Source organism: Phyllostomus hastatus, unplaced genomic scaffold, assembly GCF_019186645.2.
Source record: "Phyllostomus hastatus isolate PE091 unplaced genomic scaffold, TTU_PhHast_1.1 phas_scaffold_397, whole genome shotgun sequence".
Classification (NCBI taxonomy): domain Eukaryota; kingdom Metazoa; phylum Chordata; class Mammalia; order Chiroptera; family Phyllostomidae; genus Phyllostomus; species Phyllostomus hastatus.
In genome coordinates this window covers 4,924,244-5,500,959 of record NW_025334029.1, presented here as the reverse complement: position 1 = coordinate 5,500,959, position 576,716 = coordinate 4,924,244, and the positions used below count along the sequence as shown (strand labels likewise).

At 40.8% G+C, this 576,716-nt stretch overlaps 5 protein-coding genes and 1 pseudogene across 18 annotated transcripts; 1 reads left to right on the top strand and 5 right to left on the bottom strand.

Annotated features, from left to right (window-relative positions):
* Positions 1 to 32,747: 32,747 nt before the first annotated feature.
* On the bottom strand, positions 32,748 to 35,746 carry LOC123807043 (annotated as a pseudogene).
* A 20,549-nt stretch (positions 35,747 to 56,295) lies between these two features.
* HMGB3 (high mobility group box 3) lies at positions 56,296 to 63,213 on the bottom strand. 2 transcript variants are annotated; one of them, XM_045820547.1, is made up of 5 exons: positions 63,130 to 63,213; positions 60,817 to 60,971; positions 60,389 to 60,528; positions 59,763 to 59,937; positions 56,296 to 59,287 (listed from the first exon to the last, which is right to left on the bottom strand). In XM_045820547.1, the coding sequence occupies exons 2-5, from the start codon at positions 60,964 to 60,966 to the stop codon at positions 59,126 to 59,128; spliced, it is 627 nt and encodes a 208-aa protein (XP_045676503.1). In that variant the 5' UTR covers positions 60,967 to 60,971; positions 63,130 to 63,213; the 3' UTR covers positions 56,296 to 59,125. The 2 variants fall into 2 exon arrangements, with proteins under 2 accessions (XP_045676503.1, XP_045676501.1); XM_045820545.1 differs by lacking the exon at positions 63,130 to 63,213 and adding an exon at positions 62,940 to 63,123.
* A 61,965-nt stretch (positions 63,214 to 125,178) lies between these two features.
* CD99L2 (CD99 molecule like 2) lies at positions 125,179 to 257,936 on the top strand. 2 transcript variants are annotated; one of them, XM_045820482.1, is made up of 9 exons: positions 125,179 to 125,452; positions 208,668 to 208,715; positions 222,867 to 222,935; positions 223,050 to 223,133; positions 224,761 to 224,826; positions 245,081 to 245,119; positions 245,625 to 245,744; positions 252,656 to 252,721; positions 254,044 to 257,936. In XM_045820482.1, exons 1-9 carry the CDS (start codon positions 125,386 to 125,388, stop codon positions 254,106 to 254,108), a joined length of 624 nt encoding a protein of 207 aa, XP_045676438.1. In that variant the 5' UTR covers positions 125,179 to 125,385; the 3' UTR covers positions 254,109 to 257,936. The 2 variants fall into 2 exon arrangements, with proteins under 2 accessions (XP_045676438.1, XP_045676439.1); XM_045820483.1 differs by having other exon boundaries at positions 125,186 to 125,452; positions 252,656 to 252,735.
* A 130-nt stretch (positions 257,937 to 258,066) lies between these two features.
* MTMR1 (myotubularin related protein 1) lies at positions 258,067 to 351,143 on the bottom strand. 7 transcript variants are annotated; one of them, XM_045820468.1, is made up of 18 exons: positions 350,838 to 351,143; positions 342,211 to 342,316; positions 331,653 to 331,676; positions 331,048 to 331,074; positions 329,535 to 329,585; positions 325,712 to 325,787; positions 323,055 to 323,149; positions 322,586 to 322,693; positions 310,102 to 310,203; positions 309,715 to 309,798; positions 308,751 to 308,900; positions 307,514 to 307,702; positions 289,470 to 289,655; positions 288,845 to 289,051; positions 284,331 to 284,423; positions 274,152 to 274,265; positions 269,472 to 269,648; positions 258,067 to 260,507 (listed from the first exon to the last, which is right to left on the bottom strand). In XM_045820468.1, exons 1-18 carry the CDS (start codon positions 350,990 to 350,992, stop codon positions 260,346 to 260,348), a joined length of 2,106 nt encoding a protein of 701 aa, XP_045676424.1. In that variant the 5' UTR covers positions 350,993 to 351,143; the 3' UTR covers positions 258,067 to 260,345. The 7 variants fall into 7 exon arrangements, with proteins under 7 accessions (XP_045676424.1, XP_045676430.1, XP_045676426.1 ...); XM_045820474.1 differs by lacking the exon at positions 269,472 to 269,648; XM_045820470.1 differs by lacking the exon at positions 329,535 to 329,585.
* Positions 351,144 to 373,064: 21,921 nt separating this feature from the next.
* Positions 373,065 to 527,650, bottom strand: MTM1 (myotubularin 1). 6 transcript variants are annotated; one of them, XM_045820477.1, is made up of 17 exons: positions 527,552 to 527,590; positions 525,386 to 525,433; positions 480,827 to 480,899; positions 468,588 to 468,660; positions 466,774 to 466,868; positions 459,916 to 459,981; positions 447,320 to 447,430; positions 444,087 to 444,188; positions 417,288 to 417,371; positions 414,985 to 415,134; positions 411,050 to 411,238; positions 397,275 to 397,460; positions 395,503 to 395,709; positions 394,430 to 394,522; positions 393,689 to 393,802; positions 381,122 to 381,298; positions 373,065 to 374,776 (listed from the first exon to the last, which is right to left on the bottom strand). In XM_045820477.1, exons 3-17 carry the CDS (start codon positions 480,887 to 480,889, stop codon positions 374,609 to 374,611), a joined length of 1,878 nt encoding a protein of 625 aa, XP_045676433.1. In that variant the 5' UTR covers positions 480,890 to 480,899; positions 525,386 to 525,433; positions 527,552 to 527,590; the 3' UTR covers positions 373,065 to 374,608. The 6 variants fall into 6 exon arrangements, with proteins under 6 accessions (XP_045676433.1, XP_045676431.1, XP_045676435.1 ...); XM_045820475.1 differs by lacking the exon at positions 525,386 to 525,433 and having other exon boundaries at positions 527,552 to 527,650; XM_045820479.1 differs by lacking the exon at positions 525,386 to 525,433 and having other exon boundaries at positions 373,065 to 374,773; positions 527,552 to 527,650.
* Positions 460,144 to 460,419, bottom strand: LOC123807028 (small nuclear ribonucleoprotein E-like). Its single transcript, XM_045820484.1, has one exon. It carries the CDS (start codon positions 460,417 to 460,419, stop codon positions 460,144 to 460,146), a length of 276 nt encoding a protein of 91 aa, XP_045676440.1.
* Positions 527,651 to 576,716: the final 49,066 nt, after the last annotated feature.

Sequence of the window (576,716 nt, the reverse complement as noted above, 5' to 3'; positions counted from 1 at the left end):
TGTTTTTTTCATAAAGTACACTGACTCTGCTATAGTACAGGAGGACTTGATGAACACCTACCATATGCTGGGGGTCTTATATGTAACAAGACATTATGTGGAGAATGTAGGAAAGAAGGGACTAGACTTTAATAGAGTAGAGTGGTCTAGGCTGTGCAACATGAAGCCCTCTTCCATCTTCCCTGTGAACTCTTTGGGAAAACAAATATTGTTCACTAATGCCTTTGACATGTGGCTTCTTTCTAGAGAATGTGAGGAGCTGGGTTTTGTGTGGGGTGAATGGTTGGGTTGCAAGGGCTTAGGCCTGGGGCTCTGAGGGAGAGTGCAAATGCTGGGCAGGTACACACATACTGCATACCAAGTCAAGTTGTATGATGTCATCCATAGGATCATGGTGTCCTAGCCATCCTTTTACCTTCAGGACTACAAATGTCTCCTGGTGGGTGAGTGGTGAGTTTCTCTGCAACATGGGTAGAAGTATTGCAGAAGGTAGCTGAATCATGGGCTTTCCATTAGAAATGGAAAGGGCCCTAAGAAAATGAAGCAACACTGGCAGCACCAGTTTTATGACATACAGAACCCCCATACACAATGGGCAATTGGAGAAGCATACTCCTGTGGGACCCTGGCACCCACAACAATAGGTATCTGTATTCATTTTCTATTACTACTTTAACAAATTACTGTAAATACACTGGCTTAAAACAACACAAATTTATTCTCTTACAGTTCTAGAGGTCAGAAGTCTAAACTGAGTCAAAAGGGCCATTCCTTTTGATAGATCTAGGGGAGAATCTGTTTCCTTGCCTTTTCTAGCCTTTAGAAGCCACTTGCATTCTTTGGATCAAGACTCCTTCCACTATCTTCAAAGCCAGAATCATAGCATCTTTATCTCTTTTGATCTTGATTCTCATTCCTCTCTCTCTCTCCCTCTCTCCCTCCCTCCCTCTCCCTCTCTCTCTCTCTCTCTCTCTCTCTCTCTCTCTCTCTCTCTCTCTCTCTCTCTCTCTCTCTCTCTCTCCATATTCCAGTCTTCTCTGTGCAGATGACAGTACTTGAGAAGTCCTTGTGGGAATCAACCTGGGACTCATGGGACCTTCTCCTGGGCTTCTTATCTCAGGAGCCTGCAATTTCAACCAAATGAAATTTAGAAACAAATAAGTATATTAATTGCAAAGCACTATTCTAAGGTAGGATTGTTCTTAGCCCTTCACACGTATTAACTAATTTAATTCTCTTAACAGCCTTATGAGATAAGTACTATCATAATCTGAATGAACACATATGGGAGCTGAGGCACAGAAAAGGCAAACAATTTTCCCATGGTCATACAGCATATTAGTGACTAAGTGTTTCACCACTGCACTATTCGACTGTTCCTACTCTATAGATTTAAACTCTGCAGCCTGGGTCTCTAAACTACCGGTTCTTTCTACCTCATCCTGAGCCCTGGCTCTCCCCCAAGTCATTGCTCTATAGGCTGTTGATTAGTGCCCTTCACCTCAAGCTACTTCTGAGGGCTAAGGATGGGGAAAATCAAGGAAATCATGGAGAAAGTTGGCTGGGCTTTAAAGGTAGATTAGGACTTGAACTTATAAAGATGAAATGGGGTCAGTTTCAAAGATATAGAGTATAAACATAGAGGAATGCAAAGTATGGGTTCTCAATCTAGGAGTGGTCTTGGTGATAACAGAGTTTTCACATCAACTATTGTTATTACCAGTATTATTTTTGCTTAGTGCTTTCATTAGAACAACTACATTTAGTGTTATCAATCCTAGAGTTATTTGAAGATTCTCATCTTTGTACTGTTCATCCACTGTGGTCAAATTTCTTCCACAGTATTATTACAAGCTTCAATTACTCATGGAAATAATTAAGTGTATTTGTCTTGCAGAGTATGGAAATAGAGTTTGCTACAGCCTCTCTGAACCCGATGTAATTGGGTCTGAGCTCACAAATTCCCATAAATTAGCAACATAACAACAAAATACCTGTGGGCATAACAATGTGTTCTCAGGAAAAGTTTCTTTGCTTGGGACCAAAGACCTTCAATAAAATGATTGGGGATAGAACTAACATGGCCATCGGGTAGGAAAGATAAAGAACCACTGCTTTTAAAATCAGTCAGATGATACCAAACTCACAAGCAACAAAATAAAAAATAAATAAGTTGGACTTCATCAAAATTAAAAATTTTTGTGAATGAAAGGACACTACCAAGGAAGTGAAAAGACAATCCACAGAGTGACAGAAAATATTTGAGTCACATATCTGTTAAAGGTCTAGTATCCAGAATATAAAAAGAATTCTTATAATTCAACCATAAGAAGACAAATAACCCAATTAAAAACTGGGCAAAGGATATGAATAAACATTTCTCCAAAGAAGATATACAATGGCCAACAAGCAAATGAAAACATGCTCAAAGTTATTAGTCATTAGGAAAATGCAAATCAAAGCTAAAATGAGACTTCACTTCATACACATTATGATGGCTGTAATTTTTTAAAATGGAAAATAACACACAGCACTGAAGAAAGAAATTAAAGATGACACAAATAAATGGATGCATATACTGTGCTCATGGATTGGAAGAATTAACATCATCAAAATGTCCATACTACCCAAAGCAATTTATAGGTGCAGTGCAATCCCTATTAAAATACCAATGACATATTTCACAAATGTAGAACAAACATTTCAAAAATTTATATGAAACCATAAATGACTCCAATTAGCTGCAGCACTTTTTAGAAAGAATAACAAATTAGGAGGGATCACCATACCTGACATCAAACTGTATTACAAGGCCACTGTAATCAAAACAGCCTGGTACTGGCATAAGTACAGACACACAGACCAATGGAACAGAATAGAGAGCTCAGATATAAACCCAAGTCTCTATGGTCAATTAATATTTGACAAAGGGGACAGCAGCATAAAATGGAGTAAAAATAGCCTCTTCAACAAATGGTGTTGGGACATCTGGACAGCTACATACAAAAAAATGAAACTTGATCACCAACTTACACTATACACAAAAATAAATTCAAGGTGGATAAAAGATTTAAATATAAGCGGTGGCACCATAAAAGTCCTGTAGGAAAACATAGGCAGGAAAATCTCAAATATTCCATGTGGCATTTTCACTGATATGTCTCCTAGAGTAAGGGACATAAAGGAAAGAATAAACAAATGCGATCTCATCAAAATAAAAAGCTTCTGCATGGCTAAAGAAAACAGTATTAAAATAAAAAGAGAACCAACTGTATAGGAAAACATATTTGGAAATGATACCTCGGACAACGGTTTGCTCTCCAAACTATAGAAAGAACTTACATGACTCCACTCAAGGAAGACAAAAAACCCAATTTAAAAAATGGGCAAAAAACCTGAACAGACACTTCTCCAAGGAGGGCCCAGAGACATCTGAAAACATGCTCAGCATTGTTAGCCATCAGAGAGATGCAAATTAAAACCACAAAGAGGTATCACTTCACACTGGTCAGAATGGCCATCATAAACAAATCAACAAACAGCAAGTGTTGGAGAGGATGTGGAGAAAAGGGAACCCTAGTGCACTGTCAGTGGGAATGCAGACTGGTGCAGCCACAATGGAAAACAGTATGGAATTTCCTCAGGAAACTAAAAATGGAACTGCCTTTGACCCAGCAATTCTGCTGTTGTGATTATATCCTAAGAACCTGAAACACCAATCCAAAAGAACCTATGCACCCCAATGTTCATAGCAGCACAATTTATAATAGCCAAGTGCTGGAAGCAACCTACTATATTGTTCAGACCATAAGATACACCTAGATTTTAGAGGAGGAAAATAGGGAAAACATTTCAAACAAAAAATGTGGTAAAATATTTAATAACATAAATAACATAATATTTCACCAATGTAGATGTAAACAGAATGCAACAGCAGCCTTAACAACCACTATTCCTCCCAAATTTGGGGGATGAGTCTTATAGTCCAAAAAATACGGGTAAGTACCCATCACAAAATGAATGGATTAAAAAACCATGGTACATTTATTTACAAGATGGAATTCTATGCAGCAGAAAGAAAGAAGGAGCTCCTACCCTTCATGACAGCATGGACATATCTGGAGAGCATTTGCTAAGTGAAATAAGCCAGGCAGTGAGGGACAAATACCATATGATCATACCTATAAGTGAAACATAATCACCAAAACAAACAAGCAAGCAAAATATTACCAGAGACATTGACATTAAGAACAGACTGACAGTAACCAGAGGGTACTTGGGAAGGGATAATGGGGGGAAGGCGTGAAGGGTTTTCAGGAAGGTCACAGGGACAAAACCAAGGGTGGGGGTGGAATCAGGAGAGGGAGGTGGGGATGGCTGGGGTGGGGGGAGTGGTTGGGGGAAAATGCAGATAAACTGTACTTGAACGATAAAATAAAATAATTAATAAAATAAGAAAGAAAATAATAAGTGCTGGTAATGATGTAGAGAAGTTGGAACTCTTGTTCACTGGTAGTAGGGTTGTAAAATGGTATAGCCATTGTGGAAAAGACTTTGGAAGGTCTTTAAAAAGTTAAATATTGAGTATTATCATATGACCTAGCAATTCCAATCCTAGGCATAATCACACAAGAAATGAAAATATACATCTATATAAAAACTTGTGCACACATATTCATAAGGTTTTTACTTAAAATATCCCCCAAATAGGTGCAATTCAGATGTTCATCAATGGACTAGATAAGTAAAATGTGGTCTTTCCATACAATGGAATGCTATTCAGCCTTAAAAAGGAAGGACACTGATACAGGCTACAACATGCATGAACTATGAAAACATACTAAGTGAAAGAAGCCAGACAGAAAAGGCCACATATTGTATGTATACATACAATGGTATACATACCATTTCTGTGAAATGTCTGGAATAAACAAATCCATAGATACAGAAAGCAGAGTAATGATTGTCAATGCCTGGGAGTGGGGGTGCAAGGAATGGCTATTGACTGCTAAAGGATACAGAATTTATTTTGGAGGTGAAGAAATATTCTTGTTTTTTAAAGATTTTATTTATTTATTTTTAAATGAGAGAGGGGAAGAGAGGGAGAAAGAGAGGGGAGAGAAACATCAGTGTGTGATTGCCTCTTGTGTGCCCCCTACTGGGGACCTGGCCTGCAATCCAGGCATGTGCCCTGACTGGGAATTGAACCAGTGACCCTTTGGTACACAGGTCAGCACTCAATCCACTCAGCCACACCAGCCAGGGGGGAGGCCAAAGCACTTATATGTAAGACCCATGGACATGAACTAAGGGCGTGGAAATGTTGGTGTCAGGGGGGTGCAGGGCAGAGGGAAATAAAGGGGAGAAAAAATGGGACAACTGTAATAGCATAATCAATAAAATATACTTAAATGAAACAAGAGTCAAATAATCTGAAGCACATCTTGCAGTGTGCAGGATGACCACAGGGTGGCAGTGGTGGCCTGGGTGGTCCTGCCCAGCCTTCACATAAGGCCCACAGCGTTGGTGTTCAGAGCCAGTGGTTAGGAGAATTATTCAAGTCCTGACTCAGGACGCACTCTCCTGCATAGGCACATTTCATCCTCTGCAGAAGTTGGTCTCTGGCTAAGCTGCAGTCCCTCGTGTTTGTCATGGAATTGGAAGGTCTTGGAGGTCACCTAGGCCCATCCTCTACTTCAGGGATGGCAGCCAGAAGGGACAGGGCCTTGCTCCAGCTCCATAGTACTGCAACCAAGACCAGAAACCTGGCCTCCTGAATACAGACTGGTCCAATATCCTTTGCAAAACTCTGGATATCCCCAGGACTGTAAAATTTATTCAAGGTCCCCACTGCAAAGGTCCCCATCTAGCCCTTTTCCTGGTGGCCTGCTGCCACTCCGATCCCAAGCTCCCAAGATACACTGCTTCTTTCCCCCTTCAATAAGGCTCCTTCCCAGGTGTACCTACAGATCCCTTCCCTAAACTCCTCATGGCACAGCCTGCAGACTGGGAGGGGAGAAGGGGAAGGTTGTAGCCTTCACAGATTTCTCCTCAAGGCACACCAAGACATGCTAGTGGAATTATTTGATGAAGGAGACAAGAGTGACTTCGCCATTCTTTCTTTGTATCCTGAAGTCTTTCAGAGTGCCATCAGTAGCAAGTAGGTGCTAAAGGGAAAACTGAGGCAGCTAATCAGTTAGAGTAGACAGCCTTCCTACTTGCCTGCCAGGACTGGAATCTGATTCCTGCTCCCCCACCAGGTACCCAGGTCCTTGGACCCAGATCCCTTCAAACCCCTGGAGGATTCTTCATGTTGATCCTCTCGATCTCCAAGCTGTAGCCTCCCTTTAGTCTGTCTGTCTTAGAAAAACCCAAAGGACCAGATCCATACTTACTGTCTCTTCTCTCCCTCTATCTTGTTCTCCCTTCAAAATTTGCCCACTTCATGCTTTTAAACCCTAACCTGCTCAATTCTTGCCATTATCCTAGAGGCAGGTTCATCAACCCAGCAGTTCAACCCATTGAACAAGACAAGCCATCACTTTTCACCTGAATGTCTAGCCTGTTTCTATCCTTGCTGCCTTACAGTCTACTTCCAACACAGCAGCCAGAGTGATTCTATTAAAACACAAGCCAGGTCCCATCCCTCCTCTGCTCAAAGCCCCACACCAGCCTCCATCTCACACAGAGTAAAAGCCCAAGTCCTCCTCATGGCCTACAAGACCCTATCCATGTTCTGTCTCTGACCATCACTCTCACCTCCTCCCCTCATACACTTTCCTTTGCTCTCTGAATAAACCACACAGGTCTTTTTGTTGTTCTACAAACATGTCAGGCACATTCCTGCCTTGGAGCCTTTGCTCTAGCTCTTCCCTCTGCTGGAATGCTCTTTTGCTGCCATCAACTTCATCCTTCAAGTGTGCTCAAATGTCACTTTCTCATTAAGACTTTCCCTAACCACTCTATTTAATACTCATGACCCATCCCCATCCTGCTCTTCTATTTCTCACAGCACCTGCTAACATAGTACATTTTTTCCTTATTTATGATGCCTACTGTACATCTGTCTCTACTTGCTATCCTGTAAATCGGGGGGTGGGGGGGTGGATTTTGGTTCATTTGTTTCACCGGTGTAACCCAAGTGTCTAAATTGGTGTTGAATGAATGAATGAATATGTACCTATGTGAATAGTCCTTAGAAGCTCTAAGGGCTTACATATTTATAACACCCTTATTTTGTGACTCTGGATGTGGTATGAGACTATTAAAACTGGTTGAAAGGAGCACACTCACAGGGGTTCATAGCCAGGCCCATGAATACTTTTAATCACAAGCTGCCTCGCATCCTTGTCACAAATAAATGTGGATCCACAGTGGATTTTAATGTTTATGGGAGACTCAAAAATCAATTCAGGGATCAAAAACATGTTAAGCCAGATGCTCATAGAAATTCACCATGTTGCTAAAATTGTTTTTGTTTTTGTTTTTTTGTGTGTGTGTGTGAAAATGGGATCTGAGATTTTAAAAAAAAATAAAAAGCAGTTTGGAAATACAACCCCAAATTTGTTAGGATTACCTGAACTGAAAACATAGTGATGGTCCCACCAGAGGGACTTGCAACCAATCTGGCACATCATCCAATTACATATGGGAAACTGCATTCTGGCCAGACAACTTCATCCTGAGTAAGATACAAAGGATAATTTCCAAAGCTATTGATCAGCCCATGTGCAATGCTTCATCAGGAGCAGATGTGCACTGTGTTTTTCTCATTACCATGATTTACTGTCTTCTGAGCTTTTTAAAGATGGAAGATTGAGTGCACTTGGGTGTGTGCATTCTGGGGGAGTTGTGGATGGAGGAAAGAGAGAGGGCAGCCAAGGGCCATGGGAGATGTCCACCGCACTGGTGCTGTGTGAGTTCCCACTGCTGTCATACACAGCTGTCCTCCTCCCCGAGTGTGCCCATTTGGCTGATGGTCCCCTCCTGGGGACCTGGCTCACAACCCAGGCATCTTCCCTGACTAGGAATCTAACCAGCAACCCTTTGGTTCACAGGCTAGCACTCAATCCACTGAGCTATGCCAGCCAAGGCTGTTTTTTGAAGTAATAGAAACTTCTTGGTGTTTTTTAATAAAAATGTTGGTGAGACGAATATAATTTACCTATGTGGTAAAAATCATCCTGACGTAAATTTGCAAAATATTATCATTTTTATCCTTCTCATTAACTTGTCTTTGAATATCAGGTATTCCTTATGCTTATGCCTTTAAGCAATGACACTTTACAAAATAAAATAAAAATATGTTATTTACATCAGAAAAATTCAATTTACAACTGTATAATAGGTCAAAATGACCATAGGTGATAGTGGTATTTAGCAGAATTATAAACTGATATTTCTAAACTGATACTCAAACTGATTACTGAAATATAAACTGATATATAAACTGATTACTGATATATAAACTGATATACAAATGGTAGGTATGTATATACCTACCAAACCCCACATGTATTCATTAATGCTCATTGAGATACTTTCAGACTATCTGGCTTTCAATGGGAAAATGTTTATATATTTTTAATTAATTAACATTTAGCTGAATTAAAAAGGTGTTATTATCATCTTCAAGTCTATAAAACCCATAGCACACCACCACAAACCCTGCTAGGAGGTGTTGATTGAGACCATGATGCTCATTTCAGATGAGAACAGGTAGGCCCAAGGTTATAGGACAAAGCATGGCAGGGCTATGGCTAAAAGCAGGGTACCCAAAGTAAGAAGATAAAAAAAAACCGGCTTTGAGTCCTGGTTCCCTTACTAATCACCTATGTGAGGCCTAAAAGATGACTGCTTCTCTTAGTCTCTGTTTCCTCAGAAGTAAAATGGGAATAATACTGTAACAAAGACTCTTCCACTTACCTTACATTATTTGTAAAATTGTTACCCAAATGTATCTAATTTGGAGCATCCAGAAACCCTGCAAACTTCGTTTTGTGTTGAGTGGTATTCATAGTTATCAAGGGTGACACCATAATAGACAAAGTAATAGGGTGTAGGTATTGCTGGCAGGGATAATTAACCATCTTGTCCAATACCCAGAGTTTGTACTACAGCTAGAATAATTCACACCCAAGGAATTCTGCATATAGTCTTACAATCTATACTGGAATCATCTAAAAGAATTCACCTGAATTGCTTGTGTGTTTTGACAGAGCAACAGCCCTTGACTTCCAAGAAACCACTCTGGACACACAAACTGAACAGATGGGCAGTTTCATTCATCTTCATTCCTAAACCACCCATCAGTTACACAGTAAAGAAAGAAAATAGACTGTTGGGACTTCTGCCTGACCAGGCCCAACTGGCACTCGAGACTTCCGGTAAGCAGCCCAGGGAGTCATGAGTGTGTGTCATTTCCTCCCTTGTCACTAGAAAAGCAATACAGCAATACTAAGACAATTTAAAATGAAAGAATAATATCCACAATTCCTTACTCCTTATAAGCAATCATTTGCTTTCATTGTTATAATCATCAGGTACAAAAGATTTTACATTTTTGTTCTCCCTAAAATTGCATCTTCGATATTTCCATGTTACTACAGTTTTTGCCATTGTTATTTTTAAAATACAAGGTTTTTTTCATAATGAAGGATACATATTTACCTTTCAGGAAAGTGAAGAAGCACATATAAACAGAAAAAACTTTTATATCTCTGCAACCTGCTCTTGTCATCATAGGATGTATGCCTATGCTGGAAGCTTCAGTTCTATAAGACAGCACTAAGGTTCTGTCTACTATCCCACAAAAGGACTAGGGAGAGAGAGCTTTGAGAAAGAGTAGTGCCCAGGCTGGGCATGTGGGTTACTCCCACTCAGGACCAGCAGGAGCTACTCCCTTCCTGTGGAGGCTGCCAGAAGCCACATCAAGCCTTCAGCCAACAAAGCTTTACCTTACCTAGTGTCTATAACTTCTCTAAACTCACCTCCTCCCACTCACCCCATTCATTCTACTCTAGTGACACTGGCCTCCATGCTGTGTCTCCAATATTTTAAGCATATTCTTGCTTAAAATATTTGCTTCTCCCTCTGTCTGTAACTTTCCTTTCCCTAAGATATCCAAAGAGCTAACTCTCCCAGCTGATCCAAAGATTGCAACTCCTCAGATAGGCTTTCTTTGACCATTGAATCTAAAACAGCACTCTTGAGGTCCCAGTCAAGATGACAGTATATGTAAACATGGTACTCAGAACCTCCCACAACTACATCAAAATTACAACTAAAGTACAAACCCATCACCATTCAGAATTCCTTAAATCTAGCTAAACATAAGTCCTACAACTAAGGATATAAAGAAGAGGCCACATGGACACTGGTAGAAAAGGTGGAGATGTGGAACAGACTGGTCCCACAACCACATAGGACAGTTAAAATTGGGAGGAATATCTGGGCTGAGAAGTTCCCCACGAAGGAGGAAGGGTCCTGGCCCCACATCAGAACCCCAGCCCAGAGTTCAGTGCTAAGAACAGAATATCCCATACTTTATGGCTATGAAAAGAAGTGGGGATTTTGGGTGAGTGAAATAGAGGGCTTCTAGGGTCCTAGGCATTTCTTTTAAAGGGCTTATGCACAAACTTACTCAGACTCACTCACTCTGAGCGCCCGTGCTTGTGCAGCAGCTCTGAAGGCACCAGGGACATACATAGAGGAACTGAATTGTCTGACTCTGAGGTAAAAGCTGGACAGGCAGCTTTCTCACAGATATAAGTGCTGGCAGAGGCCATTGTTCCCTTTCTGAGCCCTCCCCTCACAGAGCTGGTATGTGGGTGCCATATCTGTCTACATCAACCTGGCTAACATTTTTTACCCTGCCATGGTTGTTCCTTGAGACCCCCATCCCACCCAATTTGCAGCCCACCCAAGCCATTTCCAGTGATTTTTGCACAAAGCCTCTCTTGGATCATGCCTCAGACTTTCTAAACATCTCTCAAACAAGCAGTACCTGACCCCTGCATACATTGTAACTCTTGTTAAGTGGCCCCAGGCCTGACATTAGTGGCAGCCAGCCTCGGTTCGCAGCTTTGCCTCTCCCAGGAACCACCAAGCCCAATACAACTAGCAGCTATCTGAAGACTGTTCTGTAGCTCATGCCAGGTGGCCCTGGACAGGGCACAGGCAGTGGCTAACCTTGTACCTCCCAAGATGCCCCAAAACTAGTGCAACTGGTGGACAGTTTCAGACCATGATTACATCCAACCACCTTCAGGAGCAACACACTTAAGGGGAAGACTTGGGCACCAAAGCCCCACTGAAGCAAATCCTGCTCCATGGGGTCAGCCCCTGCAAAGCTGCTCCTCTACTGTAGTCACAGCCAGTCCTTGCAACCAATCAGCCTGAAGGTCAATCCCTCCAGTGATGCCACAGCAATCAAGGCTTAACTACAACATGGTAGTGCACACTGCCCTCACAAGCGGCGTACCTAAAGCACCCACCTCAGGTGACCAGGGAGGCTATGCCACTACCCTCTATAGGACACCTACTACATAAGGTCACTCTACCAAGTCTGGGAGATGTACTAGCTCTACCTAATATGTAGAAAAACATGGGGAGGCAGCCAAAATGAGGACACAAAGAAACAAGCCCCAAATGAAAGAACAGGAAAAATGAACAGAAAAAGATCTAAATGAAATAGAGGCAAGCAAACTACCAAATAAAGAGTTCAAAACAAGGGTTATAAGGATGCACAAGTAACTTAGTGAGAAATTCAACAGCATAAAGAACACATGAAAACCATAAAAAAGAACCAGTCAGAAATGAAGGATACACTAACTAAAATGAAGACTAAATTACAAGGAATCCACAGTAAAGTAGATAAAGCAGATAATAAAATCAGTGATGTTGAATATAAGAAAGTAGAAAATATCCAATCAGAACACCAAAATATAAAAATAAAATAAAATTAAAATAGTGTTAGTAGCCTTTGGGACAACTCCAAGCATACCAACATTCACATTATGAGTATGCCAGGAGGAGGACAGAGAGGGAGCAAAAAATTGAAACCCTATTTGAAAAAACAATGATGGAAAACTTCCCTAACCTGAATTATGATCAAGATGGAGGCATAGATTGAAACACTTTGCCTTCTCGCACAACCAAAAGAAGGACAACAACAAATTTAAAAACAAAAAATCAACCAGAAATGCCAGAAAGTCAAATTGTATAGAATTCCAACAACCAAGGAGTTAAAGAAGAAATATTAATGCAGACTGGTAGAAGGAGTGAAGAAGGGCAGCCAAGATGGAAAGGACGCATAGCAAGGTGACAGCTGGAGGACCGGGTGGGTGAGGTGGCAACTGGCAGTCCCACATTTGCTTGCAGGTAAACTGGGAGGAACAACTAGGGAGTGAGACAGACTGTGCAACCCAGGGTTCCAGTGCAAGAAACTAAAGAATCGAAAAACCTATCAGCATTGTGTGGGGGTTGCAGGAGCAAGAGATACTCCCAGCCTCACAGGAGGGTACACTGGAGAGGCCCACAGTGTCCTAGAATGTACACAAACTCACCCACCTGGGAATCACCACCAGAAGGGCCCACTTTTCTTGTGGGTAGTGGGGGAAGTGACTGAAAGCCAACCAACAGATCAAGTGGAATTGTTCCCTCTCTGACCCCTCCCCCACATACAGTGCCACAACTCAGAGATGTGGAATGCACTGCTCTGGTGAATACCTAAAGGCCCGCCCCCTACAACATAACAGCTTCACTGAGACATAGAAATACGACCCAAATGAAAGAACAGATCAAAACTTCAAGAATAGAACTAACCAATGAAGAGACAGGTCACTTATTAGTTGCAGAGTTCAAAACGCTGGTAATCAGGATGCTCAGAGAAATAGTTGAGTATGGTCACAACATAGAGGAAAAAGTAAAGACTATGCAAAATGAAATAAAGCAAAATATACAGGAAACCAACAGTGAAGAGAAGGAAAAAAGGACTCAAATCAATGATTTAGAGCAGAAGGAAGAAATAAATACTCAACCAGAACAGAATGAAGAAGGAAGAATCAAAAAAAAAAATGAGGAGAGGCTCTGGGACAACTTTAACCATTGAAACATCTGAACCATGGGGGTGCCAAAAGGAGAAGGGGAAGAGCAAGATATTAAAAAGCTTATTTAAAAATCTAATGAAGGAGAACCTCCCTAATCTGGCAAAGGAAATAGACTTCCAGGAAGTCCAGGAAGCTCAGAGTCCCAAAGAAGTGGGACCCAAAGAAGCACACACTGAGATACATCATAATTACATTAACCAAGATTAAAGATAAGAAGAGAGTCTTAAAAGCAACAAGAGAAAAGGAGACAGTTACCTACTAAGGAGTTCCCATAAGACTATCAGCTGATTCCTCAAAAGAAACCATACAGACAAGAAGGAGCTAGAAAGAAATATTCGAAGTCATGAAAAGCAAGGACTTAAAATGAAGATGACTGTATCCAGCAAAGCTCTCATTTAGAATGGAAGGGTGCATAAAGTGCTTCCCAGATAAGGTCAAGCTAAAGGAGTTCATCATCACCAAGTCCTTATTATATGAAATGTTAAAGGGACTTATCTAAGAAAAAGAAGATGATCAAAAATATATACAGAAAAATGACAACAAACTCACAACTATCAACAACTGAACCTAAAAAAAAACCCAAAAAACTAGCCCTGGTTGGTGTAGCTCAGTGGACTGAGCGTGGGCCTGCAAACCAAGGCATCACTGGTTCAATTCCCAGTCAGGGTACATGCCTGGGTTGCAGGCCAGATCCCCAATAGGGGGTGCATGAGAGGCAACCACACATTGATGTTTCACTCTCCCTTTTTCTCCCTCCCTTCCCCTCTCTCTAAAAATAAATAAATAAAATATTTAAAGAAAAATAAACTAAGCTAACAACTAGAAGAGGAATACAATCACAGAAATGGAGATCATATGGAGAGTTTTCAGTGGGGAGGGAGAGGGGAAGAATAGGGGGAAAAAGGTACAGGGATGAAGAAGCATAAATGGTAGGTACAAAATAGACAGGGGGATGTTAAGAACAGTATAGGAAATGGAGAAGCCAAAGAAATTACATGTATGAGCCATGGACGTGAACTAAGCAGGTTGGGGATTGCTGGTAGGAGGAGGTGTGCAAAGCAGAGCGGAATAAAGGGAAGAAAAAATGGGGCAACTATAATAACATAATCAATAAAATATCCCTTAAAGAAAGCACGCTTCCCTAACCTGGTGAAAGAAATAGACATACAAGCCAAGGAAGGTCAGAGAATTATAAACATGATGAATCCAAACAGGTACACACCAAGACACACTGTAATTAAAATGTCAAAAGTCAAAGACATGGTTGTCTGGAAGATGGCAGCAAAGTAGGTGGAAGTAGACCCCACTTGCTCTTGCACCAACTGGGACACCTAGATGATTCACTGAAGAACAGAGTGAACAGCCTACAGATTCCCAGCTGGTATGAAGTTTGGAAACCAAAGGTTGCAGAGGATGTTTAAAAATGGATGGTAAGATCTTGCAGGCTGACTGGAAGGTCCCCAGCCCTGTGCTAGAGACCACAGCTGCCACAGGAGCTTTGGAAAAGAGCTTGGTCAGCAATTGTGACGTAGTGGGTTGCTCCTTTACCAGACCAGGGAAGTCACAGACCTATGCCATGAGAGACCTGGACCCTTAAAGTCACTGGGGGACAAAGATGCAATAAGAGACACACAGCTGGCAGTGTACCCAGGCTGGTGATGGAATGGTGGTTGCCAGCTGGGACAGTACCAGAAAAATTGGTGAGCCAGGTGACACCTGGAGATGAGAGAAAAAGATGGGCCATGACTGGCCATGGCCCAGATAGTCTCGACTGGTCCGAGTTGGTCTGAGTGGAAAGCTGGGTGCTTGTTAGGAACTGCTGGTCAAAACCAAGGAAAAATCACTCAAAAAAAGGCCCTCAGCCACTGTGCAAGGACATCTCATGTGCAGAGGCCAGGCCAGCAAAGAATGAGGAAGATGGGCATATTTGCTTCCACTCAGGGCACCTCACGGATTGATCAAAGTGGGGCAGCAGGGGCTCAGAGAGGTAGCAGCTCCCAAAGAGACTTAATTCATTAGGTGAACTAAACTGCCCTGAAGGGACTTTGTGCCGATGCAGTGAGACCAACAAAGAGGGAGGAAGAAGGGTACAACTTGCTTTTACTCAGTGCACCTCACAAACTAATCAAAGGGTTGAACAATGACGTGGATTAGAGGTGCTGGCCTGGCACATATACGCAGTAGACAGTATGGGCTGGACAAAGCTCTGAGGGCGTGGGCCTGAAACTAAGCACCCATGGATATTGGAACCCAGACACAGGAAATGAAAAAAATGGAGCCCACCTCTCCTCTGCCTAAAGCATCAGGGAAGACCAGCCTAACCCACTTCGCAGATTTAAAGTTAACAGGAAGCTTTTTTTTTTCCCCAAGTGTAAGACAATAAGACCTGGAGCTGTGAGAAAATCAAAGACAAATCCAGAAAGAAGTAAGAAGGCTAACACCAACAGCTGAGAAAAATTTCACTTTACTATCCTTCAGAACTTGCATTTTATTTTTTCTTATTTTTATCTATTTTTATTTTTTATTTCACTTCTTTCCATTTAGTATTTTTGTTTTGTTTGTTTCATCATTGATTGGTTTTCTTTATTCTCCCTTTCATATTGCATTTTAATTTTTCTTCTTTCACTTCACTTTATTCCAATAACACACTACACTTGCTCTTTTATTTTTTAGTTTTTATTCAGATTATATATTTCTTGTCATATTATTATTATTCCAAATCCCACAGAGCACCCTTCCCCAGTCTTAATCCATTTCACCATCTTCCTGAGCTTTATTACAGTTGTGTTTAACTTTACTCTCTCACACACTACACCTAGTTTCTACCCCTTACTTTCACTATATTTCACCATCTTGTTACAGGGTGCAGCCAAGAGGGGGGACCCCAAATGGGCATTTGAAATGGGGTCCAGAACTTAAGGTGTCCAGGAGATTTTAAGATGTCTCCATCCCCCCCACCCAGGGTGTGGGTTGGGGGAAGGGACAAATGGAGCAGGGCCATTGAGATCTGTTTTGAATAGCAACAGCCTTGCAGCTACCCTCTGGCGTGGTCATTTAACATATCTATAGCCTTTGGCTGGTCGCTTAGATATGTTAAATAGCTGTGATCATCTCTGAGCCAGGGGAATGGAAGTAACTTCCCCACCAAGACGTGACTGGGGGGCAGATCCCCCCAAGGTACAGCGCCTGCGTGGGAGCTCGGAGAAGACTGGCTCCAGGACATGGGGCCACACCTGCCCAGACTCATGATGGCAGCCCAGTAAAGCTGGAAGGATATGAATTCTGGCAAGTGAAGCCGAGTGTAGGAGGAGTCAGAAATGAGGCTGCAGAGGAAGATTGGCCACAGGGATTTAAAACCCAGACTTGGCGGCCATTAGGAAAGAGAACCACGTGGCTTTGACGGAGTGGAGACTCCTGCATCCCAGAGAGAACCGTGCTGCTTTAGGAGAGAGAACCACGCAGCTTTGACGGAGTGGAGACTCCTGCATAGGAAAGAGAACCATACTGCTTTATGAAGGAGAGCCATGTGCAGCCCTGAGGGAGAGAACCATGTGGCTGTGGAGGTGCAGAGAGGATCACGGCCATTGGAGAGAGAGCCACACAGCTTTAGCAGAGTGAAGACTCCCGTAACCCTGAGAGGGGAGAGAACCGTGCTGCTTGAGGAGAGAGAACTATGCGTCTTTAGCAGAGTGGAGACTCCTGCATCCCAGAGAGAACCGTGCTGCTTTAGAAGAGAGAACCACGCGGCTTTGGCAGAGTGAGGACTCTCCCTTCCCCCAGCCATAGGAGAGAGAACCACGCGGCTTTGACGGAGTGGAGACTCCTGCATCCCAGAGAGAACCATGCTGCTTTAGGAGAGAGAACCACGCGGCTTTGGCAGAGTGGGGACTCTCCCCTTCCCTCCCTGAGAGGGAGAACCACGAGGCCTGGACAGAGCGGGGACCCCCACAGCTTTAGAAGGGGGAACCACCACCTGGTTTTAGCAGAGATCCCGGTGACTCAGCTGAGGGTGCCGGGAACCCAGGGAGGTCTCCCAGTCGAGATGGAGGACTAACTAAGAACCAGAGGACTGTCTGAGCCATGGACTTCGTTTTCCTTTCCTGAGATACGGTACTCTGGACTGGGAAAAGGGGGAAGGAAGGAAGGACTGTGTGTGTTTGTGGGTGTTTTAAGGGACTTTAGGATTTTTGATGAAGACACTAGGTCACTACTTGAAGTCTGTATAGCATTAAATAAACATTTCCTTTCCTTTTCATGAATCTCTGGCATTGAGAGATGTCTTTCCTCAGGCGGCGGACATAACGGACCCGGGGCCTTCTTTCAATAATAGTATATTGTCTCAGGCCCCCCTTGTTCTGTTCTGTAACAATCTAACCTCACATAAGCACTCTGTGTTCTAAAGTCAGCTCGTATTCTTTTTCCCCTCTAATAAGAGTTTTATCTCTTTTTACCTTTTACAAAAAGTGGCTACTTGGGTGAAATTTCACAATTATTTCTGTACTTCCCCAAAGGATCAACTGTCTGCTCGCTACTTGTTAGTACTTTAAATCCCATAGAATACTCTCCCACTGTTTTACTCCATATCACCTTCACTCTGCCCCTGAACACATACAAGGTGGGAGTTGTGAATACCAGTAAACCTACTGGAGGGGACAACCCACCAACAAAGGAGCCACCAACAGGTAAAGCCCAAATACAACAAAGAGAGCCCACACAAATGGAAGAAATGGCAACCCTAAAGCATCCAGACAAAGACATCTAAGAGACCACACCACTGAGTCCCACAGAACTCCTACCATAAAAGTTCACCCTATGAAGACAGACAGGCAAAGCAGAGCATCTGGAATTACAGAAACAAACAAAAAGAGTCACCTAAAATGGGGACACAAAGAAAAAACCCACAATAGAAAGGAATAGAAGACTCCCCAGTAAAAGAGCTAAATGAAATGACAGCAAGCAAACTATCACATATAGAGTTCAAAAGAATGGTTATAAGGATGCTCAAGGAACTCACAGACAACTACAAGGAACTGAGTGGGAACTACAACAAAATGAAAAAGGAAATAGAAACTATAACCAAAAAAAAAAAAGAAGAAATGTAAAATACAATTTCTGAAATTAAAAAAAAAATACACTAGGAGGGTTCAAAGATGGCAGCTTTGCTTGAAGTAGTGTGATTCTCTGCTTCTGTGCAGGGGAGAGAAACTCGCAGATCAGCGGAGAAACAGAGCAAGTGGCCAAGGTTACCGAAACATTTTTTGAAAAGAGGACATCAAAAATTATAGTGGACATTGAAAACCCAGGCGGTAAGGAGACCGCTTCAGGACAACAGGGACCTAGGGATCAGCTTGGGGACCAGGGGGGTTGCAGCCCCCAGGCCCAGTGCTCCCTGGTTTTCCTCAGGGCACCCAGGAGAGCGGAGTGGCTGCTCCCTCCCCGGACAATGGGGTTGAGCAACACCAGGGGAGACCTTGTTGCTTGAAGGCACAGAGAGGGGAGTTGGACTGGGAGACAATCGAGCAGGAGCTGTGAGCACCCACCCATAGCCCTGGGAGAGTGAGTGCCTCCAGCCTGCACAACCAGGGGCGGCCTGGACGTGTGCCCGCACCCCCAGCCCGGTGGGAGGGTGGATCGGTGGAAAACCCAGACCTCGCAGCCCTGAACAACGAAAGGGCACAGGCGTTCTCGGGTTTCTGGAGCCTGTGGTGGTGAACTGTGCAAGGGAGTGCCCCCTCGGGAATACTGACTCTCCAGCTGTGAACCCGGAAGGGACTCGGCGCTTCAGAGGTTCCTGGAGCCCAAAACTGAAAAATTGGTGAATGTGCATGCCCCTTTATGATCCCCAGAGCTTGCACCGTGAATCCAGAAAAGATGCGGGTGCTTCCCAAGAACAAAGCGCCCGCTGCGGTGAAATTTGGGGGAAGGGCTCATCTCCTTGTGATTCCCAGAGCTTGCATAGTAAAACCTGGAAAGGACACAGGAGCTCTGTGGGGCCCCGGAGCCCAGGAGACCATGGCAGTGAGCTCCAGAGAGCATGCCTGGGAGTGTCCAGGGTCCTGTAGGGGAAAGTCAGATTGGCTCTGGGGAGAGCGCCCTGCTGGACTTGGGGACAGTACCCAACAGACTTATGGAGATTTGACTGGGAAGAGTGATAGTATTTCAAATGCCCCTCAGCCTGCTGAAGCCAGCAAGACCAGAAAAACTGGTCCGGCCAGTTAGAAATCAACAAGAGGTTTTCATTGTTCTTGTTGTTTGTTTGGGGTTTTTTTTGGCTGTTGTTGGTTGTTGATTTTATCTTGTGTTTTCAGTCACTTTTTATTTTTCAATTCTTATTATTTTATATCTCTCAATCCTTTATGTTTCTCTTCCACTCATCCTAGTATTATTCCTTCCACTCCAAATTTATCTCTCCTGCACTCCATCTTCTGCTTTTCTCCCCTTTTCTTTTCTTTTTTTTTCTGAGCTTGCAAGTTACTGCAAATTTGTATTATCTTTTTCTCACTTTTATGACAGTTTTTATTTGAATAGTATTTTGGTATTATTTTTCTTTCTGTATATTCTTCTTTGCTTGGCTGGTTATACTGTCATTTGATAGGTTCCCCCTGTTATCTCAGTCACAGTGTGTTGATAATTTACTATCCTTCATTTGTGTTCCATTAGTGCACCTCTCAAGGTTCTATACTCCTTATTCTTGTTATCTAGATCTCATAGATTCTGCTACATAATAGTTGCTTTAATATTACTGTAAATAAGACCTAGTTCACACAATTGTAAATACTACTCAACACCCCTCCCTGATCTCAACCCACTATGAAATTTCCTGAACTATATTATTGTGGGGGTTGTCTCTATTCTTTTACACACTACTCCTATTTAATAATCTTTATTCCCACCCTACCTCAGAATCTGACCTCCCACAGCCTCACAGCTTTCTAGATCCAACTAACAATCCTTTCATCCCCAATAAGAGTCTTATCTTCTTTCCATCCTTTCTAAAACGTGGCTAGTGGGGTGGAGGATCACGGTTAACACTATAAGTAGCCAAAGGATATCCCATCTCTTCTCTACTGGCTGCTAATGTAAATATCATAGAATACCGTCTTGCTGTCTTAAACGATTTTGCCTTACCCTTCCAACTGATCACAAAAAAGAGTAGGGAGAAGTTGTGAACACCAGAATACACGAAGGAAACTGCACCACTGAATCTTACAGGTATTCTACCACAGAAGTTCACACCATAATCACAGAAAATCAGAACAGATCAGTTTAAGAAACAGAGGCTAACAAGAAAAATCCCACAAACAACGAGAAAAAAAGAAACAATCCCCAAATGAAGGGAAAGGAGGAAGCCTCAGAAAAAATGCTAAATGAAATAGAGGCAACTCAACTATCAGATATTGAGTTCAAAACAATGATTATCAGGAAGCTCAATGAACCCACAATGAGCTACCACAAACTAGAGGGAAGCTACAGCGATCTCACTGAAAACTATATAAACAGAAAAAGGAAATAGAAACTCTCAACAAGGGCTAAGATGAAATGAAGAATGCCATTTGTGAACTGAAGAACACAGTACAAGGAATAAAAACCAAGATTGATGAAGCAGAAGATCGAATCAGCAAATTGGAGGACAAAGTAGAAAAATACACACCCAGAAAGAACAAGAAAAGGAAAAGAGGCTCAGAAAGAATGAAGAGGGATTAAGAGAAATGCAAGACAATATGAAACGTAATAATATCCGTATAATAGGGATACCAGAAGGAGAAGAAGAAGAGCAAGGGATAGAAAACCTATTTGAAAAACTAATGAAGGAAAACTTCCCTAATTTGATGAGAGAAAAAGTCACAGAAATCCAGGAAACACAGAGAGTCCCAATCAAGAGGAACCCAAAGAGACCACCTCAAGACACATCATAATTAAAATGGCAAAATTTCAAGACAAAGAGAGAATATTAAAGGCAGCAAGGGAAAAAAGGATGTAACATATAAGGGAGCCCCAATAAGGCTAACAGCTGACTTCTCAATGGAAACACTGCAAGCAAGAGGAGAATGGCAAGAAATACTCCAAGTAATGAGAACCAGAGGTCTGCAACCAAGGCTACTTTACCCAACAAGGCTCTCAATCAAGATAGAAAGCCAGATAATTAGCTTCCCAGGCAAAAGAAGTCTAAAAGAATTCACCTCCACCAAACCAGCTCTGCAAGAGATGCTAAAGGGACTTCTTTAAGGAAAGGAAGGAAAAGAGAGAGAGAGAAAGGAACACACATACATAAACGGCAATGAATAAGTACCTATCAATAATAACCTTAAATGTAAATGGGTTAAATGCTCCAATCATAAGACATAGAATAGCTGAATGGATAAGAAAAAATGACCCACACATACGCTGCCTACAAGAGACCCAACTCAGGATAAAAGACCTTCACAGGCTGAAAGTGAAGATCTGGAAACAAATCTTCCAAGCAAATGGACAGGAAAAGAAAGCAGAGGTAGCAATACTCATATCAGACAAAATAGACTTCCAAAAAAGGTCCATAAAGAGAGACCCAGAAGGTCACTTCATAATACTCAAGGGAAGAATCCACCAAGAAGACATAAATACTGTAAACATATATGCACCCAACAGAGGAGCACCCAAATACATAAAGAAAATCTTAGAGGATTTCAAGAAAGATATTGACAGCAAAACAATTATAGTAGGAGATTTTAACACCCCATTGTCAAAAATGGACAGATCTTCCAAACAAAATATCAACAAAGATATTGTGGCATTGAATAATACCCTAGATGAAATGGACTTTACTGATATATACAGAGTCCTCCATCCCAAAGAGGCTAAATACACATTCTTTTCAAATGTACACGGAATATTTTCAAAGATAGACCACATGATAGGACACAAAACAAGCCTCAACAATTTTTCCAATTTTAAGAAAATTGAAATCATACCAAGCATTTTCTCAGATCACAAGGGACTGAAGCAAGAAACCAACCCCAAGGAAAAAAACCCAAAACACTCAAAATCATGGAGATTAAATAGCATGCTATTAAACAATGAATGGGTCAAGAATGAAATTAGGGAAGAAATCAAAAGGTTTCTGGAAACAAATGAAAATGAACTCACAACAACCCAAAACTTATGGGACACACCTAAGGCAAGTTCATAGCGATACAGGGCAACCTAAAAAAGTTAGAAACATTTCAAACAAACAACCTAACCCTACGTCTACAAGAACTAGAGGAACAACAACAAAGACAGCCCAGAGGAAGCAGAAGGAAGGAAATAACCAAGATCAGAGCAGAATTAAATGACATAGAGACTAAAAGCACAATTCTAAGGATCAATGAATCCAAGTGCTGGTTCTTTGAAAAGATAAACAAAATTGACAAGCCTTTAAGCAGACTCATCAAGAAAAAAAGAGAGAAGACCCAAATAAACACAATCAGAAATGAAAGAGGAGAGATTACAACAGATACCACAGAAATACAAAGGATTGTAAGAAATTACTACCAAGAGCTCTATGCCAAGAAATTTGAAAACCTAGATGAAATGGACAAATTTCTAGAAAAATATAATCTTCCAAACTCAATGGAAAAGAAGCAGAAAGCCTGAACAGACCAATAACAGCAAAAGAAACTGAAGCAGTAATCAAAAAACTCCCAACACACAAAAGCTCTGGGCCAGATTGTTTCATAGGAGAATTCTACAAAGCGCTTAAGGAAGAGCTAACCCCTATCCTTCACAGACTATTCCAAAAAGTCCAAGAAGATGGGAGACTCCCAAACTCTTTTTATGAGGCCAACATCATCCTAATTCCAAAACCAGATAAAAACACAACAAAGAAAGAAAACTCCAGGCTAATATTGCTGATGAACATAGACGCTAAAATCCTCAACAAAATACTGGCAAACTGCATCCAACAATACATTAGAAAGATCATACACCATGACCAAGCGGGATTCATTCCAGGGATGCAAGGATGGTACAATATTCGCAAATCAGTAAATGTAATACCTCACATAAAGAAAAGCAAAGACAAAAAACACATGATCATATCAATAGATGCAGAAAAAGCATTTGATAAGGTACAGCACCAATTTATGATAAAAACGCTCAGCAAAGTGGGACTAGAGGGAGCATGCCTCAACATAATAAAGGCCATATATGAGAGACCTACAGCCAACATCATACTCAATGGGCAAAAATTAAAATCTTTTCCACTAAGATTGGGAACAAGACAAGGCTGTCCACTTTCACCATTTCTATTTAAAATATACTGGATGTTTTAGCCACAGTGAGAAGACAAGAAAAAGAAATAAAAGGCATTCAAATCGGAAAGGAGGAAACAAGACTGTCACTGTTTGCAGAGGACATGATAGTGTACATAGAAAATCCTATAGACTCCACAAAAAAACTGCTTGACCTAATAAATGAATTTGGCAAAACAGTGGGATACAAAGTCAATATCCAGAAATCAAAGGCATTTCTGTACACCAACAATGAAACAGCAGAAGCAGAAATCAAGAAAAAAATCCCATTTGAAATAGCAAGACAAAAAATAAAATACCTAGGAATAAACCTAACCAAAGAGGTAAAAGACCTGGATTCAGAAAACTACATGACACTGAGGAAAGAAATCAAGGAAGACACAAACAAATGGAAACATATACCATGTTCATGGATTGGAAGAATTAATATCATCAAAATGTCCATACTACCCAAAGCAATTTACACATTCAATGCAATACCTATTAAAATACCAATGGCTTATTTCACAGACATAGAAAAAACACTTCAAAAATTTATATGGAAGCATACATGACCCCAGATAGCTGCTGCAATTTTGAGAAAGAAGAGTAAAGTAGGAGGGATCACAATACCTGACACAAAACTATACTACAAGTCCACTGGAATCAAAACAGCCTGGCACTGGCATAAAAACAGACACATGGACCAATGGAACAGAACAGAGAGCCGAGAAACAAACCCAAGTCTCTACAGTCAATTAATATTTGAAAAAAGAAGGAGCAACATAAAATGGAATAAAAATAGCCTCTTCAACAAATGGTGTTGGGAGAACTGGACAGCTATGTGCAAAAAAAAAAAAAAAAAATGAAACTCGAGCACCAACTTACACCTTATACAAAAATAAATTCAAGGTGGATAAAAGACTTAAATATAAACCATGACACCATTGAAGTCCTAGAAGAGAACATAGGTAGGAAAATCTCAGATATTTCACGCAGAAACTTTTTTACTGTCATGTCTCCTAGAGCAAGGGGCATAAAGGAAAGAGTAAACAAATGGGACCTCATTAAAATAAAAAGCTTCTTCACAGCTAAAGAAAACAGTATCAAAATAAAAAGAGAACCAACTGTATGGGAAAACATATTTGCCAATGATACCACAGACAAGGGTTTAATCTCCAAAATATATAAAGAACTTACACGACTACACTCTAAGAAGACAAGCAACCCAATTAAAAATGTGCAAAGGGCTTGAACAGACACTTCTCCAAGGAGGACATACAGAAGATCCAAAGACACATGAAACGATGTTCAATATTGCCAGCTATCAGACAGATGCAAATTAAAACCGTAATGAGATACCACTTCACACCAGTCAGAATGGCCATCATAAACAAAGCAACAAACAAGTGTTGGAGAGGTTGTGGAGAAAAAGGGACCCTAGTGCATTATTGGTGAGACTGCAGACTGGTACAACCACTATGCAAAGCAGTATGGAACTTCCTCAGAAAACTAAAAATGGATCTACCTTTTGACCCAGCAGTTCCACTGCTGGGACTATATCCTAAGAACACTAAAACACCAATTCAAAAGAACCTTTGCACCCCGATGTTCATAGCAGCACAATTTACAATAGCTAGGTGCTGGAAGCAACCTAGATGCCTATCAGGAAATGAATGGATCAAAAAACTATGGTACATTTACACAATGGAATTCTATGCAGCAGAAAGAAAGAAGGAGCTCCTACCCTTTGCAACAGCTTGGATGGAGCTGGAAAGCATTATGCTAAGCGAAATAAGCCAGGCAGTGAAAGACAAATACCATATGATCTCACCTTTAACAGTAACCTAAACAACAAAATGAAACAAGCAAAATATAACCAAAGACACTGAAATAGAGGACAGGCTGACAGTGACCAGAGGGGAGAGAAGAAGGAATTTCAGGGGAGAATGGGTAAGGTTTACAGGAACAAATTTAAAGGACACATGGACAAAAACTAGGGGGAGGGTGGTAATGGGAGGGAAGTGGGGATGGTTGGGTGGGTGGGCTGGAATGGAAGTAAAAGGGAGAAAACTGTACTTGAACAATGATTAAAATAAAAAAAATACCAATAGACTCCACCAAAAACTACCTGACCTAATAAGCAAACTTCGCAAAAACAGCAGGGTTCAAAGTCAATATTCAGAAATCAAGTACAATATTCAGAAATCAAGGTATTTTTATGCACCAACAATAAAGGATCAGAATCAGAAATCAGGAAAAAAATTCATTTGCTATAGCAACAAAACACTTAAAATCCCTGGAATAAACGTTACCAAGGAATTGAAAGACCTGTACTGAGACAACTACACAACACTGAAGAAAGAAATTAAGGAAGACACAATCAAATGGAGGCATATATAATGTTCATGGATTGGAAGAATCAACGTCATCAAAATGTCCCCATTACCCAAAGCAATTTATAAATTCAACACAATCCCTATTAAAGTACCAATGACATATTTCACAGATATAGAAGAAACATTTCAAAAATTTATATGAAACTGTAAACAACCCTGAATAGCTGTGTCAACTTTGAGAAAGAAGAACAAAGTAGGAGGGATCATAATACCTGATATAAAACTATTTCACAAGGCCACAGTAATCAAAACAGTCTGGTCCTGGCATAAGAACAGACACATAGCCCAATGGAACAGAACAGAGAGCCCAGAAATAAACCCAAGCCTCTATGCTCAATTAAAATTAGACAAAGGGGACAGAAGTATAAAATGGAGTAAAAATAACCTCTTCAACAAATGGTGTTGGGTGATCTGCACAGCTACATGCAAAAAAAATGAAACTCAACTACCAACTTACACCATATACAAAAATAAATTCAAGATGGATAAAAGACTCAAATATAATTCATGACACCATAAAATTCCTAGAGGAAAACATAGGCAGGACAATCTCAGATATTCCACACAGCACTATTTTCACTAATATGTCCCCTTGAGCAAGGGACATAAAGGAAAGAATAAACAAATGGGACTTCATCAAAATAAAAAGCTTCTGGGATGCTAAAAAAAAACAGCATTAAAATGAAAAAAGAACCAACTGTAAGAGAAAACATTAAAATGAAAAAAGAACCAACTGTAAGAGAAAACATATTTGCAAATGATACCTGGACAAGGTTTGATCTCCAAAATATGGAAAGAACTCACATGACTCCACTTCAGGAACACACACACACACACACACACACACACACACACACACACACCAATTAAAATATGGGCAAAAAACCTGAACAGACAGTTCTCCAAGGAGGACATACAGAGTGCCCAGAGACATATGAAAGGATGCTCAGCATCACTAGCCATCAGAGAGATGGAAATTAAATCCACAATAAGATACCACCTCACACTGGTCAGAATGGCCAACATAAACAAATCAACAAACAAGTATTGGAGAGGATGAGGAGAAAAGGGAACCCTAGTGCACTGTTGGTGGGAATGCAGACTGGTGCAGCCACTGTGGAAAACAGTATGGAATTTCCTCTGAAAACTAAAAATGGATCTGCCTTTTGACCCAGCAATACTACTGCTGGGATTATACCCTAAGAACTCTGAAACATCAATCCAAAAGAACCTATGCACCCCAGTGTTCATGCAGCACAATTTACAATAGCCAAGTGATAGACGCAACCTAAGTGCCCATTAGTAAATGAGTGGATCAAAAAACTGTGGTACATCTACACAATGGAATACTATGCAGCAAAAAGAAACAAAGAGCTCTACCCTTTGCAACAGCATGAATGGAACTGGAAAGCATTATGCTAAGTGAAATAAGCCAGCCAGTGAAAGACAAATACTATATGATCTCATCTATAAGTGGAACCTAATCAACAAAACAAACAAGCAAGGAAAATGTAACCAGAGACATTGAAATTAAGAACAAACTGACAGTGACCAGAGAGGATGGAGAGGGATAATAGGGGAAGGGTCATCAAGGAACATGTATAAAGGATACATGGACAAAGCCAAAGTGGGTAAGTTCAAGGGTGGGATGCAGGAATGGGTGGGAAGGGGGACATGGGGGGTGAAAATGGAGACAACTGTCCTTCAACAACAATTAAAAAAATTAAGTAAGCATGATAAATTCAAATAACAAAAGAGGAAAGGTCTAAAATCAGTCATCTAAGCTCTCACGTTAGGAAACTAGAGAATGACAAACAATTTAAGCCTAAAGGAAATAGAAGAAAAGAATATGTATTGGAACAGAAATCAATGAAAGGAAAACAATAGCGAAAATCAATGAAACCAAAAGCCAATTCTTTGAAAAGATTCATAAAATTGATAAAAACTCTACTAGGCTAACCAAGATAAAACAGAGAAGGCACAAAATATGCATATTACAAGTTAAAGAAAAGCCATCACTACTGATCCCATGGAGTATAGGATAATGAAGGAATACTATAAACAACTTTATGCCCACAAATGTAATAACTTAGATGAATGGATCAATTCTTTGAAAGATACAAACTATCAAATTCACACATGAAGAAATAGATAATATGAAGAGGCTGATATCTATTAAAGTAATTAATTTAATAATTATAAAACTTCCAAAGCAGTAAGTATGAGGCCCAAATGCTTTAACTTGTGAACTGTAACACATATTTAAGGAGGACATGATACCATTACTCTACAATCTCTTCCAGAAACTGGAAGCAGAGGGAACATTTCATAACTAATTCTATGAAGTGAGTATAAAGATAATATCAAAACCAGACAAAGACATTACAAGAAAGGAAAACTACAGATCAATATATCTCATGAACATAGATGCAAAGATCCTTAACAAAATATTAGTAAAGAAAACCCAACAATGTATAAAAAGAATTGCATACCACAACCAAGCAGGATTTATTCCAATCATGCAAAGCTGGTTCAACATTAAAAATCAATTAATGTAATAACCAAATTAACAAAGAAAAAGCCATATGATCATATAAATTGATGCAGAAAAAAACATTTGAAAAAATTCAATATTCATTCACAATTTTTGAAAAAGTTCAGAGAGAACTCTAAAAATATTGTGTCTGTTTTTCTCTGGACTCCATGCATCTTTTTCCATTGTTGATTTTGGTTTGTATACTTTCACTGTAATAAATCATAGCCATGATACAACTTAAAAAAAAAGCTATAAGAAAACTTGGAATAGAGAGTTGGTTTCTGTGCTGGCTGGTGTGGCTCAGTGGATTGAGCCCTGGCCTGTGAATGGAAAGGTCACTGGTTCAGTTCCCAGTCAGGGCACATGACTGGGTTGTGGGCCAGGTCCCCCGTCGGGGGTGAGGCAACCAATCAATTGATGTATCTCTCACACATTAATGTTTCTCTCTCTGTCTTCCTCCCTTTCACTCTCTCTAAGAATAAATAAATAAAATCTTTTTTAAAAAGAGTTGGTTTCTATTGTCCATTTTTTCATTTAGGTTCTTGGATTAAATCTTATCTTCTTATATCACTAGTTAATTTTTTTACTAAGTTCTGAATGTTGTTTATAAAATTTTTAAAGATATAATATTTTGTGAAGCTTAGGTTAGTGACATATTTCACCTCAGTTTAGTTTCTAGCAGACAACTATGCTAGGAGAAGATTAGCTTAATCCAAATAGGGATTAAGATGATTTTAAACTGATTTGCAGTCGTTTTTAGGGTTAATCTAGTTCTGGTTAATGCTTTCGCTTAGGATGTAGCCCTTTGGGATCCCAATCTAAAACCTTGGGGATGGTAAAGATTTACCAGAGCCCCTGTTTAGTGGATCCTGAACTCTTAATTTTGTCCCCCTAGTGCCCCAAATTTACAAAATTTGTCATCATCTCACCCATAGCTTTCAAAAATTGGCACTTTCCCCTCTAGGGAAAAAGATCCAAGTGCCAGTCTCTGCTCTCTGAGCTTCCCTTTTCTTTCGTATCTTGGTCTTATAAGTTCTCCCTGCCTTGGTATCCCCATAATTCTCTCAGATTATCTTAATACTTTTTTCTAGCTTTTCTAGTTGTTCTCAGCTGAAGAATTGAACTGAAACAACCTAGCCTGCTATTGTTGAAAGCAAAATTCTATTTTTACATTTTAGAATATATTGACATTTCTTTCTGTCCCAATATACATTCAATTTTTATTTATGTGTTGGGGTACTTACAAGATGAATTTTATGATTATACAGTATAAAATATGATATATATTTATAGCAATAAGATATTGTGATAGATTGTATTATTGTTTCCAATCATTTTGCAGCCATCTTTGTAAAAAGGGTACACAATCTCTTGCCCAGTTGTTGATGCTGAGTACACACTACACTTCACCTTTGACTCTGTTCCTCAGGGAATCCAACTATAACGCTAATAATAATGTTAAGGTATGCAGGAACTACAATAGGAGCATTTCATAGTACAATGGAGGAAATTGCTCTGTGAGCTCATACCCTCCAGCTCTACCTTCACTCATGCCATTCCAGGACCATGGGCCTCCTTGCTGATCCTCAGACACACCAAGCACCCTTCTGCTCCAGGCCTTTGCACATGCTGTTCTCCCTCCCTGGAACATAATTCCCTCAGCCACATGGCATACTCAGTCCAAAATTACAGTACCACCTCCATCATCTGGTCTTTTTCATTCTTTTTTAAAAAGATTTAATTAATTTGTTTGTTTGTTTGTTTGTTTTTAGACAGAGGGGAAGGGAAGGAGAAAGAGAGGGAGAGAAACATCAATGTATGGTTGCCTGTCACACACCCCTTATTGGGGTCCTGGCGCACAATTCAGGTGTGTGACCTGACTGGGAATCAAAGTGGCAGTTCTTTGGTTTGCAGTCCGGTGCTCAATCCACTGAGCCACACCAGCAGGGTCATTCTTTATTTTTATTTATAGCACTTACTGACTTCTAAGGAACTATGTAATACACTTCTTTATCTTATATATTGTCAATATCCCCCAACTAGAACATCAGCTCCATGAGGGCGGGGAATTGTGTCTGTCTGTGCTTGTCTTTTCTATTTACCAGAACCTTGATCAGTGTCTGTCATGTAGTACTTCTTGAGAATGTGGATTTTTAAGAAGTAATCCACATTCTCGAGAAGTACTTAGCAAATGGATGGATGAATGGATGGATGACTAACTAATCCATATGAGGATGAGGGAGCAAATAGAGGTGGGAATGCCCAAAGACTTCCTGGAAGAAGTGCCACCTAATCTGATTGTGAAAGCAAATCATGACTACTGGGGTTATTATTCTGAAGAGCACCTGAGAATCAATGCACTGGAGTTAGACTCACAAGTTTTCCATCTTGGACTTTAAGTTCAGTTTAAGGTTATATGGGTTTTTTTTTTTCATTTACAGTAATTTGTTTTATATCTCCACAAAAATCAAAGAGAAACACTTGTTTTTTTCTTTTATTTTATAAGTGTGAGCACTTTGGAAATGTGAATGAATGCAAAGGACCTTGGATCCTGGTTCCTTGATCCACACACATATGTAAAAACCATTCACTAAATAGGTTTTACAGTAAACAGAAATCTTTGCTTTTAACTTTTTTAAGTTTTCATTTTTTTACTTATTTTTAATCTTTATTGTATGTTTACATTACTTTTTAGTCCCTTTATACTCCCTCCATCCAGCAATCACCACACTGTTGTCGATGTCCATGAGTCCTTTTACCTTTTTGCTCAATCACTCCAACCTCTAACCCTCCTTGCACTAGCTGTCATCTGCTCTCCATCTATACGTCTGTCTCTATTTTTCTTGTTAATTCAGTTTTCTCATTAGATTCCACAGATGAGTGAAATCGTATGGTATTTGCTTTTCTCTGACTGGCTTATTTCACTTAGCATAATGTTCTCCAGGTCCATCCATACTGCCACAAAGGGCAAAATTTTCTTCTTTTTATGGCCAAGTAGTATTCCATTATGTAAATGTCCCATAGCTTTATCCACTCATTTACTGAGGGACACTTGGTCTTCTTCCATATCTTGGTAATTGTAAATAACACTGCAATGAGCATAGGGGTGTTTATGTTCTTTTGAATTAGTGTATTGCATTCCTTTGGATATATTCCCAAAAGTGGGAATGCTGGGTCAAAAGGCAGGTCCTTTTTCAATTTTTGTGGTATCTCCATTCTGCTTTCCACAGTGACTGTGCCAATGCATTCCCACAAACAGTGCAAAAAGATTCCCTTTTCTCTACATCCTCGCCACACTTCTTGTTTGTTGATTTATCGATGATATCCATTCTGACAAGTGTGAAATGATATCTCATTGTGGTTTTAATTTGCATCTTTCTGATGATTAGTGATGTTGAGCATCATTTCATATGTCAATTGGCCATCTGTATGTCCTCTTTAGAGAAGTGTCTATTCAGTTCCTTTGCCCATTTTTTAATTAGGTAGCATGTTTTTTTGGTATTGAGGTTTGTAAGTACTTCATAAATTTTGGATATTAACCCTTATCAGGTGTATTGGCAAATATGTTCTCCCACTCTGTATGTTGTCTTTTTATTGCACCGATGATTTCCTTTGCTATGCAAAAACTTTTTAGTTTGAGGCAGCCTTTTTTTAAAGCAGACAAGCCCTCTGTGTGGTGGGTAGAATTCAAGCATCGAGTCTTATCTGAGTTGTCCACATGTGAGAAAGGTTTGGGAAAAACAATGTATTCTCTTCTTTTTTTTTTCTTTTTAGTAAAGGAAACTTTTTATTGGTAACTGCCCAGCAGCATCTGTAAACATCAGGTACAAAAATATTCTGTTACATTATTTTTTCCAAGGTGACTAGGCTTGCTTCATGGAAGCCCTGGGAAAAGCCCTCAGGGCCCTCAGGATCCACACCTCTAGTTAGATAAACATGGCCCTTATCACACTTGGGGTTGAGTGGATGGTGTTGAGTTTCCTACAATTGTTTCAGAAGCCTCCTCAAGGTACTGATTGAAGAAAGTACTTTCACTGGAGGAAGGATCAGGGAGACAAGAATTAGTAAGTGCAGGAGTTGGGTGGGGTGAACTCAGACATGGTAGTGCTTGTCTTCCTTAAGGAGGCCCTGACTGGGGTGCTGAGACAGGGAACCTCAGGCTTGTGTCTTTGGGAACCTGTAAGTGTTGTTCATAGCAGCCCTCATGCCTAGCTCTGGAAGAGCTTTCTTGTGCCCAGATCAAAGACTCCAGCTGGCCATTCATTCCCTGACCTGGCAGAGGGTCTACAGAAGAGATACTTTCAGTGAGGAAGGAGTGGAAATGACAGACCCCCAGGAATTCCACACTCCTAGGAGTGAGCCTTGTCCCCCAGGGTGACCTGGATGGCAGAATAGGGTGGCAAAACTGATGATCTGGAGGCAGGGTTACCTGATGCCACCTCAGACACCTGGAGAACTATGTGACCCTTTGGAGCACCTGAGAAAAGGGGTACTTGCCCAGCATCTCCTTGTCATCTGTCTGGCTGTGGCCATTGATGGCAGTAGAGTCAAGCTGGAGGTGGGACAGGTCCTCAAATCCAGGGCTGAGGTAAGGCAAGAGGGTGTCTGGACTGGTGTTACAAGAGCCTGCACTCCATTTCGAGGTGGCAATGGTGGCTATGGAGCTGAATGGGATGGGGTCTTCATTGTCATCTTCCAGGAAGGGTGCCTCTGGGACATGGCTGAAGGCCTCTGGGTGCTCGCCTGGCCAGCTTCCCTTGCAGTATCCTGATCCTGTAGAAGATACTGGCCAGATCCTGCTTCGTCTCCATCAGGGTGTTTGTGTGGTACAGGAAGACCTTTTCACCTCCTGCATTGTTGTTCAGGGCCAGAAATTGAGAAAATTATCAGAAATCAAATTCAAATGCATATAATCATTCATCTATTTAATCATTCATTCATTCATTTATTCATTCACTCAGCAAATATGTGTTCAAAGCCTACTAAGTGTCCAGCTCTGTGTTAGGCTGTGTAATACAGTGATGAATAAAACAGGCATAGTTCTTATCCTTATAGGGCTTACAGTCTTGAGGGGAAATAAAAAAGTAACAAAGAAATAATTACTCAAAAACCATAACAATAAGTCATGAAAGAAATTAGTGCAGTGCCATAATAGAGAATGGAGAGATAGAGTAATCTACTGAGAGAAGATAATAACAGTAAATGTTTATGAGGAAGGCTCATAGCCAAGTTCAAAAGGATGAGAAGCCAGGCATGAGGAGAGTAGAGGAAGGACATTACAGGCAAAAGGAAGAATGAGTGCAAAGACCCTAAGGCATGGACGTGTCAGGAGAAAAAGGACAACCTCCTAGTGACCATGGTGAACAGTTTTCTCATTCTCTATCTTGGCACAATATGGTGAGGCTATTCCTACCAGCTCTGTCCCCTCTGTACTGGGATGCCAGCTCTGGGATGGAAGTGGCTTCCTACAAAGCTGGGAAAATCAAATGGAAGATGAATGGGTGTTACCTGCAGATGTATCTTTGATAATGTACCATCTTCCTTAAAAATAAAACTCCAGAGCCACCATGGTCATCACTAGAAGACTTCTGGGTGTAGGAGAAGGCAACACAGGCCCCTAACACTCACATGGATAGTTTTTCTCTCCCATGGAGGCCACTTGCTTATCACCATTGCCACCACCATGCTAGCCTTTGAACAACAGTGCTTCCTTTCTGTTCCATGAACACATGTCCTTTTCTTCACCCAGAATACAATCAAGACCACATTAGATATCTAAAGAAGGCTCACTTGAAGGCTGAATGGTAATGAAAAGTGAAGACACATAGAGAATAACATATAATCAGAAATGGTGCCCCGGCTGGGGTAGTTCAGTGGACTGAGCACAGGCTGCGAACCAAAGTATCGCAGATTCGATTCCCAGTCAGGTCACATGCCTGGGTTGCAGGCCACAGCCCCCAGCAACCTCACACTGATGTCTCTCTCTCTCTCTATCTCCCTCCCTTCCCTGTCTAAAAATAAATTAATTAATTAAATCTTAAAAAAAAGATATTACATTACAAATAGAGATTCAGATAAAATAGAGACAAATATATGTACAGATAGGGATACAGACACTGTTGCATACAGAGACACAACTACAGGTGCAGAAGGAATCTATACTGGGACAATGGAAAATCAGATAAAAGTACACTTAGAGACACAAATACAAGTATTTCTATAGACCCAGATAGGTACATATTGAAATAGGGATATAGGTACCTCTACTTTTACAGATAGAAACACAGATACAGCTACAATTAGACACAGAGATATAAGTATATATATATATATTAGTCCAAATAGAAGTAAACATAAACCCAGATACAGATACTAATGGAAACAAAGATGCAAGTACACATAGAGACCCAGATACAGGGACAGATAGAGACACAATACAATTAAAGATAGAGATACAGATAGAGGTACAGATGGACAGATACAAGTATAGATAGAGACACAATACAGGTACACATCGAGACACAGAGGCACAGTGAGAAATATTGATATATATACAGATAAAGGTAGATACAGGTAAAGATAAAGATACAGACACTTAGAAAGATAGAGAAATAGATACAGGCAAAGATGGAGACCAGAAATATGTACAGACACAGACACAAATAAAGGTAAAGATAGAGACAGAAACAGAGATACTTATAAAAACCCAGACATGGGTATAGAGAAAGATATATACACACACACACACACACACACACACACACAAAAGACATATATATGAAATATATATACATATATATGACTTTCATTTCTACAAAAAGACACATATATGATATATATATATATATATATATATATATATATATATACATGTATGACTTGTTGCTACATCTAAGAATATATATATATATATTTCTAGACATAGAAAAAAATACAGGTGCAGATACATTCAGGTACAGATAAACACAGATTCAGGTACAGATAGAGATGTGTATACAGGTACAAATAGAGATTTAGATACAGGTGCAAGTGAAGACACAGATAAAGGTACAGATAAAGACACAAGATGCAGGTACAGTTAGAGACATGGATGTAGGTACTCATTACATGTAGATACAGGTATCTTAGACACACAGATAAAGGTACAGTGAAGCTTCCCCATCATTGACATCAGAACCCAAAATTGGGTTTAATGGAAGGTGCCAAATGGTAACGGTTGACAGTATTATCAACAGTCTTCATAAATTGCTTTTAGAATCTTTGCCAACTTTGTTTTTCTCCTAACAACTTCTTACCAGCAATAAGAATTAGAATACTTGCCTTTCCCTTGTCATGTTGGTAGCCTGGTGGTTCAGACAACCCTTACTGTCAATTATAGCCCTGATGTTATGCATATTTATACATTTCTTTACCTTGTTTTGATTTGCTACTGTTATTTGCATTTTCTCTAGACATGCTTTCTATTTCTATTTTATCCAATTGTTGACATTATAATCTGTCTCAAATTCTTTGTCAAATGAAGCCAGGTATCAATCAATGAAATGGAAGCAACTATATAATATAGTGGTTTGAACAGACAGATCAGGATCAAACCCTAGCTCTGCCACTTCCTAGTATGTTACTTTGGTCATTCTTGTTCCTTGGTCCTTAGTTTCTCCACCTGTAAAATATAGACATTAATACCTCATTCACTGGGTTGTTTAGAAAATTAAAAGAAATAACATATATACATCATAACATCAAGTCTCATGCCTGGAATATACCATGAGGTCAATAAAGATTTGTAAATTTTTTGAGGATGGTATTCCACTTAGAAAAAACAATTGCTGCTGAGGACTGTGCATCCAAAGGAGAGGCTGATGTGCCCAACGTGAAGAGGGGATTCTGACAGAGGGAGGGTTGAGGTGATTTGGGATTCCCAGTAAGAATGGATTTTTTATTGATCACTGCCAGATGCAGTGGGTGCCTCTGAGAATAGCGAGCCCCCTCCCCATCATCATAGGCCTGTGGTCAGACAGGAAGAAGTTGGGGAATGGGGGGGGGTGGGATGTGAAGAAGGTTTCTGCTGGGCAGAGTCGTGCATCCTGCAGGGATGGTACCGTATGATCTCCAAGGCTCCCTACAGAGCTAAGACACGGCCCCCCCACCCCAGAAATGTTTCAGTTCAAAGAGAGGCTGCTCCTCCTACAGTTGCCCAAGCCACCTAAGGGGCAGGCTGGCTCTCTCCCCTTGATCTTTGTCTGAGGATTAAAGCTGACAGTGCTACTGGGAATAAAAGGCAATGATTAACAAGGCTCTGGGAAGCCATCCAAAAGTGTGGGCCCAGCACCACAGCCAGCCACCCAGTTTTGAAGAAGCAAGCCTCTGCACTTGGCCTCCTTTTCCCATGCCCTGAACTTGTGTTAACTTGACCTGAGTCACAGACAGCAAACCTGAATCCCAGGCTAATGGGAGACCTATCCCCAAGCCTCAGCTCAGCCCTTCTTCCACCCTAGCTCAGTTTCCTCACCTAATCATATGGCTCACATGTTTCTTTGGCTTTTTATGTAAAGAAGAGTTTCATTTTGTTTTTCCCAAATATTACAATAAGAAATACATGTTTGATGTACAAGATTTAGAAAATAAAGGTGAACCAAAATACAATAATAAAACAGGGTCTATACTCACCACACAAATACAGCCATAGTTAACAATTTACTCTGGAGCATTCTTGCCTTGATTCTATCAATATGCATTAGTTAAATCACAGGAAATTGTTATTTTGATAGGTCAAAAATGGTTGAATATCAACAACTGCATACTGCTCATCTTAATTATATATTTAGATATAAATGCATATATTGTTTTCAAAATGGGATTACATTATACATATTTACTTATAATTTACATTACTTGAAATACATAGTGAACACAGTCCCATGTTAATACAGGAGTGAGCAAAGTAGTTTTACAGTTGTGAGTATGCAAACATGAAGTTTATTCTTGTATTATTTATTATTAAGCATAATCTTCATGTCTTTTTCACACAACTATAAACTTACTTTTGCCCACCACTGTATGTACAAAATCTAGATCAGCATTTCAAAGGATATCTTAATATTTCAATGTATAGATATAACATAATATCTTTATTATGTGTGCCTATAATATCTTTATATCTTTATATCTTTATATCTTTATATCTATATCTATAATATCATAATATCTTTATGTGTGCCTATTTTTGATCATTTACTATTTCAGCTACCTATGGGTATTAATGAATCACCCAAATCTGAGTCTTGAGTTTGCAGGTAAGGTGGCAGTCTTTCTGCTGGGTTATCCTAGGCTCACTCCTGTAGCTGCAGACATCCAACAGCTTGACTGGGGCTCAAAGGCCCCAGATGTTCTTCCTCAAGCACCTATTAGTGCTGCCTGTTACCTGAGGCTCCTCACTTCTCCATGCAGCCTCTGTGTCAGGGACCACCCTCGGGCTTGCTAACTTGTTAGAAAGACATGCAGGACTCAGAAAAGCTGTTATATTCCTGATTATGGTTTGTTGTGGTAAAGATGTTGACCAAAATCAGCAAAAGGAAAAAGGCACATGGGAAAAAGTCCAACAGAAACCAGTTACAAGTGGCTAGGTATCTCCTAGTGGAATCTCATGGGAATACACTTCATTCTTCCTGCAATTATGTATGAAAACACATGCAAAGTATTGCATACTAGGGAAGCTCACAAAGCCTTAGTGTTTCAGGTCTTTATTGGGGGTCAGGTCAGGAGACATGTAGCACCACATGACAGACCTCAGCTACTCAGACATTAGTTCCCCGGAGGTCAAACTGACATGTGGCCCAAAGCCTCAGACACACAGAAGCACTCATACTCTCAGGCAGGACATTCCAAAGACTCAGAGGTTGTCTACAAGGAGCCAGCAGGAGGCTAGACCTTTCTTTGGAGCTTGCAGCTTTTGAGCACCCTAAGTCTTCTGGGTTAACCCTTTACTGCACACATTTCTTACCCTCCAGAATTGGAAAACAACACAATGGTCTGAGGATTCCAAGAGGGTAGAGATGTAAACTTCAAGGCTTCTTAAGGACTAGCCTTGGAAGTCACACAGTATTACTGATGATGCATTGCATTGGCTTAAGCAAGTCACAAGCCTAGTCCAGAGTCAAAGTAATGAGAAAATCCACTCTACCTCATGATACAAGCAGCAGCAATGTTACATTGTAAAGGGGATGGAAAAAGAAAGGAACAATTCATTGAGGACATTATTATAGCAATGTACCACACGAAAATTCTTCTAAACATTTTTTCCATTATAAGCAAGGCCACGATAATCATCCTTATTCTATTGTTTTTCATTTATAATGCATTTTCTTTTAAAATGTATTGTATTCACAATAACCATGTGCTGGAAGCAACCTAAATGCCCATAATTAAACAAATAGATCAAAAAACTGTGGTACATTTACACAATGGAATTCTATGCAGCAGTAAGAAAGAAGGAGCTCCTACCCTGTGTGACAGCATGGATAGAACTGGAGAGTATTGTGCTAAGTGAAATAAGCCAGGCAGTAAAAGACAAATACCATATAATCTCACCTATAAGTGGAATATAGTAAACAAAACAAACAAGCAAGCAAAATACAATGAGAGACATTGAAATAAAGAACAATCTGACAGTAGCCAGAGAGGAAGGTGGAGAGGGATAATAGGGGATAATGCGGGGGGGCATCAAGGAACATGTATAAAAGACACATGGACAAAGCCAAAGGGGGTGGATTCAAGGGTGGGAGGTGGGGATGGGTGGGGCAAGGGGGCATGGTGGGGTGAAAGTGAAGACAACTGTATTTGAACAACAATTAAAAAAGAAAAAACGTATTGTAAAATATTCCATATATAAAAAAGCATAAATATAATATGAAAAGCAAGTACATGTACTAGGTTTAAAGATGTGTAGTGTTAAACCTGTGTAGACTTTTCCTTTACAAATGTAGGTTTTACATCTTTAGTACATAGTACAAATGTATTCTCTTCCTAATATGGTATCAGTTTCTGCCACTTAAATATATTTAATATGTAATTTGAGTATTTCTGGATACAGAAATTTCTGAATACAAATGAGAAATATGTCAATTTTATGAAATTTTTGAGTTAGATAACTAGTCAGAAGAGAAGTTAGAATTTTTTTTACATTAATACAGACATGTATTTTTGAATTGGTTATATTTTTAAAGCACCATGGACATTTGCTCTTAATAAAAAATCACAATCTGAATTATTAAAATGTTTAAAAGAATAATATGATTGTGTGCACTCACATTTTTGTATGTATCTGAGTTGCTTACTTATGGTATGCCCAAAGAGTAACATACATGTACTTTTCAAAAAATTGTATTCATTTTGCTTAATTGCCTTCCAGATATGCTATATTACTTTACTCTCTCACATCTTTAGTAACACCAAATATTATCATTCTTCTTAACTTTTGTCACCAAATAAGCTAAAATATATTGCATTTTTATTAGGTTTAAGATTTTCATATATTTATTTTTCAAGATTTTATTTATTTATTTTTAGAGAGAAGGGAAGGAAGGGGGAAAGAGAGGGAGGAAAACATAGATGTATGAGAGATACAATGATCTGTTTCCTCTTGCACGCCCCCCACCAGGGACCCGGAATGCAACCCAGGCATGTGTCCTGACTGGGAATGGAACCAGTGACTTTCCTGTTCACAGGCCGGCACTCAATCCACTGAGCCACACCAGCCAAAGCAAGATTTTCATATATTTAATATTTAACGATTGTTTGTATTCTTTTTGTGGACTTTATTTTCCTAACTTCTCCCAGTTTTAATTGTAGAGTTTATCTTTTGTCCATCACCATAAGGAGCTCTTTTTATATTGGGATATGAACTGGTTATCTGTCCATTCAGGATTTTCAAAGAATATCAAGATACATGATCTGACTTTATCTTCATAACGCTCTGGTGAGGAAGGTATGATAGTGCTCTTCTTAACTCCATTTTATACATGAGGAAACTGAGGGTCAGAAAAGTGTGTGCCCATAATGACATAGTTAGTGGAGAACCTGAGGGTGGAATCCAGGCTTCTGTCTCCTAGATCAAGGTACTTCCTCAGCACCACAGGCCTTCTTGTAGCACTGATATTCTAGAAAGAGAAATGACCGTCATGGGACTGGGAACTGAAGCTTGGAGCTTAGCCCCAATGGCCTAATCCTCTAAGGCACAGGTGGCTTAAAGGAACACAAGGTCTGTGGGCCAAATCCAGCCCTACACCTTCTTTTATCTGGCCCGGCATCTTGTTTCTATCTGGCAGCAGTGCTAAGCTCTTGCTTAGCTATTAAGGAGTAGTTACATTTATACAGTCCTAAAATTACATTGGGCCTTTTGAAGGCAACCACAAGACTGATGTAGCCCCCGGTAAAAAATGAGTTTGATACCCCTGCTCTAAGGAGAACATGAACATTACCAGTTGTGGGTGGGGAGTCCCAGCAGATACTGGGCTTTCAACTCCCACTGGCCTCAGTTGAATGTGGATTTGAGGAAACAAGTGGACTGGCTGAAGATCAAAGATTGTAAAACTGAAAAAGAAAAGACTTATTATTCCCTCCCTCCTTCAGCAACTCCACTAGGGCTAAGTGTACTCTTCACCTGGTTTGCAGAGGTCAAAGGGTCTGGAGGAGAAATCCATATATCTTTACCTTTCTCAAGTGACTGTGGTTAACCTGTCATCAGGGAAGAAGACGTTGTTCTACCAGATTAGGGCACCTGCTAATGCAGTCAAATACGGCTTTCAGTGGCTGCACCCTGTTTGACCACCAACACAGAGCTCTGGCTTCATTCTATGCTGAGCAGCAGCCAGCAGGCATTTTGCCCTTTCCCCTCAATACAGCACTGTTTTATGCTCCCTTGTTTGAGAAGAGTGTAAAGGAAAGAATGTTCTATTTTTTCCATCATGTACACAGCAGGAAGAGTTTTGCCCTGTCCACAACTCCACCATTAATGTTCTGTGAGACTTCAGACAGCAACCTGCTTCTAGGAAACCGTTTCCCCCTCAGAATAATAAGGGCTTGGACTTTATGCTCTCATGGGGCCCTGCCAGTTCTGACATTCTGAGATTCTCTGTTTGCTAAGCCAGGATGTTCACAGATCCAGTTTGGGTAAAGTTAAGAGCCCTTCCATAGGAAAGTGTTGGGCATCAAGAAGAACACTTTATATGGAACAGAGGGCAGATGCTGTAAGGTGATGCCAGCAGACACAATAAGATTTTGGGGGTTTTGTGGCAGCGACAGAAACTGATCCAGGAAAACCAGAAGTCTCAAGGTGGGGCTAGGGTGTGCTCCTAAGAGAAACCAGTGCTGAACTTCATGCCAACCTGTGAGGAGGATCCTGCCTTCCATGGAGATGTCAGGGATGCATTGGAAGGGAAAAAGGAGCCTTGGGCTGCATGGCATGGAATGAGTCACTTAACCTCTGTGAGGTTTGATGTCTTCATTGGGAAAATGAAGTTAGCAATCTTTGCCAATAAGCACATGAAAAGTTGTCTAACATCATTACAGAAATGCAGATCAAACCTACAAAGAGATACCAGTTCCCACCAATTAGGAGGACTATCATTAAGAAGGCAGAGAATAGCAAATGTTGACAAGGATGTGGAGAAATAGGAACCCTTGTTCACTGATGATGAGAATGTAAAATGGAGCAGCCATGGTGAAAAACATTTTGGAGGTTTCCCAACAAAATAAAAACATAGAGTTACCATAAAACTCAGTAATTCCACTTCTAGGTATATCCAAGAGAAATGAAAACATGTATCTGCACAAAAACTTGTTCACAAATATTCATACTAGCATTGCTGATAATAGCCAAAACGTGGAAACAGCCCAAATGTCCATCAACTGATTAGTAGGATAAACATGATGTGGTCTACCTATACAGTCATAAAAGGGAATAAAGTGCTGATAAACACTGCAACATGGATGAACCCTAAAAACACAGTAAGTGAAAGAGGTCAGACATAAAAGACCACATGATATATGATTCAATTTATATGAAATGTCCAGAATATATAGGGCTATAGACACAGAAATTTGATTACTGATTTCCAGGGCTGGTGTGGATGATAGGGAATAAGGGAACAAGATTTTTTCAGGTGATGAAAATATTCAAAATTGACCATGGTGATGGCTGCACAACTCTGTACATACACTAAAAATCATTTAATTGTACAGTTTAAATGGCTGAATTGTATGATATGTTAATTATATCTCAATAAAGCTGTTTACAAAAGGAAAAAGTCCTTTCCAGGTCTTTACCACAGGACTGGTGTGAGGATCCAATAAGAACAAGTTTTTTTCCCTGCCCAGTCCAGGCCTTTTTCATTTTGGTTTTATTGTGAAATATGATATATGTACAGAAAGGTAAATAAAACAAATATACAATCTAAAAATTTAGGGTAAAGCAAATGTCTGTGCATTTATCATCTTAGTCAAGAAATAGAAAATTGGAAGCATCCAGAAGTCCTCCCAAATACCCCTTGAATGAGTCTGCTTGAGCTGCCATAACAAAGTACCACAGCATGAGTGGCTAAAACAACAGAAATATATTATCTCACAATTCTAGAGGCCAGAAGTCTGAGATCAAGGTGTTGGCAGATCTCTCCCCTTGGCCTGTAGATGGACATCTTCTCCCTGTGTCTTCACATGGTCTTCCTTCTGTGTGTGTCTGTGCCCTAATCTCTTCTTGTAAGGACACGAGTCAGATTGCATGAGGGTCCATATTAATGACCTAATTTTAACTTAATTACCTTTTATAGACCTAGCTCTAAATATGGTACCATTCTTTCCTGACTGGTGTGGCTTAGTGCACTGGGCAACATCCCACAAAGCACAAGGTCGCCGGTTCAATTTTTGCTCAAGGCACATGCCTGAATTCCAGGCCAGGTCCTAAATGGGGGTGTGAGAGAGAAAACTGATTGATGTTTCTCTTGCACATCAATGTTTCTTTCCCTCTCTTTTTCCTTCCCTTCCCTTCCCCATAAGTAAATAAATAAGGTACAATTCTGAGGTTCTGAGGATAAGGACATATGAATTTGGGTGTGGGATACAACTCAGCCCATACACTCCTCATAGTAATAATCTTTTTCATACCCCACCAAAGGTAAAACACTATTTTGACTTTTAAAATATTTACTACTTGCTTTTGTTAATAGTTGAGGCATCTCTGTGTATATTCAGAAAAAATAAATTACCTTTGCCTGGCTACAAAATTTTCTTTAAATGAAATCATCAGTTTCCGTCACTTGACACAACGTCTGTGAGATTCATCCGTGTTGGTGTGGATATCTGAAGTTAATTCGTTTGAATGAATATACCATGAATTCTTTATTTTGGACATTTGGGTTGTTTCCCCCTGAATACGGCACTGTTACAATGGGTTTGTGTCCATTACAAGCAGTGCTACTGTGAATGTGTCTCTTTGGCCTCCCATGACTGCCCTTCTGTAGAGTGCACACCTAATTTCCTAAATGGTGCTAAACCATGTTTTGAAGTGGTCGTACCGACATAAACTCCCATGAGCCACTCATGGAGCCCTTGCTCCACATCTTCCTTAGTGCTTATTATTGTCAGACTTGCACATTTTAGCAACTCTGATGAGTATCTGATGGTGTCTCATTGTGACTAAAAGTTGCATTTTCATTACCACTGATGAAATTGAGCCCCTTTTCACATGTTTATTGGTAATTAGACATTTGTGAATTATTTAAATCTTTTGACCATTTTTATGCAGGGTTATCTGTCTTTTTCTTACTTTTTAGGTGTTCTTTATGTATTCTAGATGTGAGGCTTTTGCAGTTATATGTGTTGCAAATATCTTCTCTCATTCTGTGGCTTGCCTATTCATATCCTTTGATGATAATGTCTCTTGATAAACAGATTTTTTAAGATTTAATTTATTTATTTTTAGAGAGAGGGGAATGGAGGGAGAAAGAAAGAGAAACATCAATGCATGAGGAAAACATAGGTCGGTTGTCTCTCGCATGCCCCTAATGGGGGACCTGGCTGGCAACCCAAGCATGTGCCCTGACTGGGAATCAAATCTGTGACCTTTTGGTTTGCAGGACCACACCCAATCCACTGAGCCACACCAGTTAGGAAGATAAACAGAAGATCTTGGTTTTATTGTAGTGAAATTTATGTCTCCTGTAGTTAGTGCTTGTTCTGTGTGTCTTGATTTAAGTCTTACCTACCCTATTTTATAAAGATGTTTTCTGATATTACCTTCAAATATTGTTATTGTTTTACCTTTTAGCCTTAGGTCCACAATCCACCCAGAATCAGTTTTTGTGCATGGTGACAGGAAGGGCTTTAATTTTATCTTTTCACTTGGTTCTCTCATTGCCTTAGCATAGTGGACATATTTGTCATAGATCAAGTGTCAATATGTGGGGAGGGAAGGAATGCAGCAGGCAGAAAACTTGGGAAGAAAAGAGCTGTGATCCATCCCTTCCATCGAGAATGTACTTTCTTCTAAGGAACCACAATTGTGTGGATGCAGGTGTGACAAGACAAAAAAAATGGCCCAAATGGAAGAACATATCAAAGCTCCAGAACAAATACAACTAAGCGACGAAGAGATAGCCAACCTATCAGATGCACAGTTCAAAGCACTGGTGATCAGGATGCTCACAGAATTGGTTGAATTTGGTTGCAAATTAGATGAAAAAATGAAGGCTACGATAAGAGAAATGAAGGAAAATGCACAGGGAACCAATAGTGATGGGAAGGAAACTGGAACTCAGATCAACGATGTGGACCAGAAGGAAGAAAGGAACATCCAACCAGAAAAGAATGAAGAAACAAGAATTCAAAAAATTGAGGAGAGGCTTAGGAACCTCCAGGACATCTTTAAACGTTCCAAAATCCGAATCATAAGGGTACCAGAAGGAGAAGAGGAAGAGCAAGAAATCGAAAACTTATTTGAACAAATAATAAAGGAGAACCTCCCCAATTTGGCAAAGGAAATAGACTTCTAGGAAGTCCAGGAAACTCAGAGAGTCCCAAAGAAGTTGGATCCAAGGAGGAACACACCAAGGCACATCATAATTACATTAGCCAAGATTAAAGATAAGGAGAGAATCCTAGAAGCAGCAAGAGAAAAGGAGACAGTTAAGTACAAAGGAGTTTCCATCAGACTGTCAGCTGATTTCTCAAAAGAGACCTTACAGGCAAGAAGGGACTGGAAAGAAGTATTCCAAGTCATGAAAGGCAAGAGCCTACCTCCAAGATTACTCTATCCAGCAAAGCTTTCATTTAGAATGGAAGGGGAGAGAAAGTACTTCTCAGATAAGGTCAAGTGAAAGGAGTTCATGATCACCAAGCCCTTATTATATGAAATGTTAAAGGGATCTATCTAAGAAAAAAAAGATAAAAAATATGAACAGTAAAATGACAACAAACTCAGTTATTAACAACCACACCTAAAACAAAAAACAAACTGCCCTGGCTGGCATAGCTCAGTGGATTGAGCGCGGGTTGGGAACCAAAGTGTCACACGTTCAATTCCCAGTCAGGGTACATGCCTGGGTTGCAGGCCATTGTTACAGAACAAACAAGGGGGGCCTGAGACGATATACTATTACTGAAAGAAGCCCCCAGGTCCGTTATGTCCGCCGCCAGAGGAAAGACGTCTCTCAATGCCAGAGATTTGCGAAAAGGAAAGGAAACATTTATTTAATGCTATACAAACTTAAAGTAGGGACCTAATGTCTTCACCAAAAATCCTAAAGTCCCTTAAAGCACCCACAAACAGACACAGTCCTTCCTTCCTTCCCCCTTTGCCCAGTCCAGAGTACCGTATCTCCTAACGCTGCGGGGGTCCCTACTCTGGCAAAGGCACGTGGTACTCTCTCCCCGGACCATGGGAGTCCCCACTCTGCCAGAGCCGTGTGGTTCTCTCCCTCAGGGCCGCGAGAGTCTTCACTCTGCTAAAGCTATGTGGTTCTCTCTTGCAGGGCTGCGCATAGTTCTCCCCCCTCAAATGGCTGCTGCATCTCAGTTTAAATCCCAGCGCAAATCTTCCTCTGAAGCCCCATTTCCGGCTCCTCTCACAATTGGCTACAGCTGCCAGATTCTGGGCAGGTGTGGCCCTGTGGTGTGGAGCCAATTATCTCCAGGCTCTTCTGGATCTTATTACAGATCCCTATTTGAGGCTCCCCTCTTGGCTGCACCCTGTTACACCATGACCCCCAGCAACCGCACATTGATGTTTCTCTCTCTCTCTCTCTCTCCCTCTCTCTCCCTCTCTCTCTCTCTCTCTCTCTCTCTCTCTCTCTCTCTCTCTCTCTCTCTCTCTCTCTCTCTCTCTCCCTCTCTCCCTCTCTCCCTCCTCTCTGTCTCTCTCCCTCTCTCTCTCTCTCTCTCCCTCTCTCTCCCTCTCTCTCTCTCTCTCTCTCTCTCTCCCCCTCTCTCTCCCTCTCTCTCTCTCTTCCTCCCTTCCCTCTCTAAAAAAAAAAATTAATTAATTAAATCTTAAAAAAAAACAAAAACAAACTAAGCAAACAACTAGAACAGAAACAGAACCACAGAAATGGAGATCACATGAAGAGTTATCAGCAGGGGAGTGGGAGGGGGAGAGAGGGGGCAAAGGTACAGAGAATAAGTAGCATAAATGGTAGGCAGAAAATAGACAGTGGGAGGTTAAGAATAGTATAGAAAATGTAGAAGCCAAAGAACTTATATGTATGACCCATGGACATGAACTAAAGCGAGGACAGGGGGTGGATGTGGGGGGGGAGCTGTGCAGGGCAGAGGGGAATAAAGGGGGGAAAATGGGACAACTGTAATAGCATAATCAATAAAATATATCATTAAAAAAAGTGTCAATATGTGCTCTCAGTAGTCTGAACTGTGACTGTGGTAACCACTCAGCTGCTGCTTCTAGATCAGCAAGCCCTAAACATCCCAAGGCAAAAACCAGATCCAAGTGCCAGGCTCACCTTTCTGGATTCCCTTATCTCCCAGATCTTTGTTCAGTTCTTTTTCTCACTGTATATTTAGCTCATTGATGCTTTTTAAGTGATTTTTAATAATTCTTTTTTTAAAGATCTCACTTAGTTTTAGACAGAGGGGAAGGAAGAAAGAGAAAGAGAGAAACATCAATGTGGGGTTGCCTCTCATCGCCCTCTACTGGGAACCTGGCCTGCAACCCAGGCATGTGCCCTGACTGGAAATCAAATGGGTGACTCTTTGGCTCACAGGCCAGCACTCATTCCACTGAGCTACACCATCCAGGGCTTTAAGTGATTTTGCAAAATATTTTGTCCAGTTTTTTTCAATAGGAGGGTTGGTTCAAATTACCTAGTCTTCCATTATCAGAAATAAAAGTACAGAAATGCAACTCTTTCTACTTTAAAACAATATTTCATTTTTTAAAAAATTACAGATGACATACAATATTATGTTAGTTTCAAGTGTACAACATAGTGATTAGACATTTATATAACTAATGAAATAATCACCCCCATAAGTTTAGTACCCATAAACACCACACATAGTATTACAATATTATTGGGTATATTCCATATGCTGTACTTTATAACCCTGTGACCATTAAAATACAACTTTTTAATTAAGGGATAGTGATCATACAATTAAGTGGATAAAGTCTGCTAATCTTAACTGTACATGTAAATGCATTTTTATAGTATACACCCACATATCCACCATTCAGATCAAGACACAGAACGTTTCCAGCACCCCAAAAGACTCCTCCATTCCTCTTTCCAGTCAGTACCCTGGCCCAGGAATATCCATTATCTTTGTCTGTTTTTGAGTTTCATGCAAGTGGAATCATTCAGTATGTACTCTTTTTGTGTCTGGGCCAGACACAATCTTTTTCATCAAATGAAAAAATTCAACATTATGTCTGCAAGATTTACCCATGTTGTTGCATATGCCTATATTTCATTATTTTTCATTATTGCACAGTATTCCACTGTATGAATATACCACAACTGATTTCTCTTTCTACTGTGATGAGTATTTGTGTTGTTTCTAGTGTATAGCTGTTACAAATAGTGCCATTATTAACATCTTGTTCATGGGTCATAGTATGGGACTTTTTCTACTGGAACACACTCCTAGAAGTGGAATTACTACATTGTGCGGTATGCAAATGTTTAGTGTGGTTTTTGTGCAATTAATATTTATTTGTTTTCCCAGTTTTATTGAGATACAATTGACATAAACACTGTGTAAGTTTAAGGTGTACAACACAATGACTTGACTTACTTATATCGTGAAGTGACTACCACACTTTGTGGTGTTCATGCCCTTGTATAATCCCCTCCTTTTGAGTGAGGGCTGGCCCTAGTAACTTGTTTTTAATGAGTAGAATATGGCAAAGTGATGAGACTTCAGTTCTGACATTAGGTTCCAGAGAAACTATGACTTCCATCTTGCTCACACACACTCTACCTCTTCTCACTTCTCCGTGGATGAATTAAGCTGCCTCATTGTGAGCTGCCCTATGGAGAGACCCATGTGACCAGAAACTGAGGGAAGCTTCCAACCAGCAGATAGCAAGAAACTAAACGCTACCTACAACCATGTGAGTATGCTTGGAAGTGATCTTCCTCCACACAAGATGTGAGATGACTTGCAACCCTGAAAGACAAGCCAGCCGATCCAGCTAAGTGGTCTGGATTCTTGACCCAAAGAGCTATGAGATAATAAATGTTGTTATATTTTAAGCCACTGGAATTTGGGATAATTTGTTATACAGCAACAAATAACTAATACATCCCCCTTTAAAGAAACTGCTTACAATTTCCCCATATACACCATGCTGCTTCTCCTTTCTATGTTTTGTGTATGCTATTTCCTCTTCCCATCCCTCTTCATTCGGCTTATTCCTCTGCCTTTTAAAAAAATATTTTATTTATTTATTTTTAGATAGAGGGAAGGGCAGGAGAAAGAGAGGGAGAAAAACATCAATGTGTGAGAAATACATCGACAGGTTGCCTCTCGCACGTGCCCCAACTAAAGACCTGGCCTGCAACCCAGGCAAGTGACCTGACCAGGAATCAAGCTGGTGACCTTTCTCTTTGCAGACCGATTCTCAACCAACTGATCCACACCAGTCAGGGCTTACTCCTCTGCCTTTGAAAAACAGCCCAAGCATCTTCTGCTTCAGGAAGATTTCTCTAATTGGGCACTGCATAAATTGTTCCCCCTCCTTTCTTCCTAGGAGCCCCCTTCTGACTTCTATTAGCACAGTTACTATATTTTAATTACTTGTTCACTTAACTTAGCAGCAGACTATGAACAACTCAAGGGCCAGGATCATGTTGTATAGTGCCATGATTTCCATATCCTCAGCTTCTAATGGGATACTTGTCACATGGTATGTACTCTCTGTAGGCAGGGCGAGTGATAGCAAAAACTTTGGAGTCAACAGAAATCAATTTGAATCCTAGCTCAACTACTAACTATCTGTAGGTACTACCTAGTAACTACCTAACTTAGGTTAACTATCTGTATAACCTAAGACAAGTCACTTAGCCCCTCTAGAACCTAAACCTTCTCAGCACCAGGAAGGGGAATTTATATTGGTCTCTTCCCATATTCCATGCACTCAGCTAGTTGTTTGATGTTCCCTCTATCGTCCCGTGTGGCCTCTTAGTCTGAGGATGCTTTCCAAAAGCTAAATCAAGGTAGAAACTTTGAGAGTTATGCTCCTTGATCAGCTGCTTTTATTTGATAAATTAATATATGCATAAGAGAGCTTCTTGCTGAAGTTAAAAGCAGCTCCAGCACAGAAAGATTTTAAAAATCATGGCTAGCCCAATATTTTTAAGTGACGTATTTCAGCATTCTGCTAATGTTTCATCATTCAAATATAAGCCCTTTTTCATGTACACGACTGAGGGTTTGGACAGATGAGAAAAGTATCATATGTTCTACAAATCTTTCAATAGGAACTGTGAAATATTACAGTCAACATTATCACCAGTGACATGCTTCCGTAAGACTTTTAAAACAAAACCCCACCGCAGGCCTAGAACACAATATACAAACATGCATCTCCTATTTCTTATGTGGATTGTAAAAACCCAACTGTGGCCTAAGGCCAACAACAGGATGATTCTCTGAGCTTTTTCTCAAATGATCCCAGTTTAGAAACATATTTAGAAGTGTAAATGTGGAAATGGGAGATCCCCTTCCAGCCCAAGGGCTTTAGTTTACCTCCCAGGAAATTTCTGGCTCTGACACTTTGGTAAGATCATACCATAGCAGACAGATCCTACCAAGTTGTCAGAGCTGGCTATTTTCCTGGAGGGAAAACAATTTTTAAAAGCCTGGAAAAATGCAAATTCCAGACTATTCCTGAGAGGCAAAGACTTTGGATGACAGCGTGAGTGGTCTGTGACTCCAAGTTACAAACTTTCCCTTGTGGGAAAATGTGAATCTGAACCTGTTACCTTTCTAAATACTGCTAAGTCTTGAAATGATTCCCTCTGAAACCTGCTCCTCCTCAGGGGTCTATCTTTCTGAAAGACTCTGCCATCCCTCCAGTATCCCAAGCGAGAGAAATAGACTCATTCTTAACTCCTCCCTCTTCCTCATCCCCTGCCTCCAATCCCCCACCAAGTCCTAGCAATCCTAAGTATTTCTTGAATCCTACAACTTATTTCTACCCCCATCACCACCACTCTTACCCAAGACACTAGCATCTTTCATCCAGGTAGACTCCCATAATCACCACTATCCCATCTTCCCAGATGGCAGAGAAAATGCCATGTGTTCAAAAATCCATTTCATTTTCTGCTCAGGCACCCAAAATGAGCAGATGCCCCAAATGCCTTGTAGTTCATTTGGTAACCATGGAATGTGGGTAACAGTGATGTAATGCCACTTCCAGGCCTCATCCTAAAGTCTATTCTGCAGTGACATGGAAGTCATGGATTGAACATGGTAACACCACAGAATGGAAGGTACGGAGATCTCTGAGTCACAGTGTAGAAGACTGTCTGCCTTCCAATTAGACTGTAATGTCAGTGAGATATAAAGCTTTTATTAAGTCACTAAGATTTGAGCGTCACTCTTCGTGGCAGTATTCTTATCCCAACATCCTACTTCCATTCTTGCCCCTCCCTGTGTCGTCTAGTCTAGAATCTTCAGAGGCCAGTATAATTTAACTACAGTACATATCTGAACATATCACCATGTACCAGCCTGCACACCAACAGGTGAAAATTCTTACATGCTTGCCATTGACTCTAGAAAAGTTCAAAATTCTTAAGATGGCCTACAAGGTCTACCCCTGTTAACATTTACCCTGATCTTTCCCTATTCATTCATTCACTTATCCATTTATTTATTCAATAAATATATATTAAGCACCAACTATACTTCAGTAACTATACTAGGTCTAGGGGTAGAGTCAGAGTAAGAGGGAAAGCAGGGAAATTACTTGGGAAGCTGTTGCATTCGTCCAGACAAAAGACAATGTCCCCAGTTTTAACACTCCAGCTCTGATGGTACTACAACAGACAGATCCAACCAGGTCCTGAGAGTTGGAGATTTCCCTGGAGGGAAAATGATGATCAAAAGCCAAATAGCAAGTTCTAATCTAGATTTTATTTCTTTATTTTTAGACAAAGGAGGAGAGGGAGAGAAACATCAATGTGTGGTTGCCTCTCTCGTGCCCCCTACTGGGACCCGGCCCACAACCCAGGCGTGTGCCCTGACTGGGAATCGAACACAGCAACCCTTTAGCTTGCAGGCCAGTGCTCAATCCACTAAGCCATACCAGCCAGGGCTAATCTAGTTTTAAAAGTGAATGGGATAATTTGGAGACAAGAGATTCACTTACACTGACAGCAAGGGTGGATCCAAGATATTTTATGAAGTACAATTGGCAGCTGTGGGGTCAATACACGGCTTTCCTACCACCTGTGATGAGAGCTGGCCAGGGGTCCCCTAGCCAGAAGGAATGTGTATTGTTTTGGGGGTGGATTGTAACTTCTCCCTTATCTCCTTTTGAGAGCAGCTTCTTATCCTGTGACTGCTTCTTGACATTTTCCTTCTGCACGCACATACTGATGTAGCTCCAGGCCACATGTACGTTTGTGCAACCTGAACCCCTGCTGCCTTTGTCTAGGACCTCTTATAATGAGCCTCAGACTGGAGGAGTTGCACTGCCATTGGTACACTCTCCGGTAATGTGAGTAATAAATGGTATATCCACATGTGCTAGTCCACCGGGTGGGGTTTTTTCCCCCCAGGATATCACAAACACTTAAGCAGCTCCCCATTTTGGAGCTCCTGTGCTACAGCAGGATTTGGAAATTGATTGACAAGAGTGTGAGAAAAGGAGCTGGCTGGAGAAAAGAACACATCTGGGGAAAATAATGAATTTACGCTTGAACATGTGAAATTCAAGTTGCCTGTGGGTCATCCAAGTGGCTTGTCAAAGAGACAATTTAATCTACAGGTCTGAAGCTCAGGGGAGAGGCCTAGCCTGTCGATATATATATATATAGGTAGTGTCATCATAGATCATAACTCATCATGTCTCTCTTATCTTAAAATCAAGACCAACAACAAACAAAAAAAGAACCCACTCTAATTCTGCTTTTCACCTGATGTCCCCTCCCAAACTCCTCACACTTGAGTCAGATCTCCATTCCCCTGAACCAGCTGTCATAAGACCAACCAGTCTTCCTATACTATCAAGTGCAAAAACACCTTTGCGTCACTGCATCACCTGAACTCTCAGCCGCATGTGACTGTACTGAGTATTCCCACCTCAAAATCTACTTCTCCCCTGGCCTGGTAGCTCAGTTGGTTACAGTATCATTCTGATATGCCAAGATGGTGGGTATGATTCCAGTCAAGGCAAACACAAGAATCAACCAATGAATACATAAGTGGAACAGCAAATAAATGTTTCTCTCTCTAAAATCAATAAATAAAGTGTTTTTTAAAAATCCACTTCTCCTGGTCTTCATTGCATGACACTAGCTAAACAGGCTTTATACTCCACCCTTGCTCTCTGCTCTCCCCACCAACTGCATAAGAAAATAAAATTGCCAGATGGGCAATCCATCACTTCCCACTGACAACTCTAGTGTGTTCCCTTCTGTAAAAAGCCAATTCCTTTGATTTTGCTCTAGAGCCATTCTTTCTCTCTGCCCAGGGGACCTTGATCCATCACTTGAATATTCTCCTTCTGTGCTTCAACAATTCCCTCTACACCAAGCTTTTCCCACCTTTTATTTTCAAAAGCTTTATTGAGATATAATTCACATTCCATAAGATTCACCCATTTAAAGTATTCACTTTTTACTATATTCACAGAGTTATACAACCATCACCATTAATTTTAGAACACTTATTTTCCCACGAAGAAAACTCACACCTATTAGCAGTCACTCCCTATTTCCCTCCAGCAACCAACTGTCCTCAGCAGCCCTAATTGACTTTCTGTATCAATAGATTTGCCTACCCTGGACATTTCATATAAATGGAACTATACATATGCCCTTTTTTAGTGAATTCTTTCCCTTAGCATGATGTTTTCAAAGTTCATCTGCATAGCAGCATGTGTCAGCACTTCAATCCTTTTCATGGCTCAAGAATATTGCATTGTATGGATAAACCACATTTTATCCATCATCACTTGAAGGAGTTGGGTTGTTTCCACTTTTTAACTATTATGAATAATGCTGCTAGGAACATTTATATACAAATATTTGTTTGAATGCCTGTTTTCAATTCTTTGGGTGTATACTTAAGAGTAGAATTGCTGGGTCATAGTCTATGTTCATACTCTGTGTTTAACTTAAGGGACCATACTATTTTCCAGAGAGACTGCACAAGTTTACATTCCCACCACCAATGTATGAGGGTTCTAGCTGCTCCACATGCCTACCAACACTAGTTTTTTTTATGTTACTATTATAACCATGATACTAGGAGTGAAGTGGTATCATATTATGGTTTTGATTTGCATCTTCCTGATGGCTAATGATGCAGATAATCTCTTGATATGCTTATTTGTACAGTTTATTTGCAGAAATATCTATTTAGATCTTTTGCCCATTTTTAAACTGGGTTTTTTGTATTTTTATTATTGAGTTGTAATAGTTCCATATATATTTTGAATATTAAGTTCTTATATGATTTGCAAGTATTTTCTCACATTTCATAGGTTATCTTTTCACTTTCCTGATGGTATTGTTTGAAGCACAAAAGATTTTTGTAATTTGATAATGTTCAATTTACCTATTGTTTTCTTCAGTTGCTTTGTGCTTTTGGCATCCTAAGAAACCACTGCCAAATCCAAGGTCACAAAGGTTTTCACCTATGTTTCCTACTAAGAGGTTTATAGTTTTACCTCTTATATTTAGATCTTTAGCCCATTTTGAATTAATTTTTATGTGGTGTGAGGTAGGGGTTAAAATTAATTCCTTTCCATGTGAATATCATTTGTTTAAAAAATGATTTTTTTCTCCCACTGAATGATGATATTGGTACCTGTACTGAAAATCAATTGACCGTGGATGCTTGGCTTTATTTCTGAACTCTCAATTTTATTCCGTTGGTCTATCTGTTCTGTTCTTATGCCAGTGCCACACTGTCTTTGTCACTATAATTTTGTATTAAATTTTGAAATCAAGAAATCTAAACTCTCCAAATTTGTTCTTTTTCAAGATCATTCTGACTATCCTGAGTCCCTTGAATTTTGATATGAAATTTAGAATGACCTTGTCAGTTTCTACAAAGAAGCTAGCTGGGATTCTGATAGATCAATTTCAGAAGTATTTCCATCTTAACAATTTGTCTTCCAACCCATGAACATGACATGTCCTTCCATTTTCTTTCAATATTTTAGTTTTCCTCGTGTTTTGCACTTTTTTAAGTTTATTACCAAATATTCTTTTTGATGCTGTTATAAATTACTTTAATTTTCAAATTATTCATTGTTAATGTACAATACCCAACAGATTTTCTTTATTGATCTTGTATCCTGTAACTTTGCTGAATTTGTTCTGGCAGTTTTATTAAGAAATTTCTTAGGATTGTCTATATATAAGATCATGTCATGCACAAGTAAGCATAGCTTTATTCGTTCATTTCCAGTCTGAATGCTTTTTCTTGCTTAATTGCCCTGGCTAGAACTTCTAGTACAATGAAAATAGAAACGGCACAAACAGGCACCCTTGTGTTGTTCCCAAATTTAGGGGGGAAGCTTTGTCTTTTATATATGTATTAGTTGTGGGTTTTCCCAAGTGCTCTGCATCACATTGAAGAAGTTCTCTGCCAGACTGTTTTTTACTGTGTTTATCATGAAAAGGTACTGGATTTAATCAAATACTTTTTATGTATCCATTAAGATGATACAGGGGTTTTCCCCTTTATTTTATCAATAATGGTGTCCCAGCTTCTTTTTATTTTAGTTAAAATCTTAGGAGGATGCTCAAGGTAAAACACAGTGTAGGAGTTGCTCTGGTTGAAGCAGGAAGGGATGCCAAATTGGGGTGCCAAATTGGCCCACCAGTAATTTCCTCCCAAATAGTGCTGGGCCCCACAGGATACTAAGTATGGGCCCAAGAACAAACAGACCCCATTGTTTTCTCACCCAAAAGTCTTTGTTGAGCTGGCTGTCAGCCAACTAAGCCCCAACCTTTGGCTTTAGGAAGCCCTAGTTAGCAGGGCTGACTGATTACAAACAGCCACTTTAGCATTCTGGACATTGAATGTTTATCCTGGCATAGAACTCCACAGCCAATTCCTCCCTATACCTGCCTGAAGGGGTTGATCTAGGGGCTTTGAAGTACTTAACACTTGTCCTTTTTGATGTTATCTTTCCATTAAATGTTAGTTTGGACCTGTGGTTACAGCAAAGCTTGTACTTCTAAAACCTTGATTACAATCAACCCAAAATACAGAGGCTCAGTATCTCAAACAGATTGCAGACAGCCCACTGATTACTTTTGGGGATGACTAATTAAGAAACTTTATTACAGAAAATGAACGCATCCAACGTCCCCAAATACATTTGTGGTAATAGACACACAGGAGACACAGACAATAGTTGCTACATCACAGCCTTGCTCTTCCCAAAGGATAAAACACCATTCAAGAACAGAGTGAGGGGTTTGGAAAGGAGATGGTTAGAGAAAGCAGGTATTGTCCTTTAGATTTAAAAAAAAAAATAGCAGGTTGACATTGCAAGAGTACCTACTGTGGGCCCAGAAATCAAGTTAAGCCTAAGCCTTACCGTAGTGACACCATGCCCCTTACCACACTTCAGAGAAGCTAGAGAACATTATTCCATCAGGAGAAGCAATTTTGGGATGAGTAGTGGTCTTGTTGCAAGCAAATGAGCCAAATGGACTTGACTCTTTAGAGCTAAATGTCTGCTTAATCAAAGATCACTGACAGCTTCCCTACTTCTGTATAGCAGCAGTCACCCCCTTCCATAGTTGGCATGTTTAGTTACAACCATCTAGAGGGACACCCCTTAGTAGAAACCTTTGTGACAAGTTGAGCTTCTCTTCCATATGTGACAAGGTTGTCCACAGCTTCCCAATCTTAGCATTGCAGTGTTGGGCAGCAGCAGCTTCAGACTGCAATGCCAAGGGATAGCTGGAGGAAAGTAACAAGGGCATGGCTGAAGCAGGAGGGGCAATCCTGGAACAAGTGCAAGTGCCTTTGGGCAAACCTCAGGACCAAGGGATTTTTTTTTATTAATGGTCATGTTATAGAACCAGAAAAACACATTTCGGACACAGTTCTGATGTGAGAAGGAAAGGCTATGAATACAGATTAGAGATCAGAGATCAGGCCAGGGACCATGACTATGACTTGTACCCACCCAGGATCTGACAGGGTGGAGAGGACACCATCTGCAGACATGCCAAGTTTCCAAATAGTCAATTTTAACAGAAAACTGCCTTCTCATGAGTAAGATCATTAAAACACTCCCAAGTGCTTCCCAACCTCAAACATCCTTATCTGTGTGTCAATACTAGGCAATGTCAACATTCACCCATAACATAGTACTCTTCATTACTGCCAACAGTTGAGATGTACACATCAGCCCTCAAAATATTTAGTATCACCATTTGGCCACTGTGGCCATCACCCCTCACCCCAACTTGAACAAAATGTTATTACACCATCTACCAACATGAATTAATCACTGAAACACAAATCAAGCTTCAAGTTTAAGAACATTTAACAATCCATGTTTTCAATGAAGGAGCTAACATCTTGTGTAGGCCATTCTACTGTCCATATGATGTATTTAAGTGCTTAGAAACAATTGATTCCATCAGTCTGCCTCACAGGTGCCCCAACACCAAGCCTGCAATGGGAACCCAAGCAATCTTTCTTTGATTGTTTGGTTTCTTGAAGTGTGTGTGTAGGATGGGGGGGGGGGAAGAGAGATACTGCTCCCTACCCAACCTGTACCACTGGGGTCCAAGAGACAGAAGCAGCAACTCAAGACATCAATTGTTGAGTGGACCAAATGTTCTAGGTTGGAGGGAGAAAATTAATGAAGCCTGAATATTTGACACATCATACCCTCAGGAAGTTGTTTTTGCTGTTTAGCAATGAATTTGGCTCATGTCAGTGGTGAGGCAGGAGGCAAATAAATTTAATGTTGTAGTAGCCTCAATCCTAACCACCCACCTTCCTGAACCTCTAAAGGCTACTTAACCTTGCCTGTGTCAAGTTATCTTAGCTCCTACATTCAATAGTTTAGACCTCGTATTAACGCCATTCAGATACAAATAAAATCACACAGTAGCTTCAAGTACCCCTCTTCCATCTCATCTCAAGCTAGCCACATTGTTACTAGATTTACAGTGAGGCTAGTCACCAAATACAGTGGAGTGGGTTGTTCTATCACTAACACTGCTGAGTCAGAAATTTAGACTGTTATAATAGAGAACAGCTTTAAAAATGTAATACTGTTTATTTAACTTCAAAACATCTCAGCATTCTAAACATACAAAAAAATAACAAAATGTTTCAAATTGTGTTTAGTACAGAAGGTTCTTCAACTTTCATTGATGCAGTGACTCTTCACTTTGCTGACAATGAAGAGTTCTAGTTTGTTTAAAAACAGTTTAAAACTACTGCACTTAACTAAAAAAGATCCAAACACTTCTCATGCCAGCTGACCCCCCCCCTCTTCCACAGCTAAAAATGGCAGAATGCTATGTCACTATATACAAAAACAAAACAACCTGAAGCTAAATGGATGCCCACTGCAGTGTCCACAGGTCCAGCCTCACAGTGCATGCCCTGAGCTACAGCCCCTCCAAAAGGCATCTTCCCCACAGCCTCAACGCCAAGCAAAGAGCATCAAGAGCTTGTCTCGGTTGTTTTGTTCTTTTTACAAACTATAGATATGTACAGTTGATAACTCAGGATTTCTAGCCAATAACCATATAGTTAACACCACCTTACAGATTAAAAAAAGAAAATGCCAGGAACATCTTTAAATGCCTTGTCATACCAACAGCAAAGTGCACAGAGTGAGGAGAACATGAGAGCCTTTTCATTTTAAAAATGTTTGGAAATATGTACAACTTTGATACAGTTTCAGGGTGCTCCAGACACCCATTACCACTTCATGTAAACCACTGACAATTTCTAGAGCACTTTGAAAGACTACATATGATCATGATCCAATTGTGTAATTAATCCTAATGAGGGCAACAGACACCTCTCAAATAAGAGCTGTGTCAATTACGGCGCTCCCCTACTCTAAGGTATTCACAAGGAGACAGATAAACAGTTTTTTTATTCATCCTCCTCCTCCTCCTCCTCCTCCTCCTCCTCCTCCTCTTCTTCCTCCTCTTCCTCCTCATCTTCTTCGTCTTCCTCTTCCACCTTTTTCCGAGCAACTTTAGCGGGACCCTTTGCACCATCAAATTTTCCTTTAGACTTATAGTCAGCGACATCCTGGAAGGAACAGGACACATTCCAAATGAGGAGACAAGCTCTCCTGCCATTATTTTAGCACAGGGTAGAAACATACTGTCCCTGTCTCAGAATAAGAAAGCAGGAGTTCAAAACAGTACAGGGCTGCTATCTGAAGTATTTGTTTCCTGATACAAATTTGGTTATCAACCATTCAAATTTAAAAGGTAATAGTTGATCAAGTAGCCTTTAACTCATGTTAATAGCACTATCTAATCCCATGCCAATAACATCCCATATTATCCTATTTTTTAACACTGCCTGAAGTTGTCCCAAATACAAAGATCTGTCAGAAGCCTGAACACCAGCACAAGTGGCTGATCTTGAGTGGAGATGAGCCCTCACATGCTTTGCTAGTTACTCAGCCCAGCAAAGCAGCCTTCTGCCCCACAACCCCTCATACCCAGGGCACCTGACTGCTCGCCATCCAGACCACACACACTCTCGCCCACCTCACCTTCTCATACTTCTCCTTCAGCTTTGCAGCCTTATTGTTGTAAGGCTGCTTTTCACTGTCACTTAAGTTATTCCACATCTCTCCCAGCTTCTTTGCCACATCTCCAATAGAGATGCCAGGGTTTGTAGATTTGATCTTGGGGCGGAATTCTGAACAGAATAGGAAGAATCCAGACCTTGAGGGAGAAAATATATAAATTATATGAGAACACTCAAAAACGTGAGCTTAAGTCAAAATCCCATGGTCCTGGGTGCACACACTTCCTACCACTAAGACTCCCACCTACGGTGAAGAAATGCATGATATCATATACAGTTTCAAAGTTGTAGATTCTAGAATATTTAAGCTGCTTTAGAAATATATAGTGGTTTCTCAGTCTATCAGTTATTAGGCAAAGGGTAGAGAATGTACCTAAGGATGCTGACACCTCAAACTAAACTGCCTGCTTCCCAGTGGAAAGGCCAACAGGCAACCACCAGGCACACACAGCTCACAAGCACCTCGAGCTCAAAATACAGAATATTTTGCAGAGGTACCCTGACATTTTTTAGGTAAAGTATCTGCTTAAAATCTTTCAAGCAGAAGGAAAGCTCTTCGTGGTTGTCCTGAATCCTCCGGTCACTTACGGTGGCCTTTTGGGGGCATTGGGGTCCTTCTTCTTCTTGCCTCCTTTAGCTGGCCCATAATCCTTCATTTCCCGATCATAGCGTACTTTATCTGCTTTTGCCATCTCATCAAATTTAGATTTCTCTTTCCCCGACATTGTCTGCAAAGAACAGGATCTGTTAAATTCCTCAATGCAGTGAACACATACCTGTTTGGGTTGTCCTATAATTAAAGTGGCAGCTGCTTTAACCACTTGCAAAAGAGGATGAAAGCTTTAAACCCTTCTAGAGTCTTAAAAAATAAAAGCGTACATACAAAATTCTAAAAACATGCAAGATGTGTCTAAGTGAAGAGGAAGAAAACAGCCACCTGGGGCTACTCTAAGGGTAAATAACACCAAAGTATGAAATCCAACTAATAGTAGCTTGAAGGATACAAACAAAAATACCTTCCACCTCTCAGAGCACTTCTTGGAAAATTCTGCAAAATTGACAGGAACCTCTGGGTTTTTCTTCTTATGTTCCTCTCTGCATGTCTGCACAAAGAAGGCATAAGCAGACATCTTGCCCTTTGGCTTCTTGGGATCACCTTTAGCCATCCTGACTGATGGATGGCAGGAAAAGAAACAAAGGAAAACAATTCCAATGAATACAACAGAACTACAAGACATACTAAAGGCAGGGTAAAATTAAAATTTAGGTTGCTCTTAGGAAACAAACCCCCCCATGCCTGACATCACTGGCAAGCAAAGACAGACTGGGGAGGAAATGAGCTTCACTGCCACTTGTCATTTAACTTTTGACCAGCATGAAGCATGCAGGTTTGTGAGTTACTTCTCCAAGAGTGATCAAGTTCTCCAAATGGAACCGACCCAACTGGCTTAACTACATTCTGACTCGGAAATACATTTTTGGAAACTACAACCACCAAGCAGAGAGGACACATTTGTAGGCAGTGCAGGCTGGTAGAAGCTTGAAATCAATGACTTAAAACTAGCTGGTCATCTGTTTTACTCCCATGGTAGAAACAAAAATACTGTCACTGCTGCTAAACACAGATCAAAGCATAACTGTAAATAGAGAAAATTTGGCATTTCACTCTTGTTGATGCATTTGGACTTACAAAAAATGGCTTTTACAAGAATGGTGATATAGCAAGTGAGCAGATATCCCTGTATTAATTCACATCTGTCTCCTCGTCATTATCTACATGGGCAGGGGATACCAAAAGGGATAGTCCTGCTCATCTGGTAAAGCAGAATTCATGTCCAACCAGAAATACTTTCTCCAAAGTTTCCAAATAAAAAATGCAGCTGTGGCGTGTCATCGTCCCTGTCCCCCCCACCCCAGCTTCCCGCCATCTTTTCCTTTTCCCACACCCAAGGTCATCATGTAAAACTAAAGCACTGCCCTTTGCAGGAACCATCCGAGGGACTGCATTAGGGCCCCACAGTGTCTGCACGGGTGGGACAGGACAGAACGCAGGGGAGCCCCAGGCCGGCAGCGGGCACCTGGGCACGGTCAGGTGCTGGGTCACCCGGACACCCATAATTCACCTTCCATTTTGTCAAAAGCTTCGTGATGAAAGAAAGTGCCCCTGAAATACACTGTTGCCTTCCCAGGGAGACGGGTGGGGCCGGGGACAGAGGTAGCACCAGTGCTCTGGAGGCGCGGAGCCCAGCCAGCAGCGGCCAAAGTGATGGTGGCGCCCGCCGTGCCTCCAAGCCCCACTTGCTAAAATGGCTGATCCGCGAGCAGTGGGCACAGGCGGCGGTGGCGAACAAAGCCGTCCGGCCCCACCACTGCCGCCGCCGCCCGCTCCTCAGCCCCCATCCTACCCCGCCCCGCCCTGGCCCGGGTGCCCCGGGGGCGCCCAGATGGACACCCCCGCCCCACGCCCGCTGGCGCGGGTCGCATTCCTGGGGATAACAAAGGCGCTGTGCAGCCATGACGCTCCACAGCGCTGCGGCCCGCGGCAGCGCCCCTGGCCCTCCACGCCACCAGCCCCTGGCCACTGGCGCTTCGACCAAAGCCAGAGCCCGCTCGGGAACCCCGACCTGTCCACCCCTCCCCAGAGCCCATCACGCGCCAGCCATGTTAGTGAGGCGGTGGCGGCGGTGCCCCGCGGGCAGGCGCCGGGGGGGAGGGGGGGGCGGCCGGCCCGCCCACCCCACCCCCGACCTCCGTCCGCTCCTGAGACGGCCATGTTAATGCAAAAGAGACAGTGCAGCTTGCGGACCCGCACGGTGCTCGGCAGAGGCGGACAGCGAAGTTTGCTTACGCCGCAGCCCCCCGTGGACAACGGCAGCCCGCACCCCCGAGGCGGCCGTCCTGGGCCGGGGAGCACCCTGCCCCCTTCTCAAAGCCAACGCCAGGAGGCGGGACGCGTGCCTCGGGAGCCCGCAGCCGCCCCTCGGCTCGCGCTTCCACTGCCACTGCCCCAACATCTGACCTCAGGGGGTCTGAGCCCCGCTGCGCGGCCCAAGGGGGCCGTGGCCAAAAGTGGCTCCGCGAAAGGAGCCTACCCTAGACTGCGGGGAGGTCGGAATGAAGCACTGGAAAGTTGAAACACCTGAATTGCTTCTTCTTTCCCAGTCGCCTAGGTAGAAGGAAGGCGGAGGGGTTGGGAAGGGCGAGAAGAGGAGAGGCAGGAGGCGGCGGCAACGCGTCCCGCTGGCCGCGGCGCGGACTGGAAAGTTGTGCAGACGCTGCGGCGGCGGCAGTGGCGGTGGCGGGCGCGGGCGCCGGCGGCGGAAACGTACCTGTATTGTTCGCTAGTCTGGGCAGCGCAGGGCACGACGCGAGGCTCAGAGCTCGCCAGCCTCGCGCTAGCTGCCTCCACGAGAGCCGCCTGATTGGCCAGCGGGCTCTGCCGTTTAAAACAGCCTCCTTGCCCGGCCATTGGCTGCGGGCCTCATGCATATTAAACAGGCGCAGGCGCCCATTGGGCACAGCCGCTGGGATCATTCATTCAAACAGAACAACCCGCAGGCGCTAGCTGCGGAGGCAAAAGGGAGGAATAATCTTATTTTCCCAACCTCCACGCCCCCTCCAGGAACTGAGCTAGGATTTCAAAGGACTTTGGAGTTGTAGCCGCGCCATTCCCTGCGGCCTCGGCCTCCGGCGTGGGAAAGTGAGTTCGAGCCCTGCTGCGCTGCCCTCTGCTCCCTCCGCCTCGGGGCCTTCACGTCCCCGCCCCCGGCCCTAGGCCCCCAGGCTGTCTCCTAGCCTCGGAAAACCTCCAGGGGGCATCGGGCGAGGGTCAACTGTCCTCCACCTCCGCCCGGTTCTGTCGCGGCTGCGTGGCTGCGCAGCTGGGGTCTCGCCGCAGCTCCTTAGCCGGGCGCTCGGGGTTTCACCGTTGAACCGCCCGAGAGAAACCTGACTCCCCTCCTAAGGATCCTGCTTGACTGGGCTCTATGAACTAATTGCCAGAAAGTTGGTTGTGCCTGCAATTGCGGAAACATTGAGCTAGGTGGGCTAGAGGAAGAAAGCAGAGTTTGGCAAAAGCACAGAAATCGCGAGAAATTGTAGTTCTGTATTGCGGGAGTCACCTCTTCACTGCCAGAGTTCAGGCCTACAGTCCCTCCGCGGTCCTGACACACACCCAGGTGAAGAATAGAAGTTCTTGGAAAGAATGAATGGAATTTGACTTGACTTAGCCTCCTCAGCTTTGCCACTGCCTAGTGGAATGGGCTTGAGAAATCACTTCTTTTAGAGGACTCATGCGATGGTTTTCAAAGTGAGGGGGGTAGGCAGTGTTAACTTTAAGGAATGTTTGAAAATGCCCCATGAGTGAGAGTTGTTGCTGGAGTTTTTAGTAAGAGGAGAGGATAGCCAGGCATGTTAAATGTCCTGCATTGGGCAAGGCAAGCCACACGGAAGAAATGGCCCACTACAAATACTGGTATCAACCCTGTTGAAAAATATTGGAGGGCCTTTCCTTCTTTGAGCTTCCTAGAAAGAATGGAAGAAGGAAGGGTGAGGAAAAGTTGCACATTTTATGGGTTGAAATTTGGAGAAAATAATGAAAGAGGCACATCACGAGTTCTAAGTTCCCTTTCCAAAGCACTTTGAACCTACCAAGATAGCCAGCTATTTATAATCCCCATATTTAGAAATGAGACCAAAAGATGAGTTTTCCAAATGCTGTTTCCAGAAACTGGCTACGTTTGAGGTGCTTGAGGGAGCTGATATCACAAGGCAACTACCTCCCCATCCCCACCCAGTTCTTGCCAACTCCTCTGAGCCTCCTATGCAAGCCTGAGCCTCTGCAGCTGGCACTGCTAGGCTTCCATCATTAGGGATCCAACTGAGACCAAAAGGCAAAGGCACTGCTGCTTTAACCAGAGCCTGCAGGTATCAAGTCACCTTCCTTTAAGTCCCCAATTTCCAGACTTTTGGGAATGAGGTCATTTTAAGGCCACCTCTCTAATCCTCAAGCCATGTTGGAGCTAACTGAGTGGCTGCCTACCTCCTGCTCACGTACCCTCACTCACAGGGAGCTTACCACCTCCCTTCTGGGCTTTTTCTGTCTTGGGCAATCTCTGAGCCTTTGGGTCACCGTCCTACCCACAATCCAATACCTCACCCTTTAGAGATTTCCTGGCAGAGCAGGTCTTTTCTCTAGGCAGACAGCTCCAGTTTCTTCTATGACCAGGTTCCCAGGGTCTAACCTGCCCAGACCACTCCCTTTTCCCCTGTCTCCACCCTTCTCAAAGGGGAGCAGGGTCTCCAGATATGATCTGGCCAGTACTTCCCCTCTGCTAGAGTACCCTAGCCTCCATGTTGTTAGGCTTTCCTAGGCCAGAGATGCAAGTTGGGGTCTCAGGCAGGACAGGGATCTGTTTCTGATCCAGTCACTGCCCAGAATCCTGACCACACTGGGAAACTGCACTTACTAGTTGTCAGGCACCAAGGTGGAAGAACCAGGGTAGTCAGCTACAAAGCCCACCAGGCACTATTGGGGCCCTGAGTGGATAGTGAGGGTCACACAAGCAGCATATGTGTTCATATTCACACCCAGGCACACACAGAGCAATCCCAGAGATAGTGGCATGAAGGTGAATCCAGAGAATAAGAGTATCTCCCAACCAGAAGAGAATTTACAGTAAGTGGTGTCCAGATACACCACCCCAGACCCATTTTTTCCCACCTGCTGCCACAGCCCTGCCCATGGGTCTCCTATTTCTGTGTACCTACTTCGAAGGATGAAAGGTTTGCGCTTATTCAGAGAAACTATTTCCATCTCTGCTTCTGAAAAAGCTCCTCTTTCTATCAAGCTGAAGCACTAGGCATGAAGCTTAAACCCGTGGTTGCCGTCATCAGAACTTCACAGAACATGATTATGACATCACTGAGTGAGCATGTCAGAGATCTGAAGATGGCTACTCTGTTTCCCTGCTCCTGGCCCCACAAACACACATATCACCCCAAGTCTCCATGTCTTCTTTGGGCTAGGTAGCCCTGATTCCTCCATCCCTTCCCCTTGAGCTTCAGTCTGGAGGCTCCTCACAGCCTGATTTTCTCCTCAGTGCTGCCCATGTGTGGCAGCATGCCTAAGCACAAGCTGTGGCTTTGCGGGTTCCTACCTCAGCAGAAACTCATAATTCAATTCCATGTACATGTATTGAATGCCTACTAATAAATAACAGAGGGTCAATGAAGTGTCATGGGGGTGGGGCTAGAAGGCAGGAGCAAGGCAGTGGCTTTGGGCTCTGACTTCTTGGTGTTCCTTCTGCAACATCACCTCATGTCTCACAGCTTCAGTGTACTCTGTCAAAGGTGATTCAAGCCCTGGCCAGGTGTGTCAGTTGGTTGGAGCATCATCCTATACACCAAAAGGTTGTGGGTTTGATTTCCAGTCAGGGATTGTACGAGATACAACAGATCAGTCTCTCTCTCTCTCTCTCGCTCTCTCTCTCGCTCTCCCTCCCTCCCTCCCTCCCCTTCGTCTCTCTCTAAAATCAATAAACATCTTTTGAGGTGAAGATTTCTTAAAAATGGTAATTCAACCCACCTTACCCACCCCAGCTATTGTCCCATCTCCTTGTGAGGGAGGGAGGGTGTGAGTGAAGCTGGTCTGAGTGTCACCAGTAAAAGGCCACCTAGAGAATGGCTAAAGACACATCTGGAAGGTGAAAAAGGTGACAGAAAGTCAGGGTTGCCTGAGAAAGTTCTGAACTCAAGGACCCCCAGGCAGACTGCCTCTTCTGTAACAAAGCTTAGTGCCTAGTGGTGGCTTGGGTGTAGGTTCAACTGGTCGAGGCAATGAGGGTACTCTGGACCTCTGCCTTGGTCCTCCCTAGAAAGTACCTTAACCACGCCAGTTACCTGTGAGGCCAAACCCCAAGAAAACCCCATCACACAGCAGTACCTCAAAGTAGAACTCTGTAAGCTTCTTGGCTACCTAGAGACATTAGGAAAATGTTGCAAGTGAATAGGAAATAGGACAAAGAATGACAAATGTTATTTAAAGAGGTTTTGGTTCTTGCCAGTTCAAGCCCTTCAAAAGATTAAAGGGAATCTTCATCCAACAGAAACAAAGTCCTAGCCCCCTATACCCACCCCCCATACACACACATCTACACTCACACCTACACCTACCCCTGTCACAGGTCTTCTCCTGGGTGCCGAGGACTTAAAGGTGACATCCCTAAGGACCAACTCAGCCAGCCTCCTTAAAGATCAGTGAATATGCTGCCAGGTGAACATGGGGGGTAAGGGTGGGCCAGATTGTGGAATCGTTTAAAATATGTTAAGGGTACTTGCTGTGAAGGTCTTACAATGAGCATGACGTTTCAGAGGGGGATGTAGGAGCCTTTGTAAATTCATATCTTCACAGATAAAGAATCTAGCTTCTAGGCCTTCCTAGGGTCCTTGCCCCACCCTCTTCACCCCAGGTGACCTATTCAAGGTCTGAAGCCTTACCTCTCCCCTTGGCTTCTGCTCTTGGGTGGGAATTACATTCCAACTTTACTTTTTTGCCATGGGGAGGAAAGTGTTTTTGAATGTAGGTAAGGTCTTGGGTACAATTACAAAAGGTTTGTAGAGTCGAACAGCTGAGAATAAAGATCAGGTGGCATGGGAGCCTCTGGCTGAGCCAGGGCTAGAAGTGTGGTCTCTTGACACTTAGTGTCACATTTGTCCTACCCTTTATAGTTGAGCTCCACCTTTGGTGCAAAAACCATTGGCAAGCTGGCAGGTACAGCCAGTGCCATTGAGAAAATGGGGTTCCAGATTCAGAAGAGCCACATTCAAGAGAGGCCCACAGGAAACTAGCCTCTTCTCAGCCTCTCCTGCCTGCATGGCCACAGGTGTGGCCAAGGGGGCTTGCATAGCAGCCCAGAGCCCAAAGGGCTCCTTCAGCCATGAGACCCTCAGCCATATGCCTGTTACGGCTGGGACAGTCAGGGTTTTGCCTTCCCAGCAGAATGCTGTGGCCAGCCTATGTCTCCTCCACCCATGCGCATTGAGTGAAGAGTGGGCTACTCCTGGTCTCCCTCCCATCCTGGAGATTCTGGTCCTGTGGGGGAATGGCAAGACCCATCCACCTGAAAGGGAAGTGAACACCCAGGCCTCTGAGGCAGCACCAGTGCCACCAGGCCCAATGGGCTGGCTGAGGCTTTTCTAATGACTGAGAGCCAGATGTGGGTGAGCAACCAAAGGGCTTCCTAGGAGTTATTCCCCACTCTGCTGCCTTTGGGAACACAGTCTTGGCCAATACCAGCCCATCCAGGGTCTATGACACCAGGTGGGCCAGGACCTGTGAGGAAGAAGGAGATGAAATAAAGGTCCCTGCCCTCCCAGGCACCTGGTCTTGGGAGCTCACTTAGGGGAGAAAGGAGTAGAGGGGTGAGGACACACTGCACTGGGGTCTCCTTTACTGTCTCCCCACCCATTCCAGCAGCAGCCTTGCCCTGTCAGATCTTAAAGAAATAAGTCGGATAGAAAAGGACAAGAAGCATATGATTTCACTCATATGTGGATATAAGAGAAAACAAACAGATAAACTCATAAACAACAGTATGGTGGTTATCAGAGGGGAAAGGGGGTGGGAGAGGGTGGAAAGGATAAGGGGGGTCAAATATATGGTGACAGAGGGAGATTAGACTATGGGTGGTGAGCACATGATAGAATTTACAGATGTTGTATTATAGAAGTATACACCTGAAACTTATATGTTACTAACCAGTGTTACCACAATAATTTAATTAAAAAAAAAAAAGACTTCATTGTGCTGCTGGGTTACCCACTCTAGACTACCTCACCTGTGGCCCCCTCCCTTCAGAAGGCAGCAGCAGGTTCTCATCATCCCCTTCTCCATCACACTCCTAGAGTTTCCAACCATCTGATAACCAGGCCTTCTGTGCCTGCCCCTGGTGTCATGCCAAAGCCTTGCTCTGACTGAGCAACTAATGGGCCAATGCCCCATCTTAGGGAAAAGGTACAAGCCTTCTCTCTTCACCTGAACCAAAGGGATTCCTGCAGTGGGGAGAGGGGGAGCTGAACATGGCCATTTTCTAACGTGGGATTAGATTTGCTATTTTTAAAATGTTTCTCACTCCCTGTTTCTGGGCCTCAGTTTCCCATACTGAAAGGGGAGAGCAAGAGCAGGATGTCCCTGGGGTCCCTTAGGACATCAATATACTTAGGTTTGTCAGTGGGGCTTCACAAAGGGAATGATTCTCCTATCTTCACCCACTCACACCCCCGTAAAAAAACAAAGCTGACAGGTGTCCCTCTGCACACTTCAGCACTACAGTAAGAGGTTCCTGTGGTCCCATACCCAAATATTCTTTTCTCCACCTAGTCTCCTTTGGGACACTTTTCACAGCCATCATTTGGGTTATTACTTGTTGAATGTCTGTCTCAAGTGGGCTTTTACCAAACTAGCACAGGCTTGGGACCCAGGAGACACTCAGAAATACTAGATGAATGAATAAAGGCCTAAGAAAGTAAAGGCATGCCTGTGTTATTGAAGGGTAGATGTGGAGAGCACACCCTCTCAAAGACAGTCATCAGCCCTCTCTCAAATAGGGTGGGGATGATGAGAAAATTAGAAGACAAATGCCACCTCCACCAGGGACTTAATTCAGCCAAGCAGGGGAGCTACTATGGATCTATCTCACTCCTAGAGGAGGGCGAGGACACTCCCCTTTGGCTGCCTGGTTCCACAGGGCAGCGCTGGGAAACCAGAGGGACAGTTGGTCCCTGTTGTTGATTTCTGAGCACTAGAGTCCTGTGGTGCATTTGTGGCACTAACTAGGGCTTTGGCTTGCAAAGAGAACAGCAAAGTCTGAACAACTCTAAATAGTATTTTATGTTGGGTGTGTGAAGAAAAATGGGAGTCACTCTGCCTGGGATGGAGTCCAAGCTCTGCCACTTACCAGGTGTGTGACTTGAGCAAGAAACACTACCTCTCTGTACCTCAGCTTCTCCATTTACAAAATGAGACCAGTAATAGTACCCACATCATAAGTTCTTGTGTGGATCATATGAAGCCCTTAGAGCAATACCTGACACAAAATTAGCACTCATAAAGGGTTCACTGTTCTAATGGTCACCTTTGATTTCATTCTTGATTCTCCAGACAATGCAGAAGAACAACAGTTGGAGGACAATCTGAACGTCGGTGGCAAAGCCTGAACTGTATTTGTCCACAACTGAGAAACAATTGCTTCTGTTGTGAGTTGCATTTTCCCTGGTGAATCACTTTCTCTGGGCTGTCTGGAACCTGAGCTATAGAATCAAGACCAGCTGGACTGGTGCATCAGAAGGCATATACCCACTCCTACACTAGTCCTACCTCAACCCATGTTCATTCCATAAATACCTGGTGGGGTCTGAATCTTGTGTACTGTGTCCTATATGGGATTGAGGGGGAGAAGGGGACAACTGGGCCAGAATCCTCAAGAGAGGTACTAAGACCACGGTACTGTGATTGCCAGGTGAACTGACAGCTCATCTGGAACATAGACTGAGCACCATTTATCTTTCAATGACTTCACCTCCACAAGGTCCAGCCCAAGGTCTGACACAAAGTGTTTGCTTCATAAAGTATTGAGCAAGTAACTGTGTTTCCAAGTCCAAACCAGCACAAGTATCCTAGAAGTACTCACAGCCTAAGAGCACATGGAGCTTTACTCTCTGCTTTTCCTTAGCTGCAAGGGGCCTTAGCAAACCCCTGGACAAATCTATGAGCCTCACTGGTCCTCAGTTTTCCCTTCTGTACAGTCAAGAAGCTGCAGATACTAGATGACCTCCAGGGTCTTTCTCACACTAACATCCACTGGAGCACAAGCTCCTCAGTGTTTCCCAGATGCCTGGAAGAGGGCATACTCTATATGCCCAGTGGTTGCTTGTTGAAGGAATGAATGGATTAAGAGACTGGTTCTATTGTCTTGCCGTGAAATGGAAAATGTATGTTTGTATTTGTAAACACATCTCCTTTGTTAATCTTTTCAGATGATTCTGGACTTTTTAAATGTGACATGACTCTCCCATTCAGCCTGTCTTAAGATATTTCAAGGAAAAGCTTTGAAAAAATGATTTATCTAGATTATCATCTCAACTTACCACTTACTTTTGGATATATTTGTATCTGGCCTGCTTGATTCACTGGTTATGCTTGATTTACTGGTTATCAAAGAAAAGGGCAATCAGATAAAATGACAGAGGTGAAGAACTATAAATATAAATTACAAGTGGCCCAAGATAGATCAGAGAACAGGATGATAATGATAATGATGATAATAATAATGTTACTTTGCATTTTGTTCCTTAACAATTCACAAGGTGCTTTCATACCTACTATCTACCCTGCACCTCACAAAGGTCCTGTGAGATATTTGTGCATATATTGGAAAAATTGAAGCCCAGAGAAATCAAGTGTTTTGCCCAAGGACACCAAGCCATATGGACAGAATCAAAGACTCCTGCCTTCCAGTCTTTTAAATAGGCCTTGCTGCACTTTGTCTTCAGTGAGCAAACAAACAAGGAGAGGGTGGATCCACGGAGTGTATTTCCTGTGTCAATGACCATCCATGACTCTTCTGTCTGCTGCAAGCCACAGAGAGAAGTACAGCAAAGGTCAAAGGGCCTGAGGGCAATTGCTGAAGTCATCAGATGAGTGACCTTCCAGGATCTTACCCCAGTGTGTCCCAAAGCAAGCTCCCCAACCTCAGCCCCTCCCTTATATGGACCCCAGAGAGTGCTACCACAATCACTCTAGCATCCTGCCTGGCTCCCCTCTCTCCCCCATCTCCTACATCCACAATGTCCCCCAGTCCTATCTATTAGGTTTCCTGAATATCTCCCTAATACTATTGTTTCTTCCCACCTCCCTCTCTCTACTGAGCCATGATCATCTCTCCCCTGAACAACTGGTCTCCCTGCTTGGCCCTCTCAGATCATCTGCTCTCCACACCAACAACCCAAGGGGTCTTTTATAAGTGTACATTTCTTTACTTTTACTTCTCAGTTTAAAATCCTTTCATGACTCTCCATAAACTTGAAATGACACTACAGAAAGACCCTTTAAGATTCAGTTCCAGCCAGGTTCCTGTGGTGCCACAAATGCACTGCAGAACTATAATGCACACCCCCCACACCCAATTTCACACACAGAGATCCTGTGATCCACCTTAGCACTGCTTACACTATTCCTATGATCCAGAACAACTTGGGTGCTCCAGTTGTTTCTGTACCTGCCTGGCTCCTCCACCAGACCTGGACAGCTCCAGGGTAAGAACTGCTTCCCATAACCTCTAGGCAGCCCACTGCCCTGCTAAGGGTTTCCTCCCAACTAGGATCTCAGAGTAAAACTTGAACACAATCAAATTGGATTGACAGTGTTGAGAGATAAAGGCCAGCATCATTTAGTAATAAAAACAGCAACATAAAATCTATTTTTTGAGATTTTATTATTTATTTTTAAAGAGGAGAAGGGAGGGAGAAAGAGAGGGAGAGAAACATCAATGGGTTGTTTCCTCTTGCAAGACCCCCAACCGAGGGCCCAGCCTGCAACCCAGGCATGTTCCCAGACTGGGAATCAAACCAGTGACCCCTTAGTTCACAGGCCGGTGCTCAATCCACTGAGCCACACCAGCCAGGGCTAAAATCTATTTTTTAAAAAAGGGTGAGGAGCCCTGACTGGCATGGCTCAGTGGTTTGGGCATTGTCCCACAAACCAAAGGTCACTGGTTCAACTCAGGGCACATGCCTGGGTTGCACATTGGTGTTTCTCCTCACTCTAGAAATAAAGAAAGAAAATATTTTTAAATATTTTATTTTACACATTATGCTAAGTGAAACAAGCCAGGCAGTGAAAGACAAATACCATATGATCTCACCTTTAACAGGAACCTAAACAACAAAACAAAGAAACAAGCAAAATATAACGAAAGACACTGAAATAGAGGACAGGCTGACAGTGACCACAGGGGAGAGAAGAGGGAATTTCAGGGGACATTGGGAAGGGTTCACAGGAACAAACTTAAAGGACACATGGACAAAAACCAGGGGGAGGGTGGTAATGGGAGGGAAGTGGGTAGGGTTGGGAAGGGGGGCTAGATTGGGAGTAAAAGGGAGAAAACTGTATTTGAACAATGATTAAAATAAAATTTTTAAAAATCTGAAAAAATCTAAAAAATATTTTATTTTATTTTAATTTATTTTTAAAATATATTTTTTAAAAGGGTGAGGCAAGAGAAAGATCCTCAGTGGCCTTGCTGCTGCTGCTGCTGCTGCTGCTGCTGCTGCTGCTGCTGCTGCTGCTGCTGCTGCTGCTGCTGCTATTGTAGCAGCCTCTGGGAAACTCCCTGCTAGCTAGCTTCCTGCCTTTAATCTTAAGAGCTGGGTGATGATAGTGATGATGATAAGCTGGTGATCACACAGAAATCCAGCTTCTGGAACAACTGATTGATTGAGAAATCTAGAGAGAACAGAGTATCAAGTTATGGTATATGTCACGCTCTCTCTTCTAAATCTTGCCATGATTTTGCTTGTTATTATGTGATAATCTTAGCATATGTTGCTAGTAAAATATTTGTGATGGGTCTCCACATCCCCTCTTAGCGTGCCAAGTGTTAACACTCTATAAATCATAGAACTTTACAGGTAAAAGGACCACTGGCATTTAGTGTGAACTTTTCTAGATGGGGAATTGAGTCCCAGAGAGGGCCAGGAGCTGGCTCAAGGTTACATGGATATATTAGTAGCAAGCTGAGTATGGAAACAAAGGACTCTGCCTCACTACTCTGAGCTCTGCCCACTGCATCACACTGCCTCCTTCTCCCACCAAAGTGGGCACTGGAAAGCTTTCCACTGCTTTAGAAATGGAAGTGGATATGTTTCTACAGCACCAAGGGAAAAGGAGGCACATAACTCACTGAGAAAGGAAATGAATGTAAAAGGCAAGATAGTTAATTTAAGGGTAAGAAAAGTGTGTGGCCTCCCACCACCCTACCTCTATGATGGCACCATTCTTGTTATCCTGTGTATGTGAACTAGCCTTTTCAATATACCATGGCACACCCCCTCCAAATGGGTGGAATTGGGTAGAGAGAGACTCCTCAGGCTCTGCTGATGGTGTCTTGCTTTCCCCAAGTTTCTTGATCAACTGATGGCCAGATGAATACCCCACCAACCAAAGTGCCCCTCCAGAAACTCAGAATACTGCAAGAGCTTCACAGAATGAGACTTTGAGCAGGGCAGAATATAAGTCAATCCAGCAAAGATACATTTTTGAAAGAATGCATCCTAGTAGGGATATGTCCTCATGAGCACACAGTCATATTGTTTTGAGACCCCTGAATACAAAATTATACTGAATGTGTGTGGTGGGTGCAGAGGTCAAGAACACGAGCTGTAGAGTCAGGATTACCTGTCAAGCCTGAATTCCCGTATTTCCTATCTTAGTCCCTTGAGTTGGTTGCTAAATTTCTCCATGCTTCAGTTTCCTCATAGGTAAAATGGGTGTGATAATACCCACCTCAAAAGGGTAGTTCTGAAGATTGCAAGGGATAAAGTGTGGAGGGCACTTAGCCTGAGTCTGGGCATATAGAAAGCACTCAATAAATGTGATTGTCCTGCAAAGGAGGAATTGTGGGGTATCTTTTTTACTATTTCATTATACTTTTGGATACTAAGCAAGAATTACTTTCCTGACCAGTAAAATAGAATATAAGTGGGGGGTGGGGTGGGAAACGATCCTTGCAACGAAATATTTTTTCAAACACCACCTCTGTTAGTGCAGAAGTTACTGCCGTGAGGTCCTGCAAATGTTTTCCTCATTGTCAGAGAGCAGACAGGTGCTTCCAGATCACAGAGCAAAGGAAATCGTCCAAACTAGAAGATAGATGCCAGAACTGTAGCCATAACTTGTGCCCTGGAGTCAACATTAGTGCTTCTCTTTACATTGCCTGGGGGCTATACATGGCACACAGTATCTTCTGCACAGCAAGGTCAACCAATGCAAAAACAACTTATAATTCCCATTAGACTTTTATAAAAAGAAAAACATCACAGATCAGAGCAGGGGACTCACAAACTTACACTATTTCATGATGAAGGAATGAAGTTTGGGTTCTGTATTCCTGTTGAATAAAAAGCAATGCTGTACTTTTGGATTATTTAAGGCATGGGAATGTAGAGATAGATAACAAGATGAAAATTTGTGCAGCAGTGGGTGGATTGGGATGCAGAATCTTACTGTTGAAAAGACCTGTGGTAGGCTGCAAAATGATCCCAATAGATATACACATCCTGATCATCAGAATGTTTAAGTGTTAACTTGTATGGCAAAAAAAAAAGTCTATGGAGATGCAGATGTGATAAAGTTTAGGATTTTGAGATGGGAAGATTATTCTGGATCTTCTGAATGGGCCCCAGTGCAATCACATGTACCCATATAAGAGAGAGGTGGAGGGAGATTAGACACATGTTGGAGAAGGGTTGTGAAGACAGAGCTGATAGAGATTTGAAGATGTAAGTCTTGAAGATTGGAGTGATTTGGCCACAAGCCAAGGAATGACAGCAGCTGCCAGAGGCTGGAAGAGACAAGGGATGAATTTTCCCCTAGAGCACCTTGATTTTAGCCCAGTGATATTGATTTGGGACTTCTGGCCTTCAGTACCAGAACAGAATAAAAACAGAATAAATTTATGTTGCTTTAAGCTACTCAATTTATGGTAATTCGTCATGGCAGACCCAGGAAACTAGCATGGGACTCTTAGAGTTCATTTAATTGGATGGTTTCCACACATTTTTAGCAGCAAAATCAATGACTCTTCTTTTTTTATTTTTATTGATTTTTTTAGAGAGAGAGGAAGTGTGGAGAAAGAGACAGAGATAGAGCGTGATCAGTTTGTTGTTTCACTTATTCATGCATTTATTGGTTGATTCTTGTATGTGACCTGACCAGTAACTGAACATGCAACCTTGGCATATGGGGAAGATGCTCTAACCAATACCCAGTCAGGGCAAAATCAATTACTTTTCAAATGAAAATTCATATGCTGCAGCCTATCATGACAACAGATGAAAGGAGAGGGGCAATGGTTGAAAGAGGGGGTAGGATCCCCATCTGCTAGTTCTCTCCCTATCTCTATGGTGGCTCCTGACATACCTCCAAGAACATTCCACGAACAGAGTGTGAAAACACGGATCTAGTTCCAACCACATCATTGTACAGATGGATAAACTGAAGCTTTGTGGGGCTAAAGGATTGGCTAAAGGCCTCTCTTGGTTGGTGGGCAAGGAATACTTGTGAGGAAGAAACAAGGCAAGCTATCTTTGCCTGTTCTCTCATCTTCCCTTTTCTGGTTGGACTAAACCCTTGTTTCACAAGCAAACAACTAAGAATGCATTGGAATCTCTGATGAATTTTGTGTTTAGAACCAGTTTCTGTTTTGAATAAGGTCTGCCAATTGTGTTAAAGAGGCAAGGCTCAAATGAAACATTTGTTCACAAAGAGCACAGACATTGAGCAGGCTGTTAGAGCATTTTAGGAGATGAAAAACCACTGCTAGATTCCTCCTCACCTGTGTTTAGAAATGTAGTCTCCCAGGTATACCTATAACAGTAGGAGTGAGGAGGTGGACAGGAATAAATTGCAAAATTTAGCAGCTGTTAGTGTACCTGGAAATATGAATCCTTAAGTAGATCAAAGAGAGCCCAGATGAGAACATAACTGAATGCAGCAATCAGATTTTTGTTGTTGTTGTCGTTAGATTAAATAATATCAAAGGCAAGTCTACTAAAATGGGGAATATAGAAAAACTTACAATAAAATATTACTCCCCTTTCCCCCTCTGGCCTTGGTATTAACAGACAAAACATTAAAAATTAAGTTCTTTTTCCTACCCAAGCATAAGCAAGAAGAACGGTATTTTTGAAGGGAAATTTACTAGGGACAAAGAGGAACCCAATGGGAAAGAAGTAAACAAGATCCAACTCCCTTCCCCAGGGTTTAAAATAACTATTTACCGAAGTGATTTGGAATTCACACTGATTTATATAATTCTTTCCAGGGCAGGACCACTGGCCTTGTTGTATTTTGCCCTCCTGCTACTTGATTAGTGGCATTGGGAGAAGTATGTATCTGGAAAAAGGGAGGCAGGGTGTGTCCCAAGAATGAACAAAACCATGGGAGGTCTAAACCAAGACAAATGGGTGAGCCAACATCAGCTGCCTGCTGAAGGCTGCTAGGAGGGGTCACTCAGTACAGCAGATAGAAAACAACTCTCAGGTGACAGCAAATGACCTCCACGTGGCTTTCTCTGTTTCTTGGTGTTGCTAAAGGGAGTATCCTTCTTGCACTCTGGAGGCCACGTTTCTCTTTCCCACTTCCCAAAGGGAAGAGAAAGATTGAAAGAGAAAGATGAAGCTCACTGGCTGCCACCCTTTATCACTGCAGCTAACTGGACAGTGTGTCTTTGTGCAAAATATGCTGAGGCACTTCCAGAGTAACATAGCCTTCACTGGAAACAACCCATCTATGACTTTTTCTTTTTTCTTTTACTTTGTTTATTTTGGACCTCGGGTGATGACACACCTCAATTCATGGCATTACCATCATTGGTGTGTGAGATCCCTCTCTGGCTGGATCAATCCATCCATCCATCTTATCCTCATGATTACTGCTTTCCACTCCAATTCCCCTCCCCTCAGTAGCAAACATTTCAGTGTGTGCTCTAGCAAATATGTAGGGTATAGTGTGTGTATATGTGTTTCCAGTAAACACAAGTGGTATTGTCCTGGAGAACTTGTTTAGTTTCTCCTTGGGTGCTTTTCTACTCCACCCTATGTGTGTTATCTTTCCATGCTTCTGTCTATCCTGAATTGGTTGTTTGTAACCATTCAGTTACTTTCTCTTTTCCCCACTGGTGGACCTGGGTTGCCTCTGATTCTCTGTTAGCATTAGCAACGCATGATGAACTCCTTGTGTGGGTCCCTGTAACAGGTGAAATGTGGGCCCCAAAGATATCTTGTCCTAATGCCTGGGACCCATACATGTTACCTTGTATGGAAAAAGAGGCTTTGCAGATGTAATTAAAGATCTTGAGTTGGAGAGATTATCCTGGATATCAGGGTGGGCCTGAAGTGTAATCATGTGTTGTATGAGTTTCCTGGGGCTGCTGTAACAAAGTACCACAAATTGGGTGTCTTAAAACAAAAATTAACTCTTTCATGGTTCTGGAGGCCAGAAGTCTGAAATCAAGCTGTCAGCAGGGCACACTCCCTTCCAATTCTCTAGTAGAGAATACTTCCTTGCCTTTTCCAGCTCCTGGTGTCCCCAGCATTCTTTAGCTGTGGCAGCATCACTCCAAGCTGTGTCTCTGTCTTCACATCACCTTCTCCCCTGTGTGTCCATGTATCCATTCCCCCTTTTATAAGGTCATCAGTCATTGGATCAAGGGTCCCTCCTAATCCACTATGACTGTATTTCCTAATAAGGTCACTTCTGAGATTCTGGGGGAAAATAAATTTTGTGGAAACACTATTCAATCAGTACACATATATTCTTATAACAGGGAGGCAAGGGATATTTCCCACATACACATGAAAGGCAATGTGAAGATGGAACAGAAAAAGAAGTGGAGATGCTGGCCTTAAAGAATGGAGTGATATAGCCACAAGCCAAGGAACACTTGGAGCCCTCAACAACTGGAAGAGGTAAAGAAAGAGCCTCTCCTAGAGCCTTTGGAGAATGTGGGCCCTGCTAATAGCCTGATTCAGCTCAACGATACTGATTTTGGACTTTTGGCTTCCAGAAGTACGAGAGAATAAATTTTTGTTGTTTTAAACTACCAAGTTCGTAGTAATAAAACAGCCACAGGAAACTAGTAGCCCCTTTGTCGGCACACAGAGGTTGTTAGGTCAGCGTGGACACGTACACTTGATCTGCCTAGATTTTGCCAGGTGGCTTTCCAAAGCATCTGCATCAGTCTAGCTTGACTCCCACCAATACACACAATGGTTCCCCTTTCTCTTTATCCTAGCCAACACTTGGCATCATATAGCTGTTTTTGCCAATCTGACATGTGTGTATCCTATCTCATTGTTTTAATTTGCATTTCTCTGATTACTAATGAAGTTGAGCATCTCTTCACATACTTACTTGTTAGCCTTTTGGATTTCTCCTTCTGGGAATTGCCTATTCATATGCTTTATTCATTTTCCTGTTGGGTCTTTTTCTTGTTGGTTTTCAGAATTTTCTTGTATATTTTCTCCATTAATCTCTTGTCAGTTTAAACAGCAAATATCTCCTCCCAATCTGTCATCTGTCTGTTAACTATCTGTGGTGTCTTTCATGGAAATAAATCCTTAGTTTTGCTATAATCAAATCTATCTTTTAAAAGCAAGGCTGCCAACAAGGGGGTGGACTGGTCAGGGACTGTTGTCACACATCAACGCACAGTGGAATCACCCAGAGGGTTTGTTCAAAGCCAGATTCTTGGTCCCACCCCCAGAATTTCTGAGTAAGAGTGTGGAGGGGGAAGGTATTTGCATTTCTGTGAAGGTCCCAGGTGAGTTTGACACTGCTGGCCCAACAACTGTGCAGGGAAGGCCAGTTTGTGGGTTCAGAGGCCACACCACCTTGCAATTGGCCAACCGACAATAGAAAGCCTGAAGAGGATGATACAGCAGCTTAAAATTGGCTCACTGCCAGTGGCCAAAGGAACCCCAGGAGCCATCAGAGCAAAGGATTTCACAGAGGATTAAAATGAGACCCAAAGAGGATAAGTGACTTAACCATAATCACACTGGTGGCCAAGTCCAGACTGCCTGTTCATAGTTCTTTTCATTTCTTCACATATACACATTCAAAAGGACTCTTCTAGAACATATACATGTCCCTCCACAGCATGGGAGCATGCTTAAAAATGGCCAAGAGGATTGATTCATGGTAGCTACCCTGTAGTGTTTCCCACCAGTATCATCATCATCAAGGGTAGTTTAGCATGAAGAGGCCAGGAAGTTTCTAGAAAGCATTCATGTGACAGAGCAACCTTGTAGTCACCCATCCCTTACTTTTTTGGGCACTCCAGAGCAACACCAGGTGTATGTAGAGGGGGCTGGGGTGGTGGGCAGGGAGGTGTATACAGCACTCTATCTGGAAGTTCCATCCCCTACTCACCTCTCCCACATCACAGGTGACACCAGACTTCCAGAGCCTGAAACAGGCAGCTCCTCTCTGCCTCTATCTCCCCCTCCACCACATTCTTCCCTCCACTCTCCCTCTAAGAGAGGCTGAAGACTCAGGCCCAGCCTCCCTCTCCACCTGGGAATAAATGAGAGTACAGAGGGGAAGGGTAGGAAAGGAAAGGCAAATGGGGGAGTTGAGAGGAGAAGGAAGGTTGGGGAGGAGGATTGGAGAGAGGAGAAGGAAGTAGAGGTAGGGAGAGAGGGAAATAGGAGGTTAAGGAAGAAAATAGAAGGGAAGAGAGAGGAACAGAGGTAGGAGAAGAACCAAGAGAGAAGAAAAAAGGAGAGAAAAAATGAGGAGGGACGGATAAGGAAAGGAAGGGGAAGAGAATGGAGGAGTAGGCAAAAGGAAATAGCTTTGATGACAGAATGGTCAGGGGTCCCTTATCCCAGTGGGACTACCCCAGAGTGCCAGTTTGATGTGGGAGAAGGGCCTTGGTGTCCCACTCACAGCAAGCACAAGAGGCTGGCTCAGCCTTGTCTATGAATAAATGGGAAAGTCTTTGGAAATGGTGACATGCTTTCTAGAAAAGAAGCAGCACAGCAGGATGGTCCTAACACACTGTCTATTCCTAACTTCACCTCCCAGCCCACTTCCCCATCCTTGCTCCCCACCCTACTTTGCATTCTCTGTCTTACTCTCAGTTTTGGAAGTCCATCCTTCTCAGGGCCCAGCAAAAAATCAACCTGGTTGACAAGATTGGCAGGGCATTCAAAGATCCTTGTGCCTTGGGATTCTCCCACCATACCAATCCAGTCTTCCACCACTAACTATGCACTGGGCATCAGCCTGCAGCAGGCCCTGCTGAGTGAGCAGCAGGCATGGGTCCTGCCAGCTGGGCTTAGGACTTGGTGCTCAGCCTGGCCAAAGGGCCACTGTGGAACTTTACCCTCACTTCAGCCCTTAAATCAAATGGTGGGGAGCAGACTGGAGAAAAGAGGACAGGAGGACATGGCCCTGAATGCCCCTTGAAGTACTTGTCCTGCCAGCCTCTTGTTGCCCCACTGGCTGCTCATAGCCCTAGCAGCTGCTACCACCAGCTGCCCTTGAGCCCTGCTGGCCCCCTTGAATCTCACAAGTCTCATGCAAATAAACTCCTGTGAAGCTGCGAGGATTCTCTGTCTCTGTCTCTCTCTCTCTCCCTCCCCCAAACTCCCTCTCTCTCACCCTTTCTTTTCATTCATGCGAGCACATTTATTAAGTCCCCACTATTTGCCAGGTACTGAGCTGGGCACCGGGACTTACTCCCCCTTTGAAAGCGGGACTTGCCATTTCAATGGTGGGGATGGTTCCAGCACTGCCCAGGCTTTGCTGAATTTCCTAAATTGCACCTTCTCTGGCTCCCCTAGAGCTGCTTCAGACAGATTTCCTGATGGCTAACTCCAGACAGTTCCTCTTTCAACAAACTTTCAGGCCAGCAGGGCCCCTGGGCCCTCAACACATGCTCCAAATCCCCAGCAATAATGAAGGGCGCTGTCAGCATGGGAGCCAACTCAAATTACATCATGCAGGTCTTAAGGCCCTGACCAAAGTCCTCCTTCAAACCCCATTTTCACCTCCTCCTATCACCCCCAAGAACACCCCCTCCCAGGCCAGCAACCATGTCTCCACTTCCTCAATCTCCTACCACACTTCTAGCTCCTGCCCCTGCCCTGGCTTCTAAGAAACCCCTTAACCAGTTCTCCACAGCATTAGAGCATTATTATGACCCTGCTAGCATGGCTACTGGCTGTCTTGAAACCTAGCCTTTCAGGCTTTCAGAACAGTGTACTGCTATGGTTTCCCCCCATCTTCCCTGCTGCTCCTCCTAGTCCCATTCAGATTCCTTCTCCTTAACCTGAACCATTACAAGTTCACATACAAATAACACAGGCGGGGAAGGATGTAGAGAAATCAGACCCCTCATTCACTGCTGGTGGAAATGTAAAATGGTTCTGTCACTGTTGAAAAGTCTGGTGGTTGCCCAACAAATTAAACATGGAGTTACCATATGACCCAGCAATTCCACTCCCAGGTGTAGACCCAAAGACTACCAGTAACAGTGTAAGAAGTGCAAATGCTCAGTTCCCACCTCAGACCTACTGACTCAGAAACTCTAGGCTGGGTCCCAGGAATCTGTGTTGTAAGAAGCCCTCTGGGGACTGCTGATGTTCCCTCAAGTTTGTCAACCATGGAGCTTGCTTATTTGCATGTCTGCCTGTACCTCCAAGGAGCAAGCAGAGGCTATTGCTACATGGTCACCCTGGCCAGGGGATATACCTGTCCTCCATGCACCCACAGAGCACTTCTGTCTCATCAACCTTGGGATACACTGTCATCCTCTACTCATGTCTTCCCACCAGACTGTGAGTACTGCCAGGGTAGGGGCTATGGTTTCTTGTTTAAGGTTGTATATATTCTTGACATCTGGGTTCTTAGTATGTGCTCAGTCAATACTTAAGAATATCTGACAGACTGACTGAATGACTGAATGAAGGATGTGTTCTTGTACTGCTGGAGAAACACATGGTCCCTGTATTTCCTCTCACCTGACAGTGAGGTCTAGATGCTGAGTCAAAGGAATATGTATTTTTGAAAAGCATCCAGGTGTTCCAAAAAAAGTGAAAAGAACTCTCTTTTGTTCCCCTTTCAACTTAGGGACTAACCTTTCTATCTCATGCCTATGTGAAAACCACACTCTTCACACAAACATGTGGATCCACTGGCTTCCTCAGCTCACAAGGACACACAGGTGGTCTAGTAAAGACTGCCACAAGTGACTGGAATAAGTGAGTGTGAAGGTGTATGGAAGTGTGCATGTGAGGGCTTACATGGAATGTGTGTATGGTTGTGAGCATGTGTAAAGAAATGTGTGTGTGTGAGAGCATATGTATGAGAATGAGAGAGTCTGTGTAAGTGTGTGTTGTTGTGTGAAAGTGTGGAAAAGAAAATATGGCTGTGTGTGGGTATGTAGGTATGTGCAAATGTGGGATGTGTGTGTATGAGAGTATATGAATGCATATGGGTTTATATGGGCAGACATGTATGTGAGCATATATGTGTAAACACATGCGAGTGTGGGTGTGTATGTGAGGGCACATATGTAAGTGTGAGAGTATGTTAGTGTGCACGTGTGTGTATATGTGAATGAGGGTATGAGTGAGGTAGGTCACTACTGGGAGAGAAGGATGCATAATGACAGCAGGTGGCCAGCCTCTGCTACACAGTAGTGAGTATGACTTCCAATCACATGCAAAGTATGCCTGTGCCACACAGTGAGTGTGTGGGCTTTAAGCCTCAGGTTGTGTGCCCCACCTGGCCCTCAGAGACCTGAGCAAACTGAGGTCAGCAGCCAGAGTTGCTGCTTCACCTTGTATTCCCTCAATTATTGACCAGGGCCTCTCTCAGGAGGCCAGCCAAGACATGTGGGTTGAATTGAATTGACGATAATTATAGCTGTCTTAAGGACAGGCACAGTGACAGTTTGTCCTGTCTGTCTGCCCAGCCCCTTCCTGCTTCTCTCCCAAAGCCTGGAATCACTCTGAGCTCCGTGCCTGTGGATCAATGAATGGATTGCCTGGGGTCAGCTAAGTGGGTTATGATATGGCTTTCTAAGTAAAATAATAAATGACCACTGACCGTCCATAAAGCATACACTCGTATAGAAGCCATATTAATCCAACAGGACCTAAGGTGGCTTGTTGCTTACAGCAAGCCCACAATGCAAGTCTGGCCTGTGAGCTCTGTTGGGTTGGTCCCTTGCTGGGTAGTAAAGGATTGTCACCTGCTTGCTGTAAAATGTGCTTGGGTGCTTCTGATGAGCAGTAGGGAAACAGCTGCACACAGGTGGCAGCAAGAGAACTGAACTCTGTGATCCTCACCTTCCAGTCTGCTCTAGTACCCCAGGGAAGTGACCTCTAAGAGAATTTTGAACCTTCCTTAGAGGCTGGTAGAGGAAAAGTTAGTTAGGGGTGGGCTCCAGGCTTTAGACAGGGCAAGGAATGGGTCAGAAGAGTATTCCACATTTCCAAGGAGTACCAGGCTGGGTCAGGGCCTATCACAGGGTTTCACTTGTGCTGTTGGCTGATATGACCACCCGCATTGTTGTCCATCTACACTATTACATCACTTCTGAGGTTGGCCTCACCTCCTTGCTGCTGCCTAGGCAGGAATTAGGACAAAGCAGTGTCATCAATAATCAATTACAGGCTTCTCTAGGGCACCCCCTATAGGAAAATCATGGAATGCAAACTGTCAACACTGGGATTCTCCACCCAACAGAAGGATATCAGCCCATCTGGCTCTGCCAGCAGCTTTCATGGGGCAGTTCAGGGTACATGTAAAGAGACCATTTTCTCACCAACAAAGAGACAGGATATGAGAGAGGCTTAAAGCTAAGGTGTTGAGTGCCACTGAGGCCTGAGTAATGCCAAAGGAAGATAACCCCTCTGAGACCATCAATGAGGGACTGGATTTACATGCAAAACTTCAGAAATGTCTGAATCTTCAGATCTTCTTGCAAATCATGGTGGACTGCCTGGAGGAGAAGTTACTTAAAGAATTCAGAATGCACAGGCTTGAATGAAGCTATATAGAGGAGCCTTCCTTCAGGTAAGAGAGGGCAAAGATCTTTGTGCTGGATGGTCTCAAGGGTGATTGGAATGTTTGCTTGAGTTTAAGGACAAGGACCACTGCAGAAAGCTTCAGACAAGCTCCTTCCCTCCTAGGGGATCCCTGGCTGGGCTCCAACAGGGAATACAGCTCAGCCAGGGTGAGCCCCTGAATACGGCACTCTCTCCTATCTCTCCTCCTTCCCTACCCTTCTTTGTTTGCCCCATGTTCCCACCATTCCAACTATCTCAATACTAGGCCTTGGGCCTCACACTCCTTCTGAAGAGCTCACCACTTCTGTGGTTTTGATGAGTTATCCCTGTAGAGTGCCTCCTCTGCCATCTTTACCTTCATCTGCCTGGTGCAGAGGCTGCACTTTGAGATCTCACTATCACCTCCCAATCAAAAGAAACCCTCCCTTCCCCGTCCCTCCCTCTGCCTGCTCCTGCCCCCCACTCCATGAAGCTTTCCCTTCTAACATCCCAGTCTCTGCCTGAGGCCTTACCATTCAGGTCAGTCTCTAAGGGCTTCAGAAAAAAGAGGGTGTTCTTAAACTTGGTCATCCCTATTGTTTGTCTCCTGCCACTGCTACTGCCACTGCCTTAGCTCCTACTTCCATTACCCCTCCCTAGCCTCCTGTAAGAGCTTTCTAACTGGTCTCTGCCTCCAGTCTTATGTCTCTTTCCTATCTTCTCACGCCTTCTCTCACCTACTCCTGGGACATCAAGAGCCTCTAAAGAAAATGCAAATTTGACCTACTCAGTCCAGCTCACACTTTTTGTTGTTCTACATAGGCCACAGGACCCAGTCCCATCCAAGTTCTTTACTCCTCCACAGCTGTTCACTCTCCACTCTGCCCCCACCCCCACACTCAGCAGCTGCCACTGGGGCTCTTTGAACTGCCCCGTGACTCATGTCCTTAACCTTTCCTCAGGCTCTAGTCCCACACAATGCTCTGTACATTTCTTAAAGAGGCGTAGATTTCTACCTGTAACTCTCATTACTTGGGTGAGAGGAAGGGAGTAAAAGGAGGAGGCCAATGTCACACAGAAGGTTGATGTCAGGTTGAGCAGTGGTGTTGGGCAGTGCTAGGGCTAGGAACCTCAGCAGGAACAGCAGGCAGGGGCAATGGAGCCACTCCATTGCCTGAGATGAACTTTGTGACCAGGACATTAATACCGTATTGTGGAATTGAACAAATAAGTAAATATGTTGAGGATAATAAGGACCAGTTTTCTTGCTATTGGAAGAAAGAAGTGCAAATATGGCAGAGTGGAGTGCAAGAATAAACTCTGGGCAGGAATTGGTGTAGATCATGGTTTTAGCTATATAGACATATATGTGTGTATGTGTGTGCTTATGTGCACGGGATTATGCATGTATGTATTCCCTTGTTCTGTCCAGTGAGAGAGCCTAGAACCAATGACATCCATGGTGATGAGTACATGCAAGCCACAGACTGTGTTTTCTACATATTTTAAAGACTTTATTTATTTATTTTTAGAGACAGGGGAAGGGAAGGGGAATGAGAGGGATAGAAACATCAATGTGTGGTTGCATCTCATGTGCTCCTCTACTGGAAACCTGGCCTGCAACCCAGGCATGTTCCCTAGACTTGGAATTGAACCGGCGACTCTCTGGTTCACAGGCCCATGCTCAATCCACTGAGCTATGCCAGCCAGGTTTTCTACATAATTTTGTCCACTAAATGAACCAGAGTTTCTTGGAGAAATGGTTACTTTCCTGAGATAGCAAAGTTGACAGATGAGTCTTGAACATCTTCTACTTCTAAGAATGTAAGGATAGGCTCAGAGAATGATGGGAACATGCTGAAAGGACCCAGGAACTAGTATGAAGAAATTCCCACTGACCAAGTCTGGAACAATGTGAGCATCAAAATAAAAAATGATAATAATGAATGATATATAATCTGTTGAATAGAATAATAATCCAACTGAGGTCTTGTGAATTGAACAGAATAATGACTCCCAAAGATGTTTGTGTATTAAGTCCAGGAACATTTGGATATCTTATCTTACATGGAAACAGAAACTTAGCAGATGTGGTTAATTTAAGGATCTTGAGATGGGAAAATTATCCTGGACTATTTGGTTGAGCCCAATGTAATCACAAGGGTCCTTATAAGAGGGTGGCAGTAGGGTCAGAATCAGAGAAGGAGATGTGAAAACTGAAGCAAAGGTTGGAGAGATGCCACCATACTACAAGGAATGTGTGTGGGCATCTCTAGAAACTGAAAAAAGGCAACAATATGGATTCTTCCCTGGAGATCTCAGAAGGAATGTGGCCATGCTGATAACTTGACTTTAGTCCAGTGAAACCCATTTTGAATGTCTGACCTCCAGAACTGTAAGATACTAAACATGTGTTTTAAGCCATTAATCTGTGATTATTGGTTACAGCAATAATAGGAAACTTATATACCCCATTTCCTCCACTGTGGAGAATGCGGGGTTCTCTGAAGCCTGAACTGTCTTGCTCACATACCATCCCTTGAAAGGCCTCCTCACCTGAACCCTGATTCCTAGCAGGTACTCAGGAAACATTTGTTTGAATTCACTCAGCCAGGGGAGGCTGCAGGAGCACAGTTAAAGCGTGCGGCCTCCCGAGGGACACTCTGAAGGAATCAGGGTATCTATGGATGCTTACATCCTATTCTGTTTGCCCAAGACTGGTCACATTTCCAGCCACAGGGATGGTATGTATGCCTGAGGGTCATTTTAATGTCTAGTAAAGGAGTCCCAGACCCTAGGACAGGAATCCCAGATCAAAGCACTCTGCTCAAGAAGCATCTGGAGCCTTCTATATTCCTGTTCCTACCTGTGCGGGTACCAGTGAGGTCCCAGTGATAAGCTGTAGACCTGCAGGGTCTTAAGGCTTTTCATCTTATGGACCTATGCCATGCCCTCCTCCTAAGGGAGAGATACTCTAACAGTGCCAGAACTGGAAGGCTTGCACAGAACAGCTGGGTCCCCTCCACAGTCCCAACTCTGGCACTTTACAGGAAGGAGTACCAGACTAAGACAGGGAAAAGGCTTGCCCAAAGTCTCACAACCACTCAGTGGCAGAGCTTGGTTGAGAACCCAGGTGTCTGGCCCTCAGATCACTGAGCTTTCACTTCCCAGAATTAGAGAAGGGGGCAAGGAAAGGGGGACATCTTGCGCCTCTCATTCATCAGACTATGGGAGAGCAATGCAGGGTTTTAAATGCATATTTAGTGATCAAAAATGTTCTAAAAAGTGATTGTGGTGATGGTTGCACAACTTTACGAATTTCCTAAAAATCACTGAATTGTATATCTATAAGTTATAGTATCTACATTAAACCTCAATAAATCTATTATAAAAAGATATCATAACATCTCTTTGGAAAACTCATAAAGAAACCTATACTTTCACAGCACAAACTACTGGAATGAAAACTTGCATTAATATTTTTTTCCAGTGAGGTGTGGGTTTAAAAAGTCAGGGCCCCTGGCAACCTACCAGAACCTCCCTGGGGCAGACACTATGGTGGACCCCACAAGCCATTGTTTGCCTACAGCTTGTCCCTCTTAGTCCTCAAGACGCTTGTGGTAGGGAGGGAAATATGTTGCAAACAGAAGTATCAGGACTGCCTGTGAAATCTGGGGTGACAGGGATCAGTGCTGCCAGAATGAATGGACTAGGTACCAGGGACTCTAGAATCGGCAGAAGAACTGGCATGAGACAGAAGACCAGGACTTGAGACAAAGTCCCTACCCCAACCAAGCACAGAGTATGCCAGCTACCTCATTAGCTCCCTCCAGCTAGCTACCTTGGGGGCTGTGTGGCTGGGCCTCCCCCTGCTGCCTTCCCTGTATCCCTCCTTCAACTCTATCCATTACTTTATGTTTACTGTCTCTTCAGAAATTTCTCCTTGGCTTGATGCCAAGACAATTTGAATTAATTTTCCAAGCATGACCCTATGAGTCACTATATTAAATGCCTTCCAGATAGTTCTCATTGCTGAGTATTCACAATGCATTTGGCCAGCCATCTGCAATCACAATAAGGTGCCCAGCCCAACTGTGCGGCACCCAGTGCCAGAGACAACAGGTTCAATAATGATGCTGATGCACACTGGGCAGAGACAGACCCATGGCATACATTCTTCTGTGTTTTTTTTTTAATTTAAAGAGATAGATCAGCTAACGAAGGACTACCCAATAATTGGCTTTATTTTTTTAATAGCTTTATTGGCGTATAAGTCACATACAATACGACTCATCCATTTAAGGTGTACAATTTAATGACTTTTTTGTATATTCACAAGGTTGTTCAACCATTACCACAATCAATTTTAGAACATTTCTGTCATCCGAAACAGAAAACCTGTATCATTTAGCTACTGTCCTGCTTCTCTATCCCACCAGCCCCTGGCAACCACTAATCTACTTTCTGTCTCTATATATTTCACTAATCTGAATTTTCAGATGAATGAAATATGTGGGCTTTAATGGTCAATTTTTCAAAAGGATAAATGTCCAGGCATTGAAGAGCAGGATTTAGGAGTATGGAGAGGAGGGTGGCCAAAAAAGGATGAGACCATAACTCCATTGGAAGAGCACTCCAAGGTGGGGTGTGAAAGGGATAGTCTTCCTCCATTCAGTGTGGACCAGACCCGGTCTCTCCACCTGGGGGAAGGTTCTGTCTTCACAGAGACTTACCCTTCCTCGACATTTCTTTCACCCCTCTCTCCTCCTTCCAACCTTGCTGGCCTTACCTGGGGCTTCTGTCCCAAAAGGAGAGGAGAAGGAGGTTGGAGGGTGCCTTGTTTTGTTTGTGCCCAAGGAGAAGAGGTGCACATGCACACGTGCTCACACACAACCTCTACCTCCTTACAGAGTGCTTTTCCTGAAGGGACCTGTCACCATGTTAATTTATTGCTAACCTCCTTTCTCCTCCTTTCCAGAGCCAATTGGCCTTTCTCCAGCTCTCAAGAGCATCACCGAAGATGTTGGCAGCCTCTCCACAGTCATCGGCACCTGACTCACTGAGTAATCTATAAAACTCAAGCTTCTCAAGGTTGTAGGCTTAGACCCCTCTGTGTGGCATGAACCCCATCAAGGACTCATCCAAGCTCTGTCTGCATATCTCCAGTAGCCTGCTCCTCACTACCTACCAAGGCAGCACATTGTCTCTGGATAAAATATAGAAAAATCTGTAAAAATTCTATATTTCTATATTCCTATAGAAAATTCCCCCCAATATATTCCTACAACTCCCAATTTTACTGCTCAGGCCTCAGGGAGAAAGTCTAACTCTTTTCTCCTTTATAGCCCTGAAGAGATTTGGTGACAGGTACCAGCTGCTCTTGAGTCTTTTCTTATTCAGGATGAGAAAAACAACTACTACCACAACCATAATTAGAACAACACTGCCTGCATTTGTTATCCCTACAATCCTCACAATAGCCCTAGGAGGCTATGATTACACTCACTTTACCAATAAGTTAACTGAGACACAGAGAGGTTCAGCAAACAGCCAAAGAATGTTCAGTTAGAAAGGAAAAGATTTAAGGCTTGAACCCAAGTCCCCCTGACTCTAAAGCCCACGCTCTTGACCTCTGCACCCACCACATGCCCTCAGTGCTCTTCATGCAATTTATTTTTATTGAGCTAGAATTCACATACCAAGATGTTCACATGACCCTTTTTTAAAGTGGACAATGTTGTGGTTTTCACTGTATTCAAAGGGTTGTGCAACCATCACCACTAGGTAATTCCAGAACATTTTCATCACACCCAAATGAATTTTCATAACCATTAAGCAGTCATTCCCCATTCTCCCCCAGGTGTTGACAACCACTGCTATAATTTCTGTCTGTTATAAGTCTGCCTATTCAAATATAAATAGAATCATACAATATGTGGCCTTTTGTGACTGGCTTCTTTCATTTAGCATGATATTTTCATGGTTCATCTATGTTGTAGCATGAATCAGTACTTCATTCCTTTTGTAGGCTGAATAATATTTCATTGAATGGCTACAACACAACTTGTTTATCCAGTGATCTGTTCAATGGATCTTTAGGTTGTTTCCACCTTTTTGCTGTTATAAATGGTGCTACAATGAACATTTGGGTACAAAGTATTTGTTTGAACACCGGTTTTCAATTATCTTAGATATATACAAAGAAGGTCATGTGTTAATTCTATGTTTAATTTTTTGAGAAACTGCCAATCTGCTTTCCATCATGGCTGCACAATTTTACATTCCCAACAGCAATATAGAGAGTCCAATCTGTCAATTTTTGATAGTGTCTTTTGAAACACATAAGTTTTAAATTTTGATTGAATGCAATTGTCTACTTTTTCTTTGATCACTTGTGCTTTGGGTGTCATATGTAAGAAACCACTGCCTAATGCAAGGTCACATAGATTGACACCTATGTTTTCTTCTAAGAGTTTTATAATTTAAGTGCTTATATTTAGATCTCTCATCCATTTTGAGTTAATTTTCATATCTGGTGAGAAGTAGGAGCTCAAATTCACACTTCTGCATGTGAATATTGTTTCCTCGGCACCATTTTTAAAAAGATATTTACTTACTTACTTACTTACAGGGGAAGGGAGGGACAAAGGGTGGGAGAGAAACATTGATCACCTGACTTACACACACACCCCAACTGGGGACTGGCCAGCAACCCAGGCATATGCCCTGACTAGGAATCGAACCAGCATCCTTTTGCTTTGTTGGACAATGCTCAGACAACTGAGCCAAGCCAGTCAGGGCTCCAGCACCATTTGTTGAAAAGACTATTTCTTCCCTGACTGAATTGTTATGGAACAATTTTAGAAAATCAATTGCTCATAAATGTGAGAGTTTATTTCTGAACTTTCAATTCTATTTCATTGATATATTGTCTATTCTTATGCCAGTACCATGCCCATACAATTTTTTTATTCAGGGCTATTGAAACAATATAACAGCAAGGAAGTATCCTCACCAGGATGTATCCTTGCCAGAATATATTTTTTGAAACAGAAATGTTTTTAATTTTGATAAAGTACAATTTATCTATTTTTTTCTTTGCTAGTTTGTGCTTTTGGTGTCATGTCTAGAAAACCATTACCAAGGTCATAATAATTTACCTCTATGTTTTCTTCCAAGGATTTTACACTTTTATAATTGTAGCTCTCATATTTAAGGCTTTGATTCATTTTGAGTTAATGGCAAAATGACTAGTTTGATTTATATTCTTTCTGGCTCAAAGTCTCATTTGCTAAGGCTCCTGTTTCATTTTTAGTTTCTGAAGGTGAAGTGCAGTCAGTGTTTGTTCTGCTATAACTTGGATCAAGATTTGGTGCAGGGTGGGGTGGAGCAAGACTATCAGCATGGCCTGAGTAGTCTTTCACTCCAATCCCACCCTGTGGAGGGAGGAGCTGAGTACAGGGAATTTTTTAACTACCTTGGATTCCTAGCCCCAAAGGCTTTACAAATGAGGAGACTTGCTCTGAAAGAGAGTGGGCTGGCTAAAGGTCACACAGCCAACACATTCACAGCTGAACTCCAGTTCATGTGTTTTGACTCAAATCCCATGTTATTTCTATTGTCACGATGTCTGCCTTCAATGAAACAAATAAGAATCAGCAGGGGACAGAAGCCCAGTGGGGAGAGACGGAAGGAAGATGAGTTTTCAGCAGAGCACTCAATGGGTATCTTTAAGTAGTGACAGATTGGACACCAGAGAATTTCTGAGTCTTTTAGAAAAGAGTAAAGTTTGTTGCATGTTGCTAATTCCTAAGAAAGAAGGCCCTGCAGAGAAAGCATACAGAAGTTGAAATGATTTCACCTACACAAAAGGCATAAGTAAATCAATGGTGCTTTTCTAGTCTACATATGTTCTGTTTAGAAGCTATTGTACGCTTCCCCTAAGAACCAAATAAGAGCAAACAAAATGGGTTTCCATCATAGTACAAAGATTTCAAAAACCTCCAATGAAGAACTTCTAGGAATGGAGTTGTTAATTGAGAAGAAACTGCAGTGATGACCTTGAAACAGTCTATCAAGTAGTACTCTTTACAACGACTTTCATCCTCTCCTAGGACAAAGACCCAGTCAGCCTTGAGCACTTAGCATACCCAAAGCAGTATGCCTAGGAATGAAGGCACCAATCCCAGCAGGTACCATTGGTGGAGGGCCTGCACACAAGGAAGCAGATTCTTCCTAATGGCACTTCCAAATGGACGAGTCATCTACATAAGACAGAAGGACAAGGCTGAGAAATCTTTTTCTCTCTCATAATAGTCCTCCAAGAGACTCTGCATCAAATGTTCTATCTAAAAAGGAACTTCATGCAAACTGTAGTCTAATTTCATTCTTTTGCATGTGGCTTTCCAGTTTTCTGAGCACCATTTATTAAAGAAGCTTTCATTTCTCCATTGTATGTTTTGGGCTCTTTTGTCAAAAATTACTTGTCTAACTTGTTTTACTTCTGGGATCTCAGATCTCTTTTTATCTTTATTCTTGTTCAAGTACAGTTGTCTGCATTTTCCCACCACCACTCCACCCCCACCCCAGTCTTCCCAACTCCCTCCCCTGATTCCACCCCCTTGGTTTTGTCCATGTGTCCTTTATAGTTGTTCCTGAAAACCCTTCCCCCTTTCCCTATAGGGAACCGTTCTGCATGGCATGGGAATGTAGCCCATCCCTCACTCGGAAAGGCCAGTGGGGAACGAGGTTCCCCACTGAGCACACAGGAGCCACACCCACAGATAGGTTCTCCTGTGGGGAATCAGGCCTGCATTGTACCTAGGCTGCTATGAGATCTGCTTTTGCTAAAACTCCCTCACCCTAAATTGAGGTAGCAAGTGCTTACTGTAACTTCCTAAAATCTGAGCTAAGCCTGTCAAGTATGGAGTACAACCAGTTCAACTACTTTTCCCCTTGATCTGTAACATCTCTTTGAAGTAATTAGCAACATTCTTTCCTTTGTTATCTGCAAAAGGTAATCACCTGCAGCGAACTTGTACATAGTAATGAGGACCATCCTCATTTACTTCAATGGACCCAGAAAAGTAATAAAAGCCTGTCTAGGCAGGGATCAGGGCCCCCTCTCTCACTCAGAGAGTGGCCATGCTGTCCCATTTTCTCCACAGGACTTCTGCAGACTGAATTTGTTCACTGTGGCCACAACACACAGATCCTGCTCGCCAGGATCCGCATCACTTCCTGCCCATTATACTCTCACTCCTTCCTTCTGACTACTGTCAGTTTGCTCTTAATTTTAATGTCTCTGGTTATATTTTGCTTCCTTCTTTGCTTTGTTGATTAGGATCCACTTAAAGGTCAGATCATATGGTATATGTCTTTCAGCACCTGGATTATTTCACTTAGCATAATGCTCTCCAGTTCCATCCATGCTGTTGCAAAGGGTAGGTGCTCCTTTTTTCCTTATTTTTTGGGGGGGAATATCCCTGTTTTTATTTTATTGATTATGTTACAGTTGTCCCATTTCTCCCCCTTTATTCTCCTCTGCCCTGCACACCCCCTCCCACCCACATCCCCCCCTTTAGTTCATGTCCATGGGTCATACATATAAGTTCTTTAGCTTCTCCATTTCCTATACTATTCTTAACCACCCCCTGTCTATTTTCTACCTACCATTTATGCTACTTATTCTCGGTACCTTTTTCCCCTCTCTCCCCCTCCACCTCCCTGTTGATAACCCTCCATGTGATCTCCATTCTGTGGTTCTGTTCTTGTTCTAGTTGTTTGCTTAGTTTGCTTTTGTTTTGGTTTTAGGTGTGGTTGTTAATTGTGAGTTTGCTGTCATTTTACTGTTCATATTTTTATCTGTTTTTTCTTAGATAAGTCCCTTTAATATTTCATATAATAAGGGCTTGGTGATCATCAACTCCTTTCACTTGACCTTATCTGGGAAGCACTTTATCTGCCCTTCCCTTCTAAGTGAAAGCTTTGCTGGATAGAGTAATCTTGGATGTAGGTCCTTGCCTTTCATGACTTGGAATACTTCTTTCCAGCCCCTTCATGCCTGTAAGGTCTCTTTTGAGAAATCAGCTGATAGTCTTATGGAAACTTTTTTGTAGGTAACTGTCTCCTTATCTCTTGCTGCTTTTAGGATTTTCTCTTTGTCTTTAACCTTGGATAACTTGATGATGTGCCTTGGTGTGTTCCTCTTTGGGTCCAACTTCTTTGGGACTCTCTGAGCTTCCTGGACTTCCTGGAAGTCTATTTCCTTTGCCAGATTGGGGGAGTTCTCCTTCATTATATGTTCAAAAAACTTTTGAATTTGTTGCTCTTCCTCTTCTTCTTCTGGTACCCCTATAATTTGGATGTTTGAATGTTTAAAGATGTCCTGGAGGTTCCTAAGCCTCTCTTCATTTTCTTTTTTGAATTCTTGTTTTTTCATTCTGTTCTGAGTCCCAGTTTCCTTCCCATCACTATTGGTTCCCTGTACATTTTCCTTTGTTTGACTTAGCACAGCCTTCATTTTTTCATCTAATTTGAAAACAAATTCAACCAGTTCTGTGAGGATCCTGATTACTAGTGTTTTGAACTGTGCATCTGATAGGTTAGCTGTCTCTTCATTGCTTAGTTGTATTTTTTCTGGAGTTTTGATCTGTTCTTTCCTTTTGGCCATTTTTTTTTGGTCTTGGTGCAACTGTTCTGTAGTAAGGGCAGAGCCTTCAGTATTCACCAGGGTTGGGTAACCCATGTGGTTGCATTGTGACTGTATGTGTGGGAGGGGTCCGAGAGGGAACAATGGCACTTGCTCCACTCTCTGATGGTTTTCAATCACTCTCCCAGCTACCCATAATAAAAGTGGGCCCTTCTGGTGTTGATTACCGGGTGGGTGGATTTGTGTACATTCCAGGACCCTGTGGATCTCTCCAGTGAACTCTCCTGTGAGGCTGGGAGCTTCTACCACTGCCACCTCAACCCCCACAGGTGTTTTCAATCAGTGGTTTGAGGCTTTGTTTCCCCGCACTGGAGCTCTGGGTTGTTTAGGCTGTTTCACTCCCCAGTGGTTCCTCCTGGTTTATCCACACGCAAATGTGGAACTGCTGGCTCCACCAGCTGCTGCCTGACAGGGTCCACCAACCACTGCCTTGCCTCTCCCAGCCCTCCAGCCACTGCCTTGCTGCGAGTCTTCTCTGCCCAGCTGCCTTTCTCCACCCCTCCTACTGGTCCGGATGAATATTTCTTCTTTAACTCCTTGGTTGTCCGACTTCCATACAGTTCAATTCTCTATCAGTTCTGGTTGTTTTTTGTTTTTAAAGTGTTGTTGTCCTTCTTTTGATTGTGCAAGGAGGCACAGTGTGTCTACCTATGCCTCCATCTTGGCTGGAAGTCCATCCTTTTTTCCTTCTGCTGTGTAGTATTCTATATTTTAAATGTGCCATTGTTTTTTGATCCATTCATTTACTGATTGGGCACTTAGGTTACTTCCAGCACTTGGCTATTATACATTACACTGCTATGAACACGGGTGCACAGGTCCTTTAGGATTGGAGTTTCAGGGTAGGATATAAACCCAGCAGTGAAATTACCTGTTGAAAAGGCAGTTCCATTTTTAGTTTTCTGAGAAAATTCCATACTGTTTTCCACAGTGACTGCACCAGGCTGCATTCCCACCAACAGTGCACTAAGGTTCCCTTTTCTCCACATCATCTCCAACATTTGTTGTTTCTTGACGTGTTTATGATGGCCATTCTCACTGGTGTGAAGCGGCATCTCATGGAGGTTTTAATTTGCATCTCTCTGATGGCTAGTGATAGTAAGCACCTTTTTATATGTCTCTGGGCCATCTGTATGTCCTCCTTGGAGAAGTGTCTGTTCAGGTCTTTTGTCCATTTTATAATTGGATTTTTTGACTTCCTGGAGTGGAGTCATGTGAGTTCTTTATATATTTTGGAGATCAAACCCCTTTCTGAGGTATCATTTCCAAATATGCTTTCTCATACGGTTGGTTCTCTTTTCATTATAATGTGTTTTGTTTAGCCATGCAGAAGCTTATTAATTTGATGAGATCCCATTTGTTTATTTTTTCCTTTATGTCCCTTGCTCTAGGGGACATATCAGTGAAAATATTGCTGCATGGAATATCTGAGATATTCCTGCCTATGTTCTCCTCTAGGACTCTTATCATGTTATGACTTATATTTAACTCTTTCATCCATCTTGAATTTATTTTTGTGTAGAGTGTAAGTTGGTGATTGAGTTTCATTTTTTTTTGCATGTAGCTGTCCAGATCTCCCAACACCATTTGATGAAGAGGCTACATTTACTCCATTTTATGCTGCTGCCCCCTTTGTCAAATATTAATTGACCATAGAGACTTGGGTTTATTTCTTGGCTCTTTATTCTGTTCCACTGATCCATATGTCTGTTTTTATGCCAGTACCAGGCTGTTTTGATTACAGTGGCCTTGTAATACAGTTTGATGTCAGGTATTGTGATGCCTCGTACTTTGTTCTTCTTTCTCAAAATTGCTACAGCTATTTTGGGTCATTTATGGTTCCATATATATTTTTGAAATGTTTGTTCTATATTTGTGAAATATGTCATTGGTACTTGAATAGTGATCGCATTGAATCAGTAAATCACTTTGGGTAGTATGGACATTTTGATGATGTTAATTCTTTCATCCATAAACATGGCACATGCTTCCATTTATTTGTATGTTCCTTAATTTCTTCCTTCAGCATAGTGTAGTTATCTGAGTGCAGGTATTTTACCTCCTTCATTAGGTTTATTCCCAGTACTTTACTTTGCTTGTTGCTGTATCAAATGGAATTGTTTTTCTGACTTCTGTCTCTGATATTTCATTGTTGGTGTACAAAAATGCCTGTGATTTCTGAATATTGACTTGGTTTTGCTGTTTTGCCAAAATCACTTATTAGGTTGAGTAGTTTTTTGGTGGAATCTATAGGATTTTCCATGTATACTATCATGTCATCTGAAAACAATGACAGTTTTACTTCCTCTTTTCCAATTTGGATGACTTTTATTTCTTTTTCTTGTCTGATTTCTGTGGCTAGGACTTCCAATACTACATTGAATAGAAGTGGTGAATGTTCACAACCTTGTCTTGCTCTTGATTTTAGTGAGAAAGTTTTTATTTTTGCCCGTTGAGTATGATTTTGGCTGTAGGTCTCTTACATATGGCCTTCATTATGTTGAGGAATGCTCCCTCTATTCCCACGTTACTGTTTTTATCCTAAATGGGTACTGTACCTTATCAAATGCTTTTTCTGCATCTATTGATATGATCATGTGATTTTTGTCTTTCATTCTGTTTATGTGATGTATTACATTTATTGATTTGCAAATATTGTACCATACTTGCATCCCTGGGATGAATCCCACATGGTCATGGTGTATGATCTTTTTAATGTATTGCTGGGTGCAGTTTGCCAATATTTTGTTGAGGATTTTAGCATCTACATTCCTCAGCAACATTGGGCTGAAGTTTTCTTTCTTTGCTGTGTCTTTATCTGGTTTTGGGATTAGGATGATGCTGGCTTCATAAAAAAAGTTTGGGAGTCTTTCCTCTTCTTGCATTTTTTGGAATAGTCTGTGAAGGATAGGGGTTAGCTCATCCTCAAATGTTTTGTAGAGTTCTCCTGTGAAACCTTCCGGTCCAGGGACTTTGTGTATTGGGAGTTTTTTTTATTACCATTTCAATTTCATCAGCTGATATTTGCTTGTTCAGGCTTTCTGCTTCTTCAATGAGTTTTGGAAGATTATGTTTTTCTGTAATTTGTCCATTTCACTCAGGTTTTCAAATTTCTTGGCATATAGTTCGTAGCAATTTCTTACAGTTCTTTGTATTTCTGTAGTATCAGTTGTAATCTCTCCACTTTCATTACTGGTTGTATTTATTTGGGTCTTCTCTCTTTTTTTCTTGATGAGTCTGCTTAAAGGCTTGTTGATTTTGTTTACCTTTTGAAAGAACGAGCTCCTGGATTTATTGATCCTTAGAATTGTACTTTTTAAAAAGATTTTATTTATTTTTCTTTTTAGAGAGGGAAGGGAGGGAGATAGAGAGAGAAACATCAATGTGCGGTTGCTGGGGGTCATGGCCTGCAACCCAGGCATGTACCCTGACTGGGAATCGAACCTGCAACACTTTGGTTCGCAGCCCGTGCTCAATCCACTGAGCTACACCAGCCAGGGGTAGAATTGTACTTTTAATCTCTATGTCATTTAATTCTGCTCTGATCTTGGTTATTTCCTTCCTTCTATTTGCTCTGGGATGTCTTTGTTGTTGTTATTCAAGTTCTTGTAGGTGTGGGGTTAGGCTGTTTATTTGAAATGTTTCTATCTTTTCTAGGTAGGCCTGTATTGCTATGAACTTCCCTCTCAGGGTTGCCTTTGCTGTGTCCCATAAGGTTTTGGTTGTTGTGAGTTCATTTTCATTTGTTTCCAGGAACTTTTTGATCTCTTCCTTGATCTCATTATTAACCCATTCATTGTTTAATAACATGCTATTCAATCTCCTTGATTTTGAGTGTTTTTGAGTTTTTTCCTTGAGGTTGGTTTCTAGTTTCAGTCCCTTGTGGTCAGAGAAAATGCTTGTCATGATTTCAATTTTCTTGAATGTGTTGAGATTTGTTCTGTGTGTATCATGTGGTCTGTCTTTGAAAATGTTCCATGTGCATTTGAAAACAATGTGTATTTAGCTTCTCTGGGATGAAAGGCTGTATATATTTCACTTAAGTTCATTTGATCTAGGACATTGTTCAATGCTGCAATATCTTTGTTGATATTTCATTTGGAAGATCTATTCATTTTTGACAGTGGCATGTTGAAATCCCCTACTATAATTGTTCTGCTCTCAATATCTTTCTTGAAGTCCTCCAAGATTTTCTTTATGTATTTGGGTGCTCCTATGTTGGGTGCATATAGATTTACAATGTTTATGTCTTCTTGATGGATTCTTCCCATGAATATTACGAAGTGACCTTCTGGGTCTCTTTTTATGGTCTCTGTTTGGACGTCTATTTTGTCTGATATAAGTATTGCTACCTCGGCTTTTTTCCTCCTGTCCATTTGCTTGGAATATTTTCTTTCAGCCTTTCAGTTTCAGTTTGCGTAGGTCTAGTGTCTCTAGGTGAGTCTCTTGTAGGCAGCATATGTGTGAGTCCTATTTTCTTATCCATTCAGCTATTCTATGTCTTTTGATTGGAGCATTTAATCAATTTACATTTAAGGTTATTATTGATAGGTACTCATTCATTGCCATTTTACTTTCTTTGTGCTTGTGTTCCTCTCTCTCTCACTCACTCATTTTTTTTTCCTTTTCCTAAAGCAGACCCTTTAGCATCTCTTGCAGGGCTGGTTTGGAGGAGGTATATTCTTTGAGGCTTCTTTTGTCTGGGAAAATTCTTATTTGGCCTTCCATTTTAATTGAGAGCCCTGCTGGATAGAGTAGTCATGGTTGCAGGCCTTTGTTTTGCATTACTTGGGATATTCCTTGCCAATCTAATCTGGCTAGAAGCATTTCCATTGAAAAGTCAGCTGCTAGTCTTATCAAGGGTCCCTTATATGTTACTTCTTGTTTCTCCCTTGCTGCCTTTAAAATTTTCTGGTTTTTTTTTTGGAATTATGCCATTTCAATTATGATGTGTCTTGAAGTAGGCCTCTTTGTTTTCCTCTGGATTGGGACTCTGTATTTCCTGGATTTTGTGACTTTTTCTTTCATCAAATTAGGGAAGTTTGCCATCATTACTTTTTCAAATGGGTTTTCTATGCCTTGTTCTTCTTTACCTTCTGGTATCCCTATTATATGGATATTATTACATTTCATGTTGTCCTGCAGTTCCCTTAACACCTCTTCATTCTTTTTTCCTTTTCTTGCTCTTTCTGGGTGTTTTTTTCTACCTTGTCCTCCAGCTTGCCAATTAAATCCTCTGCTTCATCTAGCCCACTTTTGATTCCTTCTACTGTGTTCTTCAATTCAGAAATTGTATTCTTCATTTCTTCTTGGCTCTTGTTGATAGCTTCTATTTTCTTTTCATGTTGATATAGTTTGTAGTGAGTTCATCATAGTTTCCTTGTAGTTTGTGGTAATTCTCACTGAGCTCATTGAGCTTCCTTATAACCCCTGCTTGAACTCAATATCTGATAGTTGGCTTGCCTCTGTTTTATTTAGCATTCTTTCTGAGGCTTCCTCCTTTCCTTTGATTTGGGGTTTGTTTCTTTGTCTTCCCATTGTTCGTGAGATTCTTTTTGTTAGCCTCTGCTTCTAAATTGATCTGTTCTGACTCCCTGGGTTTGTGGTGTGATTTTCTATGGTATGAGACCTGTGAGATTCAGTGGTGCAGTCTCCTTGATCTCCTGAACTTGCTGCTCTTGGGATGTCATTTATGTTGGCTTTCTGGATGTAGTTCGGTTTTTATTGTTGTTGGGTCTTTCATCTGCAGTTCCTTCCCTCTAGCTGGTTAAGTGAGAGTCACTCTGCCCATCACGTCTTGTATGCTGATGTGCAGCTTCAGACAGGTTGTGTCAAAGGTGGTACTTATGGCTGTCCAAGGTTATGAGGCTTCTTTCTTGCTATTGTTCAGTTGTTTGTTCTGGATAATTTCTCCACCATTTTGTTGTAATTCCAGATTGGTCCTGGTTGGAGGTTAGTGTGGCTTTCACTCATTCCTCTCCCATCTTTCTTTATTATCTGTTGGTGGTTCCTTTGTTGGTGGGTTCTCTCTTCCAACAGGTATATTGGTGTTCACAGCTCCCACCTACTCTTTTATGTGATCAGTTGGAGGAGGAAGGCAAAATGGAGTAAGACAGCAGGTGTGTATTCTATGGGATTTAAAGTACCAGCATGTAGAGAAGAGATGGTAGATCCTTTGGATAACTATAGTGTTAACCACGATATTTCACCTAACTAGCTACTTTTTAGAAAGGGCAGAAGAGAGATAAGACTCTTGTTAGAGGGGGGAAGAACTGTAAGTTGAATCCAGAAAACAATGAGCTTGTGGGATGTTAGATTATGTGCTATGGGAGAGTAAATGATAGAAATTAGGTGTAGTGTGTGAGAGAATAGAGTTAACCACAACTAATAAAGTTCCAGAAGATAGTGAAATGGGCTAAGACCGGGGGGGGGGGGGTGCTGTGTAGTATTTACAATTGTATGGAACAACAATTATTTACAATAATTCTGGAACAGCAATCATATGCCAGAATGTATATGATCTGAATAACAAGAATAGGAAGTTAACAGCCTAGAGTAGTGTGCTATTGGAACACAAGTGAAAGAAGGAAAATTAAAGTATGCTATGAAAGAGTGAACAGGGGAAATCAGTCAAACAATGCAATTAAACAAACAAAATGAAGAAAAGTAAACAGAACAAAGAGGAATAAAAAATGCTAATAACATAAAATAAGTAAAAATAATAATAATAGAAATAAACTATAACATGCAAGTTCTCCAGACTAGCAAAGTGAAATTTGTCTCAGTTTCTCAATTATTGGGATTAGACTTGTGATCTCTCTTTGAGTCTGTCTCTGGATCTTTCACAGTTATAGGTCTTATTGTCTGACTTGGGGGTGGGGAGGAAGAAAAAGAATTTTTAAAAAGCCTCTTGCTGACTTTAAACCTGCCAAGCAAGTTCTGCTGGTCTTCCTGGATGCCACAGGCTGAGAGGTGGTGGGTTTTGCTTTTCTCTCTTTCTATGGTTTTAAGAGGATGGGGGCTAGATCTGGGCCACACTCTGCACAGTTGCCCACCCTCTAGCCCAGTTCCTCCATTTGCTGCAGGGCCCCCAGTGTCCATCTGCACCAGAGCAGCATCTTCAATCCACCAGTTGTGCTGTCCCTGAGGTACACTAATCAGGGGCAATTCACACACCATCTTCTTGCTCTTTGCTGTTGTAGGTGCTAGGCACTCTCAAAGTCTCTTCAGGTTAGTCCAGCTCATCCACTGAGTTAATTCTTTCTGGGGACTGCTAATTCCCTGAGCTCTGCTGCTCTCCTCTGTGGGGGGTGCCTCCATCTTCCTCTTAGTGAGCCAAGCTGGCTGCTGTGGCTGCTGGAGCAGCAGGGGCAGGGGCATGGCCAAGGTTGTGGCTGCAGCGGTGGAAACACAGCCAGGGTGACAGGGAGGGGCGGCCGCTGTAGGAGAGTCCCCTAAACAGTGACTGAGATGCACTCTCAGAGATCTGTTCCATTGTTTGTGTGTCTGTTTTTTTGCCAATGCCATCCTGTTTTGAGTATCATTGCTCTGCACTATAATTTGAAGTCTGGTAGTGAAACACCTCCAGCTTCATTATTTCTTCTATATATGCATCCCTCTGTTCATTTCAGCATTATTCATGGTGGCCAAGATGTGGAAACAACCAAAGTAATTGAATAAAGAAGATGTAGTATATATACAATGGCATAGTACTCAGATATATATATATATATATATAAAAGATGAAATACTACCATTTGTGACAACATGGATGGACCTTGAGAATATTATGCTAAGCAAAATAAGTTAGTCAGAAAAAGCTAAGAACCATGTGATTTCACTCACATGTAGAATATAAGACTGAAAATCAGACACAGACAACTGTATAATAGTTACCAGAGGAAAGGAGGGTGAAGGCTCATCAAGGAGGCAAATATATGGCAATGGAAGATGATTTGACTTTGGGTGGTGGGCACACAAGGCAATACACAGATCATGTATCATAGAAAGCTGCACTTGAAATCTATATAATCTTATTAACCAACATCACTGCAATAAATAATTTATTTATTTATTTATATTTTTTATTTAAATTATTTTATTTTTGCTCAATTACAGTTGTCTGTATTTTCTCCCCACCTCTCCCCCCACTCCCTCCAAACCCACCTCCCTCCCTTGCTTCTACCCTCCCCCTTGGTTTTGTCCTTACATCCTTTATAGTAGTTCCTGAAAACGCTTCTTCCCACTGTCTCCTACCCCCTCCCCTCTGGCTATTGTTAGATTGTTCTTAATTTCAATGACTCTGGTTATATTTTGTTTGCTTTTTTCTTTTGTTGATTATGTTCCAGTTAAAGGTGAGATCCTATGGTATTTGTCCGTTATCGCCTGGCTTATTTCACTTAGCATAATGCTCTCCAGTTCCATCTATGCTTTCGCAAAGGATATAAGATCCTTCTTTCTCTCTGCTGTGTAGAATTCCATTGTGTAAATGTACCACAGTTTTTTGATCCACTCATTTGCTGATGGGCACTTAGGTTACTTCCAACACTTGGCTATGGTAAATAATGCTGCTATGAACATTGGGGTGCATAGGTTCTTTTGGATTGATGTTTCAGGGCTCTTCAGGTATAATCCCAGTAGTGGAATTGCTGGGCCAAAAGGCAGATCCATTTTTAGTTTTCTGAGGAAATTCCATACTGTTTTCCACAGTGGTTGCACCAGTCTGCATTCCCACCAACAGTTCACTAGGGTTCCCTTTTCTCCTCATCCTCTCCAACACTTGTTTGTTGATTTGTTTATGTTGGCCATTCTGACCAGTGTGAGGTGGTATCTTATTGTGGATTTAATTTCCATCTCTCTGATGGCTAGTGATGTTGAGCATCTTTTCATATGTCTCTGGGCCCTCTGTATGTCCTCCTTGGAGAGGTTTCTGTTCAAGTCTTTTGCCTATTTTATAATTGGGTTTTTTTGTCTTCCTGGAGTGGAGTCATGTGAGTTCTTTATATATTTTGGAGATCAAGCCCTTGTCTGAGGTATCATTGGCAAATATGTTTTCCCATATGATTGTCTCTTTTCATTCTAATGCTGTTTTCTTTAGCCATGCAGAAGCTTTTTAATTTGATGAGGTCCCATTTGTTTAAGATTTTATTTATTTTTATTTTAGATAGAGGGTAAGGAAGGGAGAGACAGAGAGAAACACCAATGTGTGGTTGCTTCTCACGTACCTCCTACTGGGGACCTGGCACACAGACCAGGCATGTGCCCTGACTGGGAATTGAACTGGCCACCTTTCAGTTCACAAGATTCTGCTCAATCCACTGAGCTACACAAGCCAGTACAACAAATTTAATTTTTAAAAAACCTCCACAAACTTAATAAAGTAAACAGGAACTTCACTGCTGTCAGCTTAATAATAGCTCCCTCCCCCAACAAAATGTCCATTCCTAAGCCTAGATCAAGCAACTACCTTACTTTACATGGTAAACGGGACTTTGCAGTTAAGAATCTTGGGATGCACAGATTATTTTGGATTATTCTGGTGGACCTAATGTAATCATAAGAGTTCTTATAACAGGGATGCAGGAAGATCAGAGTCGGAAAAAGAGACAGATTGGACAATGCTATGTTTCTGGATTTGAAGATGGCAGAAAGGGATGAGCCAAGGGGTGCAGGTGGATCTAAAAGTGAAGGAACTGGTACTCCTCTAGAGCTTTCAGAAGAAATGCAGCTCTGTCCACACCTTGATTTTTAAAACTTCTGCTATCCATAATTATAGGAATAAATTTATGTCATTCAAAGGCACTAAGTTTATGGCAATATGTTACAGCAGCAATAGGGAACTAAAACATTCACTAAGCTGAAGTCCAGCCTTAATACTATAGAACAAAAAAGAGTAAGGATAAACATGATTATCTTAAAAAACTCAGTACAGTTTATTTAGTAAATACAGACTTCCTTGTTGCATGTCAACTGAATCCAAGTAATAATTTTAAAATATACATGAATGTGGCTGCATAGTATTCCATTGTGTAAATGTACCACAACATTTTTATCTACTTATCTACTGATGGAAACTTGGGCTGTTTCCAAATCTTGGCTATTGTAAATAACACTGCAATGAACAAAGGAGTGCATATATTCATTCAAATCACTGTTTTTGGCTTTTGGATATATTCCCAGTAGTGGAATCACTGGGTCATAAGACAGTTCTACTTTTAATTTTTTGAGGAAACTTCATACTGTTTTCCACAGTGGCTGCACCAGTCTGTATTCCCACCAAGAGTGCACAGGTTTCCCTTTTCTCCACATCCTCACCAACACTTTGTTTTTGTTGATGTATTGACAATAGCCATTTTGACAAGTGTGAGGCAATATCTCATTGCATTTCTCTGAAGATTAGTGATATTGAGCATCTTTTTATATGTCTATTGGCCGTCTGTGTGCCCTCTTTGGAGAAGTATCTATTCAGGTGCTTTGCCCATTTTTAAATTGGATGAGGTTTTTTTGGTGTTGAGTTTTATAAGTTCTTTATACATTTTGAATATGAACCCCTTATTAGATGTATCATTGGCAAATATGTCCTCCCATTCAGTGGGTTGTCTTTTCAATTTGTTGATGGTTTCTTATGCTATGCAAAAACTTTTTAGTTTGATGTAGTCTCATTTGTTTATGTTTTCTTTTGTTTCCCTTGCCTGAGGAGATATATCAGAAAAAATATTGCTATGAAAAATGTCCAAAAAAAAAACCCTCTCCTAGACCCAGACAACAGTGTGGTGATTACCAGAGGAAAGGGGGTATGAGGAGGTAAAAGAAAGTATAGCGGGGGTAAATAGTGATGGAAGAAGATTTGACTTGGGGTGATGAACACACAATACAACATACAGATGATGTGTTTTAGAAGTATACACCTGAAACCTATGTAACTGCATTAATCAATGTTACCCCAATAAATTAAATAAAAACAAAAAATAAAATATTAAATGTATATTAAAATATGGATGGGGTAAACACAAATTAATTAAGTAAAACAACCATGTAGTGACAAGATAATTGAGTGTGAGACCTTCATATAAACATAGCTAAATGAAAACAGTATCCTCTATATATGTACCATGTACAGATAGCAAGAATTTGTAGCATATGTTTTTAAATAGCTCTATGGAAATGTCATTCACATATCATATAACTGACCTATTTAAAGTATAAAATTCAAAAGTTTTTAATATATTCACCGATATGTGCAGTTACCACCACAGTTTTAGAGCATTTTCCTTTCTTTCTTTTTGATTTTATTCATTTATTTTTAGAGAGGGGAAGAGAAGGAGAAGGAGAGGGAGAGAAATAGCAATCTGTGGTTGCCTCTCACACACCCCTTACTGGACACCTGGCCTGCAGCCCAGGCATGTGCACTGATTGAGAATTGAACTGGTGACACTTTCATTAGCAGGATGGCACTTAACCCACTAAGCCACACCAGCCAGGGCTAGAGTGTTTTATTTTCATCACTTCTAAAAAGAAACCTTGTCTGTACCTTTTAGCTATGACTGCCCTTTACCTCTACCCCATCTCCTCATCCATAAGTAATGACTAATCTGCTATCTGTCTCTATGAATTTTCCTGTTATGGACTTTCATATGAATAGAATCATACTATATGTATGTGGCCTTTGTGTCTGCTTTCTTTCACATAGCATGAAGTTTTAAAGGTTTATTCATGTTATAGCATGTATCAGTACTTCATTCCTTTTTGCCCAAGTAATATCCTATTGTACAGTTAGAACACAATTTGCTTATTTTTTTCATCTGTCGATGGCCATTTTAGGTTACTTCTGCTTTTTGGCTATTTTAAATAACGCTGCTATAGCAACAGGAAAAGTAAAGTACCTAGGGATAAACCTAACCAAGGAGGCAAAAGACCTGTACTCAGAAAACTACTCAACACTGAAAGAAGAAATTAAGGAAGATACAAATAAATGAAAGCATATACCATGTTCATGGGTTGAAGAATTAACATCATCAAAATGCCTATATTACCCAGAGCAATGTATAGATTCCCTATTAAAATACCAATGACATATTTCACAGATATAGAACAAACATTTCAAAAATTTATACAGAACCATAAATGACCCCCAGTAGCCACAGCAATTTTGAGGGAGAAGAAAAAAGTAGGAGGGATCACAATACCTGACATCAAACTGTATTACAAGGCCACTGTAATCAAAACAGTCCAGTACTGACATAAGAACAGACACATACATGAATGGAACAGAATAGAGGGCCCAGAAATAATCCCAAGTCTCTATGGTCGATTAATATTTGACAAAGGGGGCAGCAGGATAAAATGGAGTAAAAGTAGCCTTTTCAACAAATGGTGCTGGGACATCTGATAGTTGCATGCAAAAAAATGAAACTTGACCACCAACTTACACCATATACAAAAATAAACTCAAGACAGATAAAAGAGTTACATATAAGTCATGTCATGATAAAAGTACTAGAGGAGGACATAGGCAGGAAAATTTCAGATACTTCATGTAACAATATTCTCGCCGATATATCCCCTAGAGCAAGGGACATAAAGGAAAGAGTAAACAAATGAGACTTCATCAAAATAAAAGCTTCTGTATGGCTTTGAAATGAAAAGGGTACCAACCATATAGAAAAGTATATTTGGAAATGATACCTTGGATCATTTCTGAGGGTTTGGTCTCCAAAATACATAAAGAACTCACATGATTCCACTCCAGGAAATAAAAAAAATAAAAAAATAAAAAATGGGCAAAGGACCTGAACAGACACTTCTCCAAGGAGGACATATAGAGGGCCCAGAGACATATGAAAGGATGCTCAACATCACTAGCCATCAGAGATGCAAATTAAAACCTCTGTGAGATACCACATCACACTGGTCAGAATGGCCATCATAAACAAAACAAACAACAAATGTGGGAGAGGTTGTGGAGAAAAGGGAACCCTAGTGCACTGTTGGTGGAAATGCAAACTAGGACAGCCACTGTGGAAAACAGTATGGAATTTCCTCAGAAAACTAAAAATGCAACTGCCTTTTGACTTGGCAATTTCATTGCTGAGATTATACCCTAAAAACCCTGAAATACCAATCTGAAAGAACCTATGCACCCCAATGTTCATAGCAGCACAATTTACAATAGCCAAGTGTTAGAAGCAACCTAAGTGCCTGTCAGTAAATGAGTGGATCAAAAAACAATGGCATATTTACACAATGAAGTACTACGCAGCAGGAAGAAAGAAGGAGCTCCTACCCTTCATGACAGCATGAATGGAACTAGAGAGTATTATGCTATGTGAAATGAGCCAGGCAGTGAAAGACAAATATCATATGACCTCACCTAGATGTGGAACCTAATAAAAAAAAACAAAATAAGCAAAATAAGTAATGAGTAAGCAAAATATAACCGGATACATTGAAATAAAGAACCAACTGACAGTAATCAGAGGGGTGGTCAGAATGGGATAATGGGAGGAAAAAGAGGAAGGGTCATCAAGGAACATGTAAAAAGGACCCATAGACAAAGCCAAAGGGAGGTAGGATCAAGGGTGAGAGGTGGGGATGGGCGGGGTGTGGGGAATGGTGGCAGGAAAATGGAGACAACTGTACTCGAACAACAATAAAATGAATGAATGAATGAATGAACACATAAATGAGTAAAGCGGCTATAAGCATTAATGTACAGGTTTCACTTGATCCAAATTTGGGGCAGAGGAATACCCATCATTGTTTACAGACCCTCTTGGCTTAGCATGATTGACTGAAGCCAGCCAGGAGAGTAATTATTCCTTGGTATCTGGAACTATATACATTTCCTCATCTATTGTCAGTCAGATAGGAAGGTCCATTGAGTCTGCTGGCCAATCTTGAATACCCAGGTGCTGGAGGTGGCTGCTTCTTATTCCAATGTTCTAGCTAGCAGAAGAAAGAGAATCATAATGGACACTGAATGGGAAAAACAGTCAGCTTTACCTCAAAGCATCAGGAATGGCCAAGACTGTTTGAAAGGTATTAGGGTTTGAATCATGTTCCTAAAATGATATGTTGGAGTCCTAATCCCTGGTACCTGTAAATGTGATATTAATTGGAAACAGGGTCTTTGCAGATGTAATCAAGTTAAGATGCTTCCATACTGAACTTATTAACTAGTATCCATGTAAGACATATGAAAACAGAGGCAGAGATTAGAGTGATGCATCTACAAGCCAAGGAACACCAAAGATTGCCAAAGGCTGCCAAAGATTGATGGCAGCCACCATAAAGTAGGAGAGAGGTCTGCAACAGATCCTTCCTTACAACCTTCAGAAGTATGGCCCTTGGTAAGTATTTGGTAAATGAATAAGCAAATATAGCTCACACTTTAAGCCAAACATAGTTGAGAGCACAAAGTAGAAAGTCATAAAAACATGATGGTTGCTAGACAAGCCAAGAATTCACTTCTTAGAGTAGACCCTAAAGAGAAGTTTTGTTAAGACAATGAAAGAATAATATTCCTTTGACTACATTCTGCCCAGACAGGTAAGGTAGACAGTACAGTCAGATGCCTGGGCAGAGTTAGGCAGAAATGGCTTTACCCACATCTCTAGGCTAAGGGAGCAAGATCCTGTGCACTAGGAAGCTGGTCTGCTAAGACTAAAGAATGTGGCCCTTCACCATGCCTCCTGTTATTACATGGCATATTCCAGCAAGTTCCAGAACAATCAGGGCATTACATACATAGGAATTCAGTCAGGCCAGTGTAGACTGTTCTTGACAAGGAGCAAATTCACACTGAATACCCTGTTCTTGAGCCCAAACGTCTGTGACCATAGTAACTTCTCAAAGCATATCACATCAGGGGAGTTGTATTCATTTCCTTTGGCTGCTGTAACAAATTACCACCATGTGGTAGCTTCAAACAACATGCATTTATTCTCTTATATTTCTGTAAGTCAGAGGTCCAAAATCTTTTTTAAGGCTATATCCAACATGTCAGCTAGTCTACCCTCCCTCAGGAGGATTTAAGGGAAAATATGTTTGCTTGCCTTTTCTGGCATCTAGAACTGCATTCCTTGTATTCCTTGGTTTATGGGACCTGCTTCCATCTTCAAAGCCAGCAGCAGAGAATCTTGTTTCAGTGGTCACATTGCCTCTGTGGGCAATGATCCTCTGTCTCCTTCTTGTGAGGACATTTGTGATTATATTTAGAGCCCAGCTGGATAATCCAAGATAATTTCCCCATCTCAGGATCCTTAACTTAACCACATCTGCAAAGTCTCTTGCCATGTAAGGTAACATTCACAGGTTCTCAGAATTAGGATGCAGATATCTTTGTAGGTCATTACTCAGCCTCCCACAGGAATGGAGGTGAGAAATATTTGCCTGTGAACTTGAAATTTACATTGACCAACCCAAACCTCCTCCCTTAAATGGTGATGAGAAAGACTCCAGGAATCCTCAAGAGGTTCTCTTTTTGCTGGTGTGTGTTATAATGACACAAATTCCCATGCTCCCAGGTGTAAAGGGAGCAGTCACCTGGTGGCTCTAGAGTTGACTATAGATCTACATTCCCTGATTCTCCTTTGTAGGACACCTGCTTTTCTTTGCTGATGTATCATGGCACTTTCAAGCCTTTATATAATGCAGTTGAGTCGATTAGAGACATAGCAGAGCAGGCCACATCCATTCCCCAAAGGAACATCCTACACTTAACACCTAAACTACTTACAAGGGCATAATGGCATGCCAGACTGCCCACTGGTCTACCTGATGAACTTCCTGCCCCCTTCCTGCTGTGAACTTTCTAATGCCCATGTCTCCCCATATCATACATTATAAATCCTTCAGTGACTTGCCATTAAGATACAGCAAGATCAAGTTAGATGGTCCCCACCTGGCTTCAAGGCATTCCATGATCAAAGCCCTGTAGATTGGTCAGCCCCATGTACACCAACACCTCCCTTTACTATCTGGAGCCTTTACACCTGCCTTCATGGACTACTTCTGTCTCCCATCAGGATGCAATATTTTTTTATTGAGGTAAAAATCACATAAGATAAAATTTACAATTAATAAAACTGACAGGCTATGCCATGATGAACTTTCAAAACATTAGGCTCAATGAAAGAAGCCAGACACAAAAAGATAAATATTATATGATTCCAATTATATGAGAAACTTAAAATAGTGAAATTCATAGATATAGAAAGTATCAAAGAGATTACCAGAGGTGGGGGGGGGGAGGTAATAGGCAGCTATTATTTTATGGCTATGCAGTTTCAGTTTGGGAAGATGAAAAAGTTCTAGAGATGGGTAGTGGTGGTTGTTGCATAGCAGTGTGAATGTACTCAATGTCATTGAATTATACACTTAGAATAGCTAAAAGGTAAATTTTCTTGTATATATTTTGTCACAATAAGAAATTTTTTAAAAAACACAAAATTTACCACTTTAACACTTTTAGAATGTACACAGAGTAGCTTTCAGCACATTTCCAGAGTTGTGAAATCATCATTGTCAATTTTAGAATATGTTCATCACTCCAAACAGAAACCCCTCTCTCATTAAAGTCACTCCTCATCCCCCTAACCTCTGGAAACCATGAGTATGCTTTCTGTCTTTATGTATTTGACTATTTCAGGCATTTGATATAAATAGAATAATATAGTATGTAACTTTTTGTGTCTGACTTCTTTCACTTAGCATACTGTGTTCAAGATTTATCCAGGTTTTGGTGTGTATCAATACTTCATTCCTTTTATGGATGAATAATATTCTATTATATGGAGAGACCACATTTTATTTTGCTGTTTTTCAATTGATAGACATTTGGATTACTTCCACTTTGACTATTATGAATAATGCTTCTATGAACATTTGTGTACAAGTCTTTGTGTGGATATATGTTTTCATTTCTCTTGAGTTGATACCTAGGAGTGGAATGGCTGGGTCACATTATAACTTATCAACATGCAACTCACAATAGAATTCAATGCATCAACTCTGGATCTATGCTGATGGAGGATATAAGCAGCCTAGAAAACAGAAAACCAAAGGCAGTTGGAAAAAAATCCTTTTTAGCTCATATTTCCATTTCTCTCCCCTTACCAAAGTGCTACTGGGTCTGTCACTGTGTCACAAAATTCACAGTTTGAGTTTAAGCTCCCCTCCTCAGACATGAAATGATTCTGAAACAGATTTCAGATGTATGTAGGGGTGGTTAACTTGTTGATCTAGAGTTGACTTTGATTTTTGTTTTTCTAATCATTACTTTAGACTAGATCTTTGCCTTCAGATCTGTTAGGCCAAGATCTAAAATCAGCCTGTGAAGGTGCTGTTCCACAGATGCCCTATATGGTGAAATGTGTCCACGTATAATGTGCAAATATCTATTTTGTTCTTGACTGTTCTTCAACCCAAATCCACTCAAGTGAATCTCTTTGAAGACATGCCACCTACAGGTCAGTATAGTTCAACATCAGTTGAATTCTTTTTAAGTACAGTCTGTGACAATTTCTTATTTTTACAATATTTGCCCTTTGAAACAGCCCTTGAGCTTACACATTTAAAGGGGGGCAGTGGAGTTCAGAGACTGTCAAACAAGCAAAATTATTTGGGTTGTTTCATTCTGTTCTGTGCCCATGAATAGCACTTGATTCATAGACTGCAAATGGAACATTGCACAGGATAGGCCCATCATGGGCACAGGAGAATTAGTCTCAGAACACTCTGCAACCTTCTTTCTCTCTGACCAAATGGGCAAATCAAACTGAAAATAAGCACAAGTCCTCTAATAAGGGTAATATTGTTTATACTTCCAAACAGCCCACAAGAAATGACACTAAAAGAAGTAGTATCACCTGTAAATTACAAACATTAACATTTAAATCAACAATTATCACCCCTTCCAGTACTGGGGTCTGTTGGAGAAAGTCAAGTTGTCTTTGTGTTGGGTCAGTAGCTGGTCTCTCCTGCGGGTTGCATATGAAAACCCTGATGGTGGTTAGAAACCATTCTGCTTGATTTGAACTTGGCAGAAGTATCTGGTACAAATGAAAGACCTCCTTAGAGGACAGAGTGGCAGAGGAGTGGTCCCCAGGGTGCCACTGAACAGCCACAGTTCAGGAAGCCACACCAACCACAACTCCACAGAAAGGCAGGAGGCCAGTTTTACTTTGCTAATGCCTTCCTATGTGACCTTGGACAAGTGGTTTCCTGTCTGTGGGCCTTAGTTTCTTCATCTGTATGTGAGGGGCTGCTGAACCAGATAAGACGGAAAGCCCTAAGGAGCTTTCTCTGGTTTTGGGCTGAGCTGGGAAAGCTTCCCATGTGCCTTTCATCACTGATCTGAATGAAGAACTATGTAAAGGCACGGATCACATTCAAATGTCAGAATTCCATTTTTAAGAGATGAAAGGGCACACTGAAAAATACACTAGAATTATGTTCTCTGGAAAGGATGGACTGGGCCCCAATTCAGCAGCTAGAGCCTGGCCTTGATCTAGATAGAATCTCAGGACTGTTTTCAATATGTTTGCTTTTCCTATTCATCCATTCATCCTATTTCTAAAGACAAAATTACAACTAAAAGCTCTTGGCAAAAGCTCTCTCACAGGCTCACTCTCTCAGCTCAGCATCACAGGGCAAGAATGGAAAGGTGGGCTGAAAAATCTGTGTCCATTGAGCTCAGCTACAGGCAAGAGCTGGCAGAGCCTTAAAGGTGTCTCTCAAATTTAGGCTTAGGGCAAACAGAGGACATGCCAAACCTTCTGTTTGCTTTGCTCTAACAGTTTTGGAAACCAGCCTTTCACCATTGTCCTGGCCTAAACCTGGTGGGAGGAGGAGAATATCTCATAAGGGCTCCAAGGTGGAAGGGATGTGGAAGAGGGACAAGAGAACCAGGGCCTAAGCATCCCAAAGAGGCCATCCAACTCTTCCATGTTGAAGTTGCTTTGCCTCTTAAAAAGTCCCATCACCCCATAGTTTGTCTACTTTATCTTTGTTTCCACAAGTTAAGGCCACACACAATAGATCAAATTACCTATGAACTCTCTCCAGGATTCTCCCTCATCACCCTTCTACCTTTTACCTTTTAAAGTCATCTTTTTTGTTGCTTAAACACTACCCAAGATTATTCCTTGTATGGAAATCCTGAGTTCCCTTTGACATTCTGAGCACTTGTTTCTGGAGCAAGCCCAGCTTGTTAATGTCTCTTGGAGAGGTTACTGGTATCCAGAACAGAGTATGCATGCAGGCACTATGGACTGACCAGGAGACAGTAGAGCTGTCACCTTCCTTCTTGCAGATCAGAACAAGCCCTCCTGAGAAGGTATAGGAAAAAAGATGTAAAAATATTTCTATTGTGATTCAGGAAGCATGTATAACTCAGATGTTTCTCTTATTGTGTCCCCTTCCATTCCCACCTGCTTAGCCAGAATAATAATAATTAAAAACAACAACAACCACCACAACAACAACAGCTACCACTCTTGAGAGGTTACTGCATTCCAGGTACTGTTCCATCCACTTTCCATGTGTGTTAATGTGTTTTTACAAGCCACCCAGTCTATGGCACTGTTGTTGTAACACTCAAACTAAGACGATGCTACCAGCTGCAACGTGTGAGGGCTCAAATTCATCCATATTCTCAGCAATACTTATCTTTATCTACCTTCTTAATTATAGCTTCTCTAGTGGGTGTGAATTGGGACCTCATAGTGGACTATTGCTTTCTTTTGAGAGTATTTACTGGCTTCACACTGGGGCAAAGCTCTTAGGTGGGAGGAGTGCTGATGAGAGACAATGCTTGGCGAGGAGGTTGATCTTTCAGGATTTGTTGTGAGTGGTCAGGCATTCCAGGAGAGGGGATAGCCTGGACTGAGTCTCAAGGAATCCATATGTCCATTTCATTTTGAAAAGAAACAAATGGTGCCACAGTGCAGTAATACAGTCATAAGAGTCATGACAGGGTCTGAGCCTCAAGGTCAGATGGTTGAGGTGCCTGGAACCCCACTCTCAAGACCATGGTTTTATCTTGGAGACAGGCTGCCATTTGTAAGCTGGGGAACCAAAGGAGAAAATCTGTTTTGGGCCAGCCACCCTGACTGCTGTGCAGAGCATGTGTTCATCGGGACAGCACTCAAGGCAATGGGACGAGGGAACAGTTGGTCCAATAATCTTGATGTGAGATGGTAATGGCTTGAACCATGGTAAAGACAGTGGTGACAGCAAGGAGAAAACACTTCCAGAAGATGCGGTGAGATCTCTGAGGAAGGTACTTTCAGTTAGTTCTCTCAAAACTTTTCTCCACAGAAAGATAGTCTCAGAAAAATTCAAAGGTCAGAGTTTCTAAAGGAAAATTCCTACAGATGACAAAGGGAAGGCTACTGGCCTTCCCATGCTCTGCAGCCAGGGCTGCGCCCGCCCCGCCCCCCTTCCTGGAATCTGATGGGAAGAGTGAAGGTGGCAGAGAAAGAAAGGACCCTAGTGCTAGGAGCACAAAACATTTAGATGTGCCCCACCTCTTCACCAAGCCAACTTGACCAGAGTTCATTTCATACCAATTACATGCACTGTGCACGAAGTAAGATGTCCCTGGATTCCATAACATTTCCCTCTATATAAAATCAGCATGAGGTCATATGTGAAAATAATAAAAGGTAGAAATTCCCCCTCCAAGGTAGTAACGGATCATTTCTTGTTAAATAGACAGATGACATTTGACATTCAAAGGTTTTAAGAAAGAGGTACATGTTGACCTTAGGTTTAGGGGAGATTAGCATTTGGATAACAGGATACCCATTGTGCTAGGGTAAGTACAATGGGTAACATAAATGAAAATATATGTTCACACAAAAACTTTTACATGTATGTTCATAGCATGTGAGAAGTATTATTTATAATAGCCCCAAATAGGAAACAACCCAAATGTCTATGCATGGATGAATGGATAAACACAATGTGGTTTATCCATACAATGGAATATTATTTAGCTGTAAAAAGCAACAAGGATCATGCTACAACATGGGTAAGCCTTGAAAACATTATGCTAAGTGGAAGAAACCAGACACAAAATGCCACATACTGTACAATTCATTTGTATGAAATGTCTAGAATAGGTAAATCCATAGACACATAAAGCAGATTAGTGGTTGCCAGGCACTGGGGAAAGGGAAATAGGGAGTGACTGCTAATGGGGATTTCCTTTTGGGGTGATGAAAATATTCTGGAAGTAAATAGAGGTGATGTTTATGCAATGCTGAGTGTAATGAATTATACATTTTAAATGGGTGGATTTCATGTTATGTGAATTTTACCTCAATTTATAAAGATAAAAAAGGTTCTGTCATGTCTCTAGGGCTAAGTACCAGGGGACCAGTGGAAGGAGACAGCAAATTCTAAAGCAGCAGGCCCAGTTCTAAGGGACAGTCCAGCACAGAGGCCATAGGATTAGAACGAATGGGCTCCTTACCCTTCTGGGGCTAGAAGAAGGCAGTATGTTCTCACAAGTCTTAAGGGGTAACCTGAAGCCAGCCATGTAGAGAAAAGAAGGAAGGTCATTGCAGACAATGAGAATATGTAGGAAAACCTGCCAGCACAAAGCAGTATGGTGGGCTCAGGCCAGGATATGTAGGGCTTTATAGGCCACAGGCAGGACTTTCAAAAAATAACATTTTTTTTTTATTTTTCAGTTATAGTTAACATTTAATATTATATTAGTTTCAGGTGTATAACATAGTCAGGAATTTAGACTTGCTCTGAGTGAGATGGAGGGCCTTTTACATGAGATTGATGGATTTTAAGTAAGGGAACATGATCTGATTTACTTTTTAAGAGGCTCCCTCTGGCTGCTTGGTGGAGATTGGGCTGGAGGCAGCCATACAGTTATTCAGGGCAGAGATGAGTGCGCACATCCAAGGTTGTTTACAAGGCAGAGTTTGTAGGGCTTGGTAATGGAGTGGATGAGATCAGGAGAGGAGTCAAGGCTGCCTCCTAGGTTTAAGGCCCCAGCAACTGGGAGATCAGTGGTGCCATTTACTGAGATAGGGATCATGTAGGGGAGTGGCAGGGTGATTTGGGGGACAAGAAAGGACAGTTCTGTTTTGGACATTGCAATGCCTCTGAAAAAGCCATTAGACAACACAGAACAAGCATTTGAATGTAGGTATCTGGTTTCACAGAAGAAACACACCTGGAGAAGTAAAGGTTGCTGTTATCTGCATGTGGGTATGAATGAGATGGCCCAGAGAGAGAGGTTAGTGTGTGAAGAGGATCTGGTGGAAGTTATAGTGTGAGCAAAAACACAGAGGCAGGAAGAAGCACAGAGGTTTGGGGAGTAGCAAGCTGGGGCCAGGATGGGTGGGAGGGAGATGGTCAGAGATGTCATCCTGGGCCTTGAATGCTGAGCTCAGGAACTTAGACTAGGTCCCAGGGACAATGGGAAGAAGCCACTGACGGGCTTGACTTAATACTTTCAGAACATCCTCTAGTGCAAAGAGTGGACAGAAGAGCAGGGAAAGAAGTAAGGATCCCAGTTAAGATGCTCCATTTTTTTCTCAGTAGTCCTCAGGTGATCAGTTGTGTTAGGGGTATCCTTAGTAGGAATGGAGAGAAGGGGACACTTTGAGAAAACTTGATGGAATTGAATTGTCAAGTATTCAATCAATACATGTTAATCAAGTTTCTTTCAAATTCATAAAACCAGTTACAGACAGATACATAGTGCTCTGATTTTTCTCTGTCTTGGTTTCTTACCCATGTCTGGTGATAAAAGTCTGTAGTCAAACAGAAGTTTGACATTTGCATAATGAAATCAAATGGTCTTGTTGAACAGGCTGGGATTTGGCTACTGTAATATCCAATTTCACATCCACTAGCACCCTATGGATGTGTGTGTCTCTGTCTGTGTGCAGGAGGGTGTTAGATGTATTTGGTGCCCCAAAGGGGTAGTAGTGAGTGCCTATTGAAAACCAAGAAGAGGTAATTTGAACACAAAGTTGTTAGTGTTAATTGGATGCTGTTTCACACATTTGTGTCCTGTAACTTTTTCTGGGAGGTTTCTTGAACTGCTTCCATCACAGGAAAAAGACAGAGAGGTCAAATGTTGGTTTCTATGGTTTAAGTCTCCCAAGTGCTTCAGGCAGACTTCACTATGTACATTAAATAGGGCCCTACATCTTTGCATTTGGGAGGCAAATGTTAAGTCCTATGCCTGCAGAGGTCAGGATACAGAGTGGGAAATGCTGCTTCAGAAATATCACACATGTAAGTTATTTCTTGCCAAATGCCTAAGCAGACTTCATATTAATTCTACTGAGCACTAGAAAATTTACAGAACAATCTCCTGCATTAGGAAAACATGGAAGTACAGGTTTTGCCCTGCTTGACTTGGCACCCAGGCTTCCAGAAGATGAGCAAGTGTTCTGCATTTAAATTTCCAGAGAAGAGAATTCCTCATGATAATGAGTCTTGAAACCAAGTAGTGACCCACTGGAATTTTGTGCCCATCTTCTTTTCCTCCTGTATTGTTGTTACCATGGCCACCATTGCCATTATCATCTTCATTGTATGGACCTTGGTGTGTTAAGGAAAAAAAACCTTCAAACCCCACATGGTAATTTTAACAGATTAAAAAGGATGAGATAATTAGTATCTCATGGGAATCCATGATACTGGACTACAAAATGCTCTGGTCAAAGGATTCCTTCCAGGAGGTTAGCAATATTATGGCACACAGTTGCAACAGGTGTGATAGGATGTTTCCCCAGAAACACAGGGATGAAAGTCACCTCTGTCTGTGAAGCTGTAGCTCCTGACCAGTCATGCTGGGTTGTCTCTGGGCAGCCAGCAGAGCCCGAGAGTCTACATCCCAGCTCCCTGTTCTTCCTGAGCCCAGTTAAGCACTGTTGGGACTCTTGCACAGGCCTCCTCCTCACTCTTCTCTCTGCCTCTTTGTCCCATCCCAATCCCCTCTCCACTTTCCCTACTTTTTTACTCTTCAATGGCTGTTGCCTAGGCAGCATTTTCTAAGGCAGATACTGGATTTTGCACAATAAACTTCTGAGTCTCCTTAAAGAAATGGATTCATGAACCTTACAGGAAAAAGGGGGCTGGAAAGAAGTATTCCAAGTCATGAAAGGCAAGGACCTACATCCAAGATGACTCTATCCAGCAAAGCTCTCATTTAGAATGGAAGGGCATATAAAGTGCTTCCCAGATAAGGTCAAGTTAAAGGGGTTCTTCATCACCAAGGCCTTATTATATGAAATGTTAAAGGGACTTATCTAAGAACATCAAAAGTACGCATAGTAAAATGACAACAAAGTCACAACTATCAACAACTGAACCTGAAAAACTAAAACAAAAACTAAGCAAACAACTAGAACAGGAACAGAATCACCAAAATGGAGATCACATGGAGGGTTATCAGTGGGGAGGAGGAGGGGAAGAATAGGGGGGAAAGGCACAGGGAATAAGAAGCATAATAGGTAGGTATAAAATAGATAGGGGGGGTTAAGAAAAGTATAGGAGATGGAGAAGCCAAAGAACTTATATGAACAAAGGGGGGAGGAAATGCTGAAGGATAGGGGGGCAGTGCAGGGAGGAGTGTGATAAAGAGGAGAAAAAATTGGGACAACTGTAATAGCATAATCAACAAAATATACTTTAAAAAAAGAAATGGATTCATGAAACGCCAGCCTGATCTCTTCACCCTGTAGCCTCACTCCAACCCTATTGAAAGCTCTTTAGGTTCCCTGTTGCCTTTGGATAGGTTGCAAACTTTGCCTGTTCAGTGAGCCCTATAAGACCTAGTTCCAGCCAACTTGTGTTCCATATGTTTTGAGGTTTCTCATTTCTGGGCCTTTGATTCCATATTCTCTCAACCTCCCTCCCCACCCCCATCTGCATGGTGAACAATATTACTTTCCCTTAAATCAGCTTAATCCGATCATCCACTTGGAAGTGGCCCCACAAAGCCTTGTCCTCTCCTCTATAACTACTTGTATCACTTGGAGTTGTAATTGTCATCTGTCTCCTCCCAACAGAGCACCTGGGACTTGCTTCCCTTCCTGGCCTGAGAACTGAGCCAGGCCCACACACCCACCCCCTTCTTTCATGGACACTGCTACCCCTACCATATGCATACTCTGAACCTAAATCCTTCTCGTCAGTCCCACAGATCCCAGCATCTCCCCTCTAGATGATGCCACTCCTGTGGACCACTTTCTCTGTCCCTCACTTTCTGACACTCTACTGCTTAGTGCTTAAAACCCTTTAGTGGCTTCCCTTTGTTCTCAGGATCAAATCTTTGCTCATTAGCATGGCATTCAAGGTTCTGCCTGACCTTGCCTTACTATGAAATCCAAGGAGAATGAGAACTCTGTGGAGAAGCAGAGACTGAGGGATAATTTGCTACAACTTAAAAAATGTAAAAGGGAATATTGTTTTAGAATCCATTTTCAGGGCTTCTGTTTACGTATGGGGTGTGTTCCAAAAAATTCCTATATTTCAGGGCCGTGGGTGGGCTGGTATAGGCAGTAAATCTCACACTTGTGAATTTCACTGGCAAGTAGATTTCTTTCTTTTTTCTTTTTTTCACATTTGGGTTAGGGTAAAGTTGCCAATTTTCTATTTTGCATAGTAAGCACATTAAACAAAACACTATCATGTTTTCATGAAATAAAGGACTTTTGTATACTAAAAAAGCCTGTGATTTCAGAATAAAGGTCAATATTGTAGGTTTATTGGGGACAACGTGCCACAACCACCTCATTTTTCTTATTTCTCTTGGGACTGGTAAAGACCCACTGAGGAACTTTTTTTTTATTTTACTTTAATCATTGTTCAAGTACAGTTTTCTGTCATTTACTCCCATCCCAGCCCACCCACCCATCCCTCTCCACCTCCCTCCCATTTCCACCCCCACTAGTTTTTGTCCATGTGTTCTTTATATTTGTTCCTGTAAACCCTTCCCATTCTCACTTTTGTAGCCCTTGGTGCTCCCCTCCCCTCCTCTAGCTGTTCAAATTCCCCTTGATGTGCACAGAGTCTTTGTCTCTTAATTGGCCTCCCACAGAGTGGGAAGGGAGGTGGGAGGTGGGAGTGTTGCTTCCTTTCCCACTCCTTTGGTGCAGGGGCCCACAAACTAGTTTGGTTAAGAGGGATTAGGGCCCAAGACTGTGGGAAGAGGAAGCAAATGGAAGGGCTGTTGAAGCCAGGAGCACAAGCTGAGCAGCTTTGGGTCCCAGGGCCATCTGCCACTGCCCCTGAAGTAACGTGGACTCCCTCTCCACTCTCACACCCCAAGGATCAAATGGGAGGGGAGGTTAGCAGGAAATGGAACTCTTGACAGGGACAGTACTGCTCTCAAGATGGGTTTCTTCTGCAGTGGTGGGGGTGGTGGCAAGGCCTTTCCAGTGCCCTGATGGGCAGATGCCACTATGTGGGGCTGATTTTGGCCATGGGTAAAGGATGTTCCCTTGGAGAACTTTGCAAGGAGTGGTCTGTGGCATTTGGAAGCAAAACAGGAACTCTGCACTAGTGATAGTGACATAGCAGCTGTTTTGGAATTTAGAACACATCTTCCCAAGGCTATGGTGTGTAATGAGGGTGGGGGGCATAAGTTTGGTCAGTGATGGAATGCCAGGCTAGCCCTCAGAAGTCTACATAACTCACATTAGTGGAAGTCCTCCCAGCTCCATCTGTGCCTCTCTTGTATTCCCAGACTCGCTTGTTGGCCATTTGTCCACAGCATACTTCTCTGCCCATGTCAGAGCTGAGGAAAGCAGGGCTTCTTAGGAGAGGAGCTTGTCAGGTCAAAAGGTTTTACAATTGGTGACAGGATATGAGAAGTTCAGGAAGGTGTAAGGAGTAGCAAGAGGGTGGAGACAAGGCAGGCTGAGTCAGGAGTCACCCCCACCTCCCATGTGTGGGGGCAATGGGGAATGTATGTCTGTGTCCAAGGGAGGCACAGAATCACAGTTTCTAAGTGTGGAATTTCCAGTTTGTAAGTCGATTTCATGTTCATTTCCAATTCAGCAGGATATCCAGTACCTGACTGAGAGGATAACCAAGTTTTAGGCAGGTCCTCAGCCTGGCAGGCTCAGAGCCTAGATGTCATATGCCCTTTCAGACTCACACTAACCTAACTTATGAGACTGAGAGACTAGTCAGGCCCCAGATGAGTCGTTTTGCATAAGGAGAGTTGTTTGGTAGGGTAACAGCTCAGACATTTGCAGTACTTTGATAAATTACATATTTTTGAGTGGATGTCTTTTGGCACATGGTATAAACATTACCCTTTTCTGTTGGTTCTTATTCCTGTGTCATCCTGTGTTCTGGAGGAGCACACTCTAGGTCTCCCATCATTACCTGTTAATATTCATCCTTGCCAGAGTTCAAGCTGCTGGAACAGGGGCCAGCAAACTTTCTATGTAAAGAGCTAGGTAGTAAATATTTTAGACATTGTGGGCTCCACAATCTCTGTCACAGCAACTCATCTCTGCCGTAGTAGCATAGAAATAGCCATCTATGATAGAGAAATGAATGGCTGTGTGCCCACAAACTTCATGGACTCTGACATTTGACTTTCCTATAATTTTTCCTAATCACGAAATAATCTCCTTTTGATTTTTAAACCATTTAAAAATGCAAAAACAACTCTTAGTTTGCAGGCCAAACAGACAGGTATCCTGTATTTGGCCATTGGGCCATAGTGCGCCAACTACTCCTGGACTAGAAGGTAGGGATTTTTTTAGATTTTATTTATTTATTTTTAGAGAGGGGGGTAGGAGGAGAGAAAGAGAGTGAGAGAAACATCAATGTGTGAGAGATACATCTATTGGTTGCCACTTGTATGCCCCAACTGGGGACCTGGCCTGCAACCCAGGCATGTGCTCTGACTGGGAATCGAACTGGTGACCTTCCAATTCACAGGCTGGCACTCAATCCACTCAGCCACACCAGCCAGGGTGTAGAAGATAGTTTTACTGTGTATTACACCATGGCCAGTATTCTGCTAGTGAGATTTAGGTGTTTGTACTACACATCTACCAGTTAGGGCTCCCAGTGGATGTAACAGTCCAGGGCATGTTGAGTGAGATGGCCTCAACTCAGGGATTGCATTTTTCTTACCTCCTCAGTGTAGACCACCCACTTTCCACCATGTCAATCGATCCTTAGCACAACCTTATTGAATCCAGCCAGGATTTCAACCATTTGGCTCTAAAGCACATGTTCTTAGTCATTTACCCACTGGACTTCCTGGTGATCCCCTTGTGCCCTTTGACACTATGGGACTGGAGTTGATTAACTCCCCAACCTCAAGAAACCTCCATTTTGCTCCTTTTCCCTCATTAATCATTGAGGCCATGCATGAAGTTGTAAGGAATAAAAAATAAGGGTAAAATGCCTAGAATATGTCATGTCTATATTTAGTGTATGTTCAGTAACTACTAGCTATTTCTGTTCATTATCCAGCTAGTTAGTGTCACAGAATAAGTAAGCACTGCCCTGAAAATCCAAATAGTCACTTACTCCTTATATGCTTTTTCCAGCCCCAGGATTCAGAGCAATGGATGGAAGTCACAGGCTCCATCTCAAGGAAACCCTTGTGCCTCACTATGGCCCAGAGTGGGGTGGGAGGTACTGGTGGGGGTGTCTCTGGAGGGGTAGGCCTGGTGGGGGATACAGGAAGCCTGTGAAGGGACACTACTGGGAGGTGGTAGTACCTACCCTTTAAGGAGGATGTGGCCAAGGGCAGCCCATGTTGAATAATGGTAGAGACAGGTTCGAGGACCCCACTGTACCACTCCAGAGAGCAGTGGTGCTTTCTCTTTGTCCTCTGTCCTCAAAAGCTGGCTACAGCTAGAGCTCTTCTTGAGAGTGTTTGCATGAAAGGCTACAAAGGGAATTTTGCTGTTCAGGGTAGGGTGTGATTCTGATTTTGCCTGGTGGTGGAAATGGACTTCATTTGAGGGGGTTCATGGAAGAGGACTGCAGTGCGTTTGTCTATCAGTGAGCATGTTTACAGATCGACTCCACAGATGCGAACATGTGCTCTCAGAGGATTCATCAAAGCCTTGGGACCACTGACCCTGTGCCTCACCCTTTGTCCCCCTGGGCCCACGGCACTCCAGCTTAGGACGGCACTCCAGCTTAGGACGTCCCCCTCTTCCTCTCCCCTCTGTCCTGCCTAGGCACCCGGGCTTCAGGCTCATTTCTTCGAGACGTGTCACTGTTTGCCAACCGTGGCCAACCACGAGAACGGCCCTTTTCTTTAATCTCTGGACAGGGTTCCACTACAGTTTCCTGCAGGGATCAACGAGAGGGTGGGCAGCCCGCCATTCTGAATAACCAAGCTCAGCCACTGCAACTGAGGCACGAAGACAGGTGCTGTGCTGAAGGGGTCTCCAGGGAAGACTCTTTTACCCTGATGACACCAAGGTCATGAGGGAAGGAGCTCTGTCCAAAAGTCACATGGCTGGCTGACCACACCTGGCCTGTGCGCAGTCCTGGGTCCTGCTACGGTCCGGTCCGGGAGTCTGACGCACTGGGTGGAAATCACCGCACACTTTCACCTTTTGCACCCTTGGCTTCTCCACCACTGTTGACTCACTGCTACCGGGCGGCAGGGTCCACCTCTGAGACTTTCATCTCCAGAGCTGGGTGGGAAGGGGCTTGCAGGCCGCAGGCAAGCACTGGGACTAGATTCAACCCAGACAGCCCCACCTGCTGGACGTCCTCAGACCCCGCCCCTCACGCACCAAGACTGCTGGCGTGTCCAGCCCCCTCACGCCACAGGCTCGCCCCGCCTTACCTTACCCACTTCGGCGCCAGGGCTCATGCGCGCCCCTTTCTACCCCTCCCGGACAAACAGCTCACACCGGCTCTGGGTGGGTCCTGCAGGGGTGGCAGGGCTCCTCCTCTTCCTGATACTCCTCCCCTTTCCCCTCTCTATCAGGACCTGCCTCTGAGATCCTCTCGCGCAAACTGTGCTCCTCTGGCTCCCCTCCATCAGCTCCTAGCAATGGTGGCCAGGCGCTCGGTATTCCTCTTATACCTAGCTTTTTCCTTGGTCACTCTGGTCCAAAGAGGTAAGGCGAGCGGGGCGCGGGGCAGGGGGCGGGGGGGGGGGGACCCTCCCACCCCTGGGGGCCTGCGAGGCGGGGGCTTGGTGCACTGGAGGCCCGGTCCTGCGCATTTGCGGCACTGTGCCTCCCACTCGGGCCTGCGCCAGAGACAGTTGGTGGGTGGTGGGGCTGGGGTGTGAGCCCCTGGCCTGGGGGAGTGCTGACCCTGCCAGGATCCAGGTAGCCGGAGAAGAGGGTCCGGGACCCCTCCAGGTGCTGGGCTGGAAACAGCGCGATAGTACCCTCTTAAAATCCCGAAGGAGTTGTCACCACCGGTGACAACTGCTGCCCGCAGGAGATAGCTTTTGGGAAACCTTTAAATGAGCACTCATTCCCCTTAGCAGGACTTCTCAAAATGTGTTTCTAGGCCATCTGAGACAGAAGCACCTGGAGAGCTTCCTGGGCGCATTCCAATCCCTTTTGTCAGGATCTCTGCAGGGATGGTGACTTGTAGGTCTAACCAGCTCCCAAGGTGCTTCTGGTGACCGCTCTAGTTTTTGAAGCATTGGTGATATTTTGCCAAGGTCAAGGAGAGAAATTCTGCTGAATCAAGGAAACAAGTTTCTTAGATCCTGGCTACTCAAGGTGCAGTCCAGGACCTGCGCAGCATCACCTGGAACTTGTTAGGAGTGCAGCATCTTGGCCTAGCCCCTGACCTACTGAGCCACAGTCTTCATTTTAACTAGATCCCCAGGTAATTAGCATTCCAGTTTGAGAAGCATCTTCTTAGAATAAATGCAGTCTGTGGTTAAAAATAGGGTCTCCCACGTGTACTGGCAGGATCTTCTTACAGTTATTTATATCTCATGTTCACATAAAAAAAGGGGGGTTAAGGAAAACACTGCAGTTGAGCACAGCCTTGTGCTCTGAACTTCCTGACAACAAAGGCAAATTCAGCTAATGAAAAACAAGTGAGCTCAGCAAAAATAAAAGTTTGTTCTAGTATTGACTTCTGATGAGATTTATGTTACATATAAGGAGCACTGGAAAACAGTAGACAGTGCTAGCCAAGGCAGTTTTGCAAAAGATGCAGAAATGTTCCTCGTGTGGACAACCCTCCTGGAATTGGTATAACATTCCACAAAGGTGCCAGGCTCTATTCTAGACACTGGTGGTGCGGCAGTGGACAGAACTGAGACTCTGTGTTTATGGAGCTGATGTCCTGGTGGTGGTGAGGGGGAATGAAAAGTACAAACATGGCAGTCTATTATAGTATATTGTTAGTGCTATGAATAAAAATAAAACAGGTTACAAGGTTGTGGAATTTTCTGTTTTATTTTTCCTTTTGAGGTTAAAATTTTAATTTAGTGTATTCCCATTTGTGGGGAAAGTATAATCATTTAATTGACTTGCATCTAATGATGTGGAAAATTTGAATGTGGAAGCACAGAAAAGTTAGAAAAATGATACTCCTCTCAAGGCTATCTTCTGAAAGTCTTCAACATGGTATATACATTGAGAAGGTGAGGAATATAAATGATTAAGTCTCAGTTTTTCACCATCATGCATTACACTAGGTGGTTTAGAAGGTGGTAGAAGAAACTGAACCAGTGAAACCATTTTACAGATGTGCAAATGGAGGAACAGAGAGGTGAAGTAACTTGCCTCAGGTAGTAAAGCTAGGATTTGATCCTGGGCTTCTCTGATTCCACAGTCCTTGCATTCAAACACTTCAAACACTTACTCCTACCCTTACTCCTGTAGGCTGCCCTCCTTCTATTGCTTATTGACTGAGTGGTTTTGGGAAAGTTCTCTGAACCTTGGTCAGTTTGCTAAATCTGTGTAAAGCCTAAAGCCTAACAACTCAGAGGTTTCTGGAGGGGACCAGGCAAGTGTCACTCTTCAGATATATCACCAGCTACCAACTCCTGAGTGCTTGTGGTGTGTCAGGCGCTTCACACTTACTGTTTTTAATTGCCCCAAACATTTTGCTGGTTTGGTATTATCCTCACCTTCCAGTTGAGGGGCCCCCTGGTCGAATAGCTCGAAAGTGAGAGCACCATGATCCCATTCAGATAAGGCTGCCACCCAGTGGCCTTTTTTTATTTTACTTAAGAAAGGAACCAGAAGAAGCTTTTGTTTCAAGGTAGGAACCCAGTTTTCTGGATCTTTCATGCAAAATATAGTGATCAATATGGGTTTTGCATTGATGGTCTTCCTCCGGGTATGTGGGCAGTTACAGTTTCAGAGTGGCTGTGCCAAAGTTAAAAACACAAAGGTGCTAAGTTAGGTACTTGCTGGCTCTCCCAGAGGCTTGAAGTGGTAGAGAGGGTGAGCCTGCCCAAGAACCACTTCATTCTCATCCAGGTCCTTAGCAGTGAGATGTGACCAGGAAAGTCCAGCAGTCCTCGAAAGCACACACATGCTCAAAGCATGATTTGTGAGATGCCTCCAGATCCTGGCAAGTTGAGACAGACTTTAGGCTCCCAGGAGCTTAAAAGGGTTGTTAATAAGTCATCCCTGTTCCAATTACAGATGGGTTTTTAATCTGCTGTGTATTTTACTAGTTCTGAAAACAGGACAGGTCTGTAAGCCTGTATGCACCTACAGAAATTGGAAGTTGTTCTTTTGAGCAGCAGGGAGGAGCAGCTCAGTGGTGCAGGTGGATAGTAATTATAACAAGGGCTCCATTTCCCCAATGTCTTCTATACTCTAGGCCCTCCAGTGCCTCACACACCTCTCCCCATCATAACTGCCCTGAAAGGGTGGCATGGTGACTCCTTGTCTCCTGAGGTCTATAATGGCCATTTGCCTACACCCTTGAAAATGAGTAGTGTACCACATCTTAGATGAAAGACCTGTGGTCCAGGGAGGTTTAGGACTTGAATGCAGGTTTATCTGAATAACCAAAGCAGGGGCATGAATGCCAGTACTTGCAGGGATGAGGTAGGTCTTAGAAATGTGAGAAGTGGTGGAGAATAAGTATGAGGAGAGTGCCTGCTCCCTTTAAAGAGGTATCCCAGCTGACAAAGGGAGGGTGCAGTTTTTGGAGCAAGCCTGCCTGGTCCTACCACAACCTGGGGCAAGTCACTTAACTGCTCAGTGCCTTGGTTTCCTCTTCTGTAAAATGGTGATAACCACACCATCCATCTCATGAGACTGTTATTAGTATTACATGGGTGCAATGGATGAAGTGTTTAGCAGAGCACCTGGATCCAAGTGAGCTTTATGTTAGTAATTATTCACATTACCTAAGACATGCCAAGCCACATTTAAAAAATACACAGTTCCAACCTTGAAAACATTATGCTAAGTGAAAGCAGCCAGACACAAAAGTCCACATATTGTATGGTCCCACTTACATAAAATACCTAGTTGGCAAATCCATACTAATCACTGATCAGTTTTTGGCAGGAACTGAGGGGATTGCGTAGTGACTGCTTAACAGGTACAGGATTTCCTTGTGGGGAATGGAAATGTTCTGAACTGGATAGAGGTGATGGTTGCACAACTTGGTGAATGTACTAAGAGCCACTGAATTATACACTTTAAAAAGGTGGGTTTTTATGGTATGTGAATTATATTTACATTAAAAAATTCACTGTAGTCCAAACAGAACAATTGAAGGAGATGATGGCATGTAACGCCCAAGTTTGGATTGGTTTTCAGGAGCCCTTGGTCTTGTTTAGGCAGGGGATAGAGCAAAACAGAGTGGACCCCAAGAGCTGATGGCCCTGAGATGCCAGGCTGGGATCCATGCAGAAGCCTTGTAGGCTGATTTGGGCTATTTACTGGGTATGAGCTGATGGGCTACAGAGCCACCTGCAGGTTTGGCCAGATCTGCTAAATCACACTTGCCTGAGTTCTGGAATTGCTCCTTGGAAATGAACATCCTGGGCAGAGGGAAGAATCTTCCCTTTTCTGGATGGCTCAGGGTTGCCATTATGTGTCCCAGACAGTCATTGCATTGGACTGAAATGGCCTAGGGACTGTTTGCCTTTAAGTCTCATCTGTTTTGGTTTTGGGTCCTTCCTCGCTGTCACAGATCAAATCCCTATCCCCTCCATCATTTTGGATACCAGGTAACTAATAAAACATGTGAGTTTTTGAAACAATATAGAGATCACCCAAGAGTCAGTGCCAATAGGCACTGAGGAAGGGCCTGTAGCTGCCATCAGTAGAGATGACAAGGAGATTGGCTGCTGAGAGGGGAGTATGGAGAAGAGGTCATTTTGATTTTTGTGAATTTAGGAGAGATACCTTCCAGGTGCACTGACTTTCCTGTTCTGGGTTCTTTCCCCACTTCTGTTGGCGCTTTCCCTGGTGCCTGTCCACTCCTTTTCTGCCCTTGGCATGCATTTCAGCATGTATTTTTTGCTGCTCTTGGTGTGCCTGTGAAGGCCTGACTGCAGGGGTTCCTGCCCCTGCAGGACCAAGCCTTGGACCTCCTTGAAGCTTGGTCACAGGTCCACTGACTAGCCAATCTTAGTTTGCATGTCAAAGCTTTAAGTCATCCTTAACACCTAACAAATGTACAGGAAAGTCTTTCATGCAGGTACCAAATGGAGGCAGGTGGGGATAATAATAATGATGATGATGGTGATGATGGACTCTAGAGATGTCCATGCCCTTATCTCTGGAAACTACAACCATGTTAGGTTACATGGTAAAGGGGAATTAAAGTAGCAGATAACATTAAAATAAGATTCTCCTGGGTTATCCTGGCCAATTAAAGAATAGGGCCCTTTAAGTATGGAAGAGGAAGGTAGTGGAGTCAGGATCAGTGATGCTATGCAAGAAAGGTTTGGCTGGTCCTTGCTGGCTCTGAAAGTGGAAGAGGCCTCCAGCCAAGGAAAACACATATAGCTCTAGTCTAGAATCTGGGAAAAGCAAGGGAAGAGACTCTCTAGAACTTCCAGAAAGAACACAGCCCTGCCCATCCTTGAATTTAGCCCAGCAAGACTGTGTTGAGCTTCTGAGCCCCAAAACCATAAGATAGAAATGTGTTGTTTTAAATCATTAAATTTGTTGTAATTTGTTATAGCAACAAAAGGAAGCTAATAGAGAAGCTGAGGAGTAGGTATTACTGTCCTCTTCGTTCTTTGAAAAAACTGGTTTGTGATGTTTCTTCACATTTGCCAATTTAGATCAACCACCAATATGCTCTGAGTTCAGGATTTTATTTTATGTTTATTTTTTAATTATTTTAATTATTTTTATTGTTGTTCAAGTACAGGTGTCTGCATTCCCCCCCCCCCCAAACCATTCAACCCACCCCAGGCATCCCCACCTTCCTCTCTGGATTCTATACCCCCCTTCATTTTGTCCATGTGTCCTTTATAGATGTTCCTGAAAACCCTTCCCCGTTTGCCTCCCATTTTCCCCTCCCACCTCCCCTCTGGTTATTGTCATATTGTTCTTAATTTCAATGTCTCTGGTTATATTTTGCTTGCTTGTTTGCTTTGTTGATTATATTCCACTTAAAGGTGAGGTCATATGGTATTTGTCTTTCACCGCCTAGCTTATTTAACATATAATGCTCTCCAGTTCCATCCATGCTGTTGCAAAGTGTAGGAGCTCCTTTTTCCTTTCTGCTGCGTAGAATTCCACTGTGTGTAAATGTACCACAGTTTTTTGACCCACTCATTTGCTGATGGGCACTTAGGTTGCTTCCAGCGCTTGGCTACTGTAAATTGTGCTGCTATGAACATTGGGTGCATAGGTTGTTTTGGATTGGTGTTTTAGGGCTCTTAGGGTATAATCCCAGCAGCGGAATTGCTGGACCAAAAGGCAGTTCCATTTTTAGTTTTCTGAGGAAATTCCATACTGTTTTCCACAGTGGCTGCACCAGTCTGCATTCCCACCAACAATGCACTAGGATTCCCTTTTCTCCACATCCTCTCCAACACGTGTTGTTTGTTAATTTGTTTATGGTGCCATTCTGACCAGTGTGAAATGGTATCTCATTGTGGTTTTAATTTGTGTCTCTCTGATGGCTAGTGATGCTGAGCATCTTTTCATGTCTCTGGGCCCTCTGTATATCCTCCTTGGAGAAGTGTCTGTTCAAGACTTTTGCCTATTTTATAATTGGGTTTTTTGTCTTCCTGGAGTGGAGTCATGTGAGTTCTTTATATATTTCGGAGATCAAAACCTTGTATGAGGTATCATTGGCAAATATGTTTTCCCATATAGTTGGTTCTCTTTTCATTTTAATGGTGTTTTCTTTAGCCATGCAGAAGCTTTTTAATTTGATGAGGTACCATTTGTTTATTCTTTCCTTTATGTCCCTTGCTTTAGGGGACTTATCAGTGAAAATGTTGCTGCATAGAATGTCTGAGATATTCCTGCCTATGTTCTCCTCTAGGACTTTTACTGTGTCACAACTCATATTTCAGTCTTTTATCCACCTTGAATTTATTTTTGTGTAGAGAGTAAGTTGGTGGTTGAGTTTCATTTTTTTGTATGTAGCTGTCCAGATCTCCCAACACCATTTGTTGAAGAGGCTATTTTTACTTCATTTTATACTGCTGCCCCCTTTGTCAAATATTAATTGACCATAGAGACTTGGGTTTATTTCTGGGCTCTCTGTTCTGTTCCATTAATCCATGTGTCTGTTCTTATGCCAGTACCAGGCTGTTTTGATTACAGTGGCCTTGTAATACAGTTTGATGTCAGGTATTGTGATGCCTCCTACTTTGTTCTTCTTTCTCAAAATTGTTGCAGCTATTCAGGGTCGTTTATGGTTCTGTAGAAATTTTTGAAATATTTGTTTAATATCCATGACATATATCATTGGTACTTGAATAGGGATTTCATTGAATCTATAAATTGCTTTGGGTAGTATGGACATTTTGATGATGTTAATTCTTCCATTCCATGAACACGGTACATGCTTCCATTTGTTTGTGTCTTCCTTAATTTCTTTCTTCAGAGCTGTGTAGTTTTCTGAGTACAGGTATTTTACCTCCTTCGTTAGGTTTATTCCTAGGTAGTTTATTTTTCTTGTTGCTATATCAAATGGGATTGTTTTCCTGACTTCTGTTTCTGATATTTCATTTATGGTAGACAAAAATGCCTTTGATTTCTGAGTATTGACTTTGTATTCTGCTGTTTGAGTTCAGGATTTTAAAATAAATGTTCATAAAATTGGGTGGCAGTGATGATTTTGGTGCAGTAATGAACATTTAGAAGTACTCAAAGGGCCCTGGAAGACAGCTGGATTTCCTTAGCTTGGCTGTGATTTTAAACTGCTTCACAAGGGGATGAGAGCATGCACCTGTTTCACAGTGCACCCCTTTCTGTAGGCCACCTGCATGGTGGCCACTCTATTTCTCCCAAGAAGCCTATTCCTTCACCCCGGTCTTGATGGCTGCTCAGGAGAAGTAGTATGCAGTCTGGAGCCCTCAGACAGAGGGTTTCTTATTTGTTGAGGCCACACCTGCCCCTTTGTTGAGGAGGAGGAATGTGCTGCAGTGAGTGCTCTCTAGAGGCAGAGGCAGGGAGAGGAACAGAGCAGGAATATTTGGCCTGGACCTGTACTCTCCAGCTTCAACCAGTTTTGAGCTCTGTTGTTAAGATGCCAGAGGGTTGTGCAGCTTAAAACAAACAAAAACACTTTGAAAACTAGAGTTGAAGACAGCTGTAGTTGACTCCCACAGAGAGGAGTGCCCCTGCACAGTGAACATCTGTTGAAAGGAGAGTCTCAACATATGACTGGCATCGTGAGGTGGTTCTATTTGAGATTATTCTATTTGGGGTTATTTTCTAAATTAGAAGCAGTACCCTCAGCAGAAAGCATTGTTGCAGTGCAGAAAGTGCCAAGGCACAGAGGGGCTCATGTTGACATCCTTCTTTTTTTTATTGCTGCCTCAGCTAGCCTGGGATGAGAATTAACAGGGCTGGCATTCCAGTGTGGCACCACCATTTGCTGTGAACAGTGGTCTTATCTCTGCTTTCTTGGCCTCACAGAATTGTTCCAGTAGCCAATTAATTGCTAATGCAAATAGGCTGTGTGTTGTCAAGATATTAACAATGTTAGGCTCCCTAGAGGGGACTAGAATGCAAAGGGGCAACCTGCTTCCTTGGTTCTAATGATAATCCAGGGGCCAGTGTTCCCAATAGCAGTTTGCTTGGCCAGAAAAAAGTGCCTGCTGAACTAGTGAGCTGAGCTCAGAATCTGAATGAGCTCAGAAGGAACTGCCCTAGGAGCAACTCTAATTGAGTTGCTTACATATCCTTTGGGCTTCCTGCAGAGTGACCCCTTTTTCACTGTTCATTCATTTGGTTCTGTCATCATGGGGGAAAAAACAAACAAACAGACAAAAAATGAAGCTAAAGTAATGCCTGAAAAGAAACCAACAAACACAATGGTTTCATCTTTTGTGTATCAAATGCAATATACCAAGTGGAGCTGTAGTTTGGGGCTCCCATTAATTCCTTCCCAACACTTTGCTTCCTACCTCTCCCCTGAAACTGCTGCTGGCCAAAGTCTTTGAGGTCTTTGGTGTTGTTAAATGAGGTCATATGACACCTCTGATCACACCCTCCCCCTGGAAGCACTTTCTCCCCTTGGCTTCCGGGAAGACACATTTTACTACTCCTTCCTTGCTTCTCTTAACTCCCTTCCCTGACCTCAGGACTGGTGGTAATGCCTTGGGCATAGTCCTTGATTGGCTTCTTTCCTTACACTTGCTTCCCGGGTGGTTTTAGTTGCCTCATCGCTTTAAATACTTGTGAGTCTTCAGTTTTTATCCTCAGCTCTGGTGTCTCTTGACCTCCAGGCATCTACATTCAACATCTCCATGTGGTTGTCTCATGTCCTGATGGTGGGTAGGTTATTGAAATCCTTCACATTCAGTTCCCCCCGCCCAACAAACTAAATGGTCCTGGCCCTTATCCCAGGGTCCCCGGACCTCCCCATACCCCAGCAACCAGAGGGTTCATGCCCTGTGCAACATGGTTAATTATTTTGACTATTATTCCTGCTAATAGGCATCTCAAAAGGACCCTGTGCAAATCTGAGCTTCTACTTGTTCCCTCCAAACCCTCTCTTCCCACCCAAGTAACTAGAAACCCCATCCTGTTGGTGGCTCTGGCCACTTTTCCAGGGCTGGCTTTTCTTCATGTCCTACATCTGATCTGTCACCAGACTGTGTATGAGTACCCTTAGAATCATCCAGATTCCAACCTCTTTTCACCTCCTCTCTGGTTGCCTCTCTTACCTGGACCACCATACCCTCTCATTGGAGCCCTGGCAGTGCCCTCCCTGTGGATGTCTCAGAGTCTACTCCTGCCCTTACAGTTGTTTCCACACAGCGGCCAGACAGTCTTTTAGAGACCTAAGTCACATTGTGTCCCTTTGCTTAGAACTCTCTTATGGCTTCCAATTGCAATGAAAGTAAAACTTAAACCCTTACTGTGGCCTTCAAGTCCCAACAGAATAGGGCCTGTGCTCCTCTTCTGACCTCAGCTCCTACTCCTGCTCAGGGCTGGATTGCCAGTCTTCAAGCATGCTAAGCACTGCTCTGCCTTGGGACCTTTGTATTTTCCCTCTCCTCTGGCTAGTTTTTTCCCCAGGTAGGTCTGTGTCCTCACTCATGTTTTCCCAAATGCCCCCACCTTGGAGAGGCCATCCCTGAGCACTGTATCTGAAATTGTACTGCAGGTACCCTGCTATCACCAGCCTGCCTGAATATGCTTATATTATCTCTCTACCTGCTTCTTTGCTTACTGTCTGTCTCCAGCTCTTGACTTTGGGATCCATGAGGGCATGGACTTTGTTTTTGTCTGTGTTGTTACCAGTATCTAGAACAACACCTGGCACAGTCAGGGACTCAGCAGGCAATGAATGGAATGCTCAAACATAGTAATTGAATATCTAATCAAACGGCCATGTACAAGATACTGGCAGGGTTAAGGGAGACCACCAGCAAGGAGTGGTGAAGCCCCTGGCCATTGAGGTAACCTGTGGAATGTTTAACACCGTGAGCTTCAAGGGACAAGAGGAGGGAGGGTTCCCTGGAACCAGAGTATCTAGAATTGTAGGAGAAGCTAGGAGAGGACTGGGCCTCTTGTGGAGGAAGCTGTAGCAGCCTGGAGGGCTGGAGCCAGGGGAATAAACGTTGCAAGTATTCTGATCATTCAATCTTTTGCTTCTGCCTTCCAATGGCTAAACCTATGGGTCCCAAAATATACACCCAGGAGCCCCCATGGCACTGCAGGAACTCACAGTGGCTGCAAACTCATGGTGGTGCCATAGATCTTTTTAATTTTTGAGGAAAATGCAGTGATGTCTGTCAGATACCACCATTAAATTGGTTGGAATTAATGAGCTAACTACTTAGTAAGTGGAGCTGTTAGGCATTTCTTTGGGCCTTAGGTGCTGTGAAAAAGCCCCCGAGACACTAAGAGAACCTATGGCCTGAACCCTTCTGGAAGTTAGAGAGCAAGGGAAGTCGTTGATGTGGCCCATATTCATCAATAGGCCTAGTGTGCAGTATGTATCTACTAGTGCATGAATGAGCAGTTATTGAGCCAGAAACAGTGTGGGCCAGTATGGTCAGAACAGAGCAGAGTAAAACTTTTACCAGCCCTCAAGGAACTTCCAGTCCAGACAGACCTGGAAGCAACTGTATAGAGTAACTGTCCCATGTGTCATAAAAAAGGGACCACGATTATACTGTTGCTATAATGCTGTCTGCCTAGAAGACACCCACTTCCTACCTTCTTTCCTATATTAAAAGTTGTTCCTGTCATTTATTGCTGGGTGATCAACCAAAGTAAACTAGCTTAAAACAACAACTGTTTAATTTATGTTCATTGATTCTGTAGGTTGAGAATTCAGAGGAGGACAGCAGGGATGTCTCATCTGCTCCACAATATCTAGAGCCTCAGCTAGGAATACTCAAATGGCCGGGGGCTAGAATCATCTGGAAGCTTTCTCACTCATGTGTCATAAATGATGGGCTCAGCTGGGACTACTGAGTCATAGCCTCTCCCCATGGTTTGGGCTTCCTTATAGCATAGTGTTCAAACTTTTTCATGCCCCCTTAGGGTTCTAAGCATGAGAATTCTAGTATATAATGTGGAAACCTCATTTTTTTAAATTAAAACTTTAAAAAATTGTGGTGAAAACATAAATTTTACCATTTTAACTATCATATGGCAACTTGGTATATTTTATGGCATTAAGTATATTCACAATATTGTATGACCATCACCACTATATAGTTCTAGAACATTTTCATCACCCCAAACAGAAACCCCATACCCATGAAGCAGCCACTCCCTGCTCCCTCTTTCTGCAGCCCCTGAAAACCACTAATCTGCTTTCTGTCTCTACATATTTGTCTGTTCTAGACATTTTACATAAACGGAATCATATGATATGTGACCTCTTTTGTCTGAGGTCTTTCACTTAGCTCGATGCTTTCAAGGTTCGTCCATGTTATAGCATGGATCAGTGTTTCACTCCTTCATAAGGTTGAATATTCTATGGTATATATATATATATATATAAAATCACATTGTCAGCAATAGACATTAGACTTTTAGGCCTACCCTTTGGCTATCATGCATAATGCTGCTATGAACATGTACAAGTCTTTGAATATGTTTTCAGTTTTGTGGGGTGTATATTACCTAGTGTATGGCCTTTTATGAACTAGCCTCAGCAATTACACAGCATTACTTTCACTGCATCCTATAGGCTGAGTCATTTAACGATAGTCCATATTCAGGTTGAGAACATATATCCCACGTCACAATTGGGAGAGTGTCAAGGAATATTTAGCCATGATTAAAACTGGCACATCAATCCACTGAATTTTCAAGCTGCAGATAAAATATGCCTCATCCATGGAAGTATTAACTTCTGTAGCTCTTTTATGATGCATACTTCTCTAACTTTCTGGTTCTTTTTGAAATAATCACTGTTATGCATGTTTGTTTGTATCAGTTAATAGCTTAGCTCCTTGCCCACTTCTCTTGATGCCAAGCTGCTGTTATCATCTGTTGGGTTTTCTGTTCAGTGAGGGGGATGGAGTAGCTGGCACTGGTAATTCTTGTAGCACTGATGTTCTATGAGCTTCACCTGGCCTTATTCACACATGCTTTCTCCGGGGACGGGGGGGCAGGCCTCCTGGAAAACATAGTGCCCAGTACACAGCTTCCTTGGAGGCACTTGCAGAGTGGGTCTCAAAGGCTTTGGGTACCTGTCAAGGTAGGGCAGCCTGGGGATTTACCTTTCTTCACCTCCAACTATTTCTGCTTGGAGGAGTCATGAGGGTTGAGCATTCTTTTTTCCTGGTTAGAGGCTGTTGAGCAGTTTCCCAACCATGGCACTATTGGCATTTGAGATGGGATAATTTGTCAGGTTGAGACCCACACTGTAAAGACAGTCATATTCCTTGTAATTCCATTCTCAATTTTCAGTATTCCTCAGGAGTCCGTAAAGTTTTCAGTCATCATCACATTGCCTCAAGATAGACATGTTGGAGTAAATTGGATCCCAGTCAGATTTTGCAGATTGGTAACAGCTCCAGTTGACTCTAGGAATATACCCTCAGCTCCTTGGTGAGCTTTAGAGAGTTATCTTCTGCATAGATTTCCACAGATGGCTATCTCATTTATTTTGATCCTTATTCGTTTCAATTTTACATGGCAACCTTGTCTTTTTAAATGTTTTATGATTTTCTGATAATTGATGATAAAGAATATACAGAAAACTGAGCCAAAAACTAGATCAGGCAGTTGATACAAGAAGAAATCAAATTAGACAGCAAACATATGAAAAGATACTCAATCTCAGTAATAACTGTAGATATGCAAATGAAACAAAATAATATAAAGTTTCAGACTTCCACTAGGCTAAAAATTATAATAAAATCTGACACTACCAGGCGTTTACATGGTTACAAGAGTAATATGCGCTTTTTACAATAAACTTGGAAGATGTAGAAAACTAGAGAAAATGCAAACTGTTAACATATTAGAATACAATATTTTAGTACTTTTTTCTCTGCAGCAATATATATTTCATATTATTGGTATCAATCTGTATATAGCTTTTTTCTTTTTTTAAAAATATAACGAATACAGAAAAGTGTGCAAGGCCTTTAATGAATAAGTGTAAAGTGAAAATCTGAGTCATCATCAGTCAAGATGAAAGATAGAATATTGACAAACACCCAAGTAGATTTCTGTATGCCCACCCCTGTCTCCCCTCAGAGGTGACCACTAGCTTTTTATGCAGATTATGGTAGATTTTTATGCAATCATTTTCTTGCTTTACTTTATATTTCTACCACCTATATATGTCCTGAATAATATAGTTTAGTTTGGCCTGTCTTTTTAGAAATTGAATTACAGGCTTCTGTGTTTTGTCTCCTCCCTGCACCCCCCCAAAAAAAACATTGCTTATTATCTGTTGTGTGTATTTGTGCTTCATTCATTTTCATTACTATGCATAATTCTGCTGTTTAAATATACTACAAGTTTTTTTCTTAATCCATTTTTTTGGATTCCTATTTTTGACTGTTTCAAGCAGTGATGCTGTGAATATTGTTATGCAAATATACATACGTTTCTCTAGTGCACTGGTTCTTTTTTTTAAGATTTTATTTATTTTTAGAGAGAGGAGAAGAGAGGAAGAAAGAGGGAGAGAAACATCAATGTGTGCTTGCCTCTTGCATGCCCCCTACTGGGGACCTGGCCCACAACCCAGGCATGTGACCTAACTGGGAATCAAACTGGTGACCCTTTGGTTCATAGGCCAGCACTCAATCCACTGAGCCACACCAGCCAGGGCAGGCACTGGTTCTTAAACTATGGTCTAGGGACCCTTGACCATAGTTGAACCTGAGACCACAAGGTTCAGCTATTTTTATAATAACATTAAGATGTTAATTGCCGAAGTGGGGAGGGGTGAGAGGGGGGCTGGATTCGGAGTAAAAAGGAGAAAACTGTATTTGAACAATGATTAAAATAAAATAAAAAAAATGTTAATTGCCTTTTGTACTCTTCTCAAGAGTGTACAGTGTTTTCCAGAGTTGATTTGACAAGTAATATCATTAATCTGATGGTTAATGGAATGTATGCTTTTGTCTTCTTATGTTTTAAAATTTTCTCAGTTTTAGTTTCTAATATGATAAACATAATGGTCATAACCTGCATAACAAAAGCTCTTTGAGATTCTCAATTTTTGAGTATATGTATAGACTCCTATTATTAAAAAGTCTGAAAATCGCTATTCTAGGGTTCTACCTAGGAATGGAGTTTCTGGGTTATGTAGTACTTGTATTTCAGTCTTACCAGATGATGGCACACTGTATTCCAAAATGATTGTACCAGTTTATATTCTGTCAGCAATGTATAAAAGTTTCTGTTGTTCCAAAGCCTCACCAGCAGCAGTTGGTATTGTCAGACTTTACTACAGTTTTAGCCATTGGTGGATGTGTAATTTTATATTACTGTAGTTTCATTTGCATCTCTTTTGTTACCAGTGAGGTTGAGCATCTTTCCATATGTTTATTGTCCAATTTGATTTCTTCATTTGTGAATTGCCTAGTCAAGTCTTGGCTTATTTTTCTGTTCTTTTTTTTAATGCTTCTCACTCATGATGCTTTATTTCCTCCTGTGTTTGGTTATTTTTGGCTGTGTACTGTTTATTCTTGAAATATGTATGTAGGACTTCTTTTAAGTCTAGGAGAAGTGTGCCTTCTTCCAGAGAATATTTGTGTTTGATTTTTGTCAGGTGCTTTGGAATGTTATTAGTCTGGGGTCATCTAAAATAAGTCTAAATCTTGCCCCATCTCCCCAGCACCAAGAAGTCTTCCTTGCCCTCCTCTGGAGGTTCAATTGGGAAGAGGCAAGCTTGTTTCTAAGTCACTATTTCACCATGGGTGTAGCCCTTTGGGGTCCAAGTTTAATGTGGGACGATATTCCATTAGAGTCTTCAATTTAGGTGGTCTGGGGCCTGAACTTCAGTCCCTTTGCCTATCTTGGAAGGTTACTGAAATAAAAGACTAAGTTTTTCCAGCTTGGGAAATAAATGCCTTCAGAGCTGTTGATTCCTACCTCTCTGGACTTCCTGCTGTGCCTTATGTTTTTTTCATGCTCTGTTTTGTACCATCTGGTCAGTTCTTCAGTGCTTTTAAGGAGATGTTTTTAAAATCAACCATTTAATTGTTTTTAATTGGGAGGTTGGTTCATATAATCTATTCTGGCATTACTAGAGACACAAATTGATATATATCTTTATCCTGTTCAAATATGTAATCTTATATGGAGTATTTTCTTATGTACTTAAAATTATTTTCAATATATGATTTTTGAAGGATATCGTGGTAGACTCCAGGTCTTTGCTGTTATAAAGTATACTTCAGCAAATATCTTTGTACATAATATTTGGCTGAGGATGATAGATGGTACCTAATTACAGGGTGGCTGGGAGAGGCGGGAGAGAGAAGTTCTGGACCTTAGTAGGTGTTAGATTCATGTCAACTGTTGTTACTGTTATTATCACACATGCACATTGAGTGACCAAAGCGGCATGTCTAGTGGTCCTGCCTGATGGTCTCAGTCTTTCCTGTGGTGGGGGAGGCAAGGTCTTGTGCTGGGAGCTGGCTGTAGAGTTAAGGTTGGAACAAGTAATGTCAGGGAATGAATGGAGCTGATTAAGGAAAAGTGGATTGCTAAGGTACTTGAAGGGCCTGGCTTGAGTCACACACTGTGAACTGGCAGTTGTGCCAACGTCCATCACCACAGGGATGTGAGACCTACTACTGCAACGTGGCACCACCCCAGAATGCAGCAGGGCAGGTTGTGGGATTGCTCCACATAGTCAGTTTCTTCCAGGAGGCATTAATTAAGTGCTGCTTGAGTGCCAAGCACCCTGCATGGTGTTACACGAAAGGATACAACTTGGACACTGTCTTGCTTCAAGATGCTCTCAGTCTAGTGTGGTGAGAGACTGTGTTCTCCTCTCAAAGTTGGGGGTTGGTAGGGGAAGAAGGCAGAACATTGTGACAGGGATTGCTAGAGCTGGCTTGAGTCTCTGCAATGACTGACTTGGGACTGTAGCAGATGGGAAAGGAGGAGGAGTCCACTGAAGTCCCCAAGAGGAATTGAAAGGGGTGACAAAGGGCTGCCTGACAGGTTCTGCAGGTCTGCTGGAGCAGGAGGTCTTCTGGCCAGTACTGGGAAGATAGAGTCAGGCCAGAGAATGAGATTTCCAAGGTGGCACAATTTCTTGTCAGAATGGGGATGGAGTTGCCTTTAGCTAAGTGAAGTGAGTGGAGGATGGTGGAGATGAAGAAGGAGGTGAAGGGGCCAAGTACAAGATTTGCAGAATATCCAGGCCACTGATGCCAATATAGGACAGGTTGACTTGGGATAGCAAGAAAGAACCCAGCCACTGCCAGGCAGCTTCACCTTATCCTATGACTAGAAGGGAATGTGTTGGAAGTCATGAGATGATGCCCTCAAGGAAAGGGGCTGTAGCCTCAGAAAACAAGGGAGGGCTCTTTGATAGTGAAGGTAGTTTGCTTTGAGGGCCCCAATCTTCCCTCTAGAGGACAAAATAGGCAGAAAGTCATAAAGGGACTTGCCCATGGTCACAGATAGGACCTTTATATCTGTTGCCTCCAAACTGCAGAAGCCTTTGTATAGCAGATTGATTTCCTTTCTCCTCCCTCATGTCAGAACAATTCCATTTTCATATATTGGATTGGCCAAAAAGTTCATTTGGCTTTTTTCCATAAGATGGCTCTAGTAGTGCTTAGTTGTCTTTTACTTTACTCAAAACAATTTTGTTAGATCATGTTGTGACAGCTGTCATATCAGCATGCATTTTTTTAAAAAACTTATCAAAATTAGTAAGTTTTTATGTAGCCATTTTAATGTTGAAGATGGAAGAAAACACAACTTTTTCAGCATATTATGCTTTGTTATTTCAAGAAAGGCAAAAATGCAATTGAAACAAAAAAGAATTTGTTCAGTGTATAGAGAAGGTGCTATGACTGGTCAAATGTGTCAAAAGTGGTTTGAGAAGTTCTGTGTTGGAGATTTCTCACTGGACGATGCTCCATGGTCAAGTAGACCAGTTGAAGTTGATAGCGATCAAATCAAGACATTGATTGAGAACAATCACTGTTATACCACATGAGAGACAGCCAACATACTCAAAATATCCAAATCAATAAATTTATTGCTGAAAATGAAAAATTTGTCTTCTACTGAAAAAGACAACAACATATGAACTTTTTGGCCAACTTAATACCATACAATTGACCAACTTAAAGTGTACAATTCATTGGTTTTTAGTATATTTGGAGTTGAACAACCATCACCACCATTGAATTTTGGAACATTTTTATCACCCCCAAAAGAAGCCCTTAAACCCTTTAGCAGTCACTTCCTACTCCCCCTGCCCCAGAACAACTAATCTGCTATTCATATAAATCTAGTCATAATATATGTGGCTTTTTGTCCCTGGCAATTTCCCTCACCATAAGGTTTTCAAGGTTCATCTATGTTGTAGCATGTATCAGTACCTCACTGCCCTTTTGTGACCAAATAGTTTTCCTTTGTAAGGGTATAACACATTTATTCATTCATCAGTTGATGGCCATTTGAGCTGTTTCTACTTTTTGGCTATGATGAGTAATTCTGCTATGAACATTTTTGTACAGGCTTTTATGTGGACTCAAGTTTTCCATTCTCTTGGGTGGAATTACTAGGTCATATGGTAGCATGGTGTTTAATTTCTTAAGGAACTATCAGACTGTTTTACAAAGATGAATCATTTTATAGTCACACCAGCTGTGTATGTGGGTTCCAGTTTCTCCACATTCTTTGACACTTCCCTTCTTGAAAAAAAGCATCCTAGTATTTCATTGTGGTTTTGATTTTCATTTCCCTGGTGACTAATGAAGTTGAACATCCTTTTATGTGCTTATTGGATCATGTGCTTGAGTGGAAGTCTGTCTAGGGCAAAGGGCTCTAAACTGGGGACCAGCACATCTCTAGAGCTAACACTAGCCCTGCCATGACTCACAATGGGCATTTCACTTTTCTTGTTAGATTTATGTCCAGGTATTTTATGGTATATTGTTCCTGTTATAAATGCATCTTCCTATCTCATCCCCCTGCTTGCACAGGGATCTTATTGATCAAATCTATCACTTGTCATCTGTGCTTTTCCTTTGTCACCTTCTCTTTTTCCTTGATTCTTTCATTCACCTAAAAATGTGCTAAAATTTTCTTCATCACCATCTCTCCTGCCTGCCTCTGTTTTAAGCTAATATTCCATATTCCTCCTTCAAATCTTCACTCCCTGTTCTTCTTCTTCTCTCTTTATTTTCCCAAACTAGAGTATAGCTTCTGCCATTTGCCTCACTGATCTACTGAAAGGTCTCACTTAAGGCCACCAGGACAAGTACATTTTTAAGTTGATTATTGAAGTGGCAGGTCTCAAATCATTGACACTGGTAATCTCTTTGGGTTGTGCAAATGGGAGGAAGGTGGTGATTCCTCTTACTATAGAGTTATTTTGGAAAATGCATACAGGGAGCCTCTTGAGTAGTATAGTAGAGAGCAGGTGATGGAAATAGTGGGATGTAGAACTAACAAAATAGAATCAATGCCGGTAAGTTTCTGGACTAGTGACATTCAAATAGTGGGTCCTGGATACCTTTGAATTGGCATTGGGGTTGTATGTGAACACCTTCACTGATGCACCTGGGTCATTCATGTACTACATTGCAAAATGTATTTAGATGTTGCTCTGATTTTAAAAATGCAGAAACTTTAGAATCTAATATGGAAAGTCTTTCTTAAATTAGTTGTCTTTTTCTGAAATTTCCTGTTTCCCCATGCATTTCATCCATGTCTACTTTAGGGTCAAATTTTCAAGTTAAAAATAAAAAGTTCATAGGAATTTTGTTTGGAACTGCATTTACAAGTAGGTTGATTTTAAGAGAGAGAGAGCAAGCTTTTTTTTCTACAGCACTAAATTTTCCCATCTAAACACATGGTTTCTCTATTTCTGTATTCTTTTGTATTTTATAACTTCTGTCATGTTCATACTTCACATTTCTTGTTAGTCTTATTCCCAAGTACTTAATGGTATATGTTCCTATTATAAATGGGATCATTTCCCATTACATTTTTTATAATGTTACTTTTCAATTACAGTTTGCATTCAATATTATTTTGTATTATTTTTCAGGTGTACAGCATGGTAATTAGAAAATCATATACTATATAAAGTGATCCCTCTAATATTTCCAGTGCCCACATGGCAACATAGGCATTACAATATTATTGACTATATTCCCTATGCTGTACTTTGCATCCCCATGACTATTTTGTAATGACCAATCTGTGCTTCTTAATCCCTTCACCTTTTTCACACAGTCCCCTACTCCTTTTCCTCTGGTAATAATCACTCTGTTCTCTATATCTATGAGTCTGTTTCAATTTTGCTTGTTCATTTATATTCTTTAGATTCCACATATAAGTGAAATAATATAGTAATAGTATTTGTCTTTCTCTGACACACTTATTTCACTTAGCATAATACATTCTAGGTTCATCAGCGCTGTTGCAAATGGTGAAAATTTGTTTATGGCCAAGTAATATACCATTGGATATACAAAGTCTGTCTAGAAGGTTATCCAGCCATGTAATATGGAAATAGACACATTTATTTATTTATTTATTTATTTATTTATTTATTTATTTATTTTTAAAGATTTTATTTATTTATTTTTAGAGAGGGAAGGGAAGGAGAAAGAGAGAGAGAGAGAAACATCAATGTGTGGTTGCTGGGGTCATGGCCTGCAACCCAGGCATGTACCCTGACTGGGAATTGAACCTGTGACACTTTGGTTCACAGCCCACACTCAATCCACTGAGCTATGCCAGCCAGGGCTAGACACATTTATTGAAGATACAAGAAATACTGTCCATAGGGCAGTGATGCCTCAGTCACCTTCGAAGTAAGCACCTTGAGACCTCACACAGTTTTCCCTCCCAATCACTATCAGCTGCTCCATCATATTTTCCTGAATCTCTTTGATGGTCTGAAACCTCTTCCTTTCCAAAGGTGATTTTAGTTTTGGGAAAAGCCAGAAGTCAGATGGCACCAAATCTGGGACATAGGGGGTCTGAGTCACCTGGGTGATTTGATGTTTTCCTAAACACTCTGCATATGATGTGATGCATGAGCAGGTGCATTGTTGTAATGAAGCTGCCAGCCATCAGTCGCCCATAGCTTTGGCCTTCTGAATCATTTGAATAGTTTCTACAGAAGAATATTCAAGTTTAATGCAAAAATTGATGCAGATTTGTTGTTCTACTCATTCAGTCATTTTGAATGTGATGGCAACATAATACACATGCTCACTCAACGGCGTCTCCCACCCACACTGACTAGTACAGTGAAGTTGTCACTGTTCACACATGCACATGCCAGTTTACTCTCCTTGGCTGCCAGGTTACAGCAATGTCCCACAAACTGTTCTCCTTATATTAACAATGGCTGGACTTTCTCCTGATAGGCCTTATATTCTGCTTTGGGGTGAAATTCTCTGAAGATATCAAAGACATTTGATTTAGTGGTTGTTTAAGACCACTGTCTTCTTGTTGATTTTGTGTTGGGAAGATCTATTATTGATATCAATGGTTTGTTAAAATCCCCTACTATAACTGTATTTCTGTCATTCTTTCCCTTTATGTCCATCAGGATTTGCTTTACATATTTAGGTGCTCGTGTGTTGGGGGCATCAATGTTTTCTAGGGTTATATCTTCTCATTGGGTTGTTCCTTTTATCATTGTGTAGTGTCCTTCTTTGTCTCCTACTGTATAGCCTTGGTTTTAAAGTCTGTTCTGTCAGATATAAGTATTGTTACCCCAGCTTTTTTCTTTCCATTTGCATGAATTATCTTTTTCCATCCATTTACTTTTACTCTGTGTGAATCTTTTGTCCTGAGATGGGTTTCTTGGAGACAGCATGTATACAGGTCTTGTTTTCTTATACTTCAGCTACTCTATGTCTTTTAGTTGGAGCATTTAAGGTGATTATTGATAGATAAGTATTTTTTGCCTTTTTATTTTTCAACTATTTTCCTCTGTTTTCTTTCTTTTTTTCTTTTTCTTAAAGCAAGGCTTTTCACATTTGTTGCAATGCTGGTTTGGTAATAACAAACTCCTTCAGCTTTTTGGTCTGGGAAGCTCTAGTTCTCCTTCAGTTTTATTTATTTTTTGATACTTAAAAATGTTTAAGTATATTTTATTGATTATGCTATTACAGTTGTCCCAGCTTTCCCCCTTTGCTCCTCTCCATCTGGTGCCCCCCTTCCCTCCAGCAATACCCTCCTTAGTTTATGTCCATGGGTGATGCATATAAGTTCTCTGGCTTTTCCATTTCCTATGCTATTCTTCACATCCCCCTGTCTATTTAGTACCTACTAATTATGCTTCTTAATCCCTGTACCTTTTCCCCTATTCTCCCTCTCCCAGCTAATAATCCTCCAGATGATCTCCATATCTATGATTCTGTTCCTGTTTCAGTTGTTTGCTTAGTTTGTTTTTGTTTTTGTTTTTTAGGTTCAGTTGTTGATAGTGTGCATTTGTTGCCATTTTACAGTTCAAATTTTTTATCTTCTTTTTCTAGATAAGTCCCTTTAACATTTCATATAATAAGGGTTTAGTGATGATGAACTCCTTTAACTTGACCTTATCTTGGAAGCAATTTATCTGCCCTTCCATTCTAAATGATAGCTGTGCTGAATAGACTAATCTTGGATGTAGGTCCTTGCCTTTCATGACTTCAAATACTTCTTTCTAGCCCCTTCTTGCCTGCAAGATTTCTTTTGAGACATCAGGTGATAGTCTTATGGGCACTCCTTTGTAGGTAACTCTGTGCTTTTCTCTTGCTGCTTTTTAAGATATTCTCTTTAACTTTGACCTTTGGCATTTTAATTATGATGTGTCTTGGTGTGGTCCTCTTTGTGTCCAACATGTTTGGAATTCTCTGTGTTTCCTGGACTAGTATGTGTATTTCCTTCACCAAATTAGGGAAGTTTTCTTTCATTATTTTTTCAAATAAAGTTTTCAATATCTTGCTCTTCATCTTCTCCTTCTGATATCCCTGTGATTCAGATATTGGCACATTTGGAGATGTCCCAGTTTCATCTTATACTCTTTTTTAATTCTTATTTTTTTTCATTCAGTTACAGTTTACTATTTATTTCTTCCTTATATTCCAAATTGTTGATTTGAGTCCCAGCTTCCCTCCCTTCAGTGTTGGTTCCCCTTGTATTTTCTTTATTTCACTTAGTGTAGCCCTCATTTCTTCCCTTATGTTTTTGCCATACTCAATGATTTATCTGAGCATCCTTATCACCAGTGTTTTGAACTCTACATCTGATAATTTGGCTATCCCTGTTCTGCTTAGTTCTTTTTCTGAGGTTTTGTTCTGTTCTTTCATTTGGGCCGGATTTCTTTGTGTCCTCAATTTGGCAGCCTCCCTGTGTTTGTTTCTGTGTATAAGGTAGAACTGCTTTGACTCCCTGTCTTAGTGCACCAGTTAAGTTGTAAGGGGTGGAGCTTTATGTATTTGCCAGGACCGAGCAACCTGCTTCATGGCTTTGTGGTGCTTTGTGGGGGAGAGGGGTCAGAGGGGGGACAGTGCTGCTGCCTGGTCTCTGGAGGCTTGTCTGGCATTCACCCTGTTTCTAGTCACTTCACCCACTTCCCATATGCCACTGGCAGCCTTCTAGCTGCTGCCCTGTGATGATTCCCAGAGTTGGTGGATTTATGTATGTTCTAGGACCTTGTGGGCCCTTTAAACAGACTCTCCTAAGAAACTGGCAGCTTCTTCTGTTGCCCCAACCCACACTGGTTTTTACAGCTAGAGGTTGTGAGGTTTTATCTTCCTGGTGCTATAAACCTTGTGCTTTTTTATGGTTTCAATGTCTTTTCTCATGCTACTGAGTATTCTTATAATCATTATCCTAAACTCTATATATGATAAATTGCTTCCCTCCATTGCTTCCCTGCTTTTAGTTCTTCTGGATAATTGTCTTGTTCTTTCATTTGGGGCTTGTTTTATTTGTTTGTTTGTTTGTTTGTTTTTTCTTCCCATTTGGCTGCTGCTTTGCATTTGTTTCTATATATTAGGTAGATCTACAGGGAATGTGGTGCAGATATTTGTCAAGATGCTGCCTGTGACTGGCCCTGGGCAGTGCTGCTGCCTGGTCTCTGGAGGTTTGTCTGGCAAGCTATTAGTTATCCACAGCTTGTAGCTCCTTCTGCTGGTCCTGGGTGTGTGCTGAAAGAACCAGGCTGCACACCACATGTGGGTTTTATCTCCATTGGGCCTGGGGGAGGGTCAGCTAGAGACTCAGAGCTTTCAGAGGTCCACTTTTGCTTTTAGGCTTAATCACTGTTTTAGCTTCTGGTTGTTTGCAGCTGCCCAGCTTAAGCTCCATAGGGTGGGGCTATTGCCTCCCCTCAGGCTGATCCCACTTGGAGAGGAGTGCTCTGCTTGATAAAGATGGCTTCTCCAGTTTGGGAAATGACTCAACACAGGGATCCTGGCAGTTGATCCTTCAGTTCTCTCCCCAGAGCCACCAACCCCAGACTCTCCTCACACATCTGTAGTCCACTCTGCCCTCCCTCTCCAGAGTCCAGGGTAAGTGGCTGCAAACAGAATTTTGTGTATTGGCCCTTTAAGAGGCTCTCTGTGTCTCCAGCCATCTCTTTCTGGCAGACGGAAACTCTTCTGCTTTTCACATCTGGATATTATCTGGGTTCCTTTCTGGTTCTGGTGCTGTAGGCTAGGGAGGCCTGCCTGGGGTTCAGAACCACACACTTCTGAAGGTTGTGGGACCCCCCCCCCCAGCCACTTAAATGTCCCTCCTGAACTTCAGCTGCTGCCCAATGGAGCCCAGTCAGCCCTCTCACGCCTCCGCCCTCCCTACCAGTCTCACTATAGTGAAGTGGTTTCTTCTATATGTCCTAGATTCATTTTTTGCATGTATTGTCCAATTTTCCCAACACCATTTATTGAAAAGACTGTTTATTTACCCCACTGTATGTTCTTGCCTCGTTTGTCAAATATTAATTGAACATATAGGCATGAGTTTATTTCTAGGCTTTCTGTTGTGTCCTGTTCACATATATTTTTGCTTTTATGCTACTATACTGTTTTGATTGGTATGGCATTGTATTGTTAGATAACAGGTAGTGTGATTCTTCCAACTTGATTCTTTTCTCTCAAGATTGCTGAGGCTGTTCAGGGTCTTTTGTGATTCCATATAAATATTTGGATTATTTGTTCTAGTTCTGTGAAATATGTCCTTGGTATTTTGATAGGAATTGTATTGAATCTCTAGATTGCTTTGGGTAGTATAAACATTTTAACAATGCTAATTCTTTGTATCCATGAGCATGGTGTATGCTTCTGTTTATTTGCATCTTTTCTGTTTATTTCTTCAGTGCCTTATAACTTTCTGAGCACTGGTCTTTTACTTCCTCAGTTTACCTCCTCAGTTACTTCCTCAGTTATTGCTAGGTATTTTATTTTTCTTGGTGCAATTGTAAATGGGATTGTTCTCTTACTTTCCATTATTATAAGAACAGAATTTATTTTTTCCTGTCTTTAGAGAGGGAAAGGGAGGAAGAAAGAGAGGAAGAGAAAATTCAATGTATTGATGTGAGAGAGAAACATTGATCTGTTGCCCCACACACACACCACCAACTGGGACCCAGCCCTCAACCCAGGCCTGTGCTCCAACCAGGAATCAAACCGGTGACCCCTTGGTGTGCAGGATGCTGCCCAACACATTAAGCCATACTAGTCATGGCTAGTTTCCCATTCTGATAGTTCATTATTGGTGTATAAAAATACAACAACTTTCTGGATATTTATTTTGTATTCTGCTACTTTATTAAGTTTATGAGTTCTGGTATTTTTTTTTGGCAGAATCTTTCAGGTTGTTTATATACAGTATCATGTCATCAGCAAATAATGACAGGATTACATCTTCCTTTCCAATTTGGATGTCTTTTATTTCTTCCTCTTGTCTGAACTGAATCATTGTGGCTAGAACTTCCAGTACTATGTTGAATAAGAGCGGTGAAAGTGGACATCCCTGATGTCCCCTGGTGTCTTGTTCCTGATTTTAGAGGAAACACTTGTATTTGCTTATTGAATATGATTGTTGGCTGTAGGTGTTTCACGTATGGCCTTTATTATGAGGTGGTATGATCCCTCTACTCACACTTTGCTGAGAGTTTTTATCATAAATGAGTGCTGGATTTGTCAAAAGCTTTTTCTGTATCTGTTGTTCATCTGTGTACAGTCATAATGTTTATCCTTCATTTTGTTTATGTGGTGTATCACATTAATTTGCAGATATTGTACCAACCTTGCATCCCAGGAATAAATCCCACTTAATCATGTCTATGATGTTTTTAATTGTATTGCTGGATTTGGTTTGCTAATAATTTTGTTGAAGATTTTTTGCATCTGTGTTCATCAGGAATATTGGCCTATAATTTTCTTTCTTCATGCAGTGTCTTTATCTTGTTTTAAAATTAGAATAATGTTAGTCTTGTTAGATGAACTGGGGAATCTTCCCTGATTTTGTATATTTTAGAATAATTTGAGAAGGATAGGGGTTAGTTCTCTGAACATTTGGTAAAATTCCCCTGTGAATCCATATAGTCCAACACTTGTTTGTTGGAAGTTTTTTGCTAACTGCTTCAATTTTATTGTAATTGGTCCGTTCATATTTTCTGGTTTTTATTTTTTTTATTCAGTTTTGGGAGTTTGTATGGTTTTAGGAATTTATCCATTTCTTCCACTTTGTCCAATTTTTTGACATATACTGTACACACACACACACACAATTTGTATTTCTGTGACATCAGTTGTTACTTCTCTTTCATTTCGGATTTGATTTATTTGGAACCTCTCATTTTTTTTTGATAAGTCTGATTAAAAGTTTATCAATCTTGTTCATCTTTTCAAAGAACCAACTTTGGTTTCATTGATGTGTTTTGTATTTTTGTAGATTTTATTTTATTTAATTCTGCTCTAATCTTTATTATTTTCTTTCTTCTACTCAATTTGGGCTTTGTTGTTCTTTTTAAATTTCTTTACATGTAAGATTAGATTGTTTATTTGAATTTTCTTCTTCTTACTCGAGGTAGGCTTGTAATGCTATGAATTTCTCTTATGACTGGTTTCATTGTGTTTCTTAGATTTTAGGTTGTTGTATTCTCATTCTCATTTTTTTCCAGGTATCTTGATTTCTTCCTTGATAACCTTGTTAACCCATTCATTGTAATAACATGTTATTTAGCCTCCATGTGTATGTGTTTACCACTTTTTTTCTTGTGATTAATTTCTAGTTTCATATCACTTGGTCAGAAGAAATGGTTGACATTTTCACTCTTCTTAAATATATTGAGACTTGTTTTGTGCCCTAACATGTGTTTCATCCTAGAAAATGTTCCATGTGCACTTGAAAGGAATGTATGTTCTGCTGCTAGGGTGAAATGCGGTGAAGATAGCAAATCCATTTGATCCTAGTGAGTCATTTAAGGCAGCTGTTTCCTTGTTGAGTTTTCTGTCTGGATGATCTATCCATTGATGTCAGTGGGGTATTAAAATCCCCTACAGTGATTGTATTATTATTAATCTCTTTGTGTCTATCAAGATTTGCTTTACATATTTAGGTGCGCCTATGTTGGGTACATAAATGTTTTCAAGGGTTATATTCTCTTGTTGGATTGATCCCTTTATCATTATGTAGTATCCTTTTTTGTCTCTTGTTATGGACTTGGTTTTAAAGTCCGTTTTGAGCTTCCAGTCAAGATGGTGGCATTGGCAGATATGGCTCACCTCTTCGCACAACCACATCAAAATTATAACTAAAATACAGAACACCCATCACTCGCAACCATCAAAAATGGAGTTGAATGGAGGACTGACAACTATGGAATTAAAGCAACCATATCCATCCAGACTGGTATGGGGGGCAAATATGCAGAACAGGCTGTTCCATATCCATGTATGGCAGATAAAAGTTCAGAAGTGATATCTTGGGAGTGAAGAGTCCCAGCCCCACACCAGGCCCCCAGGCCTGAGTTCCAGTGCCAGGAACAGTAGTTTCCATAACTTCTGGCTACAAAAACCAGTGGGGATTGAGTTGGTAAAGAAACTGCTGGAGCCCCGAGCAGTTCCTCTTAAAGAACCCACACATGGACTCACCTACTCAGACTTACTTCCTCTGAGCTCCAGCACCAGGGTGGTAGCTTGAAAGGCACCAGTGGCATACTGAGAGAAGCTGAAGTGTCAGGCAACAAGGCAAACAGAGGCCATTGTCCCTTTTCTGAGCCCTCCCACAACAGAGTCAGTAGGCTGGTGCCAGGTCTGGGATTCCATCAACCTGGCTAACACTGCTCCACCTGGAGATTCCCAGAGGCTCCGCCCCAACTTACAGGCCCACCCAAGCTGCTTTTCCATATGAATGGTTGGACTTGGCTCATACTCCATAACTTCCTAAATCCTCTCAAACAAGTAACAGCTGGCGTCAGTGAGCCCCAGGCCCTGCACTAGCAGCAGCCACCCTAGATTCACAGCTTGGCTTCATCTGGGGATTTGCAAACCCAGCACAAGTAGCAGCCATCTTCAATAGCAGTATAGCTCAGGCTGGGTGGCCCTGGGCAAAACACAGGTCGGCGCTAACCTTTGCCTGCACCATTCGGGAAACCCCAGGGCCGGCACATGCAGTGGGCAGCTACAGACCACATCGGAGCACCACCACCCTCCCTTTCACAGCTGAATCCTCCACAGAGGGTGGAGGATGGAGGTAAGTTGTCACAGCTAATCCTTGCAGCTCAGTGGCCTGAGTAAGTCCCTCCCATTGATCTACCATGGGCAACCAAGGCTCAACTACAAGAGGAGGGTATACTCTGCCCACAAGAAGGGTGCACCTCAAGTACCCAGCTTGGGTGATAGGGGAGGCTGTGCCACCGGATCCTACAGGACATCTATTGCATTAGACCACACTAGCAAGTAATGGAGCCAAAGCAGTTCTACTAAATACATAGAAACAAACACAGGGAGGCTGCCAAAATGAGGAGACAAAGAAACATGGTCCAAACAAAAGAACAGATCAAAACTCTAGAAAAAGAACTAAATGAAGTGAAGGTAAGCAATCTATCAGGTGCAGAGTTCAAAACGCTGGTTATAGTGATGCTCAAGGAACTTAGTGGGGACCTCAACAGCATAAAAAAGGTCCAGTCATAAATGAAGGGCTCACTAATTGAAACAGAGAACAATTTAAATAAAATCTTTAAAAAAGTTTTTTAAATCTCTTATCATTTTTTAAACTATTTTTCTTCTTTAAAGAAGATTTTATTTATTTATTTTTTAGAGCGGGGAAGGGAGGGAGAGAGAGAGGGAGAAAAACATCAGTATGTGGTTTCCTATCACACGTTTCCCACCAAGGACTTGGCCTGCAACCCAGGCATGTGCCCTAGACTGGGAAAGGAACCGGTGACCATTTGGTTCACAGGCTGGCCCTCAATCCACTGACCCATACCAGCTAGGGCTGATGATTATTTTTCTAAGTGTGTCATTCCTTAATGTCTTTATTCCTGCTTATACACCATCAACCCGGTACCCTGAAGTATCCAGCATGGAACTTTATCCCAATGTGAAGGGTGAGGAGCCAAATCCAAAGAGAGTTAGGGGCAGGGAGAAAAGTCTGGAGCTAGCTTGTCCTCCTCACTAGGTTCTTGGGAAGTCTTAGCTGCCATTGGAGACTCCTAATTCCTCACTGACATGCCAGGAGTCTCAGCACAGAAGCAAGACCAGGTACACTAGGAGATACCCAACTAAGATAGTAGGCTCTAGAAGGAAAGGAGAGGTCATGGGAAGAATAATCAGGAGAGGTTAGATATTCTGACTCTGATTCCACAGAGCAGTTGTGTGAGCCTGTGAAGTTGATTAACCTCTCCTGACCTCAGTTTCTTCATCTTTAAAATGGGGAATCACCACTGCCTCCTTGAACTGTAGTGATGATGAAATGACAAGTTTATGTAATGTGTTTGATACTGTGCCATAGCAATAATATCAAGTGAAGCTGCAACTGTGAGGTCCTTGAAGGTAGGGTGCCAGTTATTATTCATCTTTATAGCTCCAGCACTAAGCACGTTCCCTGGCACAAGGCACTGCTCAATAACTACAGTTAGAACAAAATCAAATAGGATAATGGAGAGCTGGGGGTATTGTTGTAAAGGGACCAGCAAGGAGATGAGGCTGGGCAGGTGGATTTACCCAAAATGTAAAGGGCCTTGAATGCCTTGCCATAGAGATTAGGTACCATGAATCATTTTTAATTACCTTATATGTTTTAAGGGAAATAACTTTGGAGGCTTGTCAAGGACGTGCCTGCAAAGGAGAAGAATGGAAGCAATAAGACCAAGGCAGGAGTCAATAAAACAGTGGGCCAGAAGATCAAAGGTCAGCTTCTAGAAACATTTCAGCTGAATCCAGTTGTTGGCCAATGGTTGTTGGAGGAGCAGATAATTTAGTATTCTAGGAACATTATCAAGTCATCCAAAATCTCCATTCTATTTCATGTAGCACCAAGAGTAGGGAGGGAAATGAATAGATAAACACTATTTCAGAAACATTCCCAGATCCTGGCATAGAGTGCCAGTGGTTACCAGATGGGTCAGAGTGTGTCTCCGAGAAGTAGGAGGGGTGAGTACATGTCCCAGAGTGAGTTTTCCAGGCAATTGGGGGAATTGTCTGTGGGAAAACTACAGACAGATTTTAAAAAATAAGGAACCTTTGCTGGATTTAGCATAAAACTCCCTTCTGTTCTAAAACATAGTAGCAAGTTTTGATCAACTGGCCACAGTCCTCGATGACTAAACCTTGCTAGAGCCTTCTTGTTATATTTCTCAGCTAATTAGCTGTTAAATGAAGAGCTTCTGATTATACCAAGTTCTGATAGTTGAATTCCATCCCCAAATTTTCTTGAAGAGACTAATTTGATGTCCATTTCACCTGGACTAAGATTTATTGGTAAGGCAAACAATATTGACTAATTTGACTGAACACTTACTATGTGCCAGGCACTTAGCTAAATGCTGGACTTGAATTTACATATTTAATACACATAGCATCCCTTCAAGGATGGTTAAATATCACTCTCAGGTCCATACACATTTAATCCTTTTTACACTATTATTATATACATTTTACCAATGAAGAAACTGGTGTGACGGGAATTTCAGTAACTTTTCCAAGGCCACCCAGCCAATAAGTGGCAGAACCAGAATTTGAATCCAGGTAGTCTGTTTTTGGAGCTGTTGCTACTAACCACCCCCTTGTCCTACCTCAAATCTGTATTTTGCTGCTTTGGAGTCTAAAGCAGAATAGACACAATCCTAGGAATTACTTAAACACACCTCTTGGTTTTTTATTAATACACTAATAGATGTCTGTTGGGTTTTTCTCACACCTGCCCTATTCACTTGGGATTTTAGACATTTTGCAGTAAAAGCCTTGTGGATTTCCCAGTAATGAATGATAGGAAAGCCAACTTGCTTAAGGGAGTGGTCTGGATTGAATATAGATTCCATGAATTTCATGTGGTGGCATGTTTCTTTCTGTTTTTAGATCTGTGATTCCCCTTTAATACTCAAGGGTGGTGGAGATGAAGCAGATATGATTATCTTCATTTCTCAGATGAGAAAATTGATGTTCGGAATTCAAGTGACTTGGTAAAGTCACACCTGTTATTACACTGGAGTTAAGGGATGATAGAATACTCCTAGGTGGGATGATACAGGGCCTCATTTATCTCTCCTGGTGATCATTTTTTTAAAGGAACCTAGGCAGAAGGGTCATATCACTTATTAGAGGCAAAAGAAGTCAGGTTCACTTCATCCTTTTTAATGACAGGATTTGATGTCGGAAGACGTCAGGGCAATACCTCTCCATAGCTTTGAGGGGGAAAGTATATGATACAATTGTCATTCTCACAAAGAGGTAACACAAAGGCACACTGAAAAATGTAAGGCTTCCTATACACAAATGTCGATAGCAGCTTTATTTCTAATTGCCAAACATTGGAATCAGCCCACATGTCTTTTGATGGGCGAAAGGATACAAATTGTGGTACACTACCCCGTGGAATACTACTCAGTAATAAAAAAGAGCAAACTGTTGGTACAACAAGCTGGATAAATCTCAGATATCTTATGTTGTGTGAAAGAAGCCAGACACAAAAGAATGCATACTGCATGGTTCTATTTCTATGACATTCTAGAAATAACATCATTATGGAGATGGAGAGCAGATTGGTGGTTGTCAGGGGTTAGGGGCACATAAGGTCAGGGAGCAGTAGGTATTCTTATAAAAAGGCAGCATCAGGGATCATTGTGCCAGTGAAACTATTCTGTATCTTGACTGTAGTACTGGTCACATAAATCTACACATGTCGTAAAATTGTATAGTACTTAATAAATGTACACAAATGAAAGTAAAACTGGAGAAATCTGATTAAGATGGGTGGATTGTATCAATATCAATATTGTGATTGTGATAGTATACTATAATTTGCATAATGTGACCTTTGGAGGAAACTGGGTAAGTATAAAATGAATCTCTCTGTATTATTTCTTATAACTGTATGTGGATCTATAATTATTTCAATAAAAATTTCAATTTAAAAATGTAACATTTTGGCCCTGGGTGGTGTGGCTTAGTGGATTGAGCACTGGCCTGTAAACCCTGCAAACCAAAAGGTTGCCGGTTTGATTTCTGGTCAGGGCATATGCCTGGGTTGCAGGCCAGGTCCATAGCTGGGGGCGTGAGAGAGCCAACTAATCGATGTATCTCACATTGATGTTTCTCTCCCTCCCTTCCCTTCTCCCTTACCGTCTCTCCAAAAAAACTAATGAATAAAATCTAAAAAACTGTAATGCTTTGGAAGCTGTGTGTCACTCAGGAACCTTCTGGAGACATCTAGTTAATAATACAAAACAGCCATGCAAGGGGTAATTCAAAATAATTATTTAGAAAAGGGGAAGCTGAGGAAGGGGAGAGTTGGCAGTAAACACTGAGACATTTCAACAGATCTTGGGCTGATTAATTAGGTAGAGGTGTCTGACAGGAACCCTTGGGTTCAGTCAGAGCTCAGAGTCACTTGGAGTTGGGATTTAACTTCGGGAGGGGACATTGGGAACTGAATTATGGAAACAGGTGGGATCACTCTGGGAAAGTGGGTGAACAAGAACAATAGCTATATGGGGAGCACCAAAATAGATTGTGGGTGGTGGTGAGTAGGACCAGTGAAGAATGAGAAGCCAGGGGACAAGAGCCTGAAGAGGAAATGTCATACAGATTTAGGACAGTGTCTTTCAAGGAAGGTGTCACATAGAGTGGAGGGGTCAGAAAGGTGAATCTTTTTATTTTATTTTATTTATTTATTTTTAGAGAGGGAAGGGAGGGAGATAGAGAGAGAAACATCAATGTGCAGTTGCTGGGGGTCATGGCTTGCAACCCAGGCATGTACCCTGACTGGGAATCGAACCTGCGACACTTTGGTTCGCAACCCGCGCTCAATCCACTGAGCTATGCCAGCCAGGGCTAGAAAGGTGAATCTTATTACAAATAATGCTGCAATGAACATGCAGTGCATATATCTTTTCAAATTAGTGTTTTCCTTTTTTTTTTTAAATAAATACCCAAAAGTGGGATTGCTGGTTCCTACGGTAGTTCTATTTTTAATTTTCTGAGGAACTTCCATACTGTTTTCCACAGTGGCTGCAACAGTTTACATTCCCACCAGCAGTGCACTACGGCTCTGCTTTCTCCACATCCTCTCCAGCCTTGTTTGTTGATTTGTTTATGATGGCCATTCTGACAGGTGTAAGGTGGTATCTCATTGTGGTTTTATTTCTCAGATTAGTGATGTTGAACATCTTTTCATATGTCTGTTGGCCATCTGGAGGTCTTTAAACAAATGTCTGTTCACATCCTCTGCCCATTTTTTTTAAATAAAAATTTTTCTGTTGTTGGATTGTGTGAGTTCCTTATATATTTTGGATATTAAGCCCTAATTGGATGTATTATTTGCAGATATCTTCTCTCATTCAGTAGGTCATTTTTTCATTTTCCTTTACTGTGCAAATTGTTTTAGTTTGGTGTAGTTCCATTAGTTTTGTTATACTTGTCAGAGGAGACATCCCAAAATATGTCACTATGACCTCTGTCAAAGAGTTTATTACCTGTGTTTTCTTCTAGGAGTTTTATGGCAAGGCAGCAGATGGTTACTAGCCTTGTGGTGATCATATCATAGGTATATAAATGTAAAATTACTATGTTGTATCCTTGAAACTAATATAGTACTGTATGTCAACTATACTTTTAAAAAGTTTATCCTTACCTGGGAACATTTTTTATTGCCTTTAGAGAGAGAGGAAGGAAGAGAGAGAGAGAGAGAGAGAGAGAGAGAGAGAGAGAGAGAGAGAGAGAGAGATTGGTTGCCCTCTTGTACATGCCCTGATCTGGGACTGAACCTGCAACCTGGGTATGTGCCCTGACCAGGAATTAAACCTGCCACCATTTGGTCTATGTACAATACTCCAACCAACTGAGCCACACTAGCCAGGGCAATAAAACCTTTCTTTTTAAACCCAGAAGGGTGAGACCTCAAATCTGCCTAGACATGACATTTCTGCCCAAAGGTGGCCCCTTCTCCTGTGTTCTCCAACTTAGTGGGTGGTGTCACTATTCTAGCCCATCTGCCAAGGTGTCAGTATTCTAGCCCATATGCCAAGAAACACATGTAGATCATCCTCATATTCCTCTCATGCCTGCAGCTCTTCTTAACTATTCTTACTACCCCTGCCCAATGTGGCCTCCCCCATCCACCTTCCTCTTCTTCTCTGGCCATTCCCTGCCACATACTCTGTTCTAGCCCTCCAGATTTCTCCCTCCTCATGGTGTCTCCGTGCTCTCTGAGAATGGTAGATGAGCTACTGTACCTCTAAGGCTTGACTCAGGAAGTTTCCTCTGCCCCAGAGTCCTCTCCCTTTGCTCTCAGAAAATGTCTGCTAACCCTCCTGAATATAACCCAGGTGCCACCCATTACTTAAAGCCTGCCAGGCAGAGCTAGTGGCTGTTGACAAGATTCATAGCAGCTGGCATATGGAGCTGTCATCACCCCAATTGTTTAAGTGTCTCCTCCACTGGACTGGGATCAAGAACTCTGTTTTTCTCACTTTCCTCTCTGCCCGTCTCTTGTACCTGGTAGGTGTTCAGTGTTTGGTGACTAAATAATCCTGTGCTAACTTTCTGGTTCCATAAACCTATGAAAAGCATTCACCAAAGCAGGGGTCTCAAACTGGGCCACAAACCAGTACCAGTACTGGTCTGGGCCTATTAGGAATCTGGTCACACACCAGGAAGTTAGCTTGAATGCCATGTGCTTGAATCATCCCAAAAACCATTTCCACACTCCCAGTCCATGAAAAAATTGTCTTCCATGAAACTGGTCCCTGGTGCCAAAAAGGTTGAGGACCACTGCACTAAAGGATTTCTTTCAAATGAAAACTCCTTGGATCATTGAAAGTAGGATTAGATTTGTAGAAATTTGAACCACATTTAGCAGGGTCAGAACACTTCTGTTGTATTTAAACAGATCATACCAGGTCCTGGAAGTACACCTTGTGTCTTGTTTGGGCAGTCACTCTCAGACCCTGATTAGGGACCAGGTGTCTTTATGGTGACCAAGACATCTGCCCCACCTGCCCTCCTCCTTATACACTGGGCACTGTTTACTTCCAGCCCTGTTATGGAGGCCATCCCTGGTTTTAGATGGGAGCAAGAGCTGGGGCAACCAGACTACAGCCTGCCTCCCTGTGGTCTCTGACTGAAATCACGTTTACACTGGTTTGCCTGTGAATATATCATCTTGAAAGGTAGTTTTCTTTTTTTATGGCTTAAAATTTTTTAGATGAACTTCACATACCATAAAATTCACCCTTTTAAAGAGTACAATTTAGCGACATATGGGATATTCACAAAGTTGTGTGACTTACCTCTGTCTAGTTCTGAGACATTTCCATCACCCCAAAAGGAAACCACATACCCATTAAGCAGTTAGTCTATATCCCCCCCACCCACCAGCCTTGGCAACCACTGATCAGCTTTCTGTCTCTATGTACCCACCTATTCTGGATATTTCATATATATGGAATCATGCAGCATGTGGTCTTTTGTGTCGGGCTTTATTCACTCAGCATAAGGCTTTCAAGCCTCCTCCAGATTGTATGAAGCATGTGTCAGAACTTCATTTTTATGGCCAAATAATATTTTGTTGTGTGGATGAACCACTCTCACTAGAATTCTGCTCTGTGATGGCATCACTTGGAGCTACATTATTCATGGATGTTTCTCAGGGCTGAAATCAGAGCTGGGCACCTCCTCATACTGACTAGTAGCTCTTTGTTGAATGACTAAATGGAGGTTGCTGGTTTCTCCTGGTGTCAGGTGATTCTCCATTTCTGCTCATATTCCTTAGTGGAAACACAGCTGGGATTTCCTCTCCTTAGTCTGGGAGAATGGAAATGCTGCATATGGGGGCAGTGGGTGGTGAGCAACCTAGTGAGCAGGCTGGGGGCTGGCCTGAATGGATCCTCTTCTAGGTCCCAGGCCTACTCCAGCTGCTAGCTCCTTACCAGCTTGCTCAGTTTTTTTTAGAGGGGAGATGCCTGTCCCTCTTCTTTGCAGTGTAGGGGCTGCACAGGAGGCCAAGGGGAGCAGCAGGTCTGCACACAGTTCTTAGGTTCCTCCTCCTTCCCTTTCCCACCATCCACCTATCCTCACACTGACTTGAGGAAGGGGTAGGGCTCTTCCATCCAGCCTCCACACCTCCTTCTGGACAGGTGATATGCTCCTTAGTTTGGCTTCTTCCCACATTTTTCTTGTTAGTGTTTTTTTTTATTGGAAACATGTCATATTTAGAAATTAGGGAGAATTGACATCTTTATGGTATTGCATCTCCCTATCCACAACCTAGTATGTCTTTTCATTTGTTCAGGTCTTTTGGATTCTGCAGTATTTTAAAAATTTTGTGCACTGAATTCTGGTATAGTTGTTAAGTATATACAAGTAAATGCTAAGTGTGATTAAGATCCTTAACTTTGAATGCATATCAAAACAGACTATTTTTATCACCCCAGAAATTTCCTTTAAATCACTGACCAGATTTCCCCTCCCCCCAAGCAACCACTGATCTGATTTTTACATCATAGGATAGTTTTATCTCTTCTACAATTTCATAAAAATAAACCATGCCATATTTACTCTTGTGTGTCTGGCTTTTTCATAGAGCATGATGTCTTCAAGGTTCATTCATGTTATAAGTGTATATCAGCAGTTCCTTTTTAACGCTGAGCAGTTTTCCATTATAAGAATATATCACAGTTTATCTACTCTCCTGTTCACTGACATTCAGATTGTTTCCAGTTTTGTGGTATTGCAAATAAAGCTGCTGTGAACATTTGTATACAAGCTATTTGTAGACATACGTCTTCATTTCTCTTGAATGGAGATCTAGGAGTGCAATTGCTGACTCATAGGATATGGATACATTAAATTTTTAAGAAACTGGTAGATTTCCAAAGTGGTTGTACTATTTTCTACTTTCACCAATAGTGTGTGAGAGGTCCAGTTCTCCCTCATCTTCTCCAGTATTTGCTGGTATCTAGCTTCTTGGACTTTGATTTATCTGTTATTCTGATTTCATCCACCTTTGTTCTTCTGGAAGTCCATCTTCTCCCCACACCTTCCTGCTACCGGTGCTTTTCTGAATGTACTCACTTGTGTGCTTCTTTTCTCATGTCTCACAGGGGTTTTCAGAGTGGTGTCTAGTGTGACATTTTATCTTTAAGGTCTCGGTAAGAAAAAAAAAGACCATCTGTTCTCTTGGCTTGTTTTCTTTCTCCTTTCTGCATTTGTTTTCAAAGCAGCAAAGAAGAAAACATTTCTTTCTGTTTCCTCCACACCTTCCAATAAAGGAATATTAACATTTAAGCCTAAACTTTACTGCATATCTAAGAATAACTTATTTAAGGGGAAATGAGACTGTTGACATTTTACATGATTTTAAATGTTAAAGATCTTTTCATGGGTGAAATTGAATGGAAAACCACTGTATGTGGGTGGAAGGTGAGTGGTGGGAATTGTTTCACTCGGTCTCAGGAATATTCAGCCCCCAGCCTGCGTGTCAGATGTGCAACTGGTACCATCATTCCTTGCATTTCTCCCTCTTCTCAGGAGTATGTGTGTGCATAGTCTCTCTTGCCACACCTTCAGGAAAATAACGGCTTAAAGCTTTTCTTCTCCTGGAGCCATGCAGGCTCTTCCCCATTGGTTACGGACTCTAGGGCTGGTAGGAAATGGGTAAAGTGGGGTGAGACACTGGCTCTGGCTGTTACAACCCCAGTTAGAGGAGTGTAGTAGGTGGGTCTTTCTGCTGGAGGGGAATGTGGTATGTGATAAGGTCATCCATTGTGACCAGGCATTAAAACATATTTGATACACAAAACCTGTAGTTTGGGGGTTTGATGTATTGCTTAGGTTATCTTTTGGAGAACAGAGTGTGATAGATCTGCAGAACAGTGTGGACAAATATGCATGGTGCTAAACTGCTAGGAAGAAAATTATAGAATGCATTGCTGCTGCTTTTTGCTGCTGCCTCTAAAAGTATGGCTCAAAACCTCTGTACTCAGCATTTTGTCCACCTGTCTGGCTGGCTGTTAGTCTATGAGGGATGTGTTGTAGAAATATGAACCTGCTTTCAGCAAGGTATTTCTGCTTGGGAGGGAAGCACAGGGTGCCAGTCAAGGTTGTAGGCCTGCTGACTTTAAACATCTCCTTTCAACAGAACTTCTCATAGCCAGAAGCTGGGGGTGGGGGTGGGTAGGGTAGGGAAGAAACCTAATTATGCAAATTTTGATCTTAAAGCATTATTCATATATTTCCTGGCAGGCTGTTCTTTAATCTCAAGAGCAAGATTGCTCAGAATTACCATGTTTTCCAGTTAATTGCAATAAAATCATAGCAAAAGTTGTTTTTGCTATAATCAAAAGTGATTTTGATTAATACTTCTGAAATCAAATGCCTTACTGGCACTGGGAATAAGAACAACTTTCTCAGTCAGCCGTCCCTTCTCTTCTTTCCCTCCCTTTTTCCCAAAGGCAGGATACAAATTTACTTGAAAAGTTTTTCTTTTTAAAATCTACTTGCTTATATAGATAGTCATTTTTAAAGAAAGTATTTCAAAGAAGGAGTCTGATTATTTTCCTCTGGCATTAGTGCAAAGGTTATAAAATATCTCTTTATTGAGGAAGCAAAGGGGATCCCAGCAAAAGTCTAGGCTGACAACAGTGACCAGAGCACATGCCATGTCCTGATTGGCTGGCTGTGTACTGATAGAAATTCAGGGCCCTCTAAAGTGTGTCTTCTATTGGATCAGTAGAGTACCTTGGGAAGTTCCCAAAGAAACATGCTAGACAAGACATAGCAACACAAATGGAGAAGACAATAGAATCAATACAGGTATGAGATAAAAGCAAAATGGAAATGAAGTATAGAGCAAGGTATGCACACTTAGTTAAAGGACCAGGGTGGTGGGAGCAGGCATGAAAGAAATTGTGGGACGTGAGGTTTTTCAGTTGAATTGGTTGCCCTCATTGATGGGTTGGATATGGGTGGTAAGGGGAAGAGATGAGTCAAGGCTAACAATGCCAAAATTTCCAGCCTGAGCAGCAGTAACTCATAGTTCCATTTACTCAAGTGATGATGATGATGATGATTTGGGGGAACCTAGTCTAGAGAAGGAAAGGAGAATGTCTACTTTTAGTTCTGACAGAGGCAGTGGGCAGTGGGTGAGACAGTGAGAGCCTGTGGAGTCATCCCATTTAGTGCCCTTTCATCTCAGGGCTGTGTCTCTACCTCTGTCAGCCTAGTCACTCTCCAGTAAGGACCAGAATAAGACCCACTTGGCAGAGGTATCCTGGCGCATAATGGATGATGTAGAACACCTAGCACAGTGCCCAGTGCCAGCTTCTTCCAGAACCTTCTGGTTGCAGTAACAAACTACAAAGTACAGACTACAAACTACTGCCTATCTTCCCTATCAGCAGAGAGGCTTGGAGTTGGACTTGGCAAGGATGCACAGAAACAGTGTTAGGCCACTGGAATCACCTGCCAGTATGATGGAGTGATACCATTTGAGCATACTTTGTGTGTCAGAAGCCCTTTACTTTTCAAGTACTTCTGCATATGTTGTCTGGTTTTTATGCCCAGATGTATACTCTGTGAGAACAGAGTAGGGCTATTGTCCTGACTGAAGAGATAGTGAAATAATGGGATAGAGAAGTGAAGAAACTGCATAAGGCCACACAATACATTATGTATGAGCTTTGGAGACAGAGACACCAACCAATACTAAGCACCTACTGTGTGCCAGGTACTTGGCCACTTCAGTAACTCCAAGATGTACAGGGATTGTCAGATCCAATAAATCAAAGAGGAAATGGAGTCTTAGGAGTAGCTATGCTCACAGGAGAGACCATGACGTGGCCTAGGTTAGGACTGGAGACATGACTTGGGAGGCCTCAACATGAGATGAAAACCAAGTCATGGTCTTGGACCACATTACTCAGGGAGTGGGGTCAGTCAGACTGCAGCAAGTGGTTGAGTGCATCCTGGAGTCCTTTTTGGTCTTGCCTCAGGTAGGGGAAGAAAAGGGCAGTAGATGAGGGACAGCAGGGCCTACAGAGACCTGATGACTTCCCAGGCTGTGAAGGAAAGTGGCCAGTGGAGGTGGGGGGTACCATTACTGTATCAAGGGTCTCTGCATATACCCACATCCAGGATCTCATTTTGGCCTCCCAGTACCAATGGTAAGTATAGTAATTAGTCTCATAATGGAAAAACCGAGGTTCTGGGAGAGGTATAAACCTGTCCAAGGTCATGAAGTTAATGAGTGTCAGAGTTGGGTTTGGATGCACTTGGCCCCGCAGTTTTACCTTTGAACAGGTTGCCAGCAGGCCCTTGACTGGAGCTCTCAGTCTTATGTATGATTTTCACACATAAGGAAGGGAAGTGTGATTTTTAGGTCAGCTCCCCATCCCTTTGGTTTGGCTGTCTTTCCCTTCTTGATCTAGTGGTGTGTCATCTGTCAGATTAGCCATGTGTCTGTGGTCAATATTAGTTATGAAGAAGCGAGAACCTCAGGGCTGGTCTTTGGGACTGGGTGATCACTGTAGGAGGTGGGAGTTGGTAGCTCCCTGGCTACTTCTGAGACCTCCATGTCAAAGACGGTTCACTTCCAAAGGTGTATTTGCAGACTAGCAGGTACCTGTGCCTCTTCTGCTGACCACCCCAACCAAAGCCCTGAAAGCTAGCCACTAGGCCTGGGTCAGGCTCACTGGCAATGACCTGATATGTACAGAGAAACCCTTCCCTAATGCTACTCAACTCCCCTGGGAGCTAGTACAATTCATTACAGGGGACTTCCAAACCCTCTCATGTCATTTTTCCCTTTCACTCTTTCTCTGTCCTCAAATCACATTTGTCACTGTGTCCTATTGATTATACCACAGAAATCTGCCTTTATATTCCCAGTTTCATTGTTTAAGTTCACCTGTGCCAACATATTTTCTTTGATATATAATTCACATACCACATAAAGTGTGCAATAAAGTGTTTTTTAAGTACATCCACAATATTGTGTAACCGTCACCACTTAATCCAAAATATTTTCATCGCCCCAAACAGAAACTTGTGCTTATTAAGCAGTCACTCCCATTTCTCCCTTCCCCCATCCCTTGGCAGCCACTAATCTGCTTTCTTTCCTAAAGACTTCTCTGTTCTGGACATTTCCATACAACTGGAATCATACAATATGTAGACTTTGGATTTTGGCTTCTTTCATTTAGTATGTTTTCAAGGTCCACCTAATATGTTGTAACATGCATTAAGTTATTCCTTTTCATGACTAAATAACATTTTCTTTATCCATTTATGTGTTGATGGATGGGTCTTTTAAATGCTTACATGAATGCTATTATATTCTTTGTATCACCTTTCCACTCAGTTCTGCATCTTGAGGGTCTTTCCATGTAGACCTCTGTCATTCATATAAACCACTGGATTATATCCACATTATCACTGTACCTGATTTGATAGAGGAATTTTTCCATTCTTAGTCATTTGGGCTGTTTCCAGGTCTTCTGTGTAGCAGTGCTGCAACTGCCATCCTTATATAATTCTCCCTGTGCACGTGTGCCAGGTGGATGCTGGATGCTCAGAAACAGACTTGTAAGGTGACAGGATTCAGGTTTTGGATTTTAATAGACACTGTCAAATGGTACCCCTTCCCTGTGGCAGTAGTGTGCTGAGGCACTATGAAGAGTGTTTCTCCTGGAGTTGATGTATGTATGTAGGTATGTCTGAATGAAAAAGGCAATTCATTGGCTCAGGTACCTGAAAAGCCCAGAGCCGGTGCTAGTTTCAGTCACACGTAGATCCAGGATCTTAAATGATGTCACCTTGACTATCTCTTTCAATCTCACAGTTTTGCTTTTCTTTGAATTGGCTTTATGATTTGGCAGGTTCATGATAAAGTAGCCACTGAAGATTACAGTGGCTGAAGATTACATTTTACCAGCTTAGCATGCCCATGGAAAGAGGTCATCTTTGTCAATAGTTCCAAAAAAGTACTGAATGTTTTTGATAACTGCTCTTAGAACTTTTTCTGTACATTTCTTTTTCAATGTAATTTCTTGTGAGCAAAATCAGAGCTGCTGATCACCTGAACAGAAGCTGGAAATAAGGCCAGGAGTCCAGGTGAATAATTTTTGTAGTGAAGGCAGAGGCTTAAATGTCTGCAAGAGCTTAGACCCTGCTTCACACAAATACTTCCATGGGCTCTATTCAAAGGACGAATTCTCCATAGGAAGCCACCTACCTCCTTGAATCTCTTAAAGCCTGGCTAAGAATAGGATGAAGTAGGTCCAGGGACCTGTATGAACTTTTAAAAACTACACTTTTAATTTTAGACCAGTTTCAGATCTACAGAAAAATTTCAGTTGACAGTTCAGAGTTCCCACATGTCCCACACCCAGTTCCCCCTATTATCAACATCTTACATTAGTATGGTACATTTGTCACAATTAATAAACCAGTGTCAATACACTATTAATAAAGTCCAAGCTTTATTCAGATTTCCTTAGTTTTCCCTAATGTGTCTTTTCTGTTCCAGGATCCTATCCCCTACCTGGCATTTTGCACCTGAGAATTACTGGACTGAATGGTCAAGAATTCTAAAACTGGAGTTTTCAGTGCCTTTGGGTTCTCCATAGTGTGAATTGTGGAAAGTTTCCTAAGTTGGGTTTTTAAAAACACTACCCAGACTTCAGTACAGATTTCATCTTTTTTTTTCCCTGTTATTACATCTGATGAAGTTCAAGGTTACCCAATGATTCTGTTTCCAAGTATGCCCATTGAAAAGTGTGTTACTGCTGGGGAAGGAAAAGTTGCCATTTCCTGAGGACTTCCTGTGCACCAGCTACCATGATGGGCTGAGCTCTTCTTTCCCTTGTTAGTCTTTCTCTCAGCTATTGAGTGTGGAGTTTATTTCACTTATGGGAACTGACCCACTGTCACTATGGCAGCCTTAGAAGGCCCCTCTTTTGTTTTGTTTTATATTAGTTTCTATACCCCTTTATTCCCCTCCCCAACTTTTTTTTACCTCCCCTCATCAAGCACTTGTTCTTGATACATGTTATTAAATCTGCACATCCCTGTAAAATATGTAGAGTATTATTGGCATAAACCCTACTCTGCCTGTCTGTTTCTTGTTTGCATTTAGTACCATGCTTTCAAGATCTCTCCATGTTGTCACATTGGATTTGTTGTTTCCAGCTGCCCTATGGTATGAACATTTATTTCCTTGTAAGCATCCCCATGTTGTACCTTGATTCTCTGCCCATCCTGGACACCCTCCCAAGTTGTCTTCAGTTCCCCACCTAGCAGTCAGTGCTGCAGCAAGCATCTTGCTCCATGTGCCTGCAGAATGTGTATGACACCCTCTCTGGGGTTCATGCCCAGGATTGGGGCTCTGGGGCTTTGGGTTATGGGGTGCACACATGCAAATTTACCCAAGTGCTTCCAGGTTGTTTCTACAATGGCCATGCCAGTTCATACTCCCACCAGTAGGCCCCATGGGTTTCCACGTTCCCACATCTTTTCCAAATCTCAGCTTTATCCATCTTCCTAATTTTCGCCCTCACTATAGATATGAAGTGGTATCATTGTGCTGAACAGCTCTGATAAATGTTTCACCTCTGTGGTTCCACACATAGTGCTTTCTGCATGCATGTGCATATGCCTTATTTTCACCTGGTTAGGGAGGGATTTCATATTCTAGCCAACTGTCCTTTGTTCCCTGTCCTTTTCCTTCCCAAGCCATGTTCATCCTATGTTTAGAACCTTCTCTTAAGCTCACAGCTTCAAAGCGGTTTTACCAGATTAATCCTACCTACTCTACATCTGACTCAATTATTCTAGAATGCTTGTATTGCTTTCCTAGGCCTGCCAAGGCAAAGTCGTATAAACTGGATGACTTAAAACAAAAGTTTATTTTCTAACAATTCTGAAGGTCAAAATTCAAGGTGTTGACAGGGCCTTGTTGCCTTGCTTCCTCTTATACTCTGGTAGAATTCTTGCCTCTTTCTAGCTTCTGGTGGTAGCTGCAATATTTTGCTTGCAACTGTACCACTTCAGTCTCTGCTTCTAACTCCATATGGAGTTCTACCCTGTATCTGTGTCCAAATTGCTTTTTCTATGGGCACACCAGTCATTGAATTGGTGGCTACTCTAATCCAGTATGACCTCATTTTCATTTGATTACATCTGCAAAGTCCCTGTTTCCAAACAAGGTCAAATTCACATGTTCTGGGTGGACATGAATTTTGAAGGAACCCTATTCAACTCAGCATAATACCATAGGCAGATTTCACTACAGCAAGTAGAGATATACCAACAAATACCAAAAAAGAATGTTCATGTGTCTGTGATAAGGTGGTCTGGAAGTCCATGTGGCTGCTCTTCTTGAGACAATGCTGCAAGATCCACATGGAAAAGTGACACAGGTATCTATTGAATTCTCACTTGCTGCCTTTGCCTGATTTGTGCTTTGGTCTTCTCACCTGAAAATAGTGTAATCAGCCTACTTTTACATGAATAACTTGATGATTCACAAGATTAGCAAATCAAGTTCCTTGTGGATAGAGTTGATCCACACTGGAAGTCCCTCTGCATTCTGGGTTACAGTGACCTAGTTAAATAAAGGCTTTGGTAATTGGATCAACATCATTTGTCACCTTGCCTTGCACTAATGCCCTGCAAGTACAATAATTGGAGAAAGCTGCACAAATGACAGGACAATGGTGTAATGTTCATAAATGCCAACTTGTAGCAAAGGTCTAATATACTAGGTGTGAATTATGGATCATAATTAAAGCCTTTGTCAGTCATATTACCCAATTATAATATGCATAATTGTAAGTAGGACTCTTTAAAGGAGTAATTGTTTGTTGAAAGTGTGACATTACAGGGTTAGCAAGAACAGGATCTGGAGAGAGTTTAAATGAATAATGCAAACCTGTTAAAAGCAAAGGTAGGCACTTATCCTCATTCAAACAGAGTCTAGATGCTCTGATGACTTCTCTGGGGCAGGGAATGCACAGTTCTTGCTATTCCCCAGGTCGGAGATGATGTGTTAGTCAACAAAGGTTTGTTGACAGAACAGATGAACATGGACATGGAAGAAAGGAAGATCTCCTATTGCTGCTGTAACAAATGATTACAAACATAGAGGCTTAAAGTAACACAAATATATTCTCTTACATTGTGGAGGTTGGGAGTCTTAACACAGATCTCACTGGGATAAAATCCAAGTGTTGACAGGGCTGTATGTGTTTCCTTGCCTATTACAGCATCTGGAGGTAGCTTATATTCCTTGGCTCATGGCCTCTCCCAATTACATTGACTGTGAACCCTCCCTTGTTCCTCTTTCCCTTATAGGGACCCTTGTGACCAGCTTGGGCTCACCCAGATAATCCAAGGCCATCCCCCCATCTCAACAGCCTCAACTTAATCACATTTGCCAAGTCCTTTTTGCCATATAAGGTGACTTTCAGAGGTTTCTGGGTTTGGGTGGGGACTTTCTGAGGGATTCTGTCTATGGCAGGGGGTATTGGTTGTTATAGCATTATCTTTGCTTTACATGACATTGTTTTAAAAATAGTTTTGTTTTTTAATATGAAATTAATACATTCTCAGAAAATAAAGAAGAAAATAGATATCACCTGTGGATAACTACCATTAATATTTTGGTATATATTATTCTAGACTTTATGGAAGCACCTTGAAGAGCTTGCTAAGTTGGGCAGTAGATCTGTAGGCCCTAAGAAGCTATTGTAAGGATTTTGGCATTTATGTTCCCCTCCCCGAGTGGGTGTATATTTTGTTGTTGTTTTAACAGCTTCATTCAGGTATAATGGACATACGATAAACTGCACTCATTTGAAGTGTACAGTTGATCAGTTCTGGCACACACACACCTGTGAAACTGTCACCACAGTCAAGATCAAGACTGTCTTCATTAGCTCTAGAAGTTTCCTTGTGCCCCATAGTAATACTTTTCTGACCTTATCCCCATCCACAGGCATCCACTAATATGCTTTCTCTCACTATAGATTAGTTTGCATTTTCCAACATTTTAAAGAAATAGGATCATACTGCATATACTTTCTTTTTTATCTGGCTTTTTTCATTCAACATAATTACCCTGAGATTGATCCATGTTGTTATATATATCAGTCATTCATTCCTTTTCCTCCTTTAAATGCAAAAAGCCTCCTTTTTGATGATTTTGGTGTTACTAAAAAAATACTGGGCTACATGACTTTATTTGCCAAATGTACTGAGTGCCCATTGGACCTGTGCCATGTCTGGTCTTTCTTCAGGTGCCGTGGGGGAGAAGAGGCAACTCGGCCTAAGAACTCCTAGACTTCCTTTCTGTGGAGAAGATAGTTATGGAGAGAAGTTAGAATTCAGCTTATTCAATTTGTTTCTGTGTTTTACAAGGGTGCCAAGACAATTCACTGAGTAGCCTTTGTTGCTAGGTGCATGCCTGATGGCTGCCTACATGCACTAGGTAGGGATGAAAACTGTGTTTCTAACTCTGGATTCCATGTCAGGTACAAGTGGGGTATAAACATGGTCTGAATAGTCACTGAAGTTCTTAATGGTGAGTGTGTCCACTGCTGATCCTGGCTTGGTTCATGTTTTAAGGGACACATTGGGGCTGGAAAGAAGCTTAAAAAGTAGACAAGTTGGATTCTGTTCCATAACACACAAGAAGCTTTCTTTGGGCCCTTCCAGCTTCCCTTTCCAAGGCAGCAATGTAGATTTGCAGGGTTCTTGTCATTGCTAGTGGATTTTTAAAAATTGTCATTGTATCCTCAAAACATCTATATCCTTAGCATCACCCCCCCATTGGCTCGTGTACGAAGTGGTGAAAGGTCAGCTGAACAGCTGTGATTTCATTTTTCATAGTATTTAATAGGTTATTTGATTTATATTCCCCTAAAGAACTGGCTGATTTAGGGATTTAGTTGGCCAAGTCAAGCAGACACAGGCCTGGATATGCTCTCTAAAATTTCTGTGTAGCTCAAGACACCAAACTCCCCTTTTCTACAGAGGCAAAAATTAATGAAGGGGGGCGTTCTCACTTTTTTTGAGGATTTGTGTTGAAGGATGAGCCACACTTATGGCCTGCTTCAATGATAAGCTAGTCCCAGACAGAGGTTACAGCAGAATGTATTTATACCCACAGACTTGCTCTTTCTGTTTTGGACACAGCTACCCAGATTGCTTAGTCAGTGTTTACACAGTGCTGTGCAAGTGCCAAGAGGTGTTCATTCAGCTTCCCTATGTGTTTTGATTGGAACATTTAATCCATTTATATATATGTTATTATTGTTAGGTACTTATTCATTGCAATTTTTTCCCTTTGTACTTGTGTTCCTCTCTATTTCTTCTTAAAGCAGTCCCTTGCATTTCTTTCAATGCTGTTTGGTGGGGGTGTGCTTCTTTAGCCTTTTTAAAATCTGGCAACCAGTTTCTTTCACCTTCCATTTTATTTTTTTTAGCTTTTTAAAAGATTTTATTTATTTTTAGAAAGAGGAAAGGAGGGAGAAAGAAAGGGAGAGAAACATCAATGTGCAAGAGAAACAACTGGTTGCCTGTTGCACACCTGCCAGCTAGGGGCCTGGCCCAAAACTCAGGTATGTGCCCTTACCGGGAATTGAACCAGCAAGCTTCTGGCTCACAGGCTGGCACTCAGTCCACTGAGCCACAGCAGCCAGGACTCACCTTCTATTTTAAATGAGAGTCTTGCTGGACAGAGTAGTCTTGGTTGCAGGTCCTTGCTTTTATTACCTGAAGTATTTCATGTCATTCTTTTCTGGCTTATAGTGATTCTGTTGAGAAAGCAGCTGATAGCCTTTTGGGGTTTCCCTTGTATGTTACTTCCTGTTTCTCCCTTGCTGCCTTTAAGATGAACTCAGTGTCTTTAAGTTCTGTCATTTTATTTATTTATTTTATTTTTAATTTTTATTGTATTTTTTCCATTACCATTTAGTCCCCTTTATACAACTTTCCTCCAGCAGTCACCACACTGTTGTCCATGACCATGAGTCCATTTTCCTTTTTGCTCAATCTCTCCACCCTCTATCTCCCCCACCACTAACTGTCATCCTGCTCTCCATCTATGAGTATGTCCCCACTTTTCTTGTTGGTTCACTTTGTTCATTAGATTCTACATATGAGTAAAATCATTTGATATTTTTCCTCATTTCACTTAGTATAGTATTCTTCAGGTCCATCCATATGGCTGAGGAGTATTCCATTGTGTAAGTGTCCCTAGTTATTTTATCCACTCATCTATTGGTAAACACTTGGGCTGCTTTAATATGTTGCTGATCATACATAATGCTGCAATGAACATAGGGGTGCTTATGTTCTTTCAAATTAGTGTTTTGGGTTCCTTTGGATATATTCCCAGAAGTTGGATTGCTGGGTCAAGAGGCAGGTCCATTTTCAATTTTTTGAGGTATATCCATACTGTTTTCCACAGTGACTGCACCAATCTGCATTCCTACCCATAGTGCAAAAGGGTTCCCCTTTCTCCACATTCTCAGCAGCACTTGTTGTTTTTTGATTTATTGATGATGGCCATTCTAACAGGTGTGATGGTATCTCATTGTGGTTTTAATCTGCATTTCTCCAATGATTAGTGATGTTGAGCATCTTTTTGTATGCCTATTGGTCATCCATATATCCTCTTTTGAGAAGTGTTTATTCAGGTCCTTTGTCCATTTTTTAATTGGGTTGTTTGGGGGGGTTGGTGTTGAGTTTTGTAAGTACTTCATAAATTTTGGATATTAACCCCTTATCAGATGTATCAGCATATATGTTCTCCCATTCCATGGTTTGTCTTTTTATTTTGTTGATGATTTCCTTTGCTGTGCAAAAACTTTTTAGTTTGATGTAGTTCCATTTGTTTACTTTTTTTGTCTCTGTTGCATAGGAAAATATATGTAATAAAAATTGCTACAGGAAATGTCCAAGATTTTGCTGACTATGTTTACTTCTAGGATTTTTATGGTTTTTGCGACTAACACTTAAGTCTTTGATCCATTTTGTATTTATTCTTCTGTGTGCTTTAAGAAGGTGGTCTAAATAAGAAGGTGATCTAGTTTCATTTTTCTGCAGCATATGTCCAATTTTCCCAACACCATTTATTCAATACACTATCTTTAGTGCATTGTATGTGTTTGCTACCTCTGTTGAATATTAATTGACTATAAAGACATGGGTTTATTCTTGGGCTCTCTATTTCTGTTCCATTGACCTGTGTGTCTGTTTCTATGCCAGTACCAGGCTGTTTTGATTACTATGGCCTTGTAGTATAATTTGATATTAGGTAGTATGATTCCTCCAACTTTGTTCTTCTTTCTCAAGATCACTGTTGCTATGTAGGGCCTTTTATGGTACATATACATTTTTGAAATATTTTGTCTAGTTCTGTGAAATACATCATTAGAATCTTGATAGGAATTTGTGTTAAATCTATAGATTGCTTTGGGTAGTATGGACATTTTTTTTAAAGATTTTATTTATTCATTTTTAGAGAGGGAAGGGAGGGAGAAAGAGAGAGAAACATCAATGTGCGGTTGCTGGGGGCCATGGCCTGCAACCCAGGCATGTGCCCTGACTGGGAATTGAACCTGTGATGCTTTGGTTCGCAGCCCACACTCAATCCACTGAGCTACGCCAGCTAGGGCTAGTATGGACATTTTAATGTTGTTAATTCTTCCTATCCATGAACACAGTATGTGCTTCCACTTATTTCTTTCTACTCCAATTTCTTTCTTCAGTGTCTTATAATTTTCTGTGTACAGGTCTTTTACATCCTTGGTTAGGTTTATTCCTTGGTATTTTCTTCTTTTTGAAGCAGTTGTGAATGGGATTGTTTTCTTAATTTCCATTTCTGTTAGATCGTTATTAGCATATAAAAATGCAACTGATTTTTGCATATTAATTTTGTATCCTGCTACATTGCTGAATTCATTTATCATTCTAGTAGTTTCTTGGTGGAATCTTTGGGGTTCTCTATCTACAATATCATGTCATCTGCAAATACAGACAGTTTTACTACTTCCTTTCTAATTTGGATGCCTTGTATTTCTTCTTGTCTGATTGCTGTGGCTAATAGGACTTCCAGTACTGTGTTAAATAAGAGTGGTGAAACTGGACATACAGTTTTGTTCCCAATCTTAAGGTGAATGCTTTTATTTTTTGCCCATTGGGTATGATGCAGGCAGTGGGTATCATATAGGGCCTATGTTAAGTTTAGAGATGATCCCTCTAGTCCCATTTTGCTGAGAGTTTTGATCAGAAATGGGTGCTGGATTTAATCACATGCATTTTCTGCATCTATTGATATGGTTATGTGGTGTTTATTCTTCACTTTATTTGTGCAGTGGATCACATTTATTGATTTGCAAATATTGTACCAAACTTGCATTCCCAGAATAAATCTCACTTGATCTTGGTGTATGATCTTTTTCATGCATTGCTGTATTCAGTTTGCTAATACTTTTTAGCATCTATGTTCATCAGGGATATTGGCCTGTAATTTTACCTTTTTAAGTATATTTTATTGATTATACTATTCTATTTGTCCCATTTTTTCTCCCCTTTACTCCCCTCTACCCTGCACCCCCTCTCCCACCAGCTTTCCCCACTCCCATTAGTTCATGTTCATGGATCATACATATATACATTCTTTGGTTTCTCCATTTACTATACTATCCTTAACCTTCCCCTGTATATTTTGTGCCTTCCTATTATGGTTCTTATTCCCTGTATCTTTCCCCCCATTCTCCCCCTCCACTTCTGGACTGATAACCCTCCATGTAATCTCCATTTCTGTGACTCCTTCCTGTTCTAGTTGTTTGCTTATATTTTTCTTTTTCTGTAGTGTCTTTATCTGGTTTTGGAATTAGGATAATGCTGGCCTCATAAAATGAGTTTGGGAGCCTTCCCTACTCTTAATTTTATGACATAGTTTGAGAAGGAGAGGTGTTAATTCTGGAAATGTTTGCTAAAATTCACCTGTGAAGCCATCTGGACCATGGCTTTTGTTTGTTGGGAGTTTTTTGATTATTACTTTAATTTCGCTAGGGGTGTAATCTGTCTATTCAGATTCTCTAATTTTTCCTGATTTAGTTTGAGGAGATTGTATGTTTTTAGGAATTTATCCATTTTGTCCAGGTTATCTGGTTTGTTTGCATATAGTTCATAATATTTATTACAATACTTTGTATTTCTTTGATGTCAGTTATTTTTCCTCTTTCGTTTCTGATTTTATTTATTTGGGCCTTTTTTTCTTTTTTTCTTGATGAGTCTGGTTAAATATTTGTCAATCTTGTTTATCTTTTCAAAGGACCAGCTCTTGGATTCATTGATCTTTTGTATCAGTTTTTAGACTCTATTTCATTTATTTCTGCTCTGATCTTTATTATTTCCTTCCTTCTACTCACTTTGGGCTTTGTTGTTCTGTTTGAAGTTCCTTTAAGGGTGAAGTTAGATTCTTTATTTGAGCTTTTTCTTGTTTATTTTTATTTTTTAATATATATTATTGATTATGCTACTTACAGTTGTCCCATCCCCCCTTTATTCCCCTCTGCCCTGCACACCCCCTCCCACCCACATTCCGCCTCCCCTTTACTTCATGTCCATAGGTCATACACATAAGTTCCTTGGCTTCTACACTTCCTATACTATTCTTAACCTCCCCCTGTCTATTTTCTACCTACAATTTATGCTACTTATTCCCTGTACCTTTTCCCTCATTAACCCCTCTCCCTCCCTGCTGATAACCCTCCATGTGATCTCCATTTCTGTGATTCTGTTCCTGTTCTAGTTGTTTCCTTAGTTTTTGTTTTCGGGTTTTTTTTAAGGTTTAGTTGTTGATAGTTGTGACTTTGTTGTCATTTTGCTATTCATATTTTTTATCTTTTTTCTTAGATAAGTCCCTTTAACATTTCATATAATAAGGGCTTTGTGATGATGAACTCCTTTAACTTGACCTTATCTGGGAAGCACTTTATCTGCCCTTCCGTTCTAAATGGTAGCTTTGCTGGATAGAGTCATCTTGGATGTAGGTCCTTGCCTTTCATGACTTGAAATACTTCTTTCCAACCCCTTCTTGTCTGCCAGGTTTCTTTTGATAAATCAGCTGATAGTCTTATGGGTACTCCTTTGTAGATAACTGCCTCCTCTTCTCCTGCTGCTTTTAAGATTCTCTCCTTATCTTTAATCTTGGGTAATGTAATTATGATGTGCCTTGGTGTATCCTTCCTTGGGTCCAAATTTTTTGGGATGCTCTGAATTTCCTGGGCTTCCTTGAAGCCTATTTCCTTTGCCAGCTTAGGGAAGTTCTCCTTCATTATTTTTTCAAATAAGTTTTCAATTTCTTAAATTTCCTCTTCTCTTTCAGGCACCTCTATGATCAACATGTTGTAACATTTAAAGTTGTCCCAGAGGTTCCTAAGCCTCTCCTCATTTGTTTGAATTCTTATTTCTTCTGTTCTGGTAGAGTGTTTATTTCTTCCTTTTGCTGAAAATCATTGGTTTGAATTCCAGTTTCCTTTCCTTCAGTGTTGGTTCCCTGTACATTTTCCTTTATTTCACTTTTCATAGCCTTCACTTTTTCCTCTAGTTTGTGACTGTACCCAACCATTTATATGAGCATCCTGATCTACCAGTGTTTTGAACTCTGCACCTCATAGGTTTCTTATATCTTTGTTGCTTAGTTCTTTTTCTGGAGTTTTGATCTGTTCTTTTATTTGGGTCATATAAAGGGCAGAGTCTTAGGTGTTAGCCTGGACAGGGCAACTGACATCACTGAGCTGTGGCGCTGGATGTTGGTGAGGGGTCAGAGAGGGAACAGTGCTGCTTCCTTGGCTTTTGGCTTTGAGTCACTTCCTGTACAACCCACAAGCAAATTGGGCCCTTCTGGTGCTGATTTCTGGGTCGTTGGGATTGTGTACGTTCTAGGACCCTGTGGGTCTTGCCAGAGCACTCTCCTGTGTGCCTGAGATTTTATCCCACCACCACAACCCCCACAGATTTTTACAGCCAGAGGTTTTGAGGCTTTCTTTTCCTGCGCTGGAACCCTCAGTTGCATGGTCTGTCTCACTCCACATTTCCTCCCAGTTTATCTTCAAGTAGACACGGGACACCAGCCACCACCTTGCCCACCCCATCCTCCAGCCGCCACCTTACCGTGTGTCCTCTCTGCCCTGGCTGCCCGTCTCCGCCCCTCCCACCAGGTGTAATGAATGTTTCTTCTTTAACTCCTTGGTTGTCGGACTTCCATGCAATTTGATTTTCTGGTATTTCTGGGGTTTTTTTTGTTTTGTTTTTAAATTTGTTGTTGTCCTTCATTTGGTTCTGCCAGGAGCCAAAATGTATCTACCTATGCCTCCATCTTGGCTGGAAGTTCCCAAACAATTTTGTAAAAGAGAAATGAAGCTGGTGAACTCATACTTCCTAGCTTCAAAGCTTATCACAACACAGTGTATTTAAGGCTGGGTAGTACTGTCACAAGGGTAATCATATAGATAAATGGAATAAAATTGAGAGTCAAGAAGTAAACCATCATATTTATGGTCAGCCAAATTTTAACATAGGTGCCAAGACAATTCAGTGAAGGAAAGAACAGTCTTTTAAAAAATATATTTTATTTATATTTAGACAGAGGGGAAGGGAGAGAGAAAGAGAGTGAGACAAATATCAACATGTGGCTGCCTCTTGCGTGCCCAACACTGGGGCCTGGCCTGCAACCCAGGCATGTGCCCTGACTGGGAATCAAACCAGTGACCCTTTGGTTCCAGGCCAGTGCTCAATCTACTGAGCCACAGCAGCCAGGGCAACAAATAGTTCAGGGACAACTGGATTTTCATATATATGAATTTTTCATATATATATGAAATTTTCATATATATATGAGGTTTATATATATATATATATATGAATTTTGCATCCCTATCTCATACCATACACAAATAACTCAAAATGGATCCTAGATTTTAAATATAAGAACTAAAACTATAAAACTCTTAGAAGGAAACAGGAGTAAATCTTCATGACCTTGGTTAGGCAAAGTGTTTTTAAATATGTCACCAAAAGCACAAGTGATAAAAGAAAAAAAGGGTAAATTGGACTTCAAAATGAACTTAATGTGTTTCAAAATAAACCATCCAGAAAGTGAAAACACAAGCCACACATTGAAGAAGAACTTTTGCAAATCAGATATCTAGTAGGAGACTTCTATCCAGATTATATAAAGCACTCTTACAACTCAATAATAAAAAGACAAATAACCCAATTAAAAGTGAGCAAATAATCTGAATAGACATTTTTCTTCATGGGCCTTTTTCTCTTCTCATTTTCCCTATGGCAAGAGGGCTCTTTGGTAGGAGGACTTTCCATATTTTCTAGGCCACCAATCAGGGAGAAATCTTCCTTGGAAGTGGCTTCTATTTTCTGACTGATCCAAAATGTTACAGTTTGATCCACACTTATTACCAGAAACAGATAAATTATCAGGAAGCACTTACAAATTGAGTTTTCAGGCCTCTAGGTGGGTTGTCTTCCTAACTTGCAAGCACTCACTTGTTATAAAGTTATTTCTCAAAACTTCAGTGGTTAGAAACTGTGTGGCTTTTCCTTGGCATAGAAAGTATTCGTTAGTTTACTTTTTAAAATATTTTATTTATTTGTTTTAGAGAGAGGGAAAGGGAGTGAGAAAGAGAGAGAGAAATATCAATGTGTAGTTGCCTCTAACTTGCCCCAGGGACCTGGCTTACAACTCAGGCATGTGCCCTGACTGGGAATCAAACCATCAACCTTTCAGTTTGCAGGACAGAGCTCAATCCAGTGAGCCATACCAGCCAGGGCTATTCATCACTTTAAAGAGTAAGTGGTAAGTGTTGCTTTCCTGGACATACATAGTCTTGGGTTTCCAATCTAAGTATCTGCTAGAAGAGTAGTTAACTTGAGGCAGTGAATTAAGCACTATGATAGCAGAAGATCTTCTGGTATGTGGGAACATGCAGAAGGGAACAAGGCTATGTGCATTGCTTTGTAAATTATAGTTAACTGTGAGGGCCACCGGCCCAGATATGAGGTCTGTCCAGTAAAAGTCCAGCCATTGTTGATATAACGAGCATGGTTGGCATGACATTGATGTAACCTGGCAGCCAAGGAGAGTGGACTGGAATGCTCATGTGTGAACAATGAGACTTCACTGTATTAGTCAGTGGGAGGAGTAGATGCCATTGAGTGAGCATGCATACTGTGTAGTCATCACATTCAAAATGACTGAGAAAGTACAGCAACACATCTGCATCAAATTTTGCATTAAGCATGAACATTCCTGCATGGAAACTATTCAGATGATTCAGGAGGCCACAGCTACGGGCAGCTGGTGATTCACAGCTTCATGATGACAATGCACCCACTCATGCATCACATCTTGTGCAGAGCTTTTTTGTGAAACATCAAATCACTCAAGTGACTCAGCCCCGCTACAGCCCAGATATGGCACACTGAAGCATCTGGCTTTTCCCAAAACTAAAATCACCTTTGAAAGGGAAGAGATTTCAGACTGTCAATGAGATTTAGGAAAATATGATGAGGCAGCTGATGGCTATTGGGAGAACTGTGTAAGATACCAAAGTTCCTACTTTAAAGGAGACTGAGGAATCATTGTCCTATGTACAGTGTCTCCCTCAATAAATGTACCTATATTTTATATTATGTGGCTGGATACTTCTGGATAGACCTCATGCATCTGATACAAGTTGAATGAAAGATGCAGGATGACCAATGTGATGCATTTTACTTGGCCAAGGGAGCAGTTATCAGATGGGCTCCATGGAGAAAGTGCCTTTGAGGATGCTGATGACCTTACAGGAAGAGCAAGGGGTTTGGGTAAAGATTACTGTGGGTGTGGAGGTATAGTGCATAGAGTGGTTGGATTTTGAATGACATGCAAGAAGTTTTGACTTGATTGTTTAGGCAGTGGGGGGGAAATTGGTAGTATTTGAGTAAAGAGGGAGATCAACCAGATTTTTGATGTATCATATTTTTCTTGAAGCAGAATAGAAGAAAGACTCAAGCTAAAGAGGACAGTTAGAGGGCTGTTGTGATAACTGAGATAAGAAATTAAGGGAGTGACCACACAAATGGAGGTAATGTGATGAATATGAGAAATATTTTGGTGGTAAAATAGATCAAACTTGGTCATGGATGGATCACAAATGAAAGGAGAAGGATTTAAGAATAGCCATGCCTCTAACTCAGTGCTTAGGTAGGTGGTGATGCACTCATTTCAGTCATGCTGTGCAAAAGGAGGAAACCAGATTGGGAAAGTAAAGGGAGACAGTGATTACTCTAGGCACTTTTCTTTGTAGGAGTTGGGGAAATCTCTCCTGAGTGGCATGGCCTGCATAATTGGATTTTGGGGAAAGGGTATGAGTTGGAGATGTATAGGAGTTACCTTGAACAGGAAGTATTCCTTTTCCCTTTGCATTGCCCTGGGGAGGTGGTATGGCCAAAATCTTTTTTTTTTTTTAAGGATTTTATTTTTTAACCTTTTGCATTACGAGATAATACCCAACCCACTGAGCCACACCAGTCAGGGCAAAATCTTGATGGGCTCATTGAGTATAGACTCAGATTCTTTGTCTGAGCCTGGTCATGTATATGGATGGGAAAATCCCTAACTAAAGCTGGACCTCATGACATAAGTGCTTTGTTTTGCCTTTGAAGTTGACTGGGTAGATTAGGCTCCCTGTCCAAGCTGGCCTATGAAGCAACTCAGGCTCCATCCAAACACATCAAGCAGTACACAATGAGCTGTACTGCTTAATGAGCTGTCTTATGATGATATTATCCTGTTTTTGTTTAATCAACTTGAAACACCCCCCTCCAATCTCCACCGCAAAGTCAACCTTTTAATGGATTTTCTTTATCTTTAAAATAAGTGGGTTGGACTAGATGATCTCTGAAGTCCCTGTTCAGCTATGCTTGGCTCTGATTTGGAAATTTCCATTGATGCAATGTCAACCAGAGACAGCTTCCTACCTCACTTAAAAAATTATACTGTTGAGCGCGGGCTGTGAACCAGGCATCACAGGTTTGATTCTCAGTCAGGGCACATGCCTGGGTTGCAGGCCATGGCCCCCAGCAATTGCACATTGATGTTTCTCTCTCTCTCTTTTTCCCTCCCTTCCATCTCTAAAAATAAATAAATGAAATCTTTAAAAAAAATTATACTGATACCTACCCTGGTCAGGTAGGTCAATTGGTTGGAGTGTTGTCCTGTACACCAAAATGGTTGCAGGTTTAATTTCTGGTCAGGGCACACACCTAGGTTGCAAGTTCAATCCCCATTTGGGGTGCATATGGGAGGCAACATATCCTTGGGTGAGGATTGAAAAATTATGCTAATATCCACTTGAGTTTATGTTGGCCATAGGAGGAGATTCCATGTGCATTGATTATTATTAGTCAAGAGCCTGTAGCATCAGAAGTGTTTTGGGATGGCCTTGTGACATTCTTGTGTCTTGATTCCTTAGGCTTATGTCACATCAGTAGGATCTAAAGATTCATCAGACACTGGGTAAGTTCAGATCAGAGGGTAACTTTGTTTTCTCTGCATCTATTAAGCTTTTCAACATTTTAATAACCCTCTTTTATAAGCTATCCACTCATATATTTTATTGAGGGCCTTCTACTTACTAGTAGATCTACTAGTAAATTCTATTATCACTTCATATCAAATTTAATAATAACTTATATTTGACAGATTCTGCTAATCCATATATATATATACCAATTTAATCCTTACATCAACCCACTGCAGTGGAGGTTGCTATTATCTCCATTTTACGTATGAGGAAACTGAGGCACAGAGCTGTCAAGTCTGTCCAAGTTGTCTGTGCTGGTGAGTGGCAGAGCTGGGATCTGCACTTAGGTTGTTTGGCACTAAAGCTTTTCACTAGTACTGATATCCACATATGTTGTCTTGGAACAGCTTTGGAGCAGAGTTGGGAAACCTTGAGCTCCAGTATTTGACGTGGCACCAACAGTTCACCTTCAGCAAGGAACTTAGTATCTTGCACTGAGTCTTAGAAATTATGGCCCCAAGAGCAATGTGTCTCTTGTCATTGGGCTATCATGAGACCCCAAGCATCCCAGCACATTATGATGGCACTTTTTTTTTTTTGTCCACAGTGGCTTTGTTTCTGTCATGTCTTCTACCATATCCCATTATAGGGGTGAGCAAGCAGGTATGATACTTTCATTTTACATATGGGCAACAGGTCATTTCTGTTAGGTCAGGTGAATGTTCCAGGACCTGCAGTCAATAAGTGATAGAACTGTGATGACATATCTTCTGGCCCCAGGGTGATTTCTGTTTCTGCTGCCAAATGATTAATTGCTGAGGCCCCTAGGTTCCCACCTGATCAGGCATCTGATTTCTGAGATCCTAGGGTACTCTTTTAGAGAGCTAAATGCTGGAGTTGGTATCTGGAGACGGCTATTGCATTTTTTATTGAGATATGTAATGTAAAAATTTCCATTTTAAAGTCTACAGATCAATGGTTCTTAGAATTCTTACTAGGTTATGCAGCCATCACTACTATCTAACTGAAGAAAGTTTGAGTTATCCCAAAATGAAACAGCGTATTTGTTAGCTGTCACCCACATACCCCTATCCTTGGCCCCTGGCATCCATTCCATTTTCCTGTGGCTAAGAAATCTTCAGGTTCTCAGCACTGACATCAGTGGAAAAGATTATCCTTCCAGGCCTTCTAAGTACCTTTGGGATTTCCTCTGAATAGCTATCATATATGAGGTATATTTAACTTTCTGTGAGGAAAAGAGGAATGAAACTGCCCTTTAAATTAGTGAGGTGACTTACACAATTTGTAAAATAAACCCTCTTCCCACCTTCAAAATCAAGCTAATTTTCATGTATATAGGATACACACATACTCCCCAGAGATATGTAAAAATACGGGTACTTTTAGCCGTGGCACCTGAATCTAAATCTTTCCCTTGTTTACTAAATTTTCTTTTAAATAGCAGGTAACTGGAGTGCAGTGTGCCCTGTGAATACCTAAAATCAAGTGCCGGGACACTGCAGATGTATTAATGGTAGTGGCTGTTTTGGATTGCAGTGCTGAACCCTGGCTTCTGGTGAACTATACTGCACTTTCATTATTACTGTCCTCTCTGGGAGTGCTTTAAATTTATTCATGAAACTAGTGGGAGCTCAGCTGGCAATAGCTAAATCCATTTAATAATCAAAATAAGAGGAAAGCCATTTTTGTGTTCTCTTGCAATGCTGCAGTGCTTAGCTAACCCAGAGGATATTAATTATTCAGCATGCTTTGAGATGTAAAAGCATATGTTTACCAAGACAAATGTGTTCAAATCTAGATTGAGGCAACAAGAGTTAATTTAAAACAAAGGAGTGCAAAAATTTAGGGAAATCAAGGACTATCATAATTTAGTTTTTGATGTCCCCACCCTCTCTAGCATGAGGTAGGAGACCTACTTATTTATGTTAAAGGAGAAAAGTTATTTTTACTAGAGACCATTTGTAAAATTGATTGCGTATGTCAGTGAGTTTGTTGCATAGATTTCCCACAAGTGGTGTTCAGGAATGTTTCCCTGGCAGGCAGGGGCTTCCTGCAGCGTGGACATATGAAGTTGTTTTTCCGATCTCTAGGTTTTCCTTTTATTACTCATGGCCCTAGTGGTCCCCTGGAAGAGGGCAGGGGAAACATGAATTTAACAAGCAGACCCCATCAAGTGAGGTCTTTATCATATTAAGGTGGAACATCTTTATTCCATGGCTCATTTCAGCTTAAATCAAGCTGTGTCCCTCACCCCTCTATCAATAGGCTCAATCTTTTGAGGCTGATTTTAGTCTTATTCTCTAAACCCAAGTGATCAGGGGCCTATGCCAGAGTCCTATTAATTAGGTCATGATTTGACCCCTCAGGTCAGAATTTGATTCTGGCCTGCTGTCTAGTGGGTCCTCCCTGCATTTAACAGCTGAGTCAGATTCTTCTTTGAAAAATAGCTCTATTCCTTTGAAACTGGTTTAGAAAGAGGTAGTAGCCCTGCTGCCAGGCAGGTGAGTCTTATGGTGGCTTTCTTGGACAAACTTAAGTATGATATGGGTGTTTGTAGAAGCTCCACTTGGACAGAAAAATAGAAAATACTGAGATGATGTGTCTATGATTTAGCAGTTTCAGGTTTCCTATGTATTCTTATTCATCCACACAAAAGGGCCAAGATTTTAAAATCTTAAAGCAAAAGCACAGTTTGGGTGGGTATTAATTTAAGATTTGTAGTGGACCCTTTCCAAAAACATGAAAGCTTCTTATATGGACAAAAGATAAAGGTAGATGAGAAACCACCCTTAGAGGGCAGGGGGATAAATGTAATTGGGTACTTGAGAGGCACCAATCTCCCTGGCTGAGTTGTGACTGTGCCTCTGAAATCTTCAGGAACCAGGGTCCACACTGCCTCTACAGGTCTTAATCCATCAGAAGAGAGCATATTATGTTCCTCTGCAGAAATGAGTTTGCTCTTGGCATGAAACCCAAATATATTAGTCACAAAGTAATATCAGGTACTATTTACTGGTGATTCTGTGGGAACAGATTGAATGTATTCTCATAGCATGGAGACAGTTTGGATAATCACAATGAACATAGCTTTAGGCAGTTTCCCCCTACTGCTTGGTTTGTGTTTGGCATAGGCATGGAGATGACCATGTCCTGATCCGTGCTTCAAGCAGCTCACTGTCCAAAGCAGCACAGTTTAATGGAACTTTCCATGATGGTGGAAATGTTCTCTGCTGGCAATGCCAAACACAGCAGTCACCAGCTGCATGTGGCTATGGAGCAGTTGGAATGTGGCTAGTGTGACTAAGAAACTGAATTTAAAAATTGTTTTAAATTACATTTTATTGATTATGCTATTACAGTTATACCGATCCCCCCCCACCATTCCCCCCCCTCCACTCAGCACCTCATGACTCCCTCAGGCAATCCCCCCACCATTGTTTATGTCCATGGGTCATGCATATAATGTCTTTGACTACTCTATTTCCTATACTGTACTTTACATCCCTATGGCTGTTCTGTAACAACCTATTAGTACTTCTTAATCTCCTCACCTCTTTACCCATTCCCCCACACTCCCTCCCATCTGACAACCATCAAAATGCTCTCCATATGTGCTGTGGCTCATGTGGCTCAATGGATAGAGTGCTATGCTAGCCTGTGAACCAAAGGGTCACCAGTTCAATTCTACTCAGGGCACATGCCTAGATTGCGGGCCAGGTCCCCAGTAGGAAGCACTGAAGAGGCAACCACACATTGATGTTTCTCTCCTCTTTCTCCCTCCCTTCCCCTCTCTGAAAATAAATAAAATATTTTAAAAAGCATTCTCCATATCCATGATCCTGTCCCTGTTCTTCTTATTTACTTAGTTTATTTCTACATTCAATTGTTGATAGAGTTGTACTTTTTGCCATTTTATTGGTCATAGTTTTGATTTTCTTCTTTTTCTTAAATAAGTCCCTTTACCATTTCATATAATAATGGTTTGGTGATGGTGAACTCCTTTAGTTTTTTCTTGTCTGGGAAGCTCTTTATCTGCTCTTCGATTCTAAATTATTTCTTACTGGGTAGAGCAATCTTGGCTATAGGTCCTTGCTTTTCATGACTTTGAATATTTCTTGCCAATCCCTTCTAGCCTGCAAAATTTCTTGTGAGAAATCAATTGACAGTCTTATGGAAACTCCCCTCTAGGTAACTAACTTATTTTCTCTTGCTGCTTGTAAGATTCTCTCTTTATCATTAACATTTGGCATTTTAATTATGATGTGTTTTGGAGTGAGTCTATTTGGATCCATCTTGTTTGGGACTGTCTGTGCTTCCTGGACTTGCATGTCTATTTCCTTCACCAAATTAGGGAAGTTTTCTTTCATTGTTTTTTCAAATAGATTTCCAATTTTTTGCTCTTTCTCTTCCCCTTCTGATACCTCTGTGATGTGAAAGTTGGACCTCTTGAAGTTGTCCCAGAGGCTAATTATACTATCCTCCTTTTTTTTGGATTGCTTTCTCTTCTTCTGATTGGTTGTCCTGTGCTTCCTAATGTTCCATACTACTCATTCAATTATCAGCCTCATCCACTCTACTGTTGTTTCCCTGTAAATAGTTACTTATTTCAATTAGTGTGTCCTTCATTTACTTTTTAATGTTTTATTGATTATGCTATTGTAGTTGTCCCATTCTTTTTCTCCCCTTTTTCCCCCCTCTGTTTTCCACCCTCCCTCCCACCAGCACTCTCCCGCCCCTTTGTTCATGTCCATGGTTCATTCATATAAATTATTTGGCTTCTCCTTTTCCTATACTGTTCTTAAAATCCCCCTGTCTATTTTGTATCTACCATTTATGCTACTTATTCCTGTACCTTTTCCCCTGTTAACCTCTCTTCCTCCCTGCTGATAACCCTCCATGTGATCTCCATCTCTGTGATTCTGTTCCTGTTCTAGTTGCTTGCTTAGTTTTTGTTTTTGTCCTTTTTCAGGCTCAGTTGTTGATAGTTGTGACTTTGTTGTCATTTTACTGTTCATATTTTTGAAAGATTTTATTTATTTATTTTTTAGAGAGGGAAGGGAGGGAGAGAGAAATATCAATGTGCAGTTGCTGGGGGTCTTGGCCTGCAACACAGGCATGTACCCTGACTGGGAATCGAACCTGCGACACTTTGGTTCACAGCCCATGCTCAATCCACTGAGCTACACCAGCCAGGGCTATACTGTTCATATTTTTTATCATCTTTTTTTTCCTTAGATAAGTTCCTTTAACATTTCATATAATAAGGGCTTGGTGATGATGAACTTCTTTAACTTGACCTTCTGAGAAGCACTTTGTCTGCCCTTCCATTCTAAATAATAGCTTTGCTGGAGAGAGTCATCTTAGATATAGGTCCTTGTTCTTCATGACTTTGAATACTTCTTTCCAACCCCTTCTTGCCTGCCAGGTTTCTTTTGAGAAATCAGCTGACAGTCTTATGGGCACTCCTTTGTAGGTAGCTCTCTCCTTTTCTATTGCTGCTTTTAAGATTCTCTCCTTATCTTTAACCTTGGATAATGTAATTATGATATGTCTTGGTGAGTGCTTCCTTGGGTCCAAATTCTTTGGGAGTCTGTGAGCTTCCTGGACTTCCTGGAACCCTGTTTCCTTCACCAGATTGGAGAATTTCTCCTTCCTTATTTTTTCAAATAAGTTTTCAATTTCTTAAACTTCCTCTTCTCTTTCAGGCACCTCTGTGATCCACATGTTGTAACATTTAAAGTTGTCCCAGAGGTTCCTAAGCCTCTCCTCATTTTTTGAATTCTTATTTCTTTATTCTGTTCTGGTTGAATGTTTATTTCTCCCTTCTGGTCAAAACCATAGATTTGAATTCCAGTTTCCTTCCCTTTGGTATTGGTTCCCTGTATATTTGTTTACATATATTTTATTGATTATGTTATTACAGTTTTGCCATTTCCTTCCCTTTCACTCCCCTCTGCCCAGCACACCCCCTTCTACCCACATTCCCCCCACCTTTATTTCATGTCCATGGGCCATACATATAAGTTCTTTGGCTTCTGCATTTCCTATACTATTCTTACCCTTCCTCTTTCTATTTTCCACTTACCATCTATGTTACTTATTCTCTACCTTTTCCCCCTCACTCCCCCTCCCACTACCCTGTTGATAACTCTCCATGTGATTTCCATTTCTGTGTTTCTCTTCCTGTTCTAGTTGTTTGCTTAGTTTGCTTTTGTTTTTGTTTTAGGTGTGGTTGTTAATAATTGTGAGTTTGCGGTCATTTTACTGTTGTAAAGTTCATTTACAACATTTACAACATAAAAGTTCATTTTTTAATCTTCTATTTCTTAGATAAATCACATTAACACTTCATATAATAAGTGCTTGGTGATGATGAACTCCTTTAACTTGGCTTTATCTGGGAAGCACTTTATCTGCCCTTCCATTCTAAATGAAAGCTTTGCTGGATAGAATAATCTTGGATGTACGTCCTTGCCTTTCATGACTTGAAATACTTCTTTCCAGCCCCTTCTTGCCTGCAAGGTCTCTTTCAAGAAATCAGCTGACAGTCTGATGGGAACTCCTTTGTAAGTAACTGTCTCCTTTTCTCTTGCTACTTCTAGGATTCTCTCGTTAATCTTAATCTTGGACAATGTAATTATGATGTGCCTGGATGTGTTCCTCCTTGGGTCCAACTTCTTTGGGTCTCTCTGAGCTTCCTGAACTTCCTGAAAGTCTGTTTCCTTGCCAGCTTGGGGAGGTTCTCCTTCATTATTTGTTCAAATAACTGTTCCACTTGTTGCTCTTCCTTTTCTCCTTCTGGTACCCCTATAATTTGGATGTTGGAACGTTTAAAGATGTCCTGGAAGTTCCTAAGCCTCTCCTCATTTTTTTGAAATTTTGTTTCTTCATTCTTGTCTGATTGGATGTTTCTTTTTTCCTTCTCGTCCATGTTATTGATTTGAGTCCCAATTTCCTTCCCATCACTATTGGTTCCCTGTATATTTTCCTTTATTTCACTTAGCAAATCCTTCATTTTTCCATCTAATTTGCAACCAAATTCAACCAATTCTGTGAGCATCCTGATTGCCAGTGTTTTGAACTGTGTATCTGATAGGCTGGCTATCTCTTCATTGCTTAGTTGTATTTTTTCTGGAGCTTTGATCTGTTCTTTTGTTTGGGCCATTTTTTTTTTTGTCTCAATGCGCCTGTTACATGTCTGTTATGTATGAGGGGCGGAGCCTTAGGTGTTTACCAGGGCGGGGCTACCCACATCAGTGAATTTGGATGCTGTATGTGGGGAAGGGATCCAAGAGGGAACAATGGCGCTTGCTCCACTCTCTGCTAGATTTCAGTCACTTTCCCCTCTACCCACAAGTGAACTGGGCCCTTCTGGTGCTGATTTCTGTGTGTGGGGGTCTGTGTATGTTCTAGGACCCTGTGGGTCTCTCCAATGAACTCTCCTGTGAGGTTGGGAGTCTCTCCCGCTGTCTTATCCCCCACAGGTGTTTTCAATCAGTCGTTTGAGGCTTTATTTCCCCAGGTTGAAGCCTTGGGGTGTGCAGACTGTCCCACTCCCCAGTTGTTCCTTCCGGTTTAACTGCACGCGAATGTGGGACCTCCCAGTCCACAATCTGCCACCTCACCTGGTCTGCCCACTGCTGCCTTGCCGACTAGCCACTGCTTTGCATGCCCCTGGCTTCTGGCCTCGAGTCCTCTCTGCCCGGCTGCCCATCTCCTACCAGTCTGGATGAATATTTCTTCTTTAACTCCTTGGTTGTCAAAGTTCCATACAGTTTGATTTTCTGTCAGTTCTGATTGTTTTTTTTGTTGTTGTTGTTTTTAAATTGTTGTTGTACTTCTTTTGTATGTGCGAGGAGGCACAGTGTGTCTACCTACGTCTCCATCTTGGCCGGAAGTCTCTGTATAATTTTATTTGTTTTACTTTGTATAGCCTTCACTTCTTCCTCTATTTTGCATCCATACTTTACAATTTCTGTGACCATCCTGATTACCAGTGTTTTCAACTCTGTATCTCATAGGTTGACTATCCCTTTATCGCCTCAGTCTATTTTGGGAGTTTTGGTCTATTCTTTTGTTTGGGCCATGTTTCTTTGTCTCAGTGCACCTGTTACATTGTAAGGGGTGGAGCCTTAGGTATTCGCTAGGGTGGGACAACCCACGTGGCTGTGTTATGGCACTGCATGTGGGGGAGGTGTATGAAAGGGAACAATGCTGCTTGCTCGGCTCTCAGCCAGCTTTCGGTCACTGCCCCAACTACCCACAAGCAAATTGGGCCCTTGTGGTGCTGATTCCTGCATGGATGGGTTTGTGTACGCGCTAGGGTCCTGTGGGTCTCTCCAACAAACTCTTCTGTGAGGCTGGGAGTTTCTGCCACTGCCACAATCCCCACAGGTTTTTATAGCCACAGGTTTTGAGGCTTTATTTCCCTGTTCTGGAACACTGGGTTGTGCAGTCTGTTTCACTGTCCAGTTGTTCTTCCCAGTTTATCTGCATGTGAATGGGAGAGCAATCGGTCCACCAGCCACCACATCTCCCACCTGGTCCTGCAGCTGCTGTTTTGCCTCATGTGCTCTCTGCCCTGGCTGCCCATCCCTGCCACTCCTACCAGTCTAAATGAATCTTTCTTTTTCAACTCCTTGGTTTTTGGACTTCCATACAGTTCAGTTTTCTGTCAGTTCTGTTTTTTTTTTTTAATTGTTGACCTTCATTTGATTTGCAAGGAGGCAAAGTGTATGGATCTATGCCTCCATCTTGGATGGCAGTCACCTTCATTTCTGACTGGATCTTTTTATGCTGTTGAGGTTCTCACTAGTTCCTTGAACATCCTTAGAACCAGTATTTTGAATGCTTTATCTGACAGATTGCTTTTCTCCATTGTGTTTAGCTCTTTTTCTGGAGTTTTAATCTGTTCTTTCATTTGGGACATGTTTCTTTGTCTCCTCTTTTTGGCAGCTTCTCTGTGTTTGTTTCTATGTATTTTGTAGAGCTGCTTTGACTCCATTTCTTGGTAGTGTGGCCTAATGCAGTAAGTGTCTTATAGGGTCCAGTGACACAGCCTCCCTTGTCACCCAAGTGGGGTACTCGAGGTGTGCCCTTTGTATAGGCTGAGTACACCCTCCTCTTGTAGTTGAGCCTTGGTTACCCCTGGCAGATCAATGGGAGAAATTTACCCAGGCCAGTCAGCTGCAAGCATTGGCTGTGACCACTGTGCAGGGGCAGGGTTGTCAAACTCTGATGGGTTCTGTAGCTGTCCACTGGGTATGCTGGCCCTAGGATTTCCTGGGTGGTGCATGCCAAGGTCTGCCCCCAGCTGTGTTTTGGCCAGGGCCACCTTTTCTGAGCTGTAATGCAATCTGAGATGGCTGCTACTTGTCCTAGGCTTGGCTTCCCAGGTGAAGTCAAGCTGTGAATCTAGGCTGGCTGCTGCTAGTGCTGGGCCTAGGGCTCACTGAGGCCAGCTTGTGCTTTTTTGATAGGGTTTAGGAAGTTGTGAAACCTGAGTCAAATCAGCCATTCACATGGAAAAGCAGCTTCAGTGGGTCCATAAGTTGGGTGTGACAGTCTCTCTGGTGATCTCCAAGCCAGGTCAAACACTGTTAGCCAGGTTGACGGAGTCTCAGATATGGCACCAGCTTGCTGGCTCTGTGGCTCTGTGAGGGGAGAGCTTAGAAAAGGGACAATGGCCTCTGTTTGCCTTAATGCAAGACGCTTCAGTTTCTCCTTGTATACCACTGGTGCCTGTCAATCTGTTACTCTGGCGCTGGAGTTCAGAGGGCATGAGCCAGTGTAGGTGAGTCTATGTGTGGGTTCTTTAAGAGGAATTGCTTGGGGCAGACTTCCGGCAAGATGGTGGCATAGGTGGATGCACCATACCTCCACGCACAACCAAGATTAGAAAAACAACAATTTAGAGGCAGAATAACACCCAGAACTGACAGAGAATGTATCTGAATGGAAGTGGGACAGCTAAGAAGTTGAAGTAGACCTGTTCATCCAGACCGGTAGGAGGGGCAGAGAGGAGCAGCCGGACAGGGAGAACTGGGAGCATAAGGCAACCGGGAGCGTGTAAGCCATCTGGGGCGTACAAGATTGCAGCTAGTGGACCCTGAGTATGCAAGCGGCAGCTGGCGGACCCAGTGAGGTGGCGATTGTGGACCAGGGCAGAGCGTGCAACCCAGGATCCCAGAGAAGGGACTGAGGTCCCAGGAGAACAGAGCTACTGCCATTGTTCCCTCCCACCCCCACCCCCACATACAACATCACAATCTAGCAACTGGGGTGCCCAGCCCCAGTGAACACCTAAGGCTCCACCCCTTACTGTAACAGGAGCTACCAGACCAAAAAAAAAAGAGAGAGAGAGAGACAGAGACAGAGACAGAGACATATCTTAAACAGAAGAACAGATCAATGCCCCAGGACTCATTCTTTTGAGCGACCAAGAGATAGCCAATCTATCAGATGCACAGTTCAAAACACTGGTGATCAGGCAGCTCACAGAATTGGTTGATTTTGGGCACAAAGTAGATGAAAAAATGCAGGTTACCATAAAAGAGATGAAGGAAGATGCACAGAGAACCAATAGTGATGGGAAGGAAACAGGGACTCAAAACAATAGAGTGGACCAGAAGGAAGAAAAAAAGAACCAAACAGGAAAGAATGAAGAAATAAGAATTAAAAAAAAAAAAAAAAACAAGGAAAAGCTTAGGAACCTCCAGGACATCTTTAAACATTACAACATCTGAATTATAGGGGTACCAGAAGGAGAAGAGGAAAAACAACAAGTGGAAAAGTTATTTGAACAAATAATAAAGGAGAACTTCCCCAATATGGCAAGGGAAATAGACTTCCAGGAAGTCCAGGAAGCTCAGAGAGTCCCAAAGAAGTTGGACCCAAGAAGAAACACACCAAGGCACATCATAATTACATTAGCCAAGGTAAAAATGAAAGAGAGAATCCTAGAAGCAGCAAGAGATAAGGGGACAGTCACCTACAAAGGAGTTCCCATCAGACTGTCAGCTGATTTCTCAAAAGAGATCTTACAGGCAAGAAGGGGCTGGAAAGAAGTATTCCAAGTCATGAAAGACAAGGACCTACATCCAAGATTACTCTGTCCAGCAAAGCTTTCATTTAGAATGGAAGGGCAGATAAAGTGCTTCTCAGATAAGGTCAAGTTAAAGGGGTTCATCATCACCAAGCCCTTATTATATGAAATGTTAAAGGGACTTATCTAAGAAAAGAAGATACAGAAAAAACATGTATAGTAAAAGGACAGCAAACTCACAATTATTAACAACCACACCTAAAGCAAAACCAAAAGAAACTATGCAAACAACTAGAACAGGAACAGAAGCACAGAAATGGAGATCACATAGAGGGTTAGCAACAGGGGAATGGGAGGAGGAGAGAGGGGGAAAAGGTACAGAGAATAAGTAGCATAGATTGTAGGTTGAAAATAGATAGGGGGAGGGTAAGAATAGTATGGGAAATGTATAATCTAAAGAATTTATAAGTATGACACATGGACATGACTAAAGGGGGAGATATGGGTGGGAGAGGGTGTACAGGGTGGAGGGGAGTGAAGGGGGAAAATGGGACAACTGTAATAGCATAATCAATAAAATATATTAAAAAAAGAGGAACTGCTTGGGGCTCCAGAAGTTTCTTCCACTGCCTCAATCCCCATTGGTTTTTGCGGCCAGAAGTTATTGGAACTCATCTTCCTGGCACTAGAACTTCCTGGCTGGGGGGTCTGGTGTGGAGTGGGACTCCTGGCTCCTGAGATATCCCTCCTGAATTTTTTAAAGTATATTTTGTTGATTATACTATTACAGTTGTCCCAGTTTTTCCCCCTTTGGCCCCTCTGCCTGGCAGCCCCTTTCCCTCCAGCAGTTCACTCCCCTTAGTTCATGTCCATGGGTCGTGCATATAAGTCTTTGGCTTTTCCATTTCCTATGCTGTTCTTCACCTCCCCCTGTCTATTTTGTACCTACCAATTATGCTTCTTAATCCCTGTACCTTTTCCCCCTCTTTCCCCCTCCCACTCCCCTGTTGCTAACCCTCCATGTGATCTCCATTTCTGTGGTTCTGTTCCTGTTCTAGTTGTTTCCTTAGTTTGCTTTTGTTTTGGGTATGGTTGTTATTAACTGTGAGTTTGATGTCTTTTTTTACTGTTCATATTTTTTATCTTCTTTTTCTTAAATAAGTCCCTTTAATATTTCATATAATAAGGGCTGGGTGATGATGAACTCCTTTAACTTGACCTTATCTGGGGAGCGCTTTGTCTGCTCTTCCATTCTAAATGATAGCTTTGCTGGGTAGAGTAATTTTGTTTGTAGGTCTTGTTTTTTAACCCTTTGAATCCTTCTTTCCAGTCCCTTTTTGCCTGCAAAGTTTCATTTGAGAAATCACCTGATAGTCTTATGGGAACTCCTTTGTAGGTATCTTCCTGCTTTTCTCTTGATGCTTTTAAGATTCTTTATCTTTGACCTTTGGCATTTTAATTATGATGCATGGTGGTGTGGCCCTCTTTGGGTCTAAGTTGTTTGGGACTGTCTTGCTTTCTGGACGTTTATGTCTCTTTCCTTTGCCAATTTAGGGAAGTTTTCTTTCATTATTTTTTCAAATAAATTTTCAGTTTCTTGGTCTTTCTCTTCTTCTGTCATCTGTATGATTCAGATATTGGCATGTTTGGAGATGTCCCAGTGCCTTCTTATTCTCTCATTTTTTTTAAAAAAAAATTCTTATTTCTTCATTCTGTACCAGTTGAGTGTTTGTTTCTTCCATATATTCCAAATCATTGATTTGAACCCCAGTGTCCTTCCCTTCACTGTTGGTTCTCTGTGGATTTTTCTTTATTTCACTTAGTGTAGCCTTCATTTCTTCCCTTATGCATTTGCCATACTCACTGATTTATGTGAGCATCCTTATTACCAGTGGTTTGAACTTTGCATCTGATCCATTTCATTTAATTCTTTTTCTGAAGTTTTGATGTGTTCTTTCATTTGGGCTATATTTCTTTATCTCCTCAGTTTGGCAACCTCCCTATGTTTCTGTGTATTAGGTAGAGCCGCTTCGACTCCCTACTTTGGTGTACCTCTTATGTTGTAAGGGGTGGAATCTTAGGTACTCACCAGAGTGGGGCAACCCTATTTACCACTTTGTGGTACTGTATGTGGGGGAGTGGCCAGAGAGGGAATAAATGCTGCTTGCTCATCTCTTTCCCCGTTTCCAGTCACATCCCTCACTTCCTGTATGCTACTGACACCTGTCTAGCTGCTGCCCTGGTGCTGAATCCCAGAGTGGGTGGGTTTGTGTCAATTATAGGACCGTGCATGTCCTGTAAATGGACTCTCTTGAGAGACCAGTAGTTTCTTCTGTTGCCCCAACCCCCACTGATTTTTATAGCCAGAAGTCATGAGGCTTTATTTTCTGGTGCTGGAACCCTGGGCTGTGTTGCCTGGTGTGGAGCTGAGAGCACTTGCTCCCTAGATTACCCTTCCATTTTTTATCCACCACATATGTATGTAGGGCCATGTGTTCTGCTGGTCGCTGCAACCAGTGCTTCACTGCCACTGCCTCACCACCACACCACATCCTCTCTGTCCTAGCTTCCCATCTCTGCCCCTCCTACCCGTCTGGATGAGTATTTCTTCTTTAAATCCTTGGTTGTCAGACTTCCATACAGTCAGACTTTCTTGATGCAGACTCTGGCCTGTGGGGTCCATGTGTTGTGGCTGCAATGAACAATGGACATGGACATGCAATGCACATGGACTGCAGAAGTCCTGTGGAGAAAGGGGATGACATGGCCACTCTCTCAGTGAAAGAGAGGGCCCTGACCCTTGCCTGGACAGGCTTTTATTGCTTTTCTGGGCACATTACATTGAGGATCATCCTCATTTACTATGCACAGATTTGCTTTAGATGGTTGGTTACCTTTTACAGAAAACAAAGGAGAGGATGTTGCTAATTACATCAAAGAAGAAGGATATTTGCAAATGCAAAGGGAAAAGTGGTTGAACTGGTTACACTCATCCTTGGGATGTTTAGCATAGATTTTAGGAAGTTACTTTAAAGATATACAGTAAACATTTGCTGCCTCAATTCAGGGTGAGGGAGTTTTAGCAAAAGTAAGCCTCAAAGCAGCCTAGGTACAATGCAGGCCAGATTCCCTGTGGGAGAACCTATCTGTGGGCATGGGTCCTGTATGCTGACCTGGATCCCCATCAGTTTTCCAAATCAGGAGCTGGGCTACATTCCCCACTACCACACACAGAATGGTCCCCTATACTTTCTGGCAGTTCTGGTTGCTTTTTGTTTCAAGGTTAGTTGTGATCCTTCTTATGATTGTGTGAGGAGGCAAAGCATGTCTACCTATGCCTCCATCTTGGCTGGAAGGCCCCTCCTGAATTTTTATCCACCACACATGGGTATGGGACCAGCCCATTATGCATCCATGCCCCTCCTGCCAGTCTGGATGGATGTGGTTTCTTTAATTCTGTAGTTGTCAGACTTCCATTCAACTCAATTGTGATGGTTCTGAGTGATGGTTGTTATATATTTTAGTTGTAATTTTGATGTGGTTGTGTGAAGAGGTCAGCCATGTCTGCCCATGCTACCATCTTGATGGAAAGTCTGAATTTTAAAATTTTCATTGAATTTTTATTAGCTTTTAAAAAATATTTTATATTTACTTTTAGAAGGGAAGGGAGAAAGGGAGGCAGAGAAACATCAATGTGTGGTTGCCATTCACGTGCCCCCTACTGGGGACCTGGCCCCCAGCCCAGGCATGTGCCCTGACTGGGAATGGAACTGGTGACCCTTTGGTTCACAGGCCAGTGCTCAATCCACTGAGCCACACCAGCCAGGGCTGCATTTTCATTAGTTTTAGTTTAAATAGCCACATGTGGGTAGTAGTTCCCATGTTGGACAGGACAGACCTAGAGAGAGGATGAATATAAACACCGAATTGGAAGGGGCAAGCTTTCAGGGTAAACTAAATGGAACAGACAGGAGAACAAAGGAGGGAGTGACAAATTAATTAAAATCTAAATGAAAGGCTGCTTAAGGGGTACACCTCTTGGGTGCTCTTGTGGACCATGCATTTCAATCTAGGCAGGTGCTGGGTCCCACCATTTCATGGTGGAATTCTCTAACAATGGTTGGCTGTGCCTTGTTTTACAGACCTCAAAAAAAAATGTGTCCTTAGCTTTAGACCCTAGTCAGGGTGGGTTAGGTGGCAGTATGAGGTCAAGTTTGTGTTCCCTCCCAGAGGGACAATATCCACTTCAGGACAGTTACAGGCTGCTGGGGTATCTGTGGGTAGAACCAGCATTTTCCTTACTAAATGGATCTTCTCTAGGACATGCATTAGGCTGTGTGTAACATTTCTCAAGTTCTGCTCTATGAAAGGACGTTTTCATAGGGACATTTTTTAGATGGGTGTAACCAGTTCACTACATGCTTTTTATCATTAAAAGAAATTTTTTGTGGCTCCACCCCCTGCAGTGGAACAAGGTAACTTTTCTTCTGAATACTTGAACACTGGTCCCCTGAATCCACAGTGATTTGGGGTCTTGTAAATTGAGCCTATGATGAATCCAGCTGCTTTCTAATGTGTGCCTGGTGCCAGAGGGTGAGTCAATGTTATTAACATGGAAGATTCCTGTCTTTCTACACCCAAACTGAGTTGTGTAGTTACAGATTGCATAGTAGAGGAATGAAATGCAACCCTTCTTTAGACCATTTGAGGTGTGGTATCTCTCATGAGAATATTTGTTCCCACCTTGATTTTGGTAGCTATACTTGGTCGTAGGCTTGTAGTAGTCTTCAAGTTCAGGATTTATAGATTGAAACTGAATGGTTTTTGTCCACAGACAGTTTGAATCTGTTGAGTCCAAGATCAACAAGGGATTAATAAATACTACAGAATTGTGTTACATTGTTCTTAACTCTTTACTTGATGATATATAACAGAATGTACCAGAAAACAGTAGTGGAATGGCTGAGGCTAAAACTACTTATGCAAGATGTTTTTTTTTTTTTTGGAAGAACCTATTCTTCCAATTCTTGCATGACAAAGTAAGAATAAAATTTAAAAGTAAGATCCAGTAGGATGATAGGCTTGGAATTCTGGAGAGGTTGATATAAGACTTTTAAATTTTCAGTATCATTGTAAGAGAAATAAGTATACATTATTTTAAAAAGGCAGAGAAGGGTCACTCTATGGAGGTTTGGTGGGCCTGAGCAAACTGAATGTTGTTCAGTATGCAGCCGGAGTGTCTTCTCTGAGCTAACACGTCTACTTCCCTTTTGCTCTGTGTTTCCTTGAGTGTTGGGGAGGAGCCTGGCGATTTTCGTTTCTCTTTCACAAATGGCATCCGGCAAGCGGCTGGAGGTGGTAGAGGAGGCCTATCCACTCCCCCAGTGAGGGTCTCTCGCTCTCAGTGGATCGCGCCTTCGGGCAGGCCGCAAGGGGCATCGGAAGAGCAGGGAGTTCTGGCCCTATCATGCACCTGCTAAGTGACTTTGGCCAAACCTCTTACATTGCCCAGGCAGTTTCCTTGAACTCGGAGGTGGCAAGAGCCTTCCCACCACTGGTGGAAATTCTGTGGAATTGTCGTTAAGAGGTATGGGGCCCTGGATGAGGAGCCAGAGCCAATAACAGCTTCAGGTGTCACAGTGGTGGGAGAAATTGTCAAGCTAATCCTAATGTTCATATGGAAATTCAAGGAACCCAGAATAACCAAGCAATCTTGGGACAAAAATAAAACTAAAAAATTCAAAGACTCACTCAACCCAATTTGAAAACTTAACAAAGCATGGCATCATCACAAGAATTCACCTTACAAAAAAAAAGTAATCTAAAATGAAATGCATGGACTTCTGGCCAAGATGGAGGCATAGGTAGTTGCACTGTGCTGCCTCATGCAACCAAAACTAAGGACAACAAGAATTTAGAAACAAAAAAATACCCAGAACTGAGAGAAATGAACCGAATGGAAGTCTGACTACCATTCATCCAGACCAGTAAGGAGGGGCAGAGTTGGAGGCCTACGTAGAGGGGTCAAGGGGTCCCAGAAGGAAAAAGCGGTGGGTGGCAGACTAGACGTGGGCGTGCAGGGCACAGACGGCAGTTGGTGGACCCCAGAAGCGCTGGGCAGCTGACGGACTGGTGGCAGACCCTGGGCGTGGGAGGCAATGAGCAGACCTAGTGAGGCACGAAAAGCAGCTGGCTGTCCGCAGTCACACATTCTCGTGCAGACAACCTAAGCGAAAAGGGGCAGCGACACAGACTGCTCAACCCAGGGACCCAGCGCCAGGAAACAAAGCCTGAAGGCATTGATTGAAAACACCTGTGGGAGTTGAGGCCAGGAGATTCTATCAGCCTCACAGGAGGCTCCTTGGGGAAACCCACAGAGTCCGAGAAAGTACACAAGCCCAGCCGCCTGGGAGCCAGCACCAGAAAGGCCCAATTTGCTTGTGGGAAGCGGCAAAGGGGACTGAAGTCCTAGAGAGGGTGGAGCAGGCGCCATTGTTCCCTCTCAGACCCTGGCCCCACATACAACATCACAACTCAGCGACTGAGGTGCCCCACACTGGTGAACATATAAGGCTCCGCCCCTCATACATAACAGGTGCGATGAGACCAAAGAAAAAAAATAAAAAGAAAATTAAAAAGATGGCTCAAACAGAATTAAAAGCCCCAGAACCAGTTTTTTTTAAGCGACCGAGAGATAGCCAACCTATCAGATGCACAGTTCAAAGCACTGGTGATCAGGATGCTCACAGAATTGGTTGACTTTGGTCATAAATTAGATGAAGAGATTCAGGCTACAATAAGGGAAATAAAGGAAAATGCACAGGGAACCAATAGTGATGGAAAGAAAACTGGGTTTCAAATCAATGGAACGGACCAGAAGGAAGAAAGGAACAACCAAACAGGAAAGAATGAAGAAACAAGACTTCAAAAAAATGAGGAGAGGCTTAGGAACCTCCAGGACATCTTTAAACATTACAACATCCGAATTACAGGGGTACCAGAAGGAGAAGAGGAAAAACAACAAGTGGAAAAGTATTTGAACAAATAATAAAGGAGAACTTCCCCAATATGGCAAGGGAAATAGACTTCCAAGAAGTCCAGGAATCTCAGAGAGTCCAAAAGAGGTTGGACCCAAGGAGGAACACACCAAGGCACATCATAATTACATTAGCCAAGGTAAAAATGAAAGAGAGGATTCTAGAAGCAGCAAGAGATAAGGGGACAGTTCCTACAAAGGAGTTCCCATCAGAATGTCAGCTGATTTCTCAAAAGAGACCTTGCAGGCAAGAAGGGGTTGGAAAGAAGTATTCCAAATCATGAAAGGCAAGGACCTATATCCAAGGTTGCTCTATCCAGCAAAGCTATCATTTAGAATGGAAGGGCAGATAAAGTGCTACTCAGATAAGGCCAAGTTAAAGGAATTCATCATCATCAAACCCTTATTATATGAAATGTTAAAGGGACTTATCTAAGAAAAAGAAGGTAAAAAATATGAACAGTAAAAAAAGACATCAAACTCACAGTTAATAACAGCCATACCTAAAACAAAAGCAAACTAAGGAAACAACTAGAACAGGAACAGAACCACAGAAATGGAGATCACATGGAAGGTTATGAACAGGGGAATGGGAGGGAGAGAGAGGGGGAAAAGATACAGAGAATAAGTAGCATAGACAATAGGTTGAAAATAGGGGGAGGGCAAGAATAGTATGGGAAATGTAGAAGCTAAAGAACTTATGACACGTGGACATGAACTAACGGGGGGAATTTGGGTGGGAGGGGTGGACAGGGTGGAGGGGAATGAAGGGGGAAAATGGGACAACTGTAATAGCATAATCAATAAAATATGTAAAAAATAAATAAGGTAGAGAAGAGTTTTTAATCATGTATATGTACATTTTTTAAAAAAAGGCAGAAAAGTCTCCTTCTTCCTGACCCCTATTTTCATTCTCCAAACATAACTGCTGTTTATTCAGAAAAATGTTATATATATGGATATAGACACGAATGGAAAAATACTATTCTGCATCTTGTTTTATTTATTTAATACTCTTATCTTCGAGACCTGTCCTATGTCATTATATAGGCTTGTGCCATTCTTTTTTTTAATGGACTTTATTTTTATAGTTTTAGGTTCATAGCGATATTGATCACTTGCACAGTTTCCTCCACTATTAACATCTCCCCACCAGAGTGGTGCAGTAATTTTAATGGATTAACCTATATTGATACATCACTATCATCCAGTCTATAATTTACATTTGGGTTCACTCTTTGTGTTGTATATTGTGTGGTTTTGCAGAAATGTTTTTTGTTTCCATTTTGTGGACTTTTTGGATTGATTTTTAGTTGTTGGTGTTGATCTTTCATTTTTGTTCTTGAAAGAGTTGAGGTGGTTTTTAGTGGTTACCCTTAAATTTTTGCTACAGGAAATGGATATTCAAAATAAATTTTATTTTTAGAACAGTTTTAGATTTATAGTGCAAAGCTAGTACAGAGAGTTCCCATGTGTTCCACACTTAGTTTTACCTAGTATTAATATGGTACATTTGTCACAATTAATGAACCAATATTGATGCACTATTACAAAATTCATATTCTATTCAGATTCCCTTTGTCTTTATCTAAAGTCATTTTTCTCTTCCAGGATCCAATCCAAGGTACCACATGACTTTCTTTTTTTTTAAAATATATTTTATTGACTATGCTATTACAGTTGTCCCATTTCCCCCTTCTCTCCCCTCCACCCTGTACCCCCTCTCCCACCCATATCTCCCCCTTTAGTTCATGTCCATGTGTCATACTTATGAGTTCTTTAGCTTCTACATTTCCCGTACTATTCTTGCCCTCCCCCTATCTATTTTCAACCTACATTCTATGCTACTTATTCTCTATACCATTTCCCCCTCTCTCCTCTTCCCACCCCCTTGCTGCTAGCCCTCCATGTGCCCTCCATTTCTGTGGTTCTGTTCCTGTTCTAGTTGTTTGCATAGTTTCTTTTGGTTTTGCTTTAGGTGTGGTTGTTAATAATTGTGAGTTTGCTGTCCTTTTACTATACATGTCTTTTCTGTATCTTCTTTTCTTAGATAAGTCCCTTTAGCATTTCATATAATAAGGGCTTGGTGATGATGAACTTCTTTAATTTGACCTTATCTGAAAAGCACTTTATCTTCCCTCCCATTCTAAATGAGAGCTTTGCTGGATAGAGCAATCTGGGATGTAGGTCCTTGTCTTTCATGACTTGGAATATTTCTTTCCAGCCCCTTCTTGCCTGTAAGGTCTCTTTGGAGAAATCAGCTGACAGTCTGATGGGAACTCCTTTGTAGGTTACTGTCCCCTTATCTCTTGCTGCTTCTAGGATTCTCTCCTTCGTTTTTACCTTGGCTAATGTAATTATGATGTGCCTTGGTGTGTTTCTTCTTGGGTCCAACTTCTTTGGGGCTCTCTGAGCTTCTTGGATTTCTTGGAAGACTGTTCCCTTTGCCAGATTGGGGAAGTTCTCCTTTATCATTTGTTCAAATAACTTTTCCAGTTGTTGCTCCTCCCCTTCTGGTACCCCTATAATTCGGATGTTGGAATGTTTTAAGGTGTCCTGGATGCTCTTAAGCTTTTCCTCGATTTTTTGAATTCTTATTTCATCATGCTTTCCTGCTTGGTTGATTCTATCTTCCTTCTGGTCCACTGTATTGTTTTGAGACTCAGATTCCTTCCTTTCACTATTGGCTCTCCTCCGCATATCTTCCTGCATCTCTTTTATGGTAACCTGCATCCTTTCATCTAAATTGCACCCAAAGTCAACCAATTCCGTGAGCTTTCTGATCACCAGTGTTTTGAACTGTGCATCTGATAGATTGGCTATTTCTTGGTCGCTCAAAAGGATGAGTCCTGGGGGACTCATCTGTTCTGTTGGAAACGTGTCTTATGTCTTTCCCTGTCTCTCCTTTTTTTTCCCCCCGGTCTTGTCGCTCTTGTTATGGTGGGGGTCGGAGCCTTAGGTGTTCACCGGGGTGGGGCACCCCAGTCACTAGATTGTGACGTTATATGTGGGGGTGGGGGCAGGGGCGGGAGCGGGGAGGGGAGGGAACAATAGCAGTAGTTCTGTTCTCCTGGGCTCAGACCCTTCTCTGGGATCCTGGGCTGCGAGCTCTGCCTTGGTCCACAATCGCTGCCTCACTGGATCCCCCAGCCACAGCTTGCGTACTCAGGGATCACCGCTGCGTTCTTGCGCCCCGGATGGCTGTGGCACCGATTTCACGCCAAATTTTCCCCAACCTCCGCGTGCCGCCGACCCGCGCCAGCCCCACGCCTGCCCAGCTCATCGTCCCCTACCAGTCTGGATGTACAGGTCTACTTCAACTTCTTGGCTGTCCAACTTCCATTCAGATAAATCCTCTATCAGTTCTGAGTGTTATTCTATCTGTAAATTATTGTTGTTCTATTCTTGGTTGTGAGAGGAGGTACAGTGTGTCCACCTATTCCTCCATCTTGCCGGAAGCCCCTCTGACTTTCAATCACTATTATCTTCTTAGGCTCTTAAGGCTATACCAGTTTCTTACACTTTCTTTGTTTTTGATGACTGTGACAGATTCGAGGAATATTGTTCAGGTATTTTGTAGATTGTCCTCAAGTGGAATTTTTCTGATGCTTTTATTGTGATTATACTGCAGTTATGTGTTTTTGACACGAGTTCCACACACATATAACACTTGTCTCATTACTTAATATCAAGGGTGTACGAGATCTGTCCGGAAGAATTCCAGCCATTGTTAATATAATGAGTATGGTTTGTGTGACATGGATGTAACCTGTCAGGCAAGGAGTGGACTGGAATGTGCATGCAAGAATAATGATGACTTCACTGTACTAGTAAGTGGGGGTGGGAGATGCCATTGAGTGAGCACGTGTACTATGTGGCTGTCATATTCAACATGACTGAGCCTGTACAGCAACAAATCTGCATCAAATTTTACATTAAGCCTGGATATTCCTCTGTGGAAAGAATTCATATGATTCAGAAAGTCACAGCTGTGGACAACTGGTGATTGGCAGCTTCATCAGAACAATACACCTGCTCATGCATCACGTCTCATGCAGTTTTTGGTGAAACATCAAATCACTGAGGTGACTCAGCCCCTTGGTGCCCTGCGACATCTGGCTTTTCCCAAAATGAAAATCACCTTTGAAAGGGAAGAGAGTTCAGACCATCAGTGAGATTCAGGAAAATATGATGGGACAGCTGATGGTGATTCCAACAAAGGATTTTTGCAGTGTTTTGAACAGTAGAAGAGGTGCTGGGAGAACTCTGAGGTCGCAAGGTATATACTTTGAAGGGGACTGAGGCATCATTGTCCTCTGTACAATGTTTCTTGTATCTTGTATCTTCTTCAATAAATGTCTCTATTTTTTCTTTTTTAAAATATTTTATTGATTATGGTATTACAGTTGTCACATTTTTCCCCTTTATTCCCCTCCAACCTGCACCTGCCCTCCCACCCACATTCCCCCCCTTAGTTCATGTCCAAGGGTCATATGTATAAGTTATTTGTCTTCTACCTTTCCTATACTATGCTTTTTTTTCTTGATCTTTTTTAAAAATTTTAATCATTGTTCAAGTACAGTTTTCTGCCTTTTACTCCCATTCCAGCCGACCCACCCATTCCTCCCTACCTCCCACCCATTACCACCCCCCATTAGTTTTTGTCCATGTGTCCTTCATATTTGTTCCTATAAACCCTTCCCATTCTTCCCTGAGACTCTCTCTTCTCTCCCCTGTGGTCACTGTCAGCCTGTCCTCCATTTCAGTGTCTTTGACTATATTTTGCTTGTTTCTTTGTTTTGTTGTTTAGGTTCCTATTAAAGGTGCGATCAAATGGTAATTGTCTTTCACTGCCTGGCTTATTTCACTTAGCATAATGCTTTCCAGTTCCATCCATGTTGTTGTAAAGGGTAGGAGCTCCTTCTTTCTTTCTGCTGCATAGAATTCCATTGTGTAAATGTACCATAGTTTTTTGATCCATTCATTTACTGATGGGCTTCTAGGTTGCTTCTAGCACTTAGCTATTGTAAATTGTGCTGCTGTGAACATTGGAGTGCAAAGGTTCTTTTGGATTGGTGTTTCAGGATTCTTGGGATATAGTCCCAGCAGTGGAATTGCAGGGTCAAAAGGCAGATCCATTTTTAGTTTTCTGAGGAAGTTCCATACTGTTTTTCATAGTGGTTGTACCAGTCTGCAATCCCACCAACAGTGCACTAGGGTCCCCTTTTCTCTACAACCTCTCCAACACTTGTGGTTTGTTGCTTTGTTTATGATGCCCATTGTGACTGGTGTGAAGTGGTATCTCATTGTGGTTTTAATTTGCATCTCTCTGATAGCTAGCGATATTGAACATCTTTTCATGTATCTTTGGATTTTCTATATGTCCTCCTTGGAGAAGTGTCTGTTCAAGTCCTTTGTCCATTTTTTAATTGGGTTGCTTGTCGTCTTAGAGTGGAGTCGTGTAAGTTCTTTATATATTTTGGAGATTAAACCCTTGTCTGAGGTATCATTGGCAAATATGTTTTCCCATACAGTTGGTTCTCTTTTTATTTTAATACTGTTTTCTTTAGCCATACAGAAGCTTTTTATTTTGATGAGGTCCCATTTCTTTATTCTTTCTTTTATGTCCCTTGCTTTTGGGGACATGTCAGTAAAAATGTTTCTGCATGAAATATCTGAGATTTTCCTACCTACATTCTCCTCTAGGACTTTAATGGTGTCACGGTTTGTATTTAAGTCTTTTATCCATCTTGAGTTTATTTTTGTTTAAGGTATAAGTTGGTGCTTGAGTTTCATTTTTTTTTTTTCATGAAGCTGTCCGGATCTCCCAACACCATTTGTTGAAGAGGCTATTTTTACTCCATTTTATACTGCTGTCCCCTTTGTAAAATATTAATTGACCATAGAGACTTGGGTTTATTTCTCGACTCTGTTCTGTTCCATTAATCCATGTGTCTGTTCTTATGCCAGTACCAGGCTGTTTTTATTACAGTGGCCTTGTAACAGAGTTTGGTATCAGGTATTGTGATCCCCCCTGCTTTGTTCTTCTTTCTCAACATTGCTGTAGCTATTCAGGGTCATTTATGGTTCCATATAAATTTCTGAAATGTTTGTTCTATATCTGTGAAAAATGTCATTGGTACTTTAATCACTATTGATGTTCATCCCAATTACATGGCTGGTGTAGTTTTTGTCAGTTTTATCCACCGTAAAATTATTCTCCACTCCCTTCACTTTCTAATAGTATATTGTTCAGAAGGAAATCAAAACTTGTGGGAAATTATGCTTTATCTCCTTTGAGTTCTTTTGTTCTGTCCCTTTTTTTTTTGTTTGATCATTTATTTGTATTAGCATGGACTCATGGGTTTTTTTATGTTTCAGCTTATAATCCAGTACCACTTTATTTTGTTGCTTTAATTGTTCCATCTCTAGCCATTGGGAACTCTCTCAGTTAGTCATGTGCTCCTTTCACATATACCCATCAATATAAATATTTTTAAAAGTATTTCTTGGCAGTATAAAATGATTCAAGTCCCTCTTATATATTTCCTGTGCCTAACCCTGGCATCAGCCATTTGTCCAAGGAGTTCTCTTTCCTTTTTTTGAAGAACAGTATTTCTTCAAAAAATCTAAGTTTCTTCAAAACTAAGATCTGGGTGCTAGGTGTCCTCATTACCACTGGGGTGTTATTGCTTTTAGACCCTTATAGCTGACAGATCAAGGGAATATATATGTCTGCATAGTTACCCATGCATATGCACATGCATAAATCTTTCTTATATGTAACCATCTCTGTGTATGCATGTGTGTATATATATATATATGCATGTATATGTATATATATGTGTGCATATATACATAATACATATATATGTGTGTGTGTATGTATTTCCTGTTTTAAGCTAAACATAATTCATAGTGAGGTCTCCAGCTCCAATCCATTATCACATGGATCATTCTAGCCTTCTCTTATCTGTAATGTCCCTCCCCAACAATGGGAATCCTGGCTTCTACAATCTACCATTCATTTACTTATTTGATCAATTCCAGTGCACATGCATAGTTGTTTGCTTGAGACTTGATAATATGTATATACCTGGGGAAAACTACATGCCCATCTAGAGAGAGTGATAGCTGTCAAATTCCATAGCAAGCATGGTTGGGCAGGTGGGTCCACTTATGAGGAAGATTCTGTTGTGAAAAGCTTTCCCCAAAGCATTTTCAATTATATGTAATCAGAGCTATTAGTCTAGGGGTGAGTGCTGTGGTTGTGGGGGGTACCCCAAATTGACAAAATGCAGAACAGCTCCATTTGTGAGACCTGGAGTGGGGTGAAAGAACTTAGCCCATTATCAGTGGAGATTTGGCTCCAACATTCCTTGTCGGAAAAGTCATACATAACATACAGAAAGATTTTTGTAAGGTTGTGCTTTATGTTCCATACAGTTGCACCTTCAAACTTCTAGTGGACTGAAGGATATATATTCTTTTGGTGGGGATAAGTTGTTTGTGGAAGGAGATCAACTCAGTATATCTTTGGGGGGGCTTCAACTCATTTCCTTTTGTGGTGTTACCTTCATGACACTGTCTAAAGGGAAATGATCATTACAAGAGAGTATTTTAGTATTATTTTGTTTTAGGCAAAAGATAATTAAATTTAAAAATCCTTTTTTCTTTTAATTTTTAGGATATGGAGACCCAGAGGATGCATTGAAGGAAAATTCCTCAGTAAAGCGTGAGTAGTAAATAAAAGGAACTATCAAAAGCAAAAAATAGCAATTAATATGTATCACCCACTCAGAGTGGACAGCCTGTATTTCACTTGATCAGATAAAATATGGTTATCATAAATTATGTTATTTATAAGAAAATCTAAATATTTAAAATTCTGTTTCTTTTGTGGAGAATACCAAACAATATGTTATAACTGGTACAGCATTTTCTCCAAGTCCAGTCATAGCATGTACTGGAGTAACATTCCAGAAGTGGCCTCTGAGGGCTGTCTTTCCCTAGCTCAGAAAAGGGTACTTTGAAGTGAATAAGGGGTTTGTTTCTCCTTTTAGATTTTTTGAAAATAATAATGGCTTTACTTAAAATTGTGTCTACATGTAATCTCTCAAATGCTAAGCTTTGTTATTGGTTTGTCTTTAAATTTAAAAAATATTTAAATCATTGTTTAAAAATGTATGAAGGCTTAGAAAATAAAGCTGAGATTTCCTTTGACCCCTTCCCATCCTACTAAGACCCACTCCCATCCCAAGAAGGAATTGTTGATTAGTTTTCTATGCTGTTATGTATATCTATACACAGTTTTTTTTGTTTTACATAATGTGTAGGGATTTTTTATTTCGTTATATGTGTATTATTTCACAATTTGTTTTTTATTAATATGTATCAAAAACCTGAGTGAATATACCTATCTTTATTAGTTTCCTAGGGGTGCCATAAAAAAGTACCACAAACTGAGTGGCTTCAAACCACAGAAATTCATTCTCTCCCAGTTCTGGAGGCCAGACATCCAAAATCAAGGTATTGGAAGGACCACACTCCTTCTGAAGGCCCAAGGGGAGGGTCTGGCCTCTTCCAGATTCTGATGGTGGTGGCATTCCTGGGTGTCCCTTGGTTTGCCACTGTGGCACTCCAATGTCTGTCTCCGTCTTCAAATGGTCTCCTCCTTTGTGTGCCTTTTCCTCTTCTGTTTCTTATAAGGATACTTTTTTATTGGATTTAGAACTCACCTGGGTAATCTTGAGTGGTCTTACCTCAAGATTCTTAATTATGGGATTGGCCAAAAAGTCAGTTTAGTTTATTCTGTAAAATAAAAGATACATTTTTTTCATTTTCAACAATAACTTTATGTATTTGGATATTTTGAGTATGTCAGCTATCTCCAGTTTAGTAGAATGTTGATTATTCTCAAGTAATGTCTCAATTTGATTGGTGTCAACTTCAACTAGTCTACCTGACCATGGAGCATCGTCCAGCGAGAATTTTCTAGCACAAAACTTTGCAAACAACTTTTGACATATTTAATCAGTCACAGCGCCTTCTCCACACACTGAACAAATCTGTTTTAGCATTTCAGTTGAATTTTTACCTTTCTTGAAATAATAAAGCATAATATGCTGTAACTGTTGTGTATTTTCTTCCATCTTTAATATTAAAATGGCTACACAAAAATTCACCGATTTTGATGCTTTTTTAAATGCACACTCATATGACAGCTGTCAGAATACAATCTAACAAAGTTGTTTTGAATGAAGTTAAAGACAACTAAATGCTACTAGAGCCAAATTATGGAAAAAACAAAATGAACTTTTTGGCCAACCCAACTACAAAGATCCTTTCTCTGAATAACATCACATTCATGGGTTTTGGGGACTATGACTTAGCTATACATTTTGGGGGCCAGCATTCACCTTACTTCATTATTCATATACCTATGTTTCAGACACAAACTTGTGCTTTGTGGAGCTGGCATTCCAGTGATGTGGCTTTGGCCTTGGCCAATGATGCCATTTCCTTACTGGTGGACATGTTGTTTGTTTTCGTTTTGTGCAATTACAGATAGGGCTTCAGTGAACATTTATTGTCTATATCCGTTGTGCCCAAGTACAATGGAACTAAAAGGCTGAACATTATATGTATTATATATTTTAAAAGATTTTTCCAGGAGGATCCAAGATGACTGCAGAGTAGCTGGAAGCTCCATCCACTTGCTCCCAGTCTCGGACTGATCTTACAGCTAAACCACAGAGCAATCAACTTGAAAATCCAGCTGAGAATGAGTGAGAGTGTGTGTGAGCATGTATGTGGACCAGTGTGTGGTGCATGTGCCTGAGTGGGTGAGGGCCTGCCCACCCGTAGGACACTCAGAAGCAGGCAGCCCAGGCTCTCCTAGTGGAGCAGCTGCCTCTGCCACTGCCCAGCCCAGCATTTCTGGCTGCACAGATTTTGGACAGAAGCCATTCTGAGGAATTTAAAGAATCCTTCTCAAGAAGAAGCCCCTGGAGTGCGCTCACCTCAGTGCCCAGATGTGTATCTGTGCCCTCTGTCCCATCAGGGCCATGCACCCAGCCTCCACCAGGAGCCAGAAGCCAGAAACTATGGTATTTACTGGGGAATGGACTGTCACTTCTCTGATCCTGGGTATGATGGGAACTGCAAATGGAACAGAGTCTGACTGAGGAGACTGCAGTTCAGCTCAGGAGTTGCCAGCAAGCTCTAGGGTTGGAGACAGATGGCTGGGGCAGTGCTGGCTGCAGAAATAGTGTGGCAGGAGCAGGCCTGCCTGAGGCTGAGAATCACTGGAGGAAGCAGCGAGAGTATCAACCACCACCCCATGTTATAGTATCACTGTGGGACTCTTCCCGGTGCCATCTGGAGAGATCCAGAGATAAACTTAATCTAAAATTGTTGGAGGTTCTGGCAGGCTGTGGCCCGCCCTGACCAAGAGAGATTTTGTGCTTATCAGGGAGGGGGATTGTGTGGAGAATAGGCCTCCCAGAGCTCGGTGCTTCAGTGAGAGGGCCACACAGAAACTCTGTTAGAAGAGGAGCTGAGGTAAGAGTCGAGACTGAGCAGAGACCCTGTGCTCATGTGTGCTTGCTCACAGTGGCTCTGCCAATAAAATTTAGAGAAATAGAGTCACACTGAAGAGACCATGGGACCCAACATAGCACAGCTGGTGAACAGGGCACTGTGCAGAGTGGAGAATTTGGGCCTGAGTCTCCTGTGAGTGCAGGAGGATGGGGAGTAGGCCAGGAGCTGGATGCCAGAGATCCATTGAAGTCAGGCAGCTGGCCAGGAGCTGAATGCCTGAGATTCGTTGCAGCCAGGCAGGCCCCTCACAGGGAGGCATGCCCAATCCCAACCTGCGGGATCTGCAGATCAGTGAGGCTAGACTTAAGAGACCCCTGCAGGGTGCATATCCACAGGGGAAAGAAGAAAAGGCTTTGACAGGGCACTTTCTACCAGACACTACGACCTATACTGTTCCTCAGGCCCTGATTCACTGAAACCAGCAGAGGAGAGATTAGAGACAGGTGCAAAAAGAGATGTCCAGGGCCACACATAGCCTCTGTGCCTAGACAGAGCTGCCATCTGCACCAAGCAGGAAAGAGCACCCCCTTTTACAGAGATTGGCCCCTGACAGAAAACAGACAGCTAATTTGGCAGCAATACATTATTGGAAAGAATCTGGGTAAGACAAAGATGTGTGGCAAGAGGATGGGGAAACATTCCCACTGTCTTCCCTGAAGACTGAACAGCACCCCCCCTGGGGGTATCCCAGAGATTCCATTCTCCCAATTGCACTAGAGACCCCCTCTGGAGACCGGCAGAGAAGGTATTGGCAGCCCTCTCCGGTCATTAAGTGAACCACTCCTGGGCCCTGGGCTGATGGAAAGCTGGCAGGGCAGAACAATGGGAACAAGCCAGATCTGAAGGAGTCAGCCAAGCCACAGACTGTAGCTCACTGGTAGTCTAGAACAGGCTGCCTGTGGCCAGTCTAGGACACCATCTGTTATTACTAGGGGCAGATACAGAAAGACAAGATAGTGGTAAACACTGGATTATACTGAGACAAATTCCACTACAGTCTTCTTCATTATTTGTATTACTTTCTCTCCCAAATAGCTTTTTAACATTAATTTCTTTTCTTTCAAGTTTGTGCTTATTATTTCACTAGTTTATTTTATTTAATTTATTTCAAATCTCATATTTTGCTCCTCCCTTCTCTTACTCCATTTTACCTACTTCCTTCTTCTACTTATTTTAAATTTTACTTTTTCTCTGGCTATGATTTGTTTCCATTCCATACTCTTACTATTTCTCCCCCCTCTAGCCTCTCAAAATATTTTTTCTTGTCATTAGTCATCTCATATTTTCTCACATTCTTAAAATACCCTTATCCTCTCTACACCTTTATCAGTCTTGGCTCGTTGGTTGTTCATATAGTGGTTGTTGTTGCATTTCTTCAATTTTATTCCTAGATCTTCACAATTTTTATATTTCAAATCTCCAAATGTACTATTCCCCTCCCCTATGCCATTTGCCTATTTCCTGCCCTTTCTCTTTTTTTTGTTTTAAATTTTACTTTTTCCCTGTCTTAGCATGGTTTTCATTCCTCACTCTTAGTATTTCTTCTCCCTCTATCCTCTCAAAATCACTTTCCTTTCCTCTAGATATATCATAAGTGTTTTTGCTTTCTTTTTCCTTCATATTACCATTCCATGCATATTAATCTTTGCTCCTTTGTTATTACTGTGGTGGATCTTTTCCCCCAATTTAGTTCCTAATATTTTCATTATTGTTAAATTTTTTAAAGCTCATACTATACTCTTCCCTTTTCTTACTCCATTTCGCCTTCTTCCCCCTTTTTAAAATTATAATGTAAATTCTGTTTTCTTTCTTCACCTTGTTTCTATTCCCTCCTATTATTATTTCTCCTCCCCCTACCCTCTCAAAATCATTTTTCTTTCAGTTACTTATCTCATATTTGTTTTTCCTTTCTTCTTCTTTTTTTTTAAATATTTTATTTATTTATTTTTAGAGAGGGAAGGGAGGGAGAGAGAGAGAGAGAGAGAGAGAGAGAAACATCAATGTGTGGTTGCTGGGGTTTATGGCCTGCAACCCAGGAATGTACCCTGGCTGGGAATCGAACCTGGGACACTTTGGTTCCCAGCCCACGCTCAATCCACTGAGCTACGCCAGCCAGCCTTTCTTCTAATAGTCTTAATCTCTTCACACCTTTATTAATATTTGCTCATTTGCTGTTGATCATGTGGTTGTGGGTGGGGTTTATTACTGAGAGTGTGGGCTTTGTTTCCTGGGTTGTTTTGTTCTATCAGCACCTGTACAACAGCATGCAAGGCATGAAGGGCGGTGTGACTTTCAGTCAGCCAGCCAGAGGGAAGAACCCCCCAAAGAAAAACCCAACAATAATCAAAACCAATTATAACAAGAAAGCCCACGTAAATGCCACAAAGGGCTTAACAAGAATATGCAGCTCAAGAGATCAAAGAGAATGTGTCACTGACTCCCACATGTCTCCTCCTACAGAGGGTCACACACCACGAAGATGGGGAGTAAAGGCAGATAATCTAATATATAGAAATAAGAAGAGTCACCTAAAATGGGGAGACAAAGAAATAACACCCAATCAACAGGAAAGGAGGAAAATGTAGAAAGATACAGACTTACCTAAAAAAGATAGGAGCAATTCAAATAAACAACCTAGCCCTACATCTACAAGAACTGGAGGAACAACAACAAAGAAAGCCCAGAACAAGTAGAAGTGAGGAAATAAGCAAGATCAGAGCAGAACTAAATGACATAAAGACTAAAAGAAATTCAACAGATCAATAAATCCAGGAGCTGTTTCTTTGAAATGATAAACAAAATTGAAAACCCTTTAACCAGATTCATAAAAAAAAAGAACCCAAATCAGAAATGAAAGAGGATAAATTACAACTGATACCACAGAAATACAAAGGAGTGTAAGAAATTACTGCAAACAACTATATACCAAGAAGTTTGAAACTGTGTGAAATGGAGAAACTTCTAGAAAAATATAATATTCAAAAACAACCAAAAAGAAGCAGAAAGCCTAAACAGCAATAACAGCTGGTGAAATCAAAGCAGTAATCAAAAAAGTCCTGTCACACAAAAGCCCTGGACTGGACAGTTTCAAAGGAGAATTTTACAAAACATTTAAGGAAAAGCTGACGCCTATCTTTCTCAAAGTATTCCAAAAGTCCAAGAAGATGGGAACACTCCCAAACTCTCCATGAGGCCAGCATCATCATGATCCCCAAAGCAGACAAAGACACAACAAAGAAAGAAAACTACAGGCCAATATTTCTGAAATCCTCCACCACATCCAGCAATACACCAAAAAGACCATACATTGTGAGCAAGTGGGATTCATCCCAGGGATGCAACGATGGTACAATGTTCACAAATCAATAAACATAATACATCACATAAAAAAAAAGGAAAGAGGACTTCCATCCAAGATGGAGGTGTAGGTAGACACACTGTGCCTCCTTAATGACCAAAAGAAGGACAATTTAAAAACAAAAAACCAGAACGGACAGAAAATCGAACTGTATGGAAGTCCAACAACCAAGGAGTTAAAGAAGACACATTCATCCAGACTGGTAGGAGGGGCAGAGATGGGCAGCCTGGGCAGAGAGGACTCACCACAAGGTGGTGGCTGGCGGACCCAGCTAGGGAGCAGACTGTGGAGCTGGGCGGGGCGCGCAAAGCTGCAGCTGGCCAGTAAGGTTACAGCTGGCGGACGCTGGCGGACCAGGTGATCCCACATTCGTGAGCAGATAATCCAGGTGAAATTGGGGAGCAGAACACAACACGGAACCCAGGGTCCCAACGTGGAGAAATAAAACCTCAAACCACTGACTGAAAACACCTGTAGGGTTTGAGGCAGCAGTGGGAGAAACTCCCAGCATCACAGGAGAGTTCGTTGGAGAGACCCACAGGGTCCTAGAACATACACAAACCCACCCACATGGGAATCAGCAACAGAAGGGCCCAATTTGCTAGTGGGAAGTGGGGGAAGTGACTGAAATCCACCAGAGAGAAGAGCAAGTGCCATTGTTCCCTCTTGGATCCCTTCCCTACATACAGCATCACAACCCAGTGACAAGGGTTACCTGGCCCTGATGAATACCTAAGGATCCACCCCTCACTGCATAACAGGTCTGTCAATACAAAAAAAAAAAATGGCCCAAATGAAAGAACAGATCAAAGCTCCAGAAAAAATACAACTAAGCAATGAAGAGATAGCCAGCCTATCAGATGCACAGTTCAAAACACTGGCAATCAGGATGCTCACAGAATTCGTTGAATTTGGTTGCAAATTAGATGAAAAAATGAAGGATTTGCTAAGTGAAATAAAGGAAAATGTACAGGGAACCAATAGTTATAAGAAGGAAACTGGGACTCAAATCAACAACATGGACCAGAAGGAAGAAAGAAACATCCAATCAGACAAGAATGAAGAAATAAGAATTCAAAAAAATGAGGAGAGGCTTAGGAACTTCCAGGACATCTTTAAACATTCCATCATCCGAATTATAGGGGTACCAGAAGGAGAAAAGGAAGAGTAACAAGTGGGAAAGTTATTTGAACAAATAATGAAGGAGAACCTCCCCAACCTGGCTAGGGAAATAGACTTCCAGGAAGTCCAGGAAGTTCAGAGAGACCCAAAGAAGTTGGACCCAAGGAGGAACACATCCAGGCACATCATAATTACATTGTCCAAGATTAAGATTAACGAGAGAATCCTAGAAGCAGCAAGAGAAAAGGAGACAGTTACTTACAAAGGAGTTCCCATCAGACTGTCAGCTGATTTCTTGAAAGAGACCTTGCAGGCAAGAAGGGGCTGGAAAGAAGTATTCCAAGTCATGAAAAGCAAGGACCTACATCCAAGATTGTTCTATCCAGCAAAGTTTTCATTTAGAATAGAAGGACAGATTAAGTGTTTCTCACGTAAGGTCAAGTTAAAGGAATTCATCATCACCAAACCCTTATTATATGAAATATTAAAGGGATTTATCTAAGAAAAAGAAGATAAAAATATGAACAGTAAAATGACAGCAAACTCACAATCATTAACAACCACACCTAAAACCAATACAAAAGCAAACTAACTGAACAAAACAGGAACAGAACCACAAAAATGGAGATCACATGGAAGGTTATGAACAGGGGAATGGCGGGGAGGGGGGAAGGTACAGAGAATAAGTAGCATAGATGGTGGCTAGAAAATAGACAGGGGAAGGGTAAGAATAGTATAGGAAATGGAGAAGCTAAAGAACTTATATGTATGACCCATGGACATGAACTAAAGGGGGTGAATGTGGGTGGGAGGGGGTGTTCAGAGTGGAGGGGAGTGAAGGGGGGGAAATGGGAAAACTATAATAGCATAATCAATAAAATATATTTTAAAAAGGAAAGACAAAAATCACATCATATCAAAAGATGTGGAAGAAGTATTTGATAAGGCACAGCATCCATTTATGATTAAAACACTCAGAAAAGTGAGAATAGAGGGATAATTCCTCAACCTAATAAAGGCCATATATGAGAGACCTACAGCCAACATCATACCAAATGGACAAAAACTAAAAAGTTTCCCACTGAGATCAGGAACAAGACAAGGATGTCCACTTTCATCACTTCTATTCAACATAGTATTGGAAGTTCTAGCCCCAGCAATCAGACAAGAAAAAGAGATAAAAGGCATCAACATTGGAAAAGAGGAAACAAAACTGGCATTGTTTGCAGATGACATGATAGTGTACAGAGAAAATCCTATACCTCTGCCAAGAAATTACTTGACCTAATAAATCAATTTGGCAAAACAGTGGGATACAAAGTCAATATTCAGAAATGAAAGCCATTTTTGTACACCCGCAATGAAATATCAGGAACAGAAATCTGGAAAAAAAATCCCATTTGATATAGCAACAAGAAAAAGAAAGCTAGGAATAAACCTAACCAAGGAGGTAAAAGACCTATACTCAGAAAACTACACAACACTGAAGAAAGAAGTTAAAGAAGCCACAAACAAATGGAAGCATGTACTATGTTCATGAATTGGAACAATTAACATCATCAAAATGTCTGTACTACCCAAAGCAATTTATAGATTCAACACAATCCCTATTCAAGTACCAATGACATATTTCACAGATACAGAACAAACACTTCAAAAATTTATATGGAACCATAAACGACCCTGAATAGCTGCAGTAATCTTGAGAAAGAAGAACAAAGCAGGAGGGATCGCAATACCTGATATCAAACTGTATTACAAGGCCACTGTAATAAAAAAAGCCTGGTACTGGCATAAAAACAGGCACATAGACCAAAGGAACAGAACAGAGAGCCCAGAAATAAACTGAAGTCTCTACAGTCAATTAATATTTGACAAAGGGGGAAGAAGCATAAAATGGAGCAAAAATAGCCTCTTCAACAAATGTTGTTGGGAGATCTGGACACCTACATGCAAAAAAAAGAAGCTCGATCAAGAACTTACACCATACACAAAAATAAATTCAAGGTAGATAAAAGACTTAAATATAAGTAATACCACCGTAAAAGTCCTAGAAGAAAACATTGTTAGGAGAATCTCAGATATTCCACACAGCAACATCTTTATGGATATGTCCTGTAAAGCAAGGGACATAAAGAAATGAATAAACAAATGGTACCTCATCAAATTAAAAAGCTTCTGCATGGCTAAAGAAAACACCATTAAAATGAAAACAGAACAACCTATTTGAGAAAACATATTTGCCCATGATACCTCAGACAAGGTTTTGATCTCCAAAATATGTAAAGAACTCACACGACTCCACTCCATGAAGACAAAAAGCCCAATTTAAAAATGGGCCAAAGACTTGAACAGACACTTCTCCAAGGAGGACATACAGAGGGCCCAGAGACATGAAACAATGCTCAGCATCACTAGCCATCAGAGAGATGTAAATTAAAATCACAATGAGATACCACCTCACACCATTCAGAATGGCCATCATAAACAAAGCAACAAACAACAAGTGTTGAACAGAATGAGGAGAAAAGGGAACCCTAGTGCACTGTTGGTGGAAATGCAGACTGGTGCAGCCACAGTGGAAAACAGTATGGAATTTCCTCAGAAAACTAAAAATGGAACTGCCTTTTGGCCTAGCAATTCCGCTGCTGGGATTATACCCTAAGAGCTCTGAAACACCAATCCAAAAGAACCTGTGCACCTCAATGTTCATGGCAGCATAATTTATGGTAGCCAAGCACTGGAAGCAACCTAAGTGCCCATCAGCAAATGAGTGGATCAAAAAACCATGGTACATTTACACAATGGAATTCTGTGCAGCAGAAAGAAGGAGCTCCTGCCCTTTGCAACAGCATGGATGGAACTTGAGAGCATTATGCTAAGTGAAATAAGCCAGGCAGTGAGGGACAAATACCACATGATCTCACCTTTAACTGGAACATAATCAACAAAAGAAAAAAAGGAAACAAAATATAACCAGAGACATTGAAATTAAGAACACTCTAACAATAGCCAGAGGGGATGGGGGAGGGGCAGTGGGGAGAAGGGTTTTCAGGAACTGCTATAAGAGCCACATGGACAAAACAAAATGGGAGGGTGAAAGCAAGGGAGGGAGGTGGGTTTGGAGGGAGTGTGGGGAGGGGTGGGGAGAAAATACAGACAACTGTAATTGAACAACAGTAAAATAATTTAAATTAAAAAAAAAGTGTCGCAGGTTTGATTCCCAGTTAGGGTACATGCCTAGGTTGTAGGCCATGACCCCCCAGCAACCGCACATTGATGTTTCTCTCTCTCTCTCTCTCTTCCTCTCTCCCTCCCTTCCTTCTCTAAAAAATAAATGAAATCTTTAAAAATAAATAAATAAAACTATGCTGCCAAATTGAAGGTCATGAAGATTTATCCCTTTGTTTTCTTCTACGTGTTTTATGGTTGTATTTCTTATATCTTTGATCCATTTTGAGGTAATTTTTGCATATGTTGTGAGTTAGGTGTACAACATCATTTTTTTTTTTTTTTGCCCGCGGATATCCAGTTGTTCAAGTACCATTTGCTAAAACTACAATTCTTTCCTCTACTGAGTTGTCTGGACATTCTTCTGAAAATCAGTTGACCATAAATATGAGGGGTTTGTGTGGAATGTGAATTCTATAATATTGATCTATATGTATATCATTATGTCAGTATCACACTGTTTTGTTTATTGTAGTTTTGTAGTATTTGAAATTGGGAAGTGTGACACTAATTTTGTTGTTTTTCAGTATTATTTTGGCTATTTAGGGTCCAATACAATTCCAAATGAATTTTAGGATTAGTTTATCCATTTCCAAAAAAAGGGGCAGAATCATTGAAATTATGGTAGGGTTTGCACAGAATATGGAGATTAATTTAGAATATTGCCATCTTAACAGTATTGAGTCTTCTAATCTATTAATTTTGGATGTCATGTCATTTTTTTAGGTCTCTTTAATTCATTTCAATGTAGGTTTGTAGCTCTTCATGTAAAAGTCTTTACACATCCTTGGTTAAATTTATTCCTAAGAATTTTATTCTTCTTGCTGCTACTGTAATGGAATCATATTCTTATTTTCCTTTTCAGATTGAGCATTGCTAATATTGTATAAAAATACAATTGATTTTTGTCTGTTAATCTCATATGCTGCAAGTTTCCTTAACTTACTGTCTAGTCGTTTTGGGGGGGGCGGGGATATAAGTCTGAATTCCTTAGGGTTCTATGTAAAAGATCATGTCATCTTTTACTAGACATCATTTTACTTCTTTCTTCCCAATCTAGACATTTTTTTTCTTTGTCTTACCTAATTTTCCTGGCTAGGACTTCCAACACAATATTGCATAGAAGTGGTGAGAGCAAACATCTGTATCTTGTTGCTGAGCTTAGGAGAAAAGCTTTCAATCTTTCATACTTAAGAATGATGTTTACAGTGGATTTTTCATAGATGTTCTTTATCGGGTTAAGGAAATTTCCTTCTACTCCTAGATAAAAATTTAGTGTTTTTATAATAAATTGATGTTAACTTTTGTGAAATGAGTTTTCTGCATCTATTGAGATGATATTGTTTTATTTCTCTTTGTTTATTAATATTGCATATTTCAATGATTGATTTTTCTTATGTTGAATTTACCCTTGCATTCCTGGAATAAATCCCACTGGGTCATGGCATATAACCCTAATATGCTGCTGGATTTGTTCTGCTTGTATTTTGTTGAGGATTTTGCATCTGTTCATAAGGCTTATAGGTTTGTAGTTATCTTGTGGTGGATTCATCTGGCTTTGTTATTAATGCCTGATAGAATGAATTACGGTCTTCCATTCTCTTCTTTTTGGAAGAGTTTAAGAAGAAGTGGTATTAATATTTCTTCAAACATTTGGTAAACATTACCAATGAAGTCTTCTGGCTCTGGGGTTTTCTTTTTGGAAAGTTTTTAAATTACTGATAAGTCTAGTCAGATTTTCTGTTTCTTCTTGATTCAGTTTTGATAGTTTGTGTATTAATGGGAATTTGTCCATTTCATCTAGGTTATCTAATTTATTATAATGCAGTTATTTATAGTATTCCTTAATACGCCTTTTTTAATTTCTGTTAGGTTGGTGGTAATATCCTCTCTGTCACTCCTGACATTAGTAACTTAGGTGTTTCTTTTTGTCTTGGACAGTCTGCTGCCAGATTGTCAATTTTGTTGAAAGAATCAACTTTTTGGTTTTGTTTATCTTCTTTATTATTATATATTCTCTATTTCATTGATTTATGCTTTAATAATTTCTTCCTTCTGCTTGATTTCGGTTTAGTTTCTTCTTCTGTTTCTAGTTTATTAATATGAAAGGATTAGTCTTTTCACTTGAGATTTTTAAAAATGTAGGTGTTTACAGCTACAAAGTTCCTTTTGAGCACTATTTCTACAACATAATTTTTGCTATATTGTATTTTCATTTTCATTCATCTCAAAGTGTTTTATAATTTCTGTTGTCATTTCTTCTTTGATCCTTTGGCTATTAGGACTTTGTTGTTTGATGTCCATATAATTGTGAATTTTCCAAATGACCTTCTCTTAATAATTACTATTTTCATTCTGTTGTTGTTGTAGAGTAGAATTTATATGAGTTGCCTCTTTTTAAGTATACTGAGATTTGTTTTTTAGCCCAGTATATGCTGCATGTGTAGTTGAATAGAATGTATTTCCTGTTATTGGGTGGTGTGTTCTATAGGTGTCTGGTAGGTCTAGTGTTGCTTGTCTTATATTTCCGTTTTGATTTTTCTAAACTGTCAGATTGTCTATTTTTCCCTTCAATTTTGTCATTTTTGCTTCATGTATTTTTGGGTTTTGTTGTTAGATACATATATGTTTAAAATTGTATATCTTCCTACTGGATTTATCCTTTCATCATTATAAAATGTCACTCTTTGACTCTTCTAATAATGTTTGTCCTAAAGACTATTTTATCTGATATAGTTATTCCAGCTCTCATATGGTTACTATTTGCATTCCATAGCTATATCCATTCTTTTACTTTCAATTAATTTCTATTTTTGCTGTTTTTTCCCTTAGTAGTCAATAATTATTGAGTGATTGCTGTATATAAACCTAAACTGGTTACATCCCTGCCTTTCCTGTTACTTAATTTTTCCCCTCTAATACTTTCAATAGTTGTAACAGTTACAGCATAGTCTTGATACTTAAAAAAAGAAACTATTGGACAGTATGTGCATGGTATGACATGTAATTGATGTGAAAGAATTCCATAATTTTAATGGAATATGGATAAGTCTATACCCTAATATTTACAGTAGTTAATACACTGATATAGAATATTTCCTTGGTATTATAACCACTTTCAGTTTATAAGACACTCCTATACTCAACTGGGAACATAACCTCCATCTATACATGGGCAGTAGTGTCTATAGTTATGCTGCCAGGTTGATAGTGATGGAAACAAAAGCTTGAAGCTCTCAAGGGTCATGCTTAAGCTCTGGAACTCACTGGACCATGTGGTCATTTCCAGCAGATCTGGGATGAAGCCCCAGCTCCACTAATCTCCCAGTCTCATGTAGGACCACACCTGCCTCACCACCCATCCTCTGAAGAAAAATGACCAGAACTTGTTGCATTTAAACCTTCTATATATTTTTGTCATCCTTCAGTAAATGATTCCAAGAGGCCATAGAAGGATCTCAAGGACCAAGACAAGGGTACTCTACTTATGATGTGACTTTCCTGAGCTGTGAAGTGGCTGCTATATTTTGTTACTAAATATGTTCCCTTTGCTATCTCCTTTCCCTCTTCTAGAGAGATGGGACCATGTCAGCACCACGACCAAGAGGCCAGGATCTACCACAGCTCCGGCAAAGCCTGCAGGTAACTCACTGCTCTGAGGAAGGCAGTGAAGAAAGACCACATGGAGCTCCCCCCGGGGGTAGTGGCCAAATGAGCTACCTCTCATTTAACTAATTGACTTTCTCTTTTATGAAGCAAGTGATTTTGACTTGGCTGATGCTTTAGATGATTGGAATGATCAAGATGATGGCCACAGGAAACCAAATGTAGGAGGAAGAGGTAAGTGGTAGGTGGTTGAAAGCACTGGTCAGCACTGTAGCTACCTGGTTGATTTGCAGCTCATTAACTACAACAGTCCACAGAGCTACTCCTGGCCTGGCAGAGCTGGGAGCACTTCAAGACATGGGAGAACCCTATAACAGTATACTCAAACTTTTTTGGATTCCCAAAATTATTGGGGATCTCAAGGGATTTTGGTTATATGGGTTACATCTATCAATATTTATCATCTTTGAACTTAAAACTAAAAATTATTTATTAATTAAAAATGAACTACATGTTAGTATAAACAGCATACATGTTAGTAAAAATGTTAGTAAAAATAGCATGCATGTTATATATAGCATATTTTTAAGGCCAGGGGTTTTTATTTTTTATTTATGTAATTTTTTAAAGATTTTATTTATTTTTAGTGGGGAAGGGAGGGAAAAAGAGAGGGAGAAAACATCAATGTGTGAGATTGCCTGTCACACACCCACTACTGGGGACCTGATCCGGGATCTGCAACCCAGGCATGTGACTGTTTGGTTTGCAGGCCGGTGCTCAATCCACTGAGCCACACCAGCCAGGGTGGGATTTTATTTTTTATTAATTTATTTTTAAAGGGATGGCAAGGGAGGGAGAAACAGATGGAGAGAAAGATCAATTTGTTGCATCATATGCACCCTGACTGGGCACCAAACCCAGAACCTAGGCATGTGCCCTGACAAGGAACTGAACTGCGACCACTCAGTTTGCAGGATGACACCCAATTAATTGAGCCACACTGGTCACTGCTAAATAGCATTTTGTGAGAAATAACTATGCTTGGCAAGACAAAAAAGGAATTTAGTAAAAAGATTTTTTGTACATAGTTGCCAATTTGTATGATGGCTGTCTTAGTGGAAGAACTAGAGTCTCACAGCTGGATCTGGATTGTTGCAATGGTTGAAGTATATGAAGGAAATCTAACTTCAAATTGATATGCCACTGGAAAAGGGAGGAATATTTTAATAAACTTTTAAGATCATTGTGGACATTCTTTGATAAGACACTAAAAATAAACTCAACCTGTGGTTGTTTCTTTGAGGTTAAGCGAAGCGTGGAATGTGAAACTGTATCAATGAACTTCCCATTGTTGAATTAGACCCCACAGAACTCTCCTGCACTTTCAATGGAACTTTTACCCATTCTTGATTTTGTAGTGTTCATTGGTCATTTGGAAAATATTGGTGTCTCCAGGTCATTTGACCTTACAAATAATGCCACATTTCATTATGTAACACTCACAATTCACTTTTGTTAATATTACCATCCATCTCATTAGAAAAAGTATTTATTTATTTATTTGTTTGTTTTCTGTGTGGGATGGTTGATCTTGAGCCTTCAGTGAGCAAGCTGGCCCCATGGGAGCAATAGCCATCTTATTTGTGGTCCTTCTCACACTCGAAGTAATGGGATATTATATAGGATGTGTGTATTAGTGGGAGGGAATCTTGGCAGCCATTTTAGAATTTTGCCTACCACATTCATCAAAGACATTCTTAAGTGGCAGTCATTTTCTGGGGGTGTTGGGCAACATTAACTTAAGTTTCTTGTCACTGTAAAATGTTTTTTGGCATTGAAGTGTATATATTTTTCTTTCCAGGTATTTCAGACAAGGATCTCGAAGACGTATTAAGGGGTGGTGACTACAAACCTGACAAGGGTAGAGGTAGGAGTATTGATCTGTCCGAGTACCTTATTCTCATTCAAAATATGATTACATAGTCACTAGGTGGATTGAGCCATTCTTAGCCTTTGGTCTGGTAGTTCCCAGACATCCCTGCTTGCAACTTCTGGTTCACTTGGAATGATGGGGGATGTGCAGCTTAAGGAGGAGAGTTTATAAGACAATTTGGAAAAGCCACACATTTCCCCTGATGTTCATTAACCCACAGTGCTGCATGGGTTAAAGTCTCTATACTAGGAAAAATTATTTTCCAAGGTGGTACAAGTTAGAGTAACTGACAGTCACAGGACTCATTGGGAAGATGTCCTCCACCTGGGGAGCCTATGACCCTTAGGATTGGAAAAGCAAAAATCATTGTGACAAGACTTTTTAAAGAGACCCATAGCAAGTCAAACATCTTTTAAAATACGTTTTTACTTTTACATAGTTTAAGACCCACAAGAAATTGTAAAAATTGTTCAGGGATATTCCTGTGTACCTGTCACCTAGTTTCCCCTATCTTACATAAAGATAGAACATTGTCAAAACCAGGAAGCTGATATTGGTACAATATTGTTATAAAGTATAGACTTTATTTATTTTTTAATCTAATCTTTATTGTATTTTTCCATTACCATTTATAGAGTTTATTTAAATTTCATTACATTTCTCATGCACTTGTGTATGTGTGCACATGTATGCATGTGGGTCTATTAAATTGTATCACAGGTGTAGATTTTAGTAACCATGAGCAAAATTAGGATGCAGAGCTGTTCCATCACCAGGCAATTTCCTCATGCTAGCCCTTCATAGTCACATCCTCCCCCGATGCCAGATATCTTTAATTCCCCCAAATGCTAAAGATGTAAAACTTTTATCATACTGTATGTCAGGATTTGACCCTAGTATGGAGAAAATGTGAGCCAGAACTGATATGACAAAACAGATTATGGTTGTGATTTGTAATTATTACTTATGGTTGTAACCTATTATAATGGTACATTAAGATTGCAACTTGTTGTATGTTGGTCAGTCATTATAACATTCATGGTGGTAACCTGTTCTGATGGCAAGTTGTGGTTGTAACTTGTTGTGATAGTAAGTTGTTGCATTTATAAAAAGTTATGAGTGTATCTGGTTGTAATCCTGGCTGTGGTACTATCATTTTCTCCCTTCTTGCAGGAACTGTATGCGTTTCATAGGGGAGCAGTGTTCTCTTATAATTAAAGAATACCACAGTCAAATCTCTCTTCACAACACCTTTCTAGACAGTGTCATCTTGAGTAAAAAGCTCTAAAGCCTCTAAATACAACTTGAAGATGTCAGGAGAACATGGAATATTTAAATGGCAAACCCAGCAAATGAGTCAGTTACTCCTGGGTGATAAATGGTATTTCCAGATTGGGAGATGAGGGCAGTAGTAGTGTATGTACACACACATATGAATAGAAGTCCGAATATGTCAAGGGGGTTCCTTATTAAAAGTACATGCTTTAGCAAGGAGGAAGTGTTAGGAAATTCTTTAATTAGGATCATATTGGAACTTCTCTTGTAAAGAATAATCAATTGTTAGCTTAAGTTACACCCTCCATCATTATAGATGTCAATAAAAGAAAATAAAAAGGGTCCCAGCAAAAATACACGTGGGAAACTGAAACATAGCTATGATAAGCACATGATAAAATTCTCAGACACTATCCTCTGTGTCAACATATTAGTGCCATGAGTGAAGATAAAACTTCACATTTAAGTAAATGATGATCTTTGGCCTAAAAACAATCATAATCCATACATTTTTCCAAGCTTGGGTCTTAGGCACATGGACTCAACTGTAGTTTTGGAGTGTATTTTGAAATAATGTTATCTGTTATGTATTTTTTCTCAAGAAAACATTTATTCTGGCCTTATAGGAACCCCATATTTTTTCTGTAAGTCACAGTGACAGTCTGTTAGCAGATTGCATCTGCTGTCCCACCTCCCTATTAAATCCTTCTTGAGTTTACTGGTTGATGGCTTGCTAAGGCTAAAGAAGCTGCTGGCTCTCTCTATTCACTTGCCACTGAGATTGCCACATTAACTGACAAAGTGACAAGCCATATGGGTCCCATTTAGCAGCTTCCGTACAGTTGCTGGCTTTTGTGACCTATTCACCCCTCCCCAGTTGAACTAATCCAGGGGAAAGGGAAATGAGAGCAACCCTGGGCAAAAAGGCCAGATTCCAGCTATTCTCACTGTTTCCTGAAATGACTGTCTTTGATTATCCAGGGTTAGAGTGGCTTTTTCAGGAGATGATTTATTGAACTCCTCATTCCCTCATGCCAGAAGTCCTCCCCTCAGTAGCTTTTGAATCCGGAATGTTTTTTTCTCTTTGCCTCCCCTCAAGCCCAGGATGATTACCTTAACCTCTTAACTGGTTCCTGGACTCAGTTTGTCTTCCATACAGCTGCCAGAGAGAACTATCAGGGAACTGATCTTGTCAGACTTCTGCTTAAAATAATTGTGAAAAAATAAAAAGATAGCCCAATTTAAAAACTGCCATAAGATTTGAAGGGGAACTTCAGAAAAGAGGTTATATGAAGATGCTTAAAATCATTTTCTTTAAGAAAATGCAAATTAAAACCACATGAGATATCACAGCACATCCACAAGTATGACTAAACTTAGACTGAAAATACCAAATGTTGGTCCAGATATGGAGCAACTGAAACTCTCATATATATTGTTGGTAGGAATGTAAAGTTTCTTATAAAACTGAACATAGACCTATCTAGTGACCTAGCAATTTCACATATTCATGAGAAGAGTTGTAAAAATGCTCATGGCAGCTTTATTCATAATAGAAAAAAAAACGGGGAATAGCCCAAGTATCAATAGGAAAATAAGTGGATAAGCTATTTGTGATACACTTATATACTCATATGATGGAATGAATTACTGATACACATAAAAACATGGATGTATGTCAAAAACATTATGCTGAGTGAAAGAAGCCAAAGAAAACAAGAGTACATACTATATGAGCCCAAACATGTGAAGTTGTTATAATTTCAAAATAACTTTTGTGTTAGAAATGAGATCCATGCTTACCAGGACTGGGATGTGATTGGGCAGGGACATGAGAGAACTTTCTGGGATGATGCTAACATTCTGTGTTTTAGTGGGAATATGAGTTTTGCAGGTACATTCATCTACCAAGACATCAAACATAAGATTTGTTTATTTTACTATATGTAAAATTTACCTTAAAATTTTCATGAAAAGGAATCAAGCAAATGTGGAGCTCTATATAATGTGTTTAGAGGTGAAGTGTACTGATGTCTGTGACTTACTTTGAAATGCATCACAGAAATAAGAGAGGAGTGGATGGACTTATGATAAAGCAAATAATGCAAAGTGTTCATTATAGAATCCAGATGGTAGATATGAGTGTTCACTGTACAATGCTTTCAGCTTTTTTGAATGTTCAAAAATTTTCTTAATTATATGTTAGGGAAATTTGTTTAAAGAAGCAAAAAAACACCCCAAAAATGTCTTTAATGGCTGCCCACTGCCTACAAGATAAATTGAAGCCCCTTAGCCTTCTGCCCTACCTTTCTGCCCTGGACTGCCAGATTCCTTTCATCTCCAAACATACAAATGAACTGGTAGTTCATATATTTGTGCCTTCACATTCTGTTTCTCTAAAAATCCTTTCTTCCACTAGATGAATTCCCTTCATTCCCCAGAAAGTGCTACACTACTCATCCTTTAAGAGATACCTCAGAGATCACGTCTTCTCTGGAGGCTCGTCCCCTGTGTGGCCCTGTTTCCCCTTCCCCAGCTTGGCTCTGTGGCACAACATCCATTTCCTACCTCTGGGTTCTCCTAGGCCCTCTTATTCCTGCTGGTATAGGATAACACTTACCATACAAGTCACGCTAGAGACACACATATCCTTATCACTGCAGATAGATTTGGCTTCCTGAAGGCAGGCACATTTTTGCTTGTGTATTCCTGATACCCCCAATAAATGCACTGAAATGGGGAGATTAGGATAGAACAAACACCTGACTTTGTTCTCCACCCTGTTGTGCACACCTCCCCTTGAAGGGAAGGGTGACACATTTGATTGTCTATGCTGATAACCTTCTAAGCCATATTAGTGGTGGGGGTCATGGCATGAAATGCTTTTTCCTGGATCTCAAAGGGAGTGAGGGAGCCCTGGGCAATCCATGTAGCTGCCTGAGTGTGTGTGTACTCTTATTATGTGAACTCTGTGATCTGATCTGTAAATTCAGCTTCTCCACCCCTAGCTAAACTTTAAGGTGGCTTCAGGCCATGTTTTTAACATAGTACATGGAAGCCCTGACTTTGAAGGTGCTGGTGTACTTGTCTAGCTCCTTCATAAAGTGAATGCTTTACCTGATCTTCCTTTATCTCTTTGTATCTATTCTCAATTGGTAAAGGACCTGGAGGGGAATAGGGGTGTCATTAACATACTCAGATCACCCCCTACTGGCATGTTGGTCAGAAAGCTCTTAATAAGTTGACCCACAAAATCAACTGGGGATGAGAGAGAGGTTGGCCTTGGTGGAGAGAGTGGATCAGAGAGGGAGCAGAGTGAGACAGGCCATTGCTCATGCTTTCTCCTGTCTAATACAACAGCCTTTCCATCCTCAGAGAGAGTCCTTCTGCCCTCCTTAAAGATCATTCTGGGATAGCAGCTATCCATGGCTCCTACTAGGTATTTTATCACCTGCTTATTCTCTCTGGACCTTCCCTGAACTTCTGGGTCTGTGCATAGCTAGCATTTTGATAACCAGTTTGCTGTGGCAGTCCTTGGAGCCTTGGATGGTAGAGGGTGGGTGTCTTCAGGGCAGGCCTTTCTTCTCTTCAATAGCAAATCCTCCTGCATTGCAGAGAACACCATAAAGAGAGGAGAACCACTTGTAACTTTTTCTTGGAGGTCTAAAGTTGAAACTTTATATGCAGCATCTAGTACTCCACTGTGCTGATGCCTTTCTTTGTGTCAGCATCTGCCACTGGATCTAGCAGCCTACATGATAGGTTCATTGTTATATGCTACTTGTTTCTTACTACAAGTTTGGGCTCACAGGGCAGGAAATGCTATATCATTTCTTTTATTTAGAAAAGAAAATTTAACCTGGCTGGCGTAGCTCAGTGGATTGAGCGCGGGCTGGGAACCAAAGTGTCCCAGGTTCGATTCCCAGCCAGGGTACATGCCTGGGTTGCAGGCCATAACCCCCAGCAACCGCACATTGATGTCCCTCCCTCTCTCTCTCTCTATCTCCCTCCCTTCCCTCTCTAAAAAAAAAATAAATAAATCTTAAAAAAAAAAAGAAAAGAAAATTTAATATTAGGATCAAATTGAGTGCCTTTTTACTCCCACATGACAATTTTTAAGGCCTCAACATGTAGTTCTTAAACACTGAGGCAAGAATCAAAACACATACTTTAAAAGGAGATACAAATATTCTCTTACAGATGTGTCTGGGTCACACATATTGGTTGTCTGAAGATGTCCCCTAGTGTGAAGCATGAATGCTGTCACCTTTAGTTACCAGGATTAAATGAGAAGATGGTCTTGGCTGTGGTCAGTTAGTTGACTGAAACTTTATGTATCCACTTTGGTTTTCAGGAGGAACCTGCAGGAGCTCCTGACTTTTATTTCTTTGCAGAGCTTTTCCTAAACAGCTTCTTCTGCTCTCCCCACTTGCCTAGCAGGTACCTAGACTCAGAAGACTGCTTTCTGCCTTTGGCTTTTCATTTTATTTCTACTATAATACCACACATGGGAAGCCTTGCTTAGGCCTGTGTGCATGTTCCCTGCCTAAAACCTCCAGTCTTCTGGAGTTTTTCAGGCCCCCAGGTTTCTTCACTGTTTTTTAAACAATTTTTTTCATTTAATTTATTGGGGTTATTGTGGTAGGATATACATAAAATTTGCCATTTTAACCATTTTAAGTGTACTTTAAGTGGTATTAAGTACATTCATGATATTGTGCAGTCATCTCCATCATCTATCTATGAACCTTCCTAATCTGAAACTCTTTATCAGTTAAGCAATTATATCCCTAATCTGGTGAAGGAAAGATACACAAGTCTTTCCTTTCCAGGAAACTCAGAGTCTCAAACAAGTTGGACCCAAAGAAGCCCACACTAACACACATCATAATTAAAATGGCAAGGCTTAAAGACAAGGAGAGAATCCTAAAAGCCATAAGAGAAAAGCAAGTAGTTACCTAGAAGGGGGCACCAATTAGACAATCATCTTATTTGTGAACAGAAACATTTGATGCCAGAAGGGAGTGGTGTAAAATATTCAAGGTAATGAAAAGCAAGGACCTACAACCAAGACTAGTTTACCCAGCAAGGCTATCATATAAAGTCAAAGGAAAATAAGAAGCTTCCTAGACAAGAAACAGCTAAAAGAGTTTGTTAACACCAAAGCAGTACTGCAACAAATGTTAAATGGCTTGCTTTAAAAAAAAAAAAAAAAGAAAAAGAGAAAGAAAAAAAAACAGAGGAAAGTAGTCTAACAATAAAATGACACTAAATACATATCTATCAATAATTATCTTAAATGTAAATGGCTTAATCAATGTCCAAACTGTTGGTGTCTCTGGACCACACTGGAAGAAGAGTTGTCTTGGGCCACACATTAAATACATTACAACACATAATCACAAAAAAATCTCATAATGTTTTAAGTAAATTTACGATTTTGTGTTGGGCCACATTCACAGTCATCCTGGGTTGCATGTGGCCTGTAGGCCACAGGTTGGACACCCCTGGTAAATGCTCCAACCAAAAGATATAGGGTAGCTGACTGGATAAGAAAACAAGAAGCTGAACACAGCCTCTCACAACAATGCCAACTGGTACACTGATACAAATGGGTTCCTAGAACACTCAGTAGTATGGAAAACCTGTACTACAAGGGGCCTACCCTACAGAAAATAATTTTGGATGTTTTTGGGTACCCTCCGTCTATATCAGCAAAAATATTACTACACGAGATATCTGAAATGTTACTGCCTCTGTTTTCCTCTAGAATTTTTATGGTACATGACTTTAAGTCTTCTATCCATTTTGAGCTTATTCCAGTATATGGTATAAGTTGGAGGTCTAGTTTCATTTTTTTGCAAGTACTAGTCCATTTCTCCCAACACCATTTATTGAAGAGACTCTCTTTATTCCTCTCTATGCTCTTGCCTCTTTCATCAAATATTAATTGACCATAGAGGGACATGGGTTTATTTCTGGGCTCTCTGTTCTATTCCACTGATCTATGTGTCTGTTCTTAAATTTTTGGAATACTTATTCTAGATGTATGAAATATGCCACTGGTATTTTAATAGGAATTGCATTGAATCTGTAGATTGTTTTGAGTAGTATGGACACATTAATAATGTTAATTATTCCAATCCATGAATATAGTATATTCTTCCATTTATTTGTATCTTTCTCAATTTCTTTCTTAAGTGTCCTATAGTTTTCTGAATACAAATCTTTTGCCTCCTTTGTTAAATTTATTCCTAGATACCTCTTTTTTGTTGCAATAGTAAATGGGATTGTTTTCTTAGTTTCTCTTTCTGATAGTTCATTACTGGTGTATAGAAATCCCATTGATTTCAGAGTATTGATTTTGTATCCTGCTACTTTGCCAAATTAATTTATTAAAGTCTAGTAGCTTTTTGGTGGAGCCTATAGGGTTTTCTATGTACACTCTCATGCCATCTGCGAATGACAGTTTACTTCCTCCTTTCCAATTTGGATGCCTTCTATTTCTTCTGCTTGTCTGATCACCGTGACTAGGACTTCCAATACTGTGTTGAATAAGAGTGGTGAGAGCAGACATTTCTGTCTTCTTCCTGATGTTAGAAGAAACAGTTTTAGTTTTTGCCCATTGAGCATGATTTTGGCTGTAGGTTTTTTGTATATAGCCTTTATTATGTTGAGGTATAATCCCTCCATTCCCACTTTGCTGAGAATTTTTTATCATAAATGGGTGCTGGATTTTTGTCAAATGCTTTTTCTGCATCTATTGATATGATTATATGATTTTTATCTTCCATTTTGTTTATGTAATATATCACGTTTATTGACTTGCGAGTATTGTACCAACCTTGCATCCTAGGGATAAATCTCTCCTGATAATGGTGTATGATCTTTTTAATGTATTGCTGGATCTGGTTAGCTAGTATTTTGTTTAGGATTTTTGCATTAACATTCATCAGAGATATTTGGCCTATAGTTTTCTTTCTTTCAAAGTATAGTTTACAGTTTGTAGTGTCTTTATCTGGTTTTGGAATTAGGATAATACTGGCCTCATAAAAAGAGCTTGGGAATCTGCCCATCTCCACCCCTCCTATCAGTCTATTCCAATTTTTTGGAATAGTTTAAGAAGGATAGCTGTTAATTCATCTGAATGATTGGTAAAATTCACCTGTGAAGCCATCTAGTTCAGGACTTTTTTTGCTGGGAGTTTTTCAATTACTGCTTTAATTTCATTACTTGCTATCGATCTATTCATGTGTTCTGCTTTCTGATTCACTCTTGGGAAATTGTATGATTCTAGAAATTTATTCATTTCACCCAGGTTGTCCAATTTATTGGCATATTGTTCATAGTATTTAAAAATTTTTAAATATATTTTATTGATTATGCTATTCTAGTTGTCCCATTTCCTCCCCTTTATTCCCCTCTGCCCTGCACACTCCTCCCACCCACATTCCCCACCTTTAGTTCATGGCTATGGGTCGTACATATCAGTTCTTTGGCTTCTACATTTCTTTTTTTTTTTTAAAGATTTTATTTATTTATTTTTAGAGAGGGAAGGGAGGGAGGGAGAGAGAGAGAGAAACATCAATGTGCGGTTGCTGGGGGTTATGGCCTGCAACCCAGGCATGTACCCTGGCTGGGAATCAAACCTGGGACACTTTGGTTCCCAGCCCGCGCTCCATCCACTGAGCTACGCCAGCCAGGGCTGGCTTCTACATTTCCTATACTATTCATAACCACCCCCTGTCTATTTTCTACCTACCATTTATGCTACTTATTCCCTGTACCTTTCCCCACTTTTCCCTCTCCCCTTCCCTACTGTTAACCCTCTATGTGATCTACAATTCTGTTCTTATTCTAGTTGTTTGCTTAGTACATTTTTGTTTTTGTTTTAGGTTTTGTTGTTGATAGCTGTGAGTTTGTTATCATTTTACTGATCATATTTTTATATTCTTTTTTCTTAGATAAGTCCCTTTTTTCCTCTTTAGAAAAGACACTTTATTTAATAAATTTTGCTGTATAATTGACTAAATACATAGCAAAAATATAAATCCGAGCCACTAAGTTGCATCATAATCACAAATAAATTCCCCACACCATACTATTCCTATATTACTATAGTATCATCAATTTGGGTCTCAGAAACATGGGCAACTCATGGCTTTGTTTCCTAATTCCTATAGGCATCTTTTCTCTTGATTTCCTTACTTTAAAGGCTTTATCACAAATATACTTGCTGGTTTTTTTATTTTTTATTTTAGTTGTTGTTCAAGTACAGTTTTCTGTCTTTTACTCCCAAGATAAAACCCCTTAATATTTCATATAATAAGGGCTTGGTGATGAACTCTCAGGTGGGTGGGTTTGTATACATTCTAGGACCCTGTGGGTTTCTCCAATGAACTATCCTCTGAGGCTGGGAGTTTCTTCCACTGCCTCAACCCTCACAGATTTTTTCAGTCAGAAATTTTGAGGCTTTATTTCCCCACATTGGAACCCTGGGTTGTGTAGTTTGTCTTGCTCCCCAGTTGTTCCTGTTTATCTGCATGAAAATGTGGAACCACCCACTCTACCAGCCGCTGCCTTGCCCATCCTGGTCCACCAGCCACCATCTTGCTGCGAGTCCTCTCTACCCGACTGCCTGTCTCTGCCCCTCCTACCAGTCTGGATGTTTCTTTAACTCCTTCATTGTCGGACTTCCATACAATTCAATTTCCTGTCAGTTGTGGTTGTTTTTTGTTTTTAAATTTGTTGTCCTTCTTTTGGTTGTGCAAGGAGGCACAGTATATCCATCTATGCCTCCATGTGGCCAGAAGTCCTCCATGGTATTTTTTTTTACAATTCTTTGTAATTCTGTTGTATCCATGTTTTTTCTCTTCCTTCATTTCTGATTTTATTAATTTGGGTCCTCTCTTTTTTTTCTTGATGAATCTGGTTAAATATTCATCAATTCTGTTTATGTTTTCAAAGAACTATCTTGTGGATTCATTTATCCTTTGAATATTTTTTTAGCCTGTCTGTCATTTAATTCTGCTCTGATCTTGATTATTTCCTCCCTTCTACTCCCATTGGGCTTTGTTTGTTGTTTTTGTTTTGTTTTTTGTTCTTTTAACTGTAGGGTTAGATTGTTTATTTGAGATTTTTCTGTCTTCTTTAGGTAGGCCCATAATGCTATACACTTCCCTCTTAGGACTACTTTTACGGTCTCCAGTAGGTTTGGGTTGTTGTGTTCATTTTCATGTTTCCAGGTACTTTTGGTTTTCTTCCCTGATCTCATTGATGACTCATTCATTATTTAATTACATGCTATTTAGTCTCCATGTATTTGAATCTTTTTGAGTTTGTTTGTTTTTGGTTTTGTTTTTTCTGAGGTTGATTTCTAGTTTCATGCCATTGTGATCCAAGAAAATCCTTGGTATGATTTGAATTTTCTTGAATTCATTAAGACTTCTTTTGTGTCCTACCATGTGGTCTGTCTTTGAGAATGATCCATGTGCACTTGAGAGGAATGTGTATTCTGATGCTTTGAGATGAAATATTATATAAATATCAATTAAATCTATTCAATTTAGTGTGTCCCTTAAGGTTTTGTTTCCTTGTTGACTTTTTCTCTGGAACATCTATCCAGTGGCAACACTGGGTGTTAAAATCCCCTACAATGACTGTTTTGCTGTCAATCTCTTATTTAAAGTCCACAAAGATTTTCTTTATACATTTAGGTGCTCCAATATGGGGCACATATGTGTTTACAAGGGTTATATCCTCTTGTTGGACTGATCCCTTTAGTATTATGTAATGACTTTCTTTGTTGCTTGTTATGGCTTTTGTTTTGAAGTCCAGCAGATATAAGTATTGCTACCCCAACTTTTTTTTTTGTCTCCATTTGCATGGAATATGTTTTCCTATCTCTTCACTTTTAGCCTGTGTAAATCTTTTGTTCTGAGGTGAGTCTCTTGTAGATAGCATATATATGGGTCATGTTTTTCTTTAAAGATTTTATTCATTTATTTTGAGAGAGAGGGGAAGGGAAAGGAAAGAGAGGGAGAGAATCATCAGTGTGTGGTTGCCTCTCACGCAACCCCAGCTGGGGACCTGGCCTGAAACCCAGGCATGAGCCCTGACTGGGAATCGAATTACAGATCCTTTTGTTCTCAGGCCAGTGCTCGATCCATTGAGCCACACCAACCAGAGCTGGGTCATGTTTTCTTATCCATACGGTTTTCTGTGTCTTTTGTTGGAACATTTAATCCATTGGCATTTGAGGTTATTATTTTTTTAAATATATTTTATTGATTATGCTATTACAGTCATCCCATTTTCCCCCCTTCAGTCCCCTCCACACCCCCTCCCACCCACATTCCCCCCACCTTTAGTTCATGTCCATGGGTTGTACATATAAGTTCTTTGGCTTCTACATTGTCTATACTATTCTTACCCTTCTCCTTTCTATTTTCTACCTACCATCTGTGCTACTTATTCTCTGTACCTTTCCTGCCTCTCTCTCCCTTCCATTCCCCTGTTGATAACCCTCCATGTGATCTCCATTTCTGTGTTTCTGTTCCTGTTCTAGTTGTTTGCTTAGTTTGCTTTTAGTATTTTGGGGGGAGGGTGTGGTTGTGAATGATTATGAGTTTGCTGTCATTTTACTGTTCATATTTTTTTATCTTCTTTTTCTTAGATAAGTCCCTTGAACATTTCATATAATAAGGACTTGGTGATGATGAACTCCTTTAACTTGGCCTTATCTGGGAAGCACTTTATCTGCCCTTCCATTCTGAATGAAAACTTTGCTGGACAGAACAATCTTGGATGTAGGTCCTTGCCTTTCATGACTTGGAATACTTCTTTCCAGCCCTTTCTTGCCTGCAAGGTCTCTTTTGAGAAATCAGCTGACAGTCTGATGGGAACTCCTTTATAGGTTACTATCTCCTTATCTCTTGCTGCTTCTAGGATTTTCTCCTTCATTTTAATCTTGGGTAATGTAATTATGATGCACCTTGGTGTGTTCCTCCTTGGGTCCAATTTCTTTGGGTCTCTCTGAGCTTCCTGGACTTCCTGGAAGTCTATTTCCTTAGCCAGATTGGGGAAGTTTTCCTTCATTATGTGTTCAAAGAACTTTCCCACTTGTTGCTCTTCCTCTTCTCCTTCTGGTACCCCTATAATTCGGATGATGGAATGTTTAAAGATGTCCTGGAAGTTCCTAAGCCTCTCCTCATTTTTTTGAATTCTTGTTTCTTCATTCTTTTCTGATTGGATGTTTCTTTCTTCCTCTGGTCCATACTGTTGATTTGAGTCTCAGTTTCCTTCCCATCACTATTGCTTCCCTGTGCATTTTCCTTTATTTCACTTAGCATAGCCTTCATTTTTCATCTTTAATTTGCAACCAAATTCAACCAATTCTGTGAGCATCCTGATTACCAGTGTTTTGAACTGTGCATCTGATAGGTTGGCTATCTCTTCATTGCTTAGTTGTATTTTTTCTGGAGCTTTGATCTGTTCTTTTGTTTGGGCAATTTTTTTTTTTTGGTCTTGACACACCTGTTACATAATGAGGGGTGGAGCCTTAGGTATTCACCTGGGTGGGGTAACCCATATGGCTGTGTTGTGACACTGTATGTGGAGGCGGGGTCCAAGGCGGAACAATGGCACTTGCTTTGCTCTCTACTGGATTTCAGGCACTTCCTCCACTTTCCACCAGCAATTTTGGCCCTTCTGGTGCTGATTCCCATGTGGGTGGGTTTGTGTACTTTCTAGGTACTTTCTGTGGGTGTCTCTAACAAACTCTCCTGTGAGACTGAGAATTTCTCCCGCTGCCATCTCAACCCCCACAGGTGTTTTCAATCAGTGGTTTTGAGGCTTTATTTCCTTGCACTGGGGCCCTGGGTTGCACAGTCTGTCCTGCTCCCGAGTGGTTTTTCCTGGTTTATCTGTGCACGAATATGGGACTGCCCAGTCCTCAATCCACCGCCTCACTGGGTCTGCCAGCTGCTGCCTTGATGGCCAGCTGCAGCCTTGCGCACCCTGGTCCACAATCTGCCGCCTCATAGGGTCTGCCAGCCACCGCCTTGGTATGAGTCCTCTCTGCCCATCTGCCCATCTCTGCCCCTCCTCCTGGTCTGGATGAATATGTCTTCTTTAACTCCTTGGTTGTCGGACTTCCATACAGTTAAATTTTCTGTCAATTCTGTTTGTTTTTTGTTTCTAAATTGTTGTCCTTTTGGTCATGCAAGGAGGCACAGTGTATCTATCTATACCTCCATCTTGGCCAGATGTCCTTAAGGTTATTATTGATAGTACTTGTTCATTGCCATTTTTTCTTTATACCTATGTTCCTCTCTCTCTCTCTCTTTTTCTTTTTAAGGCAGTCCCTTTAAACCCCTTGCAGTGCTGGTTTGGTGTTAATGAACTCCTTTAGCCTTTTTTTTCTTTTTTTTGTTCTGGGAAGCTCTTTGTTTCACCTTTGATTTTTAAATGATAGCCTTGCTGGATAGAGTAGTCTTGGTTGCAGGTCCTTGCTTTTCATTACTTGGAATATTTCATGCCATTCCCTTCTGGTCTGAAATGTTTCTATTGAGAAATCAGTCTTATTGGGGTTCCTTTTGTAGCTAACTGTTTCTTTCTTGCTGCCTTTAAGATTCTCTTTGTCTTTAAACTTTGCCATTTTAATTATGATTTCTTGGTGTGGGTCTCTTTGGGTTTGTCTTAACTAGAACTCTATGCTTCCTGAACCTGTGTGACTTTTTCCTTCACCTAGTTAGAGAAGTTTTCTGTCATTATTTTTTCAGACAGGTTTTCCAACCCTTGCTCAGTTTCTTCTCCTTCTGATATCCCTGTGGTATGGGTATTGTTGTGTTTCATGTTGTCCCAAAGTTCCCTTAACCCATCCTTGTTCTTTTTAAATCTTTTTGCTTTTTGTTGCTGTGATTGAGTATTTCTTCCTATCTTGTATTCCAAATCACTTATTCAGTCCCCTGCTTCATCTAGCCTGCTTTTAATTCCTTCTAGTATATTCTTCATTTCAGATATTACATTCTCCCTTTCCAACTGGTCCCTATTTATGATTTCTATGTTCTTTTTCTTGCTGATGTATTAGGTTGGCCAAAAAGTCTGCTTAGTTTCTTCTGTAAATAAAAGATAATTTTTCATTTTCACCTATAACTTTATTGATTTGTGTATTTTGAGTATGTTGGTTATCTCCTGTGTGGTGTAATGTTTATTGTTGTCAGCTAATATCTCAATTTGATCACTATCAACTTCTACTGGTCTACTCAGGTGTGGAGCATTGTCCAGTGACAAATTTCTAGTATAAAACTTTGCAAATTCAATCAGTCACAGCACCTTCTCCATACACTGCACAAATCTTTTGTGTGTGTGTTTCAGTTGTGTTTTTACCTTTCTTGAAATAATAAAGCATGATATGCCAAAAATGCTGCTTATTTTCTTCCATCTTCAATATTAAAATGGCTACACAAAAAATTCTCCAATTTTGCTAAGTTTTTTAAAAATGCACACTGATATGTTAGCTGTCACAGTACAGTTTAACAAAATTGTTTTGAATGAAGTTAAAGACAACTAAGCACTACTAGAGCCATGTTCCAGAAAAAAAAACTTTTTGACTAACCCTATAGTTCCCACTAAGTTCCTTGTAGTTCTCACTACATTCCTTCAGCATCCTTATAACCATCACTTTTGAATTCTGTCTCATAAATTCCTTGCCTCAAGTTCAATTAGTTCTTTCTCTGGGTATTCCTGCCTTTCTTTTGTTTGTGGTTATTTCTTTGTCTGCCCATTTTAGCTGACTCTTTTTATTTGTTTCTGCACATTAGATCTGATTTGACTCCCTATCTTCATGGGGTAGCCTTCTGTGGTAAGAGTCTTGTGGGACTCCGTGGTACAGTCCTTGACCTCCTGTGGTAGATGTTCTAGGGATGCTCTTTTTGCAGTTTATGTGAACTCTCTTGTTTGGGGTCTTGATTGTTGTTGGCCCATTTATTTGTAGGTTCTCCCCTTTGGCTGGCTTTCTGAGGGTCTCAACCCCTACCATGTCTTATATGCTGTTCAGATGCTGATAGAACAAAGCAAAGCAACACAGAAAACAAAACCCATACCCCCAAAAGAAACCCCAACAACAGCAGCAAAACCAATGATAAGAGAACAACGAATAAAATAAGTGAAAGAGAAATAGAATATTGTAAGATAACCAAGAATATGATAAGACCAAAGAAACATAATTATTATGAGAACATAGTGAGGAGAAACAATAAGAATAAGGAACAGTAACAGGAAATCACCATAAAAGAACAAGGAAATGGAAAAAAATAAAATTTAAAAATATAAGAAAAGGAAGGAAGAAGGTAAAATGGAGTGATAAAAGGGAAGAGTGAAATATGAGATCAGAAAAAAATAGGGAAAAATAAGAAAAATTTTGAAGAAAAAGGAAAAATAATAAAAAGCTGTGTGAAAGAGAAAATAGTGAAAAAGAATGAAAAACTCTGATGTCTGCAGCTGGTGCAAGCCAATGTGAGATGTTGTCCAGTGTAGCTCTATACAATCTATTCAAAGCTACAAGTGATCCACAATTTGTGGCTGTCTTCTTCAGGCTTGGCTGCATCCAGAATGGGCCTCACTGCTCTGTAAGGCTGGCTTTTTATCAGCATAGGGCTCAGGGGTGGGTGGACTAATGACCAAAGGCACTACAGTAACCACCTCCACCTGCCTCTGCCTGCAGTCCTGCCATTAGTCTTTGTCTAGCCACTGACCCGTGTGTTTCTGAGGGAACTTCTGGTGGAATTGGGAAGAAGGGACCTCTGGATCACCTGTGGGAGGTGCCATTCACATATAAGGAAAGATGGTGGGTATGTTTCCTTGTGTCCCTGCCACACGTCTGAGTCTGTGCCAGATTATTTTCTTAACACAGCAGGGCGAAGCCCCTAGTAAGATAGTGGGTGGGGCCTCCAGATCACAAAGTTTGGGTCTGCTGGAAATCTAGAGGGCATTTCTAGGCTCTCCTGTGAGAGGGAAGTTCCAGTCTGGTTCTCCAGAAAGTGCATGGAATGGCTACGCCCTAAAGCTAGTCCCAACACCCCTGAGTCTGCCTATGTTGCTGTCTCCTCTGCAGGAGTAAGACTCAGGTTGGGGAAAAGTAAGAAAGACATATTTTTTTTTAAAGGACAGAGGGTCGGGTAAGCAGGATTCCAGAGAAGAGGGGTAGGAGGCTTCCAGAGGATCTGGCATATGGTTTTTCTACAGGTGAGTTGATTATTTTTCACCTGGGAGGGGCTTGCTCTTCTCAAGAAAAATGGCTGCTTCACTGTGGTGTTATATCCTGGCACTGAGAACCCAGCAGCCATTTCCCTTCACCTTTCCCCCCAGCTTCCCACTCCAGACTCCTCACACAACTACAGACTGCACTGCCCTCCCTTCACCAAGCCCAGAGTGAGTGGCTTGGCCTGTAAGAGCCTTGACCCTCTAGCACAGCACAGGGCAGGGGGAACATAGATGGGCATGCACAATTGGGCTGCAAGCCCTCACAAGTGGCCTCGCTGCTGACATGTTAATGCACAGGGCAACTCCTGTCCTCCTTTTCATTCTGCTTTCTCCAATAGTAGTTAGTGATCATGTTTTTTAAAATGCCTGTGCTTCTTTTTTTGTAAATAACCATTCATATCTAATGATGAATCTTTATAAAATGCATTTAACCCAAGGGTTTAGCCCCAATTGGGAATATAACAAACCTTATTTTCTCCCCCAGACATTTTAAGTATTTTTTGATTATGCTATTACAGTTGTCCCAGTTGTTCCTCCTTTATCCCCCCTCCGCCCTGCCCCTGCAGCCCTCCAGAATCCCCCCACTCTTAGTTCATGTCCATAGGTTGTACATATAACTTCTTTGAGTCCTCTGTTTCCTATAGCATTTTTTATCTCTCCCCATCTATTTTATGCCTACTAATTATGCTGCTTCTTCCCTGTACCTTTCCCCCCTATTCCTCCCTTCCCCCTCCACACTGAACTCCCTCTGTGTGATGTCCATTTCTCTGATTCTGTTCCTGTTCTGGTTGTTTGCTTAGTTTTGTTTTCATTGTTTTTTCTTTTCTTTTAGGTTCATTTGTTGATATTTGTGAGTTTGTTGTCATTTTATTGTTCATATTTTTTTTACCTTCCTTTTCTTAGATAAGTCCCTTTAACATTTCATATAATAATGGCTTGGTGAAGATGAACTTCTTTAACTTGACCTTACCTAGGAAGTACTTTATCTGCCCTTCCATTCTAAATGAAAGCTTTGTTGAATAGAGTAATCTTGGATGTAGTTCCTTGCCTTTCATGACTTCAAATACTTCTTTCTAGCCCCTTCTTGCCTGCAAGGTTTCTTTTGAGAAATCAGCTGATAGCCTTATGGGAACTCATTTGTAGGTAACTGTCTCCTTGTTTCTTGCTGCTTTTAGGATTTCCTCTTTGTCTTTAATCTTGGGTAACTTAATGATGATGTGCCTTGGTGTGTTCCTCTTTGGGTCCAATTTTTTGGGATGCTCTGGGCTTCCTGGACTTCCTGGAATTCTATTTCCTTAGTCAGATTGGGGGAGTTTACCCTCATTATTTGTTCAAATAAGTTTTCAATTTCTTGCTGCTCTTCTTCTGCTTCTGGCACCCCTATAATTTGGATACTGGAATGTTTCAGGTTGTCCCAGAGAATCCTCATCCTCACTTCATTTTTTTGGATTCTTGTTTCTTCATTTTGATCCAGTTGGATGTTTATTTCTTCCTTTTGTTCCCAATCATTGCTTTGAATCCTGGTTTCCTTCTTGTCACTGTTGGTTCCCTGAATATTTTGCTTTATTTCATTTTGAGTATCTTTCTTTTTTTTTTCATTTTTTGACCAAGCTCAACCAGTTCTGTGAGCATTTTGATTATCAGGGCTTTAAGTTCTCCATCAGATAGGTTGGCAATCTCCTCATTGTTTAGGTGTCTTTATGAGGTTTTGCTGTGTTCTTTCAATTAGGCCATATTTCTTTGTCTTGGTGCAGCTGATAGTATGTAAGGGGGCAGGGCCTTAGGTTTCACTCAGGCAGGGCAACCCTCTTTGCTGTTCTGCCTGTGGGGGAGGGGCCAGAAAGGGAATAGTGCAGCTCACCTGCTCATCTCTAGTTCACTTTCCGACAGACTCTCATGTCAGACTGGAAGTATCTCCCACTGTGGCAACCACAGCAGCCATAGCCCACAGTCAGCTCTGAGTCTCAGTTTTCCCTTTAAGTCAGTCCCTTCCACACAGCTCTGTGGAGCTTGGCAGTCAGCCCCACCCCCCAGCCACCTCATTGCGGTTTTTCTGAGTCTGCCCACATGGTCTGCCTCACTGCTTCGTTTGTTCTGGTTGATTTTTTTATTTAATTCCTTGGTTGTTGGAGTTCCATGATTTTCCAGTGATTTTGGTTGTTTATTGATTTTATATTGGTGGTTATTCTCCTTTTGGTTGTGTGAGGAAGCAAAGGGTTTCTACCTATGCCTCCATCATGGCCGGAACTCCTCTCCCCTAGACTCTTTTTAAAAATAAACTATTTGAGAGAACTTTTAGGTTCATGGTAACATTGATCAGAAGGTACAGAGTTCCCATATCCCCTCTGCTCCCTCACACCCACAGTCTCCCCATTACCAACATCCCTTACCAGGGGGTGAACATTTGTTACCATCCAGGAACCTACATTACCCTAGACTCTTTCCAGACTCTGATGAAGGAAATGTCAGAGTTCATTGCCTCCAACATCACAGGGTAGTTTCCCCTAAGGATCCTGGGCTTCATCAACGGTCTCCCCTCCATTAATGAGCATTATGCCCTGAGAAGAAGAGGGCAATGTGAAAGGAGTGCTCAAGGCTAATTAATGTCCTGAAATGGCACCACTTGCTTGTCAGGGACCTGCTGTCTGGGGAAGTGTGTGTGTGTGCATGCGCGCGTGCTTACTTCTATGAAATTTTATCACTTGTATAGATTCCTGTGACCACCACCATAGTCAAAATAAAGGATAGCTCTGTCATCACAAGGATTCTGCCTATTTTGTTTTTATAACCACAGTCAGCTCCTTCCCTCTCTGCTCTTCCAAACTCCTGTCAACCACTGATATCTTCTCCATCTGATATTTCAGAAACTTTTGAATTTCGAAATCCTGGGTGAAGGATTGCCCACCTTCATTTGTGTATGTTCCAAGAACAACTCCAAGTCTATGTTAAGCTGGAAGTAGAAGCCCTTAAAAACCCTTCATTATGATTTAATCCTCTAGCATATCATAAGGATGCTGTATATATATCTAAGTTCCATGAACAGAAACATCTGGATTTGAAGAAAAGCAAGTAAAGCATTAGGCGTAGGAAGAAAGTAAATTGAAATATTAACCATAAATCTCACTGACTGGCAGGATTATGAATAATATTTATGCTAGCCTTTCACCTTTTTAAAAACAATTTTCCATAAGCATGTTCCTATAATCAGATAATGAATAAATACTTCTTACAGAAGATACTAGATAAATGGGGCACAGATACTGTTGTCATTCAGAGTCAGGTTCACCTGGCATGATCCCAGCTCAGTCACCTGCTGGCAAGTCCTTAACCTTCTGATCCTCCTCTTGAAGATGGGGATGCTAGATGACCTGCCCCACTGGATTGCAAAGAGCATCAATGGAATACTGTGCACAAAGAGCAGGGATATAACAAATGCTCAGTGCACAGATGCTATCTTTTGAAAATAAAAAGTCCTACCTGGCAGCCTGGGCTTTGCAGGTGACCAGCATAAGGAAGCAGGTCTTGCTTCAGTTGGGTAGAAACTCACATAGGGAGGTAGGGGGGCAGAGGTTACTGTCTTGGGCTTATGCAGAGGGTAATCACAAGGGCCAGGGAGTTGGGAAGGGGGCTGTCTCTCCTAACCCCACAGTCAGCTCTGGATGGTCATGGACTCACAATGGACACCATGTACTTTTTGTCCTTTCTCCAGGTGACAGCCGGTATGGCAGCAATGATGACCCTGAAGCCGGTAGGTTTGTATCCCAAGGTTTCTGTTTGAAACCAGAAGGAGACATAGTCCTGGCCCACTTTCATTTTAGAGTTGGCATTCCTTACCTACCCCTGAATGTTTCCATTAGGAAACTGTGAGGCCAACAGCAGAGGGACAAAGTCATTTAAAGGAATTAAGCATGAAAATAAGGCCCCCAGGGAGGCGGCCCCATGGTAAGTTCACTGAACTGAGACCCAGAGACCTCTCTGAAACTCACTTAAATAGGGAGGGACTCTACCATTTCCATGTCCACCCTTTAAGCTTCTGAAAATGAAAACATTTAGAGAAAATGAGAAGCATTTGGCAAATCTAATGGGGCACTATGTTATTTGATGGACTTCAATATAAGAGGCTAGGCCTCTCAACACTGGCTTGGGGGCCCTGGGCATTGTAACAAACCTGGCTCAGCATTTTAGCTAATCCTTGTGGTACTATTGGCCTGACCTCATGTCTTCTTATTTCTTCCACCCTCTCCTTTTACCAGGAATGTCGCCAGAGACTGGTACCATTGCTGGTGTGGCCAGTGCTCTGGCCATGGCTCTGATTGGTGCTGTCTCCAGCTACATCTCCTACCAGCAGAAGAAGTTCTGCTTCCGCATTCAGCGTAAGTGGATCCACCCTGTGGCCACTTGTGGCTGTGCCCATGGCAATTTTATCCCCCCCCAATTCCTGGGTGTGAACAAATGGTTAAGGTTTTTGAAGGGAAAGGGCCAGAGACATGAGCACATTGACTTTCAGGTCTTTTCCACAGCCTGTCTGGGAGCAACTCCAGAAAAGACTTCCTGGGACAGGGGGAGGTAGAATACCATTTTTGGAAATTCTTGGGGACAGATTTACAACAAACTGAAGTGTAAACCAGCCTAGAAGAGACGATGGGACTGGACACATTAATCTTGGTCTTTCAAGGGTTCCAGTTTCCAGAGGCCAGATTCCCTTGGGGGCAGAGCCCAGTGGCCACTGTGATGTTTCCTTGTCTTAGAACAGGACAGGCCCTGGGATTTCCATATGACCTCAGATCTCACTTAAAGTAATTTGGGACTTCTAGAGGCCCTGGGGTCAACAGCTCCCTCTTATGCTGCCATTTTCCTCCAGAGCAGAAGGCAGCAGTCTCTGGGGATGACTAAGACACAGCAGGCAGCACTGTTGGGCAAGCTATCACTCATTTTGTCAACCCTTCCCATCCTCTCAGATCCCAAGAAGTCACTGCCCTGGTGCCCCAGCTCCTCCCGTGAGCCAGAAAATCTTAAAATATATGGAAATGTGACTTATTTTAAAGGAGTAGGAATGCAAGAGAGACAATAGATGTGGTTTTTCCCCCTCCTTTACGTGCTAGAATTGTAAAGGCTGGGATGCTTCCATTTTATGCTGTGGCTGTCTATAAGGTGTGTTACAAATGAAATCCTCTCTTGGAAGCCATCACGTATGTCATGTCAGGAGCCCTGTGGGAATGCTATTGGGGGTGAACAGAAAGACCACACTTGTTGGTTTTCTAAGCACAGCATTTGCTGTGTCACTGTTTGCTGAGAGTATGTGTCTACTTTAAGACTGATGATTTTTGGTTCAAGTGAACCAAAGATCAGATAGAATTTGAGTCAGCAGTAGTTTTCCTCTTTCCTGAAGCTTAGTTAGAATCATCCTCTGTTGGATGGTTTCTTCCACCCTTCCTCTAAACCCCTGCCCTTACTTCTAGCTGGGAGCTGAGCTTCCCAGAAAAGTAACATGATTCCCAGAATACTTTGAATATGGATATTGCTGCAACCTCCAATTATTTTTTCATTTGGCCATCATATTTGCTTCTTTTACTCTTATACAACATTCTTTTGTAAGTATTTTTATTGATTATGCTATTACAGTTGTCCCAGTTGTTCCTCCTTTATCCCCCCTCCGCCCTGCCCCTGCAGCCCTCCAGAATCCCCCCACTCTTAGTTCATGTCCATAGGTTGTACATATAACTTCTTTGAGTCCTCTGTTTCCTATAGCATTTTTTATCTCTCTCCATCTATTTTATGCCTACTAATTATGCTGCTTCTTCCCTGTACCTTTCCCCCCTATTCCTCCCTTCCCCCTCCACACTGAACTCCCTCTGTGTGATGTCCATTTCTCTGATTCTGTTCCTGTTCTGGTTGTTTGCTTAGTTTTGTTTTCATTGTTTTTCTTTTCTTTTAGGTTCATTTGTTGATATTTGTGAGTTTGTTGTCATTTTATTGTTCATATTTTTTTACCTTCCTTTTCTTAGATAAGTCCCTTTAACATTTCATATAATAATGGCTTGGTGAAGATGAACTTCTTTAACTTGACCTTACCTAGGAAGTACTTTATCTGCCCTTCCATTCTAAATGAAAGCTTTGTTGAATAGAGTAATCTTGGATGTAGTTCCTTGCCTTTCATGACTTCAAATACTTCTTTCTAGCCCCTTCTTGCCTGCAAGGTTTCTTTTGAGAAATCAGCTGATAGCCTTATGGGAACTCATTTGTAGGTAACTTGTCTCCTTGTTTCTTGCTGCTTTTAGGATTTCCTCTTTGTCTTTAATCTTGGGTAACTTAATGATGATGTGCCTTGGTGTGTTCCTCTTTGGGTCCAATTTTTTGGGATGCTCTGGGCTTCCTGGACTTCCTGGAATTCTATTTCCTTAGTCAGATTGGGGGAGTTTACCCTCATTATTTGTTCAAATAAGTTTTCAATTTCTTGCTGCTGTTCTTCTCCATCTGGCACCCCTATAATTTGGATACTGGAACGTTTCAGGTTATCCCAGAGGTTTGTAAGTCTTTCTTCACCTTTTTGAATTCTTGTTTCTTCATTCTGTTCCAGTTGGATGCTTATTTTTTTCCTTTTGTTCCCAATCATTGCTTTGAGTCCTGGTCTCCTTCTTGTCACTGTTGGTCCCCAGAGTATTTTGCTTTATTTCATTTTGGGTACCTTTCATTTGTTTTTTGTTTTGTTTTTCATTTTTTGACCAAGCTCAACCAGTTCTGTGAGCATCTTGATTATCAGGGCTTTAAGTTCTCCATCAGATAGGTTAGCTATTTCCTCATCGTTTAGTTCTCTTTCTGAGGTTTCGCTGTGTTCTTTCATTTGGGCCCTATGTCTGTCTTGGTGCATCTGATAAGTTGTAAGGGAGCAGGGCCTTATGTATTCACCAGGGCAGGGTAACCCTGTTTGCTGTGCTGCGGAACTGCTCGTCTGGTTGTTCTGGTTGATTTTTTCTTTTAATTCCTTGGTTGTCAGAGTTCTATGCTGTTTGATTTTCTGGCACTTCTGGTTGTTTATTGATTTTAGATTGATTGTTATCTTCCTTTTGGTTGTGCGAGGAAGTGAAGGTTTTCTACCTATGCCTCCATCTTGGCCAGAACTTCTTATACAACATTCTTGACCAGGGCCACCACATACAGATACACAGGCTGTGCACAGTACTCCAGGGGGCACCATTCACATTTCAGAGCACAACCTGCACAAGTGTTCATGGTCTTCCTCCTTGAGATACTGTCAAATCACCAAGGATTAAGAAGCTTGGCTGTAGAGTGCGATGAACAAGTATCAGAAGGAGTACAAACCTGACCCCCCCTAAAAAAACTGAGTGGCTTAAAACAACAGAAATTTATTCTCTCACAGTTATGGAGGCCAGAAGTCCAAGATCAATGTATCAGCAGGATTGGTTCCTTCTTAAAGCTCTATGGAAGGATTCTTCCTTGCCTCTTCCAGGTTCTGGTGGCCCTAGGCATGCCATGACATATGATTGTATCACTCCAATTTCTGCCTTTGTCTTTACATGGCTTTTCCCTCTGTGTCTATCCTGTTGTGTCTCTCATAGGTAACTTGTCATTAGATGTAGAGCCCACCTGGATAATCCAGGATGATCTCCTCTTGAGATCCTTAACTTAATCACATCTGCAAAGACCCTTTTCCAAACAAGGATCCACAAGTTCCAGAGATGGGGGCCACCATTCAACCTAGTACAGCATCATTACCCTAATAGTGAGAACTCCCATAGCCCAATTCAGTAGGTATGATGTGTACCATTATCTCATAGATGAGGAAACTGAGACTCAGATGATTATTGAAGGAGCTTACTCCGCATGCCAATAGGTAGAAACAGAGGAGAAGAGAGATTGGTTTCCAAATCAATGAAGAGATGTCTGGGTTATATCTGTTTGTCTCTGTGGGGGCACTAAGGTGAAATTAAGAGACATTGTTTTCACACTTGTTTCCTTAAACAAAAGGTATGAAGTTTTGCAAATTGGATTAGCAGGAAGCAAATAAAACATAAGAACATAAAGGCCTTCATATGTAGAGTTGAGCAATTTATATATTTGAGAAAGAATAAACCAAAAAGAGGGGGTATTGAAGACAGCTGAAAGCCATGTGGCAACAAAGCTAGAAGACATGAATGTGACCTCTCTTTCTGTGAGGCAGCCTTGAGATGAGGGTGTTGCTGTGCCAGGCAGTGGGGCAAGGGTCTGCTGGTGGGGTGGCATATGCCAGTGAGGCATGTGGGCTTATAGGGCTAATGGTGGCTCCCAGGAAGTTCATGGAACCCGCTGCCCTCACAGATCCTGAGTGGGAGTGTAACAGGCCTCTCCCCAGCCCCCCATTCAGTCTAAGGGAAGGTTTTTCTCCCTGCCAGAGAATTCACACAAAACCCACTGACCCCGGTGTAGGTAGCCTCTCCACTTGTGCCTTTATCCCCCAGGTTTCCTCCTTTAATCTCTTAATGATGTCATCATCATTGTTCAACCTGCACTGTCCTGAATCCCTTACCTGGACCCACTCATGCAAATGGTATCAAAGGATTTCTCCTGCTTCTGTATCCACTCTCTTTACTACCAAATTTCTCTCAGAATTTTTAAGTCTTTACCCCATCTCTTTTACACCATGCGTGAGGCCTCCCCTCACAGATTCCACCAGTCCTCCTGTATCCTCCTGTCCCCCCCAGCCCACATTAGTGGTTCCCCAATCCTGGGGACAATGCCCTCTGTTCTGGGTCACACCACCATGGCCCCTGCCTGTCCAGGGCCAGATCTCCTAGTCCTCCATCTGAATGGTTACATCAGCCTCCTGACCGCTCTGGTGTTCCCTACACTTCTGCCTGCTTGGAGTAGCCAGAGTGACCTGCTTAAAATGCACAGGATCAGCTCTGCCAGGACCTCCCATGTCCCCCACTCATTTCCAGGTCATGTCCTAGGCCCTGAGCTTATCATTCAGAGCACTTCATGGTTCCACTCCAACATAACTCTTCCCTTTCTTTCCCTTCCCGACCCTTGCAGCCTGGCCCCAGAATCCTTTCTCTACAGCCATACTCACTTTCCTGAGTGTGCCCTGCCATGTCCAGCATCCTTTCTGCTGTCCCCTCTCCTCACCTAGCTGCTCTCATTCTTTGGGCCTGGGCTACCATCACAAGAAGCTTTCCTGCCCTCCCAACCTGAGGGCCCTGACTAGATGCCACTTCTTGAGTGTGACCACAGCGCCCTCTGCCAACTGATGTGGAGATCATGGGGTAGGATTGGGGTTGGTTTATTTCCACTTCTATGACCGCAGTCCCCATCACTCTCTGGACTGTCAGCATGTGGAGGACTGTATGCACTTCATACACCTATGTGTGCCTCACACCTAGGCTGGGTCAGAATCAGGAGTCGTTCCACGGAGGTAGGGTGTCTAAGCCCACCATGAAGGTGGGGGTCAAGACCTCCCATCCCTGCCCTTTCTGCTGAGGCTCTACCCAGAGTGGCCTCAGCCACCACTGTGTAGAGGTCAGTGAAGGCATAGTAGAAACCACTCTGTACTGGGCACACCAGGAAGCCTCAAGGGGTGGCACATGGCATCTCGGAGGGCCTGTCCCCACTGTGGCACTCATGGGCTTCTAGCCTTTTTGCCATCAAAGGGGTTCAGGTTTTAAGGACCCCTGTTTCCCCTTTGTCTGCCCTCAGTGCCAAGGGCCAGCATGTCTCACTGAAAGCCCATGTGCTCTATTGCCTGGACCTGAGTTCTTGGTCCTAAGCTTTGTGTCTTCCCTTCAGATGCAGCAGAAGGTCAAGGTAACAGTGTGTTTTGACTTACTCACTTTCCTCTTCTGCTATACCTTGTTGTACCATTCCTCATCCTGATACTCTTGCCGCTTCTCACCACCCTACACCCATCCGCTTCTCTGGTACTCTCCAACTTGGCTGCAACCACAACCATCTTTAGCTTCCCCTGATATGTGTGGGAAGGTGCCATCTGCCAGACTCTCTATCCCTAGGCTATGTGTGGCTGGTTCAGGGATGTCGGGGAGAAGGGTGGGAGTCCTGTCTGGGACTCAGATGCCTATTGGTGGTCATCCCCAAGGAGCAACCAAATGGCTACCCACAGGCAAGCCAGTACAGTTCATACCAGAATGATAGCTGGGCAGTGGTCAGGGATCAGGGTGCATTTCCCATCCCCTGCCTATTGGCTGGGAATAGCTTCCTTTAACCCCATTACCTGCCCTGCCCCATATGGGGGCCAGACATACCTGCCAATGACTGATGCTCACATTTTTCATGGGCCCATCTGGTATCCGCCTTGAGCCCAGAAAGCATCAGGGCAGGCAGGTGTACTTTTCTAAGCAAAGAGCCTATGCGTAGCCCAGAAGGTCAGAGTGACTTATGACTTACACTGGAGCCTACTCATTTGGTTTTTGGTTGTAACCATGACCCAACTTTCCCACAAGCCCAGGGCTCTGGTCAGATTTTCAGTCTCCCACTCATTCCAGGATATGACAGGGACTCTTGATTCTCCCTAAGCAGCAGCAGGGTTGGGGTCCAATCTGAGGCCTGAGTAATGGCCCTTGTGTCCAGCATGGTGGTGCTCAGTGGCCAGAGTGCTGGCAAGCAGAGTCCCCCAATCCCTCTAGGAAGTGTGTGGGCAGAAAGCCCAAATGACTAACTAGACTAGAGAAGCTATTGGTGGGTTGTGGGCCCTGTATGCTGGGGCAGAGACACTGCTATTCCCACTGCCTAGAGTCATCGGTTGGCCTCTCCATGTGGGTGTTGCCTGGGAAGGCTGTACACTAGCAGGAGGCTTTGTTGGCATCTCCCAAGTGAGCCCCACTGAGCCATCTGCCTCTCCCTGCTCAGCATCCATCAGTTACTCATGTAGTGCTTGGCTCCCACTCTGCCTCCCTGGTCCCTGGGCCAGCATGTAGACCCATGGGTGACACTGAGCCCTGCCACTGGGTGCCTCCTCTGCTGAGCAGAGCTGCTGACTGGCCCACAGTCTCACATGTGGTGGCACCTGCCCTGTGGGGTATCTATCAGCTACCTTTGCCTTGTGTCATCATTTCTGAAGATGATGACAAGAACTCATGGGAAGGCAGCACACTACCAGACAGCCACTCTTCCCAGACAGGGACATTAAGGTGGCTCAAGATGCAGGGTCTGAGTCTGTAAGGAAGTTGTGCTTTTTTAACTGTAATGGAGGATTTGATCAGGAGTGCTTATTAATCATGGTGCCAGACCCTTTGGTTCTGTGTCAGTCACTAACTCTGTCCTTTGCCCTTTGCAGAGGGTCTCAATGCAGACTACGTGAAGGGAGAGAACCTGGAAGCTGTTGTGTGTGAAGAACCCCAAGGTGAGGACTTCTTGGTCAGTATACCCTGCTGAAGGTCTCCTAGTTAGTGAGTCTGACACTGAGCAGAAATGTGATAGAGCAGGAAGCACTGAGGCGTCTGTTTCTAGAATTTCCAGCCAGGGCAAGGAGCTTTGGGGGCCCAGAGGTCCCTGCACTTAGCCCCTGATCAGTTGGCCACTAGGGACACTAGGCCCATAGCCAAGACCAGCTGGTGCTGTGTTGAGGACTTCAGTGCACTGTTGGGGCTCAGGTTCTGCTCCTGACTCATTTGAGCATGAGCCCCAGGCCCCTGTCTCTGCAGTGAAAAGAGATAACTACCAGACAAATTCTGATAGAGCCAGAACTTTTCAATTTTCAATTTGAAAACTGCCAAAGGCAAGAGGGAACTTGGTTAAAACATAGACACATAGACCCTATTACATTTCCCTCCTTCCCTTCCTCTTTCCCTCTTCTGTAGTCATCAAGCCCTTTCTGGGTGCAAGAACCATCAGCGATGAAGATGCATAAGTCAGGCTGCTGGCCTGGAGTGGCCAGTTTCTCAGGGCATATACCACCTATGGCTCCAGAATGCCAGTGGGGTGGTCAGGAAAGGCTGTGTGAAAGGGAGAACCCAGCAGTTGTCCTCTGCAAAGGCTGGGGTAGGTGCAGACAGGGAGACAGGAGTGTGGTACATCTTGTGCTGGACCAGATGGCAGCAGCAGTGGGGACAGGCCCCACTGGTGTGTAATGGGAGGCAGGGTACTCCATGACGTTGCTTAGGAGAGATACTTGGCAGTAAATGTACTGAATGGATTAAAGAGCCATAGATTAAAACATGGGAAAACTGACTCTATATAGCACTCACTAATCATTTTTAAAACTCTTAGCCACCATTATATAAGCACATTCTATAGACCAGGTACTGTGTTAAATGTTTTATTTAAAACAATCCTGGGGAGCACTGGGGGTGGGGCTGGGATGGGAGTAAAAGACAGAAAACTGTACTTGAACAACAATTAAAATTTTAAAAATAAAAAATAAATAAAACAATCCTCCCAGCCACCCAATCAGAAGCATTTCTATGTTGCAGATGAGGAATTGGAGGCTGAGCTGTTCCCAGGGTCTGTCCAGCTCCCTTCTTTCCAGGGCCCAGGATTGCCCTGACTGCGGACAGAGTGGGTGCCAGAGTGGGTGCCAGAGGTTGGCAGGAGGGGCTAAGCTTCCCGAGCCCAGAACAGGAAAGACAAAGAGCCAGATCGTTATCCCCAGCAGGGGCTGACTTGTGTATTTGTGGCTTCTCTGCGGGGTGGAAATCCCTTCTAATAAGCATCTTCTCTTCCCAGTGAAATACTTAGAGCTGCCGCCACAGTCCTCGGAGGCACCACAGCCCCAGCCACCCAGGATCTGAGGGCCCCTCCTATCAGTGGGCGCACAGTGGTGCTGCCATGGAAGACCAAGCTCATTTCATTTGGACCTGCAGCTGCTGTACTGCTCCTTTGATACCACTGGCTTCTCGTTCTGTTTTCTGGATGAGCTCTGGGTATTTGTGAGTTTGATTTCTGTGCCCTGCACACAGGGTGGGGTGCCTGCCATGCCACAGGCACCCTGAAGAGACTTGGTGTTGAAATCCAGCCCTGGAAGTTGCTGGGTCACAAGCTGCCCAAAGGCAGCCTATCCCAGGCCTTAGTAAGCTGGGGACAGAGACCAAGCTAAGGGAGGGCAAAACAATGCTTTTACTTAGGGGACAAGAGACTTATCACAAGGTAGTATGATCCCCGAGACTGGCAGCCCTTGGTGTGACCTCAGAGAGCTGTTGGGGAGCCTAGTTAGCTAGTACCCAGTGCTTAGCACCCCTGTAATGAAAGAACCAGTGAACACTAGGTAACATTATACACATACAACACCCTGGTAGGGATGGGAGTGGGTGGGTCATTTGGGTCCTCTTCAGTTCTAGCTTTGATGCTCACTGCTGGGCTTCCAGAGAGCTGGTCTACATGGAGATTTTTCATTTAAGTACAAACATGCATGCCATAATAGACTGCCCTGAGGGTTTAGGAATCCTCTGGACAAGTAGCAGCTGTGACTCTCAGGTCTAATTCCCATCTGATTCCATAGGGGACTGGGTGTGGTCTGTAGACTGACATTGTTAGTTTTTAGGAATCATTTATGTACTTGAAATGCATTTTATCCTGGGCAGGGGAGGTGTCACCCTCTGTCCTGTTTGCGTTTCCATTTTGCTAGCGAACAGACATCATGAATCAGCATCAAAACCAGAGCATGCTGTTGCTTGCTTAGAAATATATTTGAGGGGGATAGGAGGGGAAGGGAGGTGAGAGGAAGGATGTTTGCTTGGTTTAGTGACATACATCTGACTTGGAAAATTTGTAGCTACTCTGTCTGCCATGTTGATGATGAATGAGCACTGGGTGCCTGCTCACTATGGTAAATACCGTTGGCCCTGGCCCCTCACCTGGCCTGCTGCTATCTGGTTTGGGCTAGAGCGAAGCTGGCTTCCTGTTCGGCCCACATGTGGTCCTCTCCCTATGAGCTCTGCTGTCAAAGGCTGACGTAGAGTCTAAAGTCATGATCTATTGATAATCATTTTGCAGTGTTAAAAATCAGTTCTGAAAGCATAATATAGGTCAGCAGGAAGGACATAAGTTCATGTGCCTCTGCCCTGCAAGGGAGGCCTCACGAATTCCACAGGCTGTATGTTAGCTCCTTGTCTGCTGTGCTGGGATGAGACGAAACTCCAACTTGTTAAGGAAACAGTCCAAATCTGAACAGACCCCTTAGGTTATCTAATGCCTGCCTTGTGTGTTCATTTTAGTGCTTGCTTTAAAAACATACTCTTGGGGTGGTAATAATTGCAGTGAGTGGTTCAATGTTGTCCTTTGGACCTATTCCCAGTGCAGGCCTTCAGGTCCTAAAATGCCTTCTCCCGTGTGGGGGTACATCGCAGACAGGTCAGGAATGTGTGTCCTCAAGGGGGCATGGAGCACTGAGGATACACTTCTGCATGGTACTGCAGAGGCAGAAAAATGTGACCTCCCCGTGCTCCAGGAGATTGAGCAGGGGAGGCATTGGTTGTGAGGTATGCCTGTTTCCAGCCCCTCCCAGCCCCTCCCAGTAGCTAGATTGTTGTCACTTTTGCTGGGCTTGTCCCTCCCAAGGATGGCAAGAGCTGATGGCCTCTTCCCCCGACCAGTACTGGGTAGGAGGTAGCTATGAAGGATTTTTGCATCAATGGCTTGTTGCCACGTAGACAGGATGACCTCAGGACTCAGGGAAGGCAGGAATCAGAGGGATCACATTAGGATGTCTGAGTACCAAGACCCCTGAGGCATTTTAAAGGATAAAAAAAATACGGGCAGCACTTGCGTATGGTAAAATATTTCTCCTCCCTGCCACTAGGAAGTGTAGGCATTTATAGAAAAGTCTGTCACAATAGTGAGTAGTATGAGGAGTGATGTAACTTGTGTGTCTTGGCATGGCCAGGCATGGCACTGGTCCTGGGCAGTTGGGCTTCTCCACTGGGGGGCCAGAAGCCAGGTGCCTGCCCCTACCTGTCCCTTTAGCTTTAACCTGAGGCTTGTGATGGGAAACAGCCTTCTGTCTTCAAGTTGTGATGAGAAGTCAACACATTCTGTGAAGCCATCTTCTCAGCAGCAGAGACTTCAGTTGGCAAACCCATTTTATTTCCTCCTCAGCTATCTGGGTGCCTTCTACAGAATGCCCACAGCCCAGTGCCCAGACATGCTCCTAGTGGCTGGCCATGCCTGAAAGGTCACTCAGCCACTCATTTGTAGAGCACTCATCCTCCCATTTGTAGAGCACTCATCCTGAGGCAGCAGGGGATGGGGAGGATTAACACCTGCCAAAGCCTATGGGGCTCTTGTAACTGTGTGGTTAACTTAAAGTTGCATGGGCCAGCATGGGCCTGTCCTAGGTAACAGGGGAGATAAAGTGAATGAATTAGTAGGGTCAATTGAAAATAGCCAATATGTATCAGCCTAATGTGGTGAAGGGGGGGCAGTGTTAACAATAACTGAGCACATGGAGGAAGGAGATATGGCACCTTTGTGGAGTGAGGTACCCTCCAGGGTCAGACCCACAGAACAGTGCCAGGCCCACTACCTTGGCAACCTTGAGGTTAGTACCAGTTCTCTAGGAAGAAGAAATAGAGACTGATCTCAGAATCCCTGGTACTTTTTATGTGCTTGTATTTAAATATGAATTGTAATCTGTCTTGTCTTTGCATTAAACAAAATGGAACCTAACAGCTGATTGCCTTGTGATGGCGTTTAAGGCATTTTGTCAAGTGATGCTGTTTGTTTCTTAATTTATGATATGGAGCCGACCCTCCTCCACATCCTCCCCAGCCACATGTGTTTCTCTAGAAGGTGAGAGGAGGCTTAGGGCTTTCAGGGGGCAGCCCCCTCAGGGTACAAGGAGCTAAGGCCTGATGTTGGGTGGGGGGAGGACAGAGGCAGGCCCCAGACTCACAACTCCCAAGACCACTACTCTGCATTCTTCGAAGAAAGGCAGTATCTAGGGAGGATGCAAGGTCTGTACAGTGGTTTCAGCCACAGAAAGCTGAGCAGGGATGCAGGCCCCTGTGCCCCGCCACTCACTGCAGCTGTATGCAGAATGGTCTATTTGGGATCAAGGGTGCCCTTGTCAGGACCCGACAGTTGGGATTAAAAACTGAAAAGACGGACATTTCAGTGTGAGGGTTTTCACATTGACATGGTGGCATTTTTGTTCTTGTAGTAAAATAGTACCAAGTCTTCAAACCCAAACCCACTGAGTGACTTCAGTGCAGAGGTTCTGCATAGCCAGCTGAGACCTGGCACAGTGGCCCTCCCAGCCTTGCTATTGGGATGTCACTGCTGAAGACTATAGCTACAGTGACTGCTCCAGGGAGAGAGACAGGGAACCCAGGCCCTCTTAAGAAGGGTGACCTGCAGGGGTCGCTGTGGTATCATCCAAGCCCATATAGCCCACCTGCAGAAGGCCAGCATTCCTTCTGTAGACTTGGGATGGGGACCTTGGGGCTTCTCAAAAGTCTGCCAGGTTTTAGACTCTAGGACTCATGGCCGGGAAAGAGAGCCCTGCCTCCTCAGAGCTACACCTGACTCTCAGGTGTCTCCAGTCCTTTCCCATGTCCTTAACATTTTCTCAAGGTACTTACCCATTTCAGCCAAAACACTGAAGACTTATGATAAACTGCATTTACAATTTAGTAAGTGAATTAAATCATGTAAAGGCACTTTACATATATTGCACTTGGCACATAATAAAATAACATGAATTGAATGTTTACTATTGCTAATTTTCCCCAAGGGAAAAATATACCAAAATACTTAAAAAAAGAAGACAGAGCAAACATCATTTTAATTACCAATTGAAATATAGTGCATCAGATGAGGCAAATAAGATACTGTACCAGTTTTTAAAAATCTGAACCATAAAGTTTTACATTCTAGTATACTCAAATAAAACTGAAAAAAAATTGTTTAGGTAACAAAACTATGTTTCAAATTGTTTTAGAAATAGTTTTCTGCTAGGAACATTTAAAGGAAAATGATATGTATTGCTGCTTTCAAATTGAATGGGAGTTTCTAGGGCTCTTTCTAGGGTCCAGCATACAGAGGAGTGTGGGGCAGCCCAGTCCAGGTCCCCACCCTGCCCCAGCACCAAACTAGCTGAGGCAGGAATAAGAACACTCTGCTTCTCTGGTTCTGTCACAAGGCTCATCTCATCCCCACCAATTTTAATAGTCTTAGTGAATCTGGGGGATTAAAGAATACTTCTAGGGGGAAAAATGGCAAATGTCTGCTATCAATGAATAATCCAGTTTACCCATTCATAAATAAGCTTTCAGATATGTTGGGAGCGTAAGTCAGAAACTAATAGCAATTGAACTGTGACTTAGAAACAAATCCCCAGCTGATAAAAATGGAGAATTCATTTTAAGTGATCAAATTACTTTGAAGAAGTACTTCTGATACCCTACAGATAACAGATAATTTTCTGTAAGAATCAGAAAGTTCCAAGTTGAAAAAACATCTGTTCTCTATTTGACTGTAAAAAAAACACCTTTTTTAAGAATATATTTTCAAAAATAAGGTCAGTATGCAAGACTTGGCACAGCATCCAGTAATTTGAAACACTGGATATTCCAATGCGGTTGTAGTTGGGTCTGACCCTATGAGCTTCTGAGTCTCCTGATTTGAAAGGCAAGCTTAATTCCTGCAGCAAAGGGGGTCCCTTTGAATGGCAGAGCAGAGGGAGGGTGTGCCTGCTGGGGTGGACGCAAATGTGCAAGATTCTGTAACACGCCACACAGAGAAGCTCAGAGTTGTAGCACTAGTGGATGGACCAGTTGATCATAAATTAGTCCCTGCCCATACTGATAGAGGCCTAGAGCCCAAAGTCAGTGAGTGAAGGTGGGAGGAGAGACCTGGTTGGAGAAGTTTGTCTCTGAGAGGAGAAATCCAAGAGAAGTGTGTGCTATACTTTTGGCAACTGAAGCCACAGCACAGTGGTTGCTTTAAAATATTGACATTAAATCATATGGGTAAACTAAGTTAAAATGATATTCAGACAGGCAGATAACAGGTGAGAGTTGACTTACTTTGACACAAATGGCCGGCAGCAAAAAAACAGGAGGCTGCACGGTCAGACAGGCCAGGAGTTGTGGACAGGCAACTCCTTAAAAGAGTCTGTGGGAAAGCCAGCACCTTCTCAGAGATTCCAGAGTCCTTGGTTTCCCCTCTACAAAGCCATCCCAAGGGAACCTGCTGCTAGTGCCATCAACCGTCTAGGCCACCTCAGGAGGCAAGTACCAGAATTAAGATGAAGATAGAAGACAATGCCATTTAAATAACCATATTCTAACTGCATTTCAAATGTACCACATAAAAGTTAGCATGAGCTTTGTTTGAAAATAATGTCTTACACAGTCCAGTTAGGAGATGCCTCCTGAGGTGACTGGTCTAAACATAAAAAAAGACATAGGAAAATAAATGCATATTTGCTTTTTTAAAAAATACCTTATATGTACACAGCAGTAATTGGTACAGGGGTCCCCTTGCAAGAGAATACTCTACAACAGAGGGCAATGGTCTGTCTTTCCCCCCCAGGTAGTTAATTTTAAAACAGTTTTCAAGTTGTAGCAAGGAGCTGAAAGCAGCCCCGTGGCTGTCAACATGGTCTGTAAGTGAATGGCATTCGTTTTAATGAAGGAAAGAAATGGTATGAGGCCTTCTTGATCCTAAGCACTGCATTCCATTCACTATGGCTTCTCCCAAGCTGCCTGAGCAATAAAAAGTTGGATCACAGGGTCAGTGGGACAGACGGCCACACTGAGAAACCAGAAAGGAGAGAAATGGGGTGTTCGGAAAACAAAGGACAGGTGACAGTGGGAGCTGTCAGCTAGCCACACACATGGTCACTGGTTGGAAAGGCCATCCAGATGTGGAGGCATTAGGCCTAATCCTAAAAGATAAGATCACAAGCTACAGCCAGAACAGGTTGCAGGACCCTTGCCTGAGTCATCGGGCAGTCATCCTGCAGACCAATGGAGCTGCAGGATGGCCTTGATGGCTGGACTCCCTAGAATTGCCACCCCTGGAGCCCATCAGACCGAGGTGTGCACAGGTGTGACTGAGTGGGAAGGTGAGGAGCCCCGCTCAGATGGGGATGAGGCTCGAGTGGCCATTTCCCGCTGCAGATCCTCCACCTTCTTCTGCAGCTCTGCCCTGATGGCCAGCAGCTCCTTGAGATTTTGGTGTATCGGCATCTAGGGGCAAGCAGGACACAGCTGGGTTAGTGGGCCACTCTTGGGCACTGTTTCTAACATAGCCTTTCAGCATGCAGATGCTGCTAACTGCAGGCTGAGTTCACAACCAATATGGCCTGTGTGTCTGAAGTCTCTAAGCCAAGCTACACGGCCCCCTACCCAAGAGCTAGGGGCTTCAGCTGGTCCTGTGGAGATGCTTGGATGCTTTTGTCACCTGTGCTCTTCTGCCAGTTTGTACAGGTTCTCAGAGAACACTAGTGGCCTCAGATAAAACCCCAACCTGTGCAACAGGCAAGGCCACAGTCACAGACTAAGAAAGGGATAGTCAGTCTTCCTCAGACTGGTGGGAAAATGCAATTGGCTTCCAAGATGCCCCACGGCACTGTTTACATGTATGCCCCCTGCATGCACACATACCTCCAACACCTCTGAATTTCTGCAATTTTAAAATAGCTCTACTGGCTAAATATACTTCTTCTGTTAAATCAGCACCTTCCACAACTTGAAGTATTCGTTTTTATCTCTTGGAACAGGAGCTGGTAGAAGCCACTGGAGAGGGCAGTGCAAAGGGAAGTCCCTTGGGGGCACTGGCTCCTCCCTCCCTCTGTGCAACAAGGGACAACCACTTAACACCCTCCAATGGCTTCCTCCTTCCACCCTGGGGGCAACAGCCTGACCTTGGCTTCAAGGCCATGTGTGATCAGACTCCAGCCTGCCTGTCCTGCTCACTTCTCACCAGGTCCTACCTACACTCCCCTGTAGCATTCCAGAATCCTCTAGGATTTGGAAGGTCCCATGCATGTGCTTTCCCTTCTACCTCTTCATACACATGCTTGTTTCATCCCACAGCAACCAGCACAAATAGCATATGCTCTGGGGGGAAGGCTTTTGGGCTCTCCATTCCCACCAAGCCTGTTTGTTTCATCAGGGATGCCAATGATAGCCTGACTGGAGGGAAGAGGAAAGGAGGGAGACAGATGAGAAGGAGGGACAAAAATACAAAACGGAAAGATAGAGACAAAGGGGTGACAGAGATGAGAGGGAAAAAGAAGGGCAGAGATTTGAGTGAGTGAGCCAGAGATGAGAAGAGAGGAAGGGAGAGTGCAAGAAAGGGGGTGAAAAATAGGGCAACCAGGTGCCTCCACCATAGCAGTGTAGCTCAGTAACCAGCACTGAAGAGGCCGAAAATAAACTGGCTTCAGCAGGCCAGAGGAAGAAGGGATAGGACAGCAATGTGGGAGTCTGACAGCAAAGGCCCCTCAAGTAAGAGAAAGTTAGGGATCAGCCCCAAATCAGGTGCTGATCCCTAAGCCACTATGAGATAGGAAACAGCACCCCTCTTGGCCTTAGGACCTATTTGGGATTTTCCTGTTTGTGAGATCATTTGGTTCCAATCAAATGATGGCTTGCTTTGCAATCAGGCTCCTGTTACTAACACACATGCAACTTGGCCTCAGAGAGAGCAGACAGTATGGGGAATACAAGTTCACACACACCCAGGGATCAAGAGGAACATTATACATCTCTGTGCAGTGTTTTGGATGTTTTACTGTATGTCATCTTTATTGACAATAAGCCAAAGGCATGCTTGCTCAAGAAAATGCACACCTAGGGGCCAGTCATCCAGTGGGTGCTAGCATGTATGAGATATATGTCACGAGCGTTTCAAAGGACACAAGGTATTTGCTGGGCCCTCCTTCCCACCCAGCGATCCTTTGAAGGATGCCCAGGAGTCCCTTTGCAGGCAACCAATCTAGCCTGTCCTCAAAAGAAAGCGGCCCAACAAGCTATCCTCCCTGTGCCCCCGTCTATCCTCCCAGTTCCTCCTCCTCTCTGCTCAGCCTGGCTCACTGCCTCCATCATGGATGCCCACATTAGCCTTCTTGCTGATCCCTTTGCCACAGCCTTCACTGCCCCCCCATGACTGTCTACCTTAGTGCTACCAGAGAGAGCTTTCTAGAACATATACCAGGTCTTGCCCTACAAACCATGGTGGGAGTAGGAGTAGGGTGCTCCATAGTTTCTGGGATAAAGTGCAAATTCCTACAGATGCTTTACAAGGCCCTCTGAAGCTTGGGCCTGCAAAGCTCTAGCCTTGGATGTTACCAAGGCCCAGCCCACTCTCCAACACACTGTGTTCCTGGCACCTAGAAAGTCTCCAAAGCATGCCTGCTGCATTGAGGATAAAAAGCTGTGCCCCATGGGACTGCCTTCCAGTTCTCCCTTCTGTGTAGCACAGTACAGGGAGAATGCAAAAAGCTGGACAACTTGCCTACCACCTTTCAAGGCAGGGACTCATTTTACACTCAAGTCCCCCTACCCCTGCAAGCTCTCAGAGAGACTAAGGACCTTGTCCCACTTCAGGTATCAGATTACCATCAGAGACAGAGTCACCACCAGAAACAGTATTTGGGCTTGGCTTAGGGGCAGCCTTCCCTTCCATGACTGCCTATGCCAGGGAACCTTGTATGACTGGCCACTAGGCGATGAGTTGCCCAAGGCATGGACCAATCCAAAGAGGGAAGGGGAAAGGATTTGGGGACCATACTTATGAGGAAGCCTTCTGGAGACAACAGATGATTGCTAACTGATGCCACAGAGCTAAGGATGGATGCTCATTGGTACAGGCATTAGCACTAAACATTTCAAATGAGTTACTAATGGCTTACTGGCCACAGATAAAATTAACCTATATTTAAAACATTGGCCATTGACCAAAGAAGCTGACTAAATGTATACTCTTTGTTTTCATGGGATAAAGAGTTGAGACTGTGTCTTTCTGGCTTCAGATGTTCTTTCAATAAAGAAAATATTTTATAACTCTTAAAAGTTAGCATTTTTTGCTACTCAGAAGACACACTAAACCCAGAACCTGTTTGGTATTTAGAAATGCACTCTGGCTGCCTTAGTGCTAAGGTCCCCTTACATCAATGTAGAAATGCTCACGGCCCTTGCTGCTCCATGCTGTTATAATATAGGAAGCAGCTAGTGGCCCCTTGTACCACGTTACAAATTTGCATGGTACATGGTAACAGCAGCTGGGGCCCTCATATAGTAAATGGAGGGGAGTTTCAGTTCAGGGAAGTTTACTAAAGAAGGTTCTCAGATCACCAGATATTGGCACCATGAGAGACAGAGGGCAGGGAAAGCATTTCCACAGTTGGAAAAGGGGTGGTTGAGGGGCAGCCTGTGGAGCATGGAGTCCATCAGCCTGGGAGGAGGAAGTGGCAGAATCACAGGTACAGTGGACTCCTGGTATCTAGGGCCTGCTCAGAGAGAAGGACAAGTACTGTGCTGAGCATGCCCTGATCATGGTGTTCTGGAAAACAGGCCTCAGGTCTTGAGGGTGGCATGGCTGACTCAGGTTCTAGAGTAGGAAAGGGCTTTTGTAGCTAAAGCTTTGTGGAACAAATGAAATGAACCAGGAACAGGGAAGGACAGGCAAACGATGAACACCTTGGGCTGTGATGTTAGAGAGAAAGGGAGCTGGTCAGGAAATTAAAAGCGGTGCCATGGGCAGTAATTTGCATCTCTCAGAGCCTGGAGCTAAGTGTATAGTGAGTGAATTTTCCAGTATGGAAGAAAGGTTACTGAAGTGATGGTACCTTCCAAGTTCAAGTACCAGGCCAACTGAAAAGAGAAATAACAGTTGGTCTTCCCCATGGCTAGTGGGGCTTGGGGATTGTTATGGGTTGAATTATATACCCTCCATTCATATGTGGAAGTTCTAATCCCTTGTACAACAGATTGTCACTGTATTTGGAGAAGGGGTTTTTACAGAGGTGATCAAGTTAAAGTGAAATCATTAGGGTGGACCCTAATCTGATATGACTGGTATCATTATAGAAAGGGGAAATTTGGACACAGAAACACACATAAAGGGAAAACAATGTGAAGAGACACGGTGAGAAGATAGCCATTTACACGTCAAGGAGGGAGGCCTGGAGCAGATACTTCCCTCATGGACCTCAGAAGGAACCAACCCTGCTGACAACTGATCTTGGACTTCTAGCATCCAGAACTGAGAGATAATAAATACATTTCTGCTGTTTAAGCTACCCAGCCTGTGGTACTTCATTGAAACACGCCTGTAGAGTAGGAGTCCCCAACATCTGGGCTGTGGACCAATACTGGTCTGGGCCTGTTAGGAACTGGGCACCACAGCAAGAAGTGAGCTTGAATGTAATGTGCTTGAATCATCCCAAAATCATCCCTCCCACCCAAGTATGTGGAAAAATTATCTTCCACAAAACTGGTCCTTGGTGCCAAAAAGGTTGGGGACTGTGGATGTAGAAACTGTGAAGACACTGAATGAGAGGGAAGCATTGAGAAGGGAGAGGGCAGAGGAGAAAGGCAGATTTGTGTATCTGCAGCCAACAGAAGTGATGATGTGAAAACCCTAGAAACAGACTTCCAGCCAAGATGGAGGTGTAGGTAGACACACTGTGCCTCCTTGCACAACCAAAATAAGGACAACAGTTTAGAAACAAAATAACAACCAGAACTGACAGAAAATTGAACTGTATGGAAGTCGGACAACCAAGGAGTTAAAATAGACACATTCATCCAGACTGGTAGGAGGAGTGAAGTTAGGCAGCCAGGTGGAGAGGGGTTTGCAGCACAAAAAAGTGGTGGCACTGGGCATGCAAGACGGCAGCGGGAGGACCCTGGGCACACAGGCAGCAGCTGGCAGACCCAGCGAGGCAGTGACTATGAAGTGAGGCACTGCACACAAGGTGGCTGACTGACCAGGCAGTCCCACATTCGCACGCAGATAAACCAGGCAAAACTGGGGAGTGACACAGACTGTGCAACTCAGGGTCCCAGCACCAGGAAATAAAGCCTCAAAACACCGATTGAAAACACTTGTGGGGGTTGAGGTGCAGGGAGGGACTCCCAGCCTCACAAGAGAGTTCATTGGAGAGACCCACAGGATCCTAGAACATACACAGGACCACCCACTCAGGAATCAGCACCAGAATGGCCCAGTTTGCTTGGGGGAAGCGGCGGAAGGAACTGAAATCCGACAGAGCAGAGCAAGTGCCATTGTTACCTCTCGGACCCTGCCCCCACATACAGCATCACAACCCAGTGACTGGGTTGCCCCGCCCTGGTGAACACCTAAGGCTCCGCCCCTCATACATAACAAACACGACAAGACCCCCAAAAAATAGCCCAAATGGAAGAACAGATCAAAGCTCCATGGCAAATACAACTAAGCGACCAAGAGATAGCCAACCTATCAGATGCACAGTTCAAAACACTGGTGATCAAGATGCTCACAGAATTGGTTGGATTTGGTCACAAGTTGGATGAAAAAATGAAGGCTACACTAAGTGAAATGAAGGAAAATGCACAGGGAACCAATAGTGATGGGAAGAAAACTGGGACTCAAATCAATGGAGTGGACCAGAAGGCAGAAAGAAACAACCAAACAAAAGAATGAAGAAATAAGAATTCAAAAAAATGAGGAGAGGCTTAGGAGCCTCCAGGACATCTTTAAACATTCCAACATCCAAATTATAGGGGTACCAGAAGGGGAAGGGGAAGAGCAACAAGTGGAAAAGTTATTTGAACAAATAATAAAGGAGAACTTCCCCAATCTGGCAAAGGAAAGAGACTTCCAGGAAGTCCATGAAGCTCAGAGTCCCAAAGAAGTTGGATCCAAGGAGGAACACACCAAAGCACATCAGAATTACATTACCCAAGATAAAAATTAAGGAGAATATCCTAGAAGCAGCAAGAGATAAGGAGACAGTTACCTACAAAGGAGTTCCCATCAGACTGTCAGCTGATTTCTCAAAAGAGACCTTATGGGCAAGAAGGGGCTGGAAAGAAGTATTCCAAGTCATGAAAGGCAAGGACCTATATCCAAGATTGCTCTATCCAGCAAAGCTATCATTTAGAATGGAAGGGCAGATAAAGTGCTACTCAGATAAGGCCAAGTTAAAGGAATTCATCATCACCAAGTCCTTATTATATGAAATGTTAAAGGGACTTATCTAAGAAAAAAAAAAGATAAAAAATATGAACAGTAAAAAAAGACATCAAACTCACAGTTAATAACAACCATACCTAAAACAAAAGCAAACTAAGGAAATAACTAGAAAGGAACAGAACTACAGAAATGGAGATCACATGGAGGGTTAGGAACAGGGGAGTGGGAGGAGGAGAGAGGGGGAAAAAGGTACAGAGAATAAGCAGCATAGATGGTAGGTAGAAAATAGGGGGAGGGCAAGAATAGTATGGGAAATGTAGAAGCTAAAGAACTTATGACACATGGACATGAACTAAAGGGGGGAATATGGGTGGGAGAGGGTGTGCAGGGTGGAGCAGAATGAAGGGGGGGAACAGGACAACTGCAATAGCATAATCAATAAAATATATTTTAAAAAATAAAAAAAAGAAGAAAACAAACTTCAAGTTCCAGCCAAGATGGAAACGTACATAGAAATACTTCACTTCATCACAGAACCAAAAGAAGGGTAACAACCAATTTAAAAACAATAAACAACCAGAACTGCCAGAATAGGAAACTGCATGGAACTCCAACAACCAAGGAGGTAAAGAAACTTTCATCCAGACAGGTAGGAAGGGTGGAGACAGGTGGATGGAGAGGACCTGCAGCAAGCTGGTGGCCTCAAGGGTGAGGAGGGGCTGGCTCACCAGGAAACTAAAGACTCAAAACCTCTAGCAGTAAAATATTCTGAGCATTGTGAAGGTGGGAGAAATGCCCAGTCTCACAGGAGAGTTCATTGGAAAGTGGGGCTATTGTGGAGTCAGCAAGCACCATTGTTCCCTCTCTGACCCCTCTCCCACAGCACCACAATGCAGCAAAGAGGGTTGCCCCGCCCTGGCAAATACTTAAGGCTCCGACCCCTTAAAACATAACAGGTGCACTGATACAAAGAAGTGTGGCCCGAATGAAAAGAACCGGTCAAAACTCCAGAAAAAGAGCTAAGCAATGAGGAGATAGACAACCTATTTGATGCACAGTTCAAATTACTGGTACTCAGGATGCTCACAGAAATGACTGAGCTTGGTCACAAAATGAAGGAATAAATGAAAGGTACACAAAGTGAACTAGAGCAAAATACAGAGAGAACCAACAGGGAAGGGAAGGAAACTGGGACTCAAATCAACAATCTGGAACAAAAGGAAGAAATAAATATCCAACCAGAACAGAATGAAGAAACAATTTAAAAAAATGAGGAGAGGCTCAGAACCTCTGGGACAACTTTAAGCACTCCAACATCTGAATCATAGGAGTGCCAGAAGGAGAAGTGGAAGAGCAATAAATTGAAAACTGACTTGAACAAATAATGAAGGAAAACTCCCCCAATCTGGTGAAGGAAATAGATTTCCAGGAAGTCCAGAAAGCCCAGAGAGCTCCAAAGAAGTTGGACTAAAGGAGGAACACACCAAAACACATCATAATTACATTACCCAAGATTAAAGATAAGGAGAGAATCTTGAAAGCAGCAAGAGAAAAAGCAGACAGTTACCTACAAGGAATTCCCATAAAACTATCAGCTGATTTCTTCAAAGAAACCTTACAGGCAAGAAGGGGCTGGAAAGAAGTGTTTGAAGTCATGAAAGGCAAGGACCTGTATCCAAGATTGCTCTATCCAGCAAAGCTATCATTTTGAATGGTAGGGCAGATAAAGTGCTTCCTAGATAAGGTCAAGTTAAAGGGGTTCATCATCACCAAGCCCTTATTATATGAAATATTAAAGGGACTTATCTAAGAAAAAGAAGACAAAAAAATATGAACACTAAAATGACAACAGACTCATGACTATCAACAATTGAACCTAAAAAAAACCCCAAACTAAGCAAACAACTAGAATAGGAACAATCCCAGAAATGAAGATCACTTGGAGGGTTATCAATGAGGAGGGGGAGAAGGAGAATGTGGAATAAAAGGTACAGGGAATAAGAAACATAATTGGTAGGCATAAAATAGACAGGGGTAGGTTAAGAATAGTAGAGGAAATAGAGAAGCCAAAGAACTTACATGTACAACCTATGGACATGAACAAAAGGAGGTGGGGAAATGCTGAAGGGTAGGGTGTGCAGGGCGGAGCAGGTATAAAGTGGAGAAAAAATTGGGACAACTGTAATAGCATAATCAATAAAATATACTTAAAAAAGAAAGCATAAAATAAAAGTTTCAAAAATTGAAAAAACAAAAACAACTTCAGCAGAAAGTCATCTGTCCACAGAAGTGAGTGCTTCCTCCACCAGTCTGCTCCCCACCTTGCAGACTGGGCACCCATGTGAAGAAGATTGGGGGTGGGGCAGGACTATGTAGAGGAGAGGCTTGGGGGAGCACCTCAGAAACCCTAACTGGTAGTGCCTGAGCCACAGCCCAAGCTCAGCCACTGAAAACCAAGGGTGACCAAGGCTTGGCTGCCTGGCTTTGATGGCACTGTTCTCTAATGTTTTCAATCTCAGAAAATGTTAGAGTGAAAAAGTGTCACAGGAGGAGGAAACTCTACCCCTTCTTCAAGTGGTACCTGTTCTGTAACTCAGCACAGGCTGCCTTTTTATTGTACTACCAGAATCTAGAAACTGGAACCACGATGCATTTTTCAAATATCCCTCCACTGACACCACATGTGGTACCCTGCATAATTGGTACTGCTACCCACATAAAACCTCTGAGTCATGTTCTGGAAAAAACTAAGTCAAACATGGTAGCTGATAATACTTCATTCATGTGCCCATCACCAGTAGAAGACAGAGGTGCTAAGGTTTTTAACTCCAGCCCAGCAAACAGCATCTCAATTGGTGTGTGGAAGGAACCTGCTTGAACATGAACATAAAGGGTTGAACCCTGAGAGACAAGGGCAGAGGGTCTTCAGTATAATGTTCTAAAACCTAGTATGCACCCATTACTGTAACACCATCTTTACTTGAACAGAAAGACATGCTCTTTTGAAAAGAGAAACAAAAAGATACCTGAGGCCTCATTCGTGGATTCCATCGCACATAATAGTTTACCCATAATTCCAAATGACTCAGACTAGCAACAGGATATAAGATGTGGTTTTCATAATTCACAAAGAAGGGATTAGAAAATTCATCAAGCTGGCTATTGATATAAGACCATAAGGATATAGTCTTTGTGGGTACATCCTGAAAAACAAAAAAGGAATACACTGAAATAAATTTAGCTTTTCTTTATATATTCTCAAGATTTTGTATTACATAAAGAAAAAGATTTGCATAATGAATGAAGCAAGTTCAAACTGAAATTCAGGAACATTTACTAAGCCCCACACCTATCCCTCTGTCATACATTGCCTCATTCAAGGGATGACATGAAAACACACACTGATTTCTATCCTAGAAAAACATACTGCTGAATTTGATAACATCTGGCAACTATATCTGTGTGAAGGCAGAATGAGAACTTTCTAACAACCAGGAAATGATGGGGCTCATCCATAACAAATACACTTTAAATTCTGGTTTGCAGTTTGGTTTTGTGACTCTCAATATTAAGGACTGTGGGCAGAATTTATAGATAAGATTCATTTCATGGAAAACCACAGCTATCTTGTGAAAAACATGTCAGAGTAGCAGGCTGGAGAAGCCTTACATAGAGGAATAAATGTATCATTAAATTATATTTCCCGACCACCTGATTTTACAGTGCACTGTTTAGAAATACCATAACACTTACATTGCTCATGTGAATGAAAATGCCTAAACCCACAGGCATGGCAGGGCAGCTAAACATTAAACATGGATCAAGCACAGTGACAAAATCAAAATAATAAAATGGTGAGGCCAAGAGCATTTTCTACCATTCTGCTGTTCCCAAGATAGCTGACTTCCTCACAAGGTATCCAGACGCAGAAAAATCAATTAGGACCTTTTCATATTTTTTTTATTTCTTGATATTTAGAGAGAGAGGAAGGGAAAGTAGGATAGAGAGAGGGAGGGAGGGAGAAGGAGAGGGAAGAGAGATTGATTTGTTGTTCCACTTATTTATGCATTCATTGCTCTATTGTATGTGCTCTGACCAGGACCAGGATGGAACCTGCAACCTTGGTGTATTGGGATAGTGCTCTAAACAACTGAGCTACCCTTTCAGGGTGGACCTTTTCATATTTTATATTTTGTATTTACAAGAGAAACACCACCAACAATTCAAGGGACTCTCAAATCACCAAAACAAATTTGGAGGTCTCAACTTTCCAACTTCAAAACTTACTACAAAGCTATAGTAGTCAATACAAGTTGTGCTGGCATGTGATGGATATACCTGTGGATCAATGGAATAGAAAAGAAACCAGAAACAAACCCTCACATTATTTCAACAAGAATGCCAAGAAAATGGGGGAAAGGTGATAGTCTTTGCAACAAATGGTGATGGGACAACTGGATAACCACATGCAAAAGAATGAAGTTGGACCCTTACTACACAATATATACAATGAGTAACTGAAAAAATGGATCACAAACCTAAATTTAAGAGCTAAAAGTATAAAACTCTTAGAAAAAAACCACTGGCCTAAATCTTCATGACTTTGGGTTAGATAATGCTTTCTTAGATGTGACCCTATAAGCACAAGCAACGACAGAAAACATAAATTGGATTCTATCGAAATTAGAGACTTGTTTCAGATGACACCATCAAAAAATGTAAACGCAACTCAGAATGGGAGAAAATTTTTGCAAATTATATCCGATAAGGGACTTATATATATAAAGAATACATAAGGAACTCTTACAACTCAATAATAAAAACACAACCCAATTAAAAATAGGAAAAATCTCTGAATAAACATTTGTCCACAGAAGATACACAGATGGCCAATAAGCACATGAAAAGATGCTCAGCATCATTAGTCATCAGGGAAATGCACATCAAAACCACAATGAGATCCCACTTCATAGCCACTGGGATGGGTAGAATCAAAAAGACACAATAAGTGTCTGCAAGGATATGGAAAATGGAACCCTTAGACATTGTTGGTGAGTGAAATGTTGCAACAGCTTTGGAAAACATCTGGGTTCCTCAAAAGGTTAATACATAGAGTTACCACATGACCCAGAAATTCTACTCTTAGGTATCTACCCAAGAGAAATAAAAACATATGTCCACACAAAATCTTGTACATGAGTGTACATAGCAGCATTATTTGTAATAGCCAAAAGTGAAAACAACCCAAAAAATCCATCTGCTGATTAATAAACAAACTGTAGTCTCTTCATAAAATAGAATATTGTTCTGCCATAAAAAGGAATGAAGTACTGACACATGCTGCAACATGGATGAACCTTGAACATATGCTGAGTGAAATAAGCCAGTCACAGGACGACAAATATTTTATGATTCCATTTATATGAAATGTCCAGAAGAAGTCAATCCATAGAGATGAAAAATAGTGTTTGCCAGGGGCAGGGGACAGGTTGGGGCATGGGACATGATTGCTAATGGGTCTAGGGGTTTTTTGAGGGTGATGAAAATTTTATGAAAGATGGTGATGGTTGTACACTCAATATACTAAAAGTCATTGATATGTATACACTTTTAAAGGGTGAATTGCGTGGTATTTAAATTATATCTTGAGAGTTTATTTAAGAGTCCATTTTGACAAAAAAACATATAAGAACCTAAGGGTTTAAATTTTACATATTATACATATGAACGTATTCTGTTACTGATTTTTTAAAAAATGGTTTTATTGAGATAAAAGTTGCATACCATAGAACTGATTTTTTTTCTTTTTATCAAACAGCTCCATCACACAGGGCCCACTGGAATGTAGATTTATCCTGATCACAGTGGGAAGCCACAGGGAGGTTTCAAGCAGGGAAGAGGCATATGATGGCACTAAAGTTTGGGAAGGCTACCCTGGTTGCTATGTTTAAAGTGGACTATTGGAGATCAGAAATGGTGGGAGCTAAGTCTGTTCCTGGATAGCTGTCTTAGTCCAGGTGTGAGATGGTGTGACTTGAACTAGGCTTGTGGCTGTAAAGCAGTGAGAAGTGGTCAGATTAAGAATGTATTTGGGGGACAGGGTCAGTAGTACTCATTGGTGAACTGGATGGGGCAGCTGCAGTGAGGGTAAGAGAAGAATTGAAGATGGCCTCTATATACTTGGCCTCGGGATCTCAATGGACAGAGGTGGCATTTATTAAGATGCAAAAGAGCTGGGGAAGAGCTAGATGGTATTTAGAGCTCTGAGGCTGATGGAGTCTGTCTCAGACTCCAGAGACCTACAGAGAGAACACAGAGTTTGGAATGATAAGAGAACCCATGACTGGCCCCAGGTGACTCCAACTGAATGTAAAAGGGTTAAAAGGGAAGAGGCTGGGCGGGGAGGCCAGTGAGCTGGGGAGGCCAGTGAGCTGGGGGAGAGCATTATGGAATGAGGGTGTGGTCAACAGTGAGAAGGCTGCTGAGAAACAGAGAGGTGGACACTGATGACCTACTATTTTCTCCTAAATTCTATAATGTTCTAATATTAGGTTGGCCAAAAAGTCCATTTAGTTTTTTTCTGTAAAATAAAAGACTAATTTTTCATTTTCACCAATAACTTGATTGATTTGGATAATTTGAATATGTGGCTATCTCCCATGTGGTATAATGTTAATTGTTCTCAATTAATGTCTTGATTTGATTGCTATCAACTTCAACTGGTCTACCCAAACTTGGAATATCGTCCAGTGAGAAATCTCTAGCACAAAACTTCCCAAACTACTTTTGACATGTTTGATCAGTCACAGCACCTTCTCTATACACTGCACCAATCTTTTTCTGTGTTTCACTTGCATTTTTACCTTTCTTGAAATAATATAGCATAATATGCTGAACAATTCTATATTTTCTTCCATCTTCAATATTAAAATGGCTACACAAAAATTCTCCAATTTTGGTAAATTTTTTTAATGCACGCTGATATGACAGCTGTCAGAATACAATCTAACAAAATTGTTTTGAATGAAATTAAATACAACTAAGCACACCTAGAGGCATTTTATGGAAAAAAACCAAACGATCTTTTTAGCCAACTGAATACATTTCACCTGCAGATGGTAGTCCTCTTCTGTTATCCAGAGCACACAGTTTAAGCTACTTTTCTCCAACATTTTGTCACTTTTGATCATTTGTTTCTTTTATCCCAAAGTGAGGAGAAAAGGAAGAGGTGAGATGTAACTCTGAGAGACTTGGTATCTGCTGCTTTACCAGTTTGATGGAAAACTTTAGCTTGTTACCGAAAGGGAGGTTTGGTGCTCATCTACAGACTTCATTTTCCTAGGTCTCCAAGTACCCTTCTGCCCAACAGCACAGAGAATGGAGCCAGTGAAGTGGAAAGTACATGAGCTTGGAGTTTAGAGGGTCCAGAATATAGTACTGACCCTACACACTTCAGAGAGTTGTGGGCTTGCTGCATCCCAGCCCCTAGCCCTCCCAAAGTAAGGGGCTTGTTTCAGACAACCTGTAAGATTAGATACCTATGCTGGGGCTGGTGAACCCAGGTAGGTATCTATGCAACCCCTCCATTTACAGACAGCAATAAAGCCACATCCATGTCCCATCTCCAGTCCCCTTCTACAGTGACACTTAATGTGAAAGGTATCTGAACAACTGGGAAGATTATAGACAGGATATAATGCACTTACCTCTTTGAATAGCTGCTGTTCACAGTTGCTCAAGAAAGTCCCAAAGAGACAGCTATATAGGTGATCCAATATTGTAATCAAGAATAGTTCGTTAAATTCGAATGCTGAAGGAAACTTAAAGGGAGAGAGAAATAAGGTTAAAACTTCAATGTCTAAGAAAGAGTGGTACCAATATTTTTGTGGAAAGACAGCTAAACTGCAACTTGTAATATAATCAAAGCTTAAAAGGAACATGGGGCCCAGATAACTACCTACAGTTTCAAGTTCAAACTTATAGATCTGGCTGAACTGGAAGCAACAAAATTTGTAATCTTCAGTGCCTAAAAAGGCTATGGAGCTCCCATTTCTCACCATGATGGTAGAACAAAGCCCACATTCACCCTTCTGCCACAAACAACTAGAAAGCTGGACAAAAATATGTAAAACAGCTGTTTTCAGAAAATGGAAACTGGCAGCGTGGAATTGTGACCTCCAAGAGGAAGAAATCAAGCAGGAGAGCCCTACCATTGTCCCAGCTTTCTGCCCAGAGGAACATTCTAAGATATGGAGAATGGAGGGGGGATTGCAGGTACAGCATACCCCAGAAGTGACTTAAAGAAAACTAGAAAGTCCATATATATGAAAGGAACAAGTTATAATTAAAAATCTTCTGACTTCTGGCCAAGATGGAGGTGTAGGTAGATCACTGTGCCTCTATGCACAACCAAAAGAAGGACAGCAACAAATGCAAAAAAAACAAAAAAACAAGCAGAACTCACAGAAAATTGAACTGTATGGAAGTCTGACAACCAAGGAACTAAAGAAACATTAATCTAGACTTGTGGGAGGGACAAAGATGAGCAGCCAGGTGGAGAGGACTCGCAGCAAGGCAGTGGCTGGCAAACAGGGTGGTCCCACATTCGCGTGCAGATAAACTGGGAGGAACAACTGGGGAGTGAGACAGACTGGGCAACTCAGGGTCCCAGCATGGGGAAATAAAGCCTCAAAGCCTCTGACTGAAAACACTTGTAAGGGTTGAGGCGGCAGTGGGAGAAACTCCCAGCCTCACAGGAGAGTTCATTGGAGAGACCCACAGGGTCCTAGAATGTATACAAACCCACCCACCTGGGAATCAGCACCGGAAGGGCCCAATTTGATTGTGGGTAGCCGGAGAAGTAACTAAAAACAGGCAGAGATTGGAACTAGCAGCACTGTTCCCTCTCGGACCCCTCCCCCACATATAGCATCACAACACAACAATGTGGGTTGCCCTGCCCTGGTGAACACCCAAGGCTCTGCCCCTTACTACATAACAGGCTCGTGGAAACAAACAAACAAAAAATAGCCCAAATGAAAGAACAAATCAAAGCTCCAGAAAAAATATAACTAAGAGACAAAGAGATAGCCAACCTATCAGATGCACAGTTCAAAACACTAGTAATCAGGATGCTCACAGAATTGGTTGAATATGGTCACAAATTAGAAGAAAAAATGAAGGTTGTGAAAAGTGAAATAAAGGAAAATGAACAGGGAACCAACAGTGACAGGAAGGAAACCAGCACTCAAATCAATGGTTTGGAGTAGAAGGAAGAAAGAAACATTCAACCAGAACAGAATGAAGAAACAAGAATTTTAAAAAATGAGGAGAGGCTTAGGAACCTCCAGGATAACTTTAAACATCCCAATATCCGGATCACAGGGGTGCCAGTAGGAGAAAAGGAAGAACTAGAAATTGAAAACTTATTTGAAAAAATACTGGAGAACCTTCCCATTCTGACAAAGGAAATAGACTTCCAGGAAGTCCAGGAAGCTCAGAGAGTACCAAAGAAGTTGGACCCAAGAAAGTACACACCAAGGCATATCATAATTACATTACCCAAGATTAAAGATTAGGACAGAATCTTGAAAGCAGGAAGAGAAAAGGAGACAGTTACTTACAAAGGAGTACCCATAAGACCATCAGCTGATTTCTCAAAAGAAACCTTGCAGGCAAGATGAGGCTGGAAAGAAATATTTGTGGTCATGAAAGGCGAAGACCTACATCCAAGATGACTCTATCCAGGAAAGCTATCATTTAGAAAGAAAGGCAGATAAAGTGCTTCCCAGATAAGGTCAAGTTAAAAGAGTTCATCATCACCAAGCCCTTAGTATATGAAACGTTAAAGGGACTTATCTAAGAAAAAGAAGATAAAAAGTATGAATACTAAAATGACAACAAACTCACAGCTATTAACAACTGAACCTAAAACAAAAACATAAAACAATCTAAGCAAACAACTAGAACAGGAACAGAATCTTAGAAATGGAGATCACATGGAGGGTTATCATAGGGGGAATGAGAGGGAGAGGGGGGAAGGTACAGAGAATTAGTAGCATAAAGGGTAGGTAGAAAACAGACAGGAGGAGGTTAAGAATAGTTTAGGAACTGTAGGTGCTAAAGAACTTATATGTACAACCTATGGATAGGAACTAAAGGGGGAGAATGTGGGTGGGAGGGGGTGTACAGGGCAGAGGGGAATAAAGTGGGCAAATGGGACAACTGTAATAGCATAATGAATAAAATATATTTAAAACAATTAAAAAATTTAAACCTTCCCACAGAAACAACTCCATGAACATATACCCCCAAATCCTCACAAATATATAAGTAAATTGAACCTGGAAATACATAGAAGGGGCACTAATACATGACCAAGTGGGGTTGATTTCAAGAAGGAAAGGCAGGTTTAACATTTGAAAATCAGTAATGTTCCAAAAAAATCAATTCGTGAAATTCACCATGTTAACAGAATAAGGAAGAAAACCACACAATCATCTCAACTGTTGTGTGTGGTTTATTTGTTTGTTTTTTAAAAAACTAATTCTTAGCCCTGGCTGGCATAGCTCAGTGGATTGACTGCGGGCTGTGAAGCAAAGTGTCGCAGGTTCGATTCCCAGTCAGGGTACATGCCTGGGTTGCAGGCCATGACCCCCAGCAATCGCACATTGATGTTTCTCTCTCTCTCTCTCTCCCTCCCTTCCCTCTCTAAAAATAAATAAATAAAATCTTAAAAAAAACCCTAATTCTTAATGGGGTTTTGGAGAATTCTAACAAAGACTTTTCCATTGCCAGAAGGTTCTAGCCAGCAAGTAGCTGGCATTTAGTAGCCATGAGGAGACAATCTGGAAATGATAATCCTAGCAGTAGGCATGTACTGGGGTCCTACCTTGTGCCAGAATTCCAATACTAAAACACAGTAAAATACTCATTTTCTACTTAATGAAACAAAACCAACTGGAACAAAATGAAATAGAACTGCCCAGAAGTTTACTTTAAAGACCCAGTTTACAATCATAGTGATGTTTGCACACTATCATGATTAATCCTGTCATCTCTATTAGAGTGACAACCAGGGTCACTAATAGACAAATTTATTTTTTAGCTTAAATTTATTATTTTATTAAACCAGGGACAAGCTTCTCAATGAGAAACATGGCCAATCTAGGACTGTCCAAACTCCAGCTGAAATTATTTTCCTCACCAGGATATAACATTATCCAATTTAACCAATTCTGCTTAGCTATCTTGGGTTAAGGTCAGCTTCTCTTTCCACCTTAAGGATTGTTCTCATAGGAACACACAACTATGATCTAAAAAGCCCATTAGAATATCACTTCTGCAGAAACTTCTGGAAACTAGCTGCAGTGGTTGTTCCTTCTACCACTCTTGTTCTTGAATAGATGAACTAAATCAGCTAAATCTCGCTGACATGCTAAACATAGCTCTCAGAGCATTTCAGATTTCCTCTTACAACTCCAGCAACAGCCTCAACATTCCAAATGGCTTTCAAAAGGCCACATGTATTATGCCACTTTCCCAGTATTTTTCTATGCATCTTAGTTCTGCCCTATTCATAAATCATTGCCACCTTGAAATTTATTGATTTTCAGCAAATACATAACATTTGTATATATTGAAACTTTATTAAATCAATGATAAAAATGGAAAATTATTTTCAAACATGTAAAAATATATGTTTATGAACAGGACAGCTAGGGTTTTATTGACATATTTTTGAAGTTTTCATTTCTAAGCCTGCATTCTGGATATGGGAGTTCGGTTGGGTGCATTCTAGCACCACTGCCTCTGAGCCTTATTCTGGCCTAATGGCCACCAGGTGAGGATAGGCAGCAGTCAGCCCAAGCCTGTCAGTACTCATGACAATGGAACACAAGGGCTCCAACTACTCAACTGCTATTTACATTCAAAGGGCATTGTGACATTAAATTCAACTCAGACAACATTTAATTATGGTAAGTAGCAATAGGTAGAGTAATAAAAATGAAAGATAAAATCTCTGTGATGCATAGTTTGTTTTGGTCTCTTCTGGAAACTACACAATTTACCTAAAAAGTATGGTCTCAAACACTCCACAGAAATGCATAATGAAATTCTATACCTCTTGAGGGACAAAAATCTTAACAACTTATTAAACCTGTCCAAAAGAGTACACTCCATTAAAGTATTGCTATTGTAGAATGTCTTTGAGATTATTTTCTATAGTCCCTCAATTACTTTTCCCCTTAGTTCTTTTTATATTAATTTGTACACAGAAAGTAGCTCAATTTATTCTGAGATTTCTGACAACTTTACAGAGTTAGCTAACTTGATTTAGCAGTAGACAACCTAAAAATAAGTTAATCTTGTTATATTAACACATCTTTTCTAATAATCTACATCTCATTGTGACTTAATTGATATGTAAAGACTGATATGCATGTTTCTGCATCTAATGCATTAATGATATCACTTAAAGATAATTAGACACATTTCATGGACAGAGTCTTAGATCTGTGAGTGGCATCTGAAATCTTCTAATCCAAAGCCCTTACTTTCTTAAAAACAAACATTATAAAAATGATACAGATTAGACATGAAAATGGGTACTAATAAACATAAATGGCAGTCAGATTGAAGATGTTAAAAACACACATTCACCTAGGCATTAGAGAGGAATAAACTACTTTTTACCCACAAAATGGTGCTTATCCCTTCAGACACATCAGAATTATTTTTTGTGTTCACCCATTTTATGCAATTTTTGTAAGATGGATTGCATACTTTCTTGCATTAATCTGAATGTAACCATCATTTATTTATTTATTTATTACTGACTTGGCACCAATATGAAGAGCAGGAAGTTTATGGCACACAAAACAGACTTCTGGCTAGCCTTTTGAGTATGTGTTTGCTGGTACCTGTCACTCATACCAGAGTGCCTACCTCTGAGACCACCTCTCTTACCCCAGACAGCTGTGATCTGGCACTTAGATGACTATTGAGCCCAGTTAGCTTGGGGCAGCTGGTCTAAAAGTAAGAGTGAGTTCTAAGAGAGGCCCAGGGACTCTGGAAATTTACTTTGGCTGCTCAGATCACCCCCTGACACACACACACACACACACACACACACACACACACACACACACACTTTTCCCTTATTTCTGAAGGTACGTCTATGGTCTTTAGACCCTTGCTACTCCAAGTGTGATCTGTGGACCAGCAGCATGACCTGGGTGCTTCTTAGAAATGTAGACTGTAGCTCTGCCCCAGACCCATGGATCAGAATCTCTATTTTTAATATCCCCAGGGGATTTCTGTGCTCCCGTATGTTTGAGCTGTACTGGTCTAGGGAAGAATCCTCTGGAGAGCTTGTGAAACAGTGTTGGATGCCCTCCCCAGCAGGCCTGGGGCAGGGTTGACAATATGCATCTCCAACTAGTTCCCAGGGGAGGTGGCCAAGCCTACAGGCCCCTGGTCTGCATTTGGAGTTATCTAGATTACTGATCCTCTAAGTCATGTGCACATCAGGACCACCTCGGAAAGGAACTTTTAAAGAACTACACACAACTAGACTGCTCCCCAGACCCACAGGAAGAAGGATCTCCAGGGAACAGGCCCAAGCTTATAAATCTTTAAGTTTCCAGAGGCTGAGAGTGTGCATTTCAGGTGGATAGCTGTGACTGCTGGTCCTCCCAGTGGCTCTTGGGGAAGAGTACTAGCTGGAGCAGAGACGGGGCACAGGCACTGTGGTGGTGGTTTCTAGCCTTTTTCCATCTCAACACCGCCCCCCCCCCCCACATCAGTAACAGAACGTGGCAGTGAGGAAATGGGACTGGTATTTCAGACTTTCCAGGATGGGGGAGGCAGATGTCCTCTGAAAGGGCTCCAGGGTGATCCTGATAAGGCAGCCAGGAGGATCAATCATGAGCTCCATGGCTGTTGGTGGAGTCATGCTGGTCACCAGCAATCTTTCCCACTGGTTCCCATCATATGATTGAAGCCACCAAGGCCAGAGCTCCAGACCAATAGGAAGCAGAGAGCCCAGACATGGTACCTATCCTCTCTCCTTTCCCCGTAACTCCACGCTCAACCAAGCTGAGCAGCAGGCATTTGGGAAAATTTTGTGTCATGCTCTTTCTGTACTACTCTCTCACTGCCACACACACTCTGCCAAACTCGACAGTTCTCTGCACCCCTCCCCCATGCCCATCTGCCCCATCTCTCTGCCTCTTTCTGCCATCCTCTCTCTGCCCTTCTACTTCCTCCTCTCTGCCCACTTTCTCTCTCCCCCTCTCCCTCTGCCTCCTGCCAACTCCCTGCCTCCCCTCTTCTGCAATTCTCTGCCCCCTCTCTGCCCCACTGTGCCTCGCTCTCTCAGCCCTCTCTTTCTATGCAACTCTCTCTTTGCCCCATTCTCACTCTGCCCCATCTTTCCTAACCCCCTCTCTGAAACCCCCTCTCTGTCTTTCTATAGCCCCTCCCTCTGCCCCCCTCTTTGGCTCAGTTCCCTCTCTGCCTCTCTGCACCTCTCTGCCCACCTCTGATTCTTTCTGCCCCCCTTCACTAATTCTCTCTACCCATTTCTGACTCTCTCTCCCTCTCCCTCCCCCACCCCCTTACTCTGCTTCTCTCTGCCACCTCTTCTCTCTATCCCCCCTTCACTCTCCCCTCCTCTCTCTAGCAACCTGCTGTCTCCTTCTCTCTGGCAAACTGTGTCCTGTCTCTGCTCCCTTGACCCCACTTTTTGTGCCCCTGCCACCTGGCACCCCTCTCTACCCCCTGCCAGTACTCTTCCCTGCACCCTTCTCTCCAAACTCTGTGCTGCCCCTCTCTATCTTCCCCCCTCGGCAACCCCTCCCTACCTCTACTACTCTGTCTCTGTGCCCATCTGTCCCCAACCCGGTCCTTGTCTCTCTCTGAATTCCCTCTCTACCCCCACTCTCCACAGCCCCCTGCCCCTCCTTTGATACCCCTCTCTGACCCTCTCTTACTCTTACCTCCTTCCCTCTCTCACTCTGTTCTGTCCCCTCTCTGCAAAAACCTTTCCTCTTTCTACCCCCACTTTTTTTCTCCCACTTCCCTCTCTGTCCCCTTCTGCTCCCTCTTCCCCCCTCTCTCAGCACCTCCCTCTTTCTGCTCCCCCTGTAATTCCCCCCTTTCACCCCTTCTCTCTGCCTCTACCACTCTCTTGGCTCTGCCTCTCCTCCCCTCTCTGACCTCCATCTAACCCTTTCTTCCCTTTTTGCCCCCCCCCCGCTTGCTGCCCCTTCTCTCTCTTGCCTGCTCTGCTCTTTCTCTGCTCTCCACTCCTCACTCTGTCCCCAAAGTCTCTATCTGCCACCTATCCCCTCTCTTCACCACTCCCCTTCTCTGCCTGCCTTCCTCTTCTCTCCTCTGACCCATTCTTTCTCCATCTGCCATACCCTTCTCTTTGCCCCCTCCTCTCTCTGTCCCATCTTTACTCTCTGCCCTCCTCTCTTCAGAAACCTGTCTTCCTTCTCTCTCCTCCAAACTGAACCTCTCACTCTGCTCTTTCCCTCTGGCCTTCCCTCTCCCCCTCTGGCCCCCTCATTCTGCCCTCACCTGTATTCCTCTTCCTCTCTCTGTCTCCCTATACCCTCTTCTCCATTCACCTCATCTCTGGCCCTCTCCCCTCCCCCCTCTCACTCTGTCTCTCCCCCTCCACTTTTGTCTCTTCCCCTCCATCTCCCCACTCAACCTCTCTGCCTTTCCTCCTCTCTCTGCTACCCCATTCCTCCATCTCTGCCCCTCAACCCCCTCCTTGTTTCTCCCCTTCTCTGTGTGCCTCTCTACCTCTCTGCTTCTCCCCCCATTTGCTTCCCCCTTCTCTACTTCCCTCTTACCTCCCCTCTCTGTCTCTCCTCACTCTCTCTGCCCTCAGACCCACTCACCCTCTCTCTACATCTTCCTGTCCTCTCTCTGCCTTACCCCCTCTACTTCTACTCCCTTTCTGCCTACCCCACCTCTGCCTATCACCCCTCTCTCCAGAGGCCTCTTAGTGTTCTCTCTGATCTCTCTCTCTCTGCCCCTCCCCTCTCTGGGTCTACTCCCCATATCTCTGCCTCCTCTCTGTCTCTCTGCCCTCTGTGCTCCCTCTCACCATTCCTCTCCCCGACTTTCCCTCTTTCTACATTCCTCCTTTCTTTCTGTCTCTCCCCCCGTCTTCCTCTTTACCTCTTTTTCTGCCTTTGCCTACCTACTGTGCCTCTCTCCCCTCTCTGCTTCCCTCTATCACTGCCCCTCCTTTGCCTCTCTGCATCTTTCTGTCCTATACTTTCTCTAACACTGCCTCCTCACTCTTTGCCTTTCTCTCTCTTTGCCTCCCTGCTCCTGTATCTGCTTCCCTCTCTCTGCCCTCCTCTGCTTCCATCTTGATCTCCCCCTCTCTCTGCTTCCCTTTATCTATACCCCTCTGCTCCTATCTATCTGCCCCTTCTCTCTCTCTCCTTTGCCTCTCTGCCAAATTTCTCTGCCCACTCTCTTTACCATACTCTCTTGTGATGCCCTCTCTCTGTCCCACTCTTGTGTTCCCCATTTATCCCACCCTCTTCTTTTTCCTTCCCTCCTCTCTCATTCCTACACTCCTCTCAGCCCCCTCTTTCCTACTCCCCTCTGTCACTTCTGCCACTTTCTCTGCTCCCTCTCAGGTTGCACTTACGGCTGCCTCTCTGCCTAACTTTGCCCCCATGCCTTTCTCTGCCCCTCTCTCCTACCCGTCTGCCTCCTTCTGCCCTTTTCTCTGCCCCCCATCTTCCTCCTGTCTCTCTGCCTCCATCCCCTCTGCCTTTCTCTACCCCTCTCTACCCATTCTGTGCTTCTGCCTCCCTGCCTCCCTCCTCTGCCCCTTCTCTCTGCCTCTGCCCCTTCTCTCACTGCCCCTCTGCCACTCTCTCTCTCTACCATTCTCTGTCACTTCCCGTGTCTCTGTCTTTCTCTCTCTGTTTGGCTCTGGTTCTGTCTCAGTCTCTCTCTGATTCCAGGTCCATTTCCGTGGCATGATCTCCCATCACGAGGGTAAATCCCCAAATTCCGGTTTGGATGTAGGACATGAGGAGAAAAACAGTACATGCATCATGATCTACTTTGAACTAAAACCCTCCAGACCCAACTGGCTTAGGGAAGGGTGGTCCGTGCATCACCCTTTTCCTTACCAGGGCCCTGGGTAATGGGATTTGGGAACTAAGCCCCAGGAGATGACAAAATACTCTGCAGCTTCCTATCTGCCATTGATTCATTCTTGGATAGCCATTTCCCTTGACCTTGAGGTTAGAGGGGCTGTGGCCTGGGGCAGGGTGTGGAGACTCCTGGACACCCTGGTCAAATCCCCTTTTCATAACACGCACGTCACTTAGAGTAACGTTCTCAAGGTTAATCTACAGTATAGAATGTGTCAAAATTTCCTTCCTTTGTATGACTGAACAATATTCCATTGTATGTATTGACCACATTTGTTTATCCATTTATCTATTGATGGACATTTGGCCTTCAATCCCATCCCCATTTACATTTCTGGTCCAGCAGGGCACTGGGGGCCAGACAGTCCCCTGCACTGACAGAAAGGGAGCAAGAGAGGCAGAATGGCTGAGTAGAGCCTTGGTTTGCAAGGCTGGGGAACAGAATGACTGACAAAAACCACTTGCACAAGAAAAGTAACTTTTGATGAGAAGTTGTTCATTTCTAATTTTCTGCTTATAATTCTCAGTGAAAATGAATAAAAATGAATTAAATAATAGGAGTCATAATTCACACATATACACATATCTTCATCCTGAATGAACATGAAAATTTATCTACTCTTCAACTTTAGGATATGTTTGAATCAGACTATATAGGTCAGAAATATATTTGAAATCTCTCACCTGTCTTGTCATTTGCCAAACACAATCAATAAACTGAAGAAATATTGGTGACCGGTCAGCATCTGCATGGTTGTCATTGCCATGGCCCACTCTCTGAACAGAAGTAACAGGTTAAAAATTTTAATGTACACCGTGGTCCTCTCGAAAGTCACTTTAAATTGGCTGGTGACAAGAATCGTATCTTACTCACATGCCCTAAGGCCTAACAGAATTCCTGACACATAATAGGCACTCAAAAATGTTCACTGAATTGAACTGACTTTCATTACTCTTAGGAAACAAAATTTCTGTATACTATATTTTTATTTTTAAATTTTTGTACTATATTTTTAAATGTTGATTATTTTATGTTTCTTTCATATTGCTGGGATCAAGTGTTATAAGGAAACACTCAACATTTTTCAATGCAAATGATGGGGTCAATCCCAGCCATCACACCAAGTGCACAGTGTCACCATGAGACTACCAATTAGCAGCTCATAAAGCACATTATGACTGCAATTTTCTCCATAAGTAAAAAAAAAGTTTCTTCCATTGTTCAGAAATATCAGGAAGTGTGAGAATCAAAATGATTAATACTATACAAATTTTAAGCAATTTTACATGACTCAGAGAACCTCAAATCTCACTCTTGAAGTGGTGATGGGTAGAGTCCTTGCCCTAGGAGTACAATGTTGTATCTTTTTTCAGTTTAGAGATATAGTTGATAGCTAGAATCATACTTCAGACCTTTTGATATTTTAGAAGATATTTATAGATTCATATTAAAATTAAAAAGTAATTTCAAACATATAAACAGGACTGATAAAAACACTGAAAATATGTTAAACAGCTCAAAAAGTGAAAATTGTAAGAGAAGCTTCTAATTATCTGATGATTCAAATAAACTAAGCAAACAGGAGAAAAAGAAAACACACTGTGGAGATACAACACAATCACTACACATTAAGAGTGAGAAATACTGGATCTATGACACTGACACCAGGAAAGTCATAAAAACAAGGAAATGACCAAATCAATGTCAATACCACAGAGTAACACTATATTGCCTTAATTTTTTACATTTTAATTGTGAAATATACATAACATAAAATTGACCAACTTAACCATTTTAAGCACACAGTTCAGTGGCATTAAGTACACTCACAATGTTGTGCAGTTATCACCACATTGATCTCCAGAATTTTTTCATCTTCCTAAACTGAAATTCTGTCCCCATTGAACAATAGCACCCTATTCCCCCTCTCCCTGCCCCTGACAACCACCATTCTACTTTCTATGCATTTTAAAACTCTAAGGACCTCATATAAGTAGAATCACATACTATTTGTCCCTTTGTGACTGGCTTATTTCAATTAGCATAATGTCCTTAAGGTTCATCCATGTTGTAGCATGAGTCAAAATTTTCTTTCTTTTTATGACTGAACAATATTCCATTGTATGTACAGATGGAATATTTGTACATACAATGTACAATTCCTTTATCCATGTTTGTTTATCCACTTATCTGTTGATGAACACTTGGTTTGCTTCCATATTTGGACTATTGTGAATACTGCTGCTATGAACATGGCTATTCAAATATCTGTTTGAGTTTCTGCTTTCACTTCCTTTGTATATATACCCAAAAGCAGCATTGTTGGATATGGTAATTCAATTTTTAATTTTTTGAAGAACTGTAAACTGTATTCCAGAGACTGCATGCCTTGTCTTATTTCTGTGCTTCCCCTTTATAAAATAATTCATAGAACCTGCTCTTCAATAGTTAAGGCACCTAGGCAGCAGTGTTACACTGACAGCTCACAATTTAGGATTCATTCTTTCTTTTAATAGACATTCACTGAACTCCTACAGTGTGCATGTAACACATCTTGCCTGGCCCTCAGGATTTCAGGCATTTTCATGGTGTCTAGTAGAGGTCAGGCCTTTGGTTAGACACCTGGGTATGAAGACAAATGAGACATAGTACCTGTGCTTTATGAATAATTCATTTATGTTCTAGTCATTGGAGAAAGACCTAGAAATAACAAGGGCAGTACAGTGTTTCAGGGGGTATGGTGGGGCCACAAAGGAGTAAGTGGCCATCTTAAGATGGGGTGGAGGAGAGAATGAAAAGGGAAAGTCACACAAGTCAGTCATGGAGGAGGTCTCATTTGAGATAAACCTTGAAGGACAGGAAGATGGCTATTTCCTGGCTGGCCAGGGGGATATTATATCAGAAGCAGTGGGGGCACCAGAGGTGCCACTATTAGCTGTGCACAGAAGAGGCTCAGAGAATGAAGCAAAGGAAGGGAGGCAAAATGTGGCTGAAAAGGAGGACTAGGGCCAGATCACCAAGTTGCCTCAAAGCTGTGCTGAGGAGTTTGCCCACAATCCCACAGGCCACAGGAAGGCCCTGAGGGATTCACACTGGGGAGTGATACCATAAGATCTGCTTCTCAGAAAGCTCCACCTGGCTGCAGTAAGGATGATGGATTGGAAGGGTATAGGCAACAGAAAGGCTAGTTAAGAGACTGCATGATAGTCGCAAGGAAAGTGGCCAGGCCTGAATTAAGGGGGCATCAGTGGTGATGGCAAGACTAAATATTTGAAATAAATGTATTTAGTCATGGGACTATCTGAGATCACTAAGGGATTAAGCACACAAAACAGAAATGATCCAAGGACTGAACCCTGGGGAACCCCAAAATTAAGAGGTTGGGGACAGAGGTAGGATCAGAATATAGGAGGAAATTCAAGTTTATAGCAATCTAGAAGCCAAATGAAGAAAGTGACTTTCATTGATGACTATGACAAGAGCAGTTTTGAGGAATGGGTGTTGTGAGGAGGAAGTCTGCCTGAAGTGGTTTAAAGAGGGAGCCAAAGGAGCAAAATTGATAGCTTGTGCGAACAACAGCTTTTGATAAGGGAAGAAGCAACAAAGGAGTTTTTGATAATGTTTGAAATAGTAACAGGAGCTAAAACTTACCCATACAATATGGGCCAGGCACTGTCCTAAATACCTAATACATATAAACTCATTTCTACCCCATGGCACTCCATTTCAGAGAAGGGAAACCAAGGTGCAGAGAGTGAAGGCATGTCTAAGGATCTGACAACAGCTCCTGAAGGGATGTTGTGGAACTTCCCTTCTTCTCCTCCCTGAAAGTGCATCACAGCGGGTGCACTCAGAACCCTCAAGGCTGAAGCCATTTAAGTCCTCAAACTGCCCATCCTTGTGCTTTCCACAAGTGACTCTGAATGGGATTTTGGGAGTATTCTGATTCAACACAAGTTTCAGACAGAATTCCCAACAGTTCAGCAGCCTGAAAGACCAAGAATTAGCTGCCATTTTGAACTAAAAAAAAAAAAAACCCAGCCCCAGAATGCCCTTCCAGATGATCCAGCAATCCCACTCGCAGATATACACCCAAAAGTAAAAGAAGGCTGTTATGGGTTGAGTTGTGTACCTCCGCCAATTTTGTATGTTAAAGTCCTAACCCCTACTAATCTTAGAAAGTGACTGTATTTGGAGACAGGGTCTTTAAAGAGATAATTTAAAGGGGTAATTAAGTTTAAATAAGGTCATTAGAGTGGGCCCTAATCCAGTCTGACTAATGACCTTATAAGAAGAAGAAATTTGGATAGATACATATGGAAACAAAACCATGTAAAGACACAGCAAGAAGACAGACAACCACAAGCTAAGGTGAGAGGTCTCAGGAGAAACCCACCCTGTTACATGCTTGATCTTGGACTTCTACAAGAGAAATTTCTGCTGTTTAACAGAACTACAAGAGAAATTTCTGTTGTTTAAGCTATGCAGTCTGTGATACTTTGTACGGCAAAAACTTCTACACCAATGTTCACATCACAGCAGTGTTATTCACAACAGCTAACAATCTAAGTATCTATCAACAGATGAATAAACAAAATGTGGTCTATATACACAATGGAGTAAGTACTATTCAGCCATGAAAACAAATTAAATTGATGTATGCTATAACATGGATGAAACTTAAAAACATTTTGCTTAATGAAACGAGCCAGCCACAGAAAAACAAATTTTGTATAATTCCACTTATACCAGGTATCTAGAATAGGCAATTCACAGAGACAGAATGCAGATTAGTGGTTGTCAAGAGCTGGGGGAGGAAGGAATGGGAGTGACTCCTTAGTGTGTACAAGGTTTCCTTTCAAGGTGATGGAAATCTTTTAGAACTAGATATAGGTAGTGATTGTACAATACTGTGAATATACTAAATGCCACCAAACTGTACATTTCAAATGGTTAATTTTATATTACATGAATTTAACCTCAACTTTTATTTTTAAGTCATACCTATACTAACAAAAGAATGCCCCACCAGGAACATACAATACTGAGGTACATAGTATTATATTATGGCAATTCAGGTCTGATACAGAGCAGAAAGCCTGTGCACATGTGCACATGTTTATGTGTGCATGTTCTGTGATATACACATGCATATGATAGAGCAAAATAGTCAAAGCATGAATCTGTTTCAACTTACCAGTGCAAACCTATGTCCAAAACTTATCCACTCCTTTTCTATGAGAATCTCGAATCCTTTGATGGTGCGGTAATAACTGTCCAACATCAGCATAGCCAGAGATGTCAGCTGGGCTGTTCGATCCCAACCATCACTGCAATGCACCACCACTGAGGTTTTCCCAGATTCTATTTTATCAGCAATTCGCACTGCCCCAGCAAGAAGCATCTTCAGAAAAGAAGGTACATTAGACCAAGCAACATTTAATTTCTATTGTAGCAAAAATAATTCTGGGGAAGAATGTTGGCAGTTCAGGTCAATAAACCAAACAAGAATGCAATCAATTCAAAATCACTACAAAACATTAGCAACACTGGGGGTGGGTGCTTATACTAAGAAAAGTAACAGCAGTAAATAAGGTCCTTTATTAAAATGGCCAAAAAGTATTCAATACTTTAACACCTGATGTAAGGCAAACAGTATCCCTTTTTATTCTATCACAAAATCCCATGGAAACCAAGAAAGCCCAAGTACACAGCAAAGATGTGCTTATTGGCAATGTTGAAAAGCTGCTTGGATACAGATTTATGGCACCAACACAGAGAAATCTTATCCAGAAAGCATGTAAAGGACTGGTCCTCTTTACCCTTATATACTCCAGCCAATGTGTCCCATCCACGTTGGATAGCCACCGTGTCTCATCAATTGAAGGGTACACGATCTCTTTTAATTTACGTAGTGACTCTCTCATCACATGAATGTTATGGATCTCTAAGAACACAAGTTCCGCATTCGGGTAAGCACTTTCACTTTCATATCCTCCACCCTTTGCCTATGAAAGACAAGAGAGAGGCATCACTTCATCTGAGTTAACTTTTCTGTTCTCTCTAGTATTACCAAATAAGAGACCATTTAAAGATGCAACAAACATCTGTTTATTATAAACCTCTTACATCTTTTGTATGAGTTTCCTGTGGCCACTGGAACAAAAGCACCACAAACTGAGTGGCTTCCCTCACAGTGCCGGAGGTAGGAAGTCCAAAATGAAGATATTGGCAGGACCATGCTCCCTCAGAACTCTCTAGGGGAGGATCCTTCTTTGCTTTTTCCAACTGTTGGTGGTCCCAGGTGGTCCTAATTTATAGACACATTACTCCAACCTCGGGCTCATCATCCATGGCCTTTTCCTTTTGTCTGTGTCTCTGCTCTTCTCATATGGACACCAGTCAGAGTGGATGAGGGCCCACCCAAATCTAATATGACCTCATCATAACTTGATTACATTTGCAAAGACCCTATTTCCAAATAAGGCCACATTCACAGATACCAAGGGTTAGGACTTCAAGATAGTCTCTCATTTTTAGAAAATTTTTTATTTATTTATTTTTAGAGACGGGAAAGAGAGGGAGAAAGTGAGGGAGTGAAAGAAACATCGATCAGTTGCCTCTCTCATGCTCCCAACAGGGAACCTGGCCCACAACCGAGGCATCTGACCTGACCAGGAATTGAAAGGGTGACCCTTTGGTTCACAGGCTGGCACTCAATCCACTGAGCCACACCAGCCGGGGCCAACATATTTTTTAAATGGAAACCCATAACGATCTTCCATCACCCAAAATCAGTTTTCAAAGCATTCAGGAAAGGATCTTACTCAAGGCAAATTAGGTTTGCCTTGAGTAAGGCAAAAAAAGTTCTGTTATTGCCATCTGACTGAACACAAAAAGTTGTACTACCACAAAATTTCTTTTATTTTCTTTTTAAAACTGTACTTTCTTTCCATTGAAAAAAATAGTATATAAAAACACCAAAATCAAGAGAATTATTGATATGGAAATTAAAAGCAAATGAGACCCCTCCCTCACTCCTTTCTTTCTTTAAAATATATGTTATTGATTATGCTATTACAGTTGTCCCAATTTTTTCTCCCCTTTATTACCCTCTCCTTTGCACCTCCCTCTCACCAGCATGAACCCCATTCATTCATGTCCATGGGTTGTATATTTAAGTTATTCGGCTTCCCCATTTCCTAAACTATTCTTAATCTACCCCTGTCTATTTTCTAACTACCATTTATGCTACTTATTCCTTGTACCTTTCCCCCCATTCCTCCCTCCCCTTCCCATCTGATAACCCTCCATGTGATCTCCATTTCTGTGACTCTGTTCCTGTTCTAGTTGTTTGCTTAGTTTGTTTTTGTTTTTTAGGTTCACTTGTTGATAGTTGTTTGTTTTCATTTTACTCTTCATAGTTTTGATCTTCCATGTCTTAGATAAGTCCCTTTAACATTTCATATAAAAAGGGCTTGGTGATGATGAACTCCTTTAACTTGACCTTATCTGGGAAGCACGTTATCTACCTTTCTTTCTAAATGGTAGCTTTGCTGGAAAGAGTCATCTTGGATACAGGTCCTTGCCTTTCACGACTTGCAATACTTCTTTCCAGCCCCTTCTTGCCTGTAAGGTTTCTTTGAAGAAATCAGCTGACAGTCTTATGTGCACTTCTTTGTAGATAACTCTCTCCTTTCCTCTTGCTGCTTTTAAGATTCTCTCCTTATCTTTAATCTTGGGTAACTTAATTATGATGTGTCTTGGTATATTCCTCCTTGAGTCCAACTTCTTTGGGACTCTCTGAACTTCCTGGACCTCCTGGAAGTCTATTTTCTTTGCCATATTGGGGAAGTTTTCCTTCATTATTTGCTTAAATAAGTTTTCGATATCTTGCTCTTCCTCTTCTCCTTCTGGCTCCCCTATGATTCGGGTGTTGGAGCGCTTAAAGTTGTCCCAGACGTTTCTAAGCCTCTCCTCATTTTCTGGAATTCTTGTTTCTTCATTCTGTTCCAGTTGAATGTTTATTTCTTCCTTCTATTTATTTCTTCCAAATCGTTGAGTCTCAGTTTCCTCCCCTTCACTGTTGGTTCCCTGTTCATTTTCCTTTATTTCACTTTGCATAGCCTTCACTTTTCTCTCTATATTGTGACCATACTCCATAATTTCTATGAGCATCCTGATTACGAGTGTTTTGAGCTCTGCATCTGATAGGTTGGCTATCTCTTCACCACTTAGTTCTATTTTGGGAGCTTTGATCTGTTCTTTCATTTGGGCCATATTTCTTTTGTCTTGGTGCACCTGTTATGTTGCAAGGTGCAGAGGCTTAGGTATTCACTAGGGCAGGGCAACCCACATTGCTGTGTTGTGGTGCTATATGTGGGAGAGGAGTCAGAGAGGGAAAAATGGCACTCACTGGCCTCTCAGCCAGTTTCAGTTACTTCCCCCACCTCCCCCATGGAAATTGGGCCCTTCTGGTGCTGATTCCTGGATGGGTGGGTTTGTGTTTGTTCTAGGACCCTGTGAGTCTCCACTGAACTCTCCTGTGAGGCTGGGAGTTTCTCCTGCTGCTACCACCCCCACAAGTTTTTACAGCCAAAGGTTTTGAGGCTTTATTTTCCCACACTGGAACTCTGGGTTGCACAGTCTGTCTCACTACCCAGTTGTTCCTTCTGGTTTATCCTCACACAAATCTGGGACTGTGTGGTCTACCAGCCACCACCTTGTCCACCCTGGCCCACTAGCAGTCACTTTACCCTACTGGTCCTCCAGCCACCACCTTGCCATGCATTGTCTCTGCCCCAGCTGCCCATCTCCACCCCTCCTACCATCTGAATGATTTTTTTTTTAACTCCTTGGTTGTCTGACTTCCATACAATTTGATTTTCTGGCAGTTCGGGTCCTTTTGCCTTTCAAATTTGCTGTTGTGCTTCTTTTGGCTGAGTGAGGAGGCAAAACTTACCTACTTATGCCTCCATTTTGACTGGAAATCTACTACCAGAAAATTTCTGTACAAGAAAACAGTTTGTAAATCCCTAACAATGAGAATTATTTAAGCAATTTTAATAAACTAAAATGCAAATGTAATTGAAAAGGGGATGTAATTTAGCCTTTGATTATCTCATAACAAAATCTGATCTACCTTTTATTTCATAGAGATCAACAATCAAAACACATCTGTACTGAAAATGTAGAAAAACTAAAATCTTAATACATTGCTAGTAAGAATTAAAATTGTGCGGTCTGTGGAAGAAAAATTGGTGGTTCCTCAAAAAGTTGAATATGGAATCACCATATGACATAGCAATTGCAGTCACACAGAATTGAACAAAAAGTTGTATACAAATGATCACATCAGTACTATTCACAATAGTCAAAAGGCAGATACAACCCAAACGTCCATTAATGGATGAATGGATAAAGAAATTGTGGTCTAACTATATAATGGAATATTTTTCAGCTACACAAAGGAATTAAGTACTGTTTCATGCTACAACAAGAATGAACCTTGAAAATATTATATTCTAAGTTAAAGATGCCAGGGATAAGTGGGGAGGGCTGCATAGGTGGCTGGGATGGGAATAAAAGATAGAAAATTGTACTTGAACACCAATTTAAATAAAATATAAAAAAAAATGATGCCAGGGATAAAAGACCGCATATTGTATGATCCCACTAATATGCAATGTCCAGAACAAGGGAATCTATATAGAAAGTAAATTAGTGGTTGCCAAGGGCTGGGGCAAGGGGTAGAATAGGCAGTGACTGCCAGGGTTTCCATTTGGGGCTATGAAAGTACTCAGGAATTAGAATTGTTGCATCACATTGTGAATACACTGGAAGTCACTGAATTATACAACTTTGGAATGGTTAAAATGGCAAGTTTTATGTTATGTGAATTTTATATCAATAAAAACAATAAATATATCTGTCAACCCAAAGATCACACTCATCATTACCAAACAGGTAATGATTACCTGCTTACTAATTACCATTACCAAGTGGGTACTAATGCTTGTCCCTGAGCTAAATACTGGAGTAATAACTATGAACAATTGTAGACCATGGTCCTCAAGGCCCTCAAAATCTAGTGCAGTAAGTGGGGGAGGAGAGGTGTGCATCGAGAATAGGGGGCAAGTCCTTTGTTGTAGCAGAGCACAAGCCTGCCAGGGTGGGTAGAAGAGACATCTACACTGAGAAGAGAAGACAAGTCAGGAAAGCTTTAGTGTGGGGAAGAAGGTCAAAATCACTCAAGGAAGAGGGGCCATTGTGTCTAGATAACCAGAGATGGATGAGGATGTTACCTCTGGAGAGGCAGGTAAGAAGTTCAACAGAGAACAGCAGGGCAGTGGTGAAAAAGGGAGAGAGGAGGCCCCAGTGGTGAGGTCCTAGATCAGACCTGCACCGTAGAATAATAACTGGCTACATGGGGCAGAAGGGACTGGAGGAGGGTGGGACCTTGTGCAGGTGGATCAGCTCAGACACAGGTGGTCATTTGTTTGAAGGAATCGGTGATGGAGACAGCAGGAAAGAGACAAGACATGCACCTGATTTGAGAAATTTAAGAGGCAGGACATAGTGGCTGATTGGAGCAACAAAATTGGGTAACACAGGAAGTGACAGTGATGATTCTGGGTGGCCTGAGAGACAATGGTTATCATTTACTGGGATACAGACTATTGGAGAAGAGTGTCTGGCTTTGAGCATAGTGAGCACAAAATGCCTGTGAGAAGTTTAACTGGAGAGGTCTGCAGGCCATGAGATACACAGGTCTGGAGCTCAGAACAGAGGTTTGAGCTGTGCATATCAATATGAAGTCACAGGCATGTGGATGATATTGGAGGATGGAGTTGAGGCACATGGTGCTCAAGGACAATGTTTAATGTGAAAGAGAAGTAAAGGCCAGGAGCCTGAAGAAGGCCAACACTCAAAGAATGAAAAACAAGAGACTGAGGGGAGCAGCCAGAGATTGAAAGAAAAAATTAAAAAGAAGGGAAAACAGTATTTTGAAAAGGAGAAAATACTTAACTATGTCAAAAGCTCTTGAGGGCAAGGAAAAGAACTAAAAAAATACACAATGGATTTTGTGACATGAAAATACTTGGTGACTTTACCAAGAGCAGCCTGGGCAAAGGTGAGAATGGGAGCTAATTTCAAGTGGCTTAAGGGGCAAGTAAGTGACAGTGAGCAGTGACAAGTATCAAGGAGACAGATCCTCCAAGAAGACTGCAAGGGGCAGGAGAAGGTGCTAGCTGGAAGGGGACAGTATCAATAATTCCAGGGAGAGCTTATTTGTATAGATGGAAATGACTTCATGGGAAGGAGTCAGTGGAGGAAAAAGGTCAAGAATCTCAGAGAAGGAAAAGGGATGATTTAACAGGTGGGGAGGTTGTGGGCTGAAGGCAGGACACAAAGAGGCAACACCTTCAAAAGGCACAGGAGGCAAGAGACTGCCATGGACAGCAATACAAGCTAGTTTTCAGGCATGGTGGCAGGAGCAGAGGGAGTTCCTGTCTGAGGACTGGTTTGCTTTCTATATGAGAAGGAAGGTCAGCTGTTGAGGATGAAGAGGGTAGAACAGGGCCATACATTAAAGAAGAGTCATTAAGAGGCTGAAACAGTTCCTGGGGAGCCTAGGGGTAGTTAGGGGGAAGAATTTTCCCAGCACTGCTCAGGGCCCACTCTGGAAAGTATGAATCTGGAGTGGCTCCAACCTGCACATTGTTAGCCTCTTATCTTCCTGGAACACTCAGCAGCCCAGGTTATGCACATGAGAAATGCAGGCAGGCAGAAGTAAACTGAGCATTGGATGAGAGTCTAAGGAGGCCTGGCTGGGCAAGATAAAGTGGATATGGGCAGGGCAGGGGGAGGGGAGAAGAAAGGAGAGGGGCCTGAGGGCTTGTGCACTGAGGACAAGCCATGGATTGGCCTTCAAGCACTGCCACAAGAGGCTGGGGTCTGAGAGGACAGTTTGCATCTGAGAATTCAGAAGGAAAGCAGTTCTGTGGAAGGCCAGAGGCTGTGTGGCTGAAAACTCAGTCACCTGGATGTAGGAGCAGCTGCTGAATATCTGATTAAGTCTGCAAGTGGCAATATAACAGGAAAAAAACAGAATTGTGCATATTTGGGTACCAGCTTGTATGTATTCCAAGTTATTCCACAGAATCATGAGACACTAACTTCATTAAAACACCTTTTTTAAAATTATATTTTATTGATTATGCTATTACAGTTGTCCTGATTTTCCCCCTTTGCCCCCTTCCACCCAGCACCCCCATTCCCTCAGGCAATCACCCCACCATTGTTCATGTCCATGGGTCATGCATATAAGTTCCTTGGCTACTCCATTTCCTATACTGTATTTAACATCCCCAGAGCTATCCTATAACTACCTATTTGTACTTCTTAATCCCTCACCTCTTCACACATTCTCCCCCTCCCTTCCATCTGGCAACTTTCCAGTAACTAACTTCTTTTCTCTTGCTTTTAAGAGTCTCTCTTTACCTTTAAGTTTTGGCCTTTTACTAATGATGTGTCTTGGAGTGGGCCTCTTTGCATCCATCCTAATTGGGACTCTGTGCTTCCTGGACTTGCAGGTCTATTTCCTTCACGAAATTAGGAAACTTTTCTTTCATTATTTTTTCAGGTAGATTTCCAATTTCTTGCTCTTTCTTTTCTCCTTCTGGCACCCCTATGATGCAAATGTTGGACCTCTTGAAGTTGCCCTAGAGGCTTTTTATACTATTCTCTTTTGTAAATTCTTTTTTCTTCTTGTTGCACTGCATGGTTGTTTTTTGGTTCCTTATGTTCCAAATCATTGATCTGATTCTCAGCTTCATCCATTCTACTACTGTTTCCTTGTAAATTGTTCTTTATTTCAATTAGTGTATCCCTCATTTCTGACTAGGCCTTTTTCATGCTGCTGAGGTCCTAAGTTCCTTGAACATCCTTAAAAACAATGTTTTGAACCCTGCATCTGATAGATTGCTTATCCCCATTTCCTTTAGCTCTTTTTCTGGAGTTTTTATCTGTTCTCTCATTTGGGCCATGTTTCTTTGTCTCCTCATTTTGGCAGCCTCCCTGTGTTTGACTCTATGTATTAGGTAGAGCTGCTTTGACTCCATTACTTGGTAGTGTGACCTAATGTAGTAAGTGACCTATAGGGTCCAATGGCACAGCCTCCCCTATCACCCAAGCTGGGTACTCGAGGTGTGCCCATTGTGTGGGCTGAGTACACTCTCCTCTTGTAGTTGAGTCTTGGTTGCCCTTGGCAGATCAATGGGAAAAATTTACCCAGGCCAGTTAGCTGCAAGGACTGGCTGTGACCACTTACCACCAACCCCTGCCTTCCATGAAGGAACAGCTGTGCAGGGGCAGGGTGGTGGTGCTCTGACATGGTCTGTAGCTGTCCACTGGGTGTGCTGGCCCTGGGGTTTCCCCAATGATACAGGCTAAGGTCAGCACCCACCTGTGTTTTGCCTGGGGCACCCTACCCGAGCCGTAAAGTAATCGAAGACTTAGTGCTGGTCTTGGAAATTCCCAGGTGAAGCCAAGCTGTGATCTAATCTGGCTGGCACTGGGGCTCACTAAAGCCAGCTGTTGCTTGTTTGATAGGATTTAGGAGCCAAGACCAGCCATTGTTATGGAAAAGCAACTTGGGTGGGCCTATAAGTTCGGTGGATGAGCCTTTGTGGATCTCCAGGGCAGGGCAAACAGTATTAGCCAGGTTGATGGAGTCTCAGATATGACACCAGCCTATAGGCTCTGTGGGGGAGGGCTTAGCAAAGAGACAATGGCCTCTGCTCCACCCAATGTCAGATACTTCAGTCTCTCCCTATATGTAACTGGTGCCCTTCAAGCTGCCACCCCAGTGCTGGAGCTCAAAGGGTATGAGTCTGAGTAGGTGAGCCTTTGTGTGTGTTCCCCAAGAGGAACTGATTAATGCTCCAGCAGCCTCCTCCACTGACTAAATCCTCAATGGTTTTTGCAGCCAGAAGTTGTGGGGGACTTAGCTTCCTGGCACTGGAACCCTAGGATGGGGGGTCTGGTGTGGGGCTGGGCTACTCACTCCTGAGATACCGCTCCCAAATTTTTATCCACATGGGTGTGGTGCTCAGCCTGTTTCATGTCCTCTGACCTCCTACTAGTCTTGATGGATGTGGTTTCTTCAATTCCGCAGTTATCAGACTTCCATTCAACTCGATCTCTGATGGTTCTAAGTGATGGTTGTTCTATATTTTAGTTGTAATTTTGATGTGGTTATGCAAAAAGACAAGCTATGTCTGCCTATGTTGCCATCTTGACCAGAAGTTGCCTAATATACTTTTTGAATACCAACTATGGACAAAGCAGTTTAGAGCCCAGTCCTGAGTCCATGGCATAATTATAATTTTTATAAAAAATAAACCTGTAGCTCAGTGGATTGAGCGCGGGCTGAGAACCAAAGTGTCCCAGGTTCAATTCCTAGCCAGGGTACATTCCTGGGTTGCAGGCCATAACCCCCAGCAACCGCACATTGATATTTCTCTCTCTCTCTCTCTATCTCCCTCCCTTCCCTCTCTAAAAAATAAATAAATAAAATATTTAAAAAAAATAAATAAACCTAAGCACCTGCTGAAAACACCATTGACTAAGGTAGGAACAGCACTATCCAGTGGTCAAAGGCACAGACTTAGGTGGTAGGGAGAGTGGTTTTTTTTAATTTTATTTTAATTGTTGTTCAAGTACAGTTTTCTATCTTTTACTCCCATCCCAGCCCACCCACCTGAGAGTGGGTTTTTAATCCCAGCTCTGCCACCCAAATGCCACCTCAGCTTTCTCACCTATGAAAACTTCAAATGGCCACTGTGGGGACTAACTGGTAAGTGAATCAATAAAATAAAATAAAATAAAATAAATTATCTCAATTAAAGCTAATCCATGCAAAGCTTGGGGCCAGCCCACCAACCCCCAAAGATGCTTGAGAACTGATATGTTATTACCTCAAGCATTTACCATGTCTGAAGCATGACCTAAGTGGAGGAATGCCCCCTGTTCCCTGAGGGAGCTGAGTATTGGAAGAGGGTCTAGGAGGGATTGTGCTGGGCCTCATGCTTAGCCCAGGAAAAGTCCATGCTAAGACTTGGTTTTAACCAGCAGAATGTATTTGAAGGAAATTTGTTGCCTGGAAATTGATTACTAAATACAAATGAAACAAATGACAATCAGAAAATGGGGTTTTAAAAGAAAAAGAGTGTGAGTACCTACTGTGAGCACGGATGCAGAGAGCAGACACCTAGAGGTTCTGAGATAGAAGAAGGGGAAGGATGGTGAGAAGTGACCCCACCTATACCCCACAAGAACAAGGAGAGAGTTTCAGAGAGTTTTATAAGACAAGAACTTGGTAGCCAGACCTTTCTCTATGGGGGCAAGCAGAGTTCTGGAGAGAAGGTAGTGACATTGCGGCACTATTACTGAAGAGCCCCCAGGTCTGCAATAATAAGTTGATAGCAGTGGAGAAAGGGCCATCCCCAACTGTCTTGGGAAAAAGAAACCTGAATACCAGGAGCCAGCTGAAGGGTGGACTCAGATTTCCTCAATTTTAAACCAACTGTTCAGTGCTTGTTGAAGGCCTGCCATGCTCTCCACCCATCAGTATGTCAATCCTCAGTGGCAGGGAGGGCTCCCAGGTGAGAAAATTGAAGCCTCAGGGGTTCCAGTCAAGATGGAGGTGTAGGTAGACATGCTTTGCTTCCTTGCACAATCAAAAGAAGGATAACAACCAATTTAAAAATAATAAACAACCAAAACTGCCAGAAAATCAAACTGCATAGACCTCTGACAACCAATGAGTCAAAGAAACATTCATCCAGGCTGGCAGGAGCAGCAGAAATGGGCAGCCGGGTGGAGAGGACACGCAACAAGGCTGTGGACCACATGGGCAAGGTGGAGGCTGGCTGACCAGGAAACTAAAGACTCAAACCTCTAGCTGTAAAATCCCATGGGGGTTGCAAAGGTGGGAGAAACTCCCATTCTCACAAGAGAGTTCCCACAAACCTACCCACATGGGAATCAGTACCTGAAAGGGCACAATCAGTTTGTGGGAAGTGAGGAAAGAGATGGAAAGTGGAACTAGAGTAGAGCAAGTGGTATTGTTCCCTCTCTGACCCCTCCCCATGGATAGCACCACAACTCAGCAAAGAGGGCTGCCCTGCCCTAGTGAATACCTAAGCCTCTGCACCTTGCAACATAACAGGTGCACCAAGACAAAAGAAATATGGCCCAAATGAAAGAACAGATCAAAGCTCCCAAAATAGAACTAAGTGGTGAAGAGATAGCCAACCTATCAGATGCAGAGCTCAAAACACTCGTAATCAGGATGCTCATAGAAATTATGGAGTATGGTCACAATATAGAGAGAAAAGTGAAGGCTATGCAAAGTGAAATAAAGGAAAATGAACAGGGAACCAACAGTGAAGGGAAGGAAACTGAGACTCAACGATTTGGAAGAAATAAATAGAAGGAAGAAATAAACATTCAACTGGAACAGAATGAAGAAACAAGAATTCCAGAAAATGAGGAGAGGCTTAGAAACGTCTGGGACAACTTTAAAGCGCTCCAACACCCGAATCATAGGGGAGCCAGAAGGAGAAGAGGAAGAGCAAGATATCGAAAACTTATTTAAGCAAATAATGAAGGAAAACTTCCCCAATATGGCAAAGAAAATAGACTTCCAGGAGGTCCAGGAAGTTCAGAGAGTCCCAAAGAAGTTGGACTCAAGGAGGAATATACCAAGACACATCATAATTAAGTTACCCAAGATTAAAGATAAGGAGAGAATCTTAAAAGCAGCAAGAGGAAAGGAGAGAGTTATCTACAAAGAAGTGCACATAAGACTGTCAGCTGATTTCTTCAAAGAAACCTTACAGGCAAGAAGGGGCTGGAAAGAAGTATTGCAAGTCGTGAAAGGCAAGGACCTGTATCCAAGATGACTCTTTCCAGCAAAGCTACCATTTAGAAAGAAAGGTAGATAACGTGCTTCCCAGATAAGGTCAAGTTAAAGGAGTTCATCATCACCAAGCCCTTTTTATATGAAATGTTAAAGGGACTTATCTAAGACATGGAAGATCAAAACTATGAAGAGTAAAATGAAAACAAACAACTATCAACAAGTGAACCTAAAAAACAAAAACAAACTAAGCAAACAACTAGAACAGGAACAGAGTCACAGAAATGGAGATCACATGGAGGGTTATCAGATGGGAAGGGGAGGGAGGAATGGGGGGAAAGGTCAGGGAATAAGTAGCATAAATGGTAGGCATAGAATAGACAGGAGGAGGTCAAGAATAGTATAGAAAATGAAGCTGAATAACTTAAATGTACAACCCATGGACATGAACTAAGGGGTGGTGTGAGTGTTGAAGGGTGGAGGTATTGCAGGGAAGAGCAGTGAAAAGGGAAGAAAAAATTGGGACAATTGTAATAGCAAAATCAATAAAATATACTTTAATAAAAAAGAAAATTGAAGCCTTAGAGAGGGCAGGTAACTCCTAAAAGTCAAAGGTACAAACTGCCAGGGCAAGATTCTCACGCCCCCAGACTCAGACACACTACACATTATGGACTGACCCCACGAAATTCTGTCCCCATGAAATTTGTATGTTGAAATCCTAACCCCCAATATGATGGTATTAGGAGGTGAGGCCTTTGGAAGGGGATAACGTGATCAAGGTAGAACCCTCCCAAGGGGATTAATGCAGGCATAAGAGATACCAAAGAGCTTGCCTCTTTGTGCTCAGCTGTGTGAGGACACAGCAAGAAGGTGGCTACCTCCAAGCCAGGAAGTAGGTTTTCACCAGATACAGAATCTGTTGACACCTTGATCCTGGACTTCTAGCCTCCAGAACTGTGAGAAATAAATGCCTGTTGTTTATAACCCACCCTGTCTGCAGTGTTTTATTATAGCAGCCAGAGCTAAAACACCCCCTCCTACCCTGTCTTCCCCCTAGACACAACCTCTCCTGGCATCTAGGACTCTTCCTCTGTTTGGGGTCTCCTCTCACCATTTGTAGCCCTCTTTCCTTCACAGAGAATCACTCTTTTGTCTTCCACAGATGACATTTCTGAGAGTTTGGTTCTTGACCCCTGCTCAAGAGACCCAGAGTCCTTCAGTGACATCATCCTCTCCCCGCACAGGCTGCAACCACCACCCAACAGGCCACTGTGCCCCAATCTAGACCTCAACTTGATCTCCTGAGCTCTAGAGCTTTATCTTCCCCACACATGCTCCTCAATGCAACAGGTTAAAACTAAATTCCTTCCCTCCATGTTCATGTTCTAAAAAAGAAATATGACTTAAAAACTTCTCATGCTCTCTCCTGACTGGTGTGGCTCAGTAGATTGAGTGCTGGCCTACAAAGCCAAGGGTTATTGGTTCGATTCCCAGTCAGGGCACGTGCCTGGGTTGTGGGACAGTTCCCCAGTAGGGGACAAGAGGCAACCACACGTTGATGTTTTTCTCCTTCTCTTTCTTCCTCCCTTCTCCCCTCTCTAAAATAAATAAGTAAAATCTTAAAAAAAAAACGAAAAACTTTTCATGCTCTAATGGAGTCTGAACTTTTGAACTAATGTAGAATGCCATACACCATTAGGCCCTCTAAATGGCAACTATCCATTGAGAGATGACCTGACCCGTCAGAAAGCCAGCCCTTCCCTTAACAGTCATGGAGCAACTATTATGTATGTGATGGCCAGTTCTGGGGTACAGGCATGTTGAAGATCCTCACAGTCCCAGCTATCATGGAGCCAAAGGCCTAGTAACTAGACACATACTGAATAAGGAATCAACAGTATGCTGAGGGTTATAGAAAGGGAAGTGCAGAGAACCATAGTACAGGAGAACCTCTGCTCATCTGGAAAGATCTCCCTGAGGAAGTGACATTTGGAGTGTCACCTGAAGGATAGGGAAGTGGTTAGCCATGGGGCAAAAGGCTCTGAAATGACAATGGGATGTGCTTAAGTGAAAGAAGTCTCCCACAGCTGAGATAGGAACCTGAAAGATGTGGTGAAAGAAAGAGGAAAGGCTCATGGGCACAGGGCTTGAAAGACTCTTTAGAAATTGTATATCACTGATTCAGGGCACTGAGGGGGCACACAGAGGTGTTTATTTAGATCACTCTGGCCATGATGTGGAGACTAGATTGAAGGATACCTCTACAAAATACTAGAAAACTGAATCCAATAGCATATTAAGGAGATTATACACCATGAACTAGCAGGACTTATCCCAGTGATGTAAGGGGATTGGAAAAGTTTCCTACGGCTATAATAACAAGGACCACAAAACATGGGGCTTAAAACAACACAGACTTATTCCCTCACAGATCAAGGTATTGGCAAGGTTAGTTTTTCCTGAAAGCTCTGAAGAATATATTCATCCCTTGTTCCTGGCTTCTGGTGGTTTCCAGCAATCCTTGGCACTGCTTGGCATGTAGCTACATCACTGCAATCTCTGCCTCTGTCATCACATGCCCATCTTCTCTGTGTGTGCCTGTGCCTCTACAAATACTTCTTATAAGAACACCAGTCATTGGATTTAAGGCCTTTGTTAATCCAGTATGACCTCATCTTAAATAATTGCATATGCAAAGACCCTGTTTCCAAATAAGTTCACACTCTGAGATTCTAGATGGGCATGGAATTTTGGGAGATGCTAGTCAACCCACTACAGTGTCAACATACAAAAGTCAGTCAATGTATTGGGTTGGCCAAAAAAGTTCATTTAGTTTTTTTCTGTATGACAGGCTCTATCTAGTACTGTTTAGTTGTCTTTAACTTCAGAACAATTTTGTTAGATTTTATGGTGACAGCTGTCATATCAACATCCATTTTTTTAAATACCAAGTTTTGAGGGGAATCTTTTTTTTAAGATTTTTTAAAAGATTTTATTTATTTATTTTTAGAGAGGAAAGGGAGGGAGAAAGAGAGAGAGAAACATCAATGTGCAGTTGCTGGGGGCTGTGGCCTGCAACCCAGGCATGTATCCTGACTGGGAATCGAACCTGCGATGCTTTGGTTCGCAGCCTGCACTCAATCCACTGAGCTACGCCAGCCAGGGCAACATCCATTTTTAAAAAAACTTATAAAAATTGGTGAATTTTAGTGCAACCATTTTAATATTGATGAAAGAAGATACGCAACATTTTGGCATATTATGCTTCATTATTTCAAGAAAGGTAAAAACACAACTGAAATGCAAAAACAGATTGTGCAGTGTATGGAGAAGGTGCTGTGACTGATCAAACATGTCAAAAGTGCTTTGCGAAGTTTCCTGGTACTATTGACATTTTAGCCAAATAATTCTTTGCTGTGGGGCTATCTTATGCATTGGAAGATATTTAGCAGTATCCCTGCCCTCTGCCCACTAGAAGGCAACAGCAGGTGATAGCTGACGTACTCAAAATATTCAAATCAATAAAGTTATCTGTGAAAATGAAAAATGTGTCTTTTATTTTATGGAAAAAAACTAAATGGACTTTTTGGCCAACTCAATAATATACCACATTAACAGAACAAAAGGGGAAATAATACATGATCATTTCAACTGATACGGAAAAGGCCTTTGATGATCAAATACCCTTTAAGTGATAAAATCACTTAATAACACAAGAGAATTTCCTTAACTTGTTAAGGACATGTTGTGAAAAGCCCACAGCTAATATACTGAATGGTGAAAAGCCAAAAGCTTTTAACCTAAGATCAGGAACAAGAAAAGGATGCCCACTTTCATGACTTCTATTCAACATTGTACTAGAGGTTCTTGCCAGGGAATTAGGCAAGAAGAACTGAAAGGCAACAAGATTGGAAAGGAAGTAGTAAAAACATCTTTACTTGAAGATGACAAGATATTATATAGAAGACCTAATGGAGAGTTGGGGAAATAAATATCCATGTCTGGTTCCCAGACACATACACTGCTATAGTTAAAGTCATTCTAGATGTGCAATTTGGTGCCCTGCTTCTGTCTCTTCTGCACTGAATAAAACACAATGGACTGTCCTTGCTCTGCTGGATGTTTAGAAGATTGCCTCTGTGAATATAGCTTTCCTCATGTGTTTCTTTTCCTTGGGATAGTACTACAGTGGTGACAGGAAGTATGCAGGGATGTAGAAAGACTGGCAAGGGCTGGTGATCCACCAGATGTGGAGAAAAAGGGGAACTGACAAAGATATCCACAATCCCTGGCAACTGTGAGCATGGCCTTTTTTAGAAAAGAGGCATTTGCAGATGCAACTAAATTAAGGATTTTGAGATGAGGAGATAATCCTGGATTATCTTAGGTGGGCCTTAAATGCCATCACAAGTATCCTTAGGAAACAGGAGGAAAGGATACAGAGACACAGAGGGGAGAAGGCCATTTGAAGACAAAGGCAGTGATTAGAGTGCTGTGGCTGCATGCAAAGAACAGCCACCAGAATATGGAAGAGGCAAGGGATAATTCTCTCCTGAAGCCCTTTAAGGGAGCACAACCCTGCCAGATTTCAGACTTCTGGCCTCCCAAACCATGAGAGAATACATTTGTGTTAAGGTGCCAAGTTTATGATAATTTGTACAGCACCCTGAGCAAACTCATACACTGCCCATCCTCCTCACCTTGTTTCTCTCCCAGTCTCCCCTGTCTCAGTAGCTGACAACAGCATTCAACCCCCAGGCCAGATACCTGGAGCAGTGAGCTTATCAACATTATATACTGAGTTTTGAGGATGTACCTGGTATGGTGCTGAGTCCTTTATGTACATTCTTCTCACTTAATTTTGATCCTTACACAGCCCTCTACATGAGACACGGTTATCTCCCATTTCATAGAAGAGGAACCTGAGGCTTACAAAGAGGTAATGTAACTGGTCCAGGGTTCTACAGAGCACCAAGCGGCACAAGCTGGAGAGAAACCTAGGTTTAACTGATTGCCAAACCAAGAGTTCTTAACACCCTGACTCTCAGGCCAGTTTGGATATGCTGAGGTTGTTACCTGGGAGACAGCCAAGTAGATGTGTCAACCAGGCAATGGGATGGAAATTCTGTCTCAGTCTCACGAAGCATCAGGGTGGGGTAGAAATTTGGATGTCAAACTCAGTATGTGGAGGGTATTTAAATTCATGGCATTGGAGGAGATGGCTCAGGGAGATTACACAAATAGAAAAGGGAACCCCAGACTGAGTTCAAGGAGCACTGCCATTTGTAGCTTGGGAAGAGGAAGAGGAACCAGTGAAGGAGACTGAGTCAGCCAGGCCAGAGGGAGAGAAATCAAGGGAGTGAGATGTCATGAAAGTCAAGAGAATGGATCGGTACACTCTGAGGTCAGTAAAAATGACAGCTAACTTGCCCCAAATGCTTTCTCACAGGGACAGGTACTGTCCTAGGCCCTTTGCAGTAGTCTTACATCCACTTGAGAAAGTAGATTTACTGTCATTGCCATTTTAGAAATGAGGCAATCATGGTGCAGAGAGATTATGTAACTGTCCAGGGTCATGTAGCAAATAACGAGGTTCCTTCTATGCTCTCTCAGAGCATGTTTCATGTTCCTCCATGATAACCATTTGACAGTTCATTCGACTATTTGTTCAGTATGTGCCTCTCTAGAAGCCTAGCAAATGCCTGGCCCTCAGCAGGCACTCAATTACTGAGGGAAAATGGCATGTCTGATGGCTTGTTTGCTCCTTGAAGTAGAAGTTAATGGCTTCTCTTGAGAATGAGATGGTGGAGGTAAGAGGGTGTTGTTTTTTTTAGAAATTGTGATTGACAAAATAATCACTGAGGAAAAAAGGTTCAAGCTGCCCAGAGAAACAAAGACCCCTTTCCCCAAGCACTGCTGAGAGAAACATGAGGGGACATGATCATGCCCTCAGACATCTCCCTTCTTGCCACTCTTGTGAATGATATGCTCTGGCACACTGATGAATAGGTACATGTGTTCTCTAGAATGCCCTACTTGTCTCTTCCTGCTAACCATGGAAAGCCAGCTCAAATGCTGTTCCTTCATGAAGCCTTTCCCAGGCTCACAAGCAGGGCTGGCCACTCAGTCCCTCTCCTGGCTACCCCAGCACACTGAGTTGACACGTGTATATAGCACCTCACCTGGTTTGTTGTGATATTTCCTCCTAGTAAGTGCTCATCACATGTTTGTTAACCAAATGGCATGAGATGATAAGGATCGTCACCACCTTCCTGATACATGAAATTACTTGTGGAAAGGGCCAAGCACTCTGACTGTCAAATACCCACCTATAGTAACCTATTGCTAGAAAGTCATTCATGGGAAATAGAAATAACTCAGTTCAAAGCCTTTCCCATTTGGATAGTGGGTAGTGGAGGCTTGATGTTATAGCTACTGCTAGGTACAAAGGATCCTGTCCCCTTTGGCTAGTGGGAATCAAATGGAGTGGTCTATAGATGCCACTGCTTCATGTGATTTATGGAAACTTTGTATACTTGTCTACTTTTACATAGCTTACTCCATTCTAACAGAGCTTCAGACCAGATATGAGTTAATCAAGCAATCACCATATTTCACAGGTTAAAGAAACTTACAAAGGCCTCAAAATCATTTCATTAAAATAGTTACTTGATTCTTTAGGTGATAATTCTCATTCTGGGTCTTTGCTTAATTAATTCAGCAGACAAGATTGTAGAGGAACAATGACTGAGACAAGATCACAACCCATATGAGACATCCACAGGCTATGTCCCAGGGAGTAATATCTATGGACTATTCAGAAAGATTTCACCTTCAGATGGGGAGGAAGTCAATGGGCTATTTGAATTGCATAACGATTTACAGACAGTACATAAGGCAAAACCTACAAGTTCTGCAACATCATCAAGAATGTACCTTGTTGGTATCAGCAACACTGTTTTGTCGGGCATCGAAGATGGTAAGTTTGTGAGACTGTGCATTAGCATCCATTATAGTCTGCAAGTATTTTTCGTCTTCTTTGCAGCGTTTATCACTGGGACCCACAAGTGGCTGGCTACATCGAGTGATTGTTGCCTGACTTTCTGGATGAATCCATGACAACACCTAGTGTTTGTAAATAACAAGTATGAGTACAGTTCCTAAAACAGTGTGTGTTCTAATTACCAGGTAATAAAAACAAGTTCTCTCATCAAGAACAGTTTCTTCCGCATATTTTCCTCAAACATGAGGGGTCAAGCCCATCACAGCATGATAGTGGCTATGAGATGCAATGTTTGGGTCAGGAAGGAAGTCACTGACCCCACTAGATGAGCTCTAAAAATTCCCTTTCACATCTAAACTTCTATGATTCTAAGAAAAACAGAAACTATATTAACACTGGGCCCTATTCCTATTTGACTGACTAGTTTTATTTTGTCTCTTGACTAGTTTTATTTTGTCTCTTTCCTTAAAAACATCTTTGTATCTTAACAATGATACATGTGGCTGGGTGAGGACAAAGTGAATATACAGTCTCTCATAAAATCTAAAGCTGTATCACCAAACATCCTGTTTTCCTCCAGTGGCCAAAAGACTCAGGATTGTACCAGACTGCAAACTCCAGGCTCAAAAATGTTCAGTCCCTCCTGGGTTGTGACAGTATCATTGGGGTATGCATATGTCCAAACTCATCACATTGTATACATTAAACATATGATGTGTTTTTGTATATCAATTAAACCTCAATAAACTTCTTTTAAAAATTCACCCCCTGCTGACTCCTATGTTTCTTTTCAAAATGATGTCCCTCCCACTTAGCGTTCAGCCTTGAACTCAACATCTAAGAGTGTCTTTTCTCTAGGATGAGTTGGTGAAACCAGTGACATAAACTGTTAAAGCAGTAGCATGCTAACCTTTTCTTGCTATCTTTCATTATTCCCTATTACATTTTGAGAGCTAAACTAAAGTTACACTCATAATTTTAGTTAACAAAGCAAAGTTGGGAAACAGAATGTTTATATAATTAGGTAGTTCTTGATAATCAAAAATATGTTCAGGTTTTTAGGCTTATTTTTGTACTTTCCATTTTGTTCACTAGGTTTTTTTCTATCTTCTTTCCATATCAGATCTGATACAATATATGTTTATACCTAAATGAATGCTTATTACTTACAGGGACTCTGCCTTTTGCTCGAAAGGCTGCCACTTTTGAAAGGTCATCATCTTTCACACTAGTTGGCACGACAATGATGGCAGGGTAAGTGTCACAGAGCTCATAATTACTGTTTACTCTGGATATTTTCCAACTCTCATTTGGTAAACCCTGCAGGATGTTAGAGAAGAAAGAAGATAGGGAAAGCATACTTTCACATTTTCAGAAACTACTAAGCATGAACCACATCCCTTTCTTGTTCTCTACTAAAATCCATTTATAATTTGTTCAGTGCTAATTAAAAGTTTAAAAATATATCTATCTGACTCATTCTGCACCCATTTAAAAATGTAATGAAGCATAAGAATTTCCAAACAGACTAAAAAATGAAAGTTATATACTAGAATCCCAGACCTATACATTTCTTGTAGTGTTTCTATAAAGAATGACCATGGTGTTGTTTTTGAAAATACTCATGAAAGTCCTTTAGAAACACAGAAATTTCTTACAGATGTCTAAAATAAGTAATATATATCTACCATACCAAATACAAGGTGGAGACAAAGATTAAATGTCATGAAAATAATCTTATTGGAAGATCTTGAAATTTACAATGCACTAAAGAGCTTCTGGTAGAGAAATACCATAACAGACTCATGCAGTCATGTTGTATATTTAAAATATAATTTAAGCCATTGGTTTTGATCCTTATTCATCAACCTAATAATAAAAACCACCTGGTCAATTTGCTTTTTAAACCCCAGTCCTTGTACTCCACTTGCCTCTGGAAAAAGGATGTGGGAGAGTCAAAGGTTTGGCATAGGGAGAACAGGGCATCCCAGAGGTGAAGAACCTACAAACTCTATAAATTATACCCATGCACAACTTGTTTCAGAAATTTTCTTCTCTATAACATTTCTAATGTTTTAGAAAAGGAAAAGATGCTCGACCTATTACTTTTAGTTGGATAAACAACATACTTTACCTGTCTCTTATATTCAGCTACTGGATCATAAACTTTCCATCCATTAATTGGAAATTTTTCTTTATAGTTGAATGCAAAGACTGTCTGGATAAAAAACCCACAAAAGACACATGTCAGCATTTTTTGCTATGTCATATACCCAATATTCAGTTTAGTTATGAACTGAATGTATTAAGATGGGCTGAATGTATTAAGATTCCTATTTTAATTTATAAATGTTGAAGTAACACATAACCAGTTTTCTTAATCATTACACAGAACTGACAAATTTTAAATATTCTAATATTAGTTACCAACAGAGAGAAAAGAGATAAAAAGGACTAATAAAACATGAAATTTTGGGGTCCCCACAAAGGCATGCAAAAAGAGGTTTTTTGGTGTACTTACCTGCCCATTGGAAAGAGGAAATGCATGTTTGTTGAGGTTTTCAAATATTCCTGGTTTACTCTGTTCTTCTGGTTTATAAGCAAGTCGTAAGTTTCTCATATCCTGTTAAGCAATTAACAAAACTCATTTATTCAACATATACTGAGTATCTATGAGGCAGACACCATGCTATGAGATCAATAAAGTGTTTTTATTTGTTTCTCATGTTTATACTCTAATCTTGCTCCTACTAACAAGAGGCAATTAACAAAAACACATCTCCAACAAGATTTTTAAAAAATTAAGTGAGGAAATTGGAACAAAGGGTATGTGTTGGTGAAAAACTCATCAGACAGAACCAAGAATAAGATTAGTACATAAAACACATGCCATCAAGTTCTGTGGACTTGCTTCCTAAAGATGTGCTACACGATCAATTGTAAGCTTTAAAGAATTAAGGAATCGATTACAGATTTTGCACTATCCATAAAATAAAAATGTGACAGAGGTTTCTACCCAGTACTCATAGCAAAGGACTCTGTCATGAAGATGCTATGGTCCTCAAAAATTATAATGCTCTTTCTTAAGATCAGTTTCTTAAAATGCCCTACCATTTTATCTGCCGACCCAAGCTGCTGGCAGAAAGCCCAAAATGCAGGTAGGCAGGAGAGATCCCAGTGAGGTGGTTCTGATGGTACAATTTCTTCCCAGGACTGGTTTGAGCAGTTCCCCATGACCTTCTTAAACCACTGCTGTTAGTTAAACACAAAAAGCTCATTCCTCTTTAATATTATATGAAATTCAAAAATAAGGAGGACTATAGGCTGACAGTGACCACAAGGGAGAAGAGAGGGAATTTCAGGGGAAAAAGGGAACAGTTTTCAGGGACAAGTATAGAGGACACATGGACAATAATGAGGGGGCTGGAAACAGGAGGGAGGTGGGAGGACTGGGGGGTGGGCTGGGATGGGGGTAAAAGGCAGAAAACTGTACTTGAACAAATATTAAAAGAAAATAATTTTTTTTAGAAAAATCAAGGTAAAATAGAAACTTATTAGAAGGCAATCAAGGAGAAGAAAAAAAAAACAAGGACTACAAACAAATTAAAGTCATTGTTGTGATATTGTATATGTATAACAACAGCAAAAGAATGGAAATAAACTAAATGTCTATCAATAAAGGCTGGCTTGCCCTGGCTGGTGAGGCTCAGGGGGTTGAGTGCTGGCCTGTGAACCAAAAGGTCACTGATTTGATTCCTGGGCAGGGCACATGCCTGGGTTGTGGGACAGGTTCCCCATCAGATGTGTGCAAAAGGCAAGCAATCAATGTTTCTCTCATACATTGATGTTTCTCTCCCTTTCTCCCTCCTTTACCCTCTCTCTAAAAAGTAAACAAAATCTTGGGACTCCTGGTAAACATGGCTCACCTCCTCACAAAACCACAGCAAAAATTACAACTAAACTACATAACTATCAGCCAATATCATCAGAAAATTGAACTGTATGGAAGTCCGACAATCAAGGAGTTAAAGAAGTCATATTTATCCAAACAGGTAGGAGGGGCAGAGACTCAAAGATGTGGAATGGGTAGTCCTACACCCACATGTGTTGGATAAAAATCAGGAGGAATACCTTGGGAGAGAGGGAGCACAGCCCCACACCAGACCATGCAGTCTAGGGTTCTAGTGCCAGGAAAATCAGTCCCCATAACTACTGGCTGTAAAAACCAATGGCGGTTGGGGCAGTGGGAGAAACTGGGATTCTCTGGTGTGTCCTCTTAAAGGGCCCACAATGGACTTAGGACTTGAGAAGACTCACTCCCCCTGGGCTCCAGCACCAGGGCAGCAGCTGGAAGGGCATTAGTGGCATATGAGGAGAAACTGAAGTGTCTGGTATCAGGGAAAGGACCAGGGGACAGCTTCCTCCTGGACAAAACACCAGAGGACAGGCAGCGGCCATTGTCCCTTTTGTGAGCCCTCCTCGACGCAGAGCCACAGAGTGGCAGCACCATACCCTGAGACTCCATCAACCTGACTCACACCGGTTGCTGTGCCCTGGCAACTACCTACGGCTCTACCCCATGCAACTTATGGGTACGCTTTTCTATAATAGGCCATGCTACTAAGACTGGGAGTCAAAGCTACTCTACTTAATACACAGAAACAAACACAGGCAGGCTGCCAAAATGAGGAGACAAAGAAATATGGCCCAAATGAAACAATAGAACAAAACTCTAGAACAAGAACTAAATAAAATGAAGATATGTAATCTGTCAGATGCAGAATTCCAAACACTGGTTATTAGGATACTCAGGAAACTCATTGGATACTTCAACTGCATAAGAAAGACCCAGGCAAAAATAAAGGTTACACTAAGTGAAATAAAGAAATATTTACAGGCAATCAACAATGGAGTGGATGAAGTGTAGATTCAAATCAATGATTTGGAACATATGGAAGAAAAAAACATTCAGAACAGCAAGAAGAAAAAAAATTAAAAAACAAACAAACAAGGATAGGCTAAGGAGCCTGTGGGACAACGCCAACATACCAACATCTGAATTATAGGGATGCCAAAAGAAGAAGAGAAAGAGCAAGAAACTGAAAACTTACTTGAAAAAATAATGAAAGAAAACTTCCCTATGTGGTGAAGGAAATAAATATACCAATTCAGGAAGCACAGGCAGTCCCAAACAAGATGGACACAAATAGCACCACACCAAGACTCATCATAATTAAAATGCCAAAGGTTAAATATAGAGAATCTTAAAATCAACAAGAGAAAAGAAGAGAGTTACCTACACAGGAGTTCCCATTAGACTATCAGCTGATTTCTCAAAAGAAACCTTGCAGGCAAGAAGGTTCTGGCAAGAAGTATTCAAAGTGATGAAAAGCAAGGACCTACAACCTAGATTATTCTATCAGCAAAACTATCATTTAGAAAGGAAGGACAAATAAAGTGCTTCCTAGAGAAGGTTAAGTTTAAAGAATTTATCACCACCAAAGGCCAGCACAGCCACGCACTGTCCAAAGCAAGTTTGTGAGCCTAAAGATCTGTGACTTGGAAGAGTAAAGTCTTTTTTTAAAAAGGGATTTCAACTGCAGTCTAGGGCCAACCAGGGGTTGGGGGCTATCCTCAGAGATTTGACCACAGCAAACAGATGGGCAGGAATCCAAACTCTAAGTTCAGAAGGGACTTTGATGATTCTGCAGGCAGATCCTTTTTCCTAGTACTTCAAGTAGGGTTGTTAATAAACTGTATTTCTAATAAAAAACATCAGTTAATGCATTTAAGTGACTAATTATGACTCCAGTTATCACATACATTTCTAATTAACCATTTGAGGAAGAGTATAAAACCAAAAATAAGAACAGTGTCCTGGCCAGGTGGTTAAGTTGGTTGGAGCATTGTCCCATACATCAAAAGGTTGCTCATTCGATTCCCGGTCAGGGCACATATGGGAAGCAACCAATCAATGTTTCTCTCTCACAATGATGTCTGTCTGTCTGTCTGTCTGTCTGTTTCTCTCTCCCCATCTCTCTCTCTGTCTGCCTCTCTATCCCCTGTCTCCCCAATACTCCCTCTTTCTCTAAAATCAATAAACATATACTCAGGTGAGAATTAAAAAAAATAAGCACAGCTCAGGTGAAAATTGCAACATAGCCAAGAAACTTACTTGTCTTTTTAAGCACGGAATTTATGAATACAATTTGACAGTTGTATAGCACAGGTTTGAACTGTGTGGGTCCACATACACAATTTTTCAATAAATACTATAAACATGTTTTTCTTCCTCATGATTTTCTTAAAAACAATTTTTTAATCTAAGCTTACCTTACTGTAAGAATACAGTATATGAGAGAGGAAGATGGTGTTAGGGTAGGAGGGAGCAGATTCCACTTCCCCCTACACACAGGAGAAAATCCTAGCAGGTCTATGGAGTAAAAGAGCAAACAACCAACATACCTCAACATATATGAAAATAAGGGACCAAAAATTGTAGCGGAACCGAAAAACCAGGAGGAAAGGAGAGTGCTTCAGGACAATAAGTTCCCAAGGACCAGCACAGGGTCCAGGGGGTCTGCAGCCCCAGGCCCGGTGCCCGCTGCCGAGTTTGTCACAGAGTCCTTGGGAGAGAGACAGGCAACTGCTCCCTCCCCTGCCAAACTAGGTCAGAGCTGCACAGGGAGAAACCTGGTTGCAAGCAAACACACAGGAGCTGTGAGAACCCTCGGAGTCTGTGGACACTGGCAGAGTTGAGAGTCGCATGACGGGCCCTGACCCCCATAGTCACCAGTCTGGCTAGAGAATTGGTCTGTGGGAGAGGCCAGGCCATTGTATGGAGCGGCAGGCTTGAGTAGGAGGAATTTCTCAAAAAGTGAAAAGACAGACACTGTTTGGGGAATTCTCCTACAGCAATTGCTCTGGCCTCCCTGCCACCCAGCCAGGCAGTGATCCCGAGGATGCACGGAAGGCTGTGCTTGCTCAGAAGACCCTGTATACCTCCATAGCACTGGGAAGAGTGAGGCAGCCTGACCAAGCCCGAGAGCGCGAGTGCACCCCTGCACCCCAGCCCACAGCGGTAACCCTGGGGAAAGGCCTGGTTCCCACACCCAAGGCACAGGGGAGAGTTGCCACGATAGCTCCCCGGACAGCAAAGCGGTTGACTGAGTGCAGATCAGGAAGGAAGAAAAGACATACCAATCGCCCCTCAGCCTGCTGCAGCCAGCAAGACCAGAAAAACTGGTTTGGACACTTTGAAACCAAGAGGCTTTTAATTTTTATTCTATTTTTTTAATATTTTTTAATTTTTTAATTTTTATTATTTTTATTCTCTTTCAATTCCTTTTTCCTCTCTTTCCTTCTTTCTTGTTTTATTCCTTCTTCCTTTGTTTCCTCCAATTTTATCTCTTTTTCCTTCTTTTGGCCTTTTTTTAATAGTACCTACAAGTGAGACCAAAAAAAACCAAAAAACAAAACAAACAAACAAAAAAAACCCTGAACTGTGAAAAGACCACAGTTGGACCCAAAGAAGGGGCATCAAAACAGCTGTGACAGTGAGACAAACTTCACTCTGCTATTACAGAGAACCTGCAAGTTATTGCATATTTGTATTATTATTATTTTTCCATTATTCTTAAATCTTTTATTTTAATAGTATTTTTGTATTCCTCTTCTTTCTGTATAGTCTGCTTTCCTAGGCTGGTTATATTGTATCATTTGACGGGTTTCCCCTGATATCTCTTTCATAGTGTATCGCTAATTTACTGTCCCTCACTTCATTTGTGTCCCATTAGCACACTACTCAAGGTCTTATACTCCCTATTATTGTTATCTAGATCACATAGATTCTGTCATATGATTGTTGCTCTAATACTATTGTAAATAACAGCTGTTCCATACAATTGAAAATACTTCACAACACCCCTCCCAGACCTTAGCCCACTGCACGGTTTCCTGAACTCTAACACTGTAGTGGTTAACTCTATTTTCTCACACACTACACCTATTTACTATCCTTTACTCTCATCTTACCACAGAATCTGACCTCCCACAACCTCATTGCTCTTTAGATCTAACTCACAATCCTTCTTTCCCCAACAAGAGTCTTATCTTCTTTCCACCTTTTCTAAAAATCGGCTAGTTGGGTGGAAGATCACAGTTAACACTATACATAGCCAAAAGATTTCCTATCTCTTCTCTACTGGCTGCTACAGTAAATATCATAGAAAACTCTCTTGCTGTTTTAAACCATTTTGCCTTCCGCCTCCAACTGATCACAAAAAAGAGTAGGTGGAAGTGGTGAACACCAGGGTACCCACTGGAACAGGAAACCCAACAACAAAGGAACCACCAACTGATAACAACAGAAGAAGGTGAAGGAGGGAGTGGAAACCACACAAACCTCAATCTAGGACCTATCGGGAAATACAACTAAAACAACAGAACAAGAGCAAAAGAGAATCCTCAAAACCTTATGCACATGGAAGAACCAGCTTCAACACAACCTGCCCTCACCAGCACAACAAAATACAAAAGGTGGTGGACAGAGTGACCCCCATTTAACCAGCTGGTGGGAAGGACTCACCAAAGAAAGAACCAACAACAGTCAAAACACAAACACAAACACAGAGCCAACTTAAACAACAGCCCAAGACCAATGAGCTTGGGAGACCAAGGAGGACTGCACCAATGAATCTCACATGTGTTCTACCACAGAGGTTCACACCATAAACCCAGGGAGCCAGAACAGACCAATTTAAGAAGCTGAGGCTAACAAGAAAAGTCTCACAAACAATGGGAAGACAAATAAACAATCTCCAAATGAAAGAAAAGGAGAAAGCCTCAGAAAGAATGCTAAATGAAATAAAGGCAACTCAACTATCAGATATTGAGTTCAAAGCAATGATTATCAGGAAGCTCAATGAGCTCACAATGACCTACCACAAACTACAGGGAAGCTACAATGAACTCACTGCAAACTATGTCAAAATGAAAAAGGAAATAGAAACTATCAACAAGGGCCAAGAGGAAATGAAGAACACAATTTCTGAACTGAAGAACACAGTAGAAGGAATGAAAAGCAGGACTGATGAAGCAGAAGATCGGATCAGTGAATTGGAGGACAGAGCAGGAAAAAAACACCCAGAAAGAGCAAGAAAAGGAAAAGAATCACAGAAGGAATGAAGAAGGATTAAGAGAAATGCAAGACAATATGAAATATAATAATATCCGTATAATAGGGATACCAGAAGGAGAAGAAGAGCAAGAAATAGAAAACCTATTTGAAAAAGTAATGATGGAAAACTTCCCTAATTTGAAGAGAGAAAAAGTCACACAAATCCAGGAAACACAGAGAGTCCCAATCAAGAGGAACCCAAAGATGCCCACCTAAAGACACATCATAATTAAAGTGGCAAAAGACCAAGACAAAGAGAGAATCTTAAAGGCAGCAAGGGAGGAACAGGAAGTAACATACAAGGGAGCCCCAATAAGGTTAGCAGCTGACTTCTCAATGGAAACACTCCAAGCCAGAAGAGAATGGCAAGAAATATTCCAAGTAATGAGAACCTGAGACCTGAAACCAAGGCTACTTTACCCAGCAAGGCTCTCAATCAAGATAAAAGGCTAAATAAGGAGCTTCCCAAACAAAAGAAGTCTAAAAGAATACACCTCCACCAAACCAGCTCTGCAAGAGATGCTAAAGGGACTGCTTTAAGGAAAGGAAGGAAAAGAGAGAGAGAGAGAGGAACACGGGTATGAAAATGGCAATGAATAAGTACCTATCAATAATAACCTTAAACATAAAGGATTAAATGCTTCAATCAAAAGACAAAGAATAGCTGACTGGATAAGAAAGCATGAACCACACATACGCTGTCTTCAAAAGACCCACCTCAGAACAAAAGACCTACACAGGCTGAAAGTGAAGGGCAGGAAACAAATTTTCCAAGCAAAGGACAGTGAAAAAAAAGTCAGGGTAGCAATACTCATACCAGACAAAGTAGACTTCCAAAAAAGGACCATAGAGAGACCCAGAAGGTCACTACATAATGCTCAAAAGAAGAATCCACCAAGAAGACATAAACATTGTAAACATATATGCACCCAACATAGGAGCACCCAAATACATCAAGAAAATCTTAGAGGACTTCAAGAAAGACATTGACAGCAACACAATTATAGTAGGAGATTTTAACACCCCACTGTAAAAAATGGACAGATCTTCCAAACAAAATATCAACAAAGATATTGTGGCACTGAACAATGCCCTAGATGAAATGAGCTTAACTGATATATATATAGAGAGAGAGTCCTTCATCTCAAAGAAGCTAAATACACATTCTTTTCAAATGCACATGGAACATTTTCAAAGACAGACCACATGATAGGACATAAAACAAGCCTCATCAATTTCAAGAAAACTGAAATCATACCAAGCATTTTCTCTGACCACAAGGGACTGAAACTAGAAACCAACCCCAAGAAGAAAAATCCAAAACACTCAAAATCATGGAGATTGAATAGCATGCTATTAAACAATGAATGGGTCAAGAATCAAATTAGGGAAGAAATCAGAAAGTTCTGAGAAACAAACAAAAATGAACTCACAACAACCGAAAACTCATGGGACACAGCCAAGGCAGTCCTGAGAGGGAAGTTCATAGTGATACAGGCATACCTAAAAAAACATAGAAACATTTCAAACAAACAACCTAACCCTATGTCTCCAAGAACTCAAGGAACAACAACAAAGACAGCCCAGAGTAAGTAGAAGGAAGGAAATAACCAAGATCAGAGCAGAATTAAATGACATAGAGACTAAAAGCACAATTCTAAGGATCAAAGAATCCAGGAGCTGGTTCTTTGAAAAGATAAACAAAATCGACAAGCCTTTAAGCAGATTCATCAAGAAAAAAAGAGAAAGGATCCAAATAAACACAATCAGAAATGAAAGAGGAGAGATTACGACGGATACCAAAGAGATACAAAGGATTGTAAGAAATTACTATGAAGAACTGTATGCCAAGAAATTTAAAAACCTAGGTGAAATGGACAAAGTTCTAGAAAAATATAATCTTCCAAAACTTAATAAAGAAGAAGCAGAAAGCCTGTACAGACCAGTAACAGTAGATGAAATTGAAGCAATAATCAAAAAACTCCCAATGCACAAAAGTCCGGGTCTGGATGGTTTCACAGGAGAATTCTACAAAGCATTTAAGGAAGAGCTTCACAGACTATTCCAAAAAAAATCCAGAATGATGGAAGACTCCCAAACCCTTTTTACAAAGCCAGCATCATCCAAATCCCAAAACCAGATAAAGACACAACAAAGAAAGAAAACTTCAGGCCAATATTGCTGATGAACATAGACGCTAAAATCCTCAACAAAATATTGGCAAACCACATCCAACAATACATTAAAAAGATCATACACCCTGACCAAGTGGGATTCATCCCAGGGTTCCAAGGATGGTTCAATATTCGCAAATCAGTAAATGTAATACATCACATAAACAAAAGCAAGCACAAAAATCACGTGATCGTATCAATAAATGCAGAAAAAGCATTTGATAAGGTACAGCACCCATTTATGAGAAAAACATTCAGCAAAGTGGGAATAGATGGAGCATTCCTCAACATAATAAAGGTCATACATGAGAGACCTAAAGCCAACATCATACTCAATGGACAAAAACTAAAATCTTTTCCTCTAAGATCAGGAACAAGAGAAGGTTGTCCACTTTCACCACTTCTATTCAATATAGTATTGGAAGTTTTAGCCACAGTGATCAGAAAAGAAAAGAAAAGAAAAGACATCCAAATTCAAACAGAGGAAACAAAACTGTCATTGTTTGCAGATGACATGATAGTGTACATAGAAAATCCTTTAGACTCCACCAAAAAACTGTTCGACCTAATAAACCAATTTGGCAAAACAGCGGAATACAAAGTCAATATCCAGAAATCAAAGGCATTTTTGTACACCACCAATGAAACAGCAGAAGCAAGAGAAAAATCCCATTCGATATAGCAAAAATAAAAATAAAATACCTAGGAATAAATCTAACCAAGCAGGTAAAAGACCTGTGTGCAGAAATCTACACAACACTGAAGAAAGAAATCAAGGAAGACACAAAGGGAAACATATACCATGTTCAAGGATCAGAATAATTAACATCATCAAAATGTCCATACTGCTCAAAGCAATTTACAGATTCAGTGCAATACCTATTAAAGTACCAATGGCATATTTCACAGACAGAACAGACACTTCAAAAATTTATATGGAACCATAAATGACCCTGAATAGCTGCTGCAATTGTGAGAAAGAAAAGCAAAGTATGAGGGATCACAATACCTGATACCAAACTATATTATAAGGCCACTGTAATCAAAACAGCCTGGTACTGGCATAAAAACAGGCACATGGACCAATGGAACAGAACAGAGAGCCCAGAAATAAACCCAAGTCTCTATGGTCAATTAATATTTGACAAAGGGGGCAGCAACATAAGATGGAGAAACAATAGCCTCTTCAAGAGAACTGGACAGCTACGTGCAAAAAAAATGAAACTCGAGCACCAACTTACACCATACACAAAAATAAATTCAAGGTGGATAAAAGATTTAAATATAAGCCATGTCACCATTCAAGTCCTAGAGGAGAACATAGGCTGGAAAATCTCAGATATTTCACCCAGCAACATTTTTACTGATATGTCCCCCAGAGCAAGGGACATAAAAGAAAGCATAAACAAATGGGACCTCATCAAAATAAAAAGCTTCTGCACAGCTAAAAAAAATAGTATTAAAATAAAAAGAGAACCACGTGTATGGGAAAACATATTTGCCAATGATACTTCAGACAAGGGTTTAATCTCCAAAATATATCAAGAACTTACACGACTCCACTCTAAGAAGACAAGCAACTTAGTTAAAAAATGGGCAAAGGACTTGAACAGACACTTCTCCAAGGAGGACATACAGAGGATCCAGAGACACATGAAAAGAAGCTCAATATCGCTAGCTATCAGAGAGATGCAAATTAAAACCACAATGAGATACCACTTCACACCAGTCACTATGGCCATCATAAACAAAGCAACAAACAAGTGTTAGAGATGTGGAGAAAAAGGGACCCTAGTACACTGTTGGTGGGATTGCAGACTGGTACAACCACTGTGGAAAATAGTATGGAATTTCCTCAGAAAACTAAAAATGGATCTGCCTTTTGACCCAGCAATACCACTGCTAGCATTATATCCTAAGAACCCTGAAACACCAATCCAGAAGGACCTATGCACCCCAATGTTCATAGCAGCACAATTTACAATAGCCAAGTGCTGGAAGCAACCTAAGTGTTCATGAGTAAATGAATGGATCAAAAAACTATGGCACATTTACACAATGGAATTCTATGCAGCAGAAAGAAAGAAGGAGCTCCTACCCTTTGCGACAGCATGGATGGAACTGAAAAGCATTATTAAAAGTGAAATAAGCCAAGCAGTGAAAGACAAATACCATATGATCTCACCTTTAACAGGAACCTAATCAACAAAAGAAACAAGCAAAATATAACCAAAGACACTGAAATAGAGAACAGGCTGGCAGTGTTCAGAGGGGAGAGATGAGGGAATTTCAGGGGAAAAGGGGAAGGGTTTACAGGAAGAAGTATAAAGGACATATGAACAAAAACTAGGGGCAGGTGGAAATGGGAGGAAGGTGGGGAGGACTGGGTACGTGGGCTGGGGGGTGAGTAAAAGATAGAAAATTGTACTTCAACATTAATTAAAATAAAATTTAAAAAAAGAAAAAAGAATACAGTATATGAGGGGTGACCCCCCAAAAATGAAATCATCTTCTGGAAAGTGGGCCCCTTGTTGTAAAGGCTTCCTCTGCTAGGTGAGTGTTCGAGGAACCCACCTGTATCAGTGTACCAACTGGCATTGTTGTGAGAGGCTGCACTTGAGTTCAGTGAATTTTTTGAAGACTCTTTCAACACATTTGCCCATTTCTTGATGGGTGATTTATGAACACACCTGCCCACATCACACTGACTGGTAAACAACCGCATGTCTCACCCTGTCTATTCATTTGATCTCACCTCAAGCGACTTTTTTTTTGTTTCCCCTGGATTAAAAAAAAAAGTTTCCAAAGGGAAATATCTTGTCAACATGGAAGAAGTGAAGCAAAAATTGTCAGAAGCACTAAAAGGCACCAAAGGGGGTGTAGGGCAGAGGGGAATAAAGGGGAGAAACATGGGAAAACTATAATAGCATAATCAATAAAATATATTTTTAAAAATCGACGAGGTGAGAAACTTTTGAGCAGTGAAAAAAAAACATGTCAATAGGTATATTGCATCAAATGGAGAGTACTTTGAAGGTGACTGAAATTTAAACATGGAAGAACAAATATACAATTTTCATAAATAAATTCCAGGGGGCAGTTTGGGTCCCCCCTCATATAACACATACAACACACAAAATGTGTTTTAATCAACTGTTACCAGTAAGGCTTCTGGTCAACAGCAGACTATTAGTAATTAAGTTTTGAAGAGTCAAAAGTTATATGTGGATTTTCAACTATGCAGGCAGTTGGTACCCCTAAGCCCCATAGTGTTCAAAGGTCATACTATTGTTGTCCCTTTAGGAAGTCTTTGACCCTCTATTGTTTTCAAGATTAGTCTTAAAACAACAAACTGGAAAAAAATATGAATCTCTATTTTCCACTTGATTTCTCTAATATGCAACAAATAATATCAGCATGTAGGTTATAGGTCCATTATAATTAGAATACTTCAAAAGAAAAAGAGATTAACTTCAATGGTTTACATAATTATATGAACTGGTTGATACAAGATTTGAAGAGGTCTCTGTCCTAAAACATTTGAGTTACTAACAGTACAAATAACCCTGACTGTCCAAAGACCAGGAAAAATGTGTCAGAAAAAGTTCCCATCCATCTTCCTCTTGTAGTTTTTACTAGTGTTGGTACCATACCTTGCACACTATTTCTATACCACAAGAATTGTCCCCATGGCTCTGTGCTCCAATCTTCTCAACTCTGCTGATCACTCCCAGGGGAACATCAAGGATGAAATGCGGATCCTGAGTTTACAAATTAAGATGAATGCCTATTAGTGTCAGTCAATAGAGTTTTCATATTTTAAGTCTTTGCTGGCTTAAAGCACATTTGTTTATTTTGTCCCAGCTAAGAAACTGAAGTCTGATTTATAACATGCTTTCTGAAGTACATGTTGAGACTACAATTAAACTTCCCTTGCAGGTATAAGTGCTACTTTAACAGCTTTATTTTTTCAAGAAAACAAAATCTGTTTGTACACATCTAAAAAGTCACCTTCTGGTTCTCTCAGGGTAATGGGCTTTCAGGGTACTTCTTACTTTCTTCTTTTTGTTTACTTGCTTCTGAAATGTTTTTAAAATATAAAATACACTTTTAAAAACTCACCCTCTCCACATTTTTGAAGTACATCTTAAAGTCTGTCACTGTCAGCATTCCACTCACAGCTCCCATAAATGGGCAGATATACATGACATCTTTCACTGAGAGAGAAAATTCAAAGTATCAACTACTGCCATAGACATGTACTTCAATAAATCTTAACATGAGCGCATATATATATATTCCACTTTTATAGAAATTTTAAATTTATTACTTTAAATAAAGACATATATAGATAGTCTTCTAATAAAATTCCTTTTCTTCAAATAAAATTATGTTTTGGTACTTAATGAGGTTTTATTTATTTATTTTTTAAAGATTTTATTTATTTATTTCTAGAGAGGGAAGGGAGAGAGAGAGAGAGAGAGAGAGAGAGAGAGAGAGAGAGAGAGAGACATCAATGTGCGGTTGCTGGGGGTTATGGCCTGCAACCCAGGCATGTACCCTGGCTGGGAATCGAACCTGGGACACTTTGGTTCCCAGCCCGCACTCAATCCACCGAGCTACGCCAGCCAGGGCTCTTAATGAGGTTTTAAATAAAGGGCTTCATAATAAGCTACACTTTGTCATTTTTTCCAGGTGGTTAACTTTTCCCCTGATAAATTAATCACATCAAAATATATTAATTAATTTCAAGACCCTGGGCTACCATTTAATAAATTACTGCTAATGAAAACTAAGTAAAGCTAAAAACTATCCCCTAGTGCATCTCCTCCAAAAAGCAACTTCTTTACAGATGACAAAAACCAGAACCACATCAATGAAGTAGAAAAAGACTTCTTTGCTTCAAATTCCTTATCAGCTTCCATATTGATCTTTATTTTCTGCCTGTGAATATCAATATCACCATATTTGATTTCCATGAATGCTAAGAACCTCACGCTTACCACACCTTCATGATCTTCCCAAAGCACCATTCCATTGGTATGACAGGAAAGTACATAGCTAAAAGGTGAGTCCGAGTGGATCAATGAAAGGTACTAAAGTTGCCATCCAGCCAAGCACTTTCCATTAAAGTTTTCTATAACTCATTAGGTACCAAGTGGCTTATCTTGTTGGGGTTCTAGTAATAACTAGAGACAGTCCTTGCCCACAAACAGCGCATGACCTATGATTACACTATACAGAAAATGACAATTATACTATATTGTCATTATAAATGATAAATGCTATGATAACCATGTGGACATAATGTGATAAGAGCTCAGAAAAGGATCAGTTTAACCCAGCAGGGAAGCAGGAGGGAGGTGGGTTGGGGAAAAGGAAAGAGAGAGCAGCCAGTTGTCAGAGGTTAGTATGGCTGGATCAAAGAGTGCATGAAGATGATAGGATGTAAGGCCAGAGAAGACTTGTTTGTGAATGTTCATAGCAGCTTTATTGGTGATAGTCACATAGTAGGGACAACCCAAATACCCCTCAATAGATGAAGGGTAACTAAACTGTGGTGCATCCATACAGTAGAGTACAATTCAACAATAGAAAGGAATGACTATTGACCCATGCCACAACATGAGTGAGCATCAACATAATGATGCTGAGTGCAAGAAGCTAAAGAAGAAAGAGAATATACTCAATTATTACATTTCTAGAAAACTCTAGAAAATATAATCTGGTCTACGGTGCTTGAGAATTGGGAGAAGGCACAAGAGGGAAGGTTTATAAAGAGGCCTAAAGAAACTTCTGGGAGGTGAAGAATATGATTATTATCTTAACTGTGATGATGGTTTCCCAGGTGAATAATGTGTCAAAACTCTTCATGTTTACTTTAAGTCTGGTAGTTTGCTGTCAGGAGAAGCAGAGGCATGATATAATTAGCTCTTCATTTTAAACAGATTATTTCAAAAGCAACATGGAGGCAGGGCTAGAAGAATTCCTAGGGAAAGAACAGCCAGAGAGGCCAGAGGACCACCAGGAATGAATAAAATTCCAGAAGCCAAAGAAAAAAAGAATGCCAAAAGCAAGGATGAATAAGCAGGGTCCAGAGCCAAAGAGGATATTCAGTGTGGGTAGCTGTTTGTATACCCTGGTAGGAGAATCCAGCTACTCAAAAGTTCTTGACACAAGGTGACTATACACTGACACTGAGCACACATCTTTGGAAGGAAGCCCTGAGGAAAGAAGGCAATACTCAGCCTAGAAAAGCAGACTGTCCTACCGAACCCCAGCAATTGTGAGGTGAAAAGGTTGTGCCCAGCTATTCTACCATCTACCCATGGCACCTGCTGAAATGCCTGCTAGTCCACAGTGGGGGGAATATGGTAGCCCCCTAGGCCTTTGCTCTTAAAATCCAGGGTGGCAACACACACCCTTTTCTTCCAGTAAAATTGTGCTTTCTTGATATATTTTCCTTATAGTGAAGGATTCCAACAAAGCAATGAATTGACATACAGCAAAGGTCTGATCAGCCTTCATTTCATCAAGAAAAGTTGGGCCTTTCTTTTGTTGGTAATGCCAACTAATGTTTGGAGTTTAAAGTGATTCTCTATAGTCTTCTATATCTTAAGGTCAATAAGGACATTAATAAGAATGAATAGGCCTACTCCATCTGTCCCCTAATGAAACTGGTCTGTTTGATCTTTAGTACTTACATCACCTGCACCCACAAAGAAAATACTGTATCGTTTTACGGATCTGTATAAGCAAAGTGTACACATTAAACTTACCAATAGCTTTGATTGATTCTCCTGGAAAAAGAGGTGCTTCTTCCATCTGTACCAGCTTATTTCCATCCCTTAGAGCCTGGCAATAAAACAAATAGGAGTAAATCTCACTTTCCATCTATATGTGTGGGAATAATTGTGGTGTTTGTTCTATGCTCTCAACTACAAAGCTACAGAAGCATGCAAAATGTATGCCCCCTCCCCTTACAAGACAATTTCAAAGCTCAGCATCACAGGACACCATGCTGCATATTCTAGCAAATTATTACACATATTTAAAGTTCACAGTTAGAAAGCATTAATACATATATGGCTTGACCATAACAGATACATACTCCAATCGCTACACAGATAGCTATTATAAGGTGCCTCCAGAATTTGGAAATAAAGTTAAAAAAAAAGGTTACCTTTTGAGAATGAAACTAATACAAATAAAATCAACATTAGATGTAGGTGTTTAACTAGCTATAGAAATGACCCAGCCTATGAGATAGCATGGGAAACCCTGAAGTCTAATTAAAGTAGTCAGGGAGAGGTCTCAGAGCAGTGATATTACCAAGGAAAGCCCTAGGCTTTTGTATTGCACCCCAGCTAGTGTGTGTGTGTGTGTGTGTGTGTGTGTGTGTGTGTACACAAAGCACTGGAGCTTGTCAGTGTGTGTCCCATCCATGCCAAGAGAAAGTGTGCCCTCACTTGGCAAAACTCAAGTATTTCAATCAAGACACTGGAACAGTGTGTGTTCCTCAAGCTTCTCCGAAGCCAATTCACTTTGTGTCAATTCCACACTTATCAAGCAAATTGATAATGAGGTATTAGGTTTCCCACACTGATACTAGGAAAAGGATGTCTTGGATGGATGACTATTATAACATGCTTGGGTATAAATGTGGGTACGTGCCCACAATTCTAAATGTCCAGATTGGCACCATGTAGCCAGTTTCTTATGAGTTTGGTTGGATAGTGCCAGAGAACTCAGGGGAGCCTCAAACTACAAAGCTATGGACCAGAGTCTGAACTCAGGGCCTATTCCAAGGTACTACCATCCCTTGCAATGTTGCCAAGGAAACTAGTTACTTTTCCTTGGCATCTCTGACACAATGTATCACGAATAAAAATAAGGTGTTCAAAAACCTCAGAAATCCCCCAGCTGTGTGTCATAGAGCATTAAATTCACAAGAGATGTGAATAGGTCTTTTTGTGTGAAAAGTTAGGGAAATGCAGAATTAAAGAAAACGAATTTTTTCAAGTGAGATGTCTTTAGCATGTTAATGTATGCCAGGTCAGCAGAGGGTGCCAGAGCATGCATGCTCCATTTCCTATACCTATTTGATCAGGGGCTGCTTTCTCAAAAAAAATATATATATATATATATATATATATATATATATATATATATATATATATATATATATATATATAACCTGTTAACATCAGGTCATGAGTGTTCAGAGGAAAACAGATTGGACAATACTAAGTTTTCAGCATAATTTAGTGAAGCAAAACATTAAAACCTAATAACTTTTTCATTCTAATTATTGAAAATTCAAAATAACTTTTTCATAGTTAAAAGAATATTCCAATATGATTTACTAAAGGGAGTCAGTTGAAAACACTATACACAGCAGTTTCATCAAATTTTTTCAAATAAAGAAAGAAAAAAGGTAAAAATATAAAGATAACATTCAATGCTAAATGTTGGTCAGGATAGATATGTTCTTTGGGGAGGGCATACAATGGCACAGTCAGTCCTCCTCCTTACCAAGAACACGGTTAAAATAATACAGGTTGCCTCCAAACAATTTTATTTCATTTGAATTTTTAGTCCAGATTAGTTTTTAAGATACTCTTCAGCCAAAAATTTTACAGAGGTAGAGAACTGTTAAAGGGGACATGGGGAAGCATTTGTGGATTTTTATATTCACAATTGATTTGGAAATATATCTTTTACACATGGAAGTATAAACCAATATTTATATTTTCAAATGTCTAGTTTTAGAAACACTGAAAAAATCATTAATCCTTAATAGAAGCCTTAATTTGAAAGTCACCTTCTTTAATTTATTACTTGAACTAGAAACTAATTTTATAATATAGTTACAATGTGAAAAAAACATTTTAATCAATATCCAAGTTTTGTATTACTTCAAATATAACATTGTTAAAGCTTATTTTAATGGCTAAATGTTATATTATATAGACTTAAATTCCTTAACTCACACTTTGAAATAAATGGAGATAAGTTATTTTGAAATATATTTACTAAAGCAATCTGTTCTAATCAACTATATCTGGAAGGGCTGGGGGTAAATGTGGCTCACTTTAAGCCTTATATTGAGCCACATCAAACCTTGTCAAGTCCTGCAATTTGCTATCAAAATGTTGCAGATGGCAGAAAGTGGTGATTGGGACCATTCTGAGAATGTACAAGGCTCTCAAGATAGAGGTTGGAGATCAAACATTTCTTTTTTTCTCTTCTGAAAGCCATGCTGAATTTGGTGTGAAATACCTGTGCATTTATACGAAGCATGACTGTGTTGGTGAGACAGTGAGACAAACCTCTGACTATTAAATCTGGAACATGATTTTTAAGTGATGAGAAAGCAAACAAATAAATAAATGAGCTCACTGCTTCAGATTTCCCCACAAAAGGTTTCTTTTGTACAGGAAACACATTTAGCTTTAGCAAGGGAATTCAAGATGAGAACAATTTTAAAAGGCTCACTGGTGAATACAGTAGATTCCCTTTATAAAGTTGGTGTTAGGAAATGGGATTCACACTTGTGCTAGCTTAAGCTTTGATTGCAACTACCAAGCTGCACAGGACATGATTTGAGCCTTGATTTATCCAAACCATGTACAGCATAATCAAAGAATGGATTCTTGTGATGAAATTTGATCTCATGAACACACCTGTTCCTCTTGTTGCCTTTGAGTCAAGTGTTGCCCAGTTGAGGAATTTCCTCTGATGATCCCATCCAAATCCTGTTCTGGTGACCCTGTAGGACCAGCTGAAGGCCAACCAGCTCCCTGAATTTGTTCCCAAGGGCTCGAACCTGTGGGATGTCCCTGGCTTCTCCACTACTTTTCTCCTCATCTGAATCTAAGCTGCTGGGTGGGTAGTTTGTATAACCACTACATGCCAAAGCAGTGATTTTCAATTCGGGCTCTTCAAGTTGCTTCCAGAGTTACCAAAGGAGGTTGGGCTGGGCAAAGGCACAGCTGAGCATGGGAACTTACCATGTTTTGCTGGAGCTGTACTTCTACCACTTTCACATATTAAGTTACTTCACAAACTTTGTGTAAAGTTCTGTTGCTTTAAAAGATTCCAGAAGGTCTAGAAGTACTGAGCAGAGTAAGCACTCAAGGATATTTGAATGACTTCTTTCTGATTAATAAATACAAACTATATGGACTCATTCCACAAATACAAGGTACCACATACCACGTTGGGCACAGACCACACACATTTGAAGAAATCCAAGTCCACACCCTCAAGGAGCACTCTTAGCATATGCATCTGTCCCATTTAAGTTTTTATAAAGGTATTTCAGAATTCTGTCATGGCTGAGGCTCATTAGCTCATCAATAACCCTATGTGGGAAAACTGAGGATTACTGAGAAAACAGAATGAACAAATTTCTGGTTGACAAAATGTTGGATAAACCAATTCTTGCAAATGATGTCATAATGAAATCTATCAAACTTGGACAGGAGGGACCTACTGTAGTGGTAAAAGCATTTGCTTATCATCTAGAAATCTAGTATGAAATGGCTTCTAAATACACAATCTGTAGCTACAAACAGATGAACACGTAGCACTTGCCACCTGATCAGCTTCAGCTTCAGAAGGGTAGCCATTGTGTTCTTCCTGAATCTCCTGCACAGCATCAGGTGCATGGACAAGAAAAGACAAAGAGGAGAAAGAGAAACATGTGCAAACAGACAGGTGAAAGGACAGAACTTCTTTTTTAAAGAGACAGTAAGCATGTAAAAGTCAACACACCTATCATGACTTTGCAAATTACAACATTTCACCCCTTGGAGGTAAGGAAACAACATGTAGGCCATCTATAGCATCCTCAGCCTAAAATCAAGTATCTATTCTATATTTGTGTTGGGGTAGAAAAATGAGAAGCAAACGAGTATCATGGATTTCAAAAAATGTACTGTCTTTTTAAAATCAAGCAATACATAGTATAGTGTATAGTAAAGGAACAAAACAACAGACACACAATATGCTCATAGAAAATAAAGCACACCACAGAAATGAGGTAAAGGGCAAAATCAAGCAGTACTCATATACTGTCAAGCATTATTACATTGTCCAGGGATCAACTCCACTGGTATTACCAAAATTTCCACAAACATGCACATGCACATATCACATGCTGGAGATATACATATGCATATAAGTATACATATAATCTGGTATTTATTGCTTATTGCTAATTAAATATTATGAATTATGAATGAACACATTAAAATATTTCTAATTACAACATCAATGTGCTTCAAAGACACAACTCAGAGGACACACATCTTTATTCAAACTTTTAAAAAGTTTTTAAAACTTAAAAAATTGGACATTTAGTATAGCACATGGTATAAAGAATATGAATCCTGAAGATGACAAGACTTTTAACCCCTTTTGAAAGTTATATGAAGTCTCTAGGCTGAAAATATTAAAATTTAGCATAAATGTATATTTTTTCCTTCATGAAACTTTGGTTCCAATGACTATTTCTTTGAAGGGTAATCAGTGAAAAAGAAACAAAGATTTAAAAGAATTTACTATTTCCCACCTTTCATTTTTGTCACTAAAGTGAAATTGTTACTTAATATGTTTTTATGCTTTATATCAGGTTGAGTTTACTACACAATTGGTACTGCTACCATTCAAAGAAGGGTAATTTTTTAAATGCAGCCAGTTTTTTGAAATTTCCATTTTTAAATACAAAGAAAATAGAATCATTCTTTGAAAAAATTAAAAAACAGAAAAATGAATAACTAAGCAACAACAAAAACATATAGCATTTCAAAATCCATGCAAGTGTAAAGCCAAACACTAATATTTAACAATGTGAATCAGTAAAACACAATGATTCTCATGAGTGAAAGAAAACATGGTGAAAACAAGATTAAACAAAGATAAACCAATTAAAATCATAAGAATTTGACTTAACCTGCTTATTTTTTTACTACTTTATTGGCTTTAATAAGGTTAAAAATTAAAAACTGAAGTCACTAAATCATTCTACCATAATCCACATTGTTTTCATTTAATGGGAATAGGTTAATTTTCAACATCTGATACTCAGGCTTAAATGCATGCACATTACCAATCTTTGTCTTGCTTTATGAATATTCTGAAATAAAGGGAAGGAAAAATCATGAAGAAATATAAACAATAACCCACTAGATGTAACAGTTACATCTGTGTTTTAAAAAATACTAAATGGTACTGATTTTGCTAACTTATCTTTAGGATTAGCATTTCTGATTTTTGGATTCAGCATGCAAACATGAAGGTGACAAACTCTTAGGATAAACAACTGACCACTTTCTTGTTTTGCCATTGCTATACTGTTTAGTATGAATTACATAATAAACAAGGTTAAAAGAGGACTCTATAGGCCTAGCCTTATAAGGCCCTGCCACAAAGATTTATTTGGTCAGAATTCATTTAATACAACAAAAGTCAGTACTACATACTGGTAACAATTTTAGCATCCTGTCCTCAGACACATTGGCTTTTATTGTACATAAAAATATTGTAACAAATAAAGCGCTTCCAGTGAACACTTAAAAGCTATGACATAGCAAAGCAAACTGATCTGAGTGACTCATAAAAACCGGTGAGAAGGTAAAGAACACTAAATAGACTCAATGTTCAGTAAAGCACAGACACACACAAGTAGGAGGCCCATCTGCCAAACATCCTTACCCTTATATCAGGCCTCCTGAAAACCTGTTAGTTAAAATATAGAACATCATCATCACAAACATGTTACTATTGACCTTTGCAAAATATCATTAAGTTCACCAGCCCATTCCATAAGAAACATCATACTCCTCTACATAAGACCAACAGGATCAATCCTAACACATTTGCCCTCTAAGTTTCATTCAATATCAAATCAACCTTAACACATTTGTCCTATAATTTTTAGGCAAGTCTATGGTTTGAAGAAACTAATTGCCCTTAGGCTAAGACAAACAACATTATTTTAAACACAAACACCTCTGTCAAGTACTATCACAAGTCATTGTGAACAGGCAGTGTTTGAAAAGTTCATTTGTGTATCTGTTTGGAATACTGAATGATTTTCCCTAGAGAAACAATGATATAAAAAGGCAGTTCTGCTCCCAAACCACCCCACAGAAATAAAACAAAAAACCCATAAAACTTCCCACATTTTACCCAGAGAATAGCTCAGCTACAGCTTTAACGGTACCACAAAACCTAGATAACCACAAATATAACCTGGTTTCTGCAGAAATTATATTTCCAATTTGCACTTGGGGACTCCAGGATTAGATTCCCAGATATGGCCACCCCACCAAGAGGATGGCTGTCTTACCTACCCTTAGCCCCTGCTGCCTGGGGAGGGGCAGCTCCCAGTGGGAAGAGGTAGCTACCTGGTCTGAGAGGGCAGAGGAGGGTAGGGGAGGCCTGGGCTGCTGCCCCCCAAGGAGAAGACAAGTTTCCTTAAATGCGAACACTGATTTCAGCAAAGTTCTTCCTGAACCAGTAGCCTATGAATGCTACTTGAACATGCAGCATGTGCATTGGGGAAGCCCAGGACACAAGAAACATTGCAGAGAATGAAAGGAATTTTTGAAAAGTGTATAGTGGTAATGGTCTGAGAAAGACCTTAATCATCTGTTCCCCATTCCAAAACCTGAAATCTGATCATCTAACCACTGGATGTTCTATGAAAAAGAGATCATTAAAAAAAATCACCAGAGGTTCTTATTAGCTGTATAGATTTTTTCAGTATAGATAAGAACAACACATGAAGACTTCGTCATGCTATCATCATTAAATGTAAATACTCCAAGTAAAAAAAAAGGTTTTCTGAATTATGTGATGCTGTAGCACAAAGAGATTTAAGCCCATAAGTTCCTAAACACAGACTATTTAGATTAAGAAACTTAAACCTGGCTTTTTTGGAGAGTGGTGGTGATGGATATTTTATCACCTTAATTGTGATAACAGTTTTGCAAGTGTACACCTATCAAAACTTATTAAATTATATGCTTTAAATAGGTGAGGTTTATCATTCATTAATAACATCAATAAAAGTTAATATAAACTGCATGCTTATGTTAATAAAAACTCAAAATGGGACATATGTGGCAATAAAAACTCAAAATATAAAGTCTCCACTCCCACCTTGACTGGTGTGGCTCAGCAGGTTGGGTGGTGTTGTGCAAACCAAAAGGTCACCAGTTCTATTCCTAGTCAGGACACATGCCTGGGTTTTGAGCCAGATCTCCAGTTGAGGGCGTGTGAGAGGCAACTTATTGATGTTTTTCTCACACATTGATGATTCTCTCCCCCCTTTTCTCCTTTCCTTCCCTTTTCTCTAAAAGTACATAAATCAAATCTTTTAAAAAAAACCCAAAACTCTCCACTCCCTGAGCTTCATTCCTCAGTGATAACCATGCTTAACTGTACCTATTTTCAATTCTGAGGATTGCCTCCATAACCATAAATATGGTTACACCTTGACTTCTTGATTTGTCAACTTTATTTTTTTAATTGTATTGATTATGCTATTACAGTTGTCCCGATTTTTCACCCTTCTGCCCCTCCACCCAGCACCCCCTACCCATTTTCATTTCCATGGTTCATGCGTATAATTCTTTGGCTACCCCATGTCCTATACTACCCTTTACATCCCCATGACTATTCTGTAAGTACCTATTTGTACTTCTTAATCTGCTCACCTCTTCACCCATTCCTCCACAGCCCCCTCCCATCTGGCAACCATCAAATCACTCTCTGCATCCATGATTTTGTCTCTGTTCTTGTTTGCTTAGTCTGTTTTTTAGATTCAATTGTTGACAGGTATGTATGTATTGCCATTTTATTGTTCATAGTTTTGATCTTCTTTTCTTAAATAAGTCCCTTTAACATTTCATATAACAATGGTTTGGTAATTATGAACTCCTTTAGTTTTTTCTTGTCAGGCAAGCTCTTTATCTGCCTTTCAGTTCTAAATATCTTTGCTGGGTAGAGCAATCTTGGCTGTAGGTCCCTGATTTTCATGACTTTGAATATGTCTTGGCAATCCCTTCTAGCCTGCAAAGTTTCTTTTAAGAAATCAGCTGACAGTCTAATGGGGACTCCCCTGTAGCTAGTTAACTCCATTTTACAGTAGCTAGTTACTTCCCATTTTAAAAGATGAGAAAATAAGCTTTATCAAACTCCCTCTTCCTACTATATGATGATTGAAATTTTGATTTTTATTTCTTTTACTGTCTTCTTTAAGCAGCATGTGAATCATAAAAAATACTCATGGGAGTGGGGATAATTAGATGAGGGTAATGGGGGGATAAATGGTGACAGAAGGAGACTTGACTTTGGGTGGTGAAAACACAATATGATATACAGATTAGATATTATATAATTGTACATTTTAAACCTATAAAGTTTTATTAACCAATGTCACCCTAATAAATTCAATAAAAATTTTTAAATATTCATGGCATGATTTTTAGGTGCCAGACACTCTTCCAAGCACTTTGTATGTATTAACTCATTTTATTTTCAGAACAACCTTGTGAGATAAAAACTATTATTGGCTCTAGGGTTGAGAAAACCAAGGTACAGTTAAATAATCTGGACAAGTTCAAGGTAGCAGAGCAAGTATTTAAACCCTCTTGGTCTGCTACACTACCTCAGCATGGTGCCACTACAATTAACACATTTAAACTAGAGTCTTCGAGCTTACAATCTCTCTTGGAGGGTTGATGAAGAATATAATACCACTACCCTTCCCCTTGTTTCCCTTCTTTACCTCCAAACCTCTGCTCTAGCAGGCCATTATTTTCATATTTGTTCTGTAACTATAATTATTTTTGACACTTTCTCTATAAAGGGATATTAACAATTGAAACAACAAAGCAGGATTCACAAGTAGTTTAAATGGGTCTTCTTTACATGTAGGACATATATCATTGTCAACAGGCCTTTCTTATTAGAAGGATAAACTAATTCAAAAGCCTGGAAATGGGTAGGATGATATGTGCTTTTACATTCACATAATTCTTTACCTACTGTAATGAAATCCTTGGTATTCTTGGTATGAGACCAAGAAGGTCAATGGAGGCTCTCTTGAAAGTCTCTAAGTTGATACCCAAGTGTATTTCTCTGGTTTAGTTTACATCTCTCCTGAAATAAGCCACTTCAGGTACACAAAGAGATTCTTTTATCTTTCTTTCTTTCTTTTCTTGATTCGAATGCTGATTAAAGCTGCAGAAGAAAGCAGTGGTTTTAAGTTAGGAGGCCTGGGACCAGCTCTCCTTGACCTATTCAGGGCCTCCTACTGTCTGCACTTGGTCTCAGTCTCTACACATACAAAAGGAGAGGAGTTTCCAAAATGGCTGCAAGGTCCTGACCAGCTCTAAGACCATAGCAGTTATTTATCTAAGCCTCATGGAAAGACGTCACAAAACGCCTTCCCAACCAAAGCTTCTGTAGGCAAATTGGCATAATGGTTATAGGAATGAGTTCTGGTGTCAAATTCTGCTTTACTGCCCACCAGACCCCTGACAAGCCACACAAGCCCTTGGATTCTTAGTCTACTCTTCTCTAAATCAGTGATGCTGGACACCACTCTCCTACAGAGTATTGGGAGGGTTAAATTGGATAATACAACTGTACCTGAGTGGATAAGTACTCATGAAACAGTTGTTAAAATCAGTACTATTTAGGTAACCTTTTGAAGTTGATGGGTCCCAGCCTATCCAACATGCACCACAACTGTCTTGACCTGCCTCATATTGCCTCTCTCAACTCCTACACATGCCAAGAACCTACAAGAAGGTGCAAAAAAGTTAATAACAATCTTACTCTATGTAACAAAGCAAGAAGACCACCTGAAAGTTAACTAAAAATTTACCTACCTCTAAATGGCTTTCACTGAGTTTTGGCCAAGATGGAGGCGTAGGTAGAAATCCTTCGCTTCCCTGCACAACCAAAAGGAGGATAACAACCAATCTAAAATCAATAAACAACCAGAAGTGCCAGAAAATCAAACTGTATGGAACTCCGACAACCAAGGAATTGAAATCAACCAGATCAACCAGACCAACCAGACCAGTAAGATAGGCCGACGGAAAGAACCCCCAGCAAGGCAGCAGACCATGTGGGAAGGGCTGACTGAATGGGAAACTGAGATGCCGAGCTCACTGTGGACTATGGCGGGGGTTGCCACGGTGGGAGAAACTCCCAGTATCACATGAGGGTTCATTGGAAAGTGGGGCTGGAGCCAAGCAGGCAAGCTGCATTGTTCCCTTTCTGGCCCCTCCCCCAAAGGCAGTGCCACAGCTCATTAAGGAGGGTTCTCCTGCCCTGGTGAATACCAAAGGCCCCACCCCCTTACAACTTATGTGTGCCAAGACAAAGAAATAGGGCCCAAATGAAAGAACAGAGAAAAACTCCAGAAAGAGCTAAGCGATGAGGAGAGAGCCAACCTATCTGATGAAGAGTTCAAAACCCTGGCTGATTGAGCTTGGTTACAAAATGAAAGAACAAATGAAAAATACCCAAAGTGAAAAAAAGCAAAATATTCAGGGAACCAACAGTGACAGGAAGGAAACCAGGCTTGAAATCAATGATTTGGAACAAAAGAAAAAAATAAACATCCAACCAGAACAAAATGAAGCAACAAGAATTCAAAAAAAAAATGAAGAGAGGCTTAGGAACCTCTGGGACAACTTTAAACGTTGCAACATCTGAATTATAGGGGTATCAGAAAAAGAACAAGAGCAAGAAATGGAAAACTTACTTGAACAAATAATGAAGGGAAACTTCCCCAATCTGGTGAAGGAAATAGACGTCCAGGAAGTTCAGAGAGTCCCAAAGAAGTTGGGTCCAAAGAGGAACACACCAAGGCACATCATCAAGTTACCCAAGATTAAAGATAGAGAATCTTAAAAGCAACAAGAGAAAAGGAGTTTCCTACAAAGGAGTGCCCATAAGACTATCAGCTGATTTCTCAAAAGAAACTTTACATGCTAGAAGGGGCTGGAAAGAAGTATTTGAAGGCCTGAAAGGCAAGGACTTACATCCAAGATGACTCTATCCAGCAAAGCTATCATTTAGAAAGAAGGGCAGTAAAGTGCTTCCCAGATAAGGTCAAATTAAAGGAGTTCATCATCACCCAGTCCTTAGTATATGAAATGTTAAAGGGACTTACTTAAGACAAAGAAGATCGAAACTATGAAGAGTAAAACTATAACAAACTCACAACTATCAATAACTGAACCTAAAAAGAAAAAAGCAAAGACAAAAACAAACTAAGCAAACAACTAGAACAGGAACAGACTCACAGAAATGGAGACACATGGAGAGTTTTCAGTGGGGAGGGCGCTGGGGGAGAACAGGGAAAAGGTACAGGGAATAAGAATCATAAATGTGCCCTGGCTGGTGTAGCTCAGTGAACTGAGCACAGGTCTGCACAACAAAGGGTTGCCAGTTCAATTTCCATTCAGGGCACATGCCTGGGTTGCAGGCCTCTCCCTCTGTTTCTCCTTCCCTTCTCCTTTCTCTAAAAATAAATAAATAAATAAATAAATAAATAAATAAATAAATAAATCTTTATAAAATAGAATCATAAATGGTAGATACAAAATAGATAGTGGGAAGTTAAGAATAATATAGGAAATGAAGAAGCAAAAGAACTTACCCATGACCCACGGACATGAACTAAGGAGGCAGAGGATGTTGGTGGGGGGTGCTGGGTGGAGGGGAATAAAGGGGAGGAAAAAAATGGGACCACTGTAACAGCACAATCAATAAAATAAATTTAAAAGAAAAGAAATATTAGCCCTGGCCAGGTGGCTCAGGTGTTTGTAGGATCGTCCCATGCACCAAAAGGTTTAGGGTTCAGTTCCCAGTCAGGGTGCATATGGGAGGCAACAGATCAATGTCTTTCTCCCACTGATGTCTGTCTGTCTGCTTGTGTCTGTCTGTCTGTCTCTCTCTCTCTGTCTTAAATCAATAAAACATATCGTATGTGCGGACTGAATACACACACACACATATAGTTCAAGTACAATGAAGCCTTCTCCATACACTGCATTCCACTTCCCTCCAAAGCCCCTCAGGAAATGTTTGTTGAAGATCCAGAATTTAATCACTGTAATAATCTGTTAAATGGTTAAACTTAGTACAGGACCCCCTCCATTTTTCCTTTTTCTTCACAATATTTAAAGAGGAGATTTAGCTACCAAGTGTGCACGGATGAAGAAAGGGGAAGTACAGAGAGCTGATGACGATAATGATGATGGAGCCAGAGGCAGGATGGTTATATTAAAATTCCAATGCCCTAATTTCCTGAAAACTAGCCAGAATCAAATCCTTTTGGACAAAACAGAGTTGAAGAATGTTCTAGAAATAAAGGAATTTAGAGACTTACAATCTAATGCAAATTCTCTTAGCCTTACAGACAAGGAAACTGACAGCCAGAGGTTATACAAGGTCATAAAGCTAACCAGTACTGTTTGCACTATTCCATCATGTTGCCTCTTCTTGGCCTAGTTCTACTTTCCCAGCAATGGAAACCGATCAACTGTGTCACTTCTAACATTTCCTAAGAACATATCAGTACAATCCTTAACTATATTATTTCATTTAATCTAGCCCAGTCCTCCATAAGTGCCTGGCTCAAATCCTCAGTGCTTGTGTCTTGTCAAAATGGTGCCCTGTTCACACTAGCATTACTTGGTGAGGGTTCAGCCTGGGCAACCTCAAGCCCAACATTCTCCCTCAAAACTGTCACTTCTGTCTCCATCTTACAAGTGTCTCAGGGTGCTCAGCTCCTTCTGGTGCTTGAACAATTCCCAGAAACTCATCTCTGTTCACTGCCATCTGTCTAACAAACATTTATCAAATACCTGCTGTATACACACCACACATTCATGTACCCAGTAAACATTTATTGAGCACCTGCTAGCACCAGGCACTGTTTTAAATGCTGGAGGCACAGTGGTGAAAAAAACAGACTATAAAGTTCTAGCCCTCTAGGACAAACTTTTGAACTAGGGAGACAAGTTTGATGTGCTAGTTTTTCTAAGATTCATTAAAATAATTATGTAATTGTTAAAACATGTCCATGGACATACTATCTAAACTCATCTCATGTGATATCAGTGATATTCTCAGCACACTCTGGGTGATCTGATCCTGAGCTGTCAATTTCTGAGAAGAGAAAATGATAAAACAAATGTTCCCCAAAATCTAGCATAAGTTGGTAATTATTCAGATTTATGGGCATGTAGGAGAAATGTATGGTTTCATCACCAATTTCAACAGATCTAAACCTCAGAAACCTAGCTTTTCCAATTTTAGTATATGTAAGAAAGATAGGAAGCACTGAGTTCACTGCCTTCGGAGATTCTGATTCACTGAGCAGGATGGAGTCTGAGGAAGCTGTATTTTTGCAGGCACTCCAGTGAATACTGATGTAAGAAGACCCAAAAGCCACATCTTTAAAGATGGTGGGTGGGGCAAGGCACAAATTTTAAAACTCACTCTAGCTTTTCAGTGGGATGACTTGGGTTCAAATCCCAGTTCTGACTGCATGATATTAAACAAGTCAAGTAACCTCTCTGAGGCTTGATTTCCTCATCTGTTCAATGATGATTATAATAAAAGGTACCTCGCTGAGTTGTTTTAAGGCTTAAATGGATGATATGTGAAAAAGTATTACAAAACCATAAAGCCCTGTATGTGCTACCGGGTTAATGAGGATGATGATGATGTGGAACCACTCTCAGCAGCCTATATCTCAGAAGACAATCAGCATTTCAAATCAAGATACAAGTACTCTGTTCCATATAAACATTTGTTCCCATCTAATTACAGACTTTGAGTTTAAGCTATAATAAATTAACCCCCAAATTGAGCATGTATTTCAGATATTTGCAAGATAGATAATTTCAAATATTACTGACTGATGACTACAAAGTAAATCCTCCAGAAATTGTACATGGACTTTTAGGGAAAACCCCATACAATGGCTCCAAGGTGTCCCAAAGGCTGATCTTGGTTATGCTGATTTTAAGAACTACTTTATAAGTAGCATATAAAACTATTCTTGTGGTTCAGAATAAAAATATTTATTATTTTAAAAAAACTCTCTCCTTGAAAAACACATAACTCCTAAATAATAAATTTAATGCCAACTTTGCAGAGTTGGCTACAGGGCAAATATAACAAAGACAACTATAAGACACACTGCTTTACAATAATTCATTAGAGGCTTTAGCTATGATCTAATGTAGATACTTAAAATTCAATTTACAAAATATAGAAAAGCCTTATTTTTTATGAATACCATCTGTTAAACCATTCCAATATGAGCCAATTGTGCTATGCAAAATTTGTAAATAGACTAAAATTGCAAAATAACTTAGTTACTTCATGTTTAAGTACAGACTCAGACTGATCTATTAACATATAGGTTAGAAAGCTATGCACATGGTCAATATTCAAACTTTTATAGAATCCACACAGCACTAACAAAAATTCAACCAAATGAAAACATTACAGTTAACTGATAATTGTCCATCCAGAAAATCACTCCAAGGACTGACAGCTATTCTCTACTAATATGGGTCCTTGAGCCTCTCTACTTAGCAGGACAGTTTTTCAACTAAATAGGGGCAATAGGGCAACTAGGATCAATGGGGTCAGTAGCTGCTCAGTGACCAGCTATTCAGGCACTGGTGATGCAGCAGATATTTCTCCTACCTGGAGGTAGCATATTTTCCCAGCAGGGTTTTGAGGACCGGGAACCCCAGCTGCCCCTATATGTACAAACATGAAAACCAAATAGCAGAGAAACCTATTAAAAAATATATACTATCACTCCTCTGGCTGGGCAGATCATCCAATTTCTACTAATGCACAGCCATGCTTTTCTTCAGTAGGTGTAATCAAAAACATCCAACAGCTTGGATGAAGCAAGTACAACATGACAGCCAAATCTCAATTACATAGCTTCTTGAGTCAGTCTCTGCACTTGTTATATTATGAGCTGAAGAGGAACTTATGCCAGTGCACTTAAACAAGGAGCAGCTATTAGGAATCAATTAGGATCTTTATTGTAGTTCTTTGTTTGTAAGACTTGATGCCTGGCAAGGACCATGGTTTTGAGAGACTGTTGACTGAGAGTAGTCTGGAATACTAAATGTAATTAACACAAATGTGTGAAAATCAATTCTCTCTTACTAGCAGGCAAAAAAAATGACTATAATATATGGAAAACTCATTTCAAGCAAACATTACGATTAAAATGTAAACATGGTTTCATTTAATATACCTGTTAATAGTTTATTGACATTAAAACAAAGTTAATATTTAGCCTAAAAGATGGAACACCCAAGTTTTTTATTTGTTAATTGATTCAACAAATATTTATTGATCACCTGCTAAGTTCCATGATCATGCTAGGAAACCGCAGCCCCTTTCTGCTGACTAGGAGCTTTCCACTCTAACTTTAGAATAAACAAGCCCTGGCTGGCGTAGCTCAGTGGATTGAGCACAGGCTGCGAACCAAAGTGTCGCAGGTTCGATTCCCAGCCAGGGCACATGCCTGGGTTGCAGGCCATGACCCCCAGCAACCACACATTGATGTTTCTCTCTCTCTCTCTCTTTCTCCCTCCCTTCCCTCTCTAAAAATGGATGAATAAAATCTTTTTAAAAAATAAAAAAAAGAATAAACAGGTAATCCAACTTTTAAAATAAGCAAAAAGATATTTGTTAACCCAATAGGGACTACAAAAATCAGGCGGCCGATAAAATATTCTTGAGATTTTGAAAAATTTTTACACTTTGTTATCATATGTTAATGCTGAATACCCACAAGTAGTACCTAAATACAGTAATAAATTATGATGTTAGGGAGACACTGCACATCAGATATTTTATGAAATTCAGAATATTAACAAAGAAGACATAGGTATTTATTATAATAAAATATAATATATAATATAATAAAATACATAATAAATAAAAAAATGAAACTGAATTTTTAAAAGAATGATTATAATCTAAAGACAGTTTTTCCACTTAATTACAAAATTATGACCACATGTACTAGATCCTGATAAATTTCTCTTCTAAAGTTCCTGAGAACTTTTCAGCCTTGTTCCCAACCAAATGGTTGTCCAGCAACAAGGGGCCAAAGTCTCACTCCAATTAAAACTGCAAAGCTTCTTGGCTACTTGGCATATTGAAAATGAATTAAGGACTCAATGCCACTTACCTTGTAATCTCTGGATATATTTTCTGATGTCACTGAACCTGATATCTGGCTAGAAATTGTAGCAGCTATAAGCTGTTTACACCATTCAACATGTGATCCTGTGGGACTAAAAGAAATAGTGTGATTAAAATATTTTAAGACATAGGCTCCTGGTGAGAAAAATGAGCACTGACTGGGGATATAAGTACATTTCTATTTTCAGACAAACTTTTATTAGACTATTTAGTTACCTTTACATCTAATATAAGAACTAAAATACTGTCCCTGGCTGGTGTGACTCAGTGGATTAAGCACCGGCCTGTGAACCAAGGTGTCAAGGGTTCAATTCCCAGTCAAGGCACATGCATGGGTTGCAGGCCAAGTCCTCAGTAGGGGGCGCACAAGAGGCAACCACACAATGATGTTTCTCTTGCTCTCTTTCTCCCTCCCTTCCTCTCTTTAAAAATAAATAAATGAAATCTTTTTAAAATATATATATAAAAAAGAAGTGAAATACTAACATCTAAGAAGTAAGATTAGCTTCCAAGTTGGTTTTAAATAAATCAATAATTTATTTTTAAGTTTAAGATTCTAAGCAAGTTATTCCCTATCATTTCATGGAATTTTACCCTTACAGGGTAAGGGTAAAATTACAAGGATGGGAAAAAGGAGGTTTACAGTTGTAAGTACCTGAAACAGTTCATTCTTGTATTATTTATTATTGTATTATTTTCCATATGAAAACTATAAACCTACTTTAGCCAACCCCTGTATATAGAGTGGATATTCTTAATGTGATGTAAATAGAACATTAATTCTAAAGTGAAATGCTTATCTTATATCATATGCTTTTCAAACATTCAATCAGTTTCATGTTGGTAGTTTTAAATATAGGAAATAATGTAATTTTGAGTAAATCAAAGTGACTTTTAACAGAGCAAAGTTGATTATGTGATTTTTTTATAAGAGCATAATAGAAAAATGGCATCCTGTATCTAGTAATAATGTTATCTCACATTTCTATAAGGGCTTTGATGACTTAGAAAGGCTCTTCCTGTCCATTATGGTATCAGAGCCTCACAACAACAGTGTGATAAGAAGACAGAACAGGGAATAGCCAACTTGTATCTGAGATGATAAAACTGAAGCACAGAAGGGACATGGCCAATGAGAAAGTGGCAAGACTGCCTACAGGTCCATTAGGGCTATCCTGCCAGACATAGCACAATCAGTAGCAGCCAACTAACTGAGCTAGAGAGCAAAACAGAGGCCAGAACCACAGATAATAGCCACTGCCTTATATGAGAACAGTGCAATGCAATGAAAATGGCACCTTCCACTTGCATGGTGCTCCAAAGTATTCAACACATTTTTAAACACAGCTTCACCCCAGCCTCATAATGATCCATCTTACAGATGAGAAAACTGAGATTCCAGTGTTTGACGAAATTCACATGACTGGTAAGTGGTCAGGCTGTGTTCTTCTGACTTTAAGGACCACATAAGAAAACTGGGCAAAGAGGGAATTAAAAACTAGCCCCTAGAGGCCAGATTTCTCTCTCATCTGGTCAAAGCACTGAAGAAATCAAGCAAAAGGATAAAAGATTCTTATGAAAGTTTGTGTTGCAGGTAGCTTTCACTGTAAAGAATGTTCCAGGCTTTGAAAAATCTGATCATTATTTAAATCCACACTCATGTATTAGAAAGTTAGAAAAACTTGGATTCCCAGGCAGTATGTAAAATAGGCTAAATAGTAAAATAAAGATATTTGGTGTTCTCTACTAGTGATCTAAATTGCAGTCTCTGACCGAGATAGCTCAGTGGTTATCTATGGGACTAAAAAGTATAAGTAAAAACATTTGCTGAATGGGCAGACATTCCTATGATACATCAAGAATCCCAGACTTCCCATCAAGATGGAGGCATAAGGAGACACACTGTGCCTTCTCGCACAACCAAAAGAAAGACAACAACAAATTTAAAAACAGAAATACAACTAGAACTGACCGAAAATTGAATTGTATGGAAGTTCAACAACCACGAAGTTAAAGAAGAAACATTCATCCAGACTAGTAGGAGGGGCAGAGATAGGCAGCCTGGTGGAAAGAATTCACCTGGAGGTGGCAACAGCTGGAGGACCTAGCAGGCAGGGTGGCAGCTGATGGAGTAAGCAGTCCCACATTTGCGTGCGGATAAAATGGGAGGAACAACTGGAGAGCGAGACAGACTGCACAACCCAGGGTTCCAGTGTGAAGAAATAAAGCCTAAAAACCTCTGACTGAAAACACCTGTGGGGGGTTGGGGTGGCAGTGAGAGAAACTCCCAGCCTCACAAGAGAGTTTGTTGGAGAGACCCACAGGGTCCTAGAACATACACAAACCCACCCACTCGGGAATCAGCACCAGAAGGGCCTAATTTGATTTGGGGTCACTTTCTCAAGTGACTGAAAACCAGCAGAGAGTGTAGCAAGCTGCATTGTTCCCTCTTGGACTCCTCCCCCACATACAACATCACAACGCAGCTATGTGGGTTGCCCCACCCTGGTGAACACCTAGGACGTGTTCATTTTACATAAAGGCTCTGCCCCTTACTAAATAACAGGTTTGCTGAGACAAAAAAAAAAAATAGCCCAAATGAAAGAATAGATCAAAGCTCTAGAAAAAATACAACTAAGTAATGAAGAGATAGCCAACCTATCAGAAGCACAGTTCAAAACACTGGTAATCAGGATGCTCACAGAATTGGTTGAAAATGGTCATAAATTACAGGAAAAAATGAAGGCTATGAAAAGAGAAATAAAGCAAAATGTACAGGGAACCAACAGTGACAGGAAGGAAACCCTGACTCAAATCAACAGTTTGGAGCAGAAGGAAGAAAGAAACATTCAACCAGAACAGAATGAAGAAACAAGAATTCAAAAAAAAAAAAAATGAAGAGAGGCTTAGGAACCTCCAGGACAACTTTAAACATCCCAACACCCGAATCATAGGGGTGCCAGAAGAAGAAGAGGAAGTGCAAGAAATTGAAAACTTATTTGAAAAAATACTGGAGAACTTCCCCAATCTGGCAAAGGAACTAGACTTTCAGGAAGTCCAGGAAGCTCAAAGAGTCCCAAAGAAGTTGGACCCAAGAAGGAACACACCAAGGCACATCATAATTACATTGCCCAAGATTAAAGATCAGGAGAATCTTAAAAGCAGCAAGAGAAAAGGAGAGAGTTACCTACAAAGAGGAGTGCCCATTAGACTCTCAGCTTATTTCTCAAAAGAAATCTTGCGGGCAAGAAGGGGCTGGAAAGAAGTATTCGAAGTCCTGAAAGGCAAGGACCTGCAACCAAGACTGCTCTATCCAGCAAAGCTTTCATTTAGAATGGAAGGGCAGATAAAGTGCTTCTCAGATAAGGTCAAGTTAAAGGAGGTCATCATCACCCAGTCCTCAGTATATGAAATGTTAAAGGGACTTATCTAAGAAAAAAAAGATAAAAAATATGAGCAGTAAAATGACAACAAACTCATACCCATTAACAACTGAACCTAAAAAAAAAAAAGCAAAAAGGAACTAAGCAAACAACTAGAACAGGAACAGAATCACAGAAATGGAGACTACAAGGAGGGTTATCAGCAGGGGAACAAACAGGAAGGGGAGAGGGGAAAAAGGTACAGGGAATAAGTAGCATAAAGGGTAGGTAGAAAATAGACAGGGGTAGGTTAAGAATAGTATAAGAAATGTAGAAGCCCAAGAACTTATATGTATGACCCATGGACATGAACTAAAGCAGGGGAATGCAGGTGGGAGGGAGTATGCAGGGCATAGGGAAATAAAGAGGGGAAAATGGGACAACTGTAATAGTATAATCAATAAAATATATTAAAAAAAGAATTCATTTGCCACAATTTCTTTTTTAAGATATGAGTATGTTTTTTAAAAAGACTATTTATTTATTTTTAGAGAGGTGGGGAAGGAGAAAGAGAGAGGGAGAAACATCAATTTGTGGTTGTCTCTCCTGAACCCCCTACTGGGGACATGGCCCACAACCCAGGCATGTGCCCTTACTGGGAATTGAACCAATGACCCTTTGGTTCTCCACTGAGCCACACCAGCCAGGGCAGCCACAATTTCTAACTAAGAGGAAGGAGGAGGGAAAAGGGAAGGATTTATCTCCTTTTTCAAAGCCTAAGTCACCTTTATTGTCCAGTTATAGCATACTTTTGTCATCATGTGGCCTTTTTCTCTGCCAGCACCAACCCCTGATTGCAAATTTTATAGTAGGAACCTGCCCGCTTACCCACCATGGATGACCCATTTTTACTATTTTCTCAGCATCCTTTCTCCCTTCTTCTGATAAGGACAACTCTCTCTACTATTGGGAACACCCCCTGCCCTGACTTCATAGGCCTCTGTGGGAGAGGGGGAAGGGGAGTACCTGACCCCTTGCTCCTCCTGACCCCACTTGTGGGGAAGTGACCCAGGCTGGGCCAATTGAAAGCTTTTCTTTTAGACCCTGGGTAGTGTGGATCTATCTCAGCCCCTTGAAGGCTACTCCTCACCCCATCCACATTGAGAAACCTACAAAGATAAAGAGTAAGACAAGAAAAAAACAACAGATGGGGTGTTCCCTGACAACACTGTTTGCAACTCGGGCTCCAAATGTTGTGATGGCCATGACACAGTTCCTTTTTGGCTTAAGCTAGAATGCTTTCTGTTTTGTTACCTGCAACCAAAAGCGTCCTGGCCAACAAAGTTATATACAGCGTGGTTTAGTAGGCAAGTAGCCAAGAGGTCTGAATCGAGTCCTGTTTCTGTCACCTGCTAGTTCTGTGATCTTGAACAAGCCACATCCTCTTGCAGGACCACAGCTTTGACATCATTAAGAGAAGTACAGTATTCAGAACAGAGGGGAGGGCCCCACAGTCCACAGGGTGGGACTAAATCCCAGCAGGAGAGCCAGGTTCCACTCTCACAGTCACTTTTAAGAGTGTGCATCAAAACTGTGAATGATAGACCTGAAAAGGGAAGCCATGTCTCCTTTCCCCTATATCTTCTCTTCAGTGTGTAAAATGTCCCTCCACACGCCAGGTATCAACAACCACTCGGGGGCCTCCCAGCTTTGTTTTCTCCATCTGGACTCTCCCTCTGGATTCAGATTCCCATAATCCTAGGAGACATCTCCACTGGTTGGTCCCAAAGACCCTGCCAACTCAACCAATTCGGAACCAGCATCTGCCCCATGTTTTCTAAATCATGGAAAAACACAACTAGTTACCCAGCACCCCTCCCGGGCCTTAAAGCTGGGATTTACACTAGAGCCCCATCCCACATTTCACTCTCACATCTGATATCATTGCTCAATTCCTATTCCGGTTTCCTTTTTGGACACCCATCATTCCTCTGTGTTCTCCTGCCTCATGAATTTAAGCCTCATCTCTACATGGATAATTCCCAAATTGAGGTCTGCAGCCCAGACACCACCTCTGAACTCCAGGTTCATATACACGAACTGCCTCTAGGACATACAACTGGTGTCTCACAACTGATATATTCACAGCTGAGAGGCTGCCAATCTCCTAAAATGGCTTCACTTAGAGCCTTCTCCATCTCAACTCTACCACTTCCTACAAGCCAGAAATCTTGGGATTGTCCTGGATTCTTCTTCTCATACCCAACAACCAATCTTCAACAAACCCTATTGGCTCTACCCTGAATGTTTTCTACAAACTGTATCCCAAATCTGACCACTTCTCCTTCCTCCACCCCACTGCTATGTTTTAAACCATTATCCTCTCATTTGCATGACTGCATTAGCCTCCTGCCTGCCAGTCTCTCTGCTTCAACCCCTTCCCTTTTCAAACTGTTGTCCACAGAGCAGCCATGGAGATCTTACTGAAATCTACATCAGATTACATCATTCCTCTGCTCCAAGATCTCCAATGGCTCCCCATGACTCTCCACCACCTGCCCCTGTGACCCTCCTGCCCCTCGTCCTGTATTGCTCTCTCCCTACCCCCCTGCCCACTAGTGACACTGGTCTCCTTGCTGACCCTTGAACACTTCACTCAAACTCCCACCCCAGGGTGCACAGGGTTCTGCCTACAATGCAGTCATCCCAGACATCTGTACGACTGAAACCCTCACCTCTATAGGAGCATTACTCAAATGTTACTTTCTCAGCTAGGCTTTCCATGACCACCCTACATAAAATTCCAACCACTCTCCAAGTAACTAATCCCCAACACTTCCCATCTCTTTCCCAACTTACTTTTCCCCTCTAGCACTTATCACCATCTGATAGAAAACACATTTTTTTTGTCTTTCTCCCACCAAACATATGCCCCTTGAGGGCAAAGCTTTGTGTCTGTTTCCTGATATACCTTCAGTGCAACACAGGGCCTGACAGTGAGTGATTAGCATTTCCATAATCTGCTACATAAGATTTCCCAATTCCAGTCCATTTGCCACATTGCTGTAGAGCAACCATTCTCAAATGTCAATCCCATCCTGTAGCTCACCTGATGGAAATTCTCCTGTGGTCCCTACAACTAGGATGACCACATAACTTCTCATCCAAACCAAGGCATTATTGTGAGTTGAAGGAGAACACTATTAATAATTATCCCAGCCCTGAGTGGTGGAGTTCAATGGACTGAGCATGGGCCTGCAAACCAAAGGTTCGCTGGTTTAATTCCCAATCAGGGCACATGATTGGGTTATGGGACAGGTCCCCAGTAGGGGGTTTGCAAGAGGCAACCACATATTGATGTTTCTCTCCCTCTCTTTCTCTCCTTCCCTTCCCCTCTAAAAGTAAATAAAATCTTTTAAAAAATAATTACACTGGCCCAACTGGTAAACCAGTACCATTTTAGGCAAATGAGACCACATACCCCACCTCATGTAGCACAGGTGGTTGTTTAAAATACAAAATTCCAGGCTCCACCTCAGAAGCAGATGGACTAGATTTATGGGGGACCTAAGAATCTGAATTTGATTCAAGCACTGGAGGTGATTCTGTGGCAGGTTATACAGAACTATACCCCCAGAAGCCTTGTGCCACAGGATAAAGGCATAATTCCCTAGGAAAGCACACATGCCCCTTTAAGATCTGGCCCCTGCCATCCCTCATCTTTTCCTTTACCAGTTCCCCACATCCAGCACCACCTGTGACTGCACATTCCACTCCAATGATCCCAAAGCCCTCCCCACCCTGTCCTCTGGCTAACTTCTCATTATTCACCATTCAGTTCAAATGTCAGCTTCCTCAGAAGGCTCTCACTTACTGCCCATACTCATCAATTCCATGACCATTAACAAATAAATCAAGTACCCCACCTCCATATACCCACAATGTAGTGGATCACAACTAAGACTGCAAGCTTTTTAGAAACTACTAATTCCTGGGCCTCTCACCAAACTCCTGAATCAGAAGCCTCAGGAGTGGCACCTGGCCATGTAGAGTTCTTTTTAAAAAGCTTCTCAGATCATTTCCACACATAACCCATCCAGAGTGCTTCTATGTTTACCCTACCCTAGCATTTATCACATTCAGTTTAAGCTGCTGGTTTGTCTTCTCCACTTGACTATAAGAGAGCAAATATTCTCTGAGTCTCCAAGCCCTCAGACATTACAGAGTATCCATGAGTGCAATTCTGGCCATTTCAAAGTTCTGTCTTAGCTGTGATAAATTATCAATGAAGCTGATAACTTGGGTGATGAAAGTATTAAAATACACTGTAATTACACTGGGGTAGAAACGAAGGAAATGTTTCTTGTTGTCCCTATGCCTTTGGAAAGTCCCAAAAGTTCTGTTTGGTAGTGTGACTAAGCCTGGCAAGAATGAATATCTGAACCTGACAGAGTTGTCTCTCTTGCCTAACTGCACTCTCTTGTCAGTGAAATGGCCAAGAGGTGGTAATACTGGATATTCTGGAAGTGGGATAATCTTTTCCTTGCACTGGGGGCATTAGGGTGGCCCTCCCATTTGGACAAGGTCAGTTTATGCTTCTAAGGGATGGATCTTAGCTCTGAAACTATAAGAAGCAGGAGGCTCATGTGTTCACGAAAACAACAAACCGGTTCCTTTCAAGCGTGGAGAACTGAAAGTAAACGATTGTATTCTGCATCAGGAGCACTATGGCCATTTTCCATCCCAATTTTTTCAAATCAGAGTATCTTTGCCTCCATGTGAACCAGCTGCTGACAGCTACCGGGTTCCGCCCCCCAGTCCCCACTTCCAACCCCAACATCAAAGACCCCTAGCACAGCGCTGTTGATATATGTTGGTCTTTTTAAATCACTGGAGGCAAGGTCACTCCACAAGAAGAGAGTCGGAGTGAAATGTCTTCCCCAGTGATTTGTGGCTGGAGCAATGTCAGCCCAGACTCAGTAGGAGGTGGAACTGGAAATAGTTTGACATCTGCAAAGCCCCTCAGGGGTGTGGGGAGCTTCGGTGCGAAAGGCGGAAGTGAGCCAGGTGAGGGGCCGGGGACGTTGGGAGGGAGTTCGGGGCCTCCAGAGGTGGCGGACCCAGTAGGGGGCCAAGGAAGGGGTAGACACACGGGCCTCCAACTGGTGCGCGCTGAGCGGGTGGCTGAGGCTCACGAGGGGCCCTCGGGAGTGAGGTCGCGGGAGGCCTCGGAGGGCCGGGCCCCGCTTACCTGTCCAGGGTCTCCACGCTAGGCTGCCGGGAGCCGGCGGCAGGGACCCCCGGGACCCGAGGGGACCTCCAGCCCCCCGCAGGTCCCGGGCCCGGGCCCGGTCCCCCGGCGCCCTCGCTGCCCGCTGCCGCCGCCGCCGCCGTCGGCCGGTCCATGGTGCTGCGAGACCGGAGCCACCGCGGGGAAGCCGCAGTCGGGAACAGATTGGCGCCGGGAAGGTCCCGCCGAGTCCCTCCTGCGGCCCAATCTGCCGCCAGCCGGCTTAGGCGGTCGCCGCCATTAGCTGTCACCTGGCGGCCGGGCCTTACCCACAAGGCCGCGCGCGCGCGCGCGCGCGCGTGGGGGATGCGGCGCGGGCGTCTGGGGCTCGGCGCCTAGTTGCTCCAGCACTCCCCGCCGGCCGCCAACCTGCCCAAGCCCACCTGGGCTCGCCCACAAAACCAGAACTGGGTGCAGAGGCCCTCTGGCTTCAGAAACTTGGACAACGCCCAAGCCATTTGGGGTCGAAATCTACAAACGGACGATGCAGACGTGCTTTACTCAGTAAACTAACAGATTGACTATGGAGATACAGGTTTTTAAAAAAGTTCAGGGAATTTCAAGAATTAAAAATGATTTCTTTTCCCTCAATTTTAACAGAATAGTTTTGGAGTGGGGAAGCTCAGGCCCTTGGGCGTCCCTGGTCTTGACATGTCCAGGCAGTAGAAATGCCATACATTTTAGCAATTCTTCCCCACCCCGTTACTCCTCTCCCATAAAACCCACCTCCTGCCATCTGTAGGGCAACCAAGTGTTCTGATGCCGCCCTGGGAACTTCCACCCTTGGTTTAGATTAAGACTAACATTTAACTTCTGTTGGTTAAATCAGTTCTATGAAAATCAAGCCAATATCTAATGCTGGACTAGATTTAATTTTCCTGCTCATTTCTAGGGTTCATTCCCTGCCACCTCACCCCTGATTTTCTTAGAAATCATGACTAGGCCCCTTCTCCTATGATTGCCCTGGGTGTAGACAGCAGACTTATGACCCTTATAAAAGGCAGACCTGGAGACATGAAGTTCCCATTTTCCTAGAAAATCCTAGACCCATGCTGCCCTACCAGCTTAAAAACTTCATACTGAACCTTGACGATGTGATGCCTGGAGCCCCAGCAGCCATCTTACACACAAGAGGAGATGAGCCTGAAGTGAAAAGGCAACAGGATAAGGAGGACTGAGAGGAGGGAGGGGAAGAAGATCCCTAGACACACTGGAAACCTACCTTCTGCAGGGTTCTGGTTTTCCAAAATTATTAAGTCAAATATTTAACCCACTATTATAGACTGAATATTTGTGTCTCCCCTTCTCAAATTCATATGTGGAAGCTCTAACCCTCAATTGATGATATTTGGATATGAGGACTTTAGGTGGTGATTAGATCATTTGGATGGGCCCTTGGTCTGATGGGATTAGTGTCTTTATGAGAAGAGACACCAGAGACATTGGTTTCACTTCTCTCCATGAGCAGGAATGGAGGAAAGACTTCTGTAAGGACACAGTGAGAAGGCAGCTGTTTGCAAGCCAGGAAGAGGGCTCTTACCAGGAACCAAACCTATCCAGAACCTTGATGTTGGACTTTGTAGCCTTCAGAACTGGAGGAAAATAAATGTAGTTTAAGCCATCCAGTCTGTTATATTTTGTTATGGCAGCTTGACTAGACCAAGACACCCATTTTCAGTCAAGTACTTAGTTACAAGGACCTGTTAACATCCTAGCTGCCTTGAGATTTGTCAGAAAGAAAGTGGTAAATTTTAAGCATATTTGAAGTACCCCATTATTTAAGGAGGATTAGGCCAAAGAGGAATTCACTATGACAATATAAGACTTTCAATTCAGTTAAGCAAATTTAGGACTTACACAAAGGGAATCTGACATATATCCCTAAGAAGTTCACAGTCAAGTGAAGGAGACAGATAAATTAACAATAACAATACAGGTTGGTAAGTGCTATGATGGAGGCAAGCACATAGGCTGTGAAAACACCCAGCCAAATCATTGAGGGAAAGGGGGTTAGGAAGACTTCTTAGAAAAGGTAACACAGAGCTGAATCTTAAAGGATGAGTAAGTCTTTGATCAGGTGAAAAAGTCAAATTGTTTCAGGCAGAAAAAACAGTTATGGACTAAAGTGTGTGGAGTCAGTTAAACAGCTTATTATGTGTAAGGGAACTCCAAGAAATATATTGTTGCTGGAGTATGGAGTCAGACAAGACAAATGAGGAGGTCAACTAAAGGCTAGCTTGGCCAAGACATGGAGCATCTGGAATGCTAGACTAAGAAGTTTGGACTTTGTTCTGGATTCTGATGCTGGCAGGGCTTATTGCATTTGGAGATATACAACTATATGTTCCCTCTGTGATGTACAGTATCTCCAAAGACTGTTTCAGTAATACCCCCATCCTACATGCTCTTTTGCAATGTGATCTTGACCTCCCACATAAAAAGTCACAGTCTATGTCCCTTCCTCTAAATGTGGACTGGCCCTATAACCTCTTTTGAATATGGCTGAAGGGATGCTAGGTAACTTCCCAGGCTAGGCCTTAATGGATCTGCAACTCCCACCTTGGTTTCTAGGAATACAATATTTCTTGGAACAATATTTCTTGCAACACTGTGAGGAAGACAAACCAGCCACATGTAGAGGCCCATGTGAATGAGAACCAAGGCTCCTGGCCGCTATCCCAGCTGAGTTTCTCAACTAGCAGCTAGAACTAACAGCTAGCCATGTGAGTCAAGCCATTTCAGGCCTTCCAGCCATTCCAGAGACCTAGCAAACACCATGTGAAGTTGGAAACTTATTCCAGATTTTTGAGAAGTAATAAATTGTTGTATTGAGCTACTAGGTTTTAGAGCATTTTTTGTTTTTGTTTGTTTAGGTGCAGCAACAGAGCACCCAAACACTGCTCTTGGTATCTAACATGGAAAAGTAATCTCCCCTTTTTTGCCCCCCCCACCTTAGCTGGGAATCCATGTCCAAACCATCCCACCCTTAAGGCAAGTGTTCCCTCTTATTTGGTCTGTAGCTCTGGAGAGTCTAAGATTTCCCCATACTAACAAGCTTAGAAAACCTAACCTGCCACTACACTCTAACACTGACAGAGTTTCTCTGGGTCAGAAACAAAGGCAGTTAATTATTCACAGCAAAGCAGCAGCCAGTTCAATATCTTGGATCTACTCCCTCAACCTATCTCCACAGTATGACATGCTCTTCTGCAATGTGATCTTGCATACCTACATCAAGAGGTGGCATCTGTTCCCCTCTTCTTGAATATGGTCTGGCCCTGTGAACTTGTTTGACCAATAGGGGGCTAGATGATATCTTCACATGAAAGGGGTACAACACAAGAGAGGAATTCCAAACTTGGGAACTCTGATCTTCTATAGTACTGCTAGTGACCTGCCCATTCTCCCTTCCAAAGAGAGCAATTTCCCTGGAATGCAAGCACATCTCTTTACTTTTATTACTTTAAATTAGTTCCTGGGAGGGAGACTTCTATAATCTTTACTAGTTGGGAATGTCTCCTTATACCAGTGTTCTTAACTTGTCCATACATTCATTCACTCAGAGATCCTGGAACATGCAGAAACCTGAGATAGTCATGGAGAATTGGCTCTCAACACAAGTGACCCAATCCACTTTTCCCTGCAAAGCCCACATCAGGGTCTATTCAGAGTTGCTGGGTTGACCATCCTGCCTTCCCAGGTATCACTTAAGGAGACATATGTCCACCTGTGTGGTAGGAGACAAGGTGAAGAGTAAGTAGTCAGGTCCACACTAGTGACACCAGCACTTAAGAGGCAGGTGAAACGAGAGAAGCCCTGGAGGAGCCTGAGGCATTGCCAGAGACAAGAAAAAGAGTCAGGGTAGAGGGGACCTGGGGGCCAACAGAGTAGAGAGTTTTAAAAATGAAGGAACATATTTCTGGCCAAGATGGAGGCATAGGTAAACAGGTTTTGCTTCTGCCCACAACTACAGCAAAACTTTCACCTATGCTACAGAACAAATAACACCCAGATTCATCATAAAATTGAGCTGTATGGAAGTCCAACAACCAAGGATATAAAAAACCCACATTATTCCATACAGGTAGGAGGGATGGAGATGTGGAGGCATGGAGAGGCTCAGAGAGGTATGGAGAGGTGGCAGAATGGGTCCCACATTCATGTGTGGTGAATAAAAATCAGGAGGGGTACCTCAGGAGCGAGGGATCCCAGCCCTGGACCAGACCACATTGCCCAGGGTTCCAACACCAGGAGGGTAAGTCCCCATAACTTCTGGCTGCAAAAACCAGTGAGAATTGGGGTGTCAGAAGAAACTGTGGGATTCTCAAGAGACTTCTTTTAAAGGGTCCGAAACAGACTTAGGACTTATACAGACCTACCCCCTCTGGGATTTAGCACCAGGGCAATAGCTGGAAGGGCACAAGGGGTGTATGGGGAGAAAGAGAGAAAGAGAAGTTACTGGCAAGCAAGTGAGTGCCAGGAGACAGCTTCCTCTCAGGAGATCTCCAGAGGCAGCGTCATCGTCTCCACTCTGAGCCCTCCTCCACACAGAGACACAAATCGGTGAAACAGGTTGCCCCACTCTTGCAGCTACCGAAGGCCCCACACAATTTACAGGTGCCTTTTATACAATAGGTCACACTATTAAAACAGGGATTCAAAGCAGGTCTACCTAATACACAGAAACAAACACAGGAAGGTTGCCAAATTGAGCAAAGAAATATGGCCCAAATGAAAGAACAGAACAAAACTCCAGAAAAAGAACTAAATGAAATGGAGATAAGCAACTTATCAGATGCACTGTTCAAAACACTAGTTACCAGGATGCTCAAAGAAATCATTGGGTACTGCAACAGTATAAAATAGACCCAGGAAGAAATGAAGGTTGCATTAAGTGAAATAAAGAAAAATTTACAGGGAAACAACAATGGAAGGGATGAAGCTGAGATTCAAATCAATGATTTGGAACATAAAGAAGAAAACACCATTGAAGCAGAACAGCTAGAAGAAAAAAGAATTAAAAAAATAAGAATAGAATAAGGAGCCTCTGGGACATCTCCAAATGTACAAATATCTGAATCATAGGGGTACCAGAAGGGGAACAGAAAGAGCAAGAAATTGCAAACTTGCTTGAAAAAATAATGAAAGGAAACTTCTTTAATTTGGTGAAGGAAATAGACATACCAGTCCAAGAATCACCGAGTCTCAAAAAAGATGGACCCGAAGAGGACCACACCAAGACACATAGTTAAAATGTCAAAACTTAAAGAGAGAATCTTAAAAGCAGCAAGAGAAAAACAGAGAGTTACCTACAAAGGAGTTCCCATAAGACTTCTAGCTGATTTCTCAAAAGAAACTTTGCAAGCTAGAAGGAACTGGCGAAAGTATTCAAAGTGATGAAAACCAAGGATTTACAAACTAGATTACTCTATCCAGCAAAGCTCCAATTTAGAATGGAAGGGCAGATAAAGTGCTTCCCAGACAAGGTAAAACTAGAGGAGTTCATTATCACCATGTCATTATCATATGAGATGTTAAAGGGACTTATTTAAGAAAAAGAAGATCAAAACTATGAACATTAAAATGGCAACAAATGCATAACTATCAACAACTGAATCTAAAAAACAAACTAAGCAAACAAGCAGAACAGGAACAGAATCATAGATATGGAGATCATTTCAAGGGTTACCAGCTGAAAGGGAAAGGGGAGAATGGGGGAAAAGGTGTAGGAATTAAGAATTACAAATTGGTAGGTATAAAATAGACAGGGGCATGTTAAGAACAATATAGGAAGTGGAGTAGCCAAAGAACTTATATACATGACCCATGGACATGAACTAAGGGGGAGGATTGCTGGAGGGAATGGAGGTACTGGGTGGTGGGGAGGGAAGGGGAAAATATTGGAACAACTATAATAGCATAATCAATAAAATATATTTTTAAAAAGGAAGGAACAGTTCAGAATGACAAGTGGTGCTGAGACATGTGGTAAGTAGGGGCAGAGAAGTGGTCCTTGGAATCACCAGTGTGGAGGTCACATTGATAAGACTTTGATAAGAACACTTTCAGGGGACAATTAGAGCTGGAGGTGATAGTTATGAAATGACTAAGAAGGTGTATTAGTCAGGCTTCTCCAGAGAAACAGAATCTATCACTCCATCTTTATCTCTCTCTATTTCTATTTCTGTCTCTATATCTATCTCTCTATTTATATATAGTCATGGGTCACTCAATGATGGGTATACATTCTGAGATGTGTGTAGCTAGGTGATTTTGTTGTGCAAACATCATAGAGTACACTTACACAAGCCTAGATGATATAACCTATTAATCATCTAGGCTTTATTGTCTAGCATATTGCTCCTAGGTACAGATCTGTACAGCATGTTACTGTATATAACAGCACAAGATTGAGTCAAGCACAAGAGAAAATGATGCAGTCAGGAGAGGCAATAAACACTAGATGTATGAGGCTGCTGTTGGCATAACATGGCATACAGTTTCACAGCAAACTTTTTCTTATAACTAGAAAGAACACACTATAAAATGACAATAAAAGTATAGCACAATATATACATAAACCAGTAACACTCATTTATTATCATTGTGAAGCATTACATACTGTACATGATTGTATCTGCTATACTTTTACATGAGTGGCAGCACAGTAGGTTTGTTTACACCAGCATCACCACAAACACGTGAGGAATGTGTTGCACTGTGGTGTTAAAATGGCTATGATGTTAGTAGATGGTAGAAATTTTTCAGCTCTATTATATGAGGCCATCTCCATATATGCAGTACATCATTAAGTGAAATACCATTATGTAGAGCATAGCTGTAATAAGATTTATTATAAGAAATTGGCTCACTTGATTATAGAGGGCAAGCACTCCCATGATATACTATCTGCAAGCTGGAGACTCAGAAAAGCCATTGCTGTATTTTGAAGGTAGATCCTAATCTGTGTCTGAAGGCCGGAGAATGCAGAGCACCAAGGGCAAAAGATAGGTATATCTGCTCAACAGTCAGCCAGAAAGAGAACTCCACCTTCCTCCACCTTTTTGTTCTATTCAGGTCCTCAATGGATTGGATAAGGCATCATATTGGGGAGGGACATCTGCTTTACTCAGTATACTGATTCCTTGATTCAAATGCTAATCTCTTCCAAATACCCACACAGACACACCCAGAAATAATGTTAATATTTAGACATCCTGTGGCTCAGTCAAGTTGATACATATAATTAACCATCACAAAGTAGAAGAAAGGGAGACAGTGAGTTCAAACCAGTTATTTCCAGAGTTTTAAATTGCATGGACCAATAAAATGAAAACAAAAACAAAGCCCACAGGATTTCTCCACCTTCAAGCGGTTCCACCAGGAGAGTAACATGGTTGCCAAGCAAAGACTTTATATATATCAGCTTCCAGCTTCCAGAGCAAATGTTTAAGTGTTCCATTGACCTGTACATTTTGCAGACTCTGGGGGAATTCTTTTCATTCTGAACATTATCCCATGGGGCTCAACCAAGTGGAAGAAAAACACATCCAGTTTCTTTGCCACTTATGGCAGCCAGGTGCCAGCGTAGTTAGGCCTCAGGCAGAGATGCTTTCCAGCCCCAGGGTAAGCTGGGAAGCAGCAAAGCTGAGTGGCAAAGCTCGACTGCTTTTGCAAGGCCTTCAGTGGAGAGTTTTCACAATCTGCTTTCAGTGTTATGAATTTTTGAATGCTAAAGATGTCCTTGTTCAAATATAATTTAAAATATCAGGTATTTTATAGGGATTATCCATTACTCTTCCCAAGTCTAAAATAGCATTGATAATTGACTTGTAATTAGGGGCTGAAATTTATAGACAAGAAACACTGAAGAGTGGAGATATGGTTTATTTAGATACAAGAAAGATATTCTAAAACGCTTTGCTTTGACAGGATTCCGGGTTCTTTGACAAGGCAGCAAAGTAGTGCACATCAGAGCACAGACTCCAAGATACTGTGGTTTGAGTTGAAACTGGCTCCATTACTCAGCACCTGGGTAACTTTCAGCAGTGACTTTTCTGTGCTCAGTTTCCTCCTCTGCAAAAGGAAATGATGATGATGATGATGATGATGATGATGATATAGCTAATCATAGGCTTGTTGGGTGTAGCATCCAGCAAACGCGAGAACAAATATCGGAGACTTGCAGGGTATCAAAGATGTTACTTTATTGGCCAAGTTTAACCTGCACAGGGGCGAACTCTCAAAGTGTCCAGCAACACAGTGCCCACAAGGAGCTGCAAACGAGAGCCGCGCTGAGCGCTTACAACTACGTTCTTATATATGGGAGGGCAAGCAAGCGTTATACAGAAGCAGACGTGGCAGTTAGTAATTCGCTTACAAAGACCGCGCGCGGGAATTTCAAACCAAGCATTCTTTCATAAGGCGGGAAGGCAGGATGTTTGTTCATTAACCTAGTAATCTCCTGGCTCTAGCTAGCTAGGTTCTTATTTTCTGATTAAAACTACAAAGCATTGCTTATCTAGCCTACCCAGGGGAGAGCATCTGCTAGATACAGGATGTTTGCTTAACTGTACTCTGGCTCTTTTAACATTTCTTTTTAGCTACAATGTGGTTCTTGTCTATTAAGGTTAAATTTAGTTCTTAATTTCCTTGTTCCAAACATTGGGCAATTAAATTGTTATATATATAACAAATTATAATAAATTTTGTTATATATATAACAAAATATAATAAACTGTTAAAAAATATATATATATAATCAATTGGAACAGTGCCTAGTATGTGTAAGCATTATGCATATGTAGGCTATTATGTAATGGCAACTATAAAAACCTGTCTCTCTCTCTTGCCAGCATAGATGAAGTAGTTGTAATGTTGACGTGGATGATGTTGGGGCTCTGAATGGATCCACTATGGCAGCTTTGCTCCCATCTGCCAGCTGCTGGGAGTGTTGGATACTAAGGACTCCCAGGCAACCCCTTCTGTGGAGGATTGCCCTCAGGTATGGGAGCCATCTTTCCTAGATGGTTACTCACATTGCCCCCCACCCCTACCCTGGGGAAGCCAATGACTGGCACGGGAGAACAGAAGTCTTTCCCCTTGTCTCACAATGAAACAATTAGTGAGGCACAATTTCCACTCCAGAGCTCCTCATAGGATCAGGCTGAAGCTAGAGTCCAGCTGCCACTATTCCTTGGTCAGCCCCTTCCTCTGCTATCTCCAGCTTTCTACCTCCTTCTCCTGAAAGCTTATACATTGTACATCAGGTGCCCACACTTCCCTGTGTTTGCTTCTAAAACTGCTAATCTAAGACAAATATTAATGTGTTTGTGAGAAGAACACTGCATTTTAGAGTTGGAATGGATATTGGAAGTAAAACTGCAAAAATAAATTCAAATTCCAAGATCTCTTTGATTACTTCATAAACTACATAAATGTCTAACCACTATGTCATACACTTGAAACTGCTATAATATCAAATGTCAACTGTAACTGAAAAAAATATTTTAAATAATAAAAATTGCCAAGATCTCTGAATTTCTTGCCAATGTCATTGTATTATTTTATAAGAACCTTATCACTGTGGCATTTTTCTTTTTAATAGCAATAAGTACAAATTGATGCATTCATTCACTTAAACATTTTTGAATGCTTAATATGTGCCAAATATTGTACTTGGCCTGGTGGCCACACATAGATAACATGTTTTCAACTGGTACAAATGGAACATCAGGATATCCAGTGGATTAGGTTCAAGCTTCACAAGATCCTGAACAATGATAGAAAGCCATGCTAGACTGAGTACCAGGAATAGTTGTTCTTGGAACATTTTGTTTAATTTTTATCTTAGGGATACTGTAAATTATGAAACAATCATGTCATCTGTGCTTTGCTGAAAACTTCAGAGAGAAATATGTGGCAGGCTTCTGGTGATTGTATAGAATCTTGAAGCATGAATTCTAACTACCTCACCTATTTTTCCTACTTCTGTATTTTAGTTCCCTGATTAACTCGTTTATTTTTATGTTGTTTGAATTTTTGTAACTCTCTTGAAATTCTTTTCCTAAAAAAATGATTTTGGATATTGGATACAAAGAAGTAGAACTTAAATCTACAGACTTTAAGTTCTTTTTCTTGTGGTGGTAATAATGCTCAAAACTGCTCAAACTCACTTCTAGGACACAGGACCTTACAAAGATAGGCTGTATTATAGTATTTCATTATTCAACCTTCAGTGAATCAGGTGTGGAAGAGATATAAATCATCTTATAATAAGATGTATTCAATCTTGGCTGGTGTGGCTCAATGGATTGAGCACCAGACTGCAAACCAAAAGGTCGTGAGTTTGATTCCCTGTCAGGGCACAGGCTTGGGTTGTGCACTGGGTTCCCGGTTGGGGGCATGTGACAGGCAACCACACATTGATGTTTCTCTCCCTCTCTTTCTCCTTCCCTTCCCCTCTCTCTAAAAATAAATAAATATAACCTATAATTAGTTTGGGAATGTATCTAATCTAAGTTCCATACTTTTGTTCAGCTTCTTTTTGCTTTGGTGACATTCTGGAAATAGACATTCAGTCTCTATTGCAAAGCATCAGTAAAAACCACAACTCCCTCCCCCCACCCCAAAAACACTCCCTGAAGAAAAGATTATTAGACTTCTGGCCAAGTTGGAGGCATGTGTAGATACACTTTGCTTCCTTGCACAACCAAAAGAAGGACAAAAGCAAATTTAAAAACAAACAAACAAAAAAACAACCAGAAGTACCAGAAAATCTAACTGTGTGGGAGTCTGACAACCAAGGAGTTAAAGAAACATTCATCCAGACTGGTAGGAGAGGCAGAGATGGGATGCCAGTGCAGCAAGGATGAGCTACAAGACAGCAGCTGTTGGACTGGGATATCCCCCATTCTCATGAGGATAAGCCAGGAGGAACAACTGGGGAATAAGACAGACTGCAGAACCCAGGGTTTCAGTGTGGGAAACTAAGCCACAAAACCTCTGGCTGTAAAAATCTGTGAGGGTTGCACTGGTGAGAGAAACTCCTAGTCTCACAGGAGAGTCAGTTGGAGGGGCTCACAGGATCCTAGAACATGCACAAGCCCACCCACCTGGAAATCAGCATCTGAAAAGGCACCATCCACTTGTGGGAAGCAAGGGAAATGACTGAAGGTGGGGTGAGAGCTGAGCAAGCAACATTGTTTCCACCCTGACCTCTCCCCTCATACAGTGCCACAGCACAGCAAAGTGGGTTTCCCCACTTGAGCAAATATCTAAGGCTCCACCCCTTACAATGTAACAGGTGTGATGAGACAAAGAAATATGGCCTAGATGAAAGAACTGATCAAAACTCCAGAAAAAGAACTAAGTAATGAGTAGATAGCCAACCTATCAGATGTAGAATTCAAAACACTGGTAATCAGGATGCTCGCAGAAATGGTTGAGTATGGTTACAAAATAAATGAAGTGAAGGCTATGCAAACTGAAATAAAGAAAAGCATGCAGGGAACCAATATTGAAGGGAAGGAAATTGGGACTCAAATCAATGATTTGGAACAGAAGAAAGAAATAAAAATCCAACCAGAACAGAATAAAGAAATAAGAATTCAAAAAAGAGGAGAGGCTTAGGAACCTCTGGGACAACTTTAAACATTCCATCATCTAATTCATAGGAGTGCCAGAAGGAGAAGAGGAAGTGCAAGAAATTAAAAACTTATTTGAAAAAATAATGAAGGAAAATTTCCACAATCTGGTGAAGGAAACACACATGCAAATGTAGGAAGCTCAGGGAGTCCCAAAGAAATTGGACCCATGGAGGAACACACCAAAACACATCCTAATTAAATTGCTCAAAATTAAAGATGAGGAGAGGATCTTAAAAGTAGCATGAGATAAAGGAGACAGTTACCTACAAAGGAGCTCTCATAAGACTATCATCAGATTTCTCAAAAGAAACCTTGCGGGCAAGAAGGGGCTGGAAAGAAGTATTCAGAGCCATGAAAAGCAAGGACCTAGAACCTAGATTACTCTATCCAGCAAAGCTATCATTTAAATGGAAGGGAAGATAAAGTGCTTCCCAGATAAGGATAACTTAAAGGAGTTCATCATCACCAAACCATTTTAGATGAAATGTTAAAGGGCCTTATCAAAGAAAAAGATCAAAACTATGAACAGTAAAATGACAACAAACTCACAACTATCAACAGCTGAACCTAAAAACAAAAACAAAAACAATCTAAGAAATAAGCAGAGAATGAACAGAATCATAGATATGGAGATCACGTGGAGGGATATCAGCGGGGGGGGGGAGATTGAGGGGAAAAGGTAGAGAGAATAAGAAGCATAAATGGTAGGAACAAAATAGACAGGGAGAAGTTAAGAATAGTATGGGAAATGGAGAAGCCAAAGAACTTATATATATGGCTCATGGACATGAACTAAGGTGGGGGAGAAGCTGGATGGAGGGGGGTGCAGGGCAGAGGGGAATAAATAGGAGAAAAAATTTAGACAACTGTAATAGCATACTCAATAAAATATACTAAAAACAGAACAAAACAAAAAGAATAAATTATCACTAAGCTTGTGGTGATTTCTTACAGAAGGAAGAGAAAACTAACACACAAAGCAAATGCCACCTTGTGCCATAAATATTGTTATATGTGCAGTGATTAAAAAGTATTTTCTGAGAAGGGTTGTTTTGGGGGTGTAAGGAACCTTAAAGAACATGCAGGCCATATCCTTGCTGAGCAGATGGACAGAGGCCTACTCCCAGACCTCACACCATCCATCCAAATACTTCAGACAAAGAAAAAGAAGTAGTAGTTCAGGGCCCAGACAGGTATCCAGGTCTCCACACATTCTAACCAGGGTTCTAACACAGGTTTGTGATTTAAAGCTCTTGAAATGAGGCAAACAACTTTCTCTTACAGTTTACACAGAATGCCCTGTGAAACAAAGTCAATTGCAGAAGCACATTAAGTACTAACCACTGTAAATGAGTGTCATGTTCTACAAAGTCACTAGAAAAAGAACTGCTAGGCCTTAACAGTTATGTATAAACATTCCCATGTGGCTTAAATACATTATTGTCTTTGCTTTCAAAGGACAAATTATTGCAAATAAGGAATAAGCCATATCTAAATCTAAGCCTCATAAGGAAATGAGAATACTTTGTTTTGCCGATCTTTCCTCTATCAAATATGTTTAATACAAAATATTTTGCTAATAATTCTTTAACTAAGTTATAGATCTACCAATAGATGTTGGACTATAAAACTCTAATTTCAAATACTGCTATTTCAGCATCATGCATTAAGTGATTCTGTGAACCTAAAAAAATTAGCTGCAATCCACAACCCAGAAAGACTTTTGCGTGAATGTGGCTGCATGCTATATACATTTCTTATTTCCTTTGGGTATACCCTACTTTTGCTTTATGGCCACCAATAGGTATATTCACAAAAAAAGCATCATAAAATTTCACAGTCATAAGTGTATAGACCCTAATAAAATCCCTGTATTTTAAGAACATTCCCTCTGTATAGTCCTGTTTTTGCCTAATGCCCCTAAATGCCACAAGAGCTGTCCAAATGACTGACACCACAGATGTGCACTCTGTAGAGAGGGCTGCAGTTGATGAGATACTAGTCAGCTTAGTGTAAAACTTGTGAAAATTATTCCTTCCAATAAAAATAAGATTTGTTGCATTACCAAAAATAGATCAAAAAGTGCTTTGACTATGTTTAGAAAAAAACTGTTATATTGTCAAAAGTAGGTATGATTCCAAATTATATGGAAGGCTGTACCAGGAAGATATTGTTCTATTTCATTTCAGAAAGCAGAGCTAAGGTAGTCAGTGGGAACTCGAAAAAGGTTGAATTTAGTTTAATGCTTGTATATATTCTTTTTATTTAATTTTCATTTTTTCCATTACCATTTAGTCCACTTATACCTCCCAGCAATCACCTAACACTGTTATCCATGTCCATGAGTCCTTTTTCCTTTTTGCTCCATCCCTCCATCCTATAACATCCCCACTAGCTATCATCTGCTCTCCATCAAAGAATCTGTCCAATTTTTCTTATTAGTTCAGCTTGTCCATTAGATTCCATATATGAGTGAAATCACATGGCATTTGTCTTTCTCTGTCTGGCTTATTTCACTTAGCATAATGTTCTCTAAGTCCATCCATACTGTCTCGAAGGGTAAAATTTTCTTCTCTATTATGGCCAACTATTCCATTGTGTAAATGCCCCATAGTTGTTTTATCCACTCTTCTACTAATGGACACTTGGGCTGCTTCCATATCTTAGTGATTGTAAATAACACTGCTATGAGCATAGGGGTGCTTATGTTCTTTTGAATTAGTGTTTTTGAGTTCCTTCAGGTATATTCTCAGAAGTGGGATTGCTGGGTAAAAAGGCAGATCCATTTTAAATTTTTTGAGATATCTCCATACTGCTTTCCACAGTGGTGCACCAATCTGCATTCCCACCAATAATGCAAAAGGGTTCCCCTGCCTCCACATCCTCACCAGGACCAGTTTGTTGATTTATTGATGATAGCCATTCTGACAGGTGTGAGATGGTATCTCATTGTGGTTTGAATCTACATTCCTCTGATGATTAGTGACATTGAGCATCTTTTCATATGTCTGTTGGCCATCTGTATGTCCTCCTTAGAGAAGTGTCTATTCAGGTCCTTTCCCATTTTTATGGGGTTGTTTGTTTTTTCAGTGTTCAGTTTTGTAAATTCTTTATAAATTTTGGATATAAACCCCTTATCAGATGTATCGGAGAATATGTTCTCCTATTCTGTGGCTTGTCTTTTTATTTTGTTGATGAATTCCTTTGCTTTGCAAAACTTTTTAGCTTGATATCGTCCCACTTGTTTATTTTTCTTTTGTTTCCTTTGCCTGGGGAGATGTATCAGAAAAAATATTGCTATGAGCAATGTCTGAGATTTTGTTGCCTATGTTTAATTCTAGGACTTTTATGGTTTCTGGTCTAACATTTAAGTCTGTGATTTACTTTGAATTTATTCTTGTTTGTGGTATAAGAAGGTCATCTAGTTTCATTATTCTAAATGTATTTGTCCAGTTTTCACAACACCATTTATTTTTGTAATTTTCTTGTATTTTCCTCTGTGAATCTTTTTTTATTGTTGTTTAAGTACAGTTTTCTGCCTTTCCCCCCCACCCCACCCCAACACCCCAGCCACATTCATCCAGATGGGCAGGAAAGGCAGAGTCACGGACCTGGGACAGGGAGGACGAGGTGTGGCTTGGAGAGGTGATGGTGGTGGTAGAGGAATGGACAGTCCCACCTCCACGTGTGGTAGATAAAAATGGGGAGGGATACTTAGGGAGTGAGTGACTCCAGACTCAGGGCAGAATGCACAGCCTAGGGTGCCAGCACCAGGAAGATAAATCCCCATTACCTCTGGCTGTTAAAACCAGTGGGTGGTTGAAACAGTGGAAGAAACTGCTGGATTTTCACCTCTTAAAGGGCCCACATGGGCTTAGAACATACACAAACCATATGGCAGCAGCTGGAAGTGCTCCAATCACATACAGAAGGTGAGTGATGTGACTGAAAGTGGGCAGAGTGCCTAGCAGGCCTCCAGAAGCCAGGAAGCAGCATTGACCCCTCTCTAAGTCCCACTCCCACAGCCAAAAAGCAATGAAGCAGGTGGTCCCAACCTGACAATTACCTAAGGCTCTGCTCCACACAATTTACAGGTGCCTTTTTTACATAGTCCATGCTACTAAGACAGTAAATAAAAGCAGCTCTATCTAATACATGAAAACACAGGGAGGCCACCAAATTGAGGTGGCAAAGGAATATGGCCCAAATGAAAGAATGGAACCAAACCCCAGAAAGAGAACTAAATGAAATAGAGATAGCCAACCTATCAGATGCAGAATTCAAAACACTGGTGATAGGGATGCTCACAGAACTCATTGAGTATGGCCACAAAACAAAGGAAGTCATGAAAGATATACTAATTGAAATCAAGAAAAATCTACAGGGAACCCACAGTGAAGGGAATGGAGCTGGGATTCAAATCAACTATTTGGAACAAAAGGAAGAAATAAATATTCAACCAGAAGAGAACAAAGAAAAAAGAATTCAAAAAAAGGAGGAGAGGCTTAGGAACCTCTGGGACAACTTCAAATGCTCCAACATCTTAATTGTAGGGGTGCCAGAAAGAGAAGAGGAAGAGCAGGAAATTGAAAACTTATTTGAACAAATAATGAAGGGAAACTTCCCCAGTCTGACTAAGGAAATAGATTCCCAGGAAGTCCAGGAGGCCCAGAGAATCTCAAAGAAATTGGACCCAAGGAGGAACACGCGAAGACACATCATAATTAAAATGCTGAAGTATAAAGAAAAAAAGAGAGAATCTTAAAAGCATCAAGAGAAAGGAACATAGTTAACTACAAAGGATTTCCCATAAGACTGCTGATTTCTCAAAAGAAACTTTGCAGGCTAGAAGGGACTGGCAAGAAGTATACAAAGTGATGAAAAGCAAGGACCTACAATCTAGATTACTTTATCCTGCATAGCTATCATTTAGAATGGAAGGGCAGATCAAGTGTTTCCCAGACAAGGTAAAGCTAAAGGAACTCATGATCACAAAGCCATTATTACATGAAATGTTAAAGGGACTTATTTCAGAAAAAGATCAAAACTATGAACATTAACATGACAACAAACTCACAACTATCAGCAACTGAATCTAAAAAAAACAAACAAACACCAAAAACAAACTAAGGAAACAACCAGATCATGAAAAGGATCATAGATATGGGGATCATTTCGAGGGTTATCAGCTGGGAGGGTGTAGAGGGGGAACAGGGAAAACATGCAGGGAATAGAAAGCAAAATTGGTAGGTACAAAATAGACAGGGTCATGTTAAGAATAGTATAGGAAATGGAGAAGCCAAAGAACTTATATGCATGACCCATGGACATGAACTAAGGGGGGATTGCTGGAGGGAAGGGACATACTGGGTGGATGGGGGCAAAGGGGAATAATTGGGACAACTGTAATATCATAATCAAGGAAATATACCAAAATTCCTTATGTATATATACTTTTATATATATGGAATACACACACACACACACACACACACACACACAAAGTATTACGTATCCTAATAATAATTAAATATTTTTAAAAGAAAAGAGAGTCCCTATCCTCTTCTGGATGATGGTTTTGGTATATGACTCAAGGTAGGCCAGGCACGTATTCTTTTTTTTTTTTAAGATTTTATTTATTCTTTTTAGAGAGGGAAGGGAGGGAGGGAGAGAGAGAGAGAGAAACATCAATGTGCCATTGCTGGGGGCCGTGGCCCGCAACCCAGGCATGTGCCCTTACTGGGAATTGAACCTGTGACACTTTGGTTTGCAGCCCACGCTCAATCCACTGAGCTATGCCAGCCAGGGCTCAGGCATGTATTCTTGACAAGGACCCTGAATCCTGAATGGAATGAAAAGGGCTGTAGGAGCTTGTTCACAACAATTGCAACACTTGAGAGTATGGTCCCTTCACTCCTGTTGCCTTAGAACTGCTCGATTCTTGCCACTCCTTGAGATTTTCAGCCTTTTCTTCGACTCTGTATGCTTCTCTACATTTCCATTAATTTTTGCTTAAAGTTATAAAAATACTACTGATTTCTGGATATTAGTTTTGTATCCTGCTATGTTGCTGAATTCGTTTATCATTTCTAGTAGTTTATTGGTGGAATCTTTGGGGTTCTCTATGCACAGTATCATGTCTTCAGCAAATAAAGACATGTTTACTTCTTTTCCAATTTGGATGTCTTTTATTTCTTCTTCTTGTCTGACTGCTGTGGCTAGGACTTCCAGTACTATGTTGAATAAGAGAGATACAAGCAAACATCCCTATCTTGTTCCTGATCTTAATAGGAACACTTGTAGTTTTTGCCCAGAGTATGATGGGGGCAGTGGATTTGCCATATATGGCCTTTATTATTTTTAGGTATATTCCTTGTATTCCCACTTTCCTGAGAGTTTTTATCATGAATGAATGCTGGATTTTATCAAAAGCCTTTTCTGCATCTATTGATATGATCTTGTCATTTTTATCCTTCCTGTTGTTTATATGGTGAATAACATTTACCGATTTGTGAATGTTGTACCAAACTTGCATTCCAAGGATAAATCCCATTTAATCATGGCATATGATCTTTTTGATGCATTGCTGTATTTGGTTTGCTAATATTGTGTTGAGGATTTTAACATCTATGTCTATCAGGTATATTGGCCTATAATTCTTTCTTTGTAGTGGCTTTATCTGGTTTTGGAATTAGGATAGTGTTTGGCCTCATAAAATGGGTTTGGGAGCCTTCCCTCCTGTTGAATTTTTTGAAATTGTTTGAGAAGTGTTAGTTCTCAAAATGTTTGGTAAATTTCATCTGTGAAGCTATCTGGTCCAGGGCTTTTGTTTACTGGTTTTTTTTTTTATTGTTACTTCAATTTCATTAGGTGTAATCTGTCTATCCAGACTCATTCTTCCTGAGTTACTTTTGGAAGATTATAAGTTTTTTGGCATTTATCCATTTTGTCCAAGTTGTACAGTTTGTCGGTATATAGTTGTTCATAATTTTTCTTAAGATCATGTTTGTTTTTTTGCTGTCAGTTATTTCTCCTCTCTCATTTTTTATTTTATTTGGGTCCTTTACCTTTTTATCTTGTAGAGTCTGTTAAAGTTTCGTTGATCTTGTTTATCTTTTCAAAGAAACAGAACTTGAATTAATTGATTTTTTGTATCATTTTTAGACTGTTTCATTTATTTCCGCTCTGATCTTTATTATTTCCTTTCTTCTACTCACTTTGGGCTTTGTTTGTTGTTCTCTTTCAAGTTCCTTTAAGTGTGAAGTTAGATTTTTTATTTTAGCTTTTTCTTGTTTTATGAGATAGTCCTGTCATGCTATGAACTTCTCTCTTAGAACTGCTTTCCCAGTGTCCCACAGATTTTGGATTGTTGTGTCCTCGTTTTCATTTGTTTCAAGGTAACTTTTGACTTCTTTCTTCGTCTTGTTGTTGACCCATTCATTGTTTAATAGTTATTTAGCATCCATTTCTTTGTGCTTTTTGGTGTTCTTCTTGTGATTGATTTCTAGTTTCATAGCATTGTGATCAGATATGCTTGACATGATTTCAATCTTCTTAAATTTATTGAGACTTGTTTTGTGTCCTAAAATGTGGTCAGCCCTAGAAAATGTTCCATATGCACTTGAAAAATATATATATTCTGTTGCTTTGGGGTGAAATGCTCTGAAGATATCAATTAAATCCATTTGATCTAGTGTGTCATTTAAGGCTGCTCTCTCCTTGTTGTTTTTTTTGCCTGGAAGATCTATTCATTGAAGTCAATGCAGTGTTAAAATCCCCAACTATGATTGTATTTCTGCCAAACTCTCCCTTTATGTCCATCAAGGTTTGCTTTACATATTTAGGTGCTCCTATGTTGGGGGCATAAATGTTTACTAGGGTTATATCCCTATTGGATTGTCCTTTATCATGGTATAGTGTCCCTCTCTGTCCCTTACTATAGCCTTGGTTTTAAAGCCTATTTTGTCGGATATAAGTACTAGTACTAGTCCCCTCCTTTCCATTTGCATGAAATATCTTTTCCATCCCTTTACTTTTAGTCTGTGTGCATATTTTGATTTGAGTCGAGTCTCTTGAGGGCAGCACATGTATGTGTCCTTTTTTAAAAAATCCATTCAGATACCCTGTCTTTTGGTTGGGGCAGTTTACATTAAGCCATTTACATTTAAGGTGATTATTGATAGTTACGTATTTAGTAACATTTTATTGTTAGACTATTCCCTCTGCCTTTTTTCTTTTTCTTTCTTCTTAAAGCAAGCCCTTTTACGTTTGTTGTAGTACTTGTTTGGTGTCAACAAACTCCTTTAGCCTTTTCTTGTCTGGGAAGCTCCTTATTTCTCCTTCCATTTTAAATGATAGCCTTGCTGGGTAAAGTAGCCTTGGTTGTAGATTCTTGGTTTTCATCACCTTGAATATTTCAGGCCACTCCCTTCTGGTCTGAAATGTTTCAGTTGAGAAATCAGATGCCAGTCTAATTGGTACCCTCTTGTATATAATTATCAGGTTTTCTCTTGTGGCCTTTAGGATTTTCTCCTTGTTTTTACACTTTGTCATTTTAATTATGATGTGTCTCAGTGTAGGCCTGTTTGGGTCCAACTTGTTTGGGACTCTCTGAAGTTCCTGGACTTGTGTGTCTTTCTCCTTCACCAGATTAGGGAAGTTTTATGCCATTATTTCTTCAAGTAGGTTTTCTATCCCTTGCTCACTCTCTTGTCATTCTGATATTCCCATGATGTGGATGTTGTTATGCTTTATGTTGTCCAAAAGGTTTCTTAAACCGTCATTAAAATTTTTTGTTTGTTTGTTTTGCTGTTCTGCCTGGGTGTTTTTTTTTTTTCTACCTTGTCTCCCAAATCAATGATTCAATCCTCTGCTTCATCTAATACAGTTTATTCCTTCCAGTGTATTATTTATTTCAGATGTGCATTCTTTATTTCTGACTGGTCCTTTTTTATGTGTTCTATGTATTTTTTCATGCTGTTGAGTATTCTTATAATCATTACTCTAAACTCTCTGCTAAATTGCTTGCCTGAATTTCATCTAGTTCATCTGGAGAATTTTCTTATTCTTTCATTTGGTGTGTTCTTTTGTCTTCCTATTTTGGCTGCTTCTTCATGTTTTCCACCTTAATTGTTAAACTCATCAGTGATATAGCCTGAAGCTGCAATCAGCAGCCTGGCTAAGCACCACAATGTGGGTTACAATTCCTGTGGGCAGGGTATTGCTTCCCCTCAGGCTGATGCCACTTGGGAGTTTGCTGCCTGAGACATGGCTTCTGCAGTATAGGGAATGACTCAGCACAGGGATCCTGGTGGCCTTCTCTTCAGTTCTCTCCCCAGGGCCACTCCAGACTTTCCTCAAGCATCTCTAGTCCACTCTGCCCTCTCTCTGCCTGAGCCCAGGGTAAGTGGCTGAAAATGAAATTGTGTGGGTTGGCCCTTTAAGAGCTTCTCTGAGTCTCCAGCCATCTCTTCCTGGCAGCCAGAAACCCTGCTTTTTCACAGCTGGATGTTATTTGGATTCCTTTCCAGGTGTGGGGTTGTAGGCTGGCGAGTCTAGCTTGGTGTTTAGACTCCACACTTTTCAGGATGGAATCTCTGGCCACTGAGATATTCCTCCAGAACTTCAGTTGCTGCCCGTGAGATCCCAGCCAGCCCCCTCATGCCTCCTCTGCACTCCCTACCAGTCTCATTGTGGGGAAGTGGTTTTCTTCTGTCTGTCCTTGATCATAAAGCTTTTCTCCAGCTAGTGTTCAGTTAGTTATTCAGGATGACTTCTCTACCATTTAGCTGTAATTCCTGATTGGTCCTGGGAGGTTAATATAGCTTCCACTTACTCTTCTGCCATTTTGGATCTTTATATTTGTTTTAATTCTGCGGGATTTTGGGCATGTCAGGGAACCCCTGGATCAATGACCTTCTCTGCTGAAAAATACAATAATAGAATACTGTGTAGCCTGTGAGTTTGTAGTGAGGATTAAACACAACAATGTCTAAAGATAGAACCTCACAAAGCATTTCAAATACTCATAGTTTTAAAAGATATATTTAAGAGTCCTATTCAGATTTTAAAATAATGGTTAATTTTAGTTTTCTGCTATAACTATTTAGCATTTTTCAGATGCATATAAATAAATAATTTAATTTCCAATTGGCAGCACAGTTTGGAGGATTTTAAAAATTCTTACCTAACGCAACATCCAGTATACCTTATTTCAACCAATGTCTTACTCTCCCTTAATATCACCTACTTTGTTCTCCATCCAGAATCTGAAGTCTTGTGCCTATGCACTCCCAGTACTTTTGTAAAAGCTGTCCTTACTTTAATAAAGAGTTGTGACTCTTAAAATCTGCATTATTAATGCACTTAAATATCCCATATTGCTAGGATTTGGGGAGAGAGCCCTACAAGGTTGCTGGTAAGACCAAGAGCATGTGAAGTCAAGCCAGGAAAAGATGATACCATGCATATTTAAGACATATATATATATATATATATATATATATATATATATATAATTACATCCCTGAAAACACAGTGCTATGTTAATGTATTTATTACAGCAGGTTTTTAGTCATTATTGCCATGAAAAATGTTTCATGAAATTCCACAGAATTCTTTAAACTATTAGTATTAGCTTTTTTCTCTTTTTATGGAGTGACACTTTGTTAATTTATGAAATATTTACAGTGTTTACAAAAGGCAAGAGAAGGTCTAATAAAATTTCTTATACATACAAAATTTATACATTATACTACTACTGTTTCTGAGACCTCGTACTTGGTAGACCAATTAAACTATGACATAAAATAACTTACAAAGATATATTTAATCTAATTCATTGAAAACAAAACCATATTAGCTATAAATAGTCCTTTACAGATCATTGTAAAACATGTTAATTGCTTTAAATCTAGCCCTAACTTTTACAAATATACTTACTAAATGAATTAGTTCAGATATCAAATAGAACTGCATTTTAAATTTCATTTAATACTAAAGGAAAAACAACTGAAAAAGCAAACTGCCGGGTACTTCAAGTAAAAATGTGTAGAACCAGTTTTTATGCACGCTTGGGAGGAGGGGCACCCAACACCATTTTAACTGAAATTAATAAGCACAATACTTTCAAGATACACTCAACAAATGTACATCTGTGACTTTTATTTCAAAATACGATGCTCCAGCAATAACTCGAACATCCAAGATAGTCAACCCTAAGCTTTGGCAGATAAGCTGGTTTGAAGAGAGCAACATTTGTGAAAACATTAACTTCAGCAGCATATCACATCCAACATCCTTGCACAGAGTTTCATAGGGGGTTTCCTACAACCTGAAAATGGGTCAGAATTTTAGGGAAACTCATGGGAAAAAATTAGAAAATAGAACAGGCAAAGTTTAAAAAATCAAATCATATTTAAGTAGGACCCATCAGTTTCTTTTAAATATAAAAATATGCTTCTCTTGAAAATTAGAGGAAAACACTTCATATTCCAAAATTTCAAAATAATGAAAAACTCATCTACACAGCTATTTCTCCTTAAGTCACCACTTAGGATGGTATAAAATTTGGCAATTATTGAAATACTTTCTTTTTTGATAATGCCTTAGAAGCTGAGCTCAATTTGGTTTTGGCAGTAACACACATTTCACATTTGAGTTAGTTGTAGATAATCTGAAGCAATGCTTTTAAGCAACCTGAGGAAAATCCATTTCACAAACCTGTTTCCCCTTTAGTTTAAAATAATGTTATTCCAATTAAGCTCACAAATTATGCACTGTATACATAGCATTTCTAAAGAGACAAATTAAATTTAAACTTTGTATTTTTCAAAAACTCCTTTTGAAAGATGTCAGGATTTTCTAAATCTGTATCTAGGCTCCTTCCATCTGACTGTCGTGTAGACACTATAGTTTTCTTGTAATATGTAATCTAGAAGGCACATATTCAAGAGTTTAAGATTATGTTAATTCAAGTTCTACATGGGGGCAAATATTTTAATCTACTTTGTACAGAGACCCCAAAGGAAAATCAACAATTTCCTTTATTCAGAGCTTGAACGCAGCGCTGGGCAAGGCTCCCTCTCAGAAGTGAGTTTGCACGTGGGGCAGCATTTGCGAAGGGCTTGAAGGTGAAGTCGAGGAATCAGAAAGCTTGGCAGAGTTGGTAAGCTGCAACTCCTCCAGCCTCTTTATGTATTCATCGCGCAATGCCAAGAGCTCCATGTAACGCTGTTCCACTGGATTTGGCTGCTGGGGAGAAGCACAAGTCTGAATTACTACTTTGTGCCCACCACATTACAAAAATTCACCTGCTCAGTACACATGTCCTATTCTCTGCATAAGCCTCTAAGTGAGGTTTAACATTCATACATAGGTTCCTGCAACATTACATAATTGAAAAACACAGAAAATTACCAAGAATGATAAAATGCCACCAAGAAATAACTACGTATACATTTCTTCCCACACACATCACCATTTTTAAAAGTTTTTCAACCCAGACACAGCTCTTGTCTCCTGTGTTGCCTGTCACCAGGCCCACTGCCCTTTTGCTCCCAGAGCAACAACTCTTCTAGTGGGTAGCTGTCCTTCCTGTGGAGATTTGTGACACTTTTCCTGTAAGTATGTATCCAGAAACAAAATAAGCTATTATTTTCTACTTTGTGAATTTTTTTTTTAATCAAAGGTGGTATATTCTGTAGTTATCAATCGACATTTTGACCAAACGGTATGTTTCTGAATTTGATCCTTGAGTTCCATTGAATGAATGAACCAGTTTATCTATCCATTCTCACACTGATGAATAGCTGGCAATTTCCAGTGCTCTCTACTACTACATACAATGCTTTGCTATCCTTGGACACATCTCCTCACGTGCATGTGCAAATGTCTATTGAAGGAATTTGACCAGGGATAGGACTGCTAGAGAGGACGGCATGGTCTAATTCCACTAGATGCTGCCGAATTCCTCTTTGAGGTAGTGATATGACCTTATGTGCCCACTAGTGAGCCTGGCAGTTATTGTTGCTCCATGTCCACACCAGGAGTTGAGAACAGAAGAGTATTTTTTTGCCAATTTAAGGACAGTAACATGGTAGTTTTCGATTACATTGCCCTGTTCTACCACACCTTTTCATGTGTTATTGCTCATAGTAATACATACACAGCTGAGAGCAGCGGCACTGACACCCACCAGCCTTGGTGTGAATCTTGCTCTGTCCCTTACCAGCTGTGTGACTTAACCTTCTAAGTTCCTCCACTTCCCCTCTGTCAAATGGGAATGAAAGTGCCACAGACCTCACAGGGTAGTTGTGAGTGAAGTCAGTCAACATTGTCTGCTTTGCTACAATGCCAAATGCTCTAACTGATAAATAATACATTGATGGCAGGATAAAAAAAAAGAGTTCATGCTGGAACAGAATATGATGCTCCCAGTATGTTAATTTTTAAAACTTTTGTACTGAGATAAATTACACATTAATGTGCACAAATCTTAAAATGTTCAACAAATGTTTACATATAGAGGCATTAATGCAACTACCACCCAGGCCACTGTACACAACAGGAGAGTCCCTGGAAGACCCCCTTACTATCACATTAATGTCTTGAAGTGATCAAGAGCAAGCTCTAGAAAGGTTGAGCAATATATGAAGACATTAAGAAAAAAGCCAAAGTCTACAGAAGTGTGTTCCTCTAGTGCTAGTAGCTTCTAGAACTGTCCTGCTGTCCAATGATTTAAGCTATCTGCCAAAGCTATGAACACCAGCAAGGAAGCTGTGAAGATGATACACTGATGAAGAAGGCTACACCTTGGATCTGATTGTTAATGCTAAAAGGAATGGTCTGGATTAGGAGCAGATGCCTTCTAGGACCAGCATCTCAGAGGAGGGAGCATGAGGCCTGGGGTTTAAGACTATGTACTTGTTTCCTTTGGCTGCTGTAACAAATTAATACAGACTTGGTGGCTGAAAACAAAAAACTTATTCTCTCACAGTTTTGCAGGGCAGAAGCCTGAAATGAGGGTGTCAGCAGGCCTGCACTCCTTCTAGAGGCTCTAGGGGACAATGCTTCCTTGCCTCTTCCAGTTTCTGGTGGTTCTAGGCTTCTTTGGCTGTGGCAGCATCACTCCAACCACTCCTGTTTTTACATGGTCTTCTCCCGTATATGTGTGTGTAGCCTTCCTTTGCTGTTCCTTCTAAGGATACCTGCCATTGGATGTAGGGCCCACTCTGAAGCCATGAGGATCTCATCTTGAGATCCTTAATTACATCTGTAAAGATTCTTTGTACAAATAAGGTCACATTCACAGGTTCCAAGTGGACATGTGTTTTGGGGGCCACTAGTCACCCCACTACAGGTTGCCAAGGAGTGATCAGTGGAAGTCAAATGCACATTCAGCAGTCATGTAACTGTGCCCACATCTACTGGGATTGTTGCTTTCACTAGTGCTCTGCTTACAAAGGTTCATAGACTTGGAGAGGTCTCCTCTTAATCTTATTATTCCTATAAGCCCTGTTCTTTATTTTCTGTGAGTTTTTGGACTGTGAGATTTCTCGGAAATGCACATATAGCATCAGAATAGAAATGTTTTGTTGAGTGCCTGATGCCCAGTAAGTTCTGTGTGCTGCCTGTTAATATTCTTTGCCCATTTTTCTCTTCATGTATTCCATTGAGGTCGAGACATTGTTCTAGGTGGTCAAGATCCATCACTGAACAAAGGATACCCAAATTTCTGTTTTTATGGTTTTTATCTTCTAGCAGGGGGAGACAGACAAACAAATATAATGATCCTGTGAGTTACAAAGAATGTTTGAAGGTGAATACCACGGGAAAAAGTAGAGCAGGTTAAGAGGGATGGGGACCAGTGTGGTGCCAGTTACCCTCTAAAGAGTGTGGTCTGGGGAGCTGCACTGAGGAGGTGACTCCTGGGGAAAGGCTTAAGGGAGGAGAGGGAAGGAGCCCAGGCAGATATTTGAGTGTTTGAGGGCAAGCAAGAAGTCCAGTGTGGCTGAAGCACAGTGTGTGAAAAAAAGTTGGTGAGGAGGCAAGAGGGTCAGAGAGGTAAGGGGTGTAGTGGTGGTCACATAAGGCCTCAGAGGTCATAAAAGGAAGTGAGCTTTGACTCAGGTGAGGTGAGCAGTTACCTGGACTATTTGAGTAGAGCAGTGGTGGGATCTGGTGTATATTTTACAAGGACCACTTTTGCTGCTGCATTGAGAACAGAATAGAAGCAAGCAAGAGTAGAAGTCAGGGAGTCTAGCAACAAATAGCTGAGGACAGGTAGCCTGGCCCATGGTCATGGTAGGAAATGATAAGAATGCTTAGAGGCTATACAGATTATCAAGGCTGGGCCTAGCAGGCTCTCCTGACAAACAGGATGTGAAATGTGAGAAAGTAGGGCATCAAGGATGACTCTAAGGTCTCTGGCCAGAGCAACTAGGATGGAGTTGCCAAGAACTGAAAGCAGAAGATGGAAGGAAAAGCAGGTTTGGGGGGAACATTAGGAGTTCCATTTAGACATATTAAGTGTAATTTGCTATGCCAGCACCATTTACCATCTAGTTCATCTTTTCCCTATGCATTATGATGCTACCTTCTTACCGTATCGAGTCTCCACTTCTATGTGGTCTGTTTCTGGGTGCTATTTTGTTTTATATAAGTTCTTAATATATAGCAGGCAAGCTCTTCCTTGATAATCTCCAAAATTACCTTGACTATTTTTTAAAACCTCCCTGTTTCATGACTATTAGAATCAGCTTGTTATTGTACCAGCAAGTATAGTTAGAGAAGAAAAAGAGATCAGAGGTAAAACAATCATTTTTGCTTATGACAAGGCTATGTAATTAGAATACTTGAGAGAGCAGATGGAAAAACTACTAAAAATAAAATGATAATTCAGTCTAGTGATGGGTACAAAATATATAGAATATGGCTGCAGACAAACAAAAGCCATTTAGAAGATATAAACAGAAGAGTTTATTTGTGATAGCCTACCAAAAGACAAAATAATGAAAAATGAAACTTAAAGTCAAGTGACTTCAAATACTACATCTCAACTTTTTGCTTGGGGAAATGAATTATGAAGTAAAGAGTGTGCCAGCTCAGCCCAGAATAGAAGATAGACAATCAACTAGGTATGGAAGTATTTTAGGGTTCAAATGTTTATATTCATATTCATTTTCACTTTTCTATATCAGAAATGACTTACACGGCACACAGTTCAGCCTGTTAATATCTGACTGTCCTTGTTCTCATCCTTGAGTTACTACTATGCAAAATGTGAACTTGCCCAGTACAACCCTGGTTGACAGCTACATGAGGTGCAATGGTTCCCCACGCATTATGAGGCTTACCAGAGCTGATGCTTACCATGTAGATTTATAATGTGACTAATTTATACTTCTGCTTTCAATATGAGCAATTTCCTTATATTAAATCAAAGTATCAAATTTGCTTATTGATAGCTTGCCAAATCTTATCAAATGTAAGCATTAATTTTTCCACCAACTTTGCTGGGTTTTTATGTGGTAGCAAGGGTTGGTGACTTTTGCTTCTAAAAGCACCCTAACCCTCCCTTCTTGTAGGTTAACAGCTCATTATAGGGAGGGGCTGTATATGCTTTTGGGTTTTTCAGTACTGAGAGCATACCATAGTGTTGTGAATGCTCTAGGTACCAAGGAATCATTTGTATACCAACTGGGCCACACAAGTGAATAACAATTTAACTTTCAAGTGGTGAAGTATATTATTTTAGGTTTATATTATATAATTTTAAAAACTCCTATGTGATTGAACTTTAATCTACTACTATATGAAATAATATTCTACACAAGTCATTAAGAAATCTAATGCACTTAGTTTATACCTCTATTATTGTATTTCTCCTCGAGCATTATAATCATTGGCTTATGTTCCTGGGTACCCCCACCAGCCTAGGAGCTCCTTGTGTGTGAAACCATCTCTTCTTAATTTCTGTGTCCTGCCCTGTGCCTGATGCATGGGAACACTCAATATTTGGGTGATGGAAATACAAAGTGTCAAAGGACATAAAGATATGTGTGGGACCCTCCATGTTCAGAAAATCTCTATTGAAAGAATAACTTATTTTCTTTTTTGAATAAATTTCACAGATCATAATATAGACCAATTACTGTCTAAAGAAAACAGAAACCTCTACCAAAGAATGCTCAGTCCTGTCTGGCCCAGTTCAATTTTGCTAAACTCTTTGAGAATAAGGGGATAGATACATTATAGCAAGTTTTTCTACTGATGCCTATTCCAATTTCCCATCACACAATTATTATTATTATTACCTTTATATATTCAGAAATGAATTGCTTTAAATTCCTTAAATTTTAAGAACTTCTCTAAGTACAAATGGGTGATGAGAGATTATATAATCTATACAGAAACTGTCAATGCTTCCTAATTACCAGTGGCTTAAAAGAAAGCCTCAATAAATACAGAAAGGATTTAATGTATAGGATAAACACTGCTCATCTGTATAATATTTTTTTAATTAGAAAAGGGATATATCCTCTGTAACAGCAGTTAGAACCTTAGGAAAATTCCTATTTTCTCTTTACTTGATATTCCACTCACTAGAACTACTGCTAAATAAATGCCCTCAACATGCTTCTCAAATCCCAAGCTAACAAGTGGATGTTCTCCAGCCCTGGGATCTGTCACTTTACAAAAGGTTACATATTTCAACCATTACTAAATTGCAAGAGCCTTTCATGCATGCAGTGGAGACCTTGAAATGAGAGTGCCAGCTTGAACTGGGCATTTCCCCACTGAGAAGAGAGAGCACAGAATGGCATATGCGGCCAGCTGCCTGAGTGGAATAAACAATCTAAGAGACAGCCTGCAGCACCAGGCCCCTGCTGTTGCCTGATGATTTCTAGAAGGATTAAAGCTGGTGTTTATGCAAGACTGGCCTGTGAGAACAGGTAGTCAACCATCCAAATGCCTGGAAAATGTACAAACATTTACAAAGAGCAATCACAAATACTGAATATTTATAGCACTTGGAACAAATCACTAACTGGAGGTACTACTGAGCCTTTATAAACAGGCTATATTTTTCTTCTGATTTCTGATGGAGTCGGGGTGGGAAAATGGAAAGCATGAGTGTGTCTTTAATAAAATGTGGCATATTTCACTTAAAAAACCATTGTTTCTATTTTTAAATGATAACCCTCAGGAAAAAGCATTCTGATGCTAGTTGACCTAGTACATACCCCTAAACCAAACAGTAGATGCTTTCTTTCCTATAATGTTCAAAAACTTCTAGTGATTAAAGAAAATCCTTGGCTATCAAAACTCATTTTCTAGAGCATTAAATCAGTTTACATTTTAGTAAAAAGAATATATTATTCCCATGGACAAAAGAATATAAGTTTAACACTAATCAAAATAGATGGTTGAGTAATTAATAACAATTTTAATGAAAGTTGTGTTTAAAAGCAAGTGTGACTTTTTAGTCTCATACATTCCCCCTCATAATATTAAAAAAATACCAAATAACATTATCAAAGTCCAGGAGTAATAATCAATCAACATTACTGTTTTTAACAATGCCAGTTCATTTACCTGTTGTTTGATTCTGGGGTTCCATCTAATGTAGTAATTCACCCAAAGTTCCAAGTGACGCATACTGGCAACTGGATATAAAACTCGATTGATTTCTTTAGTGTAGAAAGGGTTTCTGAATGTGTCTTTATTACTGTTTATCAGCGACCACAAAGAAACTGTTCTTTCTGTAACTTTCTATAGAGAAGAGAAAGTGGAAAGCTTAAGTAAAAACACACACAACCACACAAACATTTTACAGCCTGTGGCAATACAGTTGAGCACCAAATTGAATCACACATTTGCATTATGCTCATAATAGCTCAAAAAGCCTCATGGGCCAGTGAGTGCTCCTCGCCTCAGTGCTCCCCAGCCACTTACCAATATTTGCATAGATAATGACCTAGCCACCTAAGAAGACTATTACTGGCTAGGTAAAACATTTATGAACAGATGGTCAGTATGCTCTTTTTATTCAACAGAAAGAAAAATAATCATAAGAACCCACCAACATTTTTGCATTTGTTAGAACAATGAAATCTTAATATGTATCCACTTGACAACAGGCATCTGAAATTATGTAACTCAACCACCCAGCTGTTTAATCTACATCATGCTAACATCCAGATATTTGAAAACACCTGGGTAACTGCCTTCACTGAATCTTCACTTTTTAGTCTGGTGTCCATCATATCATACAGGTATTCACATTTTCATTGTTTTTATAATATATTTTTACTGATTTTGACCATAACCTAGAAAAAAATGAAAGCATGGGGAAAAATGCAAGTATTAAAATTATCAAAGGTATATGCATAGCCCACGGACACCGACAAGGATATGGTGAAGGCCAGGGAGAAGAGTAAGGGCTGGGGGGAGGAAAATGGGAAACATCTGTAAAAGTGTCAACAATAAAAAATTGAAGAAAAGAAAAAGTAAAACTTCTACTACTAATCACTTCAATAGGAAAGGACCAATACACTAAAACTGAAAGCTGAAAAGAACATCTTGAAATAAGTGACTGAAGAAATTTCTTTTATATACATACTTTATTAATGTGAATGATAATGGCAGCCTAATTTGGTCTTCATTGGAATCCACCTAAAACTTTATCTGTACCTTTCTGATGCCACTATATGTACTGCATTATGTTTATTTGCATGTCTGCTTTTATTTTTATACATGCAGAGTTTAAAAATGAAATTGCTCGATAAGGTTATAAAAAGAACAGCCTATTGCCTCTCTCCCTAGAACCAACTGTGTTTGATTTTAAAAGTCAATTGATTTAATTATTCAGTACTCACCTCCAAATCTTTAAATAACATGCTTTTCTTGCTCCCTGTTGGCTAACAAGTTAAAGGCATTAACTACAACACTGCCACACTGAGAATGTCTCCCCTCCATCCTATCACACATTTTATATTCTGCCTTATACTCCCAATATATAGCATAGCTTTGATCACACCAATGTTTAAATGTTTAGATTCCTATGATGAAGCAAGTGCTCTTTCTACGTAAGGCACATAGTCACTATTCTGTGATTTTTTTCCTGTACATTTTTTTTTTGTTTTCCTTCAATTAAACTGTCTATTCTGTTTGTTTACATTTTGGCACTTATTAATTCAACTGCAATTTTTTCCTCCAGTCTCAAACTTCTGTCAAGATGCTCTGCACATCTGGAGCCCCTGGCTTCATCTTCAAAGGAGAGAAAGCTGCACTAGGTGGTGACCCTGAACCTTGCGCCCATCTCTCATCTAAGATCTCTTCTGTTTTGCCCTGAGCATCCCCTTTCCTCTCTCTGTGCTGGAGCTCCTGCTTCCTGAACTCCACGCAGTCTTTTTTGTTCTTTGCATGGAGCACATGTTGCAGTAGCTTCCAGAGAAATGGTGTAGTATGAGGGTAAATCTTTCATGTTGCCATGCATGTCTGGGAATATCTTTGGTTTACCATCACATTTGGTTAACAGTTTGGTGGCTACAGAATGGTTGAAACCATTCTCCTTTAAAATTCTGAAGGCAATGCTCCATTGATTTCTGGCTTCCAATATTGCTGTTGAAGAATTCAGTCTTCCTGACTTTTTTTGCAAATAACCTATTTTTTAATCTTTGGAAGCTTAAAGGTTTTTTTCTTTGTTCCCAGTGTTCTGAAACTTCACAAAGATATGCCTTATAATGGGTCTATTTTTGTCGACTGTGCTTGGGCACTTAGCAGATTTTCAATGTGGGAATGTAAGAACTTCAATTCTTAGAAATATTTTCATTTCAGTAATTTCCTGCTCTCCGGTTTCCCTATTTTCTCTTTCTAAAGTCCAACTATTTTGATATTGGAACTCCAGGACTGATCTTCTAATTTTCTTGTTTTCTTATCTACCTCTCTCTTTATATTCTTATTTTCTGGGAGATTTCAGCTTCATCTTCCAACTCTTCTGAATTTTAGATTTCTGTTGATATCATTTTTTCCATTTCTTTTCTTAATTATTCTATTAGTTTCCCCAAAATTTCCCCCTTTGCATTCTGCCATCCAGCCATCCTCACACCATTGTCTATGTCCATGGGCCATTCCTACATGTTCTTTGACTCATCCCTTCCCCTTTTCCCACTATTTCCCGCTTCATCATTTTCTCTGGTAGCTGTCCGACTGTTCCCTGCTTCCATGTCTCTGGTTCTGTTTTGCTCATTAGTTTATTCTGTTCATTACATTCCTCTTATAAGTGTGATTATATGGTATTTGTCTTTCACCAACTGGTTTACTTCACTTAGCATAATACTCTCCACTTCTGTCCATGCTACTGCAAAGGGTAGGAATTTTTTCTTCTTTGTGCTGCATACCATGCCATTGTATAAATGTACCAGTTTTTAAATCCATTCATCTACTGATAGATACTTAGGCTGTTTCCAACACTTGACTATTGTATAGAGTGCAGCTATGAACACAGGAGTGCATAAGCTCTTTTGATTTGGTGTTTTGGGATTCTTAGGATATATTTCCAGCAGTGGAAGCACTGGGTCAAAAGTCAGGTCCAATCTTAATATTTTTTGAGGAAATTCCATACTGTTTTCAATAGTGGCTGCACCAGTCTGCATTCCCACCAACAGTGTACTAGCGTTTCCCTTTCTCCATATCCTTGCTAACATTTGTTTGTTGATTTATTAATGATAACCATTCTGACAATTGTGAGGTGATATCTCCTTGTGGTTTTAATTTGTATCTCTCTGATCGCTAGTGATGTTGACCATTCTTTCATGTCTGTGGGCCATCTGTATGTCCTCCTTGGAGAAGTGTTAGTCAGATCCTTTGCCCATTTCTTAATCGCATTGTTTGTCTTCCTGGTATTGAGTCATAAGATTTATTTACATATTTTGGAGATTAAACTCCTGTCTGATGTATGATTGGCAAATATGTTCTCCCATACAGTTGGCTCCCTTTTCATTTTGATGATCATTTCTTGAGCCATGCAGAAGCTTTTTAATTTGATGTAGTCTCATCTGTTTACTTTTTCCTTTATTTCCCTTGCCATAGGAGATATACTGGCAAATACTGCTACATGGGATATCTGAAATTTTACAGCCTGTGTTTTCTGCTACAACTTTTATGGTAGGTATCATGACTAATGTTTAAATCTTTTATCCATTTAGAGTTTATTCCAGTGTATGGTGTAAGTTGGTGATCTAGTTTCTTTTTTTTTTTTTTTTGCATGCATCAGTCCAGTTCTCCCCATACCATTTACTGAAGAGGCTATTTTTATTCCATTGTATGCTCATGCCCTCTTTGTCAAACATTAATTGACCACTGAGACATAAGTTTATTTCTGGGCTCTTTATTCTGTTCCACTGATCTATGTGTCTGTTCTTATGCCAGTGCCAGACTGTTTTGATTACAGTGGCTTTGTAGTATAGTTTCATAACAGGTATTTTGATTCCTCCAACTCTGTTCTTTCTTACAATTGCTGTGGCTTTGGGGTCCTTTTTTTTTTTTATCCCATATAAAATTTTGAAGTATTAGCCCTGGCTGGCGTAGCTCAGTGGATTGAGCGCGGGCTGGGAACCAAAGTGTCCCAGGTTCAATTCCCAGCCAGGGTACATTCCTGGGTTGCAGGTCATAACCCCCAGCAACCGCACAATGATGTTTCTCTCTCTCTCTCTCTCCCCCTCCCTCCCTTCCCTCTCTAAAAATAAATAAATAAAAAATCTTAAAAAAATTTTTTTGAAGTATTTATTCTAGATCTGTGCAATATGCCATTGGTATTTTAATAGGAACTGCTTTGAATGTATAAATTGCTTTGGTTAGTTAGTATAGACATTTTAATGATGTTAATTCTTCTAATTCAAGAACAGGATATATGCTTCCATTTATTTGTATTTTCCTCAATTTCTTCAGTGTTCTATAGTTTTCTGAGTAAAGATTATTTCACCTCATGGCTAAATTTATTCTTTGGTACATTATTTTTTTTTGCTTTTGTTGGTATAGTAAATGTGATTTTTTCTTAGTTTTTATTTCAGATAGTTCATTGTTCATGTATAAAAATGTGATCAATTTCTGAATATTGACTTTGTACCCCACTACTCTGCCAAATTCACTTATTAGGCTGAGTAGTTCTTTTGGTGGAAGATTTTCCATATACACTATCCTGTTGTCTGCAAAAAATGAGTTTTACTTCCTCCTTTCCAATTTGGATGCCTTTTATTTCTTCTCATCTGATTGCTATGGCTAGGACCTCCAGTACTATGTTGAATAAGAGTGGTGAAAGCAAACACCCTCATCTTGTTCCTGATCTAAAGTTTTTGCCCATTGAGTATGATGCTGGCAGTAGGGTTTCTGTATATGGCCTTTATTATGTTAAGGTGTGCTTCCTCTAGTCCCACTTGCCTGTGTGTTTTTATGAAAAAATGGGTGCTATTTTATCAAATGCTTTTCTGCATCTATTGATATGACCATGTGATTTTACCTTTGATTTAGTTTATATGATGTATCATATTTATTGATTTGCAAATATTGTATCATCCTTGCATCCCTGGAATAAATCGCACTTGACCATGGTGTATGATCTTTTTAATGTATTGTTGGATCCTGTTTGCTAGTATTTTGTCGAGGATTTTAGCATCTATGTTCATTAGAGATATTGGCCTGTACTTTTCTTTCTTTGTTGAGTCTTTACCTGGTTTTGGAATTAGAATAATAGTGGCCTCATAGAAAATGTTTGGGAGTCTTCCCTCTCCTTGAATTTTTGGTAATAGTTTAGAAGGGTAGGTGTTAGTTCTTTGAATGTTTGGTAAACTTCACCCATGAAGCCATCTGGTCCAGGGCTTTTGTGTGCCACTTTTTGATAAGTGTTTCAATTTTGCTAGTTGTTATTGCACTATCCAGGTTTTCTGACCCTTTCTAATTCAGTTTTGTAAGATTGCATGTTTCTAGAAATGTATCCATTTCATCCAGGTTGTCCAGTTTCTTGGCATATAGTTGTTAATAGTAATTTCTTACAATTGTGTATTTCTGTGGTAACAGTTGTTATTTCTTCCATTTCTGATTTAATTTACTTGGGTTTTCTCTAATTTTTTCTTGATGAGTCTAGTTAATGGTTTATCCATTTTGTTTATCTTTTCAAAGAACCAGCTCCTGGATTCACTGATTATTTGAATTGGTTTTTAGTCTCTGTCATTTAATTCTGCTCTGATCTTGATTCCTTCCTTCCCACTGCTTGCTCTGGGCTTTGTTTGTTGTTGTCCTTCTACTTCTTTTAGATGTAGGGTTAGATTTGTTTGAGATTTTTCTATCTTTTTTTAGGTAGATCTGTATACTATGAACTTCCTTCTCAGGAATGCCTTCACTGTGTCCAATAGATTTTGTTTTGTTGTGTGTTCATTTTCATTTGTTTCCAGGTACTTTTTTTATCTCTTCCTTGATCTCATTGTAAAACTGGTCATTATTTAATAACATGTTATTCAGCCTTCATGTATTTGAATCTTTTTGAGTTTTTTTCCATGAGACTGGTTGCCACTTTCAAGTCATTGTGATATGAGAAGACACCTGATATGATTTCAGTGTTCTTGAGTTTGTTAAGGTATGTTTTGTGTCCTAATATGCAGTCTATCTTTGAGAATGATCCATGTGCATTTGAGAAGAATGTGTATTTTGCTTCTCTGGCGTGAAATGTTCTACAAGTACCTATTAAATTAATTTGATTTAGAGTGTTTTTCAATTCAATACTTTTGTTGATATTTTGATTAGAAGATCTATCCATTGCTGACAGTGGGGTGTTAAAATCATCTACAATGACTGTATTGCTGCCTATCTTTCTTAAACGCCTCCAAAATTTTCTTTGTATGCTTAGATGCACTATATTGAGTGCATATATGAGGTCTGTCTGGAAAAAGTCCAGCCACTGTTAATATAATGAGAACAGTTTGCATGACATCAGTGTAACCTGGCAGCCAAGGAGAGTGGACTGGAATGTGCATGCATGAACAACGATGACTTCACTGTACTAGTCTGTGGGGGCAATAGATGCCACTGAGGAGGCATGTGCATTGTGTGGCTGTTGCGTTCAAAATGACTGAGTGAGCAGAGCAACAGATCTGCATCAAATTTTGCATTAAGCTTGAACATTCCTCCACGGAAGCTATTCAGATGATTAGAAGGCTGCAGCTACAGACAACTGGTGACTGGCAGCTTCATCATGACAATGCATATCCTGCACAGTTTTCTGGCAAAACATCAAATACCCAGGTGATTCAGCCTCTTACAGCCCAGATTTGGCACCCTGTGACTTCTGATTTTCCCAAAAGTAAAATCGCCTTTGAAAGGGCAGAGATTTTAGACCATTGATGAGAATCAGAAAAATATGACAGGGCAGCTGATGGTGATTGGGAGTAGTGTGTGAGGTCCCAACATGCCTACTTTGTAGGGGACATAGTTGTCACTGTCCTATGTACAATGTTTCTGGTATCTTGTATCTTCTTCAATACATGTGTCTATCATATTACATAGCTGGATACCTTCTAGACAGACCTCATATAGTTACAAGAGTTATATCCTCTTGTTGGACTACTCCCTTAAGTATTATGTAGCGACCTTCTTTGTCTCTTGTTATGGTGTATTTTTGAAGTCTATCTTGTCTGATATATGGAATGTTTCCACAGCTTTTTTCCCATGTCCATTTGCATGGGAGATCTTTTCCACTCCTTCATTTTTAGCCTGTGTGTATCTTTTGTTCTGAGGTAGGTCTTTTATAAGCAGCTATATGCAGGTTGTTTTCTTATCCATTCAGTTACCCTATGTCTCTCAATTGGAGCATTTAAGCCATTTACATTTAAGGTTATTGGTAGATACTTATTCATTGTCATTTTCCCCTTTGTACCTGTGTTCCTCCCTTCCTGCACTTCTCGTTTCTTCTTCTTAAAGCAGTCCCTTTAGCATCTCTTGCAACGCTGGCTTGGTGGAGGTGTATTCTTAGCCTTCTTTTGTCTGTGAAGCTCTTTATTTCACTTGCCATTTTTAAAAAAGAGCAGTGCTGGGTAGAGTAGTCTAGGTTGCAGGTTCCCGCTTTTCATTACTTGGAATATTTCATGCCAATGCCTTCTGGTTTGTAGTGTTTCGGTTGAGAACTCTACTGATAGTCTTATTGGAGCTCCCTTGTATGTTACTAGCTATTACTCCCTTGCTGCCATTAACATTCTCTGTTTGGGACTTCTGGCCAAGGGGGAGGCATAGGTAGATATACTTTGCCTCCTCGCACAACCAAAAGAAGGACAACAAATTTAAAAACAAAACAAAACAAAACAAACCCAGAACTACCAGAAAAATCGAACTTAGTGGAATTCTGACAACCAAGGAATCAAAGAAGAAACATTCATCCAGACTGGTAGGAAGGGCAGAGATGGGCAGCTGTAGTGGAAGGGACTCATGGCAGGTGGCAGCTGGTGGACCAGGTGATCTGACATTTTCATGTGGATAAACTGGGAGGAACTACTGGGGAGCAAGACTGACCACGCAACCCAGGGTTCCACTGTAGGGAAATAAAGCCTCAAAACCCCTGACTGAAAAAACCTGTGGGGATAGAGGTGGCAGGAGAAACTCCCTGCCTCACAGGAGAGTTCATTGGAGAGACCCACAGGATCCTAAAATGTACATAAAACCACCCACCCAGGGAATCAGCACCAGAAGGGCCCAATTTGCTTGTGGGTAGTGGAGGAAGTGACTGAAAGCTGGCTGAGAGATGAGCAAGTGGTACTGTTCCCTCTCAGACTCCCCCACACATAGTGCCAAAAACACAGCAATGTGGGTTACCCCACCCTGGCAAATACCTAAGGCTCCGCCCTTACTACATAACAGGTGTGCCAAGACAAAAAATAGAGCCCAAACGAAAGAACAGATCAAAGCTGCAGGAAAAATACAATTAAGTGACGAAGAAATAGCCAACCTATCAGATGCACAGTTCAAAACACTGGTAATCAGGATGCTCACAGAAATGGTTGAGTATGGTCACAAGATAGAAGAAAAATGAAAGCTATGAATAGTGAAATAAAGGAAAATCTACAGGGAACCAAGAGTGAAGGGAAGGAAACTGGAACTCAAATCCACAGTTTGCTATAGAAGGAAGAAATAAACATTGAACTGGAACAGAATGAATAAACAAGAATTGAGAAAATGAGGAGAGGCTCAGGAATCTCCGGGACAACTTTAAACATCCCAACGTTTGAATCACAGGGGTGCCAGAATGAGCAGAGGAAGAGCAAGAAATTGAAAACTTATTTGAAAACATAATGAAGGAGAACTTCCCCAATCTGGCAAAGGAAATAGAATTATCTCTGCCTGCTGGCCTGCTGTGAATCTTAAACTAGTTGCAGACCTGACTATTTCTGTGAGGGCTTTTGTTGGAAACAGGGGGCTGTGATTCCTGGATCTCCCATGGCAGATACCTTTCAGACTTCAGGGAAGATGGTGGGTGTTTCTCCCCTACCCTGAGCCACTTGTCTGAGTCTGTCAAGGGTAATTTTCCTGTACTCAGCAGGGCATGGCCCCTAATAGGCTTCCAGAGCCCAGATTTTTGGTTTGCTGGATGCCAGGAAGGTGTTTCTGTGGCTCTCCTGTGAGGGTGAAGCACCAGTGTGTTTCCCAGGATAGTGTATGGATTGGCTGCACCCTACCTCCAGTCTCTGATGACCCCTGAGTCTGTTTATGTTGCTGTCTCCTCAGCAAGGGTTGAGATGCAGGATGGGAGAAAAGAAAGACCCCCCCCAAACAAAACAAAACAAAACAAAAAAACAGAACACCAACACACAGCAAAACTGAAGAAAGAACAAAAAGAGTTGCAGAGTGGAGCAAACAAGGTTTCAGAGGTTGTGACAAGGGGATTTCCAGAGGGTAGGGGGAGTGGCATCTCCCAGGGTAAGCTACTTGATTTTCCTCAAGGAAGGGCTAGCTCCCTTCAGGAAAGATGGCTGCTGCAGAGCTTAGGTATATCCAGCCCCCCGCCCGCCCCCCCCCCCCGCCCCAAACCCCACAGCCACTCTCCTAAGACTCTCCTTAGTGCCTCACACTCCAGATTCTCCTCACATCACTCCAGTATGCATCACACTCCCCTTGCTGGGTCCCAAGGTGAGTACCTGCAAAGACAAAGCCTGTGCTTTGCCCCTTCAAGGAGAAAAGAAAAGAAAAAAAAAAAGATGGTGGATTTGTCTCTAGCAGTTTTCATCTCTCTCCAGAGCAGAGTGCTCCCATGGTGCAGACTCATTGCTCTCCTGATCCAGATGTTCTAGGAATGTCCCTTTTGTGAGTTATGCAGACTCTCCTGTTGTATCTGAGTCCTGACTTTTATTGGCCCATTCAATGGTGGGAACTTTCCCCCTTCTGTCTGCCTAAGAAGCTTAACCCCTACCATGACCACCTCTGCCTTGAGAGGGCTTCTATGTATGGGTTGGATCCCCAGTTGGGGCATGTACAGAAAGCCATCTACTGACGCTTCTCTCTCACACCAATGCCTCTCATCTCTCCCAAATAAATAGATTATATCTGGTATGTATCATCTTCTTTCAAGTCTTATATCCAGTAGCAAAACTAACACTGGACAGTGGAGAGGTGTTTGCTCTGCTACCTCCAGTGAGTCTCAGGCTTTGGTTCCCACTTCTGCACTCCTGCTGCAGTCTCTATAGCCAGCATCTCCCTGGTCACCTCTCTCCACCTCCAGCACTCCCAGGTCCTCAGCTGAACTGCTGTCTCCTCAGTCAGACCCTGTCCCATTTGTGATTCTAGCAGCACCTAAGGCAAGGGAGGTGATAGCCCCCCCGCCGGCAATTACTGAAGCCCCTGGATCCTGGCTCCTGGTGGTGGCAGGGTGCACAAACCAGTCTGGGGTAGAGGGCACAGAGACAAGTCTGGATGCAGAGGTGTGGCTGCTTCAGCGGCTTCTTCCTGAGGAGGATATTGTAATTTCCTCTAATTGGCTCCTGCTCCAAATCTGTGCAGCCAGGTGTGCTGGGCTGGGCAGCAGCAGCAGCAGCTGTTCCAGGAGAGCCTGGGTCACCCATTTACAAGTACCCTTGGGTGGGCAGGCACTCGCACACAGTCACACATTCATCTGCGCACATGCTCTCTCACACCTGCTCTCACTCACATGCAGCTGGATTTTTGAGTTGATTGCTCTGTGGTTTAGATGCAAGACTGATATGGGGATAAGAGCAAGTGGATGGAGCTTTCAGCTCCTCTGCAGACATCTCAGAACCTGGTATAATCCTAATATAATATTTTTAATTTCAAGTTCTTTTCTGATCTCTAAATGTTCTTTCCAAATAATATTATGTTATTATTTCATGGTACCTATATTTTCTTCTCTTTCTTGGGACATTAAGTACTAGTTTCTTGTCTGCATTTTCTCCCCTAACTACATGGTAACTATTTTTTCCCCAGCTGATCTCTCTCTCGGTTGTCTGCTATTATGTAAGAGTGGAGGACTGAAGAGGTGATTGGAAGTTCTGAGATCATGAGGGTTGTCAACTTGAGCTTCACTGTGAGGAACCCTAGGTGTTGATATCTCTAGATCCTTCTTCATGGAGTAGTCAAGTTTCCCCAGAGATGATTCTTTCTTTTAATTGAGGTGGTGTTCACATACCATAAATCTCAAAATTTTGAGGTCTACAACTGGGTGGCTCTTAGTACATTCATAATGTTGTGTAACCATCACCTCTATCAAGTTTCAAGATATTTTCATCATCCCAAATAGAAACCCTGTGTCCATTAACCTATCACTTCCCCAATTCTCCCCTCCCACCAGCCCCTTCAACCACTGATCAACAGTCTGTTTCTATGAACTTGTAATTCTGGATATTTCATATAGACAGAATCACACATTATGTGGCCTTTTATGTCTGGTTCCTTTAACTTGGCATAATATTGTTAAGGTTCATCCATGTTGTTGCATGTACCAACTTCATTCCCTTTTAGGGCTTAATAATATTCCATTGTGTGAATATACCATACTGTGTTTATCTATTCCTCAGTTGATGGACATTGGGATTGTTGCCACCTTTTGGCTATTATTAGTTGTGCTGCTATGGACATCTGTGCACAAGTTTTTTGTTTCAACCTCTATTTTCATTTCTCCTGGGGGGTTATGTCTCTCTATGTATATGTGTGTGTGTGTGTATACATATGTATATATATATACATGTATATATGTGTGTATATATGTATACATACACACAGATATAGATATAGACATAGATATTGCTATGCTAATTGTACATTTAGCTTTCTGAGGGACCACCAGACTGTTCTCTACAGTTGCTGCATCATTTTACACCCCTACCAGCAATGAATGAGTACTGCACTTTCTCCCAATCCTTGCCAACAGAGAAACTTCTTTCATGCCCCTACCTGGGAACTAAGGACCTGCTGCCAGAATGCTGGGAGTCAGCAGAGGAAATGAGCTGGGGTTCTCACAAGCCAGCTCACATTCATCACATCACTCCCCTGACCCACCCATATGCGCTCTCACAAAGAAACCTCTGTCAGAGTCCTCAGCTCCATAGAGAGGTAGAGGGTATCTGGGGAAGCTAACTGTTTATTCTAAACAGACCTTCAGTTTATCTTACTCTTGTCCCTTGACCCACACACCTGGTACATCTTCACCCCAGAGTCCTTAAGTAATCTGGGGTTCCTTCAATGTAAATCAGGCTGGTTACTGGCCTCTCTACTGCTGGTTTTAGATTCAGTTTTCTCAAACTAACATATTTAACATTTACCTAATAGCTTTCCAGCTTCCAAAAGTTTGCTGAGATGTATCCTTTCTCATTTTCCCTGTTCTTATGAGTTTATGCCTTACAAGATTCCCTTTACTGACATTTTATGGCTTTTATGGGAGAGAGACCTTGCATATCTATAAAGTTATCCCTACTTCCTGAGGGTAAAATCAATGTCTTACCCCTGCAATAAATGCCAGCCACTCAACAAACCCTGGTTGAAATCAAAACACCCAAGCTTAGGGTAAAAAAAAAATGAGAAACATTGCATTTACCATAAACCAAGTTATCAAATTCTTTGTATTTCATGGCACACTAGACACATATAGGTAAAAAGATTAGCATTTTCACTCACTTGTCTTTCTCGAGCAGATTCACAGTTGTATAAGAAAGTACCAAACCGGCAACTATACAGATGATCCAAAATTGTTATCAAAAATCGTTCATTGAATTCAAAAGCTGTAGGGAACTAAATAAAAACAAACAAGCAAATAAAACATAAAAACTCTGGTTGACCTTTTATAGGGCTGCAAAGAGGTGCATAAACTTTACCACCCTTTGCCTTCAAGGAAGGACAGCAGAGGCTGCAATTGGCATATGTCCCATACTCTTTTATTGGTGCTTTGCATAGGACTGAGAAGTTAAAATAAGGGTCAAGTAAAGGAATAAAAAAGAAATAGAGGAAAATAAGCCGATTTTCTGGGTTTTCCTGAGTGTACAGGGCATACAGGGTAGTTTAATTATTTAAAGTATTACAAGTTAGCAGACACACCTATATACAAATGCTAGTATAGAATGGATGGAAAAGATAAATTCGTATTGTCAATTTGACTGCTCCTTCATTAGTATAGTTAATATAGTTAAGTATTGAATTTTTAAACCTTTATTATGAAAAAATCCTACACATATAAATAGTAGTGGAAATAAAAAAGGGAAATCCGTGTACCCATTACCCGGCTTCAACAATTACTCGCATATGGCCAAACTGGTTGCAGCTCTTAGTTCTGTCCTGTATTATTTGGAGGCAAATCCCATATATTATATCAAAATATTTAAACATTAGGTTGAATGTATTTTTACCCTATATACCCCTTACCTGTTTTGACATTTGCCATACACAATCAATAAACTGGAGAAAAATAGGAGATCGGTCAGCATCTGCGTGGTTTTTATCACCATGACCTATTCTCTGAAATAAATTGATGGGTGTAAAACTGAGAAATCATATAACTCACAAAACATGACAATACAATTCAGCAATCTGCTTTCCAAATGCCAGGTCTCTCAGAGAGTAAATGGTATATTTTCCCTTGGTAATATAGAAAATAATATAGGGTTTTGAAATAACAAAACTTAAGTATATAAACTTTCATAAAATACCAAGAGAAATTGGCAAATCATCATCATTTGTGAATGTAACAACTATTTCATCTGATTGGAATTTTGTCCGGGTCCTAGGCAGATGCAGGTAGATGGGACCAGCCAAATTATCTTGCAGAGTATTTTTATCAGCTGCTAAGGGGCCAGTTATAAAGTTTTAGGACTTGAAACCACACACAAAAGGATGTGGTTATTATAATTAAAAGTAAGTTTTTTCTCTCTTAAAAATATGACAAAAAATCCTCATCATTTATTTATTTTCTAAACAATGATTCTTTTTACTTAAAAATGTTATTCACACTACTTATGAAATTTAGATGAAGGCTAAAAGGCTACACAGCAGTGTTTCTGAGTATCATCTGGAGAGGTTGTGAAAAATGCTTCTTCAAAAGGTGTCTGGAAACAAGACCTGTAAATAGGAATTTTAATACATTCTCTCAATTTTAAAAATGTGTATCAGAGAAAAATAATGACAAAAGCCTTAACTGAAAGTCTAGCATTTCTATAAAGTATATTTGGCTCTAATACCTATAATTTCAATTTAAACATTTCCATGCAGACTTTTTGTTTTACTTTCAAGGGAAAGTGCAAATAGTGCACATGGATAAACATGTCTCCTAAAGAGACTTTCCAGCCCAATGCATCACACATTTTCAAACCTGTAAAGTGTTATTTATTACACTCCTCAGATTTTCTTTTTAAATATCAAGATATGGTTTAACAATGAGGTTTTAAACTCCAAATGGCAGTGATCTGACATTTTAAACATCAGCTTTATTATTTACTTACAGATGCAAATTTATGTCCAAAACTTATCCATTCCTTTTGTACCAATATTTCAAACCCTTCAATGCTCCGATAGAAACTGTCTAACATCAGCATGGCCAGGGACGTCAGCTGGGCAGTCCTGTCCCATCCATCACTGCAGTGCACAAGCACAGAGCTCTTCCCTGAAGAAACTTTGTCTGCTACTTGAATGGCTCCTGTCAAAACAAGCTAGTAAAGAAACATGCAAAAGTGTTGGTAGCTGCAAGGTACTGCTTCAATTTGAAATGGTAGTTTTTAACCCTAGAAAAAGTCCCAAAGATGAAAAACCAGGAGCTGCAGGATCTGTTGTTCTTCCTCTACAGAAACTGCATTCAAATGCAACTAGATATTTTTTTAAAAAAAACAAACACCAAAAGGAAAACTGCATTTCAAACTCTTATTCACATAAGTGATTCTCTTAGTCTGCTGGGGCAGTCATAACAAAGTACCACAGACTAGGGGCTTAAACAACAGACATTACTGCCTCCCCATTCTGGAAGCTGGAAGTCCAAGATCAAGTTCCAGGGAAGAACCTATTCCAGGCCTGTCTCTTACCTTCTGCTAGTTCCTTGACTTGTGGCAACTTAATGCCAGCCTTCATATGGTATTCTCTCTGTGCATGTGTCTCTGTGTTGAAATTTCCCCTTTTCATAAGGACATCAGACTTACTGGATTAGGGGCCCTTGCTACTCCAGTATGACCTCACCTTATATAATTACATCTGCAGTGACCCCAAGTTCCAATTAAGGTCACACTCTGAGGTACTAGAGGTCAGGACTTCACCATATCAATTTTGGGGGGACATAATTCAACCAATAATAGTGATAATATTAGAAAAATCAGTGGCCCAACAGGTCCAGTCTAGACCTTACAGGCCAGATGCAATGGAAATCACCTTTTATCATATACTTGACCCAGTTTCCTACTGTTGACATCATATAATATGGTACTTTTGTTACAACTAATAAACCAATGGTGATAATTATTAAAATGTTAAGAAACTTGTTAACTTATTCTTAAAAGTCCACACTTCACTCAAATTTTCTTATTTTTTACCTAATGTCCTTTCTGTAATCCAGGATACCACACTACATTTAGTTGTCACAAGTAATATTTTTGCAATTCATTTTTGAGGATGATAAATTAAGAAAAAAATGAAAGATAGGTGAAATAAAAATATAATTCCTATTGAGCTGGAAAATAAAATTTCACTAGAAAATAATCTACCTTAATAATTCATCTATTTAAAGTAGTCTTTTTGTTTCTTTATAGAATTAAATGGCAGTTTATAAAAGTGTTAGTTTGCTCAGATAGCTGTTTTGCTTTTAAAAGAATGGAGGTTTTTGATGCCTTTATTCAGGTGAAGGACTGAAATAATAAAAACACAAAATTTATTCTTTAAAGTTAGTCAATTTGAGATTGGTTTCAGTAAAAATAATCTCTCAAGGCCCGTGAGGGTCATACCCAGTAACGGTTAGATAATAAACTGGCTATTCCTAAATAAACCTGCATGAAAGACTCAGCTACTACTACTGTTGACATGGAAAGGGACATCTCTAAAGACATTAAAAATATTCTGGAGGTGATGTGAAGTCCTTAGGTTTGGTAAGCAAATTTTAAGGAAATACAAAACTGCCAAATACAGAATCCTATACTACAAATATTTCATCTCTCACTGTTCAATATGTTTAAATTTAAGAATTAGAAATTCTGATTTCACTAAATAATTACTGATTTTTTAAAAACATACTTGCCTTGATATGTTCTAACCAATGAGTCGACTCCAAACTGGACAACCAGTGAGATTCTTCTACATTAGGATAAACAATGTCTTTGACTTTTTTTAAAGATTCCCGCATAACATGAATGTTATGAATGTCTAAGAAGAAAAGTTCGGTGTTATGATATGCATCATCACTTTCATATCCTCCTCCTGTTGCCTAAGAAACGAGATATACACACAATCAGTTGCATTTTCCATTTCTTTGTTTTTCTAACTTTATTTTTCAATTACAGTTCATATTCAATATTACTATGTATTAGTTTCAAGTGCGGCACAGTGGTTAATCATATATGTACAAAGTGTTCCTTTCCATATTTCTGGTACCTACCTTGCACCATATACAGTTATTAAAATATTATTGATTATATTCCCTATGCTGTACTTTACATCCCCATGACTATTTTGTCACTATGAATTTGTACTTCTTAATATCTTCACCTTTTTCACACAGTAACTTCATGCCCTCTTCCCTCTGGCAACCATCAATCTGTTGTCTGTATCTATGAGTCTGTTTTGATTTTGATTAGCTGTTTCCTTTGTTCTTTAGATTCCACATATAAGTGCAATCATATGGCATTTGTGTTTCTCTGACTGACTTATATCACTTAGCATAATACCCTCTAGGTCCATTCATGCTGTTGCAAATGGTAAGGTTTCATTCTATTTTATGACTGAGTAATATTCCATTGTACATATGTACCACAACATTTTTATCCATTCATGTATTGATGGACACTTGAATTGCTTCCATATCTTGCCAATTGTAAACAATACTGCAATAAACATTGGGTGCTTATGTTCTTTCGAATAGTGTTTTGGGTTTCTTCAGATATATTCCCAGAAGTGGAATCACTGGGTCATGAGGCAAGTCCATTTTTAATTTTTTGATGACTCTCCATACCATTTTCCATAGTGGCTGCACCAAGAGTGCATGAGGGTTCCCTTTTCTCCACATCCTCGTCAACACTTGTTCATTGATTTGTTGATGATAGCCATTTTGACAGATGTCATATGATATCTCATTGTGGTTTTAATTTGCATTTCTCCGACAATTAGTGATGTTGAGCATCTTTTCATGTATCTACTGGCCTCTATGAAGAAGTATCTATTCATGTCCTCTGCCCACATATCCTTTTTTTTTTTTTTTTGGTATTGAGTTGTATGAGTTCTTCATAAATTTTGGATATTAACCCCTTATGAAATCTGTATCATTGGCAAGTATCTTCTACCATTCAGTAGGTTGCATTTTTGTTTTGTTGGTGGTTTCCTTTGCTGTGCAAACCTTTTAGTTTCATGTAGTCTCATTTCTTTATTTTTTCTTAGTTCCCTCACCCAAGGAGATATTTCAGAAAAAGTAATGCTGTGAGAAATGTCAGAGATTTTGTGTTTCCTACTTCATCAGTAACTTACCCAAATATCTGAAAGTTATTAGTCCTGTAAATTTCAACCCCAAACCTTGCAAGTTAGATACAATGACTAATGGAATTTGACTTGGTATCCAACCCCAAGCCTCAACAACATTAGTCACACCTTGAGCTAGAAAAAGAATGGCAGGCTGGCAATCCTGGGGGGCAGGGTGTGTTTGTGAGAAAATATCATTTTCAAAATATTCTAGAATTTCTAGCTCTTCTTCCAGATCTGGAAAGACAAGAACAGGTTCTGAATGGTCCTTGTTCTCCATGAGTTTAATAATAGTACTTTTCAGGGGGAGGCACTGGCTTCGTAATAGTGCTTACATGGGACACAACAGGCCAGAGGAAAACAACAGACTTTGGAATCACACAGACTGAGATTGACAGCTCAGTTTCAGCCCTTCCTTGTTGTGTAATGTGGGTAAAGGCCCCTAACCTCTGTAAGGCTCAGTGTCCTCTTCTGTAGAATAGGGATAATACTACCTAGGTCTCACTGGATTAAAAAATGCCATAGTCTATAACAGCTAACACCAGCCACTGTTTATTGAGCCCCTATGATGTCCCAGATACTGTGATTTTTTGCTTCACATACTTTTATTTAACTGTTATAGCAATGCTACAAAATAGCTTTTACCATTCCCATTTTGCAAGTCAGAAGAAATGCTATATACCTATCCCCAAGGTCATGCAAGTAATCAGTAGAATAGAAGTTGTCTGACTTCAACAACTGAACTCTTTTCTAGTGCACCATGATTGGCTGCTATGCAAACACCAAGGACAGAGCACTGCACATAGTGGAACCTCAAAGCAAAAAAGGCTTCAGGAGAAGATAAGACAGCTGCCACCTACCACAGCACCTACAAGCATTAATTGCTAGGGCAGTCATCACCACCTTCACAGCTTGGTAAAGATGCCCGTTTTCCACGTAGACAAGAAGAAATGCTATGATTTTGTTTAGGAACCTAGCTGCCTTCTTCTTAATGTTTTTAAATGCCATGAAACATGTGGACTCTGGTTCTTTAATAAAAATTTAAATATTTGAGAGATTTGTGAAGAAAGCAATGTTCTATAAGCTGAAATGAAAAGATGCTAATTAACATCATAAAACACATGAATGTGTGAACTCAGAAAAATAATATCATCAAAGCAACATTCAGAGTATCTGTAGGAAGAAGACAGGGAAATGTGCTTGGAACTGGAGAGCAAAGGTGAAGGCACCAAAAAATGTGCAATCACTACTTTATGTTCCTTTCCTTCTTAATTATAACAAAAGAAGGAATATAAGCTTGTACCTCAGGATAGAAGGGCCAATACATCCTATGATTTTTTATAAGGTTAGTCACATAGAAGGTCTCCTGCAGTAGAAATAAGGCTACCACTTCAACTTCAAACCTAGAGGTTTATGTACAAGCCAGAAGCCTTGGTCCCCATAGACTCTAGGTATGAAGGTATATTTTATTTAGACAGAAATACACACACACACACACACACACACACACACACACACACACTTGCTGAGCCCTCCAGACAGACTACATGTTTCAGTAAAGAAAAGTCTTTGTGGTGACCTTTCTCATCTTCTTTGCCATGCAAAGGAGTTGTCTGCACCTTGTTCTTTTTTTCTTCAATAATTCTTTCACCTGTGTCTCATCTGCCCTGTTTCTTTTTCTATACCTCCCCAGGCAGCCTGGGGAAAGTGCTGGCTCAGGGTTTGACAGAGGGAAGACAAATAAATACTGTATTAATAAGAAAAAGAAAAGTCTTTGTCTGACTTGTGCACTGTTCTGCCTCCAATGCCTAGAAAACTATGCATTCAGTAAATAGCTGTTGAATCAGAAATGTATTTTTAAAGGTTAACACAAATAGCAGCAGTAGTAAGTAGACAATAATCATTCTGTTGTTTTAAAAAATTATTAGCTAATGAATAAATAAACAAATGGTCCATCTTCCCCTCTTCTTGGTTATCCTCGCCTCAGTGAATGACACCTGGTAGCTCTGATTGGAGGTCATGACAGAGGTGCTCCCATCCACCTGGCAGTCACTTTTGTGAACTGCAGGCCTGATATAGGGCCTAGGACGAAATGAAAAGCCTAAGTTTTGCTAGATCTGCATGCCTATAATGCAGTGGCACATGTCATTCTCCCACAGAGAGACAACCTGCTTCTCTTCACATGTAGTTTCTAAGTAGTTAACAGTGCCTTTCAAAAAGTTTTATAAAGCCCTGGCTGGCATAGCTCAGTGGATTGAGTGTGAGCTGTGAACCAAAGTGTTGCAGGTTTGATTCCCAGCCAGGGTGCATGCCTGGGTTGCAGGTCATAACCCCCAGCAACCGTACGTTGATGTTTCTCTCTCTCTCTATCTCCCTCCCTTCCCTCTCTAAAAATAAGATAAATAAAAAATCGTTTAAAAAAAAGTTTTATTAGCTCTGGCTGGTGTGGCTTAGAGGATTGAGTGGTGGCCTGTGAACCAAAGGGACACAGGTTTGATTCCCAGTTAGGGCACAAGCCTGGGTTGTGAGCCAGGTCCCCAGTTGGGAGTGTGTGAGAGGCAACCACACATTGATGTTTCTCTCCCTGTCATTTTCCCTCCCTTCCCCTCTCTCAAAAAATAAATAAATGAATTTTTTTTAGAAAAAGTTTTACAAATATCTAATGATAATATGGAAAAAATAAAAATATATATATATATATATACTTACTACTCATTGCCAAAATTTCTGGCAAACATGGATGTTAATACAGTTCCACTTTAGACTGGTTGGCCTAGCTCAGTGGACTGAGTGCGGGCCTGCAAACCAAAGGGTTGCCAGTTTGATTCCTAGTCAGGGCACATGCCTGGGTTGTGGGCCAGGTCCCCAGTAGGGTATGTGCAAGAGGCAACCACACATTGAGTTTCTCTCCCTCTCTTTCTTCTTCCCTTCCCCTCTCTCTAAAATAAATAAATAAAATATTTTAAAAATATAGTTCTACTTTAATTCATCACAGTGTACTGCCCAAAAATTAAAGCAGCTTGATGATGGATCTTATCCACCCCTGGGTTTTATTTGTTTGCTTGTTTAATTTAAAATAATGTGATGTTGCTTGTTATACCTGAGGTTGTGAATATCTAAATATCCACAAAGGAGGAACAATTAGGTCCAAAGAGAACAGAAGTCAGAGGATAAAATCTATTAGTCAGGCATAGATTGAATTTTCAAAAGTGCAAATTCTCCATCTCTGGTTAGTTTTAAAATATTAGTTTCAGTTTTCTTTTTGCAACACAATAAAACAACCCAGACTGCCTAGTATGATGACATAAGGGTCCAAAGACCTGTTGCTCTGGACATAGCTGACTAAGGGAGAGACAAAGCCAAGGGAGGAGGGGAACCTGAATGTACTTTTAAAAGAATCATGCGGGAGGAGGAAGATGGCGGCATGGTAGGAGGGAGCAGATTCAATGCCCCCCTACGCATGGGAGAGAAACTAACCGATCTACGGAGGAACAGAGCAAGGAGCCAACAATATCACAACATTTATGAAAATAGGACATCAAAAATTATAGCGACATTGAAAAACCAGACAGTAAAGAAACTGCTTCAGGATAAGAAGAGCCCAGGGATCAGCGCACGGACCAGGGAGGTTGCAGCCCCCAGGCCCAGTGCTCCTGGGTCTACCTCAGGGCACTTGGGAGAGAGCGGGGTCAACCGCTCCCTCCCTGGCCAAACAAGGATTGAGCAGTACCAGGGGAGGCCTTGTTGCTTGAAGGCACAGTGAGTGGAGTGAGGACTGAGAGACAATCACACAGGGGCTGCGAGCACCCATGCATAGCCCTGGGAAGAGTGAGTACCCCAGCCTGTGCGACCAAGGGCCGGCTGGCTGTGCACCCGTACCACCAACCCAGAGATAGTGTGGTTTTGTGGAAGACCTAGACACCACAGCCCTGAATACAGAAAAGGCATGGGATCTCACAGGATCCTGTAGCCCACAGTGGTGAACTCAGGGTAAGTGCATGACCCCTTGGGATACCCAAAGCTTACACCGTGAAGTGCACGCACCCTTGGGATCTCCAGAGCTTACACTGTGAACCCAGAAAACACACAGGTGCTCTGAGGTATTCTGGAGCCCAGGAGCCCGCCACAGTGGGCTCTGGAGAGGCGGTTTGGGAGCACTCAGACCCACACCCAGGGCCCTATGGAAAGGCACCAGACCTGCTCTGGGGAGAGCATGCGGCTAGCCCTGGGGACAGTACTTGAGAGACTGACTGGGAAGGGTGAAAAGCATTCTAATCGCCCCTCAGCCTGCTGAAGCCACCAAGACCAAAAAAACTGGTTTGGCCAGTTAGAAACCAACAAGAGGTTTTTTTTTGTTGTTGTTCTTTAATTGCTTGATTTTATCTTATTTTAATTTTTTTATATTAATTCTTATTATTTTTATATCTCTCAATTCCTTATGCTTCTCTTCCTTTCATCCTAGTGTTATTCTGTCCTTTCCAAATTTATTTCCCCTTCATTCCATCTTCTGCTTTTTCCCTTTTTTGTTAAACTTGCAAGTCACTGCAAATCTGTATTATCCTTTTCTCATTATACTTACATTTTTTATTTTAATAGTATTTTGGTACTCCTTTCTGTATAGTCTTCTTTGCTTGGCTGCTTATACTGTATTGTTTGATAGGTTTCCCCTGTTATCTCATTGATAGTGTATTGCTAATTTACTGTCCTTCATTTGTGTTCCATTAGTAAACTACTCAAGATTCTATACTCCCTATTCTTGTTATCTAGATCTCATAGATTCTGCCATATGATGGTTGCTCTAATATTACTGTAAATAAGATCTATTCCATACAATTATAAATACTACACAACACCCCTCCCAGGTCTCATCCCACTTCTCAGTTTCCTGAACTCTCTTACAGTAGTAAACTCTATTCTCTTACACACTAAACCTATTTACTATTTTTTACAATCACCCTACCTCAGAATATGACCTCCCACAGCCTCACTGCTTTCTAGATCTGACAATCTTTTCCTCCCCAATAAGAGTCTTATCTTCTTTCCATCCTTTCTAAAATATGGCTAGTGGGGTGGAAGATCACGGTTAACACTATATATAGACAAAGGATCTCCTAGCTCTTCTCTACTGGCTGCTACTGTAAGTATCATAGAATATACTCTTGCTGTCTTAAACCATTTTACCTTCCCCCTCCAACTGATCACAAAAAAGAGTAGGGGGAAGCTGTGAACACTAGGATACATGAAGGACACTGCACCACTGAATCTCACAGGTATTCTACCACAGAAGTTAACACTATAAACCCAGGGAACCAGAACAGATCAATTTAAGAAACAGAGACTAACAAGAAGAGTATCATAAACGGTGAGAAGATAAAGAAACAATCCCCAAATGAAAGGAAAGGAGGAAACCTCAGAAAGAATGCTAAATGAAATAAAGGCAACTCAACTATCAGATATTGAGTTCAAAGCAATGATTATCAGGAAGCTCAATGAGCTCACAATGACCTACCACAAACTACAGGGAAGCTACAATGAACTCACTGCGAACTATATCAACATGAAAAAGGAAATAGAAACTATCAACAAGGGCCAAGAGGAAATGAAGAACACAATTTCTGAACTGAAGAACACAGTAGAAGGAATGAAAAGCAGGACTGATGAAGCAGAAGATCGGATCAGTGAATTGGAGGACAGAGCAGAAAAAAACACCCAGAAAGAGCAAGAAAAGGAAAAGAGGCTCAGAAAGAATGAAGAGGGATTAAGAGAAATGCAAGACAATATGAAATGTAATAATATCCATATAATAGGCATACCAGCAGGAGAAGAAGAAGAGCAAGGGATAGAAAACCTATTTGAAAAACTAATGATGGAAAACTTCCCTAATTTGATGAGAGAAAAAGTCACACAAACCCAGGAAACACAGAGAGTACCAATCAAGAGGAACCCAAAGAGGCCCACTTCAAGACGCATCATAATTAAAATCACGAAAGACCAAGACAAAGAGAGGATCTTAAAGGCAGCAAGGGAGAAACAGGAAGTAACATACAAGGGAGCCCTAATAAGGTTAGCAGCTGACTTCTCAATGGAAACACTCCAAGCCAGAAGAGAATGGCAAGAAATATTCCAAGTAATGAGAACCAGAGGTCTGCAACCAAGGCTACTTTACCCAGCAAGGCTCTCAATCAAGACAGAAGACTCAATAAGAAGCTTCCCAGACAAAAGAAGTCTAAAAGAATACACCTCCACCAAACCAGCTCTGCAAGAGATGCTAAAGGGACTGCTTTAAGGAAAGGGAGGAAAAGAGAGAGAGAGAGAGAGGAACACACATACATAAAAGGCAATGAATAAGTACCTATCAATAATAACCTTAAACATAAATGGATTAAATGCTCCAATCAAAAGACATAGAATAGCTGATTGGATAAGAAAACATGACCCACATATATGCTGCCTACAAGAGACCCACCTCAGGATAAAAGACCTACACAGGCTGAAAGTGAAGGGCTGGAAACAAATTTCCCAAGCAAATGGAAAGGAAAAAAAAAAGCTGGGGTAGCAATACTCACACCACACAAACTAGACTTCCAAAAAAGGGCCATAAAGAGAGACCCAGAAGGTCACTTCATTATACTCAAGGGAAGAATCCACCAAGAAGACATGAACATTGTAAATATAAATGCACCCAACACAGGAGCACCCAAATACATCAAGAAAATCTTAGAGGACTTCAAGAAAGATATTGACAGCAGCACAATTTTAGTGGGGGATTTTAACACCCCACTGTCAAAAATGGAGAGATCTTCCAAATAAAATATCAACAAAGATATTGAGGCATTAAACAATGCCCTAGCTGAAATGGACTTGACTAATATATACACAGTCTTCCATCCCAAAGAAGCTAAATACACATTCCTTTCAAATGTACATGGAACATTTTCAAAGATAGACCACGTGATAGGACACAAAACAAGACTCAACAAATTCAAGAAAACTGAAATCATACCAAGCATATTCTTGGATCACAGGGGACTGAAACTAGAAACCAACCCCAAGAGGAAAAACCCCAAAACACTCAAAATCATGGAGATTAAATAGCATGCTATTAAACAATGAATGGGTCAAGAATGAAATTAGGGAAGAAATCAAAAGGTTTCTGGAAACAAATGGAAATGAACTCACAACAACCCAAAACTTATGGGATATAGCCAAGGCAGTCCTGAGAGGGAAGTTCATAGTGATACAGGCATACCTAAAAAAGATAGGAACATTTCAAACAAACAACCTAACCCTATGTCTCCAAGAACTCAAGAAACAACAACAAAGACAGCCCAGAGCAAGTGCAAGGAAGGAAATAACCAAGATCAGAAAGAATTAAATGACATAGAGACTAAAAGCACAATTCTAAGGATCAAAGAAAACAGGAGGTGGTTCTTTGAAACGATAAACAAAATCGACAAGCCTTTAAGCAGACTCATCAAGAAAAAGAGAGAGAAGACCCATGTAAACACAATCAGAAATGAAAGAGGAGAGATTACAAGGGATACCACAGAAATACAAAGGATTGTAAGAAATTACTACCAAGAACTCTATGCCAAGAAATTTGAAAACCTAGGTGAAATGGACAAATTTCTAGAAAAACATAATCTTACAAAACTCAATGAAGAAGAAGCAGAAAGCCTGAACAGACCAATAACAGCAAAAGAAATTGTAGCACTAATCAAAAAACTCCCAACACACAAAAGCCCTGGGATGGTTTCACAGGAGAATTCTACAAAACATTTACCCCTATCCTTCACAGACCATTGAAAAAAAATGCACAATGAGGGAAGACTCCCGAAATCTTTTTATGAAGCCAGTATCATCCTAATCCCAAAACCAGATAAAGATACAACAAAGAAAGAAAACATCAGGCCAATATCGCTGATGAACATTGATGCTAAAATCCTCAACAAAATATTGGCAAACCGCATCCAACAATACATTAAAAAGATCATACACCATGACCAAATGGGATTCATTCCAGGGATGCAAGGATGGTACAACATTCACAAATGAGTAAATGTAATACATCACATAACCAAAAGCAAAGACAAAACTCCCATGATCATATCAATAGATGCAGAAAAAGCATTTGATAAGGTACAGCACCCATTTATGATAAAAACACTCAGCAAAGTGGGAATAGAGGGAGAATTCCTCAACATAATACAGGCCATATATGACAGACCTACAGCCAACATCAGACTCCATGGGAAAAAATTAAAATCTTTTCCACTAAGATCAGGAATAAGACAAGGCTGTCCACTTTCACCACTTCTATTCAATCTAGTACTGGAAGTTTTAGCCACAGTGATCAGACAAGAAAAAGAAATAAAAGGCATCCAAATCAGAAAGAAGGAAACAAGACTGTCACTGTTTGCAGATGTCATGATATGTACATAGAAAATCCTATAGACTCTACCAAAAAACTGTTTGACCTAGTAAATGAATTTGGCAAAACAGTGAGAAACAAAGTCAATATCAAGAAATCAAAGGCATTTTTGTACATCAACAATGAATCATCAGAAGCAGAAATCAAGAAAAAAAAATCCCATTTGAAATAGCAAAAAGAAAAATGAAATACCTAGGAATAAACCTAACCAAAGAGGTAAAAGACCTGTATTCAGAAAACTACATAACACTCAGGAAAGAAATCAAGGAAGACACAAACAAATGGAAACATATACTGTGTTCACGGATTGGAAGAATTTACATTATCTAAATGTTCATACTACCCAAAGCAATTTACAGATTAATGCAATACCTATTAAAGTACCAATGGCATATTTCACAGACATAGAACAGTTCAAAAATTTATATGGAAGCATAAATGACCACAAATAGCTGCTACAATTTTGAGAAAGAAGAGTAAAGTAGGAAGGATCACAATACCTGATACTAAACTATATTACAGTGCCACTGTAATCAAAACAGCCTGGTACTGACATAAGAACAGGCACATGGACCAATTGAACAGACAGAGAGCCCAGAAATAAACGCAAGTCTCTATGGTCAATTAATATTTGACAAAGGGGGGGGGCAGCAACATAAAATGGAGTAAAAATAGCCTCTTCAACAAATGGTATGGCAAGAACTGGACAGCTACATGCAAAAAAATGAAACTCGAGCACCAACTTACACCTTACACAAAAATAAATTCAAAGTGGATAAAAGAGTTATATATAAACCGTGACAACATTAAAGTCCTAGAGGAGAACATAGGCAGGAAAATCTCAGATATTTCACGCAGCAACATTTTTGCTGACATGTTCCCTAGAGCAAGGGACATAAAGGAAAGAATAAACAAATGGGATCTCATCAAAATAAAAAGCTTCTGCATGGCTTAAGAAAGCAGTATTAAAATAAAAAGAGAACCAACTGTATGGGAAAACATATTTGGAAATGATACCTCAGAAAAGAGTTTGATCTCCAAAATATATAAAGAACTCACATGACTCCACTCTAAGAAGACAAGCAACCCAATTAAAAATGGGCAAAGGAGTTGAATAGACACTTCTCCAAGGAGGACATACAGAGGATCCAGAGACACATGAAAAGATGCTCAATATCACTAGCTATCAGAGAGATGCAAATTAAAACCACAGTGAGATTCCACTTCACACCTGTCAGTATGGCCATCATAAACAAAGCAACAAATAACAAGTGTTGGAGAGGTTGTGGAGAAAAGGCGTCCCTAGTGCACTGTTGGTGGGACTGCTCACTGGTACAACCACTATGGAAAACAGTATGGAATTTCCTCAGAAAACTAAAAATGGATCTGCCTTTTGATCCAGCAATTCCACTGCTGGGACTATATCCTAAGAACCCTGAAACACCAATCCAAAAGGACCTATGCACCCCAATGTTCATAGCAGCACAATTTACAATAGCCAAGTGCTGGAAGCAACCTAAGTACCCATCAGTAAATTAATGGATCAAATAACTATGGCACATTTACACAATGGAATTCTATGCAGCAGAAAGAAAGGCGCTCCCACCCTTTGTGACAGCATGGATGGAACTGGAAAACATTATGCTAAGCGAAATAAGCCAGGCAGTGAAAGATAAATACCATACGATCTCACCTTTAATAGGAACCTAAACAAGAAAACAAAGAAACAAGCAAAATATAGTCAAAGACACTGAAATAGAGGACAGGCTGACGGTGACCAGAGGGGAGAGGTGAGGGAATTTTAGGGGAGAATGGGAAGGGTATAGAGGAACAAATTTAAAGGACCCATGGACAAAAACGTGGGGGGGGCGTGGAAATGGGAGGGAGGTGGGGAGGGATGGTTGGATGGGCTGGAATTGGAGTAAAGGGCAGAAAACTGTACTTGAACAATGATGAAAACAAAACAAATATGGGAAGAAAAAAAAAGAATCATGCATGTTTCCATGCCTGTAGTTTTAGTTTGTTCGTTACTTTATTTTGCTCATTAGATTCCTGTTATAGGTGAGATCATATGGTATTTGTCTTTCACTGACTGGCTTATTTCACTTAGCATAATGTTCTCCAGTTTCATCCATGCTGTTGCAAAAGGTAGGAATTCCTTTTCTTTCTTTCTTTCTGCTGTGTTTAAGTGACCAGAGAGGAGGAGGGAATGGGGATAATGGTGGAAAGAAGGGGAAGGGACTAGACAAAGAACATGTATGAATGACCCATGGACATGGACAACAGGGTAGGGATTGACTGTGGGAACAGGGGGTGGGATGGACAGGGGAGGGCAAAGGAGGAAAAACTGGGACCACTGTAATAGAATAACAATAAAAATGACTGAAAGAAAGAATGAAACATAGATCTTTAAAGCCTAGGATGTTTTCCTTATTTTTTTTCCTTCCCTTCATTCCTAAGGGGACTAGAAACACAGTCATATTTCCTGAATGTTAAAAAGGCATTTAAGAATTCCAATACTATAACAATGTGCTTTAGAGTTAATATGATGTATGTATTTTATACATTTTAAGATTTTAAAATGTTTTCTAAATACCTCATGTTAATATTATATCTATTTCAGGCTAAATGTATACAGGGCGACATTGTATTTTCTACATGTATTCTGAATTTTAGGAAAAGAAGTATACAAAGTTAAGGATAACCCAAGACGACATTCATATTTAGACTTAATTTTCTGCTTTCACTTCCTGATTACTTTGCATATAATTTCAATATTATTTTCATCCCCTGAAGACAAACCACCTATAGTAACAAACAGGTGATCCAAGAGCATGCAAGGGGCAGAGAGGCCCTCCAGGAATCAGTGTGTGTGACGCACAACTGTGTGATTGGAGACCCCTACACATGCCATCTCACATGTGTATATAGACAGATGTCATAGGTCCCCTTAAGGAAGCTGCTGCTTCTGTCTGAGCTGCTCAAGGACTTGTTTTGCTTTCAGGTTCTTGTCTTGTGCTCTGAATCATTGAATATGCCAGATAAATGACCTTGGGATAAGCCAAGTACCCAAGATGATGAAATTGAAACCTACAGCTGACAAGAAACAAAATATCTGAAAGACAGAATGGGGATAAGGAATGAGGGGCACTTGTGAGCACTTGTGATAGCTGGTAATAATGGGAGAAGGAAAACAACAAAACAGAAAGGAAAAATTGAACATAAAAAGCATAGCACAATCTGGGGTCATTTAGGGTACGGGTAGACAGCCTTAGACCTTGTTGCAGCCTCTGAAGAGCTTATGAAGGCAACACTATGTAGTCACTGAGGTTCACAGTGACAATTCTAGTCAACTTCAGGAGCAATTGGCATTTTCTGCTTAAGAAGGCCATGAGGACAACTGAGACATACTTCTTTGAAAATAACATTGTGTGTGTAGTTATAAACTTCATATACATAGATCTATTCGTTTCTTGAACTGTTTAGAGAAATGAGAGTACATATTGATGAGTACAGTGAAGAGACTGTTTGATAAAGTTAGAAATTTAAACTTTTATCAATTACACCTTCCCACAACTCCTCACAGACATCTTAGTAGTAGATATTGAGAATGACCATCAACAGCCTAAAGAGCTCCAAAGAGATTGTAACTTTTCCCTAAGATTCGACCTAAACCCAAGTTCATTACAGTTGTAGACTTCGCCTAATTTACCTAAAGATTATTTGCACTTTAATATGTTCAACTTATATGTTTTGTGATTAAAGTACTTTCTACCTCAGTGAACTAGTTTTCCTTTTTAAGCTAAGTTTAACTATTAATTTAAGCCCACATGTTGACATAGTATGGCAAAAACACTCATGTGAAATACCATACGCTGTATATAAGTTTCTATTATGTCATTATATATACTCACCTTGTTAGCCACTGCATTTACATTGGGTCTTGCATCATAAATTGTGAGTTTAGAAATCTGTCTATTAGTCTCCTTGATGACGTCAAGATATTTTTCATCATCTTTATTTCGTTTACCACTCATACCGACGAGAGGCTGACTGCAACGCACAATAACTGTCTTGTTTTCTGGATGAATCCATGACAGTACCTATAGTTGGTACAGAAATTTTAAGCTATCAAAGCAAATCTCAAAACAATTAAAACTATAAAAATAAAGCACTAAGAATCACGATGAAGTGAATCTGTTTTTGCTGAAATGGAATGCTTATTCACCTATGACTTCATTGTGTGTGCCCAGAAACACACATTTAACAATGTCACTATTAAGAAACAATTAGAATAACCAATTGCTTTACTAGTCCTTTCATAATTAGCAGCATATCTAATAGAAATTAAATGCTTAACTAAAAGTGTTAAATCACCTAAAGGAAATAGAAAGCGTCTGCTATTATTTCAGTCTGTAAATTGCACTGGATTTATCATCACGAAGAAACAACTTAAGCAAAAAGTGAGAGGTAAAGGAAATCACCTCTGATATATCACATTTCTGTAATACCAACTCATATCTGCAGGTCGTTTTCCCAACAGTCTCAATTCTAGAATCCAACATGAGGGGAGATAACTCAAGGGAAGCAAAGAAGCTGTCAGGACAGTCAAAAGAACCTTCAGAATCTCACAAGGAAGCATGGATACCTGGCTCCTAGGAGAGGTCTTTGAGCCTTTAGTCACATTGTCTTCTCTAATTTTATACACACACCTAGTACATTTGATACCTGGTTTTCCAGTTCACAGCACATGAGAAAAAACAACTGTAAAAGGTAACTAATAATGTAATACACCAAAAGCTATATAATTGTCCACTTTAATTGGATGTGGTATATACCTCAATAAAGCTGTTAAAAAAAAGCGGGAGGGGGGTGAGAGGTGAGCATGTTGGGTAATAGCTTGGGTTCTGGGGTGGTGGACCTCTGCTGTGGCTCTAACCTGCACACTGAGCTCACAGCCTTTGTTGCCTCACTCTCCTCTTTCATCAAATGGGGAGTAATGCTATCCCGTGGTGCTGCTGGAACGACAAAGGAAGAACTAATGCAGGTAAAGGACTCAGTGAACTGCAGAGGGCTGGCTGGCTTGAGTTAGCACCTAGAAGCTGGCCAGCAGCTCGTAAAGTTAGATAGGAAAAACTATGAAAACCAGACATAAGAACTAAAGAAGCATAACAGTTTGAGTTCACTTAATACAAGGCCAAATAATACAACTGTCTTTTCAAGTCACCTCCTCCATGATAACAAATGACAACCATTGATATTCATAAAAATTGACATGCACAATAATGACAATGGGTTGGTGAGAATGATTATATGATGATATGAATACTCATTCATTGTGTCTTTGTGCCATAATGGAGACTAGTTAAAAACACCGTGTGGCTCAGCGGACTGAGTGCTGGCAAACAAACCAAAGGGTTGATACTTCGATTCCCAGGCAGGGAACATACCTGGGTTACGGGCCAGGTTGCCAGTTGGGGGCATGCAAGAGGCAATCGATCGGTGTATCTCTCGCACATCAATGTTTCTCTCCCCCTCTTTCTCCCTCACTTCCCCTCTGTCTAAAAATAAATAAAACATGCGCTGGCTGGAGTGGCTCAGTGGATTGAGTACCGACCTGTAAACGAAAGGGTTGCTGGTTTGATTCCCAGTCAGGGCACATGCCTGGGTTGTGGGCCAGGTCCCCAGTAGGTGGCGCATGAGAGGCAACCACACACTGATGTTTCTTTCCTCTCTCCCTCCCTTCCCCACTCTCTAAAAATAAATACATAAAATCTTAAAACATAAAAATAAAATTTTTAATAAAAAACACCACCGTGGCCCCTGAAGTCCTGGGAAAAGCACTGGCCTTTCCTCAACCACCAAATTCTAATCTACAACAAACCTGCCCCACCTACTTCCTATAGTCTTTGCTTCAAAGGAGATAAAAAACATTAGATCACTTTTATGTGTTTATTTTTAAATGAATTTTTCAGGTTTATTGAGATATAACTGACATATAACATTGTGTAAATTTAAGGTATATAACGTGCTGATTTGATATGAGATCATGTTTACAGGAGCAAATCACTACAGATATAACAGACTTATTATTTGATAAAGACTCTCATCAAATTTAAATTTAAATGAGGTCATACAAAAGAAACTGCCCTATGCCACCAGTGCCCTCCTTTCTTCCACACCTCTTCTTTCTGCTTGGGAGATTTAACATTAGAATCACCATGCCATGTTAAGAAATGCTACTCTTATGAATTGTTTTTTTTTAAATTATATTTTATTGATTATACTATTAACTGCAGTTGTCCTATTTTTTTCTCCCCTTTATCCCCCTCCGCCCTGCACCTCCCCTCCCACCAGCTTCTTCCCCCCCTTAGTTCACATCCATGGGTCATACATATAAGTTCTTTTGCTTCTCCATTTCCTATACCATTATTAACCTCTCTCTGTGTATTTTGTACCTGGCAATTATGCTTCCTATTCCCTGTACCTTCTCCCCATTCTATGCCCCCTCCACACTGATAACCTTCCATGTGATCTCCATTTCTGTGAATCTGTTCCTGTTCTAGTTGTTTGCTAAGGTTGTTTTTGTTCTTTAGGTTCAGTTGTTGACACTTGTGACTTTGTTGTCATTTTACTCTTCATCGTTTTGATTTTTTTCATAGACAAATTCCTTTAACATTTCATATAATAAGGGCTTGGTGATGACGATCTCTTTTAACTTGACTGTATCTGGGAAGCACTTTATCTGCCCTTCCATTCTAAATGATAGCTTTGCTGGATAAAGTAATCTTGGATGTAGGTCCTAGACTTTCATGACTTGGAATACTTCTTTCCAGCTCCTTCTTGCCTGCAAGGTTTCTTTTGAGAAATCAACTGATAGTCTTATGTCCAGATTACAGGAGGAGTGAACTTGTAACTCTAACTTCTTTAGCACCATGTTCTAACAAAATGAGCTAAAGAACAAACTCTCAAGTATACTATATATCATGAAGATATGAACAAACACTCATAATTAGAGAACAAAGTGAAGTTTAAGAATTAGAATTTGCATTACCTTCACAGTATACAAAAGTTTCACACAAATATCCTTTTAAGGATAAAAATATCTAGACTTGGAATTTAAAAGTAAGGTAACATTAAATATTAATTTCTTCAACCCCTTGTGCTGAAGAAATTAATTGAAAGAAGTACTTATTATGACAGGATCTGAAAAGTAGAAGGGAAAAATTCTCTAAATTTTTAGTTAATAAAATTTATGTATACAGAGTAGATAGTGTGACTTGTACATAAATATTTAAGAAGCAAAGGGAACTCTGTGAACTAGTTCCAATGATACCATAAAAATACTGTCTGGAATAATCTGCACTTGGCTTCAGTTTGCTAATGGTATTAAGGCACCTTGCAAATGTGACAAGGATAAACTAATCCTAATAAAGATGAGTATACATAAAAGCCTGTACTTATATGTTCCATAACATAAGATAGTACCTTGTTTCCAGCATTTATCAGCTGAAATTTATCAAGAGTCTATCATATATCAGGTATTTTGCTACAAGGATGAAAACCACAACAACTCTGTCCTACCCTCTTTCCTTCCACCTAGCACTTGGTTTAAATATGCTAGTGTTACTTGTATCCTCCCTTGCATAAGAATTACTTGTGTTCATTCTCTGTTTTTGATTGACAGCTCTTGGAAGGCAAGTGTCTTCTTGTTTTTCCCATTCTGCACTCAGAAGCACTTGATAATTATTTGTTGGATTGAAACCCAAGAGTGTTTCTCGAATTACTTGATTCCCATTCTTATGGAATAAAATGCACTCTTTGACAAACAATTAATTGCCGTACTCACTGGAATTCGATTTCGAGATCTGAAAGTTGCAACTCTCTTGAGATCTTCATCTGTGGCGCGAAATGGAACTACCAAGAGAGCAGGGTATGTGTCACACAGTTCATAGCACTTATTAATAAAAGTGATTCTCCAGTGGTGATTGGGTAAGCCCTGCAGGAAAAAAGGAAGTCCTAGTCAATACTGCATGAGTTCATCTCTACATTCACCTCAGGTCTTCTTTCTAGCAGAATTTGCACATGCCTCTTTGACCAGTGTAATGATGGTCTACTGATTTATAATAAGGGAGCCAAATCAATAATCCAGGCAACATAAGAACACAAAACAAAACACTGGTGGCTTCCATAATTCTAAACTGTCACTGGGAAATAAAGATTCTCTTGAATCTGAGAACTTCCTTTATTTCATGTCAAACTATTCTTTACTATTAGTACAATAAAGATAAACCCAAGTTCATTCCCCACCCATGTATCCCCCCAACCCTAGAGAAAATATATCATGTGATCTTACTCTATGTCTAATTGAGGATAGAAAAGAGATCAGGCAACTCCCTCTTCCTACTCAAAACAGAGTAAATGCTTCAGTCTGCTGCAAAGTAGAAAGAAGCTAAGTGTATGATGAAAGTCAAAGAGGGGAAGTAAAGGAAACTCCCTCTTGGGGAGGCTCATTTCACCACCTCCTAAGAGTTTTTTCAATCAGGTTGTTTGGGATTGGTGATTACCCTATAGGTTGTATGAGAAATACAGTCATTTGTAGTCTAAGGAGACTGCTAATGGGACAGAGAGACATGGAAAACACCCCACCCTAGCGTCTACCCATGAAATTTTATCTAGTGTAGACAAGAGCCAGAGGTGGTGGAATATTCTCTCCCCATACTCACAAATACACAAATAGACACACAAAAGTAAACTATGTGGGTACTTGCTGGGGACAGACATTGTACCTTTTCTTTAGGTCTGGCCCTATAGACCACAGACCAAACAGATGAGTCTGATGCTGAGTCCAATTAGAGAGTTATAAGTCCCATCAGAAAGTTATAAGAAAAAAAGATGGAATGTAATGGCAGTCTAGAACAAAATAACTTCCACAGTTCATTTATGCATACAATCTTAAAAACACGAACTGTTTTGTTGCAAGCTAGAAGCATTGACCTAAAGAATTAAGTCTTAATGTTGTCAATAACACTCTAAAATAAGGTACAAATATTTTAATACATAATGCTTCAGAGATCTCCAAAACATGCAAAATGTTTTGATAGTCCTTCTGCTTCAATAACTGACCCAGAACAAAAGTCATTAAAAATGAGAGATATATGCAGACTTTGAAAACAATAAAGCTGATTTCTAGAAGCAATAGCACATACTACCTCAAACATGTGTTTTACAGATATATTCCCACACTATCACTCCAGAACATCGAATCTCCTTATGAATGTACACACCACTGATAAAAACTAAACAGAAATCAATCCAGATCCTCAGTAGTGAAGGTGGTGGCTAGAAGGTTCTTTTCAAGTCTAGGGTTCTGTGACTTCACATTCACTGCCTTTTCATATAATGCAACTGGGCTTGATTTGATTCTCAAAGGTCATTCAACAAAATTTCCAATTATTTTAAGAGCTTTTAGAATGATAATTACGAAAAACTTCTGTCACAAAACTCCTAGCTGTTCTATACCACAGGCCAAGTTATGGCTCTTGTTACATAACATACACAGGATCTTTTTCACAAACATGCTAGAAGAGACCTTTGTCCCTGAACAGCCAACATTATTCCAAGCCTCTTGCCTTTATTACAGCAAATAAACATGCATGTAGGTGATGTTTACATAAGAGAGCAGTAAGGACAATTCTAATATACATTTATCAAAGCTTTCTTAAAAGACATTATTATAGGAAAGCAGTTAGAATTCATCTGAATCTGCAAAGAGAATGCATATAATTGAAATCTAACTGCCAGCAACAGTTAGGCTCCCAAATATGCAAATATATAGCATATTCAACTCCTAAACAGGAAGCTACACAGGTCTGACTTCTCTAGCCTCCAAGTATTTGCTTCATTTCATGAACAACATATAACTAAAGTTCTTCATGTAGAGGAAGGAAATAGAACTTAGCCAGCCTGCCTTCAATGTAGCTTGAATATGGCTATGGAATACACAGACAGAATAAGCTATATTATATCACTGCTATTTAACACATATTTATTTAGCAAGGATGCTATTGATCCTCCAAGAGCATGACTGGTGACATACTGTCACCATGTATGTTTCAGATTCACCACATGCCACAGTACCTATTGGCTTACCTGCCTTCTGTATTCTTCAACTGGATTATAAACCATCCATCCATCCATGTTAAACTTTTCTTCATTTAAAAATGCAAATATTGGCTAGAAAAAGCAAACAAAAAGAATTTAAAGTTCAGTGTGAGGAAACAAATAGTCTACATCCTTTGATTTTTCACCAGATTTGCCTACCATAAAATCACAACCAAACCTGAGACTTTCAACACAGAAACAAAGTGAAAAAAAAAATGGATAGACTTATACTACCTTTTATCTTCATAATTACTTTTGAGAGCTCAATTTTCTATGACTACAAACCTCTCTTTTAATTATTTTTTTAAATGATATTCCACAAAAATCAGATTTCCAGACCAAAAAATGCCAATCAATTTTAAACAGTATTAGCAATTGATCAGGTAAAGCTACTAAAAAAAGTAAAAGGAAATTCAGGAATGATTATTAAACAGTGCAAATGGTTCAAAAGGAAACAATAACATGTTTACTTTTAAAAGGAAATAACATTAGGAAAATTCTTAACTGTTCTCTGTGAATTTTGAATCAAAGCCCTGGTAACAGTCTATGAAATCACAGGCCTCAGATCTTTCATCTCTTTTCTATTTACGCTCACTCTCAAGGAGGCCATTATTGATGAGTTTCAAGGCTTCAAATACCATCCACACCCTAGTGACTACTAAATAGATCTACTGCTTTCCAGTCCTCACTCTCTTCCCCAGATTTAGCTATCCAAGTACCCACTCCACAACCCCAGACTGCCTAAGAGGCATCTGGAGGACTTTGGGCTAACACATCCAAAGCCAAACCCTTGACTCCTCCTATCCAACCCTGCTCTTCCCACAGCTTTCCCATCTAGCTGACTGAGCCAAAAACCTTGGCATTAGCTTCATTACCTCATTGCTACCAACCTAGTTTCACCCTCCACCATTATCTACTTTGGATATTATAATAACTTCCTAAATCATCCCTTGCTTTCATCTTTACCTCTAAACTCAGAGTAATAGTTGGCTGTCAATTTTGCTTGGAGTTAAAGTTTAAGTCCTTCCAATGGCCTATGTGGATGCCCACCATCTGGCCACATCCCCTGCCATGTCTCTGTTTTCTGCCTTGCTCACTCCACTCTAGCCACACTGGCCTCCAGTGCTGCTCCCCAAAAGCACCAAACACATACCAGTTGTTCCAGCTGTCTAAAATCCTTTACCCTTGTGGGTTCCACCTACTGCTTCTTTCACATCTCTGCTTAAATGTAACCTTAATCAACAAGACTTTTTGTGACACCCTGTAGAAAATATGCTGCCTCTACAACTGCACCCCCTACTCTCTTTCCCATGTTATTTCCCCATATCACTTACGACCATTTGACATCTTATATATTTAGTTGTTTACTTCTTTACTGTTGGACTTCTACTGTTCCCTCCCCTAGAATGTAGGCTCCATGAAGACAGACACTTGTTGCATTCACATCCTGTGTCCCTGATGACTGGAACAATGTCTGGCCCATAGTAGGCAGAATACGTATCTGTTGATTGAATGAAAATATGAAGCTTCATACAGCCCCTGTACAACTACTTTCTCTGGGGGCGCTGGGTCTGGACACTTTTCCTCTAGGGTATCTTCCTTCTCACCCATTTTCCTCTGTTGTTAGCCTACAACTTTGAATGCCAGTATACCCTCCCCTACATTACTGAGAATTTCTGGGAGAGCATCACTTAGCAGCAACAGTTTTCTCCATTCAAATGGCAAGAGGTTTGGGGTAAAAAGTAATCAAGAACATGATTTCTGCACTGTCCTTTTTCGTTTGTTATTTGTTAACATTACCTTTTTGTGTAATTTTCCTTTTTATTTATATTGCATTTTTTCCATTACCATTTATCCACCCTATATCCTCTTCTACCTCCACCCCCCACCCCAACAGTAACCACACTGTTGTCCATGTCCATCAGTTCTTTTTCTTTTTTGCTTGATCCCTCCACGCACCAATCCCCCTACCCCAGAGCTGTCAGCCTGTTCTCTATCTATGATGGACTGTCTTCTTGAACTTTCCAAAGTATGTGGCACCCTCAGCAGGTCTCAACTCTGGCAGTGCTAGGCCTAAGTGCTATATATTGTGTGATAGCATGCTGACCACACCTTAGTAATGACGCTGAACTAGCTCAGCAATTCTTTGAGGCTTCACCTTGACACTGCATCCATAGCAATGCTTAATTATTCAGTACTACTGGGGAAAACAAATGATTTCTGTTAAATAGAGTTTAACTCAGAGATAGAGGGACTTTTGGTGAAAACAGCACTAAAATGTAGGGTGAACTTTATCCATAAATAGAATGTACTGAACATATCTTAAGCATTCACTTTTTAATATATTTCATTGATTATGCTATTACAGTTGTCCCATTCTCCCCCCCTTTATTCCCCTCCACCCTGCATTTCCCCTCCCACCCACATCAATCCCCCTTAGTTCATGTTCAAGGGTCGTACATATAAGTTCTTTGGCTTCTACATTTCCTATACTATTCTTAACCTCCCCCTGTCTATTTGCTACCTACTGTTTATGCTACTTATTCCCTTTACCTTTTTCCCCATTGCCCCCCCTTTCCCCTTCAATAACCCTCCATGTGATCCCCATTTCTGTGATTATGTTCCTCTTCTAGCTGTTTGCTTAGCTTGTTTTTGTTTTTGTTTTGTTTAGGTTCGGTTGTTGATAGTTGTGAGCTTGTTGTCATTTTACTGTTCATAGTTTTGATCATCATCTTTTTCTTAGATAAGTCCCTTTAACATTTCATATAAGGGCTTGATGATGATGAACTCCTTTAGTTTGACCTTATCTGGGAAGCACTTTATCTGCCCTTCTTTCTACATGAGAACTTTGCTGGATACAGTACTCTTGGATGTAGGTCCTCACCTTTCATGACTTTGAATAATTCTTTCCAACCCCTTCTTGCATGTAAAGTTTCTTTTGAGAAATAAGCTCATAGTCTTATGGGCACTCCTTTATAGGTTAACTGTCTCCTTTTCTCTTGCTGCTTTTAGGATTCTCTCCTTATCTTTAATCTCAGGGAATATAATTATGATGTGTTTTGGTGTGTGCTTCCTTGGGTCCAACTTCTTTGGGACTCTCTGAGTTGCCTGGACTTCCTGGAAGTTGATTTCCTTTGCCAGATTGGTGAAGTTCTTCTTTGTTATGTTTTCAAATAAGTTTTCAGTTTCTTGCTCTTCCTCTTCTCCTTTCTGGTACCCCTATGATTCACATGTTGGAACGTTTAAGGTTGTCCTGGAGGTTCCTAAGCCTCTCTTCATTTTTAAAAATTTTTGTTTCTTCATTCTGTTTTGGTTGAATGTTTCTTTCTTCCTCCTAGTCGAAACCATTGATTTGAGTCCTGGTTTCCTTCCTGTCACTTTTGGTTTGCTGTACTTTCCTTTATTTCACTTTTCATAGCCTTCACTTTTTCCTGTATTTTGCAACGATACTCTGCCAATTCTGTGAGCATCTTGATTACCAATGTTTTGAACTGAGCATCTGATAGGTTGGCTATCTCTTCATTTTTTAGTTGTATTTCTACTGGAGCTTTGATCTGTTCTTTCATTTGAGCCATTTTTTTTTTTGTCTCAGTGCACCTGTTACGTAGAAGGGGCAGAGCCTTTGGTGTTCACCCTGGCAGGGCAACCCACCTGGCTGGGTTGTGGTGCTATATGTGGGGGAGGGGTCTGTCCAAGAGGGAACAATGCCACCTGCTTTGTTCTCTGATGGCTTTCAGTCACTGATGCTGCTACCAACAAGCAAATTGGGCCCTTCCGGTGCTAATTCCCAGGTGGGTAGGTTTGTGTATGTTCTAGGACCTTGTGGTTCTCTCCAATGAACTCTCCTATGAGGCTGGGAATTTCTCCTGCTGCCTCAACCCTCACAGGACTTTTCAGACATAGGTTTTCAGGTTTTATTTCCCCAAGCCAGAACCCTGGGTTGCATGGTCTGTCTCGCTCCCCAGTTGTTCCTCCCAGTTTATCTGCACTCAAATGTGGAACTGCCCTGTCCATCAGCCACAGCTTTGCTGCAAGTCCTCTCCACCTGATTGTCTGTCTCCTACTGGTCTGTATGAATATTTCTTCTGTAACTCCTTGGTTTCTTCAAATACAGACTTCCATACAGTTCAATTTTCTATCAGTTCTGGTTGATTTTTGTTTTTAAATTTGTTGTTGTCCTTCTTTTGGTTGTGTGAGGAGGCACAGTGAGTCTACGTACACCTCCATCTTAGCTGGAAGTCCATATTTTCTTTAATATGTTTTATTTAACAGAACTCTGAATACAAGTAATATTCTTAAAATTGTCATTAATATGAAAACGACACAATGTCCTTATAACAGCAACATATCAGGTGGCCTTTCTCATGAAATCATTCTAGAATGACACTTCCTATTCTGAGTGATGTACAGATATATAGGATGAAATAAAAGACTGGCATCCTGGCCACTTCCGGCAAGATGGAGGCATAGGTGGATGCACCATACCTCCACACACAACCAAGATTAGGACAACAACAATTTAGAGGCAGAATAACACCCAGAACTTACATTTGAATGTAAGTTGGACACCCAAGAAGTTGAAGTAGACCCGTTCATCCAGACCAGTAGGAGGGGCAGAGAGGAGTGGCCGGGCATGGGGCGCGGAGCATGGAGAACAGGGAGAACTGGGTGCCTAAGGCAGCAGGAGTGTGTAAGGCCTCTGGGGTGCACAAGATCGCAGCGGATGTACCCTGAGTATGCAAGCGGCAGCTGGCGGACCCACTGAGGCGGCGATTGTGGATCAGGGCAGAGTGCGCAACCCAGGATCCCAGAGAAGGGATTGAGGTCCCAGGAGAACAGAGCTGCCACCATTGTTCCCTCCCGCCCCCGCTCCCACATACAACGTCACAATCTAGTAAGTGGGGTGCCCAGCCCCAGTGAACACCTAAGGCTCCGCCCCTCACTATAACAGGAGCGACCAGACCGCCCCGCCAAAAAAAAGAGAGAGAGAGACAGACAGACAGAGACATGTCTCAAACAGAAGAACAGATCAATGCCCCAGGGCTCATCCTTTTGAGCGACCAAGAGATAGCCAATCTATCAGATGCACAGTTCAAAACACTGGTGATCAGGAAGCTCACAGAATTGGTTGATTTTGGGCGCAAATTACATGAAAAAAATGCAGGTTACCATAAAAGAGATGAAGGAAGATGCACGGAGAACCAATAGTGATGGGAAGGAAACTGGGACTCAAAACAATAGAGTGGACCAGAAGGAAGAAAAAAAGAACCAAACAGGAAAGAATGAAGAAATAAGAATTCAAAAAAACGAGGAGAAGCTTAGGAACCTCCAGGATATCTTTGAACATTCCAACATCCCAATTATAGGGATACCAGAAGGGGAAGAGGAAAAGCAACAGATTGAACAGGTATTTGAACAAATAATAAAGGAGAACTTCCCCATTCTGGCAAAGGAAAGAGACGTCCAGGAAATCCAGGAAGCTCAGAGAGCCCCAAAGAAGTTGGACCCAGGAAGAAACACGTCAAGGTACATCATAATTACATTAGCCAAGGTAAAAATGAAGGAGAGAATCCTAGAAGCAGCAAGAGATAAGGGGACAGTAACCTACAAAGGAGTTCCCATCAGACTGTCAGCTGATTTCTCAAGAGACCTTACAGGCAAGAAGGGGCTGGAAAGAAATATTCCAAGCATGAAAGACAAGGACCTATATCCCAGAATACTTTATCCAGCAAAGCTTTCATTTAGAATGGAAGGGCAGATAAAGTGCTTCTCAGATAAGGTCAAGTTAAAGGAATTTATCATCACCAAGCCCTTATTTTATGAAATGTTAAAGGGGCTTATCTAAGAAAAGAAGATAAAGAAAAAACATGTACAGTAAAAGGACAGCAAACTCACAATTATTAACAACTACACCTAAAGCAAAACCAAAAGAAACTAAGCAAACAACTAGAACAGGAACAGAAGCACAGAAATGGAGATCACATGGAGGGTTAGCAACAGGAGAGTGGGAGGAGGAGAGAGGGGGAAAAGGTACAGAGAATAAGTAGCATAGATTGTAGGTTGCAAATAGATAGGGGGAGGGTAAGAATAGTATGGAAAATCTAGAAACTAAAGAACTTATAAGTATGACACAAGGACATGACTAAAGGGGGGGATATGGGTGGGAGAGGGTGTACAGGGTGGAGGGGAGTGAAGTGGGGAAAATGGGACAACTATAATAGCATAATCAATAAAATATATTAAAAAATGTAAAAAAAAAAAGATTGGCATCCTTCACCCCTGAGACATCTATGAGAACTCTCTCATGAAAACAGCTCTTAAACTGTTTTTGATGCTAAGAGCCAGACTTGGACCTCAAATGTCTTAGGAAAATTCCATATATTTCTTGTCATGAAATGGAGCTTATGATGGAAAAGACCAGGTGCTTAAACCAATATTTTAACTATCAAAATAAATTAGCTTACAAGAAAACATATTTTTTAAAGCATTACTTGTTAGTGTTGATACTGTATTTTTCTTTAAAAACTAAGTAGTCCAGGTGGGTGGGGGTGGAGGTGGAAGAGGGTATAAGGTGGATAATTGTTAATGAAGAAAAATACAATAAAAAACTATAAATAAATAAATAGAGAATTTTTGGAAAAAACAAATAACTAAGTTGTCAATGAACTACATGGCTTTACTGAAGCAATCTAAAAGAACCACACTTTTTTTTTTAATCATTGTTCAAGTACAGTTTTCTCCCTTTTACTCCCAGTGCAGCCCACCCACCCAACCCTCCCCACTTCCCTCCCATTACCACCCTCCCCCTAGTTTTCATCCATGTGTCCTTTAAATTTGTCCCTGTAAACCCTTCCCATTCTCCCCTGAAATTCCCTCTTCTCTCCCCTCTGGTCACTGTCAGCCTGTCCCCTATTTCAGTGTCTTTGGTTATATTTTGCTTGTTTCTTTGTTTTGTTGTTTAGGTTCCTGTTAAAGGTGAGATCATATGGTATTTGTCTTTTACTGCCTGGCTTATTTCGCTTAGCATAATGCTTTCCAGTTCCATCCAAGCTGTTGCAAAGGGTAGGAGCTCCTTCTTTCTTTCTGCTGCATAGAATTCCATCGTGTAAATATACCATAGTTTTTTGATCCATTCATTTACTGATGGGCATCTAGGTTGCTTCCAGCACCTAGCTATTGTAAATTATGCTGCTATGAACATCGGGGTGCAAAGGTTCTTTTGTATTGGTGTTTTAGTGTTCTTAGGATATAGTCCCAGCAGTGGAATTGCAGGGTCAAAAGGCAGATCCATTTTTAGTTTTCTGAGGAAGTTCCATACTGCTTTCCATAGTGGTTGTACCAGTCTGCAATCCCACCAACAGTGCACTAGGGACCCCTTTTTCTTCACAACCTCTCCAACACTTGTTGTTTGTTGCTTTGTTTATGATGGCCATTCTGACTGGTGTGAAGTGGTATCTCATTGTGGTTTTAATTTGCATCTCTCTGATGGCTAGCAATATTGAACATCATTGCATGTGTCTTTGGATTTTCTGTATTTCCTCCTTGGAGAAGTGTCTAGAACCACACTTTTTAAAAGTTGAATGTGCCAGAACTTACTTCCCAGATATTTTAATTTTTACCTTTTTTCCCTTAGAGATTCAGATAAGAGAAGAAAGAAAGAACTATACAGCACAAGCTCTCAAATTAGAGTAACATAAATGAGTTATTTAAAAAGAAATAAAAACTACTAAGCGCTAAAGCAACATTAACAAATAGCATTCATCTGTACCTCATTAAAAAGTACAAAATTCCCTACAAGTGGTACCTTGTTACAAGCCTAATTAAAGTTCCTGTCTGAAAACTGTGAAAACCTAAAACAATGGATTACATGTCTCGAGGTTTTTAACTGTCTTTTTTCCCCTCTTACACATAATACATTTTTAAGGCTTTGAGTCTTTAGTGCTTTATTAGCAGACTGGCATTTTCCAGTTATCCCTAACTATGACCTTGGGTCAATTTGGACCCTCTTTTTGAGAAATCAAAGTCCCATGGACAGAACTGGTTTTACAGAACTTCCCTTTATGAGAACAAAACAGGGAGTTAGTTGGGTTTGCCAAACTGGTAATAAATCCACTCCATGAACCTGTCCAGGACCAATTTTATTTCATGGCCTATTGACAAGTCAAGAATGGTTCAGTCCCAGCTTAATGGGAGCCTCAAAGCAGAGAAGTGTTTTGCTGAATGTTAGCTTCCAGTTGGTGCTTCAGGAAGGGCTCCATGGCTTTACTCTAGGGCAAATGTGGCAAACACAAGGCCCATCGGCCAAATCTGGCCCTCCACCTTGCTTTTTTATCCAGTCCGGCACCTTGTTTCTACCCTGTGGCAGCGTTGAGCTCCTTGCACCTAGTTAAGGAGTAGTTACATTTATCCAGTCCTAAAATTATATTTGGCCCTTTGAAGGGAACCACAAGGCCGATGTAGCCCCTGGTGAAAATGAGCTTGACACCCCTGCTCTAGGGGGTGATTGCCCTGATCCTGAAGGGCCACGTGGGATATACCAGAACATTTAGGAGGCTAGCCTAAGGGTTTTGTGTGGTCAAGTGATTATGGGAGGCTATTTAACTAAAAAAAAAGTTACTTGAAATAATTATAGATTTACAAGACATTGGAAAGAAATGTACAGGGGAGCACCAAGCACCCTTCACTCAGCCTCCTCAAGGTGAACATCTTATGTAACTAGAACAAAATATCTAAATCAGGAAACTGACATCAGAAAATGTATACTCTCAAGTGCTTACCCCTAGCTTCAAGGGAGTGTGTCTTCCTTTATTTGGCTCTATGTTGGTATTTGGGCATTTCACCAATTCAGATTCCTTCTAGTCAAGAGATGCCATGCATGGGTACTTTTTTAAAAAGCAACCACATGCATTTTTTCCAGTATTACAAATAGCACAATGTAACATTTGAAAAATGTTAAAGAACAAAGCTGAGATGTAAATCTCCAATTTCACACTAGGGCTAAAAACAGCTTTGACAAAGAGAATTAACATCATTTTAATTTGGCTACATTTATCACTGTTGTATCTTGTGGGGGAGAATCTGAAATGACAACAGATTTTATCTTCCACTTAATTAGCCATTATTTAAAATAAAGAAGCACCAACTCACTTAAAACACGTCTAGATTGGACTACTTTTATTGAAAAGAATCTATAAATGGTAAGCAATTCATGACTTTCCTTCTTTGAGGAGGGAGGGCTCTCCGTCACCAAACTAGGATTCTTAGAGCTTATGAAGCCCCCTCCCAGACTGCCTCTTCCATCTAAGACATGTGATGTTGTGTCTCAGAACTGGATGTTTGATAGTCATATTTATAAAAATTAAACATCATCTCAAAGGAATACAGTTACAGAAGAAAACCATTTTCATATTACTCAGGGCAATAAACTGATAAGTTATGTAGATTTAAAGTGCTTTCAAATGAAGCTGCCACCATGCAGTGGCACAGTCATCAATGGACATGATTTTTAGGAAGAGTCAACTCTTTTACAGCAAATAAACTATAACTCTGAATACCTAGCCTTAAAAATCCAGGGGATTACCACTAACTACTTGTTTCCTGATAGAATTTTGCAATCTTTGAACAGGAATTTAAGTGACCATTTTTTTTCTAATTTGATTTCTGAAATTGAAGACGTTTGTCTTTTTAAAAAGCTTCAATCTACCATGTAAGAGTGCAGCAAGGTAAAATTACCTCATTTTCATCTTGCTGAGAAACAGACTCCCTTCATATAAGAGAAAAAAGTCTTCATTAAAATTGGAGGAAAAAGCCTAAAATTTTAAGGAAGAATCATAGGACACATTAAAGCTCAGCAAAGATTATAATTCCAAGCAACATCTTCATGCTAGATAGTGATTTCAGCCTATTTCACATGACTTGACTAAGTAAATTCACAACTGCATCAAAAGTAACTGTATCCCCAAATTGAACCAAAGTCTCATAGGTCAAAAGCAGCTACCATATAAATTACCATTTATACTTTGCGTAAATAACTTTCCTTGTCCTAGGGTAGATAAAGTGCTTCACAGACAAGGTAAAGCTAATGGAATTCATCATCACCAAGCCATTATTCTATGAAATGTTAAAGGGAACTATAGAAGAAAGAGAAGATCAAAACTATGAACATTAAAATGGCAATGAATCCACAACTATCAACAATTGAATATAAAAAAAAAACCTAAGCAAACAAGCAGAATAAAAACAGAATCATAGATAAAGAGATCATTTGGAGGGTTATCAACTGGGGGGGGGGAGGGTGAGAATAGGGGAAAAGATGCAGGGATTAAGAAGCACAAATTGGTAGGTACAGAATAGACAGGGGGATGTTAAGAACAGTATAGGAAATGGAGAAGCCAAAGAACTTATATGCATGACCCATGGACATGAACTAAGAGGGAGAGGGAATAGGGGTATCAGGTAGAGGGGGGCAAAGAGAGAAAGTTTGGACAACTGTAATAGCATAATCAATAAAATATAATAAAGAAATAATCCTCGCCCTATTTCTACCACTTTACCTGGGGAAAACTGTTCAATATTCCTGGGTCACCACTAACTTTATATATAAATGTACATATTTATTTATTCAAGAAAGGGCCACAAAAGTACATTTGAAATGTCATTTGGAACCATTTTAGAAAAAGAGCATTCCTTACTACCTGTCAAAATCATAATAATTGAGGCTGACATTTCTCAGGGTTCACCCACTGTACCTTTCTCTTCTCACTGTAATTTTCTCTCCAGATACAATAATTTTAGCCACATCTATAAAAATGCTAATGATCACATTCAGGCCTACCAAAAAACCTCTCCCCATGCCATAACTCTACATCTTGCAGAGCTTGCAAGATGTAGCCACCTTCCTTCTATATATCTATATGTATACCTAGTTGTTCCCTAGATATCTGTGACAGCATATCCAAAATGGAATACCACTTCTTCCTCACTCCTCTCCCATATTCCCCATCTCAACCACTGGTTCCACCATCAACTTGGTTACTCAGGCTGGATTCTACCCTCTCTATCATCACATCCCCCTCATAACTATTTTGAATCAACAAATTCTACTGATCTTACCTCCTAGATCTTTCTCAAGTCTACATTATCTCCTGTCCTGCTTCATTACCCCATTTCAAGCCCTGCTCATCACATACCTAGGTGACTAACAACCATCTTCAGAAATATTCTCCTCCCCCTCTTTATCCACTCTGCATGCTGCGACCCAAGTAATGTTTTTTTGAAATAGAAATCAAATCATATTACTTTCCTGCTTAAAACCCTGCAATGGCTCCCCTCACCTTCAGATAAAACAAGAAACTTCTTGGTGGGGCATGTTAGGTTCTGCAAGCTTCCACCCAGGCTTCCCCTCCACCATCTATTTATGCTACATCTACATGCACACCAATGCCAGACACTAATCTATATGCAGGTCCAGCCTGCATCTGGCCTCTTTGCATTTGCACATACTGTTTCTACAAGTTGCCATGTCCATTTCTGCTTGGCCAATGCTCCTACTTCTCTTTCAGGATTTGCCTCCTTTAGGAAGCCATCCTCAACACCAACCTCAGTTTCTGCTGCCCTGACATCTTGCCCATATGCATCTCTATCATATGCATCTGTCTGTCCATGTCACCCAGGAAAACTGTGCTTCTTGGGGACAGGGAGTGAGTATTAGCTTCCTGGACCTAGCCTAATATGTAGAGGGATTCAGAATGTGATAAAGGTGGTATTTCAAATCAGTAATTAGTCAACAGGTGGTGTCACAACAACAGGTTACAAAAGAGTTGGAGTCATACCTTACAAGTAACCCCCCCAAAAATCCAAGTTGATAATATTTAAATTTTAAATAAGAAATGAAAGTATTAGACAAATGTGAAATAATTTTTGATAACTCTAAGTGGGGAAGAGCTTTTTAACTTGGATGTAAAACACAGAAGCTATAAAACAAAGTGTGCAGACAAGAGTGAACCCAGCAAGTCTAAGACTGCTCTTCTTGAAAAAGGTTGCTTGCATGGTTGATCCTTGGCTGGCATCTGAAAACCTGGGTTTTGGGGGAGTTTTCACCATTCCCTAACTGCTAAGTGTGCAGTGCCTAAACTGTATTTTATGCTGAACCCCTGCTTTCCTTCTGGGAGTCTGGAATTTTGGTGGGTACTAGGCAGAGGGTGCCTATGTGACCAGCCCCCAATAAAAACACTGGGTACTGAGTATTGTCACAACTCGTTGCTAGGGGAATTAAGTGCATCCTGTGAGAATCCACTGGGAGAGGACTCTGGAAGCTCATGCCTGGTTCCCCTCAGACTTCACCCCATGTGACTTTTCCTTTGCTACAATAAATCACACTTGTGAGTACAACTATATGCTGACTCCTGTGAGTTCTCCTAGTGAAAAATCAAACCTGGGGTGGTCTTAGGGATATCTGTCACAAAAAAAGATGAATTCTTTGAAAAATGTGTTTTACAATTCTTCATATCAAGAGCCACCATAAGAAAAATCAAAAGGTATATGGGAAAATACTTGCAACATATAATAAGTCAGTATAGCTACTACATAAAGAGTTCCTACAATTAACAAGAAAAAAGATCAAATTCCCAAAAGAAAAATGGGCAGAAGATACAGATAATGTAGAAATAGAAATAGAAATAGCTCAAACCAGAAGATTTTCCATTTCATTCAAATAAGAAAAATACAAAAGAAGACTATGAATCTACATTTTCATCTAGTAGATTAGCAAAGACAAAAAAACTAGAAAGCATACTGGGTTCATACAGTAGGTAGATAATGGTCCCCCAAAGATGTTCATATTCTAATCCCTGGGACCCAAGTTGTATTACCATAAATGGCAAAAAGGAATTAAGGTCGCAGATGGCATTAAGATGGCTAATCAGCTGATTTTAAGATAAGATTACCCTGGGCTTCCCTGGTGAGCCTAATGTAGTAATAAAAGTCCTTAAAAGTAGAAGGAGGAGGCAGAAGAGTCAGAATGAGAGGAATAGGTGTGATGATGGGAGCAAAGTCAGAATGATTCAAAGGACTTGACCCATCCACTGTTGCTAGCTCTGAACATGGAGGAAGAGGCCATGAGTCATACAGGGAATAGATTCTCCCACAGAGCCTCCAGAAGGAATGCAGCCCTGCTGACACCTTGACTTTGGCCAAGGAAACCCATTTTGGACTTCTGACTTCCAGAACTGTAAGATGATAGACTTGTGTTTCTATAAGCCTCTGAGTTTATGGTAATTTGTTATAGAAACTATAGGAAACTGATACGGTTGGAGAGAATGTCTGGGAACAGGCACTCTGACACACTGCAGGAAGGAGTGAAAGCCAGTACATTTTCCGAAAAGGGGAATTTGGCAATACCTGTAATTCTGCTTCTAATTTATCCTACAATACATGTGAACCCATATAAAATGATGTATATGCAAGGCTATCCACTGTAGTTTATAGAATAACAAATGATCAGAAATAATCTCAATATCCATTAACAGAGGATTTAATAGATAAAGTAGGGGATAGTCAATCGAGTACTGTGCAGCCAATACAGCAGCAAAGAAGCCCATTCATTAGGCACTGTTTTTTAGGAAAAGCATATATAAATACCAAGTTGCCTGTTTAGGTCTAAACTACCACTGGTGGATAGTAATAGGCTGAATATACCAATCGTGTGTGAGGAGGGAAGTGGGGGGGGGCGGAAGGGTACTAGGAGGGAGAGACAGAATTTTACTGTACACCTGTCTTCGTCTGAGCTTCTATAACAAGATACCAGAAACTTGGTGGCTTCAATCAGCAAACCTTTATTACTCACAGTTCTGAAGGCTGCAAGTCCAAGATCAGAATGCCAGCATGGAAGTGTTCTGGTGAGGGCCTGCTTCCTAGTTTATAGAGGGCAGCCTTTTTGCTATACCTCACTTGTTGGAGAGAGGAAGCTCTTCCATAAGGGCACTTCCTCTTCTTATAAAGGCACTAATCCCATCATAGGGCTAGACCCAATGACCTCATCTAAACCTTATCACCTCCCAAAGTCCCACTTCAAATAACCATTGCATTGGATGGCAGGGCTTCAACATATGAATTGGGGTGGGGGGGCACAAACATTCAGTCTATAATAATACCCATTTATACTTCCTGAATATTCAATCATGGGCATACATTAGCTACTTTAAAAATTTTAAAGTGAATGCTTACTGAATAAATGCCCTTTCTAGACAGGAAAATATTCTTTTTGATAACTTGGTTGTTGCTGGGTCCTGTTTATTCACTCTCCTGACATTAGTATATTTACTCAACTAACACCAAGGGCCCAGTATGAATAAAGTATCACTGGAGAAACAGATGAGTAAAACACAGCCACTTTCTTTAAGGAGTTAGAAATTCTCCAAAGGAGAGAGAGGAGGAGAAAACAACTATTGATCACGTAAGGAGGAAAGTGGTAAATACCATGTGCGATATAGATAAAGCAATATGGGGCTCCAGAGAAGGCCAAGTTCACTTCTGGGAGATGTGCCTGGAGGGACATTTATGGCATTTGTGCTACCCTGGAAGGATAACTTTGGATATGATAACATCGATCACAACAAAAAGGCACAAATGGAAGCAAGACTTGGAGACTATGTGGCCATCAACAAATACCTCATTCTCATCACCAGCATACAGGAGGGGTAGAAAAAGTGGAGACTGTTTAGAGGTGGGGCCACACTGTGGAGGAGACAGAGGTTTGCATTTACAATGACAGAGAGGCAGGAACCTGATGTTTTGGTGGCAAGAGAAGGAGATCATCAGAGCTGTATTCTGGGAACATTAATTTGACTGAAGGCACATGTGGTGGGGGGTTGGAGAAGAGACAGAACCATGGTAGGAAAACCAGTCAAAATACCATACCAACAGCTTAGAAGAGGAAAGAGAAAAACCTGAACTAAGTTAGGCTGGGAAAGAAGAATTTCCCAGATACAATAAATGTTAAGGAAAAAGGAAATCAAAATCTTGATTTTGGAGGAGGAGAAGGAAGGGAAGGGAGGAGGAGACAGCATCAGAGAAACTGGGAGTAGAGGAGTAGTTTTTAGGAAAAGATGAGTGATTAATTTTTAACAAGTGTTTAGGTGTCAGTTGAAGTGATATATAAGCTAAAGGGTAACATAAAGTTATAGATTGAAAAGTCATACCCAGAAGGCATACTAGTAGAAAGAAGGGAGTGAGAAAGATTGCTGATGGCTTAGTATAGAGAAAGGAGGAAAAGAATGGATTTCCTAGAAAATCCACAATTTGCAGAAGAAAGTAGAGGAATGAGGAAAGAAGTTTGAGAGGTAGATGGGCCAGGAGATTTAGGTCTCAGAAGCCATAAGGAGAGGTATCTGGAGGCATGATGGTCTCGATGCCCTAAGACCTGCTGAAAACATCTGAAAATGCTGGATAAAACAGAAACCTTTTTAAAAAATGAACTCATGAGCTGGCTAGGGAGGAATAAATACTCAAAAGCCAAACATGTACTGCAAACAGGAATGCAGAGAGCAAGAGGAACACACTGGCTTTTACCTTTCAAAAGCCTGGGAGGGAGAAATGGAACAATGAGTTCTAAAGTGAGTGGCTGCTGAGGATGGGTAGGCAAGCAGTGAATGCTCTGCTTCTGAACACAGATGGCAATGCAGTGGGCAGCCCAGCTTGGACCACAGTTCTAGGAGATGGGGGAGTGGGGAGAACCAAGCACGTTCAGAGGCTGGAGAGGGCAGTGGGGAAAGAAAAAGGAAGAGATGGAGAGAGAAGAGGGCCAAGTCTTAGAAGAGGCAGGACAGGAAGAGATTTAGAAGCATGAGTAGATCCTTAATTAGCCAAGTGTACTGTTTATTCAAGAAAAAAAAAGTCCTGGCCAAACAGAAAACAGAGAACTAAGAAATACTGCAGTCCTTAGGCCACATTAAGGCTGTAAAGGAGGTGAGTGTATGTGTGTGCACATGCAATGTTGCGTCTTATTTCAACTCCCATTTGAAAATGAGCTATTTACTTTCACTATTAATTCTGTAACTGGTCTGGAAAGTAAGAGTCTACTACATTTTAGTCTGGTTTAAAATCACAAACCAATTTATAAAAATTCTCCCATTTCTGAAGTAAAAAATAAATGCACAGGAAAAAGTACCCTGTGTGCTTAATCTCTATTCATAGCATCACTTATCCCTCTCATTCAAATGACCAAAAAGATGTACACTCTATAACCTACTTTAGTAATTTTTGAGTAATTATTTTTACCAGCAAGCACAAGTGGAGCAGATCAAGAGAAGGCACAAAGTAGAAATAGTACAGTACTTAAGCACATGACAGGGTTTCATGTAGTTCATCCAAGCTAAGCAAAAAGACATAAGCAGCAAAGACTATGAAAACCAAAGGCAGCAGCACCTAACATCTGAAGATGCAGATGGGCCCTGCTCTTAAACAGATGTTGCTGTTTTGAAAATACTGCTTTTAGCCTCTGCATACAGTATAAAGCACCATACCATCAGTCATGGAAGGCTGCTAATCTTCACAGAACAGGGGTGGCGACCCAGTTGTTTCTCTCTCTCAAAATCAGAGCCAGAGAGAAGAGTGTTCTCTCCTGTGCCAATTTCTGCTGCCCATAAAAAGTCAAACTTACCAAAAAAACCCCAAAACTTTGCAACTATGTGACTGCTAATCAGCTCATAGGATAACAAGTAGAAAAGACTGCAATGCTAATGAGTTTAATACAGAATGGCATAGAAAAGTGGAAAGTGCAGAAACAAACTCAATGAGCCATGTTACCCTGAAAACAGTAGGCTGGTGTAGGGTCAAAACTAGAAGAAAAAAATGAAAACCAATTTCTGAAGAATTCTGTTTTTACATATTACTGCCGCCCACGTTTCACCATTTCTAGTTAAGATGCCTTCTGGATTTAATACTCTGAAATTTAAGATTTTCAACCAATCCTTTATCAAGGTACAACCAATAATTTGTTAATAAAAATACAGACTTTTGTCTGTATAGTACCTTTTCTTTTAAAGGGCTTAAAGTATCTTGCATATGATCATAATTACTTTATTAATATTCCTGGAAAAGTGCGTTGCAGTAATTATCCTTTATTTTTGGACTTGCTGGGAAAATGGTGCACTAGTAAGAGAAGAGCTGACATTTATTGGACCCTTACTGAGTGAGAGGCACTGTTGTAAGCACTTTACATTTAATCCTCATAAAACCCTATGGGATTGGGACTACTCTTATCCCCAGTACAGATGAGAACACTGAAGCACATAAATATTATGTGACTTTCAAAGTAGCCAAGCAGGCAGATGACTGAGCCAGATGCAGACACAGGCTGTTGGACTCCATGCCATGTGCTTGGAACCACACACCAGCAGAGCTTTGTAGGTAAGTTGTCTTACTGGGCCTCCCTCATCAGTGGTTGCAAGAGCCTGGCAGCCAGGTCTCAGGCTCCATGTCTTCTAGCCCTGCACATCCTTTATGTGAATCTATGTCTCATGAGTTGTCATAAACTCAAGTCCTTCACTTAGACAAAATTCAAACAAAAACCCATGCATGCATATAGCTGTGAAAATAGATTTGTGACATTATTAATACCTAAATTAACTTAAAACACATTCTATTCTACACATTCTATCATTATCTAAAACTGTTTTTCAAAATTTCTAGAACATGACTAACAGAGAGCAATACACTTTACATCATGACTCAGACATACATAGACACACAGATAACTGACAAAAACATTTTAAGAAACCATACTTATCCATATTATGTGTTATGCTCTTAACATTTTATCTTCATTCCATTTAAAAATGCTGGCTTCAATCTAGTAAATAAACTTCATGATTCAATAATGGGTTAGAAGTCACAGTTTAAAAAAAACTGTCATCCAATATTTCTATTATCTCTATCCCAACTGAGTAAAGAAATAAGCAAACAATAAATGAAATTAATAAAGGAGGAACTTTGGCATTGAACATACCACCCTAACAATCAAACTCTTTATTTTTTTTTGTAGTGCTATCAGGCTCTATTCCTAAATCCAGCGCCTTAGACCACTCGGCCACGCTACCTCCCAAGCTCTATTCCTGCCATGAAAAAAATTACCATCATATCACAAGCATTGCCATATTTCTTCTTTATTTTTTTGCTTTTTTCAAGACTATTTTTAAATATATTTTATTGATTATGGTATTACAGTTGTCCCATTTTCCCTGCTTCATTCCCCTCCACTCTGCACACCCCCTCCCACCCACATTCCCCCCTTTCAGTTCATGTCCATGTGTCAGAAGTTCTTTAGCTTCTACATTTCCCATACTATTCTAGCCTTCCCCGTCTGCTTTCTACCTACCATCTATGCTACTTATTCTCTGTACCTTTTTCCCCTCTCTCCACCTCCCACTCCCCTGTTGCTAACCCTCCATGTGATCTCCATTTCTGTGTTTCTGTTCCTGCTCCTGTTCTAGTTGTTTGCTTAGTTTGCTTTTGTTTTTGTTTTAGGTGTGGTTGTTACTAATTGTGAGTTTGCTGTCATTTTACTATACATGTTTTTTATGTTCTTTTTCTTAGATAAGTCCCTTTAACATTTCATAAAATAAGGGCTTGGTGATGATGTACTCCTTTAACTTGACCTTATCAGAAAACTGCTTTATCTGCCCTTCCATTCTAAATGAAACCTTTGCTGGATAGAGCAATCTGAGATGTAGGTTCTTGCCTTTCATGACTTGGAATACTTCTTTCCAGCCTCTTCTTGCCTGCAAGGTCTCTTCTGAAAAATCAGCTGACAGTCTGATGGGAACTCCTTTGTAGGTAACTGTCTTTTTACCTCTTGCTGCTTCTAGGATTCTCCTTCATTTTTATCTTAGGTAACGTAATTTTGATGTGCCTTGGTGTGTTCCTCCTTGGGTCCAACTTCTTTGGGACTCTCTGAGCGTCCTGAACTTCCTGGAAGTCTATTTCCTTTGCCAGATTGGGGAGGTTCTCCTTTATTATTTGTTCAAATAACTTTTCCACGTGTTGCTCTTCCTCTTCCCCTTCTGGTACCCCTATAATTCGGATGCTGGAACATTTCAAGATGTCCTGGAGGTTCCTAAGCCTCTCCTCAATTTTTTGAATTCTTGTTTCTTCATTCTTTTCTGTTTGGTCATTTCTTTCTTCCTTCTGGTCTACTCCACTGATTTGAGTTTCAGTTTTCTTCCCATCACTATTGGTTCCCTGTGCATTTTCCTTCATTTCACTTTGTGTAGCCTTCATTTGTTCATCTAATTTGAGACCAAATTCAACCAGTTCTGTGAGCATCCTGATCACCTGTGCTTTGAACTGTGCATCTGATAGGTTGGCTATCTCTTCACTGCTTAGTTGTATTTGCTCTGAGGCTTTGATCTGTTCTTGTGTTTGGACCATATTTTGGGGGGGGCGGTCCTCATCGTGCCTGTTACGTATGAGGGGCGGAGCCTGAGGTGTTCACCAGGGCAGGGCAGCCCAGTCACTGGGTTGTGAGGCTTATGTAGGGGCGGGGTCCGAGAGGCAACAATGGCGCTTGTTATGCTCTCTCTCAGATTTCAGTCCCTTCCGCCACTTCCCCTAAGCAAACTGGTCCCTTCTGGTGCCGATTCCTGTGTGGGTGGGCCTGTGTACGTTCTAGGACTCTGTGTGTCTCTCCAACAAACTCCCCTGTGAGGCTAGAAGTCTCTCCCTGCACCTCAACCCCCAAAGGTGTTTTCAATAGGTGTTTTCAATAGGTGTTTGAGGCTTTATTTCCTGGTGCTGGGACTCTGGGTTGCGTGGTCTGTCTCACTCCCCAGTTTCGCCTGGTTTATCTGTGCGCAAATGTGGGACTGCTCAGTCAGCCAGCCACCTTGTGTGCAGTACCTCGCTTTACAATCACTGCCTCGCTGGGTCTGCCAGTTGCCACCCTGCACCCAGGGTCTGCCAGCCACTGCCTACGTGCCCAGGGTCTTCCCTCTGCCATCTTGCGTGCCCATGGTGCATTGAGCGTGCCACCACTTTTTGGGCCTGCACCCCTCTCTGCCCAGCCGCCTGATCCTGCCCCTCCTACAGGTCTGGATGAATGTGTCTATTTTAACTCCTTGGTTGTCGGACTTCCATACAGTTCAATTTTCTGTCAGTTCTGGTTGTTATTTTGTTTCTAAATTGTTGTTGTCCTTATTTTGGTTGTGTGAAGAGGCACAGTATGTCTCTCTATGCCTCCATCTTGCCTGGAAGTCCCATTGCCATATTTCTAATCATAAAAATGTATCATTTACCCAGAACTAGTATTGAGTTACAAAGCATCTTGAAAAGCAAAGCAAAAATAAAACAAGAAAATAAATTCTTTACTTGTAGTAGAAAGTGTTATCTAAACAACTGTTAACTCATACTGGACTGACAATACAAAAACAATCAAGTTAATAGTTTGGGGTTGACTCTGTGTGGCTGAGCTGCTCAAATTCAATTAGAAATTTAAATCCCTACATGAACACACAGAATGGTGAAAATACTAACGGAGAAGGAGGCAAGAGAGAGCCAAAAGGAATGATCTGAAAGAAAAAAGCACACTCATACTCTATTCCCCCCACCGCTGGATTTGCAACCCACAGAGCAAGTTTACTTCTGACTTCAAATGCCAATACAAGTCACTGAGATAATCTGCAGCTGATTGAACAGTTTCAATAAGATTAACAAAGTGATATTGTTCAAGGAAGGCCTTTTGTATTGTTCAATGTAATGAGGCTTAGATTATGCTTCTAGGAAATCCCTTTTTGGCATACTCTCTTATTCCCCACTGTGTCAGTTTGGAAACTTTTTTTCCCCTCCTGTCTCAGAATAATAGTTGTCCCTTCTTTCCAAAACTGCTCTACAAACTGGGTTTAATCCCATGCCCCCTGCCTTCCCCAGGATCCTGCTCAAGAATTGATCCCTTCTCTCTCTTGCCTTGAAAAGTCATGCCCACAAATATATGCATTCACCTCTCTCAGAGTCTAGGAAACCACTTCTTCTCTCAACCTGGCTGCTACCATTACTTTTTTTAAAAGCACCCTCTATTCTCTCTTAAAACTCCCTACAGCACTAGCTGGTGTGGCTCGGTACATTGAGTGCTGGCCTGTGAACAAAAAACCCCTACAAACTGGCTTCTGTCCCCTCCACGCAGATCGTGTTCCTGGATTCAAAAATGTTCAACAAATGCATGCCAGGCACTGTAGCAGGCAATGGGGATACAAAGGAAAGAAAGTCCCAACCTCAAGCAATTCAGTTAAGGTTTCCAGCGAGTTTGTAATCATCAAATTTAAACGACTCTTCCTGATCCTCTCGTCTCTTCAACCCTCCACACAATTGCACACTCATGATCATCTTAAACTTCTCTCTGCCTTTGGTCCTCTGCAGCTTATAGGGAGTGAAGGTGGGAAAGGAGCCAGCAAAGTGAATGACAATGGTTAGAAAGATGAGAAAAGAACCTGAAGAGTGTGGTAGATAAAAGCAAATAGCTCATTTTCAGATGGGAAATGAAATGAGAAGCAACCTTGAACACATGCATGTGTGCATGTGCGTACACACACACATCTGCTTTTCAGTCTAGATGGGGCCTTCAGATCATCTGTGTCCTAGTTCAGCACTATGGATCTCTTGCCTGGCCCTCTGACTTCCCCTTCCTTGTGTCAGGAGCTCTTATCTCCCATCTATTCTCTACGATGTTGTATTTAGTCTTATCACTTATTTGAAAACCTTTAGTGGTCTCTGCTATTTCCCAAAGTACAAACTCCTTACCCTACACCAAGGACTTCCACTGGATGGCCCTAGATCTCCTCCTTTTCCCCCATACTCCAGCCGAACATCACTGGCTATCCCCATAAACACTTTACAATGCTTTCAGCCTTCCCTCTGCTATGTCAAGGGTCAGAGTCTTACCTCTGCCTGAAACCCCACTGCCTCTGCCATCCCCACCCACTGGAAATGACAACCAACCTTGAAGGCCCAACCTAAATGACTATCAATTCCATGCAGGCTTTTTCAGTCTGGGTTGGATGTAGTAACCAATGGACTTCCACTGCATTTCTCTTATAGTGCCAAATGTACACTCTCCTATATTGGGGCCATACATGCTTGTCATCGCTTCTATCACATCCCTGAATAGGACTAAGTACGATTCATCCTGTAGTACTCTTTACTTGCCATTGCTGCTCCCCCAACACCACCCAAAACAGTGCTTTGAAATGAAATAAATTTATGAAACAGTTGTACATGTTGACTTTAATACCAGGGACTAATATTCCAAAAGCTATGTCAGTAGCTGGTCTGTTTTTAATCTACCTTGTATTGTTTTAGTGTGTAGCTTAACTTTTTTAAAGATGACTTTTAGTGGTTAAAACTTACAGAATTTCCTGTTCTAAAACTTTGTATGAGCAATTCACATTTGTTTCTCCAGTTTGTCACTTTATGGACTTCTTAAAGGAAGAACTAGGGATTCCTAGCACAGATACAAAAAAGAAAGCAAAGTATCATAGATTTGAGAAATCAAACCCTCTATAGACCACTCCAATGACAGCAACCTGGCTTTGGTGCTAGATCCACAATTTCTAGAAATCCATCCCATCTGTTTTCCTATAATGGATTTCCCCTTCATTTTCTACTAAACCCAAGATCAGTAAGAAAACCATCATTATACAACTACCATACAGAATTCATTATGCTGAGGTTAGAGAGACAAAAAACAAACAAACCCTGATCCCTAGCTTGATAAGGGAGGATGGGAAATTGCTACATAATTATTATATAAGGCAAACTGAGATAAGTGCTCTGACAGAAGGACCTGCCATGTCTAACAAATGAGAGGTGAGATGAACTACCATCATGGGAATACACAAAACATGGAAAAAGGACGTAGGACTGAGCAAAATGATGGAGGATGGGCTTTAAAGAGATAAGGGGAGTGTAGGTAAAGGGGACAGGAACATTAAAGGCTCTAAGTTGAGAAACTTCTATATATACCAGAGGAGCATAGAGTGGTCCTGTGTGGTTGGTGCGTAGGGTATAAATCATGGGAAGTCCCTGAGAATTTTTTAGTGGGGCGTAGGGTACAGAATGACATGATCAAAACTGGCAGCACTGGGTAAGATAAATTGAAAGAAGAAACTGAAAGACGGGAAGGATGGCTTAAATTAGAAAGCACAAGTAGAAATGGGAAAAATATTTGAGAGTTACTAATAAGTAGAACCTATAGGATTTGGAACAGATGTTTTTATGAGAGGAAAGGCAGGGAAAGAACAAGAAAGTTGACTTCAAGTTCTCAAACTTGAGCAACTGAAATTGAAGGACATGTAGAGTAAAGAGTAGATCTGTTGATCTGGGAAAAGGTTAGGGAGACAATGAGCTTGTGGTCCTCATGGACTTCCAGAGGAAGATGCTAGAGAGTTAGGCTTGCTAGATTTACTTAAGGCCAATATCAGGGTTAGATTTAAAATTACCCATACAGCAATGGCAACTTAAGCTATGGGACTAAATGAAACCATCAAGGCAAAGAAAGTAATATGAGAAGAGGGCTAACAGGGGACCTCTGATAAGATGTTTACATTCAAGGAAAATACAGAATCAGTGGGGACTGAGAAGGAATAGACAAGACGGTAGAGGAACACAGAAACCAAGACTTGCAAACAGGTGCTCAAAATGGTTGAATGCCTGGGAGACAGCAAACAGAATTAAGATTGAAGTGAGACACTAGATTTGACCAGGAAAAGGTCATGAGTTGCAAGAAGGTACCTCCAAGAAAGCTGGGTAGTGGAATGGGTTGGAGGAATGAATGAACTGCAGATAAGCCTAGAATATTCTTTCCAGAAGAGTGAACTGAAGTGAGAGATGGAACAGTAGTTTAGGGAAAAGCTGGACCAATATACTTGACTTTTTTAGGGGAGTAAACCTCAAGAGAGGCAGAAGATGCCAGAGAGAGGGTAGAGGTGATGGAGCAAGATCTTGTATATGGACTGGGGACTCAGTTTCTTCAAACTTATGTGAACCAGTCTTTAAATTTCTGGTAATTTAGGGCCAAATATGTAAAACCGAAGACAGAACACTTTCCCTAACTGAATTTTCATGGATTAGACCTACATTCTCACCTTCATAATAATTCAAAGATATGGTACCATTAAACTTTTTATCCTAAGAGTTAAAAATATTTAATATTGAAATATTTTTAAATCACATATAATCAAAAACTAAGAAAAGGCTGAAAATGTATTCAACTCCATAACTGCATTACATATGAATCTATAATCAATACATGACTCATGATGAGTACTTCATATCCTAGACCTCTGTAGTCTCCATGAAACTGTCCTTTTTTTATCAACCATAGATTTCCTTTGACTGAAACAAGTATTAATGAAAATTGGGACGAGAGAAGGCTTTTTCTTGCTAGAAAAAATCTGAGGCACGCATTGCAAATTAATTTTAATTAAAAGACAGCCATAGCTGGACAGCTACGTGCAAAAAAATGAAACTCGAGCACCAAGTTACACCTTATAGAAAAATAAATTCAAGGTGGATAAAAGACTTAAATATAAACCATGACACCTTTAAAGTCCTAGAAGAGAACGTAGGTAGGAAAATCTCAGATATTTCACGCAGCAACATTTTTACTGACATGTCTCCTAGAGCAAGGGACATAAAGGAAAGAATAAACAAATGGGACCTCATCAAAATAAAAAGCTTTTGCACAGCTAAAGAAAACAGTATCAAAATAAAAAGAGAACCAACTGTATGGGAAAACATATTTGCCAATGATACCTCAGACAAGGGTTTAATCTCCAAAATATATAAAGTACTTACATGACTCCACTCTAAGAAGACAAGTAACCCAATTAAAAAATGGGCAAAGGACTTGAACAGACACTTCTCCAAGGAGGACATACAGAAGATCCAAAGACACATGAAACAATGTTCAATATCGCTAGCCATCAGAGAGATGCAAATTAAAACCACAATGAGATACCACTTCATACCAGTCAGAATGGCCATCATAAACAAAGCAACAAACAACAAGTGTTGGAGAGGTTGTGGAAAAAAGGGGATCCTAGTGCACTGCTGGTGGGACTGCAAACTGGTACAACCACTATGGAAAGCAGTATGGAACTTCCTCAGAAAACTAAAAATGGATCTGCCTTTTGACCCTGCAATTCCACTGCTGGGACTATATCCTAAGGACACTAAAACACCAATACAAAAGAACCTTTGCACCCCGATGTTCATAGCAGCACAATTTACAATAGCTAGGTGCTGGAAGCAACCTAGATGCACATCAGTAAATGAATGGATCAAAAAACTATGGTACATTTACACAATGGAATTCTATGCAGCAGAAAGAAAGAAGGAGCTCCTACCCTTTGCAACAGCATGGATGGAGCTGGAAAGCATTATGCTAAGCGAAACAAGCCAGGCAGTGAAAGACAAATACCATATGATCTCACCTTTAACAGGAACCTAAACAACAAAACAAAGTAACAAGCAAAATATAACCAAAGTCACTGAAATAGGGGACAGACTGACAGTGACCAGAGGGGAGAGAAGAGGGAATTTCAGGGGAGAATGGGAAGGGTTTACAGGAACAAATTTAAAGGACACATGGACAAAAGCTAGGGGGAGGGTGGTAATGGGAGAGAAGAGGGGAGGGTTGGGTGGGTGGGCTGGAATGGGAGTAAAAGGAAGAAAACTGTACTTGAACAATGATTAAAATAAAACTTAAAAAAAAAGACAGCCATAGGAAGAAGGGGTACATTACAAAGCAGCTCTTCTATTTAATTATCTCATTTATCACCTTCAGTGTAGTCAACAACATATTTATCCTACATTAAATAAAAAAAGGCGCGCACGTGTGTGTATATAATTTCCTTGCTTACCCCTTAGAAAGTATTTGCCTCCAAGTTTGTTTAGGGTCAAGCAGAAGAGGAGAGGAGGAGAGAGGTAAGAACATGTGAACAAGGTATGACAGGAAAAAAAGGCAAGACCAAGGCAAAATGCAAAGATTGTTTTAAGAGTAAGATGCATAGAAGGCTTTATTTCAATCATGTGGTAAAACAAAGTTGGATTACTCAGCTTGGTGAACAGGAAGGAAAAGTTCTAGGTACACACAGCCCAAATCTTGTTATAGATGAAGTTATAGATTATAAGTAAATGCACAGATATATCTGTCCTGCCAAATACACACTAAACACTATCAAATGTCATTTAAAGTGTTATTCCTTAAAAAAAAAAAAAACCCTGCCTTATTCAGCAACTGCCTGTAATACCTGTACAATATATCTGAATTTTAGAAGTGTGCTTGCTTAAATGGCTTTTAGGCTCAGACTTGTTCCCATTTATAACTGGTGCCACAAAAGCCTGACATGCATCACTTGTTAGCTCCCAAGTTGAGAGCCAACAACCTCTGGCATGTGACTTCACAGCATTAAAGTCAGAATGGCCCACTTCACAACCTCATGCTTTTATAGAGAGCTGGCCAAGACTAAGAACATACCCAGGGGTGTAAGGGCACAGGTGGCTCCAGGTGAAGCTCCCAGGCTCACTTGGGGCTCCAATGCATCTCGAGGCCTGCACTGCAGGCACCTTTGGTGAGCCATCCCACATTGACCAGCAGGCCTACTCCCCTCTGGGAATGGTTCAATCATCCTTAAGAAATATCCTTGCATACACATCACACTGGGAGGTGCAACACAGATAGTATGTGAAAGAGGAAACACCCAAGAAACTTCCAACACTGAGGAGAACCCTAGAATTTACCAGACTATGGGCCAGGGGAAAGGCGTATCTTGTGAGGATCTCAAACATATCTCTTCTGCTGTGGCCTTCTTGTTTCAGTGCAAACCTCAGGTTTCTCATGTCCTGGGGGCAGGAAATTTGACAGATCAGTCTCTAAATAAAGTCACATTTGTTAGCCAAAAATCTTCTATTCAACTAAGGAAACAGAAGATTCACTTACCTGAAAGGGCAATTCATCTAGATTACTAACTTACTTTGTGTGGTATGGTATTTTGAAATACTCAGTTAAAAAAACTCCTAAAAATATTCACATTGTAGTTATGAATGTAAAAACAAAGCAACTAGTGCTGAAGAGAAGACAGAGCTAAAATTCACTTGATAAAAATATAAATGAAACCTTGCCTTGTACATCATCTACTGTACCTATTTACTTTAACTGGTTTCTGGGGTATTTTTAATTATAAAAGTATATTTTATTCATAGAACTTTTCAAATATGTATCTGCTAACAAATATAATCTCAAAATTGTCAAACATGTCATTAAAATACAGAAGCTCTTTCCCTCACCTCTCACGATTTTAAAGTCTTATTTTAAAAGTTAGGAAATGCTTGGCATTTTAAGCTGTCACACAAGTAATGTACAACATTTTTACTATACAACTTTTATTTTCAGAGTTCTATATAACCACCTTAAAGTGTACCATATTAGGAGTGACTACACTTCCAGGAACAACAAATGAATGATCAAAACCATATTTTAAGGGTACCTTCTGTTACCTATCTCTTTAATAAGCAGGAAAATCTTCCTTTAAATCAAGTCTAAACAAAATAAGATCCCTTAAATATCAATTTGTATTATATATCAAACTAATGTTCTATCTCATTTTCAAAGCTAGAGTTCTGTCTCTTAATCACGGCACTAAGAATGTTATATTGTGCACCACACATTCAATTAAAAAAAAAAAATCCCATGCTGGACCCTGGGGACACAGATACTCAGGAGTGAGACAGATCTAGTCTCTGCTCTTTTGGATGTCACCATCTTCATATTTTTCAACATGCTTTTTAATTTATTATCTTGAGAGCACTTCTTAAAATGTTCTAAGTGTTCGATGTGAAGGACCATCAAAAGCATTGTCATATAAAACCCAAACTGCAAATGGCAGCAAAGGAAGTGTAAAGAACCAGACTCTAAGAATGCTAATGAATGACCCATGGTTGATCCTTCTATATACAAATGGCTTCTACTGGGCCTTGTCAACTCCAGGATTTTGTGCTTTTATTTTTAAAAGCATGTAATTGAATAAAATCCAAAAACTGTTTTATAACATAGTCCAAGAAAACTGGAATATTAGTTGTTTGTGGCCACTGTCTTTGAACTCAACACTAATTCTAAGAAATATGGATGTAACATTTGAGAATTATACCTGCTGAGGTGTTCCTAGCCCTTTGTTTTTATAACAGTCAAAGGATGAGAGTGTGCTTTTTCTTATTAATTTTGAGTGATTCATATTTAAGTTTTTCCTACTGATAAGGCAACAAACAGAATTTGTTAAAATTCTATTAGAATTAAAATCGCTTCAAAATCATCAAAATAGCAACCTCATTTCCCCTTGAGTACTGTAATATCTGTAATATAACACTGTACTCCCATGGATCCTCTTATGTGAAATGCAAAAACTTTCCTTAAAAGTAAATCCACATATTTCTAGGGTTTGAAGGGTAGACTGTAGCTGGGATCATGGATAAGGTGTAAGGTAGCTTGGATTAAAACAAAAACAAAAAAAGGGTAAGGTAGGGAATGATGGAGAATTTTAGTTCAAGTCTAACTATGACATAATCCTTTGGTTTTTGATAGAGTATAGTAGTCTTGATCTTTTATAATTCAGAGACAAAAATACTGCATTGTGTTCATAATCCAAACAAAACTGTAAAAGGTTGGTTTGAGATGGTTTTAAGAAATCACAGTGAATGAGACTAGGGAAAGGAGACTTGGGTTTTCATTGTGACTCTTCTACCAGCTCTTGGGCAACCATATGCAAGTAACTCTGTTTAACAGAAGCTTCATTTTCCCATCCATAGAATGAAGGACTGGCCTGGAGTCACCAAACTTCAGCCCAGGTCAGTCTTTGTATGGTCTTCAAGCTAAGAATGTTTTTTTATATTTTAAAAGGTCAAAAACCAAAACAAAACAAAATGCAGAGCTGTACACATGATGGAGATGCTACTGGCCCACAAAGCCTAAAATATGTGCTATCTGGCCCTTTATGGAAAAAAATTGCTGACTCTTGTGTACTAGATTGATGGTTAAGAGTCACCAGAGACACCTGAAAGAGTACCAGCATTCAGGGACTCCAAATTCAGAGATTACAGCAGGATTTGGGGTAGAACCTAAGATCTACATTTTAAAGAAGTTTTCAGTTTATCCCTTGCACATCTAAGTGTAAGATCCACTGAAACAGATGACCTCCACACCCATCTAGCTCTTTCTAGGACTGGGCATTCTTCTACAGATTATGGTGTTCTGATAATACCTTGAGGGTTTATTTTGTTGTTTGCAAAAGGATTATCTCACTGTATTTGGATCCCAACTTTGTCATTTGTTGGGTAATTTTAGCTAAGTTACCTATCTCTTTTTATCTTTAGACTTCCCAACTATAAAATGGGGATGCCACTGTCCATCTCAGAGGTTTGCCCTGAGTACTGAATGTAAATCACCAGACATGTGTTTGGACTGACATGGATGCTCAATAGATGACTACTATTATAACTGATTAAATTTTATTATTATTAAAGCTCGGCCAACTACCACACCAAAACAAAATGTTAAGCCATCACCTCTGAAAACTATCCATGAAAAAAGCTAGAAAGGTTGTTAGATGTAAGAACATATCCTGTTAACAGAGGGCACAATCTCCTGTACATCTTCTTCCTTTCACAGTGTGGAGGAATCTAGTTGGTGACCCATCACATGAAGGGACACTAGAGGCAGACTTGGACAAAAACTAAATGTGGAGTTTTACTTACAAAGTTTTCTTCTGGTGCAATCAAGCTATCAAAATAACCAGTTCAAGTCCTCACACTTGGTGACAACAGTGGGTCTCTTTTATAGGATCATTTCCCTAGTTTGGAAAGCTTGGTCATGAGGGAAGAACAGGGGTCTTTGATTTTTTTTAACCCACTCAACTTTTACCTATCATTCAACACCAAAGTGCCTTTTTTTTTTCCACGTAAGAAAGTACTGAACCTCTTACTTTACAAGTAATATCTAGACCATAGGAATTCTCTCCTCTACTTGTTGCGCCTCCCATTTTTTCAATTCTTGAGATCACTCCCAGAGGAACATCAAGTATTGGAGCAGAATCCTGTAATGGACAAAAATACAAAAGTCAGTTTTTCTGTCAGTATAATTAAAACATTGAAAACAAGTTTAAAACAACCATATGCTTTCAGGGTGTTTTTACCTTTGCCCTTTTACCACTTTTTATAATAAAAAATATGATACAATGTAGATCACACACGAAAGACCAAGCATTAAAAGAATCACTTATGCAGCCAAAATGCATCCCCAAACATGTGACATTCTGTACTGCCTACACAATGAAGACTAAATTCCTAAGTACACAATTCAAGGGCCCATAATGTTGCTTCCAGCCTATCTCTACAGGCTTCTATCCCATGGCATTCTGTGCTCCAACTAAGTGAATGTCTTTACTGTTCTTCAAATATTTCAGCTACAATCAGGCCTCTGCTTTGTGCATGGTGTTCCCTTTGCCTAGGCTGACCTATCTTTCCCTACTATCGATATTCTTCCTGTGGCTTAAATCTTGTTTCAGCATGCATCACCTCTCACAAAGCCTTGCTTTCAAATTAGATCATATAGTATTGATCACTTCCTCCTCTGACATTCTAAAACACTTGATTCAGACTGCTGTTACACCACTTACTTCACTCTATCTTGTTACCATGAATTTCCATGTCTGTATTCCCCCACTAGAACCAAGCACCTGGAAATTGTGTCTATCTTAGGCATGAGTGCATTTCACAAAGCAAAAGGACCTGAATATATAGCAATGCTTCTCCATCATTTCTTATCCAATGCTGACTGCAAAGGATCCATCCATAAGATTGCTGTCATGATGAAATCACATCAGTGAAGTCATTCTGCAATCCTTGCAACAAGATAACAGCAGCTGCCATGTACAGAATTCCTTATCTGTGCCAGGTAGGTACTGCAACAGGGGCTTGGCATGCATCATATCATTTTATTCTCACAGCCATTCTAGATGTAGGCAAAGTACTCCCATTTCTAGATGCAGCAACCAAGGCTTTAAAAACCTTTAGTAACTGGCTTAGTAAATATGAGGAAGGGTTGAGATTCAAGATAAGGTCTGGGAACATACATCAAAAGAGCCATAAAAATGTTCCTTCACTTTTGACTCTGTAACTGTACTCCTAAGAACTTATATTACAGCTATTGCACATCGGAAGAAAAGGCTGTATGTGTGAAGATGCTCAAGGGAGCCAGAAGTGAATATCAGGGTATAGAAAATTAGAGTTAGTCAACTCGATGGAATTAGTATGCAGCTACTAAAATAATTATGGAATATGGAAAAATAAATTTAAATGGAAGAAAGAAGCATACAAAATATATTGTGACTACAACAATGTAAAATGTATATTCATATGGACAAAGATAGGAAAGGCTATACAATATTTTAAATCAACCATTTTCTTTAACATTGTTAGATGACTTTGATAATAAAGGAAAAATTTTAAAGGTGCTTATTAAACTTTTGTTCTTTTTTAAAAGATTTTATTTATTTATTTTTAGAGAGGGGAAGGGAGGGAGAAAGAGAGAGAGAGAAACACCAATGTGTGGTTGCCTCTCATGTGGCCCCCACTGGGGACCTGGCCCGCAACCCAGGCATGTGCCCTGACTGGGAATCGAACCTGCGATGCTTTGGTTCACAGCCCGCACTCAATCCGCTGAGCTACACCAGACAGGGCTAAATTTTTGTTCTTCAAAATATGTCCTTTTGGGGGATACAAATAAAATTAAGTTTTTTTTCTTTTACTTTAAATCCTTCTCCTTAAAATACAATATTTAAAAAATTCAGTGTTTCCTCATAAAATGTAATAGAGTTCATGGACATCCCAGAAATTCAGAAAGTATAAGATTGGGGGCATCCATGCCATGGAATGCTACTCAGCTACAAAGATGAAGGAACTATGGATACATGCAATCACCTGGAAAAATCTTAAGGGCATCATGCTGACTGGATAAAGCCAATCTCAAAAGGTCATGTGCTATATAATTCCATTTATAGCATTCTTGAAATGACAAAACTGTAGAGATGGAGAAGAGAGAAGTGGTTACCAGCAGTTGAAAAGAAGGAGTGTGTGACTATGAAGGGACAGGATGAGGGAGCTGGTTTGTATTGACAGAACAGTTGCATATCTTGACTACTGGTGGCAGTTATATGAATTTATACATGGGATTAAATGTGATAGAATTGTATGCAAAAACAAAAAAATGAGAGCATGAAAAAAACTGATGTAACTGTATTGTACCACTCAACTTCCTGGTTTTGATAAGGCAGTATAGTTATTACAGAAGCCAGGTCAGGCATACACAGGGCCTCTCTGTACTATATGTCAAAGTTCTTGAAAGTTCATAATTATGTTAAAATAAAAAGTTTAAACAGCATAAGAGTATGGTTATTATGATGCAGAGGAAAGAGTACAAGTTCTTAAGCTGGACAAAAATGGTTGAAATCTGAATTTTGGCATTTATTAGCTGAATGTTTTTAGCAAGTTAGTGTATCTCTTGGCCACATTTACCTATAAAGTAGGGATGATTAAAGATAATGGACTTATATTACTTGGTGTGGTGCCTGTCACATGGTAGCTAGAAAACAATGGAAGTTATTATTATAGCAAAGGATTACTTAGTATTTGGAACACATAGCTGTGCTATGCAACAATAGTGGCTCACTATGCTCTGGCATGCAGTTATAGGTCTTTCTGTTTGTACCTATAAGGAGGCATTTTTTTGGCTGTTCATGGGATAAGACACCTCACTACATGACTGAAATCCAAATCCCTAGAGAGAAAAGACACTAGTCAGTAACTGTGCACATAATACACAGCTGTATATTATAATGTATTTACTTACAATACAATCTAGTTATTAAAAACATATAATCTAGTTCTTAAAAACATAACTATCAAGCAGTCTGTTACTATGCTTAGATTATATTGAGATTTATGAGTATCTGTTCAACTATATTCCTAAACGCCAAGCTTATACCTAAAATGCATAGAGTAGACACTAAATAAAAGTCTGATACTATAACAACATGGAAGCAAGAATACAAACAAAGCAGAATAATTACAAGTTAGATGAGACCTTGCTGCTCTTTGTCCCTGTATAGAGGGAATTCTGTAACTCTGACTGCCCTGACCCAACAGAAAACAGAAAATGGCACACTGAGAAGAATCAGCCAGCTCCTGATGAAGGGCACCCACAGTCTAATGAGGTTACATGCCACGTTCTCCCTGAATGACAGGTTCAAAGTCAGATAACCCAGCAGGCCAAACTGGAAGATCCAGGAATAGGAAAATTAGCTTCCCTCTCTAGAAAAACTAAGTTATCACTATCTAAACATCATTAAATACTTAAGACTTCTCAAAGGTCCATTCTAAATCAAAACTCCGTGCCTATGGCCTCTGAGTATCTAAAATAGTTGAGCAGTAAATATATCAATCTATAAAGATGAATTCATTTACTATCTCCCTTTTGAGTGTATACTGAGTAACAGAAACTGTACTGCTCCCTAGGGACCACAGAGATTAAATAAGATGCAGACACTGCCCTCAGAGAGCTCAAGGCCTAGTTTGGGAGATAAGATACATGTACACAAATAGCCACAATGCTAGGGTACAAGTGCCAAAAGCCATTTTAAAAAGTGGAACAAAGTGGAACAGGCAAAGTGAAACAAGAAGTCATAGAAGAGCAAGATGATTTCCTATCAACGGGGTCACATGAAGTTTCTGTAGTGATGGTGACATTAAAGATGACCCTTAAAAATAGAATAATAGCAGTTAGGGATTAGCCTTCCATAAACAGGTAACAGTGACATCAGCTACACGTGTGGAAAAGCATGAGGGATTTTACATTTTTTTTAAAGTGGCCCAGGTTTAAGATAAGGTGGCAGGAGAATTTCCAGAGAAGTACCCCAGGGCTTGGATCAGGGTGACTGTGTTTCATGGAATACATTTTTAAGAAGAGGAATTCAATGAGAGAATAATGGTTTATGAAGATTCATTTAGAAGCTCTGAGTCCTCTCCATGAATGGGTGTAGAGGGCTAAAATTCTGTGCCTCTGTACCTCTAAGTGTCTAAATAGGCGCAGAGGGCTACATGTATTCCTTGGAATCATGGAGGCTAATGTTTTAGTGCAAGTGAGAGGCTATGAGGTTCTAAAAGTGGAGAATGACTAGGGTGGAAAGCAAAAGAAGGATATGAGCCACTGGGGAAGAATCAAAATGACTCAGAATTAGACTCAACTATCTGGGAAAATGGTGGTCCCACCAAGAGATGTGAAGAACATAAGAGGAGGTTTTGGAGGAAGATTAACATTGTCAATTTTACACACACTGGGCTTGAGGTTATGATAAATTATTCAAGAACAGATATCCAAGAGGCAGCTGGAAATACAGAACTGGAAGAGATCCCAAAGGCTCCTCAAACTCAAAATGTCCAGAAATAAACAAGTGATGTTTCTTTCTCCAAACTACATCTTCCTATCTCTATGACTAGCATTCCATCTATCCAGTTACCAAAGCTGGAAACATAGGAGTCATCCTTGTCATCCCCTTTCTCCGTTATCCTTTTTTCCCCTTCTATTATTCTTAATCCAATCTCTTATGTTAACCACTTAAATCAATCTCAAATCTGTTAACCTCTATCCACCTCTAACAGCAATTTCACTAGACCACTGGATTAGGCACAGTGGTCTCTTTGTAGCTACTATTATTCCACTTACAATCTGCCCTCCACACAACAGCCTGGGTGATCTTTTACAAAAGTAAATTTGAGGTTATCATTCCTCTATTTAAGCCACTTCTGAAGCTTCTCACTGTTCACCTCTAAACACCTAAGCCTGTAGCAGAGTCTACAAGGCCTAGGGTTTCTGGTCATGCCCACCTTTCCAACTCCCATGTCACTGCTTTCCTGGACCCCAATACAGCCCTGTCATTTTTCATGATCCCTTTGGTCTCAGGGCCTCTCACATGCTGTTTTCTCAGCTTATTCTTTCCAACCCAGCCCCTGCTCAGATCAATGTAATTCCTACTCATTCTTCAGACTATAGGGTCAAACATCATTTTTTCAGAATAATTTTGCAGGCTTCTTAAACAGTTGTGCCCCTGTACTACTCCCATGTAACACTTATCAGAGCTTGTGGTTACATACTGGTATGATATCCGATTAACATCTGTCAGTCCATCAGAACTAAAGCTTTATAAGGAAGAGACTGTGTCTGCTGTATGCACAACTACAGCCTAGCACCTGGCACAGGGCTTGACACACAACAGGAGTTGAATAGAAGATGAAAGATCGTTACTGGAGCTATGGAATTGGAAAGCAACGGACAATTAAGACGGGGTAAGGACAGAACTCTGGGGAAGTAAGAATGTATGAAGGAAAAGAATGAAATGCAATAAAGGCAAGAGACAGAAAAAAGTAGAAGAGCCAAGAATGCATGGAGAAAATTACAAGGGAAGGAAGGAGTAATCAACAATACCCATAGCAGCACAGAAGTTAAAAAGTTGAGGAATCAACCAAGACCACTGGAACTGAGCAGTAAAAGAGTAGTTTCAATAGAGAACAGAAGCCCACAAGAAGTAAAGGAAGTAATAGATTGAAAGTGGAAGCAGCATGTACGAACAATTTTTTAAAAGAAGTCTGACAAAGAAGGGGAAGAAGGAGAGTAAAATAAGGGTAGAAGGGATACAAGAAGGTATTTTAAAATAAAGAGACTGGAGCAGGTCTGTAGGGTAGGCAACAGGGGAGGAGCCAATGAAAACCAAAAATATAAAAAAAAAACAGAAAAGTAACAGGGCATTAAGGCTCTACAGGAAATAAAAGGAGAACAGAGAAAAAGGTTCAAATAGAACAAATAAACAAATCAGAAATGAAAGAAGAGAGATAACAACTGATACCACAGAAATACAAAGGATTGTAAGAAATTACTACAAACAACTATATGCCTACAAATTTGAAAACCTGGATGAAATGGACAAATTTCTAGAAAAAATACAATCTTCCAAAACTCAATGAAGAAGAAGCAGAAAGCCTGAATAGACCAGTAACAGCTGACGAAATTGAAACGGCAATCGAAAAACTCCCAACACACAAAAGCCATGGACAAGATGGTTTCACAGGAGAATTTTACAAAACATTTAAGGAACAGCTAACCCATATCCTTCTCAAGCTATTCCAAAAACTCCAAGAAGAGGGGAGACTCCCAAACTTTTTATGGAGCTACCGTCAACCTAATCCCAAATCCAGATAAAGACACAGCAGAGAAAGAAAACTACAGGCCAATATCGCTGATGAACATAGATGCTAAAATCCTCAACAAAATATTGGCAAACACATCCAGCAATCCAGTAAAATGATCATATACCGTGACCAAGTGGGATTCATCCCAGGGATGCAAGGATGGTACATTATTTGCAAAGCAATAAATGTAATATATATCGCATAAACAAAAGGAAAGACAAAAATCACATGATCATAGCAATAGATGTGGAAAAAGCATTTGATAAGGTACAGCACCCATTTATGATAAAAACACTCTACAAAGTGAGAGGGAGCATCCTCAACATGATAAAGGCCATACAGGAGAAACCTACAGCCAACATCATACTCAACAGACAAACACTAAAAGCTTTCCCACTAAGATCAGGAACAAGACAAGGATGTCTGCTTTCACCACTTCTATTCAACATAGTATTGGAAGTCCTAGCCACAGCAATCAAACAAGGAAAAGAAACGAAAAGCATCCAAATTGGAAAGGAGGAAGCAAAACCGTCACTGTTTGCAGCTGATATGATAGTGTATGTAGAAAACCCTATAGACTCCACCAAAAAAACTACTCAACCTAATAAGCAAATTTGGCAAAACAGCAGGATTCAAAGTCAATATTCAGGAATTGAAGGCATTTTTGTACACCAACAGTGAAATATCAGAAAGAGAAATCAGGGGAAAAAAAATCCCATTTGCTATAGCAACAAGAAAAATAAAGTACCTAGGAATAAACCTCACCAAGGAGGTGAAAGACCTGTACTCAGAAAACTTCACAACACTGAAGAAAGAAATTAAGGAAGACACAAATAAATGGAAGCATGTACCGTGTTCATGGATTGGAACAATTAACATCATCAAAATGTCCTTACTACCCAAAGCAATTTATAGATGCAGCACAATTGCTATTAAAACACCAATGACGTATTTCACAGGTATAGAACAAACATTTCAAAAATTTGTATGGAACCATAAACAACCTCAAATTGCCACAGGAATTTTGAGAAAGAACAAAGAAGGAGGGATCACAATACCTGATATGAAATTGTATTACAAGGCCAAGTTAATCAAAACAGTCTGGTACTGGCATAAGAACCGACACATAGTCCAGTGGAACAGAACAGAGAGCCCAGATAAACCCAAGTCTCTATGGTCAATTAATATTCAACAAAGGGGAAGAAGCATAAAATGGAGTAAAAATAGCCTCTTCAACAAATGGTGTTGGGAGATCTGGACAGCCTCATGCAAAAAACAAACAAACAAACAAAAAACTCGATCATCATACACAAAAATAACTTACTAACTTACATCATACACAAAAATAAATTCGCGGTGGATAAAAGACTTATATATATGTCATAGCACCATAAAAGTCCTAGAGGAGACCATGGGCAGGAAAATCTCAGACTTTCCATGCAGCAACATTTTCACTGATATGTCCCCTAGAGCCAGGGACATAAAAGAACAAATAAGCAAGTGGGACTGCATCAAAATAAAAGGCTTCTACACAGCTAAAGGAAACAGCATTAAAAATGAAAAGAGAACCAATCGTATGGGAAATTATATTTGCAAATGATACCTCAGACAAGGGTTTGATCTCTAAAATATATAAAGAACTCACACAACTCTACTCCAGGAAGGAAAAAAAAATCAAAAATGGGCAAAGGACCTGAACAGACACTTCTTCAAGGAGGTCATACGGACATACAGAGGGCCCAGAGACATATGAAAAGATGTTCAGCATCACTAGCCATCAGAGAGACGCAAGTTTAACCATAATATGATATACCACTTCACACTGGTCAGAATGGCCATCATTACTAAATCAACAAACAACAAAGGTCGGAGAGGATTATGGAGAAAAGGAAACCCTAGTGCACTGTTGGTGGGAATGCAGACTAGTGCAGCCACTGTGGAAAACAGTATGGAATTTCCTCAGAAAACCAAAAATGAAATTGCCTTTTGACCCAGCGATACCACTATTGGGATTATACCCTAAGAATCCTGAAACCCCAATTCAAAAGAATCTATGCACCCCAAAATTCTCAGCAGCACAATTTATAATACCAAGTGCTGGAAGCAACCTAAGTGCCTATCAGTAAATGAATGGATCAAAAACCTATGATACACTTTACACGATGGAGTGCTATGCAACAGAAAAAAAAAGAAAGAAAGAAGTATCTCCTACCCTTTGCAACAGCATAGATGGAACTGGAGAGTATTATGCTAAATGAAATAAGCCAGTGAGTGAAAGACAAATACCCTATGATCTCACCTGTAAGTGGAACCTAATCAATAAAACAAACAAGCAAGCAAAATACAATCGGAGACACTAAAATAAAGAAGAAACTGACAGTAACCAGAGAGGCAGGGGGAGACGGAAAATGGAGGAAAATAGGGGAAGGGTCATCAAGGAACATGTATAAAGTACACATGGACAAAGCCAAAGGGGGTGGGCTCAAGGGTGAGAGGCAGGCATGTGAGGGGAAGGGGGCATGGTGGGGTGAAAATGGAGACAACTGTACTTGAACAACAACGAAGAAAAGGCTCAAGTAGAGGGATTCACTTTGGACACGTTGTGTAGTTCCTTCCTCTCAGATGGGAGAACAGGAGGAATGGATGGGTGAAAACAGACATACGCCATCAGGCGCTGAAGGGAATTTATAGGAAATCCATAAGAATGACTTTTAACTTATGAACATAGCAAGAGATGAGATCAACTAAAGAACAGCGAGGGTTTGTTATTGATGCAGCGGGGTATGTAATGAGAATTCGAGGTTAAAAGAATTGCCAGAGCAGTGATGAGACCCTTTCTGAGTCCTAAAAGCCTGAACTTGTAGTGGAAATAATTAATTAAATGCACTATGTAACTTTCGACAGGAGGGCTCAGTAGCCCCCAGAGACTCACATTTGGGGATTAGCAAACTGGGATCCCTTAGGACAATGGGACCTAAGGGATTAGCATGAATTGTTTTAAACTGAAAAACAGCATTCATTTTGCCTCAGCAATATAAGATGATTTAAGACTGAAGCTTAAAATACCTATAGTGTGGATCCCGTGTTCCTTCCCACTGATATTCTTACCTACAGATACACTAGGATATTTTATTATTTCAGTCTTTTAAAAATTATTTCACCTCCTTTAAAGAAAAGAGGTACCAAATCCACTAGACAGAAGAACCAAAAAAAAAAAAAAAAAGGAACAATCTTGAAAAGTTCCCAATGTATTTTCCTGAAAAGAAAAATACTACAGGAATCATCTTTGTTCATACTTGTAATTAAGAGGTGGGGCCTTCCCTCTGGGAAAAAATTCAGGTCTGGCCTTGAAATGTCCACAATGGAATGTAAACTTTGCCTCCCTTCTGGGTGGTATCGAGGGCTTACAGCTGAAATTGCAGCCAATTAGAGAGATCATGGAATCTCAGTGCTGCCACACTTGTTAGATGCCCAGCTCTCATGTGGCATCTGTCTAAAGCTCATTTCATAACCAGGTATTTGAGAGTCTGATGGACATGCAGGCTATCCAGTCATCTAGATTCTCCAAGACATGCCTCTGAACTGGTAAACCATCAAAAAGCAAAGTAAACAGACTTGTTCTTCTGGTGCCTTATAGAAATACCTTTGCTGAATAAAAGTTAATGTGTGGGACTTTTGGCCAAGATGGAGACATAGGTAGATGCACTGTGCCTCCTCGCACGACCAAATTAGGGACAACAAAAATTTAGAAACAAACAAACAAACAAATAAAACAACCAGAACTGAGAGAAAATTGAACTGTACAGAAGTCTGACAACCAAAGAGTTAGACACATTCATCAGGTCTGGTGGCGGGGCAGAATCGGGCGCTGGGCAAAGAGGGGTAGCAGCAAAGTCTTGCGGACCCAGTGCACAAGGCAGTGGCCCGGCACACAAGGCAGAGGCTGGTGGAGTGGGCAGACCCAGTGAGCCGTGCAGGGCAGCTGGCTGACCGAGCAGTCCCACATTCGCACACAGACAAACCAGGCGAAGTTGGGGAGCAAGACAGACCACGCAGCTCAGGGCCTCAGCTCGGTGGGAAATAAAGCCTCAAAACACCGATTAAAAACACCTGTGGGGGTTGAGGTGCCGGGAGAGATTTCCAGCCTCACAGGAGAGTTCGTTGGAGAGACCCACAGGGTCCTAGAACATATACAAGCTCACGCACACGGGAATCAGCACCAGAAAGAACCCGTTTGCTTGGGGGAAGTGGCGGAAGGGACTGAAATCCGAGAGACAGCGGAGTGCCATAGATTCCCCTCGCACCCACCCCCACAGACAGTATCACAACCCAGTGACCTGGGCTGACCCGCCCTGGTAACAACCTAAGGCTCTACCCCTCATATGTAACAGGTATGACAAGACCAAAAAAAAAAAAAAAAAGCCCAAACAGAAGAACAGATCAAAGCCCCAGAGCAAATTCTTTTAAGCGATGAAGAGATAGCCAAACTATCAGATACACAGTTCAAAGCACTGGTGATCAGGGCACTCAGAATTGGTTGAATTTGGTCTCAAATTAGATGAAAAAATAAAGGCTATGCTAAGTGAAATAAAGGAAAACACACAGGGAACCAATAGTGATGGGAAGAAAACTGGGACTCAAATCAATGGAGTGGACCAGAAGGAAGAAAGAAATAACCAAACAGAAAAGAATGAAGAAACAAGAATTCAAAAAATTGAGGAGAGGCTTAGGAACCTCCAGAACATCTTGAAACATTCCAGCATCCGAATTATAGGGGTACCAGAAGGGGAAGAGGAAGAGCAACACGTGGAAAAGTTATTTGAACAAATAATAAAGGAGAACCTCCCCAATCTGGCAAAGGAAATAGACTTCCAGGAAGCCCAGGAAGCTCAGAGAGTCCCAAAGAAGTTGGACCCAAGAAGGAACACACCAAGGCATATCAGAATTACATTACCCAAGATTAAAATTAAGGAGATAATTCTAGAAGCAGCAAGAGAAAAGGAGACAGTTACCTACAAAGGAGTTCCCATCAGACTGTCAGCTGATCTCTCAAAAGAAACCTTACAGGCAAGAAGGGGCTGGAAAGAAGTATTCCAAGTCATGAAAGGCAAGGATCTACATCCAAGATTGCTCTATCCAGCAAAGCTTTTATTTAGAATGGAAGGGCAGGTAAAGCACTTCTCTGATAAGGTCAAGTTAACGGAGTATATCATCACCAAGCCCTTATTTTATGAAATGTTAAAGGGGCTTATCTAAGAAAAAGAATATAAAAAATATGTATAGTAAAATGACAGCAAACTCACAATTATTAACAACCACACCTAAAGCAAAACCAAAAACAAACTAAACAAACAACTAGAACAGGAGCAGAACCACAGAATGGAGATCACATGGAGGGTTAGCAACAGGGGAGTGGAGGTGGAGGGGTGGGGGAAGGTACAGAGAATAAGTAGCATAGATGGTAGGTAGAAAACAGACAGGGGGAAGGCTAGAATAGTATGGGAAATGTAGAAGCTAAAGAACTTATGACACATGGACATGAACTAAGAGGAGAATGTGGGTGGGAGGGGGTGTGCAGGGTGGAGGGGAATGAAGCGGGGAAAATGGGACAACTGTAATAGCATAACAAATAAAATTAAATTAAAAACAAAAAACAAAAAAAAAAAGTAATGTGTGGCCCTGGCTGACATGGCTTAGTGGACTGAGTGCAGGAATGTGAAGCAAAGGGTCGCCAGTTTGATTCCCAGTCAGGGCACATGCCTGGGTTGCGGGCCTGGTCCCTAGTAGGGGCATGCGATAGACAATCACACATTGCTGTTTTGCTTCCTCTCTTTCTCCCTCCCTCCCCCTCTCTCTAAAAATAAATAAATAAAATCCTAAAAAACAAGTTAATGTGTGTTCTGTCTTTATAGAGGGCCTTGAACAGTATTCAAGAATCTTTGGATGATACTCTGCCTGAAGAACTGAATCACTATGTTCCTATCTTTTAGAGAAAACCCTAACCACAAGTTTGTCCTTGAATTTAATCCAGGAAGGCCGTACTATTTCTGAGTTATCACTGGAAAATAAAAACTATATATATAACACTTTTCTCATCTCATCAGCAGTCCTAATTCTAGAACCAAATTATACTGCCAAGGGCTGTAAACTACTTATTTGGAAGGCTTAAAAGCCTCCATTCCTTTAGCTTCCTATACATCCCCTACATTCCATTCCATTTTTAAAAGAGGTATACGGAATGACCAAGAATGAGAATTACTAACTTTCAGATGGAGATTACCTTTGAAGTGAAGGCGGGATGGGATTTCTTCAGCTGGGTGGTAGATCCATAGGTGGCTACGTTATCCTTTTTTTTTTAATAAAAACAATCACATAGCATTTATTGTTGTCTGGCAATAACAAAAGGGTACTCAAAACAATATGAATGAATGTTCAAGACTATGTACAACAAAGAACACCTAAAAAACACAAACTGTATTGCTCCTCAACAATTTTTCATTAGTCATTTCTAGTTGGAGACACTTTGGAGGAGAGTAATACCTCCTTTCAGCATGATCCGACCTAGTTGTTTTCTTGACTTTGTTTTAGAATGAATCTCTTCTGCATCATCTAATACAAGGTTCATGTGTTCATCAAAACCAACGATATAGCCCTCTATCCGCATATTCACTTGCTCATAAAGCCACACCTGAATCTGAGATCTATTTTGTAAGTATCTGAAGATAAGGTTGATGGGCTGCACCATCACCTTCTGCACTTTCTGGCCCTGGCCACGATACGCCATGGTGGAAGCTCTGTTATCCTTTATAAACTGTCTTAAATATTTCAAAATAATTTTTCAAAGTGTGTGTGTGGTAGGGTGGTGAATGACATTCTAGGTGGAGAAAATGGACTGAAGGAAAGTCCAGAGGGGAGAAAGCATAGGGCTTGATTAGGGAACATGCCTGATCAAGAGTGTGGGGTGGAGTTCAAAGATCTGCTAGAGGTGGAATATAGAGGGTAGAGAGAGGAGTGGGGAATGGAAGGCAATGAAGCTGTATACACATTACATTATATGACATATCAGATGTGTACTTCAGGAAAGGAAGTCAGGTTACAGCATGGTATGGTGAATTACGGTAGGTGAGTTAGACGTGGGTTACAGAAGACTATAAATACTTGGCTAAGGAATCTGCAATGAGGGGGGAAATCATCCAATGAGAGTTTCTGAGGGGAGACACACGATGGTGGCAGAGTAAGTAGAAGCTACACTAACCTTCTCCCACGACAAAACTAGTTATAACTAAATTATAGAAAAATCATCCTGAATAACCAAATGAACACTAGCAGGAGAGAAGCTTTATAACCAAGGACAGACAGAGAGTTACTGAGCCAGTGGTATGATAAGATTGTGAGAATGTTTTAGGGAGCTAGCAAGAATGGAGTGGAAGAAGTTATTACAATGGCCTGGGAGATAGGGGCTGGTGATGAGACCTTGGACAGGGGTGAGGCAAAAGGACTTGAAAGAACTGAGAAAATGTGAAGACTGCAGAAAAAGTTAGAGAAGTGACTCCAAGGGCAACTAGAAGATAAGTAGCCCCATCAAGAGAAACAAGAAGGCCAAAAGAAGGAACTGGGAAAGGAGAAAGAGCTGAAGAATTTCAGTTTGGCCATGTGCCTGGGCTGCCAGGTGGAAAGTCAAGGGATCTCCAACAAGTAGTAAGAAATGAGAAACTGGGGACAGAAGAAGATCAGCACTAGAAAACAAAGGCAAGAGTGGGGTGAGGGGTGGGGGAGGACTAGGGAATGTACTAGGTAGCAGCGTCTCTTTGCCTGTCAGCTGTTGTCACATGGGATAAGAATGTGTGGGAAAAGGGTTGGTAAATTCAAGGAGCTTTGCTAACATGTGGTGTTAGGTGTATACAGAGAAGTGAATGAAACCAGGGAGTAAATGAAGCCATGGGGCAAAGTTTGAATACGGAGAAGTGTGCTGAGGACTGGGAGCTGGCAAATCTTCTACCAGAAGGTAGAAGGAAGAGCAAGAGAGACAAATCAGACTGGCATCACCACATAATCTGTTCTACCTAGGCTCCCAGTACCTCCTAATGGCCACCCTCCACAGTCTCAGTTCATTCTTTTTGTTTGTTGTTTAAACCCTGCAACATTTCACACCATGCTTCACTCTCTTATTTCTTGAGATTTTTCTCTTCTACCAGCTTCCACCAAAGCCTTCTCTCAGATTTTCTATTGCTGCTTCTTTCTTTTCTCCAGTGGCTCTTCTCTCCACATCACAGAAAAATGTTCATGTCCCAGAGGGTTCTCCACCCAGCCCATATCTCTTCATGAGTAATCTTGTGAATGTACATGGTTTTTTACCAATACTTATATGCTAACTTCGGAAGCTTTAGAGTCACATTTCCGACTGCTTCCGATCTATTTCCACCTGGTAGTTATACTACTGTAAATCCACACATTCAGACTTCTTTTCCCCAGGGTTTGTCTCCAACATATTCCTTCTCCTATATCTAGTTCAGTGACTGGGAGCAGCTGCAATCATTTAAACAAAAAAAAAAAAAAGGAAAGAAAGAAACCCCACAGGAATCATTCTTGACTTGAGTCTTTTCTTCAACTCCCACCTCCAATGGCCACATGAATCCTCCTGAATTCCTGAATCTGTTGCGGCTGTTCCCCACTTTCTATTGCAACTGTGGCTGTATTAGGCACTTACTGCTTACCTGGAAAACTAAACTAACTTCCTGCCTCCAGTCTCTCCCTACCTAATCCATCATACATGCTGCAATGAGACTTCTCTTCCTGAAATACACATCTGATATGTCATTCTCCATGTATTGTGTATACAGCCTCATTGCCTCCCATTCCCCACTCATCCCTCTACCCTATGTATTCCAGCTCCAACAGATCACTAAGCCATTTCCACATTATATGGTGTTTTTCTATATTGTTACACATGTGATATGAAAACTCTCTACCTGATAAGCTCCTCCCACTTTCCCTCCAGTCCAGGAAATTGTTACCATTCTTCAAGACTCAGTTCAAATATTACCTCCTCTATAAAGCATTCTATGACTCATCACATGGTTAATCATCCTCTCCCTGTAACCTCACAGTATTATGCAACTACTGTAGTCTTTGCCACGTTATACCATGCTTACTCATCTCCATATCATTCAACTAGCATGGTGTTAGGTTCACCACAGGGCTCAATGAAAGTTTCTGGAATAAAGATATGAAAACATGAATGAACAAAGGGTCAATTTGTCCTTATTATTCTCCATAGTGCCTGAACCCAAAATGTTCCTGGAAGGGAATCTGGAAGCACTCTTCTGAGTATTACATGTCTAAAGTGTCCACTACTAAAGTTACAAGATCAACTTCAAGGCAAATTACTGCGCACCCTTAAGATTAAAAGGTGGTTATAAGTCTTCAAGATGTGGTCAAACCACAGTGACAATGCCTGTTCCCTCCCGAGTTCACTCATCAAATACACTTTTACTGAGCACTTACCATCTACTGGACACTGTGCCAAATAGGCACAGGGGACCAAAACGACTCACCATTAGTTATGACCACAGGCAAAGCAGCACATAAGACAGAATTCCTTCATTCAGCTCAGCCTGATTGAGCACCTTCATGTGCCACACTGTGTTCTATGTGTTGAGGGTACACTAGTAAAAGGATAGACAAGCACCCCTTGTCCCTCAGACAGATAAGGAACAAAAGCAGTGAAATATATAAAATAGGAGATAGTGGCAAGAGCTTAGGAGAAACAAATAAACATGGAAGGGAGAGAGGAAGAGTTGGGAAAGGATATTACAAGTTTAGATAGGGTGGCCAGGGAAGGTTTTATAACAAGTGTTAACACAGAGATGTGAAAAAAGGGCAGTGGGGACACAAAGAGGGAATATTTTCTTCAAAGGTAGCTGGAGAAGGCTTCATAGAGGACAGGATTTTTGAGGTGGGTTTTGAAGGATGGATAGCGTGCCAACAAGAGTTTTGGAACTGAGAGGTAAGTCAGTCAGCCTTGGTCTAAGGTGGATCACTTTGGAGGCAGCATATACGCCATAATGGTGGAGTTAGACCATGAAGGAGGGCCAGGTAGAAAGCTAATGTAACAATCTAAGGAAACAACCACTGTGCTTAGATAGCTGACTCCGAGTCAGACCTCACACTTTACATATCTGAAACAAACTGGTGTCCACTTCAAAATGCCAATGAAATGATAGCTCTTTGTCAAACACACATAAATTCACATTTTGCTTCAGAATCTATAATTGATGCGCTTATTTAGGACTTGAAGTAGGAAACACTATGGGGACTATGCTTTTAGGCTTCTACATAACCACTTAAATGGCTTTCTTTATATGTCTTCTCCCATTAGCTGCTTCCTTTTACACTTGGACTAAGTGCTGTGGTCAATCAGTCAAAATGTTTATGTAAAACTTAGTGGAAGAAGAAAAAAGTTAGAAGTCAGTGTCAAATGGGCATTTTATTCACCCATTTAGCCCTAATACCCACCTTCTAGGGTGCCATATGGAAACAAAATAAAGCTAAGTGTTAAAGCTAAGTGGTAAGTGTTTTCCCAATTACAAAAGAATTACATGCTCCTTCCAAGTGGAAGGAAAAAAAACAAAGCATGCCTAATTCCATCCACTGTCCAAATACCCCCTTACTTAAAACGTTTGAGGTATTTCCTTCTAGACTCTTTCTATAGGTAGTTTTTTGTTTGTTTTACATCAATGAGATCACACATTATACACAATCATGTACAGCACCATGGTTTAAATAATTTTCCCAGTTCATCATCAATGACAGCATAAAATGAAACCAGGCATCTATGTGACCATTAGGTCACATTAAAGTCACATTGTGTGACTTTAGGTCAACAAGTCTAAACTCTCAGAAGTGAAGACACCATAACACTTGTATTAATTCTAAAATTTTGATGATTTTCCACTACATTAGCACAAAAATATCTCAATCTGTCCCAATTTGACCCTTAGGAGCTATACAGTATAAGTCTAATCCCTGCTCTACAGAAGGCACTTGGAATATTCCAAGGTACCTCTGTCATGTCTCCCTTCGTCTTCTTTTCTTCACAGGAAAGATCGACATTTATTTCAATCACTGCTCATACTGCAGGCCCTGTACTAGCATGGTTCCCTTTGTCTGAATTCTCTCTAGTCTGTCAGTTTCCTTCTTAAAATATGACATCTGGCTTTGAACATGACATTTCAGACAGGCTGCCATCTCATTTTGTTTGGCTGTTATACTTTTCTTAATTCAGCCTACAGGTCTATTAATTTTTTAATCAATCATGTCCTATTACTGGATCAAATAAGCATAGACCCCAATTAAGACAACCCCTTCCATCCTTTAATGATACAATTGTAAATGTCATTTATCCTAAACTTCCTATTACTAGTTTTACTTCAAAATCCTAGCCAATTAAAACTTTTCAACTCCGATTCTGTCATCTAGAACAATGGCTAGTTTGGTGTTTTTCACGTATTAGACACACACACTTGTACGTGCTTATTTGCACTGCATTAAAAATAGTGGAGACAAAGGGTCTGTATTACAAGATGTGAACCACCTTTCCTGGTTGGGATCAAAACTTTAATTCACAGTCTGTAACTTCATCTAAGTGCACCACCAAATTTCAGTCCATGTTTCTTTGTCAGGGTCTGTCATATACCTTGATTTAACTAAGACGATGAGAATAACACTCCCAATGCTTGCTTTCTTTTCTAGGTTAAATGAATAATTCTACAATTGCTGCCAATTATTCCCAAGGGTTGACATCCAGCTCATTGCTCTGTTAATTTCCAGACTCTGCATTTTGGAAGATGAGGAACATTTGTTCAGCTCCAAACTTACTTAGAAGCCAGAGTAGAGTCACATAAATGAAATACCCAAACTCAGGACCCTGTGGGTCTATGAGTACTATAGAAGTGGACTCCCACAACTAAGGAAACAAGAGTAATAAACAGCATTCTTCAGACTGTGGACACAATATCGAACATTAAAAAACATCAAGAGGCAAACTAATCTAGATTAGAACTGTCCTGAAGAAACTGCAGGATAAAAGCAATAAAACAAAAGTGAAATATGCCCAACAGTCTCGACGTCTCCTGTATATAAGTTACTGTTGAGCTCTCTTCTGTATACCCTGGACCTATTTACTACCCCTTGGTCCATCTTATCAAAATAAAGCTGTCCCTTCAGGCCAGCCTGGGCAATGACAACCCACCACATCTACCATAGGTCCTTTCATGACAGCCACAGTGCTACTCACTCCTTCTTTCCCTTCTGGAGAATATTGTCTCCATCTCATTGTTTTACCAATGGAACATTCTTTGAAATGCTGTGGCAAGCATTTCATGGCTGTGGGATGAAAAGGTAGAGTGACACTAAGCCACATTGTAGTCAGCTTAGTTCTAAACTGCTACCTGGTGTTTTGTAATTGAACACTTGGAAAGTTCTAGAGCAGTGAGCCTGAACTAGGGATTCACATCAGCATCCTACTCGGCAATATTTTAAAAATTACAACTGTGCCTGGACCACAGGACTGAAAGTTCTGATATAGTACATCTAAAGCATATGGTATTTTTTTTTAGACAAAGGGGAAGGGAGGAAGGAAGGGAGGGAGAAAAACATCAATGTGTGGTTGCCTCTCATGTGCCCTCTACTGGGGACCTGGCCCACAGCCCAGGCAGGTGCCCTGACTGGGAATTGAACTGGCGACCCTTTGGTTTGCAGGTTGGCGCTCAATCCACAGAGCCATGCCAGCCAGGGCAGGCATCTGGTATTTTTAAGTTCCACAGGTGGTTTTCCTCTGTGCTTCTGCTAAAGAACCACTGTTCTACACCTAATTTCTCCAAACTAGCAGATGGGTACAATTACCAACCCCCCTCCCCACTATTATGAGAGACAAAACTTCTTATTTTTTGATACACTCTATTCATATATATACAGGTGTTAGTAATAAGCTCTGCATAAGCCAAAAATTAAGACTTGAGAAGCAAATATATCACCCATGTTAATCTGATCCACAGTCAATCTTGCAAGGTAGAAGAAAAACAGTTTAGCATTATCTTTAACAGTTAGGGTCATCTTTATGGTCTTAGATTCTACTTACCATTTCCAAACTTCTTAAATAAAGACGATAATTTGTGATGTAAACTCTTCCCTTAATGGGGCCATTGAAAGGACATATGTAAATAACTTCTTTGTCTATTAAGATAAAAAAAGTACCCTAAAATAATGGAAATATATACCAAGATACACAACAAATGGTACTAATTTAATATCAACTCTGGCTAAGAATAACTACAATAAAAAATCACTGAAAAGATTGAAAGCAAGCAGTGGCAATGTTTCTACATTACAATGCTAGGTCCAGTGGGGCCCGTGAGAACTAGTGGGGCCACATGTCACCTCCAGGCACTAGTGGTGTTCCCTGAGCTTGCCCATGATGCTGTCACTACCTGTGGCAAGGTGATAACAGCTGGAGAGCAAAAGTGAATGGGGGTATTGCTGCTGCTACCTTCAGCAGGTTATAAAGGTAACTACTGAGCTACTTAAACCAGAGAACTGCAATTCCCATAGAACAGTCTCATGGACTAACCACCAGATAGGATTTGAGATTTACCAACCTCTAATCACACGAAAATTGTGATGTTCTTAATAAATGAATACCAGGAGTAGAGATGTTTGTATAGTCTACTTTTTTCTCTTTTAATAGTCCAGATGAGAGTTTAGCTAGATTTCAAATATTGAAGTAATATACAACAGATGGCCAAAAGACTAGTATATCTTTGGTAGAATCAAACATAAGGAGAAACTAAATTAGGAGAGTTATTATAAAAAAAGAAAAGGTCCTTCTTTTTTCTTCTATGGATGTCCTTGAATGTGTTGATGACTTGTAATTTTTTAAAACAAGTTTGAAATCCCTTTCTTCTCAGGTGCTAAATGAAAAATACCCAGTAAGGCTACCTCATGCTAATTCAGTTATTATTGAATTAATTCAGTTAAGGTTCTGGCACTGATACAGAGCACCAAAATATCATATATGAAGATCACCAAAAGTAACCTATCCTCTTTTCTCTTATCCAGAAATTGAAATGGTTTCAAGACTAGAATCCTGCTTGCAAATCTGTGGATATGAAATAGTTTCTCCTGGTTCATAGCTAACTAATTCGGGACCACATCTATGACCTTAATCTAATCAGCACCATGCCTTATCCATTTAAGCTAAACAACCAAGATCTTAGTCAATAAACCAAAAGGTTTCCTGAAACAATGGTAACTTTAGTATCACCACCAACTATATGGGAATCTGAGAGGGCATCAACCCTTAGGTAAAATGTGAAAGCCCACATAATTGGCCTTTGGCTTAGAAACTGTCAGATGCTTCTTTATTCTTAAACCAGAATAATCTGGTCCTTCCAAAGTAGATACTTACCTCTTAATATAAATTTATAATAAAAAAGTAAGTCAGCAATCAAATTGTTACATAAATACTACTAACATCAGTTATCTGGTAAATGAAACATATAAACCATTAAGGTCGATATTTCAAAGATAATACTGAGACTTAAGGCATATATCATTGACTATAAAACCTTAATATCATTTTGTTCTTATAACCTCAAACCACGAGAGCTTATCACTACAATAAGTAACTTTCAAGAGATAGTCCACATTTTTTCTAAAAGAATTCTGTCTTTGGTACACAGAAAAACATATAATTATGCTGGAGAGCATGAAGTTCTTGAACAAATTCTTTGATCAAGAAAGTAATGCACAGAGTTCGCTCTATATTAACACTTTTAAACAAAGCTAGCCTATTTGTCTAAATTTGACTTCTACAAATCATGAGGAATAGAAGCCACCTGACCCTGCTGGGCTCCCCATCAATTTATGCAAATACTAACTTCATAGGATCCTTACCAGTAATGCGAGTTTCTCCTGGAAGTCGAGGAACAGCCTCACCAAGATCACGATTGACTCCATCTCTGGAAGCCTGGAAATGAAAGAGTGGCATCAGAAGTAATGACATTACATTTGCCCACATTTTAAGAAACCTGGAACATAACAGACCAGAAATATACTTTTCAAATGAGAAATATTTACCATTATAGAACATTGGCACAGAAAGTTCAAACTAAAAAATACAGCTTACCCTCAAAATTAATTAGCTCTGATCATTGTTAGTCTGCAAATAATATCAACGCATTTATTTTGATAAAAAGTAAACTTTATTAAGTGCTTATTATGTACGAAGTCCTGGGGGGTTTTAAATATACTTTATTGATTATGCCATTACAGTTGTTCCATTTTTCCCCTCTGCTCCAACTCCACCCAGTCCCACTATTCCCTCCAGCAACCCCCCCTTAGCTCATATCCATAGGTCATGCATATAAGTTCTTAGGTTTTTCCATTTCCTAAACTGCTCTTAACATCCCCCTATTTATATTACAACTACATATTTGTACTTCTTAATCCCTGCACCTTTCCCTCATTCTCTCCCTTCCCCCTCCTAGATGATAAACCTCCACATAATCTACATATGTATAATTCTGGTTCTGTTCTGCTTGTTTGATTAGTTGGCTTTTGACATTCAATTGTTCATAATTTTGAATTTATTGTCATCTTAACCTTCGTAATTTTTTATTGTTCAACTACAGCTCTCTCCATTTTCTACCCATTCCACTCCCCCCTCACCCATCCCCACCTCCAACCCTTGAACCTTCTCCCCTTAACCTGTCCACATGTCCTTTCTACTTTTTCCTTGACAACCACTCTCACTTTCGTCCCCATTATCCTTCCCACCTCCACTCTGATTATTGTAAGTTTGTTTTTAATTTCAATGTCTCTGGTTATATTTTGTTTGCTTGTTTTTTTTTATTAGGTTCCACTTATAGGTGAAATCATATGGTATTTGTATTTTACCCCCTGGCTTACCTCACTTTTAGCATAATGCTCTCCAGTTCCATCCATGCTGTTGCAAAGGGTGGGAGTTCATTCTTTCTTTCTGCTGCATACCATTCAATTAGGTAAATGCACCACAGTTTTTTGATCCATTTATTTACTGATGGGCTCTTAGGTTGCTTCCAGCTCTTGGCTACTGTAAATTGTGCTGCTATCAATATTGGGTTGCATAGGTCCTTTAGGATTGATGTTTCAGGATTCTTAGGGTACAATCCCTGCAGTGGTATTGCTGGGTCAAAAGGCAGTTTCATTTTTGGTTTTCTGAGGAAATTCCGTACTGTTTTCCACAGTGGTTGTACTAGTCTGCATTCCCACCAACAGTGCACTAGGGTTTCCTTTTCTCCATATCCTCTCCAACATTTGTTGTTTGTTGATTTAGTAATGATGGCCATTCTGACCAGTGTGAAGTGGTATCATATTATGGTTAAACTTGCATCTCTTTGATGGCTAGTGATGCTGAACATCTTTTCATATATCTCTGGGCCCTCTATATGTCCTCCTTGGAGAAGTGTCTGTTCAGGTTCTTTGCTCATTTTTTAACTGTTTCTTTTTTTTTTTTTTTTGTCTTCCTGGAGTAGAGTTGTGTGAGTTCTTTATATATTTTAGAGATCAAACCCTTGTCTGAGGTATCATTTGCAAATATAATTTCCCATACGATTGGTTCTCTTTTCATTTTTAATGCTGTTTCCTTTAGCTGTGTAGAAGCCTTTTATTTTGATGCAGTCCCACTTGCTTATTTGTTCTTTTATGTCCCTGGCTCTAGGGGACATATCAGTGAAAATGTTGCTGCATGGAAAGTCTGAGATTTTCCTGCCCATGGTCTCTTCTAGGACTTTTATGGTGCTATGACATATATATGTCTTTTATCCACCGCGAATTTATTTTTGTGTATGATGTAAGTTAGTAAGTTATTTTTGTGTATGATGATCGAGTTTTTTGTTTGTTTGTTTGTTTGTTTTTTGCATGAGGCTGTCCAGATCTCCCAACACCATTTGTTGAAGAGGCTATTTTTACTCCATTTTATGCTTCTTCCCCTTTGTTGAATATTAATTGACCATAGAGACTTGGGTTTATCTGGGCTCTCTGTTCTGTTCCACTGGACTATGTGTCCGTTCTTATGCCAGTACCAGACTGTTTTGATTAACTTGGCCTTGTAATACAATTTCATATCAGGTATTGTGATCCCTCCTTCTTTGTTCTTTCTCAAAATTCCTGTGGCAATTTGAGGTTGTTTATGGTTCCATACAAATTTTTGAAATGTTTGTTCTATACCTGTGAAATACGTCATTGGTGTTTTAATAGCAATTGTGCTGCATCTATAAATTGCTTTGGGTAGTAAGGACATTTTGATGATGTTAATTGTTCCAATCCATGAACACGGTACATGCTTCCATTTATTTGTGTCTTCCTTAATTTCTTTCTTCAGTGTTGTGAAGTTTTCTGAGTACAGGTCTTTCACCTCCTTGGTGAGGTTTATTCCTAGGTACTTTATTTTTCTTGTTGCTATAGCAAATGGGATTTTTTTCCCCTGATTTCTCTTTCTGATATTTCACTGTTGGTGTACAAAAATGCCTTCAATTCCTGAATATTGACTTTGAATCCTGCTGTTTTGCCAAATTTGCTTATTAGGTTGAGTAGTTTTTTTGGTGGAGTCTATAGGGTTTTCTACATACACTATCATATCAGCTGCAAACAGTGACGGTTTTGCTTCCTCCTTTCCAATTTGGATGCTTTTTGTTTCTTTTCCTTGTTTGATTGCTGTGGCTAGGACTTCCAATACTACGTTGAATAGAAGTGGTGAAAGCAGACATCCTTGTCTTGTTCCTGATCTTAGTGGGAAAGCTTTTAGTGTTTGTCTGTTGAGTATGATGTTGGCTGTAGGTTTCTCCTGTATGGCCTTTATCATGTTGAGGATGCTCCCTCTCACTTTGTAGAGTGTTTTTATCATAAATGGGTGCTGTACCTTATCAAATGCTTTTTCCACATCTATTGCTATGATCATGTGATTTTTGTCTTTCCTTTTGTTTATGCGATATATATTACGTTTATTGCTTTGCAAATAATGTACCATCCTTGCATCCCTGGGATGAATCCCACTTGGTCACGGTATATGATCATTTTACTGGATTGCTGGATGTGTTTGCCAATATTTTGTTGAGGATTTTAGCATCTATGTTCATCAGCGATATTGGCCTGTAGTTTTCTTTCTCTGCTGTGTCTTTATCTGGATTTGGGATTAGGTTGACGGTAGCTCCATAAAAAGTTTGGGAGTCTCCCCTCTTCTTGGAGTTTTTGGAATAGCTTGAGAAGGATATGGGTTAGCTGTTCCTTAAATGTTTTGTAAAATTCTCCTGTGAAACCATCTGGCCCAGGTGTCTTGTGTGTAGGGAGTTTCTTTTCTTTTTTTTTTTAAGATTCTATTTATTGATTTATTTTTAGAGAGGGAAGGGAGGGAGATAGAGAGAGAGAGAGAGAGAGAGAGAAACATCAATGTGTGGTTGCTGGGTGTTATGGCCTGCAACCCAGGCATGTACCCTGGCTGGGAATCGAACCTGCAACACTTTGGTTCGCAGCCCGCGCTCAATCCACTGAGCTAGGCCAGCCAGGGCTGGGAGTTTCTGATTACTGCTTTGACCTCATCAGCTGTTACTGGTCTATTCAGGCTTTCTGCTTCTTCTTCATTGAGTTTTGGAAGATTGTATTTTTCTGGAAATTTGTCCATTTTACCTAGGTTTTCCAATTTCTTGTCATATAGTTCTTTATACTAATTTCTTACAATTCTTTGTATACTGTGGTACCATTTGTAATCTTTCCTCTTTCATTTTGGGTATCATTTATTTGCATCCTCTTTTTGTCTCGATGGGTCAACTTAAAGGCTCGTCAATTTTGTTTATCTTTTCAAAGGACCAGGTTCTGGATTTATTGATCCTTAGAATTGTGCTTTTAGTCTCTGTGTCATTTAATTCTGCCCTGATCCTGGTTATTTCCTTCCTTCTACTTGCTTTGAGCTTTGTAGGTTGTTCCTCCAGTTCTTGTAGATGTAGGGTTAGGTTGTTTATTTGAAATGCTTCTATCCTTTCTAGGTAGGCCTGCATCCCTATTATCTTCCCTCTCAGGACAGCCTTAGCTGTGTTCCATAACTTTTTGACCATTTTGAGTTCATTTTCATTTTTTCTAGAAATTTTTTATCTCTTCCCAGATGTCATTCTTAACGCATTTATTGTTTAATAGCATGGTATTCAATCTCCACAAACGTGAGTGTTTTTGAGCTTTTCCCTTGAGGGTGGATTCTAGTTTCAGGACCTTGTGGTCCAAGAACATGCTTGATATGATCTCAATTTTCTTAAATTTGTTCAAGCTTGTTTTGTGTGCTATTATGTGGTCTATTTTTGAAAATGTTCCATGTGCATTTGAAAAGAATGTGTATTTTGCTTCTTTCTGATGAAAAGTTATATATCAGTTAAGTCCATATGATCTAGGGTATTGTTCAATGCTGCAATATCCTTATTGATATTTTGTTGGAAGATCTATCCATTTTTAACAATGAAGTGTTAAAATCACCTAGAGTAAGTGTGTTGCTCTTTATATCTTTCTAGAAGTCCTCCAAAGTTTTTCCTTATATATTTGTGTGCTCCTATGCTGGGGGCATATATGTTTACAATGTTTCTGTCTTCTGGATGGATTCTTCCCTTGAGTATTACAAAGTGTCCTTCTGTGTCTCTTTTTATGGCCTTTGTTTTGAAGTCTATTTTCTCTGATATCAGTATGGCTTCCCTGGCTTTCTCTATCCTATTTGCTTGGAATATTTTTCCCCCCAACCATTCACTTTCAGTCTATGCAGGTCTTTGTTCTGAAATGACTCTCTTGTAGGCAGCATATGTGTGGGTCATGTTTTCTTTTCCATTCAGCTACCCTGTGTCTTTTGATTGCAGCATTTAATCCATTTAGGTTTAAGGCTATTATTTATAGGTACTTATTCATTGCTATTTTATTCCCTTCATACCTGTGTTCCCCTCTCTCTCTCTTTCTTCCTTTTCTTAAAGCAGTCCCTTTAGCATCTCTTGCAGCATTGGTTTGGTGGAGGTATATTCTTTCCACCTTCTTTTGTCTGGGAAACTCCTTATTTCGCATTCCTTTTTAATTGAGGGTCTTGCTGGATAGAGTAGTCTTGGTTACATGCCTTTGCTTTTCATTACTTGGAATATTTCTTGCCATTCCCTTCTGGCTTATAGCATTTCCACTGAGAAGTGAGCTGCTAGCCTTATCGGGGCTCCCTTGTTGCATTTAAGATTCTCTCTTTGTCTTGGAAATTGGGCATCTTAGTTAACATGTGTCTTGGAGTGTGCCTCTTTGGGTTCTTCTTGAATGGGATCCTCTATGCTTACTGGATTTGTGTGATGTTTTCTTTCATCAAATTAGGGAAGTTTTCCATTATCAGTTTTTCAAACAGGTTTTCTATCCCTCACTCTTCTTCTGGTATCTCTATTATATGGATATTACATTTCATGTTGTCCTGCAGTTACCTTAACACTTTTTTATTCTTTCTGAGTCTTTTTTTCCTTTTATTGGTCTTTCTGGCAGCTTTTTTTCTACCTTATCATCCTGCTCACTGATTCGATTCTCTGTTTTATCTAGTCTGTTTTTGACTCCTTCTACTGTGTCCTTGAATTCAGAAATTGTATTCTTCATTTCCTCTTGGCTCTTGTTGATAGTTTCTATTTCCTTTTTCATGTTGATACAGTTTGCAATAAGTTCCTTGTAGCTTGCCTGTAGTTTTTGGTAACTCAGTTCATTGGGCTTCCTTATAAGAATTGTTTTGCACTCAATATATGACAGTTGACTTATCTCTATTTCATTTAGCATTCTTTCTGAGGATTTCTCTTTTTCTTTCTTTCAGTGTTCCTTTGTCATCCCATTTTTTTGTGAGACTTTTCTTGTTTGCCTCTGCTTCTTAAATTGATCTGTGTTGACTCCCTGAGTTTGTGGTGTGAACTATGGTAGGACACGTGTGAGATTCATTGGTGCAGTCTCTTTGATCTCCTGAACTTGATGCTCTTGGGATCCTTAATGCCATTTATGTTGGCTCTCTGGATGGAATTGGGTTTTGATTGTTGTTGGGTTTCTCTTTGGTACGTCCTTCCCTCCAGCTGGTTGACTGAGGGTCATTCTGTCCATCATATCTTGTATGCTGTTGTGTAGGTGCTGCCAGAGGAAAACCCCAAGGCCCAGGGAACAAACCCACATCTGCAAAAATATTTCCCCCCAACAATCCCACTATGAACAGCAAATGAATCAGTATTAATAAGGGTGTAAAGAGATTAAGAGTACTATAAGAAAGGAGAGAAATAAAGTATAGTATCAAATATAGTGACTTAATATGCACAAAATTGCTGGACAAGAAATTAATGTAGAGAAGTTATGCAGGAAAGAAAATATCGATAATCACACAGAAGATCAGAGTGGATTTCCTCTCATTAGCTTCTAGTATTTACCCGTTTTTTTCTTTCTGGATCCACCTCTGTTGATGACAAATGATGAGCCCATCTGACCTTAAGTAGCCTGCTCCAAGAGTGCCAGGGATCTGCTATCTGTGGGTTTCTCCTTCAGTAGTTAATCTATTCACTCTGCACTAAGCAGTCAGGCTTAAGCCCCATAGGGTGAGGCAGAATCCTTCCTGGGGTTTGGGCTATTGTTTTCTCTCAGGCCTTTGCTGCTGCTGGGAGGGGAGTGGTCAGCCTGAGCATGATGGCTGCTGCATAGGGGTGATTACTCAGCACTGGGATCCTGGTGGCTACTCTCTTAGTTCTCTCCCCAAAGACTCCGACCCCAGTCTCTCCTCAAATTTCTCTAGTCCACTCTGCCCCCCATTTGCCTGGGATTTACTGTCTGCGGTTGTGTCCTTCAGTTGTTAATCTAGTCACTGCACTGAGTAGTCAATGTTAAGCACCACAGAGCCAGGGCAGAATCTCTCCTGGGGTCAGGGCAGTAGTTTCCCCTCAGGCTCCTGCCACTCAGAGGGGAGTGGTCTACCTGAGAACAATAGCAGCTGCAGTATGGGGGATGACTCAGCACTGGGATCCCAATCTGGATTCTCTCAGCTCTCTCCCTAAAGCTTCCATTCCCAGTATCTCCTCAGACATCTCTAGCCCACTCTGTCCCTGCCTTTGCCAGAGCCCCCGGTAAGTGGCTACAACTGAAAATTTGCATGCTGGCCCTTTAAACAGCTCTTTGAGTCTTCAGCTGTCTCTCTAGCAGACAGCAACCCTGTCGTTTTCTGCCACCCGTTTTTATCTGGGTACTTTTTGGGTTCTGGTCGTCTAAGCTAGGGATCCCAACTTAGGGTTTAGACCCACTCTTCTCAGGGGGATCCAACTGGCTGCTTAATTATCCCTCTGGCACTGCCACCTGTGGGCACCCAGCCAGTCCTCTTGAGTCTCCAACACAGTGCTTACCAGTCAGTTAGTGCTGAAGCCGATTCTTCTGTGTGTCTGAAGTTATAAGGCTTCTCTCTTGCTGTTGTTCAATTGTTTGTTCTGGGTGATTTCTCCACAATTTAACTGTAATTCCATATTGGTCCTGGGAGGAGGTTAGTGTGGCTTCCATTCACTTCTATGACATCTTGCAACCCAAAAACTAATGTTCATAATTTTTATCTTCTTTTTCTCATATCATTCTCTTTAATATTTCATGTAGTAATGGTTTGGTGATGATGAACTCCTTCAGCTTTACCTTATCTGGGAAGTACTTTATCTGCCCTTCCATTCTAAATGATTGCTTTCCTGGATACAGTAATGTAGACTGTAGGACCTTGCTTTTCATCACTTTAAATACTTCTTGCCAGTCTCTTGTAGCCTACAAAGTTTCTTTTCAAAAATCAGCTGACAGTCTTATGGGAACTTGTTTGTAGGTAACTCTCTTCTCTTTCTGCTTTTAAGATTCTTTATCTTTAACCTTTGGCATTTTATTTATGATGTCTTGGTGTGGTCCTCTTTGGGTCTATCTGGTTTGGGACTCTGTGCTTCCTGGACTTATTTGTCTATTTCCTTCACCAAATTAGGGAAGTTTTCTTTCATTATTTTTTTCTAATAAGCTTTCAATTTCTTGTTCTTTCTTTTGTCCTTCAGGCACCCCTGTGATGGGAATGTTATGTTTGAAGATATCCCAGAGGCTCCTTAGCCTTATCCTAGTTTGGTTTTTTGTTGTTTTTGTTGTTGTTGGGTTTGGATTCTTTTTTCTTCTTGTTTTCTGATTAAATGTTTGTTTTTTCTTCCTTATGTTCCAAATCACTGATTTGATTCTTGTCTTCATCCACTCCACTGTTGGTTCCCTGTAAATCTTTATTTCACTTCATGTAACCTTCATTCTGCTTGAGTCTCTTTTATGCTGTTGAAGTACCCAATGAGGGTATCAAGGATGAGCATCCTGATAACCAGTGTTTTCAGCTGTGCATCTGATAGGTTGCTTATCTCTATTTCATTTTGTTCTTTTTCTGGAGTTCTGTTCTGATCTTTCACTTGGGTAAGCTGTATGGGATGGAGCCTTAGTCACCAGGGTGGGGCAACCTATGTTGCTGCTCTGTGGCTCTGTGTGGAGGAGGGCTCAGAGAGGGGACAATGTTGCTGCCTGGCCTCTGGAGTTTTCTCTGGAAGGAAGCTGTCTCCTGGAATTCACCCTGATGCCAGACACTTCAATTTCTCCCTGTATGCCACTGGTGCCATTTCAGCTCTTGCCCTGGTGCTAAAGCCCAGAGGGAGTGGGTCTGCATAAGTCCCAAGTCCCCTGCAGGCCCTTTAAGAGGAGATTGTTGGAAATCCCAGTTTCTTCCGCTGCCCCAACCTCCACTGGTTTTTACCTCCAGAAGTTATGGGGACTTATCTTTCTGACACTGGAACCCTGGGTTGGGTGATCTGGTGTGGGGCTGGGATCCCTCACTCCCAGGGTATCCCTCCCAGTTTTTATCCACCACACATTGGTGTGAGTCCACTCACTGTGTGCCTCCATGCCTTTCCATATGTCCCTACATCTCCACGCCTCCTACACTTCTGGATGTATGTGGCTTCTTTAATTCCTTGGTTGTCAGACTTTCACACAGCTCAATTTGCTGATGATTTTGTGTGATATGTGTTTTGTAGTCTAGTTGTAATTTTTGCTGTGGTTGTACAATGAGGTGAGCCTTGTTTACCTATGCCTCCATCTTGACTGGAAGTCAATATCAGAAAACCTTTTAATATTAATGTTTAAAACCCCTTCCCAGCACTTCATGATTTACAGTATTCAGGAAATGATAAAAAGTAAATATTAAATGTATTCTATAGATACACATATACTGTGGCAGCTTTTTTTGATATTAAATATTTAGTCATTTATTTTTTTAATAGTAGTAATGAAAACTTCTTTCAATGGAGCCTTAACTGAGCAACAGTAATCACGGAATCTTCTTACAATTCCAGAAAATAAATTCCAGAAAATAACTGTTATTACATATTGGGTTCCTTATTTTACTAAGATCCTTCACCAAGTAAGTAACTTGATAAGAGGAAAGAAAGGGGTCTGTCATTGAATTTTGGAGCTGACAAGAGCCTTAGGTACTATCTACACAAATTCTTCCCATTGCTGTTCTATGTCTCTAGGCCTCCTGGCTTTAGAGGTATTCTCAGGCATGTGCCTTATTCAATGGTTACAGTGGCTCCCTCTGGCAGGCAAGTATTAACCACTAAGATCCACAGAGGAGCCCTGACTGGTGTGGCTCAGTGGATTGAGCATAGGCCTGTGAATCAAGGGGTCCCCGGTTCAAGTCCCAGTCGGGGCACATGCCTGGGTTTCAGGCCAGGTCCTCAGTAGGGGGCATGTGGGAAACAACCACACAATGATGTTTCTCTCCCTCTCTTCCTCCTCCCCTTCTTTAAAAAATAAAATCCACAGGAGAGTTCTAAGAGTCTGATTTGCGATTACTGGCAATTGTGACTTGGATGCCTGATAAGGTGTCTCAATCTCTTCAACTGCCCTAGTTGATTTATACCAATGATGGGCTGCCTGTGTCCAATGTAGGGTAAATGATGCACATGATTAAATCTGTTTGGGCAAAAGGTTTTTTCCAGCATTATTTTTCATTCATTTTTTTCTAGTTGTTTTCCAAAGTTACATTGCAATCATTTCATGTGTGAAGCTAGTTACATCTTCCCTCAAAGGGGTTTTGTGACTATATTAAGTGAAACAAAATGTACAAGCACACTTTTGTGAATTAACAAGGACTATGCAAATATAAACTGTTATCAAATGAGAAAAATGTGAATTGTGTATTTAGGTAAAATATAAGCCATCAAAGAGGGATGCTTTGCTAGATTTTTAATGGTTACCTTTTTTACTCAGAAATAAAATGAAAATTCTTAGCCAATTTTCGGTATGTTTTAGTGCTTGCAAGCTAAGCATTTTTAACTAGGAATATAAGAAAAATTGTCCCCAGCCAGGAATATCTTCCTCATAAAGCAGCAAACCCCACCCACCTTATAGAAGTAATAAGACTAGAAATAAATTACCATCGTCCTTTAACACCACCTCTCACTAACTAAAAAGAAGTATAATGAGCAAATTTAATATTTGGTATGCCTTTCAAATACCAAAGTTCTGGGTCAGAAGAATGCATAATTTAACTACAAAATAAGGAAAATAAGTGTTTGATTAACACAGGATAACATGGGGTTAACATAGGATATATTTTATTTTAATGTTACGCAAGGGCTTATAATAATTACCTTCTTGAAGTTACCCTTGTCTTTAGATCTGATTTGCAATAAAAACTTATGTAATCTTGGTGATGATACCAAAAGCAGAAAATAAAAAGGAAAAGATCGATAGATGTGATTACATACAAACTTTAAATCTGTGACTTTCAAAATCAAAACAAAATACTATAAATATATAATAGTTAAAAGGATGACAATAAACTAGATGAAGAGGAATAAGAGGTTCAAAATTCCAGTTATAAAATATGGCCCTGGCTGGTGTGGCTCAGTGGATTAAGTGCTGGTCTGCAAACCAAAGGATCACCAGTTCAATTCTCAGTGAGGGCACATGCCTGGGTTGTAGGCCAGGTCCCCAGTGGGAGGAGGGCATGCAAGAGGCAACCACACAATGATGTTTCTCTCCCTCTCTTTCTCCCTCCCTTCCCCTCTCCGAAAATAAGTAAATAAAATCTTTAAAAAAATAAAATGTGTCACTAAAAAATATTTAAAAATAAAATAAAATGTGCAAGTCACAGAGATATAGTGTACAGCTCAGGGAATATAATCAATAAAAAACAAAAAATAATAATTAGGACAAAGACTTGTAGTATGTAATATAAAGAGTTAATAATAGCATATAAAGAACACTTATAAATCAATAGGAAAAAAAACTCCCAAATATCCCAAAGGCAAATAGGCAAAATACATGACTAGCTACTTCACAAAAGAAATCCAAATAGACAAGAACCATGTTTTTTTCTTCCTTTTTAAAAATATTTATTTATTTTTAGGTAAAATAAATAAATAAAAGGCCAAGCTTGTTAGTAATCAGGGAAATACAAACTAAAAAACATCAGTTTGCTCTCTTTGCATCCCCCTACACTGCCATTGGGAGTGTAAATTAACGTTTCTGGCAGATAATCGAGAATATGTATCAAAAGCCATAAAGGGCCATGAATAAAGCTTATTTTAAATCTAACGCTTACTTTCAATATATGTTCCAAAAGCTTCCTGTAATTACACAATTTTCTCCTCAATGCTTTGAACCATTTTCTATTAATGCTGTATTTGTTTTGGTCATACAACTATTTTATTATCATTATTAATAAATAATGCCAAGATTTAGAAAGGTGTAACAAGTTTCTCAGTGAGCCGCAGTTTTCTAATATCTCTTTCAGAAAAATTTCAGGGGCAAGGAATGCCTAGTACCTCAAATATAATAGACACAACACATAGGTACTAAAAAATGAAGTTACATGAAAAGACTTACAAACAAAACTCAAGCAATACATATAAGATAGTCTGTCTTTTCTAGAATGCAGTAGGATAATAAATAAAACCATGTGTATTAAAGTATTTACATTATGTGAATGAATAATATAACTAATAATTCAATAAACTCAAAATGACTGCCTAATATTTAAATATGAAAAGAGGAATACAGAGAAAGAGGATAAATCTGAAAACACAACTTACCCTCTTAAAAGACTCATTCTCCAAGGAGCGTGTATTATATTTAGAATTTGGTGCAGAAGCCATACTGGAAACTCTACCGAGAAAGACAACATTCAGTATCAACTGAATTGTACACAATTTCAAACATACGCAACTCCTGATATTTAAATACTGCAGTTGAGAACCAAGAGTACCACACCTTACCAGGTGTGGTACCAGGACCTGGTACAATAGTACCAGGTCCTATTTCCATGGTAGTCTCCAATGGGAATGACACACACAAAGGACTAAGCATAGTGCTGGGTACTATGGAAGAACAGGAAAGGGCAGCTAGCTGAGTATGCATAGGGGAGGAGCTCGGCAGAAAATAGGACACATATCCCTGGATTTTTTAGTCTTAGCATTTAAATTGTCATCTAAAAGAATGTAATGTTCAGTAATTGTGTAACAGGCCTCAAATTTCCACACCTCTTAATTTTTTAAAGATTATTTAGAGGTAGAAGAGCAATAAAAGGGTAGACAATTGGACTCACTGTGTTTTCTCCTTTAAAAATTCTATTTTCTCCAAATTAAGGCAATTTAAAATGGCATGCATTTGATGGAAATCAAATTAGTAAGATTTGATTTAATCAGTATTTTCTAAGGAAAGCACATACTTCATTTCTATATTGCATATTCATCACAATTCAGACATAAATGAAAGCATCATATTCAAAACATTAACAGTATCATTTTAACACAAGATTTATACTTGGGAAGATTATAGCAACAACAGAAAACTAAGCAATGCTTCAGTTATTTATCAAAGTTAACGACAGAGAGATACATATGAAGTCATAGGGAGATACACAGCATCCAACTCAACAAGGTGATTGCTGGTGTTTGTGGGATCTTTTTTCCAGGGTCATTAAATGAGTATTCACTTGTTAAACAAATCCGGCATGGAGAATATTAACACACACCGTAGTATAAAACCTAATGATTTGATAGCTTTGCAGTGTCAGTCACTGCCCTTAAGTAAAGCCCAAGATAGATGACAAGATGCAGATAAGGGCAACCACCAGGATGAAGAAGCCAGGCGAGGACAATCTTATAAGATTAGGATTGCCAGACTCCCCCATCCCCACTGCCCAAATTCAGGTCTTCAAGAGCAAGGCTAGGGGTCCACCTGGGTCATGGCTGTATCCCAGAACACAACTGTCACTCATGACTATTTGGTGAATGAATGATTATATGCAAAATATACAATATTTTGAATCATCATGTTGGGTTTAGATGGTATATTGGTTCACCAAATCCCAGGGAACTATTGCTGAGGTTTAAAGATTAACAATCAGGGCAAAATACAATACTTCTTTATAAAAAAGGACACTAAACTTCAAAAACCTGAAACTACTTAGACACGGCACAACCTAAAATTAAGAGATGACTTTTAAAAAAGATTAATGAACGATAACTCTAAAATGAATTAAATTCAGACAAAATAGCCTTGAAAAACCTCTCTAACCTTACATTTAAATCCCAGCAAAATAACCCATTATTCTGAAACAGCAGAATGGATAAGACAAGACAGAGTAACTCAGATGTTTTTGCCCTAAAATCATTCCATTAACTAAACAAGATTATATATTTGGGTGATTTTATTCAGTAACAGATATAAAATTACTTTTTAGTAATCAAATAGTATATTTAAAACATTTGAACAACTCAGTATTTTCAAACAAAAGTTAAATTATTAGTTCAAGTCAATAGAAGAAACTTAAAATGTTAGGTTATGCAGTCAACTCAGTCTTCACTTTCCTGTTCCTGTTTATAAACCATAAAAGATAAATCTTCCTGTTTTCTTCAATCCTCATTTAAAATTTTCAATTTTAATTGCAAAAGAGGAAAGTCCTCACTTTCACCTTTTTTAACTACCTTATTGAGACATAACTCACATATTATACAACTCACTATTTTCAAGTGTAAAACTTAATTTAATGGCTTTTAGTATATCCACAGAATTGTGCTACCATAACCACAATCACTTTAGAATATTTTCATCACCCTAAAAGAGAAATCCAGTACCAGTATTAGCCACTCATCACTCCCCATTCTCCCAGATGCTAAGCTACTACAAATTTGCTATTTCTATAAATTTGCCCATTCTGGATACTTTATGTAAATGAACTCATATAATATGCAGTCTTTATGTCTAAAGCACTCATTTTTTTAGTTACACTGGAAACTGCTATTAAAAGTTAGATTAACCTGGCTGGCATAGCTCAGTGGATTGAGTGCGGGCTGCGAACCAAAGCATCGCAGGTTCGATTCCCAGTCAGGGCACATGCCTGGGTTGCAGGCCAAAGCCCCCAGCAACCGTACATTGATGTTTCTCGCTCTCTTTCTCCCTCCCTCCCCTCTCTAAAAATAAATAAATAAAATCTTTAAAAAATTAAAAAAATAAATACTAAAAAAAAGTTAGATTAGGTGCAAATCTGAGAGATCCAAGGGCCCAGGTAACATGAGTCAATTTCATGATGAGGTTCATTGTAAAAGGTCATCAGTGAACTTGATTTTGTTGAATGGTTCCAATTATTCCTGAAATGTACAGAAGCTGGAACAGCATGATATTGGAGAGCACAGGTGTTGGAGCTGACTCCATTCAAATTCCAACTCTGCAACTCACTAATTGACCTTAGGCAGGTAATTCAATTTCTCGGGCCTTCGGTTGCTATTCTGTCTATTTTACTGCAGCATAGCTGTGAACCAGATGAATGAAGCAATATACATGAAGGGCTTAGTACAGTGCCTGGTATATTTGTTAATGAATTATAATTTTTTCAATTATGAAATGATAATTATTGAATGCTGACAGCATAATCAATTCTACAAGTTAGTCCTGATCCTATAAATACCAGGAAGGAAGTTCAATACTAGTGTATGGCTGGTGGTGACCCAGTTACAAAGCTTCTCTTAAAACATGAAAATAATATCTCATTAGGACCAGGGAAAGCAGTGCAGTACTGTGGAAAATGTACTAGATGGGCAAGCACAGGCCCTCGTCTGCTGTGAACTTATCAAGCATGGAGTGTTCATCCATACTTTCATCTATAAAATGTCTATCCTGGTCTAAATGCAGTGCAATAATACTTAGAAACTACAGCAAAGCTTACAGAAGTTAGCTAACATTTTGGTTACAGAGCATTTTGGCCCAAGTGTCTAAAACTCAAGCTTTAATCCTTTCTATTAAAAACAAACAAAAAAAACCACTGAATTGGGGCTACCTTAGCTTTGAAGTGAAAATTAAAACTTAATTCTCTCTATATATGCTAATTACAAGATTCTAACCAAAGGTAGACTTCTATTATTTTTGATCCTGAACAACTTTTGTGATTATTTAAGCCTAATCCTCCCTATTACAGAGGAGATGAACAGAAGAGTGTTCAACCTGCTGCCTGCAGACCACAGGCAGCCTAGGATGGCTATGAATACCGCCCAACACAAAATCGTAAATTTACTTAAAATCTTTTTTTTTTTTTGCTCATCAGTTTTCGTTAGTGTTTATGTATTTAATGTGTGGCTCAAGACAACTCTTCTTCTTCCAGTGTGGTCCAAAGATGACAAAAGGTTGGACATCCCTGGGGTGTACGAGTGTGTGACAAAGCCCAATCGTGAGTGAGTGGCAGGGCCAACTCTAGCCTAGACCTCTTGACCAACACAACAATGTCCTCTCCACCCAGAGAAAAGTGATTCAAAATGGTCTCTATTTTGGGGGGGAAAAACAGGTTGGATGTGACTGGTCCCAAGTTCAGCAGAGAAGGAGTTTTAGAATAAGAAATATAATTGAGAAAACTCAACTCATCTAGGGAAGAAATCTTTGGGGCCCCTAATCCCCTTCAAATAAAGGTAGCATTATTTAATAAATAAAAATTTTAATTCACAATGTGGCCTAAATTGTGTCTCTTCTTAAAATTCAAGACAACTAACCTTAATGGTATCATATCCCCTTCTCTGTCCCCCACCAGTTCCCCACCCTCCTAACTTCCCCCCTCCCTCTGTGTCTGTCTTTTTTCTGCCCCTCTCCATCTCCTCTTCCTGCCACTTTCAAATATCTATTGTTAATGTCTACCTCCACCCACCAGAATACAAACTTCCACCAGATGAGGATTCTGGCATGCATTATTTCCTGTTTCATTTACAACACCTGTAACAGTGACTCGCTGGCGCCCAGTAGTACTTAATAGGTATTTGTTAAATGAATGAATGAACTGGGAAATAAAACCTGGCCAAAGAATTTAACTGTTGTTAACTTGATGTTTCATTTAAGCCATAAATTCAAACTTAAAAAAATAGTAGAACAGTGGAGGACAGCTGGGAAGAGTTCAGTGGTGATGGACCCTGACCCGACAGTACCCCCGTTTGGTTGGTGAGTTGGGCTGTGTAAGGCCAGGTGCTTGTCTGGAGAGGCAAGCTTGAACGGGAAGAATTGTTTTCAAAAAGAAAAAAGAGGCAATCAGTGGCTGTTTAGGGAATTCTCATGCAGCAGCCACCTCCCCCGGCTTCACCCCTGCAGCCTCCACCATGAGCCTGTCTCTGCTGCTAGGACCACTGCTGTACCTCTACCATACCCCCAGCCTTAGCGGCCCCAGTGGTGTGCCAGCGACCCATCTCCCCCTGACCCCCACTGCTGCTGAAGCAGTGGAAGCTGGCCCGGGCCTGACACCACCGCCAGGCGACTGCTCCTGCTGCAGCAGCAGAGGCCCAGGGATCACTCCCACAGTCCCAAAAATGGTAGTACCCAACCCCACAGCCCAGTGGCTACAATCCCACCACAGCAGCAGAGGCCCCGCAGCCCCAGGAATGGCATGCACCTGACCCCACTGCCCAGAGGAACCAGACACCAAGCCCCACCGCACCTGCCACAACAGTAGAGGCACGCGACTGCTCCACTGCCACTTTCACGGCAGTGCCCTGGCCTGATGGGTTGACTGGCACTAAGAGAAAGATAAAGACGTTCCCTGCAGAAGAGAGCAGCAGGGTTCAAGGAGTCAGCAATCCCCAGAAAGACTTAACTCAGTGGGGGAGCCAAACTACCCTGAAGAGACTCTGAGATTCCCTAGAATCTAGGACGGCAAAGAGCTAGAAGGTGGTATGAGTTGCCCCTAACTGGTGTGTCTCAAGGACAGCACTACTGGTGGACTGAAGGCAAAGTGTAGGAGCAGAAGGGCACTAGGGGCACAGGAGCAAACTGAGCAACTGGGCTGGAAGCTGGGCAACTGAAAAGAGTGTGGCTCAGACCTGGCCCCCATCTCAGCAAAACCACAGGAAAGGAGAAAAGTGAAACCAACCCCCCTCCTCAAGCCTGCTGCAGCCAGGAAGACCAGCAGACCTCGCTTGGCTGGTTTAAAGCCAGCAGGAGGATATTCTTTTCTTTTCTTTTCTTTTTTGTCCTTCCTTTTTTTTTTAATTCCCACAAGTTGAGACAATAAAACTGGGAGCTGTGAAAGGACCACAGTTAGACCCAAAGAGGGGTAAATCCCAATAATTGAGACAGTAAGACACATTTCACTTTGCTACTCCAGAGAACGTGCAAGTAACTGTACATTTGTATTATTATTTTTCATCTTTCATTTTATTATTTTTTATTTCTCTACTTTCTGTTTACTCTTCTTCACTTGGTTTGTTAAATTGCATAGTTTGACTGGTTTTCCATTTTCTCTCTTTCATGGTACATTTTTAATTTTCATACTTTCACTTCACTTGTGTTCCAATAGCATACCACTCTAGGTCGTGTACTTCCCACTCTTGTTATTCACATAATATAGATTCTGTCACATGATTGTTGCTCCATTACTATTGTAAATAATTGCTGTTCCATACAATTGTAAATACTACACAGAACCCTTCCCAGATCTTAGCTCACTTCACTGTTTCTGGAACTTTATTACTGTTGTGGTTAACTCTATTCTCTTGCACACTACACCTATTTTCTTTTCTTTACTCTCACTTTATCTCATAATCTGACCTCCCGCAACCTCACTGCCTTCTAGATCCAACTTGCAACCCTTCAGCCCATAACTAGAGTCTTATCTTTTCCCACCCTTTCTAAAAAGTGGTTAGCTGGGTGAAATATCATGGTTAACACTATAAATATCCCAAAAATCTCCTATCTCTTCTCTACAGCTTGGTACTTTAAAAACCATACAACACACTCCCACTGTCTTAATCCATTTTGCCTTTCCCCTCCATTTGATCACAAAAAAGAGTAGGTGAGAGTTGTGAACACCAGTATACCTGCTGGAAGAGGATACCCACCAACAAAGGAACCACCAACAGATAACGGAAAAAGGTGAAAGAGGGACTGAAAGCCACACTACCCTCCACCCAGGAACAATCTGGAAATACAACTAAAGGGCGGAGAAATTACCAAGGACAAACAACTGAACAATAGTGAGAAAGAAGCCTCAAAACCTCGTACAGATAGAAGAACCATCTTCAACACAACCTGTTCACGCTTGCACAACAGAATACAAGACACGGTGGATGGAGTGACCCTCAGTTAACCAGCTGGAGGGAAGGCCCTACTAAAGAAACACCCAACAAGAATCAAAACCCAAAGACATCCAGAGAGCCAACATAAATGACAGCTCAAGATGAGCAAGCTCAGGAGATCACAGAGACGACACTACTGAATCTCACAGGTCTTCTACCATAGAAGTTCACACCATAAACCCGGGGAGTTAGAACAGATCAATTTAAGAAGTAAAGGCTAACAAGAACAGTCTCAAAAACAATGGGAAGACAAAGAAACAATCCACAAATGAAAGGAAAGGAGGAAGTCTGAGAAAGAATGCTAAAGGAAATAGTGGCAAGTCAATTATCAGATATCAAGTTCAAACCAATGGTTATAAGGAAGCTCAATGAGCTCACAGAGAATTACCAAAAACTACAGGGGAACTACAGTGAACTCACTACAAACTATATCAACATGAAAAAGGAAATAGAAACGATCAACAAGGGCCAAGAGGAAGTGAACAATACAATTTCTAAATTGAAGAACACATAGAAGGAACAAAAAGCAGACTAGAAAAAGCAGAGGATCAAATCAGCGAGCTAGAGAACAAGGTAGAAAAAAACACCCAGAAAGCACAAGGAAACTAGAGGAACAACAAACAAAGCCCAGAGCAAGTAGAAGGAAAGAAATAACCAAGAGCAGAGCAGAATTCAATGACACCAAGACTTAAAACACCCAGAAATAGAAGAGAAACTCAGAAAGAACGAAGAGGGGTTAAGGGAAATGCAGGACCAAATGAAACATAATAATATCCGTGTAACAGGGATACCAGAAGGAGAAAAAGAAAAGCAAGGAATAGAAAATGTGTATGAAAAAGTAGTGATGGAAAAGTTCCCTAATTTGATGAGAGGAAAAGTCACACAAATCCAGGAAACACAGAGAGTCCCAATCAAGAGGAACCCAAGGAGGCCCACTTCAAGACATTTTCTAATTAAAATGACAAAACTCCAGACTTCCGGGCAAGATGGAGGCACAGGTAGACACACTGTGACTCCTTGCACAACCAAGAGAAGGACAACAACAATTTAAAAACAAAAAACAACCAGAACTGACAGAAAATCGAACTGTATGGAAGTCCGACAACCAAGGAGTTAAAAAAGACACATTCATCCAGCCCAGTAGGGGCAGAGATGGGCGGCCAAAGCAGAGAGGGCTCCTGACAAAGCGTCGACTGGTGGACCCAGTGAGGTGGCAGATTGTGGACCGGGGGAAGGGAGGCAGCATGCAAGGTAGCTTACGGACCGGGTGGTCCCACATTTGTGTGCAGATAAACCAGGCGAAACTATGTAGTGGGACAGACCCTGCAACCCACGGTCCCAGTACAGGGAAATAAAGCCTCAAAGCCTTTGATTGAAAACACCTATGGGAGTTGACCTGCCGGGAGAAACTGGAGTCTCACAGGAGAGTTAGTTGGAGAGACCCACAGGGTCCTAGAATGTACACAAGCCCACCCACCTGGGAATCAGCACCAGAAGAGCCCAATATGCTTGCGGGCAGCGAGAGAACTGACTGAAATCCTGCAGAGAGTGGAGCAAGCACCATTGTTCCCTCTCAGACCACTGCCCCACATACAGCATCACAATGCAGCTATGTGGGTTACCCCACCCTGGTCAACACCAAAGTCTCCGCCCCTCATTATATACCAGGTGAGTCATGACAAAAAAAAAAAATGGCCCAAATGAAAGAACAGATCAAACCTCCAGAAAAAAAAAAATACAGCTAAGTGATGAAGAGATAGCCAACCTATCAGACGCTCAGTTCAAAATACTGGTAATCAAGATGCTCACAGAAGTGATTGAATATGGTCATAAATTAGATGAAAAAACGAAGGCTGTGCTAAGTGCATTAAAGGAAAATGTACCGGAAACCAAAGTGATGGGAAGGAAACCGGAAATGAAGTCAACAGTGTGGACCAGAAGAAAGAAACATCCAACCAGAAAAGAACGAAGAAAAAAGAATTAAAAAAAAAAATGAGGAGAGACTTAGGAACTTCCAGGACATCTTTAAACATTCCAACATCCAAATTATATGGGTACCAGAAGGAGAAGAGGAAGAGCAACAAGTGGAAAAGTTATTTGAACAAATAATAAAGGAGAACCTCCCCAATCTGGCTAAGGAAATAGACTTCCAGGAAGTCCAAGAAGCTCAGAGTCCCAAAGAAGGTTGACCCAAGGAAGCACACACCAAGGCACATCATAATTACATTACCCAAGATTAAAGATCAGGAGAGAATCTTAAAAGCAGAAGAGAAAAAGAGAGAGTTACCTACAAAGGAGTGCCCATACGACTGTCAGCTGATTTCTCAAAAGAAACTTGGCAAGCAAGGGACTGGAAAGAAGCATTGGAAGTCATGAAAGGCAAGAACCTACATCCCAGATTGCTCTATCCAGCAGAACTTTCATTCAGAATGGAAGGACAGATACAGTGCTTCTCAGATAAGGTCAAGTGAAAGGAGTTCATCATCTGCAAGCCCTTATTATATGAAATGTTAAAGGGATTTATCTAAGAAAAAGAATATGAAAACATGTACAGTAAAATGAGAGCAAACTCATAATTATTAACAAACACACCTAAAACAAAAACAAAAACAGACCAAACAAACAACTAGAACAGGAATAGAACCACAGAAATGGAGGTAACATGGAGGGTTAGCAACAGGGGATGGGGAGAGAGGTGCAAAAGTTACAGAGAATAAGTAGCATAGATGGTAGGTAGAAAATAGACAAGGGGAAAGTAAAAATAGTATGGGAAATGTAGAAGTCAAAGAACTTATATGCATGACCTATGGACACGAACTAAAGGAGGGAATGTGGGTAGGAGGGGGTGTGCAGGGTAGAGGGGAGTGAAGGGAAGAAAATGGGACAACTGTAATAGCATAGTCAACAAATATAGTTTTAAAAATTTGCACAACATAAAGATAGACATTTTGAAATGGAAAAAAATTAAATAAAATGGCAAAAATCCAAGACGAAGAGAGAATCTTGAAGGCAGCAAGTGAGAAACAAGAAGTAACATACAAGGGAACCCCAATAAGGATAACAGCTGACTTCTCAATAGAAATGCTTGAAGCCAGACAGGAATTGAAAGGAATATTCCAAGTAATGAAAACCAAAGGCCTGCAACTAAGACTACTCTATCCAGCAAGGCTTTCGATTAAAAGGGAAGGCCGCATAAGTAGTTTACCAGACAAAAGAAGCCTCAACGAATACACCTCCACCAAACGAACTCTGCAAGAGATGCTAAAGGGTCTGCTTTATGAACAGGAAGAAAAACAGTGAAAAAGAAAGGAACAAAGGTATGGAAAAATGGCAAAGGATAAATACCTATCAATAATACCCTTATATGTAAATGGATTAAATACTCTAATCAAAAGATACAGATTGGCTGATTGGATAAGAAATCATGACCCACACATATGCTGCTTACAAGAGACACAACTCACGAAAAAAGACCTACACAGACTGAAAGTGAAGGGCTGCAAAAAATATTTCAAACAGATGGACAGGAAAAAAAAAAGCCTGGATAGCAAACTCATATCAGAGAAAATAGACTTCAAAACAAGGGCCATAACAAGAGACCCAGAAGGTCACTTCATAATACTCAAGAGAAGAATCTATCAAGAAGGCATAAACATTATAAATATATATACACCCAACATAGGAGCACCAAATACATAAAGAAAATCTTGGAGGACTGAAAGAAAGATATTGACATCAACACAATAATAGTAGGGGATATCAACACCTACTGTCAAAAATGGATAGATCGTCCAAAAAAATATCAACAAACATACTGTGGCACTGAACAATGCCCTAGATGAAATATACTTAACTGATATATACACAGAAACCCTCTTATCTGAAAGAAGCAAAATACACATTCTTTTCAAATGCACATGGAACATTTACAAAGACAGACCACATAACAGGACACAACACAAGACTCAACAAATTCAAGAAAACGGAAATTATATCAGGCATTTTCTATGACCACAAGGGACTGAACCTAGAAACCAACCTCAAGAAAGAAACTCAAAAACACTCAAACTCATGGACATTGAATAGCATGTTATTAAGCAATAAACGGGTCAAAAAATGAGATCAAGGAAGAAACCAAAAAGTTTCTAAAAACAAATGAAAATAAACTCACAACAACTCAAAACTTATGGGACACAGCAAAGGCAGTCCTGAGAGGGAAGTTCATAGCTATACAGGCCTACCTAAAAAAGATAGAAACGTTTCAAACAAACAACCTAAACCCTACGTTTCCAAGAACTAGAGAAACAACAAAGCCAGAGCAAATAGAAGGAAGGACATATCCAAGATTAGAGCAGAATTAAATATCGTAGATACTAAAAGCACAATTCTAGGGATCAATAATTCCAGGAGCTGGTTCTTTCAAAAGATAAAAATCAACGAGCCTTAAGAAGACTCATCAAGAAAAAAAGAGAGATCCCAAATAAACACAATCAGAAATGAAAGAGAGATTACAACTGACACCACAGAAATACAAAGGATTGTAAGAAATTACTACGAAGAAAAGTATGCCAAAAAATTTGAAAACCTAGATGAAATGGACAAATTTCTAGAAAAAGATAATCTTCCAAACCTCAATGGAAAAGAAGCAGAAAGCCTGAACAGACCAATAACAGCAAAAGAAATTGAAGCAGTAATCAAAAAACTCCCAACACACAAAAGCCCGGAACCAGATGGTTTCACAGAAGAATTCTACAAAGCACTTAAGGAAGATGTAACTCCTATCATTCACACACTATTCCAAAAAATCCAAGAAGATGGAAGACTCCCACACACTTTTTATGAAGCCAGCATGATTCTAATCCAAAAAGAAGATAAAGACACAACAAAGATAAAAAACTTCAGGCCAATATTGCTGATGAACACAGACACCAAAATCCTCAACAAAATATTGGCAAACCGAATCCAACAATACATTAAAAAGATCAATCACCATAATCAAGTGGGATTCATCCCAGGGATGAAGGATGGTACAATATTCACAAATCAATAAACATAATACATCAAATAAAAGGAAAGACAAATATCACATGATCATACTTATAGATATGGAAAAAGCATTTCATAAGGTACACCCTCCATTTATGATCAAAACACTCAGTGAAATGGGAATAGAGGAAGCATTCCTCAACATAATAAAGGCCATATAGGAGAGACCTACAACTAAAATCATACGCAATGGGCGAAAGCTTAGAGCTTTCCCACTAACATCAGGAACAACACAAGGGTTCCTACTTCATCACTCCTATTCGACATAGTATTGGAAGTCCTAGCCACAGCAATCACACAAGAAAAAGAAACAGAAGGGGGCTAAGATGGCATTGGGGTAGGAAGGAGCAGATTCGGCTTCCCTCTGCTCAGGGGAGAAAATTCTGACCGATCTATGGAGTACAGAAGCAAGCAACCAACATACTTCAGCATATGTGAAAATAGGGGACCAAGGATTGTGGCAGAACTGAAAAACCGGACCCTAAGAAGAGTGCTGCAACAAGGTAGGGTCCCAAGGACCAGCGTGTGGTCCGGGAGATGCAGCCCCAGGCCCAGGGCCTGCTGCTGTGTTTGCCACAGAGTCCTTGGGACAGAGCAAGGACAACCGCTCCCTCCCCAGCCAAACAAGACCTGAGCGGCACTGGGAGGAATCCAGGTGCTAGCAAACACACAGGGGCTGTGAGCACCTTTAGAGGCTGAGGACAACAGAGAGGCTGGGTTGCGCAGCAGGCCCCGACACCCACAGTCACCGGTCTGGCTGGAGAGTTCAGCGGCAAGAGAAGCCAGGCCACTGTGGGGAGTGGCAGGCTTGAACAGGAGGAATTCCTCAAGAGGAAGGAGTGAATAGACAGACACTGTTTGGGGAATTCTCCTAAAGTGATCAGTCGCTCCAGCCTCACTGCTACCCAGCCGTGGGCAAGCGGGTCCGTGTGCAGGGAGAGCATCCCTGCACCCCAGGCCACAGCAGTAACCCTGGAGAAAGACCTGATTCCCACACCCAGGGTGCAAGGCTGAGGAGCCACTGTGAGCTTCCTGGCCGAGGAAGAAAAGCCATACCAATCACCCCTCAGCCTGCCACAGCCAGCAAGAGCAGAAAAACTGCTCTGGCCACTTTGAAACCAAGAGACTTTTTAACTTGATTCTATTTTTTTAACAATTTTTAATTTATTAATTTTTATTGTTTTTATTCTCTTTTGATTTCTTTTTCCTCTCTTTCCTGATTTCTTGTTTTATTCCTTCCTCCTTCCTTTCCTCCAACTTTATCTCTTCTTCTTTCCTTCGTCTGCCTTTTCTATTTTTACTTTTTAAATTTTTTTTCTAAATACCTATAAGTGAGACAAAATCCTGGATCTGTGAAAAGACCAAAGTTGAACCCAAAGACGGGACATCACAACAGCTAGGACAGTGAGATAAATTTCACTCTGCTATTACAGAGAACCTGCAAGTTATTCCATATTTGCATTATTATTATTTTTCCAATATTCCTACATCTTTTTTAATGCTATTTTTGTATCCCTCTTCTATCTGTATAGTCTGCTTTGCTAGGCTGGATATATTGTATTATCTGACAGCTTTCCCCTGATATCTCTTTCCATACTATATTGCTAATCTACTGTCCTTTAACTCACCTGTGTCCCATTAGGACACTACTCAAGGTTCTGTACTCCCTATTCTTGTTACCTAGATCTCATAGATTCTGTCATATGATTGTTGCAATAATATTATTGTAAATAACTGCTGATCCAGACAATTGTAATTACTTCAAAACACCTCCCCACCCCCCACCCCCATCCCCCCCCGCCGCAGATCTTAGCCCATTTCAAAGTTTCCTGAACTCTATTACTGTAGTGGTTAACTCTATTCTTTCACAGAATACACCTATTTACTATCCTTTATTCTCACCTTACCTCAGAATCTGACCTCCCGCAACCTCCCTGCTTTATAGATCCAACTCACAATTCTTCCTTCCCCAAGGAAGAATTATCTTCTTTCCATCCTTTCTAAAAATCAGCTAGCTGGGTAGAAGATCATGGTTAACACTATACATAGTCAAAGGATCTCCTATCTCTGCCCTACTTGCTACTACTGTAAATAGCATAGAATTCTCTGTTGCTGTCTTAAACCATTTTGCCTTCCCCCTTCAACTGATGACAAAAAAGAATAGGTGGAGGCGGTGAACACCAGGATACCCACTGGAAGAGGAAACCCAACAACAAAGGAACTGCTAACAGATAACAACAGAAGAAGGTGAAGGAGGGAGTAGTAACCACACAAACCTCAATCCAAGTCCTATCTGGAAATACAACTAAACAATAGAGACAGTACCCAATACAAACATCTGAACAAGAGCAAGAGAGAATTCTTTAAACCTTATACACACAGAAGAACCAGCTTCAACACTACCTGCCCTCACCAGCACAATGAAATACAGGAGGGGGTGGACAGAGTGACCCTCATTTAACCACCTGGTGGGAAGGAACCACCAAAGAAAGACTCAACAACAATTAAAACACAAAGACAAACACGAAGCCAACTTAAATGACACCGCAAGACCAGTGAGCTTGGGAGATCAAGGAAACTGCACCACTGAAACTCACTGCTATTCTACTAAAGAAGTTCACACCACAAACCCAGGGAGCCAGAACTGATCAATTTAAGAAGCTGAGGCTAACAAGAAAAGTCTCACAAACAATGGGAAGACAAAGAAACAATCCCCAAATGAAAGGAAAGGAGGAAGCCTCAGAAAGAATGATAAATGAAAATTCAACTATCAGATATTGAGGTCAAAGCAATGATAGTCAGGAAGCTCAATGAGCTCACAATGAGCTACCAGAAACTACAGTGAAGCTACAGTGAACTCACTGCAAACTACGTCAACATGAAAACAGAAATAGAAACTATCAACAAGGGCCAAAAGGAAATGAAGAATACAATTTCTGAGCTGAAGAACACTGTAGAAGGAATGAAAAGCAGGACCGATGAAGCAGAAGATCGGATCAGCGAGCTACAGGACAAAGTAGAAGAAAATACCCAGAAAGAGCAAGAAAACGAAAAGAGGCTCAGAAAGAATGAAGAGGGATTAAGAGAAATGCAAGACAATATGAAATGTAATAATATCCGTATAATAGGGATATCAGAAGGAGAAGAAGACCAACAAGAAATAGAAAACCTATTTGAAAAAGTAATGATGGAAAACTTCCCTTTTTGAGAGAAAAAGTCACACAAGTCCAGGAAACACAGAGAGTCCCAATCAAGAGGAACCCAAAGAGGCCCACCTTAAGACACATCATAATTAAAATGGCAAAGACCAAGACAAAGAGAGAATCTTAAAGGCAGCAAGGGAGAAACAGGAAGTAACATACAAGGGAGCCCCAATAAGCCTAACAGCTGACTTCTCAATGGAAACACTCCAAGCCAGAAGAGAATGGCAAGAAATGTTCCCACTAATGAGAACCAGAGGTCTGCAACCAAGGCTAATTTACTCAGCAAGGCTCTCAATCAAGATAGAAGGCCAAATAAGAAGATTCTCAGACAAAAGAAGTCTAAAAGAATACACCTCCACTAAACCAGCTCTGCAAGAGAGGCTAAAGGGACTGCTTTAAGGAAAGGAAGGAAAAGAGAGAGAGAGAGGAACACAGGTACATAAATGGCAATGAATAAGTACCTATCAATAATAACCTTAAACGTAAATGGATTAAATGCTCCAATCAAAAGACATAGAATAGCTGACTGGATAAGAAAGCATGACCCACACATATGCTGCCTACAAGAGACCCAACTCAGGATAAAAGACCTGCACAGGCTGAAAGTGAAGGGCTGGAAACAAATTTCCCAAGCAAATGGACAGGAAAATAAAGCTGGGGTAGCAATACTCATATCTGACAAAATAGACTTCCAAAAAAGGACCATAAAGAGAGACCCAGAAGGTCATTTCATAATACTCAAGGGAAGAATCCACCAAGAAGACATAAATAATGTAAATATATATGCACCCAACATAGGAGCACCCAAATACATAAAGAAAATCTTAGAGGACTTCAAGAAAGATATGGACAGCAACAGAATTATTGTGGGGGATTTTAACACCCCACTATCAAAAATGGACAGATCTTCTAAACAAAATATCAACAAAGATATTGTGGCATTGAACAATACCCTAGATGAAATGGGCTTTACTGATATATTCAGAACCCTCCATCCCAAAGAAGCTAAATACACATTCTTTTCAAGTGTACAAGGAACGTATTCAAAGATTAACCACATGATAGGACACAAAACAAGCCTCAACAATTTCAAAAAATTGAAATCATACCAAGCATTTTCTCGGGTCACAAGGGACTGAAACTGGAAACCAACCCCAAGGGAAAAAAACAAAAACACTCAAAATCATGGAGATTAAATAGCATGCTATTAAACAATGAATGGGTCGAGAATGAAATTAGGGAAGAAATCAGAAAGTTTGTGGAAAGAAATGAAAACGAACTCACAACAACCCAAAACTTATGGGACACAGCCAAGGCAGTCCTGAGAGGGAAGTGCATAGTGATACAGGCCCAATTAAAAAAGTTAGAAACATTCCAAACAAACAACCTAATCCTACGTCTACAAGAGCTCGAGGAACAACAACAAAAACAGCCCAGAGCAAGCAGAAGGAAGGGATAACCAAGATCAGAGCAGAGTTAAATGACATAGAGTCTAAAAGCACAATTTTAAGGATCAATGAATCCAAGAGCTGGTTCTTTAAAAAGATAAACAAAATCGACAAGCCTTTAAGCTGACTCATCAAGAAAAAAAGAGAGAAAACCCAAATAAACACAATCAGAAATGAAAGAGGAGATATTACAACTGATACCACAGAAATACAAAGGATTGTAAGAAATTACTATGAAGAACTGTATGCCAAAAAATTTCAAAACCTAGATGAAATGGACAAATTTCTACAAAAAGATAATCTTCCAAACCTCAATGGAAAAGAAGCAGAAAGCCTGAACAGACCAATAATAGCAAAAGAAATTGAAGCAGTAATCAAAAAACTCCCAACACACAAAAGCCCTGGACCAGATGGTTTCACAGGAGAATTCTACAAAGCATTTAAGGAAGAACTAACCCCTATCCTTCACAGACTATTTAAAAAAATCTAAAAAGATGGAAGACTCCCAAACTCTTTTTATGAGGCCAACATCATCCTACTTCCAAAGCCAGATAAACACACAACAAAGAAAGAAAACTTCAGGCCAATATCACTGATGAACATAGACGCTAAAATCCTCAACGAAATACTGGCAAACCATATCCTACGGTACATTAAAAAGATCATACACCATGACCAAGTGGGATTCATTCCAGGGATGCAAGGATGGTACAATATTCAGAAATCAGTAAATGTAATACATCATGTAAACAAAAGCAAAAACCAAAACCACCTGATCATATCAATAGATGCAAAAAAAGCATTTGATAAGGTACAGCACCCATTTATGATAAAAACACTCAGCAAAGTGGGAATAGAAGGAGCATTTCTCAACATAATAAAGGCCATATATGAGAGACCTACAGCCAACATCATACTCAATGTCCAAAAATTAAAATCTTTTTCTCTAAGATCAGGAACAAGACAAGGATGTCCAATCTCACCACTTCTATTCAATATAGCACTGGAAGTTTTAACCACAGCAATCAGACAGGAAAAAGAAATAAAAGGCATCCAAATCGGAAAGGAGGAAATGAAACTGTCACTGTTTGCAGATGACATGATAGTGTACATAGAAAACCCTATAGACTCCACAAAAAAACTGCTGGACATAATAAATGAATTTGGCAAAACAGCGGGATACAAAGTCAATATCCAGAAATCAAAGGCATTTCTGTACACCAACAATGAAACAGCAGAAGCAGAAATCAAGAAAAAAATCCCATTTGAATTAGCAAAAAACAAAATAAATAAAATAAAATAAAATACCTAGGGATACACCTAACCAAAGAGGTAAAAGACCTGTATTCAGAAAACTACATAACACTGAGGAAAGAAATCAAGGAAGACACAAACAAATGGAAACATATACCATGTTCATGGTATAATGAACATGGAAGAATTAATATCATCAAAATATCCATACTACCAAAAGCAATTTACACATTCAATGCAATACCTATTAAAGTACCAATGGCTTATTTCACAGACATAGAACAAACACTTCAAAAATTTATATGGAACCATAAACGACCCCGAAGAGCAGCTGCAATTTTGAGAAAGAAGAGTAAAGTGGGAGGGATCACAATACCTGACACTAAACTATACTACAATGCCACTGTAATCAAAACAGCCTGGTACTGGCATAAAAACAGGCCCATGGACCAATGGAACAGAACAGAGAGCCCAGAAATAAACCCAAGTCTCTACAGTCAATTAATATTTGACAAAGGAAGCAGCAACATAAAATGGAATAAAAATAGCCTCTTAAACAAATGGTGTTGGCAGAACTGGACTGCTACGTGCAAAAAAAATGAAACTCGAGCACCAACTTACACCTTATACAAAAACAAATTCAAGGTGGATAAAAAACTTAAATATAAACCATGACACCATTAAAGTCCTAGAAGAGAACGTAGGTAGGAAAATCTCAGATATTTCACGCAGAAACTTGTTTACTGACATGTCTCCTAGAGCAAGGGACATAAAGGAAAGAATAAACAAATGGGACCTCATCAAAATAAAAAGCTTCTGCCCAGCTAAAGAAAACAGTATCAAAAGAAAACAGTATCAAAAAAAAGGAGAACCAATTGTAAGGGAAAACACATTTGCCAATGATACCACAGACAAGGGTTTAATCTCCAAAATATATGAAGTACTTACACAACTCCACTCTGACAAGACAAGTAACCCAATTAAAAAATGGGCAAAGGACTTGAACAGACACTTCTCCAAGGAGGACATACAGAAGATTCAACACACATGAAACAATGTTCAATATTGCTAGCCATCAGAGAGATGCAAATTAAAACCACAATGAAATACCACTTCACAACAGTCAGAATAGCCATCATAAACAAAGCAACAAACAACAAGTGTTGGAGAGGTTGTGGAGAAAAGGGGACCCTAGTGCACTGTTGGTGGGAATGCAGACTGGTACAACCACTATGGAAAGCAGTATGGAACTTCCTCAGAAAACTAAAAATGGATCTGCCTTTTGACCCTGCAATTCCACCGCTGGGACTATATCCTAAGAACACTAAAACACCCAATACAAAAGAACCTTTGCACCCCAATGTTCATAGCAGCACAATTTACAATAGCTAGGTGCTGGAAGCAACCTAGATGCACATCAGTAAATGAATGGATCAAAAAACTATGGTACATTTACACAATGGAATTCTATGCAGCAGAAAGAAGGAGCTTCTACCCTTTGCAACAGCATGGATGGAGCTGGAAAGCATTATGCTAAGCGAAACAAGCTAGGCAGTGAAAGACAAATACCATATGATCTCACCTTTAACAGGAACCTAAACAACGAAACAAAGCAACAAGCAAAATATAACCAAAGACACTGAAATAGTGGACAGAGGGGAGAGAAGAGGGAATTTCAGGGGAGAATGGGAAGGGTTTACAGGAACAAATTTAAAGGACACATGGACAAAAGCTAGGGGGAGGGTGGTAATGGGAGGGAAGTGGGGAGGGTTGGGTGGGTGGGCTGGAGTGGGAGTAAAAGGGAGAAAACTGTACTTGAACAATGATTAAAATATAATTTAAAAAAGAAAAAGAAATAAAAGGAATCTAAAGTGGAAAGGAGGAAGCAAAACTGTCATTGTTTAGAGTGTACCTAGAAAATCCTATAGATTCCACCAAAAAACTACTGAACCTACTAAGTGAATTTGTCAAAACAGTGGGATACCAAGTCAATATTCAGAAATCAAAAGCATTTTTGTACACCAGCTGTGAAATATCAGGCACAGAAATCAAAGGAAAAAATCCCATTTGATATAGCAACAAGAAAAATAAAGTACCTAGGAATAAACCTAACCAAGGAGGTAAAAGAACTATACTCAGAAAACTTCACAAAACTGAAGAAAGAAATTAAGGAAGACACAAACAAATGGAAGCATGTACCAGGCTCATGGGTTGGAAGAATGAACATCATCAAAATGTCAATACTACCAAAGCCATTTATAGATTCCATGCAATCCCTATTAAAGTATCCATGCCATATTTCATTGATATAGAACAAACATTTCAGAAATTTATATGGAACCATAAACAATGCTGAATAGCTGCAGCAATTTTGAGAAAGAAGAACTAAGTGGGAAGGATAACAATACCTGGTATCAAACAGTATTATAAGGAGACTGTAATAAAAACAGCACAGTACTGGCATAAGAACAGACACATAGACCAATGGAACAGAACAGAGAGCCCAGAAATAAAACCAAGTCTCTATGGTTAATTACTATTTGACAAAGGAGGCAGCAACATAAAATGAAACAAAAAGAGCCTCTTCAACAAATGTTTTTGGGAGATCTGGACAGCTGCATGTAAAAAAGTGAAACTTGATCACTAACTTGCATCATACACAAAATAAATTCAAGGTGCATAAAAGACTTAAATGGCACCATAAAAGTCCTAGAAGAGAATATAGGCAGGAAAATCTCAGATATTCCACATAGCAAAGGAAAGAATAAACAAATGGGATCTCATCAAAATGAAAAGCTTCTGTACAGCTGAAGAAAACAGCATTAAAAGGAAAAGAAAGCCAACTGTATGGGAAAATATATTTGCCAATGATACCTCGGACAAGGGTTTGATCTCTAAAATATATAAAGAACTCACACAACTCCACTCCAGGAAGACCAAAAAAAATTTTTAAAAATGGGCAAAAGACCTGAACAGACACTTCTCCAAGGAGGACATACAGAGGGCCCAGAAACATATGAAAAGATGCTCAGCATCATTAGCCATCAGAAAGAGGCAAATTAAAACCACAATGAGATACCACTTCACCCTGGTCAGAATGGCATCATAAACAAATCAACAAACAAATGTTGGAGAGGATGTGGAGAAAAGGAAACCCAAGTGCACTGTTGGTGGGAATGCAGACTAGTGCAGCCACTGTGGAAAACAGTATGGAATTTCCTCAGAAAACTAAAAATGGTACTGCCTTTTAATCCAGCAATTCCACTGCTGGGACTATATCCTAAGAACCCTGAAACACCAATCCAAAAGAACCTATGCACCCCAATGTTCATAGCAGCACAATTTACAATAGTCAAGTGCTGGAAGCAACCTAAGTACCCATCAGTAAATGAGTGGATCAAAAAACGATGGTACATTTACAGGATAGAATACTATGCAGCAGAAAGAAATGAGGAGCTCCTACCCTTTGCAACAGCATGGATGGAACTAGAGAGCATTATGTTAGGTGAAATAAGCCAGGTGTCAGAGACATTGAAATTATGAACAAACTGACATTAACCAGAGTGGAGGTAGGAGGGATAATGGGGAGAACGGTTTTTAGAAACTACACATGGACCAAACCAATGGGGAGGGTGGAAGTAAGAGTAGGAGGAGGTTTGGCTGGGGGGGGTATAGTGGGGATAAAATGTAGACAACTATAACTGAACAACAATAAAATAACCAATTAAATAAATATGGTTAAATGAGGCCATTAGAGTAGGCTCTAATCCAATATGATTGGTGCTCTTCCTAGAAGATGAAACTTGAGCCCAGACATATGCAGAGGGAATACCATGTGAAGACAGAGAGAAAATAGCCATTTACAAGTTAAGGAGAGAGGCCCTCAGGAGAAACCCACCCTACTGAATCATGATCTTGGACTTCTAGGTTCCAAAACTGTGAGAAAATAAATTTCTGTTGTTTAAACCAAAAACAAACAAACAAACAAACAAACAAATAGTAGAACAAATCTTTGGCTAATAAAGTCATGATGGCTCTGGGCATCAGAATGGCAGGGAGCATTAACTTATGCCCCTCTAAAGCAATTTGTACCAAAATGTACTTGAACACTACTGTCCTACTTTCCAGGAAACAGACATTTTAAATTAAAGTACAAAAACCTCTTCCATCATGTCCTTCCAGACTAAGAAACTGTTCCACTGCCTGTTGAATACGAAAAACAGTATTCCACAAAACACCTGAAGCAGACATAACTTTAAACACTTTCAAAGAAATGAGGGCCATTTTTGCCCTTCTGTAAAAATCTAAAGGCAGAACTAGAAAATAATTTTGACTTCCACAGGGAAGTCAAGGCCTTTGCAAGTAAAATCTAAACTCTAGTTCCCACGATCACCTGATTTGAGATCAATGAGCCTCGATTAGTGTTTTTTCTGAACTTTCCATGTACAAACAGCAACGAAAAGTATCCAGGTCTTTGCTTTGGATTTTACCCAGTATGCTTTCTTACTCTGTGTTGGCATGTAAATGAAGTTTAAGCATAGTCTTTCTCTGCAGGGTCCCTTGAAAGCTGTAGGAAACTACCCAGTCTGAAAACCAAATTCTAAAGCCTACCAGTGAGTGAAAAGTTATGCGTAAGTAGACTAAATGCAGAATTCAAAATATTTCTAAGGAAGCTCTCTTTACTTGAATGTGTTTTGAAAAAAAGAATGTCAAATACTTAGGGCAGCCCCAATGTTCCCTTTGTTATAAAACAAATTTCTGTCAATCTCCCTTTGCTAACCTGAAATGAAAATCAGATATTATCAACCTAAACACAATTTCAAAAAATAATCAATATAATGCCTTAATTCCAATCTAAATGAGAAAAAAAAGGACAATGAATTATAATAAAATAACATATTTTTAGTACATTACACTAAAAACTGACCCTCCCCCCATTTCCAATATGGCCTCTATGGGGAGTGTCACCTCTCCCCTATGAGGACCAACAGCAGAGAGTTTTCTGTTCTGTACCTGTAAACACAGGATTTACTAAATCAAGTTATTCTCACTTTTACATTAAAGTTGCTCTGCCTGCAGGACACCTAGAAGGCAAGAAAATGAAAAAGATGCCTTGAGATGACCTTAACCAAACCACTCAGCACAGAGAAAAACTCACATTGTGAGACTGGTGCAGTATCAATTCAATTTCTACATTTGCCCAACCCACATGAAAAGAAACGATGATCTGCAAAATTAGAAATTTATTTCATTTCTATACATTTTCTTTTGAATGGGAGTTTGTAAACTTTTCTGGTAAAGGGACAGATAGTAAATATTTTAGGTTTGGTGAACCATGTAGACTGTTTTGCAGCTACTGAACTCTGTTGTAGCCTGAAAGCAGCCACAGACAGTGAGGAAATGACAATGTCTGGCTATAGTCCAGTTAAGACTTTGTTTATAAAAACAAGCTGTCACCTTCTGCCTTAACTATTAAAATAGATTACTTCCAAGTGAACTTCCTTCTGTCAAAGCTAATACTAATTCCCTTTTAAACTAAAATGTAAGCTAACCTCACCACTCATAGCATGTATCTTATGAAAATGTACTATAACCAGCTGCAAAACTGTGTCATGTAGTTGAAAAAAGGAGGGGATTCTGTAATCTATACCAGTTTGGGCTTCAGATACCAATTTTGTCACCTGATGAAAAATACTAGTCATGCAACTCTGGACAAACTGCAGTTCCCTGAGAAATGGACATGATACCACCTACCTCATGGAGCTGTGATGAGGAACACGTGAAAGGCTGAAACAGCCATTGACAAAACAGAGCACTCCAATACCTGGTCCCTTCCTCCTACAGATGTTTTGATGAGCTGTAAGTCATTTTTTCAAACTAGCACTAAAATACTTGGCTGGATTCTTCATAAAATACACAATGTCTATTGCTGCCTAAACATTCTGCATACACATTTTCTAAGATGATGTGTATAATCTTGTCAGGGCTCTGAACAGCATTTTATCTTCAAAGCATGCCTACTTATATTAAAAAAGTAAATGCTCAACTCCTAGCCCAAGGAAACTTTCCATGGGATCCCTAACATGGAGACCTCATCTCACTACCTTTTATTCTAACTCAAGGATCTAGAAATACACTAGAGGTTACTTGGAGTAAACCTAACTGTATTTATTCCAAAACAGTACTCCCCTGTCAAAGTAAGTTGCTTATTCCCCAAATAGACACATACAAAACATATGATTAGAGCTCAATTTTTCTTGGCAATATCAAACCTCAGGGCTACAGGGGTTTTGTTTTGATAATTCTTCTTTGGAAATTATGAAATATTAAATAGTATTTCATTTATAAGCCATCTCTTTGAATCATTTTGAATAACATTTATTATTCATTTTAAAAATCACAATATACTTACTTTTACTTCTTTATATGTTGCAAAGACCTTTGGCTAAAAACAATATAGTTCAAATCCAGTCAAGAATGCATTTTGAATCATTTTTTTCCAGCAGTGAATGATGGATTTGAGCTGATCCAATCACCCTGTTACTTAGTCCCCTCCAAACAAATGGCATATCTTCAAGACAGCTGAATGGCTTTAGAGGCATGAGCTATGGCTATGAAACAGAGTGACTTTAGAAATGCTTCATAAATTGAAACTGGTATGCTAATAAAACTATTAAAAAGTCAACCACAAGCAGGTTAACTTTTTTAATGTAAAAAGGCTACCTAGAATGATAATACATACATTTAAATAGATCTTTAAATTCTCCAATGGATTTTGTAACTGTCAGATACCTGGCAGTAAACAGTTTTAAAATAGGAACAAGATCAAGTTCCCTATCCACCTGCCAATATCCAAACTCATGAACCCAGCTGATCTGCTCATGACAGCAGCGTAATTTAACTATTTTCCCCTGCAAGAAACTGTTCCCAAAAAGTATACTTTAAATTTATAAGTAAAAAGTACCTAAAGCAAAAGTTAAACTGTAATTGTTGATGGTAAGAGTAAACATGTAAAGAGTCATAGCTACAATAATAATGACGACGCCAGTTCAAAACATCTCCTTATTTTCCAAGGACCTTCTCAGACTGGGCATTACTGACAAAGATTCTTCCAACTGGAATTAGTGGTGGAGGGGGAAGGAACTAAAGACATGCATATACATCACTTCTCTGTATGCTGTACAAATTTCTAATATTTCATTTCTCATGCTGTACTCTGTTTATCCATTGACATTTTGGGTCTATTAGTTCTGAGCTTCCTAAGAGCAAGGCCTGTTTCATGTTGTAGCACCAGCACAGAGGAGCTTGAATACTCAGTCAATAAGTAAATGAATATAGTATCACCCTCACAAACTTTCATGACTTTGAAGACATAAGTCTTCGGCCATTAAAGGTACTCCAGCCTCCCTCTATAGGGCAGATTTTTGGTTTTATAACTCCTTTGCATCTCTGTATAACTTTTTCACATATGTAGTATATATTGCTAAATATTACATTGGGTTTGAGCTTTTATATATAACTGAAATTGTTACACATCTTCTGCCCCTTGCTTTTCTCACACAGCATTGTTGTGAGAGACATAAATGTGGATATGTGGAGTTGTGCTTCACTAATTTTCACTGCTGCATAATAGTCCATTGTTCTGTACTTTGTCATTCTCTTCTCAGAGGTCATTTGAACTGGTTCCAGGCTTTGCTATTACAAATGGTAACTGTTATGAACAATCTTATAAGTGTCTCCTACTTCCAGCACACATGTAAGAATTGCAATAGTTTTTTTGTGCCAGATTCTCCAATACCTTTGTCTGCTCTTGCAATAAATGTGTGTGTGTGTGTGTGTGTGTGTGTGTGTGTATTTAATCAAGCTGTATTGAGAAGATGGCTAATGGGTGAAAATGTAGGCAAATCAACAATTTGAGATTAAATGAAAACTGAAAGCCAGCGTTGTCAACACTGTAATCAATTCAAACAGCAAGGGGGAAAAAGGAAAAAGAATGGATAGGCAGTGTCTGAGTTTCCTGGGTCTACTCTAACAAAGTGGTACAAACTGGATAATTTACAATTGAAATTTCTTCTCTCTCAGTTCTGCAGGCTACATGCCTAAAATCAGAGTGTCAGCAGGGCCATGCTCCTCTGCAAGGCTCAAGGGGAGGGTCCTTCTTGTTTCTTCCAGCTTCTGGTGGTTGCAACCACAGCATTTCAATCTTTGTATCTGTCATCACATGACCTTTTTCTTTGTGTTCTTCTTTGTGTGTCTCTACATGATGTTCTCCACTAAGGACACCAGTGATACTGGATTAAGGGCCCACCCTACTCCAGTTTGACCTTAACTAGTTATATCTACAATGACCCTATTTCCAAATAAGGTCACATTCCAAGGTACGGGGGTCTAGACCTATTAATATGTCTTTCTGGGGGAGACAATCCAATTCATAACAAAGAGGTTAGCTACAGAAATTAACAATCTACAAAATGATCATGTGGTTACAAACAGAACAATTTAGTTGGTTAATACATCTATAAGCATTCACTAAACATCTATTAAATTAATCAGCACTAAATTATAGCTTCTTAGAATAATTAAATTACATGAGACCAATCATTTCTGAAGATACTCCTCACTCAGCATACATAATTGTTTAATCCTGTTTCCAAAGAGATAAAAAATCAGTCAGTAAATATATATTGGGCAACTACTATGAACCACATTGGGAAATTCTAAAAAAATGAGATCGGTCTTCAAGGAACCATCAACTGAGTTGGGGAGATGAATAAGTATAAGACAAGTTAAATAGTGATAAAGACAATGAATGGATGTACATTAAATAATAATAGAGACAACAACACAGGCGATACTATTCAATTAAGGCAAAATAGAATATCTGTTCATCAATGATCATGGCTGCCATTTACTAATCCTTTATTATGTTCTAGGCAGTGTTTTAGGCATAGATGAACTCATTCAATGCCCCCAACAACATCATAAGGCAACTACTATTACCATCTTCATATGAAAACACACAACCCCAAGGAACAAGGAGGTTAAACAACATGTCCGCTAAGAATTGTCAATGTTAGAATTCAAACCCAGTCAGTCTGGCACTCTTACCCACTAACAGGTAGTTGTTGCTCTAATTCTCTAACAGATGATCAAATTAAAAATGAGGACATTCTGCCTCCTGCTTACACAGCTGAATAAAAAAGATTTTTTTTGAATTCTATCTCTACATAACAAAATCAGATGGTCACAATGAACTCTAGCCTTCATTTTAAAGATAAGTAAACTAAGTAATGACTTTCCCCCAAAATCCATGTCTGTGAGGCACACTACATGCCTCTTATTTGTCCATTGCAATATTACTTTGTATCATGGAAGAGTTTTTTCCAAACTATATTTTAAAAGAAGGAAAATTTATTACTAGCAGACAAAAATAGAATAAATACCTCATGAAGCACAACTATGATAAAATGAAGCCTTTGTTAAAATGCCCATCAGCATACATGTAGCTAGATGAGTTATTCTTCAAAGTAGTCCCTTTAGATGGTATGCACTTATTACAGCAACACTAACATTCCAAGTATTCTTCCAAGTCCTTTGAAACTGTCTAGAGTTTAAAACCACATAAGATACCTTCTCATGAATTTTATCATATCTCAAATTTTAAATGAAAAACATGCTTACCACAGCATGAGTGCCCACTCCATCTATTTAATAGATTGGCCTCAAAACAATTTTGGCCTAGAGCCAAAAACGAAGTCCTCAAAGATCTGACACCACTGAGGATAGTTTCTTAAAGTGCCATGGGCTCTTTTTTTTAAGATTTTTTTATTTTATTTTTTAGAGAGGGGAAGGGAGAAAGAAAGAGGGAGAGAAACATCAATGTGTGGTTGCCTCTAATGTGCCCCCTACTGGCAACCTGGTCTGCAACCCAGGCATGTGCCCTAGACTGGAAATCAAACTGATGACCCTTTGATTTGCAGGCCGGCACTCAACCACTGAGCAACACCAGCCAGGGCTAAAGTGCCACAATCTCTTAAGGCAATTCCAAAGAAGAGTTTCAAAAACAGGCTGGATAATTTTGATTTGGAGTTTCCAGTTCCTTCTCTTAATGTGCTACAAGTAAAAAGCAGAAAGTGAGGTTTTCAAAATATTATCTAAGGCCTCTCAATTGTTGAAAATTCTAAGCTTGTTACATCTTAATTACTCATAATTTATAAGACCAAGTTACCTTCAAGGTTCAAAGAGATCAGCAGCAGGGCTAGTAGCCAGCCCAAGAGGTGATTTGACATAGTAGTTAGAGGAGTGTCCAAAGGCAATTTTTAAAGACTGGCCTCATTAGAAGCCTTGGAAATTCAGAAAGAGAAAGGCTTGCAAGTGATCCAGATTACAGACAATGTTTATCTTCCTGTGTGGGGCAGTTACCTATTACTCTAGCCATAAATACAAGTGGCCACTCATTCCTGCTATAGAAGAAAGTGAAAGAACCAAATGAATGAACACACACACACACACACACACACACATTTCTAGAACCTAGTACTGTTAGAAGGGAGGAAGTTTTCAAAGATGTGGAAGTAATCATATAAAAGGCAGAAATAAAAACGCAAGGAGATGAAGAGGAACCAAAACCAGTATCAAAAGAATAGCAAAGAAAGGGAAAATGAAGAAATTCCAGTACTGTAACAGTAATACATAGGAATCCAAACACAGATAATTTCCATGGCTTTTGAAGAAGCAATATACTGCTCCATAAAAGAATAAAAAGAGAGGGAAGATGGTGGCGGGGTAGGAGGGAGCAGATTCCACTTCCCCCTACACATGGGAGAAAAACCTAGCTGATCTATGGAGGAAAAGAGCAAACAGCCATCAGTGCCCCAGCATATATGAAAATAAGAGATCAAAAATTGTAGTGGACACTGAAAAACCAAGACGGTAAGGAGAGTGCTTCAGGTCAATAAGGTCCTAGGGACCAGCTCGGAAACCAGAGCGGCTATAGCCGCAGGCCCAGTGCCCACCCCTCGTCTGCTGCAGAGTCATTGGGAGAGAGCTGGGTCAACTGCTCCCTCCCTCTCTGGCCAATCAAGGTTTAAACAGCACTGGGAGAGACCTGGTTGCTTGAAGTGGCAGAGAGGGGAAAAAGGACAAATTGGCACACACAGGGGCTGTGATCACCCGCAGAGTCCGTGGACACCAGCTTGGGAGAGTTGAGAGTCGCACAGTGACCGGCAATGACCCCCAATAGTCACTGCTCTAGCTGGAAAAAGTGGCAAGCTTCAGTAAGAGGAATTTCTCAAAAAGAAAAACTCTTTGGGGAATACGTGGGCAACAGCTGCTAGGCCTACTCCCCACCCAGCCGGGAAACGATCCTGAGGTGGCATGGAAGTTTGCACAGAAGGCCCTGCGCACCCCCATACCCTTGGGAAGAGTGCGTGTCAGAGCCCGCAGGACCGAGACAGCCTGGCCGAGCAAGTGCAAACCGTACCCCTGTCCACAGCAGTAACCCCGGGAGAAAGAGCACTCTCAGGAAGTCCTGAATCCAACACCCAAAAAGCCATACCAATTGTCCCTCAGACTGCTGCAGCCAGCAAGACCAAAAAAAGCGGTTTGGCCAGTTTGAAACCAACAAGGTTTTTTTTGTTTGTTTGTTTTGTTTTCAAGTAATCTTTTATTTTTTTAATTTTTATTATTGTTTTATCTTTCAATACCATTTTCCTCTCTTTCCTTCTCTCTTGTTTTATTCCTTCTTCCTTTCTTTCCAATTTTATGTCTTCTTGCTACCTTCTGCCTTTTTAAAAAAAATACCCACAAGTGAACCCAAAAAAATCTAGAGCTGTGAAAAGACCAGAGTTGGACTCAAAGAAGGGGTAACCCAAAAGTTGAGACAGTGAGACAAAATTCACTTTGCTATTACGGAGAACCTGCAAGATATTGCATATTTGTATTATTTTTTCATTATTCTTACATCTTTTAATAGTATTTTTTTTAAAGATTTTATTTATTTATTTTTAGAGAGGGAAGGGAGGGAGATAGAGAGAGAGAAACATCAATGTCCGGTTGCTGGGGGTCATAGCCTGCAACCCAGGCATGTACCCTGACTGGGAATCGAACCTGCGACACTTTGGTTCGCAGCCCGCGCTCAATCCACTGAGCTACACCAGCCAGGGCATATTTTAATAGTATTTTTGTATCCCTCTTCTTTCTGTATAGTCTTCTTTGCTTGGCTGGTTATACTGTATCATTTGACAGGTTTCCTCTGTTCTCTCTTTCATAGTGTACTGCTACTTTATTGTCCACTTCACTTGTGTTCCCTTAGCACACTATTCAAGGTCCTATACTCCCTATTCTTGTTATGCAGATCACATACACTCTGTCATATGACTGTTGCTCTAATATCACTGTAAATAATAGCTGTTCCATACAATTGTAAATACCTCACAAAACCGCTCCCAGATCTTAGCCCACTTCACAGTTTCCTGAACTCTATTACTATAGTGGTTAAACTCTATTCTCTCACACACTACACCTATTCACTATCCTTTACTCTCACCTTACCTCAGAATCTGACCTCCCACAACCTCACTGCTTTATAAATCCAACTCACAATCCTTCCTTCCGCAACAAGAGTCTTATCTTCTTTCCATCCTTTCTAAAAATCGGCTGGCTGGGTGGAAGATCACGGTTAACACTATACATAGCCAAAGGCTCTCCTACCTCTTCTCAACCAGCTGCTACTGTAAATATCATAGAATACTCTCTTGCTGTTTTAAACCATTTTGCCTTCCCTCCCCAACTGATCACAAAAAAGAGTAGGTGGAAGTGGTGAACACCATGATATCCACTGGAAGAGGAAACCTAACAACATAGGAACCACCAACGCATAACAGAAGAAGGTGAGGAGGGAGTGGAAACCACAAAAACCTCAATCCAGGACCTATCTGGAAATACAACTAAATAGTGGAGAAACTACCCAGTACAAACAACTGAACAAGAGCAAGAGAGAATCCTCAAAACCTTGTACACACGGAAGCACTAGCTTCAACACTACCTGCCCTCACCACCACAACAAAATACAGAGATGGTGCACACAATGACCCTCAGTTAAGAAGCTGGTGGGAAGGACCCACCAAAGAAAGACCCAACAACAATCAAAACCCAAAGAAAAACACAAAGCCAACTTAAATGACAGCCCAAGACAAGTGAGCTCAGGAGATCAGGGAGACTGCACCACTGAATCTCACAGGGATTCTACCACAGAAGTTCACACCATAAACCCACGGAGCCAGAACAGATCAATTTTAGAAGCTGAAGGTAACAAGAAGAGTCCCACAAACAATGGGAAAACAAAGAAACAATCCCCAAATGAAAGGAAAGGAGGAAGCCTCAGAAAGAATACTAAATGAAATACAGGGAACTCAACTACCAGATACTGAGTTCATAGCAATGGTTATCAGAAAGCTCAATGAGCTCACAATGAGCTACCAGAAACTACAGTGAAGCTACAGTGAACTCACTGCAAACTACGTCAACATGAAAACGGAAATAGAAACTATCAACAAGGGCCAAGAGGAAATGAAGAACACAATTTCTGAACTGAAGAACACTGTTGAAGGAATGTAAAGCAGGATCGATGAAGCAGAAGATCAGATCAGTGAGCTACAGGACAAAGTAGAAAAAAACACCCAGAAAGAGCAACAAAAGGAAAAGACGCTCAGAAAGAATGAAGGGGGATTAAAAGAAATGCAAGACAATATGAAATGTAATAATATCCGTATAACAGGGATACCAGAAGGAGAAGAAGAAGAACAAGGGACAGAAAACCTATTTGAAAAAGTAATGATGGAAAACTTTCCTTTTTGAGAGGAAAAGTCACACAAGTCCAGGAAACACAGAGAGTCCCAATCAAGAGGAACCCAAAGAGGCCCACTTCAAGACAAATCATAATTAAAATGGCAGAAGACCATGACAAAGAGAGAATCTTAAAGGCAGCAAGGGAGAAACAGGAAGTAACATACAAGGGAGCCCCAATAAGGCCAGCAGCTGACTTGTTAATGGAAATGTTCCAGGCCAGAAGAGAATGGCAAGAAATATTCCAAGTAATGAGAACCAGAGGCCTGCAACCAAGACTAATTTACCCAGCAAGGCTCTCAATAAAGATAGAAGGCCACATAAGGAGCTTCCCAAACAAAAGAAGTCTAAAAGAATGCACCTAGACAAAACCAGCTCTGCAAGAGATGCTAAAGGGACTGCTAAAGGGAAAAGAAGGAAAAGAGACAGACAGACAGGAATGCAGGTATGAAAATGGCAATGAATAAGTACCTATCAATAACAACCTTAAAAGTAAGTAGATTAAATACTCCAATTAAAAGACATTGAATAGCTGAATGGATAAGAAAACATGACCCACACATATGATGCCTGCAAGAGACCCACCTCAGGACAAAAGACCTACACAGGCTGAAAGTGAAGGGCTGGAAACAAATTTCCCAAGTACATGGACACGAATATAAAGTCGGGGTAGCAATACTCATATCAGACAAAATAGACTTCCAAAAAAGAGCCAAAAAGAGAGACCCAGAAGGTCACTTTATAATACTCGAGGAAAAAATCCACCAAGAAGACATAAATATTGTAAATATATATGCACTCAACATAGGAGCACCCAAATACATCAAGAAAATCTTAAACGACTTCAAGAAAGATATTGACAGCAACACAATTATAGTGGGGGATTTTAATACCCCACTGTCAAAAATGGACAGATCTTACAAACAAAATATGAACAAAGACATTGTGGCATTGAACAATGCCCTAGATGAAATGAGCTTAACTGATATATATAGAGCCCTTCATTCCAAAGAAGCAAATTACACATTCTTTTCAAATGCACATGAGCATTTTCAAAGACAGACCACGTGACAGGACACAAAAACAAGACTTGACAAATTCAAGAAAACTGAAATCATACCAAGCATATTCTCGGATCATAAGGGATTGAAACTAGAAACCAACCCCAATGGAAAAAATCCAAAACACTCAAAATCATGGAGATTGAATAGCATGCTATTAAACAATGAATAGGTCAAGAATGGGATTAGGAAAGAAATCAAAAAGTTTCTGGAAACAAATGAAAATGAACTCACAACAACCCAAAAATTATGGGACACAGTAAAGGCAGTCCTGAGAGGGAAGTGTATAGCAATACAGGCCTACCTAAAAAAGATAGAAACATTTCAAACACACAACCTAACCCTACGCCTACAAGAACTCGAGGAACAACAACAAAGACAACACAGAGCAAGTAGAAGGAAGGAAATGACCAAGATCAGAGCAGAATTAAATCACATAGAGAGTAAAAACACAACTGTAAGGATGAAAGAATCCATGAGTTTTTTCAAAAGATAAACAAAATTGACAAGCCTTTAAGCAGACTCATCAAGAAAAAAAGAGAGAGGACTCAAATAAACACAATCAGAAATGAAAGAGGAGAGATCACAACTGATACCACAGAAATACCAAGGATTGTAAGAAATTACTATGAAGAACTGTATGCCAAGAAATTTTAAAACCTAGGTGAAATGGACAAATTTCTAGAAAAATATAATCTTCCAAAATTCAATGAAGCAGAAGACCTGAACAGACCAATAACAGCAGATGAAATTGAAGCAGTAATCGAAAAACTCCCATTACACAAAAGCCCTGGATTCAACAGTTTCACAGGAGAACTCTACAAAGCATTTAAGGAAGAACTAACCCGTATCCTTCACAGACTATTCCAAAAAATCCAAAACATGGAAGACTCCCAAACTCTTTTTATGAAGCCAACATCACCCTAATCCCAAAACCAGATAGACACAACAAAGAAAGAAAACTTCAGGCCAATATCACTGATGAACACAGACACTAAAAGCCTCAATAAAATATTCCCAAACCACATCCAACAATACATTAAAAAGATCATACACCATGACCAAGTGGGATTCATCCCAGGGATGCAAGGATGGTTCAGTATTCACAAATCAGTAAATGTAATACATCACATAAACAAAAGCAAAGACAAAAATCACATGATCATATCAATAGATGCAGAAAAATCATTTGATAAGGTACAGCAACCATTTATAATAAAGACACTCAGCAAAGTGGGAATAGAGGGAGCATTCCTCAACATAATACAGGCCATATATGACAGACCTACAGCCAACATTATACTCCATGGGCAAAAATTAAAATCTTTTCCGCTAAGATCAGGAACAAGACAAGGCTGTCCACTTTCACCACTTCTATTCAATATACTACTGGAAGTTGTAGCCACAGCGATCAGACAAGAAAAAGAAATAAAAGGCACCCAAATAGGAAAGAGGGAAACAAAACTGTCACTGTTTGCAGAGGACATGATAGTGTACATACAATATTCTATAGACACCACCAAAAAACTGCTCTACCTAATAAACCAATTTGGCAAAACAGCGGGATACAAAGTCAATATCCAGAAATCAAAGGCATTTTTGTACACCAACAATGAAGCAGCAGAAGCAGAAATCAAGAAAAAAATCCCACTTGAATTAGCAAAAAAAAAAAAAAATACCTAGGAATAAATCTAATAAGGAGGTAAAAGACCTGTATGCAGAAAACTACACAACACTGAAGAAAGAAATCAAGGAAGACACAAACAAATGGAAACATATACTGTGTTCATGGATTGGAAGAATTAACATCATCAAAATGTCCGTACTACCCAAAGCAATTTACAGATTCAGTGCAATACCTATTGAATTACCAATGGCATATTTCACAGACATAGAACAAACAGTTCAAAAATTTATATGGAAGCATAAATGACCCCAAATAGCTGCTGCAATTTTGAGAAAGAAGAGTAAAGTTGGAGGGATCACAATACCTGATACTAAACTATATTACAAGGCCACTGTAATCAAAACAGCCTGGTACTGGCATAAGAACAGGCACATGGACCAATGGAACAGAACAGAGAGCTCAGAAATAAATCCAAGTCTCTATAGTCAATTAATATTTCACAAAGGAGGCAGCAACATAAAATGGAGTAAAAACAGCCTCTTCAACAAATGGTGTTGGGAGAACTGGACAGCTATGTGCAAAAAAGTGAAACTCGAGCACCAACTTATACCATGCACAAAAAAAATTCAAGGTGGATAAAAGACTTAAATATAAGCCATGACACCATTAAAGTCCTAGAGGAGAACGTAGACAGGAAAATCTTAGATATTTCACACAGCAACATTTTTACTGATATGTCCCCTAGAGCAAGGGATACAAAGGAAAGAATAAACAAATGGGATCTCATCAAAATAAAAAGCTTCTGCATGGCTAAAGAAAACAGTACTAAAATAAAAAGAGAACCAAATGTATGGGAAAACATACTTGCCAATGATACCTCAGACAAGGGTTTGAACTCCAAAATATATAAAGAACTTACATGACTCCACTCTAAGAAGACAAGCAACCCAATTAAAAAATGGGCAAAGGATTTGAATAGGCACTTCTCCAAGGAGGACATACAGACGGCCCAGAGACACATGAAAAGATGCTCAATATCACTAGTTATCAGAGAAATGCTAATTAAAACCACAATGAGATACCACTTCTCACCTTCCAGAATGGCCATCATAAACAAAGCAACAAGCAACAAGTGTTGGAGAGGTTGTGGAGAAAAGGGGACCCTAGTGCACTGTTGGTGGGACTGCAGACTGGTACAACCACTATGGAGAACAGTTGGAATTTCCTCAGAAAACTAAAAATGCATCTGCCTTTTCACCCAGCAATACCACTGCTGCGATTATATCCTAAGAACCATGTAACACCAATCCAAAAGAACCTATGCACCCCAATGTTCAGAGCAGCACAATTTACAATAGCCAAGTGCTGGAAGCAACCTAGGTGCCCATCAGTAAATGAATGGATCAAAAAAACTATGGTACATTTCCACAGTGGAATTCTATGCAGCAGAAAGAAAGGAGCTGCTACCCTTTGTGACAGTATGGATGGAACTGGAAAGCATTATGCTAAGCGAAATAAGCCAGGCAGTGAAAGACAAATACCATATGATCTTACCTTTAACAGGAACCTAAACAACAAAACAAACATACAAGCAAAAGATAACCAAAGACACCGAAATAGAGAACAAGCTGACAATGACCAGAGTGGAGAGGGGAGGGAATGTCAGGGGAAAAGGGGAAGGGTGTATAGGAACAAGTATAAAGGACACACAGACAAAAACTGAGGCAGGTTGAAATGGCAGGATGGTGGGGAGCACCGCGGAGGGGGGTGGGCTGGGATGGGAGTAAAAGACAGAAAACTGTACTTGAACAACAATTATAATAAAACAAAATTTAAAAAAAAATCAAAAGAATTCCCAATAGGGCTATTCATGAGGAATATTGTCTTTCTGCAGATGTTATCTGAAACATTCATAATTCTACAAACATAAACCAACATCTAATCATGATAGAAAATATACTCTCAGCACACTAGGAATAGTCAAGGGAACCTATGAAAAACCTATAGCTAACATCATACTTAATGGTGAGAGATGGAATACTTTCCCCTAAGTGTTGGAACAACATAAATGAAGGTGCTCTTATTGCTTGCTTTCAATATCTTTCAGGGATGAAAAAAAAGGCATAACATATTGGAAGAAGTAAAAGTGTATTTGCAGATGGTATGATCATGTATGTAAAAATAGCCTAAGAACATTATAGGAAACCATAGAATGAATAAATTTATTAAGGTTGCATGATACTCAAGTCAACACAAAAATGAATTGTATTTGTATTGTTAGTAATGAACAAATGGGCACTAAAGTATGAAATATCATTTGTATAATATACAAATGAAATATTAATGGGTATATTTAACAAAATATACATAAGATCCATAGCTGAAAACTATAAAACACAGCTGCGAGAAACATGCAGAACTCTCATACTTTACTTTGCCAATGGGAATTAAAGAAGACCTAAATACATGGAAACAATATATTATGCTCAAGGATCAGAAAACTCAATTTTGTTATGATGTCAATATTACATGTAGATTCAGTACAATACCTATCAAATCCAAATGGGCTTTGTAGGAGAAATTGACAAGATGATTCTGAAATATATATAGACAAGCAAAGAACCAAGAATAACCAAAATAATCTTGAAAGAAAAACAAAAGAATAACATTGGGGTACTTCCACTATCCATTTTCCAGACCCACTATATACAATGCCTCCATAATCAAGATACTGTGCTACCGGCATAAGGATAGTTATACACATCAATGGAATACAATAGAGCCCCAAATCAGGCCCATCTTTTGGAGGTCCTAGAAATGGCCAACTGATTTTAAACAAGAGTACCAAGGTAATTCAATGGGAGAAGAATAGTTTTTTCCACAAATGATGCTGGAACTTGATCCTTACTTTACCCAATACACAAAAATAACTTGAAATGAAGCATAGAAGTGTTAATTAGTTTTACAATGCTGTACCGCAATCTCAGTAGCTAAACAGAACACATTAATTATCTCACAGTTCCCATGGGTCATGGGTCAAGAGTCTCAGCATGGCTTAGCTGGATCTTCTGCTCAAGGTCTCATAACACTGTAAACTCAAGGGAAGGAGATTACACAGGGTGTGAGTACTAGGAGGTGAAAATCAAGGGGTAGGGTCTGTCTGCCACAATGGATCTAAACATAAGAGCTAAAACTGTAAAAGTCCTACAGGGAGACATAAAGAAAATCTTTGGGAACTTAGGTTAGGCAAAGATTTCTGAGAGCACAAAAAGCATAAGCCATAAGTGGGGAAAAAAATGATAACCTGGATTTTATCACAATGAAAAATGTTCACTCTTTCCATGGCACAGTTAAGAATACAAAAGGATAAATCACAATTTGGGAGAAAGTACTTGAAAATCATATATCTGATATGTGAGGTCTTATATCCAATAATAAGACAGACAATCCAATTAGAAACAGGCAAAAGATTTAAGCACACTTTACCAAAGATATACGAATGGCCAATACGCACATGAAGACATACTCACTATCACTAGTTATTAGGAATAAGCACATTAAAACCACAATGTGCTACCATTACACAACAACTGGAATGGCTGCAATTTAACAAGACAGATAATAACAAATAACAGTGAGGACATGGCCCATGCAGAACTCTCATACTTTACTTTGCCAGTGGGAATGCAAAATGGCACAGCCACTTTGGAAAATAGTCTGACAGTTTCTTGTAAAGTTAGATATACACTAAGTATATGGCTCAGCAATGCAACAGTTAAGTATTTACACAAGACAAAAACACAAGTCCACATAAAGACCTATAAAAAATGTTCATAGCACTCAATTCATAATGGCCAAAAAATGGAATCAACTCAATGTTCATTGACATGGACAAATTATGTTACAGCCCCACTTCAGAATGCTACTCAGTAACAGCTGATATATGAGACAATATGGATGAACACAAAATGCATTCTGCTAAGAAAAAGAAGAAAACCACAAGATACTATATAAACCTGGCCTCAACACATTTCAAAGAACTATTCAGATCACATTCTTTGACCATAATGAAGTTAAATTAGAAATCAGGTTTTAGCCCTGGCTGGTGTGGCTCAGTGGTTGAGCGCCAGCCTGGGAATCAAAGGGTCGCCAGTTCTATCTCAGTCTAGGACACATGCCTGGGTTGCTGGCCAGGTCCCCAGTAGGGAACATGTAAGAGGCAACCACACTTTGATTTTTATCTCCCTATGTCCCTCCCTTCCCCTCTGTCTAAAAATAAATAAATAAAATATTTTTTAAAAAGAAACTAGATCTTAAAATACCTAGAAAATGTATTTGTAAATTTAAAAACAGACTTCTAAGCAATTTACTTACAGGTGAATGAAATAATCACAATGGAAATCAGAATATACTAGAAATAAATAAATAAATAAATAAATAATAGTATGTTTTGAAATATCCAAACAGCAGAATAAATCTAAAGACAGAAGGAGAAAATGAAGAGTGATTTCCAGGGTATATTTTAAATGAAAAACAAACAAACAAACAAAAAAACAAGAAGCTGAATAATATATGTAGTATACTTTTTTGGTGTAAGAAAAGGAAGAAATGCAAATGTGTGTGTGAGAGTGTACACACCTGATCAAATTTGCAAAAGAAGAAATACAGAAGAATGAACTAAAAACTGATGATATTGATTGGTGGGGTGGGGGGCGGTGGACAGCATACCTGACAGGAGACAGGCGTGGAAGTAAAGGTTCTCAGAATATGCCTTGATATTAATTTGACTTAAAATCATGAAATTTTTACTTACTAAAAATTAATCAAAATAACTTGAGAATATAATTATGCACATTCATTTCTACATAGTGACAAACCTCATACTGCATAACCACAACTGACAAACCCCTGGTAAAAGTAATCAAGAAAAAAGACAGAAGGCAAAAATAAATAATATTAAGATTTAAGAATGAAAAGACAGACATAACTACAGATATAGCAGATATTAACTGGTAGTTCAAAATCTTCCCACACCAGGCCCAGGTGGTTCTAGGGGTATGTTCCTACCACAACATTAAAGTAACAGATAACTCCAACCTTATACAAACTTCTAAGAGATCAGGAAAAGGGAATCCCAGTACTCTCAACTCACTTTACCAGGCTAGCAAAATGATACTAAGCTAGACAAGGACAGCACAGAAAAGGAAAATTAAAGCCAAATCTCACTCACAAATACAGATGTAAAAATCCTGAATACTACCAAACAAATCCAGCAGTAAGAAACAACTGGGTTTAGATGCAGCAGTGCAAAGCTAATTAAGGTTGCATGTTATACTAGAAAATCTCTTTTAGTAACTCATGTTCAATAGATTTAAAGAGAGGAGGGGAATGTATCTCCATCAAGGCAGAAAAAAAGGCTGATAAAAATTCAACATCTATTTATGAAAAAAAAAAATGAGCAGCAGATGTATGCTTACACAAAACCTAAGGTAAACATAATACTTTCTGGTAAAATATGGAAAATATTGCACCCTTTCAAATATAGATTCTGGGCCCCAAAAGAATCAGAAACTCCAGCCTGCCTGCCAGTGAAGTTGTCATTTGAGCCATGCCCTCAGGTGATTCTGACCAGCTAGCTGCTCAAAGTCAAAATGCACAGCATGAGGGCATCAACTGGGACCTTGCTGCAACTGAGAAGTGTTCTCCAACAGCGGAAGACCCACCAAGTCTGAATCTGCATTTCAACCTGAAGTCCCAATGATTAGCAGGGCTATCAGGTTGGGGACGTGTGTGTTCCTATCAGTTACTCCCACGGAGCACACCAGAATCACTGAATCACTTTAAAATGCAGATATACTCACAGATAGAGAACAGGATGACAGCTAAGTATGCTGGGGAGGGTAGGAGTTGGAGAGATTGAGCAAAAAGGAAAAAGGACTCATGAACAGGGACAACAGTGTGGTGATTGCAGGGGGAGGGAGTATAAGGGGACTAAATGGTAATGGGGGAAATACAATAAAAAAAATAAAATGAAATGGAGATGTCTGATCTCCCCCAGACCAAAAAAATCTGAAGGTCTGTGGCTGGGGCCTGGTCAGCAAGTTGTTAAAGCTCTCTAGGTGATGCTAAAAAAGCAGCCAGCATGGCAAACCACCAGGTTTTCCAGCCCAAGAAAACTTACATTAGTAAAACAGAGAAAACTGTACTTGAACAATGATTAAAATAAAATAAAAAATTAAAAAAAAACCCTTACATTGAGGGACTCCAGAGCCTGGCTCTGAAGAGCCAGAGGAGTTCCTCAAGTTCTTTGAAGATGCCCTCAACAAAGGTGCTTGCATTTCACATGTATATCAATGCTGACTTCTTAAACCAGCTTACCAAACTGAAACGGAGAAAAGAACTCTCTGGTACTCAGTGGGGATGCTGTGAAAATTCAAATGAGATGTTATATCATAGCACTGGGCAAAGGGCTTGACCCAGATTACATAGACCATTAACGCAAGGTTAAAATGAGGTGGCAGTGGCCTTGACAGTCAATCTGCTGACATCACCAGCAAATTTAGGTCAAAATGTATCTCTCCAAACAGAGCTGTCCAGCACTGGAGCCACTAGGCCATATAAATCACATGAAATATGTGATGAACATATAAATTGTTCATGTAAATGAACATATGAAATATAGTTAGTCCGAACTGAGGGATGCAGTAAATATAAAGTACTCACCAAATTTCAACAACCTAGTCTAGAAAAAGGGGAAGACATTGTACTATCTTATACTGATTACATGTTGAAATGATATTGTGGATATACTGGGTTAAATAAAAATCTACTATAAAAATTGATTTCATCTAAGACTCTGCATTTCTCCCAAACTCCCCAGAGCTGAGGAGCACCGGGGTATCAGGATATTCTTTACCAACAAGGAAAAACTGTTTGGTTACATAAAGTGATGAGAACCTCTGGGGGAATGATCACATCAATTCAGAGTTGATAATAGCAAAGAAAAGGAATAGCCAGCAGGATTACACTCAGCATCAACTTTCAAAATGAGTTATGTCTTGCAACAAGGGTTACAAAGAGGTGAGGGCCAGCTCCAATTGTCTTCTCTATGTGAGGGTGGTGGGAACTTGAACTTGCTCTCAGACCAGAATCACTGATGAGTGCAAGGCACACTTCTGGACTAGGAAGCTCAAAATGGAATCTTGACTGGGGTTTCTTATTTCTTGCCTGCCACATAACAAGGTCAAGGGCAGCACCCTTCTGGGGTCTCACTGAAACCAAGTGCAAGTCTTCCTTCTCAATGTGACCCACAAATAGTACTGACATGTCATGGCTGGGGGTCACTGTTGTGCAGGGACATTTCTTATTTCAGTAAAATAGCTCAAGCCAATTACAGCCCTGTTGGAATGAGTTCTGACAGCACAGTCTCAGTTCTCCTCATTCCCCACCTAAATTGTCTTAGGGCCATGAAGGAATTTAAAGTTCAGACAAGGAAGGGCATTACAAGCACCACCACCTGATGCTACAAATCCCCTTCAGGGCCCACCTTTGCCTCCAGAGGTCCCACTAAGAGGCGAAAGCAGGACACCTTGATGTAACAGTCCCTTACATTCTAAGAGTCACTCGGAAACAGTGTTTCCTTCTCACAAAAATCTCAAGGATGTGATATCAACATATAACAATGACCAAAAACTAAAGAAAGGGCCTCACTGTGTCGTCAAGGTCTGCAGGCAAGGGAATCGAAACTGGAGGAGTGACAAACAAGTTACTCTTCTTTTTACTTTCAGTTATTACCCTTCAACTTCCCTTAGCCTTTCTGTGGGGGTGGGTGTGGGGAAACGAACATAATTACAAAGTACTCATGACAATAGTCCAAAAATCCAGAAGCTGGGAAGGGTGGGAAAGCAATGTGTGAGACCTCTCCCAGCACTGGACTCAAAGAACTTTCTTATTCATTTGCTAATTGACCATGGAAAGAAAGGCTAAGCATGAGCTCTTTGCTTCATCTTGCAGTCATGGAATATAATCCCTAGACTGACAGCAGAATTTGTTGAAATGAACATATCAAATAAGTGTAAACTGTCCTCCCTTGCCCAGTTCAAGTTAAAGCATGTTTAGTAAATGTGTACTGCATGAAGAGGTCCATGTTAGGTTTCACCTAGCCAGAATAATGTCTCCAACCTCAGCCATCTTTCTTATGAGCTTGGAATATGAAAAAAATTAATCCTGAAATTAATACACAAGTGTTCCATATGAAGACAAAAAGTTGAGGAACACAATACTAAATATAATAAGTACATGAAATTTCTAAGAGCTACTTATGGAGTCATTTCAAGATATTGAGAAATAAATTCAAGTCACAAAAAAAGAGCACTTGGCACCTGTCTTGTACAAACAAGGAAGGCAGTATGGACCTGGAGAGCAAATGAGTCCCTGGATTTCTTCTTGTCCAAACCCAACAGGGTGAGCATCCAATCTAGTGTGGGTAGAGGAACTCAGTAGAGCCTCAAGCTGCACTAAGGAGCTAAGGTAGGGTATTGATTTGAAAAAAGGAAAGTCTTCCTTTCTGAGACACTGCAGAAAAAGGCAGGCAATGTTCCATTACGGAGAGATGGCCTTGTGGTTGTTGGTTATACAGTACTATCATTTTAGGAATAAAGAAAATAGAAGCTCGGAAGGTATACCAATGGTTTCAAGTCCATTTGAGAGGCAATAAAACACTTGCATATCTGAATGCTGGCAGGAGAGAGTGAGGCAGAGGCCATACCTACAGCTATGGGGGAGATGATCCAAGAACAGGAAAGACACTGCCCTCTAACATCAGTTCTCCAAATAGTGATGGCATATATAATAGATGACTGCAATAACAATAATGCCACACTGTCTTCAAAGGGTGCTGTTGCACATCTGACTCTCTGAAGAGCTCTGGGAGTTTGGCAAGGCATGTTTTCTTAGATCTATCTTACAAATGAAAGAGCCACCAGCAGTGAGGTAAAATGACTTGTCCCTTATTATAGATTTAGGGTGCAGAACTCCAAGTTGAACCTGACTTGTGGAATCCAAACTCAAGAAGATTTCTCTATCACATCACACAGACACAAGGCTTTTTACCACTACTTGTTCCTCAGGTAGAAAGAGAAAGAAACTATTAGTACAGGATGCCAATTTTCTGAAGAAATGTTTGTCACATTCTTAAAGACAAAAAAAAAAAATGAGATTGTCCTGGTGTGATCTGTGGGAAAATACATTGTAAACACTCAACATGAAAAACCATCCTCCAATACAGGATGACAGCTGGATCTCACATGACTAATTGCAACTGGGTCTCCTGGTACCCTATTGCTTTCAAAGCAGAGGAATTTGAAGGATTCCCTTGCTCTATTCTTATCTGTAATAACAAACAAAATATGGCATCTAATTGTTTGAGTCTAAACAGTAAAGGTAACATGGCACTGCAAGAACTGTGAACACGGCTGCAACATTACCTGAAACTAAAAGCTTGAGTTAATAATTTAGAGAATTGTCTAGAAAATCAGGCTTATTAGATTTCCAAACATTTATTAAAACATGTCCAGAACCATTTTTTTTCTTTAAAAGAATGAAGTTCCATGTAGTTCAAGTCAAAAGAAGGGAGTTCCATGTAGTTCAACTTTTGTTTAGAGACCACTATGTGCAAGATGCTATTATAAACATTTAACACAGATTAACATAGATTATCACTCAGTCCTGCCAACACCCCTTGAGGAAGATACTATTATTCTTTTCATTTTACAGATAAGGAAACTGAGGCACAGAGGTAACTCGCCTAAATTCATACAGGTAATATTTAGAGCCAGGATTCAAATCCCGAGTCACCAACTTAGCCCATGTCCCCTCATCTGCCAGAAAGGAATAATGAGCTGAGAAACTAGAAAGGTTTTTTAAAAAGAAGAACTTCAAAGAGGTCAGAAACAGGAAAGGGGAGTTACTAAAGAATAATGAAAATAACCTCTTATTCTCTTATACAATTTTTTAAAAACTTTAGAAATAACAAGAAATTCTAGCCATTGAAATCCTTTGGCCACCAGTTCAAAATGTCACCTATTAAACCTTGAAGAGGCTCTGTTTTTCTCCTTATTTTGGAGCACTCAATAAGAGCAAGAACCACATGTTCTTTCAGTGGTTTTTAAAGTAACTACATTTTGTTAATCCTCCTTTCATTTTGGAACAAAGAGTACTGGCATATATTATGTAACTTAAATCATTTTTCAGAACCTGTACAAATGAAAACATTTGCTTTGAGGCCACTGAACATACAGAATATGAGAGAACTGAGCAGATAAACTTTTACAGTAAGCTATAAGTAATGCCAGTTTATTGGCATTCTTGTTCTTAAGTCGAGTGCTTCTTTACTCTAGAGCTACAGGCACACCTTGTTTTGTTGTTTCACTTTAGCATGCCTCAGATGTGGGGTTTTCTGTTTGTTTGTTTGTTTGTTTGTTTTGGGGTTTGTTTTTTTTTTACAAACTGAAGGCAAGATCCTCCACCAGCAAAAAGATGACTCATTTTACTGTGATACTTACTTCACTCTGGTGGTCTGAAACTGAACCTGCAATTTTTCCGAAGTATGCCTGTAATTTCAAAATGAACTTATGTCTTTACAAACCACACAACACGAAGGTTGACAAGCATTTCACATAGTAGGTTCCCAGTACAAACCAATGTGCAGGAAAAGAAATCATTGTGTAAGGAAGCCTGAGGCCAGCAGACACCAGCATGAAATCAACAACCAACACTGACCTTAGCAGAGCCTTAGACTGAGGTAACTGCTGAGACAGCAAAGGACTTGAAGACCATCTCTCTAGATGTTTGAAACCACTTACTGTTTGCATATAAGGGGAAAGAAAAGCAACTAAAAATGAGGCTGTGATGAACTTATCAAAAAGGCAATGGCTGGAGAAATGATGGACTCCACAGAATCTCTTTCATTCAGACAGATTTACTTTTCGATTTATTTGCTGTAATGGAGTAGCAGTTGATAGTCTAAAACTAGCAACCCCATGTAACGCACAAGTAACTCTCATTCATGCTAGCCCATTTTATAGTCATCATAGAGTTCTAGAGCTCTATTTTTCTTCATATTGCTCATCTCCACTAGAAAATATAGCTTTCTTTTATTGTCTGCTTCCCCACCCATTAGCTCTGTAAGGCAGAGACCTCGTCAGTGGTGCTGTCTGCTACACACTGGGAGGACACCATGGGCCTTCTGGTTGAACAAAACAATTGACAACTTGATTAATATGTTAGAACTTTGAGGTAAGGAGATCAATCATTTAATAACCATATTAGAATCTCAAAGCCCCAGTAAGTGTTCTCCACATTCTAGTACCTCAGGAGGCTGCTATACCCTGGCAGCATCAATGGTTTGAATGTTTTCCATGGTGTGGAATCTCTTAAGGGTAGGTTTGGTTTTGTGAAATAGCCAAAAGACATTCAGAGTCAAATCTGATGAATAAGTGATCTTGCCCAAAAATATATGTTGAATGAAAACAAAATGTCTCTATAAATTAACAACCTTCATTGTGCTATTTGGCTGGTAAACTGGTTTTAAAGGAAATTCAAAACAGTTTGAACTATGGCAAAATCGCTGGCTCAGTCTCAAGACTCTAAGGTAGATATTTTACAAAGAACAAAAACTGAACTGTGGTTAAAAAAAAAAAACAACACACTACCCAGGCTAGACAGCCACCAAGATATCCCCTGACCTGACTTATGATACTGCTTTGCCATTAGGTTGCCTGGCAGCCTGTGTCACATTAGTTACCCCCTCTGGGCCTCAGTTTCCCCATCTAGTAAATAAATGAACTATATGAACTTCAAGGCCCCAGTCAATTCTAATATGTCATGATTCCATTCTTGCGAAGGTTTAGTATGTCTATTCCAAAACCACTTACAACCCACTTTGCCTCATACTTTATATTCGTATAAAAAGCTTAAGAGTATAATTTTTGCAGGAGAATCATTTCTTCTATGCTTAGGCAAAAACTAAAATTAGTTTTCACTTCCCGAGCGGAGCAAAAGACAGTTAAGGAAGAGACCCCAGCAAAGGGCGCGCTTGCACGCGCCTGTGCATACTTCAGACTGCGTATCAGGGAACTAACCTTTCCCTTTCAGATCTTCGTTCAACTGTTGCAAAAACAAATAAGCCTTCTGTTTGTGACACAGAAAGAAAGATTGGCCAAGAACACGTATCCAGTCTTCAAGGCCAATGACCGCCTGTGGCCGCTCTGTAGAACCCACGGGGAATGAGGCGAGCACCCACCACGCGCAGAAAGCCTCGGCGAGGACCAGCCAAGGCGTGTCACTAGGGAGACAGGGCGGCCGCCCAGCCCACTTGCCGCCCAGGAACGGGATGTAAAGCCCAGGCTGCGGCCAAAACACACGCTCCCCCCCACCCCGGCCCGCCAGCCCCGTTCCCAACCCGACCTTCGCCCGGGGGCCTGGGACCTTGGACTGGGGGAACCTGGAAGCCGTTGACACTTGCCTACTGCTCTCTGGCCTCAGACCTGGCAGGCGGGTACAGCCAAGAAGTTTGGGTGAACCCACTTACCCTTCTGGTGCTGAGAGGCCCCGCGGAACGCGCAGGCCTGGGAAACCCCAACTTCTTCTTCCCTGTCCCCCAATGCTCCCACACCACGAGTCCCCGCAACGCCTAGCTCCAAGACAAGTCGCAGCAACTGCTCACCCACCTGGGGATTCGGGCGCCACCGCTGTTGCCAGGCTGCTTGACTCCCGGCCCCGCTCCGCCCCCTCCAGGGTCCTCCCCCTGCGGCCTTCCGGCCTTTGACCAACGCCCTCCACCCTCCTCCGCGGCCAGTTGGCGGTGGTGCATCACGTGACATGAGCCGAGGCGGGCGGAGGGCTCCAAGGAGCCAAGTGAGCCGCTCCCAGGGGCGGGGCTCTTTAGCCAGGTGGCTGCTGGGAAACCCTCTTTGAAGGGTCACCGGGAGCTGTAGTTTTAAATATGGTGCTAGGAATGGGAAGGGCCAAGATGCTAGGGGCCACAGTCGGGTAGGTGCCACGCAGAGACTTCTGGGAAGCGTAGTCCCAGGACTCTTCTGTGTCTCTGTTTTTCTTCAAAAGGGGAAACCCAGAGGGAAAACTTCCATAGATAAAACTTGAGCGGATGTCTCTTAATTTAGCTATTACTAGTACATAAGATTGGTTAAGTGAAGTGGAGATACTATAAGGAAAAAACTTTCACTGTTTCTAGTGCAGAATATGCAATTCACAAACCCAGCTCACAGCTGAGATGGTCCTCTCCTTTGCAAGAACTCTCTCGAGACTTAGTGAAAAGAAACATTTCAGGACAAAATTACTTCTACTTTCTGAGGTTTGGAGCAAGCAAACATTAATACAGTGAAAAGAAAGCAAAAGGAAAAACAAAAAAAGACAACTTTCTGATGAGAATTTAGTATGTAATAATAATTTAAAAATACATACTCAGGCCCTGGCTGGTGTGACTCAGTGATCTGAGTGCCCACCAACAAACCAACAGGTCGCTGGTTCAATTACCAGTCAGGCCACACGCCCAGGTTGAGCCGGGTCCCCAGTAGGGGGCATGTGAAAAGCAACCACACATTGATGTTTCTCTCCTCTTTCTCCCCTGCTGCCCCTCTCTCTAAAAATAAAAATAAATACAATCTTTTTAAAAACATGGACACATAAAAGAATATGAAGAATATGTGTAATGTGCTTTGTGATGCATGACAAGTATGTGTAAGCATTCAGGTAAATGATGGTCAATAACATTACTTTGACATGACCTTTTTCCTCATATTTTGTAGTACTCCAGCATCTAAAAGTATATGTTTTACTTACCAGTGTATATGTGAGTGTGTGTATAATCGTCTATCATGGGTTTATTTCTGGGCTATCTATTCTGTTCCATTGATTTATATGTATCTGTTCTTATGCCAGTACCAGACTGTTTTGATTATGATGGCCTTGTCAATTAATATTTGACACAAGGGGCAGGAGCAAAAATGGAGTAAAAGTAGCCCTTCAGCAAATGGTGTTGGGAGATCTGGACAGCTACATGCAAAAAAAATGAAGTTCGGTCACCAACTTACACCATACACAAAAATTAACTCAAGGTGGATGAAAGACTTAAATATAAGTCACAACACCATAAAAGTCCTAGAGGAGAACACAGGCAGGAAAATCTGAGATATTCCACGCAGCAAAATTTTTAAAATGTCCCCTAGAGCAAGGGACATAAAAGAAAGGATAAACAAATGGGACTTCATCAAAATAAAAAGATTCTGCATGGCTAAAGAAAACATCAGCAAAATGAATAGGGAACCAACTGTATGGGAAAATATATTTGCAAATGATATCTCAGACAAGGGTTTGATCTCCAAAATATATGAAGAACTCACACAACTCCACTCCAGGAAGACAAACAACCCAATTAAAAAGGGGGCGAAGGGAGTGGGGGAGGGGGGAAATGGAGACAACTATACTTGAACAACAATAAAAAATGGGAAAAAAAGGAGGGGGAAAGGACCTGAACAGACACTTCTCCAAGGAGGACATACAGAAGGCTCTGAGACATCTGAAACGATACTCAGCATCACTAGCTATCAGAGAGATGCAAATTAAAATCAAATGAAGTACCACTTCACACCAATCAGAATGGCTGTCATAAACAAATCAACAAACAACATGTGCTGGCAAGGCTGTGGAGGAAAGGGAACTCCAGCACATTGTTGGTGGGAAAGCAGACTGGTGCAGCCACTGTGTAAATCTGTATGGAATTTCCTCAAAAAACTTAAAGTAGAATTGCCTTTTAACCCAGCAATTCCACTGCTGGAATTAATACCCTAAGAATCTCAAAACACCAATCCAAAAAAACCTATGCACCCCAATGATCACAGCAGCTCAATTCACAATAGCCAAATGCTGGAAGCAACCTAAGTGCCCATCAGTAAGTGAGTGGTTCAAAAAACTGTGGCATATTTACACAATGGAATACTACACAGAAAAAAGAAAGAAGGAGCTCCTAACCTTTGCAACAGCATGGATGGAACTGGAGAGCATTATACTAAGAGAAATAAGCCAGTCAGTGTAAGACAAATATCATATTTACTCTCTTATAAGTGGAACCTAATCAACAAGACAATACAAGCAAGCAAAATATAACCAGAGACATTGAAATAAAGAACAAACTGACAGTGACCATGTGGAAGGGGATACAGGAATAATGGGGAAAGAAGGGGCAGGGTCATCAAGGAACATGTGTAAAGGACCCATGGGCAAAGCCAAAGGGGGGGCAGTATTGAAAGTGGGAGTGGGGGTGGGTGGAGGAGAAAAAATGGTGGCAGGAAAATGGAGACAACTGTACTTGAATAAAAATTTTTAAAAGAAAAAATTAAAACAAAAAAAAACATATCATTATACACACATATTAACCCTGTTGAAGAGTCCAAAAGATTCTGCATGGCTAAAGACTGCAGACTTTTTCAGCCATGCGGACTTCTTAGATCAGTAACAAGCCCTCATATTCCAATTCCACGTCCTCTTCAATGGCTTCTGCCAGTGCATCCCTTCTCTCCCCTCACCCCAGGTTCTGACCTAGGCACAGGGAGCTTCTTACCATTCTCTGGAAGCACCAAGTTCCTTCCTCCCTCCAGCACTTTACACTTATTCCTTTCCCCTGAATTGGTCAAATTCCTCAAAAGGCAGCAGAATAGCACTTGCTCCTGGGCCAGATAGAATGAGAAGCTCCCCCTAGAGCTTTTCTTGTAGTACCAATGTCATAATTTTCTTACTTGTTTGCCCTTCCAACTCCCCTGCTTAGACAGTGAACTTCTTTAATCACATTCCTTTTTGTACTGGACTTGAAAGTGTGCTCAGAGAATGCTTATTGATTGCATGAATCTATGCCAGAGAGGCTCCCTGGTGGGCTCCTGAATAACTGGGTTCCCAAATAGCTGAGTCTTGGAGCAAAGGGAGAGAGGAAAATGGGTGGATGGAGGGAGGGAAGCAGCTGTGTGGGAGACTTTGCATAAAGTAGGCTCCGTTGTTCGAGGATGAGACTAAAGACCCTTGCTCCATGGGGGAAAGCAGGGACATTCCTCATCCCAAGGCTGTAGACACTGGGGAAGATTTCTCTAGCACCTCCAACCTGGGTCAAGCCCCAGCTCCAGAAAGAGACAACCCAAGCAGAAAGGGCCGGTAGGAAAGACCAGTCTCTAGACTGTGAAATGGAGGCAGTGACTCCTGCTCTGCCTGCTTCAGAGCATATGTGTAGAGATCAAGTACAGAAGAGAGATAAAAAGCACTTTAAAAACTGTAAAGGCTGGGCACCACAGAAGAGTTTGCAACTTGCCCTTGGCCAGGTGGCCATGTTCTTGACCAAGTCCTGTCCTCCATCAGGCTGTGTGTTGGGGGTTCTTCAGCCTTCCCTGCATAAGACACAAACACATGCACACTTGCACAAACACCCCAAATGTAGGGAGACTGGGGAGAGTTAGCTGGTCTGCCAGCCAGGGGGTCCTGGACAATAGGGAGGAGGAGCAATAGATATGACATAAGGCTCCTTCTTTGACAACCTTTCTGGGTGGGACATCCTTCACCCATTTCCCCAGAGTCCTCCTGCTTTTGCTAAGGCACAGGTGGGAGGTGACTTCTCTGTTCTAGTACTCCATCTGTTTCTCCCAAGTTGGGGAAAATGGAGCAGGTAGGACTAGGAGGGATCTATACCTTTGGCCTGGCCAGGTGTACATCTTACCCCACCCCCAGCCTCCTCGGTGAGAAGCAGGCCTAAGAAAGGAAATGACCTGTTTCCTGCTTCTCTCCCTTAGCACACTTACCACATGGGTCCAGGGGCTGGTGCTTTTAGCTCTCAGTCCTCACACCTACCAGGCTGGAGACTGCCATCACTTGGTTCTACCAGGTTCACTATATTGGGTCTGGGATGGAGGAAGGCAGAGGACCATGAAGGGCCTCCTGACATAGGAAGGAAAAAGCTGAAGAAAGAGGGGGTCACAAATAAAAACTTTAAATGTAGTTGGGGCACTGTGCTCCAGCAGAAAGCACTTGGAATCAGGAAACCTGAATTCCAGTCCCAGCAATTCTATAGACAAACTGTTGGCCTTGGGAAAGTTATTTCACATCTCTGATCATTAGCTGCTTTCTCTGAAAAAAAAAAAAAAAAGAAGGAGTCAAATATCACCTCCCAGGGTTGCTGTGTCCTAGCAGAGCAAGGACAGAGGTGAGTGTGGCGTATAGTTTAAAGGTGGGAGAGATATCTTCACTTAAGTTTCCTGAGGCTGTCTACAATTGTCAATCTGTTTTGGTTTGGTTGGCAAGTTTGTTGTTGCTGTTGTTGTTGTTTTTTTTTAGAGTGTGCTAATATAGTTTATTTATTTTATTTTATTTTTCAATTACAGAATACATTTAATATTGTTTATATTAGTTGCAGATTTACAGCATAATGGCTAGACAGTTATATACACTACAAAGTGGTCTCCCCAATATTTCAACTACCCACCTAGCACCATACCTAGTTATTACAAAATTATTGACTATATTCCTTATGCTATACTCTACATCCCCAGAACCATTTCATGACTACAAGTTCATAGTTCCACTCCTTTCACCTTTTCACCTGCCCTCCTCCCTTTTGGCAACCATTAATTAGTCTGTTCTCTGTATCTATGAGTGTGTTTCTATTTTATTATTTTTAATTACAGATTACAGTTAACATTATTTTTATTAGTTTCATGTGTACAGCCAAGGTGTTAGACAAGCGTATACTTTATGAAGTGTTCCACCAGATATTTCTAGTACCCACTTGGCACCATATACAGTTCTTACAGTATAATTGACTGTATTTCCTCTATTGTACTTTATATCCCCAAGACTATTTTGTAACTAACAACCTATACTTCTCAATCCCTTCACCTTTTTCAACCAGTCCCCCAACCCCCTCCCATCTGACAATCAAGACTCTGTTCTCTGTAGCTATGAGTTTGTTCCTCTTTTGTTTGTTTATTTTATTCTTTGGATTCCACATACAAGTGAAATCATATGGTATTTGTCTTTCTGTATCTGACTTATTTCATTTAGCATACAACTCTCTAGGTCCATCCATGCTGTCATAAATGGTAAGACTTCATTCTTTTTTGTGACAAAGTAATATTCCATCATATATATGCACCACAACTTTTTTTATACATTCAACCATTATGGACACTTGGGTTGCATCCTATCTTATCGATTGTAAATAATGCTGCAATGTACATAGGAATGCATATATTCTTTCAGATTAGTATTTTGGGTTTCTTTGAATATATACCCAGAAGTGGAATTGCTAGATCATAAGTCAGTTTCCATTTTTAGTTTTCTGAGGAACCTCCATACTGTTTTCCACAGTGGCTGTGCCAATCTGCATTCCCACCAACAGTGCACAAGGGTTCCCTTCTCTCCACACCCTCACCAATACTTCTTGTTTGTTGATTTATTGATGATAACCATTCTGACAAGTGTGAGGTGATATTTCATTATGGTTTTAATTTGCATTTTTTGATGATGTGATGTTGGGCATGTTTTAATATGTGTATTGGCCATCTGTATGTCCAAACCAAAGAGGTTTGGCAAGCATCTATTTAGAGGGTTTTCCCATTTTTTTTAATTGGATCATTTTTCCCCCAGTGTTGAGTTGTATGAGTTCTTTATACATTTTAGATATTAACCCTTTATGAAATGTATCACTGGAGAATATGTTCCCCCTTTCAGTCGGTTGTCTTTTTGTTTTGTCAATGGTCTCTTTTGCTGTGCAAAACTGTAGTTTTATGTAGTCCCATTTGTTTATTTTTCTTTTGTTTTCCTTTCCTGAGGATATAAATCAAAAAAGTTTGCTAAGAGAAATGTCAGAGAGTTTACTACCCATATTTTCTTCTATTAGTTTTATGGTTTCGAGTCTTATATTTAAGTCTTTAATCCATTTTGAGATTATTCTTGTATACGTTGTAAGAAGGTGGTCTAGTTTGTTGTGGGTTTTTTTTTTTTTTTGCATGTACCTGTCCATGCAAACTGGTTTCCAAACACCATTTATTGAAGAGATTGTCTTAACCCCATTGTATATTCTTGCCTCCTTTGTCAAATATAAATTTACAATATAGGCATGGATTTGTTTCTGGCCTCTCTATTCTGTTCCATTGATCTATATATGTGTTTCTATGCCAGTACTATGCTGTTTGATTATTGTAGCCTTGTAGTATAGTTTGATATCAGGTAGCATGATTCCTTCAAATTTGTTCTTTTTTTTCCCCTCAAATTGCTGTGGGTATTTGGGATCTTTTGTGGTTCTATATAAATTTTTAAATTATTTGTTCTAGTTCTGTAGAAAATATTACTGGTATTTTGATAGGAATTGTGTTCAATCTGTAGATTTATTTGGGTAGTATGGACATTGTAATAATGTTAATTTTTTCCTATCTATGAGCATGCTATATGCTTCCATTTATTGTACATTTTTTCACTCTTTAAATTGAATTTATTGGAGTCACATTGGTTAATAAAATTATATAGGTTTCAGGTGCACAATTCTATAACACATCATCTGTATATTGTTTTGTGTTCACCACACCAAGTCAAGTCTTTTTCTATCACAATTTATTCTTCCTATACCCTCTTCTACCTCCCCCACCTCCTTACACTCCCTACTCCCTTTCCCTCTGGTAATCATCGTACTGTTGCCTGTGTCTATCAGGGCTTGTTTGTTTCTTTTTATTCTTAATCCCTTCATCTTTTTCACCCAGCCCCCAAACCCCTCTCCCCTCTGACAGCTGCCAGTCTCTTTTCTATCTATAAGTCTGTTTCTATTTTGTTTGTTATTTTATTTTGTTCATTAGATTCCACATATTCATGAAATCATATGATACTTGTCTTTCTTTGACTGGCTTATTTCACTTAGCATAATGTTCTCCAGGCTCATCCATGTGGTAAGATTTCCATCTTTTGTTGTTTTTTTTTTTAGGTTTTCTTTATTATACAACTTCTTTTTTAATTGTTTTTTCAAGTACAGTTGTCTCCATTTCCCCCCTTCCACTCCCCTCCACCCCACCCATCCCCACCTTCCACCCTCGATCCTACCTCTTTTGGCTTAGTCCATGTGTCCTTTATACATGTTTTTTGAGGACCCTTCTCCTATTTTCCCCATTATCCCTCTTCCCTCTCCTCTCTGGCTACCGTCAGTCTGTCCTTTATTTCAATGTCTGTTTATTTTTGCTTGCTTGTTTGTTTTGTTGATCAGTTTCCACTTATAGGTGAGATCATATGGTATTTGTCATTCACTGCCTGGCTTATTTAACTTAGCTTAATGCTCTTCAGTTCCATCCATGCTGTTGCGAAGGGTAGGAGCTCCTTCTTTCTTTCTGCTGTGTACTATTCCATTGTGTAATTGTACCATAGTTTTTTGATCCATTCATTTACATATGGTCACTTATATGACCAAGTATCATTCCATTGTGTAAATGTATCACAGCATTTTTATCCACTTGAATTACCTCAGAAAACTCAGAATGGAACTGCCTCATGACCCAGAAATTCCACTTCTGGGAATACATCCAAAGAAAACTGAAGCACAGTTTGAAAGAATATATGCATCCCTATGTTCATTGCTAAATTATTTACAATATAGCCAAGTTTTGGAAGCAGCCCCAGCTTCCATTTATTTGTATCTTCTTCAATTTCTTTCTTCATTGTCTTATAATTTTTTGAATATGGGCCTTTTACCTTCCTTGGTTAAATTTATTCCTAGGCATTTTTTGATGCAATTGTAAATGGGATTGTTTACTTAGTTTCCTTTTCCAATGGTTCATTCATTACTGGTGTATAAACATGCAACCAATTTCTGAATATTTATTTTGTATCCTGTTACTTTCTGAATTCATTTGTATGTCATAGTTTTTTGATGGAATCTTTGGGGTTCTCGATATACAGTATCATGTCATCTGCAAATAATGAAAGTTTTACTTTTTTCTTTCCAGCTTGTATGCCTTTTATTTCTTTTCCTTGTCTGATTGCTGTGGCTCAAAATTCCAGTACTATGTTGAATAAGAATGGTGAAAGTGGATATCCCTGTCTTATTTCTGATCTTAAAGGAAACACTTATAGTTTTTCCCTGTTGAATATTAGCTGTAGGTTTGTCATATATGGCCTTTGTTATGTTGAGTCATGTTCCCTCTATTTTCACTTTGCTGAGAGATGTGTTTTTTTTTTTTTTTATCACAAATGGGTGCTGGATATTGTCAAATGCTTTTCTACATTTACTAGTATGATCATATGATTTCTATTTTATTTTGTTTATGTGGTATATCACATTAATTGATTTGTAGAGTTTGGTTGGTTGTTTTTAAGAGGCTCAGGATCTTAAAGGGGTGTTGCGAAGTTTGCCCTACACATAACAAGGGTGTCCTACAAGGCAAGAGCTTGAGTGAGGCTAGGGAAAAAAAAACCCTTCCAGGAAATGATGGTGGCCCTGACCCTTGGGGTGGGATGGGGGAGTGCTTACCTGGAAGGAAGAGTCTAGGTAGCTGAGTCTAGATCGACAGAGCATGACACTGGTAGACTCCAGGGACCAGAAGTTTCCCTCTCCTTCTCCTGGGAATTGCCAGTGACCTGTGGGTTCACAACATGGTGGGGCTCCAGATCACCAGGTGAAGCAACCTGGACTCTGTGTTCCCATGCAGACAAGTGTGCTTATCGATTTTTGCTGGTGATTCCCTTCCACTTTCTCATAGAATTCAGAAAATCAGTGTTGAGTTGGGCCCTCCTTGGTGAGGTCCCACGGGTCAGCGAGATCTATTTTCCCAGGTGCTGGGTGGAAGTTAAGCCAAGTAATGCGACATAAAAACACTCACACAGAGAGAGAAACCCAGTTGTTTTTTTTTGGTTTTTGTTTTTTTTGTTTTTGGTCTCAGGGCCTCTTGGACACAGGGGCCAGACATGCAGGGATTATTGTTATGACATCAACATATTTCCAAGGGCCAACCCTGTTTGCCTTCTTCATTGCTAGGCAAATAAAGACTGTTCAGGGATGGCTTTGAAGTTTATCCACAAGCAGCATGATGATAAAATTGCCCTACACCCCTGTCAGATCATAAATTAAACCCAAATCACTCAGAAAAAAGGCCAACTCACAATATACCCACCCTCTGCCCCCAATTATAAGTTTTGTTTTTTAAAAACCTCAGTTTCTTGCACTGAAACATTTTTGAAGAAGTAAGCCCCATGAGAAACTGTTTCCTGGTACATTTGAGCATATTTCCTTCAAAATAGATTTTTTAAAAAGAGATTTATCTTTTTTATTTGAAATGGGTGGCTTGATTCATGTTGATATGAAGAGTATGCTACTTTTCAAATACTGAAAGATTTGGAGACCCAAGATTAAAATTAAAAGAGAATATCATGAGGAAGAAAGAAATGAAAGAGGAAAAACCTGAATCTCAGCAAATATTTGCTGAATCTGAGTGACATTTTGTTATTTAAGACTATTCAGTCAAATACAATACAATACAATACAATACAATACAATACAATAAAATAAAATAAAATAAAATAAAATAAAATAAAATAAAATAAAATAAAATAAAATACTTAGGGAAAAAATTAAACAAGGAAGTAAAAGACTTGTACACTGAAAATGACAAAACTTGGTTGAAAAAGATTAAAGACACAAATAAATAAAGACATTCTGGGTTCATGAACTCAAAGATTTAATACTATTGAGATATTAATACTACCTAAAGTGATCTACAGTTTTGATGCCATTTCCATCAAAATTCCAATGGCATTTTTTTTTCAGAAATAGAAAAATCCATCCTAAAACTCACATGAAACTTCAAGGGACCCAAATTAACCCAAACAGTCTTGAAAAGGTAGAAGAAAGTTGAAGGTCTTATACCTACTGATTTTAAAGCATGTTGCAAAGTTACAGTAATCAAAACAGTGTGGAACCACCATAAAGCGATACATATAGATCACGGAATAGAATACAAAGTCCCAAAATAAATCCTTGCATATAGGGTCAAATGATTTTTGACCCTATGATTTTTGACACAAGGCCATTCAATAGGGAAAGGATAATCTTTTCAGCAAGTGGCTCTGGGAAAATTGGATAACCATATGCAAAGGAATGAAATTGGATCCTTATGTTACACCATATGTAAAAATTCTAAATGAATCTTAGACCTAAATGTAAAAGCTAAAATTATAAAACTCTTAGAATAAAACAGGGCAAAGTGTTCATGACATTGAATTTAGCAATGATTTCTTGGATATGGCACCAAAAACATAGGCAACAAAAGTAAAAATAGATTAATTAGACTATATTAAAATTAAAAACTTTTGTGCATCAAAGGATATAACAGAGTGGAAAGACAACCTATGGGATGGAAGAAATATTTGCAAATCACATATCTAATGAAGTATTAATATCCAGAATATATTAAAAAGGTCCTATAACTCAACAACAGAAAATCAAATAACCCAATTAAAAATTTGACAAAAAAACTTGAAACTGCTTCTTTGATTAATATCAAAGAAGATATACAAATGATCAATAAGCACATAAAAAAACATCAATCATTAGGGAAATGTAAACCAAAACCACAATAAGATACTATTTCACACTCATTAGGATGTCTACTATAAAAATTAAAAGGAAACAAAAAAAAGAGGACACAAAAAAATCTAGAAAATAACCACGGTTGGCAAGGGTGTGAAAAATTGGAACTGTTGTGCACTGTTGTTGATGTAAAGTAGTGCAGCCACTATGGAAGACAGTATGGTGGCTCCTCAAAAAATTAAACATAGAATTACCATTTTTTCTGTGTATAATGCACACCAATATTTTTGTGCACCTAATACATGGGATCATTATGCCCATGGTATGTAATCATTATACCCATGTATAATGCACATCCTTACTTTTCCCTCAAAAAGTTGTGCAAAAAAGTGAGCATTATACATGGCAAAATATGGTATTATATGATCCAGTAATTCCACTTCTAGATATATACCAAAAGAATTGAAGGCAGGGTTACAAAGAGATATTTTGGATATCCATGTTCACAACAACATTATTCTCAGTAGCAAAAAGGTGGAAGCAACTCAAGTGCCCATCAACTGATGAGTAAACAAGCAAAAAAATGATCCATTCATGACATGGAATATTATTCAAACTTAAAAAAAAAGAAATGCTGACACATGCTACAACATGGACAAACCTTGAGGACATTACACTTAGTGAAATAATCCAGTCACAAAGGACAAGTACTGTATGATTCCATTTATATGAGGTACCTAGAGTAGTCAAATTCCTAGAGACAGATAGTGGAATGGTGATACCAGTGGCTCAGGGGAGGGGAATAAGGAGTTAGTGCTTAATGGGGACAGAGTTTCAGTTTTGCAAGATGAAAAGAGTTCTGGAGATTGATTGCACAACAAGGTGAATGTACTTAACACTACTGAACCGTACACTTAAAAATGGCTAAGATGGCCCTGGCTGGTGTAGCTCAGTGGACTGAGTGCAGGCCTGTGAACCAAAGAGTCACCGGTTCCATTCCCAGTCAGGGCACATGCCTAGGTTCCGGGCCAGGTGCCCAGTAGGGAGGTGTGTGAGAGGCAACCACACATTGATGTTTCTCTCCCTCTTTCTCTTTCCCTTCCCCTCTCTCTAAAAATAAATCAGTAAGATCTTTTTCAACTGGTTAAGATGATAAATTTGATGTTATGTGTATTTTATTGCAATTTAAAAAAAAGTTTAATTAAGCCTCCACAGTAGCCTGATCTCAGAGCACCAAGAACACAGCCTCCTTGACAACATCCTCAGTGGCTCATCTAAGATGTGATTGCACCCTGCAAGGGGTCCTGTGTCCTGCTTCAGAAATAAAGCTTCCCACAGGAGGCCAGAATTAATCAAAAGCCCCAATCTCAGGTGGCTGGAAGACGGAGGGAAGCAAGGGCATGGGTCCTTTCCAAAAGAAATACTACCACCTATTCTTAGTGTCACTGCCCCAAACTCCTGAGAGTTGTGAAGGGGAATTCTTTTCCAAAATGCTTCCTAACACTGGGGAGAAGGCTTGGGTGTGCTGGGGGGCAGGATAGAACAGAATTTGCCTTAGAAACCCCCTCCTAAGAATCACAACCAACATGGGTGGGTAGCTGAAGGAGTTCTTTGGAAAATGGCCCAGAGAGAGTCTAAGGTAGGCCCTCCAGATTTCTAATTATAGCCTCTAGGGATCACCTAAAAGAGGTAATAGACTAATGGTAGAGCATGTGCAATCCCAAAAAGAAGCCTGTTAACCTTAGTGGGTGCCTCCAGGAATAGCTATTTATGAGCGGGATGGAGCCTCAGCCACCTCAGTTCCACCGCTGCTCCTGCTGGGCCCCTAGGGAGTGAATACGTGGTGTTTCTAGAGGCAGTGTTTCTAATGACAGCTATAGCTACCTGCTGTCCCTCACACCATGGGGTTTATGGGAAGAAGGCTGAAGTTCTGAGGAATGAGAGCACTGGCAACTTCTCAGACTGCTAATAAAGCACCAGGCAAGCCCAGGTTTCAGTGCTGCATATGGAAACCTGCTTAGACTAAGCTCCCTTTCCCTAATCCTTGACCCTCATCTTCCTGGCCTCTGCCCCCAACATGGAACATTTCATGTGTTCTCTCTCTTTTAACACCTTTATTGAGATATAAGTTATACAAAATAAAATACACCCATGTAAAGTATACAATTCAATGGTTTTTAGTGTATTCACAGAGCTATAAAACTACCACCGTTGTCTAAGTCCAGATTATTTCATCATCCCTTCAGAAAACCCACTTCTTCCTCCCAACTATACCCTGTCAACCACCAATATACTTTCTTTCTCTCTATATTTGCATATTTTGAACATTTCACATAAACAAAATCATATAATATTTGGTCTTTTGTGTCTGACTTCTTTCACCTTGTATAATGTTTTCAAGGATAGTCCATCCATGTTGTAACATGTGTCAGTACTTTGTTCTTTTTCATGGTGGAATAATATCCCATTATATGTATATATCTATCACATTTTGTTTATCCATTCATCCATGTGTGAACATTTGGGGTTTTTTCACCATTTGGTTCTTATGAATAATGAATGCTGCTATGTGCACTTGTGTACAATTTTTTGCATGGACGTATGTTTTCATTTCTCTTAGATATATCTGTAGGGTTGAAATTACTGGGGTATGCTTAACATTTGAAAGAACTGCCAGACTGTTTCCCAAAGTGACTGCACCATTTTACTTTCCCACAAGCAATGTATCAGTGTTCCAATGTGTCCACATGCTCATCAACACCTATTATTGTCTATCTTTCTAAAAAAGATTTTATTTACTTACTTTTAGAGAGAGGTGAGGGGAAGAAGAAAGAAAGGGAGAGAAATATCTATGTGAGAGAGAAACATCGATCATTTGCCTGTTGCACGTGCCCCAATGGGGGACCAAACCCACAACCCAGGCATGTGTCCTGACTGGGAATCAAACCAGTGACCCTTCATTTTGTGGGATGACGCCCCACCAATTGAGCCACACAAGTCAGGGCTGTCCATCTTTTTTTTCATTTTATCCACCCCAGTAGGTGTGAAATGATACCTCAAAAGGATTTTGTTTGCATTTCCTGATGAGTAATGATGTTTACCATATTTTTACTTGCTCCATGGCCATTTTCATATAATTTATGAAGAAATGTCTATTCAGATCTTTTTCCCATTTAAAAAAACTGAGTTATTTGTATTTTTCTTGTTACTTGAAGAATTCTTTATATATTCTGGATACAAATCCATTATCAGATACATGATCTGCAGAAGGTTTTCTCCCATTTTGTGGCTCATATTTTCACTTTCTGTAGAGTTTTTGTAGAAACACAATTTTTTATTTTGATGGTGTTTAATTTGTCTATTATTTTTTCTTTTATCAATTGTGATTTCAGTTCTATATCTAAGAAACCGTTATCACATCCAACATCATGAAGATTTACCACTTTTTTCTTCTAACCCATAGGTCTATTACCCACTTTGAGTTAATTTTTGTGTATGATGTGAGGGAAGAGTCCAACTTCATATTTTCATGTATAGATATCCAGTGGCTTTAGCACTGTTTGTTGAAAAGAATTCTTTGCCACCGAATGGTCTTTGTACCCTTGTTGAAAATAAATGACCATATGTGTATGTGTTTATTTCTGGACTTCCAATTTTATTCCATCAATCCATATGTCTATCCTAAATGTCAATACCACACTTCTCTCTTTCTCCTTTTTCTCCCAATTCATTGTGAAAACCACTTTGGGTGGCCCTTAATATATTTAGTGCTTTCAAGTTCCCCAAACCCTCTTAATCTCTTTTATTATCTGGTCCACACAACAGCTTTGAAAACAAATTAGTAAGGTGATCATCCCTCTTTTACAGATGAGGAAAGCAAGGCTCAGAGAGACTGTGGGTAGCTGAAGGTTACTGTGCTGGTAGGTGGCAGAACTGGGACCAGAACACCAGTTTTCAACTATAAGCTCAAGCCCCCTCCTGCATAGCACACCTTTCTTTAAAAAGCATGACTTTAAAGACATGCTATTTGACCCTTTTAAGTAAAGGCAGCTCCTAGGGCCCCTTCCCTTGCCCTAGCTAGTTCACAGAGGTGTTGTGAGACTCAGTGTAGCTCATATAATTTAAAACCTTTTAGAAACTCTCAAGGACTAAGTATACCTGAGGTATATTAGTTGTGTGTTTCTACAACATCTCTTGCCTGAAATAATCTGGATCAGAGATCAAAATGGGACATTTCCCACATCTTCCCCCACACGGCAGCTTTTGTTGGACAGCAGACTACTGTAACTATATCACTTTTCCTCTGTTCCAGTACAACAGGCACTCTGAAACCCATCACCATCCCAGTTGTGTTTATTGTCCAGGAAGACCCCAATATCACATGGTATTCCCTTAGGGAGGGAAGTAAATACCATATCCTCTTTTGATGCCTAGCCACTGAATTATGGCCACTTGTTTGGCCACTGAATTATGTTTTTAAATTAAACACTATCTCAATAAACAAGCATTGAGTATCTCTGATGTTCTAGATACAGTAGTGGGTGCTAAAGGGGACAGAGATGATTAAGACACAACAAAGACAGGCAATAGATGATGGCTTTAAAGAAAGGACAAGCACTTAAACAAACACCTAGGATGTTCTTCATTCAAATTGTATGCCAGGACACAGATATGGTCCCCACCACCACTGGTTAGTAGTGAATAATGGATTACTGTAATAGATATGAACTTCCCCAAATAGCTCATTACAACCAAAATACAGGCCATGAAGAGAGGGGAGCCCAGGGTGCTATGAGAGTAGTGGCCAGGGCCCTGGGACAGTCAGGACTTTAGGGGGTCATCTCTGAGAAGGGCACAATTGAACTGACATGGTGAAGTGACAAGCACTGTGGGCTGGAGATGTATAAACTGCTCTGTGAACATTAGAGAATGAAGTCTTGGCTGAGGTGGGGTATGTTTCACAGGAGCACTGATATGTAAGCTTTGACCAATGAGCAGAAGTTTACCAGGTAGAAAAGGAGAGGAGAACCCCTTGAAACTGGAGTTAGCACAGACAAATGATTGAGTGACCACAGAATATACTGTTCAAACTAGGACACCTTTGAGAAGGGGCATTAGTGATTATCATTCTGGGACAATAAGCTTAAGCTGGGACTGTCCCTGGTAAACCCAGATGGGTGATTCCCCCTAGCCAAAACATATCATGGCAAGTACACAAAGAGCATTTAAGGAGCAGAGTAGTTAGAGTACAGGATTGGGGCTAAAGAGAGGGTTCAGAATGAAAGACACACATATTAGTTTGCTAAGGCTACCATAAGAAAGTACAAGTCTGATATCAAGCTGTTGGCAGGGCCATGCTCCCTCCAAAGGTGCTAGGCAAGGATCTGTTCCACGCCTCTCTCGTAGTTTCCGATAGTTCCTCACCTTGTGGTAGCTTTACTATAATCTTCACACAGCATTCTCCCTACATGCATCTGTCTCTGTGTTCAAATGTCTCCACTTCATGAGAATACCAGTCATATTAGATTAGGGAACACTCTAAAGACTTCATCCTAACAATTATCTGAAAAGACCTTATTTCCAAGTAAGGTCACATTCATAGGTACTGGGTGCTGTGACTTTAACATTTTGGGGGAGGATATAATTTAATTCTGAACAGTGAGGCAGAAGATGGTTACAGCTGTGAAAGAATGCCACACTGAAAAGTCTAGTTTCCTGAAAGTCATGAGGAATTACTACCAGCTTAACAATTTAGTCCAATTAGAGATGGACAATGCTTTTTATGGGTTTTTCCTTCTCATAGTTACAAAAATACTTTTTTTTTTCATATTGCACATCCCTTTGGAAACCAAAGAAAGCAAAATACGAGGCCTGTCCAGAAAGTATCCAGCCACATAGTATGGAAAATAACACCATTTATTGAAGAAGATACAAGAAACATTGTACATAGGACAATGATGCTTCAGTCCTCTTCCAAGTTATGGCCTTCTTAAGGAAATGGTTCATTGGTAGCAGTTTGAATCAAGTCATTAGCAACTGTAGCACAATGTTCCTTCTACTTTGGTAGCAGTAGCTGTGGAACAAATTTTGCCACCACATGTTTCATGCCAAGAACCTGTGTTAAAATCTCAGACAGTAGTTTTTGGAATCTCCAGATCAGCTTCTAGTTCTCGAACTGTCAGTCACTGATCTTTGTTAATTGCAGCCCATACACATTCAACATTCTCAGGTGTTCTGCTTGTTACAGGCCTTCCGGAATGTGGATCACTTTCAAAAGATTCTTGACCATCTTTGAAGCCTTTGTGCCAAACTTTTATTTGCACTGCACTCATTGCATTGTTCCTGAAAGCCTTCTAAATCATCCAGATAGTTTCTGTGGATGAATGTTCAAGCTTAATGCAAAGTTTGATTTGGATTTGTTGCTCTACTCACTCAGTCATTTTCTTTTTTTGCTCAGTCATTTTGAATGTGACAGCTACACAGTACACATGCTCACTCAATGGTGTCAACCACCCCCACTCACTAGTATAGTGAAGTCATCATTGTTCACGCATGTGCATTCCAGTCCACACTCTTTGGCTGTCAGGTTACATTGATGTCATCAAGCTGTTCTCCTTATATTAACAATTGCTGGACTTTTTCCAGACAGGCCTCATATGCATTGTGAAAACAATGAGATCCTTTAATAGAAAGAGGTATTTCCTCACTCTCAAACCATTTTCACCTCCATGGCTTGCAAGATAACAATTGAACTCTCCATTATAATACACAGTATAGGCTGACTCTCAATAAATGCTTGTGGGGTAGAATAAAAAACTGTTTAATTTTGTGGACAGAATCTTAGGGATTGTTTCTGACCTACAACAGGGGTTTCCATGTGCCTTCTGGTACCCCAGGAAGTGCCTTGGGGACTGCCTAGAGGGTGGTCAGATCTGACCAGAGGAGCTCAATGTGGATTTCTTTTACACCTGTTAGATTTATCTGAAAAATGCCTTGCACTTTTTTGTTAAAAGCTGGGAAATCCTGGGACTTTGTATTCATGGCTTCCTTCTTTCAGCTGACAAGCAAGTCTATTTGGTCATTGAATGGATTTCATTATATTTATTCATCTTGCAAGTATTTATTAAGCACCTACTGTATACCTGACACTGTGTTGGAAACTGGCATACAGCAGTGGTCAGTGTGTGTTTCTGTGGTTATACCTTCAGAGGGGACTTTGGTGGTAATGGAAGCCACTTCAAAGCACATTTTTCTTAATCAACAATATCATCATAAATAATATCTAACAAAGACCAATTATGATATACCCACATTGCCACAAAATTCAGTTAGGAACATGCAGTGGGTTGAATAGGGTCTCCCCAAAATTCATGTCCATACAGAATGTCAGAATGTGACCTTATCTGGAAATAGGGTCTCAGTAGGTATAATTAGTTAAGGATCTTCAGGTGAAATTATCCTGGATTTTGGGTGGACCCTATATCTAGTTACTAGTGGTTTTATAAGAATAGGAGAGGATACAGAGAGACACAAGAGACAGAAGAAAGCCATGTGAAAATGGAGGTAGAGATTGGAGTGATGTGGTCACAAAGCAAGAAATGCCTGAGGCTACCAGAAGCTGGAAGAAATAAGGAAGGATCTTCTTCCAGAACCTTCAGAGACAATGTGAACTTGCCATCACCTTGATTTTGAACTTCTAACCTCTAGAACTGAGACAATAAATTTCTGTTTTGAGCCACCCAGTTTATGGCACTTTGTTCTGGGAGCTCTAGAAAGGCCTACTATCAAGGCTTTCCTAAACCTTTATTTAGCTTTCTCTCAGAAGAGGAGAAACAGAGTACAGCAGTTTCCACACACTTTGTAGCATATTCTAGCCTTTAAGTCTGCTGTGGAGCAGAGAAACTGTCTGCTTTCTCTCTTCTTCACCCTTTTTTTCACCTGTAGAGCAAGGGCTGACTATGAGTGATGGGGGGGTCCCTCAGCTCCAGAATGCGACAAGGAAAAGTCTAGACAAGGAGGTGGGGCAACTCTGGGTCATTTCTGCTCCTCCCTCACCTTCTTTCTCAAGGCAAACATGTCTTACACACAATAATTCAGTAGCAGCTCTGGCCCTTCTGCATACCCCAGCCTAACTAACCCAGACTGGCAGCACAATATCGTGACAAACATTCACCAAAGCAGCCCGAATCTTCTCTTGCCCCACTGCTTCCCATTTATTCTGCACTCTCTGTATCACGGTGTCCAACAAGCCAACAGGAAGTGGGGGTGCAGTCAAGCCCATACCAGGTAGGTCGGGGTTGTTCTAATTGTGGGAGCTGTTGTTGGAAAATTCCTTTTGAGAAATCTGGCTCAATAAAATGTGAGCCCTGAACATATCTTTCCATATGTCAGCTTATTAAATCCTCACAAATGCCCTGCAAAGTCAGGATGATTATTACACCCATTTTAGACATGAGAAAACAGAAGTTCCAAGAGATTTGGGGACTTTCCTAAGGTCACATGGCTCTTAAGTGGTATCCAAGGTTAACCAAGTACAGGGCCCATATGTTGGCATTATTGCCCACTGCAACCTCATTTTCAGATGTGCTTTGTAAAGGGTGAGATTCAGTAGCAGCCATACTGCCAACCTCCACTGAGTAGTTGCCATCATTTGTTTGTTGTTATTTTAATATTAATCTCTAAGACTTGATGGGCTGATTCCCAAGGCCTCCAATTCCTATAGTAAATTTATGGGAGCTAAAAAGAAGGCATTTCCTCAACCGTCCTTGGGGGTTTCCTGTTTTAGGAAAGATCTGGATATTTTAAAAAATATTTAGTACAGTTTGAAGTCCAATTCAGCACTCTATCAGAAATAGTTGTACGTAGTAGCTGCACAAAAATATTTCTTGTACGACTGCTACACAGATACTTTTTAAAGTATATTTGATTGATTATGCTATTACAGTTGTCCCAATTATTTTATCCTCTTTATCCCCCTCTGCCTTGCTCCCCCAACCCTCCAGCATTCCCCCCACCCTTAGTTCATGTCCATGGGTTATACACAAAAGTTCTTTGGCTTCTCCATTTCCTGTATTACTGGTAGCCTCCACCTATCTATTTTGTAGCTACCATTTATAGTTCTTATTCTCTGTAACTTCTTCCCCATACTCCCCCTCCCTCTCCCCACTGATAACCCTCTATGTGATCTCCATTTCTGTGATTCTGTTCCTCTTCTAGTTGTTTGCTTAGTTTTTGTTTTTTAGGTTCAGTTGTTGATGGTTATGAGTTGTAAGATAAGTCCCTTTAACATTTCACATAATAAGGGCTTGGTGATGATGAACTCCTTTAACTTGACCTTGTCTGGGAAGCACTTTATCTGCCCTTCCATTCTAAATGAAAGCTTTGCTGGATAGAGTAATCTGGGATGTAGACAAAGGAATCCTTGTCTTTCATGACTTCAAATACTTCTTTCTAGCCCCTGCTTGCCTGCAAGGTTTCTTTTGAGAAATCAGCTGATAGCCTTATGGGCACTCCTTTGTAGGTAACTGTCTCCTTTCCTCTTGCTTTTAAGATTCTCTCCTTATCTTTAATCTTGGGTACTTTAATTATGATGTGCCTTGGTGTGTTCCTTCTTGGGTCCAATTTCTTTGGGACTCTCTGGACTTCCTGGAAGTTGATTTCCTTTGCCAGTTTTGGGAAGTTTTCCTTCATTATTTGTTCAAATAATTTTTCAATTTCTTGCTCTTCCTCTTCTCCTTCTGGCAGCCCTATGATTCGGATGCTGGAGTACTTAAAGTTGTCCCAGAGGTTCCTAAGACTCTCCTCAATTTTTTTGCATTCTTGTTTCTTTATTCTATTCCAGTTGGATGCTTATTTCTTCCTTCTGCTCCAATCATTGATTTGAGTCCCGATTTGCTTCCCTTCAGTGTTGGTTCCCTGTATATTTTGCTTTATTTCACTTTGGGTAGCCTTTATGTCTTCCTTCATTTTGCAACTGAGCTCAATCAGTTCTGTGAGCATCCTGATTACCTGTGGGTTGAACTCTGCATCAGATAGGTTGTATATCTCCCAGTCATTTAGCTCTTCTTCTGGAGTTTTGATCTGTTTTTTCATTTGGGTCATATTTCTTTGTCTCAGCCCACCTGTTAAGTTGTAAGGGGGTGGGGCCTTAGGTGTTTGCCAGGGCAGGGCAGCCCACATCACTGCAATGTGGCACTGTCTGTGGGGGAGAGCTCAGAGAGGGAAAATGCTGCTCACTTGCTCCCCTCTAACCCCACTTTCCAACAAACTCTCCTATCAGACTGGGAGTTTCTTCTGCCTTTGAAACCCACACAGTATTTTACAGCTAGAAGTTTTGAGTCTTTTGTTTCTTGGTGAGCCATCCCTGCCTTGCCTGCATAGTCCACCATCTTGCTGCTGGTCCTCTCCACCCAGCCACCTGTCTCTGCTCTTCCTACGAGTCTGGATGAATGTTTCTTTAACTCCTTGATTTTCGGAGTTCCATGCAGTTTGATTTTCTGGCAGTTTGGGTTATCTATTGTTTTTAAACTGGTTGTTATCCTTTTGATTGTGTAAGGAAGCAAAGTGTTTCTACCTATGCTTCCATCTTGACCAGAATTCTCAGATCTAGATTTTTTAAAATATATTTTATTGATTATGTTATTACAGTTGTCCTATTTTCCCCCTTCACTCCCCTCCACCCTGTACACCCTCTCCCACCCATATGCCCCCTTTAGTCATGTCCTTGTGTCATACTTATAAGTTCTTTAGCTTCTACATTTCCCATACTATTCTTACCCTCCCCCTATCTATTTTCAACCTACAATTTATGCTACTTATTCTCTGTACCTTTCCCCCCTCTCTTCTCCTCCCACTCCCCTGTTGCTAACCCTCCATGTTATCTCCATTTCTGTGGTTCTGTTACTGTTCTAGTTGTTCGCTTAGTTTCTTTTTGTTTTAAGTGTGGTTGTTAATAATTGTGAGTTTGCTGTCCTTTTACTATACATGTTTTTTCTTTATCTTCTTTTCTTAGATAAGTCCCTTTAACATTTCATAAAATAAGGGCTTGGTGATGATAAACTCCTTTAACTTGACCTTATCTGAGAAGCACTTTATCTGCCCTTCCATTCTAAATGAAAGCTTTGCTGGATAAAGTATTCTGGGATATAGGTCCTTGTCTTTCATGCTTGGAATATTTCTTTCCAGCCCCTTCTTGCCTGTAAGGTATCTTTTGAGAAATCAGCTGACAGTCTGATGGGAACTCCTTTGTAGGTTACTGTACCCTTATCTCTTGCTGCTTCTAGGACTCTCTCCTTCATTTTTACCTTGGCTAATATAATTATGATGTGCCTTGATGTGTTTCTTCTTGGGTCCAACTTCTTTGTGGGCTCTCTGAGCTTCCTGGATTTCCTGGACGTCTATTTCCTTTGCCAGAATGGGGAAGTTCTCCTTTATTATTTGTTCAAATACCTATCCAATCTGTTGCTTTTCCTCTTCCCCTTCTGGTATCCCTATAATTTGGATGTTGGAATGTTTAAAGATGTCCTGGAGGTTCCTAAGCTTCTCCTCGTTTTTTTTGAATTCTTATTTCTTCATTCTTTCCTGTTTGGTTCTTTTTTTCTTCCTTCTGGTCCACCCTATTGTTTTGAGTCCCAGTTTCCTTCCCATCACTATTGGTTCTCCGTGCATCTTCCTTCATCTCTTTTATGGTAACCTGCATTTTTTCATGTAATTTGCGCCCAAAATCAACCAATTCTGTGAGCTTCCTGATCACCAGTGTTTTGAACTGTGCATCTGATAGATTGGCTATCTCTTGGTCGCTCAAAAGGATGAGCCCTGGGGCATTGATCTGTTCTTCTGTTTGAGACACGTCTCTATCTCTGTCTCTCTCTCTCTCTTTTTTTGGCGGGGGGGTCTGGTCGCTCCTGTTATGGTGAGGGGCGGAGCCTTAGGTGTTCACTGGGGCTGAGCACCCCAGTCGCTAGATTGTGATGTTGTATGTGGGGGCAGGGGCGGGAGGAAACAATGGCGGTAGCTCCGCTCTCCTGAGACCACAGTTCCTTCCCTGGGATCCTGGGCTGCGCATTCTGCCCTGGTCCACAATCACTGCCTCACTGGGTCCACCAGCTGCCCCTGGTGTACTCAGGGTCGACCCGCTGCGATCCTGCGCGCCCTGGACACCTCACATGCTCCCAGTTGCCTTATGCGCCCACTGCTCTCTGCTCTCTGTGCGCCGCGACCCGTGCTTCAACCCGGCCTGGCTGCTCTCCGCCCCTCCTACCGGTCTGGATGAACGGGTCTACTTCAACTTCTTGGCTGTCTGACTTCCATTCAGATAAATTCTCTGTCAATTCTGGGTGTTATTCTGCCTCTAAATTGTTGTTCTAATCTTGGTTGTGCGTGGAGGTATGGTGTGCCCACCTTTGCCTCCATCTTGCCGGAAGTCCCTCAGATCTGGATCTTCAAAATAGTTTCCCCCAAAAGCCTCTAACTTGTTGAAAAGCAAACAAATCGTTGCTAGTTTGATTTTTCTTCCAGTGGCTAACATATTTATTTTAGGCCGAATTAAGTTCTGGTTTTACGTGAACTATGTACACTTTGTGGGGTCTGGACCTTGAATAACCTGTATCCAGAGAACACAGGTCCCCACTGACAAGCCCCCAAACCCCTTTTTCTCCATTTTCAGTAATTCTCCAGGTTTAGACAGCTGCTAGGCTAGGTATTTGGTGGTCATAGCTACAGTTTCTCTGATGTCAGACCCTCAGTCAGGAAGCCCTAATATGGCAAATGTGCAGGCAACTGTTTTTGAGACATGAATTTTCAGTCTGCTCTGCCACCAGCAAAGGGAAAGCGTGCCAGATTTTCTTTAAGGTAGCCTCAGAGAGAAAGAAGGGGGAGAGGCACAAGGATTGAATATGACCTGGGACAGGAGCTTAGCGTATCAAGTGGAACATCTTCTGACATCTTCCTCAGGTGTTGTTACAGTTCCTAGGGACCATGCCTGCACTCTGAGAGGGAGCCCTGAATTGTTATCATACTCTCCTCATCCCTGACTGGACTCCAAACCCAGTGTAGTGCTGCCATTCTCGCCTCTCTCCCTTTTTTGTTCCTCATACCCAGAGGGAAGCACACAGCCAGCCATCACTCTCCCATTTTGAGGCAATTGACCAATTCCACAGCCTCTTGGGGTTCTCAGGGCTTAGTGTCTGGTGTAGGTATGGGCCCCTTTTAGAAATCATCTCCAGGTCACCTCTAACCTTCACACTTTTATTCCTCTATTTCTCTCATCCCACTGGAGGCTACTTCTACTTTATCACACAGGTTTGAGGGAACAATAGGCTGCTTCAGGGCTTCAAGACGCTGGGGAGATATTTTTATCTGAGGGGAGCCCCATCCTTTAGACTCTGGTTACTAGGATCCCCAACTCTTCCCAGACCAGATACCTTTGGGGTATTACTACACCCCACTCCCCAAAGTTCCCAGACTTAGAAAATAAAAATACAGGTTACCCAGTTACATTTGAATTTCATGTAAATAATGATTATTTTAGTATATCTCATATAATATTTGAGATATACTTATATTACAATGATTTTTTCCATTTGTTTGTTTGCTTATCTGTGATTCAAATGTAACTGGGTATCCTGTATTTAACCTGACACCCCCGTCAGGCAGCTCAGTGACTCACAATCTTAGGTTGGCACAGTCCAGCAAGTCAGGATTCTAGCCTGCACTGGTGAATGAAAGGACTGTGGTGTTTGTAAATAATTTGGGCTTTCCCACTCTTCTAAGTAAAAGGTTCTGCTGTGCTCTCCTCCTAAAGCCTGGCCTATTCATCATGCTCTGTGCCCATCGAGTCATGCCTTGGGCACAGCACTTACTGGCTTCCTGTATAATTATGGGTTTTCATGTCTCATTCTCCACTGGGCTTTGGGTTTCTTGAGAGCTGGGTGGAGCTCATTAATCTTGGCTCTTGTCCCCAACTCTCTCCCCCTTCATAAGATGCCTGGCAGAATTTGGGGCCCAGGGTGGGGAGACCTTAAAGGAACACACGCATTAAATGAGCCAATGCCTCTGATTGTATTTAAATACAAGGAGCTGATTTGTGAAAGTTAAGGCCTGGCATTGTTCTGCTTTATCCACTAGAATGGTGGGTCCCTAAGAGCAGGAACCTTATTTCTTTGTCTCCCTCTTCTATCCCCAGCACTAACCAAGTGCCCCAACACCCAGCAGGTACACAGTAAACACACTGTTGCATGAATCAGCAGTTGTTTTCATTACATATCCTGCCTAGTCCATTAACATTTCAGTGGTGCCTAATAGCCATCTCCCATAGAGGAATGAGTTAACAGCGACTACCTCTAGGAGAGTCAGAGGCAAAGCAGTTTGAAGGACCAGAGGACATAGAGAGGTAGTTTCGCTATCGCAACTGGAGGAGGCCACAAGCTCTGCTAAGGGTAAGGAGACAGGGGTCACTGAGGTGGGAGGCTTGCTAAGTCCTGAGAAGCCCAACTGGGGCTGCTGGAGAGTCTGCAGGGAAGGCAGTGGTGCTGAGCATCTGTAGGATGGCTTTCCCAGCCATCCTGAGCTGGGAAAGGGAGTGTCTGGCAGCTTGTGCCAGCTCTGGTAGCCAGACTGTGGGGATTTGTGAGAACCAGGTTCAGTGGCCATTCTGTCACCAGCTGAGGACAGGTGGTGAGCACATGACCTGCCTGGCCAATGGGGAGATGGCAAGCTCCACAGTCAAGAGCAACGGTGGCTGGAGCCTGGTGCACCACTGAGGGAACTATCCGAGACCTTGGGGGCTGCCAGCCCTTGGGAGCGGGTGATGGGGTGTGGGGTGTGGGAGAAGTACCGAGGCCATCCCACCACTTGGACCCTGGGCACATGCCCCAGGTGAGGGTTTGGGGGGCTGAGCTTTCCATTGGTCGCAGTGTGGGTGGGAGTGGAAGGGGAGTGACTGCCAGGAACCCAGGTGGGATTCCCCCTCGAGCCAAGTACAGAGGGAAGATGGTAGAGGGAAAGGCGGGCCTTCCAGTGAAGCTCTGGGATGGAGACCTGCCTGCTCTTCCTCTGGGGAGGGCCTCTGATGGCCACAAACTCCAAAGCCCACCCTGTGCTGTGCCAGGTGTAGCTTTTGAGAACTCTCTTGTCCTGTTTCACATACCTGGAACCTGAAAAATGGCAGGAAAGGTACCCAAATTCTAGAGGATGGTTTGTGAGGGAGCCCCACTGTCTTTCACTACCAACACAAGGGCTGGGCCATTCACCTACACTAACATGGGACCTCACACCTAGAAGGTATTGAAAGAGTGTTCAATGATGAAGAAATGAATGCATGAATGAAACCTGGCAATTGTTGCTCAGGCTGAGGACCAGCCTTTTGAAGGGTGCCTCCTGACTATGGGTGTCTCCATCTGAGAGGCTGTGACAGTTCTTCAGTGCTGTATGCCTTTTAAAACAGGGTGGTGGAAGAGGACAATGTTGTTTTCTTTTGCCAAAGAAGGGTGAGCTCAAGCCAAATAATTGCAGTGCACACTTTGGGGGGACATCATAAGTCTGCCTAAGGTGATAAAACAAAGCTCCTTCTTCTCCTGATGTCCACTCCTTCCAGTATCACTGTCCTCTAGCAAGGCTGTGGGACTCTCCACTTCAGGAGAATGAGTGTGGGTCCCTAACTCCACACCTCCACATCTTAGAGGTCCTCCAGTTCTGCCAGGCTAGCTTCACATGCTGCCTCCTTTAGCAAGCATCCTGCCTTTTTCCATTAAAGGCAACGGACCTCTCTTCCACCCCTGACATCCCCTGCACATTGTGTTGAGGTTCCACTTCTGGACATGCCCTGTCTTCTAGTGACTGAGAAACTTGAGTTGAAATCTTGGCACTTCCACTTTCTAGCTTATATCTTTGAACCACTTTACCTCCATCTATGAAACAAGATGATCATAATAGCATTGCATTGTTGTGAATGCAATGACCCATAATAAAGCATCTGGCACAGAAGTGATTACTGGCCAATGGCAATCTTTGGACTCCTACAGGGTAGGGCTATATGTTCTTTAATATCTTGCAGACAGCCCATGTGAGTAGGTACTCCAGAAAAATATGTTGATTGAGCTGTCACTCACTGCCTTACTTGACCAGGAATGGTTCCCAAACTGGTCAGGGCTAAGCTTGCAGGCTGGGGATGGGGAAAGGAATGGAGGGGCTAGCCTGTTTGTGGGTAGTACTTCTTAAAAGTATCAGCCACCAAAACCAACTGCTTTTGGAATTGGGTGTCCAGAGGGATCGACTCCCTTCAGCTTCCACTGCAGCCCAGCACAGACAGAAATCAATATACTTGGTGTCTACTTCTTTTAGTGCCACACATAAGATAGCTGCTTCTGGAGGTCTGGACCACAGGGCTGGAACTCAGGCAGGCTTTATGCCCTGCTGCAATTTGCCTAGTGACCCAGATTTGTGCCCAGGCACCAGTTTAACTCCTGCCTGGTTTGGCTGAAGCAAGGGTTTCCAGTTTTAGCAAATAAAAATATAGGATGCCCAGTTAAATCTAAATGTCAGATATACAACAAATAGTTTTGTAGTAAAATTATTGTATGTTCCGTGCAATCTTAGGGGCATACTTACACTATGCAATTATTTGTTGTTTATCTGAAAATCCCGTGTAACTGGACTCCTTGCATTTTCCCTGGCAATCTAGCTGGGGCTTGTCCAGCCTCTGAGGACTGGAAGGGAATCAACCTTGAGGGGTGGAGTGGGAGGGAACTTCTCCCACCAAAAGCACTTTGAACTGATGTCAGAACAATGACATGGGTTGTTCTGTTTTTCTTTGCATAAAAAAAAAAACATTTCATGTTACTCAAAAGAAAACAGAACGGTGAACTTTAGCTCTCTGCTTTACTCTATTGATGTTGACCTGGAACATGCCTAGATCTTGAAAGAGACATTGACTGTTACACAAGTGGCTCTTTCATTTTTCTCTGCAACAGTCCTAATGGTTGGTACCACTAGCTTGTTTCCCATTTGTAATACACTCAGATTGGTTACACAGTGGCCATTTGTCTCTCCAGAGGTCCCTGCTCTCCTGGGCTCTTCAGATGCTCCAAGTAAAAAAGCTACTTTGTCAAGTGGCCTGAGCTGCAGACTAAGGAAGAGATATTACCTATAAAAAAGAAGGATAGTTCAATTTCCCAAGCACCTCTGAAGTGTTGGGCCCTTTATGTTAAACAACCTCTAATCCTTGCAACTCTGAGAGACCATGTTATTATTACCATTTTACAGATGGGGAAACTGTGGTGCACACAAGGAAATGTTTTGTGTGGTGTCATACAGCAAGTGAAAGGAGAAGCTGTAGTTCAGAATTGTTTTCTCTGAATTCAGTACCTAAACTCTTCCCCAGTATCTTCTCTATGAAATCTTGTGCCTGACAGCTTGATCAATCCTGCTCCAAGCCTCAGTTTCCCTATTCATTAAATTAAGGGGAACAGACAGGTTTTCCCTGAGATCTCTCCAGTGATTCTCTTTTCATAAGCATCACCAAAAAGATGAGTTCACTCACTGTTTTCATGTATGTGCTTGTTGCAGGGACAGAGATTTGAGATATTTTTTCTTTCCTCCAGAGCAAAACAACTGATCAACATTTATACTGCAAAGTTTGGTCAGCAACTGGTGGGCCGCCTGTCCTGCATAGCATGGGCCTGCTGGTTGTACATATGTACTGAAAGTCAAGGACTCACAGTATTTTCTGTGCAGGCTGGGTGCTGTTGCACAAAACCCTTGGTCCCCAGGCCTGAGTAGGAGTGGGGCAGTAGGATCAGCTAAGTGTCAAAAATACACATAACCTACTTGTAGTTATGAAGCATGGTCTTGGCCTTTCCACCTGGACTCCACACTCCCCCAGATATCATGAGAACAGAGTAAAGCACAAATCTGAAAGGCTTGCTCTGCCCTTCCCTCTCAGATCTGTTCCAATGCAGCAAGTAGCCAAGACTCTTCATAGATGCCATCAAGCACCTGCTCATCAGAAACTTAGCAATGCCATGACTAGAGCTGGTTTGGGCCAGGCTGAGGAGCAGGAGGTGCTGTTCTTTCTGAGTGGGGGCAACATCATGATTTCAGGTGTTCATAGCTTCCCTTTGTCCTTCTTTCTCTGGCTAACTCTGGCCTGTTATTCAAGACCCAGTTCAGGAATCCTTTCCTCATAGGTCTTTCTCTGCCCTACATGCTTACTCAAACAATCCGAGACCTCCTGTGGATGCCCAAGTTACTCTGTGTCTATCACTCTCAGAGTGTTCATTTCACTGTCTCTTAGATATGTCTTCCCCACTGGGCTGTGAAGATGGAGTCCAAGTCTTTTTCACCTGCCACCCTGAAGTGGCCTTCTACAAGCTCTTTGTGTGGTAAGCTAATATTTTCAAGTTTAAGTTTAAATGTCACCTCCTTAGAGAGAGGCCTTTATTGACTTCCCTGGCTAAAACCCACCCCAACTGACCCTAGTTATTCTTTTTCAATGTCTACATAGCACTAACCACTGCTGAAATAAAGTCATATATTTGTTTTTCTTTCAGATGAAAGTCACATAACATAAAATTAACCATTTTAAAGTATACAGCTCATTGGGATTTAGTGTATTCACAATGTTGTATAACAATCACTTCTATTTATTTCCAAAAGATTTAATTACCTCAGAAGTAAACCCCATACCCATTAGCAGTATTCTGATTCCTCCTTCCTCCAACTCCTGGAAACCACTAATCTGTTTTCTGTCTATATGGATTTACCTATTTTAGGTATTACATATAAATGGTATAATATAATAAGTGGCCTTTTGTGATTGGCTTATTTCACTTTGCATAATGTTTCCAAGGTTCATCCAAGTTGTCACATGGATTGGTGCTTTATTCCTTTGTATGGCTGAATAATATTCCTTTGTATGGATAGACCACATTTTGGACATTCAGGTTGTTTTCACCTTTTGGCTGTTGTGAATAGTGCAACTATGAATGTTGCTGCACAAGTTTATGAGTGAACATCTGTTTTCAGTTATTTTAGGTATATACCTAGGAGTGGAATTGCGGGGTCAAATGAGGAATCAATGTTTAACTCTTTGAAGAACTGCCAAACTGCTTTCCAAAGTGGCTGCATTCTTTCACATTCCCACCATAAATGTGCAAAGGTTCCAATTTTTCCACAACTTTGCCAATGCTTATTATTGGTCATTTTGATTATAGCCATCCTAGTTGCTTTCAATTACAACCTGGTTGTTGTATTTGTTTTTATTTCTTCTTGTTCTTCCCTCCCAAAAGTGGGTTTCATGAGACCAAGGGGTCATGTCTGACCTGTTCTTTGCTATATCCAGCACCTACTTCTGGCACATGGTGGAGGTTGAAGAAATGCATGAATGAATTTACTCAATTCATTCATGAATAAATCTTGAGCTCACAGACAAGGTCCTGACACAGATAAGACCTGTAGTCACTATTTGTTGCCTGTCCTGAACCAATGGCCCTCAGATGTGATGGTCTGGCCTCCAAGGGAAGAGCCTTTCAGGACCACCCAAATGACTGGACCCAAGAAGCTGTCCTGCCTTCATGAGACCTGGAGTAACAAAGCAGGAACTGGACTGGGACTTAGCCCATGACAAGGACATCTGCTTCAAGTGAGGGTATGGAGGGAGGTGCAAAAATAAGGCCAAGGAACCCCAGGAGCACCAGCTCACAAGCCAATGGCTCCTTTGCAGTCTCCTTTGGAACTCTTTCTGTAGCAGCCCCTTGGTAAGTTCCTTCCAGCCTTCCCTCTCCATCTTGTGGTATTCCTTTTGGATTTGGAGACCAGGCTCTGGGCTAATGGCCTAGGGAATTGAACCTCTTCAGGTGTAGCTTCCAGTAATTGTCCCTCAGTTGAAAACACAGGGGTGGGTCTCCTTCTACTGCTTGGTGGGGAAATGAGATGGCTTAGGGGGAGCTTGTAGTACTGAGACTTCTAGCCTGCATGGCTTGACTCTTCCATGCTCTAAAATGGGGCACAGTGAAGCTTGAAGGCTGCCGATCCTGGGTGGCTTGGGCTCCACACAGACCACAGATGCCAAGATTTTTCTCCCTGATACAGCAACATGTACAGGCATTTCCAAAGGCAGCCCTTGGGAAACATTTTAATGGTTTCTCTAAAAATTAAGCACATAGAGTTACCATGTAACCCAGCAATTCCACTCTTATGTCTATACCCAAAATAATTGAAAACAGATGTTAAAAAAACTTGTATTCAAATATTTGTAGTGTTATTATTTACATTTCCAATAGCTCAAACCTTCAAACAACCCAAATGTACATCAATGGATGAATGCCTAGAATGTGATATTGCCATACAATGGAATACTATTTGATCATAAAGAGGAATGAAGAGACTTCTGGTTAAGGTGGAGGTGGAGTAGATATGCTTCACCTCCTTGTGAAACCACAGAGAGAATTACAATTATTTCTCAAAACAAATAAGAACCAGAACCATCAGAAAATCAAATTGTATGGAAGTCTGACAACCAGGGATTTGAAGAAGTCACATTCATCCATGTGGGTAAGAAGGGTGGATTTGTGGAGATGGGCAGAGAGGCATGGAGACAATGTGGTGTGGAGAGGCAGGAGTGGCACTGGTGGTCCCACATTCACATTTGGTGGATAAAAGTTGGGAAGGATACCTCAGGAGCAAGTGATCCCAGCTGCAGGCAAGACTACACAGCCCAAGATTCCAGTGCCAGGAGGATAAATCCATAACTTCTGGCTGTAAAAACCAGTGGAGATTAGAGCAGCTGAAGACACTGCTAGATTTTCAAGAGACTTCATTTAAAGGACCTGCAAGGACTTAGAATATACTGAAACCCACCCACTCTGGGATTCACCACCAGGGCAACTGCTGGAAGGACACCAGTCACATATAGAAAGTGGGTGAAGTGACTGGAAATGGGGCAAGTCCCAAGCAAACCTCTAGAAGCCAGACAGCAGCATTGTCCCCTCTCTGAACCCTCCCCCCAACACAGAGCCACAAAGCGGTGAAACAGGTTGCCCCACCCTGGCAATTACCTAAGGGTTCATCCCACACAATTTATAAGTGCCCTTTACAATGAGCCAAAGAAGATTTACCTCATACACAGAAACAAACACAGGGAGACTGCCAAATTGAGGAGACAAAGAAATATGGCCCAAATGAAAGAACAGAACAAAACCCCGGAAAAAAAAAAGTAATGAAACAGAAATAACCAATCTATTAGATACAGAGTTCAAAATACTGGTGATCAGGATGCTCAAAGAACTCACTGAGTATGGCAAAAACATAAGGCAAGAAATGAAGGTTACACTAAGTGAAATAAAGAAAAATCTACATGGAACCAACAGTGAAGAGGAGGAAGCCAAGAATCATATGAATGAAAAAGTATTCAATCAGAATAGTAGGAAGAAAATACAATTAAAAAAATGAGGTTAGACTTAGAAACCTCTGGGACAACTTTAAACATACCAACAGCTGAATCATAGGGGTGCCAGAAGAAGAGGAAGAGCAAGAAATTAAAAACTGAGTTGAAAAAATAATTAAAGAAAACTTTCCTAATTTGGTAAAGGAAATAGACATACAAGTCGAGGAAGCACAGAGAATCCCAAACAACTTGGACCCAAAGAGGACCACAGTAAGACACATCATAATTAAAATGCCAAAGGTTAAAGAGAAAGAGAGAATCTTAAAAGCAGTAAGAGAAAGGAAGAGAGTTAACTACAAAGGAGTTCTCATAAAACAGTCAGCTGATTTCTGAAAAGGAACTTTGCAGGCTAGAAGGGACTGGCAAGAAATATTCAAAGTGACGGAAAGCAAGGACCTACAACCTAGATTACTCTATCCAGCAAAGCTGTCATTCAGAATGGAAGGGCAGATAATGTGCTTCCCAGACAAGGTAAAGTTAAAGGTGTTCATCATCACCAAGCCAACATCACATGGAATGTTAAAAGAACTTATTTAAGAAAAAGAAGAAGATCACAACTATGAACATTAAAAGGGCAACGAATTCACAACTATGAACTGAATCTAAAAAAAAACAAACTAAGCAAACAACCAGAACAGGAACAGAATCATAGATATAGAGATCATTTGGAGGGTTATCAGCTGGGAAAGGAAGGGGGAGAATGGGGGAAAAGATATAGGGATTAAGTAGCATAATTGGTAGGTACAAAATAGACAGGGGCATGTCAAGAATAGTATAGGAAATGGAGAAGCCAAAGAACTTATATGCATGACCCATGGACATAAACTAAGGGGGGAATTACTGGAGGGAAGGGGGTTTACTGGGTGGAGGGGGGCAAAGGGGGAAAAATTGGTATAACTGTAATAGCATAATCAATAACACGTATTTAAAAAAATAAAAAAGAATGAAGTGTTCAACATTGTTGTATACCTGAAACTAATGTTATATGTCAATTATATCTAAATTTAAAAAATAATAAAGTACTGATATATACTACCACATGGGTGAACCTTGAAAACCTTACTTTAAGTGAAAGAAATCAGATACAAATGCCACAGCTTATATGTCTCCATTTATATGAAATACAGGCAAACACACAAAGAGAAAACGAAGATTACTAGCTGCCAGGGGATGGGGGTGAGATGTGAACTAATGTCTTAAGGAGCACAGGGTTTCCTTTTGGTATGATGGAAATGTTTTGGAAATAGGCAGAGATGTTGGTTGCACAGCATTGTGAGTATACTAAATGCCACTATATGTCCACTTTAAACTGTTCATTTTTATGTTATACGAATTTCACCTATATTTTTTAAAGCGGCCTTCTCTATCTAATGCCACATTAGGGCTCAGGATTGCTAATCCACAGGGTTCAGTTTCAGGCAAACATAAAGAAAATGATAGGCAGCTTCAAGCCAGGAATCATTGGGCATTGGCATAAGTGTCCACACAGTGCACAGAAGGAGGGCCCATTGCCCTGTTCCAATAAATTCCCTCGGCATTTTCATTCTTGAGAGAAGCAACCAAATCAATACCCATTGTTTGTACCCTTGTGACCTAGTGTCCAGAAAATACATGATTAGAGACTCCTATAGCTTTTTACATTCAAGAAACCTCCAGGAAATTTCCAGGACTGGCACATAGCCAAAGTGTGGAAGGGCTTACACTCAATTTGACAATGGAAAATAGCAAAATACAGCTTCTTCTGGGAGATGGACAAAGTAACTTCAGAGAGCAATCTCTGCTTCAGGCCCACAGCATGTAGAATAGTCTGGGAGCGTAACTAGTGTGCAAGTATTCAGATGAGTGGTGCTGCTGAGCTAAGCCCTGATTCTCTCTAAGGCTTTCTGAAATACAGGGAGCCTGTGAAGACTTCAAAAAGAGGAGTTAGGTTTTCAGGACCCACCCTCCCTTCCCAGGGAAGTTCCCAAGGCATTCAGGCTGCTGCAGTCCTCAAAAGGCCACCTTGGTTAAGAGCCAGAACCTAGCCAAAATTTTCGGTCAGCCCTAAGGTAAAATCTCCCAAGGCCAGCTGATTCTTCTGACTTGCTCAGGCCAGGAGGGGCCTTCTCAGCTCAGGTCTGCTTTGAATCTTGAACTGCTTTCAATCACAACTCTTGATGCCAGGGACATTTTTCTAAAGTATAGATCTCAACAAGTCTGTCCCTAGCTTAAAAATCTCTTAAACCTCCCCATTGTCTTTGGGATTAAATGTAAACTCCCTAGCCTGTATTTCTGAACATTTGCATATCTCACATTTATCCTGCTGGCTATAGCTTTATTTCCCCCTACTTGCCTGACTCTCTCCCCAACTCCTCCCTGCTACCACCTCCCAAAATAGGAACTTGGTAGAGTTCCAACCAAAGCTTGTAGATCTGGAGTATAAGATCAGGGAGTGGGCCTTAGCAATCCACGTTCTGGAGACTGGAGGGGCCAGAGAGGCATGAAACTCCTGGAGAGAGGCTGCCAACCATGCAGACGTGGCCTGGGCCCCAGGACAGCAGGCTTGGTGATTGAAGCCCCAGCAGGTGTGCTCTGGATCTGCTCTGAGCTGCCCTCAGTGGGTTGGGTGCGGGCCTCCTGACTTTTGCTTTTCCACATCTTAAAGTTGCCACCCAGGCCTTGTCACACTGTTAACAATTCAGCACTGTGGAGCCTTTCCCTGACCATGGCTTCCTGGAGTTTGTCCATGGTCTCAGCTTGCAATGTCCTTACACACAGTTATTAAATTTTAAACAATAAGGAAAGTTATTAACTTATAACAGAAGTCTAAAGATAGGGAAGGCCCCACAGTATCATTGAGCACTCAGATTTTTTCTGCCTCTCTTCATTGTCATCCATAACACTCACCCAAAAGCTGATTCCCTTTGTGACCCTGATATAGCTACTGATAACAGTTGTAGCTGCTGATTTCTTGTTGGCATCCACAGGGTAAGAGACTGTAGAGGTCTTGATGGGCCTGCTTAGTTCAAAGGCTCACCCCTGGATCAGTGACTGTCATGGAAGGAAATGCCATGTGCCTTTTGGCTTAAACCTAGGTTCCTGGTTTTCACCCTGACGTGTGGAACTGTATATATCAGTTGCAAGCCCTGCTCAGTCCCTGTCCCACAACCTCAGGCTGAGTCAGGCAGACCATTCTCAGGGTTTCCCCAGCCCCTGTGCCTCCTTTGTCACAGCACTGCTGCCACTGTGTAGTCGCTGAGGTTGTTTTACTATTAACTCTAGGGAAGGGGAGACAAGGAGGTATCTTGGGTACTCTGTGGCCCCAGGGGCTGCCCTAGAAGAGCTGCTTTGCATTATTCAGTGAATGAAAGAGAATGAGTAAATGAATGGTTGGGTGGGTGAAAAACCTGAGTGGTGTGAGTCTGAGATAGAATAAGATGAAGTGGAGGGGGCAGGGGGAAGCTGGTTCTGGTATGTAGAGGCCAGACTCAGGTGGGATGTGCCTGTGTGTGAGCAACTGAAAGTCCCCATCGCTCTCTTCCCATCTGTAAGCCCTGAGCTGCAGCCACAGACAGCCCCAAGTAATCAGTGTCTGGCCTGGTGTGGCTCTTTTAAGCAGCTGGACTTGCACCAAGCTTGACCTATCTTCCCTCTCTTCTCCTGGCCTTTCCTGTCCACTGACTTCACCACTTCTTTGTTTTCCTGTCCTCATCTCAACCTGTGGATTTGACACATACTGATGCTCTCTTTCTGGTTATTAATAATACTGAAGGGTCATGCTAACAGTGCCTGTTCCCAGAGTACATTCTTAGCACCAAGCTCTGTGCTAGGAACTACACTCAGTGCTGAATCTCTTAAGTGAGCTGTGACATAGGAATTATCTCCCCAACTCCCAGACTGCACTGGGGTTATGGGTATAGGCAGAAGGTACTGTCTGAGAAGTTGCAACTCTGTTTCTGTGTCCGAAGAGAAAGAACCTTAGCTGAGACCAAGATCAGGGCGCAGCAAAGGCAGAGATCCGCTTCAGAATGCAACCCCACTTTATTCGTAGCTCTTCTTACCATCTCTCAACCTGCCATTTATTGGCCCAATTCCCTCTCCCTCTATGTATCTGTCCATCCATTTATTCATGTGACAAGTATCTGTTGGGTACCTACTACGTGCCAGGTACTGAGCTGGGCACTGCAGAGCCCCCTACTCAAGATCGCTGCCCTCATGGTGCAGTTGTGATTAGTTAGTGTCAGGAAAGGTGGACTAGGGAAGCATCACATTCACCCCCCCACACCCACCAAGTGCTTCATGACAAATCCATTCACATCTCCCCAGGGTCCTGTTCAACAGAGTATAGAAACCTAGTACCCCTGGCCCTCACACTTTCTGCCTGGGAGGGTCTGGTGTGTGTCCTGATGCTGCTGTGAGAAGGCAAATGACACCAGCCTTCTGACCTTTCCCTTTTGCCAGGCATTTTCCAGGGTTCTTTCCTGGGTCCTGGAACAGACACATGTGCTGAACAGTCCTGAGTCCAGGGAGCCCTGTTGGGGCCCCTCTGGGTAAGGTCTTTGGGGCTCAACTCAGGTATTGGACAATGCCTCCCTCCACTGTGGACCTGAAATCCCTTGAACTTAGTTACTCTGGCCAAGGGGAAGAGAGCATTTGCTTTACAAAACTCCTGTGTATGTGTGTGTGTCCTGCAGCCTGGAGTAACATTTTGGACATGCCGTGTTTCAGCCCATTCTGGTTGCTATAACAAATGGCCACAGACCAGGGGGCTTATCAACAACAAATACTTATTTCTCACAGTTCTGGAAGCAGGAAGTCTGAAATCAGGATGCCAGCATGGCAGTGTTCTGGTGAGAATATTCTTCCAAGTTGTTGATGGCCACTTTTGCACTATATCTTCAAATAGCAGAGAAGGGAGTCAAGCTATCTTGTGACTCTTATAAGGGCATTAATTCCATTCATGAAGCTCCACCCTCATGACCTTATCTAATCTTAATTACTGAAAAGGCTCCACTTCCTAACATCATCACATTGGAGGGTAGGTCTTCAAGATATGAATTTGGAGGGGGACACAATATTTAGTTTATGATAGTCACCTTCTCTGCCATGTACATGGGCATATGGAATGCCCCTCCAGTGAGACAGCCACTGTCTTTTTCTCATAGATCTCTCAACCTGGGTGAGGTATGCAAGGCCTTGAATCCTCACAGGGGCAGGGAGCATACACATGGCTTGCCCAGGACATCATGGGGTCTGCTGGAGGAACTGGTGCCATCTCTGGGAAGGGGAGTGAGGAAAGCCAGAAGTGCTGGGGGAGGCAAGATCCTCTTGGCCTACACCCTAAGGGCAGTGTACAAGGAGGCATCTCCTGTTTCCTGGGAAAAGGGGAAATCGTAAAGGGTAAACACTTGTTAGTATCAAATGACAGCCTGGTAGAATGCCAGGCCTCTCCAGCTGGGATCCATATAGCCTATCTTCTTGTAGGGTCAATTTTACCCTAAAACTGGGGGGAATAGTTACTTTAAGTGTTAATAGAAAGATTATTTTGTTATATTTAAATAAATGTGGATGTAGCATGTCTTTTAATGCAAGCTTCCTATGTTTTTTTAAAATCCTTACCCAAGAACACGCTTATTGAGTTTAGAGAGTGGGGAAGGAAAGGTAAGAGGGAGAGAGAAGGAGAGAACATTGATTTATTGCCTCTCATACATGGCCCAACCAGGAACCGAACTTGCAACCTAGGCACGTGCCCAGACCAGGAATAAAACCTGAGACCTTTCAGTACACAGGACAATGCTCCAACCAACTGAGTCACACCGGCCAGGGCCTATGGATTTTTGAGCTATATGGTATCAAAAGAGCAAAGTGGTGCTGTCCCAGACCATCCTCAGGCCTGCATCTCATTTTTTTCAGGAGACCCAATGAAAAAATTTGAGAAGCAAGTGCATGTTGGTGGAAAAAGAGGTGGCCTTTGGCATCAGATAGACTTGAATTCCCATCCCACTTCCCTCCATAGCTTGATATGCCTATTGATTAGATCACTGGGACATTGAGCAGGTGATTATAATATTTGGGGATAATGATGCCTGCCTTAGAGACTGGCATGAGAACAAGAAACAAGAAAATAAAGCAGAAGTTAATATTTAAAATTTATAAAGTACTTACAAAACTTAACACCAAAAACAAAAAAAAACATTAAAAAATGGGCAAAGGACTTTAATAGACACTTCTCCAAGGAGGACATACAGAGGGCCAACAGGCATAGGAAAAGATGCTCATGTCACTAATCACCAGAACAATGCAAATTAAAACTACAATGAGATACCATCTCACACCTGTCAGAATGTCTATCATCAATAAATCAACAAACAATAAGTGCTGGTGAGGATGTAGAGAAAGGGGAACCCTTGTGTACTGTTCGTGGGAATGCAGACTGGTGCAGCCACTGTGGAAAGCAGTATAGAGATACTTCATAAAATTAAAAATTGATCTGCCTTTTGACCCAGCTATTCTACTTCTGGGGATATATCTAAAGAACCCAAAACACTAATTTGAAAGAACATAAGCACTCCTTTGTTCATTGCGGTGTTATTTATGATTGCCAAGATATGGGAACAGTCCAAGTGTGTATCGGTACATGAGTGACTAAAACAACTGTGGGACATTTACACAATGGAATACTGCTTGGCCATAAAAAAATAAAAATTTACCTTTTGTGACAGTATGGATGGATCTGGAGAACATTATGTGAAGTGGAATAAGCCATTCAGAGAAAGACAAATACCATATTTTCACTCATATGTGGATTCTAACAAACAAACTGAACTAACAAGGAAAATGGGGACAGACTCATAGATGGAGAGCAGATGACAGCTAGTGGGCAGGGGTAGGTGAAGGGATAGAGAGATTGAGCAAAAAAGAAAAAGGACTCATGGACAGGGACAACAGTTTGGTGATTGCTGGGGCAAAGGGGGATATAAGGGGACTAAATAGCAATTGGAAAAATACAATAAAAATTATATTTAAAAAAAGAAAGAAAGGGAGGGAGGAAGAAAGAAGAAAGAAAGAGAGAGGGAGGGAGGGAGGGAGGGAGGGAGGAGGGAGGAAAGGAAAGAAAGAAAGAAAGAAAGAAAGAAAGAAAGAAAGAAAGAAAGAAAGAAAGAAAGAAAGAAAGAAAGAAAGAAAGAAAGAAAGAAAACTATTCAATCCATGCCTGGGCCATGGATGTGACTGGAAGTGCCTGATGTTCTGGGAAGCACTGCTTTGAGAGCCTTTTTTCTTCTGTTGTCTGGTGGGACTATGGGCATTCTTGAGCCTATATTGCATCTATGTCAGGCACTGGGTTGAGCAATTCACCCCCATTTCTGCCATTTTTTCTACCAGCTATAGGAGAACACCAAGGGCCTTTGGGGATTTGGGGAGGAGAGTCGGCAGGGGCCTAATAGCCCAGGAAGGTTCTACCTTGGACACTGAGTGACAATTCACTGCTTCCACCCTTGGAGAAGTACCTCCCCTCTCCCTTCCATGGACATCCCTGGTTGTGGGTAACTCTTCACTGGTCTGGCCTCTCCATGTCCCCAAAGTTAGACTGATTCAGCCTGATAGCCCATTTTTTATCACTTCACCATGCAGACTTTGGCATCTCCATAAATGTATATTGCCTGGTTTATGGCCCCAAGCAGGAGTCTGAGCAAGGCCTGTTTTCCTTATTTAGTCACTCATCCTCTCACAAGATTCTAAGGCAGGTGTCATCATCTCCAGGAATTAGCATCACCTGCTCAAGGTCCCAGTGATCTTCTTAATGGCGAGGTCGAGCTATGGAAGGAGGTTGTATTAGATTTCTGAGGCTGCAGTAAGAGTGTACCATAAACTGTAAACAACAAAAATGTATTACCTCCCAGTTTTGGACACTAGAAGTCTGAAATCAAGGTATCACCAGCGCTTGTTCCTTCTGATGGCTGTGAAGGAGAATATGTTCCAGGTCTCTCCCCTAGCCTCTGAAATTTTGCTAGCAATCTTTGGTGCTCATTGGCCTACAGAAGCATCCTCCTGATCTCTGCCTTCATCTTCACAAGGCTGCCTTTTCCCTGTGTGTATGTCTGTGTCCAAATTTCCCCTGATGATAAGGACATTAGTTATATTGGATTAGGGCCCCCCCATCCACTATGACCTCATCCTACCTTATCTAATTCAATCTGCAACAGTGTCATTTCCAAATAGGATCACATTCTATAGTATTGGGGTTAGTGCTTCACTATATGAATTTTTGGGGAGAGTAACAATTCAACACATAACAGAAGTGAAATGGAAATTCAAGACCATCTGAAGGCAAAGACTACATTTTATCCCAACATACTGGTGCTTTCCAAATTTTGCCACCAAGTTTGCCTAACAACAAAGGAGAATGAGATGCAGTGCTTCACTTGGTATGCACTCAAAGAAATGAGGGGGGATTTTGATTGATCATCAACAGTATAGCCCTCCCAGGATAACTGCTCAGGACCACTTACTGCTGTTTCACATGACTTGGTCTCTGGCTTCCTCTAAGCTTCACACCCCCACCTGAAGCCAAAGTCAAGGTAGCTTTAAGCTCCCCAATTTGCTCTAGAGCTCTAATCTCAGTATCACAGATTTTCTTCTAAAGGGGGGGCCCAGGAACCCAGATTCAGAAAAGGTTGTTCTTGGTCTTTTCTCTAAAGTCCCAGAATGTCCCTAGAGACAGCCAGATTAAATTTCTATGGGCACCCTTACTGCACTGAATTGTCACATACATTCCTGGCATTCTCTAGACTTGGAGAGATGTCATTCTGGCCCAGGTTTCTGGGTTTGTTGAAAGCCTCTACATAGCATCCTGAAAAGCAACTGCATAGGGGACCATTGAGAACCCTTCCTTAGAAATGTGCCTCCCTGTTTGCTGTGGGCTGTGGCAGTCAGAGCCTGAGGTTTCTACCACTGCTATTTTTACATGCTAAATACATGTTTACTTTAGATTCATACCAGGAAAACCTGCCGTGATTTCATTCCTTTCAACTAATTTTAAAAATATAAGGAGTTTTCCTGACAAAAGAAGCCTCAAAGAATACACCTCTTCCAAACCAGCACTGCAAGAGATGCTAAAGAGTCTGCTTTAAGAAAAGGAAAAAAAAATAGTGAGAGAGAGAGAGAGAGAGGAACACAGATATGAAGGTAGTAAAGTGGCAATGAATAAGTACCTATAGGGAGAAGGAAGGTGGCAGCTTTGTTGGAGGGAGTGTAATCCCCTTCCTCTATGTAGGGGAGAGAAACTTGTGGATCTGCAGAGGACCAGAGCAAGGGGTCTAGGTTATTGCAACATTTAAGAAAACAGGACATCAAAAATTATAGCAGACATTGAAAAACCAGATGGTAAGGAGACTACTTCAGGATAATAAGGACCCAGGGATCAGGGAGGTTGCAGCCCCCAGGCCCGGTGCTCCTGGGTCTGCCTCAGGGCACCCAGGAGAGTGAAGTCACTGCTCCCTGCCTGGACAACAAGGATTGAGCAGCACCAGGGGAGGCCTTGTTGCTTGAAGGCACAGAGAGGGTAGTTAGACTGGGAGACAGTCACACAGGGGCTGCAAGCACCCATGCATAGCCCTGGGAAGGGTGAGTGCCCCACCCTGCGAGACCAAGGGTGGCCTGGCCATGCACCCATGCCCCCAACCCGGTGAGAGTATGGTTCTGTGGAAGACCCAGACCCCACAGCCCTGAACAAGGAAAGGGCACGGGTGTTTGCAGGTTCCTGGAGCCCGCAGCGGGAAAATTGGGGGAAGTGTGCAACCCCTTGCGATCCCTGGAGCTTACACAGTGAACCCGGAAAAGATGCAGGAGCTCTGCGGGGCCCGGAGCCTGGGAGACCATGGCAGTGAGCTCCAGAGAGCGTGCTTGGGAGTGCCCATACACACACACAGGGTCCTGTGGGAAGACATCAGATCGCTCTGGGGAAAGTGCTCTGCTAGCCCTGGGACCAGTATGACTGACTGAGTTCTGACTGGGAAGAGTGAAAAGCATTCCAAACGCCCCTCAGCCTGCTGAAGCAAGGAAGACCAGAAAAACTGGTTTGGCCAGTTAGAAACCAACAAGAGGGTTGTGGTGGTTTTTGTTTTTTGGGTTTTTTTTTTTTTTTTGGCTGTTGTTGTTCTTTGATTGTTTGACTTTATCTTGTTTTTTAAGTGACTTTTTATTTTTTTAATTCTTATTATTTTTATATCTCTCAATTCCATATGTTTCTCTACCTTTCATCCTAGTATTATTCCTTCCACTCTAAATTCATCTATCCTGCATTCCATCTTTTGCTTTTTTTCCCTTTTCTTTTTGAGCCTGCAAATTACTGCAGATTTGTATTATCTTTTTCTCACTTTTCTGACATTTTTTATTTTAATAGTATTTTGGTATTATTTTTCTTTCTGTATAATCTTCTTTGCTTGGCTGGTTATACTGTCATTTGATAGGTTCCCTCTGTTATCTCAGTCACAGTGTGTTGATAATTTACTGTCCTTCATTTGTGTTTCATTAGTACACCTCTCAAGGTTCTATACTCCTTATTCTTGTTATCTGGATCTCATAGAATCTGCCACATGATTGTTGCTTTAATATTACTGTAAATAACACCTAGTTCATACAATTGTAAATACAACACAATATCCCTCCCTGATCTCAGCCTACTTCACAATTTCCTGAACTATATTATTGTGGAGGTTGTCTCTATTCTTTTACACACTACTCCAATTTACTAATTTTATTCCCACCCTACCTCAGAATCTGACCTCCCACAGCCTAACAGCTTTCTAGATCCAACTCACAATTCTTTTGTCCCCAATTAGAGTTTTAACTTCTTCCCATCCTTTCTAAAACGTGGCTAGTAGGGTGGACGATCATGGTTAACACTATGCGTAGCCAAAGGATCTCCCATCTCTTCTTTACTGGCTGCTACTGTAAAGATCATAGAATACTCTCTTGCTGTCTTAAACCATTTTGCCTTACTCCTCCCACTGATCACAAAAAAGAGTAAGGGGAAGCTGTGAACACCAGGATACATGAAGGAGACTGCACCACTGAATGTCACAGGTATTCTATCACAGAAGATAACACCATAAACCCAGGCAACCAGAACAGATCAATTTAAGAAACAGAGGCTAACAAGAAGAGTCTCACGAACAATAAGAAGACAAAGAAACAATCCCCAAATGAAAGGAAAGGAGGAAGGCTCAGAAAGAATGCTAAATGAAATAGAGCCAACTCAACTATCAGATACTGAGTTCAAACCAATGATTATCAGGAATCTCAGCGAGCTCACAATGAGCTACCAGAAACTACAGGGAAGCTACAACAATCTAACTGAAAACTATGTCAACATGAAAAAGGAAATAAAACAAGGGCCAAGAGGAAATGAAGAATACAATTTCTGAACTGAAGAACACAGAAGAAGGAATGAAAAGCAGGACTGATGAAGCAGAAGATCGGATCAGCAAATTGGAGGACAAAGTAGGAAAAAAACACCCAGAAAGAGCAAGAAAAGGTAAAGAAGCTCAGAAAGAATAAAGAGGGATTAAGGGAAATGCAAGACAATAAGAAACATAATAATATCCGTATAATATGAATACCAGAAGGAGAAGAAGAAGATCAAGGGACAGAAAACCTATTTGAAAAAGTAATGATGGAAAACTTCCCTAATTTGATGAGAGAAAAAGTCACACAAATCCAGGAAACAAAGAGTCCCAATCAAGAGGAACCCAAAGAGGCCCACCTCAAGACACATAATTAAAATGGCAAAAGACCAAGAAAAAGAGAGAATCTTTTTTTTTAAATTTATTTATTTATTTATTTATTTTTTAATTTATTGATTATGCTATTACATTTGTCCCTTTTCCCCCCTTCCCTCCCCTCCACCCTGTACCCCCCTCTCCCACCCACGTTCCCCCCTCCCTTTAGTTCACTTCCATGTGCAATTCTTATGAGTTCTTTAGCTTCTACCTTTCCCGTACTATTCTTGCCCTCCCCCTATCTATTTTCAACCTACATTCTATGCTACTTATTCTCTATACCTTTCCCCCCCCTCCCCTCCTCCCACCCCCCTGTTGCTAGCCCTCCATGTGCCCTCCATTTCTGTGGTTCTGTTCCTGTTCTAGTTGTTTACTTAGTTTCTTTCGGTTTTGCTTTAGGTGTAATTGTTAATAATTGTGAGTTTGCTGTCCTTTTACTATACATGTCTTTTCTTTATCTTCTTTTCTTAGATAAGTCCCTTTAGCATTTCATAAAATAAGGGCTTGGTGATGATGAACTCAAAAGAGAGAATCTTAAAGGCAGCAAGGGAGAAACAGGAAGTAACAAACAAGGGAGCCCCAATAAGGCTAACAGCTGACTTCTCAATGGAAACACTCCAAGCCAGAAGAGAATGGCAAGAAATATTCCAAGTAATGAGAACCAGAGGTCTGCAACCAAGGCTACTTTACCCAGCAAGGCTCTCAATCAAGATAGAAGGCCAAATAAGAAGCTTCTCAGACAAAAGAAGTCTAAAAGAATACACCTCCACTAAACCAGCTCTACAAGAGAGGCTAAAGGGACTGCTTTAAGGAAAGGAAAGGAAAGAGAGAGAGAGAGAGAGAGAGAGAGAGAGAGAGAGAGAGAGAGAGAGAGAGAGAGACGGAGAGGGAGAGAGAGAGAGATGGAGAGGGAGAGAGAAACACAGGTACATAAATGGCAATGAATAAGTAACTATCAATAATAACCTTAAATGTAAATGGATTAAATGCTCCAATCAAAAGACATAGAATAGCTGAATGGATGAGAAAACATGACCCACACATACGCTGCCTACAAGAGACCCACGTCAGGACAAAAGACCTGCACAGGCTGAAAGTGAAGGGCTGGAAACAAACTTTCCAAGCAAACAAACAGGAAAAAAAGCTGGGATAGCAATACTCATATCTGACAAAATAGACTTCCAAAAAAAGGCCATAAAGAGAGACCCAGAAAGTCACTTCATAATACTCAAGGAAAGAATCCACCAAGAAGACATAAATATTGTAAATATATATGTACCCAACATAGGAGCACCCAAATGCATAAAGAAAATCTTAGAGGACTTCATGAAAGATATTGACAGCAACACAATTATAGTGGGGGATTTTAACACCCAACTGTCAAAAATAGACAGATCTTCCAAACAAAATATCAACTAAGATATTGTGACACTGACCAACACCCTAGATGAAATGGAATTAACCGATGTATACAGAGCCCTCCATCCCAAAGAAGCTAAATACACATTCTTTTCAAATGTACGTGGAACATTTTCAAAGATAGACCACATGATAGGACACAAAAGAAGCCTCAACAATTTTAAGAAAATTGAAATAACACCAAGCATTTTCTTGGATCACAAGGGACTGAAGCTAGAAATCAACCCCAAGGAAAAAAACCGAAAACACTCAAAATCATGGAGATTAAATAGCATGGTATTAAACAGTGAATGGGTCAAGAATGAAATTAGGGAAGAAATCAGAAAGTTTCTGGAAACAAATGAAAATGAACTCACAACAACTCAAAACTTATGGGACAGAGCAAAGGCAGTCCTGAGAGGGAACTTCATAGTAATACAGGTCTACCTAAAAAAGATAGAAACATTTCAAATAAACAACCTAACCCTACACCTACAAGAATTCGAAGAACAACAACACAGACATCCCAGAGCAAGTAGAAAGAAGGAAATAACCAAGATTAGAGCAGAATTTAACAACATGGAGACTAAAAGCACAATTCTAAGGATCAATGAATCCAGGAGCTGGTTCCTTGAAAAGATAAACAAAATTGACAAGCCTTTAAGCAGGCTCATCAAGAAAAGAGGAGAGAGTACCCAAATAAACACAATCAGAAATGAAAGAGGAGAGATTATAACTGACACCACAGAAATACAAAGGATTGTAAGAAATTACTATGAAGAACTGTATGCCAAGAAACTTGAAAACCTAGTGAGATGGACAAATTTCTAGAATAATATAATCTTTCAAAACTCAATAAAGAAGAAGCAGAAAGCCTGATCAGACCAATAACAAGAAAAGTAATTGAAGCAGTAATAAAAAACTCCCGACCAAAAAAGCCCTGGAGAGGACGGTTTCACAGGAGAATTATACGAAGCATTTAAGGAAGAGTTAACCCCTATCCTTTGCAGACTATTCCAAAAAATCCAAGGAGAGGAAAATCTCCCAAACTCTTTTTATGAAGCCAGCATCATCCTAATCCCAAAATCAGATAAGGACACAACAAAGAAAGAAAACTTCAGGCCAATATCGCCGATGAGCACAAATGCTAAAATCCTCAACAAAATATTGATAGACCTCATCCAGCAATACATTCAAAAGATCATACATCATGATCAAGTGGGATTCACTCCAGGGATGCAAGGATGTACAATATTCACAAATCAATAAACGTAATACATCATATAAACAGAATCAAAGACAAAAATCACATGATCATAGCAATAGATGCGGAAAATCATTTGATAAGGTACAGTACCCATTTATGATCAAAACACTCAGCAAAATGAGAATATCAGGGGTATTCCTCAACATGATAAAAGACATATAGGAGAAACCTACAGCCAACATCACACTCAATTGGCAAATACTAAAATTTTTTCTACTAAGATCAGGAACAACCAAGGATGCCTGCTTTCACCACTTCTATTCAACATAGTATTGGATTCCTGGCCACAGCAATCAGACAAGAAAAAGAAATGAAAGGCATCTATATTGGAAAAGAGGAAACTAAACTGTCATTATTTGCAGGTGACATGATAGTGTATACAGAAAACCCTATATATTCCACCAAAATACTGCTCTACCTAATAAACGAATTTGGCAAAACAGCGAGATACAAAATCAATATCCAGAAATCAAAGGCATTTTTGTATACCAACAATGTAATATCAGAAACAGAAATCAGGGGGGAAAAATCCCATTTGATATAGCAACAAGAAAAATAAAGTAGGTAGGAATAAACCTAACCTAGGAGGTAAACAACCTGTATGTATGTGTAGAAAACTACACAACACTGAAGAAAGAAATCAAGGAAGACACAAACAAATGGAAGCATGTACTCTGTTCGTGGATCTGAAGAATTAACATCATCAAAGTGTCCATACTACCCACAGCAATTTACATATTCTATGCAATCTGTATTAAAGTAACAATGGCATATTTCACAGGTATAGAACAAACATTTCAAAAATGTATATGCAACCATAAATGACCCTGAATAGCTGCAGCAATTTTGAGAAAGAAGAAGAAAGTAGGAGGGATCACAATACCTGATATCAAACTGTATTACAAGGCCACGATAATCAAAACAGCCTGCTACTGGCATGAGAACAGACACATAAAGCAATGGAACAGAATAGAGAGCCCAGAAATAAACCCAAGTCTCTATGGTCAATTAATATTCAACAAAGTGGGCAGAAACTTAAAATGGAATAAAAATAGCTTCTTCAACAAATGGTGTTGGGTACCTGGACAGCTACATGTAAACAAATAAAACTCAATCACCAAGTTACACCATACACAAAAATAAACTCAAGATGGATAAAAGACTTAAGTATAAGCCATGGCAAGAGACAAGTCCTAGAGGAGAACATAGGAAGAAAAATCTGAGATATTCCATGTAGCAATCTTTTCACCCATATGTCCCCTAGAGCAAGGGACATAAACAATAAACAAATGGGATCTCATCAAAATAAAAAGCTTCTGCTTGGCTAAAGAAAACAGCATTAAAATGGAAAGAGAACCAACCATATGGGAAACATATTTGTTATTGATACCTTGGAGAAGGGTTTGATCTCTAAAATATATAAAGAACTCACACAACTCCACTCTAGGAAGACCAACAGCCCAATTAAAAAATGGGCAAAAGAGCTGAACAGACACTTCTCCAAGGAGGACATACAGAGGTCCCAGAGACATATGAAAAGGTGCTTAGTATCGCTAGCTATCAGAGAGACACAAATTAAAACCACAATGAGATACCACTTCACACCTGTCAGAATGGCCATCATAAACAAATCAACAAACAAATGTTGGAGAGGATGTGGAGAAAAGGGAACCTTACCGCACTGTTGGTGGGACTGCAGACTGGTACAACCACTATGGAAAACAGTATGGAACTTTCTCAGAAAACTAAATATGGATCTGCCTTTTGACCAAACAATTCCACTGCTGGGATTATATCCTAAGAACCCTGAAACACCAATCCAAAAGAACCTGTGCACCCCAATGTTCATAGCAGCACCATTTACAATAACCAAGTGCTGGAAGCAACCTAAGTGCCCATCAGTAAATGAATGGATAAAAAAAACTATGGTACATTTACATGATGGAATGCTGTGCAGCAGAAAGAAAGAAGGAGCTCCTACCTTTTGCGACAGCATGGATGGAACTGGAGAGCATTATTCTAAGTGAAATAAGCCAGGCAGTGAGAGACAAATACCCTGGGATCTCACCTGTAAGTGGAACCTAATCAACAAAACAAACAAGCAAGCAAAATATAACTGGAGACATTGAAAGTAAGAACAATCTGACAGCAACCAGAGGGGAAATGGGAGGGGATAATGGGAGAAAGGGGAGAAGGGTTTTCAGGAAGAAGTACAAAGGACACATGGACAAAGCCACAGAGGGGTTGGAATCAGGGCAGGGAAGTTGGGATGACTGGGTTGCACGGGGAGTGGTGGGGGGAAAGGTAGACAACTGTACTTTAACAATAAAATAATTTTTAAAATTCCTTCAGCTTCACTTTCACACTGTTGTAACCTATTTATATTTAACAGTTTGAGCATTTAAGTATCTTG

Bases quoted from the DNA above. Each gene is read 5' to 3' on its own strand.
- HMGB3 (XM_045820547.1), bottom strand. From the start codon at position 60,966: ATGGCTAAAGGTGATCCCAAGAAGCCAAAGGGCAAGATGTCTGCTTAT. The intron at 59,938-60,388 runs GTAAGTGACCGG...TTCTCCCTCAAG, and splicing joins AATGCCCCCAAAAGGCCACC to GTCTGGATTCTTCCTATTCT. The intron at 59,288-59,762 runs GTGAGGTGGGCG...TGTTCCTTCCAG, and splicing joins TGAAGGAGAAGTATGAGAAG to GATGTCGCTGACTATAAGTC.
- CD99L2 (XM_045820482.1), top strand. From the start codon at position 125,386: ATGGTGGCCAGGCGCTCGGTATTCCTCTTATACCTAGCTTTTTCCTTG. The intron at 125,453-208,667 runs GTAAGGCGAGCG...TTTAATTTTTAG, and splicing joins GGTCACTCTGGTCCAAAGAG to GATATGGAGACCCAGAGGAT. The intron at 245,745-252,655 runs GTAAGTGGATCC...TGCCCTTTGCAG, and splicing joins GTTCTGCTTCCGCATTCAGC to AGGGTCTCAATGCAGACTAC.
- MTMR1 (XM_045820468.1), bottom strand. From the start codon at position 350,992: ATGGACCGGCCGACGGCGGCGGCGGCGGCAGCGGGCAGCGAGGGCGCC. The intron at 342,317-350,837 runs GTAAGCGGGGCC...TATTTCTTTTAG, and splicing joins AGCGTGGAGACCCTGGACAG to TCCCACAGGATCACATGTTG. The intron at 310,204-322,585 runs GTATGGTACCAA...ATTGCTTAACAG, and splicing joins GTATAGAAATAGTGTGCAAG to GATATGAGAAACTTACGACT.
- LOC123807028 (XM_045820484.1), bottom strand. From the start codon at position 460,419: ATGGCGTATCGTGGCCAGGGCCAGAAAGTGCAGAAGGTGATGGTGCAG.
- MTM1 (XM_045820475.1), bottom strand. From the start codon at position 480,889: ATGGCTTCTGCACCAAATTCTAAATATAATACACGCTCCTTGGAGAAT. The intron at 415,135-417,287 runs GTAAGCCAATAG...TTTTTCCTGCAG, and splicing joins TTGAAGAATACAGAAGGCAG to GGCTTACCCAATCACCACTG. The intron at 374,777-381,121 runs GTAAATGAACTG...GCTTCTCCCCAG, and splicing joins ACCCCAGAATCAAACAACAG to CAGCCAAATCCAGTGGAACA.